The sequence below is a fragment of the Panthera tigris genome, chromosome E1 (genome assembly GCF_018350195.1).
Source record: "Panthera tigris isolate Pti1 chromosome E1, P.tigris_Pti1_mat1.1, whole genome shotgun sequence".
In the NCBI taxonomy this organism is placed as follows: Eukaryota; Metazoa; Chordata; class Mammalia; order Carnivora; family Felidae; genus Panthera; species Panthera tigris.
Genome location: NC_056673.1, coordinates 29,813,702 through 30,390,417, shown reverse-complemented (window position 1 = coordinate 30,390,417; position 576,716 = coordinate 29,813,702). Strand labels below are relative to the sequence as shown.

At 41.8% G+C, this 576,716-nt stretch overlaps 1 protein-coding gene and 4 long non-coding RNA genes across 7 annotated transcripts in view; 2 read left to right on the top strand and 3 right to left on the bottom strand.

Annotated features, from left to right (window-relative positions):
* The first annotated feature begins 206,944 nt into the window (after window positions 1-206,944).
* ANKFN1 (ankyrin repeat and fibronectin type III domain containing 1) lies at window positions 206,945-504,276 on the top strand. The gene is made up of 20 exons (XM_042966568.1): window positions 206,945-207,078; window positions 264,889-264,929; window positions 354,019-354,153; window positions 369,199-369,400; window positions 372,369-372,579; window positions 386,250-386,444; window positions 388,373-388,486; window positions 433,600-433,697; window positions 436,026-436,116; window positions 441,472-441,579; window positions 449,656-449,755; window positions 450,065-450,197; window positions 450,661-450,777; window positions 458,243-458,458; window positions 467,766-467,932; window positions 470,605-470,755; window positions 472,314-472,482; window positions 483,057-483,223; window positions 489,316-489,529; window positions 503,480-504,276. The coding sequence occupies exons 1-20, from the start codon at window positions 207,043-207,045 to the stop codon at window positions 504,274-504,276; spliced, it is 3,462 nt and encodes a 1,153-aa protein (XP_042822502.1). The 5' UTR covers window positions 206,945-207,042.
* Window positions 329,378-329,901, top strand: LOC122233570. Its single transcript, XR_006211190.1, has 2 exons — window positions 329,378-329,467; window positions 329,760-329,901. It is a non-coding gene; the product is annotated as an uncharacterized LOC122233570 (long non-coding RNA).
* LOC122233571 lies at window positions 419,687-429,199 on the bottom strand. The gene is made up of 2 exons (XR_006211191.1): window positions 428,991-429,199; window positions 419,687-419,759 (listed from the first exon to the last, which is right to left on the bottom strand). It is a non-coding gene; the product is annotated as an uncharacterized LOC122233571 (long non-coding RNA).
* Window positions 457,332-469,949, bottom strand: LOC122233569. 3 transcript variants are annotated; one of them, XR_006211189.1, is made up of 5 exons: window positions 467,829-467,888; window positions 467,263-467,402; window positions 466,255-466,440; window positions 457,841-457,962; window positions 457,332-457,392 (listed from the first exon to the last, which is right to left on the bottom strand). It is a non-coding gene; the product is annotated as an uncharacterized LOC122233569 (long non-coding RNA). The 3 variants fall into 3 exon arrangements; XR_006211187.1 differs by lacking the exons at window positions 457,332-457,392; window positions 467,829-467,888 and adding an exon at window positions 469,864-469,949 and having other exon boundaries at window positions 457,592-457,962; XR_006211188.1 differs by lacking the exon at window positions 457,332-457,392 and having other exon boundaries at window positions 457,592-457,962.
* Window positions 504,277-576,313: 72,037 nt separating the features above from the next.
* LOC122233515 overlaps window positions 576,314-576,716 on the bottom strand; it is a 1,231-nt gene continuing 828 nt past the window's right edge. The window contains exon 2 of the long non-coding RNA XR_006211073.1: window positions 576,314-576,357. This is a non-coding gene — a long non-coding RNA (uncharacterized LOC122233515). The remainder of the gene's footprint in view (window positions 576,358-576,716) is intronic.

Sequence of the window (576,716 nt, the reverse complement as noted above, 5' to 3'; positions counted from 1 at the left end):
CTGCTTTTTTTTTATTTTTTAATATATGAAATTTACTGTCAAATTGGTTTCCATACAATACCCAGTGCTCATCCCAAAAGGTGCCCTCCTCAATACCCATCACCCACCCTGCCCTCCCTCCCACCCTGCCCTCCCTCCCACCCCCCATCAACCCTCAGTTTGTTCTCAGTTTTTAACAGTCTCTAATGCTTTGGCTCTCTCCCACTCTAACCTCTTTTTTTTTTTTTTTTTTCCTTCCCCTCCCCCATGGGTTTCTGTTATGTTTCTCAGGATCCACATAAGAGTGAAACCATATGGTATCTGTCTTTCTCTGTATGGCTTATTTCACTTAGCATCACACTCTCCAGTTCCATCCATGTTGCTACAAAAGGCCATATTTCATTTTTTCTCATTGCCACGTAGTATTCCATTGTGTATATAAACCACAATTTCTTTATCCATTCATCAGTTGATGGACATTTAGGCTCTTTCCATAATTTGGCTATTGTTGAGAGTGCCGCTATAAACATTGGGGTACAGGTGCCCCTATGCATCAGTACTCCTGTATCCCTTGGATAAATTCCTAGCAGTGCTATTGCTGGGTCATAGGGTAGGTCTATTTTTAATTTTCTGAGGAACCTCCATACTGTTTTCCAGAGCGGCTGCACCAATTTGCATTCCCACCAACAGTGCAAGAGGGTTCCTGTTTCTCCACATCCTCTCCAGCATCTATAGTCTCCTGATTTCTTCATTTTGGCCACTCTGACTGGCGTGAGGTGGTATCTGAGTGTGGTTTTGATTTGTATTTCCCTGATAAGGAGCGACGTTGAACATCTTTTCATGTGCCTGTTGGCCATCTGGATGTCTTCTTTAGAGAAGTGTCTATTCATGTTTTCTGCCCATTTCTTCACTGGGTTATTTGTTTTTCGGGTGTGGAGTTTGATGAGCTCTTTATAGATTTTGGATACTAGCCCTTTGTCCGATGTGTCATTTGCAAATATCTTTTCCCATTCCGTTGGTTGCCTTTTAGTTTTGTTGGTTGTTTCCTTTGCTGTGCAGAAGCTTTTTATCTTCATAAGGTCCCAGTAATTCACTTTTGCTTTTAATTCCCTTGCCTTTGGGGATGTGCCGAGTAAGAGATTGCTATGGCTGAGGTCAGAGAGGTCTTTTCCTGCTTGGTATTGAACTGATTTTAATCCTGGCTCCAGAACTTACCACATTTTTAACTTTTGGTTAGTTGCTTATGTGGTTACTTCTGGGCCTCAGTTTTCTCATCTGTAAAATGGTTCCTGGAATATCTACCTCGTAGAGTTGTCCTGAATTAATCACAAAGGAGAATGTTTTAAGCCCCTGTTATTTTGTCTGGTCCTTTATTATTTAAAAAAACTTTGCATACTACTCTATAGGTTCTGTAATAGTATCTCAATTTTATAGAAAAGTATCTGTGACTAGGAAAGGTTCTTTGTTTGCCCAAACTTATATGTGTACACAATATTAGGAGGAAAGAGAGATAGGATTTGAACTTAGGTCTCTCTGACAACAAAATCAGAGCTCTTTACAATAACAAAGTTTTTCTTCTACTTCTTTCTTGAGTACAGATTACTCAATAGATTTTAAACTTCTTCTGTCCTTTAAAGGAGTCCTATGTGTAGACTTACAGAATATGGGACAATAGCTTCCCCAAGAGGGAGACTATAGCCCAGAATGGACTGTCCTTTCCACCCTGGAGAGAGTGATGATGTAGAGAATGACATCTGGGGTTTTGTGGCCACTAATCATCTCCCCTGTGCCTGGCTGTCTTACCAACAGCACGGCCAGGGGATCCTTGTGTGCTGAGCTTATCACTGGGATCCTGGCACTCTCAAAGGGGCTGGTCCCCGCTTGTCTTCCTTTGCCTGAAGCTAGTTGCGCAAGCTGCTGACCTAAATGGAAAGCACTGCATTTCACGAGAATGAAATAAGTACATTGGACAAGAGCTCCACATTTCCTGCCACCAGCTTGACTTCATTTTCGGGAATGGCCCTGCTAACCTATGATTTCAAAGGATTCCAAGGAATCTTGGAGTCTAGCTATCAGTTTTACTGGTAGTTTTTTTTTTTCTGGGTGTCTCAATGTGGCTTTTTTTTTTTTTCTGTGTATGTATGTGTCTGTGCATGTATTTGCATGCACATGCATTCATGGAGGCAATATTGGGGAACTCTCTGTTCCATACACACAGTGGTGTCTTGTCAGAACAGCTGTGGTTTAATGAAAAGAATACTTGGGAGTCAAAAAAACCTGGATTCAAATCCTAGGTTTCTTACCTGCCATGTGACCTGGAGAAAATTTCTGGTTCTTTGCTTTCCCAAATGGAAAATGAAACTAACAAACCCTACTTCACAGAGCTGCTGAGGATTTAACCATACTGCAGATGGATGGCAGTGAACTGTAATGGAAAGAGATCTGAGTTCAAATCCAGAATGTATCTCTGAGAAGCCATGTGAATCAGGACAATTTACTAAACTCTGTTCTTCGGCTTTTGCATCTTTAAAATGGGAGTCATAATGATACCTGTACTCAGAATTGTGTGGGTCAAATGAGATGTCTGTGAATCCTCTAGTGAGGTCCTGGACACACAGCAGAAACACAACAGGTACTAGATGCTTTCCTTCTCACCTTTCTCCAATCATCATGTGAAAATTAATGTGTATTTCCAAGTGGTGTTTAAATAAAATACGATGCTGTAACAGGGGTTGTAGTCACATTAAGTGATATGACTCAATTTAGGGGGTTTAGTGAAAAATGGGGAAATGCTTTGGGACAAAGCAGGCTGGACTGTGTCTCAGTGAGGCTTCTTAAAGGATGCTGGTTACTGCAGCTGGGTCTCTGGGGTTTCTTCACAAGTTAATAGGCAGGTTAATGGGAGCCTTTGATTATGACCCAGTGGAGAACCCACTTGTCTTCCACTTGTGACACAAAAGGCATCTTGCCTGCTTTTATTCCTCTTTAGCATTTACTTCTGCAGCCTAATTGGGTTATAACAGGATTGTCCTTCCCAAGGGCCATCTTCCGAATTACCAGCCCCAGATGAGAGTCTTCGCTTTTGTAAAGATTCATCTTAATCACAGACCCTCTTTGTAACCTTTTCTAGCTGACTCCTTAGCTCCATAAGGAGCAATCAGATTGGATACTGGGTAAGGTCAAGCATCGTGCCCAGGAATGTGAGTATTGTCAAAAAAGAGTCAACAGGCCCAAAATGGAGTCACTTGTGCTAAGCCCCATGTCAGTAGGGGGCTTAATATCTACCAAGACTTCATATGCACCAAGACTTAATATCTACACTAATTATAGATTCAACCTCTTCTGGGAATGTAACCTTTAACCAGTCAACCTGGAATTACTTGGTTAACACTAGCGAGATAATTTGCCTGATAGACCCCCTCTGTTCCCTTTAAGAGGGCAATCTTGCCTAAAACAGTGCATTCTGCTAATAATTTCCTTTTCCCCTCTTCTGACCTTTAAAAACCTTTCCTTTTCTATAGCTCTAGAGTTCCTTTTTATTTGCTAGATGGGATGCTGCCTGATTCATGAATCATTGAATGACTTAGTTGAATTTTTGTTTTTTAACAGTATGCTGGGATGAGTACACACCCAACTTGAGAGCCAACTTTGGGGTAAGATCTCACCTTCACGAAAGACTAATAGGGTAGAGTTCTCATTAAAGCTCCTTCTCTCTCAAGCTCTGGAAAAGGCTTTGAAAAGAGCTCAGACTTTGTCTTCTGGCCCCACCGTGACTACCTGTTCATCACTTCCCACTGCCTTCACCAGCCATACCCTTACTTTCTGTCCACAAGGACAGAGCTCTCATTCTGTGCTTTGGCTTCCAAAGCCACCCACTGCAGCACCTTACCCATGCCATTCCTCCTACATATTTGTCCTAGTCCTCAAGAGCCCACAGTGAGAGATTATATGTTGGACTAGTTTATTATTTATTTTTAAATTTTTTTTATTTTAAAAAAAAATTTTTTTAATGTTTTTATTTATTTTTGAGACTGAGAGAGACAGAGCATGAGCAGGGGAGGGGCAGAGAGAGAGGGAGACACGGAATCCAAAGCAGGCTCCAGACTCCAAGCTGTCAGCACAGAGCCCGACACGGGGCTTGAACTCACAGACTGCGAGATCATGACCTGAGCCAAAGTTGGACACTCAACTGACTGAGCTACCTAGGCGCCCCTATTATTTATTATTAAAAATGATAATTTAGTTATTTCAATTTGATTCCAATCGACTTTATATTCATAAAGCAACAGTGGTTCAGATGCTATGTCAGGTACTATGTAGACAGACTATGCTAGGAAGTTTACACTCATTACCTCATTTAATATTTAAAAAGTGGACACAACTATTCTTACTCTCTAGGAGGAAACTCAGACTCAGAAAGGTTTGCTGACTTGTTCAGTGTTACCAAGGCCTCTCAAGGGCATCATTCCCTTTGTAGTCCATGCAAATAGTACCACCTAGATTTGTGTTCCAGGACACAGAATACAAAGGGAATGGTGCCCCGGAGCTGTGAAGAGCTGTGGGTCTGGTAGTCACCCAGACGACAGTGACAGAGTCAGGAGCTGAACCTAGTTCTCCTCATCCTGAGTTTAGTGATGCTTCCAATCCATGTAAATAGATTGACCTGTAGCTATCTTATTTTGCTTCTGATGAATTAAGGAATGCAAGGGGTGATTTCAGGTTTGACACATCATAAAATGATTTGAGCATTTGGGTGAGGGTAGCAAAGGCAAATGATGCTTACAATTCTCATTTGATTGATAAACTCTCAGCCCATGTACAGTACCGGAGCTAGCACACTCAGGTGAGTCCTCACGGTTCAGGAAGGCAATGGGAAGTCACCTGGCAGTGGGGGAAAGAGCAGAGCTAGGTTCAAATCCTTGACTTGGATTTGCCACTTTGTAGTGGCAAATGGGCCAATAACAAGTCTGTCTGCACCTCAGTTTCCTCTTTTTCAGTAAATGGCCCTTTTGCTTGGGCCGGGCTACCATAAATTCATCAGATAGGATTTGCCCATAATTTAGTACCATAATTTAGTACTTTCAAAAGTGAATACAATTTTGGTGCTAGCAGGACTGTTTTAAGTTAAATAGATTTTTAAATCTCCTTTGTTCTGAATATATTTTCATAGCTGCTGTCTTCACTTGTAGACCATTGTTTAGTCAACTGGTAAACACTGCATTCTAATCAGCTTTACTGATTTCAAAAAATCAGTGTTCTTTCTATTATACTTCTATTCTCCTCAGTTGTTTTTAAACCCCCCTCCTTTTTTTTAAAGCTTAGGACAATGTATATTTCATACATGCTTCAGTGACTTTAAGTATTCCATCAAGTTATCCCCTGAGTCTGGCCATATCCCTTCTTCCACTTCGATGGTGGTAGATGGGGTGTTTGCAAACATGACAGTTTCTACATGAGGGCCAGTGTCCACACACATACTATCCTCTTCCCTTTGGCTGTTGAAAGATTCTCCATGCTGTTCTTGTGAGTTTTTATGATTGAAGAATCAATCAAAGGTTTAGGGATGTGCAGACAGCCACACAAGCTGATTTCCTGGACCTCTTAGCCCTCAGGCCCAGAAAGGAAACACAGAGCCTAAGGGACTCTCATTTGTAATTGAATGACAAGTATATTGTGGTGGGAAGAGCTGTCTCTTCCTTACTAGGGCCATTTGCTAGCCTTTGTGTTCATTTTTATGTGAGTTTAATTCCCATTGATGTGGGTGATGACTGTTGGTCAAATACCACTCCTGCATCAGAGGCCAGCCTTCTCCCCCCAGGTCCCAGTGGTAAACACAGAGGAATTGAAAGACAGAGTGATTTCACCTCTGAAGTCCTATTTGGTGCACATTTTGAGCCCAGGGACCAACCACGCAGGAGGCCTGGGGTGTTTTCACTCAGGCACAACCATGAAAGTGTTGTGTATATTTTTCCCCTTTGGTGGAAAAATGATGGCTTTGCTTTCTTGAAGCATTCCTGCTGGCTTATTCATGGAACCCAAAGAGGGCGACATCCAAGGAGGGCAGCATGCAGCCTTCTGTTTCCTAGCCAGAATCAGGGTTTGGCAAAGAGCGGGAGCTGTAGGGAGGCAGGACTGCCCAGTGCAGTAGGTGAGAGAAGAGTTGGCCAAAAGGTAGGAAAGACTTGAAACCAAAATCCACACTCTGATGTGCGGGGCCTCCCAGTGAGAAAAAACACTCACCAAACACCCACATACTTATTTGGGTTGGAATAGGGTATGCAGTACCCAGGAGGCTGTTGAAACAGAGACCTGACCCCCTTCAATGGGCTGGAAGAGCCATAGAAAGCTGGGGCAGGGGCCGGGATGGTGGGTGAAATGGAGGATGCCCATGGCAAGCTGTGGATACTTGGCCCAAAGAACCCATTTTGCAGGTTTACTTGGGATGAAACTGTAAGTTGTGCCTTGTGTGGGTGGTAGGTGGAGAGTCTTATGAGAAGGAGGGATATGTCTTTTCTCTAGAGACAGACAGAGTTAGGTTTGAATCGAGACTTCACCACTTATGAGCATTGGAACCTTGGAGAAAATTCACTTAATTTATCTGAACCTCAGTTTCCTAACCAGTAAAATGGGAATAAAATTATAGTTTTTAAATGAGGATTAAATTTGGTATTACATATGAAAAGTTGGCCTGAGTGTGCCTGGCCCTCATCAGTTTGCAGTAAATAGTCTTTCCATATGTTGGATGACTGGTTGTATGTAGGGAGCGCAGACTCATATAATGGTTGTAGAGTATCTCAGCCTCAGTGAAAATCCTGGCTGTATCTTATAGTAGGTTTATGACTTAGTAAGGTTTCTTAACCTCATTAAACCATAATTTCTTCCATCATAGAAAAGGTTATCATAATAATACTTATCTCACTGTGTTATCAAGAGTTGAGATAATGCATGAAAAACACTTAACATAGTGTCTTACTAAACAACCAAGTGTTAGCCAAAATGATGGTGACGGGAATCCTCTGAGGACAGGAATGGCATAGTCTAAATCATGGTTTTCAGTGAGACCTCCAGGAGACATTGTACAAGGTCTGGAGATGGTTTGGGTTATTACAACTTGGGTGTGTATATGTGAGCTCCTATTGGCATCCAGTATAGAGACCAGGGATGCTACTCTACCTCCTACAATTCACAGAATAGCCCTCCGCAACAAAGAATTATCAGTTCAAAATGGCAGTAGTGCCAGGGTCGTGAAACCCTGGTGTACACCAGTCACTTTGGCAAGACTTGAAAGACACAAAGTAGATATCAGAAGGCCTGCCTGCATTAGTATCAGGGATATCTAAGTTTTTCAGTTATTTAAAGCATATGTCACCTTCTAGATTATACCTCCTACAATCTAGGACATTACCTTCATCACCTTTATTCCCTGTAGTTTAGCACAAGTTATGCATTCACTAAATGTCTTTTAAATCAATGAATAGAGTTACCTAATGTGGTAGCTCCAGTGCAAGTTTAAAGATAAAACTATTATTTTAAAATCCATGGAGAATTTTCATCTTGAAACAAAATGGGAAAATGGGTCAGTTTTGGATAGAGCATCACCCAGGGTGATCAGAATAGGAACCGAGAAACCAAAGTAGCAGAAAACACAGGAAAGTTACTGCTTGGCATATACCACCAATTTGGGACTGGGAAGGCTCAGAGTGGATTTGCCTTTCTAATTAGATTTGACTTGGGCTAATATTGAAGTGAGCTTTTGTTCCCTAAGTAGACACCAGCTGGGAGGTACTCCAGGAACGTGCTGGGTGGCAGGGTGAAGTCAGCTTGATATTACACATTTTCTCTGGGTGATCCATAAATAGAAGCTTCACACATGGACATATGAGACCAGTCTATAAACTTAGCTCTGACGCAGAATGTCCTGAGAGGTCAGACTCTTGAGTCACTCTGGATGATGGTTCAAACCCAGGCTCCATTACTGGCTCACCGTGTGGCCTTGTATAAGACATTTAGCTTTTATGAGCCTCATATTTTTTTTCCAATCTGGAAAATGCAGACGGATAAGATCTACCTCAGGAGTTTGTTATGGAGGATAAAAAAACAAAAGAGATAAGGGGTAATGTTGACTCTTACTTTATAAACCTTGGATGACCCAAAATTCATTACACCATGTTTTGATTTAGGGAAGAATTCCCTTAAGTAAATGACTTATTGTTTACTTAAGTTTTGTATTACCTCTACTATTTACCAACACCCATACCAATGGATGATATCCTAAATATTCTTGTTGCTTATATATTCCACCACACCTTAATTGTCCTTAGAACACACTCCCAACTACTCCTAAAGCATAATGCTTGTCAAACCATTCCCACACTTATAAATGTTTCCTGTGACCTACAGAATAAAGTCTAGACCTACTGGCAAGGAGTTCAAGGCCTTCCACCATCTGGTATCCACAGACGTTCCAAATGTTTGCCAATGCCTGCATCCCTACATATAGATGAATTCTGGGCCATACACTTTCCAGGTTATTTTATATTCCTGAAACATTTCTATGGTTTTCATGCCTTTCAGTTTTTGCTCCTGATGTTCCCTTAGCTTGACAATCTTTTAAAATGAAATCATATGCAGTTTTCAAGACTCAGGTCAAATCCCTTTTTCCTCTTAGAAGTCTGTCTTAATTTCTCCTCTCTTAGTTGGAAATATATCTCTTATCCCTCAGGCCCTAGGAGCACTTAGGATCTCTGAGCTTTCTGTCTCTGCTATTATAGCAGTTTGGGTACACACCTTTATTCCTCTATGAAATGAGGAGCTCTGGACAGGTACCTTTGTCATCCCTCCCACCATCTCTCCCCCAACACTGGAATAGTATCTTCACAGAGGAAGCACTCAAAATATGTTCATTGGATCAAATGTCAAATCATTAAGGAGGTTAATTTCTTTTTTCTTTCCTTTTTTTTATTTTAGGGTGGGGGGAGAGAGAGAATTTTTTTTTTATCTTATTAAATTCCAAGTTAGTTAACATATAGTGTTACACCCAGTGCTCCTCCTACCAAGTGCCCTCCTTAATGTCCATCACCCATTTAGCCCATCCCTCCACCCAGCACTGCTTCAGTAACCCTTAGTTTGTTCAGGAGAGAGAGAGAATCTTAAGTAGGCTCCGTGCTCAGTGTAGAGCCCGACACAGGGCTTGATTTCATGACCCTCAGATCATGACCGGAGCCAAAATCAAGAGTCAGATGCTCAACCTACTGAGCCACCCAGGCACCCCAAAGAGGGTCATTTCTTAAAGGAATCTCTGTTACCAAAGGTGTATCCTTTTATCCTACCAAAATATCCCTCCAAAAGAGTACTGGAATAAAATTCATTTTCTCTACAACCAGAACAAGTTCATGTCTATAGGTTCTAGAAGCTGGGTGTGATAATGAGATGTGACTTAAAGATTCAGTGTGTCACACCATCCGTCCATTAAATAATCATTCTTGAAATGTAAGCAGATTGTGGTGTGTGTGTGATTTCTTGAAATGTAAGCAGATTGTGTGTGATTTCTTTCCATCTAGAACCTGAAGTCACTTGAAGGTTCATCTGTATGTAATTTCTTTACATTTCCTATAGTTCCCATCTCAGCGTTCTACTTTGGACTTCCAAAAAGTATAATATGAAAAGGGGAGGGAGTAAAGGGGAGAGAGTAACTTGGCAGTGGAAATATGACAAACACGATGTCAGCCAGGTGATCAAGGCCAACACCCATAGTGGTAAGTTCTGTTGACAACTTGTGTACCCTTGATATGATACAATGAGAATGGAACTTTTTTTCTGTGCTCTTCCTCCCCCAAATCCATAATCCCTGTACAACATAAGGAAAACATCAGACAAACCCAAACTGAAAGACATTCTACAAAATGCCTGATTAAGACTCCTCAAAACTCTTAAGAACATCAAACAAATAATAAAAACTTGAGAAACTACTACAGGTTAGAAAAACCCAAGGAGTCACAACATCTAAATGTAATGTATCCTGGTCGGTATCTTGGGACAGAAAAAGGACATTAGGTAAAAACTAAGGAAATCTGAATAAAGTATAGATTTTATTATTAATGTATCAGTATTGATTTATTAGTTGTAACAAATACGCATACTGATGTGTGATGTTAACAATAGGGAAATTGAGGAAGAGGTAAAACTTTCACTATTTGCAGATTACATGATTTTATATATATATATATATATATATATATATATATATATGTACCCTGAAAAAAAATCCACCAGAAAACTGCTAGAACTGATAAACAAATTCAGTGAAGTTAAAAAAGTTGAAGGATACAAAATCAGTGTACAGAAATCTGTTCCTTTTTTTTTTAAGTTTATTTATTTATTTTGAGAGAGACAGTGTGAGTGGGAGAGGGGCAGAGAAAGAGAGGAAGAGAGAGAATCCCAAGCAGGCTACACACTGTCAGTGCAGAGCCCAAAGTGGGGCTCAAACTCACAAAGCCATGAGATCATGACCTGACCTGAAACCAAGAGTCAGATGCTTAACTGACTGAATCACCCAGGCACACCACTTTTTTTTATTAGAGAGAGAGAGATAAGTGCATGCATGCAGCAGTGAGTGGGGGTAGGGGAGGCGAGGAGCAGAGGGAGAGAGAGAATCCTAAACAGGCTCCACACTGTCAGCACAAAACCCATCATGGGGCTCAATCTCATGAATGATGAGATCATGACCTGAGCCAAAATCAAAAGTCGGATGCTCAACTGACTGGCTCACCTAGGCACCCCTGTTGCATTTCTGTACACCAATAATGAAGCAGCAAAAAGAAATTAAGGAATCAATCCCACTTACAATTGCACCAAAATCAATAAGATACCTAGGAATTAACCTAACCAAAGGGGTGAAAGACCCATACTCTAAAAACTATGAAACATTTATGAAGGAAATTGAAAAATACACAAATAAATTGAAAGACATTCCATGCTCATGGACTGGAAGAACAAATATTGTTAAAATGTCTATATTACCCAAAGCAATCTACCCATTTAATGCAAGCCCTATCAAAATACCAAAAGCATTTTTCACAGAACTAGAACAAACAATCCTAAAATTTGTATGGAACCACAAAAGACCCCAAATAGCCAAAGCAATCTGAAAAAGAGAAAGAAAAACAAAGCTGGAGACATCACAATTCCAGACTTCAAGTTATATTACAGAGTAATATAATCAAAATAGTATGGTACTGGCACAAAAATAGACACATAGATCAATAGAACAGAATAGAAAACCCAGAAATGAACCCACAATTATATGGTCAATTAATCTTCAACAAAGCAGGAAAGAATATCTAATGGGAAAAATTCTCTTCAACAAACGGTGTTGGGAAAATTGGACAGCAACATGCAAAAGAAAGAAGCTGGAACACTTTTGTACAGCATACACAAAAATAAATTCAAAATGGATGAAAGACCTAAATGTGAGACCTGAAACCATAAAAATACTAGGAGAAGTGCGCCTCGGTGGCTCAGTTGGTTAAGCATCCAACTCTTAATTTTGGCTCAGGTCATGATCCCAGGGTCATGGGGTCGAGCCTCACATTGGGCTCTGTGCTGAGTATGGAGCCTGCTTGGGCTTCTCTCTTTCTCTCCCTTTGTCCCTCTCCCCTACCTGTGCTGTCTCTCTCTTTCTTTCTCTCTCTCTCAGCAAAAAAATACCATAAGAGAACACAGGCAGTAACTTCACTGACATTGGCTATAGCAATTCCTGTCTAGATATATCTCCTGAGGCAAGGGAAACAAAATGAAAAATAAACTATTGGGACTTCATTAAAATAAAAAGCTTCTGCACAGTGAAGGAAGCGACAAATCTAAAAGCCACCCTAAAGAATGGGAGAAGGTATTTGTAAATGACATATCTGGCAAAGTGTTAGTATCCAAAATATATAAAGAACTTACACAATTTAACACCCAAAAAATGAATAATCCAGTTGATAAAAATGAGCAGAAGACATGAACATACCTTTTTTCCAAAGAAGACCTACAGATGGCCAACAGACTTGTGAAAAGATGCTCATCACTTATCATCAGGGAAGTGCAAATCAAAACTAGGGGATATCACCTCATACCTGTCAGAATGGCTAAAATCAACAACACAAGAAACAATAGGTGTTGGTGAGGATGCAGAGAAAGGGGAACCCTCCTGCACTATTGTTGGGAATGCAAACTGGTGCAGCCACTCTGGAAAACAATATGGAGATTCCTCAAAAATTAAAAATAGAACTACCCTATCATCCAGCAATTACACTACCAGGTATTTACCCAAAGAATACAAAAATACTAATTCAAAGGCTGTTATCTACAATAACCAAATTATGGCAACAGTCTAAGTGTTCATGGATTGATGAATGGATAAAGAAGATATACACAATGAAATATTAGTCATATAAAAGAATGAAATCATGCCATTTGCAACCACATGGATGAAGCTATAGAGTATTATGCTAAGTGAAATAAGTCAGTCAGAAAAAGACAAATACATTATGATTTCCCTCTTATGTGGGATTTAAGAAACAAAACAAATGAGCAAAGGGGAAAAAAAGAGAAAGAGGGAGGAAAGGCAAACCAAGAAACAGACTCTTAACTATAGAGAACAAACTGATGGTTACCAGAAGGAGGTGGGGGGGGGGGGAAGTGAAATAAGTGATGGCGATTAAGGAGTGCACTTGTGATAAGCACCAGGTGTTACATGTAAGTGCTGAATCACTATATTGTACACATGAAACTAACATTACACTGAATGTTAATAAAAATTTAAATAAAAACTTTAAAAAGAGAAAATTAGATGTGGCACATATAGGAACTCTTTATGCTATCTTGGCAACTTTGTGAATGCCTAGCGAGTGAGTGAGAAAGGGTATTTGCATTTGATTTCCATATGAAGAATTAGAAAAAAACTGAATAGTGTAAAACATGTCGCCACAGCATGAAATTGGATAACTCTGAGCAAATCACTTGAAATTCTGGGGCACCTGGGTGGCTCAGTCAGTTAAGCATCTGACTTCGGCTGAAGTCATGATCTCACAGTTTATGAGTTTGAGCCATGCGTCGGGCTTTGCGCTGACAGCTCAGAGCCTGGAACCTGCTTCAGATTCTGTGTCTCCCTCCCTCTCTGCCCCTCTGCCACTCACCTCTGTCTGTCCCTTTCTCTCAAAAACAAATACACATTAAAAAATTAAAAAAAAAAAATTGAAGTTCTCATTCATTGTCTTCTCATTCATATAATAACAATAATTTTTAAAAGTGCATAACTCATGGGATAGAACAAATTAAATTAATCTACAAAGACTGCCTGGCATTTAGTAGGTGCTCAAAGCGTGCTCCCTTCCCTTTGTCATATTTGACTTGTGGGCAAGTCACCGAACCTGTCACCGTGGACATTGGATATCTGTTATTGAAAGAAGTTATTTAAAACAAAAACTGTAGCTACTAGCTACTACTGCCTTCTAAGAAGTAGGGGAGCATAACTTTCATCAACGGGGAAATAAGTCTCTATACTCTCCCCTTCCAGTTACAGACACTTGTGGGAGAAGGAGAGTGAAAAAGATGGAGATTTCAAAGCTTCTTCCATTTCTTCTATGCTGATAAAGGATGAGTCCGAGGGTGGATGAACCTTTGTTTTGCAGGCACATTAATAGGTGTTATTTTTAAAAATAAGCCTGGAATCCAATAGAGGGTGGGAGAGTTCAAACAGCTGAACTGTTCTGCATAATTAAGTTAGGGAATTAAGATGAAAGGAGCATAACAGTGTGTGTGTGTGTGTGTGTGTGTGTGTGTGTGTGTGTGTGTGTGTGTGTTCGGGAAGACTGAGCTACAGAGCAGGAGGCTGCAACCTTTAGAGGGGTGTGACCAGAAAGAAATTCTCTGTAGAGACACAGCTCAAGAACTTTTAAAGCAAAACTGTCTAAACTCTCATTTTTAACTTGCTTTTCTATTATATAAATATGCTTTATCATCTCAATTTTTCAAAGAAGTCTGCTGAACACACAAATGCCTGGTGTGGGTGGCTTGTTAAGTTAGGCATCCGACTTAGGCTCAGGTCATGATCTCACGGTTTGTGAGTTCAAGCCCTGCATCAGGCTCTGCTCTGACAGCACAGAGCCTTCTTCAGATCCTCTATCTCTCTGTATCTCTCTCTGCCTCTCCCTCTTTCTCTTTCTCTCTCAAAAATAAACATCTTAAAAAACCAACAACAAACGTCTGGTATGAAAGATTCTTGTAGAAATTAAAATCCTCATCTATACTGGTACCAATCCAAAGAAAAAGAACAGGCACACCTAGGTGGCTCAGTCAGTTAGGCATCGGCTCTTGATTTCAGCTCAGGTTATGATGTCATGGTTTGTGAGTTTGAGCTGTGCATTGGGCTCTGTGCTGACAGCATGGAGACTGCTTAGGATTATCTCTCTCCCTCTTTCTCTGTCCCTCCCCCACATACTCTCTCTCCTTTCTCTTAAAATAAATACATAAACTAAAAAAAAAAAAAAAGAAAGAACAACCCAGGGGGTGAGATGAAATGAGATTTTGGTTTCAGCGGAAAGATCAATTTGGACATAGAAATGACCACTGAGTACACATATCCCTGGGAGTTTGAAGAAAGCTGGGGCCGGGCATTATGTTTGGACTGATTTTAATAAACTGGGAAACGTGTGTGTGTGTGTGTGTGTGTGTGTGTGTGTGTGTGTGTGTGTGTGTGTATGCACACACGCACATGTATATATGTGTAGGATGCAAAGCTATACTGCCATTAATGAACAAACCTGCTTCTTGCCTACCTTTCCAGAATGGAGACCTGGGGGAAGGAGGAGGGCTGATGTTTCCCAGGCTCTTGGTGCTCTCAGAGATGTGCCCTCTCTGTGGGTGAAGGGTCCAAATGCACAGACTATGCCACACCCCCACATTCTCGTGTTCCAGTATGCTCCCACATACTGGAATTGCCATACCAAGTCATTTACATGCCCTGGAAATCAGTGTCTTTTATTCTTCCTCCTTACTCTGCACATGCTATTTCCTTGTCATTCACATTTCCAATCCCACCCCATCCCCCTACCTCCGCCTTAAGCCCAGCTGTAGTATCTCTTCTACTGTGAAGCTCTCCTAAGCACATTTCCTCCCTTCCCAAATTCTGGCAGTAGAGTTCACTCTGTCCATGGTGGGCACATTGGAGATATATAAATATATCCCTCCTGCAGCTCATAACAGAGAGGACTGCAGTGATTTGCATGCCATTCCCCACTCCCAAGCCTGGAGAACAGAGGAGTTTCATTTTCATGTCCCCTGAGCACTTACAATAGAGCCTTGTTCTTAGAAGGTGCTCAGTAAATATTGGGCAAGTGACTAACTCCAGATCTCTCTTACATTGCCAGTACAATTACCTGCTCTTTACATTACAGCTATGGATGCGTTGATTGGTTAGCTTCCTTCAGCACAGAGACTTTCAAGCTTGTTGGCACACTGGAATCCCTGGGAGCTTTAATAATTACTGACACCCAGGTTTCAGCCCAGATGTCCTCATTAATTGGTCTGGCTGCAGCCTGGGTGTGGGGCCTTTGAAGCCTCCTCAGCCCTGCTCTGAAGTCCAATGTCAGGCTTGCTTGAGGTCATTTCTCCCTCTTGCTGTCCTCGTGATTTTCGAGCATGTCCCATAGGAGGGACAGGGACAAACACAGGGCTTTCTCATAGGTCCGTTCCAATGCTGCTCCATCCCAGGCTGGTCCCCTGAAAGCTCTTACCAGGGGTGCAGTGGGGCTCAATGGGATAATGAGCGTGAAAGTGGTTACAAGTGCCTCTTTCAGAGGTCTGTGGACACAGACAGCGACCCGTCTATCTGTCTTCAGATCTCTCTGTTTCCAGGTGCCCATTTGCTGGTTCCATGTATTCTTTGTTTGTGAAGGCCTGTACTTCTTACTCTCTTTGGAAGATGTCTCTAGGAGCCGCTTTGATCAGATGTCAAGAACCAGAGTATCTGGAAGTGTGTGGGTCCTGGAGCGACCTTAGCTGGTGACTACAGATAAGAAAGTACAAAGCCCGGACCCCTTGTCCAGAGTTGGGACATCCTTTGAGCTATAATTCATACTCCAGGGTCCCCTTGAAGGCTGGGGCTGAGGCTTTGCCTAAACCCCCATGCTGGCTTGGCCTCTTTCCCTTTCGTGTCCTGCCTCCCCAGTCCCTTCCTGGTCCCTCCTTTATCATTCACTTGCACACAAATCTTGTCTCAGAGTCTGTTTCTGGGAAATCTGACTTAAGTCACAAATGCAACACGATACAATGGTGTAATTCCTCCTGCAAGTTGATGATGACAAAAATACATACTTACTGAACATCTCCTCAGACACTGTTCAGTGCATTCGTTTGAAACATGCATTCCCTCATTGAATCCCCAACCCAACCCTTTGTAAGTAAAGAAGCAGGGGTTTAAGAGGGTTAAGTTTATTCCAATATCACACGTTAGCTAAGTAGTACTTAAAGAACAGGCTGGAATGAGCCTAAAACTCCCACTTTAGTGTACTCCATCCCAAACTGAAGGTTTTGTACTTTTTCCCCCTGCCTTTTTGTTAATTTTCCCACCTTTCCTATTTACTTCCATTTCAGTCATGCTAGCCCAAAGGCAGGTGTCAGGAGAGAATCGTGTTCTTCTGACAGGCAGATGGGAAACAAAAACTCTTCTCATAACTTGGCAAGAACAAGGGTCGTGATTGATCTCAGGTTGCTGCTCCAAATGGCAACCACTTTAAAACCGATCCTGCCTCTATCCCGGGTGAAGAAAGCATCACTCACCACAATTCCCATCCCTCTCAGGCTGCTGCCTGCAGTTTGCAGCTCAGGTGTGAGAAGTAAAGTGCCCTGTCAAAACAGCGTCTCCGTGCTTGGTGAGGTCGGGGAGCAGGTGGGGGGAGATTCGAGCGGTATTTCTGTGGGAAGCCAGAAGGCAGGTGATTTGAAGATTATTTTGAGTGACTGTTGATTATTTTATTATTTAACTCCATATTGAGTATTAAGCATCTGCTGGACGGCCGGTGCAGAACACAAAGATGGGCAAGGCGTGGCTTCTGCCCTGAAGGGTAAGACAGACACGTTTGGCCAACCAGAGCCACAGAAGGAATTCGGGACCTGAGATCGAGGACAGGAAGGTCTACCTTAGAGATTCATAGAAGTCTTCAGATACAGGGCGACACTTGAGCTGAAGTGCCATACAGCTGCAATTCCTTCAGGCGGCACCATTGTGTGGGGAGTGGAGGGTCGAAGTTATCTCAGGTGAAGTGAAGAGAACCCAGAAAGGACAGGGGTCTTCGCATGTAGAGCACCTGCTAGGAATGGTCCAGAGTAGCTGGAAATGCCGAGATGGGTATTGGTGACAGATGCAGTCATACTTCACTCAAACTTTCTTGCATGCCTACTATGCACCACGGCAGGGTGCTAATCATATGCAGCTTGTTGACCGTTAGTTGCTTATAGGTGGAGGAGACGGACAAGCAGAGAGATAATTTTAGCAAAATGAAATGTGTTAGGAGAGAGCACCAGGAGATGATCTGGTAGAGCCACGAAGACTTCCTGGGGGAGGAGACACTCAAGATAAGTCTTACAGTTGAAGAAGGAGTGATGAGGTTGGAAGGGTGAGCTATGGACCAATTACTGAGTGCTTTATGTCACACGTGGGAGTTTGGACTTAATCTGGTACTGAAGATTGGAATTGATGCATATGTGGGTGTGGTGGGTGGGTGTGGTGATGCATATGTGGGTGTGGTGAGATATTAAGCCTGGGTTTCTGAAGGATCATACAAATGACCAGCTCTGCATATGCTGGTCCTCAGCCCTCCTGCCCCTTCTGTGGGTTCATTGAGGAGGCTGTGCCCTAGATTTTGAGATGTCCGTCCTATGGTTCCACCTTATTGGTAGATTTGCTCTTGTGTCTATAAACAGGTGGCTGTAAGGTCCTAATAGAACAGGGTCGAGAGTGGAGCCAAGAAAGGCTTTCAATTCACCTGCTGTGCTGCATCCTCTCATTCAGTGTTCTGTAACAGAAGAGGAAATGGATGGAGACTGATTGCCGATTCGGTAACTATGGTAATGTTCAGGCTCCTGTCATTTATGAGGGGCCTGAATGGATTAGAAGCACCTTTTAAAATGCTTGCTTGTGAAGAGGTAGCTAAACATGTCTTGACTGCCTGCCTCTGACAGGCCTATTTCCAAGTATGCAGAGGCAGGGTTTTAGAAGTCTGAGTTTCAAAGGCATACCCAGCCTTTACAAAGAGAGAAAGGAGGCTTGAGGATCACTCAAGCCTGGCTTGCATATTTCCAGCTAATGCCAGGCAGCTGCCCCTAAGCCCTTCCCAAGTAACCCACAAAACAAGGGCTTTGCTTTGAAACTAAGACTTTGCCCCAAATATCCATCTATTTAAAACAGCAACAAAAAATGCTATTCCTTTGTTTCACATCCTCCTACCAGTCCCACCTTTGGGGTCTTATTTGGACTTCTGTAATAATCCATCTCTACGCTTTTTCTTTAATATCATGAGCTATATTTGGCTTCTGTCAGAACTTCCTAGATAAAGAAATTAGACTGGCAGGTTTCAGTCCAATCTCTGCTGCTTGCTTCCTGCTGTGTGGCCTTACGAAAATCACTGAGTGTCTCTGAGCCTCAATTATCTGATCTATAAGACAGAGATGACAGTATCTGAGAGTTTTGCGAAGTCTCTGGTCTTACCTATGTCATAGAATGAATGCTCAAGTAAATAGTGTTTTCCTTCACTTTCCATCTTCATTCTGTCCTCCCAAAGCTGTGAGCTTTTTGAAGACAGACTCCAAATCTGTCACATGTCTGCTTTCATTTCAGTCTAGACAGCCAGTGCATAAGAAAAATGAATGGGAAACTGAGCCTGGATCAAAAAATTCTATTCAGCCAGTTCAGGCAGTCTGAGGTCAACATATCCCAGGTTAGCCAGAAAATAGGATTCTTGCTGGGCCTCTGACTTCACCCAGACCCTACAAGGTGAAATAGATAAACAGATGAATGCAATCCACGCAAGCTGGTCTCCCATCCCAGGGGAGCAGGCCCAAGCATCAAACTTATAGATGGCAAGAATTGCAGAAAGGGGGGCGTCTGGGTGGCTCAGTCAGTTAAGCTTATGACTTCAGCTCAGGCCATGATCCCATGGTTCATGAGTTCAAGCCCCACATTGGGCTCTGTGCTGACAGTTCAGAGCCTGGAGCCTGCTTCGGATTCTGTATTGCCCTCCCTCTCTGCCCCTCCCCTACTTGTGCTCTGTCTCTCTCTCAAAAATAAATAAACATTAATTTTTTTTTTAATTGCGGAATGGAAGGAACACTGGAACCTGGAGATGAAAAGAGCACTCTCAGGTACCCCAAACAGTGCCGTGTTCAGTATCTTGAGATTTTTAGGCATTCCCAGGAGCTCTTCATATCCCCAAAGCCTTCATTCACACTCCTCCATTTGGCTGGAACACTCTTTGCTTCTCTCTGCTAAGTCAGTCCTCATCTATCCAGGCTCCATGGTAGTTGCATTCTTCCTGTGAAGCCTCCTATTTCCCTCTGGTTAAAGTTGAGCCCTCCACTTCAGATTAAGAAAAACGCTTATGATCTGCTTACCATTTGAGAATTAACTTCACTTTTTAAATAACTTTTTTGCATTATATTTTTAAATTATAAAGCAACAACACCACAATCCCAAAAATAAAACATTTAAGAATAGAGAAATCAATCATGAATCGAACCACATTGGATAAATCCAACTGTGTGTATCTAACACAATTGTATTTGACATTATGATATATTAACCTCCTGTGTAAAACATATAATATTCTATATATCGCACTCTGAATTTTATATTAACATGTTAGTATTTTCCTGCATTGCAGCATGGTGTTCACAACCATCACTTTTTGTGGATTACGAATAGGTTTTTTTAAAATTTTTTTTTACTGTTTGTTTATTTTTGAGAGAGAGAGACAGAGCAAGTGAGGGGCAGAGAGAGAGGCAGACACAGAATCCAAAGCAGGCTCCAGGCTATGAGCTGTCAGCACAGAGCCCAAAATGGGGCTCAAACCCACTGACAGCAAGACCATGACCTGAGCTGAAAATCGGACACTTAATTGACTGAGCCACCCGGGTGCCCCATGAATAGGTTTAAAAATTTTTTTTTATGTTTATTTCTTTATTTTGAGAGAGAGAAAGCCAGAAGAGAGAATTCCAAGCAGGCTCCATGCTCAGTGTGGAGTCTGACACAGGGCTGGATCACATGACCATGAGATCATGACCTGAGCTGAAATCAAGAGTTGGACGGTTAACTGACTGAGCCACCCAGGTGTCCCACATTATGAATAGATTTATACTTTTTACTTAAACTCTCTTTCATAGTTGAACATTTAGGTTACTTTTGCTTTTTCATTATTGTAAATAATGCCGCCCTGTGTATCTTTTGCTCATATTCTTGAACAGTCAGCAAAGACTAACATTTCAGTGGGTTGAATAATAAGTCTTTTTCTCACTCATGAACCATCCTAATGTCACCCATTCCTGCTCTGCCTGTTCTGTTTCACACAGTCTATTTAGGGTCCCAGGCTTCTTCTATCTGATGGGTCTGCCATCTTTTAGAATCTCAAAGGCCTCCAGAGGATCTTCAGCATTCAGCAGGAAGATAAAGAGATGATGCATGGAAGATTTCAAAGGAGATTTTTGGCGTCTTCCTGGAAGTAGAGATATAAGACTTATGCATACACGTCACTGGCCAAAACTTAGTTACATGACTCCACGTAATTGCAAGGGATGCTGAGAGAGCCAGTCCTGACATAAAGCAAGGGAGAGTGGTGGATTTGATGAGCAACTAGCCAATTGCTTTCTTTATTTTATATTACTTACTTAGACTAGATGAGTGACTTTAGTTTAAAATTCAGTAATGCTTTTGCAGCTGTTAATATATATTAAATCATCATTCTTTACCCATTTATATTAAAAATATTTGAGGGCTTACTATGATACAGGTGATATACTACAGGCATTACAATTCAACTCTGAAAAAGACTTACTGTTTGAATTCTGGCAACTAGTCTAACGGTCTATTATATATTCTCTTCTTTTCCTCTTGAATCTGTTAAGGTGTCTAAATCTCCATCAAGGTTTTATACACCCCGAGAGCCGTGTATTATTTATATAGTCTTGATATTACCTAGCTCAATGCTGGGCACACAGAATTGAAAACATGTATAGATTACATGAATAATGTTATCAGTCATCCAATATACCTTATGAATAAAGCTCTGAGGGGCAAAATGACTGTCCACAGATCTGCAGAAAAATCCTATAACGTAGTAACCAAAGTGTTCAACTGAATTGGACAAGACGTCGAATAGTGGTTCTCCAAGGAAAGGAAAGATGCTTTCTGAGCAGGAGGAGGATTCTTCCACCTCCACTCTGCCTGAAATAGCAGCACAGACATTGCATTAACTCACAGCAGGAGGGACTTAAAACAAATGCAGAGCTTCCTGTCTTGATGGTTCACATTAAAGCCAAGGGAGATTGTAAACTTCCCATCCAAGGCAATGCTAAGAATGGAGTTTCCTATTAGTCTGTGGTAGCTTGGAAAAGTTCAGCTGACGGGAAGGGGTAAAGCTTTTGTTTTACCTCCATTTCTCATGTAACTTTTGTTTTTAGACACTATACTACTCACCCTATGCTACTTTGCCTCCCTTTCCCCCTCAATAAAGCATTAAAAGAGAGTCCATTCCCTTCTGGGAATTATGGTGTTCACCCCCCCCCCCCAATTCTCATATTTCTCAACACCTGTTGGGCAGCTGCTACATTCTGCCCAAGTAGTGGCTGCATTTGCAAGGACTAAATTCTAACAATATGGAAAGTTAGTGATACTTAGGGGATTTGCAATATGAACTTAACTATAGTAGATTGCTGGAACCACACTCTCATATTTCCCATGTACGTCTGTGGTCTCTATGAAGAAGCAATAAAAATAACAGAGCTACTAAGTTCACTGGCTATGCAGCTAAATCTTTTCCTACGTCTATATATAACCACATAAATGCAATACTTATATAGCTCTATCTGAATGAATATGCATGTATGTCTAGCTGTGTATCTTTATATCTGGTAGTTATAATAATAGTTTCTTAATTGCATTACTGTAGCAGCTAACACTGAGCCTTTATGAGATGCTAGGCATTGTTCTAAGCATTTTATATACGTTGATATATTCAAACCTCAGACCATCGTAAAAGGTAGCTGCTATTATAATTCTTATTCTATAGATGAGGAAAATAAACTTAAGCAGCTTGCCCCAGATCACACAAATAGTAAAGTGGTAGAGGCAGGATTTCAACTGGACAGTCTGGATCCATAGTCCCTGATTTTAATTAGTATGCAGTACTTGTGTTTAATATTTTATTTATTTAGATTTTTAAAACTACTTTTAAAACTTCCTTAGTACAAAATGAGGATTTCTATTACATTTTTAAATTTGTAATAAGCTATTGAGATAAGTGGGACAGGTATTATACAGTTTTTGTTTATATCATCACTTCTTTTGTAAACAAAGCGAAGCTCAGAGAAATGGAGTGCCTTTCTAAAGCCCATGTTGTTGGCAAGTGAGGGAGCAAGAACATTCTGCATCCTGGTTTTTAGTACCCGACCCTGGAAAAACAGGCAAAGGACATTTTATGGACTAAAAGAATTAAGTTCCATATTTCTTGTAAAAACAACATTTATTACTTAGTGACAAAAATGTTACAGGTTTTTATAATAGTCCAAAAATCCAGGTTATTAAAATTTCAGAGCCACTCAACATTCCATGAATACTTTATATATCTGTGGAGGTTTGACAGAAATGATATGAAAGATCTCTTGAGCCTGGGTTCTGCCCTTAATTCTGCTAGAGATTGGTCTCTGGTAACCAGGAACTAGTTCTTCAGTCTCTCTGGGCTTCAAGTGACTCATTTTAAAAATGAGCCTAGAGATATCTTTAGTAAATATTCAAGGGGCCTTGGTGCTCTGAATAGTAGTTGCTCAACATTTCTTAAAGCAATGAAGGTGACAAAAAAGGGTGGTTATTGCTAACTGTGACATTGAACCCATGGGAGTCTCACATTCGGTGATATTTCAGCAGAACTGGGCAAAAGGAAAGGGTTGTGTTTGGTCCTCTGTTGGTGAATTGGAGGATTCATTTATTCCTCCACAAAACTGTATGCCAGGAACTGTTGTTGGTGTGGGGAAAGGGCTGGGAACTAGCACCAAAGCCCTTGCTCTCATGGAATTTACACTGGGTGTGAGGAAACCAGACCTTAATCAGGTGAACAAACACCATATAATTCGCCAAGAGCTGGTAAGTGCTCTGGAGGAAAATAAAGCAGGGTAAGGATGGAAGAAGAAAGTAGGGATGGGGATTTTATTTCTTCTTTGACAGAAAACTTGATTTAATTGATATGAGGTTATTTATAGTCCTTCATGTAATTTGGTGTGAATAGTCATGTTTTGCTGCGGCAGTATTCATGCATTTGAATATTGGGTGCTGAAAAAAGATTTCCGTGGAGTGAATATTGGGTGCTGCCCTAAACCTCAAGCGGGATATTCTTTAATGTACAGTATATGCACATAAGTTTATAAAATCAGAAAAAAAAATACATTCCAAAGCACATCTGTTACGAAAGATTTCAGAAAACAGATTATGGAGGTCTATTAGCTAGACTTCAGGAAGGGAGTCAGGACTGGAAATGTAAATGTGAATGACATCATCTGACTGATGGCATTTTGATAAAGCCAAGTGGTTGGGTGATCTCACGTGGCAAAGAGAAGAGCGAGGACGGAACCGTGTCTCACTGCACTGCTCAGAGGGATGAGGTGGGAGACTGACAAAGGGAGGTTGCCCAGAAAGCAAATAGAGAAAGTGTTTCAAGAGCACTGCAGGCAGGAGCGATCAGCTATGTGGAAAGAAGCTAACAAGTCAGGAAAGCTGAGGATTGAGCATGTGAAAGAGAAGCAGCCCCAGCAACCTCCTTTCTCCTTTTGGTCATCATTGCCAGGATTCATTACACCGACAGCCAGGCTTGATATACTTAGGTCCCATATCTACAATGATTGCATTATAGCCACTTCTTGGAGACACTTAATAAACTACTTACCTTTCCTGAAGGTGAGCTGTATTTCGTGGAAGCAATCAAAACGCACAAACTTCAAAGCCAGATGGACTTGGATTTAAATCCCATACTCATTGGGTTGCCCATACCTTTTTTTTAAAACATAATTTATTGTCAAATTAGCTAGCATACGGTGTATACAGTGCTCTTGGTTTGGGGGGCAGATTCCCGTGATCCATCGCTTACATACAACACTCAGTGCTCATCCCAACAAGTGCCTTCCTCAATGTCCGTCATCCATTTCCCCCTCCCATCAATCCTCAGTTTGGTCTCTGTGTTTTAGAGTCTCTTATGGGTTTGCCTCCCTCTCTCTCTGTTTGGAACTATTTTTTTCCCCGTCCCTTCCCACATGGTCTTCTGTTAAGTTTCTCAAGTTCCACATATGAGTGAAAACATATGATATCTGTCTTTCTCTGACTGACTTATTTCACTTAGCGTAATAGCCTCTAGTTCCATCCATGTTGTTGCAAATGGCGGGATTTCATTCTTTCTCATTGCCAAGTAGTATTCCATTGTATATATAAACCACAGCTTCTTTATCCATTCATCCATTGATGGACATTTGTGCTCTTTCCATGATTTTGGGTTGCCCATACCTTTATAGGTCAACGTTGGACAAGTTGCTTAACCGTGCCATATCTTACTTTTCTCACCTGAAAAACAAGGCTCCAGAAAACAATCTCAAATATATGTTGAAGATTAAAAACAATAACCTACATAGAGGGCCTTAGCACATAACAGATCCTCAAAGATTTTCCTCTTTTCCAGTGACAGTAGACAAGCCACAGATAGGCAGCATGGGGGTAGGACAAAGCATGCTGTGAATGGGACCACAGGAGATGTGGACTGAGGCTCTGGCCCTCACAGCTGTATACTGTGAAAGCCCAGATAACAAAGATCATATTCCTAAGCTTTGGAATCAGAGGTAAACAGCCAACAGGGCCAAACTACAATATTGTGTTGAATTGGAACAATATTTTTAGTTGGCTGGTTGGTTGATTTGTATCAGTCTCTAGTTTGCTACAATTTCATACTTTCTTCGTGACATCATTCATTTATGTTACCTGCCTGCCCCTGAATCCATCTGAGTTTGCAATCCCTGGAGTAAATAATTTTTTTGGTCCCTTCATTTAGAGTATTTTTCAAGTTGGGTAACTAGGACTCCAAGATGCCCTTGTTCAGGACACTTTTATACTCTAAACACTACACGTGCAACGGTTAGGATCAACATACTTTTCAACACCCTTCAAAATGTTTCAGGCCTGAAAACAAGCTGACTGCCTCTCAAATAAGAAAGATGAACAGCAAAATTAAGTGATAAAAGCTTTCGGACACAAAATATGTAACAGCATATCAACCATTCAACTACAACTTGATTAAGGTAGTTTGATATTGAAAAATAAAGTTTAAGTCACAGAATAAGATTAATAATTTATTCTTCAGGAAATTTGGAAATATGGAAAGGTCATCAAAAATATTTTCACATTTTTAGGGCAAAATTGCATTCAATAGTAATGCAAAAGCATAAGGTGGAGTTCTTTAGGAATTGTAGTTACTTTTTTGTTCCCCTGCCATTATTCTTAGAAAAATGTATCCTATAGATTTTGACATTTTTCATCCATTTTCTGCAGTGATTTCTCCAAGTTAACAGTGGAGTGAGGAAGGGAATGGTTATAGATTCTTCCTCATTCATAGACTTTACCCTACTATACATCTTTATGTCCTTAGAACTTAGTGCATTGTGGGTGCTTGATAATGTTTATTGGCTTAATCATCTGCTGAGGGGAAGGTCGAGAGAACAGGACTCAGGTGCCGGGAATTCATATAACCTAAGGGTTTGATTGCTTCTTCATAGGATATCTGAATTCTGACATTGTTTAGGGAAGCAACATTCCTTACTCCTAGGAAGGGACACATGGCGCAGTTGCTACCGAAGAGGCATAGCATTCTAAGTCTGCTCACGTTTCTGGAAACACTGACTTAAGGGGATAGATGCTGCTAGCATGGCATTCTTCTTTTTTTTTTTTTTTTTTTTTTTTTTTTGAATCCAGGTGTGCTCCCTGGAGGAACAAATGACACTTTGACAGTGTAAGTTTGCAAGCCAACCTGCTGGGGATAGTGGAATAGAGAAAATGAAAGACGGAGGGTCCTTGATGTCACTGATGAACTGTTGCATGAGGCCTGGACCACATGCTTCCATAGTGCTAACCATGAAAGCCAATTAAACCTATTTGTGTGAGATATGGAAAGTCAGCGATTTTTTTTAGTTTCTTTTGTTTGTTTCTTGTTTGTTTGTTTTTGTACTTGCACCCCAAAATACATCTGATTGCTATACCAAGGGGAGGGGTGGCTTAAATAGAATGGAGATGAAGGTCTTTGATATTAGAGGCATTAAGAAACTTTGAAGCTAGGAATCCAGAGGGATATTCTGGAAGGAAAGTGACTATTTGGGTAGGTATACAGATAAACTCAAGTAAGTAAAGTATTTAGGAAAATTACACCCTGAAGTTGAAGATAGAAGTGGATGATGGAACCACCAGATATGCAGTATGGGCTACACAGCTTCCCAGTACTACAGATAGCAACTGAGTACAAAGGAATTGATGCCCACCTAGCATGCCCCTTACATTATTCATCTATGCATCCCTATTTCCTTATCAGAAATTTTGGCCGGAGTATGGGTGGTAGATGATTCAAGGTGAAGGAATTGCAGGAATGGAGCTTTTTCTCTGGTTAAGTAACAAAACATCCCCTACTAGCTTATGAGATACTTCAGGGTAGGGAGGAGAGGAGAAGTTGGTTAGTGACTGTTGGGCTTATGGACTGTGGGACATGTATTTTGAGAGGACTCCCAGGTAAATGTACTTAAAACTGGGACATGCTTAAACTGCTTTGAACTTGCTTTAGAAAAATCATCAATTCAGGATAGTCAATTGGGGAAGGAAGTTATTTCTGTCCTGAGGCTATTTATAAATAAACACATACCCAGAGGTTTCCAAAAGCTCGATATATTACTTGGAATTTTTCTCCAGTTTCATCAGTGTTTCAGGCATTAGAGAAGCCCGTTCCACACCTGAGTGCTGAAAGTCATTAAGGGTGATGTGAACCAAGAGACTTGGCTTTTCATCTTCATGCCTCTCACTGAATTCTGTTTCTTCAGTAGAGATGTAATCACCAGCGGTGGGGGACAGGATGATTCTCTTGCCATCTGTGGGCCTCAGTTGAAGGTGGCTGATCCAGCTCATCACCCTTTCTTTCTTCAAGTTTCCTATGTATTTGGGAAGTTCTTCTCTTCCTCTGTCAAATATTCACTGGGTTCCCAACTCTCTAAAGTATCTTCAGGTTTCAACTGAATGATCCTTTTCTCATGAACCACAGGAATCTAAAAATTGGTTTGATTACAGTTAACCAGTCTTGCTCTGAACCATAATATATGAAATTATTTGCATACTAAGTTATCATGTTTATATTTATCTGGAATCCACACACACACACACACACACACACACACACGGAATCCATCTGCATACTAAATTATCATCTATATTTATATGATAAATTATCACTTATATATTTATATATGCGCCTTATACCCAGCAATAACCAGTTTTAATATAAATCATTCACAATGGCAAAATATGTAAGACTCTATGTTTTTGCCTTAAGACTTTGATATGATTGATAGAAAAACACCAACATATATGATTAAAAGATATAGTAATCATATTGGGATAGGGCATCAAAAGATAAGAAACATTTATTTGGAGCTTTTTATACAAAGCAGGAGACAGCACAGCTTGTCCCTGGTTGAAGCTACAGGCTCCAAAGGGTTCCTCACGTTCCCTGTGAGATGTCTGTTGGCTGATGATACCACTTGCACTGAGTAAGGATCCTTCCAGGTCTGAGCCAGCTTGCTTTTGTGAGAGAGCTTTACGTATGCCCTCGCCAACACTCGTCTATTCTGGTTAAAATTCTTCCCACTCTTGTGATACAAGTAACAAATGCAGAAATAAGCCTAGAACATCCTTCAGTGTCCCCTGTGACACTGAGTAAAGAACATGTCAAAATCTCAGGGCTGCGGAGGCTTATACCTGTATTCCACTTCCCATCTGAGAATTAGGTTTCTTCTTGAGTTAGCGCATGTGGTTCAACCACGAAAATATCTTTCTAAAATAATTTCTGTCGTATAGGCAGGTAACAAAAGAAATGCCCATCATTATTAGTCGACAACTACTTCAATTAGGCAAGGAGATTAGGAAAATGGTACTGTATCAATGAAACAAATTGAGCTATTACACTTTATTTTAACCAGTTGAATTATTTACTTCTCCCTCTTTTTTTGATAGGAAATTACATACCAATAAATTCAGTTACCTTAGTGAACATGACATTTCTCTAGGATAATTTATATTAGTTTTCCTTTTGGGACATCATTGTAGACATACGACCCTTCATGAAAGATAAAACTGGCCCCAAATAACTGTAATCGTTTTAAATGCTCAAATTGTCACTGCTTGGTGATTGGCTACTGTCTCCACAGACTGTCCTGTTTATCCTTTGAACTCTATTCTGACAGACATTAGATAGTATTCTTTTTAGCAAAAAGTTGCTTCAGTGTGATCTTTTGTTCTGCTTTCTTCAAATAAGAAATTATCTACTTTCTAAATATTTCTGTGGCTTTTAAAATATGGCATTTAGCACCAAATACATTGAGGTTTTTTTCATGTGATCATTTGAGGTCAAAAAGTGATGTATGCAATAAAGGTAGAAAGACTACCTTTGTATCAAAAGGTATGATTTCATTTATATTTATTATTTTGCATGCATTTGACTTCTCACTGGGGTTTTCTTTTTGTTTTTTTTTTTTTTTTACTATATTCTATGAGTTTATTACTTCAGTGTTTATCTCTTTTCTAACATGTTAATAATTGTCATAATAAGTACTGTATTTGCATTTCCCGGATGAATAGTGACATAGAGAACCACTCTCTAGGCTTACTAACCATTGGGATTTCGTTTTTTAAAGTTTACTTATTTATTTTGAGAGGGAGAGAGAATGGGAGAGGTAGAGAGATATAGGGAGAGAGAGAGTATCCCAAGGAGGGTCCACACTGTCAGCACAGAGCCGGACACAGGACTTGAACCCATGAACAGTGAGATCATGACCTGAGCTGCAACCAAGAGTTGGACACTTAACCAGCTGAACCACACAGGTGCCCCAAGAGTTTCATTTTCTAATGAAAGTTTATCTAATTATCTGGTCATCTTTTCCACATTTCTACATCCTAAAAATATAATTTATCATTTTTTTCTCCTGCTGCATTGGAACATTGGCCTGCTGTGATCTACCTCATCCTATTTGGCAATGCAAGTCCCTGATATATATTCTGAAGTGATTCATTTCACATTAATACCTGGCTTAAAACTTCCCAACATGATTAACAATGAAATCCAAACTAAAGTGGCCAAACAGGCAGCTTCTCAGATCCCATCATTGACCTGTGCTTCAGTTGAGGCTCTCCAGATACTGCGGCCCTCTTTCTGCCTCTTGAGCATGTGGATAGTAGCCCCTGCCTTACCCACAGTTTTGCTTTCTACAAATTCAGTTAACCCATGGTCAACCACAGTCCGAAGGCAGATGATCTATCCTTCTGAGGAATAGTCAGAAGGTCAGCAGTAGCCTAACACCACATCACGATGCCTGTGTCATTTACCTCATTTTATCTCATCACCTAGGCAGTTTATCATCTCACATCATCACAAGAAGGGTTAATACAGCACCATAAGATATTTTAAGAGAGAGAGACCACATTTGCATAAGTTTTACTACAGTATATTGTTCTAATTGTTCCATCTTATTATTAGCTATTGTTGTGAATCTGTTACTGTGCCCGATTTATAAATTTGTCTTAGGTATGTGTGTGTAGGAAAAAAAAATCTCTATAGGGTTTAGTACTATCCATAGTTTCAGTATCTACTCGGGTCTTGGAGCTTAGCCCCTGGTTTCAGCATGTACTGGGGTCTTGGAGGGCAGACTTCTGTGATACACTTCTGCTTCAAGGCCTGAGCTCTGGCTGCCACCTCTCTAGAGCCCCTTTTCTCTCCTAGCATTGTAAGTCTGGTTCTTCTCACTGTTCAGTTCTCTTCAAACATCAGTTTCTCTGACTGGCATTTCCTAAGCTTCCTAGCTAAAGTACCTACACATAAACTCATCTTTTCCAGTGCTTCATTTTTATTTTCTTGTTTAGAAATTATCATTCTCTGAAATGAGAGTTATCTCTTGAGGGGCTTGTTGTGTGCCTTCTCAGTAAAATGAAAAAATCCAAGAGAGTTGAGACTTTTTTGTTACTTTTCACTGTTTTCAGTTCCTGGCACACATTAAATACTCAAAAGGTACTTGTTAAATGTCAAATAAAAGAGCAAAACATAAATGAGAATGAGGGAAGGCAAAATATAGGACAATGTTATTAAAATCTTGTCATAGAGAAGGCTTTTCTAAGAATACCACCAAGCGGAGAAGCATAATCAACAAATTAGTTTATACATAAAATTGTAGAACTTCTGTCTAGTAAAAGTCTTTACAAGAACAGTTGAAAGAAGAACAAATTGCAGCTTATATATACTTAACATTGCTAAATACTCAGTTCAGAAGTAATGCAATACCAAGGACAAATAGCACAATAGGGGAGAGAGCAAAAGTTACGAATAGGCAATTCATACATGTAAATAGACAGTAAAAGGTACGAAAACATGTACAAACTTATTAATAATTTAAAAATACATATTTACCCAATGAACTGCAATTTGCTGTCCATAAAATTGGTTTTAAAAAGCTTAACAAATAGAAACATGCGAGGCTGTTATTTGTGTAGGGAAAGTAGGTTCTCTACTATATAAAAATCTGAATTGTGATGACGTTTTTGGAAGCCAGTGTCTCTCCAAATTTAAATGTACAGGCCCTTATTTTTTTTTCAATATATGAAGTTTATTGTCAGATTGGTTTCCATACAATACCCAGTGCTCATCCCAAAAGGTGCTCTCTTCAATACCCATCACCCACCCTCCCTTCCCTCCCACCCCCCATCAACCCTCAGTTTGTTCTCAGTTTTTAAGAGTCTCTTATGCTTTGGCTCTCTTCCACTCTAACCTCTTTTTTTTCCTTCCCCTCCCCCATGGGTTTCTGTTAAGTTTCTCAGGATCCACATAAGAGTGAAACCATATGGTATCTGTCTTTCTCTGTATGGCTTATTTCACTTAGCATAACACTCTCCAGTTCCATCCATGTTGCTACAAAGGGCCATATTTCATTCTTTCTCATTGCCACGTAGTACTCCATTGTGTATATAAACCATAATTTCTTTATCCATTCATCAGTTGATGGACATTTAAGCTCTTTCCACAATTTGGCTATTGTTGAGAGTGCTGCTATAACGTTGGGGTACAAGTGCCCCTATGCATCAGGACTCCTGTATCCCTTGGGTAAATTCCTAGCAGTGCTATTGCTGGGTCATAGGGTAGGTCTATTTTTAATTTTTTGAGGAACCTCCACAGTTTTCCAGAGTGGCTGCACCAATTTGCTTTCCCACCAACAGTGCAAGAGGGTTCCCGTTTCTCCACATCCTCTCCAGCATCTATGGTCTTCTGCTTTGTTCATTTTGGCCACTCTGACTGGCGTGAGGTGATATCTGAGTGTGGTTTTGATTTGTATTTCCCTGATGACGAGCGACGTTGAGCATCTTTTCATGTGCCTGTTGTGTACAGGCCTTTAGACTCAGCAATTCCATTTCTAAAAATGAATCCTGTCAGTGTGCCCAAGTCTGTATGCAAAGATGTCCATACAAATTATTGCACCGTGGTTTATGATAACAATATGGCAACAATCTAAAATGTTCAAAAACAAGAAACAGGATAAATAATATATTGTATTTTCCATGATGGAATTCTATGTGACCTTTAGACAGAAGGAAGTAAATCTGAAAATACTCTGTATATTAGTATACAGTGATGCCTGTGATACAGGAAGAGAAAAAAACAAGCTAAAGATCAGTATGTGTACCATGAGGCCCTTATTAGGAAGGACATTCCAATCTCCAGATATTAGATGCCTGACCACATCTAAAATAGCAAAGGCATCTTATGATCTTATATTACAAGAAGTCTGGTGGAATTGTTACAGGGTTATTTCCCTAATTGACGATGTAAGATTATTGGGTTAATGACACCATGATTCATTTGGCTTTTTTTTTTTTTTTTTCATGGTCACAGAATGATTGTAGCTGCTCTAAATAACAGGTCTCCACATCAGTTTTCCAAGATGAAGAGAGCAAGAGAATAGGTTTTCTTTTCATGAATCTGTCTTTTTACCCAGCAAGATAGTCTCTCATAGAAACCTCCTATCAGATTTGCTCTTACTTCACGTAGTCCAGAACTGTGGCACATGGATGCACCTCACTGCATAGAAGCCTCAAAAGTATCATACAAAAGAGAATGGGTTCTATAGCCCACTTAGCAGTATTATGATTGATCCCCAGGGTTTGAAAAGCCTCTTTCCCTGTAATCAAGGCTCTCATCCTTCAAAAGCATGGGCCATAAAAAAGGATTGATAACTTGGACCTCATTAAAATGAAAAACTTTTGCTTATCAAAAGACATCATTAAAAGTATGAGAAAAGGCTGGGAAGAAATATTTATTATACATACATCTGATAAAGGATCCAAAAGATGTAGTCTTTCAAACTAAAAAGATAAAAGACAAATAAATCAATTTAAAATGGACAAAAGACTATGAGGCAGCCCAGAAATGAGAGTATCCAAAGGGCCAGTAAGCTTATGTGAAAAGTTTCCAACACCCTTATCAACGAAGAAAATTCCAAATACAAGCACAATAAAATCCTCTGTATATCCAACAAGAATGACTAAAATTTTTAAAATTGACAATAGCAAGTGCTAGTTTAGGTGTAGAACAAGTAGAACTCTCATGCATTGCTGATGGGATTTAAATAGGCCCTGCCACTTTAGAGCATTCCTTTGTGATAGTCACTTGCTAAACTTACAAATACTCGGTGAGCCAATAATTTCACTCTTGGGTATACAACCACAGAAATGAATGTACATCCCCCATGAAAATATGTCAAGGAATGTTTCGAGCAGTTTTATTCATGGTATCACAAAACTGGGAACATCCCAGGTGTTCATCAATAAGAGAATGGATAAGTTACGGCATATGCATTCAACGAAAAACCACACAATGATGACAAAAAATGAACTCCTGAATCATGCAGCAAACCAAGCATTAATCTCACAGAAATACTAGCAGAAGCTAGACACAAAAGATTATATGCACTGTTATTTAATTTATATGAAACTGAAAAACACGTGAAACTATGGTTATAGAGATCAGGAAGAAAAGAGGTCACCTTTAGGGGGAAGGGGGCATAATGAGGCCTCCTGGAGTGATGGACATAATTCATATCTTGAGCAGAGTGGTGGTAAGACAACTGCATGCAATTGTAGACATTCACTGGACTTAAGACTTGCAAACTTTGAAGTATGAGAGTTATAACCTTAATAAAAAAGAATAAAACAAACCAAAGAACCCCAAACCAGCCAAAAGAGATCTCTTCTCTCTATCTTAAAAATTTTGGTTCTTTGGGCATCTCGGTGGCTCAGTAGGTTGAGCGTCCCACTTCAGCTCAGGTCATGATCTCACAGCTCATGAGTTCAAGCCCCGCGTCGGGCTCTGTGCTGACAGTTCAGAGACTGGAGCCTGCTTCGGACTCTGTGTCTCACTCTCTCTGTGCCCCTAACCCACTCGCATTCTGTCTCTGTCTCTCTCAAAAATAAATAAACACTAAAAAAATTTTTTTAAATTGGGGTTCTTGTAGATGGAAAGTAGAAGTTTGATGCTCATGGCTGCTTGGTTCAAAGGGCATTGTCTGTCACAATTCCATTTGTATACATACACGATCAGATACACACACACACGCACACACACATTTTGTGTATGTGTTTATATAAGCATAGAAATTTTTGAAAGAATGTGTGGCCAACTGATAACAGTTATATCTGAAGATGGAATTGGTAGGCTTAAAATGTTTTTGTTTGTACATTTCTGATTACCAAAATAAAAGGGAATCATAACATTAGAGCAGGAATCTTGGGAGTCTCTAGCCAATGGTGTTACATGTTAGGGAATTGTCCTTTATGATGAGTCAGTGGAGAGAAACAGATGAGAGATACCCACCCTCCAGAACTTTTCGGGGAGGTGGTAGGAAAAGTTACCAAGGGCTGCAAAGCCTTCTCTGAGCTCATTTCATCAAGATGGAAAAATCTACTAGGAAAATTAATATGCTTGTGAATAACTGAGAGCTGCCTACAGTATAGTCTCCTGAAATGACATTTTCTCTCCTATGAATGATGAAAAGAGGAGGCAAGCAACCTCAGAGGTCATCTCATTTAATGCCCTGGACAGTGTGCCAATCTTTTCCGTAATTCTTACTTTTAAAATGTCTCAACAGTTGTGTAACAAGTGGAAAATATGGCTTTACTACCACGTAGGGGATGTGTGCTGTATGGTCAACTGGCTGGAAAACAGGCTGTCAAATCACCGCAGTGGTTTACTTTGCCACCTAGAGTACTGTCAGTGATGTTTGTGAGTGTGTACACGTGTGTATGTGTGTCTGTGTGTCTGTCTGTCTATGGAAGAGACTCAAGGAGTCTGAAAGAGAAAGAAACTGGTGATGTGAAGGAAACTGGTTTTTGGAATCCATTTAGCAGCACTGGCTTGGGTTAAGTAATGATATATCTAACATTGACAGAAAAAAATAAATTTAGATTTTAACCTCAGTGTCTTCATCCTAGTTTTCTCTGTGCATCAAGAAGTTTTTAACTTCTCAGAAAATGGGAACAAGATATGTTCCAACATGGCTTTCTATATGCCCCATTCTCAGTTCCTGAAGGCAGCAGCACTTTTGCCAGTGGTATTATGTTTTCTAATATTACCCAGTGAGGTTTATGTCATCATTTATTGTTACCTCCTTGATCTTCCGTTCACCAACTATTTCCTCCACCCATTCAACACATACACTTCACATACCTTTTCTTCCCTGACTTTTGAGTTCCCAAAGCCTTGATACTGGGGAAAATGCATGTAAAGGTAGATTTTAAAGAACATCTGAGGACCAGAGCCACATTTCTTTATTCCTTAGACTTACCAAAGCCCTCAGGATGAGGAGGAGAAAAATAAGGGGGGATGTATTAAGCATATATGCCCTGGCCGTTCCCAGAGTAACAGGAGCTTTGGACTAGCCTTCTTGGGTTAAACCCAGCATGAGTGAAAAAGAGAGGCTTCAGGTAAATGTGTTGCATTTGAGAGCAGAAGTCCTATGTCTCACTTCTGGAGCATATTTCTGGAGGGCAGCAAGTCCTCAAAGAGGGAGTCTTGTGTCTAGGCTGATAGGGCTTGAGATAGACTCCTCGAGTTCCTCAATGTGTAGTGTGATTTAGAGGCAAAAGAAAAATCCCCCTGAGAGGGACCCAGAACAATGCCTCAGATGAGGGCAACCTGTGCAGATTAATAGCAGGGGGGGGGGGCATGGGCATCTCTAAGGAGACTAGCCCGGGCAGCAGCTATTACCTCAGCAATGCCTTGGCCCTGCATAAGCCTCCCAGCAACTTAGACCACCTCTGTGAAAGGCAGGAGATGGGGGACTGAATTCCTGAACTGACTGAGACTGATTTTCTGCCACTTTATTAGAATTTGGGCTCAAAATAGAAATTGAATTACAAAAAAATTTAATTTACATGTCACCTCTAATCACCATGCCACGACCATGCAGAAAGCATGATTGTATCTCCTTCGATTGTTACATAATGGGTTCAAATTGGGCCACATTTCTCTGAAGCAGAGGTTTTTGTTCCAAAAATTCTAAGTGTTAAGGGGACTTATTTAGAAAGTCTTTATTATTTCTTAGAACCACTCATTCAACACTCCACAAAGGTCCATGTGGGTAATTTGTTCAGAAGGAACATAAAGAGAACTGTATCTGAGCACCATGCAGAAATCCTCTCAGCCTCCTATGGCACATACCTGGAAAAGGGAAACAAGTATGGAGAAAGAAAATGCAAGGATAAATAATTGTTTCCACACACAGCTCTTTCACACTGCAGGAAAATTTGCTTCCTTAAAGTGTTAGAGAATCCAATGAGAGTTTGTGTGCTGTGATGATAGGTATCTCGTGGTGAGTTCAGAAGCAACCCAGAATTTCACTGTGGCCTGTGGAGTCCATTGTAGACATCCAATTAACTGGGAGCAGGATCACCACATCAGAGTTGGACAGAGAGCCCAGACAGATCACCCAGGCAACGATGTTCTTCTTTCTGAAGCACTCCTACTGTGTGCTAAAGCTGTAGCACAAACCAGAGGGGTGCCCAAGAGTGAAGAATGGCACTCCTTACCTGGAACCCACACCCCCTATCTCTTCCTCCCTTTCCTCCTTCTCCTTTTTCTTTTAATTATTCTTGTTTCAAATACCCAGTAACTCAGGTTGGGAACCCTTTAAATGTTCATGATGGAAAATGTATCCTCTTCTACCCATCTTTCTCTCTAGCCTTTCCTTATCCCTTCTCCATAGGCACTACAACCTTGAGAAGCATGGCTTTTGTTGGCACAGCTCCTTTTTCTCTTTTATACTAAAGATGCCTTATTATAACTTATTTCCTGGCCCTTACTTCTCTGGGCACTTCCTTTCCTAACTCATTCTACTCTTGGTTTTTCTTTAAATTGTGTTTCTACTGCACAAAATCATGTTCTAAAAATATACCCAGGATGCATATTAATCAGGTATGGAAACATATGCAGACATGGAAATAATTGTCATAAAGGAAGAAGTTTATACTTAAAGATCCTTAGAAACAAGAGACAGCAGATACCTTGCAGGGCCACATGGGGAGGCACCCAGGTTGACTAGGAGACAGAGGGAGAGGGAAGGATATAGCCCAGAGCATTTATTGAAATTATTGAGAAGTAATGGGCAAAGCAGGATAGGTATGCTGAGTCAGTTTGGAACTAGGCAGCTTGAATATTTTTGGCAGGCTCTGGATTATAGAGCTGGTCCCTAGGTGTCTGGTACCTGTCCCTGGGGTGATTTAGGGCCGAAAGATATTGGCTTGGTGTGTGAGAGTTGGGGATCTGTATCTGGATTGGTTGGTTTTCCCATCAAAGGAATGCTCATGGGGGAATAATTTTCTATCTCTAGAAATTAGCTAGCCCCAGGAGGAGCAGTCTCTCCAGGATCAAGACTTTAAATGCCAAAGCATCAAGAATGCAGAAAATAAGAAAATACAATCAATACAAGTTGGGTTCAAAGTAATCATTGTTTCATGTTCTACCATTATCATCCATCCATGCATTGCCTCTTTTACTTTATGTTTTTATCTCTCAAATAAAGAACAGTCATGAATTAACCACAGAACCTAAAACCTAGGATATTATCAACGACTCACACTGACTTATGAGCTTCTACCCTAATCTTGCAGGCCCAACAGTTCTTTCTGCAGTTTATTAATGGGCCTCAACACCTCATACGGAGAAGAATATCCTATTTTGGATGACTGCCAATGGCCACGTACCTGTCCTGTTCTCTCATCTGTCTCATCAGCTTGAATTTCAAGCTCTTTGAGTGTTTTCCAACCTGTAACTTAAACACTGGCAAGCAGAAGAGCATTTCACTTGGCTTTGGATGAAAAATTCATGAATGCGTGGAGATAAATGCTGGTTGAAAAAACATACATATTACTTTGTGTCTACGTAAGCCAACACCTCTGATGATGACAGTATATTCTTCACAGCTCTTGAACAAAAACCTAAAACCAAGAATTTGGGAAAGAAAGGACCTTTCCACAAGGCTTTCCAAGTCAGGCTTGAGGCTATGGTAACAGCCGCAAGAGTCTTCTTACTGTCTAGATTTTCAGCAGCTCCACTATTCATTTTGAATGAGGGCCACCAGACGTTGTCAAACAGCAGCCAGCAGACATGAAGGGACAGGGCTTTTCATAGCCTTTTGAGAGTATTGATGATGATGTTTTTTGCATAGGGAGTTTGAGATGTTGTGTTTAGAGAAACTAGTGGGGCTGTTGTTGAAAAATCAGCGGAAATCAGATGTCTACAAGAAAGGACCTTGGAAAAGCCAGCGGTACACAGTCACAGGCAACAGGTATTCTGGGGAGTGAATGTGTTGGGATAATGCTTGGGGGACTTCAGACTGCCTTTCCAGTTCCTCACTGCTATCCTAGAAGTTCTTAGGTATTTCTCTTTCCAAGTGTTTAGAAACATGACAGAGTAAGAACTGCTGTGTATGCTGATGACCAGATCACTTCTGCCTCATTCAGCCTTTTTGTTTTCTGCCTTTTCTGTTGTTCTGTGCAAAAACATCCACATGGGTTCCTGAGCTATTGTTACAGAGAAATGTGTAAGACCATGGTTTTAGGTCTTCATCAAAACATCCTTTTTTTTTTTTTTTTTCTGCTTCATATCCTGTGGGAACTTTGGAATTTGGCTTTGTTATGTCCTAGCCAGTACCTCATAATTAAAAGGTTTTCAGTAATTTCTTCAGGTCTCACGTTCAAACTAAACAGTGGGTCTGGTTGTATTTTGTGCAGATAAAGTATAAATCATTTTCTGTCAGATTTTAGACTTCCTGAATGGACTGTCCTGGGAAAAGAGTCGTTGGGTATTCAAAGCTTCCACAATTTAGGGATTTTGGCTGGATCCCAACATATTTAGGAGACCCCATTTGAAAATATTTACCCATCCAAATGAAATGAAAAGGTGCTTGTCCTCCAAATGGCCCCTGAAATAACTTTGGAAGTCCAACCCCTGCCACTGAACAGTGGCTATTACCCTTGGACACTGGTAAGCAGGGCTTATAATTCTGGAATAATTTCTCTTTGAATTTATGTCTCTTCAACTTCAGTTCACACATCAGCCTTCTCGTCTCCTCTCCCATGTTAAATTGGTCCATAAAACTCCACACACTATAAAATGGGATCTGGGTGGAGGTGTGGCAAAGCATCCCTCAAGGTCAACATTATGATAGACTCCCTGTCCCACTCCCCCCCGCCATCCCCACCCCAGAAGAAAGTGGAAACAAAAGGCATGTTGGTCTGCAGGCTTGACTTCTGGCAGCTCCTAAACAGCTGTTAAGTTCTTGTTTAGTTGGGGGAGCAGCAGCCTTTAGAAAGGGAGACCCCCTTTCTTTCTCCCCATGTCCCTTATCTGAGTAATGGTCTACACAGAAGATCAAGAAAACGCCACAGTCTCACTAGGTTCTAAGAGCTGACACCAAGGACTTCCTGTGGCCTGGCTCCAGCCACATGCGGAACAGCTCAGCCTGGAGCAGCCAGCCCTGATCGTGTCTGAAATATTTGGCTCCTGGCTAAGGCTGTGGGCTGGCTGTCTGGTTTGTTTGAACACAAACTAGCCTGGGAGTCTTTGTGTAGAATGCTTCTTGAAGCTTTTTCCGTGACATCTGCCAATTAAATGTATGAATTACTCTGTTTACTCCTCCGTGACGGGGCAGATATTTTATTCAGAAGCAAGGATTTCTTCTCATCCTTGCTTTTTCTTCTCACATTTGCTTAGCTCCTATTATGTGCCAGAAAATGGGCAGGATGCTTTTACATTTGTGATCTCACTTTATTCCTCATTACAGCCCTGATAAAATGCACTTAGGGTTCCCATTTTGTAGACAGAAAACTGAGATACAGAGATAAGAAGTGATTGGTCTAGGTCCACACAAATTAATAAGGGGGCAGAATTGGAACTAGGACCTAAATTTCCTCATTTTAAGCTTTTTACAATTCCTTTTAATCTTCTCCATTCCAATTTCTTTTTTTTTTTTAATGTTTATTTATTTTTGAGACAGAGAGAGACAGAGCATGAACGGGGGAGGGTCAGAGAGAGAGGGAGACACAGAATCTGAAGCAGGCTCCAGGCTCTGAGCTGTCAGCACAGAGCCCGATGCGGGGCTCGAACTCACGGACCGTGAGATCATGACCTGAGCCGAAGTCGGACGCTTAACCGACTGAGCCACCCAGGCGCCCCTCCATTCCAATTTCTTTATGGTTAACGCTTGGCTGTTTGGGTTGGTATTTTTGTCTTTATTCATTCATTCACTCTTTCAGCATGAGCATCTACCATTGAGCATCTTCTATGTACAAGGTACTAGGTCTGAAGGCTAAGCACAAGAATCTGCAAATGTTCTGTAAAGACCCAAATAATAAATATTTTAGGCTTTGAAAGCCATACAGTTTCTGTTGCAACTTCTCAGCTCTATCATTGTTGCATGAAAGTGGCCCTAGACAACAGATAGATGAATGGACTTGGTTGTCTTCCAATAAAACCTTATTTACAAAAATAGGCAGTAGGTCAGATTTGATACTCTAGCTGTAGTTTTTGATAGACTACCATGCAGTGCACAACCTGAACCCTTATACATGTTACCCCTAGTGAGGCACCACATAATTCTGTATGTGGACTCTGAATTCTGAGCCTGTAATGACAGTGAGGATCCCTGTGCTTGGACTATGCCCTGCTCTCTCAAAATAATCCTGAGAGACCCAGCTGAATAATCATCGCCTTCAATGGTGAGATGCCACCTCTGCCCAGCAGCATTTCTCGTGCACGCGTGGGAATGTTACTAGCGTTCATGAAACCCTTCTGTGACTTGGTGGGCAAAGTGTTAAATCAGAGACAGTGACAAGAAGGTTGGGCCTCAGAGAACGTGGAAGAATCTAGGCTTGGGCATGGTCATCCACACACCTGATTGCACTGCAAAACTACTATAACAACAACAGCTACCATGGGTTAATGTTTATATGCTGAAGGCATCCATCTGCACAATCTCACTTGATCCTTACAAGAATCCAGTTCACAAGTATTGCTATTTCCACTTTCCAAATGAGGAAGCTTAGACTCAGAGAAGTTCAGTTATAAGGTCATACAGACAGTAAGTAGCTAACTCAGGTTTTGAGTGAAAGCCTGAGTGCTTCCAAAATCTCTTACCTCCAAAGTAGACTGCTTTTGATAGAAGACAGTAAAAGAAAGAACAAGCTGCTTTTATTGTCATTGTTATTGCTTCCATGGCATCATGGCAGCAAGATGAACCATGGGGACCACTTGACATGAAAGATGCATTTGTGGGGACAGCAACCACACAGTGTATTCCTATTAACTGTGGTCAGCTTCCTGAGGCACAAAAGGTCTACTTCCAGTGTGTGCCCACAGTGCCCTCTACTGCCCAGGAGGAATACCACACAGACTCTGTTTTTCATTGCCTTCAAGATGGAAGACCCTTATTACCATTTGTTGGAAATTGGAATTTGAGTCATGGTGTGAGATTTTATTAGGATTCTTTCCTTATTACTTCTGATAATTGTACACTGCATTGCTAGATTGGGGATCACAGGTGGGGAAGAGGAGAGAGAGCCCATAATCTTCCTTTGGTTGTCTCGTACCTGAACAAGAGTGCACATTTTTCCTTTTATAGGGTGGCCTATGGTCGATTGAATGGTGATGACATCTGGGCCAGGAAGAAGTCAAGGAGACTCCCGATGATTCCTGGTGGTATTTACAGCTCCAAGTCAGGTAAAGTTTATTTCATTACTGAAAAAAAAATGTTTTCATGGAAATAAGCAGACAATGCACTGACTTAATGGGTGCAAGGAAAGAGAACAATGTCAAGATAAAAGAATACAAACCAACTGATTGCTAAAGGAGCTAGAATGGGAGAATTAAAACACATAGAAATTAAATAAATAAAATATCACCCTTCATGGTACAGTGGTGCTGTGGCCTGGGGATGGAACTGGAAACTTTGTGTGGTAAGTTCTAGTGGGATGTGGGTTGGGCCAAAATATATTTGTCTCCAAGAAATACATTTTTCAAAATGCTAAGCTTTAATTTTTTTTTTAAGTAAACAGCCAGGAAAATGCCAGGCTTGATCCTTTTTTGAATGGGGCCCTGGGTACGTCTTATGGAAGTCCTTGTGAGGGGAAAACCCTTGGTAGCTTGACCCAAGCTAACTGCTGGACTGTGGGTCCATTCAGTTCGGCCTTCACCCATCCACTTTGAATCTCTGCCCTCGCAGCATCCTGGGCTATGTCCAAACCTCCCTTTCCACCTCGCTGCCGGCACATGATGTGCTTCCTTTTTTCAAAGGAGCAGCCATGTTGGAAGAAACACAGGGCCCCGAAAAACAATCCTGTTGGTCCAATAGTCAAATCTCTCAGCCCACAGAGATGTTTCTCTGCCTACCACATTTTCCTTGGCTCTTCCGGGCTCCATCCCTCTAAGCAAACATTCCCTCTGCATTTAGACTCCTTCTAACACTGAGAATAATGTAATGGAAAGCAGCATTCAAGACCTGGGTTTTAGTGGTTTTGCTATTAACTTCCTCAACATTTAATATCCCTGACTTTCAGCTTTCTCATCTTTATTCAGTATTACCCATCATATGGTGCCAATGGAGAATTGAATGGGATAATGTACAAGAAAGCATGTTAATAAGTGTAATAGTCAAATATTTATTAAGTGCTTGGCATTGAGAAATATGAGGCTAAGACACAGATTTTGACCTTGAAGAGTTTATAATTTAGTGAAAGAGGTAAATAGAGAAATGGGTAACGTCGTGTGAAGATTGGGTTGCGTTTGTTTGTTTTGCTTTTTTTCTAGTTGGCCATAGCAAACCAACCCATAACTATTCCAAATCTATACCCACTGCCACTAATTCCCCTTCCTTCTTTGGGAGTCAGATTTCCAATTTGCCAAATGAATGAGTGACTAGATAATTTGTTGGACATTTCTGAAGGTGAGAGGAGGTGCTATTAATAACTCTGCCAACTATGCCAGAGCAACTGGTTATAAATGGAAACAATCCCAGGCTATCTGAGATTATGGTTGTTCCACAAATGGGTGGGGGAAGGCATTGAGTGAGATCCAAGGCTTATTCAATTTCTTACAATTTATGGGCCTTACACTTATTATCGCAAGTCTTTCTTCTAGTCCCAGTTCCTACATTTCATCTTTGGCTGCCCTTGTGAGCATGGTTACTGGTCAGTAATATAGAGAATGAGCTGTATACTGATGATCCCTGAAAATCCTGGTTGCTGCCCTCATTGGTCAAATCCTTTGTTGGTCAAACTGTGCCATATTCTTTGTGGCCACATCATCTGTTGGAGTTTAGCCCCGTAGGCCTCAGAAACTAAGTGAAAGTAAACTTAAACACAAGCAGCAGAGGTCCTGCTACTATGGACCACTGAGCTCCTGAATTGTCTCTTCCCACATCTCAGATGCTTTTTATATTACCCTCCTCTCCCAGTGCAGTGAGCCCTGTGCTCACATGGATGGTGAATTTCCAGACAACACATAGGTTTAATAATATCTCCCCACCCACTGTGAGCTTCGGCCAGCTTAAGATCAACACGAGGAAAGGATTCATGAGCTGATTTTGTGTACCTCTCTCCCTCCATCCTTCTTCCGCCTTCCTCCTTCCTCATTCCTCCTTACAATTTGATCTCCTTTCTACTTCCTCTATTGACAAATTTTGGGGCTTGGGATGGTCTTAAAATAAAATTTTCTTGATTTTTCTTTTACTACGCCATCCAACAAAAGTACCCCAACCACAATGCTGGGGAAACTGAGGCACAAATGAACCACAGAGGAGTTCTTGATAACCTTTTATACACAAGCACATATAATTTGTGTTAAATGATTTGAGATTAGTGATGGAGTCCCTTATATATTCAGGCTGTATGTTGCATGTCTTCCCAGAATTACACATTTTATATATTTTTAAAAATTTTTTTAGAGAATTGCTTTTATTTATTTATTTTTTTGGCAGCATATTTTTTTATTAAATATAATTTATTGTCAAATTGGTTTCCATACAACACCCAGTGCTCATCCCAACAGGTGCCCTCCTCAATGCCCATCACCCACTTTCCCCTCTCCCCCACCCCCCCATCAACCCTCAGTTTGTTCTCAGTATTTAAGATTCTCTTATGGTTTGCTTCCCTCTCTCTCTGTAACTTTTTTCTCCCTTCCACTCCCCCATGGTCTTCTGTTAAGTTTCTCAGGATCCACATAAGAGTGAAAACATATGGTATCTGTCTTTCTCTGCCTGACTTATTTCACTTAGCATAATACCCTCCAGTTCCATCCACGTTGCTACAAATGGCCAGATTTCATTCTTTCTCATTGCCGAGTAGTATTCCATCGTGTATATAAACCACATGTTCTTTATCCATTCGTCAGTTGATGGACATTTAGGCTCTTACCATAATTTGGCTATTGTTGAAAGTGCTGCTATAAACATTGGGGTACAAGTGCCCCTATGCATCAGCACTCCTGTATTCCTTGGGTAAACTCCTAGCAGTGCTATTGCTGGGTCATAGGGTAGATCTATTTTTAATTCTTTGAGGAACCTCCACACTGTTTTCCAGAGCAGCTGCACCAGTTTGCATTCCCACCAACAGTGCAAGAGGGTTCCCGTTTCTCCACATCCTCGCCAGCATTGATAGTCTCCTGATGTGTTCATTTTAGCCACTCTGGCATGAGGTGGTATCTCAGTGTTGTTTTGATTTGTATTTTCCTGATGAGGAGTGACGTTGAGCATCTTTTCATGTGCCTGTGGGCCATCTGGATGTCTTCTTTAGAGATGTGTCTATTCATGTTTTCTGCCCAATTCTTCACTGGATTATTTGTTTTTCAGGTGTGGGTTTGGTGAGTTCTTTACGGATTTTGGATACTAGCCCTTTATCTGATACATTATTTGCAAATATCTTCCTATTCCGTCGGTTGCCTTTTAGTTTTGTCCATTGTTTCCTTTGCAGTGCAGAAGCTTTTTATCTTCTGAGGTCTCAATAGTTCATTTTTGCTTTTAATTCCCTTGCCTTTGGAGACGTGTCAAGTAAGAAATTGCTGCGGCTGAGGTCAAAGATGTTTTTCCCTGCTTTCTCCTCTAGGGTTTTGATGGCTTCCTGTCTTACATTCAGGTCCTTGATGTATTTTGAGTTTATTTTTGTGAATGGTGTGGTTTCATTCTTCTGCATGTTGTTGTCAAGTTCTCCCCGCACCATTTGTTAAAGAGGCTGTTTTTTTTTCCCCATTGGATATTCTTTCCTGCTTTGTCAAAGACTAGTTGGACATACATTAGTGGGTCCAATTCTGGAGTCTCTATTCTATTCCATTGGTCTATCTGTCTGTTTTTGTGCCGATACCATACTGTCTTGATGATTACAGCTTTTTTAGTAGAAGCTAAAGTCTGGGATTGTGATGCCTCCTGCTTTGGTTTTCTTCTTTGGCTATTCAGGGTCTTTTGTGGTTCCATACAAATTTTAGGATTGCTTGTTCTAGCTTCGAGAAGAATGCTGGTGCAATTTTGATTGGGATTGCATTGAATGTGTAGATTGCTTTAGGTATTATTGACATTTTAACAGTATTTATTCTTCCAATCCATGAGCATGGAATGTTTTTCCATTTCTTTCTATCTTCTTCAATTTCCTTCATAAGTTTTCTATAGTTTTCAGCATACAGATCTTGTACATCTTTGGTTAGATTTATTCCTAGGTATTTTATGATTCTTGATGCAGTTAGAATCACACGTTTTAACATAATCTTGAAACCAGGGTGATGTGGCTGGGCTAACTATGCCTCTTCTCAAACATATAGCTATGATCCACATGAGTATCTTATCGTAGACAGTTGTAGGCTCTTGGGATTTGCATGGCCCTGGAGTTTTCTTTTCCATTATCCTTTCTAGTTTCATTACCCTTATGGAAAGCACTGAGGATTGCAGGAAACAAATTCTGGAGGAGAAATCTTATCATCCCAGCAGACATCATAGGGTCTGGTCCCAGCTATTTTCATCTACATCATAAAACAACCCATTTTGGTGGCTTAGTTCTGGGATAAAAATTTGTGCATAAGGAACCAGTTCGGGTGTTCAGAGAGGTGACTGCAGGTGAAAGATTAAGGGAGAATACGCTGATACAGCTACCAAATTCTTCCTGAACCAGAAGGAACTTACTGAAGACCCACTGAGAGGACGGGTATGAGCCCAGACACAATGGAATACAGGTTTTTTCCCTTCTCATTCTGCACAGCTGGTGTATGTTGTGCACCCTCTACTGGGTGCTGGAACAGTCTGACTAAACCCCCATCTCATCTGGCTACCTGCAGGCATGAGTAGGTAGCCCTGGAAATCACAAATCCTGGTTCAAATGGGGTTGCCACTGTCATCATCTTCCACCCAACTACTTTATCAGGGAGCTGGGATGATTAATAGTTGGTGATAGTGCAGGGAGCAAACTGGAAGTGGAAATTGGTATGATTTGGCCTGCTGGGGACAAGGGGCTGGGCCTTCTGGGCTAATTCTTGCTATTTTCTTCTGGAGTAAGTTTTACTCTTATCCACACTTCATATTCTGTATATCTCTCTGTTGGTTCTCCACGAGACTGGTTGTCTTTATTCAGTAAGTAGGACTTAACGATTCTTAATCCAAGGGCCTCATCTTCCATATGGCATGTTGGGAAGGAGAGCTTGCACATTATCTCAAATTCTTTTTCCTTTATATTTTAAAATGTTATCTTGAAGATCAAAAGTGAAAGCTCTCCTCTCATGTTGAGCCCAGCTGTCCTGTGGGGTCAAAGACAACCCTGCTCAGCTGTGCACAGCAATTTGCCACTTCCTGGTCCCCACCCTACTTTGCCCTTCAAGTACAGACATGATACTGTTGAGTCCCTCCAACTAGGAAAGATGATTTGAGGTTTTCAGCATAATTTAGTAAGTGTTAAGTGAGCATCTATTCTGCCCCACGTTCTGTTTTTATGTTTAAAGGTAGTTTTAGGTTCAAGAAAGGGTGGCTGGGCTAACAAGGTGAAAAAACTACATTTTTCAAGAATCTACATGATATTTTATTGAGAGACGTTTAAATACATGATGTGTAAATAATTAGAAAAGAGCATGTAAATAACATGTAACAAGGCAAATTGAAATAAGAGGCATACGGAAGCATTAGCAGCTCCTAGAGGAAGGAGCTGTTAATTCTGCCGAGGGTATCAGAGAGGACTAGTCAGGTATGTTAAAACTCTGATAGTTTAAACTGAGCTTTGGATATTAATCCTAACATGCATTCCACTGCCATTTACCGAATGCCTGGTTTAGGTGACAGACAGTGCAAGACAGTGCAGATTATGACAACTCTTGTCACTAGGAAACTCATGACCTACCCATACCCACTGAGCCAGATAAATATACTATCATAAAATTAAAAAAAATATTTTTAGACTGTTAATTATAATCATAGCCCCTGCTTTTTTTTTAAAGCATTACCAAGTCCTAGGTTTATTCATTAACCATCCATTAATTAATTTTCAACTCATTATCTAATTACAATGCACAATCACCCCTTATATTGTGTCTAATATAAGTTTACACAAGAGGAAACTTGTTCAGAGGTACCTTGATAGTGAGATGAAGAACTAAAATTTGAATTCTTGAATCCATGTCTGTTGGATTCCAAAGTCCATGCTCTTAAATATTAAAAAAAAATTTTTTTTAACGTTTATTCATTTTTGAGAGACAGAGAGCTGTCAGCATAGCCTGACACAGGGCTCGAACTCACGGACCACAAGATTATGACCTGAGCTAAAGTCACATGCTTAACCAATTGAGTCACCCAGGTGCCCGATGCTCTTAAATATTAAGCAAGAATTGGGTGGAGGGAACAATGCAAAGTAAGGGAACAAAAATAGGAAAGAAAAGGAGAGGAAAATTATGTTACAGGGTCAGGATGGGGCACTTCTTTTGTGGTTGGAACTTAGACCATCCTGAGGGATTTTATGCAAGGCTGGACAGGTAGGATGGGGGTTGTTGTTTGAAACCCTTGGATATCGTACTAAGGAGTTGAATTTTTATTCTATAAATCATGGTAACCCACAGTAAGGATTTTAGATTTTAGTAGGGATTTTAGACAACTTACATTCATGAGAGTATCTCTAAATAAATAATGAGGATGGTGATAGGTTCCCTGAATCCTCTATACATTTTTCTGAAGTATGTGGTGAGGGTTAGGACTCTGGGCTGTGGATTTGAAATTGAAATTATTTTCTTTTCTGAATACATATAAATGGTCTGCCTGGAATTGGTCTTTGCTCTTAGTAGCTATGAATCCAGATGTGCAAAACACAAGTAACATCTTTATTTTTCTAGAATGCTACCTAATCCTTATATGACAGAAAAATTTAGTCTTAATGAGTTTTTACAGACATTTTTAGATTCAAACTCATTCAAATCAGAGTTTACTTCCTCTTTCTGTGTGGATCAGCCAAAGTTTGGAGAAACTTTCAAAACATAAAAGGATGAGAGGTGGGAGGTGGAAAGGGTGGTACCTGATCCCTGGTCATTGGTATCTGTCCAGCCCTGCAATATTCTCCAGTCATTGGTCAAAAACTGTACCATTTTCAGTCCATCTGGCTCCTTATAGCTCTTCTGTGGCCTTTTGCTCCCCTGCCAGGAGAGTTTTCAAGTGTTTTCCCATACTATTCTGGGGCCATACAAGACTTGGGGGCCTAGCTTAGGTATTCCTAGACCTTGATGATTTTCTCAATCCCTCATCAGGAAGCAAACACAATTCCCTTCTCTTACTGACCCCTCCCAGGACTTGGACTCCATCCAAAGGGATGAGCACAGCACAGAGCCTTCCAGACCTGGCTCCAGCTCTCCCTTCTCCTCCTACTGAGCTCAGAAGATCTAAACTACTGTAGGGGGTAGAAGTGTTTTGCAGGTAAACTAGTTCTGCCTAACGGCATATTCTTCCAAGTCTGTTTGTCCTGGTATAACCTGGACCAAGGCTTTTGGGCTTAGAAGCCATGAATTTGATGAATGATGTCCACTTCCCTGAATAAAAGAGACCCACATGGTAAAGAGAGAGTACACATAAAAACACATGGGTTAGCATTTTACAATATTGTCCCCATGCTATTAGAATCTTGATACGAATTTTAGCACCTTGGAGACACCAATTTGAGTTTACTTTTTATCCAAAAAGAAATTTGGCCTCCATAGCCAGGCATTTTTCAAGATGGCAAATTCACAAATTCCACTTTCTTATTTTTTTTGATTCCCCAACAAGGGTCTCATCTATGATCAAAGCCTTTTTTTTTTTTTCCCTAACAGCAACTGGCATATCCTTGAAGGTATAATTAGCTACCATAGTAACTATAAATTATAATCTTCCTTTGACTTTCCAGACAACCTAAATAAGATGCCATCACTTTCCCCCTACAATTAATACTCCCTGAAGAAATATCTGAGTGTCATGATCTATTGCTAAATTTGGAGCATAGAGACAAAAATTTGGTCATTTCCACCAGAAGTTACAGTGGTAGCAAATTCACTGAATTCAGCAAAATACATGGACATACAACTTGGACTAAGATTGACTAAGAGCTTGTGAAACTGAAAGCTAAGCATCGGTTGAAAAAGTCTTCTTTATACTTTATTGCCAAAGATGTAGAGAATAGAAGGGAGTATTATTATTATTATTATTATTATTATTATTACTGTTGTTAATCACTCATTTAACTGCTATAGTGAATTATGGGCTTAAAGTTTTTTTCCGTAACACTCATTAGAGCATTTACTGCCAACTTGCAGTGGAGTGTTGTAAAGATTAAGCTATAATCCTGTCCTTCTGGTTATGAGGGGCAGGGGAATTAACTCACATCTGCATATCTGCAAGTGTTTTCCAGGCACTGTGGTAAACACACTACAATATTCTTCTCATTCCATCATGATAATAACCGTAGAAGTATATCCTATCATTCCCAATTTATAGATGCAGAAAGCCAACTTCTAAAAGATGAAAATAATTGACCCCATTAGTTCAACTCTGGTCTGTATCTGACTAAAGGAGGACACAGTTTTCCTCCCTTTTCTTTTTTTTTTTTTAATTTATTTTTTCCTTTCCTTTCCTTTCCTTTCCTTTCATTTTTTATTGTATTTTATTTTTTTAATGTTCATTTATTTTTGAGAGGGAGAGAGAGAGACAGAGACAGAGCACGAGGGGCAGAGAGAGAGGGAGACAAAGAATCTGAAGCAGGCCCCAGGCTCTGAGCTGTCAGCACAGAGCCCAGTGTGGGGCTCAAACCCACAGATCATGACCTGAGCTGAGCCAAAATCAGACAGACACTTAACCAATTAAGCCACCCAGGTGCCCCAAGTCAGACGCTTAACCGACTGAGCTACCCAGGCAGCCCCCCTCCTTTTCTTTTCCTAAGCCAAACTCTGTACAACAAATGATACCATCTGTATTCATTAAGGAATGGCTCCATCCTGGGGATTGGTGATTCTTCCCTCTGAGAATATTCACTCCCAGGACCCAGCTTAGCTCTCAGGGAAAAGGGAGATCATGTCTGTCCCCTGTTCCCATTTGTTTTCCCCACCTCTATCTCTGTGATCTTTTATTTTTAAGAGAAGTGAAGGAAATGAAAAAAATTTGAGCACACACTATTCCCAAATGCTTACAACAATTTTACAAGGTATATATTACTATTCTTCTCTTTATAGCTTAAAGATCTAGAGCTCAGAGAGGTTAAGATACATATTTAATACAAATATATATAACATATATATATATATAAATTATGTATATTTAATACTAAATATTAGTATACTAAATTTATATTTCCTTTTAGATTAAATTTAGTATTTAGTTTTAGTCTAAAAATAATGGAAGAAACATATACAAAGTCACACTGTTAAAATGTAGAGCTGGGAATCAAAGCCAAACTTGTCTCTCCTCAGAAAACCTCTTCTCTTTATACTATTTGTTTATTCAACAAATATTTACTGTGGGCCTGACTATGTGCTAGAGCTGGGTCTAAATTAGTAAAAATATAGACATGGTCTTGCTCTCACAGAACTTACCATCTAATAGAGAAGACAGATAATAAATAACAAGTAAATAACTATTATGTACCACTATAAGAAAGAATAACTGGGGAGTCTCCATAGATATTAAATATGTTTAATATAATATATGATCTATTATATGTATTTATATTAACTCAAAGGAGAAATAGGGGAAGTGGGTGGTCTGAGACGTTCTCTCTAAGGAAAAGGCAATTAAACTGAGGACTGGGGTGTGGAGGAACCAGTCAGGGACAGAAGTTGGGGAAGGTGTTCAGGGCAGAGAAAAGACTTTGAGAAGCCCTGAGGACAGCAAATAACTTGTTGTTTTTAGGGGACAGAAATAACTTTTGTTCAGCTGGAGAGGATATTCTTTAGGGAATAAGGTCATAAAATAAGTTGTAGATATAGGCAGGGATAGATCATACAGGGAAATGAAGTCATGTTAATGAATTTGGATTTCATTCTAGATTCAGCCAGGGAAGTGGCAGGATATGTATAGAAATAGGTTTCTCTGGCTGCTCTGTGATGACAGAATTTGAAGGAAAATTAAAGTGATCATGGCTTATTTAGGGAAATCATCATGGTGATTTGTGCTAGCTAGGGATAGTGAGTGTGTGTGTGAGATGGGTATATATAATGTGTATACACACACTATGTGATATATAGGCTTGCAATATTTATAATAAATAGTATAGTAAATATAAATAGGTATGAAGGAGGAAGAGCCAGGACTTGCATGGTGTGGCCTAGAGTCAAGGGAGAAATCAGGCCAATTTGCAGGTTTCTGGTATGAGCAATGGGTAGATGGTAGTGCCATTACTGAGACGATGAAGACTGGGGAGACAAACATATTTGGGGAGAAAATCAAGCTTTTGCTTTTGGACATGTGAGATTTGAGCTATCATGTAGGTTGTTGGTTGTGTGAATTTGAAGCCCAGAAGAAAAACATTTGATGGGAGGTATAAACTCCTGAGTCATCAGCTTATAGATGTCGTTTAAAACAATAGGAATGAATAAGTTTACTTAAAGGGAATTTCGAAAGGTAGAGAAGATAGCCTAAAACTTAGCCATGAGGTATTTAGGTATTTAAAGTTAGATTAGAAGAGGAGGATGTTTCAGAGGAGACAGACAACGGAAGTCCAATAAGGAAGGAGCCAAAGTGCAAGATTATTAAATGCTACTGAGGGATCTGGAACTCTCTGCAATGATGGAAATGGTCTACATCTGCCCTGTCCAGTATGGATCTGATTTTCATGTTGAAACACTGTTTCATAACAATGAAGGTCTAAACAGAGAACAGTTAAAGATTGGCCCCTGAATTTGGTGACAGAAGGTTATTGCTGACACTGACCAGGGAGGTGGTAAAATGGAGGTGGAAGCCAGTCTAGTGCCAGTAGAGAAAGCAAAGACATGAAAGTAGAAGTTTTTTGGATGATATTTGGAATATTGCCTCTGAAAAGGAGAAGAGAAATTGGGTAAGACTGATAGGAATATGAGAGTTCAAGAGAAGGGTGCTTTATCTGGGTCCAGGGGAATGGAAGATGGCATTTACTTATTTATTTATCAGATATTTGTTGAGCACCATGAATTTTCAGTGCCATTTCAACCCTGGAGATGGAGTAGAGAACTGGACAAGCAAGATCTGTACTCTTCCAGGATTTACAGCCTATTGGGTGAAGGGGAGACAATAAACAGCAAATAATAAATTAATTAACTAAAGGATAACTATACAGAGTGAGAAGTACTGTGCAGGAAACAAAACAAATTAATAGGATAGTGACTGCAAAGGGAGTGAGAGCTATTTAAATAGGAGGGTCGTGCAGGGCCTTTCCAAGGAAGTTAAATGAGCCAAGACCAGCTAGCCTTGGGAAATGTATCACAGTGAGTCTGAATGCTGCTGGATGACCCAACAGAGAGGTAAAAATTGATAATGTAGGAGAGAGGAGGATGAGCAAAGGCACAAAATTGAGGAGGGAAGGGAAGATGAGGAGGATTCACCTTAGATAGGAAGAAGGATTCCTCTTCAGAGGTGAGCTCTATGGCTTAAGTGATATGAAGAGATTGAACAATTACTGTTAGTGAGGAACATGAGTAGGCAGGCTAAAAGCACAGGAAGTGATGATCAAATGTAGGATGCTTGCAGTCATGACTGGGAGGTGGTATAGTCTTGGTAATGACAAGCCCAGAGCATGATATCCGAGAGGGAAGTTGAGGAATAATGTTTTGGTATTGGGGTAGTGGTCTTCAGAGCCATGGGGTGAGAAACAGAGAAGTTGGGGTATTAGATCGATTGCCCACATGGGTGTTGAAATCAGCAAGAATGATGACTAAAATTGGATGAAAAGGAGGAACATGAACCAGAGTTAATTTGTTATAATATATGAGAAATGACCAGATAAATAGTAGCAACAAGGAGAGTGTATCTTCAGTGAGTAAACCTGAAATAAACAGAGGGTTTTGCAAGACAGAACAGAAGTAACGGTTTAAAAGTGGGAATGGGGAGCAGGGAGGATACCGACCTTACCTTTCTCTCCTAAAATATGTAAGAATTGAAAACGAAAAGTCTCTGCTTGAGAGGGCTTTAGGAAGATTCTGCTGGTTCTTTAGCTAATAGCCATCTGCCCATCTTTTCCCAGTTGCCTAAAAATCCCAATCATGTATCAAGTACCAGAGGATTAATAATGCTTGATCTAAAATGACAAAATCAGTATCGTTCTCCTTTGCCAATACTTTCTTGTGTGACCTTCTTTGTAGCAAGGGTGGCTATGATATGGTTATGGCCAAAGGACATTCATTCAGCAAAATGTATTTTTTGAGCACCTGCTCACATATCAGCATGGTTCTAGGTGCTGAAGATACAGCTGTGAACAAAATTCAGAAAAGCTTTTATGGAGCTTACATTCTAATGAGGGGAGGCAGACAAGAGACAAATAAATATATATTTCAAATGGTATTAAGTACTTTAAATATAGACAGGGAGGAGAACAGAGTATATCAGAGAGTTGTTATATTAGAAAGGTTGTAAGGTCAGATGCAAATAGATATCTGCTGGGAGGTTTCTGGAGAAGTTTTTGCTGTCCTATCAAAGGGATGATTGTGAGAAGTGAATTCATTGTCATCCCTCCTGTCTCCTTATTTTTGTTCTGGATATGGATACGATACCTAAGGATATAGCAGCCATTGCGTGACTATGGGACAATAAACATGTGGTCACAATGTCAGTATGCTAAGGTTTGCAGAATGAAAAAATAAAAACAATCTGACCAACGCTGAGATTTTCCCCAAACTTAAAGACAACTTTCTGTAGACTTCTTACTATGTGATATGAGATCATTAAATGCCTTTACTGTGTAAACCACTGAGTCATTCTCCTATTTGCGGCAGAAGGTATTCTATTAAAGAGCTACATCAAAAGCAGTGTCGTCTGGAGAGAACCAAGTTTCAGCTAAGACAAAGGGCTGAGGAAATGCTTAATGGATAACAGATCAGGAGCTTGAGGAAACATGGCCCAGGGTTTTAGAAGGATGGGAAGGTGAGCACTCATTTAGTGTGTATTGCTGTGTAACAGAGTACTCCCAAATGTAATGACTTAAACATTAAACATTTATTATCTCCCAATGTCTGTGGTCCAGGAATTCAGGAGTGGCTTTCCTGGGTGGTTCTAGCTCAGGGCTTATCATGTGCTTCTTGTCAAGATGTTAGCTGGGGCTACAGCCATTTGAAGTCTTGACTGGAGCTGGAGCATCCGTTTCCAAGATGACTCAGTCACTTGGCTCTTGAAAGAAGACCGCAGTCTTCACCATGTGTACCTCTCCATAGAATTGCTTGCATATCCTCTCATGACAGCTGGCTTCCTCCTGAAGCAAGCAATCCAAAAGAACAAGATGAAAGCTTTAATGTCAATTGATTAATTGATTGATAGACTGAGAGCAAGCTGGAGAGGGGCAGAGGAAGAAGGAGAAGGAGAATCTCAAGCAGACTCTGTGCCCAGCACTGAGCCTGATGTGGGGCCCTATCTCACAACCATGAGATCATGACCTGAGCTGAAATCAAGAGTCACTAGCTTAACCGACTTTGGAAGTCACACTCCATCACTTTAGCAACATCCTATTGGCTATTCAACATAGGAGGGGACTACAAAAAGGCATGAATCACTGGGAGGTCATCATGGGGATTGTCCATCAGATTCAAATCATGAGATTTACAGAGAGATTTACATGAGATTTACAGAGCAAATGAGGATGAAAATTTGGATGATTATGAGAAATAGGGGAGACTTAGACTTCTGATGATGAATGAGGCAAATTAGGATGTGAGGCACAATGGGATTGGTTCTGGTAATCTCTTAGAGGAGACTGGCAATGAGTTCTAGTGCCGTTTTCTTGACTATGCCATTGGAAAAAGTCTTTGAGGCAAGTGTGCCTCCTGGAGGCTCCTGGCAATGAGGTCTCACTGACTAGTGTGTGCTTCCCAGGATGTCACTGGGCAGTACAGCTGAGTGAAAAGTATGAAGGTGCAAAAATAGAGGAAGAGCCGCTTGACAGTTCAGTTGCATTATAATTCCAGCTGCACCAGCCTCTCTGAAACTGGAGGGCCATTATTGACTGTGGTGCTTCCCAGCAAATACCCCACCCCATCTCCCTCCCATTCCATTCTGAAAACCCATTTTTAAACTCTTCCTTCTTTCTTGGCACAACCAGTGTGTTATTCTTCACCACAAAGCCTCTCTCTACTCGGTAATTTAAAGCAGTTTGTGTCAGAGTGACATTAATTATGTCAGGACCTATTGAAGCCCCTTATGAAAGACATTTTGTTGCTGTTGTTGTTAAGAGTGAAATGCAAAGAAACCACTCTTTTTTTTTTTACAGTGGACGTCAGAGCCCACTGGATTGAGGAATTCAGTAAATAAAGGCAGTTAGGGGGGATTAAGGACAAGTCAACTTTTCAAAAGGATAAAGTATATAGTTTCCAAAACACCCATTTCTGGGTATAGGCTGAAGACCAATATCTTTTGCTTGTAACTTGTTTTAGCAAAATTCCAGCATTTAATTATTAGTTTGGTGAATGACCACACCAGACCATTTAGTGTAACATGACAGGCCCTGAAGGGAGTAGTCAGTAATTTGAAACACTAACCATGTGTTTTGTCTAAAAAATTAATACCTGTAGCATGATTAGAGTGGCATAGTTCCACCAATCAAAATGTAGGAAAAAATCCATGGTATTAATAAAGGCAACTACTGTACTGACTTATGGCAAACATAATAGATGCTGTTTATTAACTATTTACTATGTGCCATTGCTATAGATGTATTATCTCATTTTATCTTATTGATCACTTCATGAGCTAGATAACAGCAAAAGAGGCTAATATTTACTGAACACACACTATGTTTCATAATCTTTTACATGTTTTGTTTATCTCAGTCCTCATAATATAATATTATTTTATACTTGTGTTAAAAATGAAAAACTGAAGATTGGAAAATGTAGCTAATATTGACAGTAAATGATAGAGGCAAGATTTGAACTGATGCTTGTCTAATTCTGGTGTTCATATGCTTAACAACGACACTACCTCAAAAAGATAGTACAACTTAACTCATTCTGACTGAACTTGAGGAAACGGATTAGGGACTGATTACAGGTAAAGTCTTAATTCGACACATTTGAAAAAAAAAAAAAAAAACTTGTTCCACTCTATCATGTTTAATTAAAAATAGCACCTCCTGTTGTGCTAGTCAGTAGAGATACTCGAGGACTGATTTTAATAATTAGCCAAATGGATTTGTATTTGTACAGATAGATTTCAAGAGCTTGCACAGGACTTGTTTGAAATATAGCAATGGCTACTACTATTACAGACATTGTAATAAATACTGACTACAATCCTGGAATATGGACACTAAGGTATTAGACGTAGCTAGGTATACAACAACTCAGCACTACCTTCCTAATTTTTAACAATTTTAATTGAACTATCCACCCTTCTCCTGTGGGCTTATGCTGCAGGCGAAGTGAGCCCAAGCCTGAGGGGTGAATCATGATGAAACCAAACCAGTTACGTGATGCAGCACCCCTTGCCAGGGATGGCTTGGGCATGGGCATATAGCACGATTCTAGCCAACGAGTCCCAAAGAACAGGCTGCACAGAGATTTCTGGAAAGATTTTCTACGTTAGCTTAGTGACCTACAGGAAGAAGATACCCTGTTTCTCTACCAGTCATTACCATGTCTGTGTGTGATGCCTAGAATTACTTCAGCAATATTTTGACAAGAGGGAATTTGGACAAGTACCAAGGGTGGCAGGCAGAAAATAGAAGAAAAACATCTGGAGTTATGATGATGTCAAGTTGCTGACTCACTGTTTCCAGAACTTCTCGCTATGGGAGATAATATATTTTCTGTGCCAAGTCAGGTAAATCAGGGTTTTTCTTGCAATCTACAGCTCGACTTCCAAATTGATAGTTTTATCATCCCTATTGTTCTGAGGGAGAAAGAAAAGTGAAGCTCCAGAAAACTGAGGACTTGGTTAAGTTCATATCCAATTATCCCTACGTCTGCATGATCCCTGAGCCTGTCCTTCACCGTAACACACCAGCTCTCACTCTTCCTTCTATAGACTCCATTTGTGTTGCAAAACCCCTTTCTCCCTGGGAGAGTTGAGGGAAATTGAAATGTATCTTTTCCTGCATGCCAAACATCTCCACTGCATATGCAAATGGGGACACAGTGATGAGTAAGCAGTCTCCCCACATCTCCCGTGACACTTTGACAGCACATGTACACAAAGAGCTTCCAATTCTTCTTCAGTACCAGAGATTAAAATACTTTGATGGCTTGCTGTTGCTGATAAGATAAACTCAAGACTCCTTAGCCATGTCTACAAAGACCTATCAATCTGGCCTTTTCTTTCCTCTCCAGCTTCCTTTGCTACTCAAACAGGCTCATGATGGAGGACTCCAGACAAGTCCTTTGTCACTTCCTCTGAGTACATCCTCCTTCCAGCCTCAGAGCATCTGCAAATTCTGTTCCATCCGCTTTGGCTATTCTTACTCCTTCTCTTCACTGGGATATTTCCTTTTCATTCTCTAGGTCATGGCTTGGCATCACTTCCTACCCTCTTTAAAGTCTTCTAATTCTCTCTTTTTTTAAATTTTTAAATATTTATTTATTTTTGAGAGACAGAGCAAGGCCGAGCATGAGCAGGAGCAAAGAGAGAGAGAGGACACAGAATCCGAAGCAGGCTCCAGGCTCTGAGCTGTCAGCACAGAGCCCAACACAGGGCTCGAACTCACAGACCGCAAGATCATGACCTGAGCTGAAGTTGAACGCTTAACTGACAAAGCCACCCAGACACACCTAAAGTCTTCTAGTTCCCTTTTAAAGCATTTGTCACGTGGCATCTACTTATATCTCCATAGTCATTTATTTACTGCCACTCTTCCCCACTAAATTGCTAGCTCTAGAATGGCAGGGGCTCTGTCCATCTTGTTTACCACTATTGCTCTGACTCCTAGCCTGGAGGATTGAATTTAAGACAGGCTCCATAAATGTTTGTTGAATGAGTGAATGGGTGATGAGTGAAGATAATTCTCCACTACTTGTTTGTATCTTGTATATTGGTCATGGTTTGCTTGGATGGGAAGCTAGGAGAAGCACATATATGTGCATTTCTTCCACACTCTTCATCCGGCCTATGTTCGTATTCTCTGCCATAACCTTATTCCAAATGCCATGATATTTTCCTAGGACTCCTGTGGTGCCCACTTATTAAGCACTTTGCTTTCAGTCTTGCCATCCACACTTGCACGCCTCAACATGCACACCAGCTGGTTCACCACACGATAGCCTCTTGCTCACTCTTCACCTTTTTGCAAGTAGAATAAGATACAGTGTCTGTCAATGTCCAACATAATTTAGCTGTGCCTGCTTCTCATTCCTTATCTCCCACAAGCTTCTTTGTAGCTTATGATGTTTCATCCACTCTTGAGTCTTTCTTATACACCAAAATATACCCAAAGTCCTTTGCTCCTGGTGTGTCCTCTGCCTAATTGTTGTAGGGGCCATCACCTAGACCCCATGCTGGAACTATCTGGGGATAGTTCATGCTGGAATTATCCTTTCTGATCTCTGTCCCACTATTCTACTTTATTTTCTTCATACCACCCACCAGCGTCTGAAAAAAAAAAATCTTTCTTTGTTGGCTTACAAATTTATTATCTGTCTCTCACCACTAGAATATAAGCCCCTTGAGGGCATAGAACTTATGTCTTACTCTCTGTTTTAATCACTTAGAATAATGTCTAGCAAACAGAAGTAACTAAATAAATACTTGCCAAATGAATAGACAAATGAGTGCTCTCAGAGAGGTGAGTTATTGTACAGATTCCTATTTGATCAGTATTTATTGTGACTTTCAGCAAAACTACCAGGTAAGGCATGAAAGCTAACCGAGAACATGATTATGATCTAGTTCTTCCCTTAAAGAGCCCAAGTAGTGTACTAAGCACCGGTATATAAATGAATATATTCAATATGGTTTAAGTGCTGCAGTAGATGTGTACATAAAATACGTTGGGGCCCAAAGACGACAATGATCATATCTCCTTCGATGACTCAGGAGAGGCTTCCCCAGGGAAGATTTGAGGGATGAGTTGGAGTTTTCCAAATGACTTTTGAAATGTTTTCAGCATTTCCTGCAAAGATCAAAGAGTTTCCAAAGAAGTAGAATCATACAACAGCTTGGTGTGTTGGGAAACTTATGTGTTTTCCATGTTGGGATCCTGGGGCATGAAAGGAGAAATATAAGGCTAAACTAGACAGTAGACAAAACAGGAGTGTACTCAGTACTACATCTGCCTTCCACAAATAACACCTCTTTTCTGCTGGGGGAGCTCTTCACTCCATGTGGTCCTTGCATAGTCTTTGCCAATAATGGTACCCAGGATTTCTGGCACTGGTGTAGAGTTTATGGTTATGTTTTTGACCATCTTATTTCACCAGATTCCTGAATGCAGTGATTTGTAAAGGGACAGTCAGAGTTCTTCCCTAATATTTTATACATGGATACCAAGAGAAGGTAGCTTCTTTCTTTCACTGGGATCCTTAAGCTAGAAGACTTGGTGGTCATGCCCTCTGCCTTCAGTTTCCCACTTCCCCTTCCACAAAGAAGAAAGAGAATACAAGTAACAAAGAGAAACAGAACAGAGTGAGAGAGAGAGAGAGAGAGAGAGGAGAGCTCTAGACATAGGAGGATCCATATATAGAAATAACACAGGTTTCTGGAGTCCTTGAAGCCAGCTCCATTCCCTAGACATCCCAGTTATCATAGGAACTAGTTCATTCCTTTTTGTTTCTACCAGTTTGGAATGACTTCCTAGCACTTGCAGTCAAAAGAGTATTAGAAAGCACATTCTTGTGTTTAGATTAGTGAAAACTACAGGAAGAAAAAAGATTCAGAGGAAAGATAATGTATTTACTCTTTGGCATGCTCTTTGAGATGCTTATGGGTATATACCACAAACACAGATGTCCAAGGGGCAGTTAAGCATAGGGGCCTGGAATCCAGGACAGAGGGACAACCTAGCCATATAGATGTAGCGTGAGTCAGGATAAAGTTGATTGTTGCAGCTGTGGGTCTAGATAAAATAATTCATGGAAAGCTAAGAGAGTAAGAGAAAGTAGAAACCACAGAAAGAACCATGAGGCACTCTCTTGAAGGTACATGGATGGGTGAAGAGAAAACCTTCAAGACTACTGAGACAGTATCTGAGAGGGAGGAGAATCAGGAAAGGGTTGACTTCCAGAAGCCAGAGATATAAATAATTTTGAAGAGAGTGTGGCTAAAAATCCTGCATGATGCAGAAGTGGAGTCTGATAAGGTCTGTATTCATTAGGGAAGAGTAGGGAAGGCTGCAATAACAAATTAATTGCAAAACCCCATTGGCTTCAGACAACAAAAGCTTTTCTCTTATGTTACATGGCCTTTGCTAGTTATGCAAGGACTTGTGGTTACAGAGGCTCTCCCACCTCGTAACTGCCGGATTCAGAACCTGCTATATCTTTGGTTACTGGGATAGAAAAAGAGAGAGACTGGGGCCCACAAGTGAGCTTTTTTATTGCCTCAGTCTGAAAGAGACACACAATGACTCAGTACACATTTCATTGGCCAGAACTAGTCATCTTCTCCTGCCTACTTAGAAGGAAACTAAGAAATTCAGGGGGTACAATGGAATACTAGATTTGGTGAGCATTACTGTCTCTGCCAGAAGGATACAGAGGGAAATTTTGGATTTATCTATCAGCATGTCGTTGGGGATTTATTTTTATGTATGCATGTATGTGTGTGTGTGTATATATATAATAATGATAATATATATATAATTTTTTTTATTGAAGTACAGTTGACACACAATATTGCATTAGTCTCAGGAGTGCCACATAGTGATTCAACAAGTGTATACATTATGCTGTGCTCACCACAGTGTAGCTACCATCTATCACCATGCAACTCTATTACAATACTATTGACTCCATTGCCTATGCTGTGCTTTTCATCCCTGCGACTTGTTCATTCCACATCTGGAAGCCTGTATCTCCCACTCATCTTCACCCATTTTGCCCATCCCTCATCCCTTTCCCCTCTGGCAGTCACCAGTTTGTTCTGTGTATTTATGGGTCTGTTTCTGCTTTTCTGTTTGTTCATTTGTTTTGTTTTTTTGTTTTTAGATTTCACATTCAGGTGAAATCATGGTTTTTGTCTTTTCTGTCTGATTTATTTCACTTGCCAGAATAACCTCTAGGTCCATCCATATTGTTACAAATGGCAAGATCTCATACTTTTTTATGGTTGAGTAATAGCACTGCCGATTTTAGAAAACACATTGCCTGGAGCTAAGAGGCTGGAAAGCATCTTGAAATTAACAAACGAATGGAAGGTAACAATGTTAAGTGCTTTATAGTCTTCAGTATGCTTTACCACGTTTTAATCTTGGTACAACCCTGTGAGCCAGTTGCAGTTTTACGAAGGAGTAAATCCAGGCCCGGTAAAGGTCACTTAGTGGTTCAACTATTACTTACTGAGTGTTTGCTAAACGTCAGAACTGAGGATTCAGTTCCAGCAAAACAGAGACACATCTTTGCCCTCTTGGAGCTTGTAGTCATATAATTATACAACTAAATATGGAATCACAGTTCTGAAGCATGCTATAAATGAAAGTCTAAGATATGATATAAGAGAGCCTGTAATAAGCCTGGCCTGTGGATGGTAAATGCTTCCACAGGTAGGTGATGTGTCGGAGTCCAGTAGGCAGAGTTTGGGGTAGGAGTTGGGTGTATCTATTCCCCAGACAGAGGAAAGAGTGTGTGGAGGGCACTGCGGCATGCAAGCCGACTTTGAGGTACTGAAAGGCTAGGATAGATGGATCTTAAGGAGCTAGGGGAAAGGAGCATGGTATAAGACATAGCTTAAGAGGTGACATGGGATGGGCTGTCCCCATTCCTGTGGGTCAAGTTGAAGCTAGTAAAGCCATTTTATACTTCACCAGAGGTCTGTTGGCCAGCTTTTCTCTACAGAAGAAATACATTGTCCCAAATCATCAACCCAAAGTCACAGAGAGATGCTAAGAGTCCAACCCAAGTCCGACCTACTCTGAGCCAGGCTGTCCTTCACTAAACTCCAAATGCCTCTACAGATGAAACAACGCCAAGTTCAGCAGGAGATGCAGCGGGGTGTTGTGAGGCAAGTCCTGAGTTGAAGGAGCCAGGACAGGTGTTCTTACCACTTAGTATCCCTCCCACAGAAAATCTTGCACCAAATTCACAAATAGATGGCCCCATTTTCTGTGTAATATGGAATATTTCTCCCACTCCCTCCCATCTCCCTAGAGGGAAGGACTCCTGGGGCTTTGTAAGTAATTGTAGCAGGTTTCAAGCCTTTCTCATTTTCATTCTCCAACTTTCCCAGAAAATGCAGAGCTGTGTCAAGCTGATTTTCCAAGGGCTGCACTCAGGGGAGTTTGTTCACCTGCAGTTCTGAAGACATTCAGGCTGAGATCCTGAGCATCCTGCCATGGAATTTCATTTGGTCTTTTAGGAGTTAAAATCAGTCTGCTAAAAACTAGACACAAGTGCTGAGGAGGTAGTTGGGGGGAAGAGGTAGCTTTTGCTATGGAGGTAGTTTTGTTTACATCACTATTAAAACAAACATCATCTTTGTCCTTTTATCCTCTCCCTCACTTATATGAAGAAAGAAAGATAAAGGAGAGGAAAACCCTCTCCCATGAGGGCAACATTGACAGGAGAGCACAAGGCCATCTCTTCTCTGGCACATGAAGTGTTCTATTTGTAAAACTCACGTAAGTCCCATCCACACACACCCCCACCTTTTGTGTGGGTTTTTTTGTATTTTTATTTTATTTTTTTAATGTTTTATTCCGAGAGACAGAGAGAGAGCATGAGCATGGGAGGGGCAGAGAGAGGGGGAGACACAGAATCCAAAGCAGGCTCCAGGCTCTGAGCTGTCAGCACAGAGCCCGACGTAGGGCTCGAACTCACAAACTGTGAGATCATGACCTGAGCAGAAGTTGGACACCCAACTGACTGAGCTACACAGGCTCCCCCCTCCACAACTTTTGTTTTTAAAAGTTGCAGGTTCCAGTGGCTTTCCCAAACCTTTGGACCTCTGATGCAACTTCGGTGCCTTCGTCCCCTGCCTCTTCCTAAACCTTTAGCTGGGTTTCTGCTCTAGCTTCTCTGTCATATCCATGGATTCAAACACCGTTCCAATCAGGACATTTTCCTTTGGCAGGAACACCACTGAGGATGGCTTTGTCCCACACACACACACACGCACACACACGCATGCACACACGTAAACACACACAGTCCCCAAGAAGACTTTAAAGTGGGGTAACATTTGCACTTCTATTTGTTTATTCAAGAATTAAGCCATGGGGGCTTGTAATATTAGTGGGATGGTTTAGTGCAGTACTTCCAACTGGAGGGTTCTGACATGGGGCTGCTTGGGTTCCGAGTCTAGATCTTAGATATTAACTATTTTTTTTAAGTATAATTTATTGTCAAATTGGCTAACATACAGTGTGTACAGTGTACTCTTGGTTTTGGGGGTAGATTCCTGTGGTTCATCGCTTCCATACGACACCCGGTGCTCATCCCAGCAAGTGGCCTCCTCAATGCCCATCACCCACTTTCCCCTCTCCCCCACCACCCCATCCACCCTCAGTTTGTTCTCTGTATTTAGAGTCTCTTGTGGTTTGTCTCCCTCCCTCTCTGTTTGTAACTATTTTTTCCCCTTCCCTTCCCCCATGGTCTTCTGTTAAGTTTCTCAAGATCCACATAATGAGTGAAAACATATATCTGTCCTTCTCTGACTTATTTCACTCAGCATAATACCTTCCAGTTCCATGCATGTTGGTGCAAATGGCATGATTTCATTGTTTCTCATTGCCAAGTAGTATTCCATTGTGTATATATATATATGTGTGTGTGTGTGTGTGTGTGTGTGTACATACATATATATATGTGTATATATATACACACCACATCTTCTTTATCTACCCATCAGTTGATGGGCATTTAGGCTCTTCTCATAATTTGGTTATTGTTGAAAGTGCTGCTATAAACATTGGGATACATGTGCCCCTATGAATCATCCACTCCCTTGGATAAATTATTAACTATTTAACTATACAAGGAAGTTACCTAAACTTTCTGTTTCCTCAGTGGATGGCCATGGTGGTAAATAAAATAATTTAGCTAAAGAGATTAGCATGGTGCCTGGCATAGCATCCGCTCTCAGGATTTTAGCTTTTAGGGGCATTTGTTAGGGGTGTAATGCAGTCTTCAGAATGCGTTTTTCCCCTGCCGTTTCATTGTCTTCATCGTCTTTTATTTCCATCCAACATTGAGTACCTAATGGATAATCCCAGAGGATTCTGGAGATAGGGTGAATGAATGAGACATGGGTCCAGCCCTCAGGTTGTTCCCAGTCCATCTGAGTGCACAGGTGGGCAATCAAGGACCTTGGGAAGGATGCCTTTCTTACCTTGCCTTGTAATGTTCTGGAAAGAGAATTCCTCCCGGGAGCTCTGCACTTGAGGCTGCAGCAGCCTCGTGTTCTGGAAGCGCTGTGGATGGGTGGTGTGTGCACTCAGTGCAAGGGTAAGGAGAGCTCCCAGCGTGAAGCCAGAAAGAGCAGTGGACGCCAGGACAGTGACTCCAGAGAGTGGTGTGTCCCCCATGCTATCCTGTTTTCCCTCAGGTGGGAGAGCCGGGGAGGAGGAGGCTGACGTGCCACTTGGAAGGCCTGGCCTTGCCCAGCTGTCTCCAAGGTGACTGGAGAAAGGGAAGGGACAGACAGCATGAGCCTCCTGTCACCAGATTATTTATAGTGCCCTCCCTGCTGACGGCCCTGGCTCTGCAGTCTGCGGCCTCAGCACACAAGTGGAGGGAGAGATGATCCCACAGGGAGGAGCGGCCCCTGGGGAAGGAACTGCCTTCTGTACTGCCCAGTGGGAGAGCTGCCCAGTGGGAGACAAGGCCTTCACAAAGCCCCTGGCTGGAGCCCGGCAGGAGAAGCCTCCCCTGGGTCCCCATTACTGTGCTTTTCAGGGTCAACAGGAACAGAACCTCTTTCAGATAGGTCCTCTGCCACCTTCTCCCTGTGTCTCTGATCCCAGTTATCTGTTGGACGTCCTTACTGCTCTGTATTTTCTGTGGTTTCTAACTTCTGCTACAGTTACTGAAAAAGAGGAGGATTGGAGTGGAATGGAATGAATAGACTGAAGGCAGGTGTGTGCAGAGCTTTGGGCTCGCTGTCCTGAGGGATCAGACCACAGTCGAGCCACCGTGTGTGGTGCAGGGCCTGCAGCAGGCCCTCAGAGACACAGGGAATAAAGGCATCTGACTCCTTTACTGTCTTTCCCTTTCACACACAACATGGGTTTCCGATGAGACGAAGTGGCAGTCACCCTTACTTTATCCACTGCCCCACCTTGAAGTCCAACAGCTAAGCCCTCTTAGCTCACTTTCCTCACTTTGGCCCCTAACCTGATGCTCCCAACCCCTGGACTCAACTCTGTGCCTCTTCCCAAGCCAGAACCAAGCCCTAATGTGGCCTTCTTTTCTACCTGGTGTCAGAACTCTCGACTCCCGAGGCCCACCCAGGACCGGCCCCAGAGGGTTTGCTCAGACCTCTGGGGGAGAGCATAGAGCCATGAGAGCTAGTGAGATGTGAGGCCTTCCCGGGGGAAGGGCCATAGCCTGGTCTGAAAACAGCAGCTAACTGATCTTGATAAATGTGGTAAGGATCACACTCGAGTGGGTGGTTAAAGCAGTGTTTCCCAAAGGGGTCCTGTGCCACCTGGGTCAGGACCACCAGAGGTATTAATTAAGAAGATACATGCCTGGGCCATACTTACAAATTAAGGAACCAGGATCCATATTTTTAATAACCTGACATAAATTTCATGAAATTAAAATTTGTATATTTTTAGGCAAATATTCTGAAAATATTAGCTGCCAACGGTATTGTTGTTAAGCCTGTCCTCCTGACAAACAACAGCTTATGTGGGAAGAACCTCCCAATGATCAGCTACAAAGGAACTCTGAGGCTTTGGGAAAACTGTCTCTCAGTTCTAGCTTCAATGCTCTCACTTCTGTTAGGAGAGGATTAGCTTGATTGGTCTCCCCAGATCCCTTCCAGCTCGATTTCTCCTTGAGTGTAGGATTCTGTCGGAACAAAGTGGTCTCTAGGCATGTGAAGGGGACCTCTGCAGTGCTGAGGAGTCAAGGAGAGTCATACGTTGTTCACACAGGGACTGCAAGGAGGGGTGTGGATACAGTAAGAGAATCCATCTTTGTAACTTGAGACAGCCTTCTTAAAGGACGATTTCTCTACCTCAGTTTTTGCCTTTTGAAAATAGGGGCATAGGGTGCCTGGGTGGCTTAGTCAGTTAAGTGTCCAACTCTTGATCTTGGCTCAGGTCATGATCTCACAGTTCGTGAGTTCGAGCCCCACATTGGGCTCTGCACTGACAGCTCAAAGCCTGCTTGAAATTCTCTCTCTCCCTCTCTCTGCCCCTCCCCCTCTCAAAATAAACTTAAAAAAATCAAAGGGGGGCAAATGTTTATAAAATGTTTATAAAGCATACAGTATAGGACTCAGCATGTGGTAGGGCTTTAACACAGGGTGACTATTACTATACTATATAGTATTCAGGATAATAATATGTCCATGAAATGCCTGGTACAGGATATGGCACAAAATAGATGCCCAGAAAACGATAGCTCATTTTTCCATATACTAGAAACACAATGAATGATTTCATTCATTAAATAAGTCACTGAACAAATATTTATTTAGTTCCTAGTCCATAGAAGGGACAGTGGGTGACATAGGAGGGCACAGTGGTTACTGAGACAGCTATGGTTCTGACTAGATTTATGGTCTAGGAGAAGATACAGGCAAGTGAAGAGATTATTAAGATAGTGTGTAAATGATGCCAAGCCATAGGAAAAGTGAGGTATTACAGACAGATGAAGTGTCTGTACCAGAGTGTACCAGGCTAGCAAAGAACAACAGGTACAAAGATGCAAAGGAAAGAATAAGCATGGCACAGCCATGGAGATAAAACAAAAACAAAAACAAAAATCAAACAAAAACATTGAATAAAGAACAGGGACTGGTTCACAAAAAGCTGAGTAAGTGGATGCTGTTACAGCTTCCCCTGTGCTATGGGTATAGGGTATATGGTATAGGGAACCACCGTGTGTTGTAGGAAACTTGCTTCGATAGCCAGGTGGAGTATGAACCAGGAGGTTCCTCTAGGCAGGAGGCCTGGGAAAAGACGAAGCTGACTGTAGGCTTAGATAAAACAGATCCCAGGTCTGCTTCAGAAGCAAAGCCTGTAGAACCTATGATTGATTGGATTTGGGAGTATGCAAGTAGTATTTTAGGATCTGTCAAGTTGTTTCCCAATTATCAATTAGAATGAAGCCTCCAGTTTCTTACTAACTACTAGTTAAGGCTGACCCGTATTGGAGAATGTGGATTATGTATATGACAAGTTTATTTGGGGGGAAAAAATACACAGCCATTTTGTTAGGTGAAATTTTGGAAGAATTATATTGTCAGATTTTAATTTTTGGCTTTTGGGGCTTGGGTTTCTCATTAATTCCAGATCAAAGTTCTTGGAACATCTTCTGATGCAGTCATTATCTTTAACCACTTGATAGCCACATTTCAAAGTCCTTTATCTTCTTTCCCCACCTCTGGCAATTTTCTATTCCAGACAGTTGCCTCTGATACTAAATAAATCCGCCCTTTTCTGCTTTAGTAGAACATTCTTTCTTTATCTGCAAGATGTAAGTCTGAAACTGTACTGAACCCATAGTAGGTCTTCACTAAAAATATTTAATAAATGACCAAAAGAATGAATAGTGATGAAAACCTAGTTTCCAAATATTTGGAGCAGTTTGAAGCTCCATTATATTTTATACCTTTGAAATTCAAATAACCACTATTTCATACTAAAGAAAGAAGTATGAAAAGGAAGTAGAGATTTTAGAAAATGGTTTGGGTGCATAAATAACAAAATAGCATTATAATGTTCTGTTATATTAATAGAACTTAAAATAAAACAAGAAAATCTTTCTTTTCATTCCTTGTCCACATGCAATTCTAATTCTAAAGCTTGCCTAATTGTTTTCATTAGGTATATGCATTGTACCTTTTTTCACTTAACATTAATATATCTATTCTATGTTTGGGAATATAGTTTCTACCATGTTAACTCTTATTAACTGTATAATAGTATATTGAGGTGGTAAGCCAGAATATTCTTGATCATCACCTTTATATATCATACAGTAAGCCATTTCTGGACTCCATGATAATAAATAATGCTGTAAGTAACATTTCCTAGAGAGACAGTCCTAGCATGTTTGGAGCACACTATGTTATTCTGAGAGTGAAACATCAAGGTGTGTCATAGATTTGACCATAGATGTGTCATCATCTTACTTGAATAACGGTATTTACCAATTGAAAAGGGCCACTATGAAAATGAACAAATCAGGAGACTATAGATGCTGGAGAGGATGTGGAGAAACGGGAACCCTCTTGCACTGTTGGTGGGAATGCAAATTGGTGCAGCCGCTCTGGAAAGCAGTGTGGAGGTTCCTCAGAAAATTAAAAATAGACCTACCCTATGACCCAGCAATAGCACTGCTAGGAATTTACTCAAGGGATACAGGAGTACTGATGCATAGCGGCACTTGTACCCCAACGTTATAGCAGCACTCTCAACAATAGCCAAATTATGGAAAGAGCCTAAATGTCCATCAACTGATGAATGGATAAAGAAATTGTGGTTTATATACACAATGGAATACTACATGGCAATGAGAAAGAATGAAATATGGCCTTTTGTAGCAACGTGGATGGAACTGGAGAGTGTGATGCTAAGTGAAATAAGCCATACAGAGAAGGACAGATACCATATGGTTTCACTCATGTGGATCCGAGAAACTTGGCGGAAACCCATGGGGGAGGGGAAGGAAAAAAAAAAAAAGAGGTTAGAGTGGGCCAGAGCCAAAGCATAAGAGACTGTTAAAAACTGAGAACAAACTGAGGGTTGATGGGACGGGGGAGAAGATGGCGGCGTAGGAGGACGCTGGGCTCACCGCGCGTCCTGCTGATCACTTAGATTCCACCTACACCTGCCTAAATAACCCAGAAAACCGCCAGAGGATTAGCAGAACGGAGTCTCCAGAGCCAGGCGCAGACGAGAGGCCCACGGAAGAGGGTAGGAAGGGCGGCGAGGCGGTGCGCGCTCCACGGACTGGCGGGAGGGAGCCGGGGCGGAGGGGCGGCTCGCCAGCCAAGCAGAGCCCCCGAGTCTGGCTGGCAAAAGCGGAGGGGCCTGACGGACTGTGTTCCGACAGCAAGCGCGACTTAGCGTCTGGGAGGTCATAAGTTAACAGCTCTGCTCAGAAAGCGGGAAGGCTGGAGGACAAAGGGAGGGAGAGCTGCTGAGCCCCCGGACAGACGGCAGAGCTCAGCTTGGCGGGGAACAAAGGCGCTCGCCAGCGCCATCTCCCCCGCCCATCCCCCAGCCAAAATCCCAAAGGGAACCAGTTCCTGCCAGGGAACTTGCTCGCACAGCGCAAAAACCCAACTCTGTGCTTCTGCGGAGCCAAACCTCCGGCAGCGGATATGACTCCCTTCCGCTGCCACAGGGCCCCTCCTGAAGTGGGTCATCTAAGGAGAAGCGAGCTAAGCCTGCCCCTCCTGCCCCCGAGCACCTTGCCTACCCACCCCAGCTAATACGCCAGATCCCCAGCACCACAAGCCTGGCAGTGTGCAAGTAGCCCAGACGGGCCACGCCACCCCACAGTGAATCCTGCCCCTAGGAGAGGGGAAGAGAAGGCACACACCAGTCTGACTGGGGCCCCAGCGGTGGGCTGGGGGCAGACATCAGGTCGGACTGCGGCCCCACCCACCAACTCCAGTTATACACCACAGCACAGGGGAAGTGCCCTGCAGGTCTTCACCACTCCAGGGACTATCCAAAATGACCAAACGGAAGAATTCCCCTCAGAAGAATCTCCAGGAAATAACAACAGCTAATGAACTGATCAAAAAGGATTTAAATAATATAACAGAAAGTGAATTTAGAATAACAGTCATAAAATTAATCGCTGGGCTTGAAAACAGTATACAGGACAGCAGAGAATCTCTTGCCACAGAGATCAAGGGACTAAGGAACAGTCACGAGGAGCTGAAAAACGCTTTAAACGAAATGCAAAACAAAATGGAAACCATGACGGCTCGGCTTGAAGAGGCAGAGGAGAGAATAGGTGAACTAGAAGATAAAGTCATGGGAAAAGAGGAAGCTGAGAGAAAGAGAGATAAAAAAATCCAGGAGTATGAGGGGAAAATTAGAGAACTAAGTGATACACTAAAAAGAAATAATATACGCATAATTGGTATCCCAGAGGAGGAAGAGAGAGGGAAAGGTGCTGAAGGGGTACTTGAACAAATTATAGCTGAGAACTTCCCTGAACTGGGGAAGGAAAAAGGCATTGAAATCCAAGAGGCAAAGAGAACTCCCTTCAGACGTAACTTGAATCGATCTTCTGCACGACATATCATAGTCAAACTGGCAAAATACAAGGATAAAGAGAAAATTCTGAAAGCATCAAGGGATAAACGTGCCCTCACATATAAAGGGAGACCTATAAGACTCGTGACTGATCTCTCCTTTGAAACTTGGCAGGCCAGAAAGGCTTGGCACGATATCTTCAGTGTGCTAAACAGAAAAAATATGCAGCCGAGAATCCTTTATCCAGCAAGTCTGTCATTTAGAATAGAAGGAGAGATAAAGGTCTTCCCAAACAAACAAAAACTGAAGGAATTTGTCACCACTAAACCAGCCCTACAAGAGATCCTAAGGGGGATCCTGTGAGACAAAGTACCAGAGACATCACTACAAACATAAAACATACAGACATCACAATGACTCTAAACCCGTATCTTTCTATAATAACACTGAATGTAAATGGATTAAATGCGCCAACCAAAAGACATAGGGTATCAGAATGGATAAAAAAACAAGACCCATCTATTTGCTGTCTACAAGAGACTCATTTTAGATCTGAGGACACCTTTAGATTGAGAGTGAGGGGATGGAGAACTATTTATCATGCTACTGGAAGCCAAAAGAAAGCTGGAGTAGCCATACTTCTATCAGACAAACTAGACTTTAAATTAAAGGCTGTAACAAGAGATGAAGAAGGGCATTATATAATAATTACAGGGTCTATCCATCAGGAAGAGCTAACAATTCTAAATGTCTATGCGCCGAATACCGGAGCCCCCAGATATATAAAACAATTACTCATAAACATAAGCAACCTTATTGATAAGAATGTGGTCATTGCAGGGGACTTTAACACCCCACTTACAGAAATGGATAGATCATCTAGACACACGGTCAATAAAGAAACAAGGGCCCTGAATGATACATTGGATCAGATGGACTTGACAGATATATTTAGAACTCTGCATCCCAAAGCAACAGAATATACTTTCTTCTCGAGTGCACATGGAACATTCTCCAAGATAGATCATATACTGGGTCACAAAACAGCCCTTCATAAGTTTACAAGAATTGAAATTATACCATGCATACTTTCAGACCACAATGCAATGAAGCTTGAAATCAACCACAGGAAAAAGTCTGGAAAACCTCCAAAAGCGTGGAGGTTAAAGAACACCCTACTAATGAATGAGTGGGTCAACCAGGCAATTAGAGAAGAAATTAAAAAATATATGGAAACAAACGAAAATGAAAATACAACAATCCAAACGCTTTGGGACGCAGCGAAGGCAGTCCTGAGAGGAAAATACATTGCAATCCAGGCCTATCTCAAGAAACAAGAAAAATCCCAAATACAAAATCTAACAGCACACCTAAAGGAAATAGAAGCAGAACAGCAAAGGCAGCCTAAACCCAGCAGAAGAAGAGAAATAATAAAGATCAGAGCAGAAATAAACAATATAGAATCTAAAAAAACAGTAGAGCAGATCAACGAAACCAAGAGTTGGTTTTTTGAAAAAATAAACAAAATTGACAAACCTCTAGCCAGGCTTCTCAAAAAGAAAAGGGAGATGACCCAAATAGATAAAATCATGAATGAAAATGGAATGATTACAACCAATCCCTCAGAGATACAAACAATTATCAGGGAATACTATGAAAAATTATATGCCAACAAATTGGACAACCTGGAAGAAATGGACAAATTCCTAAACACCCACACTCTTCCAAAACTCAATCAAGAGGAAATAGAAAGGTTGAACAGACCCATAACCAGTGAAGAAATTGAATCGGTTATCAAAAATCTCCCAACAAATAAGAGTCCAGGACCAGATGGCTTCCCAGGGGAGTTCTACCAGACATTTAAAGCAGAGATAATACCTATCCTTCTCAAGCTATTCCAAAAAATTGAAAGGGAAGGAAAACTTCCAGACTAATTCTATGAAGCCAGTATTACTTTGATTCCTAAACCAGACAGAGACCCAGTAAAAAAAGAGAACTACAGGCCAATATCCCTGATGAATATGGATGCAAAAATTCTCAATAAGATACTAGCAAATCGAATTCAACAGCATATAAAAAGAATTATTCACCATGATCAAGTGGGATTCATTCCTGGGATGCAGGGCTGGTTCAACATTCGCAAATCGATCAACGTGATACATCACATTAACAAAAAAAAAGAGAAGAACCATATGATCCTGTCAATCGATGCAGAAAAGGCCTTTGACAAAATCCAGCACCCTTTCTTAATAAAAACCCTTGAGAAAGTTGGGATAGAAGGAACATACTTAAAGATCATAAAAGCCATTTATGAAAAGCCCACAGCTAACATCATCCTCAACGGGGAAAAACTGAGAGCTTTTCCCCTGAGATCAGGAACACGACAGGGATGCCCGCTCTCACCGCTGTTGTTTAACATAGTGCTGGAAGTTCTAGCATCAGCAATCAGACAACAAAAGGAAATCAAAGGCATCAAAATTGGCAAAGATGAAGTCAAGCTTTCGCTTTTTGCAGATGACATGATATTATACATGGAAAATCCGATAGACTCCACCAAAAGTCTGCTAGAACTGATACATGAATTCAGCAAAGTTGCAGGATACAAAATCAATGTACAGAAATCAGTCGCATTCTTATACACTAACAATGAAGCAACAGAAAGACAAATAAAGAAACTGATCCCATTCACAATTGCACCAACAAGCATAAAATACCTAGGAATAAATCTAACCAAAGATGTAAAAGATCTGTATGCTGAAAACTATAGAAAGTTTATGCAGGTAATTGAAGAAGATATAAAGAAATGGAAAGACATTCCCTGCTCATGGATTGGAAGAATAAATATTGTCAAAATGTCAATACTACCCAAAGCTATCTACACATTCAATGCAATCCCAATCAAAATTGCACCAGCATTCTTTTCAAAACTAGAACAAGCAATCCTAAAATTCATATGGTACCACAAAAGGCCCCGAATAGCCAAAGTAATTTTGAAGAAGAAGACCAAAGCAGGAGGCATCACAATCCCAGACTTTAGCCTCTACTACAAAGCTGTAATCATCAAGACAGCATGGTATTGGCATAAAAACAGACACATAGACCAATGGAATAGAATAGAAACCCCAGAACTAGACCCACAAACGTATGGCCAACTCATCTTTGACAAAGCAGGAAAGAACATCCAATGGAAAAAAGACAGTCTCTTTAACAAATGGTGCTGGGAGAATTGGACAGCAACATGCAGAAGGTTGAAACTAGACCATTTTCTCACACCATTCACAAAAATAAACTCAAAATGGATAAAGGATCTGAATGTGAGACAGGAAACCATCAAAACCTTAGAGGAGAAAGCAGGAAAAGACCTCTCTGACCTCAGCCGTAGCAATCTCTTACTCGGCACATCCCCAAAGGCAAGGGAATTAAAAGCAAAAGTGAATTACTGGGACCTTATGAAGATAAAAAGCTTCTGCACAGCAAAGGAAACAACCAACAAAACTAAAAGGCAACCAACGGAATGGGAAAAGATATTTGCAAATGACATATCGGACAAAGGGCTAGTATCCAAAATCTATAAAGAGCTCATCAAACTCCACACCCGAAAAACAAATAACCCAGTGAAGAAATGGGCAGAAAACATGAATAGACACTTCCCTAAAGAAGACATCCGGATGGCCAACAGGCACATGAAAAGATGTTCAACGTCGCTCCTTATCAGGGAAATACAAATCAAAACCACATTCAGATATCACCTCACGCCAATCAGAGTGGCCAAAATGAAGAAATCAGGAGACTATAGATGCTGGAGAGGATGTGGAGAAACGGGAACCCTCTTGCACTGTTGGTGGGAATGCAAATTGGTGCAGCCGCTCTGGAAAGCAGTGTGGAGGTTCCTCAGAAAATTAAAAATAGACCTACCCTATGACCCAGCAATAGCACTGCTAGGAATTTACTCAAGGGATACAGGAGTACTGATGCATAGGGGCACTTGTACCCCGATGTTTATAGCAGCACTCTCAACAATAGCCAAATTATGGAAAGAGCCTAAATGTCCATTAACTGATGAATGGATAAAGAAATTGTGGTTTATATACACAATGGAATACTACATGGCAATGAGAAAAAAATGAAATATGGCCTTTTGTAGCAATGTGGATGGATCTGGAGAGTGTGATGCTAAGTGAAATAAGCCATACAGAGAAAGACAGATACCATACGGTTTCACTCTTATGTGGATCCTGAGAAACGTAACAGAAACCCATGGGGGAGGGGAAGGAAAAAAAAAAAAAAAGAGGTTAGAGTGGGAGAGAGCCAAAGCATAGGAGACTGTTAAAAACTGAGAACAAACTGAGGGTTGATGGGGGGGTGGGAGGGAGGGCAGGGTGGGTGATGGGTATTGAGGAGGGCACCTTTTGGGATGAGCACTGGGTGTTGTATGGAAACCAATTTGACAGTAAATTTCATATATTAAAAAAAAAAACAACAACAAAAAACAAAAAACTGAGGGTTGATGGGGGGTGGGAGGGAGGGGAGGGTGGGTGACGGGTATTGAGGAGGGCACCTTTTGGGATGAGCACTGGGTGTTGTATAGAAACCAATTTGACAATAAATTTCATATATTGAAAAAAAAAATAAATCCATGGCAAAAAAAAAAAAAAAATGAAAAGGGCCACTGTGGAAGCTTATAGAAAAAGAAAGTCATATCTAAGCACTATTGATGGAATAGGTACCCTCAAGTATAAGACACTGAGTAGTTTCAATCCCACTAATAGGACCACCCTGCAGTGGAAATGGGTGTAGGGGTTTGCAGCCAAGTGGTCTTTAAATATGCAAATGCCAATGACAAAAACATTCGAAAGAGAATTTTAGTCTGTTACCATTAAATATTCATTTTTTTTTTTTCTAAATCTCTGTTTTGATTTCACGCTTATCATGTGAATTTCTGACTGGAATTTGATTTTCCATGCAAGTCTGCCTGCAGGGAAAGAACATGCCCTTCCTGCATTTCAAGTCTCTCTAGTTTTTCAGTTTCAAGTATTTCTAGCCCTTCTATCAAAAATCTCTCATTATAAATTAATATACTGGCTTCCCATGCAGTTTTCTGCAGTGTGTTTCACACACACAAAAATGTCTGAAACAGATGTACTTTCAAGTATTTTTATTTATTTATTTATTTATTTATTTATTTATTTATTTATTTATTTATTTATTTAAAAAGAGAGAGAGAGAGAAAGAGACCAGGGGAGGGGCAGAAAGAGGGAGAAAGAGAGAATCCCAGTCTCTGCACCAGCAGCACTGAGCCTGACGCAGGGCTCGAATCCACGAACCGTGAGATCATGACCTGAACCAAAACCATGAGTTGGATGCTTAACCGATGGAGCTATCCAGGTACCTTTCAAGTATTTTTGATGCTTATGTGATGGGTCTGTTCACAACAAAATCAGGTCTGAGCCTGTAGGACACTAGTCTGATACTAGACTATAGTAAGTTCACCAAGGTATTTATTCTACACTGCCCAGTTTCTCAAGACACAGCTTACCAGCCTTATCTCCCAGTGGCCCCACATTAATATGTCCACTGGTGTCAGGCATAAGTGTGTATAATTCCTACAGAGTAATGTTTGTGTTACGTCAAGGGTAGGTTCAAACTGTGAAAAACCTGAAGCAAAATTATGAGTGCCAAATTAAGTTGGCAATTCAATATTTATTTAGAAATCAGAACAAATTATGAACTTAAAAAATCTGACAAGTAGCATGTATATCATGATAACTTTATGTTTGTATTAATCAAGTGTCTGATTTATCTCTGTAATAATTTCTCCTACATTTTGGCAGTATATATTTTGATCACTTGTTCATATGATAATGATTTTTCAATGTTATTTTCTATAGAGAGAACAGTAAGTATAAATAAATTTTCTAGCATGGTTACATCATTGATAGTTCAGAGAAATTTATTTTACTCCACTAGCGATTATTGGAAATGCCTTCTTTTCTAATACACGTGTTCATTGTTATGAATCTTACTGTAAGCACTGCTTTTGCTGCAGCCCACAATTTTTATGTTAAATTGTATATTCATTTTCATAATTTGGTTGCTTTTAACAGATTCTCTTTTTCTTTGGGGTTTCTGTCATTTCATTTTGATTTGGAAAGGTTATCCTGCTTGAGATTTGTTACAGTTCCTAGATCTGAAGCTTGATGTCTTGAAATAATCCTGGAAAATTCCAATTCATTGTTTTCTCTTGAAGTATTGCCTTTATCTCATTCTCTTTCTGGAATTCTTTCTGGAATGACTTTTCTTTCTGGAATTCTAATTTAAGTATTTATTTAACTTCTTGCTTTATATACCATTTCTCTTAATGTTGGATTCACATTTTCTACACATTTGTTTCTCAGTGTTGCATTTTGAATACTTTCCTTGTATCTATCTTTCCATTCACTAATTTTCCATTTGGCTGGGTCTTGTTTCCTGTTAAGGTTTTAATTTCAATTACCATGGTTTTCATTTCTCAAAGTTCTATTTGGCTATTTTTCAATTATGTTTGATCATAGTTTAAGTCTTTTATATCTTGTTCATACTTCACACTTCTCTTTTATTCCTTTAAGTTTGAAACTTATATTTTGTGTCTGATAATTCCAATGTCTGAACTATTTGTGGATCTGATTTAACTATTATCACATTTGGTGACATTCACATAAAGCTTTGTCCTCTATATGTCTTTTGTGATATTTGGCTGGAAGTTGCTCATTTTCCTTGGAACTTATCTGGGGATATTTGACTTTAAAGACTAGATTGAAATTATGTTTCTGGAGGAGAATTTATGTATATTTTAGCTGCATGCCTGGAGCACTGTCAACCTGTACCACCTCTAAATACAACTATATATTTGAGGTTTTCTATATCACATAGATAGTTTTCATTTGGATTACAAACATGCATGAGTTCTGGCCTGTAGTTTCTAATTCTAAGAGGAATTTTTTCCTTCCCATCCAATGCTGAGGTAGAGACCAGAGCATTTCCTGTCAGTTCTCTTGTTTTCAGCAGGTTTTTTTTTTCTCATTTATCTTAAAAAGATACAGTCTTTTCAGGTGCTAACTTTTCGTAGCAATATTCTACTAGGCAATCCCTCTGGAGTGTCTCCTGGATTTTGTCTCCCGTTCCCTGAACTCTGTAGATTTGTCAGAGTGAAGGAGTTCATTCTCCTAGGGCCAGCAGAAACCTTCAGCACAAAAGCTGCTTTTGTCTCTTTCTTACCTTTCAGGTTCCTATTCTTACTTGATTTTTGGTCTCCACAAATTCCTTCTTAAAAGTTTCAGACCAATGGTGTACTTTGAAAGGTGTTTTTACATTTTATCCAGAATTTCAGTTGTTTTATCATTGTGCAGAGGAGTTAATATTGCAAGTCTGAGGTTGCCCTTCTTATAAAGACCTGTTTGCAAGATTGGCCTTTTTGGCTGGTGTTTGTTGGCTACCCCACTATTCCTAGAGCTGATGAGAGTAGTTCCCTGTACCTAAAATTGTTTGCATAAGCAATATAGTTTATTCTGAACACTGCTTTCCTTCTGGGAGTCTGGAATTTTGGTCCATGCTAAGCAGAGAGAATCTACATTATCAGCCTCCAATAAAAACTCTGGGCACTGAGTCTATAATGAGCTTCCCTGGTAGACAACATTCTATAGATGTTGTCATAACTCATTTTTGGGGGGAGTCAGTGCATCCTGTGTAATTCTGCTGGGAAAGGACTCTTGGAAGCTTATTTCTGGTTTTCTCTGAACTTCACTCCATACATCTTCCCCTTTCCTGATTTTGCTTTCTATCCTTTTACTGTAATAGATGTTAGCTGTAATGTGACCATATGCCGAATCCTGTAAGTCTTGCTAGTGAATCATCAAACCTGGAAGTGGTCTTGACAACCTCAACACAATTATACTGGAGAAAATCCCCCACTATACTTTATTCAAAGAGGTGGTACCCCATTGATGATTGGAAATCACCATAATCTAGAGATGTAAATTTAGAGGTAGTAATTCTATTGGTTTTCTAGGGATGCCATAACAAAATATCATGGCTACTACTTTCTCTTCCTGGACCTGTTCTTATTGTAAACCCAAGGCAAGTTTCCTCTTTTTATTTGGCTAAACCAGTATGCTTAACTGTTATGCCAGAACATATGAATAACACAGTTTGGTAATAGCAATTACATGACAAAATTTTTTTTCACGGTCAGATAAGTTTGGGAAGTATTGACAAAGTGAATGGATTTCTTTGCCGCAGAAGTGCTCAGAGATTTTGATGCGTTAACCTTTAATAAAAAGATATAGTAAGTAGTGTTTTCAAAATGTATGCTACCTCAAAATCCTTTTCTTTAGAACTCCTATTAATATAACTTGGGACACTAATGTTCCTAAGGCATTGTTTAGAAAATGCTAGGATAAAAACTTGCTTCCTGCCTTTTGAAAAGCCTTAGGTGCTTAGGTGTTGTCTTTACTTGCTCTGTTTATTGTCTTGAGTCATATTTAGTAACTATCCTTCTAGTCACCTCAACAAAATCAATAGAGCTTTAAATCATTCTGAAATTTACTTTCAGGAGCAAGATTCTACAGTGCCCTTAAGCTAAAAATGTCTCACATTTAATAGGAAATAGTTATGTACCTACTTGGGTTAAAGAGCCACTTTATTTCTTGCAACTTCAATATTCTCATTACCAGAATAGACCTAATAAAACTACGTACCACTTGGTAGTGATTTCAAATAAAACCAAGCTTGTAAATTAGTAACCCCTATTTATAGGTAAGAAATTATAAATCTATAGATCTGCTTTTTCTTAAAACTTAGAAGATGATGTATAAATGAGATATAAATACATCAATTATTAAAAAAATCAGTCAACCTTGGGGCACCTGGGTGGCTCAGTCGGTTAAGTGTCCAACTCTTGATTTTGGCTCAGATCATGATCTCACAATTTGTGGGATCGGGCCCTAAGTCAGGCTCCGGCCCTAAGTCAGGCTCCATGCTGATGGTGTGGAGCCTTCTTGGGATTCTCTCTCTCCCTCCCTCTCTCAGCCCCTCAAAATGAATAATTAAATATTTTAAAAAATCAATCAACCCTGCTGTTTGAGAGATGTCTTTTTGGTACTTTCTTGGGATGGATAGAGAATTTTAGTGGATTTCTTACATGTTCACCCAAAGTGTTTGCATCTCCCATTATGATCACTAGATTAGGGGTTCCCCAAAGATTTCTTTAGCCATTGATTACATAAAAGCACAAAGAACTCTGGTGCTGCACGTAGGAGACCCAACTGTCTATATGATTATTGGTATTTAGTCAGCAGATTACTGCCTTTTCATTTCAAAGGGCTTCCCACCATAATTGTTATGTTCTCATTTTTTACAATGTTTTGGCTCTCAGACGGTATTAACTAAGTATATATCATTCATTTTTCTATTTTATGTATTAACCCTATAAGTATGCATCAGTGATAACTAACATCTCCCCAATTAAAACCAGATAAAAATTGAGTCCCTATTTGCTTGAGCAGACTTATCTTGGATAAATATTCAATTCCTATTAGGATTTTTGAAATCTTGAACACTGATACTTCCTGGGACTCCTTCATCTCCTTTGAGGACCCAGGCCAGGACTAGCTCTCCATGGTCTATGAGTTAGTGGAGAGTGACTGTGTGGTTGGACAGGGATGAAATTTAAACCATGGATAAATTAGTAAACTCATTTATGGGAACTCTCTCAACCACTGTTCTCATTTGATGTATGGTAAACTGGAAGCATTCATCATATGGCCTGGATCCATTCATTTTGACCTTAGATTGAGTGGTCCTGCAGGGTACTACTCAGTCCCACTGTAGGAGACTAATACAGCCTCTTGCTGTATTAGTAAAGCTGGCTAATTCCATGACTAGGTCCCAGGTGTCAGAGCTGGAAAGAGTACATGGCTGTAAGGGGAGTAGGAAGGACTAAAATCACCAGGGGATTTATCTACTTGCAGCCAAGTTCAAAGAGTATGCACAGAAATAAGACAGGTAACAAAGTCAAAAGATCAAGAGCTGGACGTAACCAGGAAGAAAGATGAGCAACAGAGGCTGAAATGAAGTGATAAAATTCAGGCCATTTCAGAGAGTAGCAAGAAGTCACTTTTGTTGAACCCCAGCGGCCTGGTAGATGGAGAGTCTGCCCAGTTTTAAGACCGGGAGCCAGGGCCAAACAGCACGCACTGTGTTATGTGTCCGTGGCCCCTCCCCTTGTGCAGTACCAGCTCAGAGAGTGATGTTGGAGCTGCCTAAGGTGCAGTATGTCCCCACAAATGCTTTCCTCTATCAGCTAACCATCCAGTTTTAGCATCTAAACATACAGGAACAGTCACACACAATGTTAAACCAAAAGCCCAGGAGGTTGTATTGCCCCCATTCCTTTCCAAACAAAAAAATATGAGGTTTCCATGTCTAAATCCAAAACACTATTATTATCCTGATCTCTCATTTAAAAAGAGGAAATGATTTGAGATGGATTTGACTCAAGAGGAAGCTGAATACAGGCATGTAGGAAGCCTCACTGAAGGCGCTGATGTGGGGTTTAATTGAAAAGCCCCGGGAGCTCTGATTTTTCTGTTCTAGTATTTATTTGAGCCAAAAGATTGAAGCTGGCTTACAGTATAATCATGATCATTCCTACATCTCCCATCTTAGGTTTGTATTAGTAGGTTAATGAGTGCTTTCCTCTGTGTCACTGCACTTGGATTCAAATGGCAGTCCTGTAAAATAGACAGGGAAGAGATTAGTAGCCACTAACCACATTAAATGATGACCATGGCAGGAGTGAAGAGCTGCCACTTTTCCAGGACCATAGAGGAGGAAAGTGAGTTCCCATTTCTCATTTCTCAGTGACACTGCCTCTCCTAGTCTGGAATGTCAGAGGGAAGAGTTGCTATCAATGCTTGGCTGTCTGCTTCCTATAGCAGTCCTCATCCTCAATGAAGCCCCATTGCAGCTGTCTGCTGTGTTCTTCTCCTATAGCCGGAATGTGGTCAGCCCTTCCCAGAGATGATGGGAGTTGGAATGGTTTGGTGGTGTCAGGGTGTGTTCCTGGCCAACAGAGGGACAACCGTATCTGCAGCACAGCTCAGCTGCTACCTAATGCCTTTGATCTGGGGTCAGCAGGCACCATGCGTTCTCCTACCCCCACCTTCCAGGCACTGGTCCTTAAAGAGAGTTCCATATAGTATCTTTAACAGGTGCCAGTTGCCTGGACTTTACTCCATGCATGGCTAATGGCAGCCCTCAGGTCTCTGGAGTAGGGGTTTCTTCTGTTCTGGGTTCCTAAGCACTGTGAAACATATGGAGCCATTCAACTCAGTGCCTGGCACTGGCCCTGTGTCTATGCATCTCTGCTAGGACAGAGTCCCCAGAGGATGGATGTCTCTTTGGACTACCAGTGCTCATTGGCCCAGAACAGAATTGACTCTGCCACCTTTCAGATTTGGTCTTGAATTACCATCCCCTCCCCTAGAGAGATAAGATAGAGGATAGAGCTTTGCTCCCACTTCTCCACATTCCTATTAGCTTTTTCCTCATTCTGAGTTTGGTCCCGCTTTCATTCTGTCATGTTTTTCAAATTTGGGGATTGTGTAGATAAAAGGATTTTCATAGATCCTCCATATTACCTTAAATGATTTGCATTATTATAGTGAGCATAAGGCTTTTAAATACTAATTTATGTTCCTTATCATAAGTTAATCTCTCTCCCTTGAATGTCATCTGCCACTAGTGCTTTTTTGTAAGTTGTAGGAGAACAAAAAGGACCACCCAGGACCAGTCTCTTCTGGCCTTAGCAACACTTGAAGAAGCCACAGATAGATAAGAAAAGGGGGAGAAAAGAGCAAAATCATCACCAATAATAAAACCTAGCATATCCGTCCCCAGGAGATTGTGGAAAGATGGGAAAGACCCAGGAAGAGGGACAAGAGTAGAGAGGACATAGCCCCATTTAATATTTGGGAGCTTAGAAAGAAATCATTTTGCAGGCTGCCCCACACCAATCCGGGGGTGAGTAAATCAAAGGTAACTTGGTAGTTCAGTGTGAGCAGTGGTTCTCAAAGTGTGGTTATCAGACCAGCAGCATCACTTGGGAACTTGTTAGAAATGTAAATTATCAAGCCCACCATAAACCTACTATAGTCATTGTGCATATAACTCATATATCGTTACAAAACCAAAATAAATTTTTAAAATTCAAATTGAAAACATTAATAGCATGTGGTAGATACTGTTTTGCTTGGTTTACCCATCATTTTCCTCTATTATCATAACTGTAAAATATTTAGTAACAATCCTAGATGTTAATAATTTTAACAAAGTTTAATATCAATCTTTAGAAATCCACCCTGTCCCAAGGTCATGAAAATATTCTACTTTCTCTTCTAGAAACTTTATTGTGTTACTTTACACAGTTAGATCTGCAATTCATTTGGAGTCTATTCGTGTGCATAGTCTGAGAAAGGGGTTAAGTTCTACTTTTTTCTCCTATGGATATTCCATTGATAGCACATCATTTATTGAACAGCCTATCCTTGTCCCCACTGCTCTGCAGTGACACTTTTGTCATTAAATCAGGTATTTGTGGGGGTGGTTTTAGTTGTGAAATCTCTTTGTTATTTCACTGGTTTAATTATGGGTCTTTGCACTCACATGCACTGTCTCAGTTGCTCTGGTTTTGCAATAAATCTGATATCAGGTCTAATAATTCTTTCTACTTTCTTCTTCTTCCTCCTTGTCCTCCTCTCCTCCTCCTCCTCCTCCTCCTCCTCCTCCTCCTCCTCCTCCTTTTTCCTCCTCTTCCTCCTTCTTCCTCCTTCCTCCTTCCTTCTTCTTTCCTGGCTATTCATGGCCCACTGGGTTTTTAATATGAAATAGAGTTACCTTGTCAACTGACACCAAAAAGAGTTTCTTAGCTATTCTTGGGTCTTTTTATTTTCAAAATAAATTTTAGGATCAGGCTGTCCAAAACAAACACACAAACAAAACTTTTTGAGATTTCAATCAAGATTGCACTGAGTCTGTCGATCCATTTGTGGAGAATTGATGTCATTACAATATTGAATATTCTAATCCATGAAAATGTATATCCTTCCTTCATTTATGTCTTTATTTTCTGTTAGCAAAACTGTATATAGCATTCTGCATCGAATTCTTACTCACCTTTTTCAGATTTGCCCTATTATTTGACCTTGTTAATACTGTCATGACTAGTGCTATGTTTTGGACTTCATTTTCTGACTGCTTGTGCAAAATTCATTAATTTAATATAGTAGTTAGTAATTCTTTTGTATTTTCTACATACATAATCAAACCATTTAATTTGTTATTCTCTGAGTCTAATACATTTATTCTCTTACCTTTCTTAGCTGTCCAGGACTTCCATAAATGTAAATATCTTTGTCTTGCTCAGCATCTCAGATGGCAAGTTTTCCTTATATGTCCTTTAAATATGTAGTAAGTTATTATAGATGTTCTTTGTCATATTAAAGATATTTCCCTTTATTCTTAGACCACTATAAGTTTTTTCATGAATGGGTGTTGAATTTTATGGAGTGCTTTGCATCTACTGAAATAATCATATATTTTTCTTTTATTTTTTCATGTCTGTTTTCTTTAACATAATGTTTTAGAGACTTATTCTTTTTTTATTACATGTATCAGTTGTTTGTTCTTTTTTATTGCTGAGAGGTATACCATTGTGCATTCATAGTTCTTCATTGGTTCTTCTATTGATAGGCATCTGAACCATTTCTGGTTTGGGGCTATTATGAATAAAACATGATGGACGTTCTTGTTCAAGGCTTTATGTGAATAAATGTTTTCATTTTTCTTAAATCAACATCTAGAGGTGGAGTTTTTCTTTCTACTCTCAAACCTTTCGATCCTTGTATTTAAGATGTTTCTCTTACAAGCCACATACCATTCTATTTTTCTCATTCATTCTGATCGTATTGTCTTTTAAAACTGAAAAACTTAGTTCAGAATTAATATAATACAGATACACTTGAGTTTAAATTTATCATCTATCTGTTGCATGTCATATATTTTTCCTTTCCTTTTTTTTTCATGTCTACTCATGGATTTTTAATTTTTTAGCCTGCTCTCCACTTCAGCTTGCAAGCGTACTCCTTCTTTTACTATTCTTTTATTTTTTTAATTTTTTTAATGTTTATTTTTGAGAGAGAAAGAGAGACAGAGCATGAGCAGGGAAGGGGCAGAGAGAGAGAGGGAGACACAGAATCCGAAGCAGGCTCCAGGCTCTGAGCTGTCAGCCCAGAGCCCGATGTGGGGCCGAAACTCAGAAACTGCGGGATTATGACCTGAGCCAAAGTAGGATGCTCGACCAACTGAGTGACCCAGGCGCCCCCTTCTTTTACTATTCTTTTAGTGTTTATCTTCATTTTGCAGCAAATAGCCTTGATTTTTAAATATCCAACGTAAATTAGTACTACTTTCCAAACAATATAAAAACTTTAAATATATTAATGCCATTTACCTAGCCCCTTCCAACTTATGTGCTTTTATTGGTGTGTTTTGATTCAATGTATTTTTGAAATTCTATGATATGTGTTACTTTTGTTTTACACTATTAGTTTTCACTCATTTATTTGCCTTTTCTATTGTTCTTCTTACATTTTGCATTTCTGTGCTTCCATCTAGAGTCATTTTCCTTCTCTCTGAAGAGCTTTATTATTATTTTTAGGGGAGTCTGTTAGACAGTTATTTTCTTTTAACTCGTGGCATGTATCACTTCTGGCTTATGTTTTTGTTGCTGTTGTTGTTTGTTTGTTTTCTGTTGAATAAGCTACCTGTTTTATTTTTACTCATTTGAAGAAGATATTTATTTTCCCCTGGCTGGTTTGTAATATTTTTTTTCCCATTTTTCTCTCTCAACAGTTTTCCTCAGATAGATCTAGATTTATTTTCTTTGTATTTATTCTGGGTGGGATTCATAGTATTTGAATCTGTGGCTTGTTTTTTGTTTTTTGGGGGTTTTTTTGTTGTTGTTTTTTAAATCAATTTCTTAAATCTCAGCCATCACCTCTTCAAATGTTGCTTATTCCCCACTCCTCTGTTTCTCCTTTTTGGGATTCCAGTTACATTCATGTTATACCTTTATACCATTTCCATATATCTCTTGTGTTGGTTTTTTTGTTTTGTTTTGTTTTGTTTTGTATTTTTTAATTCATTTCTATGTCCATACTTTAACCTGCATCTTTTCTTCTGATGTGTTTTACATTTCACAAATCCAGATTCATCTCTACTCACAAAACCCTGCATGTCAGTGGTAACAACTTCTCTAGTTTTCATATTATGTCCTCTGTGCCTTTTGTCAAACTGCTCCTCTATCCATCTGTTCATATTGATGTCTGGCATCGTCCTCTCTTCTATAATGTTTTTCTTGACCCTCTCTAAATAGAACCAAGCGCTCACATTCCCCCACTTAACTCGTACAGACCAGCCTAGGACCCACACAACAAACACTTCATGTACTTATTTGTCTCTATGTCTGTCTTCCACCAGTGGACTGGGAACTCTGCCCTATTCATCTTCAGATCTCTAAAATACAACCCAGTGCCCAGCACACAGATAGTGATAAGTACATTGACCCTGATTGAATTACTATAATGTACTCTACTCTGGCTACACATTAGAATCACACTGGGGGGACGTGTTTGAAAACTACTGATGCTTAGGCACCATACTGAGTCAAATCTAGAGGTGAATCTGAGCATCAGAACATTTTTTTAAACTACCATAGGTGATTCTAAGTGCAGCCTGGATTGAGGTTGCTGACTTAAAGAATCTGCTGCAAAAAGGTGATTTTATGATGTAATGAGCTGAGGCCTGAAAAGGTTTCCCTGTGAGGAATTGTGTACTTCCTGTGGGGAACACCAAAAGATATGCCTGTGAGGGTGATGCATTTGGGTGCAGCTGTTTATAGATGTACACAGAGTGGAGACACTGATGTGTGTGTGTGTGTGTGTGTGTGTGTGTGTGTGTGTGTGTGTGTAAGCATTTAGGAGCTGAGAATGAGGAGAGGGATCCCCAGGGTCACAGGGGTGACAGTCTGGGACTCTAATCCAGATGCTTGAGTTGGTAAGTAATCTGAAGAAAATGTGTATCTTCTATCTCCTTCTGTAGGATTAAAATCTGTGTGATATTGGCAGGCCATCCCTAACTGTTAGCAGGAGGGTACATGATACCCATTCATGCCAAGACTTTAGGGAGATGGCAACTGATAAAGGTCCCACCAGGTAAGGGAAAACATGGGAACAGGCCTTAGGTGAAGCTGTCAGCACTCCTGCCCCAGTTCAGACCTCTCACTGTGATGATGCGTGTGCTCCTCCAGTTGCCATAGAAACCAGATCTTTCCTCCTGACTCTCATCCCCTTTGCTGTGTGTTTGGCTTCCCATTTTTTAATGAAATTAAGTATGCAGCAAAGTGTGCTTACTCTCTCCCACATGAACCTGCCCCTCCCAAATCAGAGCAGTTCAAGAATTGTCTTGTGAATCATGAGACAAATAGATGCTGTGAGAAGCCCTTGGTCTCCTCATTCCACCGTCCTGAGGCTGCTCCCCACTTGGCTTCAGCAGTTATGGTCTGATACCAGCAGTCTCCAAGTTCAAATGCATGATCTAATTTTAGATTCTCAGAACAGGCACAGAAGAAAGTGGATTAATAAAATATAAGAAAGTAGGGAGAACATTCTGTTGACCCAAAGGGGGTATTTGTGATGTTCTATAATAATTAGGAAGACGACCCTAATTAGAGAAGAAGAAAAGCAGCCCTCCGTTGGCATCAAACTGAGTTTAATAGAGTGTTAACAAGGCCACGGTATTTACGAGATATCCCAACTATTCTCTCGGCAAGAATTTGCATCTCTAGTTGTCTTCCCTGGTAGTATCCAGAGTCTTATTTCTCCATGTCTTCTGAAATGTTTATTAATGATTTTTCTGTAAAGAAGAGTAACACAAGATAGTTACTTGATTCTCTGCTGTTCTCAGTTATTAAGACTAAGATAAGACTGTAGTATGTTATAAACAATTAGTTAGTGAGCTATTTTCTTTCTCATTTCTAGGATGTTGGTAGTGAGGAGTGGTTTCTCTCTTTATAAACCAGTGTAGGTATGGAGGGAAGGACTGTTGTCTGTGGGGTGTCTTAACTAGGTTGTTCAGGGTCCCTGTCACCACTGTTTTTACTGATTAATAGCAACCTTTCTTCAAGATCCACTTGGAGCCAATTTTATTCCTCCACCTGTTTATATGTCCTCATCTATGCCTTATCCAATGAATATACTCACATCCTCTCCCTCCTCTTAACTATTCTGTACTTTCTGAGACCATACCTTTCTAAGACCAACCTTAGAGGCAGGAAAATGTCTGGGAGTGTATGTTAGAGAAGGTAGATATTTTGAATGCCCCCAGGAGAGGGCCACTGTGAGTTGTGTCAGACACATTTTTTGTTTTATTCACTGAGTACCCATGCCCCTAGGAACCATGGTGCCCATTCCTACTGTCGTTGAACACACCTGAAGTCTGTTGTTGACCAGCTCACATTCAGGATCTTGTGTCTAAATCACCTTGCCCTTGGCCTTTTAGTTCTAAGCATGTTACATGCAATAGGACAGGACACATTATTATCTAAAATCATTCTTCCATCTAAGTGCTCTGTGTCCCTGGAAAACTGATGAGTTTACTTCAAATTGTATAAAAATCCACTTCTAGTATCCTGACAGAAATTCCTATGAGTTGGAGATTTGTTGAACTTAAAAGTCAAAGAAATGCTCATTTCTTTGTCGAGTGAACCTTTTTACTCACTTGCATGAATTCGAAAACCACTAATGCAGCCAGCCCCTATTTAGTTTGCACTGGAACCTAGAATCACATGCAAATACCAACTAAACCTTGTCTTCCAATAAAGATACATTAGCCTCAACCTGGATTAATCTGTCACTCAGTGTTGAACATCAGCCATTGTAAGAGGTTAGATAGTTGATCTTGAGAAGCAGAACATTCCTGCAGAGCGGTTACTTTATATAACAGCTTGTAACCAGGAGCCCATCTTGTCTTGAATGCATCAACACTCAAAATGCAGAAACTTGACTTACAAAACTTTTTAGGGAAACATGACTATTTCTTTCTCTCTTTTTTAATTTTTTTTTTGAGGGGGGTGGAGAGAACTAGTGGAGGAGGGGCAGAAAGAGGGGGGACAGAGGATCAGAAGTGGATCCGTACTAACAGCACAGGGCTGTGGGGTTTGAACTCACGAACTGTGAGACCATGACCTGAGCTGAAGTTGGACACTTAACCAGCTGAGTCACCCAGGCGCCCCAGAAACATGACTATTTCTAATCCATGAGTTTCACCTGGAAACTCCCTTGACCTTAAACCTGGTACGCAGAGTTATCAACAATGCAGACTTACCCACAATCTCTGGCCCAGAAGTTTCTATTTCAAAATCACAGGATGTGCCAGTCCCAAAAGCAGGAACACCCATCCGCCCCTACCATGTCCATTTCCATCACCAAATATCCAACTTTTTCAATGCATCCTGACCCTAACAGAGTTTAATCAGTGTATTTTTTCCTTTATCCCCAGCATTCACTAACTTGTATATCAGTCAGATGAGGCCAGATTATGTCAAGGTGAAAAAAAAAAGTCCAAAATTTCACTTGCCTAAAACAACAAAGGCTTCTTTTTAACACATGTGAAAGTCTATAATGGGTCCAGACAACTCTCTAGGGCTACTGTTATTCATGCAGCAGCCTAGCAATCTAGTTTGAAGGAGTCTCTGCCACCTAATACCTGTATTGTTGGAAGACTTAGACTCTTCAGGTGACCTGGCAGGGAAGAACTCTCTAGAACAGAAGTTGGTAAACTTTTTCTTAAAGGGCCAGAAAGAAAATATTTTTGCTTTTTCGGACCTTGAAATCTCTGTCACAACTATGCAACTCTGTCTTTTATAGCATGAAAACAGCCATAGATAATATATTAAAAAAATGAGTGTGGCTATGTTCAATAAAATTTAATTTACAAAAACATGTAGTGGGTTGGATTTGGCTTATAGGCCATAGTTTGCTGCCTCCTGGTCTAGAATCTCTCACTGGCAGTTAAGTACTTTTACCTAGATATGACACATATCATTTTGCCCACATTTTATTTGCTAATGCAAGTCACGTGGTCATGCCTTCAAGAGCCAGGAAAGTGCAGTTTTCCCATCTTTTCAGAGGATAAATGGGAAAATATTTATGAGTGGTATTAATGTCTTCACATTATCCATGCAGTTTTATAAAGCTCAATTTTATAAAGCTCCTGAATGTGGGCTGGTCAATGACAGACTTCAGGTGTGTTCAATGACAGTAGGAATGGGCACCATGGTTCCTAGGGGCATGGGTTACTCGGTGGATAAAACAAAAAGTGTGTCTGACACAACTCATGCAGTTTTATAAAGCTCAGGAATACTAGTAGTACGGTTTAAGGTCAGATATCTTGGGGTGCCTGGGTGGCTCAGTCAGTTGAGGATCTGACTTCAGCTCAGGTCATGATCTCGCAGTTTGTGGGTTTGAGCCCCACGTCGGGCTCTGTGCTGACAGCTTAGAGCCTGCTTCGGATTCTGTGTCTCCCTCCGTCTGCCTCTCCCTTGCTCGCTCGTGCTCTCTCTCTCTCTCTCAAGAATAAATAAACATTTTTAAAAAGTCAGATATCTTAAATTTGATGTTCAATCTGAAGTTACTTGGTAGTCCTGCATGACCAGGGCAAATAAGTTTAACTTCTTGGAGTGTCAGTATCTTCTCTGTAACGTGAAGATGATAATTGCTGTGTCCTTAGAACTATTTTGGGATCAAATAGGATATTATACGACAAAGGGATTTGGAAAACAAACATCAAGGATTCAAGCTGTTATTATTTCTTTTTATGCTCTTTGCTTCATTCCAGTTTCAGGCTGTTCTTCAACATAAAATTTAGACCCACCCACAAAGGCCTGGGCATTGGCACACTCTGAGTTCTAAGCTCTATGTCCAATGTGATGGCGTCTTCCAAGAATTTTGCTTAGGCTCCAGAACTGAAGTCAAAAATTCTTTTCTATTCTCTCCAGACTATAGCCCATAATATTGCACAGAGTGGGCCCAGTTAAAAACTGGCAGTGGAATGAATAATTGAGTTTAACAAGTAAATGAAGCAAAATTGCTTTTATGAGTTATGCAAATTTTTTCTCCCTGTTTTTTTCCCTCTTGGTATCTGGGAGAGTGTCATTATCTCTTAAACAGTTCTCCTAAGCCACTTGAATCCTTGAGCATTTCTTAGTCCAGCATGGCATGCTTTAACTCTCCTCTGTTTTTAAGCCTCCAGGGTGGCTAGGAAAAGAGTAAGAAGCGTGTGGGAACAGCTTCCAAGAAGCATTTGAAGGGAAGGAACTAATGTCAGTAAGCAGTTTCTCTATGCCAAGAGCATTACACACTCCCTTATTTTATCCTTGCAATAATACTGCATTGCAGGTTGTTTTATTTCCACCAAAGAAACTGAGACTCAAGGAGTTTAGGTAACATATACTAGGTATGTTAGGAGATGCAGCTAGGAAGATGCAGAGAGCCACAATTTGAGGCCTGGTCTGACTTCCAAGCCCCTCTTTCTTTCCCTGCTACCAGGCTGTGTCCTTCACAAAGCAACCCCATTCAAATGGATGTCAATAACCTTTCTTCCTTGCAGGGCCATTCACTGAGCCCTCTGTCCCACTGGAGAAGGCTGGTAATATCCAAAGAAATTCAATACCTGAAGGACTTACCTGCTCCATCTTCTGTACCTAATGGAGACCCTTTCATACTTGCTCCTTCCTCCTATTCTCCATGTGCAATTCGGGCTCAATTTGCACATCCAAGGGTTGTAGTGGTGGCAGACCACCAAAAATATGTGAAATCTTAGGGGAAGGAGCATCAGTAAAAAGATAAAGAGACTCGGGATCTATTATGATAATGATAATGGTAATAATAATAATAAGAGCTGACATTTTATTACTCTTTGCTAACCACTTTTCCACATATTAATTCATGTAATCCTGACAACAATTCTGTGAATTAAATACCACTAATATTTTAAAGCTTAGGCAGCCAGATATGATGCAACTTGTCCAAAGTTGCACAGCTAGTAAATGGAAGAGCTGGGATTTGAACCTAGAAAGGATGGCACCAAAGCCCAGTGTCTTAACCACTTTGCAAGTCATTTCAACCACCTGGCAGCTCTTAAAAGATGCTGGTCCTGGCTCTAACCCCTAGATATTCCAATGTATGTGGTAGGAGACAGGGTCAGGGCACGGGTATTTTTGTAAAGTACCAGAGAGTGAATCTAAAGAGAAGCCAGAGTTGAAATCCTGTGTGACGCAGTGATTCCATCTCCCTGAGAGCAAGCTTCTTCATCTGAATACAGGAGAGGTGGGGTTTGGAACTGTGAGGATATATTGAACCGTAATAGTAAATTAAGAGTCTTATTAGCATTTTGTGGGCAGCTTCCAGGGATACTAAATGTCAACTAATGCTAGAAACAGTATTGCCCAAGGAAGAATTTTGTTTGCTTTATTTTTTTTCCCCCAAGAAAGAATTTTCTTGCCCAGATTACCAATAACATCCCACTGGTATAAGGTGAAGGTACTCTTTGGCTCTCAAAATCTGTGCCTGTTGGGTTCTAAATTCTACCAAGTATCAAAGGGGGATGGGATGTTTTCCCTCACTGCTGCACGGATTATTCTACTTTAAACTTTTTAACCACTAAGCAGTGAAGGAGACCCAGGCAGGTCTGAAGGCCAACTTCTTTCTGGCACAGTGCTTCCACGATTGGGAAAGTATGTCACCAGTCTGGGACTAAGGCTCTTCATTTACAAAATGTTTTTTTTTTAATTTTTTTTAACGTTTATTTATTTTTGAGAGACAGAGAGAGATAGAGCATGAATGGGGGAGGAGCAGAGAAAGGGAGACACAGAATCTGAAGCAGGCTCTAGGCTCTGAGCTGTCAGCACAGAGCCCGACACGGGGCTCGAACCCGCGGACCGCGAGATCATGACCTGACCCGAAGTCAGATGCTTAACCGACTGAGCCATCCAGGTGCCCCTACAAAACAGGTTTTAAAAAAATTTCAAAGGTCTAATCTAAGGATTAAATAAAATATCACATGAAAATCACCAGAACATAGAGGTGCTTGCCACATAATAAATATTTACAAACAGAGTACACATAGGAGATGAAATTAATATCGTTTTCCTCATTGGGCTGATTAGAGAGGAGTCTATGCTGATTTATATAAAGCATGACAAAAGTAGCAAATAATAAGTGTTCAGTATGCTGATCCTTTTTAATTGTGTGTTCATTACATTTTAAATTTTTTAGTGTATTTGTATTATTGCAAGAAAGAAGCTAACGCATACAGCATGTAAGAATCATAACTGTGATCCCGTGTGTAATCCCATCCCCCAACACATATACTCTAGAAAGGAGACAGTCCCTAATAGGATCTTTTGTTTGTAGGTAACGGGGAGGAATGTAGAGGTTTACTGGGGGAGTCCAGAGCCTAAATCACTTCACATTTGAAAACGGATGTAAATATTGGGGGGTATGAGAGAGGGAAGAGACCAAGATAGAGCTGTTGTGAGGGAGCCTTGAGAGGACAGGCAAAGAATTAGGGCCCATCCTTACATTTGTCTTGCCATAAAATCCTGAGTAAAATATTCCATTTTTTTCTTAAGCCCTTATAGATTGGAATCTGTTACTTGAATTTGTTAAAGGAAGGTTCTGGGTCCTTCCCCAAAAAGTTAGTTTTGAGTCAAGAACAATGAATGACTCTTCATGGGTTTCTAACTCAAAAAATGTTAAAATTTCTGAATTATTCATCACCACATGGCTGGCGGGGGTTTGGATTGGTAAGAGTGTAGGTGCCCATCATTGAGGAACCAGTAAACCAGTGGGGAGGATGTCCATCTGGATACTATTTAGCGGGAAGAAGCAACAAACTAGGTTGTTTACCAGTTACAGCTAGAGAATATAAAAACAGAATGAGGCCATTAGCACAGTGCCATTTAAGTAAATGTAAAACATTCACACAATAACTCTATATTTTACAAGAGTACATAAAATTCAGAGATTCCTATCCAACACATTAGGGTGGTGGGATTGGACAGTACAATAGGATTAGAATGAAATGCAGTGGGTGGGTGGGTGGGTAGATGGGTCGGTGGATGGATGGATGGATGGATGGATGGATGGATGGATGGATGGATTAATTTGAAAATCAATCAAATAAGAATGAGAGTCTTTGAGTGAGCCAATGATCATGGAACTGGGGAAAATTATTAACTCAACTCTCCATACCAAACCACTTCACCTTTCAGAACATTCTTGGAACGACCCAGAAATTGGTAGTAGCAGCAAAATCAGTATTCTCCATGCTGCCTTGTCCAGGAAGCTTGCAAAATTAGTGCAAATGGGTAAACCATTCCTAGTGAATTTGACAGCTAGTTTTACTGTTTATAAAGTAAAACTATGGCTTCAAAGGCAATCTGAAAAGGCTACATAATGTATGATTCCAACTATATAAAACTCCAGAAAAGGCAAAACTATGGAGACAATATAAAGATCAGTGATTGCCAGGTCTCAGGGACAAGGAGTGAGGGATGAACAGGTAGAGCATAGGGGATTTTTAGAGCAGTGAAATTATTCTGTATGATACTGTAATTGGTGGACACACGTCATTATACATTTGTCAAAACCCATAAAATGTACAACACAAAAAGTGAATTCTAATGCGAACTATGGATTTAGTTAATAGTAACATATCATTATTGGCTCATCAGTTGTAACAAATGCACCACACTAAAACAAAACAAGCAACAACAAAAATATTTCAATACGAGACATGTTGCCTAAGAACAGAAGAGCACAAGAAACAGAGAACTACATCAAACTGAGGCTAAAATGGCAATCATACTGGGAGAAGTTGATGTCATGTGCCTCCAGGCAGACCAGAACCCTGTTCTGAACAGAACATGTTTTTCTCTATAGAAAAATGGGGTAAATAGGAGCACTGCTAGAATAGCAGGTGCGTAAACTAGAATTGGTTATGCAAATGCTCTTATAGAGAGACATGTCTACTTTCTTTGCATCCAGGGAAATAATTTTAGAAACTGTGGGATTCTGGGTTAGGAGGAAATGAGGTGTACATTTTATTGGTTTATTGATTGATTTTTTTTTTTCTGTGAATTTTCAAAACCAGAGGAAGCACATTGCAGACAGAGGCAGAAGTGACATAGTCCATGCATTATCAACTGCATCTTTTTCACTTTCCATGTGTGGATTTATTTCTCCTTCATTATAAGGGGAACCAAAAGGGCTAATTGATAAGGAATCATTTGAAAACAGTGTGAAAATATGCATGTGTATCTATTGGTTGGGGCAAATTGGAGGTAGAAATGGATCCTCCCATTAAGAAGAATTTGATATGAACTACCTTGACAGCTGGTAAAGGAAGTGGGTATAGAACAATGACCTAAAGGATTATCCTGAAACATTATCCAGGGCCACTAATTTCACCAGGGACTATCATAAAACACACTCATGTTGCAATCCTTTCCTCAAGCTCTTTGACAGAATAGAGTGTGGGGGGGGCCATATGATGACACTTGAATATCGGTCAAAGGGAACTAGGTTTCAGCACAACTCAGCAGTCTCTAATTTAGCACAGGACAAATGGCTCTTCCAACTGACCCATAGAGAAAGAAAACATAATGGAGAAAGGCTAGTGAAAGAGGGTTATGATGCAATAGAAAAAGGATTGTATTGGAGTCAAGTGTCATGGGCTCTAATACCAACTCAGTCACTTATAATTTATGTGGCTTTGGGCCAGTTAGTAACCCTAATGCGGTCTAAATTTCCTAATCAGTAAAATAGGAGTGGTCATATTTACCTTTCAGAGTTCTAAGTGCTCAAAACAATAAATATAAATTACAATGCCCGGCACATAGTCAGTATTCCATGATATAATTGTGGTCTGCATTTGAGGAAAATGCTCATCTCCCAACAGCAGTGCTACCAAAGGATTTATGTATGGGGAATTCTTCCCAAGTCCTCAAGAAGGAGAAGCATATCCCACATTACTGTTCCCCTCACCTCTTCTCAAAACACACAGGGTGGCAGTGGCTTCCATGTTTGCAGTGGAAGGTCAGTGTCTTAGCCCTTGTCACCAATAATCTCCATCATCATCACCATTACAGCAGCAATAACAAAAGTGCCTCACATCTGTTTAATGTTTTCTTAAGTATTATCTCAGGCTCTCTGATTCTGTAATTTCCCTGCCTCCCTAAAGCATAGCACTCAGTGGCTGATATTGCTGCAGTTGGTGATTCAGTTCTTCCCTGCACCTGCATGTCTCTGTCTTGCTATGTAATATTAAATGCATTTCCCCACAGAAACAAAGGCTGAAAACTCTAATGTTAGTTCTAATGATGTGCTTACTTCTCTAGGGCCACTGTTTCTCAGTTCAGTCATATAAGAGCTGACCTGGGAAGCAAACCACCATCTTGTTTCTATAGGGGTGGAGTGCTATAAATACAATGCAAGGAGACTTTGGAACACACTCTGCAGGTCAGGGTCTCTGTCTTCAGACCAATTACTTTACCTTTGACAAAGACTGCATAAGTCAACAGGAATCCCTGATCTCTTTTGTTTGTGTCTGGGTAGGCTGCCAGCTAGTTACTAGGAGGCAAGGCACTTGGGTCTATAGCCTCTTTTTTTTTCCCCAGTATTGGGAAACCAAGTCTGGGCTTCCGCACTCATTCCACAGTTTGCTGCAAATGCTGTATACCTAGACTTTCTGTACATTTTTCTAAATTAATGCAAGTGGATCCCCCAGTAGAGCCCAGGGAAGTTATTTTAATAGAGTATGATGGAGTCTGCCAACATATTCATGTGACCACAGCTATAGATGCATCTAGAACAAGAAGAAAGGAGCCATCCAATCAGGAGGCAAAGATGTGACTTTGCCTCTAGCCACTCTTTCTCTGTTGTAGTCGTATTTCCAGAGTCCTTGGTCCCTTACTCTAATACCTCTGTATTCTTCAATTTTTCTGACTAATATGAAATTAAGAAGGGATGACACAATTTTGGTCTTTAGGTGTCATCCTGCCATAGGGTCTCATTTTATCCTCACAACAATCTTGTGGGATAGGTGGTATTATTATTATTATTTTATTATTATTATTATTATTATACCAACTGTTCAGATAAAAACACTTAAAACAAGAGAGACTCAGGAACTTGGTCAAGGACACCCAGCTGGTAAGTGGCAGATTCAGAACCTGAATCCAGATTTATCAGACTTCAAAGCTCATAACTCTAATCAATAAGCTATAATTATTCAGTGCTTTATTATTTTTAATGTACATCATTTTGAAAGTATAGGATTATTATTTGAAATGACTATCAGAGCTATGAATGAGACGGGACAGACACTAGTATCTCAATTTGGCAGGAGAGAACATGGAGATTTAGGTGGGTGAATGACCCCACCCGGGCCCCCAAGTGGCAGGTGGTAGTGAAGGGAATATGGACCTTGGAGTCAGACAGACCTGGATCTGGGGCTGCCCCTGACTCTGTGTATAGCTGTGGGAAAGTCACTTATGTTCTCACTTATGAAGTGCAGCTAATGGTATCTCCCTAAGAAGAGGTTTTCTGTGAAATAGACAGTTTGGGAGCAATCTAACATAATGTTTAAAAATGTGCCCTATTGAGTCCAAATGCATGTTTTAAATGATTCTGTAACTTTGAGAAAGTTACTTAACCCAAGTACTCTGTAAAAAGAGCACAATAATAGTACTTAATTTGTGGGCCCCTGGGAAGTTTAAGTGATACAATTCATGTAAAATAATTAGTAAAGAACAAGTGCCCAAAAAATATTAGCTGTTATCTGTAAACCAGTGCACAATGTGCCTAACACATAATAGACAATCAATAAATGTTCATCCTCTCCACCACCACGTGTTCCCTGCTCTAGAATGTGCAATGGTCCTCTCTAGCTCAGTGGAGGCCGCCCCACCCTCATGACTTACACCTGCTTGAGCACAGGCCTTTGGGAACCAGGTAAATGAAGGCAAGAGATGCCATTTTCAAATTTAATAAACACTCAGCCACTCACGAGGCATCTCTCATTCCCACTGGCAGATTATAGACAGTCTTTTCTCAATTACCTGTGTCTAATTTTAATACAAGGCCAGCTTTGCTCACTTTGTTCTCTGCATTCACCCTCAGCCACCTCCTGAGCCCCAGGTGGGGTCTACTCAGAGAGTGTAAGCCCGTATTAATATCATCCTGAGCAAAACATAATTAGAAAACTAAATCAGCAGCCACAAGAAGAGTGTAATACTTTCCAAAGCCATATATCGGGTGAGTGGAATGTTGATGTTTATGCTGCTTTTCTTGACATTTTTGTTTGCTTTGGATTATTCACATCACTGCTCCCCTGTATGTATCCCTGCTATAAAAAAGTGAAGATGATTGGGCATTTATTTAGGCTCCAGTGCAGGAGTTGGCAAAGTAGGGCTGGCTTGCCCAGTCTAGCCCCCTTCTCATTTTTGTGCCAATCTTCATTAGGACATGGCCACGCCCATTCACTTACATATTATCCATGACTGCCTTTGAGCTACAATGGCAGATAAAGACCAGATGGCCCACAAAGCCTAAAATATTTACTCTCTGGCTCTTTATAGCTACAGTTTGCTGACACTTGTTCCAGTGTATCCATAAGCAAGACAGCTTTCAGAATAGCCCAGTAAGGGTCTTTTTCTACCTGAAACTGATAACCAGCAGCTGCCTCCAAGTTCAACAGGTAGCTCGGGCAGCACAAGAATGGGTGCTTGGGCTCAGGAAATAACCTGGCAGATGATGAAGACACTAGGGGATCAGGGCTGCAGGAGGCATTCCTGGATCTCCCTGTGCTCATTGCCCCCAAGGGGTAGGAGACCAGCGAAGACCAGCTAGGTCCTGTATGCTCTGGAGGCTACCTTAGAACTGACCCCGTCCTTATTGTGGGAAAACTGCTATGTGGCTGGATGATCTCCGTGCTCACAGTGGCCAGAGTTCTAGAACTCACAGCCTCAGGGGCCTACATTTAAAGACACACTTGGAGGTTCACATTATGTCACCTGTAGATAACAAAGATGGAGGCTGATTGGCAATTACTAGTTAAGAATTCCCTGGGACAGCTGCTAATAATGCAGATTCCTGCCTATACCCAGAAAGTCCAGCTGAAAAACTTGGGGTGAGGTCCAGGAAGCACTGGTGCATTTTTTAAACAAGTATTAACTGGTTTTGTTGTTGATGTTGATGACTCAGGGAGAATACCTTAAGAAACAGTGCCTTGGTGCTGTGACCTTAATCATTCTGGGGTTGCTGACTATGCGAGAATCTTATAAAAGCAATGGAGACTGGGTCAAGGGAAAAAATACAGTGTATGTGTACAGAAACACCTTATATTTCCTACATCTGGAGAGGGTTCTGGATTCTCTAAGCCCATTGTTAAGAACCCCAAGTTAAGAACCATCCTAAAACAATGGGTGAAGGAGCAAGTGTGTGAGAGCTTGGATAGGAGTGTTTGAGTTCGACACTCCTGACAGCTGTCACCTGCCTTTTCCCCTCCTGGTGGGTTCGCATGAAGGGTAGTTCCGCCTCTGTGATAAGGATGTGTGGTGCTTGCCTGGATAAACTCACAGGGTGGTAAAGGTCACATGAGGTCCTATATACGAAAGCAAATTGCACACTCTAAAGTGCCATGAACATCCAGAGGATTTTGATGACGCAAAATCAGCCTTAAGGCGCTGCCTTCCAGGTTCACATCCTCCTCAGCACTGTGATCGAAATACCTCCCTCCATGCCTTTTCAAGTCCAGTCTTCATTTGCTGCCTGTCCAGTTTTCCTTCATGCCACAGGGATCCAAGGAATTGCACCTTGTGAAATAACTAACCATTGGACGTTTCCACTTTGGAGCCCTGCCAGCCCGTGGCTCTCAGTGTACCCAAAACTCATCATGAAATTGGCTCCTCTCCCTCCTCATTTCCTGGCTGCTGTTGTGATTGGATGATATTTTGAAATATTAATGTGTACCCCTCCCCCTCTTGTATTTTTCTCTTTTTCTTTCCCTCCTCCTTTCCCCAATTCATATTCAGTTCTTTCGATAGGAAGAAAAGCAACAGTTGAGATTTTCTGCTGTAGGAAACAGGAGACTATTTTATATAGGGTGACCAAGGAAAGTTCTGTTGGTCTTTTATTAGAGGGTGAATCTGAAGCAAGCGAGGGAATGAGTCATGAATACAAATGTGAAGATTAGACCGTGTCAGGGCAAGTGCCTAGGCCCCAAGGTGGGAGCCTGCTTTGAGTTTTTAAGGAAGAGAAAGGTCACTGTGGCTGGGTGAAGTAAGGAAGCAGAAGATTGACAGGCAGTCAGGTCAGAGGGACCAGAGCTGGCATGTCCTCGAGGTCAAGCTCAGGACTGTAGCTTTTATTCTGAGTGATTTGGGAATTGGAACTTACATTTTAAAAGGATCGCTCTGACTTTGTGTGAAGAATCACAATCACCGTTCCAAGCCCTCCCTCTTGCTGTGTAGGAGCCAAGGAAGAAGCAGAGAACCCAGTTAGGAGGCTTGTTCACAGCCCTGGCAAGACTCACACCAAGGGCAGCAGTGCAGGAGGTGAGGGTGGGGGGATTAGGGCAAGGCACTGTGTATATTTTGAAGGTAGAGCCAATCACATTTTAAATGACGGGTTAGATGTGGGAGATGAAAGAAACAAGAAGATCAAGATGACTGCAAGATTTAGAATCTGAAAATCTAAGATGGAGATGACTTAAGAGGCAGTGGGGATTGGCATTAGGAGCCAGGCTGGATCAGACATTCGGTTTAAGCCATGTTTAACCTGAAGATGTGCATCCAACATCTACATGGAGAGAGTGAGTAGACAATTTGACAAATTAGTCTGGGGTTCAGGGAAGAGGTCTATGCTAAAGTCAGGAGAATATTCCACAGGGTTCAGATGGTGTTGACAGCCGCAAGTTACACAAGCATGTAAGGGAATGGCTATGGATAGGGAAGAGAGACCTGGAGAAACCGAGTGTAAAAGTTGGGCAAAAACAAGGAATTAATATGGGAAACAGAAAGTGGCTTGGGGAATTATAACAAAACAGAGTGAAGTGCTAAAGGTGAAGGAAATGGTTCAAGAAGGAAGAAGTAATCCAGCAATGGAGAAGGCTATTGATAGGTCAAATGAAGACTGAGAATTGACCATGGCATTTAACATTCTGGTAATTAAACTATGTGAATCCTACAATATTCCCTGGAAGAAATAAGAAATCATTTGCCTTAGGGAGTTGAAGACACATTGTTCGATGACATGAAGAGTTGCTCAAAAGTGAAGCTAACTTGATGGATTCCCATCTGCTGAGCAGGGTGCCTGCCCTTTTCTCACCTCCAAAGAAGTGATTTTTCATCAGAGAAGAAACCTGTCACACCTTTGAGCTGCCAAGCCATAAATCTTCTTTCCACCAACTTGCTAATAGTTTTTCTTGCCACCTTTCCTGATAACCCAGAGTAATTGTTATGAAATATGGGCTTGTTCTGTCTCTCCCAGCTGCGGCCCCTCTGTCCTCTGCAGGTCCTGGGGAAAGGCAGAGGCTCTATGTTTGTCACTGGGTGTTCATTAGAAGCACAGCAGATGCTGTTACCAAGAACGTGACATCCTGATGAAACCGGAGGCACCACACAGCAGCCCTGAAATCTGAGAGCCAACAGCCCCTCCTGCCCAAAAGTCATCAGCAAGTGGCTTCTGCTTTGTTTTCTTGGGGAGACAGAGAGAAAATGACCCTATTTCATAGGGATGAAAATGTTCGTTCATGTGTGCTTTTACTGATTCCACAGAAATGTATTGAGTGTCTGAAGTTCTCTAGTAGAGCACTGGGTTAAATTTTGATGCAAATGAATGGTCTGACATATGCATCCTATGGAAGTCATAGTTAGAAGAAATTAACTGAAACATAATTAGCAACTGGGAAGAATATTGGGAGATATGGTCTGGGGACAGCTCAGTAAGTGTAGCTTTAAGTCTCTCTTGTTCATTATGCAGAATGTGCTCAGATCAGTGACTATGGAATTTTTCCTTGACCATCATGAGCTTCTGCCAGATCCTAAAGAGCCCTGTGTAAGCCTTACCAAGCCTCTTAAACCCCAAACACAGATCCTGAAATTTCAACAACTTTCCCTAGTGATTGCAAAAACTGCTTTTGCGAGCCTTATCTCCATGATTCACATCTGGGTTCAGGGTTCAATGTCTTGGTATGCATCTAAGTGCCATCTTGCTACGCTGACCACACATTTGGTAACGGTGACTTGACAGCATAGATGCACAGTTGCCCTGCAGCTCTACAATGACAGATAGTCTATGGACATATGCAGTTGGTTATCTACAAAGTCTAAGTGACATCAATTGTGGCAGGCCAGTGCAAGACTTCACAAAGTACTTACGATTGGCACACACCATGCTAAGCGTTGGGGATATAAAGCTGAAAACAAATCCCTGCCCTTAAGAAGCTCAAATAGAAAGGGTTTGCAAAGTCAAGTGACTTTAAGGAAAGAAGCAACCATTGGCAGACTTAGCCCTAGTCTGAGCTCATGAATCTCCTGGCTAAACATCTCAGTCTTGACTGCTGGTCACCCACTAACTAAAAATTGGCAAGTTAAGATCTGATTGGATTGCTTTAACAATTGCTTGAGCAATGACTTATGCATTATAGTTAAAGACTATTTAGTTCTGATTTTCATTGTTGAACATGAGGAGTCCATCAAGTGACCCAACACTTAAGTTAGTGTGGTTTTCAGATGCAGATGCCTGAATTAAACAACTAGAATTTATCGAACTCTTCCCTTGTGCCAGGCATTGTGCTAAGAGATTTCTGTGGATTATCTAATTTAATTTCACAAACCTCTAAAGTATGTACTATTATCATCTCCCATTTTCAGATGAAGAAAGTGAGTTTTGGTCAGGACTCAAGCCCAGGATGTCTGGTACCTGTGTCCCGTCCTACTTTCCAGGATGAAACATTTCCTCATGCAAGATCGATTCAGACATATTATATCTTTACTTAATGAATACCAACACATTCTGAATGGTTGTGTACAACTACACAAATTACTCAGCAGAATAGTGAGGGGCAGGGACAGAAGATAACAGATGGCAGGACACAAGGATGATATTACCAAAGGAATGTAAGTATGGATAATTTGCAGATTTTACCTTGTTCAGTTCCTTTGCCTTCTTTTTGTATGCAATGCTGTTGATCAGACTCTGAACCCAAATCTCTTCCTGTGCTTGTGAAGAACAAAGAAAAGATAAGAACTTTAAAATTTTCAGAGAATAGCAGGAGAAATAAGATGTAAAGTCAGATAAAAAACACAGAGGGAGGCAAACCATACAGAGAAGGAGACTCTTACATACAGAGAACAAACTGAGGGTTGCTGGAGGGGGGATGTGTGAGGGGATGGCCAAATGGGTGATGGGCATTAAGGAGGGCACTTTCTGGGATGAGCACTGGGTGTCATATGTAAGAGATGAATCACTGGGTTCTACTCTTGAAACCAAGACCACACTATATGTTAACTAACTGGAATTTAAATACATTTTTAAAAAGATGTAAAGTCAGATTTCCACCCCAAAATCTCAATTGGTTAAACGTGGTCCAATTCTGGCAGCTTTCTCACCAGTAGGGGTGATATTTCTCCATCTGGATCATCAACTTCATCCCTTTTTACCTTTGTCCTTCTGGACAACTTTTCATTCTTGAAAGATTCTGCTCAAGGATCATTCCCTCCAAAAAGCCTTTCTAAGTTCCAGACTTAACCAAGTGGCCCTCCTTTGTTTCCCACACCATCACAGCATCATATTGTCTGTTTGATTTGGCATATTCTATATTAGGCTCTGAACCCCTTTAATACAAAGACTGGTTTTGCTTCTTTTTGTATACTCAATATGTAACAGAGTGGTAAATATATGGTAGGTACTTTTTAGATGAATGAAATCATTAATACATTTTGACATGGACCCGGTAGATTTGGTCTGCTTATAACCAGAGTCTATGTGCTTAAACTTAGTTATCAGTTACTTGTGGTATGGAATATGTCTACCCTCATAACTGGAAACAGAACTCATGGTGTAACAAATTTAAACATCAAATGGGATAACAGAGATAAACTAGTCTAAATCCTTCTTCATATAGATAAAAAAAAAAAAAATTAGACTCCAAGTGGACTGAAGAGCTTTCCCCAAGGTCATTCAGATTTCAGGGACAAGAACTGGGAATGGAGCCTAAATTTCTGACTCCTAAGCCAGAGATCTTTGTCACTTCACTGGTGTTCTCCCACAATGGAGGGTCTTTTAGTATTCTGCCCCATGAGGACAGCATGTTTTTCCTGATAGATAGATTCATCTATATTAAGAGATCCTCAAAGTGACAAATGAAAAGTTACAAAAGAAAAATGAATTTAGGGGTGCCTGGGTGGCTCAGTCGGTTAAGCGTCCAACTTCGGCTCAGGTCATGATCTCACAGTTCGTGAGTTCAAGTTCTGCATCGGCTTTGTGCTGACAGCTTAGAGCCTAGAGTCTGCTTCAAATTCTGTGTCTCCCTCTCTCTCTGCTCCTCCCCTGCTCATGCTCTTTCTCTCTCTCCTTCAAAAATAAATAAAAAGATTTTTAAAAAATAAAAAAAAAAGAAAAAGAAAAATGAATTTATTTTCCCATATATTGTTGAAAACAACTCAGAGTCTCTGGTCCCTTACAGTGTTCAACTACCACTCCTGAAACATGTTTCGACAATTCAGTAATTCCAGGGAATTGTTTATTTTTTCTCAAATAATTTGGCACACAAAAGAAATTTAAAAGGTGTTAGTGATTGTTTCTTATCTCTGAATAGATAGTCAAGGACATCTGCCATAAGGAAAATTCTCATTTCAGCCAGAACGTTGATTTCAATAAATCTATTCAAAGGAATAAAGTGGCTGTTCTCCCCTTTGGTAAAATACACTTGTAGCTCACACAGTATTTTGTTGATAGAAATGTTAGCAAGCAATGACAGACATGCAGCCTGAAAACACTGAAACGTAGCAAAACCCCACTAGTCGATAGAAATTAAAACATTGCTTTTCTATGTACGTCTAGAATGATTTGCGTTAACACATTGGTAGAGACACTGCCTGTGCACTGGAAATAATATGGGCTATGGAAGCAGACATATCTGTTTAACTTTGTCATGTATTAACTCTGTGACCTTTGATAAGAGATTAAATCCTTTTAGTTCCATCCATCAATTCAAAAAATATTTAATGAACATTTACTTGGTGCATATGCTAAAGCACTATGAACAGCAGTGACAAAAAGAGTTATAAAAAAAAGTCTAACTTTCATGAAGCTTACATTCTCATAGGGGGAGGCTTTGGGAGACAATACACACACAAATAGGAAATATTTGGTGATTAGAACTATGGGGAAAAGTACACTTTGGGGGAAAGGGAGTGCCAAGGGGAGAACAGTTTTAAATAGGGTGATCAGGGAAGGTGTCAACAAGAGAGTGACACTGGAAAGAGGGCTGAAGGAGTAAAGAAATGAATCTGTTAGGCTTATGGGTGCAGAGTGTTCCAGGCACAGAAAATGGCAAGTTCAAAGGCCCTGAGATGGGTCTTATGGTAGGCAAGAGGGCTTTATGTCCAGGGTGTTCAGAGAAATGGAGAGAGTAATAGGAGATGATTTCAAGGAGGTATAAGAAGGGGGGTAGGCATAGGGTCAAACCTTGTAGGCCAATAAAGACATGGCCTGTGTTTTCCTAAGTGAGGTGAGAAGCTTATGGAGAGTTTCAAGCAAGGGAATGGTATGATCTGGCTCCAAGTTTTGAAAGATTGCACCGTGTTGACAATAGACTACAGGAGAGAAGGGTTAGGAGCATGAAGAATGGTTAAGAAGCTATTGAAATGATCCATGCAAGAGATTATAGTGTCTTAGACCAGGTGAGTAGCCATGGAGAAAGTGAGAGGTTGTCAAGTTGTGGATGTATTTAAAGATAGTGTCATCAGGATTTGTGGACAGACTGCATGTCAGGTGTGAGGGAAAGAGGGTCAAGAATTACTTCAAGGTTTTTGACCTGAGCAATTGGAAAGATGGAGTGGTCAACTGAGATGAAGAAAACGATGTGAGGAACAGGTTAGTTGAAAAAACCAGGTGTTTGGTTTTGGATATATTAAGTTTGAGATGCTTATTAAACGTGTAAGAGAAGATCCTAATTAGGCCACTGCACCTTGTAGAGGAGAGGTCTAGACTGTACATTTCAATATGCCTCTAGATGTTATTTAAAACAATGAGAAATAATGAGATCACCCAGAGAAGGACAGTCTCCAAGGGCTGAGCCCTTAGGCACTTGATGTTAAGAAGTGGGTAATAAAAATAGTTAATGCTCATGTAGTACTTACTGTGTACCAGACCTTGTTCTGAGTGTTTTCGTATATGAACTCCTTCAATTTTCATGACAACCTCATAAGGCGGTTACTGTTATTACCTTTATTTTATAGATGAGGAAAGTGGAAGAAAGAGGTTAAGTAACTTGGCCAAGGTCATAACACTTGCTGAGTTGTGTAGCCAGAATTCCAACCTGGGCTGTCTGGCTTCAGAGTCTGGGCTTCTAACTCCCTCCCAGCACTCTCTCCAGTAACTAGAAGAGAGGGCTGCCAATAGGGATGCCTGAGGAGGGACAACCGGTGAGATAGAAGGGAAACCCTTGTAGTGTGAGGTCCTGGGAGCCAACCGAAGGAAGTTTCAATGAAGAGAAAATTGCTTACCCATGTCAAGTGATGCTGGTAGGCCAAATGGAGATAAAGACTGACATAGCAACACGGAGGTTTTCAGTGACTTTGGCAAAAGCAATTTTGACTGGCAGTTTAGAGTGACAAGGGCAGGTAGAGGGGTGGCAGTAAAAGCCAGACTGGAGTGAGTTCAAGAGAGAAGGGGGAGTTTAGACAATGAGTTCTGACCATTCTTGAGAGGATATTTACTATACATAGGGGATATAAGCAGGTAGTAGCTGGAAGGGGATATGGGATCAACTGAAGGTATGTTTTACACATAGGATAACAATTAACATACAGGTGTTGAGAACGATATAGTATAGAGGGAAAAATTGATGGTGAAGGAAAGACAAGGACAAATGGTTGCAGTGATGTCCTTGAGTAGGCAAGAGTTGACTTTTGGGGGAATGGACAGTTCATCCACAGTAATGTGAGGGAAGCAGAGCCTAAAGGCACAGATGCTGGTAGTTGGGTAAATGTGGTGGGACTTTGTGAACAAGCTTTTGTTGTTTAATTCCTATGCCTCAATTTCCTTAACCACAAATTGGAGATTTATATCTCTCTTTCAAGTTGCTCTGAGACTTGAATGAGACAACATGGCAAAATGTTAGCATCATGTCCAGTATAATTTATGAGCTCAAATTACTTATGAGAAATTCCCTCATCTCTCTCTTTATTGGTTATTTTTCTTATCAGTTACTAACATTCATTGAGCATTTACAATGTAGTGGACACTATGCCACGTACTTGGCACAAATTCCTCAGAGAATGTTCCTTCCATGTTTGTGGGATCCTATTGAAGCTTTTTGAACTCTTACAAGGAAGCTTTTTGGGATTTGGTTGACCATTTAGTTATTTCTTTTCCTCCTCAGTCTTCCCTTTATCAGCAACTGCTCTGGTCTAGGTTTTTAACATTTGTTCATTCACACTGATTCACCTGGAGAACGGTGGCATATGTCTGGGACCCAGAAGCATACTTTCCAACTAACATCCTTTGTGGGGTAAGATGAGGTGTGGTGGACTGGGTTACGCCATTTGTCAACCCTGGGTCTCATTTATGTTGGCTCCACTGAAACCACCTCAATATGGTAGAAATCCCCCAAACAACAACTACAGTTGCTCAAGCTTTCTTCTGCTGCTTTGGAGATAGTGGGAAATGAGAGATGGGTCAGTATTGACCAACTCCCGAACATCAGTGTTCTCAGGTGGGAAAAGTGAGGTTCTTTTCCCCCATGGAGCGTCTCATAGGTCCACCCGGCATTAACATTTTGGGTTTTTTTTTCATCACCTGGACTTATTTACTCTTTGAAATGAATACAGATTTCCCTGCTGAGGACCCCCTTGTTCAAAATAGGTCAGTCATGAGAAATCCAGCCCTCCTAAATGAAGGCCTTCAGTGAAAGTAGATTTGCATTCTGTTCTCACAAGTCTGTTTCTAAGGCAAAGCAGTAAGAATCAGTGTCTTCCCCCTTTTTGAGCAATTTTCATAAACCAGTGACTCTGTTTCTCATATCTGGGAAATGGCCATCCCAGCATTTTTACATGCTTGAGAGCTGAAACTTACGGTTTATCCACATATGTAAAGTATCATTATTTGTTTCCTCTGAGGAAGCAATTAATTACATAGACCATTGGAATGATCCTGGTGTTTTATAATACAATCACAAGGTTCCTCATTAAGAGATGACGAGTCCCCAAAGCAAGCAAATACTACCACCAGGTGAGGGATCTTTATTTCTCTTATGGGGTACCTACTCTGTGACATGCATTGAATGTGATAGTTAATATATACCATTGCACTTCCCTCCTGTAGCTCTTCTATACATTAAGTTATCCCTAATGTGCCGATGAAGAGAGAGACTTGGAGAAAATAAGGAGTTTTCCCAAATTTACACAGCTAATAAGTGATGGAGCTCACATTTGAACCTAAGTCTACTTCAATGTAGATAAACCTTGGTCCATCTGAAAGCCTTTAACTTTTAGCCACCAAATGGTATTACCCTCCTCCCCCCGCCCCCCTTATTGATGTCAACAACGTTGGATCCAGAACGTTGGATACAGAATGCTTCTGTGACACTATGCTTTATAATGCCCATATGGCTTCACCTGGAGTCATTCTGGAAGCCGTAAGTTCATAAATAATGTCTCTTCAACTTGGTTAGGCTCACAGTGCCAGGAGAAGACAGATGATCTATGCTGTGCATGGTATCATTGCGAGCTAATGTGTTACTTCTGTAGTCTTGGGTTGCCATCCCCTGGAGTGTTTTGATGTGATCAGTTGTCAGTTTCAGGTCTGTTGTTTCTCTCACCAGAAGCCCAGCCCGTGGAAGATGACAGCCCCAAAGCCTTTCCTGTGTTAGGGGAGCTATCGAACTCACATAATGACATAAACGAGTCGGTGTTCATCTGGGGAATCTCAGACAAAGCAACCCAGAGGAAAACCATCTCTGTCGATGAAGGTTTGTTTCACTTGCAACAGAAAAAGCAGCAGCAGCAGCAGCAGCAGCAGCAGCAGCAGCAGCAACAGCAGCAGCAGCAGCAGCAGCCGCGACCGGAGCCCGTGCACAGGCTGGGGAGAGGTAAAGGGAGGCTGAAGCTGCCACATGTGAGTAGCATTTTATGATTTCTCTGAAGCTGAGAAAGGAATGCTGGGGAGGGGGCTTGGCCGTGAGGTGGGCGTGCGTGTATGAGTTGGGGCTTTCCGTGGCAGGGGGTGGGAGGAATGGTTTACACAATTAACAAGTGCATTTGGGATCTGCCCTCCTCTTCCAAAGGAAGTGCAAGAGCGTGCCCACACGCACTTGCATTTTCTCCGCTGGTCGTATAGTAAGTCCAAGCAGCAGGTGGGGGATATTGTCTTTTTCTTCTTCTTCTTCATCCTTGAGAGTGGGCTGCATGGCAGAAAGATCCCTGAGCCAGAGAGAGCTTTCCCGAGTGGAAGGACTCTTCCAGAGGGTTTCTTTCCCAAGTTTCTTTTGCAGATGTGTAGCTCTCACGGAGATTCTTTGCCACAGAGCTGTTCTCCTGCAGGGGTGTTTACAATCCTGCTAGCCACAAAGGGGCAAGGGTGACTTTTGTATCTCTGGTTCACAGTTCTAGATGTCTGTAGTAAACAGCCACAAATCCAACACAATTTAACCTCTCATTTCCCACTGGTAAAAGAGTTCGATGGGTACCTCCCGGGCTTAGAAAAGCATGGGTTGTATTTCATGCATTTTCTCAACCCAGGATAAAATAAGTAGGTCTCTCAGGGTTGACAGCATTGATGCCTTCTTGAACTTGGGGAAAGTTTTGTGGGTTTTTTTGTTTGTTTGTTTTCAGTTTTTTTGTTTTGTTTTGTTTTATCTTGTTTTTATGTTGTTGTTGTTGTTGTTATCAGGCTCTGGAAATTACTGTGAACACTGGGTAGATTGAAGCTGAAAAACGGCCGGAGAGAATGTTTTTGTTTAAACCACTAGTGTAGCTAGCTGCAGGTTTTCTTGGGCTAGTTAGCATCTCTGGGTTATTGTTAGTGACGTTAAATAATGAGCTGAGCAAAAGTACACCTGGTCATAAACTTGCTCGTGTTCTGTTTTTCTGAAGACCTGGTTCCTTTTTTTGTTGTTTTCCCGCCCTTGCTTCCTTTCCTCTGTCTTTAGAAGCTTAGACGTGGCTGAGCGTGTCAGGCTGAATGTTTACGTGCATGAGTATTTGCAGTCAGTGCACCACAAGTTTATCATCTGCAGGACAAAAGGAAAAAGGGGAGAAGGAGGGTTCTAAGGAAGGACACTTCCCTTGTCCTAAGAACAGTCTTTGGGCAGTTGTACATAATGAAGGCAGAAGAGTCAGAGACACTTCATCCGGGACTTGGTCCAGAGGAGAGCAGTCTGCCAATGCTTGGGTGCAAAACTGAATGCTGTTATACTGGGGGTCAGGGCCCCAGCTCTCAAGTTATTATGGACTGTGCATGAAATGTAAACCAGGGCATTGGCTTTATGGGGAATCCTGTCACCCAGGGAGCGCCTTCCAACCTCATACCACAAGCACTCCAGGGTCAATAGATGAGGCTGCTCAGAGTTGGAGATGAGTGGCTAGGAGACCCAACTGGCCATCCCAGTGGGAAGGGCTCAATATTTCAGTATTTGCAGTATCATGCTATCTGGGCTCCATCCACTGCACGTGGGGAGCCTTGCCATTCAAGTTGGAAGGACCTAACTTAAGCAACTCAGGGAAAGCCAAAGAAATGAGGCAAGATGAGTAATCTGATGCCTATGCTTTGCTATGATTTACTTTTGCTGTTATTGGTAAGGATGCATTGTGGAAACATTACAAACTGGGTTTGTTTGTTTTTTTAAAGACTGTCTTAATATTGCCCTTTTAGCATCCCGTTTCTTCTCTGTGCTCTCTCCCAGCCTTTGTCCAACATGCCTTTTTGACACAATTGTAACCACAGTCTAGATATATTTATTTTCACCATTTATTTTCCCAGTATTATTCCATAAACACTTTCCCGTCTTCCAGCCAGTTTTCACATAGATGGTTAATTGTGACTGGATTAAATGGATTAATCCCTTAAATGGATATGCCATAATCTGTTTAGCAGTTTTTGGCTATTTAAATTGCTTCTATGCTTTCCCATGATTGTTATGCCACTGTGAATATTTCTGTGCATAAAGCAGTTTTATTTCTCCTTATAAAAACATTGGGGGGGATGAATTCTTAATATTGATATTAGCAAGGTAAAAAAATATGAATATTTTTGTGGCTTTTCGTGCCTATTACCAAACTGTTCTCTGTAACGTATTTTCACTGTCCAAAGCCATCAGTACTATAGTCTGGAGAAAGGTAGATTTATCTAGAGACTTAGGCACATTAGATTCTTTTTTTCTCTCTCTGTCTAAATTAGGAGCTATAAAAAGACACTGGTCACTTCTTTAAATCTGGCTTTGAGTCCAATTAAGCCAGGCAGTATCATCCTCCCCAGGACAAGCCTGCAGCTCCTCAGCTTCCATACTTTGTCAAGAATTCCCGTGAGGAATCCCAAGTGCAGCAGACCCCTCTTTCCATTTCTGTAAGGAGTGAAGAGAGGGGCAGAAGCTCTCCATCCTGTATCAGACCACCTGAGAAAGATGAGCAGGGATCACAGGAGGGGAAGCTAGCTTCGGGTTGTCTCCAAGCCCTTGAGCTCAATCCTGGCAGGCTTCTTTGCCCTTCTGTCTCCCTCCCCAACCCTGACGGAGCCAGCAGAGAGGTAAACTCACTCCTTGGGCAAGAGTTGCGGCTGAGGCCTGACAGAGTAGATGGGAGTAGGGTCCTTGGGAAGGTGAGGACTAGCTAAGCTTATCGGGGTAAAAGGAACCATACCGTAGAGTCTCACTGCCTTGTATCCTCCCAAATGCATGGACTTTAATGATGTAGGACAGACAGGGCTGAATGCCAACTCTCATCAAATAAGAGCTGTAGAATGCTTCTTTTTCGGTTCCTACCTCCTATCAAGACAACTTTTTCAACGATTTATTATTTCTCTTATTTCCTCTTCCCTTGTACTTTGTCCATTTGGAGATTAATCTGTGCTCTTTTCACCTCCTGTGTAGCTCACCGTAAATTGCTTCAGTGCTAAGCTCTTGTTCATTCTGTAATTATTTGTGCAAAGGCCGAGATTGCCCAGTGGGAGCCACACAGAAACTCGGCCTACATTTGCCGACCCTAACCTGCAGAGAGAAAGGACTTGTGTCTTGGGAGCAAGATTTTCTTACCATACATAAGCGGGTTTGATAAATATGATTTTTTTAAGGGTATTAGTGACTCAGTCTGCAAGGGCTTAAGAGAAGAAGCACTGCTTCACAAAACTGGCGAGCCACTGGTGTGTCTGAATTCAAGTGGAAAGATGGGGCAGTGGTCTAAGAAGGAACAGGGCTGTTGCTGTTTCAGATGGTGGACAAACCAAGGGAAATGGTGTGCTCATGATCTGCCAGTGAGAGGAAAGCCTTGCCTACCAAGGATGACAGGCTTTTAAGTTGTAGTACAAGTATTTAAGAAAGATGTTACTAAGGACTTCCCACATGGCAATCCCCGATCTTTGTATTAATTGGTTTCAGGGCTAGCTTCCTGCAAGTTTATACTCAGAAGCGAGAATGGTGCCCGCTTTATTCACTGTTACTTCTGCAGTCTGTCGCCCAGCAGCAGCACCTTCCACTTCGTCAAGATTTGCTGTGTGCCGGGACATGGGTTAAGTGCTACATCTCCATTAGTACCCTCACTACTCACAGCCGTCCTATGCAGTGGTTCCTAGGATTATTCCCATTTTTTGCAGATTTAAAAAATGAAAGACTAGGAGGCTAGGCCAGAGGGTAGATGGAGACTTGTGTATAAGGATCGGGCGGGGGGAAGGAAAGAATCATTGAGGGAAAAAGAGAATCTGTGTCTCCACTTGAAAAGTTACACTTTTTGCTGTGTCACCTTTCACCGTGGCTTTGTGCGAGCATTGATGCGATTCCCACGACACCCTTCTGAGAGCCTACCGTCTTTATCCCTATTGCACCAATGAAGAAATTCAAGCTCTGGGATCTTATGCAGTTTGTCCAGGTCACAGAGCTAGTGAGTCTGACTCCAACGTCTGTTACCTCTGACTGCACCTCACTGATGTGCCACTTTGGCACTGATCAAGGGCCGGAGCAGTCACAGCAAAGGGTTTGCCTGGGACAGTAGAGGTGGGCTCAGTGCCTTTTTTGATCTCTTTCAACTTGGGGTTCTGGGATGGCTTTTAGATCATCTTCCTATGATGCTGCACAAAAAAACTTAGGTCTTAGCTCATGCCTGAGGTTACCTCAAAGGCAAGTTACTAAAAGTAGAGGGCTCTGAAGAAAACTATCATCACGGGGCAAGCCTCTGGTGCACCTGCCTTTGTTCTTAGCTCTAGAACTGCGCTGTCCAATATGGTAGCAGTTAGCCACATGTGGCTATTGAACACATAAAATGTTGCTTGTTCAAACTGAGGTGTGCCCTAAGTGTAAATAAAAAAACACATCAAATCTCAACAGCTCAGTATGAAAAAAGTATAGATTATCTTAATAAATTTGTATTGATTACATATTGAAATGATAATGTTGCCGATATAATGGTTTAACTAAAATACATTCTTTTTTCAAAGTTTATTTATTTTGAGAGAGAGAGTGCGCAGGAGCAGGGGAGGGTTGGGAGGGGGGGAGAGAGAGAATCTCAAGCAAGCTCCGTGGAGCCTGACCCAGGGCTCGAACCCATGAACTGTGAGATCATGACCTGAGCTGAAACCAAGAGTCAGATGCTTAACCAATAGAGCTGCCCGGGCACCCCTAAATAGAATATAGTCTTAAAATTAATCTTACCATTTTCAACTGTTTCGAAATTGTAGTAAACTCACAAAATGTAAAATTTGTCATCAACCATTTTCAAGTGTATACTTCCATAGTGTTAAATATATTCTCACAGTTGTACAGTCTGGCTCTGGAATTTTTTTTATATGGCAAAACTGATCATTTATACCCTTTAAACAACTCCTCATTTTTCCTTCCCTCATCCCCTGCCAACCACCCTTCTACTCTCTGTCTCTATGATTCTGACTATTCTAAATACCTCATATGAGTGGCCTTAAGATTCATCCATATTGTAATATGTGTCAGGATTTCCTTCCTTTTTAAGGCTGAATAATATTCCATTGTGTGTATACAGGACGTTTTGTTTGTCCATTCATCCGTCAGTGGATACTTGGGTTGTTTCACCTCTTTTTACTTTTTTTTTTGATGTAGCTTCTACCTTTGCTGTTTGTATTGTAGTTCTATTAGACCTCTTTGATCTGAACTTCTCGTTCTTGGTGCTTCCTTCTCCTTACCCCCACACACAAGGCCTCTGCCAGCCTTTACCAGATGTTACTCTGGCCTCCCTCTTCCCCCTTCCCTAAGACAAAACCAAGAATCTTAACTCTGATCAATCACTTATTTCTATAAAGATTGGTGAAAGACTGTCACGTTAAACAGTTTTCTGTAATTGAATGAAACTATGACATTTCTCAAGAGGAGTATTCCCTTTTTCTTTAATACATAAGTTGAAGGCCCAATATATTGGGACTGAGAAGGAAAAAGCTTTTGAAGTGATTTGATGTTTTTAAAAGTCAACAGCTTAGCACACAGTCTGAGAGTGAATTTTATTAACCAGTACAGGGAAGAGTGCAGTACCAATAAGGCATAAATTCAGAGCAGAGATCTATACCAGCCTGTCATTTCTGAAATCCAGGTTTTGTAGAAAGACTTGAGTATCTGGAACTTCAAGACATTGGAATATTTCCAGTATTTTGTAAACTTCCCATCATCAAACAGGATAAAATCCAAAAGCCATATTAGCATGGCCCCCAAGTCCTTTCAGCTTTCTAATTTCCTTTCCCTACTCCTTTCAGGCCTCTCTATAAGAAGATAAGTGTTACTGGGGTGCCTGGGTGGCTCAGTCAGTTGGGCATTCGACTTTGGGTCAGGTCATGATCTCATGGTTTGTGGGTTCAAGCCCTGCGTCGGGTTCTGTGCTGACAGCTCAGAGCCTGGAGCCTGCTTCAGATTCTGTGTCTCCCTCTCTCTCTGCCCCTCCCCTGCTCACACACTGTTTGTCTGTCTCTCTCTCAAAAAATAAACAAAACATTAAAAATCTTTTTAAGAGGGTATTACTTATTTGCCTCCACATATGCAGTGTTCTCCCAGGCCTCCCTGCCGCAACAGTGTTCTCACTTCAGCCTGGGACACCCCACCCCACCTGCATGCTCCTGCAGAAGCTTAATCATTCTTCAGAAGGCCACTCTCTCTGGGAAGCATCTCTTGACCTCAGCATTGATCAGGGGAAACAGGAGGTCCACCCCTAATGAGTGGTTGCAGGGAGTTGCATGATGGGGCTCCACAATGGTGCAGGCAAAGTTAAGGGAAACCAAGACGGGATGGTGAAGCAGCCCAAGACTAGTAACTGCTGGAAGCAGGAAGGAGGAACCAGTTACTGGAACATGGCCAAATTCATAAGAGCAACCTCTAGTCAGAAGCTGTGGCCTCTCCTAGAACAGTGCAGCACCTGAAAACCTGCATTGTGAAAGGAAGGTGGCTCTCTCTCCTTCACCCTCTCATGTCCTCCCATTGACTGAAACCGTCTGGAAGCCAGAAGGCACCAGTGCCCAGAGGATGCAGTTTATAGAGGTTACCTCCAAGAGCACAGAGCAGGTAGGAAAAGGGTGGATCTAGAGGGGCATATGGAGAGTATATAGTATGAGCCCCTACCTCATCTCCAAAAACTCCCTTCCCAAGCTTCCTAAGCAGTTTATACTGTTTACACCGTAAGATAATACCTATCATATTATACTCAAATTGTTCAATCAAATGTCTTTTTTCCTAACTGCACACAGAGACAATGAGTTCTTTGAAGGTCAAACTCACTCCTCTCACTTATACATATATGTCTAATACCTAGCAAACTACTTGATAGCATGTAGGTACTAAATAAATGTGGATTCCTTGATTGTGTTAGTCCATCACACGTGTTTTCTAAAGCTCCCTTGGAATCTGGATGGTCTATGATCATTCTAGATTGGGAATTTCTCAATGAGTTGGATATATAGAATTAATATCCTCTTTCTTTGAATCCCAGCTAGGGAGCTAAAATGGCTCAGATAAATGACTCTCTGTGTCTTGTTATGCTGTAATTGGTGGCACATTAAGTCATGAAGAATTGAGGAACTTGAACTTAAGTGGTAGGAATCAGCACTAAGTTAGACCAACCATGAAGGTAAGTGTTTGCATAGGTACCCAAGAGAAATTGAGCATCTGCCTCAATTAAAATCAGAGAATACACATACAGAGAGAATCACATGCCTTTTCTTCATGTCCTCTTTATTTGGATTTTTCATACAAACCTACATGGTTTGCAGAGAGAGACTGGAGTATTTAATGCTTTGAACCAGAAGCAGCTGGGATGAGCATTGGGGGCACAATGAGAAATGCCAAGTAGGGCAATGGGAAGTACAAGGCGAAATGGAGACTGGATGTGGACTAGGAAGGACGCATTCATGGCTGAGGTTGACACAGCCGTGACTGGTCCAGGGACAAACTTTTACTAAGCTGACTGGCCTACTGACCCAACCAGTGAGTGAGGACACAGCTCTGAACTATGCCAGTGTATCTTGAGTTTGCTCACTCTACAGGTCCATTTTTAACCTGGAGTCTGTGATTGTATTAGTTTCCCAAGGCTTCCATAACAAGTGACCACAGACCAGGTAGCTTAAAACAACGGAAATTCATTCTGGAGTTTTCAGGAGGCCAGGATTCTGAAGCCAAGGTATGAGCACAGCCACCCTCCCCCTTGAAGGTTCTAGGGGAGAATTTCCTTGCTTTTTTCAGCCTCTGGTGGCTCTAAGCTTTCGTTGGCTTGGGGCTCACAATTCCAGCCTCTCCATCTTCACCTGGCCTTTTCCTATGGGTCTCCTCTGCATCGTGTGTCTCAAAGCCCCCTCTCTTTTCTCAGTCCAGTTACTGGATTGATCTCATCTGTAAATCCTTAATTTCATCCGCAAAGACTTTGTTTCCAAACAAAGGTCACATCTATAAGTACTGGAGGTTTAGCAATGGACATAACTTTTTGGGGGCCCATATTCAACCCACGACAGAGATTATGCTGCTTATTAGCCAGCCTCTTTTCTAAAGCCAGACCTTTCCCTTCGGTCCACATGCTCTGATCTACCTGAATCTAGGATCTTACTTCATGCATTTTTTCCACTTTCTCTTTTGTGTCTTTAACACTTTCAGCTTGATCCTTCCCTTCAGCCTACAAATATGCTTAATTCCTTCCCAATCACAAACAAACCACCTTCTTTTCTCTAATTCTACCTTCCAAATTGAAACTCCTTTTAATGGACACCATGTCTCGCAACTCCTACCCCCGCTGCCCCCACCACTCCAAAGATGGACTCTTCCTCCACTCGCATCTCAATCATTTCTGTGCTGATTTTGCTTTCATTACAAAAACTGCCTTTCTGTAGTGATGAGGAGAGTTTAGGTTGTCTGACCCCATAAACTCTGGTTCCCTTTCGTCCTTCTGGTCCTTTCTCCAATGTCTCATTCTCTTAACCATATCTTCCTGCTTGAAGTTTCTTTTGTTATCTCAAAGTGTCAAGTTAGGGATTGCAGAGAAAATGTTTCCTCAAATATATCTTGCCCAGCTGCTAATGGATAACTGCCCAACATCTGTTGTATTCCTTCCCCTCCAGGGCTCATGGGTTGCTTTTTCTTTGAAAATCTACTTAAAGCAAAAGTAACAGGGGCGCCTGGGTGGCGCAGTCGGTTAAGCGTCCGACTTCAGCCAGGTCACGATCTCGAGGTCCGTGAGTTCGAGCCCCGTGTCAGGCTCTGGGTTGATGGCTCGGAGCCTGGAGCCTGTTTCCGATTCTGTGTCTCCCTCTCTCTCTGCCCCTCCCCCGTTCATGCTCTGTCTCTCTCTGTCCCAAAAATAAATAAAAAAGTTGAAAAAAAAAAAAAAGTAACATTTCCAACTACCGGTCAAGTAATCAAAAGGTGTTTCTTATTTTTAAATAAAAGGATACTTATTACAACAAAAACACTATACCCATCCCCAGTATAGCATTGCATCTGTTCAATAGGTCTGTCTACTCTTCCTTAGTCATCACCCGACCTCACACAGTACAGTACTCCAGTTTCATAAGAAATAGATTTAGACTCTGACCACAGTGACCCCCTCCACCTTCATTCTATGGCAGGGTTTTATAGTTTCTGCAGAATAAGGAGGCTACAATTCACAGTGGCCCCTAGCTGTTCACTAATTGGTCAGTCTGTGTATGTGTTGCCCTGCCCCCTTCAGGTGTTAACAAGAGAAGAGGGATTTGTGAATTCAGCTATTGTTCGGACTCCAGACAGAAGCGAAGTAGGTGATTGGCTGCTCTTTCTTACAATCTTAGTTTCAGTTGTTTTCTTAGAAAAGCATCTATTTCATGAAGATTTTGAAGGCCATTGGAATAAATCTGTTATACAGTATTCTCCTGTAAAGTTGCAGCTCCCTACCTATTGGCAGTTATGTCTCCTCTTATTCCTAATGATACTCACTTGTGTTTCCTCTTTTGATTTTTTAAAAAAATTAACCTTTCAACAGGCCAGCTTTTGGTTTTGCTAATTAACTTTACTTAATATTTAATTGATGCAGTTTTATTAAACTTCTACTGATATATAGTATACACACAAAAAGGCAAAATATGGTGGAGCTCAGTGGATCTTGACAAAGTGAATGTGCACTCATGTAATAAATATTACATCAAGAAACCAAATGCTACCATGAGCCCCGCCATGAGGCTTCCTTCCAATCAACTACCCCCCAAAGGTAGCATTATCCTCCCCATGCATTAAGTCATTTTGTCCGTCTGTTTTCTATTTCCTATACCATGTACTTATGTAGAATGTGTATACTTTTATTGTGTCTGGTTTTACTCACTCTTGTGGAGGGTTTCTCGTCTGTAAGGGACTTTGAGTGGTAAGAGCACTGGAGACCATGACTGTGAGTCACCTGACAGAGGGTCTGGTCAGAGCAGATGAAAGTGGCAGTTAGTATCATGAGACGATGGCCTTATCTGCAGATGGATGAAGTGGGGGAGACGAGAAGGAGAAGTGAGGAGTATGTGTAGTGGACAAAGCACAGCTAATTTATCCCGACAAGTTCCCAAACATGTCCTGGCCAGGACCAAGACAGGAAGACCTATGGTGGAGAGCGGGATTTTGGTACCTCCCTTCCAACTTGCCTGATAGAATGGTAACCACCAGGTTTTATTATTTTCCTAATATTTTCTTATAAACATTTGCAAATACATGGAAACACTGAGTATTACAGTGAATACCCATTTACCCACCACCTGGATTCTACAATTAATATTTTGCTCTTTGTGCTTTATCACATATTTTATATCTGTCCATTCATCAATCCATCTTTATTTGTATGCATTTAAGAGGAAGTTGCAAGCTTTAGCAGTGGTTTTTTTTTTTTTTTTTTTAAATTGAGATGAAATTCATGCAACAAAAAAATAACCATTGTAAAATGAATAATTCTGTGGCATTTTATACATTCATCATGTTGGGGCGCCTGGCTGGCTCAGTCGGCTGAGCATCTGACCTCGGCTCAGGTCATCGTCTCGCAATTCCCGAGTTCGAGCCCTGTAGTTGGGCTCAGAGCCTGGAGCCTGCTTCGGGTTCTGTGTCTCCCTCTCTCTCTGCCCCTCCCCCACTTGCGCTCTGTCTCTCTCTCTCTCCCAAAAATAAATAAACATTAAAAAAATATATATGTTCACAGTGTTGTACAACCACACCTATCTAGTTCCAAGACATCTTCATCTGTCTGCTCCAAGATAGAGCCTCTTACCTGTTAAACAGTTAGTCCCTTTTCCCTTTTCTTTTCAGCCCCTGGTGACCACCAGTCTGCTCTTTGTTTCTTTGGATTTACCTGTTCTGGATATTCTATGCAAGTGGAATAATTCAACAAGTGACCTTTTGTGGCTGGCTTATTTCAGTTAACATAATGTTTTAAAGTTCATCCACATTGTAGTTCATATCCGTAATTTATTCCTCTTTATGGACAAATGATATTCCATTGTATGGGTACACTACAATCTGTATATCCATTCATCTGTTGGTGGACATTTGGGTTGTCTTCATCTTTTGGCTATTGTGCACTTGGACATTTGTGTATAAAGATTTAAGCACTTGTTTTCAATTTTTATGCCTAGGAGTGGATTGGCTGGGTCCGATGGTTGTTCAATGTTTAACTTTTTGTGGAACCATCAAGGTGTCTTCTTGGTTTTTTAATTTTTTTTTTTACATTTATTTATTTTTGAGAGACAGAGAGAGACAGAGCACAAGTGGGGGAGAGGCAGAGAAAGAAGGAGACATAGAATCTGAAGCAGGCTCCAGGCTCCGAGCTGTCAGCACAGAGCCCGACATGGGGCTTGAACTCACAAACCGTGAGATCATGACCTGAGCCAAAGTCAGTTGCTTAACTGACTGAGCCACCCAAACACCCCAAGTTGTCTTCTTGGTTTTAAACCCCAGGAGATAACTTGCTCAAAACGGTCATTAGATTAGATGTTGTGCTTTCACGGCCAGTTATGAGCAGTCACTTAGCTCCAGTCTGACGTTCCTTGATTAGTCTATGTCCTGGATAAAATATACAGGGACTTCAGTGCACCTGAGAGGTGATGCTGATTGGGAAGGCTACAGTTTCCTCTTGTCTCCTGTAGGGTGTGTCAATTTACCTGGCATTGGAGGGGCTGGGTGGATTATCCAGGACATAGACTCCTCAGTTTATGGTTCCTGTTATGTGATCAACGAGTCTCCATTCTAGAAAACTGCTACACGGAGTAAGACTCCTGTGAATGCTACATGAGCCCCAGATGGCCAAAGCAGCTCCAGACTCCCACATAATTTCCTGGGTTTCGCTAAGAGCTAAGTACAACAGATTTGGGTTGGAGAGAGAGGGATTTGACAAAGAGATTCATGGGAGTGGCAACCTCTGGAACAGATGCTGACAGCTGGTGTGAGATTTCAGAGGGCTGCCCCTGCTCTGTTAGCCTGAGAAAACAGGAGAAATTCCAACTATTGCATGATATCATCTGTGCTTTAGTAGCATTTGTTTTTAAACTACGGATTTAATTGCTGTTCCTTTGGCTCCTATTTCTTCTTTCCCCAAGAAAAAGGGAATCTTTGAAATTCCCATGAAAGCACATTCAATTGCCACGTCTGTTCCAACTTCAAGACAGAATCATCCCTAATAATGAAAACAAATCTGTTCTTGGCAAAGCAGACCCAAGTGTTGCTTTTGGAGAGTCAGGAAGGGGAAGCAACAAAGTGTCAGAGTGGCCCAGAGACTGCAACAGATTAACAAAGCCTGTTTATAAGCATGCCAGTAATCCACCAAATTTGTACAATGTGTGATTAGGGGCAAATCCCATTCACAAGAATTTGGTCAAGTAAGCAGAGTGGGCTCTGGTAGATTTTGCTTTGCAGCTGAAGAGGTCTAGATCAAAAAGGATATGCAGCTTATTCATGGCCATAGAGCTAGCAGGAAAATAGAGCCAGATTTCTGGCATATAAGAAAAATATAATAATCACCCAAGGTGTTGGGGAAATAAAACTTTGGAGTCCTGTAAAACCACATGTCTCAGTCACTGACCAGCCACATAACCACAAGCAAGTCATTTAGCTATGCTCCCCAAACCCCTCAGCTTCATTTTCTTCATTTCCGTCCTCTGTACAATGGATCTGAAGGTACTTGTAAGATTAATGTGAAGATAAAATGAAATATTGTATGTAGAGTACTCTACCTACTAGCAATTACAGGTGCTCAAAAAATTGTAGATTTTCTACCATAGTAGATTGTGCCAGATTTTAGAAAATCTCTTCCCACTACTTTTTCTTTTTTTCTTTTTAAAAATTTTTTAATGTTTATTTATTTTTGAGAGAGAGAGAGAGAGAGAGAGAGAGAGAGAGAGAATGAGCAGGGGAGGGGCAGAGGCAGAGAGGGAGGACACAGATGCCAAACCAGGCTTCAGGCTCCGAGCTGTCAGCACAGAGCCAGATGTGGGGCTTGAACCCATGAACTGAGAGATCATGACCTGAGCCAAAGTTGGACGCTCAACCAACTGAGCCACTCAGGCACCCCTGTTCCTCCTACTTTTTCAACCCTTGCTCTTTTTCTTCAGAGTGTCCTAGACTGCACATGCTCTGGCCCCAAAGCAGAGTTCTTTCCAATGAGAAGATATCCTTGACATAAGAATGATGGGGGTGCTTTGAGATGAGGGCACACTTTGCAGTCACAGGGTAGGAAGAATGGATGTTCGTTACTTAATTGAAATAAACATTCATTTATATGTACAGCTGTCAGGAAGCAAACTGATCAAAGGCCCATTAGTCACAAGGCTGGCTTTGGAAAGGGCCACTTAGTTAGGGGGTGAATTTAACATGAAAGGGAAGAGTGAACTAGTACATTGTGGCCTGGAACATTGTGCATTAGTGATTACAGGGTCCTACTTCTGTGAGCTTTCCCTAACAGAGGTTAACCCAGATGCTGAAGGTGAACTGTATCAAGTGTTAGTGGCAGGTATGGGCAAGTGATGACTTTGCATCCCTTATCAACTTTCTCAAGTGGCCAGAATTGAGAGCAAGACTGAGAGGCAGAAATGTCAAATTTCTTAGAAAATATCAGTCCCCAAAGACAGTGTCAAACCTCTCAGACCACCGTATGGCAGAATAGAGTTGACTACTCTGTGTCTGCTTCAGAATTTAGAACTTGCCTGACTTTGGGAAGGTCATTAAGTCTGGACCTTTGTACGCTCATGTTCCAATAGCACTTGCTTTTTAATATGGAATTCTTATTTTTGACAATTGTAATATTAATGATAATATTTATATCATTATGTCCTACAACCAGACAGTGTGAGCCACAAATTAATAAGCATTTGCTCAACACCCACGGGGCACCAGGTGCTGCTGCCACAATGGGGATAGATATTGCAGAAGTGCATGGAGAAATAAATGATTTAATTTATATTTCACATTTTGTAAGCACATTTGCATTATACAAGCACTCAGCACATTTACATAATCTGCCAGTTGAATGAATAGACAACGCATTGTGGAATTGCCTTTAGTATGTTGTGAGGATATAATTGCTGTTATTGTTATAATTGCCTTCATTTGCTGAGTACCAGCTATGGGAGGGCACCATGTGGGGACAGCAGAAGGCAGTGGTTGAGAGCACCAACTCTGAAGCCATATTGATGTGTTTGAATCCTGACTCTGCTACTTACGAGCTGTGTATCCCTTCAAAAGCAGCTTGATTTCTTTGTGGTTCAGTTTTTCCATGTGTAGAGTGAGATGGTAACAGTGGTACCTGCCTTATAATATTATAGAGACTACATGAAGTGATATTTATAGTGTGATTGAAACAGTACTTGGCATGATGTAACAACAACAACAATAATGATACATATGCATGCACATGTGCAAACACACACACACACACACACACACACACACACACCCATACATACATATCTACTGGGCAATATACTCATTTTATACCTGAGGAAGCTGAGACCTAAAGCCTCGGGGGCAAGGTAAACTCAAAACTCAGGTTTGTCCTCCTCCAAGTATATTCTCCTTCCACAAAGCCAGCTGTATCCTGGTAATGAACATAGTATGCTAACTCTGGAGGACCTAGAGATGATGCTTAGGGGTTGGCAAGGTCTTCTTCCTTCACTATCTATTGTAATAATAGATACATATATCTATTATATACATATGCACATATATACATATATAGATACATATATCTATATCTGTTGTAATAATAAAGCAGAGCCTTCCCGTGCCTCCTTATCCAGAAAAGAGCATGTCTATAACATCTATACCATCCCATCTTTCCTGTACGTGAGAGTGTTACCATTTCCAAAATAACAATCTCTGCATAAATGTGCAAGGACTCTGACAAAGGAATTCAAAGAGATTCTATTTCTAATGCACTTCCTCAGTTACCACTCTAAGGAAAGAAATGGCAACCTCAGAGATATGTTCTGAAGGGCCAGTCTCTCTAGGTTTCAGGTCACAACCATTACGGAGATAGCATGGCTTTGAGGGTCTGTGGTCTATAGAAGATACTAGGAACTGGGCTAGAGTGGACAAGATGAGAGTTTTAAATCGGCACCACCAAAACCAGGGAAGTCATTGGGGCGAGGAGAAATGCAGTCAGAGAAGGAGCCCACCATCAAGCTAGAGAAACAGTATAAAATGCCCATTCTGAAGAGTAAGGAAGTCAAATGGGAGGCAGGTTAAACTGAAGCTGGGATAAATGGGCATCAGAGAGCAAAGCCTGGGGCAGAGTGGGGTGGCGGCAGCTCCAGATGGTCTGAGCATACTGCAACTGATATGTCCAGTTGCCTTTGGTGCCTGGAGGCTTACTTGTTTAAAAGGGGCTATGCAAGGCTGCCGACAAACAAGGTCCTCTTGGTTTATACAAGGAATCTCTAGAGTTTGAGTCTAGTGAGAGTTAACCTGGTGCAGAATTTTCTCCTTAGTCTTACAACACTGGGAATACCTTGGGAAATGTTTGAGTCAATGCCACATATTGGAGTCATATCCCTGCTCGATTGTACTAGATAGTTTGATGAGAGAGAGCAGGGAAACAAGAAAAAACTAAAATCCTGTTGAGTAAACATCACCAGGTGACATATCTCTTTAGTTTGTTAGCAATTTATGATTACAATATTAAGAATCTCATTAGTCCCAAATGAGAGATTTGATTTCTGGGACGTCTCTAGGGTTGTGATGTCACGGTCAATGGAGACAAAAGGATCTTTACCAAGATTTTGTATTCTTATGGTATCTCTTTCTTCCCAACATGCAAGTAAAACATTGATCTAACACTGCTAGGGAATAACTAGACAAGGAGATTCATCCACCCAGACCAAATTACATCAATGTATGTGTTGTTTTATACAATATAGGGCAGGTCATTTTGGAGAGAAGTTAAACTTTGCCTTTGCTGGATTTGATCTTGAATTGGACAGATGCTCCTTCTTTACCTAAAATAAGGCATCCCCAGTCTATTGGCCAACCATTGGATTTTCCCATTTTACCCATTGAGGGTAGTGGGAACTCTCAAATCAGCCTCTTTAGTGCTCTTCCCTTGAAAGGATGCAGGAATAAAGAACCTGTGGTTTCAGGGCTAGGAGGAGGCCTTTCATGAATAGGTAAAATGCCCCATTGTCATAGGGGAAACCTGTAGGCCTAGAGCCTGTGAACCTGACCCAAAGCTGTCTTCTAAATCTCTCAAATCCTTGTCTCTAGGCTGCTTCCACATAGCTGGCCCTACTCTTGTATTTATTCTAGTTCTGCCGTATACCTGTATATGGTTTTTTACCTTCCTGGTACCCTTGGGACTGGCCTCCTGGTTTCTGTCATTTCCACATTTGGCTTATTTTATGAACTTCCAAAAAAATTTTTTCCTCTCCTTCTCTGCTTAACTCACTGGAAACCCTGACAGCTAACTTAAATTCTGATCTTTTTCTCCAATTTACACCTCTCCCCTACCCCTGGAGTTTTGGAGCCTAAATGCAATGGTAATGATAGATGTGCCTTTTCTTCCAACATAGAGTATTTACTATATCTGGAAACCTCTTGATGATGTTTCTGTGATACCTCCTCCAGTGCCCAGGAGATCTGGATCATGACTCATTGCCTGTGAGGCATTTTCCAAATAATACACTAAATACATCATCTTGTTCAAATTTCACAATGACTCTCAAGAAGCAGTTAATGTTTATCTCTATTTCATAGAGAAATTTTGGGTTGTGTTCTAGCCATTGTGTTGTTGTAAAGATTCTGGATTCTGTTATGTTTCTCTAAAGAATGTTTTATTGTTGTTTAATTTTTATTTTTTGTTTTTAGCAGCAGTAACTTGCCTAGACTCAAGTTGCATACTCTGTCTTGACTGTGGTGGATAGTAGCTCAAATCTCATTCAGCCTTTATTTCCTTTATCCAGGTGGTTTGCAGTCTGCTTCACACATGCATAGTTTTGGAGTAAACCAGAGATTTGGGCAGAGTTGACACATAGAAACTGGGGCTCCTCTACTCTGTCATTCTCCTTTCTGGGCTTCTCTCTTCACTTCCCAGAGGCTGTGGCCAACTGGGGTTCTGTTTCTGATTTCTCAAACCAGAAAGATGGTGGGTTTTTCCTTATTCCTTCAGCTGGCCTATGTCTACAATATGACTATGACCCACCCTTAGGACAAAGTTGCAACAAAATGGGGAACTCATCCTCTGTCAATCTCTTCTTTCAGATTTCAGCTCCTGTCTCAAATCCATCTGCCTTTGTGGACTCTCTCTCTCTAGAGAGAGAATAAATAAACCCTTGGATTTATTTTGGCTTTTTAAAATATTTTGTCCAGAGTTTATAGCTGTGGTTTGTGGAGATTTGTTATAGCTGTTGTGGAGATTGGCCTGCTAGCTACTTACTCCATCACAATAAAAGCAGAACTCCAGAAAATGTTCAACAACTACTATTAATAATTACTGTCTTTACCATTATTCTCATGATCAGCCTTCTCTTGCCAAGTCACAGAATCACAGGTATTATCCTGGGCAGGTGTTGTAGAGCTGACAGACAGAAAATGGCTAAAGTATATCTCTGGAATATAGGATTTGTACCCCTCTGCAAGGTTTTCAAACAGTGGTTCTTTTCAGAACTACGTGGGACATCACCCTCCCCAAGTCCATGTGTGTGTGTGTGTGTGTGTGTGTGTGTGTGTGTGTGTGTGTGTGTATAGTGGGAGAAGGAGGAATAGTAATTTTCTTGAGTAAAGAACAATTGGTGAAGTGTTAATTCCCCACTCACATATCCCTCAAAGGGCACATAGCAAATGGCTTTTACTTTGGAGACAGGAGGTATCTGTTGCCAAAGTATCCCAACCAGCAGGACATGACAGAATTGTGGCTCACAATGAGTAAGGAGTCAGGAGCACCTCATTCAAGTTCCTTGTAGCCCTTAAGGGGTCACAGAAGAGGGGTCACCTCACTCTTACAACCCCTGCTGATGGAGCTTGGAGTTTGTGGGACAGGAGCCACAATGCATGTTTCCTATAAGGGGCATGGCATGCGCCCCTGGCAAGGGCCAAAGGGAATGTGGCTGCCACTGAGGAGGTCCTCCACACCAGAGGGCAGCAGAAACATGCTGCTCAACAACCACGCAGTCCCCAGACGCCTCCATGTCAGCAGAAACCACTCACACTTCACGGCACCAATCTGAAAATGTGAACACTTCCTTTCTACCTCCCTGCTGTGCAGGCCCCAACAGACATACGAGGTGACCATGATCATTAGTTTTGGGACAAATGGGAATGATGCGGGCACTGGGAGCCAAGAAAGGAATGAACACAAGCCTGATGATGGCACAAGGGACTGCTGCTCCTGGAGGCTGACCTCTGCCCCAAGTCCTCTCCCACCCAAATATGGGCATTGTCAAAAATGAAAAGAGGAAAGTGGAATTAGATAGAAGAGGAGAAAGATGCTGTGGGACGGGATTGTGGACCAGACCTTGTCTAAGGTTTTAATAACCAGGGCTGGGCTGAAAAAATAAAACAAAATGCAAATGACACAAAAAGAAGCTGCCTGCTCCAGGCAGATGGAGAGTTCAGGGCCAATAAAGGAGCTTGCAGTTCTTTTTTTGTTTTTTAACATAATTTATTGTCAAATTGGTTTCCATACAGCACCCAGTGCTCATCCCAACAAGTGCCCTCCTCCCTGCTCACCACCCAGTTTCTCTTCTCCCCCACCCCACATTTGTGGGCTTGTGTCTGAACCTGACCAACTGGTGGCTTCCCTTTCATACCTCCTACAGGCACGGAACTCCTAATCTAAGTGCTCGGAAGAAGATTTGAATACATGGAAATTTAACCCCTGTAAGTTGAGAGATACCTCAAAAGACGGAAAGACAAGCAAGAGAGCTATAGAAGCTATAGCTTCTATAATATGCAGATTATAAAATACAGATTATAATATATAAAATACAGAATATAAAATACAGATTATAATATACAAATTAAAAAATACATCCATAAAGATAACCCAGACGTAAAGGACAAAAGTTAGGCAAGTCGTAAACATGGATACATACATCGCTAAGAAACATAAGAAAAAAGGCTTATTTCTCAAGGATTGATTGAAATGCAAATTAAAACAAGGAAATACAGGGGCGCCTGGGTGACTCAATTGATTAAGCGTCTGACTTTGGCTCAGGTCATGATCTCACAGCTTGTGAGTTCAAGCCCTGCATCAGGCTCTGTGCTGAAAGCTCAGAGCCTGGAGCCTGCTTTGGATTCTGTGTCTCCCTCTCTCTCTGCCCCTCCCCTGTTCACGCTTTGTCTCTCTCTCAAAAATAAACAAACATTAAGAAAAAAAATCTTTATAAAACAAGGAAATACATTTTTTCGCCTACTGGACTAGCAAAAGTGTAAATGTTTTTTTTAATTTAACTTGTTTTATTTTTTATTTTTTTAAGTTTACATCCAAATTAGTTAGCATATAGTGCAACATTGATTTCAGGAGTAGACTCCTTAGTGCTCCTTACCCATTTAGCTCATCCCCCTCCCACAACCCCTCCAATAACCCTCAGTTTGTTCTCCATATTTATGAGTCTCTTCTGTTTTGTCCCCCTCCCTGTTTTTTTTTAAATTTTAATGTTTTTATTTATTTTTGAAGGAGAGAGAGAGACAGAGCATGAGTGGGAACGAACAGAGGGAGAGGGAGACACAGAATTCGAAGCAGGCTCTAGGCTCTGAGCTGCCAGCACAGAGCCTGATGCAGGGCTCGAACTCACAAACTGTGAGATTATGACCTGAGCCGAAGTCAGACACTGAACCTACTGAGCCACCCAGGCGCCCCATCCTCTTCCTGTTTTTATATTATTTTTGTTTCCCTTCCCTTGTATTCATCTGTTTTGTCTCTTAAAGTCCTCATATGAGTGAAGTCATATGATTTTTGTCTTTCTCTGACTGACTAATTTTACTTAGCATAATACCCTCCAGTTCCATCCATGTAGTTGCAAATGGCAAGATTTCATTCTTTTTGATTGCTGGGTAATACTCCATTGTATGTATATATATATATATATATATACATATACATATATATATATATATACACACACACACACACACACATATATATACATATATATATACCACATCTTCTTTATCCATTCATCCATCGATGGACATCTGGGCTCTTTCCATACTTTGGCTATTGTCGATAGTGCTGCTATAAACATGGGAGTGCATGTGTCCCTTCGAAACAGCACACCTGTATCCCGTGAATAAATGCCTAGTAGTGCAATTGCTGGGTCATACGGTAGTTCTATTTTTAGTTTTTTGAGGAACCTCCATACTGTTTTTCAGAGTGGCTGCACCAGCTTGCATTCCCAAGTGTAAATGATTTTTAATATCCAGTGTTGCTATCTGGTGGGTGAGGCAGGGGCGAGGACACACATATCCTGATGCTAAAGTCCAAGTCAGAATTATACAGGCTTTTCAGAGGGCAGTTAACAGTGCCTGTCAAAATTTAAATGTGCTTGCCCTTTGACAAAACACTCCACTGTCAGGAATCTATCTTACAGCAGTCTTCCAAGTGTGTAACATAGATGTATAAGGATGTTCATGCTACATGACTCGTAATTGAGAGAAATCAGAGAAAACCTAAATGCCCAACAATAAGGGGATTGTAAAAGAAAGTATTGCCTATGCACACCATTCAGTGTCCAGGAATCAGTATTCAGGAATACCATTCAGCTACTAAAAAGAATGAATTACATTTGTACGAGTAACAGAGAAGCTTGTCCAAGGTAGTTGTTGACTGATACAAGCAAGTAGCTAAACTTTTCTGTGTTTCAGACTCTGTTCTCAGAACTTTATGTTAATTCACACATCTAATCATTTATGATTAAATTGCTCTATGATTGGCACTGTTGTCACCATCCCAAATTTTAGCCAAGGAAGCAACCACGGCCCGGAGAGACTAAGTAAATTTCCAAGATTGACTCCAAAATGCATGTTCTTAACTATTATGCTATGCTGCCCCTTGTGTGTGTGTGTGTGTGTGTGTGTGTGTGTGTGTGTGTGTGTGTTGTGTCTTCATAGAGACATAGAAAGTGTGTAGATTTTATAAAGATAATAAGACTGTATTTAAGTAATGTGCCACCCAATTCTTCCTTGAAAAACAAGTCATGTATTCTCCCACATGCCCAAAGTGTCAGCTACTAGGGGCTCATATAGCTCCTTGCCTCCCCAGGAACTGCATTCTTCCAAAGGGAGCTGCCTCCTCCAAGTTCACATCCCCTTCTGTAGGGATGAGAGACAACTCACATCAGTGAATAGTGCAAAGAGTGCATACAAAGGCCCTTGCCCCCTTTCATGACAATTCCAATGGTCCATCTCAGCTCCCAAGTTCCCCTATGAATAAGCTAAAGTTTTCAGCGGAATTGCATCATAGCTCAGCTTCTCTCTCTGCCCAATCCTGCTTCCTTCACTCTTCTACGGCTCTGGTGGCCAAGGGCATTTCTTAGTCACTGCTGTGCCTGCTAACCTCCAACTCAGAGTCTGTCCTTGGGGGAGCTGGAAGGTGGAGAGTGGTAGCCAGAGGTGAGAAAGGGACTTCCACTTCCACTACAGAAATAATGTAGCCAGAGGTGAGAAAGGGACTTCCACTTCCACTACAGAAATAATGTATATTTCTATTTTGTGTGAATTTTGCTCCATGAACATGTATTACCTGCATGTAACAATTTCCAAAAGGCCAATAGAAAGCATACAACATAAAATTAAGAAGTGTTGCCATAATCCTATAGCCAACATAGAACAACATTGGGACCTTAGAATCTGATTAGAGATGTGTATCCAGAGAAGAAAATATGAGGGCTCTCATTTATTTTTCAGAGTCCTCGCCTGAAAAATAAAATGCCTTTCCACTGTGCCTGGGTGTTTTTTCCTCCTGATACAACAACAACAACAACAACAACAACAACAACAACAACAACAGCAAGCATTTTCCCTCTGTCTCTCCAAATTTTATCTGGAAGATTTGATATTTTTGAGTCTCCGTGGGCTCCATTGTCAGAGGATGAAGGAAACCTGCTGCATTTTCTCTCAAATCCCTGCCACAGAGAATAGGAAGCATTGAACCTTGTCAGAGTTCCAAATTTATTATATAAAAGCAAAACAGAGAAGCTGTTGAGAAAGAAAGATTTGCTGATAGATAAGAGGTTGGTTTAGTGGTTAGAACAGGAGCCCAGTAATTTTCAGGAGTCCACCTTACTTATAAAATATTGGTGCCCAGTTTGCTCATTCATTCTCTATGCATTCATTTATTCATTCATTTATGTAGCAAAAGCTTATTGAATTCCTACTTCATGCCACATATTATGCTCTTGGGAGGTGTATTGGCCTGATCACGATATGATGAAACAACACTGACTTACTGATTGGTGAGCTACACTCTGGATGTGAAAAGGTACCATTCAGCAAATTTGGTCCAAAGGAGGACCGCCTGCCATTGTACCTGTCCCAGAGAGCTCTCTAGAGCTTAGGTATAATTGAGAGGATGTGAATCACTGTAGCCTACACAAAAAGCTACTGGAGAATTGTTTTTCCTGGGTGATTGAAGAGATTCCATATTATGCCATGTGAAACAGAAGTAGGAGATTTCCTGTCAAATTTAGACATGAATGACATTGTGATGACTGCTAACAGTAAGGGCAGCCCTTTGCTCCTGAAGAATATTTGGATGAGTGATGAGATTATAAGATCATAATCACAGGCCTGAAATCAAACAAATAGGAATTGCAGGAAAGCAACATAGGCATTCAGGAAATCAATAAATGAATAAGCAAGTGAATGAAACTCTACCTAGAAAAATACTTTACGCATTGTAGGCACTCAACAGAGGTCACTAAAACAAAATAGAGAGACTAAAGCGCATATACTGTGTAACTTACCGCCTCCCTGTCTTCCTTCCAGTGTATGTTGAGCACCTACTATGTGCTAAACACTATGCCAGGCAGTGATGCCTTTGCACATGTTAGTTCAAACCACACTTGCTAATTCCAAGCAGAACTGGAGCCTGCATTCCCTCCAACTCTTCTGCCATAACCAGACCTTCTAAAAAGTGCTTCCATGACCAGAGAGAGAGAAAGAAACAATGAAAGCTCAAAGTCATTTCACATGCAGGTTTTGAACTTAAACCCAACTGGCGCTTGAAACTGCTCTTTTGACAGAGAATCTGCTCTTGGAACAACAGAAGCATTATGTCAGTGCAATGGTGACTGAGATATTTTTAGATTCCCATATTCTGACTTGAAGCAGAGCCTTGAAAAGTGGAGCTGTCCAGGAGTAAGGAAAGACAGGCAGCCAGGGAGTAAGAACCTCTGGCATTATGGAAACTCAGAGCAGTGGTCTGCTAAAGGAAAATCTAGTCTGACGTTCAAACTCAACTGTGTTACAAACTAGGTGGGACCTTAGCTAGCAGAGTCACCTTGGAAGGTTTAAATGTACTTAGGTACGAATACCATTGCTCCTTCTCAGATTGTCACCTGACAGCGAATGCACTGGCACACTTGAATAAAACCTCGCTGATTGGATACCTGTTGACAAGAAGAGGATTCCAATTCCAGGTATCCAGTCAGGTACCAGGAAGAAGAGGGGAAGGCAAGTGGAAACAGGGGCAATGTAGGGTGCCTTGCTTGAAGGAAGCGATCATCAGATAATAAATTCAAGCCCATTATAACTTTGTGGGAAGTCAGGCCCTGTGGTGTCATAACTTGTCAAGTTTCAAGAGAATCAGGAAATCTTGACTTTGATTGAAATCCTCAATACGTTTTTTAATAGGCACCATCCAGAGACATGTATTGGTTAGGTTTTACCTATGGGAGGCTCTTGAAGGCAAATGGCCCCCCTGGTCACTATTTCCCTGGTGAAGAGGGAAACAGAAAATGAAAAGAATGTGCGGTGGTTAGGTGTTGTCATGGCAACCAAGTACAGTACCTATGACACCAAGGGAGCGAACCTTCCTTCCTTCTTTCCTTTTTTCTTTTTTAAGTTGGTTTTTAGAGGAAAACTAAGAAAGGTATTGTGTGAATAAAGACCTTATTTTAACCATAAAACAAGTTTGGTTTTTCTCTCACACTGCTCTCCCAGCTTTGGGGCAGCTTTGAGAGTTCAGGAAAGACTCTCATGGTTCCGAGGCGACTTTGCTTCCCCACTTGTGGGCAGGCCATGTATTTGAGCATAGCAAGCAGTATTCCAGAAGTTTTTCCACCAAGCAAGGGCTTGGCCCTTCCTGATCTGGTAACTGTGTATCTGGAGAATTTACAGGAAAAGGTGGACAAATAAAATAAGATCTTGTTACCAACCTTTTTTAGTTCTGATAAAGTACACCCTATGCTATCTTTTGTCTTTTCCTTTTAACTTCTGGATCTTCATTTTTCTTTCTCAGACTCTTTTCCAGGCTTGGTAACAGAAAGCCTTCAAGGTTGTAGAATGAAGTGGAAATAGCTCATCCTGGGAGTCTGGAGACCTAGACCAGTTGTGATACAAGCTAACTGAGTGACTTTGTACAAGCCTCTCTGAACCTCAGTTACCCTCACTTGTAATGCAGCAATAATAAGGCAATAGATTGCCATGGTTTCAGGAAACTCAGAATGAGGGGCAGAAGATCTAGGTTCAGTTCAGGTTTGACATGATCTGTATGTGTGATCTTGGCTAGATCACTTCTCCAGGTCTCAGTTTCCCAACTGGCAAAATAAAAGTGCTCATCAGTTCACTCATTCAACAAGTATTTGTTGGGCTCCTAACATGCGTCAGGCTGTTTAGAGGTTAGACTAATGTTAAATATTTCATAGTTTATGTCTTAGCCTTCACTGGTGTTAGTGAGTTGAATATTGACCTCCAAAAGACCTGTCCGTATCCTAATCCCCAGAACCTATGAATGTTACCTTATTTTTAAAACAAAGGTCTTTGCAGATATATCTGAATTAAAGATTTTGAGATGAGATCATTTTGGATTATCTAGGTGGCTCCTAAATCTTATGACAGGTATCGTTATAGGAGACATACAGAGAAGAGATCCATAGGGGGGGAGGTCATGAAAAGATGGAGGCAGACATTGGAGTTATGCAAGTCACAAGCCAAGGAACACCTGTAGCCACCAAAAGCTGGAGAAGGCAGGGAAGGATTCTCCTCCAGAGCTGTTGGCTGGAACATGGCCCTGCCAACACCTTGATTTTGGACTTTGGCTTCTAGAACCATGAGAAAATTAATTTCTGTTTTGTAAGCCACCCTAATTTGTTATGGCAGCTTTCAGAAACTAATATAGATGGGTTCAGGCCAACCAGCTGGCCACTTACTTCTTTTTTGTGGGACCACCATCTGTGGATGCTCACAGGGCTTTCATAAAGCAGCAGCCCCATTTGATTCCACCCAAAGCTCCCTTTGAAGGGAGCAGTCCAAGATATTTCTTTCTGCTCAGGTTACCATGGTCTCTACCACATCACCATTCCATCCTTGGGGCCACTGGTTTACTAGGAAATAGCTGGCTCAAGGTTGCAAGATGGCTGCAAGGTAGCCTGGAGGAATACTTTACCTAATAGGGCTATGAGTGAACATATTGGACCACTTTCCTCCACTCTGAGAGTTTGAATCTAAGGCACAAAGAAGGAGATATTAGTTGTTAGAAGATGCAAAAAAGAAAAAAAAAAGCAACATGAAGAACCTACGAGAGTGTAGGAAATGTGAGCATATAGAATCAGGGGCCACAAAGGCTTTAAGTAAGCTGAAGCAATTGAGTATAGAAAGTATGCTTTTAAAAATCAGTTTATTAGGATTGAAAGTGGACTGGTTTCCACTGGTAACAACAGTTTCAACTTCCATTTTTGGAATCCATTTTGGATTTGTCCATTTAAGATCCTTATCAGGCTAGCTAGGGACTATACCCAAATTCTTCTTTTTGGGCTTCTTACCTGGACCAGATGTTGGAGATGTCCATGTCCTCGGCACTAGGCTTTGCGCCATGAAACAGTGGTGAGCATTAGTCCAGCCCCAACTGGGGAATGTGCACATTGTCTTAGAGCAACTTTATCAAGACTTGCAATGCACGGCTATCTGTTCTACCTCTGTGCCTAGTACCTGGTTCAGACTTTTCCTGAATGCTGGTAAATAAAAAGGGTACTAATGTAATAAATACCACTTAATCAACTCCAACATCATGTCGAGTGCCATGGTGGGAATTTAGCATGAATTATCTCTGATCCTCACAATAATTCTGCCAAGAGAAATTATGATCTACCTTTTAAGAAATTATTAACAATATTTATCTGGCACAGTTTGTGGGCATCATAGATAATGTGTCTGAAACGGCACCTAGAAAACATTTCAACGTCAGTTGCTGCTACTACTACTACCAAGACTGAAGAGAAAGTTCAGGAGGCTGAGTACCCTCTCCAAGGGTGACAGAGATGGTACTGAGAGGGCCAGGCCAGGTTTGACCCCTGTTTGATCCTGTGTGTCTGCTTCCTAGGTCTGTGATGAGGAGCACTGCTATTGCTAAGCCTTAGCCATGGCTGAATCTACTGATATGTCATGGATTCCTCTAGAAGGGCACACCATGGGCCACACAGGGCTCCTCACCATCAGTGGGGAAGTGACTAGCTCGTTATGGAAAACACTGACCATGACCCTTTTCCTGGCCTTGGCAAGTACAGAGTCCCCTGAAAGGCTTTGTGCCTTCTTGAGAAGCCACGGTTTCTTTACCTTGCTGGGAGCTGTCTGCTTGGCACCTGCTGAAACCCCTGCCTTCAGCTCTATATCCACATTGCCCCTTTTGCCCTTCAGTGCCGTTTAAACCTTGTGGAATAACAAGCTGGCTCCCCTGTGCTAGGTAGTAACATTCATTTCTGTTCTCATCTCCAAGAAAAGCTTTCAAAGGAGTCCCGTTGACCCATTTGTTAATTGCAGTTTTGGCGGAAGCAACCACCCACTGAGAAGTGGGTAAACACTTTGATGGATATCTTATCCGTTCTTCTAGACAAAGGTTGGCAAACCATGGCCATAAACCACATCCAAGCCATTGCCTGTATTTATAAATAAAGTTTTATTGGAACACCACCACACTCATTAGTGAGCATATTATCTGAGGCTGTTTTGGCATACAATGGCAGAATTGAGCAATTGTGACTCTGCTGGTATGGCCACAAAGCTCTTTACGGAAATGTTTGCTGACCCCTGTCCTATACTATAAACCATTTGCTATGCACATGCCTGTGTGTGTGTGTGTGTGTGTGTGTGTGTGTGTGTGCGCGCGCGCACATGTGGAACCAGTTTACTGAGGACTCTTGACCCTTTAGGCATAGGCATGAAAGGTTTTATTCTTTCCAGGAACCATCTCTAACTAGATTATGTTATTCTTACTTCACCTCTGGGTAGAGGCTCCCTTAGTGATACATTGGTTCACTCCCATAATTTTCAGCCACTTTAAATTTTTAAAAGTTTCAATCTGGTAAATGGATAAATGCAATTCTGTTTCTGTTTGTTACCTTGAATTTTACTTTCAAACTCAATTTAAAGCACTTCTCAGGGTGCTCGGGGGGTTCAGTCAGTTAAGCATCTGGCTTCGGCTCAGGTAATGATCTCGTGGTCTGTGGGTTCGAGCCCTGTATTGGGCTCTGTGCTGACAGCTCAGAGACTGGAGCCTGCTTCAATTTCTGTGTTTCTCCCTCTCTCTCTGCCCCTCCCCCTCTCATGCTCTGTCTGTCTGTCTCTCTCTCAAAAATAAGTAAACATTAAAATAATAATAATAATAAAATAAAGCACTTCTCCCTTCTCCCTACCAGTGGCCCTAGTACTTGAGGAGAACATGTAACCTGGCTGCAAGATACATCCCCATTTCAGTTTCCTCATCACGCAACTTCCACAGTTTGAGGGAGAAGTTGAAGAGAGAGGGGAACAAGCTAAAAACCCCTTGCCCTACAGGGTGAGCTTGTGTTCCTCATGTTGGTTGGGCAAACTCACTGACGTAGCTCTGCATCCACCAGCTTCCCTGAAGACTAGTAGTGATTCCAACAGGCAGTGTGGGCGATGATTGATTCCCCAGTACCGGCAGCCCCTTAAAGGCATCTGCCCACTTCTTCCAGTTGATTGCCAGCTGGTGGCTGTCACCCCACATATCTCTGATATGTCTCTCCTTGCATCTTTACCCCTGGATACTGCATAGGTCTGTCTGTAGCCTCCACCCTCATCCATTCTCTCCAGCCCTTTCTAGGGACAGGATTCCCTGCATCTGTCTCTCTTGCTCTCCTTTCTCCTGACTGACATTTAACAAGAGCAATCACCCCAGTCTTCCCTTTTTGCAGACATTGGTCACCTTAGGATGGGACTCTTTTCAAGTTTCATCTTCCCTTGGGCACCCCTTGCCATTGGGGAGGGGAACAACAAAGCTCTCATTTCAACCCTTGTATACATCACAAAACTAATAATCTCTTAGCACCTCTTCTTAATCTGCCTCGGGGGGAGGGGATAAAGGAGGCAAATGGCTAATGGTAGGAGGGCATTCTGGCTGCTCCTTGCATGGCTTAGAGAGAGGTGGCCATGACCAGTTGCTGGTGGCTCTCTTTAGAATGTAGGGTGCTTAGCAGGATTTGTCATCATTGTTGGAACATAACCACTATTCTAAGAAGAAAATCCATATACTACTAGACATCTTAAGACATTTACATTTGCATGTGTGTATGTGGGTCAGAGTGAGGCTTAAAATAAAGAGAACAGGGTTTGTTTGTTTTCTTTTTGAGAAAAATAGGGCAATTCTCTATTCGCTATGCTGAAACTTAACTTTTGTCAATTCAGCAATAGATTGTGAATACCCTTCCATCTTTGCAAGTGTAGATCTACATTAACCTTTTATTTTTATTGAGGTATAACTTACCTATAGCATTATATAGTTTCAGGTATACAACATGATGATTCAATATTTGTATATGTTAACCTTGCTAATGTCTATGTAATACTCGATCATACACCATCCCCTAATATATTTTTCTATTCTCTATTTTTTGCATTGATTTTTTTAAAAATTTACACCCAAGCTAGCATATTGTGCAATAATGATTTCAGGAATAGAATCCAGTGATTCATCCCCTACATATAACACCCAGTGCTCATCCAACAAGTGTCCTACTTAATGTCCCTTACCCATTTAGCCCATTCCCCCACCCAAAACCCCTCCAGGAACCCTCAGTCTGTTCTCTGTATTTAAGAGTCTCATGGTTTGTCCCCCTCCCTGTTTTTATGTTATTTTTGCTTCCCGTCCCATATGTTCATCTGTTTTGTATCTTAAATTCCACATATGAGTGAAGGCATATAATATTTGTCTTTCTCTGACTAATCTCACTTAGCATAATACACTCTAGTTCCATCCACATTGCTGCAAATGGCAAGATTTCATTCTTTTTGATTGCCAAGTAATATTCCACTGTATATATATACCACATCTTCTTTATCCATTCATCAGTGGTTAGACATTTGGGCTCTTTCCATACTTTGGCTATTGTCGATAGCATTACTATAAACATCAGGTTGCATGTGCCCCTTTGAAACAGCATACCCTTATCCCTTGGATAAATACCTGGTAGTGCAATTGCTGGGTTGTAGGGTAGTTCTATTTTTAATTATTTGAGAAACCACCATACTGTGGTTTTCCAGAGTGACTGCACCAGTTTTCATTCCCACCAGCAGTGCAAAAGGGTTCCTCTTTCTCCACATCCTTGCCAACATCTGTTGTTGCCTAAGTTGTTAATTTTAGCCATTCTGACAGGTGTGAGGTGGTATCTCATTGTGGTTTTAATTTGTATTTCCCTGATGATGAGTGATGTGGAGCATTTTTTCATGTGTCTGTTAGCCATCTGGATGTCTTCTTTGGAAAAGTGTCTATACATGTGTTTTGCCCATTTCTTCCCTGGATTATTTGTTTTTTGGGTGTTGAGTTTGATAAATTCTTTACAGATTTTGGATACTAACCCTTTATCTGATATGTCATTTGCAAATATCTTCTCCCATTGTGTCTGTTGCCTTTTAGTTTTTCTGATTGTTTCCTTTGCCATGCAGAAGCTTTTTATCTTGATGAGGTCCCAATAGTTCATTTTTGCTTTTGTTTCCCTTGCCTCTGGAGACATGTTGAGTAAGAAATTGCTGCAGCTGAGGTCAAAGAGGTTTTTGCCTGCTTTCCCCTCTAGGATTTTGATGGCTTCCTTTCTCGTGTTTAGGTCTTTCATCCATTTTGAGTTTGTTTTTGTGTATGGTGTAAGAAAGTGGTCCAGGTTCATTTTTCTGCATGTCACTGTCTAGTTTTCCCAACACCACTTGCTAAGAGGCTGTCTTTATTCCATTGGATATTCTTTCCTGCTTTGTCAAAGGTTAATTTGCCATACGTTTGTGGGTCCATTTCTATGTTCTCTATTCTGTTCCATTGATCTATTTGTTTTTCTGCCAGTTCCGTACAAGCTTGATAATTACAGCTTTGTAATACATCTTGAAGTCTGGAATTGTGATGCTTCCAGCCTTGGTTTTCTTTTTCAGGATTGCTTTGGCTATTTGGGGTCTTTTCTGGTTCCATACAAATTTTAGGATTGTGCTAGCTGTTGGAAGAATGCTAGTGTTATTTTGATAGGGATTGCATTGAATATGTAGATTGCTTTGGGTAGTATTGACATTTTAACAATATTTGTTCTTCCAATCCATGTGTATGGAATGTTTTTCCATTTGTGTGTGTGTGTGTCTTCTTCAGTTTCTTTCATAAGCTTTCTATAGTTTTTAGTGTATAGATTTTTTACCTCTTTGGTTAGGTTTATTCATAGATATTTTATGGCTTTTGGAGCAATTGTAAATGGGACCAATTCCTTGATTTCTCTTTCTGCTGCTTCATTATTGCTGTATAGAAATGCAACTGATTTCTGTGCATTGATTTTATATCTTGCAACTTTGCTGAATTCCAGGATCAGTTCTAGCAGTTCTTTGGTGGAATCTTTTGGGTCTTCCACATAGAATATCATGTCGTCTGCAAAGAGTGAAAATTTGACTTCCTCCTTGCCGATTTGGATGTCTTTTATTTCTTTGTGTTGTCTGATTGTTGAGGCTAGGACTTCCAACATATGTTGAATAACAGTGGTGAGAGTGGACATCCTTGTCATGTTCCTGACCTTAGGGGAAAGCTCTCAGTTTTTCCCCATTGAGGATGATATTAGCATTGGGTCTTTCATATATGGTTTTTATGATCTTAAGGTGAGATCCTTCTATCCCTACTTTCTTGAGGGTTTTTATAAAGAAAGAATGCTGTATTTTGTCAAATGCTTTCTCTGCATCTATTGAGAGGATCATGTGGTTCTTATTCTTTCTTTTATTAATGTAATATATCACATTGATTGATCTGCAGATATTGAACCAGTCCTGCATCCCAGATATTAATCCCACTTGATAATGGTGAATAACTCTTAATGTATTTGTGGATCTGGTTGGCTAGTATCTTGTTGAGAATTTTTGCATCCATGTTCATCAGGGAAATTGGTCTGTAGTTCTTTTCAGTGGTGTCTTTGTCTGGTTTTGGAATTAAGGTAATACTGGCCTTATAGAATGAGTTTGGAAGCTTTCCTTCCATTTCTGTTTTTTGGAACAGCTTCAAAAAAATAGGTGTTAACTCTTCTTTAAATGTTTGGTAGAATTCCCCTGGAAAGCCATCTGGCCCTGGACTCTTGTTTTTTGAGAGAATTTTGATTACTAATTCAATTTATTTACTAGCTATGGGTCTGTTCAAATATTCTATTTATTCTTGTTTCAGTTTTGGTAGCTTATATGTTTTTAGAAATTTGTCCATTTCTTCTAGATTGCCCAGTTTATTGGTATATAATTGCTCATAATATTCTCTTATTATTGTTTGTATTGCTGCAGTGTTGGTTGTGATCTCTCTTCTTTCACTCTTGATTTTATTTATTTGGGTCCTTCCTTTTTTCTTTTTGATCAGTCTGACTAGGGGTTTATCAATTTTGGTAATTCTTTCAAAGAACCAGATCCTGGTTTCATTGATCTCTTCTACTGTTTCCCCCCCCCCCCCAATATCATTGATTTCTGCTCTAAATTTATTATTTCCTGTCTTCTGCTAGTTTGGGGCTTTATTTGCTGTTCTTTTTCCAGCTCTTTAAAGTGTAAGGTGAGGTTGTGTATCTGAGACTTTTCTTCCTTCTTTAGGAAGGCCTGGATTGCTATATACTTCCCTCTTATGGCCGACCACCTTTGCTACATCCCAGAAGTTTGGGATTGTTGTGTTATCATTTTCATTGGCTTCCATGTACTTTTTAATTTCCTCTTTAATTTCTTGGTTAACCCATTCATTCTTTAGTGAGATGTTATTTAATCTCCAAGTATTAGTGGTCTTTACAAAATTTTTCTTGCGTTGATTTCAAGTTTCATAGCATTGTGGTCTGAAAATATACATGGTATGATCTTGATCTTTTTGTACTTGTTGAGGGCTGATTTGTGTCCCAGTATGTGATCTATTCTGGAGAATATTCCATGTGCACTCGAGAAGAATGCATATTCTGCTGCTTTAGGATGAAAAGTCTGAATATATCTGTTAAGTGCATCCGGTCCAGTGTGTCATTCAGAGCTGTTGCTTCTTTATTGATTTTCTGCCTAGGTGATCTGTCTATTGCTGTAAGTGGGGTGTTGAAGTCCCCTACTATTATTATATTACTATTAATGAGTTTCTTTATGTTTGTGACTAGATGATTTATATACTTGGGTGCTTTTTACATACTTGGGCATAAATGTTTACAATTGTTAGCTCTTCTTGGTGGATAGACCCCTTAATTATGATATAATGCCCTTATCTCTTTACAGTCTTTATTTTACAATCTGGTTTGTCTAAGTATGGCTACTCCAACCTTCTTTTGGCGACCATTAGCATGATAGATGGTTCTCCATCCCCTTACTTTCAATCTGAAGGTGTCTTTAGGTCTAAAATGGGTCTCTTGTAAACAGCATATAGATGGATCTTGTTTTCTTATCCATTCCGATACCCCAGGTCTTTTGATTGGAACATTTAGTCCATTGGCATTTAGAGTGAGTATTGAAAGATAAGAATTTATTGCCATTGTGTTGCCTGTAGAGTTGGAGGTTTTGGTGGTATTCTCTGGTCCTTTCTAGTCTTTGTTGCTTTTGGTCTTTTTGGTTTTGTTTCTTTTCTCCCCTCAGAGAAAAATACTAGCAAATGTGGCTGTTCTCTGGGGTCTGCTGGGATCTTTGGCTGTGGGGAGGCCATATGGCCTCTACCAAATGCCATCCACGCAGGGGAACCCCTTCTCCCTGTGTGGCCCATGAACCTCTCAGACCTTGCTGCCTGCTCCTAGGGATTCACCCTTCCTCCAACTAGAGCACTGCCAGTAGTTTTGACTCTGCACTCCCCTGTTTATAGAGTCCTAATGATATTTAAACCTTCACCTTTCTCCCTGTCAATGGTTTTTGGGAACAGATTTCTTGTTAAGCCCCTTGTATTTCCACTCTTTCTTTTTCTCTCCAGCTACTTTTGGGGGGAGTGCTTTTCTTGTACTCTCCCATTGTACCATGCTCTCTCCTTCTTTCTCTGTCTTGTCTCCACAAAAACAGCTCCCTGCCCTCCATGGCTTCTCTGTCCCACAGTTCACTTCTCCACACCGCATACCTGCCAAGTTCTGTGGCTCAAGTTATGCAGATTGTTGTGTTAATTCTCAGATCAGTTTCCTAGGTGTGCAAAATGTTTTGATGCTGATCTAGCTGCATTTCAGGGATGAGAGAAGCCAAGAACTTCCATGCTGCTCCACCATCTTGGCCCCACCTGGATCCACCCTCTATTCCCTATTAATAGACACTTAGATTGCCTATAAGCTTTCACTATCATAAATGATGCTGCAATAAATAGACTCATACACATACCCCTGCACTTGGTTGTAATTATTTCTCTGGAAGAGATTTATAAAAGTGGAGTTGCGCATCAGGGCACTCCAATAGATACTCCTGGGTGTGTTAGTTAGCATTCCCATTGACAATGAATTAAGGAGTTTTTAATTTTTCTTTCACTTACCAATATCGAGTCATTTTAAACTTTGCTAGTAAGAGCTGGGGAAAGTGGTATCATCTTGTTTCTTTGCCCTAATGGAAATTCAATACAATAGACATATTTTGAGTAGCTTCCAGGCATAAGGCATAATGATAGGAAGAAGACACATTTCTGCCTCTATCCTCATGAAGATTAGACAGCGAAGGGAGTATGCGGGGTGTAACGCCAACACTCTCTTTAGAAGCAGAAAGACTGGGAACCCAACTTTGCTATATGTCATCTAGGCCACCTCCAGTAGTACCTCCCTGAGCCTCAGCTTCCTCATCGCAGTGTGTATATGATAATAAAGTTGTGCCTGGCACATATCGGCTAATAATTGGCATCTACTACCACTACTGCAAGAGATGATTTTATAAGTATTAACAACTAAATGTAAAATTAGAAATGAAAAGATTCACTCTGGTTGAAAGGAAATCCAGGAAAGACTCATGGATTTGAGTTGGGCTTGCTCCTTGCTAAAATGGGGCTACCAGGGAAAGGCCATCATTGAAAAAGGCATGGGGGAGAACACTGAGATGTTGGGGGTGGGAAGGGTTATCGGGTGCAGTTGTGTAGCTGGGACAGAGAATAAAGGGAGTGAAATGGGGGACTGGGTAAGGTGTGGGCCAGAATGTGGATGGCTGGATACCAGGTTGGTGGAGGCAGCTTGGTTTCTGACGTATCTGCAGTAGAGAGGAACTTAAAAATTTGGAGGAGTAGAAAAACAAAGGCAGAAAGCAGTGTTTCACCTGAAAGGTAAACTTTGTGAGGGTTTCTAACAAGCCATATTCAACTTATTTACATACCAACTTCTCCTAATAAAGCAATGACCTATGTTAGTTGCTAAACTAACATACGAATGGCTCTTTTCTAATTTACAGAAAAAAAATTGAGATGTACAATTGTCCTTTGTACTATTTTCTTTCTTTTTTTCTTCTTTCTTTCAAGTGTTTGGTGCCTACAAACACTTGTCTATGCTAGACTCAAATATAAAATCATGTCTGGTTTATCATAAAACGTTCTAGTGTTTGCTTTATTTCAATATACTATACCAATATTTCATGGTATTTGCAGTGAGCATGAGGAATTCTGGGTCTCCATCCCTGGGACACGTGGAGAACCATTGTTGTAAATCATGAACATCTTCAGAGCAGAGACTACATTATTCATTCCTACCTCCCTGACAGCTGGTTCAGAGCTTGGAATGTAGTAGCTCCTCAGAAACATGTTTTTTCAAGCAAATAAAATACTCAACTCTGTAGATGATAGTAGCACCAAAAAAAGGAAATGTAATTTAAAAAGTTGGCACATGGTTCAACAAAAATGACAGACACACAATAAAAATGTGTTAATTGAAATCACAAAACAAAATGCAACTGTTGATATGCTACAGCAAAGCCATTGAGTAAAATTGCACAAATGATTTTGTAGCATGTATTTTAAATAAATAGGGTTTATTTATGAATTAAAATTTATTTTTCGAACATAAAATTATTTGCATTTTTCTTCCAAACAAATGAAACACACACACACACACACACTCACTCACTTTTCACTAACAACATGAATTACCCATAATACTCAACATTCTTTCTACTCTAACATTTGACACAGGAATAGACACAGATTGTTAAACCAGTTTTAACAAATCTGGAGCAGCAGGTTCTTTATTGAAAAAATATTTACACTTATCAAGAGATGTTTTTCCCTGAAGGGAAGTGAACACTGAGTTCAAAACCCTGACTTCCTCATAAAGCAAATTGGGAGCAAGGTCATTTTTCCATGTTGATAACATCCAGATTTGAATTATTTAACCCAGAGAGGGAGATGTTCAGGAGCAGTCTAAGCCAAAGCAGCCAGAGGATGTGTGGTTAATTTTCAAAAGAAAACCACTTATTTCAGAGTATTATGACTCTAACCAAGGCTTCAGAGGTAAACATATTAACCACCTTAATTGGGAAACAGTCCTGCAGTATATCTGTAACTTTCATGTGGGTGCATGGAGGGGTAGTTTCCCAGCCCCCTTCAGCTAATTTCTGGAACTAAAATTAAAATATGTCATTGATGGCAACCAACCTTGTTTTGATGCCATTTCCAAATAGTGTTTACCTTTAAAGCTTGCATCAAATACTTAAAGGAAGAAAAGATGACAAAGGCAGACATTACCATAAAGCATATGTTTACAAAAGAAAAATAACACAGCCTTTCTGTACAAACGTCCCAACCTGACTGGGAGAAAGGGTTGATACAAATTGGAAATGGTCTGTGCTGTTCCTTTGCCTGCCCAGAGGAACCAATAAGGGCTTCTCTCTTTCGTCTCCTTTTCCTTCTTGGCATCAAAGTGTAGGCAGAGACCAAGGTAGTGTGTTGGTTGGTAACAAATTCACATGAATGCAGCAGCTTAAAGCAATGCCCATTCAGCATCTCACAGTTTCACAGGTCAGAAGCAGGGTAGGCTCGGCTGGGTTCTGTGTAGGGTCTCAAAGCCAATGTCAAGTTTTATTGGCCAGCTGGCATCTTGTCTGGAAGGTCTAGGGAATAATCTGCTGCCAAGCTCATTCAGGCTGTTGGTAGAATTCAAATCCATGTGGTTGTAGATCTGAAGCTCCTGTTTCTTTGCTTGCTGTTGACTGAGGTTTCTTCTTAACTCCTAGACGCTCCTGTCCTTGTGTGTTGCCCTTCTCCATCTTTAAAGCTAGGAAAGATACTTCAAGTCTTCTCATTCTTTGAATCTCTGTGCCTCTAGTCAGAGAGAACTCTGCTTTTAAAGGCCTTGCATGATTAAATTTAACTCTACCTGAATGACATGTTTTGATTACCTCAAAATTAACCAATTAGTAACCTTAATCACATTGCAGAATCTCTTTTATCACATAATATAATCACAGCATGAGATCTCACCCTATGCACTGTCCTAGGGGTCAGGGCAGGAAATCTTGAGGTGGGGGCAGGCTGGGACTGTGCCTTCTACCAGGGACGTGATCACAAGGGCATAATATCAAGTCATTTAATTTTCTTAATTCATTTCCAAGTCAAACAATTGGGTAGGTTAGTGGCTAAGAACTTGGGCCATGGCATCTATTACTTGGGCTGAAAACCCAGTTCCTCAGCTGTGGCTGTGACCTTGGGCAAGTTAAAGCCCCTTCTGCTGGAATGCTTGTTTTAAATATGCATGTTGTTCCAAGGACATTGCCATATTAAGGAGAAGTTCAATCATAACACAAATTTCACATTTGCTTACACACAATTTCTTCCTTCCTGGGTAAATGTAAAAAACTGCACCCAGCAATACAAACTGCCATGGAGGAATGTGTACTTTTCAAACAACGGCCGCAATCCGCTGCTCACGTTATGAGCCATGCGCATCCAAGAAGTGCTCCAGTTTTCTCTCTGATTTTAGGTGACCCTCCTTTTACCACTTCATAAGCTGCAACCCTTCCAACACTAACTTCCACTTAAACTTACAGTAAGTCTTTCCCAAGGCTAAATGCAATCTTTATTGTAGCATTTATGTATGTCTTAACCATCTGATGTGCATAAAACTGTGCTACTGTTTATATTAGCTTCCTACCTTCATCTTAATGTGTCCCTGATGATTTTTTTGGGCGTTGTGCCCTGTTATGGGTTAAATTGTGGCCCTTCTCTTAACCTGCAATACCTCAGAATGTGGCCTTATTTGGATATAAGGTCTTCTTAGAGGTAATCAAGTTAAAATGAAGTCTTTAGGGTGGGCCCTAATCCAACATGACTGGTGTCCTTATAAAAAGGAGAAGTTTAGACACAGAGACAGACATGAACAGAGAGACTGTGTGAAGGCACACAGGGAGAGCGCATGCAGATGTGAAGGCAGAGATCAGGGTGAGGCAGCGACAAGCCAAGAAATGCCAAAGATTGACAGCAAACCACAAGAAGCTAGGGACAGAGGCATGGAAGGTTCTACCTCACAGCTTTCACAAGGAACCAGCCCTGTCAATACCTTGATCTCGGACTCCTAACCTCCAGAACTGCAAGACCCAGCTTGTGGCACTTTGTTATGGAAGCGCTAGGAAACCAATGCATGTCCCAACCCAAACTTTCACATAAGCTCCATAGTTTTTATTGTACAATTTTGCATAGAAAAATTGTGATTTTAGCAGTATAACAGTATACTATATGTGACATTGCAGCAGAGGTAACTTTATTTAAATGCCAATTCAGTTTTCTCTCCTTTCAGAGGAGTCTTCATGTGATTGTTGAGAGGACTAAATTTCAGAATGAAAGAAGCACCAAAAAATGCAAGCTGTCATTACTATCACCACTAGACTGTCTAGTTCAAACCTGAATACTGCGTGACTCTATAAACAGTGAGAGTAAAAAATAGCAGTGAGAGTAAAATGGCACTCCAAGCTCCAAATATACTACCTAAAATCTACATGGGATGGTATGCCATGTCACTGATGTATGGAAATGGTCCCTTTAGAGAGATCCATGGATGGAGCTAGGAAGACAATACGAGTGCTCAATATAGGGACCTCCACCCTCATTCAACCTGGATATTGATAAGGAATGTCACTTTGCAGGAATAGGCCTTTTAAGAGAAGTGTCACTCTTTTCCAATCTCTTTGATTAAAAATAATGCCAGGACAAGTCCAGAGATCAGGATGCTTATTGAATTCCTTCCTTTTGGCAGGTATCCTAGAGAGCTAGGAAGGCCAGAGGGAAGGAAGCCAAGCTCTGCATCAGAGGGAGGGACTTGTGTTCTGAATGCAAAAGATGCTGAGTCCATCATGAGAGCCAGGGAAGGCCACAAGTATGGGCAGGTATCTGATATGGTGTATGAGCCACAGGAGGGTCCGTGTTGGAGGTGGGAATCCAAAATGCTGGCTTTGTGCAATGTCTGGCATAAGTCACTAGATGCCCAAAGAAGTAAAATATCCTTGAGCCAGAATTTCTTAACGAGGCTTCAGGATTTCAGCCTGATGTAAATGAAAGAACATGGGCTTTTTGGAATCAGAAAGGCCCTGTGCAAATCCCAACCATGCTGTTCATTAGTTATGTGACCTTGGAGAGCTTATGTTATTTCCCCAGGCCTCAGATTCCTTGACTGTAAAGTGGCCATAATATCAGTTGGCTTCTAAGTTAGCCCTGAATTAAATGAAATTTATGGAAAGGATCTGACTCCATACTAAGTGCTCCCCAAAAGATGGGTTTACATTTGTCCCTCCTTCACAACTACTGTGAGCTACTTTTCCACCAGGCACAGCTCTTCCCATGCTAGCTGGAAAGTAGGATGTGGTCCTTCAATGAGAGAGGGTTGTGAGGTTCTGCTCTGTGACTGGGACTGTATTGTCCCATGCCCTACATGGCTAGTTGCCATTCTCTTATGTGTAACTCACCTCTTAGTATCTTCTGCCCCCCTATACCCGCCCTAAATGGTCCTGGAACTGAACTTTGAATTCAGATTGACCTGGCTTTGGTTCAGATTCTAAACAATAGTCCCAAAGTACTTTGAACAGTCAGGACTATTTTCATCCAATGGAACCTAACTCAGGGTTGGTATGTTTGGTAGCAGATCTTTACCAAAGGTTTGGGATAATGGAAAGGGGGGGATTATAGAAACTGTATAGAAAAACCTTAAAATTGAAAATTTTGGCAGGGAGATCTCCCCACCATAAAATCCCACTGGTCTTTACCTACTATGAAGACTTTATTGCTGATTACAGCCCCCACTCCCTACCCTGCCTTAGATCCCAGCTTATCTTCCTCTTACTGTACTTCTGTCTTCTGTCTTCCCCCTCCCACTTACCCTCCTCTGTGACCAGCATGGAACCCCCAAATGCCTGTTTCTTTCTTACCAGAGAATTTCAGTTTGTCACATCCCATGGCTGCCAAAGGCTCATTCTAGGCATATCTATGCATTTCTAAAAATCCATCAATGGTCTGTTAAGTTGGAGCTTGTGCCCACCCTGTACCCCCATCTAAGCAGTGTCCTCATATTGAAAACAAGTCAGATCACAATATTCTTGTGCTCAAAATCTTCGGGTGACTTCTCATCTCAGCAGAAAGGCAGAGTCCTTTCCAGCCCCACATGATCTCTACATATTTCTCAGCTTTTTCTTGTGCCTTCTTACCCTGACTGTCTCCAACCCAGCCACAATGGCTTGCTTGTCCTTCCTTTAGCAGGAGAGACATGCTCTAGGCTCAGAGCCCTCATGCTTACTGTTCTCTCTGCTTGAAACACTGTTCCTCCAGATTTCCTATTTATTCTGTATATTATTTGCATCTCTATAGTGGGATAAATGATATCCCCCCCCCCCCAAAGAGATACCCATGGCCTAATCCCCAGAATCTTTGAATGTTCCTTTTTGGGGGAAAAAGGTATTTTTGTTAAGGCTCTTGAAAAGAAGAGTTATCCTCAATTATCTGGGTGGACCCTAAATGCATGACAAGTGTGTCATAAGAGAGAGGGAAATCAGACACACAGAACAGGAGGTAATATGATTACAGAGGCAGAAGTTAGAGCAATACAGTCAGAAGTCAAAGAATGGTGACAGCCACCAGAAGCCAGAAATGTACAGATTTCTTGGACCTTTGAGAGGCATGATGGCCCTCCAAAACCTAGATTTTGGATTTCTGGCTTCTAGAACTGTGAGAGAATAAATCTCGGTTGTTTTAAGCCGCCCAGTTTGTGGTCATTTGCTACAGCAGTGACCGGAAACTAATACAGTCCCGGATCAAATTTCATATACTCAGAGAGATGTCCTACATCCACCCCATACAAAACAGCCCCTCCACCCATGTGCTTACATGTGCACATACATTTACACCATACTTTATCCCTCTGACACTAGCCAGCTTCATTGTTTGTAGTATTTACCACCTTCTGACATTATCATATACTTTCTAGTTTATTTATTTATTGGCTGTCTCGTAGTCTATAATGTAAACTCCATAAGATAAGGGCGGGGAGCTGGTTTTATTACTAGATACATCTCCAGAGCCTAGAAAAGTACCTGGCTCAAAATGAAAACTCTCCAAATATTTATTGAATAAATGAATAAAAGGCTTCAACTTTCATTGCATAAAGAACCATCAGAAGTTAGAATTTATATTTTTAACACCTCATAGCAAATCCCCAATCTCATCCCCATCTCTATAATCTTCTAGAGAAGTAGCAATAATAAATATATTCTATTGCTGTTGAGAGCAAATCTCTAGAGGTCAAAGGTGTGTGTGTGTGTGTGTGTGTGTGTGTGTGTGTGTGTGTGTATTGGGTGATGAATGGGGGGAAGAGAAGGACAAAGTGTCTTTCCAATTATATCTATATTAAGCAGCACCAAGCTCATATGCCCCTGAGGTTCAGAGAAAGGGAAACTCCTGCTTTCCGGCCTATCCACACCTGCCAAGATATCCTTTGCCATTTTGCAATTTGCCCAGCAGGTTTGGAAAAGGACCAGTAATGGATGGATAGTCTTACATTGTCACAACTCAAAAGTGACATGCTGTTTTTCTGTGTACCAATTTTCTACCCCAGGAGCATTTATGAGCAGTGGATTAAGCAGTTTCTATTTATTTCTTTTTTTTTTTTTTTTAATTTTTTTTTCAACGTTTTTTATTTATTTTTGGGACAGAGAGAGACAGAGCATGAACGGGGGAGGGGCAGAGAGAGAGGGAGACACAGAATCGGAAACAGGCTCCAGGCTCCGAGCCATCAGCCCAGAGCCTGACGCGGGGCTCGAACTCAGCCCAGAGCCTGACGCGGGGCTCGAACTCACGGACCGCGAGATCGTGACCTGGCTGAAGTCGGACGCTCAACCGACTGCGCCACCCAGGCGCCCCAGCAGTTTCTATTTAAATGCTGAGGCTTGTTAGTCAAACAGGACATGAATGAGCCGTTAACTTAAAGAATATGGGAAGGGAGTGATGGATCAGATCGCTAGTTACTTAAGTGCTTAATTTTCTGGTTTTATTCCTTCACCAGTGTTTCATTTAGCACATTTTAAAATCTCAAATGAATAGTGATTTTGGATTGGGAGGCACTGGTAGTATTTGGAATTCCAAGCCTCTTGTGTTTCCCTTTCTCTTGACCCACCAGTCTGGCTCATAGTTCTCTTCCATGATGCTTCTGATGGTGTTGAACAAGTGTGGATTAACTGCCTCCTGGTGTTGTGCCACCTGGTGTTATAATTTGGGGATTCAAAGTTTGATTTAACCCAGTCTCCATTTGCCAGAGGGCAAATCTTCATCTCCTAAAGAAGCCAGAAATTTAGACAAATCACTACAACAAATGTTATAAGTACCTAGGAGGGGACATTGGAACTCAGCCTTAAAGGATAAGTAGAAATTCACCAGGCAGGATAATAGGAGAAGGAGATTCCTGGTAGGGAGTCAACGAGATTGAGATAAGTCTTTGCTCCATTTGTGCAAATAGTTCTGCATGGCTGGAGTGTGGTAGGATGAGAAGAGGTGGGGTGCTGCTTAAGAGGCAACACAAGGCCAGGTCATGAAGGATACCACCATTTAAAGAGATTTGGATTCTCCCCTGTGGATAATATCATGGAAGGGCATTAAATAAAGAGTGACTTTGTCATTTCACCTTCCTGGGTGTGTGTGGAAGATAGATAGGGAGACAAGAGCCAACAAGGGAGATTGGTTTGGTAGCCGTAGCAATATTTCAGAAAGAAAGATGAAACTTTGGCAAAGAAAGTGGCTATAAACACAGAAGATGAGACACATACAAGGGACACTAAGGAAGTTGTAATAGGACTTGGAGTTCAAGCAAATATGGAAAATGAGAATATGGAAGGAGTCTACAATGACTCTTAGGATTCTGAGGTTAGTATCTGTGCCATCCAGTTCTTCTGGTGATCATTTTAGTTGATGAAATAGAGTAGGAGAAATCTCTCAGAACCAGTCAGTGAGCATCACCTCTGCAAATACATTGTGTTTGGAGGTAGTAATTCCTCTTAGGTTGTGGACAGACAATTGTTCCACATGAACAAAGTATAGCATAGAGGGATAATTTAGTGTGGCAGAGTTACTCAGGCATACATCTAAGGAACCACATGATAATTATTCTATGGTATGCTAATTAAGCAGTGATCCTTAAAGTTGCTGTAATACTAGCTCTTGACATTTCTATTTGTAAAGCTAATCCCAATATTTTTGTAATCACCTCATTGGAGAGTAGATCTAGGAGCGGTAAAGCAACAAAGAGTTAGTATCTTTTCCTTTGACCAATCCCAGCTTTCCAAACTCATCCCCAGACTCATCCCTAGTCCATCCCAATTCTCCCCAAATTTAGGGCTTGGCCAACCTGTCAGTTGAGGCTCCCCCAGCTCCAGCCATGGTTTGGATCCTACCTGGGTCTTCCTGGATTAAGAACACAGAACTCTTCAGATGGGGCTATGTACCATTGTCTTCTCCTAACAATCCCTTCCCCTCCATTCCTTCACTGGATAGGAAAGGAATCAGTGTCACAAGTGACTTCTTTCATTTTGTTCTCCTAGAGCTCGACCGCATGTCCTAAAACTTGCCTCCTCATCAACTTACACTTTAACCAACCAAATATTCATTTCTCTCAAAACCATTGTTATTCGGACTCCTAAGATTATCAGGGGTTAGGAACCTCTCAGCAATTCACTATTTAATGAAATATTTCTTACCTGGTGCTGAATGATGGTGATACTCAAAGTGTGGTCCGTGGACCAGTGTCAGTCCTCAAGAGTAAGTGTTTAGAAACTTTTATAGCAAACTGTCATTGCCACAACCTCCAATATGTTCAGTAGATATTTTTCATGGAATAAGACATAAACCAGTTTAGATAGAGTCAGATTTGTGTGGTGAATTGTGTATCTCCAGTATTGTTTAGAACATTGTGATGTAAAAACAAAATGGGTTGTTCACTGGAAATAGTGGTTGATCAGCCAATTGCATCAGAATGCCTGGAACACTAGTTAAAAATATAGATTCTTCTGGGGTGTCTGGGTGACTCAGTTGGTTAAGTGTCCGACTTTGGCTCAGGTCATGATCTCATGATTCGTGAGTTCAAGCCCTGCATCCGGCTCTGTACTGACAGCGTGGAGCCTGGAGCCTTCTTCGGATTCTGTGTCTCTCTCTCTCTCTCTGCCCCTCCCCTTCTCTCACTCTGTCTCCCTCCCTCAAAATAAATAAACATTTAAAAAAATTTTTTTAAATTTTTTAAAAATTAAAAAAATACAGATTCTGGGCCTTACCTTACAACCTAATGTGTCAGAATCTCTGGGGATGGGGCTATACAATCTGCATTTTATTTTATTAATATCTGCATTTCATCTTATTTAATTCTATTTAAAAATTTTAAAGTTTAGTTATTTATTTTGAAAGAGAGCACAAGCAGGGGAGAGGTAGAGGGAGAGAGAGAGAGAGAGAGAGAGAGAGAGAGAGAGAGAGAATTCAAGCAGGCTCCACACCACCATCACAGAGCCCAACACAGGGCTCAAACTCATGAACCTGAGCTGAATTGGGATGCTTTACTGACTGAGCCACTCAGGCTCCCCTAAAATCTGCATTTTAAACAAGGAGACTGGTTGCTCTTTCATACTCAAGTTTGAGAAGCATCACAGACATTTAGCAACTACTTATGTTGATTAGAATAGAGTTTTGAAAGATCCTATTCCCATGTCAGCCATTTATATTCTCATGTAGGCCAGTTATTGTCCTCTGGGGCACAAGTTGCATTCATCACCAAGGCGTACCCCTGGGAATCTACCACCAGCACCTGAAAAATGCATCAAACTCTATATAGTGGAAGTTTTATCATAGTGATGTATAAAAAAAAGGACTCATTGAAGACAGTCTGTATATATTAACACACCCTCTACCCCACCAAACCTGGAAATCTACTTCTTTTAACATCAGCCCACTGGAATATAAACTGAGAAGAAAAACAGTAAAAAGGTGTGAGAAGCCAGATATCTGGAGCCACGTAGTAAAGGGGCAAACGACGAATTTACATGAGCACATAACTGGATTACAGTGTAGGACTTAATATCCAAGAAACCATTCATCATAAATATAATGGCTAATTATGTTCACTACCTTCTGCTTATATTTAATAAATTTTAGAACAATGTGGGAAGGGAGGGATGAATAGGTAGGTAAATTGTTTAGATTTTGAAATTTGTAAATTCTATTCATCTGGGGAGTTCATGAATATGGAACATCTTTTCTCCTGATGGATTCATATAAAGTGGTGCCTCTCAAACACAGACATACATTAGAATCCCCTGGGGAGCTTCTGGAAAATAAAGATCTGAGCCCATCCCAGCTATCCTTAAGCACCTGGGAAATGATCTTCCAGAAATCTGCCTTTTCAGATATCCACATGATTTGGGTGTGCAGGAAGAATTTGGGAATCACTGATTTAATGGCGGTATTGCTATAATATTATAACCTGAGCTTGGAAGTCCTAAGGAGAAAATTGGGTTTAATTGGAGGAAAATCAAAGCTCTGGGGAAAGTATTATGTTTGAGAATTAAATATACATAAATAGTACACAACAAAATATGTAAATGAGCATCTGCTATTTGGTAATTAACAACGTGGCCCCAGGGCGCCTGGGTGGCTCAGTTGATTGAGCGTCTGACTTCAGCCTAGGTCATGATCTCACGGTTCGTGAGTTCCAGCCCCACTCCTGCTCTGTGCTGACAGCTCAGAGCCTGGAGCCTGCTTCAGATTCTGTGTCTCCCTCTGTCTCTGCCCCTCCCCTGCTCATGCTCTGTCTCCTTCTGTCTCAAAAATAAATAAAAAACATTTAAAAAAGAATTTAAACAATGTTGCCCCTTTAGCATGGGCTGCTACGTTGATGATCCTGGGGATTGTATGCATCCGGGCATCTGTAAAGTGAGGAAAAATGGTGACTTCAGTAGCCTTTGTAAAGTCAGTCAACATTGAAGGAGAGAGTGAGGGAATTCAGGTGACAAGTGACATAGAAAAGAATCTTGCCCCTTGCCATGCTGCGTATTGTTGAGTGGAATTGCCCGCCCCGAAGTTGTGCAGTTTGCATCCGTGGCAGACTGGGGAGGAGCAGAGCTGAGCAGGATGGAAGGCACAGGATCTGCTCAGTGGTAGTTTCTGGTTATCATGTCTGGAAAGGGCTGAAGCCAAAGGCACTGCAGGAAAGTGGAACCAGCTTCCCTGGAGAATATCTGTTGGGAGAATACCAGAGAGCAGTGCGGAGCAAGGTGGGGGGAGTTCCTTCGGTGGTTTGTCCTCAATAGTGGCAGCCAAGGGGCTCACCGAGAGATGGGCAGCAGGGCTCTGCCCAGTCCCATTGCAGGGGTTGGTTCTTCCATGAGAGGAAAGTGATTTCCTGAATTTCCCAGCAGCTGTAGGATGTACTAAAAAGAGAGTTTAGTTTAATTCAACCAGCATAATTAAGTATCTGCTATGTTCCAAACCCTCTGTCCCAAGCTGAGGATATGGAAATGAAATAGCTCCTTCTCCAATAGAGTTTAAACTGTAGTTTACAATTTGACAGTAAATTTCATATATTAAAAAATAAAAAAAAAAAAAAAAAAAAATAAACTGTAGTTTAAACTTTACTACAACCCATAGTAAGATATGGATTTTATACACACATGCACAGGAAACATTTCTTGAAAACGTATTACCCTTTATGAAGTACAAGGCACTACAATAGTTTCTTTTCTATTCTATTTCCTTGTTTAAAAACTGACTTTATTTTTTAGAGTAATTTTAGGTTCACAGCAATATTGAGTGGAAGATACAGAGATTTTCCATCTCCCCACTGTCCTCACACATGCACAGCCTTTCCCATGATCAACATCCTGCACCAGAGTGGTACATATGTTACAATTGATGATCCTACACTGACACATCATAATCACCCAATGTCCATAGTTTACGTTATGGTCCACTCTCGGCGGTATAGATTCTCTGGGTTTTGACAAATGTATAATGACATGTATCTACCATTTTAACATACAGAATAGTTTCACTGCCCTAAAAAGTCCTCTAGGCCCACCTATTCATCCCTCCCTCCCTTAACTCCTGGCAACCACTGATCTTTTTACTGTCTCCGTGGTATTGCCTTTCTTAAAAATGTCATATTGCCAGAATCATATAATATGTCACCTTCGTATTGGCACCTTTTATTTAGTAATAAGCTTTTAGATTCTTCCATGTCTTTTCATGGCTTGGTATCTCCTTTCTTTTTAGCAGTGAATAATATTTCATTGTCTGGATGGACCACAGTTTGTTTATTCATTCATTTACTGAAGGACATGTTGGTTGCTTCCAAGTTTTGACAGTTGTAAAGAAAGTTGCTATAAATATCATGTGCCGGTTTTGTGTGGATGTAAGTTTTCAACCCTTTTGGGTAGATACCAAGGAGCATGATTGCTGAATCATAAGGTAAGAAACTGCCAAACTGTCTTCCAACATGGCTGTACCATTTTGCATTTCTCTTTTTTTTAACTTTATTTATTTTAGCGGGGAGCAGGGACAGAGAGAGAAGTGGAGGGTGGGGGGAGGAAGGGAGGGAGAGAGAGAGACAGACAGAGAGAGAGAGAGAGAGAGAGAGAGAATCCCAACAGGCTCCACACTGCCAGTGTGGAGACCAATGTGGGGCTTGAACCCATGAGCCATGAGAAGAGTCAGACACTGAACTGACTGAGCCACCCAGGTGGCCCCCATTTTGCATTTCTTCCCTCCACATCTTGACTAGCATTTGGTGTTGTCAGTGTTCTGGATTTTGGCTACTCTAATAGGTGTGTAGTGTTACCTCACTGTGGTTTTAATTTGCATTTCCCTGATGACTTACGATGTGGAGTCTCGTGGTCTGATTTAACTGCTAGATAAAGGAGAACACCAAACTAATCTGTGGGTTCGTTGTCTTTTTAGCAAGCTTGGGTAGCTGGTTTGAATCTTTAATCTCAAATTCTGATTCTAAAATTGGTATAATTTAGTCATGGGGCTTTGGGCAAGCATTTTTTTTTTTTTATTCCTCAGTTTCCTCACCTCTCATTTAGGATTAATAATATTTATTTTTTCTCAAAAATCTTATTTGAGGGACATCCAGTTCTACCAACTCCTCTGTCTGGATTTTGGAGAAGAACAAATAGGAAATTTGAGGGAGAAGACTTGAGAATGTATACAGCGAAACACAAATGTTGATTCTGTTTCAGTATAACAGTGGATATCACTGGCGGCCTGGTTGGGTCACTGAAGCTGTGGGCATTTCCCCAGGAATCCACTGGGAAGGATGAAGCTGAGGAAGTCTTACAGGGGAAACACCACTTCCCTCGTGGGCTGTCCCAGGAGCATCATGTGAAACTTTGATTTTGCATGTGCCCCAGGCCCTGCTCCAAAGAAAATAACCAAAATAAAATCCAGGGGCAAAGTTCTCCTTTTCTTCAATGTCAGGGACCAAGTGCCTCATTTCTGGATCAAACTTGGAAGGCGTTGGTTTCCTCCCACCCCAAAAGCCTTGAGAGAGGGCTGCCTAGCTGCTAGAGACTCTGGAGCCTGGGCACTGGCCCAGCTGGGGGCATGGAGCAGGGAGGCTGGGCTTGTGTGACCAGCCCTGAGTCACCTGCATTCCTGACGAGGACTCAGGATGCCCAAGGATTTAGGAAATAAATGGAGACTGGGGATTTTCACCCTCCCCCACTGTAGCTTGGTGGTTTCAGATCTCATCAAAATCTCTCTGTCCATATTCCCCCCAAAAAGGTAAATGGCTAACCACCAGGGTTTTTTTTGTTTGTTTGTTTGTTTTAAAAAAGGATCACAACAATGAATTTTGCAAGGGCAGGTCACATAAAGGTGGTTTCCAGGTGAACTCAGAGCGATTATTCATTGCCTTCTCTAGTGTCCCATAGCTTCAGTTCCACGCTCTGTGTTCTCCATTTTTATTGGCCAAATTCTAAGCTCCAGTCAAAATTCTTTATTCTCGGATCTCCAGAGAGCTTCCTAGTGTTTTGTCTTATCACACCTCTGAGCTGGTCACCTCAGGGTAATTACTCTGCGTTGCCCAAATGTGCCCTTTGTGCCGTGTCCGCCTGGTAACACCTACTCTTTCCCCAACCCCTGGCCCAAGCAGTAGCTCCTTGGCATGACATTCTCCGACTTTCCCACCCACTGTCCGATAGATTGCAGCTGTATTCCCATAGCACTTCGATTATATGCTTAGAACCCTGACTTGTCCTAAATGGCATCTAGGACTTCTCTTCCTTTAACTCTTCTTTTCAAAACCCTTCCATTTCTTTGCCCCAAATATCACTTGTTTAATAAATGCTTATGTCTTGCTTACTACGTGCCAACCACTGCAAATATTGGATGGTTAGATTGCCCTGAGAACCCTGTGAGAGCGGCACTGTTACCGCACCATCTAACTTTACAAATGAGGAAACTGAGTCATGGAGAGGGTAAGTAACTTAATAACCAAGCTAGTACGTGGCAGAACTGGCATTTGAACCCAAACTCTAGAGTCCTGGCAAATGGACAGTGACCTAACAATCCTAATTTTTCTAGAGGTAATGAAAATCTATCTCTAAGATGCCAAAATTGGCTAGGAAGAAAAGTTCATGTATGTACAAGGAAGTATGGAGAACAAAAGCAAAATATTAAAATTTGAGATGTTATCTTCCTCTATAAGTTAAACCTGTTTTTCAACATCGACAAACAGCCATCAGACAAACAGTGCCATTTCGTAGGCCACCTTCTTCCCTTAGGGGGGTCAGTGGTTCTTGGTTGAGGTTCCATTTTCCCCTGGGGTCTGCAAACAGGATACTTAATGACTAACATTTAGTTAATCATTAACAGAGTGGTTAATATATGGGTTTTGGAGTCTAAATGATTGAGGTAGAAGTCCCAGCTCTGTATAGCTGTGTGGCGTTAGGCAACATCTGGGCATCTCTGGGTTCAGAAACCTGATTTACAAATGGGAGTAATCATTGCATCTACCACTGTATTAGACAGGGTGCTGGAGTTAGGAGCTTATGCTGGAGCATTAAGCATCGTGCATTGATCATTGACTCAGTAAGGCAAAGGTTTGTTTTTCACTCAAGCTCATATTCAATGTCGACCAGCAGAGGGGATTTTGCTCATTGTGGTAACTCAGAGACACAGGCTGAGGCTCTGTCTAGACCAAAGTTTCTCCACTTCAGCACTAATGACATTTGGGGATGGGTAATTGTGTAAGGGCCATTCTAAGTATTATAGGATATTTGGTAGCATCCCTGGTCTTTAACTTAGATGCCCTCAGCCCTATGTTTACAGCCACTGACATGTCTGAGAAGCATATTATCACTTTTGTATCCCTCCTTGAGAAGCCCTAAGACAGTGTCCGCCTCTTCTCCCCCCTGTCATCGCTCCCAGAGCCATGGCCCAAGAGAAGGATAGTTTGTGTGTCCTTGGGGCATGAGGGACTAGCTCTGCAACACCCTCCCTCAGCTCTTCCCCTCTGACACAGTAAACAGCCCTCTCTGTAAAACAAAAACAAAAAACACAAACCCAAACCACCAAAAACAAAACACCCCCATTCTAACAACCAAAACTATCTGCAGACATTTCCAGATGTCACCCAAGGGGCAAAATTACTCCCCATTGAGAATCACTGATCTTAGACACACATTTTTATAATCAGGAAAAAAAGCAACTAAATGCTTTTATATGAAAATAATATATTCACTTTCCCTTGTGTTTGACTGACTAAAGTTAGTCACATGGCCATACTTAACTTCAAGGAGGTAGGAAGTACAATCCTATCATTCAGTCCTGTCCCAACCAAGGGAGAGACCTGGAATATCTGTAAACAGACCTAATAAACAACCCTGTAGGGTTGTTGAGAGGATTAAATGAAATAATGCATGTAAAGCACTTAACACAGTGCCTGGCTGATAAGAAGTGCTGTTAATATTGGAAGACAAGTATGAAGCTGGCTGCCCTAGAATAGAGAGCTGTGGGTTGAAATGGCTCCACCAATGGCCCCTTTATAGGAATACAGAGTTTCCACCTCACATTTTTGAACTTTCCTTTATCTAAAGGCTGGTGGACGTTGGTTAGTTTGTGGTGCATTTTTGCAAGGAATGCTTTTGTTAACAATATTGTTGGCCGATTGAAGTTTCTTTTTACTTAAAAAAAAGAAAAAGATAAAGTCTGGCTGACCCTTGCCTGTCACTCCAGCCTTGTATTAATCTAGACTGCCTCTTACCCTCATGTTCTAATCTCTTGGGCCTTCTTCCCTAAACATCCCATACTATCTTTCCTACCCCAGGATCTTTGCACATGCTACTCCTTCTGTATAAAATGTTCCCTTCCCATTCATCTAGTTAATTCTTACTAATGTCTTCACTTTCCAAGGAAGACTTCCTGGCTTCTGGTATTCCCTCCTCTGCTCCAATCCTAATAAATGCTCATTGTCCTGTGGTCTTTCTGTCATCATACATCACAATTTGTGGTTATATATTTATTTGTGGACCTGGTTGATTTATGTCTGTCTCCACTACTGGGTTGCAAATTCAGTTGTGACTTTCTCTTTGCCCACCTTACAACCTCAGGGCCTGGTGTCTGGTGAATCATAGGCATTTAGTAAATATATGTTGAATGAGTGAGTGAGTGAGTGAGTGAATGAATGAATGGGTGAATGAATGAATGAATGAATGAAGGCCAAGACTAAAATCTGGGTCTGCTGATACTTGCTTTGAACTCTTTCCTTCAAACTGTGATGTAGGCAACAAAGTGCTAGCTCCAACACATTCCCCAGGAAAGGAAAAGGGAAAGAAATCCTAGCCTAAAATGTTAAGATTCCTCACCTCCTATCAGGAAACTCTTAGCAGAAGGTATGCCACCTGCACACACAGTGACTGAGTGCCTCACGCTGGCCTGTCACAGCAGCGGCCGTGTTTGCAGAGGAAGCACAGAGCTCCCAGTTCCTGGTTGGGAACCATGGTGAAGAGTCTAAACAGAGCTGGGCAGCCTCAATCCGGAGCCTAGGGGAACAGCTTGGAGGCCTTGGGGCACCAGCTGGCCACCCCTGAGCTGCTAGTGGTAAGTCTGGCCTTCCTCCCCAGGATTTGGGTTAGCTCTTGATTTCATTCTTCTGGGCCCTCTCCCCCTACCCCTTGGCAGCCTGGCCTCTGGCCTTTTGAACTTGAATGGGAATCCATTTTCTTCCTTCCTTTGACTTGGAGGGAATCCAAATCTCTGTGCTCCTGGCTGGTTGCCCACCCCCCACCCCCCACCCCCCAACCAGGGTCTCCATCCCCCAGTGGTTTCTTTCTGGTTAACTGGATCCTGGTCTACAAAGAATCTGGCAGGCTGCTCCCCTGACTCTCTGCCAGGCGTGTATCCATCAGACCCACGCAATGGCCACTCAGTTGTGGCTCACAACATCCCTGTGCACCTGTGAGTCTCCTCTCTTTGAAATATGATCATATTACTTTTTGCTGAGGCCAGGCGTGACATGCCCCAAAGTAATACAAGTAAATATTTAAACCCAAACTCCTCATCATTGACAAAAAAGATTTGTTGTTGAAAAGCTGGATGACTAGGAACAAATCCCTCGATACAAGTGTATAGAGGAAGAAAAATAAAACAGACGCGCAAACAAAAATAGGTGAAGAGGAAAACGAGGTATCAGCCACCTCTAACAGAGAAACACTTCTTGACTCTGATGGGCGTGCAGTGATAGCAAACCCATGAGGCTTAAAAGATGGCAAAACACTGGCGGCATAATTCGTCTGGTGTATTCCATTAAATCTGAAGAGCACTTGAAATCATTATAAGCAGAATGGCTGCTGCTCCACAGCCCGGCCCACTGAACTGAGGATAAACGTGGTAATTGGAGGGGAGTCTATGGTCTGAATCAAGGGCATGGCGTTGTGAGCTGTGTATTTTGACTTACGTGCATGGCAGAACCCTCAAGCGGCAAACTACAGATGAAACTGTCTTTACCTCGTAGGTTAAATTCGTTCGTGCAGGGTTTTGTTGACAAAAATGGTTACAGTGTTATATAAATGATACAGACATTTAGAGAAATCACTATTACAATGCAGGCTAACGTCTTTTATCACAGCCAGGAGTAATTTTTCCTAAGCCAGGAAGAATTATGCATTGTATAATTCTAGAACTCATTCGTGGGCTAAAGAACACTGTAAGCTCCTTCCTGGGGAAGCTGACTTCCCAAAAGGTGGCCTCCCTCCAGAATGGCAAAGACAGAAGTTTAGCTGTGGTTGCTACTATAATCTGATTTACTGTTTATATGAGTCATTAATATGAGGAGCTAGTCTGGTTTCTACAAAAATCAATTTTCTACAGCCTCTGGTTCTTTCTTTTTCCTCCCATTTTAATTTTTTTTTTTAATTACTAAAGTAATACATGATTGTAAAATAGCCAAGCAGAACAAATGTTCACAAAAGTGAAATTCTCTTTTTAACTCATACCCCCAAGCCATACCCATTCCCTTCCCATTCCGGAAACAACCGTCATTAATGGTGTATATCCTGTAGATAACTTTTTTCTAAAATGTACAGGAATATACACACAGGATACAGATTATCCATAAAAATAAATGCACATGATGGGGTTGTATTGTTTTCAAATTTTAAATAGAATCACATGAAATATTTTAGTCTGCAGCTAAGCTTTTTTCACTTGAGAATATGTTGGGATGCTCTTTCTATGCTTGTGTGTATGGACAGGCCTAATTCTTGTAAGCTATCGCATTGTTCCATTCTATAATTGCCATACTTTTTTTCACCTTTCTCTTATTGCTAGAGTTTAGATCGTTCTCATTTCTGCACTCTGACAGGCATGTACCAGATGTATACACACATATGTACAAATGTGTGTGTATAATATATATGTGTGTGTGTATATAATATTAGACATGTGCACTTCTGTGGTATTTCTGTAGGTGATTTCCCCAAAGAGAAATTAACTGAGTTAAGCTGTATGTGCAGTTGAAACTTTGGTACTGTTGAAGCCACTGTGGCATAGTCCTCAGAAAGTACTGTGCTAGATCACGCTGAGTGATGGTGCCCTTTCCATCATACCTTCACCATCACCGGATATTATCCATCATTTCTTTTTTGCCAACTCTGTGTGTAGAAAATGACATACCATGGTTGATTTAATTTGCATTTTCCTGGAGTCGGGTGACCTTCACCTTATCTTCAGGCATTTTGCATGATGAATCTTCAGCGTAGGCCAGGTACACAAGTGAGAACTTGGGTCAAGCCCTCAAAACACAAGAAATTGAGGAAATTTAAGCTCAGATCTCCATGCCCAGTGAAAAGGAGCCCCAAGCTGATTTCTTTAAAGAAGGCAGTGCTAATTATGTTAAGGGATAACAAGACAGAGACATGGAAAGGGCTCTCTTTAGCCTGGCGTATGCTGTGTAGAAATTGGGCTGGTGGGGCCAGGTTGCACAAAGCTTCAAGGGTGTGTACAGATATGTACTGTGGGAGCTAAGACAAATTACACAACCTCCATATGTCTCAACATTCTCATTGGTCAAACGGGAACCCTAATGTTACCCTCCTCACCAGAGGAGGGTAATGAGACAGTGCGTATCTACTCTTAGGCACAGTGCCTAGAAAATAAATGTTTTCTATGTTGGCTCTGTAAATGTTTGCCAAAATAATAGTAATGACAATAGTTATTATTGTTATCATAAGTTAAAGAGAGACAGTCATATACCCTCAGGGAAAGACAGAGCCCCAGAGTAGTAACTAGGTGGCATTTGAGCTCATTAGATGGATACAGGCCTGGGAGGGGTGTGGGTGGGCAGCTCACTGACCCTTTGTAGAGCAGGATCCAGTTAACCAGAGAGAAATGATTAATTACTTCCTAATTGCAGCGTAATTGGCTATCAGTACAGAAAGGGCTGTTAGAGGCTATTGAGTACAAACATCTCACGGTATGGATGAGAATCAGATCCAGAAAAAAGAGACCTTACCTAAGGTCACACAGCTGTCCAAGCAACAGTCAACCCCAGGACCTCCAACTGCACATCCTCATATTTCCTGCACTATTCTCCACCTTTTAGTTGAACAGAGAAAACTATGAGGAATCAGTCTGTGGAAACAGATTTTTATTTCTTGTTCCTGAGTTTGGATTATGACTTTAAATTAAGAACTCCTGAATATTAATAAGGAAGTGACACGTCCCAGGAAAAATGGGCAAAAGTGAAGAGCAGGTCATTTACAGAAATGGAAGTACAAATGGCCAACATACATGTGAGAAAATGCTCAGTTTGGCTAGTATCAGGGGAAGGGCAACTTAAAACCGCATTCATTCATTTATTCAGTCAAAAAGAAGTTTTGAGTACCTGCCGTGGGGCCGCGGTGGTTTATTTTTTTATCTACCAGATTGGCAAAAAATTTAAAGCATGATAACACCAAGTGTTGGTGAGAATGTAAGGAAATTGGTACTCTCATACACTGTGTGAGGAGCGGGGGGAATTAATACACACATTTGGAAAGCAATTTGTTATTTTTTAATTTTTTTTTTTTTTTTTGAGAGAGAATCTTAAGCAGGCTCAGCACAGAGCCTGATTGGCGTCGGCGGGGGGGGGGGGAGGGCTTGATCCCACGACCCTGGGACCATGACCTGAGCCCAGAGCAAGAGTCAGATGTTCAACTGACTGAGCCAGGAGCCCCTGGAAAGCAATTTGAATAGCTTTTGGCAAAATAATGCCCCCTCTCTAAAGATGCCCATGCCCTAATCCCCAGAACCTGTGAATACGCAGGTGGAGTTAACATTGCCAGCCAGCTGATCTTAATAGAGGGAGAGTAGCCTGAATTATCCAGGTGGAGCCAGTGTAATCTCAAGAGTCTCCAAAATCGCGAGAGGGAGGCAGAAGAAGGAGAGTCAGGGAGAAATGACAATATCGGCAACATGAGGGTGATGTGAGGAGCAGCCAGTTGGCCGCTGCTGGCTTTGGAGATGGAGAAGGAAGGCAGCCATGAGCCAAGGAGTGCAGGCAGGCTCTAGAAGCTGGAAAAGGTAAGGAAACTGATTACCACCGCCCCCACCCCCGCCCTGCATCCCCCCCTCCCCCCACAGAGAGAGAAAGAGAGAGAAACACCTTGATTTGCCCCCTGTGAGACCCAGTCAGACTTAGAGCTTAACAGAACAACAAGATAGTAAGTTTGTGTTGTTTTAAAGCACAGGTTCCCTGTAATTTGTTACAGCAGCGGTAGGGAATGGATACAGCTCTATTAAAATTTAAAACGTCGTGTTCTTTGACTCAGCAATTCTTGTTCTTGTTGTTACCTCGGAGGGCCTCTAGTGTGTGTGTGTGTGTGTGTGTATACAAAGAGCCACAGGCAAAGATGTCTGCTGCAGCACTTCTATAAAAAATGAACAATCTCAGGGACTTGGGCATGAGCTCCGTAAAAGGGGGTGGGAAGCAGAAGTTAAAGTGACTGACGTGCTGAGTTGCCCAAAACAGAGTATGAGAAAAAGCAAGTTACGCTCTCACAGAACAAAATTATATACTTTTAACAGCCCATATATATGAATTGAAGGATGCATGCCAAAGAAAATGGTTTTAACCACGAGGGAGACATTGCGTTTGAGAAGCTTATTCCTTATATGATTTTAAAATAAAATCTAATTGAAAAGTAAGAACAGAGATCAGCTGAAGGCTCATCCCTCCCTCATGTACAATCTTTCTTTGGTTTGGTCCCCTTTATAGTGAAAGGACCCAGTGTTAATAAAGATTCAATGTCTGGGAAGGAAAGGATATTTCTTCAAAGTATGAATTCTCATTTGGACTAGCAGTCACAGGACTCAAAGTTTTCTTAGTTCTGGGGAGGAGGGTCCTTGGGGGACAGGACCATGTCCTGTCTGAAGCCTTTCTTGACATTACTCAGCCCCCTTCCCTGGTAGAACTGGCCACTCCTCTTTTTCCAGCCTCATCAGTAGTATATATATTTGTGTTCACCATAAGATTCCATTTATTGCTATATATGTACTTTGTATTGTTATATAATACATGCTGTTTTGGGAGGATATATACAGTACATTTGGGAGGATATATATAATAATTATACTGTAAGTATCTTGAATTCAGGAATAATGTTTTATTCTTTGTGGTATTTAGGACCCAACACATATTGGGTCCTTCCTCAACACTCACTGGAGTAATGTGAAAAAGACATACATTTTGTACTCAAGGGATTCACAACTTAAAAGAAGACATGAGTGTACTTTAAATTAACACAGTCTACTGTAGTAAGTACACTATATTACACATTTTAACTCAATATAACATTGCCAGTTGAGACAACATTGATTGTATTAAGTTAAAATGTTGCCTTTCCCTAGTAAAGGTATGGCTACCTTTCAGGGACTGAGTGCCTGGGAGGGAGCCTGAAGATGGCTGTTGGGATGCTGGTCATGTTCTATTCCTCGATCTTAGTGCTGGTTATCCAGGTGTTCCTATATTGTGAAAATTCATTCATTTTCTTTCTGTATGTTCTACTTGACAGAAAACATTTTTCAAGTCCTCGGATGGGCTCATCTTGACCACTCTCTATGACATCACCTGAGCTTGCATTATCCTCATCATTTTTTCTTCATTTCTAAACTCCATAATTACAGGACTTATGTCTGTCTTATTCACCACTGTGTCCCCTAGGCCTTCGGGAGGGCCCGGTGCTAGTCAGTTTTACTCTCAATTTCTGCTTGCCGGGTTTCAAATGACAAGATATGGTCATAAGGAATGGGATGATTGGCTTTCTTTCGGTAACCTCACAAAGGGTGCCTGGTTGTAGCCGCATCATTATGCGACTATTCTTATCTGATAGAATAGAGAGCGAATAAGGTAGATGGTGAACTCTCATGAATCAGCACTAGACAGCAAAAGTACTTACAATGTGTGGCCTGAAGTTTTCCCTCACGGAGCAGGACACAGAAATGCTACCCAAGGGGCATCTGGGGAAATTGGTTAAGTGTTCGACTTCGACTCAGGTCATGATCTCACAGTTTGTGAGTTAGAGTCCCACGTTGGGCTCTCTGCTGACAGCTCAGATCCCACTTCGAATCCTCTGCCTCTCTCTCTCTCTCTCTCTCTCTCTCTCTGCCTCCCTCGCTCTGTCTCTGCCTCCCTCGCTCCCTCTCTGCCTCCCTCCCTCGCTCCGTCTCTGCCTCCCTCCCTCGCTCCCTCTCTGCCTCCCTCCCTCGCTCCCTCTCTGCCTCCCTCCCTCGCTCCCTCTCTGCCTCCCTCCCTCGCTCCCTCTCTGCCTCCCTCCCTCGCTCCCTCTCTGCCTCCCTCCCTCGCTCCCTCTCTGCCTCCCTCCCTCGCTCCCTCTCTGCCTCCCTCCCTCGCTCCCTCTCTGCCTCCCTCCCTCGCTCCCTCTCTGCCTCCCTCCCTCGCTCCCTCTCTGCCTCCCTCCCTCGCTCCCTCTCTGCCTCCCTCCCTCGCTCCCTCTCTGCCTCCCTCCCTCGCTCCCTCTCTGCCTCCCTCCCTCGCTCCCTCTCTGTCTCTGCCTCCCTCGCTCCCTCTCTGCCTCCCTCCCTCGCTCCGTCTCTGCCTCCCTCCCTCGCTCCCTCTCTGCCTCCCTCCCTCGCTCCCTCTCTGCCTCCCTCCCTCGCTCCCTCTCTGCCTCCCTCCCTCGCTCCCTCTCTGCCTCCCTCCCTCGCTCCCTCTCTGCCTCCCTCCCTCGCTCCCTCTCTGCCTCCCTCCCTCCCTCTCTCTCTGCCTCCCTCCCTCCCTCCCTCTCTCTCTGCCTCCCTCCCTCCCTCCCTCTCTCTCTGCCTCCCTCCCTCCCTCCCTCTCTCTCTGCCTCCCTCCCTCCCTCCCTCCCTCTCTCTCTGCCTCCCTCCCTCCCTCCCTCCCTCTCTGCCTCCCTCCCTCCCTCCCTCTCTCTCTGCCTCCCTCCCTCCCTCCCTCTCTCTCTGCCTCCCTCCCTCCCTCTCTCTGCCTCCCTCCCTCTCTCCCCCCTCTCTCTACCTCCCCCCCTCTACCCCCCCCACCTCCCCCCTCTCTCTCTACCTCCCCCCTCTCTCTCTACCTCCCCCCTCTCTCTCTACCTCCCCCCTCTCTCTACCTCCCCCCTCTCTCTCTGCCTCCCCCTCCCTCTCTCTCTGCCTCCCTCTCTCTCTGCCTCCCTCTCCCTCTCTCTCTGCCTCCCTCTCCCTCTCTCTCTGCCTCCCTCTCCCTCTCTCTCTGCCTCCCTCTCCCTCTCTCTCTGCCTCCCTCTCCCTCTCTCTCTGCCTCCCTCTCCCTCTCTCTCTGCCTCCCTCTCCCTCTCTCTCTGCCTCCCTCTCCCTCTCTCTCTGCCTCCCTCTCCCTCTCTCTCTGCCTCCCTCTCCCTCTCTCTCTGCCTCCCTCTCCCTCTGCCTCCCTCTCCCTCTGCCTCCCTCTCCCTCTGCCTCCCTCTCCCTCTCCCTCTCCCTCTCCCTCTCCCTCTCCCTCTGCCTCTGCCTCTGCCTCTGCCTCTGCCTCTGCCTCTGCCTCTCCCTCTCCCTCTCCCTCTCCCTCTCCCTCTCCCTCTCCCTCTCCCTCTCCCTCTCCCTCTCCCTCTCCCTCTCCCTCTCCCTCTCCCTCTCCCTCTCCCTCTCCCTCTCCCTCTCCCTCTCCCTCTCCCTCTGCCTCTGCCTCTCCCTCTCCCTCTGCCTCTCCCTCTGCCTCTCCCTCTGCCTCTGCCTCTCCCTCTGCCTCTCCCTCTGCCTCTGCCTCTGCCTCTCCCTCTGCCTCTCCCTCTCCCTCTCCCTCTGCCTCCCTCTGCCTCCCCTCCCTCTCCCTCTGCCTCCCCTCCCTCTCCCTCTGCCTCCCCTCCCTCTCCCTCTGCCTCCCCTCCCTCTCCCTCTGCCTCCCCTCCCTCCTCTCCTCTCCCTCTCCCTCTCCCTCTCCCTCTCCCTCTCCCTCTCCCTCTCCCTCTCCCTCTCCCTCTCCCTCTCCCTCTCCCTCTCCCTCTCCCTCTCCCTCTCCCTCTCCCTCTCCCTCTCCCTCTCCCTCTCCCTCTCTTCCCCTCCCTCTCCCTCTCCCTCTCTTCCCCTCCCTCTCCCTCTCCCTCTCCCTCTCTTCCCCTCCCTCTCCCTCTCCCTCTCCCTCTCTTCCCCTCCCTCTCCCTCTCCCTCTCCCTCTCTTCCCCTCCCTCTCCCTCTCCCTCTCCCTCTCTTCCCCTCCCTCTCCCTCTCCCTCTCCCTCTCTTCCCCTCCCTCTCCCTCTCCCTCTCCCTCTCTTCCCCTCCCTCTCCCTCTCCCTCTCCCTCTCTTCCCCTCCCTCTCCCTCTCCCTCTCCCTCTCCCTCTCCCTCTCCCTCTCCCTCTCCCTCTCCCTGCTTCCCCCCCACCTCCCCCTCTCTCTCTCAAAAAAAAAAAAAACTTAAAAAAAAAGAAATGCTCCCAAGGCATTTGCAAAATCTAGTTATCTTCTAGAGAAGTTTTTGTTAAGCAGGAAGTTTGCCTAGAGAAGATTTTAAATGGTAATTTACTTTTAACAAATTAGACTTTCTGTTCTTCAGTCACACCAGAGATGACCAAGAGGGGGATTGGCAAACGAATAGCCCCAAGAATAATGATGCCGCAAAACAGCAGCTCTCTGAGACTCTCCTCATCATGTGGTCCTTTAGCTTTTTTCTTCTTTTGAGATACAGTTCACATACCATCTGATTTGCCCATTTAAAGTGTAATACCCACTGGTTTTTGGTATGTTCACAAAGTTATGCAACCATCACCAGGGTCCATTTTCAATCATTTTATCACCCTCAAAGAATCCCGTACCTGTTGGGGGTCACTTCCGGTCTACCCCAATTCCCCAGCTCTGGCGACCTTGGCTAATCTACTTTGTGTCTCTCTAGATTTGCCTGTTCAGCGCATTTCCTGTGAATGGAATCATACAATGTATGGTCTTTTGTGACTGGCTTCTTTCATTTAGCATAATGTTTTCAGGGTCCACTCATGTCATTGCATGTGTCAGTGCTTTTCATTCTTGAACAACATTTCATTGTGTGGATATATCACATTATTTTTATCCATTACCGACTGCTGGACATCTGTATTGTTGACGTTTACCGGCTATTATGAATAATGCTACAATGGACATTCATGCGCAAGTTTTTGTGAGACTATATGTTTTCATTTCTCTTGGATATATACCTAGGAATGGAGTTGCTAGATCATACTATAATTCTGTGTTTAATCCTTTGAGGAACTGTTTGCCAAACTCCTTTCCCAAGTGGCCACACCAGTATTCCTACGAACAGTGCGTGAGGGGTTCATTTTTCCCACAAAGCCCTTTACTCTTCAAATGCTTCTTGCAATGCTGGTTTGCATGGACATGTCCTTATTGTCAAACAAAATAGATGCACTTCTATCTCAGAATCTATAGCAGCACATTAACTTCTGTTCCTTATCAGTATCTGGACCACTACAGCTATTGCTTTGACTCCTGGTGACGACAGCTAGCATTTGCTGAGGACCTACTATGTGCCCGACACTGTCCGAGTGTTTTGCATGCGTTCACGTACATTGAATCCTGCAAGCAACCCTATGATATGGGCAGCCCATCGCAGAAATAACGGCAGTTTGCACTGGAAGAGCAGAAGTAGAAATGGCGAGAAGTGACGAGACGATGTCATGTATTCACTTATCTATATAGTCCACTCTTCGCTAAGTACCATGTGCTATATTAAGTTTACTACAGTGAGCAAAAGAGGCTTCATCTCGGTCCTCAAGGAACTTGTAATCTATTGATTTGAGAGATATTTAGGAAATAAACTCAAGAGCCCTTATTAATTGGCTTAATACAGAAAGTGGTGCAGACAAAAGTTTCAACTGGAGGCGAGTTGTACACTTCCTGAGGTAAGGAGCGTGGGGGGTTGGGGGTGGGTGGGTGGAAGAGGTGGGTACAAGACAGGAAAAGATCATTTCAGTTTTCGACACGGATCTGTAAGACCTGTAATAAACAGTTTGGCATAGGGATCTGGAGTGCAGAGAACATATCTGAGTCAGAGATAGGAACGTAGGGGTCACGTAGATCATAATTGAAATCATGGACACAATTGCCTACAGGAAGAGTTTTAAAAAGTGATGTGAGAAGACCATCTAGGACTGGACCTTGAGGAAATTTGACATTTAAAGGCAAAATAAATAGAGATAAGGCCGCAAAGAAGCAGCCAAGTAAGTAAGAAGAAAACCAAGACTTTGTAAAGTTTCCAAAGCCAAAAGAAAAGTGCATTTCGAGGAAGGGAGCTGTCAGCAATTTTGAATGCCACTCAGAGGTCAGGGAGGGGGAAGGTGCTTCGGACTGCGAGTCTCCGTGGGCAGTGGTGATCTGTCAGAAAGCTCTGTGGTGCAGCGGTTGGGGAAGTGCACCAGGCCAGTGGAAAAGGATGGAATGGAGGCAGAAAGGGTCTGACTTTTTTAAGAAACTTGCTAGAGAAGAATCCACAGTAGGGCATTAACAAGCAGGAAACGGCGTTTAGGACATGTTTTGTTTTGTCTTTGATAGAAAAAGCTAAAGCCTATTTAAGTGATGCTGATGTGAATTCAGTAAAATACAAGTGTAAAGACTTATGCCCTAGGTTCAACCACTGTTAATAACTTAGCCCACACCTTCTGTGCATAGATTTGAACAAACGAACATTTTGCTAAACATGGAAAAACAGAAAAGCCTGAACTGTGGCCTGGACTGTCACTTAAAGTTCAGTGTTTTAATTGCTTTCAGCATCCATTTCCACACCTTCCTTTTCAGGATTACTGCAATGATGAGAAATAATATATGAAAAGACATCGTCATCACACTTGGCACTTAGCTCCCAATAAATGGCCACACTTCCCATTTCACTCCACACAGCCCTGAAGTTTGTAGTCGTCAAATCCTTATGTTTTCGTTGCTGGAAGAGTTGTTGTGCCTATTAATTGAAGCTTCAAATAGCTCCCTGGGTTTCCTGTGCCCAAGCCAAATGCTCACATGATGCTGCACCCTTCATCATCAACACACGTTTATTCTTTCAGGACAGATGTACCATCTGAACTACTGTTCAGCTGTAGTTTTAATCACCTCCTGTTGTCATCACTGCCATTGACATTTCATAAGAAGCAGTTGTACAGCATCAGCCTACCATTCACACACAGCCTTGGGCTTACACTGCTCGACCTAATCTACTTCTACGTCACACTCCGTACTGTTCTTCCACAAACCAAATTTTTCCGCCCGCCTTTCTTTTTTTGGGGGGGGGAGGGGCAGGATTTGACTCACGGCATTTTCTTCCTGGTGTTGACCTTGATTCCTGTCAGAACACTTCTAATGGCCTTTGGCAGTCTTGGGATCTTCCATTTAAAGTTGAATCCAATCCATGGGACCCTAACTCAGGAAACATGCCCAATTGCTTCTCCCAGCTCTGTCTGGTAACACTTGGACAAGCATGAAAATAAAAGAAAATCAGAAGGCTAATTGGTAAAATGAGTAATTTACTCTGATAGGGAACTTTTTAGAAGGTACTACTTGTTTCATAATTCCAACGGTCTTCTCGATGCCTCCATAGAGGTTTGTACCGTCGCATGGAAATCAGATTTGTTTATTAACTTGCCATTACCAGGATCCCTTTCTTGAATGTCCTGTCCTCCTTGGTGCTATTTATTCTTACAGTCCCCTATACTCAAATGTGTAGTATTTTCTTTAGTCCTGCAACCCATGCCCCACCCACTACCTCTACTATACTCCCATTTGGTCATCCATCCACATTTATTCCAACTTTTTCATGCTTTTTGACTGTATCTCTTTATCTCCCATTCCCCTGACATTTCAACCTGTAGCCCTGCCTCTCTACCCAGCTAAAATTTTCTGACTCCATTACTTGCAAAATAGCGTTCAGACCCCCAACCCACCCAACCCCTTCACCTTTTCCATTTCTCCTTATGTGTTTTAGGAAGATCTTATTCTGAAATGTTCTACTCACTTTTACCCTGGAGATGTTCTTGCTTTCTCTCCTTTGGTGATGTAGTTGTATCCACCTGTAACAATCTTCCTCTGCTCCTCCTCAAGACTCCCAGGTTGAACATCCTCCAGAGAATCAGCACTTAGCTATTAATGATTGCCACTCCTATGAGTTGAGAGCACTCAGTAGTTTAATCCTGAACTGGACATTTGTCTTGTGATGCCCTGTGTTTGGCTGCCTTTGGTGTCTTCGAATTTTATGTGATAAACCTTTCAAAGGTAACATTATCTATGGCTGTATGGCTAGAGGTAAAGTATCCATCACAAGGGCAATGGGTCACCTTCTCCATTCTTTATGGTTCAGACTCCACCAAGAATACCACACCAAGGAGGGATTGTGGCCACACAGAACACATTCAGAGGGAGAGTGACAGAAAAGAAAGGGGAATCTGAGAATGAGGATATTCAGAGTTAGTAAATTGGACAGTTATCTCCAAATACTTATAGAAAGATACTTAGGTTTAATCCATTTGGCCCAGAGAGTGAAGACATCATTCACAGGGGTGATGTGAAAATATTATCAATCAGTTCAGTGCCAATCAGAAATAATATTGGTTGTAGGGATCTCCTAAAGCCCTAGAGGACCTCCTTGCTGTACGAAGCATTAAGCCTTTGGTTTCTGCATCATGGGAAGGTTAAGGAGGTTTTGGGGAAGGTGTCAAGATATTGGGGTCATAGTGGGGACTCAAGGAGATAAGTAGGGCAGTGGTTATCTGTCACTGGTACAAAAGTGCTTTAACAATTGACACAGCCTTACTGGAGCCTGCCAGCAGAAGATCAGGTCTGGACATTTAACAGACTGGCTTCCTGCAAACTGGCATAGAAGGCATCCACCATTAGGAGACTTGGCCACTCTGAGTACTGGCTTTCTGAGAATTGGCAGCTTTCAGAAATAATACCAACATGAGGAAATTATAGGGAGATAAAGTTTCAGTACAATACAGTCTAAATAGGATTATGAGTGATCTCTTGAGGTAGTGGGAGTCCTGTCCCTCTGGAGGTGTGTCAGCCTCTGACAGGCCATTATTTTATGAAAGGAAAATAATGTTGGCATAGAAGACCTCTATGGTTCCTTTCAATCTTGAAAGTCTGTGATTTTACTACATTCTAACTTATTCATTTTATAGATGAGGGAACAAACTCCAAGAGGAAATGCGAGTGAGATCTGCTTTGTTTTTGCCGCTTTGTTATTGCTGTTTTACTTCCATATCGTGGATTTGTTTTTCTATGTGTATTTGCCATTGTCTCCAAGCATAGTTCGCTTCTTCTACCCTCTACCATGACTAGAAGCATACTATGCACACAGCAGGGGTTTAATAAGCATGTGATGTGTGTGTGGATAATTGCTCACCTCTATCCACGTCTCAAACTCAGCATCCCAGAGAGAAAACTTAATTCATCCTCTTCTCCTTTCTCCTGCTTCAGACTATTGGAACTTACCACTGCTTCTTCCTTCCCTGACCAAATGCTAATGGAGGTGCTAATGAGGCCCTCTGGCCATCAGAAAGAAAGAGAAAGAAAATCAAATAGTCTAATTAATCCACAAATTATAGTTGCTGAAAAAAAGTGGTCATATTTCCTATAGAAAGCCAGACGAGGACTAATGGGCACTAAAGCATTGGTCTTGGCTCCTTTGGGTGTGTAGTTTGGAGGTTACCTGTTGTTTTTTCAGGGATTATGAGGCACCACTTGGCTTCCATTTGGGTGGAGCTCACCAGAACTCTGTTCCAAGTCTGAGCTGTCTGTTTGCTTATTAAATGGGAAAAGGAGGGCAGAGAGTAACCTCTTTGTATAAGGTGAGCCTAATATTAATAGCAAACATTTATGGAGTACTCATTATGTGCCAGGAACTATACTAAGCGTTTTACACGGATGATCTCATTGAATCCTGCACATTTATTCCCCCACTTTATACACAGGGAAACTGAGGCTTGGGTAGGAGAAGTAACTTACTCAAGGTCACAAAATAAGTGGCTGCATATGTGGTCCAAGACCTTTTAGCTTGTACTAAATCTGCCAGTTGCATTCTGTAGCCTGTATTTTAACTCTTTCCACCTACACTATATAGTCTAGGTGGCTGCCTCTTCAATCAATGAATTCTGGGAATGTAGCACAAGGAGATTGGAGCTAATACTAAACAAGATGGGATTTTAATGGATTGTTTTGAGGATTATTGTGGGGGAGGGGTATGAGGAGGTGATATGCCAGAACCATCTGGTGGGCCAGAGCAGAAAGGACGCCCAGTGACCTACGTTCTTCTGATTTAGAGCAGAGCCTATCCCAGGCTTCCCAACAGGACACGGAGGATTTTCACCGTAACAGAGAATGTGGGCCTTTATCCAGTGAGAATCAAGACAGCCGTGTTTAATAGCTACCAGTACAGTGAGTGGAAAGCAAATTTATAAGTGTGAAATTGCAAGGTGTGCTAGGTTGGAAACCAAAGGAATGAGGCAAGAAGCTAGGAGTAATTAGGCATAAAGAGAGAGACCTCACTGCTCATGGATTAACAAATTCGTGTTTGGCTTTTCCAGAAAGCCTGGTGTGCCTTATGTGTGAGTGCGTGCGTGCGTGCGTGTTGCATAGGGCAATGTGCGAGTCACTGCAAGCCTACAATAATTTTTGAGACATCTTCCCTGGTGGGGTCAGTCCCACTCAGACCTTTAGCCCGTAAGACCCTCTCTGAAAATCTCTCTTCTGCTCTGAATCTATGCTGGAATTAGTCACACCTGGTGAAAACAGCAGCAGGGGCACCCACTTTGAGCATCTACCTTGGTCCTACACTCTCCTAGTCCAGTGTTTAACACACTCTAAGGCACATATGAATCACCTGGGGGTCTACTTAAAATTCTCATTCTGAGGGGGGAGGTGCCTGGGTGGCCCAGTCGGTTAAGTGTCGCTCTTCGGCTCAGGTCATGATCTCACAGCTTGTGAGTTCGAGCCCTGCGTCGGGCTCTGTGCTGACCGCTCGGAGCCTGGAGCCTGCTTTGGATTCTGTGTCTCCCTCTCTCTCTCTGTCCCTCCTGTGCGTGTTCTCTCTCTCTCTCAAAAATAAATAAACATAAAAAAAAGTCTCATTCTGACTCAATGGGTCTGGAGTGGTACCAAAGGACTCTACAGTCCTAACAGGTTCCCAGGCGATGCCAATACTGCTGGTCTGTGAACCACACTCTAGACCCTTTACATAATGGTCTCTGTTGACCCTAATATAATGTGTAAGATGCCATATTTTACAAATGAAAGCAATGAAGCTGACAGTATTGGATGATTTGCTCAGCCACAGAGCTAATGAGCTCAGTCCAGGTCTGATGACTCCAAAATCTGTGCTTCTATTATGTTCCACTATAGTCCTTACATACATTCAAGCTGCAGCTTCCCTGAGACTCAACATGGTGACCTACAAATACAGCCCAGACACTAGGGCACAGTAGTGGCCCAAGCATCCCTGCCTGCAAGGAGCTGGTTTACTCAGCCCACTATCTTCCAGGGTCCCTGGGGCTGGTATAATCCAGGCCTATAGTTTTAAGCCCACCTTACCCCTCTTGTCCAGGACCTCTGCCAGCTCCTGACCCAGGGCAGAGCCCACCTTCTCTTCCAACCAGAGGCTCAGGAAAACTCCCTTTACTTCTGCTGGACTAGCCAGTCAAAATATGTACTCACTGTGTCCCTTGGATTGGACTACATGTGTTGGAATACCAGCTGGAATGTTCTAGAGCACCACGTCCTCCACCAAGATTAACTTCCTTTCCCATCCCCCAGAGGCTATCCCTTTTCTCCTCAACTTGTCCAGTCTCCCTGGCTTTTACCCCATGCTGCTCTTGGTTCCCTTTCCTGGCCTGGCTATGACCTCTTAACATGCTTAATGGCAAGGTGGTGCAGTTTCTGAAATGGTCCCTGGTTTCTTGAGGCTAACACCCTAGCTGGAGTGACAGATGCAAATAGTCACTTGTCTCTCTACCTTAGCCCCTCCCTACCCTCCTTCCCTCTCCCATCTTTAAATACTCAAAGCCTGAAGGATCCACTGCAAACACCATCTTTTCCATAAAGCATTTCCTGATCACCTCAATTTACATGGACTTCTCCTTCCTCTGTACCCCTCCCTACTTAAAGACATCTTTTTTGCACGTGCCTCACAACACCCAGCACTTTCAACCTCACACCAAAATCAGCCTTGGCCATGACTTCCCTTGTACTTTTCCTCCTTGGAAGTAAGCTCCTGTTTTTGCCCCATGATTATATCTTCTGCAATGTGCTCTGCACATTATATGTGTTCAATAAATGACTACTGAGTGAAATTATTTCAAGTTAGACTCATAGACATAATAAAAGAATGGAAACCTATGAGGTAGAATAATTGAATAAAAGGAGGCTGGAAAGGGAGGGGAAACTCCCTGTGGGGTCTCATGGAGGAAATGAGGTTGATATGTCTCTAGAAGAGTGAGATGGATTTCCATAGTGGGGTTAATAATCATTGTACTAATAACTGAAAGTTACTGAGTGCTCAGTATGTGCCAGATCCTGGGTAAAGCATCTGCTTATTTCATCCTCAGTAGCCCTGTAAAGGGAGTTGGTCCTGTTTAGTCTTCATTTTACAAATGAAGAAACACACAGAGAGGCACCAAGAGGCCAGCTCACTTTCTCTGGAACGTATAGATAGTAAGCAGTGAAGTCAAGATTTGAATCCATCACTTCAACTCCATAACACATGTTTTAAAACCTAATGCAATTGGTAGAGATGGGGATGCGGCAGACAGAGGTGATGGCACAGCAGGAGCAAAAGCAGGAAGAGAGGGGGAAGGAAGCATCACTTCATCCTACATGACAGGGGACAGAACGGGCCCCTGGTAGGGCCACTGTAATGGCAGACAAGGCTGGGAAGGTGGTCTGGGGACAGACCGGGGTCATGTTTTCCTGTCCTGAGAATGAAGAGGACGAGCCACGGAGAAGAAATACCAAGTGAAAGTTGCACTGAGAAGCGTTATTTATGTGCTGTCTCTGGCCTGGCCCCCGGGGCTGCTGTTGCGAGGGGAGTGAGGATGGCAGCCAGCGCCCCTGGACAGCTCTGTGGGGCATGGAGCTCACTGCAAAGTCACACTTTGGAGAATAAAGCCGCTGGTGATGCCCAGAGTGGCCCAAATAAAAGTCAAATACCACATTCAGTCCTCCGGGGGTGTTTTTGCTATTAAATTAAGTCTGGAAAATAAATAATTGTCTTTGGATTTGATTTGAAAGATTTTTGGGAGTTGAACACTCAAGTCAGAAGAAAAAAAAAAAAAAAGCTATTTCTTGAAAGATTCTTTGACTGGCTCCCCCTGCCAGAGGACAGCAGATCACAGTGAAGGCCTGCTGTCTGCAAAGAGCTGCTTTCCTCCCCCTTCTCCTTGACACAATTATCCCAGAAAAATAGAGGGGGGAGGGGAGGCTCCGTCATATGTTCCAATTTTTATTGCCACATTCCTTGGATGGCTCCATATGTTTACCTTTAGCTGACTTTAGACTTGGTGTTCTCTGTGGCTGCTGGCGTCAGCCACAGAATTCTTTCATGTCTATTACTTTATTAAGGAATGTAAAAGCCACATACAGACCGACGGGGGGACACAACAGTATGAGACACAAATAACCCTGAATGAGCTTGCAAAGAGCCTAAGGAGGCTTCACACCGAATTCTCCCAGATGGGCTGTAAGGCTCTCAAGGACCAAAAGGGGGCACTCTTAGCACTCGCTCCCAAGGCCAGCCAATAATACCATTCTGGTGAATAAATAGTGCAGAAACAGTGCAGGACTTTAAGACCAGTCTTGATGGCAGCAGAATGGAGTGAAAGAAACCACTCTCATCACCAGGGATTTATTTTTTTTTTAAACCTTTGACTTTCATTAACTAGAAATGGAATCTCCAAATCTTAGGGAGGTTGTTGAGATTAAATAGGATAAATGAACAAAACGATTGCTTGCACAAAGCCTTGGCACATCTATTGTAAATGCTCAGAAAGACCAGCTACAATTTAAACATATACTCAAGAGATTTGTCTGCCTCCTTCTGCCTAGGTCCAGAGTGGCTCATAGCACTAGAGTGTAATTGTAGATTGAGTCTTTATATTGGGCAGCCTTAGGGAATGAGGGATAACCGTTATTTACTCAACTCCTACTGTGTGTTGGCCACTTTACATGCACCATCTTGTTCTCACGACTTTATGGATGAGGAACTTAAGGCTCAGGGAGGGTAATTATTCTGTCCTGGTATTTGGCAGAGGCAGGATTTGAACCTGTTTTTGTCTGATTGAGTCTAAGCCCGAGCTTTTTCCACTAGACAAGGGAACGTAACTCAAGACCAACTTCTCACAATACCTTATTTTCTCACCTAGTCTCAGACTCCCACAACACTTTATAAAATCTTGAAGTCCAGCACTGAGAACTCCCAATCACCTTTGGTTCAATTCCAATCTTACTCAAGGACACAGACTAAAATTCTTAAAAATTTCAGCCAAACGTGTTTGTGGAGAGATGCAGAGGGAAGAAGTGAACAACTAGGTGATGAAGATAATCCCAACCTCCAAAGGTATTTCTTGGTCTGTGCAGGATCCATATTTATTCTCCTTCCGGTGGGTCTCTCCAGGCTCTTACACCAGCCTCCAAGTCCCCGAACTTCACAGAACGAAGTCTGGAGCTTGTTTAAACACCAGTGTTCTTCCATTTTCCCTTCCAAGATCTTCACTCAGTGTGCAGATTTCTGCTTTCACAGGAGTTTATAGTCTGTCTGGGTTCTGGCCACCCAGTACACTGGGAGGTAAAAAAGAGAGCTCTTGCTCAAAAAGGCAATCCTCACACATCAAGCCAGGATATGAGGATGGGTTGAGCTAGAAAGACTGTGTAGAGTGAAGTGTGTTTTCACCTCCCCCATGAAGGCTAATGGCCACCTACATGTTCTTTCCTGGTAGGTGCTCAGTGATCAAGAGTAGAAATGCTTTGACTTAACATGGAAGAGATTCTTTGCTGAGATGATAAAGCATGTTTGCCTTGTGATTTTCCTGAAGAACCCAAAGTGGCTGAATGGATTTCAGCTGAAGGATGTTTGATTATCAAAATAGTAGCTCCTTAGCCAAATCAAGAAAGCCTGTGGCCCCACTGAGGATTAGGTGTTCTCTCATTGCATGCAGGGTCTGTCCCTCAGTCCACCAGGCCCTTCAGGGAGTCTTCAGAATCAGCATCTCTCTGCATCATTGGGAAACTTTTTGTAACACTGGATACTCTTTCCAGCGAGGACTAGCTATGTGTATCTAATGTTTACACTGAGCCAGTATTTCCCAAGGTGGCAATAAAGGCTCTGAGAAGTCCTGTAGTAAAGAAACCTATGTCACTTTACTTAATCCAGAGATTCTCACATATATCTGACCACAGAACCTCTTTAGCATAACATCTATTACTATCCCATGGAACCAATTTAGGTATAAACACATAAACTCTTGAAACTGCTTAGACAGGATAACCTCAACTTATTGATGGGTTTGGATAGACTATTTAAAGCACAACTATTGGTCACATATTTGGGATAAAATGTGAAGCTGCCTTAGCGGTCTGTCTGGATTATTTTTAGATCTGTGTAAGTATGTGTGCGTGTGTTTATATATACTACATATAAATATGCATTTTAACTGTGAGGTTAGAAGATGGGGGAGGGGGGGAGAAAGAATATCACCTTTTATAAAAAAAAAAAAAAAAAGCAATTGGTGTCCTGTAGGACAAGGGGAAAGTCCGTAAATTCGAAAGCATTATTTCCATTTCCTATGCTGGCAGCCTCTGTTCACGGCTTCCCGTAATAGTGGAAACACCTGGACTCCTGTTCTCACCGAATTCCCTGATGATTGGAGATGACACCCTTCTCGGCACCCTCCCAGGGCCCAGCCAACCCAGCACCCAAAACACTTCTTTCCCAGTCTTTCATTCCTATGACCTGTACTCATACGCATCCTTTTGGATGATGAATTAATTCAGAAATCACTGGCATTTTTTTTTCCCCAATGTTGTGACTTAATTTTCATTTGCAGCCCGTGTTTGAAACTTTCTAGAGAAAATTCTCAGAAAACAGCTCTGTAAAAAAATCATACAATTATATGTATTTTTTTCATTGTTGCAAAGTTACGGGGGTTGCTTTTAAATTATTTTAAACGAAATATAATGTTGTTTTCTGAAATAGACCTTTAGCCATGTTTTTTTTTTCTTTTTAATTGTCACATATAGGGGTGATTTTAAAGTAAATAGGAGCACAAGGTTCATATTATTTTAAATGTATATTGTATTTGTCTTCTCAACGCTGTGGTTTTTAGGTTTGTGAATAACATCATAGTATGGAGCCAGTCTATTAAGCAGCCTGTTTGGGTAAGGAAACCCTTAGACCAGCACAATGTTGTATTACTCACTGTGTCCTTCCAATATGGTTAGAATCCCACAACCTAAATGATCATTTGTTGAACAAATTCATGCTTTTATTAGTCAAAATACAGAGAAAACAGAGCCTCCCTGTTTCAAGATATTTGCTAATGCATGGTTAATTATCACATATAGCTTACTATAATTCATTTTACAGGGGAGACCTCCTGCAGGTAACATACTAGCAGTTTATGAACCGAAATAACCTCACTATAGATTAGAGCTGTTCCAGGGCCGGTCAGACAGTTGGTGCTTCTAGACCTTCTCACTTCACATTGCTAATTCGAACAAGGCTTTATTTTTATATTTGTCAGCAGCAAGACTGTAGGATGGTTGTTAAACTTCTCCCAGGCCTAATTAGAGCGGCAATGCTCGCATTCATAATGAAGCTCGTGTCTTGCTCCGGAGTTAGTGAGCAGGACTGTTACAGTAGCTTCCTGGCAGGCCGTCGCTGGCAGTTTTAAGGTAGCTAGTGGCTGCAATATTAAGTGACTGTTGAAATTCATTGACTCCACCACGGCTAATGTGTCTAGATGACAACAAGTTTACACGGTTCTTTTATAGTTACAGCAAATGGGTCCATTTAAATATTTATTAGGTGATTATGGTGATGTGAAATGGAAAAAAAATGCAAAGTGCAATCTCACAAGTATGGCTGTTTTTAACTGTTTATGTGGGGCCAGGATCATGGTATCTATCACTCAAAATCGCCGCATCTTTCCCTTATAAATATTTATACTAGATCAGCAGCGATGAATGCTAATTTATTTGCATTTTGTTTCTTTATTGACTTCTCCCTGGGCAGAGGGTAGCTCCGAAAAGGTGTGCAGGCTTACCGGGTTGGAGGATATTTCAATCAGCCTACCAAGTGGCATTTTGATTAGCCGGGGGAAAGTTCATTTCACCGAAACTGAAGAGCTCTTTCTGTTCTTGGAGATGCAGCCTGAGAGAGTATTCAGGCAGCTGCTGTTCTGCCCTCTCCCAAAGTTGATGGGCACGCTGGCAAGCAGCGTTGCCTCTAAAAGACTGCTTTTCTGTAGAGCGACTTGTCAAACCTTGGATTGAATCGGGTGAGGCTGGCCAATCTGGGTGTTTGTCGGACTTCTAACTCTATTTTTTTTCTTATTCTGTGAGCCACTTAAAAGGACTGCATTTTCGCAGAAGTGGAAAAGCATCTATCTGAAATTGAATGCAGCATCTAAGAGGGGGAGGTTAAAATGAACTCAGCTCTGTTCTATAAAGATCAAATCTACACAATGCCAGAGAACTGAAGGAGCCTATAGAGGGAACTGTCAAAAAAAATTTTTTTAAGGGACAGAAGGAGGTTTTCACTTTGCACTTGACTATTTTGACTGTATACGTAGCTAGGGCATAAGATACTTATTCTAAATTCACCATCCATAATGCTACTTACTGGTTTGTTCCCTATGTCTTGAAATAAGCAGCATTTGTATAGCCTTGGCATGTAGAATTTTTAGGAGGTTTCTAGAAGTTGCTCTTGAAGCAGTCCATTACTACATTTAGGATGCCCTTGGAGGTCTGAGGATATCCAAATAAAAATATGCGTGGAACACATAGGCCACTGGATCAGAAGTCTCTGAAGTTACTATAGATGCTTCAGTTAGTAAAAACAAAACAAAAACCTCAATTTCTAACTCTAGCTATGTATCTCTTATATCTCTTGTGTATATATATATATATAATTGTGTATATATATATATATACATAAAATATGCTAGTCTCTCCTTAGAACTGGATTTGTTTCAGTGGATTCCCATCTTAGACCTATTCCAAGGGCATTGATTACTAAAGAGTTTAGAACTGCCTCATTGTATGATCAATAGTGTAGGGTAATTGTAGGACAGGGATGTAGCAAGAGTCAGCTGCAGTGGTGGTTCTACAAATGCATGTTATTTAGAGATAAAAAGTTGGGTGGGTAACTCACTATTAATAAAATACTATGGTGACTCTTCACCATATGTGAAGACTCCTCTGCTAATGCAAATTATTACCCTCAAATCTACCAATCTGTATTCTAACTTGTGAGAATCCAAGCATGTGACACCCCCTCCCCCACGCAGATTCAAAACTGTAACCGTGGATCCCTGTTGATACGGATTTGTGGCTTCCATTACTGTCCAGTCAGCGCTCTTTACGGGTGCCCCCATGATGGGTGCACCCGTGACATGCCCCATGATGGGTGGCATGGCATGTCTTGTCAGTTGGAGTCTTCTGAGATGTGGGGACAGTGTGCAGAAACTGTTTACTCTGTTCAGACGGAAGCTCATGCCTCAGTCCAGTCTTGTCTTTCCCAGTTAACAAAAAGATATCTTTTAATCCTCTCACCTCAGTGAGAAAACATTTGTTCTCCCCATTTGACAAATGAGAAAACATAAAATTAGAGACATTTTAAGGTTTTCTGGAGATCTCAGGGCGGGCTGCCTTCCTGTCCCACACCATCCTGAGGTCTTGGCGAGGATGTGTGCTGGAGGTAGACTGTGTGCTCCTCTGTGCGGCCATCTGTGGCCACCTGCCCTCAAGGATGTACCTCTTGCCCCCAGGAAGACTCCACTGTAATGAGTTTCCTAGTGCATTTCATAAAAGATTCAATCGAGCAATGTTTACTCATAAGTTTTCAATTTTATAAAGCAATTTTATAAAGCAAGGCCTCTCTTTAATGGGTTTTCCTAAAATCAGAACACATCGATATACCAGAGGTGGAGGAGGTCACTGGGAAAAGTTGTGAGGATGCCAGTTTAGAATCGTTCCCTTAAAATCATTATGTTGATGCAAGGGCCAGGCACAAAATGGGGAAGCAAATTCTACTTCCATGTGAGAGATCATTTGAAAAGAGTCATTTGGGCTTACCTTTTTAGCTGTCAGCCCAGGAAAACAAAATTCCTCATGACATCTGCTGAAGGAAGTAAATAAAGAAAATATGGGACACCTCAGTAGCTTAGTCGGTTAAGCGTCCAGCTTTGGCTCAGGTCGTGATCTCATGGTCTGTGAGTCCGAGCTCTGCATCAGGCTTCGTGCTGACAGCTCAGAGCCTGGAGCCTGCTTTCGATTCTGTATCTCCCTCTCTCTGCCCCTCCGCAGCTTGCTCTCTGTCTCTCTGTCTCTCTCTCAAAAATAAACATTAAAAAAATAATAATAATTCATTTTTGTCATTGTCATTAAGTCTGTGTATCTTTGACTTGGCTGGTTAATTTGTTTCATGTGAGAAAATAATAGTCTTTCTCCAAGTACTTGGGCTTATAGATTTTTACATGGTGGAAGGTAATTGCTGAGTGTCCCAGCTTGCAAATGTGCTATGACCCCCAAAGTAACTAACCCCACATTGAAATTTAAATCACTTTCACCATGGATGACTTCGAATAAAAGCCATAAAACCGTTGTTGCCCTTCCTTCTCACAAGTTTTGCTTTGTTCTGGTCTACTGAACAATGACAGCCTTAAAAATGAAATAGCAAAGCAATATTTGTTCTCAGCCTTGATGCCATTTTGGATGTGTTCACCTGTGGGTGTGTGTCTGTGTGTGTACACATATCTGCATTCCCTCCTTTGTGCTCACAAATTTGGGTTCTGGGTTCCATAGCATTGCTATGAATCCTAATTTCCTGGGCCTGAATCTATACCCATCGATGTTCTTTTCCCCTTGACTCTCCAGCCTTGTCAGTGTGGCTCATGGTTGAATCTATAGTCCTGGCTAAACTGTATAATAGGAGAATTGTAGGTAGGAAATCAATTAATTAGTAAGTGATGGTATGGCTTTCTAGGCTGAAAGTATATTAGGTTCTACTTCAAGTTATTCTATATCCTATTATAAAATACTAGAGTATCAAATTTTATACCGTAGTGTAAAATACCCTAGTGTAAGGAAATGTCGACTCCTCCTACCCCCACCTCAATCAACTATTATACATGGTATGTCTTGCCTAGGTATTGGTGTTACTGTTTTGTCTTCTGATGTGTTGTCTGGATGGACTCTTAGGGTAAGCAGTGAGTTTAAAAGTGGGTAGGGTGCTCTTTGCTCCCTTAAAAGTGAGTCTCCCCGGTATTATTCTTTAAGTGAAGAGGTGGAACCTCGGGCCATACAACAAAACTTTCTGGAGGAAGGCCAGGGGTTCTCATCATCCCTATTTCATATAATGGAATTTCTAAGCCAGTTTGAATGACTTGCTTAATTTCACATAGCCAGGTCTGCTAGGAAGATCAGGTCTAGGGCTGTTCAGTCTAGTTTGTTCCTTTTATAAAGGTTCTAGGATGCCAAGCTAACTTTAAAAATGCAGTGATGGGGTGCCTGGCTAGCTTGATCCGAAGGGCATGTGACTCTTGATCTTGGTGTTGTGAGTTTGAGCCCTACATTAGGTATAGAGATTACTTAAGTAAAACATTTTTAATAAAATGATAATTACCTAAAATGTAGTATTTGTGCAGCACTATGCAGTTTGTAAAATATGTGTGTGTTTACATGTATACATACATCCATGTGTATATGTGTGTGTGTCTGGCCTTTACAAATACCCTGTGGAAAACAGGGACTGTTTTCTGCTTCAGTTTGATAGATCAGGAAATGAGATTCAGATTTCACATGAAGAGCCCAAAACCACACAATGATGGAGTTTGAATTATAACCCAGTTCTCTAGATTCCTTGTCTGGTGTTCACTCTATAACATCACAAAGCTATTAGTGGCCTTCTGATATCTTGGTGTCATCTATTGAGAAGCTGTCTGGAGATTCTCAAGTACATAGATAATTTTTAAGAGAAAATAAATGAGAAGGAGATTAACTTGTTTTAGTTAGTGAGACTTGAAAACAGTTGTTCCCTGTGACCCACAGATGCTTTTGTTCTGGAGGCTGGGAAGTGACTCACACTGATTAGAAGAACATTCTGACCTTCAGAATCTATTCTGTGTTTCTCTTTCCCTGAGGTTATTGATTAAGAGTTCTATTTGCTCTACTTTCAAGCTTCAGTGAGTACTACAAATGAGGGAAAAAGTTTGAGGATCACCTTGTTACGTTCCACTTTATTAGACAATGGACATAATGGGGAGTACAAAAATAATTCAGGAAGAAAGCAACCAGGTTGAAAAATGTGCTGAGGTTATGAATGGAAATAGCTGTCAAAAGTTGTATGAATGAGAAAAAAAAAACCAGAATCCCTCCCCCAAAGAGATTCTTGTGGTGAAGCATGCTATGAGACATTCTGAAAAAAAGGCATGACCTTACATTGTAAGAGGAGTACAAGAGATTTGCAAGAACCATCACGTGGAAGAACCCTATTACCACTCAGAGAAAACGATCTGTTGGGTGGAGTTTGGACCTTGACCTTTAGAGGTGCCTACATATGGACAGCTGGTTGTATGGCATCCCTGAACCCCATTATTCACTGCCCTCTTCTACTGGCTCCAGTGAAAAGGAATGGTGGGATGGGTCCCCAGCAACACTGAGGATCTGGATGGAAAACTATGGAGGGACTCTCAGGACACAGGTTATCCTTTCATCTCTTCTTTCAGCTGTAGGTCTTTGGAAAAGAAAGGACTATAAGGGACTGGAAGGGCTGAAAATGGTGTGGAAGAGATGTTAGGTTCTGGGACTATCATACCAGAACGAAGGGTCCTGGCTAGGATCTGGGTACACTGCACAGAGACTGGAAAGTATGTATTTGGCAGGCTATTCTGAGCTGATCAACAGAGTTGAAAGAGGACTTTTGTCCGAGAGAGGATGGAAAAGTGCAAATAAACTGCAAAATAGGATTATGTGGACAATGCTATGTCTGACATGGCAAGAAGTAACAGAGCAAGGGAAAGGTTCCTGGTATTTCTTAGGTGATGACAAATGGCATTTATATGCCAAACATACAGGGCCATGCATTTGGACTTAAGATGCTAAGATATATGAAGTGTATATGCAGTCTCCTAGATATTCATCTACTTGCATAGGGAAGCCTATGGATAGAATGAACAATAAAGTAACCTTTGGAGAAATTCAAAATAAAAATATTAACCCTATCCAAATAAGCATATTTAAATCTCAGATCCTTGCAACCAGAATGCTAAGTCACTAAAAATAAGAATTCTGTTGCTCTGAAAGAGTAGAATCACTCTTGATAAATCCAGACACCCTTACTAGGGATCTACCACAACTGTGCTCACAAAGGAAACCAGACCATTTATTTAATAATCATTGACTGTGTGGTAGGTGGTGGAAATGCACAGATGAATCAGACATAGTCTGCCCTCCAAGAGGTTACAATCTGACAGGGAAGAGAGATGTAAAAATTAAATATTTAGAATCCAGTAGGCTGGATGTATTTGTAGTATTGTGGAAGTATGAAAAAAAAAATCCTGGAGGGTTGAGAAGGAAGTAGGTTTTCCAGCAAAAGATAGAGCCCTCTCTTTGAATACATAGCATGGAGGTTTGTGGTTGAATTTATTTCTGTAGGGGATCTGACTCTATAGGGCACAATAACTTAAGAACATAGGTGGCTGTATGCTTAAGCAAGATCAATTTCAGCTCATGAGGCAAATGCCTTTGAAGTTGAAGTTTCTCATGAGGCAAATGCCTTTCCAGAGGTTCTCTTCTGTTACTACAGCCTTGATGAGCCCTTTCAGAAACCTCTATCTACCCATTTCAAGCTTTTCTTGCTTGATTCTGACTTGTAGTTAGTCCTGCTTACTTGTTGTAAATCTTTTTTTAAATACCAGTTGGAAGAACTGGGTGGCATGCTGCCTTCAAAGACAGGAAAAGGAGAAGAATTTAGGCCTGTATATGATGGAGTCATACGCCTGTACAAAAAAGTTATAGATCTGAGAGGGGAAGTAAAGTAAAAAAGCATTTTGACCGCAATAAAGGAAAAGAATCCAAACGTCTATTTTGGTGGCAGTATACTGTAGGCTACCTAGCCAGATAGTGTTTTATTAAAAAATACAGGGCCACCTAGATGGCTCAGTCAGTTAAGCATCTGACTCTCGATTTTGGCTCAGGTCATGATATCATGGTTCGTGGGTCCAAGTCCCTCATCAGGCTCTGTGCTGACAGTGTGGAGCCTGCTCAAGATTCTCTCTATCCCTCTCTCTCTGCCCCTCATCCACTTGTGTGGATTCTCTGTCTGTCTCTCTCTCTCTCAAAATAAATAAATAAACATTTACATTAAAAAAAAATACAGAGGTGATCTCAGTATGATGAGGGACTTTATCTCCTCATAAAACCACCAGAAGTCTGATTCCTTTAAAAGAAGAATATCACACAATCCTTTACCTCATTGACAAAGTCATTTTTTTGAAAGTGGAAGGAAAAAATAAAATTGCCCTTATACTTAATATTGGCCTTCAAAGTGATGTTGGATTAGAAGGAATTTTGAAAGAACCATCTCAGAAAGGTTAAAGGTACGATGTTTCTGTAAACATTGTTAAAGGCAAGGTTTCTGGACATGTACCAAGGCTTCAAAGAATTCAGAGAATTAATAGAGATAAGTCTATATCTTCTATAGAAGATTCCTAAAGTGAATGGGGACTTCTAAATTTGAGGAATGACAATAGTTGATATTCTGGTTATTCAGTTTAAAATGATCCCAATGAAAACAAAAATGGGGCACCTGGGTGGCTTTGTTGGTTGAGTGTCCGACTTTTGATTTCAGCTGAGGTCATGATCTCATGGTTCATGAGATCAAGCCCCATGCTGGGCTCTGTGCTGACAGTGTGTAGCCTGCTTGGGATTCTCTCCCTCTCTACCCCTCTCTCTTTCTCTGCCCCTCCCCTACTTGCATTGATGCTCACTGTCTGTCTGTCTGTCTGTCTCTCTCTCTCCCTCCCCCCCAAAAAATAAATAAATAAAAATTTTTTAAAAAAGAAAACAAAAGAGGATGAGTTAGCTCATGAAACCTGTATGGATACATGGGTGGTGGGAGAGGGGTGTCAGTGGTTTGGGGACTTTCTGCATTTTGATATCAGAAGATCCGTTCAGAAAATTGATTTGAATCAGAAGATGCAATATTAGTGCCATTTAATTTCTGGCTGCTGGGAAAGCTGAAAATCTGAATGAAATAAATCCTGAGTAAGATCCTCATGTCACCCAAGCCTACAATAGAACCCACACAGAGTAGGCATTTAATAAACAATTGTCAAAATGAACTGCATTGCTGAATAAGAGAGAAGGAAGAACACTCAACTTGTATTAGGTTTTCAGATTTTCTAGCAAGAATTATCTTTACATCAAAAAGAATATAAAGAAGGGAATTCAGGTCAATATTGAGAGAGAACAATTAGGCATCCATGAATTCAAGTTCAAGTTTTTAGGCCTTGAAAAGTTTTATTTGAAAAGTTTTTATGCTGAAAATATATATCCATATATCCTCTTAGCAATCTTATTGTTTATCTTTGGATGATGTATAATGAATGGAAGCATTCTCAGAAGACTAGTGATTAGGAGATATCCAAGTTCACTAAAATTTAATTCCTTAAAATTAAATTTTTATTAAAATCATTGACATAATTCCGGAAAAGTTGATTAAATTGTAGGTTCAAAAGTTTTTAAAAAATTAAGTGATCACCAAGAACCCCCATTTGTTCATTACAACAAATCATGGCATGGTAACTTCATTCACCTTTGAGCTAAAATGTACTGTGTTGATAAGAGACCATCCCAAAACAGAGTACTTATTAACTGCAACCAGGCATTCAACAATGTCTCCACAGCAGATCCACAATGAGTTAAATAACTGTGCTCAAGGACTGTGACATCCTGGAGGAAATTTTCTAGCATGAGAAACCAGGGCTCTACCCTTGGCTATGACCTGCTCTGTTGGCTGCCAGATCTGTGTTTATCAGCAGAGCCTTTGTATTTGAGTCCATGCCATCTTCTTCTCATTATGCTGTGTTGCTGAAGATGAAAGGTTTAAAATCATCCTGTATCAGGAAATGTTGACAGAACAGGCAACACTCAGCCCAGAGAAGGAAGAAAAGGACCACCCCATTTATACTGGCTGCTCAGAAGTCACCATGTTTTTTTTTTTTTCTTGTCTCACTCTCCATTCTCCATTACCTCATTGCCGCATTACACATTACTATCCCCTTCTCTTACAATATCTTCTCTTGATTTCCACAGTAGTACATTATCCTTGTTTCATAACTTCATTCTTTATTCACTTTTACCTATTCATTATTAATTAATTTACTTCCTCTAGCAACTAGACTGGAAAGTTCAGCTTTTCACCTCTGCCCTTATAATCTTTCCTTGGAGAACCTGTATGCATCCACCTCTGCATTACTGGTTGCTAAGTCTATAAACCCAAGCCTGACCACTTTTCTAAGCTCAAGTCACACTTGATCGATTGCTTGACACATATGTTTAGAAGTCCTGCAATCATCTCAAACTCAAAATGTCTAAGACATCACTGATCTTTGTAAAACCCAAGCTTTGTCTTGGCTTCCCTTATTCTATCTATGGTACCACCATTTTTTAACGTCAGAACTTGAGAGAAGTCCTTGACTTTCAATATTCTTTTCTCTCATATCCACTTGATAATCAATTTGTGTCAGTTCATCATTTATAGATTCTTTTGAATTCATCCATTCATTTCCATTTTCACAGCCAATACCTAAACCAGGTGTTGGCCAAATCACTGCACGGTCTTCCAGCTTGTTTCTCTGCCTCTCTTTCTAACATCCCCTAAATTCTATAAGACCAACCATCCAGAAGTGAGGAAAATGAGTCTTTCATCATGCCACTCCAACCAACTGGAAGTCCTTCTTAACTTTTTGCCTTCTAAATCCTAACCTACCTTCAAAGTCCAATCTAAGTTTTTTTCCTCCTGTGATGGAGGCTTTGAATCCCAACTTTGCCACTTACGAGCCATGTGACCTTAGGCAGGCTACTTAACCTATCTGTGTCAGTTTCCTCATCTAAAAAGAATGAGTATGCTAACAATACCTACATCACAGGACCATGAGAGGGATTAAATGAGTTAGTATCTTTAGAGCACTCAGAACTAGTAAGTGCTATGTAAGACATTAAATAAAATGTGTGTATTCTCCAGCTATTCCAAATTGGAATTCATCTCTCCTCTTATCCTCACCATTAATATATTACAGATATAACCCTTAATCTGCCCTATTTATTAAATTATGTTGTCACTTTATGCTCCCACACATCATGTCCTTCAGCTACCCATATTGACTGAAAGATTGAGGGGAAAGGCCACATGATGTATTTTTTCATATCTCCACAATCTCTAGTTTTATCTTACCTATTGGGGATATGCAAGTAGTGATCACAAACTGATATACCCCTGATTTTCCAAAATGATCCTCTGGATGCTCTGATTCTCAATCTACCATCTCTGCTTTATTTCTAGATTTGGCCTCACTGATGTTTTCCAAAAAGTTGATTGAAATGGTACAATCTACCTCTCTTCTTTGCCATCTTTGAGTGCTACATTTATCGGGGACATTGGGTCTTGGCAGGCAGACAGGAAACATAATCTGTAGACAGAGCCACCACAAGCCAATCTTGCCAGTACAATTCCTGCAGTTTGTTGACAGTCATGTGGTTGTTTTCCAAGCTCTAATATGGAATACCATAGGGTCTTTAAAGAGGAGTAGTTGAAGATTGGGGGCTGCTGGCTATTTTTCCTCCATTGTTTTCTTTGGGAGGTCATGTGCCTGATGTTTTACTCTGAAATGACTTGGGATGCTAAGACTGTCACATAAAGAATGGTCCAGCAAAAGGGTGAAGTTTTGATTGGTGTGAATGTTTCAACAAACCTTCTGAAGACCATCCAAAGCCACACATAAATAATGAGTTTGGAATAGCAACAAGAAAGCATGGGATGTGGCCTTCTGAGTCAGCCATATAGTATTCCTGGAGTGGTGGACTAGTTCGAATAAAGGACCATTTGAAAAACATTTATCAGGGTGTGGTGGGGGAAAAGCTTTCTTTGAGTAAATAGTTCCAATGAAGTTTGCATTTCCACACCAAGTTCCCACCCCTGTGCTGTGATATCTGTCTAGGCACAGTACTTAGGTAGAGGTACTTAATGTCCACAAATTTATGAACTGCCTCATACCAACAAACCTCTGATACCCTTATTCAAAAAGCAGTCAACCCCATGTCTCCCCATTTCCTTATAACCAGGGTGTTCCTGAGTCTAATTTTATGGTCTAGGCAATTTCATAGGAGTAAAAAATAAAAAAAGTCTAGACAGATGCAGCTCTGATAATTTCATTGACTGGATGGAAATGACAAGTTGAAAATATCCTTACTAGGTTGCCCCTTATAGCTTACATCAAAGGTTAGCTATTGGCCAAGTTCATTCTGTGAAGAGTAAATCGTTCTTCTGGCCAAATAGGAAATGCTTTTGGAAGCACATAGCTTTTATAAACCAGTAATGGGTTCAAAGGACACTGCATAAGAACCTTATTCATGTGTGCCTTATGCCTGAAAGCTTAACCCACCTGCAGACAGGTTTCCAGAATGAAAGTCAGACCCTGGAAAATTCTGCCTTTAAGGACAGCCAGCCACACCTCAGAAAGCTCTCTGTCCTTCAGGTTTTCCATTTTCCATCCATCCTTCCCTATATTTCCTGATGCTGGTGTCTTAACTCTTTGAGAATCAGGATGGTCCCCAAACAGCACATTCTTGCTGATTTTCACCAGCAGACAAGAGCTATTTATTGTTGGCATGCTCTTTCCAGTTTGTGTTTCACTGTAGCAAATCTGCTTTCTCAGACTCTCTGTGATGGGTTTCCTGTCTACCTCTCCAGCACAAAGTTACTTTCCCTCCAACCTGCTCACACTCCACATACCCCACTCTGTGTGATTCCCCGGTCCCACCATTTCTTCTGTTTGATCAGCCTGCCCAGAGGCTCTGATCACCCATCCTGGAATGCATTTAGATGTTGAGACAGATGACATTCACCAATGAGGACGGATGAATGTTTACTTACACAACAAACTGGAACTCCCAGGAGGAGAATAGGACACACAAGAGTCTGAAGATGAGAAGGAGAGCAAGAGGATGAGGTGGAGGTGGTTTTGGGCTTTTTTGGTAGTTCGGATGTGGGGCCAAGGTGAGGGGGCTCTCTGCACTGTGAGCCAGCGGCTGCATTATTTGAAGATCCAGCCCCTGCACCTCTGCACACTGACCTTCCTTGTTGGGTCACACAGACAGCAGAAGAGAGGAGGGATAAGCAGTGGGGAGATCCGAGGGACCTGTCAACATCCGAATGCCAAAAATAGAGCCGTCCCCTTCGTGACACTTTCAAACCTCCAAGCCTTCACACAAGTGAAGTAGGTAGTAAGCAGTAGGCAGATTCCAGACTAGCCTTGAAACCCCCCTTGGGAATCACCTCCTTCAGAAATTCTCCCTGATGCTCCCCACAGCAGCATTAGACTCTCTCCTTTCTGGTGCAGTTGTGTCCTTCACTTGCCTCTATTTTTATAGCACATACCACGTGTAGTCTTTGCGGTAGATTCAAGTGCACCCCCAAAAAGATATGATGAAGTCCTAACTCCCAGTACCTTTGAAACATGACTTTATTTGGAATTATGGTCTTTGCAGATGTAATTTAGTTAAGGGTCCTCAGGATGAGGTCATCCTGGTTTTAGAGGGGGACCCCAAACCCAGTGGATTTAGAAGGGAGAGGAAATTTGACACAGAGACACAGCAAGAAGGCCGTGTGAAGGTGCTGGCAGAGAATGGAGCTCTGTGGCCACGAGCCAAGGGCCACCACAGATTTCCAGTGGCCACCAGAAGCTAGAAGAGAGACAAGGAATAGATGTGCCTTCAAAGCCCCACAAGAAACAACTTTCCTGACACCTGCATTTCAGACTTCTGGCCTCCAGAACTGTGAGAGAGAAAATTTTCTATTATTTTAAGTCACCCAGTTTATGATAATTTGCTATGGTAACCCTAGGAAACAAATATTTTAATAATTGTGTATCTGGATTTTTAGCTTCATTGCAAGAGCTGTGAGCTGGAGGGCAGAGGTTGCGTTTTGTGCATCTTTAGAGCCCCACAGCCTAGCACAGTGCCTGGTACAAATAGAGGGATTTTTTCATCTTACAGAAATATTTTCTGAAAACAAAACAAAACAAACTAAAACAAAACTACTGAGCCTGACCCAATTGAATGCAGAAGGAAAAGAGCCCCTGAAATTAGCTCTAAGCAGGAGGATTCCCACTGAAACTGCTAGGTAGGTAGAAATCACGAAGGCTCAATCTTTCTGTGCATTCAAGGATGCAGTATTGTTTCCACTCTAGTTTAGACTATTTCTTTACCTTTTGCCTGCAGGTGGATTTCTAGAATTATTGGGTGGTGTTGAGAGTCCCTGAGCCAATCTGTACAGGCACTAAAGGGCTCTGGCACACATCCCAGCTTTCTCTCCAGGTCCATGTTAACCAGATCCATCTAGAAGATGGACAAGTAGACTGGACACTCTGATTTAAACCACATGCCCTCCTGGGAGCCCCTGGAATGAGGGTTCCAATGGTGCAGATAATCTGCTGTTTGGTTTGGGTGCTTTCTTCTCTAGCTGAGCAAAGAGATGATTTTTTTTCCCTCAGGAGGAGGTGAGTGAGTGAGGATGAAAATATTTATTTAGAGACCACCTAGGCCAGGTCTGAAAACTCCTGAGCCAGGTGGGAAACTTCAGCCCAGTGAGAATTCTCTGTTTTTGTTAAAGAAAAAGAAATTGCAGATGGACAGCCCGGGCATGTTGGAGCAGACGTCTGAGGCACGAATCCCTGAAGCAGACCCAGTGACCACTGCCCTTCCGTGCTTTTCCATCGCCTCATTTTACAGATGACAAACAGCCTGGCCACTTGTTTAAGGCTCAGATTTTTTTCTTTTTCCTCTTTCTTCTCTCTTACTCTTTTTTTCTAAAAGCCACAAGAGTGTTAGGTGATTTTTCCCTCCCTGCCTAGAGAACATTTATTACAGATGCTTAATCTTTCCCCTCTCCTTGGGGCAGCTCAGGCTCTCGAACCTAGGAGTGGAATCTTTGCCTCGGCAGAAATGCTGCCCACACATAAGGGGTAGGTGCTTTTATCTGAGCCTGATCTACAAGGCAGGCATGGGTAAGGAATAAGCACTGACTAGGGTACTGAGAACACAGAATTAAAGTAGAAACCATGGGATGGGTGCAAAAGAAGTGGAAATATCCCTTCCTACCTTCGAGGAGCTTCCAGACAGGCAGACACACACACACACATACACACACACACACGCACTCTCTCTCTCTCTCTCTCTCTCTCTCTCTCTCTCTCACACACACACACACACAAAGAGAAGTTGAAAATAACTTTTTTTGCTGGCAGATGTGTAAATCTGTTGCTTTTCATTTTTCACAGAATCTTCAGATCTATGACATCGTTTCATGTTTATGAAATTCCTGGGATATAAGGCAGGTGGCATGACTTTCATTTTCTAAATCTGAAAACAGGTTATATGAATGGACCAAGATCATGTAACTTCTTTGTGTCAACATGAGACCCACATCCCATCCTGGGATGTACCACTTCTGGTACTTTCCATCTTAGTAAAAGCAGCTAACCTCTGCTGGATCCTTTCTCTTTGTTAAGTCCTGTTCTAAACACCTTACCCGCATTATCTCCTTGAATCTTTACGAGGGTCCTCTACAGGAAGGACAGTGACTTCTATCTTACAGAAAAAGAAACTGAGACATATCTAGGTAATGGGGCTAGTGAGTAGTAAAACCAGAAGTTAACAACCAAGCCTGACTCACTCAGAAACTTATCTTTGTAACTCTACAAATTTAAAATTGCATTTTGCTAAGAGGACACAGATAAAGCTGTAGTTAGTATCAGAACACCTTGATCAAGGGACTTTCTTTAAAGGATGTGAATGTTGGGTCCCTCCAAGAGAATAAGAGGAAACATGTATCACACAGCTAAAACAGGGGAAGCCCTTTGGAAGAGCTGCAAATCTAATTAGCTCCCTACACAGATAGCATGGTTCCGTTGATTTTATGGGTAAGGGCCTGAGGCTTGGAGAGATCCGGTATCCTGCCCATAGTTCCAAAGCTAGGACTTTGATGGAGTCAGGATTCACGTTCTGGTTTCCTCAGATGACTTGTGGGTCTCCGCTCCACCATGGTTTTTTTTTTTTTTTAATATATGAAATTTATTGTCAAATTGGTTTCCATACAACACCCAGTGCTCATCCCAAAAGGTGCTCTCTTCAATGCCCATCACCTACCCTTTCCTCCCTCCCACCCCCCATCAACCCTCAGTTTGTTCTCAGTTTTTAAGAGTCTCTTATGCTTTGGCTCTCTCCCGCTCTAACCTCATTTTTTTTTCCTTCCCCTCCCCCATGGGTTTCTGTTAAGTTTCTCAGGATCCACATAAGAGTGAACGCATATGGTATCTGTCTTTCTCTTTATGGCTTATTTCACTTAGCATAACGCTCTCCAGTTCTATCCACGTTGCTACAAAGGGCCATATTTCATTCTTTCTCATTGCCACGTAGTACTCCATTGTGTATATGAACCACAATTTCTTTATCCATTCATCATTTGATGGACATTTAGGCTTTTTCCACAATTTGGCTATTGTTGAGAGTGCTGCTATAAACATTGGGGGTACAAGTGCCCCTATGCATCAGTACTCCTGTATCCCTTGGGTAAATTCCTAGCAGTGCTACTGCTCAGTCATAGGGTAGATCTATTTTTAATTTTTTGAGGAACCTCCACACTGTTTTCCAGAGTGGCTGCACCAGTTTGCATTCCCACCAACAGTGCAAGAGGGTTCCCATTTCTCCACATCCTCTCCAGCATCTATAGTCTCCTGCTTTGTTCATTTTGGCCACTCTGACTGGCGTGAGGTGATATCTCAGTGTGGTTTTGATTTGTATTGCCCTGATGAGGAGCGATGTTGAGCATCTTTTCATGTGCCTGTTGGCCATCTGGATATCTTCTTTAGAGAAGTGTCTATTCATGTTTTCTGCCCATTTCTTCACTGGATTATTTGGTTTTTGGGTGTGGAGTTTGGTGAGCTCTTTATAGATTTTGGATACTAGCCCTTTGTCCGATATGTCATTTGCAAATATCTTTTCCCATTCCGTTGGTTTCCTTTTAGTTTTGTTGATAGTTTCCTTTGCTGTGCAGAAGCTTTTTATCTTCATGAGGTCCCAATAGTTCATTTTTGCTTTTAATTCCCTTGCCTTTGGGGATGTGTCAAGTAAGAAATTGCTGTGGCTGAGGTCAGAGAGGTCTTTTCCTGCTTTCTCCTGTAGTGTTTTGATGGTTTCCTGTTTCACATTCAGGTCCTTTATCCATTTTGAGTTTATTTTTGTGAATGGTGTAAGAAAGTGGTCTAGTTGCTGTCCAGCATGTTGCTGTGGGCATGTTGCTGTCCAGTTCTCCCAGCACCATTTGTTAAAGAGACTTTTTTCCACTGGATATTCTTTCCTGCTTTGTCAAAGATGAGTTGGTGGCCATACGTTTGTGGGTCTAGTTCTGGGGTTTCTATTCTATTCCATTGGTCTGTGTATCTGTTTTTGTGCCAATACAATGCTGTCTTGATGATTACAGCTTTGTAGTAGAAACTAAAGTCTGGGATTGTGATGCCTCCTGCTTTGGTCTTCTTCTTCAAAATTACTTTGGCTATCCGGGGCCTTTTGTGGTTCCATATGAATTTTAGGATCGCTTGTTCTAGCTTCAAGAAGAATGCTGGTGCAATTTTGATTGGGATTGCATTGAATGTGTAGATAGCTTTGGGTAGTATTGGCATTTTAACAATATTTATTCTTCCAACCCATGAGCATGGAATGTTTTTCCATTTCTTTATATCTTCTTCAATTTCCTTCATAAGCTTTCTATAGTTTTCAGCATACAGATCTTGTACATCTTTGGTTAGATTTATTCCTAGGTATTTTATGCTTCTTGGTGCAATTGTGAATGGGATCAGTGTCTTTATTTGTCTTTCTGTTGCTTCATTATTAGTATATAAGAATGCAACTGATTTCTGTACATTGATTTTGTATCCTGCGACTTTGCTGAATTCATGTATCAGTTCTAGCAGACTTTTGGTGGAGTCTCTCGGGTTCTCCATGTATATTATCATGTCATCTGCAAAAAGTGAAAGCTTGACTTCATCTTTGCCAATTTTGATGCCTTTGATTTCCTTTTGTTGTCTGATTGCTGATGCTAGCACTTCCAACACTATGTTAAACAACAGCAGTGAGAGTGGACATCCCTGTCGTGTTCCTGATCACAGGGGGAAAGCTCTCAGTTTTTCCCCATTGAGGATGATACTAGCTGTGGGCTTTTCATAAATGGCTTTTATGATGTTTAAGTCTGTTCCTTCTATCCCGACTTTCTCGAGGGTTTTTATTAAGAAAGGATGCTGAATTTTGTCAAATGCTTTTTCTGCATCGATTGACAGGATCATATGGTTCTTATCTTTTCTTTTATTAATGTGATGTATCACGTTGATTGATTTGCGAATGTTGAACCAGCCCGCAGCCCAGGAGTGAATCCCACTTGATCATGGTGAATAATTCTTTTTATAAGCTGTTGAATTCGATTTGCTAGTATCTTATTGAGAATTTTTGCATCCATATTCATCAGGGATATTGGCCTGTAGTTCTCTTTTTTTACTGGGTCTCTGTCTGGTTTAGGAATCAAAGTAATACTGGCTTCATAGAATGAGTCTGGAAGTTTTCCTTCCCTTTCAATTTTTTGGAATAGCTTGAGAAGGATAGGTATTATCTCTGCTTTAAATGTCTGGTAGAATTCCCCAGGGAAGCCATCTGGTCCTGGACTCCTATTTGTTGGGAGATTTTTGATAACTGATTCAATTTCTTCACTGGTTATGGGATCTGTTCAAGCTTTCTATTTCCTCCTGTTTGAGTTTTGGAAGTGTGTGGGTGTTTAGGAATTTGTCCATTTCTTCCAGTTTGTTGGCATATAATTTTTCATAGTATTCCCTGAAAATTGCTTGTATTTCTGAGGGATTGGTTGTAATAATTCCATTTTCATTCATGATTTTATCTATTTGGGTCATCTCCCTTTTCTTTTTGAGAAGCCTGGCTCGAGGTTTATCAATTTTGTTTATTTTTTCAAAAAACCAACTCTTGGTTTCATCGATCTGCTCCACTGTTTTTTTAGATTCTATATTGTTTACTTCTGCTCTGATCTTTATTATTTCTCTTCTTCTGCTGGGTTTAGGTTGTCTTTGCTGCTCTTCTTCTATTTCCTTTAGGTGTGCTGTTAGATTTTGTATTTGGGATTTTTCTTGTTTCTGGAGATAGGCCTGGATTGCAATGTATTTTCCTCTCAGAACTGCCTTTGCTGCATCCCAAAGCATTTGGATTGTTGTATTTTCATTTTCGTTTGTTTCCATATATTTTTAAATTTCTTCTCTAATTGCCTGGTTGACCCATTCATTCTTTAGTAGGGTGTTCTTTAACCTCCATGCTTTTGGAGGTTTTCCAGACTTTTTCCTGTGGTTGATTTCAAGCTTCATCACATTGTGGTCTGAAAGTATGCATGGTATGATCTCAATTCTTGTATACTTATGAAGGGCTGTTTTGTGACCCAGTATGTGATCTATCTTGGAGAATGTTGCATGTGCACTCGAGAAGAAAGTATATTCTGTTGCTTTGGGATGCAGAGTTCTAAATATATCTGTCAAGTCCATCTGATCCAATGTATCATTCAGGGCCCTTGTTTCTTTATTGATCATGTGTCTAGATGATCTATCCATTGTTGTAAGTGGGGTATTAAAGTCCCCTGCAATTACCACATTCTTGTCAATAAGGTTGCTTATGTTTGTAATTGTTTTATATATTTGGGGGCTCCCGTATTCGGCGCATAGACATTTATAATGGTTAGTTCTTTGTGATGGATAGACCCTGTAATTATTATATAATGCCCTCCTTTATCTCTTGTTACAGCCTTTAATTTAAAGTCTAGTTTGTCTGATATAAGTATGGCTACTCCAGCTTTCTTTTGACTTCCAGTGGCATGATAAATAGTCCTCCATCCCCTCACTCTCAATCTGAAGGTGTCCTCAGGTCTAAAATGAGTCTCTTGTAGACAGCAAATAGATGGGTCTTGTTTTTTTATCCATTCTGATACCCTGTGTCTTTTGGTTGGCGCATTTAGTCCATTTACATTCAGTGTTATTATAGAAAGATATGGGTTTAGAGTCACTGTGATGTCTGTAGGTTTCATGCTTGTAGCGATGTCTCTGGTACTTTGTCTCACAGGATCCCCCTTAAGATCTCTTGTAGGGCTGTTTTATCCACTCCACCATGTTTAATGGTGCTATGAAGGCAATGGTGACCACAAGCCATGCACACATCAGTGAAATCCATAAGTTGGGCATCATCTGTCTGTTTCTTTTTTTTTAATATTTTATTTATTTTTGAGACAGAGAGAGACAGAGCATGAATGGGGGAGGGTCAGAGAGAGAGGGAGACACAGAATCTGAAGCAGGCTCCAGGCTCTGAGCTGTCAGCACAGAGCCCGACGCGGGGCTTGAACTCACAGACCGTGAGATCATGACCTGAGCCGAAGTCGGACGCTTAACCAACTGAGCCACCCAGGCGCCCCATTCATCTGTCTGTTTCTAGGGAGCTTTCAGGGGCTTTCTTGGATTGCAGCCACATATTTGTGTTGGAGAACATAGTTAACATAGCTAAGATATCCAGGGGACAAAACTGCTGGGACTTAATAGCACTAGCTTTCCCTTTTTTCTCTTAAAAATTAAAAAAAAAATTTTTTTTCTTTAATGTTTGTTTTTGAGATAGAGCAGGAGAAGGGCAGAGAGAGGGGGACAGAATCCGAAGCAGGCATCATACTGTCAGCGCAGAGCCCAATGCGGGTCTCACGAACCGTGAGATCATGACCTGAGCCAAAGTTGGACACTTAATCAACTGAGCCACCCAGGCGCCCCTCTCTCGATAATCTTTTTTGTCTTCTGCACTGTAGCAGAATACATAGGGCTGTACGAATTTCCATAATTTCTTTAGTTTGATTCATATTCTTTTGAAATATCTGTCATCTTGCTTACTTACAGATGCAAACACCCTCCTACTTTCCCCCTTTAATACTACATTTGTAAAGAATAATACTGATGACTGCTACCATTTTTTGAGTACGTATACAAGAGGATAGCCTGCATTAGCTTATATGATTCTCTCAAAAACTGTACAGGGTAGGTATTATTTATCCCAGTTTTAAGATGAGGAAATGAAGCCAGGAGAGGTTACGTAATTTGTTCAGATCACACAGGGAGTAAATGGCAAAGCCAGGATGTGAACTTGGGTCTGTGTGATTCCAAGATTCATGCTCTTTCCATTGCCTGAAGGTAATTGAATAGGCTCTACACAGAGGCAGTGGGGGAAAAGTCTTTTAAGGTCATGTTTGTGTATTTTAATTTAAGATAATAAATAATAGGGAAGGGGATGACATGATGGAAATGGTGCTTAGGGCAGGTGGGGAGAGTCTGGAAGCAAGAAAAACCTTCTTCAGAGGCCCCAAATAGTAACAGGAATTGGGAATGTTGAGCACCTGGATAAGGATGGTGGCTATAGAAATAGGAGATGGTAGTTCGGAACCAGCAGACTTTGTAGAAAACTAATTGGTGAGATTTGAATCATAACCAAAGGGAAGGGGAGAGAGAAAAGGGATATAGAAAGCAAATTCTTGACAAGTAGGGGCACATTGTCATAACGCTGAGAAGGAAGGAGACTGGTGATGATATAAAGGGATTGAAAGGGCAGAGGTGGTCTCCTCAAGGTTAAACGGAGAGAGCTAGAAGCAGGGCAGCCATTGTGAACAGTTGGGCCACTTGCACCATGACGGTGCGTCTGCAGGTGTTCATGGTGAAGAAAGGTCTTCCTTGAAGAGGAGGATCTCACCATTGCCAGCCCTTCCCCAGAAACAATGCTTCTTGAGTTTATACTGGCTAAGAGCTGGAGAAAGTATGCTTGAGGCCAGTGAGAAAAGGGACTTTTGTTGAGTCATGCATATGCCTACCCCCTGGCATGGCATTCTGTTTGCCATGGTGGCACCCACACACCCCACCCCTTTTCTGCCAGTCTGCCAGCTCAGCCTTCTGGCACCACAGGTGGATTAGGGAGGACTGCCTCTGGAGCTGTCCAGCTCCCTGAATTGGATGGGAGCACTGAACACTTCCATTGCCACAACTCCTGAGAAAGAGGTAGCTCTTCCATTATTTTTTCCCCATTTTGATTTTATATTTGATCGCTTTTATATTTGATCACTGTGGCACCCTCTACTTCATGAAGTAGCATGTTGAGGTCATTTATGTCTCTACCTGTTACCCTCTGGATGTCTTCACATAAGTTTTGTGATCTGGATTGTTGATGACAGCTCTACACCCCTGCCTACAGATGCCTGTGCCCACACTCTGGAAAGTCCCACATAGAGCAGAGGTCATGAAGTAGCAGCCCATGAACTCGATAGATATATTTTGTTTGTCGTATGCAGTGTTTGTGAGCATTTTGAATCAACACTGTTAAATTGGGAAATTTCACATTTTCATTTTCACATTTTTGGCTTTTCTTCAAAAAGTAAAAAGTGCTGGCAATCCTGGGCTTCAGTCCCACATGTCAGGCAGTGGCTAGAGATACTACCATGCCCTTTGAATATAGCATTTAGTCTCTATTTTACCACAGTCTCCACCAGTCCATATTACCTGACACAAGGCCAGCTGCCCTCATTTACTTCAGACTGTAATGTATGACAAGGGTATTAGTTCAAACAAGAGGTGGTTCACCACCAGAAAACGTGAATGCCCTTGAGTGGCAGGTATGGCTGAATTCTAATTCCTTCCCCCTTTCTCCAACTCCTCCTTCTCCTCTCCTTCCTCCTCCTCTCCTTCCTTCTCCTTCTTCACTCTCTCCCCAAAATGCACAGCACGCCATGATGAATGCTGAGTATAAGACATTGCTCCTTCCTTCTGGTGAAGCACAACATAATTCTAAATGAGCATCCTTCCACCGAAACCCTCCTTCCACAGCACCTTACCCAGGGCTCCCTGGCACAAGCAGAGAGGTCTGGCAAGTCGATTTGGGGTGCTGTCTGTGACAGTGCCATTGGTTGTGTTACATATGAGCAGAGTAAAATGCAAGAGAAAGAATGTGGTGAAATAAAATGACCTGAGTATTTCAGAGAAGAGGTAAGATACTGGGTGAGTAAATGCAGTCTCTGAGGCAAAGCTGGGCAGTGCAGATGACAGAAAGCCTCAGATATTGGACTCGGTCTAAGGACAGTGGATAGATGTGGCAGTATCTTACTCTGAAGAGTGGCATGACCAGACAGGAGGGCCAGGATGAGAGGCATGCCTCCGCCTAAAGTCAGAGGCCACTCGGGAAGATAGGAGGGGGCATTTCCATTCATGGAGTCCCGTCTACTCTGCCCACTTGGTCTGTATCTCTGGGCCTCAGTCTTCATCTATGACCTTCAGATGACCTGAAAGCATTAGTCTGTCTTTTTGGCAGAGACTCTGGCACTTAGCACTCTCCACCTGCTGTTTCCATTGTGAAGGTGCAGTGAGGCCAGGACCCTGATCCCTTTGGCTGGAATTTTCCCCTGGTTGACAAGTTAGTGCTGTGGGCCATGCAAAGTAGGTCCTGTGTCAGCATCCCCTAGAGAGAATGAGAGGGAAATCTGGGCCCACAAATCCCAACTAATAAGAGTGTCCAGAAGGCTATTTTCTTGTGGTTATGCACCAGGCATATCTTGTGTATTTTGGTAGTAGGTTTTGATAGATTTAAATTAGTCTTTTTGTAAAAGAGAAGCAGCATCACAGAGTATGGAATGTGCCATGATGGTGCTATCTCCAGCCATTCTACCACGAGGTCATGTGTATTACCCAGGGTTTCTTTCCAGGAGGCAGGCTGAAAAAGCCAAGGGTATTGACAAGAAATAAGCATGGACCCTGCCAGCCTAACTGGGCCTGTTTGCAGCTCAGAGCTCCTGGGATTTTACAGCCACAGTCTGACAGACAAAACCACCGAGAGAGCTGGTTTTCATCCATTAAATAAATGCATTACTTCTTTTACTCTCAGCTACACTTGCTGCAATAGGCTTAAGTGATATTTCAGGACCGAATCCTTCATTTTACATAAATCTTAAATTTCACAGGCACAGATACTATGCCTTCAACATCTCCTGAGTCCTCCCTGGGGCCTAATGTAGTTGACAACAAAACATTCAAAAATGGACTCATTGATCCTCCGTCCTTAAGGATCATGCACCTGCTATGTAGTAGGCATATTAGTAGGTATTTAAGAGATGAAAGAAAGAAAGAAAGAAAGAAAGAAAGAAAGAAAGAAAGAAAGAAAGAAAGAAAGAAAGAAAGAAAGAAGAAAAGGAGTGAAGCATGGTGCTTTCCTTCTTGGAGATTATTTTATGGTAGAGGAAATCCCTACGATCATATACACAGGCACCAATGATGTGTGTGTATCAGTTTTGCTTGGTACTTCACTATCAGTGTGAATAACTTCACCCCATGTTTAGCCCAGACCAGATGCAGAGGTGGCCAGTATCTGTTTTCCTTTATTGATTTGCCTTTTTTGTGTTTAAACTTGTACAACAACATTTGGATAGAGAATTCTCTGTTCTAAAAAAGCAGTTAGACATCACGGTCAGAGATAATGGGCTTTGGGCTTGAGTCTGTCTACTACCATTCAGTCATGGGTCATTGGGTAAGCCATGTCCTCGAGCCTCAACTGCTCCATTTATTGCGTTTTTATCCTCTTACCTTGCTAGAAAGATAAGATGCTGGAACAAGTCATCCTTCTACAACCATTCAGGCTGCTGATGTTTTATTGAGCGCTTGCCCTGTGCCAGGCACTAGGCTTGTAATCGACATCCATCCAAACTTTCCAAACTACTGTTCAGTCTGGTCTAGCCTTGACAAATGGGTTTCAAAATAAGCATGTACAAAATGTTCCTCCTTTGGCATCTTCCCTAAGAGAATTTATTCTGAAAAGGAAAGCCAACCCAGGTCCCTAAAATGCAGGGCAAATGAGAATTTGCTTCACGGTCAAAATGATACTACCATCTCCAGGCCGGGCCCCACCAGGCTTCCAGAAAACAGGCAGACAGCTCCTCCGACGAGTCCAGGAGCCAAAATAATCCAGCTCGAAGCTTCAACTAAGCATTTTAACTAATTAATTGTGCATCTGATCAATGTTCAGCCTCTGCTGAAGGAGGCTGGGACATACCCTTTGCAACTTTCCCATCACTGTCTCCCCTGTGATACAGATTTGAATCTCCTTTTGGGGAGCAGGAAAGCCAACGCCAATCTGATCACAGCACCATAGATAAACTTACTCCCTCGCCACCGGGGTGCCTCCTCAAACTGCATTTTCACCATTTCTTTCATTATTTGAAAGTGATTTCTTTGTGAGAAGCATGTGTGAGGCTTCCCCTCCCTCTGCTCTTGACCCTGTGCAGAGATTTGGCCACTGCTGGAGCCAGGCCGTGGGAGAGGCAGCCATTCTTCGCCTCCCAGGACAAAGAGAGTTCCCTTGGTAACGGGAACCGCGTGGAGGTTCGAGAAGGGGTTTCCCTCCACCCCCCAGGTTCTCTTTCAACTCAAGAGCTCAACCCGGTCTCTCATGGAGGCGTCTCTAACCAGGGTAGGAAAACCGCAGTTTTGAATATCAGTAATTGGCGTTTGGAGACAATGCTTTGCATGCAACAGGCAGGAAAATGTGGGGAGAGTGGATGAGTGAACTCAGCGAGCGGGTAAGCATCCTGGGTCAGGCGGAGGGAAAGCTGGTTTCGTTTCTGTGCGCTGCAAAGTCTTGGTCCCAAGTAGTTTGGGGCTGTGATAAAGTGTGTCTTTATCTTTTGGGAGGTGAGAGAATGGGGCATGTGGAAGGAGAGAAGCTTCTAGAGGCAAGTATGTACCTTTTTTTCCGGTTTCTCTTTTATCCTTGGTTTTTACTTCTATAAATACAAAGCAATCAGGAATGGTGCATTTCTGTGTTAATGTCAACTCTTGCTCATTATTTCTGCCAGTGTACTTGTGGCTCGCTCTTGCTTGCTCTATCTGCCTCTCTCTCTTACCCTTTCACTCTTTTTGGACTTTATTGTCTGGGTGATGGATAGGAAAGATTTGTTCTAAAGGCAAGGGTGAGCTTTTCTTATAGGAGGTCATCTCTGAACAACTGAGCCAGGGCTTAGCACAGTTGGGACTGACTGACGTTAAGTCCCCCTACTGATCTCACAGGTTGTATGGGTACTTGAATCCCTGTCACTGACCCAGGTTGTTCTAGAAGACCTCAAATGTGCCATTGATTGATGGAGGGAATGTCTGTTATTGACTAGGTTAGTAGTAACCAAAAGTCTCTGCATTCTCATATCAAAAGTTGCTACGATAATGCAGAAGATAATCTTTGAAGTCTGGGCTGAGGGCTGGCTTCCCTTTCCTTTTCTTTCCTTTTTTTTCCTTTCACTTTTCCTTTCCTCTCCCTTCCCCTCTCTCTCTTCCTCTCTCTTCCTCCCTCTCTCTCTCTTTTTAAGAATCATATGCAGAGGGAGGCCTAAGCATAACTGAGGAAGCTTTGGAAGGTGCTTTAAGAATCTCTTTGAGATTAAACTGATTACTGCATTCACCTATTAATCAACATTTAAATACACCCCAAAAATCCAATTTCTTTCATTCTGTGTTCAGACTTCCAGTAAACTCTTTGGGGACAGGGACTCTAGTGTTTTCATTGTTGCACCCCCAGACTCTCAGCAATTATGGGACCAGCCATATTGGATGCTCCATCTATGTAGAATTGAATTGATTCTTCAGTGAGCAGCCTGGGATGTTACAGATTGTGTACTTCTAACATTTTGCATGCAGTGTGGAGCTAGGACCAGTTTTGTGATCAGGAAACTCAGGCTATAGACTCACAAGTGACATTAATAAGCAGCAGGACCTTAGCCAAGCTATTTCAGTTCTCTGGCTCTTGGTTTCTCCACCCATTAAGTAACAGTGTTTGGATAAGAATGGTGTTTTCCCACCAAAAGTGCTTACCTGAGGTTTTCATGCTGCCCTTAAGCCTGGGGAGAGGAGGATTTAGCAGTGGTGGCAGTCTGGTCAGGAACAGCCCCTGCAGAAAAGGATGGTGCAGATGGTGGAGGAGGTGGAACAACAAGTGGCTTGGCGGCTGGCAGCTGGAAAACCTTGGACCTTCGATGACCTCTGCCATTCAGTTGTGAGACTAATCTTTCCCAGTTTGGTGGCACCTCTCCTGTATTACATACTTTCTAAGGATGAGACGAAGGAGTACCCTAATTTTTTTTGTTGTTCTGCCAAAGGCAAGCAAGCTGTGCTTCCTAGAAGGGGATTAAAGGACAAAATTTCACACTGCTGAAAGATTTGAAACACTGCCCTCAGAGTGGTGGTCAGCTGGTTCTGAGCCAGTCACACTGTTGCCTCATTCCAATGTTTTCTCTCATTTATTCAACAATCAGTAGATAGCCGTTGAAAGCCTATGAGATTAGATGACATTTATCAGTGAACAAGACAAATCCCTTGCCTTCACAAGGCAAGAGAGAAGAAGAAAAAAGGTAAATGTGATTATTGGCTAGTGTGATAGGAGCTACAACGAAAACAAAAGGACCATCAGGAGACAGAGTGATTAGTGGTGCTTTTATGGATAAGGTGGTCAGGAAGGTTCTCTCTGAGGAGGTGACATTTAAGCTGAGGCATCAATTAAGTGAGGGGATGAGCCATTCTGATCCACAGAGCATAGTGTTCCAGGCTGGAGAGCCACAATGGTGAAAATCTTGATGTGGGAGTCTGCTTGACGTGTGTAAGGCAAAGCAAAGTGTGTGGGGCTGGAACAGAGTAAGTGAGGCAGAGAAGAAAGGTCAGAGAGGGTGGAGCCAGATAGCAGAGACCATAGTGGCCTCATAAGACGTGGGAAGGATTTGGGATCTATGCTGTTGTGCTCAATTGGAATGGCTTTATTCTATCCAACGTGTGACGGGAAGCCAATGGGCAGATTTGCACCTGGAAGTGACAATATCTGATCACTCCAACAACTGCGGAGAGAACAGTACATCAGAGACAACATCTGAAAAATGGTTAGTGTGAAGGGATTGAAAACTAAACTGCCTACACAGAAGGCTACGTGGTGAAAAGGAAATTTGGGTATGGTTAGACAGACCTGGATTTGAATTTTGACCTGGTAACTTGGTCATTAGGTGGCTTGGGCAAGTCATTTAACATCCCCGATCTCTGTTTCCTCATCTGTTAAAGAGGGAACATATTACCTACCTTGGTGCGCTATGAAGAAGAAAGGAGAGTATGTATGTTATCTCATGGCAGATGCTCACAGTGATAACCCTTCCTGTAAAACAAATTGTGTGGCCTTTGCTTTGTTGGCCATCAACAACTCCATTGACGAGCAAGACAACTGAAGATGTCAGGCACATGACCAGTCTCACATGTCACCCTCTCTACAACATGCTTCCTTTGGGAGGAGTGAGTGGTGAGAAAGGAAGAAGTGACTTGCCTGAAGTCATGCACGTGGTGAAGGTTAGGGCTGTGACTGGGGGCCAGGTCTTTATTTGCATGTAGTGTTCTTTCTTCTATGCCAGGGGTCAGCAAACTAAGGCCCCACAAGCCAGATCCAACCTTTCCCCTATTTTAATAGAGAACATTTTATTGGAACACAGCCATACTCATTCATTTGCAAACTGACTATGGCTTTTAGCACCAGGTCAGCAGAGATGAGCTTTTGCAACCAAGCTTGCATGGCCTATAAAGGCTAAAATATTTATTTACTGGCTCTCCTACAAAGTTTGCCAATTTTAGTCCTACACCATTCTGCTCCCCTAATTGGAATGGCTTTACTGTATTTAGCTTATGTATCATCAGCTAGGAAGGGGACACCATCTCCAGGTCTCTCAAATAGCACAACTGAGAGAGTCTCTTGGGGAGGGCATGGTCCTGGTGGAATAATATAGCAAGTGACCTTGGGCCACTGGTATCCAGCATAGGAGCACTGGTCACCTAGGGAAGGTGGCAAAGAGGGAGGATGAGGACTCTGGCCAAAGGGGCATAGATGGGGGGAAAGGACCTAAACCTTTGCCCTTAGCTATTTCAAACCACAAAGACAGCTATCTAAACCTGAGGTGAGGAGGAAGCTCGACAGCTCAGGAGACAGGCAGATGCAGAAGGTTTATTTGACCACCTCAACTTGAATGTGCACTGAACTGGGACTGTCTGGGAGACATCTACCAGGGAGTAGGCAGACCCCAGGGCACATCACCTCATACTCCCATGAATATGACCATGACTATGACTCTGCTTGCTTATTCTCAGACACCATGGCTCAAACATCTTAAGGCTACTTGGAGGGTCCTCCTTCTTCTCAAGACTTTAGGACTCCATTGGGACTATGGTGTCTTCTCAGAGACTCTTTCTTTGCCTGGCACTCAGGAAGGCCATAGATTGACTTCATTCTCTTTGACCTCCAAGTTCCTACTGATGTACTTAGGTGGATCCTTCTACTAGGACTCTGATGCATTTGGTCCCAACACATGATGATTTACCTACTTCAAGGTTTTAATCTTGTGTTTGAGGGTACATTTATAAGTGTGAACCTACTGGTCAGAAAGCAGTGATTGCTTCACTTGGTTAGATGTGTGGAATCCAAGTTTGACCTTCATGCTTAGGTATTCCTCTTGACTCTTGGTTTCAGACTTCAGTTGTTGCCGTAAGCGGTGGAAACTGGGTTACACAGTTCTTCAACTCCAGGTAATATAAATACAGTACCATGTATTTCTTGGCACTTTTAACTTTCCAACCAGCCTACATGGAGAACACCCTAGCTTTTGGGAATGCTAAATAATTCACCAGACCGATCGGCCATGGTGTTTCAGAGCTCAGTAGGCTCCTTCCACTGATCCAATGAACAGATGTGCTAATTTTTTGCTTGCTCGAAATGCTTCAGTCATTTGAACATCATGGACTCAGGGCTTGGATCAGCCATACTGTGTCCTGACACACTCACTAACTCACAGACCAAGCAACTCCCCTCACATACACCTCAAGGGCTATCTTGTCTAATTCCTAATTCCTAGAACCAGGTCAATAATTATGAAATCAAGTAGCATAATGGCCCAGTTCCAACATGGGCCCTCCCTACCCAAGACCTTTTTAAAAAGAAAAGGAAGCAAAAACTTCCTTATGTCCAATCAACCATTCCCTTCCGGTATCTTCTTCCACTCCAGTGCTTAGATGAGATTAGGGCCATTGCAGAAGTGGCTAATGAAACTACAGGTTTCCCCAGCTATCAAAAGCAGAGCATCCCTACAAAACCTTTCGTGAGCCTAAATGGCATAAAGCAAAGAAGCAATTAGCATTCAATTATATGGGACATTTTTTGCACTGTCCCAGACCCCCAAAATAAATTTTTTAAGCTTTTCTGATACCTTGGGACACATCTTGTTAACAGATACACAAAATAAATCAAGATAAAGTGCTCACGCTCTCAGACACAGTTCAAAGTATGGCACTTGATGCTGAAAGGCTGAGTGAGTATGGTTCCTGGGGAAGGAGCTTGGCGGGGCTGCTCGAGGTGCACGCTGCCTCCATAATGGCCTGCTGCGAAACAGATGCTGAATGCTGTGTATGCCTTTCTCCATTTTTTGGTGAAAGCAAAAGTCTTCTTTGGATTTCTTTCAGTTAGCAAAAACAGGTACTGATGCAGGTCTTTGGTAAAAGCAAAGCAGCATAAAGCAAACTTTGGAAAAGCAGGGGATGGCTGTATAACAAAACGGCCAGCAGATCCCACACACTGTAGGCTGGTAGCAGAGCTGGTAGCCTTCATGAAATCACTGGGAGCTCCAGGCAAAGCAAGTGGGGCTACAACAGCCCCTGCCTTCTTAGTACTTGCCATTGAAAGAAGGAACTGCTAGGCTGACGTGAGCAGGCCAGGGCAAGGGGGTGAAGACAGACAACTAACCAGCGTGTGGAGACGAAGGGAATGCTACAGAAGGAGCCCACGCTAAAAATAAGTGATTTTTTACAAGTGTGGTTAACTTTACGGAGACTTAAAATTACGAAACACAGCATGCATTTTCCCCCTAAAAGAAAAGCTTTGAGAAAGTTTGAGCTGCCTCACATGAAAAGCTACAGAAAAGGAAAGTATCTGTGAAAGCTTTTAAAATTATGACCATATTTCAAGTATGATAATCATCAGGAATAGTTAATGCTCTCAGAATTAGACTGATGTAGAATTACTTTATTTGAATCAATCTAGTCATTTGTGTTGCCCCATCAAAAAAGACTCCCTAGCACTCTTATTTATGGAAAATATCTACCATCATCTAGGAGCAATTCAGGCCAGGAAAAGAGAAGAAAAAAAAAAAAAAAAGAAGAAGAAGAAGAGGAAGAAATGGGCCAATTTCATCGAATTCTGTCTAGTGTGACAATTTTCCTGTCTCCCAAGTGAAAGTAATCATTCATTTTGTATTTAATCTGTAGCCAGAAAAATGATATTCGATGCTAAGTATGACATTTTGTGTTGTGTTTAGTTGGGATTGGAACCAGCTGATTGACCCAACCAGTTAAGATGGCGCCCTTATGAATCAGTCTTTGCGATGTAACCACCTAATGTTCATAATTTGGAATTGGGCATCTATCACACAGCCCTGCCCTGTCTCTAGTTCGCTTTTTATTTCAGCCTATCACAGTTGGCCTGAGCAGATGGGGCTTCTGCGGGTTTTCAACATTCTTCCAGCAACATGAGATTTATAGCATTATCTTTGTCCAGCCAGCATTTATTTCCCCAGATATAATTTTGTTCCCGTTTTATATGATGTTGACAAGTAGTAAATGCTGGGTATTTTGGTGCCATGTGATTAAAGCTAGTAGTGCCTGAGAGTGTCCTCCAGCGTGAGTCCTCTCTAATCCCCCTCTTTCCAAGACACACACATTAATAATTCTTTAGCACCGGTAGTTACTGTTTTTTCTGAACACTGTTAGTCTTGCAGTCTGATGAAAAGCTTTTGTGTTTGAGGTTTGGGTTGTGTTTTTGTTTATTGTACAGAAAGGTGGAAGGGTGGAGAGAAATGGGGGACTGTCAACTCGGCATGTTGTCAGTGCAGGGATGGTAATGGAAAGTGAATTTTAAAATTATGGGATATAAAGTGGGGACCAGAGGGGAGGAGTAATTAGAGGATTTGGCCAGAGGAGGTGGGGGCGGGGCGGAGGGCAGGGCAAGGAAATGGGAGGGGTGGGCCATCTGGTGTTAATCTCCTGCTGTGTGTTTGCAGGGCAAAATAGTCAGGGTACTTTGTCAAGGTACAGTCTGCTTTTGCAGACACAGATGGAGCAAAAGGGAGATTAATACATGTGGTTCTAACCACCTTTCATATCTTTACAGCTAAACATTATTTATAGAAATCAATTAGTCCTCTGTCTGTGCAATTTTATTATGAGGCTCTGTCCAAGTTTCTGGCAAGCTCTTTAAGAGGATGATTGATGGTAAACTTTCAGAATGAATAAAAAATGAACCCTCCCCTAGGAATTGGTGTAGTGGAGAGAAAGGTAAATGATAAAAATTACAAACTCTGCAAGTCACTAGAAAACTAATGTAGGATCAGTGTGGTCCTTGTTATACTATTTTTTTCCTTGCAGATTTCTTTCTTCTTTCTTCTTTTTCTTCTTTCTTCTTTTCTCTTTTCTTTTCCTCTGTTCTCTTTCTTTCTCTTTTTCTTTCTTTTTTCCTTCTCTTTCTCTGTCTCTTTGTTTCTGTCTTTCCTTGTTTCTTTCTGTATTTCTTTGTTTCTTTGACTTTCTGTCTTTCTTCCTTTTGCACACTCAGCTAGCTATTTGCTATGGAAACTTTAGGAGAGCCTGATACCTACAACTGAGCTTGTGGGAAAGTAAAGGTTTCTTCATTTGCCAAGCTAGTAAATGCCACTTTGATTACTGATGCTCACACAAGATAAAAGAATCCCAGGAAAAAATGAAACAGAACTTTCATGTTTTGTCTTCTGGAAACTTTTATAAGAGATGGGAGCTGCCAGTTGGCCTCTCTTAAATGAGTCTAGGAGCCAAGTAATGATAAATACAAACTCCCACTGCAGTGAATTCCATAGAAGATGCATATTGATTTATTTGGAAATTCTAGCCTTGGTAGTCTGTTACCAAAGCTCCTGCCCCTAGGCTTAGAAACGAATTTGGGGCAAAGCTCACACTCCCAGGGTTTCGACATGAAATAGTTGTGATAGCCTGGATGTGAGGACACAATTATCAAATCAAACAAAGTTCTAAATCCAGGAGAGGACAGGAGACAGTGGCAAGGATGCACAGGTCCTAACTCCAGCTCCTTGAATGTTGGCATATTAAGTTGTTCTGTTTTGTTGACTGTTTTGAGAGGATAAGGGGATATCTTTGGCCTGTAGAATTAGAGATTCGTGTGCAAATTGAAAAATTATGAAGGATGCAAGGGGGTGCTCCAAGAAAGTTTGCTAACCTCATTTGGTCTCAGTTTCTATCCGAGTAAAATGGGATGATAACAGTGCCCAGCTCACAGGTTGGCTATGAGTATTAAATGAGATCTGACATTAAAGTATGTAACATGGTGTGAACACAACAAATTCTCCTGTGGTAGCATTGTCAGAGGATTCAGATGGATTTTTCTCATTTTCTTAAGGTTTGGTATTCACTATAGAACGTGTTCCTATTTGTTAACTGTTAAATATATCTGAGGAGCCCCTAGTAAGTGCCTTTAGGCTGGGCAATCTTTATCTTTTTTTTTGTACCCCCCCCCCCACCCCGTATTACCTGATACGGATCTTTGTACACAGCAGATGCTAAACACTTGCTGATATAAAATTCCCCAAGTTTAGATGGGGTTTTCCACCTACTTAATTTATGCTGTTGATATAAATATATATAGACTCTACATAAATGCAGTTTAATAACATGTGAAATATCTAATTTCTAAATATTCGATAATACCCCACATTACACAAAACAACTTCCAACTCCCAGTTTGATGAAAACACCCAGTGCAATATCTGACACATAATAGGTGCTCAGTGCACATTTATTGAATGATGAATGCCTAAAACCTACACGGGAGAATAAAAGAGAATTAAGCAAGGAAAGGGTTTTAAATAAAAAAATTAATAAATTTTTTTTTAGATTTCAATAGAAAAAAATGGCACGAACAGGATTAAAAATAATTGCTTGCAAGCTATAAAAAATATCATCTTTCTAATCTAAGATAAAACAGTTTATTAGAAAATGTGGGGCAGCTCTTAGAATCCATGAGAATGCCAGACAACCATACTTACAAAAAAGCAGGGCGCTGGCAACAACACTGATTTGTGTAGCAGACACGATTTAGCAGGCAGTTGTCAGCACCATGAATAAGCTTCTAGTGTCATTTTCATCCTAGTTCTTCTTGAGAGTCAAAGTCCCAGGAGAGAGTTTCGTTGGCCTAATTCAGGTCACATGTCCACCCTGCCCCCCAAATATCTTATTTACAGTCCTATCTAGAATGCATAAAATGAGGACAGGTCATTCTCCTCAAAGAAATCCGAATGCTGAGGCCAAACTGAAAAGGAACAGATGGCAGAAAATAAATGTTCATGTTATAAACTTACTAATATCTAGATAGAATAAATATGCATGTTGTGTTGCATTTCCTAGGGCTGCCATAATGGAGCACCATAGACTGGCTAGCATCAACGACAGAAATTTGTTGTCTCACAGTTCTGGAGGCTAGAAGTCCAAGATGTGGGCAGGGTTGGTTCCTTCTGAGAGCCGTGAGGGAGCGTCTGTTCCAGGTCTCTCTCCTTGGCTTCTCGATGGTCATTTTCTCCCTATGTCTTCACATCATTCTTCTCTCTGTATCCAAATTTCCTCTTCTTATAAGGATACCAGTCCTATTGGATTAGGGCCTACCCTAATGACTCTATTTTAATTACCTCTTTAAGGACCTTATCTCCAGGGGCTCCTGGGTGGCTCAGTAGGTTAAGTGTCCAACTCATGATCTCAGCTCAGGTCTTGATCTCAAGGTTTTGAGTTCAAGCCTCACACTGAGCCCGCTTGTTGGGTAAGAAGCCCGCTTAAAAAAAATAAAATAAATGAAGACTCTACCTCCAAGTACAATTACATTCTGAAGTACTGGGGGTTAGGGAGTTAGGACTTTAGCACATGAATTTGGTGGAGTGGGGTGGGGTGACATAATTCAGCCCATAACTGCATGCTATAAACACCCTTATTTATAGAATTAATCCAATGGGTGTGTATATCAATGGACACCCAATTGTGTCTGTAGCATTTTTTTAGTGAAAATGGAGTAACAGTTTAGCAAAGTCTGCAAAGATCTTTGATGTTCCAAATTTGCTGGTTGAGCTAATTAGAACAAAGATAAACAGTTTTATCCCATCCATTATTTTTCTTTTGAAAACACATTTGATCCTCATCTACAGAGTTGCTATTGGGTATTACTATAATACCATACATATTTATTTGGGAAAGAATTAAAAGCAGCAGTAATAAAGCTTAGATTTCTGATATTGAAAAAAATAAAATTGAAATAAAGACACATTTGAATCTTAGAAACAAGACCTGGTAACTACTTTATATCTGAGATGCCAATTCTGCCTATAAAATTTTTCAGAAATTTTTCTGAGAGCAGAGCCAAGCAGAAATGACTCATATTACCTCCACCACACATACAGATTTTCTCTTTGACTCTGGCCGCTGTTCAGGCTTGACTCTGTCCAGCCTTGAGCAATACATGAAGTAAACAATGTTCATGTAGTGATGCAGAAAGCCCTGGCTGGATCCTGGACTCTTTAACTTGCTTCCTAAAACTCCCAGCTCTCAGAGTTTATGGTCCCGTGATTCGCATTTTCCCAACACACACACTTGTGGTCTTCTTCCATGATCAATCTCCACTTCTGTTAGACTTCATCCTCCATACCTATCTTTCCTTGGAAAGATGTACTCCCCTGACCAAGGAACCCGAGAGGTAGTTTGTTGCTGAAAGTTTACAGGTAGTCTGTATTGTTTATGTCTTTGTGGGAGTGATGGCACCTCAGTGCCACCGAGGCCTGGACATTGATGGGACTTTGTCCACTCAGCTCTGCCAAACATTGTCTGCCCTGCTTCTCCTTCACTTCCAGTGCCTGTGAATATTAACCCACTGGATTTAGATGGCAAGCCAAACGAACAAGCTACACGATTGAAAGCTCCAACTCCCATCTCTGAGGAAGAAATCATCTAGAAACTTAAAACAGCTTTGTTTACTATCTTCACTCAGCATATCAGCATAACGGATGTTTTGCGGGATGTATGTGCGTTGGTGTTTATACACATAATCACAGAATTTGGATGAGCCTTCACCAGCAATAGCTGGGATGACTTGGGTCTAAAAAGTACCCCTCATGTGAGGGGCACCTGGGTGGCTCAGTCAGTTAAGCATTGGACTTCAGCTCAGGTCATGATCTCATGGTTTGTGAGTTCAAGCCCTGCATCAGGCTTTCCACTGTCAGCAGAGAGCCTGCTTCAGATCCTCTGTCTCCCTCTCTCTCTACCCCTCCCCCGCTTGTGTTCATTCTCTCTCTCTCTCTCTCTCTCTCTCTCTCTCTCTCTCTCTTGCTCTCTCTCTCTCTCAAAAATAAACATTAAACATATTTTTAAAAAGTACCTCCCATGTATATTAAGCAGTAAACATTTGGACTTTGAGGCTTCTCATAATCTGTCCCCCACCCACATTTTTTTATTCCTCTCCTCTATGGCCACACACTCTATTTACCGGTGCTTTCCCACCTTTTGGCTGGCGAAGACCTCCATCATGTCTCATGCACTTCTAAGTCCTCATAACTTCTGACGGTGTTTTACACCCCAGCCCAGATAGCAAATCCTCTGGGAATCCTTCCCTGCTTGTTAGTCTCAGGTGGATGCCCGTCCTCAACATCCCATAGCATCCTGTGCATCTATACTGCCTCTGTTCTCACACTGTATCATATAACACATTCTTTCTTTATCTGTTTCTACCCAAACCGTGGGCTCCTTGAAGGTGGGGACTATGTAGGCCTCTTTTTCTCCAGCCCTTAGCACTGTGCCTGGCACACGATAAATGCTTAATGGCATTTATGAACGAATAAATGAGTTAATTAAAGTTTAAAAAGAAATGAATAATTGGAGACACAGCTTTCTTATTCTCAACAATCTAGAAGTTCTGAAAGCCTCTTTATTTGAAAGTAGTACCCAAGTTCCTTTAAAATGGACCAGTGCCCCAAGATCCCAAGTTGAAAGTACTCTGTGATCCCCAAGTTATTCTTGGGGCCTCACCTTACAACATTCAGCCCATTTCTCAGGATAATGCATAAGTTTGCTTCTCAATAGAAATCTGTTCTGTCAGTTAAAAATACTCAGTGGTGGTAACTATTGCACAAGCCACAGTGGAAAATAAAACCCAGTACGGACTGCCAAAATTATAGCCTGCTAAAGGAGAAATGGTAATATACATAATATGTTCATTATTATGGTGTAGTGAAAAGTACACTGGACCTCAAGCCAAAAGGCAGAGACTCAAACCTGGTCCCCACCATTTGCTAGTTGGGTGGCACTGGGCAAAGTTTGTTCATGTTTCAGGGCCCAACTAATTTGACCTTCATCAAATGAAATGAGGCTCACGTGAATTGTCTTATGAACTTCAAATTCTGCGTCCATGGAATGGAATGAAAATTTATATTGCTTAAGTGCCTACTTTGTTCCTGTCAGTCTGTTAAGCATTTTAGAGATGAGTAAACCCAAATACAGGTTTTCTTCAAAGTCCCATGGGATCTGTTTATTTCTGTTCCATCACATATTGCCTTTCTCAAATTCATGGCTTAATAATTACAGATGTTTTTTTAGAAAATATTTCAAAATTACCCAGAGAGGGAACGTTCCATGCCATTGTAATTTGCTATTATATAGACTGTTTTCCTATAGGATATAGACCAGTATTATATAGACCATTCACTATTCTTAGCAGGAGTTTACTGGAATGAGGTAGGGTAGCTCCTATGTCTCATCTCCTTGTCAGGTGAAGTTGATTTGCCAAAAACATACAAATGAGTGCTGTCTGGGTAATGCGTTCTCCATACCGACACTTTTCAGAGTCCTAGTGGAATCTACAAAATGCCCTGCCAGCAGTCAGCACCATATGCCCTCTTGTTGCCTCTGAATCAGCTGTGTGGGACGCTTGGCGTCATATAGCCCAAACATTCAGATGTTGGACTCATTTTTTTAATTTTCATATGGGTATTTGGCACTCAGAGAAACAGCTCACTTCAGCCTGGAATACAACATCCAAGGATTGTTTAAACATGGGATTAGTCTGGGCTTTCTCGGGGGAAATGTTCTTTTCAACATCACTTTCTAGAACAGTGATCTGATCCTGTTTATGAACAGCATTGTCAGCATTGTTAATAACAACAAGAATTCTTTCTCTTGTGTCGTGGTCACGCTCCTCTATCCTTTTTCCCTTCCATCGCACTAATTCAGGTGTGATTACATGACTCCTTATTCTACTCTGGAATTCACCTAACCCTTTCCCTGCCTCCACCTTTCCACATGCCCCTCTGCATGGTACACTCTCACTGCCATTTCAGTGCAATGTACATGCTGACAATCTTGCAGAGCCTCCCTCTCACCTACGCGATAGTTCAAATGCATTAAGGTCTTCCAGATTCTGATGCCTAGTGTGGAGAAAAAAGGCACGGGAGAAGAAATCAGGTGGTCTTTGTTCTAGTTCCAGCTGTGTCACAAGTGGAGCCCTGTGACCTGGGAGGAGTTGCTTTCTCTCTCAGATCATAGTTCCCTTGACTATGAAATCAAGGTGATTGGACAGGATTTGAGATGCTAGATGCATGGCTTTTGGGCACCATTCCTTTCCTAAGGTGCCCTTGGAATTTCACAGTTCATGGGCCCTTGGCTCTTTCCCACTAAGCACCAGTGAGCTTCAGAATCACTAATCATTGGTCACACCCAGCAGACCACAGTTAACCCTTGACCTCCCTGAATGGGTCCATCTCTGAGGCTGCTTCCTGTGTTAACTTTCCATAGTCCTGCCCTCTTCTTTTCATCTCACCCACCTACTGCTCCAATGCAAAGCCAGTAGTATTGCCAACTACACTCTGAATATTTCCCCCAAATGCATTTCCAATATTTAGGTCACTGGAATGCCCTTTCACTTCACAGTCCTCAGTCCAAATCCTATCCATTCTATCAAATCCTATCAAAGTTCAGGTGAGCCTCTGTGAAAACGTTGCAAGTAACCCCAACTGGGAGTGATCATGCCCTCCATACTTGAATCTGCACAGTAGTTTTTCTTTCAGTCATAAGACCACTATACCACCTTTCTGACCTTCTTGACTACTATATTTAGTGATACTTATGTAGCTCTCTTGGCCCTCTACTAGACTATAAACTCCTATGTTTAAAAAACAGACAATCTGTAGGGCACCTGGGTGGCTCAGTCAGTTAAGCATCCAACTTCAGCTCAGGTCCTGATCTCACGGTTTGTGGGTTTGAGCCCTGTGTTGGGCTCTGTGCTGAAAGCTCAGAGCCTGGAGCCTGCTTCGGATTCAGTGTCTCCCTCTCTCTCTCTGCCCCTCCCCCGCTCATGCCCTGTCTCTTTCAAAAATAAGATATAAAAACATTAGAAAATTTACAAAGAAAAAAAACAATCTCTGATTAAATTCTAGTTCTTCCTATTGTAAGTCTGCAGACAAGTCATTGAATCTAATCCTTAGACAGCATCTACTGTACAGCCAACAGCGAACACTGTGCTGGCTCAACGTGGAAAATCAATAATTATTTCTTTAGCAGGAGGAGGAAACAGACAAACAGAGAGAAATTTACTAAGACCTACCTGATAAGCTTACTGTAAGGGCTAAATGAGAGGGAAAAAAATGTGGTATGTATCTTTGAAAACCTTGGCTGAGATGTTAAACACATATAATAAAAACATGTAAGTTATCACTAATAATAATCATAGATAAAACATTCATTGAGGGCCAATTTTGTGACAAGAACTATGCCTAATTTGGAAGCTGGCATGCACTGGTAGAGCAGGTACAAGCTTTGGAGCCCAACTAAGCCTGTGTTCTCATAGCCCGATGATGCCATTCTTGGTGACTTTGGGTGAGTCGCCAATTCTTCTGGACCTTCATCTTCCATATGAGGATAAACTATCAGGGCACCTGGGTGGTTCAGTCAGTTAAGCATCTGACTTAATCATGATCTCACGGTTTGTAGATTCAAGCCCCATGTCCAGCTCTGTGCTGACAGCTCAGAGCCTGGAGTCTCCTTCGGATCCTGTGTCTCTATCATTCTCTGCCCCTCCCCCCACTCATGTGTGCTCTCTCTCTCTCCCACTCTCTCTCTTCTTCTCTCTCTCTCAGAAATAAACATTAATTTTTTTAAAAAAGGGATAAACTATCTATGTTAGAACTAACTATCCTGCACTATCATGTGGTAACCAAATCTCCCTGTGGTAGAACCTGAAGAAAGTGTCTCCCTTGCATTACACACCATAGCAGATTTGTAGTTATTCAGGGACTCAGGAGGTTGGAGGCTGGCTTCACCATCTTGAAACTATGCCATTGTGGACACATGGCATTCCAGGTGCTAGAGCAATAGAAGAGAGTGGAAGTTTTCACACCAGCAATTAATGCCCAACACAGAAGTGACCTATATGACTTCTTGTCACAGAGCCAACCTCAGTGGACCTGGGAAGCGCAGCCTTCCATGAACTCAGAAGAAGAGGTGAACCAGATATTGGTGACCATTAGAAATGTCTGATGAAGGTAATATGACTACTTTGTAGGCCTATTAGGAGAATTAAAAGTAATAACCTCATCAACATGTAGGACAGGTCTTCAGCAACTGTTTGGTGCCTTCTTCTTTTCCTCCTGATGAACTGGGACAAGTTGTATATGTACTTTTATTCCTTTTCTATTTCTAACTCAAGTCTTTGCACACAGTGCTCAAGAAATATTTACTAAATAACTTTAATAAGAAATTTGAAGTTATTTTTCATAAGCTATCTCAAATTCATAGGAAATGTGGTTATAGAGCGATAATCAATTACAAGACTAATTTAACATTCTGGATAATTGTTATATCTAGAATATCCATAAGCATCACCAAAGCACTTGGTTTTGTCTTATTTTGTTTTTTTTTAACACTTTCAGAATTCACATAACTTCTCATAAGCCTACAATTTCATCATTATTATAAGGCATTTTGTCAGCATTGACAACATTGGTTTCATACAGGTTCCAATTTCCCTCTTCTTCCTTTCCAACAAAATCCAGACTTGGTTCAGGTATCCTCCTGACCATATTGCAGCCAGGTGCCTGAGGCAAGCAGACCCCACCCCAGCTTCAGACATGGGCCCCAGTGACTTAAAGGTGCTTCCTTTGCCTGATTGCCTGAGGCCTGATTTGCCCCATAAAACAACCAGAGTAGTGGTTTTCTCACTCTTGAGACAGAAGGATGGGGGACAGAGAAAAAGAAGGAGAGGGATAAAGAGAGAGAGGGAGAAAGACACTGCCTCTTTCTCCTGTGCTTGGGTTGGATGTGACTCTGGAAACTGCCACACATCAGCCTAAGGAGGAGTCTGAGGCTGAGGTCCACAGAGCAGAGATGCAGCGATGAATCAGGCCCAGAGCTTGCTCTCCCTGTTTTGTGAGATAATCAACTGTTCATGCTTTAAACTAATTTGAGTCAAAGTTTTCCATTACTTCCAGCTGAAAATATCCTGAGACTAATACCATTATATATTAAGATTTATTCACTAAACAAATAAGTAAGAGCCCACTGGGTTGGGTGTTTGGGAAATAATAAATATGTGAGAAATAGCAACTACTCTCACTGAAGGGAAACAACCTTGTGCCCTGCGTAGTCTCCCATGTTTCAGTAAATGACAGCATCATCTTCCAACAGAGCTGCCTAGAATGTCATGGACTCCTCTTTTTCTTACATTATTTATCCAGTCTTTCAATAAATGCATTTGACCACACCCTCAAAACGTATTCTGACTTAATCCTCTTCTCAAGTCCCCTTCATTGTACCCCCCCCTTGTCCGCACCACCGTCATTTCTCCAGAGGTTGACTGCGAACTGCTTTTCAATGTATAATGTGTATAGATGACTCTTATCTGTCACAGTAGCCAGAGCTGCTGCTTTCCGAGGAGGACTGTTGGGAGAGGTTGAGGAGTAAATGGATAGTGGAGATAGCAGGCTTTGGAGAACTATTTCTAGAATTTTGACTGTGAAGAATAAAAGTAGACTTCCACTCTACCTTTATAGATAGTGGTTTCAAGGGAGTCTGGTTTTGTTTTTTGTCTTATGAAGATGCTAACAGAGCCTGCTTGAATACAGGGAATGTTATCCAGGAGAAAGGGGTGGCGGGCGGGGTGGGGGGGGGGCGGATTTGGACATGCAAGAGAAAGCAGGAATCAGTAATGGCTCCTGAAGATGGACAAAGGGATGACATCCAGAATCTATGTAGGGCCTGGCTGTGCTCTCCTATGTAACTAAAGGAAAGGAGCAGAGTAAGTGTTCAGAGAATAGGAGATGTGTGGACCCTTTGGGAGTTCCTAATTCCTTTATGAAATGTGAGGAGGGGCATCCACAAAGAGTGAGGAGGAAAAAGGGAGATTGTAGGATGAACAGGAGATCGGAGGAGATCAGACAAGTGAAATAGTCATTGGCTGGATTGGTAGAGCAAGCTTCCCCTGGAGTTCCCTGGGGACGTTGCCAAGCCACGCTGAGGGCTCAGCCTGAAGGTAATGATAACAAATCAACAGCTGCCCTATTGTCCCTGCTCCAGTGACGAGTGTGTGCCCTGTTGGCCGCCTTGGTGGTGAACCCTGAGGATGCTGATGCTGGTGGCAGCAGGGGAGGCAGCCCTGCATAATTCTAATGGTGACACTCATCACTTTGCTCCATCTAATGATCTATCAGGAAGCTGAGACTGCGGGGATTGTGTTAACAGGAGAGAGGGCCCAATCAGGCCAGTCTGGAGAATCCATGCACACCAGTGTCTGCCATGCTGAGGGGAAGAAGCTTTCAGGACCCCCATTCTGAGTTCTGAGAGTTTGCTCCTCTTCCAAGATTCAGGGATTCACATACCTTCCTGTTCCATCTTGAAAAACAAAAATGGACGTATCTTCAAAAAATGATCTTGGAGCCCAGAGAAAATAATGACTAGTGAAATCACCCATCCATTCATTTAGCCAACATTTATTGAGCTCCTACTATTTGCTGCCAAGGATTCAAAGTGTAAGGAAGGATCCCTGTCCCTACAGGGTTACCTGCCCAGAGTAGGAAGTAGATACCTAAGGAAATAACCACCAACGTGAAGACATAAATAGTTGTAAGAGCTCTAAGAACACAGAGGAGCCAGGACAAAGTCTGCAGAAGGCTAATGGGATGTTTGAGCTGGGTGGGTCATTGGGAGGCACAGGTGTTTGTACAAGGCTTGTCTCATGAAATGTCCTAAAATTATCATAGTATTCTCATATTTATATCTCTTCTTACCTGTCCCTACTACTACCACACATGTCTCTGGGGTTTTTTTTTTCCCATGTTGATATAAGACCCTTTGGAAATAAGAACCACTTCTAAACTTACCTTCTGCAGCTGGAAGGGAAGGGAGAGTAGGAGTTCCTGAGAACCAAGCGTTACAGGAGAACCAACCATTACAGGGGCTGGACCCCAAGGAAGAGATTTGCACTCATGAGAAATTCACTGAGAATTCCCGAAGGAAGCAGGACTGGCACCAGGTAATCTACTAGATGGAAAATGGCCTACATTGCAAAGTAGAAATAGCCCAAGGCATTGTCTTATGTCCTTCCCCTGGGCCTTTGTACTTGTCCCCTGGGTGGAGGTGAGGGACTAGAGCTGGAGAGTCTGGAGTGAGTGGTTCTGGCTCATGCCAGGGAAGGAGCCATGTGCAGACAGGAATCCTGTCTCCAGCATTAATTAGCCAGTGGACGAGCCAGGAGCCTGTTTTTTCCTCTGACTTGAGCAGCACCTTATACTCCAGTAGGTTCTCTGCAAACCAGAGTCCACAGCAATGGTTATAACGCAGTGTGATGAGCATTCATGGGCATTCCAGGAAGTTGTGTTGTTTATCCCCAAACTACCCCTCTCCATTTGTGTGTAAATGAGTCGCATGATTCATTTTCCATAAACAGGGTGGGTGAACAGAAGGGGAAAAAAAATCTGAAGACTAGGAACTGGCATTTCACTTTGTGGAAACTGCCAAGGCAAAGTTATTTTCTTCATTTTGGCATGCTTCTGAGAAGAGAGCAAGTCTCTGAAACAAGAGGTTGTCCACAGCTGGGTCACATCACTCCCAGTCTGGGTCTTCACACGGACCCATTAAGACTGTCCAGGCACACAAATGTCAGCACAGATGAGAAGACAGGAAACAGCAGGGGAACATGTGATTGAAATGCAAACTCTTCCCCCGTCCAGCACTGAGGTCCTGAGAAGGAAAGTTCGAGGACACAGAGCTAGCAAAGGAACCAAGGAGGAGGGTCTCTGTCCTGGCTTTGTTTTTTCTCACTCTAAAGTTGAATCATCATGATTAAGACCTTCCAGAATTTGACACCCAGAATCTGTTTGTACTTCTTAGTACCAGGAATAATAATGGCTGTCTTAGTCTACCTGGGCTGCTGTAACAAAGTACCATAGGCTGGTGGCTTCTAAACAACAGAAAATTATTTCTCCCAGTTCTGGAAACCAGGAAGTCCGAGATCAAGTCCCTGGCAGATTTAGCGTTTGGTGAGGACGCCCTTCCAGGTTCACAGACAGCTGCCTTTTCACCACATCCTCACATGGCAGAAAAACGGATCGGTGCTTTCGCTAATCATTATTTTCTTTGACCTCTAAGATCATTTTTTGAAGATACGTCCATTTTTCTTTTTAAAGATGAAACAAGGAAGGAATGTGAATCTCTGAGTCTTAGAAGAGAAATAAACTCTCAGAACTCAGAATGGGGTTCCTGAAAAGCTTCTTCTCCTCAGCATGGCAGACACTGATGACTGATGTGCATGGATTCTCCAGACTGACCTGATTGGGCCCTCTCTCTTGTTAACACAATCCCTGCAGTCTCAGGTCTGGGTCTTCTTTTCTAAGAGCATTGGTTCCATTCATGAAAGCTCCACCCTTGTGACCTAATCATCTCCCAAAGCCTCCAGGGTGGGTTAGGGTTTAACATGTGCATTTTGGGAAAACATGAACATTCAGTCTCTAGCAGTAACAAAATAAAAATGACTCTAGTTTTAACTGCATGCTTACTATGTTCTTGTAAAATCCGTAGTATTTTATATTGATTATTTTATATTGATTATACTATTCTAAAACATAAATATTATTATCCTTATTTACACATGAGAAGAATAACTAAGTGTGATTAAGTAACTCTTAGCTCCTGGTCAGACGCCTAAACATAGCAGAACTTGAATTCAAAACCACTTCTATCTGACTTGAAAAAAATGGGTCCTTCAGAATAGGCCACAATATACCATTCCATTATTTACTCTTTAACTTTATCGAGAATATTATACTCTGCATTCCCTCGAAAACCCCTACAGCTTTCTTCTTCTGCATCCTTGATAGTGAGCAGTGTCTTTCTCCCACCTTTCACTTATCTGAGTCTTAATTATCATGCCAAATGAAATGTCAAGACATCACACTGGGAAGAAGTGGATTCAGTAGATTCTAGTCCAGAAAGCAACAAACAGATGACCAACTCAGCCAAATACAAAGGGTAGGCCATGGAAGCCTCCAAGGTCAATGCTAGGGGGTGGCAGTGAGAACCCAAGAGCAAAACATGACAGGTGCCAGCTTAAAATCCAGAGGCCAACCCCAGGATTAGGAACCAGGGGAGCTGCCAAGGAATTAGAGACAGGAGGACATGGGCACATTTGCTGGACAAGCTGTTTGGCCAGGCTGGTCCATCTGGGGCTTCCAGAGAGTGCATGAGAGGGAGCACTTTCTTGGCTGGCCCTTGTCCTATGCTGTCTTACAGGCACTACCTGACACCTAATACTACTGGTCAGGCAAGGCCCATTTCAGGAAGTGGTCTCTAACCAGGCCAATGAACAGGGACGCATCCTTCCTCTGAGTGCTTATAGCATCTGTTGTCTGTACCACACACTTAGCCCTTGGCAAACACTGCTCTGTGTGGTTAGTTTTTAGACCCCGCCACTGTGATAAAAGGTCCTGGAGGGCAGGAGCTGCCTCACTGGGGTTTATATAACTAGCATCTAGCCCAGACCATGATCCACAGCAAGAATTGTAATTACAAACGTTGATCAGCTTACTCCACCAATTTCCCGAGGTCTCTGTCTGAAATCGGTTAAAGTGGATTCTTTAAACAGGCTGTGTTAATTCATTAATGTTTTATCAATTCGCTCTAAGGATCCCAGTTTTAGAATAGCATCTTCAAGTGTTAGCGTGCCAGTGAATCTGGCTGTGTGCTACCTCTGGGTTCTCACCTGTGACCCTCCTCATGGCCCCTAGGCTCTGCCATGTTGCCTCCTGGATGTTGCTCATGCTCGCTCCTGCCTTCAGCCTTTGCTCTACTGTTCCCTCTACACATAATGTATTTCCCCCAGATGTTGGCATGGCTCATTTTCTCACAATTTTCAAGTCTTTGCTTAACTGTCACCTTGTCAATGAGGCTTTCCTTGACCTTCCTACCACCCTATTTTATACCGCATGGATATTTGCACTTTCTGCTGCTTTATGTTTCCATGTGGAACTCAGCACTTTCCATCGTGCCACATACTTCACTGTCTCCCCGACTACAGTGTCAGTCCCAGGAGGGCAATTTTGTCTGTTTTCCTTACTGCTGTGTCTCCAGCACCTAGAACAATGCCTAGCACAGACAACAAATATCCAAGAATCACATGGGGCACATAGAGGTACAGATTTCTGGGACTCATTACAGTCATTCTGATACTGAAGATTAATTACCTGGCTGACATTCTCCACAACCTGCCTGAATGTTCCTTCCTGGTCACAGCACACTCCTCCCTCTTTTCTCTTGTGCACCTGAGCTCTGGAGGAGAGTAGGTGAGCTGCTGTCTCTCTGTGCCACCTGCTGGGTTCCAACATGCTTGCCTTCCAAGAATCCTTGGGTCAGCCTGACATTGTGGGCGGTCCATTTGGGAAGGATGGGACTGCATTCTTTTCCTGGATGCTGTCATCTCTGCCCTCCCTTGTTCACTTCCTGGACCAGCCAGAGAGCCAGAAGTTCACAAGGCAGCAGTACATTGCCAACAATCCTTCAAAGGCATGTGTGCCCCCTCAGCCCTCTAGTGACACTTGTCTGTAGTCTACTGGCAGCTTGACCAGGGGACACAGGAGCTGACAGTGCCTGGAATCCCCAGCAAATGCACAGTGCAGTCACATTCTGGGACAGCTGGATTAGAGGAGGGAGGAGAGGTTGAGTTTGGCTTGCTTACCTAGCAAGTGATCTTTTTAGTGAATTGCTTGAGGCCTCTCTGGCTAGACCTGATGCAGTTATTTGCATTAGCCCTTGTTGTCTCTGTGCCCCTGGGACAGCCTTTTCCCCCCCTCTCATCATCATCTTCAGTGATTCATGGTTGATTTCTGCCATGTGGATCAGCTGTTCATTCCTGTTAAGGGTCCTATAATTAGACAGAACATAAGACCTGCAGCTCCTTGCTTGGATTTTACCCAAAGAAGCCTCCAGGGACACTCAGACCCCTGCCTAACCCTTCTCAAATCTATTCATTTACTCCCAAGTCAGAGAACAAGGATGAACAAAGATTGATCTTCCCTGTCAACAGCCCCCCTCCTTCATCCTTCCTTCCCCCGGACTGAATGTCCACGTTCAAAAGTCAAGCTTAACCTTGGGGATTTAGCTGGTGGTAGCAGGGGTGGGTTTTATTTAGGTCAAAATGAGTCTATAAAGCACATACACTTAAATGGATCTTCTTTATTTCTTTTATTGAGTGGGAGGGAGTTAATTACCTCTCTGTGTGCCATTATTTCTTTTCCTGTGCCCTGATCACCCCCAACCCAGATTTCAAGGTAAAGAGTAACTAAGAGAAAAAAAAATCCATATCCATATTTGTGTGAAACAGGTATTTTCCAATTTTTAGACCAGAATACTTTCTATTGCTACTCTCTTAAGAAAACCTGGGGTTTTCTGATGTCTGCAGGATTATAGCCAGATATCAAAAGATGCATATTCTATATATTTTTTGTCCTTCGTGTTGTCATTCTTGGTCTAGAAAAGGTGCTAACAATATGACAGGGTAAGAACTTTGAGCTCCAGTCAATTAAGATTTTTACAAGGAGAAAAGTTTAAGAAAAAAAAAAAAACCTGGATATAATTTTTCAGGAGTTAAAACACAGCCACTTGCAGCTACTGGTGCGTTTAAATTCCGTACCAGAACTTCACAGTGTCAAGAAGATAGTGGGTCTGTAACATTGATGCTCAGCCCTTGGGGGCTGAGTTTTTGGGGGAATTTGCTACACACGTTGCAGAGCTCTGGTGATCATCATCAGGTACAGGCAACTCAGGTGACATCAGAGCCAGCCAGGCCAGTAGGCGAGAGTGAGACAATGAAGCCCAGACCCCCACCTACTTTCACTGGGTAAAACACCCTGTCAGCATGCATTTCCACCTTTCCCCACCCTTCAGGCAGCAGCCCCAGCCTCCCCCGCCCTCCCCCTGATCACTCAGCTATGCCTGCTCCTGCTGCCCCAGCTGTAGAAGTTTCCAGCTCGTGCATTCAGTTATCAATCAATGCAGATCTCAGCTGCAGTTGGGCTGGAGCGGACAAACCAGCCTTTCTTTATGCCAACAGAGAATGCTTGAAATAACTGGACACACAACTCTGATTGATGCAGCCACGGTTTACACACCACACTTTAGACAGTCTAAAATCGCTGGAATTAATAGCCTATTATTAGATAGTGGGGGGGGGGAGGGGAAGGAGAGGCAAGAAAATACCTTTTTATGGTCTTCTCATTTAAATCTATTTATTTGATTTTGCGGAGTGTGAAGTGACAGGGGGGGATGTGTGTGTGTGTGTGTGTGTGTGTGTGTGTGTGTGTGTGTGTAAGGAGGGGTGTTCTTACCACCCTGCTGAGTCCCCTGAGGGGCTTCAGCCAGCTTGGCACCAACCCACCCACCACATTCTTTTTGCAAATGATGCGGATCCGTGTGGTTGAGCAAGGGAGGGGTTAAAGAGACCAGGGAGTCCTGGACTGAGGAAGGGAGAGTGAGGGTTGCTTGGCTCCCTTGCTTTCATGCCAGGCTCTGCTAGCCAGCTGCAGTGAGGGGAAATGGAGTTTAAAACCCCTGGTAAGACATTTTTCCTTGGTCTGAACATTGTTTAAATTCCTGAAGTGGGTGATCCCTGTAATAAATACCTTGGACTTTGTAAGACAGATATATTTACTCAAGTTTAAAGTTTGGATTTTGATGGATATGCACTTGGGAATGCATGGGACTGGAGTGTTTGTTATATGTTGGAACCCATTCAATGCGCACAACGAGTTAAGAGAACTCCATTTATAGCAAAGCAGAATGTCTTAACCATTCCTTGTGGTCACTGTGTCGAAGTCTGTGCTTCATCCCATATTTTGAACATTGCTGGCCTTCCCAAAACATTAGCTGACAGGGATGAGGGGGGACAGTTGGCCCAGAATACCCAAAGCACTTTCTCAAGACTTGTGTGCGAATGAAGCCTTGAACCACACCACCTTGGAAAGGAGCTCTCCAACAAAGTGCAGAGGCAGGGGGTAGAGATGGGAAAATCTGTGTGCTCGAACTCACGTCCTATTTTCCTATAAGGTTACTGGCTCAGCTGTAATTATATATTGTAGGACAAAAGATTCACTCTATGATTTTAAATATGGTTCTCTCAGGACACACTCCCTCTTGCCTGGGGTTGGAACACTTGATATTCCGCTAAATAATACCACCTCAACCCTACCGCCCCTTGAGCAAAACAAGCAAGCCAGGTAATTCCAAGAAGGCTAGGTTAGAATTTCTAGGAACTCGGGTCACCCTTGCCATCTCTGTAGAAAAGGGCACATTTCCTCACAGCCCCCAGATGATGTGACCCACCTGCCCTTCTCTCCTTGGTGAATAACAGCATTCATTATTCCAGACCGACTGGCAAAATGAACAGCTGACTGACCATCATGAATCTCACTTAATGGTTTGGTTTGGTTTTCCTAAGGAGGTCCCCGTCCAACCACAAATCTGTCTGGAGCTCCATGACCTCGCTGAACATGCGCCCATGCTCAAGGGGGCATGGCCATGAGCCACCGTGTGCATGCTTTGCCATCCCTACCCTGTGATGCAGCTGGAGTTTTGGTTTCCCAACATGGGAATGAGTTCCCATCTTTTCATGATGGAATGTGTAATGTGGAAAACCATCTCACCTTGGGCTCGACTAGCTGCTCAGGAGCAAAAGCCAAGAGTAAGTTGGAGATTTCTGGCCCATCTGCCCTGGAAAAGGTGATTGCAGGGTTTTTTTCATAATCCACCTACAATTAATTTCCCTCTTTTGGCTGGTGCTCAAAGCCACTCGAGCTGGCAACTCCAACATTCTGTCTTGGACCTATTTGCTGCAGTCAGAAACTGCCTCACAAGATAAAAGACCAATATACGTTTTGTTTAAGAAAACACATGCCTTTTATAGGCTTCAGTACATGATGTTTGCAACAAGAGGAATAAAGTTGTGAAAGTATTATTTTCTATGATGTTGGTGTTATTTTTTTAAACTGCCTAAGCTTCTGATTTTACCCTGGCTGCCAGCACAGGTTTTGTTTTTGGTTTTAAGCTGCTGGGAATTTTTTTCAGCACATTATTAATATTAAAGTGATTTCCAAGGCAGTATTTTCCAGTTAAGTTCATGATTTACTTGGGATTTCATTGTTACTTAGGGGAAGTCACAACAGAACAAGTCACACAGAACAACTACTAAATAAATTTCTATTTACAGATTTTTTTTCTCCCTGTGTGTTAACGTAACCAGCCCTGAATACTGGTTGATAACTGGTCTCTTGGGGGTGGTAGGAGGCCATTCATCATCCCTCACCCCTGGTCCTCACCCACATTTTTGTGACCAAGTTAAAAACTCAGAAAAGGTTACAGGAGTCTTCAAAGGAAAAGGTGCAGACTTAAGTAAATGAGGCTTGGGATACATTCTCATGAGACCAGAGACCATCTGACCCAGCAATTGGCACATTTGGGCTGCTTCAGGTATCTTGTGATTATTGAATGCACCAAGAGAACCAACAGTACTTCTTCAAAAATTTTAAGATGTTGTTATTTGGAGGACATTCATTTAAACATGCCCCACTATAAACTGTATCACTGCATATATAAAGTTATCAGTATCAATAACTGACAGCATAAGCCAACTTTGCTGGTGTGAACACATCTTAGCCCCTGGATTCCTGAATAGGGTGTTTTACTAGATTCAGTTTTGTCTGTTAATTCAGCATTTGGCTCTTTGAATGACCTACAAGTGGTTTGAAATATGGATTTTAGAAGGTGTTTAAAATTATCTGGACTTCTCCCAAATCAGACTTGCTGAGGATGGGGCTGCAGAACTGTGTATTTTCCTAACTCGACCTCGGAGGAGGAGTAGGGCTTTTATCCTCAGAGTAGGTAGGAAGGGCATTCCAAGGAGCAAACTGGTTTGGGTGAAAGGCATGGGTTCAAGAAAGATGATATGTTTTTTTGGTTGCTTTTTGCTGCAGAATTTCTTAGAGCCTTTTATATGCTGATGAGCATTGTGAATCATCATGGGAGTATGACGTGTAGCCTTTCCCAAACCTATTTGAACTTAGCTTCCTTGGTCATAAAACAAGTGTCCCTTCAAACATAGTTTAGGAAACTCTCAGCTGAGGAAATGAGAAGATGAAATGGAGAGAACTCCCTGTTAACACTTCCTGAGCTCTTAGTAACACAAGGGAATGGAAAGCAAACCCCTGTGTTTCCTTCACCAGAAGCCACAGGCCAGACTTCTGCCAGGTCAGCCTTGCTCTCTGGGTGCTGAGTGAGGAGCCCCTGGCCTATTTGAGATGCTGCATTCAGTAGTCCTGACAACTTCAAGAGGAGAAGAGAATACATTTTCCAAATTGCCAAAAAAAAAAAGGGGGGGGGCCGCAAAATTGGGACGAGAGCCATTTGTAGGGATAAGTAGAATGGCTTTGACTTTTCTGCCACTAGACCAGCCTGGGAAAACACAGAGACCTGAAAGCTGAATGTTAAGAAGGAAGGCCATCCAAGACTCAGATTTTCATCTGTTCTGTTTCTCACAAGCTGTGTGACCTTGGGCAAGTACTTTACCAGTCTAAATCTCCATTTTGTTTTATCTAAAAATTGAGTGGCCTACCTACCCATGGAGTCTCTGAGGAAAAAAGTGAAATCAAGTGTGTAAGGTACTCAGGTCAGAGCCCAGAGCTTGGTAGAGACTGACTTAGCTGAATAAAACATTCCTTCCTTCTTCCCCTGGATCTGAAGATGAAAGCAACTTCCCTGAACCTGACTTCAATTCAAGAAGCTTTCACTGTGTCCTTAGCCAGAGGAGAACCAGCATCCTGAGCTCAGCCCATAGCATGAGGCCCGACCAGAGAAGGTGTTCAATAAGTATTTTTGTGTGACTGAACAGTCGTATGTGAATCAAAAAGAGAAAGGACCTTGGATCCACAGAGGAAGAAGTGACTCAGGTAGTCTTCTAGTCTTCCCGTACATGGAGCATTGGTGGAAACTCTTTTGGTTTCTCTATCCATTATTTGATCTTCCCCAAGGGAGTCCCTCTGACAGTTTGCCGGACAACCTTTTTGTGGGGGGACAGTCACTTCCTGTCTCCAACATCTAAGAACAGACACAGCTGACTTCAGGAGGATGTCATTCTCTGTACTGTCTGCGAGTAGGTATGGGAGTTTGTCTGCTGCCCTGTCCATGCTTGTGAGTGGAGAAGGGGATTCGGAGTCTCCACAGTAACCCCACTCATATCTTTCACATCACCCATGTGATGTACAAGCCCCATGATTCAGGGTAAAACGCTCAGTCTTAGCCCCAGGCCTACACATGTAACCAAGCACTTAAAGAGAACTTTATTATAGAGATGAGACTTTTGAAAATAGCCAGAGAAAAGTAGTTAGCATCTAATTTATGAAATGAAATCATAGGTTCTCCCCATATTTAGTGTTTTCATTGGTAAAACAATTATACTGCTTTCAATCCTTATTAACTCTCCTACAGGCAACATTTATCGGTATCCCCCATGACAACATAATTAGTATTCTAAGGATATTTTTCACCAGCTGCTTATGTCTTCAAGTTAAAAGTCAACAGCTAAATATATAGCATGGCAAGAGCATAAACACTGAAATTGATTTTAGTACTCAAAACGACTTGATTATCTATATTTATAGCTGTAATTAGAGAAAGGCTTAATGCCTTATATAATCGGTTCTTTATTGAAAGTTTCATGACAGAGGATTTGATGCTAATTCACCTTGTAGCATCAAGGAACGAGCACCAATTTTAAGCAACACCATTGGCTTTAGCTTCTGGGTTCATTAACTACAAAATATGTTGCCCTACATCATATATAGTACATTAAGGGCTCTTTATTGAGCAGCTTTCAAAGGAGTTTCTATTTCAATTTGCTAACATAATATACGCCTTTCCCCAGTGCCTGGTTGGCTATTTTGGTCTAGGGAATGAGTGACGCTTTTTTTATTATTATTAGAAAAATAATGTTAATTCTGTATAATGTTGATAACATCTCTATCGCAGAGAAATTTCATCTTTTCTACATGAAAGCCTTTTTTATCTGCAGGACTTTTAGAACCCATTTCTACATCTTTATGGTATTCTCTCTGTATCTCTGAAATTGGAGAATTTTTCCCCCAAAGTTTTATTTTTGAAAAGTAAAATTTCCTAGTAAAGGTACTAGCCAGGAGTTATCGAGCACTTACTATGTCCCAGACCCTTTATGAAGTATACATATTATGTCATCTTATCTTTGTAACGACCTGATGAGGCCACCCTATTATGTGTCTGTTTCACAGATGATGAAATTGAGAGAAGTGACTGATCCAGGATGACCCTGCAGTAAGTGGTGGTTCAGGCAGCCTGGCTTCTGAGAATGAACTCCTGACCTCCCATTACAGCCGCAGACTAGTCAAAGTGAATTCCCAGTGCTCAGACCATTGCCTGCTCCTTCCCCATGGTTTTCCTTCTCTTTATTTATTTATTTTTATTTTTTTTAATGTTTATTTTTTGAGATAGAGACAAGAGTGTAAGCAGGGGAGGGACAGAGAGAGAGGGAGACACAGAATCCGAAGCAGACTCCAGGCTCTGAGCTGTCAGCAGAGAGCCAGATGCGGGGCTCAAACTCACAAACCACGAGATCGTGATCTGAGCCACAATCTAATGCTTAACCGACTGAGCCACCCAGGCACCCCTTCTTTTCTTCTTAGCATCAACAAACACACATTATATATGCATGTATACGTATATATGTGTGTCATGTATATGCATAAATGTAGTTATATGCATTCACATATACTACATGGAAAGAACATAAACAGTAACTTCAATTTGGCAATTGAAGACCACTTCATTATATTTGTAGCTCTAATTACTTAGGTGATATACACATAATCCTCTGTGCCTCAGTGTCATTTTAGAAATTTTCACACATATTTTCATATAAACCATTATTGTCATGATCTCATTTATCCTTAGGTTAGCCCTGAGAGATTGACAGGTCCTGTGTTCTTTGGCTTAGTTCAGCAATGAAATGATTTATCCCTGGTGAGTTCACTACTTGTAGCAGAACTCAAACCAGAACCTCCTTGCTCCAGCTGTTATTCCAGAATATCAGAATGCCTTGTTGCCTTTCATAGACCATCAAACAAATAGTAGTTCTCTGGACTATGCAGAAGCTTAACAGATAGAAATAAAGGAACAAACTGTGAGTCAGAAATGCAACATGAAAGTCAGGCACAGTGTTTGTGTAGTAAAGTTTCGCTCTTTTGAGGAATCCACCATTTTTGTTTTCCTCAATTTCTGACCACGTGGCTAACTAGGGCTAAACTCTAGCCCTAGTTATCACCCCAGAGTGTTATAGGACACATGGATATTGGTGCGATTCACCCCACCCCTGCAACTAGATTATGAGTTCACCTCTGTAATCCAGTGTTTAGCACAGAGCCTGGCAGCAGAAGGTACTCAAATATTTATCCACTCATTTATTTGTTTTACATAAATGTTTGCTGAATCTGTCATTGGCAATTAGAAAAGATATAGGGAAAGAGAAAGGGGGAAGAAACTAGGGACATAAATCCCAATTTTAACTACCTTTCCATAGGACTGGTCTCCATCACCTTTCTGATCCCCCTGCCCCAAATACCAAACTTTGGAAAAATTCCTAGGTGTTCCACTTTCCAAGAACAGGCCAGGGCAGGGCTGGTAGTCTCAGAAATGGTCTACAAAAAAGTTCTTTGGGGACTTAATGTGCCCTCCAGGACAGTGGAACCTGTAAAACTTATAGGAGGGAATTCTAGGGAGGAGACCAGTATGGCAAAGCAAACTGCTTCTTCCCACCACAGAGTTAAAAAACAATATCCAGCCTTTAGGTTGTGGGAAAGAGAATGGTGAAATCATTCTCTGTCTGGCACAGTTGCAGACTATTAAGTCGTTTGGGAAATGTGGACTTGTACCAATCTACGAGATTGGCCATGGCCATTTTAATATGTTTTTGAAAATCAGCGAGTGCTTAAAAACTTGTAGTAAAAGCCCTAATAAACTAAATTAGACCAGGACTCTGCCAGAATTGTATTTACCTCTTGAAGTGGAAGGTTAGGAAACCATGTTCAAAATTAAAGTGAAAAAAGAGAGAGAGAGAGAGAGGAGAAAGAGCAACGCAACAGATCTGTGTGTTTAGGGAGTTGCTTGGTTAAAAGAACGAACTGTCCCCTCTCAAAAGCAGCTCATTTTCAAAGTGACAGGTGAGTGCTTTCAATGACACACAGTTTTCATGAATGATGCCACCCGCCATCCCCCTTTTTGGCTTTTGTTTTGTTTTATGAGTCTTATTTGTTTTTACAAGGGTAAGTTTGGAGGGGGAGGGGCGTAGTTACTGCAGCCAGAAGAATAAATGCTTTGTGCATTGTGCATATGCCCATGTAGTATACTGAACAAGTACTAATAAGAATAAAATGATTGGAGCAAATAAAATCACATATGCTTTTTAGTCACCTGGGAGAGGGGCTGTGCCAGCCTTTTTGAGCACATAAAATTCATAATTCTTCACATCTGAATAGCATTATAGAATTTATAAAGCTCTTTCACCTATATTATCATGCTTGATCCTCAACGGCGTGGTGAGTCAGGAATGATCTGTGTGGTTATCCCATTTTACAGTTCAGGAAAGGGTAAGTGGTTTGTCCAAGTCATGGAGCTACTAGGAGTCAGTCAACACTTCCAACACTCACCCCAGAGCATTCCACTTTGTCCATTGTGACACATGGGATCAGTGGTATGAAACTGAGCAAAGATGTCTAAGGTCACTTTGTGTAGACACAGGAGATGGACATCATCTGTCTCCCTGGACAACAGGGAAAGTATCTACACCAGGAGAAAATCATGGAACTAAGGTTTTATAGAGCCCAGTTCTGACACAGGCTAGCTGTGTCTCTGCTTGAGACATGTATGCACAATATGACATTCTACTTCCAGAAAGTGTCATTAAACATCACATGAAACTAATGTAAGTTATTATGCCTGTTGAAACCTTCTAAGAACTCACTGGCTTTGAGACCACTTTTCTGTCCATATTAATGAGGAGCCTGGTGTATTGGTTTCCTATCATACATTGCCACAAACAGTGACTTAAAACAATACATGTGTACTCGGTTACAGTTCTGGAGGTCACAAGGCTAAAATCGAGGGTTCAGCAGGGCTGCGTTCCTTCTAGGGGGTTGCCTTTTCAGCATCTAGAGGCACTGGCACTTGGCTTGTGGCCCCTTCCTTATCCCATTATTACATCTCCTACTGTTTCCTCCTGCCCCCCCCCCTTTACAGGGACCCTTATGATTATATAGGGCCTACTTGTGTAATACAACATAATCTTGCCATCTCAAAATCCTTAACTTAATTCCACCTGCAAAGTCTCTTCTACTGTGTTTGATATCCAGGGATTAGAGCCTGGGCATGTTTGGGGAGTCATTATTCAGCCTACCACAGCTGGGGTTGACAAAATTTGAGACTGAATTTGTATCTTGCACTCTGTCATTCACAAATAGAATGATAAAGTTCACCAGTGTAAACTGGCCATCCTTCTCCCTCCTCCCCACCGTCCACCTGTATCCTCTGTGAATAAGCATCATGCAGGCAGCCAAAGACCTTTCATAATGAGAAAGAGGACAGAGACAGAGGACAGCTTAGAAGTTTAGGAGCAAGCACATCTCTTAGCGTCTCTTTTTGTATAGGAAAGAATGTTTAATCAGCACATGTTGACAGCTTACCCTGAGAGTGTTAATGTTCCTTTGGCCTTCGAACCCTGCCATCTAGATTGGCATCTTCCTCAGCTCTCCCAGGAAGTTGGACACCCTCTCTGGTGCTTCTGGGCACCTGGACCACAACACTGACTTGTAATTTGGAAATCATGTTTTTCTCCCTCACGGGACTCTGCTCCATGAAGGCTGGGTCTGGTTTGTCTCTGTATATTCAAGGATCTGTCTAGCTCCTGCAGGTAAGCCCTTGATAAATGTTTGTGGGATGAGTGTGTTTTAGAGGATGTTATTTTACCTCGTCATGGTACCAGAGGAAAACTCAGTTTTCCATCCTCTCCTTTCCTGGCCTTCATCTTCAGGGCCCTCATTTCAGTTCTGCTGTTATTGACAATGTTTTGCCTCTTGTCAAACACCCAATCTTTACTTAGAAAACGGGCTCTGTGTTTTTTAAGTCCTGAAAACCCAGGGCCCAGAGGAAGCAGAGGCTTCTACACTGAAAGCCAAAAGAATAATTCGGAGCCTATTTCCTTCTCCCAAAGTAGACGATAGGGTATGGAAGCAACCGGACTCAGAGAGAGTGACTCTCTCAGCATATTATTCTCTTTGCTCTGTGAATGCTTACAGGTCTGCACCTCCTGTTTAGTAACAGGGCATCTATCTCCATCCATGTGATGGGTCTTTCCATGCATATCTTCCTAAAATGAAGAGAAGAAACAAAATGCATGGGCATTACCGACAAGTAGTATGTAGATACATCACCATGGTTGTTATTAGTTCCACCCTTGAGATTTTATTACTACCTCTTGTTAAAATAAAAGTGGATACTTGACAAGAAAAATCTAGTATTGAGGAGGACATCCAAAATTTGTAATTATGACTGCATTTGGGGAACATGTAAATGCAAGAAACGATGATTTCCTCTATATACTCACTCAAGGAAATGTACTTGGGAGCAAAGTGAAAGATCCAGTCAGACTGGATCAAGTGCCTTTCAACCCTGAGGTCAAGATCCCCGATGCCCTTTTTTCTTTTTGAGCCACCAGAGCTGTTGTGGCACCTAATAGAATATTAAATACTTAGAGAAAAAAATTGTGGCCAATCAGCAGTGCCATGCACATTGTGTCATACAAATTTCAAACCTTTCTAACCTGACACTTGGACTAATTTCTATTGTGAGCAGGACTAATTCCTATTGTGAGCAGGTCTAAGTGTGGCTTGCTCAGAACTGTGCTAGAAGCCATGCAAGCTGCTGGCCAGCCATTCTTTGCTGGCACAGCTTTACTGCCGGGTAGTTCCTAGTACTCCATAAAAAACACGTGTGTGCGTTGGTTCAAATGAAAGAAGATTTGTCTCCCAGGAAAACCATTGAAACGTGGAGAGACTGCAATCTCATTTTCAAATATTAGCTTTCATTTTATGACAGATCATGCTGTTTCATGCAGCATATCTATATTAAAGAGCACGAACAAGTCTGCCTTGTTCTGTTCCGGGCCTGTCCCTCTCTAATGTGCATTTATAAAAACACAGACATATCTGATTCCACACACACTGTACAATATTTTATCGATTACAGTGAAACGTAGTTATATCATATTTCCAGGGACTGAGAAAAGAAAACATAGAAAGTGGGAAACACTGAATTTGATTATGCTAGGCATGGAGTTTAAAAGACCTGAATTGTGGGGAGGTCTTGTATGTGGGAATAATAAAAATAGGTTTTACTAAAAAAAAAAAAAAAAAAACCACCCGTTTATGAACCATCTGACATATCCCCAGCATACTCCTTTGTGTCTAGACACACAGTACGTAGGGCAGGCTACTTTTCTTTTTCAGATCCTTCTTCTGCTCTCTTTCCCTACTGCCAAGCTTTAGTTAAGAGTCCTGAAGTCTCTGGTCCAGATTATTCCAATGGTTTTCTAACTAGCTTCCAGGTGCCCCTTCCTCTGTGGTCAGCAAACATTCTGCAAAAGACAAATCTACGTTAAAAACTTTGAAGTCTCCTGATGGGCTGGACTGACATGGCTCGAGTCCCTTAAACCACCCAGAAAATAATTTAAGCTCCAAGATCAGATAAATGTTTGCCTTTATTTTCTTCTTTTCTGTCAAATTCTCACATTTAACTATTTTAATGCATCGGGCAATTAGTGTTTCCAATGAGGTAACTTTTTTTTTTACCAAATAGATTTCCAACCTTGTCTTTATCAATCCTTCTCTCCCAACTCTGATCCATGTTTTCTCTCATGACGTGTGAGTAGGTGTTTCAGACACCAGGGTCTGTTTCTGGGTTCTCTGCTCTACTCTTATCTTCTCTGCTTATTTCTTCCCAAACACAATTCTGATGGAAGGAAGTCATTTTTGCATTGTTTTAATGTCAGGTAGGTATAGCAACTCCCTTCATTAGTACAGTCTCTTAAATTTTTCTAGCTGTTATTAGTTTTTTTTCTTCAAGTAAGTGTTAGAATCATTTTTGAAGTGATTATATGTATTTACATGTCCTGCAGAAGTCTTGATTATCATGTCATTAGTCCTAAAAATGAATTTTGAGAAAATTTACATCTTTACATTATTTGGTCTTCTCATATAGAAACATGGCACGACTGCTCATCTTTTCATCTCCTTTTATGTCTCTAATAATGTTAAATTTGCTTTTTATGTGAGCCCAAGATATCTTATGGTTTTGTAGTTTTTCCTCAGTTGCTTTATATTTTTGATGGTCTTCCAGATGCAATCTTTTCCCATTATATTTTCTAGCTGGTTATTGCTATTACAAAAGAAAACTACTGACTTTTTAATGTTTATTTCATACTTAATGACCTTACTGAACTCATCTATTCCAATATTTTTTTGGATAATTCTCCTGGGTTTCTTAAGAGGATATTTTCTGAAAATAGTGATATATATTTTTTCTTTTCCAGTAGGCAAAGGTCATACACCTCATTTCTGTTCTGGTTCTCATTACATGGGCTTGATCTTCCAGAACAATGTGAAATCACAAACTCAACTTTGATCCCCCACCTTTGATGCATTCTCTCCCCACCACTACCCCCAAATATCCTCACTTTTCCTGGCATTTTCACTTGACTCTCCTTAGTGAATTTCAACATCTCTTGGTGTGTTGGTAACTTTCCCATACTGACCCCATGGAACTTCATCTACTAGTCAGCCAGGTGCACCAGCGAGCGTGGCCAAATAAAATACAGACATGCAGTTCAATTTGAATTTTAGGTAAGCAACAAATATATTTTTGGCATAAGTATGTCCCATGCAATATTTGGGACAACTTATAATAAGAAAATCACTTGTTGGGGCGCCTGGGTGGCTCAGTTCATTAGGTGTCCGACTTCAGCTCAGGTCATGATCTCACGGTTTGTGGGTTTGAGTCCCATGTCAGGCTCTGTGCTGACAGCTCAGAGCCTGGAGCCTGCTTTGGATTCTGTGTCTCCCTTTCTGCCCCTCCTCTGCTCATGCTCTGTCTCTCTCTATCTCTCAAGAATAAATGAACATTAAAAAAAATTTTTTTTAATCACCTGTTATTTATCTGAAATTCAGATTTAACAGGGAGCCCTGTGTTTTTTTATTTGGTAAATATGGAAACTTTAGTGCCAGTTCCAACTGCTAAGCCAATTAGGCCAAGTTTACCTCTATGATCCCATGGCTCTATGCTCATATGTGTAGATATCTATTATCATTTTTTAATATTCTACCATAATGATATGTTCATAGGGTACTTCATATCCCCAGAACCTTGTAGTAGCTGACATATCCTACCATTTAATGTGTTTGTTAAATGAATTAAAAATATATATGAATAATGGCCAACAGATCATCAATATTTATTATTACTGGAACACATGTACTGTAAAATGTTTTCTTCTTAAATAGAGGAACAAAAAGGTGTGTGGTGTCAGAGCATCCAGGGAAAAGACAAAAGTACAGCCACTTTTCCAGATTTCCAGACTGGATTTTTTTTTTTTAATCCAGAAGATAAGTAAGCATATCACTTTACTTTGGATATTTGAAAGAGCCATGAGCACTGGAGTAGAGTCAGGAAATTTTGGATCTAATCCTGACTCTACCACGAATTAACTATTTGACCATGGGCAAGTCGCTTCACTTTCCTGGGCCTCAGTTTCTTCGTCTTAAGAGTAGAATAGGAATGGCTGTCAAATTCTTTAGTGGTAAAGTCACCCAAAAATGAGATATTACACAGAACCCCAATATCTAATACAGGTAAAGGTAGAACTCTTCTGGTTGAAAACATAACAGGTCCAGCATCTCCAATTCAACTCCTTGTTGCCTTCCTGAGTAGTCCCATAAGCAACTCTATAACCCAACACCATTGGGCTAGACAGACTTCAAGGCCAGCATACCATCCCACTTTAATATATGTTATGTGTTACTGTAGCATCGTACCCAGGTATAGATTACCTGAGAGTGAATGGGTACACACATGTATAGACAGTAACATCAGAAGTAACCAATGCTTGACTTCTGCAGTCTTTGATGAAAAGGAGGGGGGCGCCTGGGTGGCTCAGTCGGTTAAGCGGCCGACTTCAGCTCAGGTCATGATCTCACGGTTCGTGAGTTCGAGCCCCGCATCGGGCCCTGTGCTGACAGCTCAGAGCCTGGAGCCTGTTTCAGATTCTGTGTCTCCCTCTCTCTGACCCTCCCCCATTCATGCCCTGTCTCTCTCTGTCTCAAAAGTAAATAAATGTTAAAAAAAAAAAAGAAAAGGAGGAAAACTACTAGTCTGAAAGCATCCCAACTTTCTAGAGTTACACTCTTATCTAATGAAAGCATCCCAACTTTCTAGAGTTACACTCTTATCTAATGAGGATAGATAGTCATGGTGGTGAGCTGGGATCATGAGAAAATCATTACAGACAAGATTTTCTGTTATGTATGCTGTGCTCCCCCTTGTGTCTCCCCAGAGTAGCCCCAGTCTGTGGGAGAGATTGCTGCTGTCGCCTCCTAAGAGGTCTACCTGTGTCTCTGCTGTGGGGCCCCACAGTCTGACCACTCTGCCTCCTCAGTAATGACCCTTCCTAAATGTACTTCTGGTCACATCACACTCATTACAGCCTTTCCACCACTACCATTCCCTAAATGCCTTCAACAACTTGACTCTCCATTGCTCTGAAAGTATACAATCCTCAGTGAAACCTAGCATATCCTACATACCTCTCCAGCATTTTCTCTGCTCCTCAAATCCACACCCCATCCACCATCAGGCCTTTACACATGCTGTGCCTCTGCCTAGAAAACTCTCCCCTTCTTCTTTTCATAGTCAACACCTGCTCATCCTTCAGAGCTCTGCTTCCTCAGCTCTGAGGAGACCACCCTATCATAAGCTGACATGCAGTTCCATATCCTTCCTCTCCATCACCTGTTTGTGTACTTATGTGATCAGTGTCTGCCCTCCTTACCAAACCGTAAACTCCATGAAAGGTCAGCACAGGGCCTGACATGTAATTCACTTTTAATAAATATTTGTTGATTAAACTACTAAAGAGCTAGGAAAAATTATTCACACCTTTTACAAAAATGTGCCACAAGCATTAAGAATTAATGAGTGCTTTGGTGAATCAAAAGTAACTTGTAGAAAACAAAAATTTAGCCAATCCGGGATATCGAATTCTCTATTCATCTCTGATAGTTGTGCCTTAATGTTTTATTCATACCAGCCAGGAGGAGGGAAAAACCACTCTAGGATTTTTAACACAGGGGATTTAATCGAAGGGATTGGTTTCATAGGGATAAAAATCTGAAACTAGTACTAGTTATATGACCTCCTTCATCTGCAAAGGAGCCAAGAAAGCAACCCTCCATGTACTTAGAAGGTAGAGAGTCAGAAATACTTGGCCAAAAGCATGCATGAGTACTGTGGCAAACAATAAAAATTACTGGGTGAAATAAATAATAAAGTTAAAGTCATGGGTTTAGAATATAAGACAGGCACAACCTCGCCAGGCATATCTATTTTTCTAAATAAAACTATATAACTAGAAAAGGGGGCTGGTAGTGAGACACAAATTGGGAGGGAGAGGGGCAAGAAATAGATGAACTTTCAGACTATGCCTGATTTCTTCTCTGAAATATTACCTAAGTTATGCCTTTCAGAAAACCAGGCACTGTTTATGATCATACATAACTTGCTGGAAACCACTGTCGTGACATAGACATTTCAAAGCCCACGATCAAGACCTCCTGTGAGTTCTGTCCCTCTGTCTCCTTCCTACTCACAATCCCAGCACCACTGGTTTTGACAATTTAATATTACACCCTTTCTGGCTCCATTCTCTTGGACAAAGACATTTTTGGCTGCAGACGGAGGCTTACAAACCACTGTATTTTCATGACCGAATGAAGAGTTTATTTCTCCAATGTACAAAGAGGTGATTACCCAGAGACTTGTCCCCAAAAGCACTCTTAAGATCAAAGAACTTAGCTGAGCTACTGAAGTGTTAATTGGCCAAATACAATTGTCAAAAATTAGTTTCTATGTGAACCAATTAAAACAAGATAATTGGGAGTTGTCAGCACTTCTAAATATTTATACCAGTTGATGCAAATATTTATTTACATATCATCTGTTTGCAATTTTTATCACTTCTGCTCTCTGCAAAGCTGCTCATAAACCATTAGATCATGTCTCTTTATGCTTAAATTAAAATCTAAACTTATTCTAGTCAACTGACAGAAAGCTAAAATATTTTTGTTCAAATTCTTTGGACAATGTGTATTTTTGACAATGTGTTTATATTCCTCATTTGTAATGGAAAGTGATACTGTAGCCATCCTTTCAAAGGGAGATTTCTGATTTTTTTCATAGCCAGTTCATTCTATTTTCCCATGTGGTATTCATTAAGGCAATTCCTAACTTTGTTGATTTTCATTATTATCTATAGAGTGTTAAAATGTGCTTTCACACTTCTGCAATCAGTTAGCAATATCAGCCCAACTTTTGGGAATTCTTTCTATGACTGCACATCAAATCTATGCTAGTCCTAAAATGTCACCCCTGCCCCCACCTCACCCTAAAAATCCTTTCTCCAGTCACACGTCTTTCAACCACCTCAAAGCACATCTTTACTCGCACCTTCCTTATCATTTTGTAATTTGTTTACCTATCTTCTTCTCTTGTCTTCAAAAAATAAAGTTCCCTATGACTTTCTAATGCTAACACTTGCATTAAAATACTTAAAATTGATAAAGTTTATTATTTCTGTTATATGTGACACTCAAATGAATAATGAAAAACTTTGGAGAAAATTCCCTCCACTTAAAAATGACCTCGGTATGGGGGCTCCTGGGTGGCTTAGTCAGTTAATCATCTGACTCTTGGTTTCAGCTCAGATCATGATCTCACAGTCTGTGAGTTTGAGCCCCATTTCAGGCTCTGCACTGACAGTGTGGAGCCTGTTTGGGATTCTCTCTCTCCCTCTCTCTCTGCCCCTCCCATACTCTTTCTTTCTCTCTCAAAAATAAGTAAAGTTAAAAAAAAGAATGACCTCAGTATGCATTCTTATATAGTTCCATCTATAGTTTCATCAGTGATTAGTATGTTACTTGCTTTTGTGTGTTCATGTAATTGTGGTATTATATATTCAATTCTGTTAATATATTTTCATTTACCATAATACTATAGGCATTTCCTTTATGTAATTTCAATTCTTCATTAAGTTTTTTTTTTTTTGATGGTTATATGATAGTCTCTTAGTAGACAGATGCATCATGATTTAGTTGAACCATCTCTTACTGGATTAGAGAAGCATTGGAAGGAGTTTGGTGCCTGAATCTGATTATTTGATCCCTCTTCCTGCAGAAGGAAAACATGCACAGAGAACAACAGAGGTAGAGGGGATACAAAGTTCTGGATTCACATTGTGGTTATCAGCTATGGATCATAGCAAAATGCTATGTATTATCCAGGGAGAAGTTCACAGAAAAAAAATTGGAGAAAAAAAAGAAAATGTTCTTGGTTTCAACTTTGTAAGAATGCCCATCTATAATTCATGACCTGGGAGCATAAACAATTGAACTTAGAAATTTTGCGCCAAGAGATGAGAAGAAAGAAATTCTTTGTAACACCAGACTAACCATATCCTTGGAGGCAAAGAGAGAAGGGGAAATCTTCCCATACACTCTGTTTCCTCTCTCAGAGACTGGCATTTGAGACCTCCTAGTCTCATAAAATTAAGAAATTTCAGTGGTGGCCCTCATCTCCATGTCTTCTCGTGTCTCTGTTCTATGCTGTGTATCCTTTTAATTTTTAATCCGTGGTTGAGCCCTACACTTTGCCCCTCGCCCCAGTACTGAAGTTGGCTGAGTGGGTGGGCTCTTTACAATGACTCAGCTTTTTCTCCCTCTTGGAATAAGGTGGTCAAGAGAGAGAAGCACCTGTTTGAACAAAGGCTATGCCTTCCCCAGGATCTCAATGTCTTGCTCTACTTTTTGTATTTCTCCATCTGTCGAAAGACCCCAGGGAGCAATGTCTACTGTCCTTGATTCCTACACTGGAATCCTGTACAACACTGGTTCTCTAAATATGATGACATCGGTGCATCACCTGGGAAATTGTTAGAAATGCAGATTCTCAAGCTTCACCCAGATCTGTTGTATTGGAATCTCAGGGAGTAGGACACAGAAATCTGAGTTTAAGAACCATTGCTGTAGACCTACCTCTGAATGACACGGCTTTCTTGCTTGCATTTTTCTCTTAATAGGCACTTGCCTTCAACAGATCCCCTAAGACTTGATGGTGCAGCTGCAGATTGCGTGCTCAAGTGGGAAGTTATCTTTTACCATGTGCTCTTCCTCCCTAATTTGCCTTTGCTTAATTTTTAAATTTCTAGACTTTGAGAAAATTATGCTATTTCATTGGTAGTAAGAACTTTTATCTCTGCCACCTTATCCCTCTACAGTAGCAAATGCCTCTAGTGTTTCATTTGCCTTCTCCTTCTCCACTCTTTTCAAACAAACTCAGCTGTTTTTAAAAGTGTAATATGCTTCCTAACTTGACTCCCTACCTTCTCCATATGTGGTGTTAATACCCTTGGCTGGATCACAGCACCTTCCCCTCATTCTCTTTCTCTTGCTTTCAGCCCCATTCATTTGTTTTCTTCATATTATTCTAGATTTTGTCCTTTGAGATCCTCCTTAATAAGAGATGTGAAGTCAGCAATTTCAGAAGCTGCCAAAATATCCATAGTTGAAGCAGATCTTGTTCATGGCTAGTTCTCCTAGTTGGATAATTCTGCCCATCAACCCACCATCTGACCCCATCCAGACTCAAGTGTTGTAGCCCAGCCTGGCTTTCCTTAAGGCAGTCTCTTAATCTTAGTAGTACTGACTCTTCAGACTGGATAATTCTTTGTTATGGGGGCTCTTCTGTGTATTATAAGATGCTTAGTGGCCAAAAGCTCCCCGTCCCCAACTTATGATAATCAAAAAATGCCTCCAGACATTGCCAGATGTTCCTCTGGAGGTCAGGGTACAGTTCACTTCAGGCTGGCTATGTCCTTCTCCCTGAATTGTCCATTAAGGACTGATGCATATGATTTCTAATGGCAACCCACCTGCACCTGCATCATTGCTTCAACACCTGTGTTATCTTGGCACTAGTGAAACAATCCCTGCAGGATCCCATCCCAGTGTTCCTAGTCATCCCTCACAGTCCTGTCCATATGTCATGTAACAACATCCAGCATGGCTCTCCCATCCCTCCATTCAAGCGGCTTCCAGTAGTCCCTCACATCTGGGCATCGTCTGGGGCATTAGTCTCCTTTGTTTTCTTTCTTTAATTTTTGTTGTTTTAAAGCCTCAATCATGCCTCTTTTCTAATTCCCAACTTTAGGAGCATTTAAAATGTTTTAGGTTTGTATCTGTTCAACCTAGCCTCTAAAATCTCTGCATTTCTCCTAAAGAAGTAATTCTTTTTTTAAAAATCTTTTAAATGTTTATTTATTTTTGAGAGAGACAGAGAAAATGTGAGTGGGTTAGGGGCAGAGAGAGAGAGAGAGGGAGACACAGAATCCAAAGCAGGCTCCAGGCTCTGAGCTGTCAGCACAGAGCCCGACGCGGGGTTCAAACTCACGAGCTGCAAGATCATGACCTGAGCCTAAGTTGGACATTTAACTGACTGAGCCACCCAGGCGCCCCAAGAAGTAATTCTTTTCCTTCTACTCAGTCATAGCATCTTCCTTCATTTTCTTTCATTTCCAACAGCTCATGTTCTAAATGCAAGATCAAAGCCTGTATTTTAGCCCACTTCCATTCTTCCTTACATCTCTAAGCAAGTCTATCCCAGAAACAGTTCAAGAAAATGGCATTTTATATAAACTTCCTAGCCAAATGCCTGGAGAAACGAATCAGGGACTACACTCCTCTTTAACCATTATTTGAGCCTGTGTCTTTTAAATCCATACCATATCATGTCTTATTTAAGATATAAGCTTAATGGAAAAGAACCCAGTTGAAGACCATTGGCAGAGGAGCCCCAGGAGGCTGTGGGCAAGCCACACAAATCAGGAAACCAGTCTTTCCATAGACCTCCTGGAGCCTGTGGAATTCCAAACAAGATAGAAGGGATCCAAAGTTGGATAAACTGAGTAGTGTTCCCAGTGACTAGCACTAAACCCAGTGACTAAGGCCAGACCAATTACTCTCGTTCTTTCTACTCTAGATGAAATCTAGCTGGATTATTTTATTTTATTTTATTTTATTTTACTTTACTTTACTTTACTTTACTTTACTTTACTTTACTTTACTTTAATTTTTGGCTACTTAAAGCCCAAATCACCCAATATTGGCCTCAGCAGCAATTCACTATATGGGCACACCCCATTCACGCAAAAACCTGTCACAGTAGCTGTACCAAGATCTGTGGTCTCACGTCTCTAAGTTCTTTGCTCTCCAGATGTTTGTATTTAATCTTAAGGTTTCCAGACAGTGCACTAATGTGTTGGGGATCATGATGCTATCCCTTCACCTCTTCTTCCTCACTAAATGAGTATCAAAGTATCAACTTCACTGATAGCTGGGGAATATCCAATAAATCTAAAATGTAGGGCAAGTAGGAAACTTCACTGGAGAAACCCAGCCATAGCTTCCCACTACCTTCCACTGAACTGAAGAGACTGGAGCCCAGTGTCAGATTCACATAACTCACCTATCCAGTCATGGCTGGACCTGAGGGAGCACACACCCAACTTGCAGCATTAACATAGGAGCCCAGAATTCTGTGCACACAAGAACCATGGCCCAGTATAGAACCATGGGCTCATGGACATCTGGCTTCCCATGGTCTAATAAGTCAACCTCTTCCTGGATGGAGAAGAAAGGGAAGGAAGAGAAACTAGACATGCTTACTCCAAAATATGTCACTCATGGTGTGCATATAGAAGTCTCCAGGAGAACATGGGGAGGCAGAGGAGACATTTCCCCCTCTCCACACTGACTACTTAGTCTGTCTACACTTATCTTCTGTTTTAAGAAAGCTTTCCTATGTGTCAGATGCTATTTTAAGTGCTTTCCACATAGGAACACATTTAATCTTTCCAGTAATCCTAGGGGAAGGCTAGTGTGATCTCTGGTTTACAGAGAAAGAAATTAAGGCTGAAGTAAAGAATTTGATATCTGAACCGAGGTAATTCAGCTCACCCTGTTCTTACTCAGTGGCTTTCTTTTAGGTCCTCAAATAAGACATGCTCTTTCCTACCTCAGGACTTTTGTATAAGCTGTGCCTCCGCCTATAGTGACCTTGCATTTGCTCCCTTCTCAATAAATTACTCTACCCCAGCTTCTGGATTTCAGTTTAAATAGCCCTTTCTAATAAACAGTCCTAATCTGGTACCCCAGATGAGATCAACATCCCCTGTTTTCATAGACTAGACTCATCACAACTCTTACATTTCAATTTTCTATGCACAGAAAAAAGACAAGTGTCAGAGGGGTTCTAAAATTCTAACAATGGATGCCTTTGAATGATAGAACTGTTGTTATTTTTTTTTTGTTTGGTTGAATGGTTTTGCGGTTTGTTTTTGCGTTTTGCCTTCTCTATTTTTCAAGTTGTCCAGTGATTAGAATATACACCTTACAAGTGGCGTCATACTAAGTAGTAATGAGGTTTGAGATATGCCAGTGAGTGACTGATCAGCACAAGGCTGCTGATCTTTTGCACTGAGAAATCATTGCACTGAGATCAGGGAGCCAGATGGGTCATGAATACAGATATTACAAATACCAAGAAAGGTGGGATACAAGGGAAAACTGAGAGTCCCATGCTGGAGTCAGAGGGAGGCAGAAATGAGGCATGGAGAGCAGCTGATGGTAAAGGGTAAGATGTGGAAAACAGGGTGCAAACAATTATGTGCCACAAGAGCAGCATAAAAAATGGTGGCTCAAGGGCAGATAGATAGAATTTTGCTTTGGAACTAGAAGCAACAGTGGCCCCTATTGGAGACAACTGTGGAGGTGGGAAAGCCTGGTTTCCACTCAGGTGAGGAGATGGACTGAGAAGGCACAGAGGGAAGCTTTCTCGCCTTAGAATAGGGGTCCAGAGAACAAAATGAAAGGGACAAGACAAGGAGGCTGGAAGGGCATGGACTCAAGAGAGGGGGGTCTGAGTGAGATGGGAAAAAAAGAGGCTGACGAAGCTCAAGCATGGGTTTTCCCATGGCACAGGAGGTACAATTACCAGGCATAAAGGAATCAGAAGGCTGAGAACCTGGCTGGGCACAGACAGGGCCAGCTCCATGGACAGACACCTGCCGAAGTAGCATAGAACCCCATGCTTGGTTTAATGCCCTGTCATCACTGTCTTGAAGTTCTTGATCATTTTAGAAGAAGGAGCCCCACCTTTTCATGTTTGCCCTGAGCCCTACAAATTATGTAATGTGTTCCGGGCACAGGTATGGTGATAGAAGCAGCATGGGTGTGGGAGGCTGCTGGGCAGATAGGATCTTATTGGCAGGGAAAGCCTGGAGGTTTATTCATTTAGCTACAAACTATTGAAGAGTGACTGCATTTAATATTCTGCTAGACACTACAGAGGAGAAAATATGAATAAGAAGTTGCTTAGGTTTGTGCTCTGGTTCATAGGAATTTGAGCCATGGCTTTCCTGCTGTAAGAGTTATAGATCAATATCAATTGAGGTCACTTTTATAAGAAAGAACTTCAGTGTGATTTTTAAGCTTTGTGTATGTGGAGTTCAAGATTTTCCATAAGTGACTTCAAAGGAAATGTTTCATTAAAATTGATGGCTAGAAATGTAAACACTGGCCATTAATTAATCAGCTTTCCTATTATCTATAGTAAATTTGAAAAATACTTCATTCCTCACCAAAAGTCATCTCTTTGACATTTGAATAATTAATCCTTAGAAATTCATTATTTAATTATAAGGTTTGGACAGTAGCCTGTGAGACATGAAAGGGCTCTATGAATCTATATTGTCAGCTGACAGGAGATCAAAATTTGAGAAGTGTTTAAAGTAGAAAATATTGTGAGCCAGATAATATTTTAATGATGTCATGGAGGAAAGATCTGAGAGGAACTGAAGTTTTAAGATATCCTTGGAGTGAAACCTTAGTGAAGTAGCTTGTATTCTGCTTTTTTTATTCTGGCAGGGTTATTACCTTGAAGCCTCTAATGTAGAAATCAGAGACCTTTCTAGAGACTGGTACCAGCTAATCAGAGAGAAGTGACTTCCTAGGCAGTGTGTTCTGCTAGAAAAAACACAGAATCAGGAACCAAAAAGTTCTAAGTAGGCTTTGTTCCTAAAACAAAGCACTGTAACCCTCCAGACCTCAGTTTACCCATCTGTAAAGAGAGAGACCAGGTGAGAGGATCTCTCTGTTGACCTCTGTGCAGTCAAGTCTGAAGAGTCTGTCTAGCCACCTGCCCTTAAGGAATCCAGCATCCCACAGGGAAATTAAGCCTACTGGTAATTCTAGTAAAAGAAATTAACCTCAAAGAATGAAAGTTTTACTGTAGGATGTGGTGAAAGAAGAGGAAGAAACAAAAAGGAAAATATAAGAAGAAAGAGTAGAGGGTGACAATGGCAAGGACAGTGACGTAAGCCCCATGCAGAAAATGTTTGCAAAACCTTGAGAGTGGACGTGCTCACAGCCGCATCTGGCTTGGGGCCCCATTTTCAGACTTTGGGACAATAGGGGAGTCTAGCACCACTGCAGAACAGTGACTAGTTTAGGAATGAATATTAGGCATCCCTGTCATTCAGTGTTCTCCATCTTCCCAGCCATTAGGAATTTCTTTCTTTTTTTTTTTTAATATATGAAATTTATTGTCAAATTGGTTTCCATACAACACCCAGTGCTCATCTCAACAGGTGCCCTCCTCAATGCCCATCACCCACTTTCCCCTCACTCCCATCCTCCATCAGCCCTCAGTTTGTTCTCAGTTTTTAAGAGTCTCTTATGCTTTGGCTCTCTTCCACTCTAACCTCTTTTTTTTTTTTCCTTCCCCTCCCCCATGGCTTTCTGTTAAGTTTCTCAGGATCCACATAAGAGTGAACACATATGGTAACTGTCTTTCTCTGTATGGCTTATTTCACTTACATAACACTCTCCAGTTCCATCCACGTTGCTACAAAGGGCCATATTTCATTCTTTCTCATTGCCACGTAGTATTCCATTGTGTATATAAACCACAATTTCTTTATCCATTCATCAGTTGATGGACATTTAGGCTCTTTCCATAATTTGTCTATTGTTGAGAGTGCTGCTATAAACATTGGGGTACAAGTGCCCCTATGCATCAGTACTCCTGTATCTCTTGGGCAAATTCCTAGCAGTGCTACTGCTGGGTCATAGGGTAGGTCTATTTTTAATTTTTTGAGGAACCTCCACACTGTTTTCCAGAGCACCAGCCATTAGGAATTTCTCACCATTCTCTTTTCTGTAAGAGATCAGCCCCACTGCTGCTCAACAAGGTGCCCTCAGTTTACTTAGGAATTCAGTTCCTCTCACTTCCTTCTATAACAGAATGTAACTCCCACACCATCTACTCAAGGTCTAGGCCAACCTTGAATTTGCAAACTCATTAATACGTTCTGTGAAGCAAAAGGTCTGCTCCTCTGGGTTTCACTCTTTAGTGGCATAAAGGACTTAGTAGAGTTCTTCCAAATGCCACCACAGTTTGTCAAAGGGAAAGTCCAGAGCGGTGGTTTGACCTGTGGGGTGGGAGGTAGGAGAATACCGTTGTGTCCCTTGGGGCCATGTGGCAATGTTTGGAGACACTTGGGTTGTCACAATCAGGGGAGGAATAATACTGGCATCTAGTGGGTAGAGGCCAGGGACCCTGCTAAACAAATATTCTGTGAGGCACAGGACAGTCACCATAACAAAGAATTATCTGACCCTAAATGTGAGTAGTAACAAGGTTGAGAAACCCTGAAATAGGGATTTGTTTTTCCATCATATGACTAATTCACCCCCCTGTAGAAGGCAAAAGAAGCTAGTCCGTTTGGGTTTAATTTTTTTTTTCACCATGTTTTGTTTGTTTAAAAACAATTCATACTTATCTTTTTGTCAGTTGAGGGGCTTGAGGTACAGAATTCCTAAATGAGATATGTGTTTCCTAGGGAATAATTACCTAACCTGTGGATTCCTAGAGTTGTTAGTATCTCTAATAAATTAACCTGTTAGGATCTTAACAGTTACATATTCCAATGGCTCTTCTGTTTCAACATGTCCAAGCATTGGCTACAGCTTTGGCTCAGGCCTCCATCCCCTTTCACCTGAATTCTACCTCCTAAGTGAGCCATTAGGTTCAATCCAAACCTGTTCTTTCTCCTGTATTTCCCATCACTGTATGACTATATCACCTACCCAGTGTCCCCTAACCCTTACCTGCCACTCACCTCACATCTAACTGGACTCCTGGTCCTGCAGATACTGCTTCCTTAGCCCCCCTTCCTCCCATCCTGCCTTCTTTCCTTATTTCCTTCCTTCCTTCCTTCTTTCCTTCCTTCCTTCCTTCCTTCCTTCCTTCCTTCCTTCCTTCCTTCCTTCCCATCCATCCATCCATCCATCCATCCATCCATCCATCTTTCTCCCCTGGCTCATTCCCTCAACACTGACATCTGGGTTATTTCAAGAACTCCTCCTGACCACTCTTCCTTTCTCTAGGCAACTTCACTATGAATGCACAGCTATACTGTTACCAGGGTGATGTTTTTGGGTTTTTTTTTAATGTTCGTTTATTTATTTGGAGGCAGAGAGAAAGAGAGAGCATGCATGTACATGTGGGCACAAGCAGGGAAGGGGCAGAGAGAGAATCCCAAGCAGGCTCCACACTGTCAGCACAGAGCCCAATGCATGTTCCATCCCACAAACTGAGGGACCATGACCTGAGCTGAAATCAAGTCAGACACTTAACCAACTGAGCCACCCAGGTGCTCCCAGGGTTTTTGACAAAGCAAATCCATTCATACCTCTCCCCTGTGTCAGAACATCTAAATACCTCTCTTGCTTTCAGGCTAAAGTTCAACCCTTTACCTGGATGGAATGATCTGACTGACTCTTGTTTATCTCTGTACCTACTTCTGGTCACTTTTTCACGTGACCTTTGGCTTAGCTCTTTGGAGCCACTTGGTATTGTCATAGCCATGTCCTGTCTCCGTGCCTTTACATGGATTGTTTTTCTTCCAACCTCTTCTGCCTCACACCGGCTCATCTTGGAGTCTCAGCTCCAAAGGTACTCCTCTAAGAGAGCTCCCTTGGATCACTTAGGCCATTGTTCCCCAGGTGTGTCCCTCAGAATGCTTGGAAGAAGGGTTCTTCAGTCCCATACATTCAGGACACTACCACTCCCTAGAATTTGTAATAAATATTTGACTATTAAAACCTCTGAAAAAGATTATGCTAGAAAGATCCACTTAACCATCTTTAACCCAGTGTTTCCCAAACGTACTTAACATTTAACTTCTTTCTTCCACAAACCCATTTTGACCCTTCTTTGGAAAAATCTGCCTTAATCTGTTTTAGAAAGAATATCCTTTACTCCTTGAATACCACAGGCCTAGCTCTATCCTAGTGGTTACCACATGTCATTATCATTGTGGAGTCATTTGCTGATAGGCCTTCCATGCAACACAGACCGCAAATGCCTTGGTGATAAAACAGTCACTGTGTTTTGTCAGTGGTTTATATTTAAAACCTAGAACACGTTTTAAATATCTGATATGTATTTGGTAAACAAGTACATGGTTGACTAAAAAAAATACCACTTACTTTGTTGCTATTGATAATTAGCGTATATTATTTGAGTAGTGTGTGAAATACAATTATTTTGCCAAAATATGTCCATATGAAAGATAGACTACAATTCACAATATTATTGACATGTTTTCTGCGAGTGCCGTGTTTATATGAGTCTCTTAATGTCCTTTATCCTGAAGATAAGAGTGTACACTTGGTCTGACATGTCAACTTGGCTTCAATATAGAAATTTCTATGTTGTTTGGGAGTCATTTTTTTGTTACCATTGCTTTGTGTTTTGTTTTTGAGAGGACCATAACTAAAGATTACATCAATTGTGTATACCTTGAAGAGAACGCTTATATTCCCTATTTGCCAGGAGGATCCTGGTAAGTCATAGACCTCCCTATACCACTCAGTGGAGGGGTCCCAGTCTGCCAGCTCACTCACCAAGAAAAGATTCTTCCTTTACCTGCCACCAGTTGCAGACCCATTACTACATAGAAGACCCCCACCCCCACCCCAGCTTACCTGCATATGTGCTGAGGGCCTCTCCTCCCTTACAGATCAGGAGATCTGGATGTGTGCAGACAAGTAGCAGAGTTTGTGGGGAGAGAAAATGCACAAAGCATTAAAAATGACTCAGCAGTTTGAAGAGGGAAAGAACAATGTAATCAGAACAGGTAGCTCTCTGTGAGGTATCCTTAAAGGAAGAAATAAAAAGAACTCTAAAAGAAAGTAACACAAATTCCCAGGGCGACTAGGGAAAGTTATTACAAAGGAACAATCTGAGGGGAAAAAAAAGAATTCTTGGAACTCAAAAACATTGCTAAAAACGGAATTAAGTATATTGAAGCTCAGATGGAAGAATTATCACATAGAGAAGAAAAATGCAAAGAAATAGAAATTATGAATGCAAAATGAAAGATACTTATGAAGGATACTTATTGTTGGTACAGGGTGAAGAGGCTCAACCTTCTTGAAGACTGATGTTCAAAATGCTTTCTCATTGTAAGCTCATTGTCATAGCAAAAAAATCCCAAGAAATTTAAATGTTCACTAATCAATATGGGATTGGTTAAATAAATTAAGGCGTGTCCATAAATGGATTTCTATTTAGCCACTAAACAAATATACCAACTTGGAATGTATCTCCACAAATATACTAAAAAGAGAACAAAAAGCCATATATAGAGAGAATTATATAACATGACCTTGTTTTTGTTGAAAACATTTTAACCACATGTGTGTATGTGTAAAAGGTTTACATATGTATGTGTGCTTTCATAAGCATAAAAAACACTTTAGAATGATACCCTAACACACTATTGACAGTAATTATCTCTGGGAAATGGGAGGCAAGGTGCTTACCTCTTTATCTACTTTAGAATAAATCTGTGAGGTGAGGCTGTGGACTCTTTTACTTCATTTTAGTGCTTTTGTGTATTTTCCAAATCTTCTGTAGTAAAAACTGCTTCTTTGGAGCGCTTGGGGGGCAGGGAGCTCAGTCAGCTGAACGTCTGACTTCAGCTCAGGTCATGATCTCATGGTTCATAAGTCTGACCCCACATCAGGCTCTCAGCTGTCAGCCTGTTGGTGCAGATCCTGCTTCAGATCCTCTGTCCTGCTCTCTCTCTGCCCTTCCCCTGCTTGTTCTCTCTCTCACTCTCTCAAAAAAATAAATAAATAAAAAGAAACTGCTTCCTTAATTTTTTTAACAGTTAAAGCTGGAAAAAATCAAAGCATAAGAGGTCATTTGTAAGCAAATGTGGCAAGGATATGCAAGGGTTTGCTGCATTCTTGGAAAAGGCAGGGTCAAGACTAGAAAAAGAAAAAAAATGGCAGTGAGATTCCAATACCGTAAGAGAAACAATTAGAAATGTTTACAAACTTCTTAAAACACTAGTGGGAAAAACAAAAACTACTGTAAGAAGGAAGTGAAAAAGCAATCCACTCTGACTTTTTAAAGAAGAGCCCACTTTGGGTCAAATCAAGACCCAAAGTCAAACACAAAAGAAGTTGGAGATGACATTTCTTGTAACCACTTAAGGAACTAGGACAGAATATTTTGATCCAAATGGAAAGTGTAATTCTTCCTACAGTAATTTTTCAGTTTGGGCTCAATAAATATAAATCTAAGTGTCATATGTTAAGCACTTAAAATGGGCAAAGTCTCTGCCAAGTCCTCTATATGCATATTCCTCTAAAAAGCACAACAATCTCAGGGGAGGTACAGGTGCTCCTCTTATTTGCCTTTTATAGACAAAGGCAGTGAGATACACAAACATCGATGTATGTATATGTGCTTTCATAAGAATAAAAGGCATAAGGTTAAATAATTGGCAGCACATCACATGGAAATAAGTGGAAGAACCGAGACTCCAACTCATGGCCCTCTGATACCATTGCCTCTACCTCCAGTGGGAGAACCGAGACTGCAACTCATGGCCTTCTGATACCATTGCCTCTGTGTCCAGTGAGAGAACCGAGACTCCAACTCATGGCCCTCTGATACCATTGCCTCTACTTCCAGTGGAAGAACCCAGACTCCAACTCATGACCATCTGATACCATTGCCTCCACCTCCAGTGGGAGAACCGAGACTCCCAATTCATGACCCTCTGATACCATTGCCTCTACCTCCAGTGGGAGAACCGAGACTCCAACTCATGACCCTCTGATACCATTGCCTCTACTTCCAGTGTGAGAACCAAGGCTCCAACTCATGGCCTCTACTTCCAGTGGGAGAACCGAGACTCCAACTCATGACCCTCTGATAACATTACCTCTACTTCCAGTGGGAGAACCCAGACTCCAACTCATGGCCTTCTGATACCATTGCCTCTACTTCCAGTGGGAGAACCAAGACTCCAACTCATGGCCTCTACTTCCAGTGGGAGAACCGAGACTCCAACTCATGGCCCCTACTTCCAGTGGGAGAACCCAGACTCCAACTCATGGCCTTTTGATACCATTGCCTCTACCTCCAGTGAAAGAACAGAGACTCCAACTCATGACCCTCTGATACCATTGCCTCTACCTCCAGTGGGAGAACCGAGACTCCAACTCATGGCCTTCTGATACCATTGCCTCTACTCCCAGTGGAAGAACCAAGACTCCAACTCATGGCCTTCTGATACCATTGCCTCTACCTCCAGTGGGAGAATCGAGACTCCAACTCATGACCCTCTTAGACGACTGCCTATACCTCCAGTGTGGGAGCCCTGGGCTCTCAAACTCAACATCTGATCCCTGTGCCTATAGCACATAGTCTCAGGTTTTAAAGAACACTTGATCAAAGTGAAGAGGAGTTCGCCATTTATAACATAGTATTATTATTACCTGATAATTAGCATATTCTTCTTTATATAAAACCTGCATCAGTTCATTCTTTTTTTTTTCCCCACTGTTACAATACCACTGACTATGTTGCCTATGCTGTGGCCTTTATCCCCATGACTTATTCATTCTGTAACTGGAAGCCTGTACCTCACCCCTCCCCTTCACCTCTTTTGTCCAGCTCCCCTCCTCTGGAAACTATCAGAATGTTCTCTGAATTTATGGGTATCTTTCTTCTTTTTTAGTTTTTCTGTTTCTTTTCTTTTTTAGATTCCACATACAAGTGAAATCATATGATATTTTTCCTTCTGTCTCTGACTTATTTCACTAAGCATAATACCTTCTAGGTCTCTCCATGTCACAAATGGCAAGAGTACATTCTGTTTTATGGCTAATATTCCAGTGTGTGTGTGTGTGTGTGTGTGTGTGTGTGTGTGTGTACCACTTCTCTATCTGTTCATCTGCCAATGGACACTTTCTCTGATTTATTTCATGTACTACAATGCCCTCAGGCCCATCTCAGTCCATCTTGTCACAAATCACAAATGGCAGGATTTCCTTCTTTCTCAGGCCGAATAATATTTATAAGTATATTCTATAAATATATAATATATATAATCTTCTTTGTCGATTCATCCATAGATGGACACTTAGATTACTTGAGCTACTTCCATATCTTGGCTCTATAAGTCATGTTGCAATAAACATAGGGGTCCATATATCTTTTTGAATTAGTGGTTTTGTTTTCTTTGGGTAAATACCCAGTAGGTGGAATACTGGATCATATGGTACTTCTATTTTTAATTTTTTGAGGAGCATCCATACTGTTTTCCACAGTGGCCACACCAATTTACATTCCCACCAACAGTGCACAAGGGTTTCTTTTTCTTTACATCCTCGCCAGTGCTTATTATTTCTTGTCTTTTTGATTCTAGCAATTCTGACAGGTGTAAGGTAATATCTCACTGTGGTTCTGATTTGCATTTCCCTGATTATGAGTGATGTTGAGCATTGTTTCATGTGTCTCTTGGCTGTCTGTCTTCTTTGGAAAAATGTCTATTCAGGTCCTCTGCCCATTATTTAATCAGATTATTTGTTTTTTGTTTTTTGTTTTTTGTTTTTTTTGTATTGAGTTGTATAAGTGCTTTATATATTTTGGATATGAACCTCTTATCAGAAATGTCATTTGCAAATATCTTCTCCCATTTAGTAGGTTGCCTTTTCATTTGTTGATGGTTTCCTTTGCTGTGCAGAAGTGTTTTATTTTGGTGTAGTCCCAGTAGTTTAATTTTGCTTTTGTTTCACTTGCCCTAGGAAACATAGCTACAAAAATGTTGGTACTGGCATCTGTTCATTTTTAAAGTATTTTTTTAAGTTTATTTATTTATTTTTTTGAGAGAGAGATAGAGAGTGAGCAGGGGAGGGGCAGAAAGAGGGAGAGAGAGAATCCCAAACAGGCTCCTTGCTGTTTCCCCAGAGCCCAATGCGGGGCTCAGTCCCACAAACTGTGAGATCATGACCTGAGCTGAATCCAAGAGTTGGATGCTTAACCAACTGGGCCCCCCAGGGGCCCTGTTCATTCTTAAATTAATTTCCCAGGTAATTAAAAAAAACTGGTCTCAGCACTCCTGGGAATATGTGAAATAGAGAATAAGTATTCCTACCATAGCAATAAGCAAATAAGTAAAATTAACATAAAATAAATTTTTTTCAAAATTCAGAATAAGAAAGTGGTAGCGACTTCATCTCAAAATTTATAATCTTGGACATGTAGGAACTACTTTATTTTATTGTGCATTGTAGAGAGGAATAGATACATAGGAGATTTTATTCCATATGTTATATCATTCAAACAGTTATACTTGCATTGATGCAATTTTTTGCATATTGTGAAAACTTTAAATAGCAGGCAATTCAAACCAGATACTTCAATGAGCATAGAACATTCTGAAATTACTAAGTAGTCTATTTTTTTTAATGAGTGTCAATTGTAGGTTACAGATCATAACCAGATGGGATCAGCCACAGGAACCAGGGTAAGAAGTTAAGATAAACAGGTGATGTGTAGAATCCCTTAGTTGAACACTTTGGCCTAGAGATCAGTTGCTCCAGGACCATCAGTTGATAAATCCCAGTGACTGTCAGAGCATAGGAATCTGAAGTCCTAGCAAGGAGACCAAGAAAATCCAAGGGCTTTGAATAAGATCCATTCCACGTGGATCAGGCCCATGTGTGACCATGACCCAGATGCTGACCTTGCATGTCCTCTGAGGGTGGCTCAGGGGTACTAGGTGGGTGTGGTTCAGGGCAGAGAGATAAGAGGACCTTGCATCTCCACAAGGTGGGAACACGGAGGCAAGGCCTCTGTAACTTAAGTTATCCAGGACTGATATCAGAAGGGCCCCATCTATGATTCTTTAAGGACTCCCATGGTGGAAGAAGTGGAAGAATGGGTTTGGTTGAAGGGTGTGCTAAATAAGGCAAATGGTGGTATTGGTCTCTCGGTCCCTCAAGGAGAACGAGTTCCTCCTGTCCGGGGCCCCATGCCACTGATGATGTCCTTTTGCCTGGTGTGCTCCAGGAACCCCCATTTGGCTTTTTAACTCCCACCCTGAGGTATTCAAACCAGATTCCTTTCTAGGAATTCCTTGAAAGGCTGAATTCCTTTCTAGGGTGGTTAGCAGTAACAAGTGAATCAGTACATGCCAAAGCACCTAGGACAGTTCCTGATGCATTAAGACTCAACAACATCAACAGGCATTATTAAATATGAATTTTTCTTCAGATATTATCCTAACACTCCCCTCAATCAGACTTCCCTGATTTCTCTTTCCACACTGGATCATCAAAGACCACCTCCCCTCCTCTCTGACCACCTTGTGATTTTGCATTACATCATCATGCGATCCCTCCAAACTGTCCAGTTGTCTCCCCTACCAGAGAGATGTTATCATGAGAGCAGGCAGTGTATTCTCAGGGCCTAGCACAGTGTGCTGCACATACCGGGCACTGAATACACATTTAGCAAATGAGTTAATTATTCATTTTAAATGCTCTCTTCTTTAAGAATTCAGGTATTTCTTTTTCTAATGTGGAAATAAGCATAGAAAGCCAAAGCAAGCTTTTATGTTCCTCTGTAGTCTATAAAACCTCACCACCACCCACACTGTACTTGATTGCTTTATTTATTTTGTACCCCAAGAAAAATGATCAGTACCACTGCATTAGGTGGCTTCATAATGCAGTCTCAAGGACAGCTCTGAATAGTTTTCAGGGTAATCAATGATATTGCCATGAAATTGTTGCCCAAATGAAGAAAGAGCTCTTGTCCAGTGAATCCGTGAAGTAACAGACAGTTTTCTTTGTTAATACTTTTGTCACTAAAGAAGAACCTGTTATCTGAAGCAGTAGTAAAAACTTTCCTCAGCAGGTGAGAGCTGTCTAAATTTGTTTCCTAGCAACAAGTTCCTTAGAGGAACTGAAGGGTGCACAATTTGAGAAGAATTTTCAGTTACACTTTTTTGTTTGGAGGAGGGAGAGGTGGGGGTGTGTGTTGTCTGTCAGAGCAGTGTTTCTAACTCCTCCTAGTCGGTGACGCATATGACATCTTATTGAGTCACACCATAGGATCCATCTAAAATAGTCGACTCAATAAAAATGTATCAAGCACCTACCTCATGTAAAGAACTCTGAAAGAAGAACTATGCCGGTTCTTTCTGGGGTCAATAGTTCAATAATTTAATAATTTGTCAGCCTAGGAGCCTCACCCCAACCATGTCCATGGATAGTAAATGTGGAATTAGGTGGCTTGCTAAAACACTGAGGGATTTTCCAGTGTGGATGTTAATCTAACCTGAATTACACTCAGCGGTTAGAGAAACGAAGAGTGGAAGAAGGCAATGTGGGAGAGAAATCTGGGACAATGGTACAGTGCAGATGGTCAAGAGAGGAGACATCTTACCCAAGCAAAACTCTCTCCATAGCCACTCTCCCAGCTCCAATATCATGGACTTATTATATCTTCTTAATTTGTTTTCCCAGATAGGTCTTCTGGTAATAAGAACAATAACAGTAAAACACTAAGTAGCACTTATTTCACACGCATTATCTCACTTAACTCTTACAACTATTTGAAATAGCCACATTATTATTTCTATCAATCCCAGAGCACTGAATCAATTTGTCAAAGGCACACTATTACTAAAAATGGCAGAGCTTGGGGGCGCCTGGGTGGCTCAGTCGGTTGAGTGTCCGACTTCGGCTCAGGTCATGATCTCACAGTTTGTGGGTTCGAGCCCCGCATCAGGCTCTGTGCAGACCGCTTGCTCAGAGCCTGGAGCCTGCTTCAGATTGTGTGTCTCCTACTCTCTCTGCTCCTCCCCCGTTCACGCTTTGTCTCACTCTGTTTCTCAAAAATAAATAAATGTAAAAAAAAAAAAAATTAAAATGGCAGAGCTTGGAAAAATACTGCTCGCCAAAGTCACTAATCCAGCTTATCCAGATCCACGTAGGGGGGCATGGCAGATCTTGCTGTAGGTCCAAGGACACCATGACTTGAGTGTTCAGTCTTAGAGATGACCCAGAATCATGTGAATCTCAGTACACAGATTGTTCATATCAATCATGGGGGCTTACTTGCCATTCCCAATTAAATCTACTACTTTGAAAAGGACCCCCTTTGGATATAACCACAGTATATCCAAAGGGGGGGAAATGGATTTGGAAGCAAACTGAGTTGTCTGGTAGGCTGCCACACCGAACAAATTGCCTGCACAACTGGCAAACTCCTTCCAAGCACAGGCTCAGTCTAATTGTTTCTTCTTTTACTGCCATCTTGAATAAGGAAAAACTTGGCATCGATTCCAGTGCCCCCACCCCAATACTCCCCAGAATAGCTTTTTATTCCTTGGAAAAGAAAACTTGTCCACTTACCCAAATAAGCATGAATTGAGAAGAGCATAATTTTTATGAGGAGCTTAATTTAATGGAACAATGTCTCAGAGCTGGGCCTATGAGAATAAGGTGTAATGTCAGTATGAACCAGAAGCCAGAGAATGATGAGTCTAAGCCGTTGAACTAGGCAACTAGACTCTCCATATTTCTCTCTAGCTAGGATCAGATGTGGGAGACAAAGTGAGCATCAAGGGATCTGGAAATTCTAGGAGGGTCCAGGACAGGGAGCTGAGAATGTGGTGAGATATGACAGTTGACTTGCATGTTTTCTTTGTGGGCTACTTCTCTCTGTACCTCTAAGAAGAGTTCCCCAATAAAAATGTTTTCATCTCTGGGCCCCTCATGTTTTCAGTCAGTGGCTGTACCTTCAAAGACAATCCAGTGCCTTTTTCATTCTGAATTGGTTGCTCTCTATTTTTTTTTTAACACGCTTGTTTTTTGTTTTTGTTTTTCTCTTTGTTTCAGAGGCTGCCCTTTAAAGACAGGCATTTCACTTGCAGCAAAATGTAAGTAAATTTCCTCCTTGAAATGGTATCTCCTTCTCAGCTCTAATTCCTAAAACCTCCTCATCTTTAAGGCTCCCATCTCACATTGCTGCCTTTTTAAAGCCTGGCTCAACAAATGCAGCCTCAGTGTGAATCTAATGTTTCACACTGTTGGTTTGTATAGCATCGTGTGATATTTTATAAACCGTTTGGGAAACAGATCGAACCCAATCATGGCTGCCACTACATTGCATCTAAAAAGCTAGAAAAAAAAGTGAGGAGGAGACATTAGGCAGTATTCTTTTAGATATGATGATCATGTGACACCAAACATTTGAATATTCAGCTTCTCTCAAATGGCGAATTTATTACTCTTTGCCCGGTCACTCCTCACAGTCACAGGCTGTTTCACATTTAATAGCAGGGTAGTTATCTTAATAATGCCTCCCTGTGTGTACTGCATTGCAGCCGCTCTGTAAACCCGTGTTCTTTCTAGAACGAATCTCCATGTATTATGTTTCTTTACTCTTGGTACTCTCAGTGTCTATAGCCAAATTACAAACCCCCTCTTTTTTAAAAGACCAAATAAAATTACACCGGGTCCGAACTGGGAGTTCAAAATATGAATGTTCCATCTGTCTCTGGAATAATTTGATAATACTCAAGTTCAAAAAGCAGGGGATAGATGTGAATTCAGGATAAAGACTCTAGCTATTCAAAAGTAGTTCAAGTGGTAGTGACTTGCTTGTCACTACAGATAAGTAAGCAGAAGATCAACAACCATAAGGTAGAAGCAGGAGATCAACAACCTTGAGCCAGGTAAACCAAGAATGTGTGGATAATATATTTTGTCTGTTCTCTAGAATGGATTGATCCCATTGCTATACACCAAATATTCAAACACTAGCCCAAGCAACATGCATCCTTATTAAAACCATTCAGATTTTATGTCAAAGTATCTGTGTTCACTGGAATTTTTTAAAATGTCAATTTCTGTGTTATATCACTTTGGTCTTTATTGCATCATCAAGACACCTGCAAGTTATGAATGTTTTAAGCAGCTTTTGCCTGTGAAGCCATGTTAGATTTTAGGAGCAGTCTCCCTTTTCATGTGCCATCATAAGTATTTTATTTGTACACATGTTAACGTCTGACTGTATTCTTTCTTTTGAACATAGAAATTGTTCAGGAGAACAGTCTGTGTTTACTTTCCTCCATATTCATATTCCATAGCTCTTTCTCACACTGTATGTGTCTACTTAGGCTTATCACTGATTTTAAATGGTTTAATGTTAAATACTAAGAGATATTTGGAATATGTTCATGGTGACAATTAGACGGAAGGTAGCTTAAGATAGCATTTTTAGTCATTATTTGCAAGTATGCAACTATGAACACATATGTGACCACTACCTCAAGATCTCTTTATCAAAGTTTTGGTTGAAGCACCTTGCATCTCCCAGGTGGGGAGAGAAATGGCTAGCTGTTCCATGTTAGGAGGTTAATCTGTGATCACTTTACTTTCACACTTTTTTCTCAAGGACATACAAAGTGCTTGGTGATCCCCTTTATTAGCAAATACTCTGAGCAGCAACTTTGCACAGAGTTTTGCACCATCCAGACAAAAACAGTTCTTCCCACCTCTCCACGTCATCTCTGAGCTAAACTGGTGGGGAGTTGGTCTGACCCATGGAGTCATGGAAACACATTAAAATCACCAGGCAATTGTGATTTGGGTTCATTTTGGCAGCCAGACTCGATCAGTACCTCAGGAGTTGGCATTACCCCAGTGATGATTGTAGTATACAACAAATACAAATGGAAGACGACCTAATCAGCACGCATTCAGACAAGGCTCAATCTGTAGTGAATGGCAGGAGGTTTTCCAAGTCAAGGCCCTGGAAATGTGTATGGGCCACATAAAATCCCAACTCCTCTGAAGGAGAGCAGCCATAGCCAAGTCAGGAAGGCATGCCCCCACAGAGAAAGGGGGTAGGTGATAGAAGGAACTCAGGACTAAAACTCAGAAGGCTTATGTCTGAGTCCCAGATCACTCCCTCAGAAGTGGTATGATTTTGAGAATGTTACTGAACCCCTCAGTTTCAAAGCGTCTTTATTATGGGTTAGAGGAGGAGAAAGGGAAAACATTTTCCTTGCCTCTGTCAAAGGGTTGTTGTGATAATCACATAAGGTAACATTTCGGAAAGATTTTGCCATCTGAAAGTGCTTTGTGTCGTTAAGGGATTCTTGTTACATTATTGGAGGCTCTCTCTCTGTCTCAGCAGGAATCCCTGGGAATCTGGGAGGGGCAAACTTTGGATCTTAAAATCAATACTACACAATAGAATCAAATAGAACCGTATTGGGCCAAAGCAAGGCCCCTGGAAGGACTTGCACCCACATTTTTTGTTTCTCTTTAACTACAAATATTCTTTGGGACCACTGCCTCTGGTGGAAGAGAATTGTCTTCTGGGTGGTATGGGTGAGAAAGTTGCCAAACAAACCTGAATTATCCAGAGGCCTGTAAAATGCGCAATTGCTTTTTAAGAGGCATGGTGATATTGTGTGTTCCTTTCGATTTTTGGCAGTAACGATTTTCTGCAATTTGTGGTTTTGCAATTTCTCTTTACACAGACAACACTCTGGCTCTCATTCAATGCCCCACTGGTTGGGGGGGGAAGGGGGAGGAGAGAGAAAGAGATTCCCTGGGGCTCTGACCACTCCAGAAAAAGAAGGAAATGTTAATGAAATAAGTCAGAAAGAATGCTTGAGACTAGTGGAAGCTGGTTGGTTAGTGGGGAAGAAAACTTTTAATAAATTTCATAGTATGGTTAGGATTTTATCTGGGGCTTTTGTGGGCTAGGCAAAGGTCTGTTCCCCTTGACTCTTCTGGACTCTCCACTGAGCTTTGTCTGGATGACAATCTCCATTTTTTCTCTTACTTTGTCCTGTATTCAACCAGCCTAGAGCAGTCCCTTCTGGCAGCTCCCTTTCACTCCTCCTGTCTCTGGCGGGATTCCCTTTCAAAACCCCATCTCTAGGTGCCCACTTGCCAATTGTGTTAATTTGGTTTGTGTAATTTACCTGAAGATCCATGTGCCAGAATTTTCGCCTGTGTTCTGGTTGCATTTTCTTCTTCCCCAGGCCTGAAATGCTCTTTACAGAGGAAGGTCTGTGGCCCATGCTGCAGAGGCAGTGCAGGGATGTAACATGTTGCGTTTATCTAGACCAGAGTAATATGTTCTATTTCTATTCATCACCTCTGCAAAGGTTTTGCTGACTTGTGTTTGCTTTTTTTATGACCGCTAGGCACTGTGCTGAAGGATTTAAAGCCACATCCAGCGTTAACCTTGTATTCCTTCTCTGTTCCCTTCCTTGTATGAAAACAGCCCCCTGTTCTCCACAGAGCAGATTCCCGGCCGGGGCTTATGCCTGTAGTTCCCAGGCTTTCTCTGCACGGAGGCAATTGCACAGGCTGTTTGTTTCGTCTCTTCTCATGACCCAAATGTCACTGCTTCTTTTGCTTCTAGGAGGGATATAAAGATAATTGCTACTCATATGTGAATTGTAGTTTTTGTGTATTTGGGGAAAATAATATTTTCCTGTGTATGTATTCTAAAAGCTTAAGGAATTGGGGCACCTGGGTGGCTCAGTCAGTTGAGCATCTGACTTCAGCTCAGGTCATGATCTCACAGTTCAATTCGTGGGTTCAAGCCCCTCCTCGGACTCTGTGCTGACAGCTCAGAGCCTGGGCCTGCTTCATATTCTGTGTCTCCCTCTCTCTCTGCCCCTCCCCAGCTTGTGCATGCTCTCGCTCTCTCTCTCTCTCTCTCTCTCAAAAATAAATAAACATTAAAAAAAGAATTTAAAAGTTTAGGGAATTGTTTGTGCTATGCCATTATAAATCATGGGATTTTAATTTGGGAAGGTGGTTCAACACGATGCAGTTCAACAGCCCACCCCAAGCCGTCTTCCCCACAACATCCTCTCTAGGACCCCTTTCTCTAGCCCATGGAGGTTCAATAATTTTTAATAACTCAACACTTCAAACTTTCTTTTACTAACCTGAGATAACCTTCAGGTGGCTTGTGCTAGTTTTGCCTTCTGGAGCAGCTCAGAAGTTGACTCCTTCTTCCACATGACAACCCTCCAAATATTTTGGAATCTGATCCCATACACTCTCTGAGCCTTCCTGGTCCAGGCTAAACATCCCCGGTTGCTTTAGCCATCCTTCATATGACTTGGTTTAGTTATCCTTTTCCATTTGCTCCAGTCACATTTTTCAATGTCCCTCTTAAAATATTACGTCCTGAACTGAAAAAAAAAAAAAAAAATCCCTGCCAAGATGGCTGACCATTGCAGAGCTCCAAGAAAACAAAAAAAAGTTCTTGTTCTGGACATGTTATTTCTATTACTATAACCTAAGAGTACATCAGAAATTTTAATAGCACTTTAGTCTTGAGGTTAATCCTAAAACCTCTAGATATGCTGTATAAAAGCTGCTATAAAAACGGATTTTTTCCAGTCCTATATTTATGCACTTGGTTTTGAATACTACAACAAACTTGTACATTTATTCCTGTGACACATTAATTTCAGATTACTAGTGGAGATTCTTAGAAGCTTTTTGAATTTGAATTACTTTAAACCCTATTTCAGTTTTGGGACATACTTGATTTGCCTCTTGACTTCATTCAAGAGATTGACAAAAATGGTGTATACCTGGATTTTAAGCTTTTCGGAGGCAGAACCATGTTTTATTCATTTTCATCTTTGTCTCTCCTGAAATGTCTGTAACATTCTGTTAAACAAGCAGAGGCTCAGAAAGTGCTTTCATGAAATCACCCAACAATATCTGATGCAGGCAGCTTTCCAGCACCCTGACAGCTACTTTAGGTTGTTATCGGTACTCTTTAGAAATGAAGAGTAAGATGAATTTCACGCTACACTGCTAATGTTGGGAAATATTGTAGCATTATATAGTTCACTAATGGTATGATCTTCAGGGCTAGATTGCCTGGATTCTAACCTTACTAGATTTTGCTAGCTATGAGCTTGGGAGCAAGTTACTCTACCTTTCTAGGTCCACATCCTGATCTGTAAAATAATGACATTATTTTATCTGCCTTATAAGGTTGTTGTGATATTTAAGCAAATTAATCTGTGTAAAGAATATAGAACAGCTATCAATAATTAAAAACAATAATTAGTGATGGTAATAGTTGTATTGTTGTCATTTTTGTTGTTATTGTCAAGCTATGCTAGTATAACCATGCTATCATTAGAAGAACAAAGGCAATTTGGCAGTTTATTCATAGTGAACCCATATTGACTCCAAATAATAGTTTTATGATCAAAATGTTTGTGTAACCTAACTATAACTCAAATGCTTCATGGACCCTAAGTTTAGGTATGTATTCAAAGGAAACACAAAAATCTAAACAGATGAAAACAATGTAAATTTTTATTAAAGTCCTTTAAAGTGGAATTATATCACATTCCACAGAAAAATATCCTAAAGACCTTTATCCAAATTCCTCATAGTAGCTGCTCAAAAATCTCGCTTCTTCCTCTCCCTACTGCTCTCTGTAGCGAAATATTAGTGCATTGCCTAGCTGGCTCAGTGGGAAGAGCATGTGACTCTTGATCATGGGGTTGTGAGTTTGAGCCCCATATTGGGTATAGAGATTACTTAAATAAATAAAACTTCAAAAAATTTTTAATGAAAGCTTGTGTTGCTTTTTTCCTTACTTGCCTCTTCTCTTTCAAAAATGCCCAATTCCAGGGATTAATAAATTGCTTATCTATTATTTTCTGTCTCCAACAATTCCATTTCTTATGAAATTTCAATGTTGCCCTTCTAGGCTGCTCCTGGAATAAATTATATACACAGGCACACACACATGTGTCCATACATATATATATATATGTGTGTGTGTGTGTACATATGTATATGTATGTGTGTGTCTATATTTACTGACATAATGGATGTGTAGCACACAATTTACAAATAAAATAAAATATTTAATACACTGTATTGTAAATTCCACGTAGCCAACTGATTCTCACAGAATGCTTTCACTGATTTTTGCTGAAGTCATATCTGTAGCCAGCCTATGGCTGTAATTGATGAATTAATGTAGTTTACATATAAATGTGGATTACTAATGTGAGCAACTTCTTTACCATATTGGGTAATAGTTTTTGAATACTGTAGACTGTTTCCTCAAAAATCAGGAAGTGATGAGTTTTGAGTATTTCCTTTTTTTTATTATTGAGGTGTGACTGACATACAACATTACAGGAGTTTTAGGCACACAGCAGAATGATCTGATATTTGTGTGTATTACAAAACGATCACTATAAAAGTCTAGTTGACGTCCATGACCATACATATTTACAGAATATTTTCCTTGTGATGAGAACTTCTAAGATTTACTCTCTTAGCAACTTTCACATGTGCAGTATAGTATTATTAAGTATGGTCTCCACACTGTGCTTTGCCTTCCCATGACGTATTTATTTTACAACTGAGAGTTTGTACTTTTTGATCCCCTTCCCCTATTTCACCCACCACCCCCAACCCCTGCCTCTGGCAGCCACCAGTCTGTTCTTCGTACCTGTGAACTCTGCTTTTGGTTTTTGTCTGTTTGTTTTTTAGATTTCACATGTAAGTGAGATCATATGGTATTTGTCTTTCTCTGTCTGACTTATTTCACTTAGCATAATGCTTTCAAGATCCATCTATGTTGTTATAAATGGCAAGATTTCACACTTTTTCAGAGCTGAATTATATTCCATTAGATAGATAGATAGATAGATAGATAAATAGATAGATAGATAGATATAGACTGACAGACATCTTGCATGTTCTTTATCCATTCATCTACCAATGGACACTCAGGTTGTTTCCATATGTTGTCTGTTGCAAATAATGGTGCAATGAATGTGGGGGTATGTATATCCTTTCAAGTTAGGTTTTTGTTTTCTTTGGATAAATACCCAGAAGTGGAATTATTGCATCATATTATAGTTGTATTTTTAATTTTCTGAAGAACCTCCATACTGTTTTACACAATGGCTTCACCTATTTACATTCCCACCAAGAATACACAAGGGTGACATCTTCCTGTGGTTTTGATGTGCATTTCCCTGATATTTAGCGATGTTGAGCAGCCTGTCATATACCTGTTGGACATCTGAATGTCTTCTTTGGAAAAATGTCTATTCAGACCCTCTGCCCATTTTTCAAGTGTTTGGTTGTTTTTTGTTTTGTTTTGTTGCATTGAGTTCTAAGAGTTCTTTATATATTTTGGATATTAATTCCTTATCAGTTGCATGATTTGCAACTATTTTCTCCCATTCGGTGGGTTGCCTTTTCATTTTGTTGGTGGCCTCCTTTACTGTGCAGAAGCTTTTTATTTGATGTATTTCCTTTGTCTTTAATACAAGTAATTTTATTATAATTTTTTATAATTCAGTTTTTAAGAATGGCCATGTTTAACAATCAGCTCACAAATTCCCAAAAGTCTAACAAATGCCGCTTGCCTACTGGCCAGGCCGTTTCTAGTGCTCTTTGTCTTTAAACAGCACTGGGGATAGGAAATGGGTGGAAGTGGTAAGATATAACTTTGAATATTGACAAGTATAATTTTTCCCAAGTGATAAATTATTAGCTTTAAAAAATATATGTTTTAGAGTTTTACTGAAGACCAGAAGTTATCTCCCAAGTACAGAAGCCACTTTTGACCTCCCTCACTGTTAAAATATGTTTTCACCTTTAGTATTGATTATTGACTTAAAGAAGCTATTATTCTGTCTTTTCTAAACAATTTTTAGGCTACAAAACCAAAAGCTCAGATTAAAAGGGAGTGAGGAGGAGATAATTGTGGGAATATAAATATTTAATGAAATCTGCAAACAGAAAACAAAATTTGATTTGACTTTACACTAACCTGAATTGGAGAGCTCCATAAGAAACAAGTTATCAAGAACCAGGCTTCTCTTTGTGGTCTCGCCTACTTCTGTAGACCAGGTTCATCTACTTACTCCTCAGATTGCATGTGGCCCAAAATGACAGGCGCAGACATCAAGGAGAGGACATTTTACTTCTGCGTCCCACTGGGGGAATACACATCAATTCCAGAAGTCAAGGAAAGAAATCATGTGGTTCAGATCTTTGTTCCTCAGTAGGACACTGGCCAGAATGAGTGGGATTTGTCAGTTGAAAACATCCCTAGTTCCATTAGCTGTGGCTCCAGCAGAGTTGTGAGAAGGTACAGGACAAGATAAACAAAGAGTGTGGGCAAGGATAGCACCCACAGTATAGTGCTATGAACAGGCAGACACAATGATTCACGTTTTTAGTGCAGTATCCACAAACCCCTTCATTAAAAAGACAAAGTGTTATAAAATATTTCAAGTAAACAAGAAATGAATATAAGGAATACCCATGTAGTATCACTCACAATTAATTTTCCAATATTTCGTCCACATTTTTATGGATTTGAAAAAAAAAATGTTACAAATATTATTACATTTTCATGTGCTCCCTTTCCTGATCCTATTCTGCTGTATCATTTCTCCACAGAGAAAAATACAACCCTGTGTGTTTATCCATGTTTTATCTATTGATGAGTGATATCCACAGTCTTTTAAGTTTTCATAAATGATGTGCCATTCTGCATATTTTTTTCAGTCAACATTATGTTCTTGAGATTTAGCCAAGCGGACACATGACTCTGATTATTTACTTGAAATCTAGATAATAGTCCTTTGTATAAATACAGTACTATTTATTAATTTGTTCTACTGATGAACAATTAGGCTATTGCCAATTTTTGCTATTAAAACAAACAAAACAAAACAGTGCTTCAGTGATTATTCTGGTAGCTTTATGCCCCTGAGTAGATATTTTTTTTTCCAGGGTACTTACCTGGGAAATTGTTAGGTTATAAGGTATGTACCTCATAAACATTACTAGATAATGACTAGATAATGCCAAATTGCTCTCCCAATGGTTGACTGGCTTGTAATCCCATGAGCAGTTCATGTGAGTTCCTGCTTCCCAAATCTTTGCTAACATGTTATTTTCAGACGTCAAACTTTTTCAACCCGAAGGGTGTAAAATGGTATCTTAATTTTTCTAATTTTCAATTCCCTAATTTCTAGTGAAGCTAAACATTTTTTATATGTTTATAGGTCATTCAGTTTTCCTCTTTTGTGAATTGCCTTTTCACATCCTTTACTATCTGTAAGCTAGTTGCTGTTCTATTTTTATGGATTTGTAGAAGTTTTTTATCTATTCTGATAATAAACTTTTGTGTGTTATGTGTAAATGTCTTTTCCTAGGCATTGACCTACTTTTTACTTACATGTACTAATTTTTATTATGGAGATATTTACATTTTATGGCATCTAAGTGATTGAACATTTCACTTGGGTTTTATTTCTTCCCTATTCTAATGTTGTAAACTTATTCTTCTATATTTTGTTTTAAAAGTTATAAAGTTTTGATTTCCACTTTATGTTTTTGATTCATATGGAATTTATATTACATATGGTGTGAGGTAGAGATCCAAATTTAAATTTTTCTCTATGGGAAACTAGTGGTACTCTCATAAATAGTCCTGATTTCCTCCATTGAATTGTTATACCATCTCTGTATTAAACTTGGCTTCCATAAATCTAAGGAGTCTAAGTCTGTCCAGTAGTCTGTTGGTCTGTCTTTTCACCTGAAACACATTATCTTAAATATTCTAGCTTTCTGTTAACTCATAGTATCTGAGGGCAAGGTATTATACCTTGATCTTTTTCTTCAGTATTGTGTAGGGTATTCTTTGCCTTTTACTTTTTCAAGTGAATTTTGAGATCAGTTTGTCATTTTCCACAAAAGTCTCTATTAGAAATTTTATTGCAATCGCATTGAATGTATAGATCAATCAGGAGAGTTAACAGTTTCCCATCCATGAGCATGATATGCTGTGCAGAGTATTTGATGTTTTTATGAACCTTTATTTGTTTTTCCTTTATAATGGTTACTTCTGGTATATTTATTACTCATTACAGTTCATTGCTATGTGATTGATCTTTTTTCTATCACCTTTTCTAAATGGTTATTGATGTTATTTATAACTACAGTTGATTTTAAGGTTTTTTTTTTTTAATATACGAAATTTACTGTCAAATTGGTTTCCATACAACACCCAGTGCTCATCCCAAAAGGTGCCCTCCTCAATACCCATCACCCACCCTGCCCTCCCTCCCACCCCCCATCCACCCTCAGTTTGTTCTCAGTTTTTAACAGTTTCTTATGCTTTGGCTCTCTCCCGCTCTAACCTCTTTTTTTTTTTTTTTCCCTTCCCCTCCCCCATGGGTTTCTGTTACGTTTCTCAGGATCCACATAAGAGTGAAACCATATGGTATCTGTCTTTCTCTGTATGGCTTATTTCACTTAGCATCACACTCTCCAGTTCCATCCACGTTGCTACAAAAGGCCATATTTCATTTTTTCTCATTGCCACGTAGTATTCCATTGTGTATATAAACCACAATTTCTTTCTCCATTCATCAGTTGATGGACATTTAGGCTCTTTCCATAATTTGGCTATTGTTGAGAGTGCTGCTATAAACATTGGGGTACAAGTGCCCCTATGCATCAGTACTCCTGTATCCCGTGGATAGATTCCTAGCAGTGCTGTTGCTGGGTCATAGGGTAGGTCTATTTTTAATTTTCTGAGGAACCTCCACACTGCTTTCCAGAGCGGCTGCACCAATTTGCATTCCCACCAACAGTGCAAGAGGGTTCCTGTTTCTCCACATCCTCTCCAGCATCTATAGTCTCCTGATTTCTTCATTTTGGCCACTCTGACTGGCGTGAGGTGGTATCTGAGTGTGGTTTTGATTTGTATTTCCCTGATAAGGAGCGACGTTGAACATCTTTTCATGTGCCTGTTGGCCATCCGGATGTCTTCTTTAGAGAAGTGTCTATTCATGTTTTCTGCCCATTTCTTCACTGGGTTATTTGTTTTTCGGGTGTGGAGTTTGATGAGCTCTTTATAGATTTTGGATACTAGCCCTTTGTCCGATGTGTCATTTAAGGTTTGGTTTTTAATCCAACAACCCTGTTAATCTTCCCCAAAGGTTTTAATGGTATCTCTGTAGATTATCTAAGGATTTCCTACAGACAATCATATATTCTGCAAATATGAGTAATTTGATGTCATTCTTTCTCATTTTTGTGTCTTTGATTTTTTGTTTGTTTTTATTATTTTTTGTGGGTTTCCAATTATTCTGAATACCAGGGTGATGACAGCCATCCTTGACATGTTTCTGACCTTAATAAAAAAGTATTTAAAATTACACTATTAAGAAAAATATTTGCTGTATGTTTTGGTTAAATGATTTCTATTCAATTGAGAAAGATCTTCCTCATTCTTGTTTACAAAAACAAATTTTTTTAATAAGGATTGTGTGTTGAAATTTATCAAGTATTTTCCTACATCTATTGAGAAAATAATATAGTTTTTTTTCTTTTAATTAATTCATGTGGTAGATTATATTCATAGATTTTCTGATGTTCAATTCTAGGCATACTCCACTCAGTAGTGGTCTTTAAAACTATATTGATATACAATTTACAAGTGTTCTATTTAAATATTTTCATTTACGTTCACTTATGAGAATGCTGTATAGTTCTCTTTCCCTCTCCTTCCTTCCTTCCTTCCTTCCATTCTTCCTTCTTTTCATTGTAGCATTTACATTTACCTAGCAGTGAGTTTCTTTGTGCTTTAAAAATGTTGCATATATATCTTGCTTTCTTTGAAACTTGCCTCTTTCCCTTCCTCTATCCTACATTCCTCATTCCTCCTTATCTAAAGGTTTTGATATTATCTCCACTTAGCTCCTACCTAGGAACCCCAGTCCAAACAAATCTTTAATAGGGAGTTATGCTCTTACCCCATGGTGATATTGAGAATATCCAAGATCTGAGCCCCCAAGCTAGTGACATTTGGCTCAGTTACTGTTATAAAACTGAGTCTGTATTCTGCAGCCTCCTTAGGCCAAAACTGCAGTCCCAAGCAACAGGTGACATCAACCTTTTTCCTTCTCTTTCGACAAGTTGAAAAGACCCACATTACCTCCTGGTTTCAGGCAGTGAACCTAGCTCCAGATTCCCACTTGACATAAAGCATTTGTAAACCCCGGTCAACTCCAGGGGCTGAGTTCCCAGTCCTCCCTGATTCTAGCCCTTCCTTGTCCTGCTTCCAGACTGAAGCTCAGATAGAGGGCTTTACCTCTCTACTTAACTTCTTCATTTTTCTGTTTTGTCACCTGCAAAGTTATGGACTTTGTTTTTTGATAAGGCTATATCTTTTTAATACTTGATTTACTTATGAAGTCGAGTCCCATAAAATTATATAGTTTTCTGGGGGAATGAATTGAGATAATAATGATTTTGTTTTAAATATAAGAGATAACAACAACAAAAGGAAACACTAGTGTAAAGCTGATGTATGCCCTCTGCCTGGAAAAGCCCCTCTTTTCTTTTCCACCTAAATCTGAATCATCTTCACCTGGCTACTTACTCTAAATTGTGTGTTGTATTCCTTCAATTTAATCTCATAAATATTTATTGGGTGCTGTAATATATTAGGCACTATATTAGTACCAAGAATACAGTAATAAAGGATATGGGCAGCTTCCTGTCTTCATAGAATTATACCTAGTATGGGAAACAAAAACTTACAATACAGTATAATAGAAATACTAATGCTATAGCACTTACAATTAGAGCATCCTACTTAACAATTGATTACATACTGACTTCCATTATAATTTTTACATATAGGTTAATCATGTTTTCCTAGTTCTGAAAGACCAAAAGATATTCTCTATTTCTCTTATTTGTGTCCATGATTTAACACGTGGAACCAGAGATCATTTTGCACATAGAATAGAATAGTCTTTATCCTCCAATGGGGTTACAACAGATTTCAAGGCACCGAAGCACACAGAGAGATTGTTTTAAGTTTAGCTATTATTGCCTTTCATCAATAGGCATTATAGAAGTTATAGGACAATTTGTTGGTACAGTATAATCTTTAAAGTCTGAGAGTTAGAATATGGTTTAGCATAAAACTATTAGAGTTAATTTCAAAAAAATCACCATATTATTGCATCTCCATGTTAATTTAATTTTAATGGCTAAAGTAACTTTACTCCAGATTTGTGAGCACCGTGTCTTTTAAAAGGACAGAGACAGACCAAATCTCTTTCTTTTAAAATCTTTAAAAAAAAATTTTTTTAAAGAAAGATTCAATGTTGTATTTTAAGATACTGTAAAAGCTAACTACCCAGATCATGAATAGATACCAGTTTAAAGTATCTCCAAGGAACTTCTAGCATAAAATCCAGATTTTACTAAAATAAAAGATAATAAGCTGACCCCCACCAAATAGCTATAACAGGAGATGGAAAATACCAAGCGCTGGTGAGGAAATAGGACAGTTGGCATTCTCATACACTGCTGGTAGACGAGACATTTGGAACAACCACCAATGGGAAATTGGCATTATCTTCTAAAAATGGACATATGCATACCCTATAATTTAGCAACTCCATCCTGATATATAAACCCAACAGAAATGCACTGTGGTATATTTACACAATGAAATACTATACAACAATGAGAATATACCATCTACAACTACATGCAACTACATGAGTAAATCTCTCAAACAATATTGAATGAGGGAAACCAAGCAATGGAAAGAAAGTGCTAATGTAATTGATAATCATCATGAACTCATTTTGGGAGTTTTGCAACTATACCTAATCTAAATTTTGGTGGATTGTAACCAGTTGAACCTTATCCGTTTTATCTTTTCTTCCCCAAATGCTACCATGTCAGCATTAGATGGAGCAGATTCAAGTGGCCATCGTATAAAATAAGTGTTTGGAAAGACTGACTATAAGACAGAGCTTCAAAACTAAGAGGTCAGAGAGCTAGGACAGGACATGAATGCCACATGTCCGATGAATGAAGCCAAGTCCTAGCCAGATACTTTGTGGCACTAGGAATACAGCAAACAAGAAGTAAAGCTTGTGCAAAGCAGTTGAGGGCCAATAAGAAAATCCAGATCAGAAGGGATCATGCAGCAAGTTAATGTCACCATTTGGGTACTCAACTGCCCAAAGACAGGAAAGAAAGAGGATCTTATACTTGTGAGAAGGACCGTGACAGTGGCAAAATAGGGGCACATTCAGATCTGAAGCCAAATACTAGAAGGAGTGGTGTGATAGGGAAGCCAAAAACAGGACTAGCTTGCTTAAAACAAAACAAAAACAAAAACAAAACCATCATGGCATCTCAACACAAGATAACAACTTGACTTAGTATCCCACAGTGATGTCTCCTGCCACACTGACTCTTTGAAAGATGGTCCCATAGTGTAGTTTATGGGTGACTTCATGAAGTCTCACTGGTAACTTTGACAATTGGCAGCTTTTACATATCAACCTTAAGATCCAAATCTCTTACATCCTGTGACTCCATTGTGATTCTTAAATTTTGTCAGTTACATTTTAAAGCTGAGAGCAAACCCTTAAAGTAATACTGATTCATCCAAGTACAAGAGAGATAATTTTACTTAGAATGTTTCAGTGGAGAACATATTCAAGTCCCTTTTAATTATGTCATTAAAATGGAGACTAAATAGAAGTGAGGACTAAGAGACACTATCAACAGAAAAGCAATGCTTAGGAAACTGGAGGACCCTACTTTTATTCTGAACTTTCAAAATGAGCCTGCAGGATCTGTGCTAGTAATTGGTTTCTGTAGTTTTGCTACAGTACTAAGTCATGTTTTATGGATTCTTTTAATAGGCAAGCTGTGTTGCAATTTATTAAATGAGAAGACAGGCAGCATCAACCTACTAAAAGGTCAGAGAGAAAAAAGCAGATGGGCCTCTTCCCCTGAATCAGGTTAAAATGGTCCTGCCTGTCAAGATAGCATCTTTTTGCAGAATATATTATTTGACCAAAAAAGAGGCATCCATAATCAATGTTGCTCTTTTCTATATTCCACAATACCACCACCACCTCTAATCAGATGAGGGAAAAAGTCACTAGTGGTTGCAAAGTGATTCCAAACTCTACTGGGAATATAATTTGGGATATAGACCGACTACCCAGATAGGGGTTTGCTTCCTAATTTGTGTGTTTGAAGCAAACCCACCGCATTTATAGCATCATGGGCAGAGGCTTCGGTGGCGACTAAACTGAGACTTTTTATCTGTTCTGTCTCCACGGAACCAATCTCAATGAGATCAACTCCTTACAGAGACAATAACATCTGTCAGCCTCTGACCCATCTCTGTAGTTCAGGTTAATGGCTGTAGCTCATGTTACAAAGTGCACAGCTATGTTTGTTGGACCCATTTGGTTTCCATCCTTTTCTTATTATTTTCTTTACAAGCCCCTTTTGTATTTGTCCCCTAGTAGAGCTCATGCTTTGAAGAACAGCCTACTGAACAAATAGTTAATTAATGATAAATGTTGCAATTTTTATGAATCACAATGGGAAATTACCAATCAGAGCTTTGATTTAGCTGACGTGTTCAGGGTTACCGTGTGAGTTGTTATAATTTTGTAAGGAAACAAAACAAAACAAGAACTTCCCATTTTCAATTAGACTTTTTTTTAGAAATAGAGACAGTTTCCTATTGGTGTATATAATTCATCACTAAACATTATGCTAAAGTCTAATACATTTTATAAGGGAGCTTCTATGCAGAGAATTTAACGAGTATTTTCAATCCCTACCTGTATCTTGCTTTTTAGGGACAGGCTTCAAGTATCAGTTACTCATCCTAGAGTTCTCTTTAATTTTCTTCACCTTGGAACACATAGTTATGCAGCATAAGTCAATAGAACATCAAGCCAAAGTTAAGGGTCTTCTGTTTCAGCACGTAGGATGGTTTTCTTCTTAAATCTATGCCTGTCACTAAAATAGTATCTAGAATTTTTCCATTTTCCCTTCATATTTATAAAATGACAGGAGAAACTGCAGTGAACTACTCAGTTGGCAATAAACGTGGCTTTGCAGACAATGGTGGCATCGCTGCTGAAACTTGGCAAGCAGTGCTACATGAGGAGCATTTGATATGCCCCTTGGATAAACTGAGGTACAAGTTTGAATTTGCTACAGGGAAGGACATTTAGGGATTTTAATTGTATGGGATACAAGAAAATGCAGTTTATTTGAAAGTTAAACTTCTAAAAGTTGAGCACCGCATGTATTGGAAGTAAGACACAGATTTGCCACAAATATTCCATATGCTAGACTAGCAACGTTAGGTAAGAAAACACTAAATGAGGGGCACCTGGGTGGCGCAGTCGGTTGGGCGTCCAACTTCAGCTCAGGTCACGATCTCACGGTCCGTGAGTTCGAGCCCCGCGTCGGGCTCTGGGCTGATGGCTCAGAGCCTAGAGCCTGCTTCCGATTCTGTGTCTCCTTCTCTCTCTGCCCCTCCCCCCTTCATGCTCTGTCTCTCTCTGTCTCAAAAATAAATAAAAACGTTAAAAAAAATTAAAAAAAAAAGAAAACACTAAATGAGGTATTTCAGAGTTATATACTAGCTACATAATAGCAGTTATTACCATTTACTGTTACAGAGTAGTTGTTATGTGCCAGGCACTAACTGGACATATTATACACCTGTTTTTTGGTCCCCCCCCCCATTACCTGATTGAATCCTGTTAATATGGCAAAATGGGATTGTGTCAGCCTTTCACTGAAGAAACTGATGGTCAGATATGAAGTATTCTACCTAGGATCACATGTAACTAGAAAATGGCAGAACTAGAATTAAAATTACTCCACAACCCATGCTCTTTTTTTCCACACTTAATTGTACTGTTCTTAAGATAGTTCACTGAAACTGAATAGAATCGTTACATTCCTTCCTGGCTTCCAACATGGACTCCGTATGTCTTCTCTCAAGCCACATTCTAGAAAACTTTGTAGATAATGGATGGTAGGCCCTGTCTGTTGCCTATATTAAATGTATACAGAACAATATCCTGTTTTAACTACTCTTAATTCTAGAGAAGTAGACAGAATGATGTCCACTAATTGGACTTGTCTGAATGCCTTTGGATGCACCATATTTATTATGTAGGAGAAGGAGATATAGTGTACTCAGTAAACAGCAACCAGGAGGCCTTCAGAAAGAGAGATTAAGGGAGCGCCTGGGTGGCTCAGTTGGTTAAGTGTCTGACTCTTGATTTCAGCTTAGATCTTGATCTCACCATTCGTGAATTCAAGCCCCATGTTGACAGTGTGGAACCTACTTGAGATTCTCTCTCTCTCCTTCTCTCTCTCTCTCTGCCCCTCCCCTGCTATCTCTCGTGCTTTCTCTCTCTCTCTCAAAATAAATAAATTAATTAAAATAAGATTAAGAAATGCATCATAGCCAAGGGCCTGACTTTTGTGTCCATTATTTCACTGGCTCTGCATCACAGTGTTTTAGGTATGATATGCATCATGATCCCCATCCCAGAGAAACCCGGAGAAGTTAACAAGGGCATTTGGCTAATACACTGGGTATTTGAACCCATGTCTGTGTGCCTTCAAAAGTCCACCCCATGGTGCAGAGTGTACAGAGCCCTGGTGTATAACACCTATGAACGATTCATGCACTACTGTCCAGTATCACTGTTTGTCACAAGTTCTTCAAGATCTGTTTTGCCACTCATTTGTCAGTGTGCAGCAATAACCATAGTTTCCACTTATTGTACACCCAGCCTGTGCCAGCTCCTTAACTATGTTCCTTGCATAAGTTATGCCTGAAGAAATAAATATTTGTCGAATGAATGTAAGATTTAATATGTCATTTAATAATCAGAACAATATTATGAGGCTTAAGTTACTGTTTTCATGTAGCTGGAAGACAGAGGTTTATTGAGGCCATACAGTGAAAAAATCGGGGAGCTGAAATTAAGCAACTATCAGGCCACAAAGCTCATACTCTTCCCTCGAATGACCCTACCAGGAGGTTACCAAGGGTGGAGTTTTGAGGGGATTTTTTTGTTTTGTTTTTTGGTGTTTTTTTTTTTTCTTCTAGGTTCTGAGAATTAGATTTTATTACATTTGGCATGGAAATCTACTTAATACTTGTCAAGGATTCCCCTGCAGCAGACCCTGAGGCAAGGATGAAAGTACATGTGGTTTATTAGGAGGCAATTGCAGGAAACATGAGTAACAGAGCAAGGAAGTGAGTCACAGAAGTAAAGGCAAAACGGTGCCTTCAAGCAAGTTAACGCTGCGGACAATGGGAGCTAGGACCAAGGGAGACAGGGAGACAGTGAGGAGAGCCCACCCGATGGGAACAGCATGGAATGGGGCTGAAAATTCCCAAGTCATGTGACAGTCTCTCTAGAACAGCTCAGGGTGTTATTAAGCAAGTAACTCACCTGTAGCTAAGATCATCCTAACCTTGGAGATTTTCACAAGCAAAAGTTGTTGGAAGACATAAGAGTAGATCTGATGAGTGGCCAGATACATAATGTTCATGCACAGAAAGTCACATTATAAAAATGTAAATTCTCTTCTAATTTGTAAATTCAAAGGAAATCCAATCAAAATACCAATAGGATTATTCACAGAACTTGACAAACAGGGTTCTAAACTCTGTATGGAAGAACAAAAGGATAGAATAGGGGCTTTTGTTAGAATAGGCAAGACCATTCTGGAAAGGGTCAAAGGTTGAGCAAACTTGTCATGCATGGATGGCTAGACTTATAAAGTTTCAGTCATTAAGATAGCATGTATTATCACAGATAAATAGATAGACAAATAGATTCTAGAAGAAGACAGACATCCCAAAAGATGGATCTGTAGAAGGCCCCGGTCAATAAAAAACAAGTCATGAGATATCCAGTGGGGAAGCGTAGACTGCTTTGTAAGTACCATGGGTCTGTTGGCTTTTCATTTGGGGATAAATTAGAAGAGGAATTTTACTTTTTTCCATATGGAAAGCCAATAATCCCATTGTACTTTTTGAGATTTAATCACTGGGGCAGATTCCAGTGCTTCTGGATTTTGTGCTACACCATCATTAGCACTTTTTCTAAGGAAAAAAGAAAAAGCTTCTGTAAAATAGTTTTATTGTGTATATTTATCCAGTGGTTGAAACATTGGAGCTCCACTGGCTTGGTGTCCCCTCAGCAATCCCCACCCCCAATCCCAGTATCTCTATAAGAACAGAAGGCCCATTTTCTCATTAAAAATAAATACATAAATGAAGCAGAAAATACAAGATAACCCAAGGATCCTCCATTCTTTATTTCCTTTGAGAATTTAGGGTTCAAAACACCCAGTTTAGAATCTAGGCAGTGTTGAGATATATACCTAGGTACAACATTCCATAGATCCTCTCCTGTATTTTGCCTGCTTCAAAATGCAAGACAAATAAGTTTCATCTCACTGTGAAGTACAGTCTGATGAAACAGTAGTTCAAATGCTCTTCATCTGAGTATCAACTCATAAAAAAGAATGGCAAGGTTGATTAGTAATGTCTGCTGTGGGCACAGTAGAAGATAGTGACAGCACACTGGCCAAAAATTTATTATTCTTTAATTTGACAGGTTTCTATCCAGAAGTATAAACCTAATTTTTACATCATTAATCTAGGGAGCTTGGTATTATTATTCAAATAAATAAATACCAATTCTGCCCACAAAGGATTTTTTTCTTAAAACATCCGGTTGGGATATGCCACACAAACTAGATCTATACATCATGTTTTTTTAGCTCTTTTCAAGTGAAAGGGGGAAGGCATACCCTCAAGAGTTAAGTTATTTGGTTTCATCAAGCCAGCAACTAATTAGGGAATATGGTATTCAGCCAGGGTTTCCCTTCTAAATACAACCGACAATTATATCTGATCATGTATCTAGTATAGCCATCATTTATAATCACTTCAAACCTTATTACTTTTGAAAAATTTTAACAAATTCTCCCATGCAGGGAAGTTAGAGGGCAAGCTAATCTCAATGCATCATTTTACTTACTGAATATACTTATACTTCATCTCTTTCAAAAAAATTTTTGAAGCTGCCTAAAACAAGAGCCATATACAATTGTGTGAATCAAAAAAAGATAGTCTTGTTAACAAAACAAGAAAGGTTGGTCATTTTTTCCCAAAGGAAGCCAAATTGTGTTTAGTTAGTATCTTTTTCATTGGTCTCCTTTAACATGGGAACTTTGTATAACTTTGCAGTGGTATAAAATCATGTTTCAACTCTAACTTAGAATAAATAGGTGCTCCCAAAAGCATGACCTGTGATGCAGGGAATAAAGTAATAAAGGCAATCTCACAAAAGTTGGGGCAGGGGGATTTTTAAAAAACGAAGCTTCTGTTTCTAGAGTGGTTTTCATTCTAGTTAAGCCAAAATTTGACTTAGTTGCACTTATATCTGGGAAGCCTTTTGTAATTTAGTTAGCAAAGAATGTAAATCTCCTCCCGCCCCAAAGGTTTTCTCTCTGAGGTCCACGTTTCCAGATGAGACATCATCTCACAACCACCCAGTTTCATTTCCACTTACTGTTTTGTTGCTACAAGACCACCCACCTGACCTCCTCTCATTTGTTGCGGCCCCACCCCAGATGAGGCTTGAATGTGAACACAAAAATATATGTTCTAACAGGAGAATTAAAAGGAAAAAAGAAACAGTAACCAGTACTCCTAACTTCTGTAGGAAGAGCTCTTGTGAATCCATACAAAAGATTCCTGAACTATGAGCGTTAAGAAACTAAAAAGAGTGGCCCCTGGGTGGCTCAGTCAGTTGAACGTCCGACTCTTGATTTCAGTTCAGGTCATGATTTTATGGTTCGAGGGATCAAGCCCCACGTCGGGCTCCACGCGCTTAAGGTTCTGTCTCCCTCTTCCCTTCTCCCTCATTCGTTCTCGCTCTCTAAAAAACAAAACAACAAAAAAACAACAAAAAACTAAAAAGAGAAAAATGAAACAAAGGGTGAGGATAGCTTATAAAACAAATGCCAGGAAGTCCTATTCAGACGCTAGAGCTGAGTTACACATCTATCTCTGAATCAGTAGTTTGTGTTCTTTTGTATTGAGCGATGGACCTCTTTGAAGAGATAATAAAGAATCTGAAGCATTCCCTCAGAAACAAAAAAGAATGATTTATCAAAAAGCTGCTGTCAGTAAAAAATAACAGGTTTTTTTTTTACATCGTAACATTTCCATAACAACTTAATTTTAACTATAATAACACAAATAGATGTTTGGGCGCTAATTAGGAAAAATAACTGGAGATATTTTTTCCCAAAATATCATAAATCTTTAGAAGTATTTACCTACTTCTGGGCTTGGGGGTTGAGAAGAGAGTTAATACTACAGAGTTATAGCAAGGGGACTGGAAACCCATATGCACATCAAGAAATATGTATCGAATAAATAATAACTCTTGTATGCATTAGCAATCTTTGCATATATAGATGCTATGTTTTAATATATGAAATAAGTATATCTAAAAGGAAAAAAATCCAAAAGTTGAGAAGCCATTCAAGAACATACTGATGGATTCATTCTTCCCTCCATATGCTTACTATATGCCCACTCTATTGAGACTGAATTTCAGGGATATCCTGTAGATTGTAAATTCCATGAGGGAAAGTAGCAAGTTGGCTCAAGGCAATTTCAGCTGGCCAGTATTTTGTTGTGAATTTTGTGCTCTGTGGCATAATCACAGAACACAGGCTCACAAGCTAGCTTCCATCTGTCGTGTGGTACCTTTGCGGGTTGATCATGTATGCTAAGAGAATGTAAACTCTTTTATAAATCCAAGGTTGCCACCACTGAACAGGACTTTAGAAATCATGTTATTTCCACTTCTTAACCCTACTGATATACAGTAAGGCCTGAAGGATAAGTTCTGTAAAGTTCCACAGTTTAACCAGTGATGGGACCAAGACTGGAACCCTTGTTATTATGCGCTTTTAACTAAAGAAAAAACTAGGGCAGTAAATCTGTAAAAATAATTATTTAAATGTATTCCTAGGCCAACTTTGCTTGTTTAGTTTCCTCCCACATCTTCAAATGTTTGGTTTTTTTTTTTTATTTGAAATACATATACACTGTTATAAGATAAAAATAACAATGGAGGGAATCCGGAGTGAGAAAGAGGAGGTGAGAAAAATTAGGTGAAATAAGAGATTACTTCAGCAGACTAAGTGCACCCATAAGGTTCTACCTGGTTACTAACAATGGGTCACCAATTAATGCTGAACTTCTAGCAGCAATTCATAGCAGGCATCAGATAAAAACAATCTAAACCTGAAAAAATTAATATCCTCTATGATTCCAACTGTATGATATTCCGGAAAAGGCACATATGTAGACAGTCAAAAGATCAGTGGTGGCCAAGAGCTAGGGAGAAAGGAAGGGATTCAACTATTGTTGAAGCCCAGAGGATTTGTAGAGCAGTAAAAATACTCTGATAGTATTTGTCTCAGTAGCAGTAAAAATACTCTGATAGTATCCATATATAATGATGGATAAGTATCGTTATACATTCATCCAAACCCATGTACACCACAAGAATGAGCCTAAATGTCAACTATGGACTTGGGTGATTAATATGTGTCCGTGTAGGTTCACCTATTCTAACCTATGTACCACTCTGGTGGGGATATCGGTAATGGAGTCTGTGTGTATGTGAGGGCAAGGTTGTGTGGGAAATCTCTTTAACTTCGTCTCAATTTTGATATGAACTTAAAACTATTCTTAAAAAATTAAAATCTTCATATTAAAAAAAAAAATCCAGATTTTCGGGAGAAATACAACTGCTCCTAGCCTTGAGGCCTCAATGAAATTTCTCCTGTGGGTTCCTAGAAAATGCATTGCTGCTATGATTCAACAGTAAATTTCAACAGGCTGGTTCTTGAGCCATTCTTCAGAGAGGCCAGGAGGAATGCAATGCCCAAGATAGTTGAAGCATCTGGATACGAGGCCAGAATACTGCAGTTCAAGCACATAGCTCACTGAGGGTCTGGCTTCATCCAGGGATAATATTTAGACCACCTAGAGGAATAAAGAAAAGTCTGCCTTGCTTGGGCTGTCACTATGTGCCCAGACTGTTCTGAACATTTACATGCTATCTTCCTGGGCAAGCCTCATGGAATATTATTTCTTAAAGCTGAATTTTTTTTTTTTAGGTTTTAAATTTTTTTAATTTTTTTAAAGTTAACATGTGCATAAAAGGAAACTGAATAACACAAGAAGCGAAGAACAAAGTCATCCATAATCACAAGCAGTTTACAGTTTGACTTCTAGGTCCCATGTATCTACACAACTGACCATTTTAATGTAATTAAGATCATAGTTATGTATCAAGCTTTTTTACACACCATGAATTTTACCATTTCAAAGTCCCAAAACTATGAGTAGAGAGCTGAATTTTTAATAAGGACTGAGCAATGGAACATTCAAGGTTACAAAGGTCATATATTCTGTCAATTATTTGGAGATAGATGTTCACTGTTGCTGAAAATTTTTCTAATACTGAACCAGTAGTCTTCTGTGAAAATTAAAGCATTTCACCAGAACATGTGCCAGAAAATGTTCAGGGAAATAAAGACAAAAATCACAATTCTTCAGCGTTTTGGGATTCCCGAACCACTGCCCCATCCATAATTAGTAACTTATTAGTATTCAAAGCATTCTAGTACCTGAGACAATGCAAGGTATGAATGCTTTCACTGATTTGAAAGTTAGGCTATGAGACAATGCTATGTGGCCAATAGGAGCCTGAGCATCAACAAACCAAAGTGAGTTTTTTTACCAAATGAAAGTTACACCAAATGTGCTCTCACTACACTGTCTGTATGGACCAGTGTCTGTATGGACCAGTGTCTGTGTGGACCAGTGTCTGTGTGGACCAGTGTCTATGTGGACCAGTGTCTGTGTGGACCAGTGTCTATGTGGACCAGTGTCTGTGTGGACCAGTGTCTGTGTGGACCAGTGTCTATGTGGACCAGTGTTTGTGTGGACCAGTGTCTGTGTGGACCAGTGTGCTAAGGGTAGTTAGTTGAGCCTGTCTGTTAGCTCAGTGACTACACTCCTTCTCCACAGCCAGGACCCTCAGGTAGTTCTTTTCCCTTGGTTATGTCTCCAGTATCTTCTTCTCTGTGGACTGCATGCAGTCTGAGTTTCTCCATGGCAGAGCTTCTCAACCCTGCCGCACATCAGAACCACCAGGGGGGCTTTGAAAATGCCCCCACATCTAGGCTGCTCCCCAAACCACCAATTTCAGAGCCTCTGGTGTGGAACCCGCATAAGACAGAGATAAAGAGAGGACATTGAGAACATGAGCCCTGGATCCCTGGTATTCAGAAAGTGGGAGGAGAGACGGTGAGGAAGGAGACCACTAAAGGAGTCAGGGACCCGTGCCTGGCAGCAGGGCAGGGGAGTCCAATCTCTCCCATCCTGTGGCTCTGACTGCAAATATATGGCATCACTTAGACACAAAGGACCCTGCTCTGTTACCACTTTCTGTACATGCTGCCTCAAGCCAGACCAGTCCTGCCTCTGAAATCCATCAACATTAAGGTTGAAGTGACCACTGTCAGAGAGGACCAGGGAAGGAAGAGGGAACAGCAAAAGGCAATATGAGGATATTGTGAAAAAGACAGCAGGGAAAGTGACTCCTGGGTTCTAGCCTACCTTTGACCATGACCATTTGATTCAGTAATGCTCTTTTTTGCCAATCCTGCACTAATGATGTTTGATTGGAGACAGCTGGTCACAACTGATGGTTGTGTCGCCAGAGTTCTTGAGATTGGAGCTATAGAATATACTAGAAAGAAAATTAGCGCCTTCGGGTACAGAGAAGGTAGAGAAGGTAGGAGTTAAGTCTAGCTCTTCTCAGGTTTCCTGTTTTTGGGTCACAGCACAGCTCCAAACTCCTGTACTATAGGATTCAGCTCTCTCTGCCAGTGCAATACACCAGGCACAGGCATTTGACTCAGAAAAGGACACTCACTCTGCCCTTTAGGCTTGGGCAGTGTGGAAGGGGATACTCCGTATGAGACTCAGACTTATAAAAAGAAAAGAGTGCATTTCCACCTTTTCCTTGGCCCCCAAAGAAGTCAAAATTAATCATATAAATTTAAAAGTGGCTAATTTTTAATGGAAACTTAATCTGCATGTTACCCCCATGAAAAAGTAGTCTGTTTACAAACCAAGAAGGTCAGTATGGTAAGTGTAACCCAATCATGCTTTGTAAATGGGTCAGCTTTTCACTGGACTGTTGTATATCACACAGCTTTCACGCAAGCTTGTTAAATTTTAGACATTCAAGACAAGTCTAAAACATTTGAGTACTTCGGTTATATTTTCTCATTACTGGTTAAGCCTCCATATTCTAATAATAAGAATTTATGTAAGAACTGCAAGTGCACTATGGAGAAAAATTAGTAGATGATAATTCTGCCTGAAGAAAGAATGTGTCATGAGCTGAGACCTGCCCCGAAGAGTAGCTGTTTCCATCCTGAATTCCTTCATTGTCCAGCTATGTAGATCGCCAGTGCCAGGGTGAGTCTGTGAGCAGGGCTCACAGGTAGGGCTTAGAAAAGATTAACGAAAACACTTTCAAAGACTCAAGTCAAGCCATTTTATTGGGGAGCAGAGAAGTATTGGTTTTAATCTATTATTTGTCAGCTTAGAAGGAAATAGTTATTTGCAAATTACAAAATAAGAAAAATGTGATATTTCTTTTAGTCTTTCAAAATCCAAGCATTTTCCTCTCGGCAGACACAAGCCTTGCCTCCTCCAGTTCTCTTGCCTTATGAAAGGGTAAATCCCACAGCTCAAGCCCTGCAGACACCCAGATGACATGGTGGGAGCATTTTCCAACAGTGTGTAAAACCCTCCACTTAGACTCTTAGCTTTGCTCCCAGGATGATGCCCTGTTGAAAAACCTTGCCAATTTCCTCACAGTCACCAACCCTCCAGGCTTGGATTCATGGTGTTTGCTTGCTTTTTCATGGTGGAGAATTATTTGGGACTGAGAACTTGGAGTTAAGAATAGAGAAAGGGAAGTTTGCATTCTGAAGGTTTAAGAAGGTTAGGAGTAAGAGAGCAGAAAATGCAGCCAGCTTCCCTTGACTACCACCTGCCCATGGTTTGCTTTTTGTGGTGGATGGTTTAGGCCACATGCAATGGTCAGTTAATATAAAAATTTTAAGTGTTTAAAAATAATATGTAACACATATTAAGGGCCCACTATGAACCAGGAACATTACATACTATACATAAGAGCGTTAATAATGACCAAAGAGTGGTTGGTATTATCCCTATTTTACGGATACAAAATCAAGCTCAAAGACATAATTAGCTACCTAAGACCACACATGTAGAAAGTGACAAATCAGGAATTCAATCCTAAATCTAGTTCTTTTACCAAACCAGTATTATCTTCTAAGATTATCAAGAGTCACCAAAATAACTTGAGTCAGAATGGGCCTTTGTAATCATTTGTTCATGCATTCATTCTCCATTCATTCATTCATTAGTTCATTCAAGTTAGACCTAGCTAGATTACCCAACTTCATACTGATCAACATACAGGCTTCGAGGTCAAGTCCTAGACATGTCACTTGCCACCTTGGTGCCTTGGTCAACTCACTTAACCTTGGGTTCCTGATTTATCAATAGGAGATTGTGATGGGTTGTTCAAAGGGCTCTTGTAGATTGAATACCTTCTAGCCTTTGGTTTGGCGCCTGGATATTGTAAGCACTCACTAGCTTTATGCTGATGGTAGTCGTGATGACGAGGATGATAGTGTGGTGGTCCTGCAGGTGGAGATGCCATTTCTCTGCTAGGGAAAGCTGGCCCTAGAAAGCTGTGATAATGGCCAGAGACCCTTGAATCCTGGAGCTGATAAAGACCTTTGGGATTTATCTGTTCCCTGCCTCTGGCTACAGATGGAGCTGCAAACACCAGGGCTACATCAGTTGTGATGTGCTACACAACTAATTTATTCGCAGGCCTTTAAACACTAACAGTTTCTCTTTTGCTCATGACTCTGGAAAAAGAGGGTAAATCCCACAGCTCAAGCCCTGCAGACACCCAGATGACATGGTGGGAGCATTTTCCAACAGTGTGTAAAACCCTCCGCTTAGACTCTTAGCTTCGCTCCCAGGATGATGCCCTGTTGAGAAACCTTGCCAATTTTCTCACAGTCACCAACCCTCCAGGCCACAAGCAAATGAGGACATGAGGACTATTCAGGGGACTCCCTCCCTGCAACCTCCTTCCAGATGTTTGGCACTGTTGGAAACAGGCATAGCCACAGTTTCCTTTGGACAATTTAAGGCATTAATATTAAAGGATGTGTCACCCCAGGTCTAGAAAAGAGGTTACCATGGGCTTTCTTAAGCAGCATTGGACGCTCCAGTGGGGACTTTGGAATCCGAGAGGAAATATGCACTGGCTATCTTACCTGTCTTCTTGCTCCCACCATGCCCTCACCCCTTCCAAGAGCACTTTTTCAGCTACTTGTCCTGTTCCTCTTCTAATGCCACCCTGAAAACCTCACTACGATTCCTCAACCTAACATATGAAAAAATCGAGACCCTATCACCAGCTTCTGTCGCAGATTGATGCTGCTGCTCCTAAAAGTCTCTTCTAGAAGTCTAAAATTTTAGCCAAAGTAAGAGCCAAGGGAAGGGTTTATAAATTTAACTCTTTCTTGCCTCTGTGTTCGCTTGTACGTGATGATTTTATTACAATGACACGGTGTTTTTATTTTCCATGAAACCCCCATCTCATAGTTCAGACGGGATTCAGATGGCTTTACCTGACAGATGAGCTTTGAGGAACTTTCATGACCTGTGGCCTGAACTAGAAATGATATTGCCCTACTATGGCTTAAATGTAATATTTTAAAGATAATATTGGGCCATAGACATGAAAATTATAACAATATTAATAAATTATTGCTGCCATGCTATTTTTTCCCTCTAAACTGGCTCCATTTTGCTTTCTCATTCCCACAGTATGACAGGGCTTTGTTCAGGGGAAGGAACCCATGTGCTTTCTGTGTGGAGCGTGGAGTCTGCCCACCATGGTGCAGAATTCAGAATAAAGGGCTGGTGGAGAAAGAGGACTTCAGAACATACACAATTTGTCCAGCCCATGGCAGCTACCACTGGTCTCATTATTCATAAAATGATAGGCACGTTCCTTTGCCCTGATGAAATTTCCCAAGTATTAGAGATACAGAGTAACTATACAGAGGAGTAGAAAGAACATCAGCTATGATTTGTTGGGTGCTTATTATATCTCGACACTGTTATGTGGTGTATATTATGTAAGCTTCCCAACAGCTCTACAGTGTAACTACTATTATTATCCCCATTTCTGAGGGAATCAACTGAGGGAATCATGAGGGATTCATTCTGAGGGAATCATCTCAATCAACTGAGGGAATCATGAGGGAATCATTCTGAGGGAATCAAGTTCTGTAACAGGACTGCTAATACCGAATCCCCCACTACTGAATGGTAGAGTCAGTATTCCGACGCACATCACAGATCTTCATTTTTAATCACTGTGCTACAATGTGACTTGAGTAGTCACGTGTTCTATATCCTTGTTTCAGTTCTGTCACCAACTCTTGGTCTTCTGTTTCTTCCTCTGTTAAATGAAAAGGTTGGAATAAGTAAGTGTTCCCAGTATCATTTATACCATTGAGATTCAGGGAAGGGAGACAAAAAGGAGAGAAAGAGAGAGAGAGAGAGAGGGAGAGAGAAAGTCCACCAGCATCTGTTATCACAGGTGAGAGAGAAAAGGAGATGGTAACAGTTTGCCCCTCTAGTTTGTCAGTGAGCATGATGACACCGGTTCAGTGACTTTAACTAGTCTTTAACTAGGGCTAGTTAAAGAAGGTATCCCTTATGTTCCTGATTAATGCTTTTGGCCAATACATAAACTGTTAGATTCTCTCCTTTTTCTCAGCATGTGATTCCTTTTGTAGTGCCATTTTGCCAGGTGTGCTTAGGATCCAAAAGATTTGGCAACACTCACACACGTGTGCACACACACACCGTTCAAATTAAAGGAAGTAACTTACAGATGCAATTTAGCTGATTATGTGCAATTATGAGCATACGTCTGCCATCCAAACAGAGCACTGCACTGGATTTTGTGTGAGGATTGCCAAAAATAGATTTATCTAAACCATGGTGGCCTAAGAATTATCACACCAAATTTTAACTTTTGGGTATTCAGCTTCCCCAATGTGACTTCCTGTTTTGCAGAAAAGAGCTTGAAGAAATAATATTAAAGGAAGGCTCATACTCATTTCTGCTCACCAAGTGGCTTGTTCAAAACAACATTTTAATGATTTAAGTGTAAATGAATCAGAAGCATATGGATTAGATTTCCCTAAAAATACACAAGGATTTTTAAATGAGGGAGAGTGGAATAAAGAAATTTCCCCAAATTTAGTGCTCCTTGGGATTGCCTTTTCTAATGCTATTAAAAATTGGTGGTGGTGGTAGGGTGGGGCTAGGGTGCTGATTCACTTTGAACTACATTTGGCAAATGAAGGCAGAGGGATGGGGGAAAGGTTCCTAACATCATCTTTAAAAGGGGCCCATACTTCTCCTTGGGCATCGACTAATTCATCCCAACCAGCATTTTTGAGGAGTTAAGTGTAAATGAATCAGTAACATACGGATTGCATTTGAAATACACATGGGATTAAAAAATGAAGGAAACAGTGCTTGGTAAAGTATGTCTGGGGTTTTGCCAAACCCAGAATGTTTAAAAAAAAAAAAAAAAAAAAGAGTTTGAAACAATTGATGAATCCCTGAATCCCTCTCAGGCTTTGCCAACCTCCTCAGGAGGAGTGGACGCTGGGCTGTTTGTGCGACTATTCCAGGCCCCTCCCTCTTAGACAACACTACAGAATAGCCAGGATCCAGCCTTACCTGTGTGGTGCCTGGGTTGAATCCTAATTTTAAGCTTCCACTCTAAAAAGGATCACTTCCCGAGTAGGAGAGAAGGCGAGCTCATTCCCTCCTTTTGAGAGCATGTGGCTATAGTACATTTGGCTATTCAGATAATAGTACTTTCAGCTTTCCTGGATAAACATAAAAGGCAAGTGAACAGATACTGGAATCTGCCCCCGACTGAGATGTGCATTTTGTGTTCGCTTTTCGGCACATGAATAAAACATGCGGTGACCTGGTACTCCATATCCTGCACAGAGCCCCCCACCCCCAAACCAGTGGCTCCTGACTTTTCACCTCCAGGGAACTTATAATCTTCCTCTCCTCCCAGATTCCATAGTTGGAATGATAAGGTCTGTATACCAGACTCAATTAATTGAGAAATAATTTTCTCATTTTGTTCATAAACAAAAACTGCCATCATAAGATAACCAACATAAACATGTTGAATTGGTAGAATCTGAGTTAGAAGAAATACATGTGAGTTGTTCCTTGTGTCTGAACCCAGTTAGCTCTACAACTCCACTGAGTGTTTCTGGCATGCTGGGAATATCTCAGAGAACCTCCTTTCTACCTGCCTGGGTCCCCAAAGGGGCCAGGATCCAAGAGGGAATTATTAGTCTAATGAGTCTGACAGGCATTTTGACGTGGAGAGATTTCCAAAACAGCTCCGATGGAACCCTCTACATCTAAGTCTCCCAAGCATCCTACTATCATTTTAATGAATCTTTCCCCCATACTAGGCAGGTTGAAAGACTTGGTAGCTTGGAGAATCCTCTCAGGGAGAGGCTGATGAGGACTGGTGGGGCCACTGTCTCCCCAGCCGAGTTTCTGATTTCTGAGCATGGTCACGAGCCTGTCCCCTTAGCTCTGGAGGCATGCTGCTCTTCATTTGGGGCCTGAAGTCATCCAGCCATACCCATTTAAGACCTCTGCCGAGACTTCAATGGTTTCAATCTGTTGCAGCCACCCAAACACCTATTTTATTTTCAAGAAAATTAAGCGTGTGTCGTCAGCAGTCGTTAAAGAGCTTAAGAGAAAACTGATTTCATTATTTCCCTGCTGTTTTTTGAGGGTGGGGTGGGGGAGTGGAGTGGGAGGGAGTGATTATTTGAAGATTTGTATAAAAATTCAAAAGTTAATCTTTTCTCGTCAGGACTTGGGCAAACAGATTCCTACGTGTTTTTATCAGACGGAATGGGCGGGAAGGCAGTTCTTTTCATAACGTTGGGAAATAAGCTTGATCTCCCCATTCCCAATGAGGCAGACACAGCCCCGGCAGATGCCTCCAGAGACCAATCATCCTGAGATAGCCGTGGAAACAGTTTGACGTTAATGAAAGTGTGCAAAGGAGGTAATAAACCAGGATGGAAGAACCATTTCAGAACAACCTGTGACGCGTTCTGTTTTCTTCCTGCTGCACCCCCTCATGGAACAGTGACACAGGTTATTCAGAGAGAGGAGCCACAATAGGATTAGCAAACACAGGAAAGAAAGAGATTGTCCCCCTGTTCCAGGATCCTTTCCCGTTGTCCAGCACCAGAGTCAAGGTGCAGTCGTAACAATGAGCTGCTCTTTGAAATGAATTATGTCTGTGGCTTATGTACATTTCGTGCTCAAAGGACCAAACCTCAGCACAGAGGCCGAGTCATGGGAGCACGCATATATACTTAGTTTTATTTTAGGAAAGCAGTCAAACCGGGACCTTGCAGTGGGGCCCACTCAGAAACAAGACAGACAGGTTCGCAGGCCATGGCCCAGGAACCTCCAAAGGACTGACATAAGATCGATTGGCCATCCTGAGCCATTTACCAAACAGTTTACATAGACGGGTCCAGGCACTGGATTTAAATTAAATGAAAACTATTGGGAGAATTCCCTATAAAGTGGACTTGATCTATATTAGGGAACAGGCTAATTATAGGGATTGGCATATATGGAATCAAAGTGAAACACTATATGGGACTAGAGAGTGGTGGTCTTTTATACCAGGGTGGTCTGAAACCGGGATTTAATGTATGTACAATATACAAACATTTTTGACAGACCATTAACACCTATAATCTTGTAAATATTTGCAATTTTCTAGATCATAAATATAGCTGCATAAGCAGTTCTTTCAGAACATCATTTATACACCATTAAAGGTTAATTTACAAGTTAGTACCTTATAGAAAGAAGATATGTGGGCTTTATGCTAACTTTCTGTAAAGGGAGACTGGTGTCTCCAAAAGCAATTTGTAGCTCTCCTGTGGGTCTGACTGGGGTCCTATTCAAAGCACTATTTGAATTCTTTTCATCAGCTCATGTTCACAGCAAACTTAATCTTCTGTTTTGGGGGGAGAAAAAACAGAGGGGAGAGAAAGATCTGAGGTCTTCAGGCTGTGCTTCCAAGCATCCGACTGTTTATTTGAACAGTCTCTCTTGACACTATTCTCATTTGTCACAGTCCTCCGATACCTGCTGTTGTACCTTAGCCTCCATCCCGAAGGGCTTCCAACGGTTCATTCTAAAATTTAAGACTCCTCGGTGGGACCAACCAACAATGAAGGTCTGACCTCCGAGGCCGCCGTTGTGTGACATTTCACTTTGTCAAAAGATCAAAGAGGGAAAGGAAGAGAGGCAGGGAAATGTTTTGTGGGGATTTCCCCCACCCTCCGTCCAGTCAGGCGATACTGGAGTCTCACTAAAGATGGGGAGAGGGACACAGATTCCTGGAAGAGCTGGCCACAAATCATAGCAATGGAAAGATGCTGGGGCACCCTGAGACGAGAGCATCTCCTCTGTGAGAGTGTTGGTACATGTGGGTCAAATCCATGAGGAGAAAGCCACAGAATGAGGTCAAGTGACCACAGCGGATTTGCGTTGTCTGTGAAGAGGCTGAACCGTATGACTTATTCACTATGTGGAGCCTCTCTTCCTCTGCAGAAGGATTCCATCGATTGCCCTTTTCCTGAAACACGAACAGCTGGGTCTGTTGGCTGCATGCCTGCCTGGCCCAGTGTGGGCACTTTTCAGAGTCTCTTTTGCCTCTCAGATCTCCTAAACTTAGACGATTCTTGGTATTTTCCTGCAACTCTGAAGTGTCAGGAGCTCATTAGGACACCAGGAGCAGGTTTTTAAAGTTTTCAGTCTGGATACACACTCGTCCCTTCCTTTTCTGTTGTTCTGGGTAAATTCCCTACGTGTGTCCAATCTCTCCAGCGCTCTCCTGCCCCCTCAAAGTCACCCATTCTCAGGATAAGATAGCAAGACAGCTCTCTCCTACACTTGTAGCCCCTCAGCATAGTGTGGCAAATAGAACTCAGAGCTGGGCATCTCAAAGTTTAGACCCTAACCTTAGCTGTGCTGCTGTCTGACCTTAGAGAAATGACAGTCTACCTGGGCTTCCGTTTTCTCTTTTATAAGTCAACCACCCTGGGCAGTTAATGAGATGACCTCAAAATTCCCTTTCATGACTCATAGTCTGTTTTCCATGGTTCCTTTTGTTCGGGACCCATAAAACCTACTTAGTACCCTCCTCTCCCCACTACAAAGACTTTGTTTTGGGGAGGAAACAGCATTGCCCTCCTCAGAACCCTTCCCCTAGTCCTTAAGCTCTGACCCTACTACCATCACATACTTTCTAGAGGTTTTCTGTGATATTCCCATCAAATTGTAGCCACTCCAAGCAGTTTCTATTGCCTCCTTCTCTGCTCTGCATCTCCCTTTCCATGCTAGCTTATATTCTTTTTAAAAAATAATAAATGTTGGTATAGCTCATGGGTTTATGGGAATTAAAGAATCCCTGATATTTTTAGAAAAAAAAAACAAGATTTGAGCAAACTGTGTAATGCTTAAATGGGAAGTTTGGGGGCACCTGGTGGCTCAGTCTGTTAAGCATCTGACTCTTGATTTGAGCTCAGATCATAATCTCACAGTTCGTGAGTTCAAGCTCTGCATCAGGCTCTGCACTGACAATGTGGAACTTGCTTGAGGTTCCTCTCTCTCTCTACCCCCCCCCCACAAAAATAAATAAACATTTTTTTTTAATGGGAAGTTTTAAGGCTGTGGTTAGGGAGGTAGGGAAACTGACTTAGGACCAGCACAGCCTGGAGTCCAGGTGTGGGACTGTATATGTAATGTAACCAGAGGGCCTTGTTATGTGATGAGGGAGGGACACACAAAAATAGGTGTAACCATGAGGAGTCAGTTATTGGCTTATCTCTGGGACAACCAGACTATAGAACTTAAAAAAATTTTTTTTGTTGTTGTTTATTTCTGAGAGAGAGAGCATGCGAGCTGGGGAAGGGCAGAGAGAGGAAGACAGAGGATCTGAATTGTCTCCAAACTGACAGCAGAGAGCCTGACGTGGGGGCTCAAACTCGAGGAACTGCAAAATCATAACCTGAGACAACCTCAAGAGCTTCAGACGTTAACTGACTGAGCCACGGGTGCCCCCAGACTGGAGAACTTTTAAAATCAGTGAACAGTGAAATTTGGTTTTCTTGACACTTTTCAGTTGTGCTTGAGTCATTTGTAAATAACACTATTATGTATCTTGAGCGTTGGGATTCTCTACCATTTGGAAATATAATCATTTTGAACCTTGGGCTATATATTCCTTCAGTTTCTGATTTGGGGCCTCAGAGCTTGGCCTCATTGTACCAGCACTGTCTTAGGCCATCTACTCTGTGAGGATTTCACCCATGTTTGAATCTAATTCTGCATCCTCCAAGTCACCTGCTTGCTGAACCATCATGAGTCTGACTGCTGCTTCCACCTGAGCCTTCCCCTGCTGCCTTCCCTTTCTCTCCCTCTCCTTACCGGTTCCTCTTCCCACCTTCAAAATGACCCTAGTCTATATACCTTTCACTCAGAACCCAGTTCTCAGCTTTCTCCACTAGTTAACTAAGCCAGTAATCTACTCGGTGCACATTGGTGGTTTCCACCAGGTTGACCTATTAGCTGCTCTGTCTATATCCCTAAGCCCTATCGATCCAGTATGAATTGAGGTCACCTAAGTAATGTGTCAGACTGCATGCCCTTAGCTCACTATAGACATTCCTACAAAGAGCTGTAATTGTCCTTGGCCTTCATTGAATTTTAATAGATGAAACAGCCCTATGGGGGATGTTTCTGTGTCTTTGCCTAGTTTGCTGTTGAAGACCATCCATTATGTTATCCAATACCCCCTACATAAGGAGCTATGTGATCAATTTTTTCCAAGGGTTCAGTGCTAAAAAGGAAAAAAATTCTTTGCCTCTCCCAATTAACTATTTTGCTTGTATTTTAGGAGGTAATTCAGCTGTAAAACTCAAGAATATTAGAGGATTGTTTCATTAATTTAGGAAAGGGACTCATCATGATTTCTTCTTCTTTCTGCCTTGGTTACAGAGGAGTTCAGAGCCTTGTCTTCCACACAGTTGTTATTGCTGCTCTTGTCCTGGTTCCTGAGCTGGTCCAACACTCTCCCTGCCTTACTCTTTTTAGTAGTCTGTTCTTGGTCTGCTAGCCGCACATTCCCTGCTCCACTCACCTCTGTATCTCCAATACTTTGTTGAAAGAAGACAGGTTAAAATAACACGTTATTTCCCCCAAACAATATGGTGCTTTGCAGGGGTCCTTCTAGGGAAAGGACACTTGAACCCAATGCCTATCAAAAAAAAAAATGTTCTTACGAGAGACTCCTCCAAACAAAAGAAAACAAAACAAAGAGTTCTTTGAACCAAAAAGTTAAGAAATATATACTCTAGCTGCCTCATGGGGGTTCTAGAAGAATAGCAGAGTTAAATCTAAGAAGTCCTGAAGTAAAACCTTGGTTTGTGAGCATAATTCATTCTGGAAACATGTTTGTAATCCAAAGCGGTTGTATATCAAGGCGAATTTCTCCCTAAGAAATCCTGGATACTCAAAAGATTCATTCCGCAACCCAAAAATATTCATATAAAAATGATTACATTACTGTAATATAATACAAAATAATAAAGAAAATACAAAATATAAAGAAAAATAAACAAATTAACCTGTACTTACCTTGGAAAACCTTTATGGCTGGTGTGAAGGAGGCAAGGGAGAGGAGGGCTATCGTGTAGGACAACTTTCACTATCACTAACGGAATCACTGCTATCTATTGGCTCAGTGGAATCTTTTTCTGCGTGGGGTCGATTTTATACACTTTCACAGATGTTGACTACAGTACAGTACTGATAAACTCTTGTTGTATACTGTATTTAGTGTAACTGGCAAGAAGGCAGCAGAGGAAAGGGTCTCTATCTGCAGGCAGCCTGACCTAGAATAAAGCAAAGCGTTCCCAAACTTCCTGTTGTCTGGAAAAGCAAAGGACTGTCCATAGGTGCTTTGAAGTGACAAAAAATGCACTAGTGCCAGTTGTGGGCACCTTCCAATGTTCTGAAAAATCACTGATATCCGCCAGACACCACGGCCTGAGACTGAGCATCTGAGCATGGGAGATGATCACCCACAATCCAACAGCGAGAGAGAGACAGAGACAGACAGACAGAGAAGAACAATTAGCTCAGTTGTGATCATGTGCTGTTTGGTGTCACACACTACTCATATTACAAGACATCGCTCATTTATCAAGTTAAAATTTATTAAAAATGTTTGCTCATCTTGCAGAACACTCATAGAACAAGTTACTCGCGATCCAAGGTTTTACTGTATTTGACTACAGTCTGTTTACATTGGGTACTCAGAAGAACACATTTTAAGAATGTCTGACTTACTCCAAATAGTGGATTCCATTGGCGGATCTTTTAGGACCTGGGGCCAGTGAGTAGAGGTATATGGGGTCAGATGGAGGGATGGACTTTCCTGCTTCCCAGAGAAGACCAGAGGTAACTTCCCACTCTCCTTCATGACTCAGCACTCAGCATTAGCCTCCTTCCCCCGGTACTGAGCCTTTTCAAATACCACTGGCTTCCATAAATGATCCATTTATCTTCATCAACCCACGTAGCTTCCCCACCCAATGCTAATAGACCTTCAGGGTACCTTTCCAATTGTATTCCTTTTTTTTTTTTTTTTTTTAAATAAAAGGGACAGGAACGCTTTCGGAGAAAAAGAATTTATTGTATTTATTTCATGTAACTAGAAGTCCAAAGGTGGACATTAAGTCATGGCTGGATCTAGGGATTTCAAATAAGTCATCATACCTGCTTCCTTCTCCATCTCTTGGCTCCTTTCCGGACTGCCCAATGACATCATTCCTAGTCTCTTCCTGCCTGTCAGGAAAGGCCGCTGGCCACTTCCAAGTGTGTGTTCTGTGGACTAACAATCCAAAAGGAAGAAAGACCTCCTCTCTCTCTTGATCATATACCAAAGGGCAAGGAAGCGCTGTGGCTGGCCCCGTACAAGGTCACACGCTCACCCCTGTATCAAGGGCTGAAATCAGAGTGTTGCCCTGGGGCAACTGCCCAGCTTCAGCCATGAGCCCCCTTGTGCAGGATGGCTTAATGACAGGTTCACCGCGCAAATGCCAACATTAGATGTCTTGCTTGTTTACGGACCCAAATTACCCCATTTTGTTTAAAATCTGTTTCTCTTGGGGTGCCTGGTGGCTCAGTCGGGTAAGCCCCTGACTTCGGCTCAGGTCATGATCTCACAGTTCGCCGGTTTGAGCCCTGTGTCGGGCTCTGTGCTGACAACTCAGAGCCTGGACTGCTTCAGATTCTGTGTCTCCCTCTCTTTCTGCCCCTCCCCTGCTCGCGTGTGCTGTCTCTCTTTCTCTCTTTCTCTCTCTCTTTCTCTCTGTCTCAAAAATAAACATTAAAAAAAATTTGGGGGGTGCCTGGGTGGCTTAGTCGGTTAAGCATCCAACTTTGGCTCGGGTCATGATCTCTGTTTGTGAGTTCGAGCCCCGTGTCAGGCTCTGTGCTGACAGCTCAGAGCCTGGAGCCTGTTTCAGATTCTGTGTTTCCCTCTCTCTCTCTGCCCCTTCCCGACTTGTGCTCTGTCTCTCTCTGTCTCTCAAAAATAAATACACATTAAAAAAAACTTTTTAATAAATAAAAAATAAAAATTGTTTTTCTTAAGGAAAAAAGTCCTGTTTCATTGTACTTACAATTACTTACACTGCTCTGGGTTTTTTTCATAAACACCTTGTCTCCACAGCTAGACTGTAAGCTCCTTCAGGTCTGAAATCATGCTTTCTTTTCATTTCCTGTTGCTCCCTCTCCTACTTAGTACTCTTTACTCATTCTGCAAAATTCTGTTGAGTGCCTGTTGCATGCAAGGAACTCTACTAAGCCCTAGAAATTAAACATAAACAAATAAAGGGGCGCCTGGGTGGCTTAGTCGGTTGAACGTCTGACTTTGGCTAAGGTCATGATCTCATGGGATTTGTGGGTTCAGACCTCACGTCAGGCTCTGTGCTGATAGCTCAGAGCCTGGAGACTGTTTTGGATTCTGTGTCTCTGCCCCTCCCCCACTGGCTCTGGCTCTCTCTCTCTCTCTCTCTCTCTCTCTCTCTCTCTCTCTTCTGTCTCTCAAAAATAAACATTAAAAGAAATTTTTTTAATGTAAATAAAGAGTAATACAAGATGCTCGGAAAACGCTTTATAGATAACTGAACCCCATTTCTTGTGACATTCTCACTGCTAAGACGGACCTTATTCTCTCAACCACTGGCATCGTAGCATTTTCAGTGAGGTAATTATGTCACCACAGGACAGTCATTTCCCCCTTGGTGCTTCAGATTCCTTGAGTGTGAAATAAAGAGATTAACAAGAAGCTCTCCAAGCTCTGAAATCCTAGGATTCTTAATCACGGACAGTCACAGAATAAGGGTGGGAAGAGATGCTTTTTTTGAACTCATCCCTAATTGTCTCCTTCCAACTTAGATTATATCCTGACCCTCCCTTAGCATAAAAGATAAGGGAACACATGTTTATTTCCCTGCCCCCTCCACCACATATCACTTTCAGATAAATGAGATGTACCATTTTAAAACGCTTCACAACCTTCTGGCACATTCATTACCACTAGCCGTTTTATTTATATGCACTCCACAATTTAGGCAGCCCTCCCGAACAGCTCTTGGAAGCAGATAAGGCGTTGTCCCCATTTTACAGATGAGGATCCTAAGGTTGAGATAGTGTAACTACCATCTCGCACAAGGTCATGGAGCTGGTATGGGTTTCTGAACGAGGCCCAGACGGTGTCCTCTCTCAGCTACACAAGGCTGCCGCACACGCTAAAAGAGTGACTTAGTGCTTGCTGTCAAAAGCCTGGATCCCGTGAGAACAAAGTCTGTGAACTTCTTAAGATGTTTAAGTCAAAAGGGCTTTGGTGAAGCATACTTTTAACCCACAGCATAATAAGGTCTTTGGCAAGGAAGCAAGGAATACCAGCAGCATAGTGTCTGCAAGGAAAACGCGGCAGAATGCCACATATATCAAGCAGCTCTCACAGCCTGGGATGAAAGAAATTAGAACAGGGGAAAATGTCACCATGTTTGGGGCCCTCCATTCTGTGAAGTTCTCGCTCAGGTCCCTGCAAAGCTCAGGGACATGCTCTCCCACATTCCCCTAAACCCTGCCTTTCATTTTTAAACCAAAGTGCCTGCAAAGAGAAACCCAGTATGCACATGTTTCTGATTCATTTACACTTAACTTATCAAGCTCTGTTTAGGAAGAGCTATCTGGGGTCCAAAAATCTGGAGTCTTTCCCTCTGCCCCTCCTTTGAATAAACCATTGAAAGCCTTTTTACCAGCATGACTGTGCTTGAGTTGAGCACATGTAAACAAAATAGGTACCTGAAGAAGCTAGTGGGCACACAGGCCCTGTCTGCTTAGAGACGAAGATGGACAATACTGGTTAACAGAGTCCCCTGGCCTCCACGGCAATGGGGCTCCATTGAGGGAGACTGAAGAGGCTGGAGGCAGGGCGATTTGTCCAGAGCCGGGCCTATGTAGTTGCCCCAAGGACCAGCAAGAAACAGACAGGGCTGTAGACTCAGGGGAGATTTTCCCTGTCCTGTCCAGTCTCCAGGGATACGAGAAGGAGGGAACACTACCGAATTGCTAGCTCAGAGGAGCTGGTCACCCCAGGGAGAGAGAGTTCTCACCAAGCAGGTGGTCCTAACCATCATCCCTTCCCTGGACCCCTGCAACAGCTTCCTGGCTGGTGGCCTGCTTCTTCCACTCCTGACCCTGTACAGCCCAGGTTTCACTCTGGAGAAACCAAAGTAATCATTTAAAACAGAAATCAGGGCTCACCCCTCTTTGGCTTAGAAACTTCCAATGCCTTCTTAGAGCACTTTGGTTTTTTTAATTTTTTGTTTTTAAAGAGAGGGCAGGGGAGGGGCAGAGAGAGAGAGAGAGAGAGAGAGAGAGAATCCCAAGTGGGACTTGATCTCCTGACCGTGAGATCACGACCTGAGCCAAAATCACTGACTGAGCCACCTACTTCCTGGAGCACTTTGGATAAACTCCACATTCCTTGCCATAACTGGAATATTCATTAGGGCCAGGCCTCACCTGCCCCTCCAACCTCAGCTGCTCTTTGTCCCCATTCACTCCACTCCAGCCAGACAGATGCCGTTCTCCCGACTTGAACCTATGAGGCTCGATTCAACCTCAGGATATTTGCACCTGCTGTCCCTCAGCCTGGATGGTTCTTCCTTCAGGTGATCATATCACTGGTCCCTCCCATTACGGGTCTCTTCTCTCCGTCACCTCTGTCCTTCTCACTTCTGCTACAGTGATGCTTCTACTTAGCTCACTCTTTAATGTTCCATTGTTTGCTTGGTACTTACCACTGCCCCAAATTGTCTTCATTGTGTCTTCATTTATCTGATTATTTCTGCTGATCATCAGCAGAGTGTAAGCTCCAGGAGGTCAGGGACCATTCTTCCTGACTCCCTTCTGAAGTTACTCTTCCTAACTCACTCACTCTTGTGCTGAGAACAGTACCTGACATAGGGTAAGTGTCTCAGTCATTATTTGTTGAATGAATGAATGCACTTAACAGGTACTTTTTTTTTTAATGTTTATTTATTTTTGAGAGAGAGAGAGACAGAGAGACAGAGCGTGAGTGGGGGAGGGGGAGAGAGAGAGGGAGACACAGAATCCGAAGCAGGCTCCAGGCTCTGAGCTGTCAGCACAGAGCCCGGCGCGGGGCTCGAACTCACGAACCGTGAGATCATGAGCTGAGCCGAAGTCAGCGCCCAACCGACTGAGCCACCCAGGCGCCCCTTTTAACAGGTACTTTTAACCCAGAGTCACTATAGCCTCAAGAAGCCTCCCAGCCCCTGAGCAGCAGGAGCAAGCAGACCTACAAGAGCCTTGCCTCTGTCTCGGAGAAGGCAACATCAACCCATTGCTCTCAAGCATCTGTCCATTGGGGCTAATGCTGTGACAGTGACCAGGAAAGGCAGGGAGACTAAAACAGACGACTGTAGAAACAACTGCTGGTGAAGCTCTGGAGGGTGGGAGGGCTGGGTGCTGTAGAAGCCAAGTTGAGCCCTGACACCTGCGAGGGAGCAGAGCAGCTCATGGAGGTGCAGCCAGAACAGATGAACAGGGCCCACGTCCCACCCCTGACGCTCACTGGCCAAGGACTTTGGGCAAGTATTTACCCTCCCTGAGCCCATTTCCTCTTTTGAAAAACGAGAATAATAACATCTACCTCAGGGAGGGCTGTATTACGTCAAGTAACGTAAAATGTGTCAAGTGCCGAACCCTGGATCTGATATAAGAAGCATGCTGGGGCGCCTGGGTGGCTCCGTCAGTTGAGCGTCCGACTTCAGCTCAGGTCATGATCTCGAGGTTCACAACTTCGAGCCCCGCGTCAGGCTCTGTGCTGACAGCTTGGAGCCTGGAGCCTGCTTCCGATTCTCTCTCTGCCTCTCCCCCACTCACACTCTGTCTGTCTGTGTTTCTGTCTCTGTCTCTCTCTCAAAAATAAATAACCGTTAAAAAATCTTTTTAATTAAAAAAAACAGAAGTGTGTTAAGAAACGGTAGCTATTGCTAAGTGGAGGAACCGAGGTGCAAGAATTCTGATGATAAACTAGAGAAACATGGTTTTGTTAGGACATTAGGACAGGTAGTTCCCCAAAGCAGAGCAAACTGGGTTTGCGTTTCCACCCACTAACCCAACAGTTACATTTCTAACTGGAGGCTGAAGCAGGGAAATGCCAGGGCTGAGTGCAACACGGTGCAGAAGGGATCCTAATTCCACACTTCACCCGGACTGTCTGGGAAAATGTTCTTCAGTTTGTTTCCTTTAAATCCCTGCCAGAGAAAGCTGATAGATGATGCCTGGATTGGGCCCCTGGTTCAACAGCCCAAATATTTTTCCTAGATATAGCTGTTAATGTATCTTAACAGCCTGAATTGTCACTTTGACACAAAAGGCAGCAAATTCTAACTCCTACAGGACACGGTGCACAACTCTGGCACTGTGAATCTCTCTGGCAAATACTTTGGTATTTTCCTTCATTTTTTCCCCTCATATATATGCTACGATATACCTAAAATATTTTACATGACTAAATTCTTAATATGTGTATATTTCAATATCCCCTTTTCATTTAATATTATGGCATGTTCATTCGCCTTGTTATAAACAACTCTCTGTAAATGTCTTTATTTAATGGATACAAAATATTCAGTTCTGTGACTGGCTCATACTTTTCGGAGCCATTCATCCATTGCTCAATACTTAGGCTTTTCCTTCCAATTTTTCACTATTATGTATACTATTGTGATACATAAATCTTTGCCTGAATTTTATGTAGTTTTCATAAGAGAAGAGAAGATGGCAGAAGTGAATTTTTGGATTAAAAAAAATGGACATTTTTGAGGACTTTTATAGTATTGCTAAATTGCTTTCAAGAGTACAAGACTATTATATACTATAACCAAATAATCTACCTTATTTTTATTTGCATATATGATTACTAAACTAGGCTGAATTGTTTCACGTTTGTTAACTACAACACTAGATGGTTAAATAAGGAATGTTACCAAAAACCTAAAGGCAATCAAAAATATATAATGGAAAAAAACTAAAAGCATAAAAATAATTAAGTTCCCAAAGTGTAGGCTTAGACTCTGAGAAAAATTAAAGTACCTAATATCGTATACTTAATATGTGTCACAAACTGTGTTAACTGTTTACATAAAACCATCTTTTATCCTCACAACAACTATATAATATGGTTAGGACATTTTCAACTATAATACCCTAACCAACGGACTCATTTAATTGAAAAACACTGTGATAAGTTTGGCTTCAGGTAGAGCTTGATTCAGGATCCCAAATGATACTTTTTCTATTTCTTGACTCTGCCTTCCTCTATGTTTGCTACATTCTCAGAAGTGAATGGTTGCGCAAGAGCCTGGGCCTAGGTCTTACTGCATTTCATCAACTCTCCAGGCCACGTTTATAGGACTCTGGTAATACAGCACTCTCATTGGCTAGATTTTACTCATGTGCAGTAGCACCCAAAGCACATGAGCCGTGAATAGGGTTGAGGGCAGCACCCTAAAAGAAAATTCGGGACCCTTTGACGAGAAGTGTCGATGGACCCTGAGCAGCAAAAGTAACTCTACTAGAGGCACAGACTCTTATGAACCACAGTTTTGCATATAAGAGACTGAGGCTCAGAGAGCTTCAGATGGCTGCTCCAAGATCACACAGCTGGTATGTGGCAGAGAGCGATCCATACAGTCTCCCTTTTATCTGGCCCTAGCAGAAACACTGAAGAGGTTGACAGAGCCCCCGATCTCTGACCCATGCACAACCTCATTCTAGTCCCTTTGGGGCTGGCAGTTTGCCTGGTTCCTCTTTCAGCTCTGGGTCTCCACATAATTGCATTCATTCAGGCTGAATGCATTCATTCAGTCAGCCCTGTGAAGAGACTTCCACTGACTCTTGCCTCTGGTTTAATGACCTCACAGTTAATAACATGGGACTTGGAGGGCAGGCAGCCTTGGGTTCAATCTTGCCTCTGAAAAATGTGCCGTGAGACTATTTACGTGGAGTAAATCATAGTCTCTGCTTCATATGGTTGTTGGGAGACTTAAGTGCACTTGTGCTCGCAAGCTGTTGAGAGCCACGTCTCTGCTCCTCGTTGGTACCCAGTGGTGATCAGCCATCTTGGGGCACAAAAGGCATTGTCACCACCTCCTTCTGTGCCATTACTTCCCATCTTCAGGAAAGGTCACTTATAATTTCAAATCTGTCATCTAAAGTTGAGTATAATGCATGATAGGGAGACAACTAAACCAAGAAAGGGCATTCTTTTGTTAGCAGAGGATTTAACCCCTCCTTCCAATTGGAATTTTGCTGATTAATAAGGAGGTGAATGTTACAAAGGAGAGTTTATGCTTCTTTCTTAACTCACAAAAATTTTATTCTACTTACTCTTAAAAGCTTATCTCCCCCCTTCGACTTCTTTCTTATTCATTATATATTTTGACTTACATTGGATGTTTACATGCTTCAGGTGAAGACTTTTTTTTTTTTTTTTTTTTTTTTTTTTTTTTTTGCTGACAGGGACCCCAGCTTCACTCCGTTTTTCTTGAATTGTGGCAAGTTCACTTTCAAGGTTTATTTCAGGGAAAGGAGGGTACTCTAAAAAATTGCACTCTGAGCACCATGGCAGTAATGTTTGGGGGTTAACCCTCCTGTTGGTCAGGGTTCTGCAAAGAAACAGAACCAGTGGCAGGGGTTGGGAGGAGAGGTGGGGAGAGAGAGAGACAGAGACAGAGACAGAGATTATGAGGGTTGGCTCACACGATTATGGAGGCTGAGAAGCCCCACGATCTGCTGTCTTCAAGTAGGAGGCCCAGGAAAGCTGGTGATATAGTTTTAATCCAAAACAGAAGGCCTGAGAACCAGGATCACCAGTGTCCTAGGGCAGGAGAAGATAAATGTTCCAGCTAAAAGCATGGAGCAAACTTGCCTGGACTCCCCCTTTTGGTTCTGTACAAATTCTTAAAGATTAGAGGATGCCCCCCACACTGGTGAGGGTGATCATCCTTACTCAGTCTACTATTTCATTTGCTAGATCTCTTCCAGAAGCGTGCTCTCAGACACACCCAGAAATAATGTTTTACCAGCAATCTGGGCACTCCTTAGCCCACTCACGTTGACACATAAAATGGACCATCACACCTGAACTCCTGAAATCCCAGCTGTAGAAATGATACAGAATCCAAGAGCCATCCAGACCAATCTCCACTGCCCTGTAAAGGAATGACCACCAACCAGTAGCTGTTTGGCAGTATACTTTTTGTTTAGAGATTTATCTGTAAACAGCTGTCAGTTCTCTTCTTGAAATTCTCTAGGAACAAATCTAAATTCAGGAGTCAATTCCAGGAATTTTTTTTATTCCTAAAAGCAAAAGGTCATATTTTTTACTTTGTCCCAATTGTCATACAGTATTGAATTGCATAGTGTCCTACAATAGTGAGTAGTAAAATGTCTGTTTGGATGGTAATAATTAAAGTAATTTTCATTTTGTTATTAAGTGATAACTGAGCACTTTGTAGACACACTTCAGTAATGCCAAGTATAGGAATTTACAATGACAAATTTTACAAATTTGGCTTGCAAGATGTCAGTCATGTAAGTTCTTTGTTTTTATTTAAGACCACTTCTTTTCTGGGGTGCCTGGGTGCCTCAGTCGGTTAAGCATCCGACTTCAGCTCAGGTCATGATGTCACAGTCCATGAGTTTGAGCCCCACATCGGGTTGTGTGCTGACAGCTCAGAGCCTGGAGCTTGCTTCAGATTCTGTGTCTCTGTCTCTCTTTGCCGCCCCCCCCCCACCCACTTCCCTGCTCGCACTCTGTCTCTCTCTCTCTCTCAAAAATAAATGTCAAAAAAATTTTTTTAGTAAACTAATTTTTAAAAAGACCACTTCTTTTTTCATTTAGTCACCTACAGAGTTGTCCTATAGTAGTAAAATAATTGTGATAATTATAAAGATGATATAATAATAAATAGTAGTAGCTCTGGTGTATTGAGGGCCTACTATGTGCCAGGCACTATCCTGGATACTACACTACATTTTCTTATGCATTCCTCACAGTAACCCTGAGAATTAAGTATTTGTATCTCCATTTACAAAGATGACATCAGAGTTCAAAAAATTAGGTCCAAATAATTTTGTATGACAATAAGTGACAGCACCAGAATCAAACCCAAATATGGCTAACTCCAAAGCCTACACTGCTTTAGAGCTGAGTTTGCAGTCCTTCAAAGTTTGAGGTTTAGAAATCTGGCACACTGCCGTAGAATCGTATATTTAGCCCAAATGGTAGATCCAAGGAAGTGACAGAGTGGTTTGATGAAAACCTGAAAACTAGCAGCGTAGGTAAATGTTTATGGAGGAGAGCACCGAGTCACCTGATCTGCAGTGTTTCCAATGATGGAGACAATGGTGTTCCTGTCACTGATGTCTTCACTCTGTTCAATACACCACTCTGCCAACAAGGGCAAGGGACGATACCCCATCTGTGGGTCAGCCCGTCCAATAACGCGAGTTTGAAAAACACTTGCTCCCTTAGGAAAGTAATCATTTATTGGACAAACGTCAAGGGATAAGCTGGTTCTTTATTACCAATCAATGGCTTTTTGAAAGAAACTTCCAACAAAAGCCACTTTGAATTACCCATCCACAGCAATATCAAAATGATCAAAGCAGCTTATATGTCATGCTAAAGCCTTTTCTCGTCTAGATGCTTCTTTGCCAACCTCTCTAGAATTCTCAATGATAACCACAGTGAAATACAATTTGGGTCCTGGAAAGATAGCTCCTGAGGACCCTTTCCTTCCCTGCTGTCCTATCCGCCACCCTCAGCTACCCCTTCTTTCATCGGTCCCCTTGGATCTAAGTTTTCCAAAATCCCCAAATTAGGTATTAAGTACATGTTTATTCTATCACGATTTTCTCCTCTAATCTGGGAGATAAAAATAACAGAAAGAAATGTCTGTTTGTAGTCTCATTTTATCCTCCACGGTCCCCAAAGTAAACTTCAGAATGCTGCTGATCTCATGCCTCCTCTTTCTTCCTTGGGCCCAGTCCAAACAGGACAGCTTTGAGGGCGGACCCCACAGACAGCTCCAGTTGAGAAAAATTACTATCACTTCAGGAATATTCAGACTGATTCTGAATGTGCTTTTGGCACATCACCGGTATTTTTTTTTTTTTAACCCATTCTATGTCAAAAACTAGAGAACGGGATTATTTATTGGCAAAAGTAATTCTGAGAGTTGATGACCCACAGGCAGCTTGAAAGACAACTTGAAAGATGGCTCCTGACAAAACAGAAATAATCATAAATGATTTATAGGAGCCCACAACTCCTCACTGAACAGGTACACTGGAGGCATCTTCATTTGTCTTGAACTGCCTTGAAATGAGGAAAAATGTGAAACTATGACATTTATTTATTTATTTGTTTTATTTATTTATTTATTTATTTATGGAGAGAGAGAGAGAGACAGAGACAGAGGGAGAGGGAGAGGGAGAGATGGGAGAAGGGGCAGAGAGAGAGGGAGAGAGAGAATCCCAAGCAGGCTCTGCACTGTTAGCACAGAGCATGACATGGGGCTTGAACCCACGAACTATGAGATCATGACCTGAGCTGAAACCAAGAGTCGGGCGCTCAACCAACTGAGCCACCCAGGTGCCCCCATTTTTTTTTTTGAAAGATGTTCAATATGAAGCTTAAAGGTGAAAGATCCATTTAACATGGATTGTTTTAAAGCTTTGAAATGAGCAGTGCCTGGTTGTTACAGCAAAAGCTACAGGACTTTGGCTACAGGCATTTTAATGGAGCTCTTAGTATTTCTTTAGCAGAGTAGTTCTGTTTAACCCTCACTGACCACCCTTTATGTGCCATTCCCTGTGCTAATGAGAGAACGAACACCAAGGAAGGCAAGCATGGTTTCTGTCCTCTGGGAGCTTAAAAAATCTTATGCTGGAGGGGCACCTGGGTGGCTCAGTCGGTTAAGCCGCCGACTTCAGCTCAGGTCATGATCTCACGGTCCGTGAGTTCCAGCCCCGCGTCGGGCTCTGTGCTGACAGCTCAGAGCCTGGAGCCTGTTTCAGATTCTGTGTCTTCCTCTCTCTCTGTCCCTCCCCTGCTCATGCTCTGTCTCTCTCTGTCTCAAAAATAAATAAACGTTAAAAAAAAAAAAATAAAAAAAAATAAATAAATAAATCTTATGCTGGAGAAAGAGGCATTACAGATTCTAATATACTCAATTTAAAGTACTAATAATTGCATGCCATCAGTTTTCCTATCTATTGTCCTACAATTTCTACTTTCCAAATAGAAGGACATTGAATCCCAGAGAGAGAGAAAATAAATGTGCATGCTGAGCAATGTTCTTTTTCCTGTGATGTTTAAAAGCAATTTTCCTTAAAGGAAATTTAGATAGAAATTGCTAATATTGAAGTCAGTAATATTATCAGATATTCGGTGTTTTTACCCGAGAAACATAAGAACTTCAGGCTTCATAGTGTTTCTGCAAATAGCCTTTTGTTTTTTTAGCTTGGAAATTGACATCACGAAGACAGCTATTGACTTGGTATCCAGGGGTAGGATAACACACCTGGTCCTAATGCCAGAAATGTTATTTCTTTCCATCTTCCCCCTCTCTAGATTGCTTCTCTTTGTTGCTTCCCAGGGGAAATGCATATTTAGAATTTTGCTCAGTATGACACAAAGAGCTAGATCACGTTCTCTGCTGGCAAGAAAGTGGCAGCTATTTTGTCTGGGTTGGGAGCTGCGGCAGTGGGTGTTTAATAAGGTTGACATCAGTTTTTTTGACCACCCATACGAGGTTGTGTGAAGAACAGTGGGTTTAGAGTGAGTCAGTTCGTAAGTTTTGTACATTCAGGCAACTCACTTGTAACTTCTGAGCCTCAATTTCCACGTCTATAAATTTGAGCACTGAACCAGTGGTTCCCCAAACTTTGCTGCCCATTAGAAACATCAGGAGAGTTTTTAAAAATCCTGATGCCCAGGTTGTATGCCAGACCAATTAAATCAGAACATCCCAGGGCAGGAGCCACATCTGTGTGGTTTAAAGATCCCCAGATGGTTCCAGCGTGTAACCATTACAGAAAACTGTGATTTATCCCATGTCTTTTCCAGCTCTAGTATTCTAATTTCCGTGACTCTCTGACCTTCAGTGTTCTCATCTCTATCATGAGGCTCAGGTTATTAACAACTTACCTATAGCTTCCATAAACACAAACAAAATCTCAGTGGGCTTTTTTTTTTTTTTGGAACTTGACCAACTGATTCTAAAATGTTTATGGAAATGCAGAGTATCTAAAAAAGTCAAAGCAATATTGTAAAAGAACAGCTGAAGGCCTCAAGATTGTCAAACTATGGTAATTCAGACATGTGGTATTAGTGTGAGGAAATAGGCAAATAGATCAATGGAACAGAACAGACAGTCCAACACTTGACCCTCATTTGCACCATCAGTTGATTTTAAACAAAGGTGTCAAACAGGAGAGAAAAATCTTTTCAGTGCATAACACTGCAACAACCAGATAATAATTTGTAAGAGAAATGAATCTTAATCCCTACCTTACATCAAATATAAAAATAAGTTTTATATGAATCACAGAACTAAGTGTATAAGCTAAAACTATGGTGTAAAGCTTCTAAAAGAAAACATAGGATAAAATATTTGTAAAGACTTCCTAAACAGGACACCAAAAATACTTGCCATTAAAAATGATAAATTAAAAATTCAGAAGACTCCATTAAAAAATATGAATAGACAAGCCACAGACTGAGAAAAAAATACATTATGTAGGACTTAGATTCAGAATATATAAAGAGCTCCTGAAACTCAGTAACAAAAAGACAACCCAGTTGAAAAATGGGCAAGATACTTGAACAAACACTTTATAAAAGGCACAAAATTAATCAGTAAGCACATAGGAAAACTTCCAAATTCATTAAACATCATGGAGATGCAAATGGAATTTACAATGAGATGAAAATGAAAACTGCTCTCTTATATTAGAATGGCTAAATTTAGAAAGACTAACAACACCAAATGCTGACAAGGGTGTAGATCAACTGGAATCCATATATATTGGTCATAGGAGGGTAAATGGTACAATTACTTTAGAAAATTGTTTGGCAGCTGCTTATAAAGTTAAACATATATCCACCCTATGACCCAACAATTCCACCCCTATTAACCTAACAGAAATGAAAACAGATGGCCATACAAAAACTTATACATGAATGTTCATTGGAGCCTTATTCATAATACCCCCAAAATGGAGATAACCCAAGTGTCCACCAATGGGATGCATGGATAAAATGTATATTCATTCAGCAAGAGTAAAGAGTAAACTACTCATATAAATAATAGCATGGATGAATCTCAAAAACATTTTGTGTGAAAGAAGCCAGACACAAAAGAATGCATACAATATGATTACATTTATATTACGATAAAATCAGAACAATGGTTGTCTCTGTGTGTGTAAGATGGGAAGGTGTGCAATACACGAGAACTCTCTGGGGTGTTGGAAATGTTCTATCTTGATTGCAGCATGGGTTACATGGGTGTATATGTTTGTCAAACATTTGCTAAAACTCATCAGACCGTATACTTGAGATCTATACGTAAATGACACCTCAAAAATTAAAATACAAAAAAAAATCCCCTTTGTAAACTTTAAAGTGTTATACAAGTACTAGGAAGTGTTTTAATTTTGAAAATCTTCCAAGAAAAAGATGCGTTTGAGATGGCTTCAGTGCCAAACAGATGTTCAATAATCATAAGGCACCACGTATCCCATTTTCATTTGGGTGTTTGATGTGATTCGCTCCATGAGTTTGTTTCATAACTTAGAAAATGAACATTGCCTCCTAACTACTCTAGCTAGCAGTTAAGAAAGAAAAAAGACCCAGTACCAAGACTGAACTGTACTATACATCAGTATATAGGATATTGGACTCTGACAAAGTGTTGGCATGTTCACTTAGGTAACACAATGGCTGGTAATTTTGATGACTTTTTAGTGATTTTTTTTTTAGTGATTTAGTAATTTTACCTTTACATTGAAGTGGGAAAAAAATAGAAGTTTAAGACCGGTGACACTGGAAATTACATTCTGTAAAGCAAATTCTATTAATGACCAAAGAACAATACAAAAGTAGGTGCATGACGCTGAAAAGGTAAAAACTGATTTCAATATTATTTTACAACAAGATCTCAACTGAGAAATTCTCTAGGAACAAAGTCTGACCTCCCTTTTGAAAGCACACACACACACACACACACACACACACCTATACACCTTCCATAAAGCACCAAGAGTGGCACTCATCTGTAGGCAAGTCCCAAGAGCAGTGGGAACACTGAACCAGGTGCCCAGGACAGAACCCCTCATTGCCCACCTTCTTTCTAACCACATGTACATTCAGGTAAAAGGCTGTTCTACACAAAGTTGTGAAGCTGACAGGGCTTGTCCTAACAATACTAGCCTTTTTAAGGGCTTTGAATATGGTATAGGGAGGTCCCCTGTGCTAGGTGCTAAGCCTAGAGTGCTCCTCACACACAGTCATTCTGTCAGGGAAGCCCCAACCTAGCATCAGGTCTACCGATGAGATGGTCTCATACACAAATCAAGGAGCCTCTCTTTCAAAGAACTTAACTCAACGTAAAGGTGCATCTCTTGGTAGAGGGTAAGCTCACTGGGGCTTTGCTCACTATTAATCCCAGTACCTAAAATATAGCAGGTGCCGCATGTGTTTTGTAGACCATGCAGCTCAGTGAATGAATGCTGACCTCAAGGCGCCATTGTAACGAATCAATGAAGTAACATATTTGAAGTATTAGCAGAGCACCTAATGCTTAGGTTGAACTTCAGCTCCTTTTTCCCTTTCTCTTTACAAAGATTTTTCCTCCTTCAGGGAACTCTTTCCTCCTATTTGAATACTAGATCTTCTTCATTTTAACCACCACAACCCAACCCCTTTGGAAAATAGGAAGTAATTATTTACAGCTATCAAAAGACTGGTACCACGTCACATCATGGTTTATATATTTCCTCACCCAGCAGTGAACTTTAGACACTTCTGATTGGGAAACTGAATATCCTCTACCCTGATACTTGATAAGAGTCCCCAGAGAGATCTGGAAATTCTGTGTGTATCTCTGTGTGTAGTATGCTTCAATGTACATGCACATGTTTGTGTATGAGAGAGAGACTGATTTGTGAAATTCTAGTAATGGACTTAAATATTATAAATTCCTTTTCTAGAATACAAAAAAGCATTATAAAATTTCCAGTCATAATTCACCTTTTTAAAGTTGTCTTAGAAGGTATAATGTCAAAAATATTGTAAGGGGCACCTGGGTGGCTCAGTTGGATAAGAATTCGATTTAGGCTCAGGTCATGATCTCACAGTTCATGGGTTTGAGCCCCGCGTCAGGCTCTGTGCTGGCAGCTCAGAGCCTGGATCCTGCTTCTTATTCTGTGTATCTCTCTCTCTCTCTCTCTCTCTCTCTCTCTCTCTCTATATATATATATATATATATATATATATATATATATACATATATATATTCATATACGTACATATATGTATATATATATGTACGTATACGTACATATATATATATATATCTGCCCCTCTCCCACTGGTACTCTGTCTCTCTCTCTCTCTCAAAAATAAATAAACATTAAAAAAAAAAAAAACACTGTAAGATCAGGGCTCCTGAGTGGCTCAGTCATTTAAGCATCTGACTTCAGCTCAGGTCATTGGTTCAGGTCATGATCTCACGGTCCATGGATTTGAGTCCCACATCGGGCTCTGTGCTGACAGCTCGGAGCCTGGAGCCTGCTTCAGATTCATTCTTTCATTCATTCATTTTCTCTCTCTCTCTCTCTCTCTCTCTCTCTCTGCCACTTCCCTGCTGTGCTCTCTCTCTCTGTCTCTCTCAAAAATAAATTAACATTAAAAAAATACTCATAAGATCTTTTATTTTCCCCTTTTCTTCACAAATAAACATACTGTCAGTCTTCTTAAGTCTAAAAGGAATCCAATCAGGGCTAATGATTTCCACTTTATCTTGATTGAATATCACTTCATCTATTGGAATAGCCCACCATAGGGAAGTAGACCTTAGAACGGAAAGGGATGGAACCCAACAGAATACAAAACGCAGGGTGCTTTGGGAAGATTAACATTTTGTGAGATTTTTGTTTCAGTTTTATATATGCAATGTGTGTGTGTTTCCTGGGTCACACTGTAAAAAAAAAAAAAATGTTTCTTAATGTAAGTCATGGTCAAATAAATCTGAAGGCCACTGCTCTGTGTAACAGCATAAAGTGCCCAGGCCATAACCAAGGTGAGAAAGTCCAAATCTGGTAAAAGAACAGGGATTTAGGTGTGCCAATGTATAGAAATGCAAAAGGTTCCAACACAAACAGGGAATTTCCAGGCAACCTGAAGAGAGATTTTGTTTAGTTCATTGAGACAAGCTTCGTGAGATGGGGGAAGAGAGGCAGACAAATCCCTCTCAACTTCCCCAAGGCAAAACAGTTGCCATAATTGTCAGAAACGTGTCAGAAAGAACCCAAATTACCTAGAACGAGCTACGTAAAACACGAAGCACAAGTCAGGGTTCTGTTTATTCTGCGACTACATAAATATTGCACTATTTTTTGATAGAGGGGAATCTGTGACTACTTCACCGAGTCACCTCATGGAGAAATCTGCAACTACCATGTCCTTCTAATCTGTTCCCTTCTCACAGAGTTTTAACTGAGCCATGCCAATGTCATTTAGGGTGACAGCAGGGGTGTGGTTGGGGACTGTGTGTGGTCTTTCCCTTGCAAACAAATTCCTATTCTTTAAAGAGTGTGAGGCAGAGACTGGACAGGCTGCTAAAGGCTTATTCCCTCAAGCTGCTGAGGGAATAAGCATCCCAGCATCCCACCCTCACTGAAATCTTTAAGGTCTTTGGGTCACAAGCTATCAGCATCCCAGGCCAAGTCTGCTTCAAAACATCCTTCCCCCGGAACTCGCTTCTACCCCTTTCCTTATTTCCCTGCCTTTTCTCCCTCCACAAGCATGCACACACTTCATACATGCACACACTCCAGATGACCCCTATAAGCCCCCTCTCCATCTTTATTCTGGTGAGGAGTTTCTCCAAACCAAATGGATGGTTGAAATTCACCCTCTTGGTTAAGAGAGGTCTCAGAGTTGGAGCAGTATGATGCTGATGGTGTCTTCCCTCTTAGCTTTTCTGTCATGGACACGGAGCCTCTCTCTCCCCACTCAGGACTCACATCCTTCCTTTGCACCTTCCTTGTGACTTCATGTATAACTGCTGCAAGCACAGACATCCCCGTCCGGGTCTTCGAGCCGTTCTTCCAAAACTTCCCCCAGCTGTCGTGGGCCAGCTTGCCACAACCCTCAGCACCTCCTACTGACTGGCTGGTGTCACACTAGTCTCTAAGTCCCAGTGTACCCAGGACATCCCCACCTATACCTGGTGAACCAGAGTGATTCATAATAATACCCCATTTCATTTTCAAAAGCATTTCAGTGTGGAAAGTCACTTACCCAACCCTGTGCTGGGCCTGCTTGGCTGGCTGTCTTCCTGTGGCCTTCCCTGGGTCCATCCCTTAGGTCTACAGTTACAGATCGACCCAGACAACATCTCCTGCCTCCCAGCATGATCTTGAACTTCCAGAATGGAAAGCTCCCCTCACCAGATGAACCTTAGAGAAAACTGAGATAGTCTCTTGGGGTCTGTGTGACCCTGCGTTAATGTCTCCTCATCTTTTCCTGCTTAACAGCCCTCCCCAACTTAATGACTTAAAACAATAATTATCATTTATTATCCCTCACAGTTTCTATGGCTCAGGAATTCAGATGGTACATATTTTGGGCAGCTTGTCTCTGCTGCATGACGTCTGGGGCCTCAGCTGGCACGTTCAGGGGTTGAGGGCTGAAATTATGCAAAGGCTCATTCACTTACACATTGATGCTGGCTGTCAGCTGAGGCCTGGTTGTGTCTGTTTTCGGGAACACTCACACATGGCCTTTCCACGTGACTGGGGTTTCCTCCTCACATGGTGGCAGGGTCGAAGGACAAGTGCCTGAGCCAGGTGGAAGCTGATCCCTTTTATGACACAGGGCCACTGAACACCAAGTCACAGGGCATCCTTCCACTGTGCTCCACTGATCAGGGAGGTTGAAAGCCTCCTGAGGCAGAGGACACTAGACTCCCACCCCTCTCAGCAGGAGAAATGTAGTCATGTTGTAAGGAAATCACGCGGGATGGGAGATGATAGATGGATAGATGGGTGGATGGATAGCTATACAGGTAGGTAGGTTGGTAGATAACTTGTGGGAAAGTAACCAGCCACTTCTTCCAAGCACCCCACCAATCATAGGCAAAATGTCGCTATCCTTACTAACTCCTTCTAGCAAAAATTTCCCAGGGTGAGTCCATTGCTATTATGATACGGAGTGATTAATGTTCGAATTGGGAATACTACCCTAATCCCTTATAGCTGTGAGGCTTGTCAGAGTTACCCACATCTTTCCATTTGATCCTCCCAACCCTGTGAGGTAGAGAGCACAGGCCTCACTCTCCCCACTTCTCGAGAGAGAAGGGAAGCACATAATATGTGTAAATAGTTTACCCAAAGTCACAGAGTGGGTTTCGGTGCAGTCAGTCTGATGGGGAATCAGATTTCTTTCCACTACCACCTCACCTCTCTGCTAATGAGAAAGCAGCACAGCCCTGGGGTCTGAGCCTGGGCTTTGTACCAGACAAGCCTGCTTTGGGGTCCCAGTTCTACAGCTTGGTGCCTTTGAACAAAGAGCTTACCCACCCCGAGTTTCTGTTTCCTTGCCCTTCGAACGAAGGCAATAAGACCCACCTCATGTGTTGAGTTCCTGCTGTGGAACTAGATAATATTTGCGAAGAGGCTAGGACAGCGCCTCACATGTCTTTGGCACCCAAACAGTAGCTGAGAAGTCCATTTTAACCATGAGGTGTGTGACACAACCTATTTCAAGCCTGCCCTCAAGGAAGTAAGCACTGATCCTAGCCACGACAGACAGGAGATGCTCTACATCTGAGTGTAGATAGATGGGAGACCATCCTCAGATCACTCCTGCAAGTCAGTTTTTCAGCAATTAGAAGAAACCTTACAAAGGGCAACCAATTCTCAAACTCATCTGTGCAAATATCATTGAACAGGATACAGGCTAATAATGAAATCTCCAACTCAAAAGGCTACTGAGGAATGATCTTGGAGGGCCAGCCTTGGGTGGCTGAGTGCAGGGTTAACTCAGTGGAGAGGCTTTCAGCAAGTTACCCTGGGATGGTGTTTCAATGTAACTCTGTGTCATATCCATGTCTGTGAAGGTGGACCCTGAGTCATTAAAAGTCCCCACATTTTGCTTTTACTGTTTCAGGAGGACAGAGTGTTCTACTGGCAAAGGTTCCCGAATAGTTGTCATTAATGAGAGACAAGCAAAGGACCAAACTCATTAGTATTGTAGTACCTGAGAATTACGCCATGGGGACAGGAGACAAGTCTCACATTACAGTCCTAGAAGATGCTTCCTAGACCTTGAGCAAAAGGCATTTTGTTAGAGCTCAGAAATAGTCTTCCTGTCTCTTCTGTTCCGTCACTTGGGCCCAGCCTTATGGCCTCCAAGGCATCCAAGGCCAAGAGGACAGCAGATTCGCTCATAGGAAAGCCCAGGGGATCCTTAGAATTTACGAGCCAGTCCTCAGCTCCTTACGGAGCACAGTTCTCATTCATGTCAGTGGGAAGCCTGCCTATGGGGCAGGGCATCTCAATCGAGTTCTTTCTCTGCTTCCCTGGTTCCCATCAAACTTGCCCTGTGGCTGCTTTAAGTGTTGATGTCTTGGCATCAAAAAGCAGGGAGACAGCTCCATTTCTTCTGGCGCCTGGAGCCCGCGCTTCAGGGCAGCTCACCCTCCTCCCTGTGGGGTTGCTTTGGAATCCTCACTGTTTACAAACGAAGCCCACATTGGCCCTGTTGTCACTCAGTAGCAATGGGGAATTTAAACGTCTTAAGTGACCCTCCAGGGTAACCAAAACCCTGAATTCCCTACCGGAGTAACTGACTTTCTGCCACTGTGCTGCCTTAGAGTTGAACAGCCCTCTGTATTTTCCAAAGCTCCTTCGTGTGCTTGGTCTCCTGTGGTCTGGCAAACCCTGTGAGGAAGGCTCAGCAGAGGTAGCTGGTCCCATTTCACAGATGAGAAGTCTGAGAGTCAGTTCAATCATACAGCTGATGAGTTAGGCTAGGACCTAACCCCCACCCCCTGCCTACTGCATGGTGCCCCCACTATAGCTGGGTGCTTTCCTTTCTCTTCCTTGCACCTTTTCTGCTTCTTTCCCCCTTCTCATAACCTGTTCCCCCCACACACACACTTCTCTCTTTTTCCCTCCTTTCCCTCTCTCAACCTGCCTCTCCCCTCTTTCCTCAGCTCTCTTGTTCCAACAAAGATTTTAGGCAAGACGATGAACACTATAGAATTACACCACCACCTTCCCTGTTAGCCCCGCAATTGAAACAGGAACTTGAAAGCTCTCAGGAGAAATCTCGTTGCCTCTCCAGGGCTCATTTTTTCCATCTATGAAATCAGGATGCTATGTGGATAACTACAAGATGACAGAGTTGAAAGGGTTCTTAAAAGCCAGAAGTGCCCAAAGAAATATTGATGTAGGAGCCACATACATCCAGCATCTGTCTCTTTAGATCAAATTTAGGTACGCCTTCATGTAGACATTTTTACTTTCTCTTTTTAGAATTTGGAATTATGTTCGATTGGCACATTTGCGTTGTAGCCAAACCCGGAGCTCTCTCACCACACCACCCTTTTCGACCTGGGGAGAGATAGAAATCAAATTTTCCAAAAGTCTGGGGAGAGCTGAGTCTGTCCGGTACTCTACATAAGGATATCTCAGCAATTCAAAGCACATGTATAAAATTTTCTGTCCGCAGTCCAGCTTACGCAGATGGTAGCTGGTCTCATTAGTCATTGCACTGGTGCCTCCTGATAGCCCCTCTCACCTCAATTTCTATTGATTTGCAGATGCTTGGAGGAATATCTGATATCAAAATTGCTCTTTGAACAGTGTCTGATCTCATTTCCTCCCTCCTGTGAAAGGTAATGACATGGAGACAAGCTTTCATGAGTGCCTGTCTCCAGTGTCCAAACTGTGAAGTCTATAATGTTTGGAGAACACTGACTTGATAGAAGGAGTTGAATACTTCCAACCTAATTAGAGAAGCAAAAGAAGGTAATCTTTCAAAACTATGCCCCTGGCCTCTTAAAAGCAGCATTTCCAGTTTGCACATAAGAGTCTGGATCATTACAGACCAATCCCGTCCTGAGAAATGACCAGAACTAAGCAAACCCTGTACAGACAGTCGATAATTTCTGAGAGGCAAAATGTTTCCAGAAGACTGTCAATGGAGCATTTTAAGGGTCTATGTGTAATTTGGTTCCATGTCCATGTCTCTTCAGAATCTGTTCTTGGTCTTCCTAAATTGCCTGTCTGGTTTTTCCTCTGTAAGGGCCTTGGATGGATTTTTTTAACTCATTAATTGACTGAACATACGAGATTTTTCTATTCTGGGCATATTCACTCTCATAACATTGGAAGAAACTCATATGATTGGGGAGTGCCTGCTTGACGTGACTAGTAATGTTCAACTAGAGCAGATCAACTCAGGTGAAGACCATGTCAACGGATGTGGGATATCCTATTGTATAGAACTGACCTTCTGAAGCCCAGATATGTGCTAGCCCAGAGCACGGTTAGTCCAAAGCCTGATGTTATTCCAGCTAACTGAACCTTGGCTTCATCTAGCTGGGCTGACCTGAACACTGGACAGCTGCCTGTTACAGTGGCCTTGGGTAGCCTTCACTTCTTGCCCAACTTGGCCTATAATCCTTTGCTGCAGGGCTTGGAACTTAATAGCAGGGCCAGCAGACAGCTTTGCCACCCAGCATGCTACTGGCTCTTCCCATGGACCATCCAGAAGTTCTCCAGGGCTCTTTCGAAGCAAGGATGGGATGTAGCTTCTGACACATGGTCAGAGGCAACTGTTGAACTTCTCTAGTCTGTTCATCTATTTCTCTGAAGTACCTTTTTAGTGCCAAATACTTGCCTTGAAAATTAACTGGCAAATGACCCTAATTTAACAAAGAACCAACAGCTAATTAACTTAAGAGGAGGGCTCTTAATCCACTAAACCACATGGAATTCTCCTAAGTTTGTGACTAGTTCTTTATCTCTTTTAGAGCTGCTGTCAGTTTTTTTTTTCCCTTCATCTCAGCAAAATGCAGGAGAGCCGACCAGGTGGCATCTCAGAAGGAGCATGTTGCTGAGAACATACGTTGCTAAGTAGTGGGCATCATCTGTACCTCCCTGGTTTTCCTTTTCATCACTGGCATGGAAATCACAGTGCCTTCCAAAGAGGCAGAGGCTGAGTCAGATTCTTGCTAGGACAAAGTAAAATTTGGTTTCCTGGGGAGTACAGCTGAACTGACTCAGAGGCTGAGGATCTAATAATCACAGGAGGAAAAACAAACCAAATTTAAGTACTCTTGATCCTGTACCATCTTAGGGCTACCTTCCAGGGAAGAGAGGTAATGTGATCAAAAGCAACACGCAGTCTCATCTATATAGATTGCGGCTCTAAGAAGCTAAGGACCACGCCTGGGGGAAACAGACTTGCTCTGCCAGAGTGTGCCAGATTCAGACCTTTTGGGGAAAAGGGAGTGTCCACTCTTATTCTGTGTTTGTGGTGGGTCTCCAGGTGGTCCTGGGAGGACAAGAGTGTAGACATCAGTATGCATTGTTTATTTCCTCCAGACCTTTCTTTCCTCTGTTCACCAAACCCCACAGTTTCCCTGTTAGCATCTGTAACCATGTCTAGCTAACATCCACATTCCCTTAAGCAACTGGAAAGCAAACCAAATAAATGTAGAATCTCTAAGCAAAGCAGAGTTTGATTAAAACACAAAACACAACAAAACAAAATCTCACCTAGCTAACCCTAGCGTGTTAGAAGAGACCACAGGACCAAGGCACACGGCCTGGGCTGCTGAGTCAACCGTAGGAAAGAGCCTCTCATGCTGAGAAGGCAACCAGCAGCCCTATTAAACAGGGTCATACTTCTCTCACCCACTCGCTGCAACTGTGATGTCCTCCAGTGGAAGTGGAATAATAATCCCTAGGGAGGCTTCTCCCCGTGGTGTGCACCTTCATTCATTCGCACATTCACTCATTCCTTTGTTCGTTCACACACTTATTCAGCTCGCACTGAATATGCCAGTGGTTTTCAATTCCATCTGCCCATCCACTTATGTATAAAGTACTTATGTCTGAACCCTGACTGGTGGCCCAAGTACTGTCTCAGGTACTGGACGTGTGATGATGTATGAAACACGGTCCACAACATAAAAGAAGGGATAGTCTAGTTAGTAACTCACACTCGTGTCAGTCACCTGCTCACTCATCCGTTGATTGTTCCTTTGATGCACAGGTGCTGAAGACCTACCGCATGCCAGGTCCAGTGTTAGGCACGGAGCCAAACGTACACACCCCCCATCTTCTTCTCTACCCTCTTTTAAACTCAGTGTATCACACATATACCACCAGCAGCTCTGCCAAGCACAGATGCAAAAACAAAGCCAGCAGCGTTTGGGGTTTGGCATGTGTGGATTTGTGTGTGTGGTTATTTTAAGGGAAGGGGGGAGCGGGCTTCAGGTGGGCAGGCAGGGTTAATGAGTCCTACAGTATTCTTCCAAGTAGACATTGGTCTCATCTGGGCTAAGACAGAAGAAGGCAGATAAGGAATTCAGTACAGCACAGAGCGAGCCTTTGAGCCACGATGACCGTGGAGCAGTGGGATCACCTGCCACACAGTGACAGCCTCCCACCCCAAGATGTGGTCAGAGGTCAGGCGACGATCTGACAAGGGCAGCATAGAAAAGACGCTGCTCCCCGCAAGACTTCTGATCCCTGATCTAGAGTCTGTCCCTACTCTGAGATTTTATTACCAAAACAATCTCCCTGGTACATTCTAAGAATTCAGTAAATATTTGGCAGATGAATGAGTGAATGTGTTGGCCCTTCAGCTCCTTGGGGGTAAGAGCTGGGCCTTATTCATCCTTTGTAGTCCCGGAGCCTCCAGCCCTCTCCAGGGCTCCAGGGAACGGACTGAAGGCCTTTGTACTGGAGGCCCCCAAGCTCCCTTTTTAACATTCCAGGCAGAAACATGTTCCGGTGGTTTAGCCACCTGGCAGATTCTCCCAGCAAGGGGAGCATCCTTAATAGACATAGTCAGTTGGCTTTTCCTGAAACTCCAGGCTTTGTTTTCTTCTCTAATTAGCAAATTGCTGGTCTACCTCCCCGCCATGAGGCCTTATGTACTCAGGGAGCAAAAATTTGTTATCAGCTAGAAAGGCAAAATAGCTATATAAAGAAACCGAATAATGCCTTCCCAAAGCACACAGCTCTGGGTCAGCTCTGTTTGGGGTTATCTGTGGCTGTTTCCCTTCCTCTGGGAGCACCCGTAATCATAAAGAGACTGCATGATTGCCTCTGGAAACCGAGTGATTGATCTACAGCACTGTGGGCCACACACCACTGCCTGAAAAGAGGCTAGAGATGGGGGGAAGCCAGAAGCCGACTTCAAGATTCTTGGGCCGAGGGCCACACCGTAATTCAGGTCGTCCCACTTTGCCAAGGAAGCTTATCAAAGAAGAAAATAGACTGACATTTTCTGGCCCTCTGGTTTGCTCTCAGAATTCGAGGTTGGAAGTTAGCCTGGCTTTCTCTATCCTAGGAAGAGATAGTAGAGGTTTGAGGATTTGATTCTTGGGAAATACAGACTGTGTAGCCTAGTACAGCATTGCGTATGCTGTTTTGCTACAGAAAAGACACAAAGCAAGACCCAAAAAATTTCAAATGGGAGCAAGGGCCTGACCTGCTTGTATATGGCCGTGTCATTCAGGGACAGCCCAAGTCTGGCAGGAATTTTCTGCCACAGAGCTAAACCCATCAATTTAGATGAAAATGTTACTGAGTGAACACTGATTTTAAGCTCCCTCTACTCCAATATGCTAAGAAACTTCCAGAAGCAATGCACATTGGACAAGCCTGAGCCATCAGGGGGGCAGGGTCATCTTTCACAGGGCATTTTGATGGGTGAATCTGGGAAAGCAGTCACAGTTTTAGCAAGGGCACATAATCTTTCCAGCCACAGGAGCGAACTCCAATTCCTAGGACAGCTGCAGAAAATGACTGTTTGTTTGCAACCATCTCTAAAATCACATCAAGTAACAAAGAAGCCAATGTCTTTTCCCCTTATTGATAAGAGAGGAGACTATCAGAAAACACCAGGCTTCCTCTGGCTTTTATCTGTTAACGATCACCCCTGGGGCTTCAAGTGCCACAGCCGTTCCTTGGGAAGCCCCCTGTTTCATGATGTGGAAGACCCAGTTTGACATGGGCCCAGTCCTCCGGGTGACCGTCTCTCTGGTCACATCTCTAATCCATCATTTTAGCAGAAGGCAGTGTGGCATGCAAACCCCTTTGAAACAACGTGGCAGAGGCTTCTTTCTCCGTAAGGCCGAGCTGCAGCATATCCTCCTCTCCAGCCATTCTCAGGGGCGCTCCCAGACGGGCAATATCAGCATCGCCTGGGAACCTGTTAGAAATGCAGCTCCCTGGGCCCTACTCAGTATTCCTGACTCAGAAACGGGGGGTGGGGCCCACTGGTTTAGTGTTTTGTTTGTTTGTTTGTTTGTTTTAAATTTTTTTTAATGTTTATTTTTGAGAGACAGACAGAGGGTGAGTGGGGAGAGGCAGAGACAGGGGGAGGCACAGAATCCAAAGCAGGCTCCAGGCTGTGAGCTGTCAGCACAGAGCCTGACACTGGGCTTGAACTCACGAACTGTGAGATCATGACCCAAGGCGAAGTCGGATGCTTAACCGACTGAGCCACCCAGGTACCACCACCCCCCCCCCCCGCACCCACTAGTCTGGTTTAACAGACCCTCCAGGTGATTCCAATGCACACAAATGTTTGAGAACCACTATTCTATGCTCCATGAAGAAATGTGGGTCCCACCATGATATAAAGATAGCTCTCTTTATACATTTATTAACGTATATGTTTAGTAATCGATACACATTATGTATTTAGTAATGTATATTTAGTAACATAGACACATACTGTATAGTTATATGTACACATATATGTATACATGTTAAGTATATACGTGTATATATTAGTCCTTAGTACTACCATATATATATGACATATGTATCAATACTAATATCGATACTAATATATATCATATCATATAGCATATATATATATCAATACTAAAATTATAGATTTAAAAAATTCAGTTTATCTTAATAGGATAGAAACTTCTCTTGAAACCTCTAACTGATGGGATAACTCAGAGTCCCTTGTACACTACGCCCACACCCTTCCTATGATCTCAGTACCATGGGTGGTGAACCAATAACCCAGGAAATCAGGGGACTTTCTCCTGGCTGATTTAAAATAAACTATTAGGGCACACCTGGGCGGTTCAGTCAGTTGAGTGTCGAACTCTTGATTTCAGCTCCGGTCATGATCCCAGAGTTGTAGGTTTGAGTCCCATGTCGGGCTCCACTCTGAGTGTGGAACCTACTTAAGATTCTCTCTCTCCCTCTACCCCTCCCCTGCTCTTACACACACACTCTCTCTCTAATAAAAATAAAAAAACAAACATTTAAAATAAGCTATTAGCAATCTACCCTCCCATTGAAGATTCTCTAAAAAAGTAAAATGCTTGGCCTTCTCTGGCATTTATATGAATCTGATGAAGAGAAGATTAAACAAATATTAGATACCTTCCTTTAAAAAGCTGATTAGAGTGGTGATAAGGAACATGGACTTTTGAGTCTGATAGATTTGGGTTTAAGTCCACCTCCCTCCCTTGTCTGCTGAGCGGCATTGGGCAAGTGGTTCAACCTCTCTGGTCCTCCATTTATTTCTTTGTTGGTACAAACGGGAAGAGTGGTAGTGCTGAGCTCCTAGGGCCAATGTGAGGATTAGATTAGATAATATAACATCTACAGCGTGCTTGGTAAATACCGCCGTTCAAGCAACAATGGGTCCCACCGTGACTCTTATTTTCCCGGGTTCACCCGCAGTGATTAGTGCCACCAGTCACCGTGATTAGCATTCTTCCTCGGGGACAGTACCAGACGATGAGCCAACTAGAGAATGTGGACGCCCGCGAGCGTCCGGGGGACGTCCCGGGGTGAGAAGCCAGGCGGAGGCGCGGGGCGAGGGGCACCCGTGGGCCGGGGAGGCCGCAGCGGACCGTGGGCCCCCGCAGCTCTGCGGCGGCCGCAGTTCCCTCTCTCATTGTTCTGGCGTCGGGCAGAGAGGCGCTGGGAGCCAGACCTCCGAGGCTGCGTGCGGTGAGCCTGCAGGGGCTGGCAGTCGCTGAGGGCGGAAACCACTGTTTGGGAGCCGCTGGCGGTTTAACTGTTTGTGTTGCTGGTGCCGAGGAGGAGGAGGCAGGAGGGCCAGAGCGCGCCCCACGGCGCTGCTATTCGTGCTCAGAGCCTGCTCGCTGGGGGCGCCCGTCAGAGGTCCCTGCGGAACCCTGAGCTTATCAGGCTGCCCCTGGAGCTAGATTTTTAGCCGGTTGCGGATCAGACGTCGGCCTCTTAGGCTCTTGTCTTGCTTCTCTCCTTCTGCATATTTCAGACGAACCGATGGGCCCGTCTCAGAAGACACAGCCCCCCGAGGCCTGTGAGGTCCTTGCTGCGCACCTGAAATGATTCACTCAGGACCCTTCCTTTCGGTGGTGTGCGCATTCATGATGCTCTAAAATCCAAAGTAACCGTAAGAGTGTCAACGTTTCTTTGTCTCCCACAGCCTTAGATGTGCTCCCTCCTCGGTCTCAAGGCTACAGGTACATCTTACTCACCTTAGCATTGTTTCTTAAAAATATGACCTCCTCCAATCAGTGGGTTCAACAATAGGGCACAGTTAACAAATCACGTAATAAAATATTACACAGCCTTGAGAAAAGGTATTTTCTAATATGAAGTGAAAAGAGCAAGAATCAAAAGCTCACAGAGCAACGGATCTCACTCGGAGTGTGGTCCCCGGCCCACAGGCAGCCGGCTGCAGCCACATCTATAAACCTGATGGAAATGCACATTCCCCGGCCCCGCCCAGACCTGCTATCAGAGACTTGGGAAGTGAGCCCACACCAGTGCATGTCTTAGTAGCAGGTGAAATTGATATAAGTTAAAGTTTGAGAACCACTGATACAGAGCATGGATTCACATAAATATGCAGAAGATATATACGTGGATAGAAAATACACAAAAGGATACAACGGTTTTCTCTCTGACAGGATTATGGGTGCTTTTTGCTTTCCCCTATTTATCTTTTGCATTTTTGAAAAATATATATCCTACTTTTTCTAAAATGAGCATACCTTTTGTATTTGGAGGAAAAAGGAGCGCAGTTATGAGATATTTGTCACATGTGTATCATGTCAATTCATCCCATATTAGCATTTTCTTCACTGTTCTTTAATTTCTTATTCTGACAAATCAACCTCCCTGTATTTTCTTTGATAAACTTTCTCAGCCCCGCTGCCTATTTACTGACTTTCCCACCCTTAGGTCTTGAAGCCCCTGCTATTAATAATAGATAGCATTTCGGAAACTGTCCAAAGTTTCTATGCCTGGTTTGTCATAAGTGAGCAAATTGTTGGGGTCTTTGAAGGAGGGTATTTCTTGTTGTATCTATTTAGAGGTTAATATATTTTTATGCACAATTTACATTTCATTTGGATTAATTTTTTTTAAACAACTTGACCCTTCTAATTTCAAGGGTTCATTTACAATTTACAAAGTAAGCACATATAGTGGATTTGCATTTTATACAGGGGGTTTAAGTTCTAAAATCAGCAATTAAATGTCACAGATGACCAAAATCGCTCCCTGTCAGTAACAGTAGCATAGACTGTTAAGCCCTGGAATTTAGCTAATCACCTGAGTACTAGCTAACATGGTTAGGGGCTCTGTTGTGCAAAAACGTCCACCTTTCTTCTCCAGAATCACTTCGCGCTGTGAGGTGCTCACATCACGAGAGGTTCTCAGAGTCAGAACCAGCTGAGGAAGTAACAGGCTTTTCTTCCTGTCTTCTACTCATTTTTCTAGGCAATGACAGATGAAATGGCCCGAGCAATTTATTTTGGAGGGTTTGTTTTCTTTTGTTTCGGTTGATGGTACATAATTGCACTTGCCTGAGTCAAAGGTGCGTCTGGTATGATTTCTGTGCATCTCTGCAGGACCTCCTGTTGTGCCTAGGCTTCCTTCTCTCTTCCCTCGTCTCTCTCAGATGTTCTCCAGGCAGGAATGACTCTGACCTCTCCCCTGGTATTTGGATCTTACCCATCTTTTAAAATCTTATGCAAGTGCTGCCTTCTACACAAAGCCTTCCTGATCTCAGTACAAGCTAATGCTTCCGTGCTCTGAATGTCTCTGGGACGTTTATCACTCTTTATTATATTTACATTTGAATACGTATGTCTTAGCTTGCCCAGAAGGTGCTAGGTTTCCTTGAAGGCAGAATCCATGTGTCTTTAACACCAATCGTGGCTTTGAATCCTAGATCTGCCCTTTCTAGGCAATCTTAGGCAAATTCACTAAATCCCACTGTGCCTCCGTCCTCTTCTGTAAAACAGGGATAGTCCTAGTACAGACCTCTGAATGTTCAAGTGAGCATTAACTAGGACACTGCGCTCACGGTAAGGGGCTATCACAATCTCCCGCACATAGAAAACCCCAACAACTGTTAGCTGCTCCTTCTCCTGTTCTCTTTTGTGATCCCAGTAGTGCATTTGTGTTCCATAAGCATTTGTTTATGGAATGTACGAATGAATGAATACCATACAAATTCATACACACTGCTCTGAATTCTCAGTGCTCGATGGGGGGTTTATACTGGCCATCTGTCTATGGATCCATTATAGAACTTAATGAACCAGTGACTTTCTTTTATTCCCAAGGCAGGTGTGGGGTGCATATGGGTAAATTTTCTGTCTTGAGAAAGCTGCCACCAACCATCTCGTTTAAACCTCATCGAGCTCGGATGTTTTCATCCATGAAATGGGAATTATAATGCTGGTCTGTGATTTTGCCTGGATACAAGGAGAACCCGGAGGAGGACGAGGCCTTCAGGGGAAAATTTTATGAACAGGGACTGTTTGGGGGAGTTTGAAGAATCAGAGCATGACTTTATAAATTAGCATATTTCAGTTACACAGCTTCCAATCACATGGGACTCTAGATGTCGCTCAGTGAGGGCACAGGGCAAACCCAGCTGCTTTTTGGGTTCGTCAAGCATCTCAAGTTATTTCTCAGGAGTTGGGGTTTGGCAAAGTCTGAAACCCACATTGCCAAGTCCTTCTTTCCCCCTTAATTTTTAAGCCCATGTGTATTTTAAGGGAAATTTAATCCGTATGTTTCTGTTTCCTTTACACTTAACTCATAAAAATGGTTTGTCAGAGCAATTTGATGTCCTAAAAATCTTTGGAGCCTTTATAATGATATTTTTTAACCTTTCCCCCCTCCTTAGACACAGGAAATTGCGTTTTGTTTTGTTTTTTTTTAAGAAAATGAATCAAACTGCAAGTCCCAAGGTCAGTATTGATGGGTCAGATACCAAGCTCGAGAAGCTATGCGTTTGCAAAAATGACATCTTCCCTTGCTGTTCCTGCAGGGCTCTGAGGGCAAGAGAAAGATCAGTCTCACAGGCAGATGGCAATAATCGGCAGGGTGTTGTGATAGAGTCCTCAGGTATCTGACTGTTTGTCCATCAGGCTGAGAGCCCCCTATCCGTACTTCCGAATTGGGAGGTCTGCTCCTCAGATTTTGGGTCCCTCCACCTTAATCAAATCCCAGAGTTCAGCACCGGAAGCTCATGCACACAAGCAGTCTGAAAGAATTGAAACCACTAATTCTAAAACACGGTAATTGTTTTCTAATCTAGTTTTCCGCATCATCCCTAGAGAGAGAAAACAGGAGCCAGCGGCATGTATCAACAGCCATAGGAAGTGTTCTCACAAAGTTTCGTAAAGATGGCATTCCTCCAGAGTTAGTGGGTTTGCTGTCATCAAAAGGGCTCACATAATCCCCAGACATCCACAGCACAGGCAGAAATGAGCCATGCATTAGTGTCGCACCTCGGCCATGAGAGGGACTATCTAGGCTTGTTTGACCTGCATCAGATCCAGATTTGTCACCTCTTCTACCAATCAGCTTGAGTTAAACTCTGGTCCGGCTCCTTTCTGGCAGCCTGCTCACTGCTGGATTGGAGTGCCTCTTTCTGGACACGAAGGATCACAGAGTCTCCCAGTACACAGCATATAATAATGTAGGACACAGTCATAATGGCTCAGTTTAATTCAAAATGCCCTAAAATGCTGGCTTACCTCATCCCACTTTCACCATATGACATTAGAAGTGGGTAATATAATTAATGGCCCAACCTGAGGCTTTCTCGTGTGGACTTTTCTCATCTCTCAAAGGTACAGGTAAGAAGTCCCGTCAAGCAATGCCCTGATAGCTTTGCCATCGGTGCAGAAGAGGTGAGCTCGTTAGATGATGAAGATTCAGAGTTTTGAAGGACTTCTGTCTATACTGAGCTAGCTTGCCAGTAGATGTGCGACAGTGAAATCCTGGATCTGGGTGGCTGAATGAAGGGTGAAGGAAGGGCATGTCTACAGACCACGAACACCAAACCTGGGTATTGAAACTGCATATTGCTTTTATTTTGGGTCTTGGATGAGAACAGGAAACACCTGACAGGAAGTAGCCAGTCTTGGAAATTCAATGAGTCAACAGGCCTTATGGCTATAAATATTTTCTACAGTTGAGAAGTTGTAGACAAGGGCCCTAATCAGAAATCTGGCACTCTCCCACAGCCGAGGCAGTGGCAAATGCATACAAATTGTATTTTATAAAATAACTGCTTTGACCCAGGCCCCAGAGCAAATGTTTGTTTTCCTTCACTGAATTCACATGATAACTTTGTAAGGTAAGTAGGATTATCCCCATTTTACAGACAAGGAAAGTGGGGCCCCTAAACATACTTATTGGAGAGATGAAGTAAGTTGTCCAAATTTATAGTTAATGGAAGTGTTGAATTTCAAACACAAGTCTTTCAAACTCCAAGGGCCATCCTCCATCATTAAAAGAAAAACACCTTTGGGGGCCCCTGGGTGGTTCACTAGGCTGAGCATCCGACTTCGGCTCAGGTCATGATCTCGCAGTTGACGAGTTCCAGCCCTGCGTCGGGCTCTGTGCTGACAACTCAGAGCCTGGAGCCTGCTTCGGATCCTGTGTCTCCCTCTCTCTCTGCCCCTCCCCTGCTCATGCTCTGTCTCTGTCTCTCAATAATAAATAAACATTTAAAAAAATTGTAAAGAAAACACCTTTGTGTGATTTACAGAAGTTATCAATATCAGTATAACCTATTCAAACATACAGAAATAGAGAACTGAGTTAAAGTCCCTCATAATCCTACTTTCTCCCAAGATAACCATGTTCATAGCACAGAGTACATTTTTTTCCTATTTTTTTAGTATATACTACTAAACCTAGAGACATACGTATACATTTTTTATACAAAAAAATTAGAACTGTTCTAGAACTTGCTTTTAAATTTTTTTCTTGAGTATCTTTCTGTGTCAATAATACCTATGCACCAGATCCTTTTTAATAGTTGCATGGTATTTCATTATGAGGATTGTCATGGTATATTTAAATCTATTGAATATTTTTTTTTCCAACTTTTGGCAACCAGAAGCAATGAAATGTGCACTGTTTATATGCAATTGCACATTTGCGGACGGATAACTGCAGGATAATGTCTCCGGAATGGATTTGTTGGGTGAAAGAATTCACAACCCATGCTCTGTCTACTCTACAAGACCACTTGCTTTGGCTCGCTTTGGCTTCCTTTGGCTTTCTAGTTCCTTTGATTGCTGAGTGAGTTGCATACCAAATTTTCAGGCAAGTAACTTTATCTTTGCCTTGTCACTGCTAGGGAATCTGAGGGCCAACAATTCCATTAGATTTGAGGAACAAGCAAACAGTCCAACTCTGAGGCAAAAACAGCAGATTTCTGAAAGTATCCTTTTATTCAATATTACCTTCAGTAGCTACTTACTGATTTTTAATTTTGTGCAAAGCCCTGCACTAGATCCTGGGTAAGCAGTATGTCAGGTAACATACCCTCACACCACTAGAAAACTTGTTTGTACAAAATCTCTCTGCCCTTCTGCACCAGCTTGCTGCCCTCCAGGTACACATAGGCACGGTGTTACCAGAACCAGTCCTCTGTGCTTGCGTCTGCTTTCATACCACAGAAGCACTGATGGAGGTTAAATATCAGACAACTGAAGCAGACTATTTTCACAGCTGATCAACTTTTTAATCATAAATATTATTTTTAAGAGAGAGAGAGAGAGAGAGAGAGAATGCAAGCAGGGGAAATGGGCAGAGGGGAAGGGAGAGAGAGAATCTCAAGCAGCGCAGAGCCCAGTGTGGGGCTTGATCTCACAACTGTGAGATTGTGACTTGAGCCGAAATCAAGAATCACTAGCTTAACCAACTGAACCGCCCAGGCGCCCCTAACTAAACTTTTAATTTGGTGGGCACCTGGGTGGCTCAGTCGGTTGAGCGTCGGACTTCGGCTCAGGTCATGATCTCACAGTTCATGGGTTCGAGCCCCGCGTGGGACTCTGTGCTGACAGCTCAGAGCCTGGAGCCTGCTTCAGCTTCTGTGTCTCCCTCTCTCTCTGCCCCTGACCCACTTGCATTCTGTCTCTCTCTCAAAATAAATAAACATTAAGAAAAAATTTAAACTTTTAATTTTGAAATAACCGTAGGTTCAGATGCTATTGTAAGAAATAACACAAGGAGATCCCAAAGTTTTCTCTGATTATAACATCTTGCATCTTATGACAACAATATCAGTATCAGGATACTGATATTGACACAGTCAAGAAACAGAACACTTCTAGGGCGCCTGGGTGGCTCAGTCGGTTGAGCATCTGACTTCGGCTCAGGTCATGATCTTGCAGTTTGTGAGTTTGAGTGCCACATCGGGCTCTGTGCTGACAGCTCAGGGCCTGGATCCTGCTTCAAATTCTGGGCCTCCTTCTTTCTCTGCCCCTCCTCCACTCATACTCTCTCTCTCTCTCTCTCTCTCTTTCTCTCTCTGTCAAAAATAAATAAACATTTAAAAAATTAAAAAAAAAAAAAAAAAAAACAGAACACTTCTGTCACCACAAAGATCCTTGCCGTTGCCCTTTAGTTTTATAACCACACCCACTCCCTCCTTAACCCCTGACAACTACTAATCTCTTCTCCATTTTAATATTTTTGCATTTCAAGAATGTCCTATAAATGGAATAATACAGTATGTAACCATTTAAGACTGACTTTTTTTACTCAGCATAATTCTTTAGAATTTACCTAGGTTGTCATGTGTATCCAAAGTCTGTTCCTTATTTTAATTTTTTTTTTTTACATTTATTATTGAGAGAGAGAGAGAGGGAGAGACAGAGCATGAGCTGGGGAGGGGCAGAGAGAGTAGGAGACACAGAATCAGAAGCAGGCTCCAGGCTCTGAGCTGTCAGCACAGAGCCCAATGCGGGGCTCGAACTCACAAGCCATGAGATCATGACCTGAGCCGAAGCTGGACGCTCAACCGACTGAGCCACCCAGGCGCCCCAGAAGTCTGTTCCTTATTATTGCTGAGTAGTATTCCATATTATGGCTATTTGTTTAACCATCTTTCCATTGAAGAATATCTAGTTTATTCCTAGTTTGGGGCTATTATAAATACAGCTGCTATAGACATTCGTGTACATGTGCCAAAACTAGTCTTCATCTCTCTAAGATAAATGCCTAAGTAGTGCAATTGCTGGGACATAGGTCATTTGCATGGTTAGCGCTTTAAGAAATTCCCAGTTTTCCAGAGTGACTATACCATTTTACATCCCCACTGGCACCATGAGTAATCCACTTTCTCTGCATCCTTGCCACCATTTGGTGTTGTCACTATTTTTTTATTTTAGCCATTCTGCTTGGTTTGTAGTGGCCTCTCATTGTGTGTTCCCCTAATGGCTAATGATGGTGAGTATAATATCATGTGTTTATGGCTTATGTGCCATCTGAATATCCCCTTTGGTAAAATGTCTCTTTATATCTTTTGCCCATTTGAGAATTCTTTGTGTATTCTGGATACCAGTTCTTTGTCAGATACGCGGCTAGGAAATCTCTTTCCCCATTCTGCAGCTTGTCTTTTCATCCTTTCACAAAGCAAAATTTCATTTGGATGAAGCCCAGTTTATCAGTTTTTCATTTTATGCAGTGTGCTTTTGGCATCAAGTCTAAGAACTCTTTGCGGAGTCCTAGATCCTGAAGACTTTCTCCTCTGTGTTTCTAGAGGGTTATGGTTTACATGTTACATTTTAGCTCATGATTGTATCAAGTGTGAGGCTTAGGTCAAGTTTCTTTTATTGTTTTTTCTTTTTTCCTTCTTTCTTTTTTTTTTTTTTTTCCTATAGATGTTTATCTGCTTCAGCACAACTCATTGAAAGGCTATCCTCCCTCTGTTGGTTACTTTTGCAACTTTGTCAGAGGAACCCAGTTGGGCATATTTGTGTAGGTTAGTTTCTAATTTATTTATTCTGTCCCATCGATCTATGCGCCTCTCCCTCTGCCAGTACCACACAGTTTTCATCACTGCAGTTAGATAATAAGTCTTGAAATTGAGTAGACTGGCTCTTCCCAGCTTAGTTTCCTTTTTCAGAATTGTTGAACGTACCCTAATTCCTTTGCCTCCTACCTATGTTTTAGAAAAATCTGCCCTCTACCTACAAAAATTCTTGCTGAGACTTTGGTAGGAATTGTATTAAAACTAGATGTCAACTTGGGGAGAATTGGCATCTTGACTATGTTGTATCTTCTAATCCATGGATATGTTATGTCTCTCCATTTATTAAGATCTTTGATTTTTTACATCAGTGTTTTATAGTCAGCATACAGATCCTGTACACGATTTTTAGACTTATACCTAAGATTTCATTTCTAGGGAAAACTGCAAATGGTATTGCAGTTTTAAATTCAGTGTCTATACATTTATTGCAAGTATACAGAAATACAATTAAGTTTTGTGTGTTCCTTTCGTATCCTGTCTTTGTTGAATTCACTTACTAGTGCTAGGAATCTTTTGTAGATTCCTTGGCACTGTCTATGTAGATAATCATTTTGTCTGCAAATAAGGACACTTTCAGTTCTTCCTTTTGTATCTGTATGTCTTTTATTTTCTCTCCTTGCTTTACTACATACACTTCTTACTACAAGAACTCCCAGTACTGGGGCACCTGGGTGGCTCAGTCAGTTAAACATCTGACTCTTAATTTCAGCTTAGGTTATGATCTCATGGTTCGTGGGTTTGAGCCCCATGTTGGGCTTTGCACTGACAGTGCGTAGCCTGCTTGAGAGTCTCTCTCTCCCTCTCTCTGCCCCTCTCCACCTCTCAAAATAAATAAATAAACCTTTAAAAAAGTTAAAAAAAAAAAAAAAAAAGAATCCCAGTACTGTGATAAAGAGGAACAATGAGAGCTGACATCCATGATGTGCCCCAGATCTCAGGGGGAAAGCATTCAGTCTTTCAACATTTACTATCATGTTAGACATAGATTTCTTGGTAGATATTCTTTATTAAGCTGAGGATGCTCCCTCTAATACTATCTTTCTTAGAGTAATAATCATGAATGAGTGTTGAATATTGCCTAACACTTTTTCTGCATCAATTGAAATGATAATGTGAGGTTTTTTTTTTCTTTAGTCTGTTGATATGATGAATTACATTGATTGATTTTCAAATATTGAACCAGCCTTGCATGCCTTGAATACATGCCACTTGGTCATGGTGTATAATTAATTCTTTTATATATTGTTGGATTCTATTGCTAATATTTGGTTAATGATTTTTTTTTAATTTTTTTTTCAACGTTTTTTATTTATTTTTGGGACAGAGAGAGACAGAGCATGAATGGGGGAGGGGCAGAGAGAGAGGGAGACACAGAATCGGAAACAGGCTCCAGGCTCCGAGCCATCAGCCCAGAGCCCGACGCGGGGCTCGAACTCACAGACCGCGAGATCGTGACCTGGCTGAAGTCGGACGCTTTGGTTAATGATTTTTACAATAATATTTATGAGGAATAGTAGTGTGTGGTCTTATTTTTGGCACTGTCTTTGTTTTCTTTGCCAGGGTAAATATTAGTTTCATAAGATGAATCGGGATGCATTCTCCCCTCTTCTATGTTCTGCAAGAGATTGTGTAAAATTGGTGTTAATTTTCCTTTAAATATTTGGTAAAATTCTCCAGCGAAACCACCTGGGCCTGGAGATTTCTTTTTTGGGTGTTTTAAAATTATGAATGAATTTCCCTAACAATTAAAGGACTATTCAAGTGACTTGTTTCATATTGGCAATTGCAGTAGTCTGGGTTTTTTGAAAAAGTGGTCTATTTCATCTAAGTTGTAAAATTTCTATTTGTAGAATTATTCATTGCATTTCCTTATTATTCTTTTAAATATCTGTAATGATAGCCCCACTTTTAGTTTCTTTTTTTTTTTTTAATGTTTATTTATTTTTGAGAGAGACAGGGACAGAATGTGAGTGGGTTGGGGCAGAGAGAGAGGGAAATACAGAATCTGAAGCAGGCTCCAGGCTCTGAACTGTCAGCACAGAGCCTGACGTGGGGTTTGAACTCACAAGCTGTGAGATCGTGACCTGAGCCGAAGTCGGACACTCAACCGACTGAGCCACCCAGGCACCCAAGCCCCAGTTTCAGTTTCTTATATGACCTACACAAGTTTCAGGAAATGTCAGCGGAAATATTAAAAGGCCACTGTATACATTTACATTCAAAATTGAGTTTATATTTATTCAAAATGAACTTGTTTAAAGAGCTAAATCTTCAGAAAAATGGTTCTGCAAGAATCATCAGCTGTAGATATACTAAAAAGGATATTTCAAAATTATAAAAAATTTATCTAATTATTATTAATACTTCTAAAATACTCTTAACAGGTCCAGTAATAACTGTATCAACAGAAAGATCCTCTCAAAATCAAAAATTATCAAAAAGTATCTATGATCTTGCATTTGCCAAGAATAAGCTTAATAACTGATTTGCTTTCAGTTATACCAACTGAAAATAAAGTTACTAAAATTATAAATCTTGATGACCAAAAAAAAAATGAATTTCCAGAAAAGCAAGCTAGAAAAATCTTATGGCCAATCAAGAGCACGTTAGCAAAATGTTATTATTGTAAAATATAAAAATTTGACACCAAAATATTGTTTTTTGTACGTTGATGTTATTACCCATTCTTGGTGTCTTACTCCTAATCCCAGCCATCCTAGCTGCCAGGTCTCTGGCCTCCCATGGTCCTCCCTGAAACCTTTTTCCCTGCGGGTCTCCAGTTATATAGCCAAGTGTATCCCTACCTGATCACCCACTGGGAAAGTCACTAGCTTTCAACTTCCTACCTCCCCAAACTTCTATCAGACCATGTCACTCAACAAACATTTGTAAATCATCTGCCATGTGCTAGGCACTCTTCTATACCCTGGGGTATTATACCTCTTGTTCACCAAGAGGTGGGCTCCCTGCCCCTATGGAAAACATAGTGTAGAAGGAGGAGACAGAGAAAGACCAGGAAAGGAAATACTAATTACAAATTATGGCTGGTGCTTCTAGGCCCAAAGGTGTTGAGATAAAGACTCATGGGGTTGAGGGCGGAATATTTCCTCCATAAGGAAATGGCATTTAAACCAAGATCTGAAGTGTCAAAGAGAGCCAGTCTTGTGACACGGACAAATGGAACAGTATGTACAAAGGCCTTGAAGAGAGCCCTCGTATAGAGCCATGCAGATTGTTCCTGGTACAAATAGGCCTGGCCCAGTGGGTAAAATGTTGGTGACATTCAGCCAATCTCTGCTCTCTAAGCAGTGGGTCACAGTGAGGGGGAAAAGAAGAGCTTTGCTTTTCTTATTCTCACAAAGACATCGCATGGGCTAGTAGCATGGGCTTGGTCCTTGGGCTGGAGCCTGGGTTCACATCCTGGGATCTGTACCTGGCTTCCATATGCCTGTCCATAAATGGTCTGTGCTTGGTTTTATCTATTGAACAACAACAATGCAGATTTACATGGCATTTCTATTCACCTTCTCATTCAGCCTTCCAACATCTCTGTAAGGTAGCTAGAGCAGACATTTATTTCTTTAAATTTACATACAATAAAATGAATAGATTTTAAGTGTTTGGTTAGATATGTTTCAATAATTGAATACACCCTCCTGACAACCTCAATCAAATATAGAACATTTCCAACATACCCGGTGGTTTCCTTCTACTACCATCCAGTCAGCTATTCCCATTCCCCAGGCCTAGGCAACCACTGTTTTGATTTCTATCCCTATTGTGATCAGTTTGCCAGATATCTTCACAGACATGCCATCATGTTGTAAGTATTCTATTGTGTCTGGCTTCTTTTGCTCAACATAATGTTGTTGTGGTGTTGGTGGGTTTTTTTGTTTTTTTTTTTTTTTGTGATTCATTCAGTCACATTGTTATGTGGCTCCATAGTTCATTCCTTTTTATTATTGAGTAATATTCCATAGAATAAGTATAGCACAGTTTATGCATCCATTATTCTATTGATGACATTCCAACTGTTTCCAGATTGGTGATTTTGACCAAAGCTGCTATAAATATTCTTGTACAATTCTTTCTGTGGGTATTTCTTTTCCTCTCTTTTGGGTAAAACCCAAAGCAGAATTGCTGAATCATAAGGCACGTTGTATTTAATTTTGTAAAAACTTGCCAAACAGTTCTCTAAGGTTATTATACCGTTTCACACTCCCATCAACCATCTATGTGCGTTCCAGTTGTTCCACACCCCCACCGACATTGGATGTCTGCCATTCTCGTGGGCATACACTGGTATCTCATGGTAGTTTTATTCTGCAATTCTCTGATGACTATTCAAGTTGAGCACCTTTTCGTGTGCTTACTGGCCATTTGTAAACCTTCTGTTGTGATGTATCTATTCAGGCCTTTTGCAGGGTGACTACTATTAATTCCATTTTTTACATGAGAAAATTGAGACTCAGAAGTCAGGTGACTTGCCAGAGCTTCACCGCTGACAAGTAGCAAACCTTTTATCTGCGTCTCCTGACCCTCACTGGCATTTCATTTCCAATATCCTAGACTTTTTCCTGCAGTGGACCCGAGAGTTCACCTTCCTTATCTGCCACTTTCGACAGCACCTTGAACCTCAGGGCCTACCAGGCAGGGGTGCTGCAGATAAAGGTACTGGTGTGGAGAAAGGAAGAGGGGAATGATTTCAGGTTAATGGAAAGCAGCAGTGATTCTTTTTCAGGCAGAGCTCAAAACCACTCCTGTCTAAGCCTGGGGTCTTTGTGTGACGCCTGATGCCTTCTCACGCAGGAATCTACTCTGTCTCAACCACTCAGTCCTGCCAAGCTCAAAATAAACTCTTCTTGTTCAAGGACAAGTGTGTTTCACTAGGTTACATGTAATTCTTTTCAGCCTGTGTGGTTTTGTTTCAGTCAGTTAAAATAGCCACAATTTCTCCTGTCCATATGCCACATTGCACTAAATTAATACTTGGTTGATGAAGTGTAAATGCTCCTAAGCACTTGATTTTCTCACTTACATATCTGGAAGAGATGGTGACTATGCAGCAAGGGTTGTGTGTGTGTGTGTGTATGTGTGTGTGTGTGCACACGTGTGTTCATTTGAGAAGGAAATGCATTTTAGAGTGGGACTGTTACAGAAAAATCCCTACATTTCCTTGATGTCGCAGGTAAATCACTTAGAATAACTAGCTCTGGTTGTGTTTGATACACTGAGTTCGAACGTTGAGGAACGGAGACATCAGCAAGGTTTTGTGACCTCCTTTCAAACCAGGAGGAGGCTGACCTAGCTAGGCGGGCAGCACTGATGAAGAGTGCTCGTTGCAGTCCTTTTAATCCTCTCTGAGCAAAGTCTTGGATTTTCCCCCAAATACTGAATGAAGTGAATAAGCCATTGAGCCTCTAAATCCATTCAATGCCTCCCTCTCCTGCGAGGTGCATCCGGCAAGTCTGACAATGCCATAGAAGAATTACTTTGAGTACTTGGCATATGCGGTCCTTGAAAAAGCTCTGCACTGAGCCATCTTACAAAGTGACCGGAGCACCCCATTCAGCCCTTCATGGGCCTGCTGTCATGGGGGTTCAGACTCTGGGACGGAGAGAAGAAAGGGAAGTGGGACAGAAGTCTGGAGACAGAAGAAGTAGGCCAGAAAGAAAGGGGCTGTGCCAGTGTCTGCAAGGGAAGACGGGAATAATAGAAATGGGGCTAAAAGTTAACGGGGTGAATCTTTAAAGCCTTCTTTAAAAGTACTGTTATTACAACCTCTTTAACTTTCCTTTTGATTCTTCCTCTGTTTTTCTTTCCTCTCTAATTCATTAAATGCCTTTTTGCTGCTGTGTGCTTTAGGTCAGATGCTTCTGGAATTTGTATGGCAAACCTGATCTGACATTGTTAGGAGAAAGGGGAAGAAGTTTTCCCTTTCATCAGAGAGTAATTTGAATGGATAAAGTGCCACTTGTGGTCCAGCGTTTAAGTGACATTGTAGACTCCCTTTATAATTGCTGGGTCTTACAACCCAGGATAGGTCTTCATGACTGTGTTTGGATGTGCAAAGATGATGAACATCCTCACTTCTCCTTTACTTCAGTATTTTGAATTCTCACCATGATTAGTGACAAAGAATTCTCTCTTCTCTACTAAGATTTGGTGTCATGAAGTCATGGAGATAAATTATTTGTCAAATTGGTGGGGTGTTTCTGGTGGGGCTGGGCAGGTGAGCAGGTTGGCAGGAGACTGGATCCCAAGCCAGACACATGGGGATCATCTAAGGAACTCTCGGGCTAGAGTAAATAAAGAAAGAAAACCTAGAAAAGAGGGAGGACCTCTTGAGATTTATTTATCAGCTAACCAAGGGCCAGAGGACCCTCTCTGACATTCGGTCTAGGGGCCTAGAATCCAACTGAAACCTGAACTCAAACTCCAAAAAAAGTTTCCCCAGATGAGTTTATGAAAACCTATTGTTTATGAAATCCTATTGCCCAGGAGACAAAAACAAATGAGGGTGGAGAGAGAAGAATTTGCTCTACAGCTTGCCTGACCACCAGAACTACCCAGATTACTCATGCAAATCACTCCCCACTGAGTGGGGCCACCTCAGGTAATCAAAGGGTCCAGTGCTCACGTGCAATGTGGTAAGTACATGAAGAGAACCAGTCCCACCAACAGCAACATCTTGTTGGTTTTATCCAAAGAAAACATGAATAGATATAGGATTCTGTTAGTGAGTGAAATACACCAACGTTCTTTTTTATTTTTAAAGCAAGCATTCTTGATAAATAACACCTGCTTAAAGCAGATTTCATTGCACTAGAGGAAAAGAAAGTTCATGCATGTTGGTTCTAAAGCATGAGAACCTATTTCCGATACAAACTGAGAAGCTGGGTAGAAATAAAGCATTTTGTCTTTGTGGCAGGTGTTCTTTTATGTGCTATGTGCTCTAGTGGCCTTTTGATATCATAGCATATTAGAGCTTGGAGTTGCTTCAAGGTCATCTAGTTTAACCTGCTCAATTAAGAGAGGAGAAAGCTTCAAGTTGTTTGGCTTCTTTTTTGTTTTGTTTTGTTTTGTTTTGTTCTGTTTTGTTTTGTTTTGTTATGGGTTTTTTGTGGTTTGGGTTAAAAAAAAGCCAAGAGAATCTTTGGGAAGATTCCGGTTGATGTCAAGAGACACTACCTGTATCACCCTGCTTTGGCAGATCCTTCCGCAGAAAAGAACAACTCAGGCTGCCTCCATCTTTGACTCACAGGAGAGGTGTAAATCCCACCCACGTAGTTAAAGCTCTCTTGCTGGACTGCTGTTTATTTTGAGGTTAACAAAGGCTAAGGAAGCCCATTGTGAAATGTTTGTTTGGAGGGCCAGAATCTAAACTTGCACTCCTTGTCATGGTCATTTTTTTTAAAGAAGATGACAGATGGGAGCCCCAGGAAGGGACACACTCCAGCCATGCCAGGAATAAGGGCATGCTTTTTGTCGTTTGTTGCTGTTATTGTTGTTTTCCATGTGCTTCTCAGGATATCAGGTTTATTACCGTGGCTGGGGACAGGGCTGAGAATGTTGTGGACGGTATGACAATGACTTCCTTCCTGGTGTGTCCCTGAATGGCCAGCACAGCCAACACATAATCAGACAATCTACAGCCACACTGTTGGCTGCTGACAACTTCATTATGCCCGTGATATTCAGCTGGGTAATTCATTTCCCGAGCGTGGCAATAGCTCCTGATATGCCTAATGGGTTGAATGTAATTTTGTAAGCTTTTGAAGATGAATGTCTCCCCTTGTGCTTTGCTATGCCCTAATATGGGAAACAATGAGAGCTACCGTTAGGAAACAGCATTGTAGTGTTCGACTTTTTAGTGCAGGTTGGGTCTCTAAACCACAAAAGCAGGAAACATTAGTGATTGGCATGATACAGTAAATGTGGGTCACTTAACGTCCCTTATAATGGCTTTTTTGCCTGCCTCTGCATTTAACCTTCATGTGGCCGGGGCATCCTACAAAAATAAGATGGCCTTGCCCAGGATATAAAATGAGTTAACTAATAGTTCCGGGGGTGGTGTCGGCTTTGGCATGGGATGCCTACGGTCACTTACCAATGCGGCCCTAAAATGGAAGAACCGTATGACAAACAAGAAATGTGACCTGTGCAAGGTTTCCAACACCCAAGCTGCAATTTCTCTTTTAACCTACGGGCAGAAATATAAAATGCATTCATATGAATTCTCTTTAATTCAGTTCCGCTAAACGTATGTATGTACAGAACATCATCTAGCATACACAAGGCCCAGGTCATTGAGCTGAGAAGCCAATTCAAAAGTTAGGATGGTATGAGTCTTGCCCTCCTGGAGGTCTCGGTCCAGGAAAGTGGGGCCACAAGTAACTCTAACGAAGGTAGACTATGCCGTGAGCGCTAACATGGTTCCAAATGCCACAGTGAGCACAGAGAAAGATACTCGTCCCTTTTGGGAACGTAAAAAAAGTTAAGATGCCATCTCTGAAGACTTCTGCCTTCATCCACCAGCCAATCTGAATTCTTTCGAGAGAATCCAGTCTCCTGAGAATCTTCACTTGAGTCAACTTCTTAATTTCTGAGTCAGGACTCCTCATCTTATGTAATTTCTCGGTGCTTCTTGGTCCATCATTTATGATGATCAGTTCCAAGTATCCCAAATGAAAAGGGGGGGGGGCGAACATAAAAATAGGCCTGAGAATTTCTCAGCTTATCCTTTTATCCATGACCATACCTGTTTTCCTGACTTTGTAAAACTGTATCCTACCAGGCAGACTCTTATTAGCAGCCAGCAGATAGAGACAGATTCTGTGCTAATACTTTTAACTAAAGATATTTTTGATATTAAGATTTTTTTTTATGAAAAAAGGAGAAGGAAGAAGGGGAGGTTACAGAGGAATAAGAAAAAGAGGAAGAGTCTGCCTAAAACCCAGAGGTCATTTAATCCTTTGGTACTTGGCCTCATCAACTTGTCCACTTTGACTTGTGTATTGAGCACTTACTTTATGGACTCCAGTTTTCATGCATCCTGGTGAAGATTCATATGTTTTGATGGGCGAGTATACATGCACATAGGTCTTGAAACCACTTTGAAACCATGAGGTCTGCCGGTTGCTTTATTGTCCTGATCTGAGCAAACTTTCTCTGAATTATGAATGTATGAATTATCAAATCTTAGGGTATTAATAATTTCATTTTTAAATTATTTGAAAATTCTGCTGAACATTCTTAAAGTAAACGAAGACCCCCAAATCATCTTTGGCTTCCAGTTGCAAACAAAGACCTCCCTCAAGGAAATGGCCAAAATGAATGTTGCGAATAGAGAGGGGTCCCAAGGTCTCTGTGATGGCGCATCCCTCTCCCAAACAACCCACTGGAGTCCAAATCTCACTCTCCGAAGGCATGATGAAGATCCAGTTAGTAGCCCAATTATGTAAATGCTACTCTTCATGATAAAACCCAGTGCATCAAAAAATGTAGATGGCCTTGGGGATGGTTGTAAGTGACCTGTGCTAATTCCTCTTGGAGAGATTTAGGTGAATACTGCCACCTATTGATAGGTGAAATATATGCCACAAATTCCTACTCTGACCTGACAGCATGCTAATACTTATCAGAAGAGATCTCATTACTCGGTTGGCCAAAACCTTTTTAACAGCCCTAAGTTTAAAATTCTTTGCTTATCTGTGATGAAAAATAACTGTGTTATGCTAATTTAAAACGACTCACAAATTGTATTTCTGGTAAGAGGCAAAGGAGTGAGGTACAGATGCCATGAGCTTTGTAGTCAGAGATCTGGGTTTGAGTCTAAGCTCAGCCTCTGAATACACAGAAACAGGTTAATTAATCTCTCTGAACCTTAGTTTCAATAAAAAGTGGATAATCCTCTTCGTAAAGTGTGAGAATTCAGTGACGTCGCTGCATGCCACACAGGAAGAGGTGTTTGATAAATGGCAGCATTTGTTACTATGTTTCCACCAAGCTATTGAAGTTAACTATTTGTGATGCAATGACTGGTAATATGACAAACCACATCACGCATCAGACTCTGGTGAACTCTTCGGTGCGGTTCAATTATCCTTTGGCAATGCTCCTTGTCTCGCATAGTACCTTTGACATTCAAAATTAGGACAGTGTGAACATAAATATTAGAACTTTAAGTGTGCCAATTGAGAAAATGAGGATAAATGGGCTTCATTACCAAACGTCTCCTGACTGCCCTAGAGGATCTATGGGGCTGAGCAGATAAAGAATTATGATAAAACTTTGGAGCCAAGTATAAATGGGGCTTTGTGACCTGCTGGATAGGGTTGAGGCTTAGGACCAGACCTAGAAGGTTCACATTCCTTCCTCGGCGTGGTGTGGGGGATCCCGGGCTCACACAGACAATAGGGGATTCATAGCTTGAGAATTCTAATGACGGCTGAAAGGAGGGTGGCAGCCAGAACAAGAAGACTTTTCAGAAGCTCGGACCCTGATTATCACATCGGTGCTCCGGCTGGCGAGAGGCTGGCGAGAGGCGGCATGAAGCTGTTCTTGGAAAACTTTCAGTGAAGTGTTTGTAACCTCCTTAAGAGAATCCCATTTCTCAAAAATGCAACACTGGAAAATCTCACATGATTAGTTCCGATAAACACTCTGTCATCAAATCACGGCAGAAGTCACACGGCCCATCTCGTTTTGGAGAGTCTTTTCTGAATGTCATGAGTCTGGTCTCCAAGACTTAGAGAAAAAAAAAAAGAGTTTCTCAGGATATTTTGGGGCCTTTACTTTTCATCTGAAAGGTCAACTAGTGCTTAAAACAAAATAATCAAGAAATAGCATGCCTATGAACAGTTTGCACCTTTTGAAAAGGTCTGCTTTGGACTGAATAGCTCCTGCCTTCCCCCACCCCTGTTTCCTTTTTTCTTTGGGGCTTAGTAATTGCAAGGGAGGAGGAGGAAGAGTTTTACATTCATTACTAACAACTTCGCACATAATAAGCATGTTCAGATACACCCTGGGGTGTTAGTTTTCTTTTCCTATTTTTTTTTTGTCTCCTTTTTAGCAGCTTTTGATAAGTAGCACATTTTATTTTTGAAAAAAGAATCGTTACTGAGCGGCCTCGCCCTAAGGAAGGTCAGGAGATTAGGGAGCGGAAGTAGGCTGGCCAGACTCTTTGCTGACCACAGTAAGGGATTGCTGCTTTCTTCCCATAATTTAATTTTGAGACTCCAATGAAAAGGCACCCCTAAAAAAAAAAAATCTTTGCTGAAAAAAAAAGAGTGAAAAATCGTTAGAAAAAGGTCATCAAAAAGTGATCAATTTAAATTTATGTCTTCCAAACAAACCACACGGAACTAACCGCAGGGCAGACACGCATCTGCGGTGATCTATGGACGTTCTCAAAATATGGGCATGAATTTGCAGGAGAGAGTGGACATTGCTAGCTTCTGATGTTGGTGGGCCTTGGCCTAGTTTCACAAGTATTCTGAAATTCTCAACGTTGCACTTCACAAAGCAGGGAAGAGTCCACTAAAAAGGAACCTTTGAATTTAACTGGCTCTGCTCCCTCATTTTCCAAGTGGGAAAACTGAGACCTGGTGGAGAGAAAGTAACTCGCCCAAGGTCACTCAAGGTCACCCAGCTGGTGAGAAGCAGCCTGGGGACTCAAGCTCAATACTCCTCATCCCAAACTGGAGTTCGCTCCACCAGGCTCAACAACTCTGAGATGGGAACCATGTCATGGGGAAGTCCTCTTCCTGGGGAAACTCTGTACCTGTTCCCCTACACATGGCCCTATGTGTCGCTGGCCCATCTGTCACAGCCTGAACTAACTACTTTTACAGATGTTGAATGGCTTCTTCAGAGCAGTCCAGGCACCCACATGGGGAGCATGGGGAGCATTCCACATGGCTCCCAGGATTCGGCCTCCTGCTCTTTTCTCTATCTTCAGAATGTGCATAGACCATGACTTGAATACCTATATTATCTCTGTGTTTGTGCACTGGCATTGATGGATTGTCGCCATCATCCGCCATCATGTAGGTTGAAACTTGAAAAGTCAACCTCAGCTTCTTTCTTATGCTCACATCTTCCTCCGCTCTTAGCTACACCACGGACAAGTCCTGTAAGTTCTTCTTCCAGAGTGCACCCAACTTTCAGCTCCCAATCTCCTTTTCCATAGACCCTCGCCATCAATGTCTTCCTGCTTCCAGGTTCTCAGTGCTTTGGTCCCGGGTCCATGATGGCTAGAACAGAGGGATCTTAACCCTCATCCCTGACATTCTCCTGCTCAAATCCCTGTCTCCTGTAGGAAAAAGCCCAAACTCAAACAGAACATCCACGCACACCCCAGTTTAGCCCTGACCTCTTTCTGCAGCCCACATTCCATTAGATCTTCCCATCCACATTTACTCCAGCCCAACTGGATTACTGGTTGTTCCCTAAACATGCTAGGAATTCTGTGCATTGACTCCATTTCCCTCTCTTCTTTTCAACCTCTAGAGGTCTTCATTCTGCCAGATCCAGTGCAAATGCAAACCTCTCTGTGAATCTTCCCTAAGCATCCCATAAGGAAGTACTCATTCTCTCTCACTAACTCAATCCCCTTTATCTTTGAAAAGATACCTCATCATCTTTGTTCCCCACCTCACCATAGTGCTTCATCCAGTGCTTTGCATAAATAAGGTGTTTTTCTTCATATTTACTGAGCACTCAGTACCTGCTAAACACCAGCTTGGGCAGGGGGTGTAAGGGCTAGAGGAGGAAAATAAAAATGAATTAAAATGTAATCCCTGTCTTCGGGGCACCTGGGTGGCTCAGTCGGTTAAGCGTCCGACTTTGGCTCAGGTCATGATCTCACGGTTTGTGCGTTTGAGCCCCGCTTCGGGCTCTGTGCTGACAGCTCGGAGCCTGGAGCCTGCTTCGGATTCTGTGTCTCCTTCTCTCTTTGCCCCTTCCCAACTTGTGCTCTGCCTATGTCTCTCAAAAAATAAATAAATGTAAAAAAAAAAAATTTTAATGTAATCCCTGTCTTGAAAGGAGCTTCCATCAGTGAGACATGTTCACAAATAACCTAAGCAAGTGAACTAACAGTGGGGGTAGAATTGGGTGGAGGGGTAGTGCTGAGTAGGGAACAAACATGCTTAGTGTTTAGGTATTATGATATGGGTTGGGGGTATGGGAGAGGGAGGGAAAGAAAACGCAAAGCTGTTTTCAAATTGTATCTCTGTGCTGTGGTCATTATTAGAGTCCTGTCTAGGTCTGGCCAATGCAACCCATCCTTCCCCCAACCCCAGACTAATATTCCTAAAACAAGACTCCAATCATTCAACTCCTTGTTCAAATGTTTGCTATTGAATGAATCAAGCATCAAATAATTTCAGGCTTATGCTGGGCATGATGGAGAATACGTTTGTAGAGATGAGACAAAGTCTGGGAAACAACTGGAGAACAGAAAGCAAGAACGTGCTTAAAAGTGCTGGGTGCAGGCGGGAGACAAACTAAGTGTGTGATCACTATGGGCTGAGATGATCGAGAAAGGATAATCAGAGGAGGGGAGACTTCAGTGGATTGCCACCTGGCAAGAAAAATGAGATGTACTAAGTGAACTTTAGGGTTCCTTTCAATTCTCAGACCCCTGTTATTCTTTGAAATGGTTTATTCATTCATTCAACAAACACATGCTAAGCACTTCAACAAAACACTCGCTAAATATTTATTGAATGCCTTCTATGTGCCAGGAACTCTGCCAGACTGGAAATAGAGCAGTGAATAAAAGGCTTTGCACTTAACTCCTACAGTAAAATGGGAATGGCTGTTGGAAAGCAAGTTAGTGCAACAAAATGTGATAGATGTCACGATGGGCAAGTATAAGGTGCTCTAGGACCACGGTGTGGGGACCCTAACAGCCCAAGAGCTTGAAGAGTATCCCTGGGAGATGATGTTTAAGCCAAGGCTGCAGCGCTGTGCATGAGTTAGCCAGACAAAAGGGACTTAAGTGTTCAAATGGAAGAATATCCTATGCAGAATTCTCGAGTTGAGAGACAGTACAGCAGGTCCACAGAACTGAAAGACATTTAAACGGGCCACAGCATGGGGGGTGAGTAGGGAGGGGTCAAGAAATGAGTCTACAGAGGTAGGCAGAGCCACACTATGGAGTATTTTGCTAAAGGTGTGGGAAGGAGTTTATACTTCATTGCTAAGCTTTTTGGTGACATTAAAGTATTTGGCACACTGTGCCACAGTGGCACAGCTACTAAGTACTTAATAATACACATCTGTTGAAGAGTGGATTGAGGAATGAATGGATGAATCCATGCAATGGACATGGGTGCATGATAATGACTCCGTCTGGAGCATTTGCTCCCGGACGCGAGGCCGCTATTACTAAGGCATCATCTCCTTAGGTTTGCATGTCCAGCTGAACTCATGACCCCTCTCAGGCAGCTCCTAACCTTGGTAGAATTACCCAGTCACCTGGCTTTCCCCAGCATATGGAATTGAAGTAAATCTGCATTAAAGTCAAAGTCTTTTTAGAGATAAGGGTAAAGTTTTACCTGGCACTAGTTTAGGCTTAAGCTACAAAAGCCTGACTCTTTTCTTAATCCTTGACGAAAAAAATAGGCTTCTAGGCATGAATATTACCAAATTAGATTATTCATAGTAATGCTTCATGGACAAATAAATCTAAGGAGAGAGAGGAAGAAGAAGAAGAAGAAGAAGAAGAAGAAGAAGAAGAAGAAGAAGAAGAAGAAGAAGAAAAAGTTTCAGAGATTTTACCTTCTAAGTGAGAAAAGGAAAAGTTAAGACAATTGTGAAAAGTTAACCTGAGCCCCTCCTTTGGAAAGTTTTAGGAGTTACTGAGCCTCGCCTTGGATCCCATCCCCAGAGCTGCCATGTGTCAGAGACCCGTCAGCCACCACAGTGAGATGCTGTCTCTAGAAAGGGGGAGATTTTCAGGAATACGAGAGGTCATTCCGAGCATTCTAATTAATTACAAGGCCAAAGATTAACATAACACCCTCTTATTTATAACCAGACTTTCTCCTGATTTGCTACAGAGTCACATTCAAAATTTGGGAGTTGATTTGGGTCCAGGTATAAATAACATACCAGAGTCAGTGCCCAGGAGAAGGGTCCAAAACTATTTCTGAAGTCATCATAACAGCTAAGCTTTCATTTGGCAGAGAGAGAATTTGAAGAGATCTTTAGAAAGATTCTTAATGCTGTTGCTAGGGACGTCGGTGTGTGTGTATCTCTGTACGGAGTGGGGGAGGGGTGGAGGAGGCGGGGTTTAATATGTCCTCTCAATCAGCAATGTCTCTCTAACATAATAAGCAGCCTGTGAAGGTCATTTGCCATTTTATTTCAGAGAGAAACATTAAAAATGCCTAAATAAGCAGCTTTCTAGGAAATTCATTCTGTGTGTTTCATTAGTCATGTAAAGCATAACGTCATATGAAAGGAGCCAGGTGCACCCATATGTAGCCGGCATGAAAGAAACACTGGAATCTTCCTCCCAACACTGAGCCTCTTGGTGGCCTATGACCCAAATCGGCTGACTACTTCCTCAGAACCTGCTCAGACAAAAACTCTAGCAATGCTTGCGCAGTCCTTGCTGGATTGGGAGCTTTCTTAGCTCCTGCTGGGAACTTGGAAAGGATTGCACAGATGCCCTTAGGTGCAGGGATGTGGCAGTCACCTGTGTGCTTCTGGTCCCAGGAAGCTGTGGGCATAGGGGGGTGCCTGGCCCCAGGAGAGCCATAGGTCGCTTGCAGTCACAGATTGCTGGGTGGGCTCCTGGATGCCAGACAAGATTTCTTTCCCTGCAGTTGAGATAGTGCAGTGCTAACTGGCTGCCTTTGCTGCCCCACTGCTCATCCTTGAGTGACATTCGGTCTCGTTTGCCATGAAGCTCGTTGTCCCTGCATGCCGTTCCTGATGGACCTCACGGATACAATAGGCTAAAGACACACTGAAGTCATGGCATCCTTTGACTACACATACAAGAGATTGAGAAATCAAGCCTCCTCGGGGCGACAGTCCTGAAAACACACCTAGATTCTGAGCCAAGCTGTCTCCCTTTCCCCGTCCCTCCCTGTGCATCATTGGCTCTTTTTATTTGGCATCAAGAGTAGCTCAGTGATCATGGACTTCGGCTCTTGCCTGTAGTGATCCTGTTCGCATTTTATTCTTTACACAGAATAGGAAGGAGGTTCGCTTGCTTTGCGCAGAGGCTGAGCCACAGGAGAAAGCAAAGCCAATGTGATTTACTGAATGAAAGCACTGGACAATTACCAACAACTTGTTCCTCTGCTGCCTCGAACAACCTGAACTGGTGAGTAAAATTTACTGTTGTCTTTCTTCTTATGAGTGTGGGGCTGTCTCATTCACTGATTATGTTTTAAATGTGTGTGTGTGTGTGTGTGTGTGTGTGTGTGTGTGTGTGTGTGTGTTGCTGCGGTTTAAATGATATTAAAAAAATCTGCATCTTCCAAAGTTAGCTGCAGGCAGTCCATGAAGAATGCACACAAGCACATACACAATGGTCTACGACAGCATGTACATATCCATGTGCAGAGGCAAGAATGGGGGGTGGGGAAGCCCCACTTCTGATAATTAGGCATTTTGTTTGCAGCAAGCTTGAGGACATTACGTGCTCGCCTAATTGATTAGCAAGAGCTATGAAAAATAAAATACTTTTTGTTGTATAAGATCATTTTCCAATCGGGCTCCTGAGTACCTACAAAATACCTGTTGCATTGGGTAAAGATGCATCCCATCAACGCTGACAATCCTGAATATACACCCAGGCATGTTGTCTTTAATCCAGTTTAGAGGTTGGACATGCAGGGTGGGGTGCCAGCATTCTGTCCATCCTGGATGAGCGTGCCCCTAAGTAACATCCTGACTATGATGTTGAGGATGCCCACTGAGGGCACACAGTGGGCGTGCATGCAGACCCTCGCTTGAGCCACTGCTGCTTTCGTACCTGTATGCCTCCCGCCCTTTTTTCTTCCGTGAAGATGCATGCTTGGTAGGGTGCACTAGGTTCAAAGTGGGATACTGTGTCTTATTACCCATGCTGGTCTTTGGCCTCGCCAAGGCCACTGGAAGTACCATTGATAACCAAGTCTGGCTTTGCTTCTCTGCCAGGCCACAGAAATCCCTATACCCACTTGATTTCTTCATTTCCTAAATAAGATGCAAGGCAATCCCTGCAGAGGGGGAAGGCGAATGGAGAAAGCTATTGCTGTTACCCCCACCACCACGTCTTCTTAGTCTTTCGTTTGCCTGGCCACGGCAAGGCTTTACGGCAGCATCAGTCCATTTCTGGTGGGTTCGGAATCCATATAAATGTCATACCGAGTCTAATATCTTTGGTGGGCTCTGTCTGCAGTAGATCACTGGGCGTTCAGATGAAGTCGTGGTCTTGGGTGCTGACAAAGATGGATGCTGGCAGAACAGTGAGCAGCATGCTTCTCTAAATAAAGACCAAAGTTAGGAAATCTGAGAGATGGGTGAGGTTTTGCAGAGTAGAAAGTATCCCAGGCCCCTCCATCGCAAGAGTAGGGTCATTCTCCCCTGTGATGTGGCTGTTCCACAAAGGATGGCATTCCAACAGAAAGGAGATGGAATTGCCTAGTGGTTAGAAAATGTCAGGATAGCAGGGCACTTTTGCTAATTCCTAGACTGTGTATCTTTAGGAATTCCCTTACTCTCCCCAGATCTCCATTCTTCCATTCTTTCCATTCTTGATTGTTTCAAAGAAGGCATGCTAAGCTCAATTAATTTATCCATGAGATACTACTTAAAGCTTTCCTGTGAAAGGATCGGTAGGTAATCAAGATCATTGTTCATACACTTTAATCCAGCGACCATGCATCAGAAACCCACAGATGAGGGTTTAGGTGGGGATGAGGACATATATACCCGTTCTCCATCTAAGGCATATCGAGCACTCTGAAGGAAGCATGATAACACTCATGGAATTAGAAGGGGAAAATAGAGCTGAAAAATGGCATTTAAAAGAACTTCAAATAAATAGGTGATATAAATAATATTTTTTAGTATTGGTCAGGAATAACTGCTTTTCTATACTTATGATGCCAAGATAGTAAAGATCTTAAGTGTTTTGAAATGAACCTTTTGGAGGAGTTAGTTCAAGGATGAGGAGAACCCATGTATATAATTTATGTACAAATTACCCCCGTACCCATGCACATGGAATTAGCAGCTACAAATGTGCTATGATTTATTTGAGGAATTCCAGAAGACCCATTGGCCAAAGAATTGTCCCATTTCTAGGATTAAGGTGACTGAAATTCTTTTATCAGGGATTCAATTAAATATTGCTGTCTTTTATAAAACGCAAATATTCTTAGGAGGAATAACAAATTAAGACACTCATAGCCTATCATAAATGAATGCATTAAATTTTTTCTCCCTCAGGGGAAACCCAAAGGATATTGCATTAATATTATATTAATTCTTCTGCTTTCTATTTACTTCATACCTGTCTCCAGGAACTTCTTTTGTAATTATCACTTCACTCGTGATCAGAAAACTAAGGAGACTTTAGAACAAGCTATTGCCTTCTTTTTATGGGATGCTTGGATTAGACGATACCATCTAGATTTCCTCTAGGCCATCGAGAGTCACAAGTGGAAAGCTGAACTCATTATCTTTTCCCCTTTTAAATCCACTCTTCCTCCTGTATTCCTTTTTTTTTTTTTTTTTTTTTTTTAAATTATTGGTGGAACCATTCTGTACCTAATCAGTCAAGCAGAGCTAATAGAAGCTATCATCAGGCTTCCTGATTCCTTGGGCCCCTCCATCCAATCACTAACCAAGTTTGGTCCATTTTGCTTCCTTCATTTTAATCTGCCCAGCCCTCTCCATCCCCATTGTCACATGCTATAGTTGAAGTCACCAGCTCTCATGGGGGCTTTTTCAAGAGCTTATACTTTGTTGTCCCCTGTCACTGGTCCCACCACACTCCCTCCCCTTCAAACCACCCTCTAGATACTACCAGAGTGGTTCTCTAAAAATGCAAATCTCAGCCTTTCTCTAGTGCTTCCCTGTTGTGAACAGGTTGAAATCTATTGTCCCTCAACATGGCATGAAAGCTCTTGATGGTCTAGCCCTGCTATCTCTCCAGGCTTCTTTCCCAAGGTCCTAGCATGGTGGATGAAATGTACCTTTGGAAGTGTCAGAACCCAAAAGAATTCCATTGGGCCCCTGTGGGCATCAACCTACCAGGAACACTATGACATGTCCTAACCTGAGCTATCATACCTGGAATGCCCTTTCATTTCCTTCCTGCTGGTTGATCCCTCATTCGTTGTTCAAAATCTTGCTCAGGCATCACTGTCTCTAACCCATTTCCCCATACCTTCTTCTGCCATGACACCTCCTGCCACTCAGCCCTCTGTGCTACTTACTGCCTTAAACATTTGAGAGCAGTGTTAAGAGGCTAAGCTCTCAGATCTAGAATCATATTGCCTGGGTTTGAATCCCAGGTCCGTCTCCTTAGTAGTACTTCAATTTCTTACTACATAAAGTGGGACTAATAATACTCCTTACTTCACAAGGCTATTATGGGAGTCAAAGAGCTGATACATATAAAGGCATTATTTTATTTATTTTTTATTATTTATTTATTTATTTATTTATTTATGTATTTATTTATTTTGAGAGAGAGGGAGAGAGAGAGAGCAGGGGAGGGGCAGTGAGAGAGGGAGAGAGAGATAATCCCAAGCAGGCTCCACGCTGCCAGTGCAGAACCCAATGCAGGGCTCGATCCCGTGAACTGTGAGATCATGACCTGAGCCGAGATCAGGAGTTGGAGGCTTAACCAACTGAGCCACCCAAGTGCCCCAAAGGCATTATTTTAGTTTAGTTTAGTTTAGTTTAGTTTACTTATTTTGTGTGTGTGTGTGTGTGAGAGAGAGAGAGAGAGTCGGGGAGAGGCAAGAAAGAGACATAGAATCCAAAGCAGGCTCCAGGCTTCAAGCTGTCAGCACAGAGCCCAATGCAGGGCTCACACTCCCGAATGGCGAGATCATGGCCTGAGCTAAAGTTGGTCACTCAACCAACTGAGCCACCCAGGCACCCCGCAAAGGCTTTATTTTAAGTAGTGCCTGACTCAGAACGTGCTAAAGAAGTAAAAGCTATTATCATTATTCCATAATTTCACATATTACACTATTTCATACCTACATACACTTGTGTGACTGTCTTCCTTGTTAGCCTGTGAGCCCCTTGGTGTTGGTGAAATAATCAACTTGTTTCAGTTTGCCTGGGATTTTCCCAGTTTTAGCACTGAAAGTCCTACCTCCAAGGAACCCCCTCAGTCCTAGGCAAACCAAGACAGTTGGTTAACCTCTGAGGGTGTCTTCTTTACCTTTAACTTCCCAGGGTCTATCACAGGATACACAGACTACAAAGTAGATCACCCTTAAATATTTATTGGACTACAGAATCAAAATTGATTCTTTCCTCCTTCTTCTTCATAAACACTCTTTTAAACTTCAAATATAGTCTTCTTCCTGCTGTGAAGTCACCGCTGACTTTTCAAAACTTACCACTGAATAACCAGATATATTTTTTTTAATGCACAGGAACTTGAAAGGTTATTTCCACCCTGTTATATATTATCAGTGTAATAGAATTGCCCACTCTTCAGCAATCAGAGACAAACCCGTCATGTTAATAGCAAGTGGGGAATAGGAGAAGGGTCACACTTTCTTTTCTGTCTAATGACAGGCAGGTTGAAGTGTGAAGGTCCCCAGTTCACATCACAGCCTGAAGAGCAATCTTGTCTCAGTCAGAAATGTTCCCTTCGCTGAATGTATCTGTCTACCCAGCTGTCAAGAATGGCTGGAGCTCCTGTTTCTAATATGCTTTGTCTTACAACTGCTCCTCATCCAAACTGGCCCAGATCTTTTTTCACAGTACAAATATGATGAGGAAGTCCCACAACCAAGCTCCTGTGAGACAGGGACTCTGGACGTGCCAGAACTCATAACAAAGGCAAGATCTCTTCAGAATCGAGGTCTAGGAAGAAACTGACAGGCAGCCAGACCAAGCTCCCTCAGGCAGAATAATAGCAGAGTTTCTAAAAGCATGAACTTTGGAGTCAGAATTCATTTATAAGCTGTAGGATCTTGGACCTGTTACTTAACCTCTCTGGGCCTCAGTTTCCTTATTAGCAAAGTGATGATATAATAGTACCAACTTTCTCCTAGGGTAATTATTACATTTTTTCTTAGCTTGTGAAAGCAAAACCTGAGGCAAAAACCAATCATGAATGTTCTGTTGGGTATTGGGAGACACAACCTCAGAGCATCAAGAGTCAAGCCATCAAGGAAAAAAGGGAAATGAGTCAAGGAAGGAGAAAAAACAAATATAGGTGGTTTGTAACTGACCTAGCCAAGCTTCACAAGAAAACACATCTGGTGGTTTGTTTGTATGTGATTGCTTCCAAGAAGCCCTCAGAGCAATCCGCAAGGGAGGAATGGAGAAGAAATCATCTGCGGGCTGCTTCCGGTCTCTTGCCTCTCATTGGTCTGGTTTTTCACGTTTCCAGGCAGTGTGACCCAGTCCCTCAGGGTAGCCATTAGTAAAGCTGGAGCCTCCCTCATGGGTCTGGTTGGGTCAGAACTGCTGCAGCTACTGTCACAGCAAGCATGGTGGGGGCCGAGCCAGGACCCGCCCTTCGCCCGACGCAGCTGGTGTTAGAAGACAGGATAATGGTGGCAGCCAAGGCTCTCGAGTCGAGCAAGCAGCCAAAACCCAGGGAACAGGTGGTTTTAAAGTAAATCTGGGGAGGCTCCACTCTCCACAGATTATTCTTGCCATTTTGGATCTGGATTCTCCAGGCTGCTGTCACTGTTTCCTTACGGTTGGCTCCAGATATATTTACAGGCCCTCCAAAAATGTAGCTGGGATAAGCTGAAATAAACAGCAGAAGTTTTTAAGTTTCATAAAGTATAATTCATCAATTTGTTTTATGGTTTCTGTTTTCTGTACCTCTTCTAAGAAATGATCACCTCATGCAAGTTCACAAAGACTATCTCCTATTTTCTTCTGGAAGTGTTACAGGGTTATCTGTATCAGGGTTAGGTCTATAATCGATTTCATTTGAAGTTACTTTCTATCTATGATATGAGGTAGGGATGGAGGTTTTGTTTTCGTTTTGCATATGGATATCTCATTGTTCCAGCAGTATTTGTTGGAAAAAATATTTTTCCCTATTGAATTACTTTGATACCTTTGTCAAAAATCAATTGATCAGGGGCACCTGGGCGGCTCTTGATTTCAGCTCAGGTCATGATCTCACGGTTCGTAGGTTCAAGCCCGCATCGGGCTCTGCGCTGACAACACAGAGCTTGCTTGGGATTCTCTGTCTCCTCTCTCTGCCCACCCCCCTCTCTTTCTCTCTGTCTCTCTCTCTTTCTCTCTCTCTCTCTCTCTAAAATAAGTAAATTTTTAAAACTCCATTGATCATGTATGTGCATGCTATTTCTGGTCTCTCTATTCTGTTTCATGAAATTTATATGTTGTATCTTTGGGCCACAGTCTTTATCTGGAGAGCTATCCTTAAACTAGTACCACAGATCTTGATTACTGTGGCCTTGAGGCAATTCTTGAAATCAGGTAGTGTAAGTCTTCCAACTTTGTTCTTCTCTTTCAAAGTTATTTTGACTATTTTAAATCCTTTCCATTTTTATAAAAATTTTAGAATCAGGTTTTCGATTTCTCAAAACAAAACAAACAAACAACAAAAAAATCCCAACAACCCTGCTATATTGGGATTGTGCTGAATCTAGAGCTCAGTTAGGAAGAACTGACATTGTAACAATACTGATTTCTTCTGATCTGATCCATGAAGAAGGTATACGTCTCTATTTCTTAGGTTTTCTTTAATTTCACTCAGTAATGTCATGTAGTTTCAAGTATACAAGTTTTGCATACATTTGTTACTTTTATTGCTGAGTAGATTTTTGTAGATTTATTAGACCCTTCTACAAAATGTTCATGTCATCTGCAAATGAAGACTGTCTTGCTTCTTTCTTTCCAGTCTTTATGCCTTTATTTTTCTTGCCTTGCTACACTGACTAGAATGCCCGGTATAACGGAAGAAATAGGAGTGGTCATTCATGCCTTGTTTCTGATCCTAGGAGGAAGCACTTGGTCTTTAACCATTAAGTATAATGCTGGCTGTAGATTTTTGTAGAGAATCTTTATGAGGTTCAGGAAGTTCCCTTATATTCCTGAAAGCTGTATTATTATTATTATTATTATCATTATTATTATTATTATTACTGTGATGATGATGATGATAAATGGATATCGAATAATGTCAAATGCTTCTTTTTCTGCATCTGTTAAGTGACCATATCATTTTTTTCTTTTATTCTGTTAATGCAATAAATTACATCAATGAGTGGTTGAATGTTATCCTGCTTTCCTGGAATATACCCTACTTGATCATGATATATTATCCTTTATGTATATTGCTGGATTTTATTTGCTAACATTTTGTTGAACTTTTTGGCTTCTATGTTCATGAGAGACATTGAGCAATAGCTTTCCTTTCTTATAATGCCTTTTTTCTGGTTTTGGTATCAGGGCAATGCTGGCCTCAAAAATGAAACCAAATTTTTGGAACAGTTTTGTGTAGAATCGGGTTTTTTTTTTCCCCCTTAAATGTCTGCAGACTGTAACATTTAACATGACCTTTACCAAATATTGTGGGGGCAAAGAAAGTATTAGAATGGAAAAAGAAAGTATAAAACTAGAAACTAGCTTTCTCATGCAGGATTTCATCACATTTCCTAAATTCTGGTCTAAAACTATGTTGCAGAGACCAGCCCACCTTCACTCAACAGATCTTGTTTGACCTTTTCTTTGGAGAAAACAAAGATACATCTTCTTTCCTTAGAGAGAGCACCAAGAGTTTTTTCTTATGAAAATAATGCCTAAAAATGGATTAATAGTGGTATGCCCATCCAACTGAATACTACTCAGCAAGAAAAAGTGAAGAACTACTAATAGAACAGTGTGGATAAATCTCAAAATAATTAAGCCGAGTTAAAGAAGCCATATTTTAAAGAGACAGAGAGAGTAGTGATTATTCCATTTTATGAAATCCAGGGGGCGGGGGCGGGGACGGGGAACAATCTGTAGTGTCAGAAAGCAGATGAGTAGTTGCCTGGGAACAATAGGCCTGAAATAAATAGACGTCCAAATATTTTTGAAATATCTGATTACATGAAAAAATATTTGAACCTCTATTTATTTCAGGCATTCAGGCACTTTGCTAAACTACTGATAGGTATCATCTCATTTAAAACGCTAATATCCTTTTTAGATGTGACTTTTTTAATTGAGATAAAGAATACTGTTAATGATAAGGCAACTGAAGCTTAGGGAAGGTAAATAAATTTGCCCAGTGTCTTGCAGTTAATAGGTAGAAGAGTCAAAATCCAAAGTTAGATCAGCCTGATATTGAAGTCCCTACTTTTAATACTGTGTTTAAAATCACCATGAGGGAATGCAAATTGGTGCAGCCGCTCTGGAAAGCAGTGTGGAGGTTCCTCAGAAAATTAAAAATAGACCTACCCTATGACCCAGCAATAGCACTGCTAGGAATTTACCCAAGGGATACAGGAGTACTGATGCATAGGGGCACCTGTACCCCAATGTTTATAGCGGCACTCTCAACAATAGCCAAATTATGGAAAGAGCCTAAATGTCCATCAACTGATGAATGGATAAAGAAATTGTGGTTTATATACACAATGGAATACTACGTGGCAATGAGAAAAAATGAAATATGGCCTTTTGTAGCAACATGGATGGAACTGGAGAGTGTGATGCTAAGTGAAATAAGCCATACAGAGAAAGACAGATACCATATGGTTTCACTCTTATGTGGATCCTGAGAAACATAACAGAAACCCATGGGGGAGGGAAAAAAAAAAAAAAAAGAGGTTAGAGTGGGAGAGAGCCAAAGCATAAGAGACTGTTAAAAACTGAGAACAAACTGAGGGTTGATGGGGGGTGGGAGGGAGGGCAGGGTGGGTGATGGGTATTGAGGAGGGCACCTTTTGGGATGAGCACTGGGTGTTGTATGGAAACCAATTTGACAATAAATTTCATATATTAAAAAAAAATAAAATAAAATAAAATAAAAAATAAAATAAAATAAAATCACCATGATTATCTTGCAGTTGAAGAATGGAATAAAATGTAACTATAGCTTTCAACCTGTTGAGCGTTTCAGTGAAAATGGCTAACAAGGAATGCCCTCTGAAGAGTGATATCCCAGACCTAACATGACAAAAACAATTTCCCTACCAGTGCTCCTCCAGGATTCTGTATCTATTTTACCCATCAGGTATTTCATTCGTCATTTGAGTCTTCTCTTCTTCCCTAGTTCAATTTAATGCGAAAATGCAGAGTAGTGTTACTATCATTTTCAAGACACTTTGTTGGGTGCTGTAGGGGTTGCATGATTTATCAGTAAATCCCCAACGGGAATCATATGGCACATGAAAACAGAGTAACTGAGGAAAGGTTAATACATTTTGTACTTCTTTTGTTAAATTTGTCAGTATTTGAATCTTGTTAATGTCATGCTATTTATTGTAAATGCAATTGTTTATTTTGTTTTCATTTCATTGTGTTAAATCAGAAAGTAGAATAACAGACTTATAAACAAAAGGTAGACTTATATTGCCTTATATGTATATTACCTTTTATATTTACCTCCATAGTTTCTTTACCAATGCTCTATCTCTCCTTGTGTGAATTTGAGTCACTGTCTAGTACCCTGAAGGAGTCCCTTTACTATTTCTTGTAGGGAAGGTCTGCTGTTAAATTCTCTTGGTGTTTGTTTAGCCATGCATGTCTTAATATCACCTTCATTTTTTAAGAGTCGTTATGCTGGATAGAGACAGTCTTTTTCTTTCAGCATCTGGAATATGGCATCCCACTTCCTTCTGTCCTCTATGGTTTTCTGGTGAAAAAATCAGCTGTGCATCTTTTTGAGGATTCCTTGTATGTAAGAAGTTATTTCTTGTTGTTTTCAGGATTTTGTCTCTGTTTTTAGCTTTTGACTGTTTCATTATGATGTATTTAGGTGGGAATATCTTTGAATTTATCCTGCTTGGTGTTCATTGAGCTTCTTGGATGTGTAGGTTAATGCTTTTCATTAATCTGGGGAAGTTTTTGACCATAATTTCTTCAAATATGTTCTCCCCCTTCCTTCTTTTCCTTCTTAGACTCCTATTATATATATGTTGGTACACTTGATGGTGTTCCACACTTCTCTGAGACTCTGTTCATTTTTCTTCATTTCTTTCTCTTTTTGTTTTTAAAACTGGATAACCTCAGTACATCGATCTTCAAGTTTGCTGATTCCTTCTTCTGCCTACTCAAATTTGATGTTGAACCCCTCTAGTAAATTATTCATTTCCATTATTTTACCTTTCAACTTCATAATATCTATTTGGTTCTGGATTTGTTTTATAAATTCTACCTCTTTAGTGATACTCTCTGTTTGATGAGATATCATCCTCACAATTTTCTTTATTTCTTTAGATATGGTTTCCTTTTGTTCCTTGAACATATTTAAAGTTTTTGCCTAATAAGTAACATTTAGACTTCTTCATGGGCAATGTTTATTGACTGCTTTATTTCCTGTGAACGGGACATATTTTTGTTTGTTTTGTGTATGGCTCATATTTTTCGTGTTAAGAACTAGGCATCTTAAATATTATAATACGGTAACTCTAGAAATCAGATTATCCCATAATCCCACCTCCTCAGGGTTTATTGTTTAGTGATTTTTCAGAATTAAATCTGTGACATCTGTATTCTTTGTCACATGTGACCACTGATGTCTCTGCTTGGTTAGCTTAGTGGTCAACTAATGACTGAACACAAATTTCCTTAAATGCCTGAAACCAGTAAGTCTTCCAGTCCTTACAGAAGGGCTCTGTGCACACGTTGGGGCACACTTTCAGTATTCTCCAGACAGCTGACAGCTCTGCCTGACCCTTTGCTTCCTGCTTGCACACAGCCCCAGCATCAGACAGAGAGAAGAGCTTAAGAGCTTCTCAGGTATTTTATGAGAAGGCATCCAGCCCTGGGCATACCCGTGGTCTGCTAGATCCCTTAGCCAGGTGTCAGTTTTCCAAAGTCCTCTATGGACAGGCATCCCCCCCCCCCCCCCCCCCGCATTTCCCTTTAAGCTTTTTGATTAGTCTATTGTTTGCCCCAACTTTTATCCACCCCCTCAGGCAGCTGTGATGATTAAACAATTGATGATGTTTGTTTTTGACAAGATGCCTTAGAGGAAAAGGTTATTTGCACTTGGTAAACCCTGAGGCAGGTCAAATCAAGAAAAGTCTTGGGAGTGGGGCCTTCTAGGGAACCACACCACCAGGAAGGTCAAAAAACGACAGTTCTCTCAAAATGGGGTCTTGAAAGAGGCTGCATCACCATTTTGTACATCCAGTGGCTGCCAAGCTACTGTTTTTTTTTATCATGAATATACGCTGCTGGTTTTCAGGGCTACCACAGAGCCGGGGAAGCTAGGAACTGAGCACATTAAAAATGCCACATAGCTCCCTGTTCTTATCAAATCAGCCACTTTTCTCAAATAAACACTTCCTGGATTGCTGCAAACTTTGGTTAATTTCCAGGGTCCTGAGGAAGTTAATTTTGACATTTCCTGCTATGTTCTTATTGCTTTTGTGGAGGAGACGAGTTTTGGAGGCCATTACTCTGCCATTCCCACTGTCCTATTATTCTTCCGTTTTTAATCTTTCTGTAAAATGTTTATTTAGGCGTACCACTTGTAAATCACTTTTTAAAAATCCCAGTTGGAGAGTTTTCTCTTTCATCAGGAAAAGTAAACTATTTGAGTATATTGTACTCACAGATATTTTCAGTGTTAGCCCTGCTGCATCATTTTACATTTCTACTTATTATGCTTTCTTATTTTGTTTCTTTTTATTTTTTTAATTTTTCTTTAGAGTTATCTTTATTCCTCTCCTTCGACTCATAGTTTGAAGTTCAGCTTTCTGTTTGACTACAAGTTCCTGTAAACACACATATTAAAATATCTAAACTTGTATTTTTCTATCAAAATAAAAACTAAACAGTGTAATAAGTATGCAAAGTCATCTATTAAAGCAATGTTTAAAACCAACAAAAAAAAACTATTTAAATTATTACGATGTACTTTGGAGTCTCTGGTTTGGGAAGATTGGGGTAATCTTAATAATTTCTGCTATTTATTGAGTGGCTGCTGTAAGCATTGCACAGGATGCGTGCTTTCATTTGTTAATTCATTTCATCTTCATAACTCTGGAGGAACTCTTGTTACAGATGATGAAATGAACTCCAAGAATTTCAATAAAGTTCCTGGAGTCACATAGATTATAGATAACAACATCTTGATCCAAGCTCGGGTCTGCCAAATTCCAAATCCAAGGCTACAATGCTTCTCAAGGACCCAGCCGTTTCTATAAGGGTAAAACCTTAAGAGTGTAGTTAGTTGGGAGGGGTGTGCACGTTTATGAGAACAAATACCACGGAGTTGTCTTTCTCAGTCTCTCTCATCAGACAACATTTTAAATATAGAGGGGGAAAAGAAAATATAATGATAGATGAAATCTAGAAGAATAGAAACATGCTGAAAGATGGCCAGGAAGGAAGGGGCAGCTGGGGCAGCATGAGAAGGAAGTCAGAGAGACAGAGAGAGTCAACCTATTTTGACTGAAGGGAACAGATGGGAAATGAGCAAAGACAAAAGGGGCCATGTGGGCAGGTGTCATCGGTTAGAGGGCAAGTGACTGGAATTTGATCAATCGACAAGAATTTATTTACTGGACTCCTGGGCACTGTGTGAGATACAAAAGAATGTAGAGTTATTTTGGGAATGATAATGATGTAGACAAGACAGATGGCTTGAACTGGGGCATTAACGCTGAAGGAAAAGGCTAGAGACAGAAGGCAGAAAGAAAGAGGTTAAGGCAATCTCCATGTGAGCCAGCTTGCATATCAATCTGGATTTTTTGTGGGAATGGCAAGATATAGAGGAAACGCTATAATTGCTATTGAATCAAAGTTAAAGGATGTGTAGATGGAAGGAGGAAGATGCCAAATCACCTATTCTATTTCTGCATTTAGGTAAATGAAGAGATTATTAAAGATTTATGAAAACACACCCATATGTACATAGGCACTACAGAGAGTGCATTAAGTCATCCTCCCAAATGTAAATGTGACCATTCAGCAAAGACTGGGTGGGGCCTGATACACGTGACTCACCCTGAATAGATCTGACCACCTTGGAAGGTACTGGGAAGGCTTTTTGTGTTGGAGGAAATTGCAAGCAACACTTAAAAGGTGCCTAAAGACATTCAACAATGTAATGAGGATAGATCTCCATTTGCTAATGTGCAAGTAAGTCAAGGTTAGTTGGGGCCAGTGGACATGGAACCCAGTTCAGAAGTATGAGCAGAAAACGAGCTTTCTGAGTAGTTCCTTAGAATATTACTTGTAATAGACTCTCATATGAACATTCCTTTATTCTCAAGTATTTACTGAGCATCTTCTGTAACAAAAAAATGATAGCTTCCATGAGTTTTCTATACTCTAAGCTCTTTACATGCATTACCTCACCAAATCTTCACAACCATAATGTGCTATTAGTATTGTCTCTATTTTATAAATGAGAAAAATAAGATTCAGGTGTGTTAAGTAACTCACCCAAGATCACATAGTCAGTAGCTGGAAGAGGAACAATCCATAGCCTAATCTGTATCATGTTTCTTTCACTTTGAGGCAGGTACATTTTAGGTGCTGGGGATATAAAAATTCATACTTGGCATTCCTTGTTCTTGAGAAACATATAGACTAGCTAGGAGACAGCCAAAGAGTTGTAATACAATAAAATATTTTCTGTAAGAAGCATATACCAAGCGAATGAGTAAAGAAGTACCCAAGTTTGCCTCAGACTGTCAGAGACCCCTTGAGCATAGACCTTAAGGCTCAGCAATTGTTTCCTAGGTGGTGAAGGCACAGATGGGATTCCAATACAGGCAAAAGCAGTGCAAACAAGCACCCAGATGCAGGAAAGAGTTTGAACTATTTAGGAAACTCTAAGGAGATCAGAAAGACAGAAACATGAAACATAGAGGTACAGTAGGCAATGAGGCTGGAGAGGTAAGAACCGGTACGTGAGGCCAAAGAAGTTAGAGTTTATCCTATAGAAATTGGGGAATCATCAAAGTCAGTCCCATGACGAGTTGGGTTAATAAAAGAGATTCTTACATGATATTGTATCATGAGATCCATAAAACTATGACAATTCAAAGACTGGAGATGACGTCCAAGGGCCACAGCTATGTAACAATGGCAGCATTACAAATGGAAGGCTCCATCGGAGATTCAAGGGGAGACGGTGAGAACACAGCAGTGTGCTCCAGAGAGATCTGGGCCCAGTGTACCAGAAGCCATGGTACATAATTGCCTTGGCCAGTCGTTTCACTCGTGCATTTGCTCATCCAGTACACATATGCATGCCAGGCAGCCATTGCCTCAGCAGCATCAATATGTCAGTAGCAGTACCCAACTTAATAGTGGATGGCTTTTGAAATGGCCTGGCTGATCTCCTGGAAACTGACTCCAGGTGTGACATTGGTGAGGACCTGTTTGGAGGTTTGTGGAACAACAGTCAAGTACTACTTGGAGAATACCAGTAGTGAGTCCCCCCAGAGGACACTGTCTGGAGTATCTGGGGTGAGCAGGGATGGAGCTATGGATACAAATCCCCCAAACTTCTGGGCACTGGGGTAGCTCACCAAATCTCAGACAAGACGCGCAATTTAACACCTCAAGAGAAGGGGTATCTGCAGGGAACAACCATACCCAACAGAGGGCAGCATCTAAAAGGAGGTAAGTAGAAAGGTCCCAATTACATATACCCAAGGGGAACCGAACGGAACTCCTGGTTATAGATTTGAGACACTTCCCCTCAGTGGGACAGAGACCAAAAGACTTGAGTCGAGGCTCATGTCGTATACATGTGTGTATATAAGTGTATACGTGTAGATAGTAAATGGATATAGTCATTACATTCTTGTCTCCAATTAGCTACGTGGCCGTAGACAAGCTGTTTCCCTCCCTGAGTTTCAGCCTTCTCATCTATAACATGAAAAAGCTGGCCCTCATCTCGAAGGTCGCCTCCAGCTACAGTATTTTATTAGGATTCCAGATGGTTACTGGTGATGATAAAATTCTTTGTCAACTTATAATTACGTTGTGTAAATGATACAACATCAGGTTTTCCTCTTCTCAGGAACCGCTTTGTGAAAATGACCCAACAAATGCAGAATCTGCATCTTTCTCAGTCGAAAAAACATAGTGCCCCATCGTCTCCCAACGCTGCCAAACGCCTGTACAGAAACCTCTCTGAGAAGCTGAAGGGAAGCCACTCTTCGTTCGATGAGGCCTATTTCAGAACAAGAACCGACCGGCTGAGCCTCAGGAAGACCTCAGTGGTAATAACATGCTTTGGATTCTTGTCTCCGCTTGCTTTGTGGAGTTGTGTTTGGGTTTAAGGAGATCCTAAGATGTTGCACGTTTACTTCAGAACCTGGTGTTTGCAGGTCCACAAGTGCCAAGAGTCAGATAAGGCAGGAACCACACGTGTCTGTGCTGAAGCCAAAGCTTGAGTGATTGCGGGAGTTTCCCTTTTCTTTTTCTTAATTTCTTGCCCCTTCTTTTCTCTTAGTTTTTCTTTCTCTAATATATCAGAGAAACAAACAAACAAAATAGCAGTTTGATAACTGTGGAGCATGAATGATATAGGCTTTCTGAAAGCTTCAGTGTTCATTCAAGTATCAAATAAACAATGAATATTTCATTTACTTATTTGTGATGTGCAGCCCATATGTCTTCCAGAGGCATTCAAAACAGAATCCAGGCCAAAAAAAGAAAAAAAAGGTGTATGTATTATATAATGGGAAATAAGTAAAGTGATAGAGGGAGAGAGGGAGAGAGAAAGGGAAGGAAGGAACGGAAGGAAGGAAAGAGTGAAAAAGAAAAAATGTAGAAAATGGGGCGCCTGGGTGGCTCAGTCAGTTGGGTGTCCGACTTCGGCTCAGGTCATGATCCCGCGGTTTGTGAGTTTGAGCCCCGTGCTGGGCTCTATGCTGCCAGTTCAGAGCCTGGAGCTTGCTTCAAATTCTGTGTCTCTCTCTCTGCCCCTCCCCTTCTCATCTCTCTGACCCTCCCCCGCTCATGCTCTGTCTCTCTCTGTCTCTCAAAAAAATGAGTAAACATTAAAAAAAATTTCCTAAAAAAAAAAAACTAGAAAATGATGAAGATAGAAATAGAAACAGATATACTAAAAGCCTCGGCAAATATAGTACCTAAAATTTATCATTACATTTATCTCTGAGCTCCTCGTCATTCAAAGCAAAAAGGGAAGCTCAGGTGGTTATAGCATCCCACAGTCTACCAGGAGAAACGAGTATTTTCCTGTTTATAGTCCTCTGGGCCTTTATATGACATCACAGTGAATTCTGTAATAGAGTATAAAGGTCTGTATTGGTGACGTTATAGACTTTCTCATAGAGTAGTTTCTGATAGTGACCATCAGTAAAAGCTGAGGGCATAATATATCAACATGCTCAGCAAGGGCATTTCTGCAGGGGGCAATAACACCATTTGTTGGAGCTTCAAACAGAAATGAGCCCTAGGCTTTCCCAAGAGAAACACGCTAGAGTTTGCCAACGAAAGCATGGAGGAGGAAAGGACTTCAGAGTGAGAGCAAATATGGCACATGAGAAATGAGGCATAGTAAGAATGACAACCAAATACACAACTGTGGACAGGGCAGCATGTTGACTTTGTTCTGTTTTCCCATTTGTTGTCTCATTTCAAGCTCATCTTCTGGGAGGGCTTGGTTGTGGCTGACTTAAGGCCTAAGCATCAGAGGCTCTTCAGTTTGGCAGATTGGAGACAAAACACCTTTGCATTCAGTAGATTGTCCTGTAGCAAAGAGAGCTGCACACCAAAATAGTTCTATCCCTTGGGACCCCACTGTCAAAACAAGTATTTGCATGATAGCATTGTATTTCCCTCAGATTTCAACCATGTGTCCTGTACTCACTTAAGCTGACCTGCTGCCTTTGATGGAGAGAACTGATTTTTGATGGTACTAAAATTAAACCTGCCAAACATAAATATGTTCGATCAGGCAAGCCCTAAGCTGTGTCAGGACCGATGGTATTTCAACATTCTTTAAAGAGCAAACAACACTTAGAGAAGATCCCAAACAGATGTAGAAATAGTGTATGTGTTGCTCTTCTCCCATGAGCTACAGAAATACGTATGAGAGAATTCCAGACCTTTTGTCCTTTGTTTACTATTAATCTCTGGTAGAACTTTTCAGTGGAATCATATTGTCGTTAGCTACTTTTTTTTCTATAGGTGATTTGAATCCTGTGAACATTCAACTTTTGGTCCTCTCAGCACAGGTGGCCACCCAACCACCAAAGCCCTCTCTGGACACCACCTCTTGAGCCCTTCCCTCGGGGGCTCAGCAATGCCAGGTGTTCAGTGGTTGGGGCCTCGGGGCTGAGAAGGTGCAGATGTTAGTTAGTACAGACCTAAGAGCTGGGGAGCCAGCCTGCAGGCAGTGAGAGCTATTCGGGAGCTGTAGAAAGGAAGGGGTATGTAACATCAGTTTTAGAGAGACTACTCTCATCTCAGTATGAAAATGGGCTCGAGGAGACAAGAACCAGCAATGGGCAGGTCATTGCCATTGTCCAGGCAAGGGATGACAGCATCTGGGTCTGAGTGATAGAAGAGAAGAGACGTGGGGATGGGGAGAGAGGGGATGAGCGGAGGGGAGATCGTGCTCTCAACTCCAAGCCAGTAGTAATTTAAATGACCTGTACTGCGTTATCTATGCCAGCACTTCCCGAACTGTGTTCTGTAGAATGCTATTCCAGGGGCAGTTAAAACAAATGCAATGAAAGATATGTTCTCTGCACAAATATTTAAAATAGGTCATATTTCTCACCTATCGGAGAGGCATAACTGCATGTTAGAATTACCAAAGGCCCTGACGGGTCTTACAGTAAAATAGTGTGGTAACCTAGACGAATCCAGTGTGTACCAGATTTATATGACTGCAGGCCACGTTCCTCATGGGACACCTTCTAATGACCTATCAGACGGTTTCGCACAGAAGACTGGTTTCGAGAAAAGCCGGCGTTTGCCCTTACCTGTAGACTAGCCATGCCCTACCGTATGGTCTCAATGCATCTAAATGTACAGATCCATTTAATGGCCATTAGACAAGAGGGAGGGAGGATCCAACTGTGTTTAACAAGTCGTGTTTGTTGGGATCAATTGCAGTTATGAGTGGGGATGCAGTCACTGAAGTTAAAACAGCTAAGCCGCAAGGCAAGCCGGTCTATGAAAGTGTGCTCACCTGCGTGTGTGCTTGTCCTCCAGAACTTCCAGGGCAACGAAGCCATGTTTGAAGCAGTCGAACAACAGGACATGGATGCTGTGCAGATCCTCCTGTATCAGTATACACCAGAGGAGCTAGATCTCAACACCCCTAACAGTGAGGGGCTGACGCCCCTGGATATCGCCATCATGACCAACAACGTGCCCATTGCCAGGATTCTTCTGAGGACAGGGGCCAGAGAAAGTCCGCACTGTAAGTAAACCTGGGGATAAAAACATGTATTATTAAGGCTAGATCCAGCTTCGTGCCACCGAAATAGCATGACTGACATTTACGGCATGAACAGTTGATGAAGATAGGCTCAGAATTCCTTTACATGTTTTCACGGACTTTCATGCAAATACCTATAATGTTTTACCAGTCTAGGCATCAAGTTACGTGCTACATAGAATATACCAAGTGGAATTGAAAGGGATCCTTGAAAGAACTCCCTCCTAAGAATTTAACCCAAGTTTTAAAATATATGAAACACTCCAAGTGAGGCTATAGAATAGGAAGTATACATAGAAAAGGTTTAAGTGTGTATGTGGGTTAGTGTCTTGGGTCCACAGTCAATATGGTGGCTTGCTTCATTCATTCATTCATTCATTCATTCAGCAAACACTGAGGACAGGGGTGCCTGGGTGGCTCAGTCAGTTGGCCGTCCGACTTCGGTTCAGGTCATGATCTCGTGATCCCCGCGTGAGTTCAAACCCCGCGTCAGGCTCTGTGCTGACAGCTCAGAGCCTGGAGCCTGTTTCAGATTCTGTGTCTCCCTCTCTCTCTGACCCTCCCCTGTTCATGCTGTGTCTCTCTCTGTCTCAAAAATAAACGTTAAAAATAAAAATAAAAAAAACAACAGCAAACAAACACTGAGGACAGAGCACTGTTCTAGGTACCTAGGCTCACCTCGCCATGGTGAACAAGACAAAATCCCTGTTGTCATAGAGCGTACACACTAGTGGAGGAGACTTCCAATAAGCAAGTAAATAGATCAATTAAATTGTAAACGCAAATAGTGACAAATGTGATGAAGAAAATAAGTGAGTGGCTAGAGACTGACAGAGTGGGGACTATTCTAAATAGGGTTGGGCAAGAAAAGCCTCTCTGATGCAGTGACATTTGAGCCTGGTCCTAGAGGATATCAAGGAATGAGCCAAGTGAGGACATGTGGGGTCACGTTCTAGGCAGAGTGAATAGCAAATAGAAAGCTGCCAAGGCAGGTAGGAGTGAGTTGCCCTGTTTGAAGAACGAGGCCAGTGTGGCTACAGCAGATAAACCAAGGGGAGAGTGATGGTGGAGGAAGACCATTCAGGCTCTTGCAGGCCACGGTAAGGTGTTTCGCTTTGATTGTAAATGTGATGGGGAGACAGCAGAGCAGTTTAAGCAGCTGAATAATGTGTTCTGGTTTACATTTGAGACGATCACTGCAGGGCTCTGCGGGAGATAGACAGTGGCGGGGCCGCTGCAAAATTGGGAAGACTGGTTAGGGGTCCAGGAGACAGATGCAGGTGCTTGGACTAGCAGGGTAGTGACCTTGGTGGCGGGCTGGCGCAGAATTCTGGATGCGCCTTTGAACAGCTTGAGATACAATTCACATGCATGCGATTCACCCATTTCACGTGTACAGTTCAGTGGTTTTTGGTAAATGCACGGTTGTGCAACCATCACCACAATCAGGTTTAGACCCTTTTCTTCACTCACACCTCACCTTTTAGCTACCACTGCCCGACCTCCCCACTCTTCCCAGTCCTAGGCAGACACTAAGCTACCTTCTCTTTCTGTATAGATTTGCCCAGTCAGGACATTTCACGTAAATGGAATCCGATAACGCGTGGTCTTTCGGGACCGGCTGCTTTCCGGATGTTTTTTGAAGTAGAGCTGAGAGTACTTGCCAAAGGGAGCTGCTCTGGGGCCCGTGGCAGTGCCCTCCAGGAGCGGACAGGACGAAGTTGCACAGCCCTTGCCCTGCGCCAGGCACTATTCTGAGCACTTTACATGCATTCACTCCTTTAAACCCTACAGCAACATTCCGAGGTGGGCACTCACATTCCCCTGGTGCAAACTCTCTGACCCAATGACCACAATGGCTCCAAGCCACAGTTTTTATGTTTCCTAAAAGAAAAAAGTAAACCCATCAAACTGTTACTTTCACTAATACTGATTCACTTACTTCCAAGCGGTGAGACCCAGAGAAGCAAGCAAATATATAATTAGAGGCCACATCTCTGCTCGTAAGTTTCATAAACCCCCACCACCCAAAGACTACGTACAGAGGCAGATCCTTGTATCAGAAAACTCTTTATTTTAAAAACGCTGGGCTCACCACATCCCTGTCACACAGAGTGAGGATTTGGGTTCCGTAGGGTCGGGGCTTCTCAGTAAGAACTCTTTCGTCAAAGTGTCACTTCTTTCTAGTGGAGCGGGGGGCTTGGAGGGGTAGGAGTGGGCAAATAGAGATGGAAGAAATCGAAAGCCCTCTTTGCTACCTTCTAATTTATGTTGCAATAACGTCTATCCCAAAGATCCAGTGAGAGAGCAGTGGAGAGAGGAGCAGAGGGTCTGAACATAGAGAATGTGGACTGAGCCCCATTCTGTAGGAACAAGGGAACTATTCATGCAGATGTTGCCTGCACTGGGCTGGATGAAACATCAGTCCCACTTACCTGAGACACTACAAAGAATTCTGCATTTTCCGTGAAACCAGTGAGACTCCCAATCTCCCCAAGTCCCCTTGTGCATAATTAAATCTCCATAAAAGAACCCACGTACTAAATATCTAGTTAAACCAAAAACAAATTCATTCAAAAGGTCCCTGGTTTTTCTCACTCCCTCTGGGATGATAACCAGAACCATCATCACAAAGTTGTAAAGGAAGGTGAGAGATAAACCTAGGTTTTAGCCTCCAGGAAATAGGACACCTAAGTCACCTTGGCCACCCAAGAAGTCAAAGAGATAGTTCCCTGTTAGACTCCCACATGTGTAAAAATGGCAAAGGAATATCGACTGGGTAGCTATGAAGTCTCCATATACATGAGTTTTCATGGTAGCACAGGGGGTTACATGACTAACCAAAGGTCACACATCTGGCAGGTGAATAGGGACGTCAATGACTCAAACCCAACTCTGTGGGACACCCATGCCTGGGATCCTTCTATGCAAACTTGCTGCTTTTCCAAATAATCAATATGGAGGACTGGGGCCCTGAATCTTTCCCTTTGTGCCATTTGCTAAAATCCTACGGTATATTGTTTTGTTCTGTCCTATACCCTAAGGTGCCTTTCCTGTTGGAGAGAGGCATGATAGAAAAGCACAATCTGTTTTCAGGGATTTTTAATTCACTTTATATATCAAGTACAAAAGACATAGAATTGCTTCTGTGCATGAGTGCGAGCCAGCCCATGAGAAACACCAGGGTTCGCCAGCCAGAACCAGATAAGCAAACACCTGCTGCGAATTGTTCCCCAGAAGTTGCAGAGGCAGGAAGTAAAAGAAGAAAAATAACAATGAGGTCTTAATTTCTTAGGGTGTTTTACACATTGTAAAACTTCTTTTGGGTGCATCACCTCATTCGGTCCTCACAACTGGCTTATGAGATGGGAGTCTGTTTCATCCTTTTGCTCAATGAGGAAACTAGAATAAGAAAAGTCAAGGGTGCCTGGGAGGCTGAGTTGGTTAAGCATCTGCCTCTTGATTTCAGCTCAGATCATGATCTCATGGTTTATGAGATTGAGCCCTGGGTCAGGCTCTGCGCTGACAGCATGGAGCCTGCTTGGGATTGTCTCTTTCCCTCTCTCTATGCTCCTCTCCTGCTGCCTGCCTCTCTGTCTCTCTCTTTCTCTCTCTCTCTCTCTCTCTCTCTCTCTCTCTCTCTCTCTCTCTCTCTCTCTCTCTCTCTCTCTCTCAACAAAGTAAATAAACATTAAAAAAAGGAAAGTCAAAATAATTCACCCAATGCTACAAAGCTAGTAGATGGCAGAAGTAGGATTTAAACCCAATTCCTCTATAGTAAATGCTTTGGTATTTGTGTAAAAGCATCAGCACACTATCACACCTCAATTCTTTCCTTCCCTGACTCTCCGTCAGCTCCTCTTCTAATGCCAGTCAGGTATTCCAAAGCAGAGTACAGAGTCTCTACGAGGGTTCATTTTCTATCTTCTGTTTCCTGTATGTCCCCTTCTGAAAGCCAGCCCCATGTGCTTTCTACTCTGCCAACCAAGGATCCCAACACAACTCTGAAGCAAGTCCTCTGTGATTCTCCCCAGCTCATTGCAGGAATCACAAAGACACAGCTGAGTTTAGGGACCTAACTCTAAATTATTGGTCAGGTATGCTTTTCGGTCTTTAGCTCCTGAATCACAACACCATAGCAAGGTGTTCTTTACAAACATGGCTTGAAACTCAGCCATGTACATTTCCTTCTTTATCGGGAAAGTCCCAGAAGTAGCCACCCAAACTTGCACACAACCCCCATGTTAAATACATGCAGAACCCGGCCTACTCATTAGATCAATCTAGTATCCTTATTCAGTGACTTTTGCCGTTCTTACCATCTTTAAGCAAGCAGCAAAGTAATATCCATTCCTTCTGATATCAGTCTTGATTAAAGTAGAATCCCAAATACTTCCAGGTGGACTGGTGTGCTGAACTCAGGAAACAGGCACAGACTAGAAAGGACTGGAACTAGGACAGCTAATGTAGAGAAGCACCTCACGACACCCAGGGACTGTGCCTTTGGTCATTCTATCCACTCAGTATCCCAGTCGCCATGACACCTGCTCAACTGAACAAACGCTATCCAAGAAAGACTTGTCTCTATAAGTGAAAGTCCCCAGTCTAAGCCTTTGCCTCATTCTGACTAACTCATATCCTGCCCCCATTCTGAAATCCCAGTTCAGCAGCCTCTAGAAGGAATTTGCCGAATCATCAGTGGGGTCCTTGCCTTTCTGAGACTGCTATTTATTTCACATCATCTAGGGTCCATTAACAGTAATCATAAAGAAACGAGTTCTTTTTGGATACCTACCATGTACAAATCTGGTCACTCACATGGATTTTGTCTGTCTTGCGACCCCAGTACCCGGCACAAAGTAGGTGCTCAGAAATCTTCAGTTGAAATTTTGAACCCTGTCTCCCACTGCTGGGAATTACAGGTATTGAATTTATGCACATACACACGCACATGAGTTACGTGCAGAGCGCATTACACAGAGTATGGAAAATACCTGTAAGTCTTCCAGCAATTTACGCTCGGGAGTATCTTTTGCTATTGTTGCGTTGTTATTTTTCCAGGTACTGTTGTAGAATTTGGCCGTAAAGGGAGCCTGACCGTTTTCAGCTTTACACTGTTGAATGATGCGGACCAGGAAGGATGGTGGGATGCACTTCATCTTCAGTCTTTTTGCCCTTCCTTGCAGCTGTGTTCTCCCTTCTCTGCAGACCCTCTCTGCATTTCTCTGTGATCTCTCTCACTTCCCCTCAGGTATTGCCCGTGGAACTGGGAGGTGTCGCCCAGAATTAGTTACATTCAGTGACTTCATAAAACGCAATTGCCCAGTAGCTGTCACGCGAGTATGGCGCAGACACCGATGTTACAATTTTGACAGACAACGTCAGGATGCGCCACAAGTTTCCGCAGCAGTCGAGGGTCCGTGCCGGTGCTGGGACTGGTTCAGGGCACGTCTAAGAGGTGTGACTATAAACTAATGAGGCTGGCTTTATGTAAACAAACACACCAGAAAGTCTACAAGCCAAACAAATGTTATCCTTTAACACGGTCCTCACGGGAGACCCCACACTTGTTCCAACAGAGCGGCCATTGCTCCAAACACTTCTGGATTTGTCCTCAGAGCCAGTTTATGAGAAAATCTGACTCGTTGCTTACAGTCACACCTGATTTTTGTTCCAAAACAGCATCGCCCCGCGTCATCACCCTCCACGTTCACCAGACTTGGCTTCAGATGATTTAGAGTGGTTTCCTGAAATCAAATCCACCCTCAAAGGACAAAGATTTGCAACCATTAAGAATATGTAAAGAACAAGCTTTGGGCAGGTCTCTAGAATGAGTCCCCAGATATTTTTATTTGCTTCATTAAAATAGGTGTACGAATCCTCACCCGGACTTACAGACCTGCTTCTCAAGCTTCATCTCACACTGCTCACCCCTCACCCGCGATACACTAGCCCCACCAGCCTCCCTTCCATCCCGTGAACACACCCCACTGTCTTACCTGAGGGCCTCTGTCCTAGCTGTTCCCTACAGTTGGAGTGCTTGGCTGCTTTTCGTCTTGATCGCTGCCTGACCAACTCCTTCCTAGCATTTCCACTTAACTGTCAAATCTTCAAGTGAGGATTTCTTTGGCCACCAAGTCCAATGTCTAAAGTCACGTTCTAATCACATCACTTAAATTTTCTACATAGTACTTATCACTGTATGTGTATTTTTCCATTTCCTTTGCTTATTTACTGTCTCTCCTGCATTAGCATGTAAACTCCGTAAGAGCAGAACCCGTCTGTCTCATTCATTTCGGCATCCCCAGGAAACAGTAGGCATTCAGTAAATATGTGCTTCATTGAATTGAATGAATCCCAAGGCCACTTCTTTTGAAAGGTGTGAATGTCTTGTTTATTTTTGAAGGGAATGATTTCACTAAATACTGAGTGAATTGACCTTTTTTCATATTTCCGAGTAATTATTTAGACATCCGGTGGCCACAACCTAAGGTCTGTTCACCTGCTCTTTAGCAGTTAATTGTCCCTCATTCTTTTGTTTTTGATTTTTTAAATGTACATGCAACAGAGACTACATTCTCCTTGTAAAAACTTACAATGTGACAGATAAAGTTTAAGGATACCTTTGACAACCCACTCAATCCATACATGTGCACATGCACATGCTCACAACCTAGGTCCGCGTCCCTAAATTCTCCCAGCATAACCGTTACTATCCTCTTAAGGCTTGATTGAGGTAGAGGATCCACTTCCAACCTTACTCAGAATAACCGTTGGCAAGACACTTATGTTCCTTCCTGCATGGGCCTCTCCATAGGGCTGCTCCCTGACATGACAGTTAGCTTCCCCCAGTGCAAATGATGAGAGAGACAGACAGACAGACAGAGAGATAGAGAGACAAACCAAGGTAGAAGCAACAGTGTCTTTTATAACCTAATCTCAGGAATGACGTATTATCATTTCCTGCTGAATGTGATTGGTCACACAGACCCAGCTCAGAAGTACAGTGCAGAAGGGTGTGACTATTACGGGACAGTTAGTTAGCCAATATAAATATCAAAAACAATATAAAACAACCCAAGAGTTTCTGGTGACGAGTTGAAATATTTTATGCATCTGTTGTATAGTTTGTGTTTTGAAAACACTGCCCAATACAAACACTTCTTAACACTTATATATATTGTATACATAATATCTATACTATGTCATTAATAATTCTACACGGATTACATGTTGAAGTGATAATAGTCTGGATCTACTGAGTAAACCAAAATAGGTTATTAAAGTTGATATCACTTTTTTCTTTTTTATGGAAATTTTAAATGATTTGGCTTACACTATATTTCTATTAGACAGCACTTGAAAGTATTGGCAAAAGATATGGTTATCTTATTTCATAGTTAAGCTATGACATCATTCAGTGATCTGCTTTCGATTTTCTAAATAATTTCCTCAAGTGTTTTGTATGCTTGTTTTAGAGATGTCCATTTATCCATTGGAGTTTGGGAGAGCTGGGACAGAAGTCTCTCTCTGGGTCATTGTCTCTTAAAGAACCACAATTACAACTTAAGCTGTATAATACGGACTTTGTGAATCCACATTCTGCTGGAAAGTAGCAGGGAAGAACATTCCAGAGCCCCATGTCCAGGGCGTAATGAGTTCTAAGAGGAGAAAGTGCCATAGTAATTAAAATGAAACACTTAATCTCCAAATCTCTAAAACATTTTGGAACCACATTCTAAAAGTCCTTGGGAAAACCTGAAAATAAGACTTCAAGGTCAAGACTTGAAAAGAAGACTTAGGTCAAGACCTAAGTGAAGCCAAAGTGAATTCTGAGTCCTTAACCTTAGCAGGACAGGTAAATTGAAACTGAGGTTTTGAGCTTTTCTGCTATGAGAGTTTTTTAATTAAAAAACATTGGATTATTGGACTCCTCTATAGTATTTCCTTTGAGTTCCTACCTGAAAACAAGCCAGTTGTGAGGTTGTTAGAAGGTTGTTGTTTTATGAACTGCTGTTCTTGGTTGCCCAGAGGATATTGGCTTACAATTCAAGGTTTATACCTAAGTGACCTTGTTTTCTTCTTTGAAATAACAGATAGGGTTAAAATTGACACGATTTAGTATATAATATATTTCTGAATAGTAGTTGGGGCAGAAAATTTTTAACTGCGGTCAGAGATTTTTTTTTTTTTTGATGGAAGAACAGAGCTATTTTATAAAACAAGTATTTGATTTAGTTTTGTGTGCCTCTAAAACATATAACACAGCCCAATGAATATAATAATGATAATACAAAACTGCACTATTTGAGAGACATCTATGCAAAGATTATCAATAATTGATCACAACTTATGAGACAGGTACTATTACTGTGCCAGTTTTCAGATGAGACACTGGGGTTTAAGACGGTAGCATAACTGGTTAGGATCACACATTTGTAACGGGCGGTGCTTGATCCGGATCTATGACCCAAAGCCCTTGTATCACTTTGCCTCTACTTTGGAAATAAGAGGAAAGCAGATTTCAGCTCAGGATGAGGAAACTCTTTAAAATTAAATTAAACTCTTTTTTTTTTTAATTTTTTTAACGTTTATTTATTTTTGAGACAGAGAGAGACAGAGCATGAACAGGGGAGGAGCAGAGAGAGAGGGAGACACAGAATCCGAAACAGGCTCCAAGCTCCGAGCTGTCAGCACAGAGCCCGACGCGGGGCTCGAACTCACGGACCGTGAGATCATGACCCGAGCCGAAGTCAGACGCCCAACCGACCAAGCCACCCAGGCGCCCCTAAATTAAACTCTTTTAAAATTAAAACCGACAGTGAGAATGGACAGGGCCACCTTAGTGAGCAGTGAGTTCCCTTCCTGGGCCACGGGTCCTATAAGAAGAGGCACCTAAGGCTGGTTCTGAGGCTTTTTCGGATACTGAGACTAAGTGATTGTCTTTGTGCCTCCTTTTCTCATCAATTAAAAAAAAGAGAAAAGAAAAATGCTAGTAACAATAGAAAAGTTGTTGCTAAGTTGTAGAATGTCATATCATTTAGTAATGGGCACATGTATTCATTTTTTCAAGCAAATCAAATGAATTATTCCCTAACACTTTCAGTTAAAAATTGAAATTAGTTTACATTTTACCCTCGTTATATTGCTCTAAGCAATTATCAACCAGGCCAAAACTCATCAATTGCAGGGCGAGACGAAATTAAGAAGTAGTGTGTACTTGGCGATCCATAGGTTAGATTCTGATGGTGAGGAAAAAACATTCAGTCTGATCATTATTTATCTCAGGATTTAAACAGTAACCGTAATTGTATTCTTTGAACACCAAGTTCCCACCCCACCCCCACCCCCACCTCGTAGTTAATTAGCTGGGCAGGTCTTAGAACAAATACCCACTCAGACACTGGGTGGTAGAAATGCTGTTGATAATTAAACACCACAATAGCGTGGGGCCTATTTCAGGAGCAGCGGAGTGGTCTTGCGCCAGCCGGCCGGCTCACCACACACTCACAGACCCTCTATTGTGCTGGCTATGCCTGCTCAGAGGGATAGTTGCTTGGCTGGAGAAGGAACCGACTACAATGAGAGAGAAAAGACCAAACCTTGCAAGTAGATTGGGAATTCTGGACTCCAGGGAAAAATGTCCAGAGTGTGGAAGTAAAAGGGAAATGGATCCAAGGAAAAGAGAAGTGGATGGGCAGGAGAACAAATCATATGATAGACATAGCCTTTCTCGTTTCTGTGTCCAACTGACCAACCAAAAGGAATTCACTAGCCTCATGCCAAATCTATAGCAGTTAGAATGTGTGATATGTAAGTACTAGGTTAATTTGCATTCCTTTTGCCATAGAGGAAGTTCACTGGGTTCTTTAAGGTTGCTGTTTCTTTTTAATTTTTTATGTTTTATTTTTTATATTTGAGAGAGAGAGACAGAGACGGAGAGCGAACAGGGGAGGGGCAGAGAGAGACGGAGACAGAATCTGAAGCAGGCTCCAGGCTCTGAGCTGTCAGAACAGAGCCTGACGCGGGGCTGGAACTCACGAGCAGTGAGATCATGACCTGAGCCGAAGTCAGATGCCCAACCGACTGAGCCACCCAGGCGCCCCTTTAAGGTTTTTACGAAAATCTCAGTTAACCATCTCACCTCCTTGGGCTGGGTTTCTTCATTTTCAAAATAAGGAAGTTAAAAAAATAACAATAAAATAAAGGGGTTAAAATGTTCTCAATCTGGCCAAAATAGGAAGGGGACTCTCAGAGTCATTTGCCAGGTGTCAAAAAGCCTAAACTATGGCACCATTACTCAAGATAAAACTGCACGGTCTAATATGATTATCATATTACCTCTGCTTAAAATGTATAAACCCACTTCATTAGGTCATTAATAATAAGGAGAAAATGATTACTTTGTAAGTCAGCTGATTTGGTAGTCAATAAGGAAAATCTTTCAAAAGAGAAGTGTTTTATTAAGCTATTAAAAAACTCCATAGGAAAAAAAAATAATAAAAGTTTTGCTGGGTGACATGGTTGGAAACCACTGGCTCGGTTGGTGCCCCTTCTACTCACCCACGGAATTACCTCTAACTACAGAGGCAAGTGAGTGCATTCTCAGGGGTGCCTGGAAGAAAAACGGTGGGAGAGATTTCTATAAAGTTCCTTTTTAAGCCTTCAATTTTGGGGATATCTTTCCATTCTCCTCCAGAAGTGTTTGTTTTAATTTCTAAATAATAGGCTTTTACCCAAATCTGTATGGAAAAATTGATGCCCTGGGAAGACACACATATTCATTCTGTGGCTCCAGAGATGCCCACTGCGGCCCCACCAGCACCACCACACTGTGTTGGTGTTTAGGTAGCCCAATTTGAGAAGCACAGGGATCTGGAGGATCTTGGAAAATTCACCTGGCTGTAAAACCGAATGGATTTTCCTTTAGCCTATGAAGAGGCAAAAGGCTCTACCTTAAACATGTAGAATCCCTTTGCCACTACAACTCAAACAGCATCAAGGCCACAGCCAAGGAGGAAAGGGAAAGTCTAGAAACAAAGCGTGTTGTGCTGAGGAAAGCAGGAAAAATTTCAGGGGGAGCCAAGCATAGCTCAAGAGAAGCTGTCCATCTGAAATGCCACCTGGAATTCACACCAGTAATAACTGTTGTGGATATAAAAATTAATAGGGGGGATTTCATAGTATTAGAAAAATTTATTTTTATAAATCATGTGTCTATCACCCAAGTGTTGATGCATGCATGCAATTCAAACATCAGGCTTACAATAAAAAGCTCACAGAATGACTTAGCAAGGACAATTCCCCCATTTTCTCTATAATTTGGAGTGGAAGAAGGAGGGGGGCGGTGGGTAGAGGGTGCAGTTACTGGGTCAATTAATCAACCTGAAAACTGTGACACAAACCCTGACGCCTAACCTATGTCTAAAAATACACAAATGTATACGAATTTGTTTTAAACTGTCAATGCCTATATTTAGGACCTTCCCAGCAAGGCTATAATGAGACTGTGTTTGAGGCCTTCAGTCATAGCAGACTCTACCATTAATCTGAAGTTAGTTAAATTAACAGCATTTAGTACTGACTTGTCAATCTCACTGCTTCAGGAAATTGCACCTTGAGGCTACTAATATTGCCAATTTTTCCACTGGAGTGTGCGCCCGCGTGTGTGTGTGTGTGTGTGTGTGTGTGTGTGTGTGTATTTTTTTTTTTTTTTTTTTGCCAAAGCCTCCACATTCATACACCATCATTGCCTCCCTGCGTCCACAGCACTTATATTATCATTTATTCTGGCCCCCTTTAGCCTTCCCGGGGGATTCTGCGTAGTGTAGCTGCTCAGTGAAAGAGTTTTTTAGCTTTATATTTATTTGTTTATTTTTCTGTCATGGCTCACGACTGAGGCTTTAGAAAAAAAAAAAAAGTGTGACGGTATTCAGAGTACATGATTGACTGCTACAGCAACATTCATTAACCATGACAAATCGGCAGCAAAACACAGTCCTGAGTGTTCTAAACAGCAACTTTAAAAAGAAAGAAGGAAGAAAGGAAAAGAAAAAAAAGACTCAACTAATTTTTCATTGACCTCATCTGTAAATAAATTGAGACTGATGGTGAGCAGGGGCAATAATAAATTATTATTCATTTCCTGTAATTAATGCAAACATGCCTATGAACACAGAGAAGATGAATCTATAACCACCTAATTTCCATTTCAAAATACACCTAACAAGTTTTCACTTGAGTTATCTTCATCATATTCCGCCCCCCGCCCCCCCTTAATTAGAAGAATGGAATGGTTGGATTTCTTTCTCACCCACCAGGGGGAAATATTGTTTTGGTCACAGAGAGGGTCAAACACATGTTGGCGACAGAGCAGCAGAACTTGATTCTGGTCTGTTTCAGTATTTGCATGGTTCCCTTCCACAAGACCACTCGGAGGCTGCCTCCTCCTTACCACTAACTGGAGAGAGGGGGGCTCCTGCAGAGTGACCAAGTGACCGCTGAGGCAGCCCTCACCTTCGTGAGAGCCAGGAGCAAAGGCCAAGAAGCAGCTTCCCAGTCTGACACAAGAATGTGATGCATTCTGTTGTTGTCCCGAACATTCACTCACACAAGGGCCAGTTGGGAAAATGCCATCGTGTGAATTTAGCTGAGATATCATGTATTGAGTAAAACAGAAATATCAAGCTGTATAATCCCTCTCCGTAAAAAGAGTAGTCGAACTTGCTGTCAGGCACAGGCATCTCCAGAAACCATTCCTTCCCTGAGATCATGATCAGAGATCGAATTGATAGAAGATCATTGTCTAATGACACCCAGTGTCAGAACGTACAGCCCTATGGGCAGTGGGCACTTCGTTAGCAATAAATAAATTGGTGGGGCGTCTGGGTGGCTCAGTCGGTTAAGTGTCCGACTTCAGCTCAGGTCAGGATCTCACGGTTTGTGAGTTCAAGCCCTGCATCCAGCTTTGTGCTGACAGCTTGGAGCCTGGAGCCTGCTTCGGATTCTGGGTCTCCCTCTCTCTCCGTCCCTTGCCCGCTCACACTCCGTCTATATGTCTCTCTCTCTCTCAAAAATAAACATTAAAAAATATTTTAAATAAATAAATAGGTAAATATTACACCACTAAGACGTATATACAAAAACGTCTATGAGATTGGCACAATGTGATAAGAGCAGAAAATTCGAATCCGATGCTACCAAAAAAAAAGAAAAAAGAAAGAAAAAAGGAAGGGAAAAAATGACCAACCAACTTTAATAGTATGCAACTTGCCTTGTGGATGACTTTTCCTAAGGCCTTCCTAGCCCTACAGAGCTTTTGGCCCTGTTTGTCTTTCTAAAGATCATGGAAACAAATGTGTGCGATCTGGGTCAGAAGTGGTCCTCATGGGTACTTGATAGTTGAGTTCTAGTGAACCGTGCTAGGCAGCTACTTGGGGTGCCTGTGACAAGAGGGCCACAGAGCAATGAAAGATCTTAAATGGATGGATTTACCACTACTTCGACGTACTGGAGTCAGTCAGGTAATGAGGAACACGGATCCCACTTAGCCCGGGCATTTTTTAAAGTCCACAGTAGACTCTTAACTACCCCGCCAATGAAGCGGCATTCCCCCAGAAGGAGAAAGGAGTCAGCCATGTCTTTCCCTCCAGTTGTCAGCCTGGAAAGCCGAGCAATGCACCTTGCCACGCTGGTGCAGGAGGCCCAGCAGAGGGTGAGCGAGCTGTCCGCCCAGGTGGAGAACGAAGGACCCAGTCTGGACAACACCGAGAAAGAGAAACAGCTGAAAGCTTGGGAGTGGAGGTGTCGGCTCTACAGACGCATGAGAACGGGCTTCGAGCACGCCAGTGAGTATAAGCAGAGGACTTCTGCATTTAACTAGAAACCAGGTTGGTTGGAGACAGCCAGGCCTTCTTTTACTGACTTTTTTTTTTTTTTTTTTTTTTTTTTTTGGCAGTTCTGCTACAGGGTCATGGATGGCCGTTGTCAGCCTATTTGGAGCGAGGGCTCTGGGCGACTGTAAAAGGATCTTTTGTCTCGCTTGATTTTCTGGCTCCCGATAGGTTCTCTGACCACAGCCATGAGGCTTCGGTGCTGCTGGCCTGTCTCCACCATCTCACACTCATCTAGAGCTTTCCACCCGATACGCCCTACTGCCTAATAACCTGGATGGTTTGATACCCTAAGTGGCTATATTTTGGGATGTGGAGGTGGAAAATATTTGTTTGCCTATTTGTCCAGTTTCTGCCTTCAACCCAAGTTTAAGTTGTTTTCAACTCTCTCTTGCATTTTTTTTTATAGGGAGCTTATATAAACCAATCTTCAGTTACTACAGGCGACAGAGGACAGTCAGTCACTGAACTGTGCTTTATCTGTACTTCTGTTCTCATCACCAATTCTTTCTGTTAGTTTAAGAAAAAGCCTTGTTTCTGGATAATACTCATTAGCACTGGAAGGTAATGCTTCGAGCAGCCCCTACTATAAAAATATATAAAAGTCAAACACTTGGGAAATACTAAAATCTTATTCTAAAAGTAGATCTTATTTAAACAACAACAACAATAAATTAGACTGGAGAATTTGAATATAAGAGAAAGATCAGTTCATTAGTTTGGAAATATCTGCCTCTGCTTTGTGCTATAGATAAAGACAAAAAGTAGTGAAAATCTGGCTTTCTAAAGCAGTGCTAAGTATCGAACCATACCCTAATCCTTTCTCTTAAAGCAAATAGCTTAAGCAACATTCATGAAAGTTTGCTTTCAATATTAACAATCTCTTCAGCAATGCCGATACATGTTTTTTTAAAGAAAAGACATTCATAAAAAATACATACTAATTTGCTTTCAAACTTATTACCTTTGCTTTGTTTTAACTAATAGAATAACTTGCTTAAATAAAGATTTTTTTTTTACAGAATCTTATTGTAAAATAAATACTTTAGCATTAAAAAAAAGACATTCAGCAATAGTTTTAATAAATGCATTTGCTATTGTGCCTCATTTAGGACACAGATTAATACTAGAAGTAGTTATAGTTTTAGACTTACAGCCATTTGGGGGGTAATTTTCTAAATCACAAAACACCTTCTGGGTGTTAAGGAACACCTAAAACTATCAGGAGTCCTTTAAAACCCGAGGTTAATGGGCATGACATTCGTCCATGAATTCTTTCTCAGAAAATGTTACTTGATGTAATAGGAGGCAGCACGAGAGCCAGGCCCTGAGCATTCCACACGGGGAGGAGCCCAGAACGGGGCATCGGAAGCCACGGGCTTTGGTCTTAGCTGTGTCTTCACTGTGTCCTTGAACAAGTTAGTGTGGTCTCTTCAGACTGTGGTTTCTTCCTCCTAAACGTGCACACGCTGTTACTTGCCCTTTCTACCCAACAGGGTTGCAAAAAGGCTCCAGTTCAATGATTTACATGAAAATACTTCATGAAATGTACCAGTCTCTATCAACAGTTCCTGCTAACACTTTCTGGCCTCCTCTCCACTGGTCCAGGTCAATCTCCTGTTGTGTTTCCAGGATACTTTGGGAAGGCTTAACTGGTATTATTTACCCCTTCAGAAGATGTTCTAATGCTCAAATAAGATCACAATAGCAACAAATAAAGGCCATTGAGACTTCTAATGAAAATGTTCAAAAGCAAAAGCTATTAGGCTCTACAAACAAATGTTTCCATAGTGTGTGTTTCAGGGTATCCTTTGAAGAGGCGGGAACGTTGTTTGAAAAGGATTTGCGATGTTAAGATCCTTATGTTTTTCCTTCTGTCCCAGGAGCCCCCGAGGTGCCAACCAACGCCTGTCTTATGGTGACCAGCAGCACATCACTCACTGTCAGCTTTCAAGAGCCTCTTAGTGTCAACGCAGCTGTAGTGACCAGATATAAAGGTACTGGACTCCAGATTTCTTTTTTTTCCCCATTGCTTCTTCTTAAAAAACAATCCATTGTTTTTTTTCTGCTGCTGATAGGATTTTTTAATCCCATTTACTTTTTGAGTTGACATATTTGCATTGGCACTCCCGTACAGAGCAAGGGGTTACTGAGAATAAGTCACAGGAAGCATGAACTGCAGGACCAGGCTGTCACTATTCCAAAACTCTCCAAAATATTAATAATTCCATTCTTGTTTGCAGAGGGCCTGTTTTGTGCATAGCATAGCGATGGAGACAAGACTGAGTAAGACACACTGAAGAATCAGTCTCAATCCAAGGAGCTCAGAGGGTGGGAAATGGAACATACTAAGAGGCATATGCATTGATATCTGTAATAGCAGGTAACTAGGGTTGAGGATTTAAAAGAAAAACAGATAAAGATGTTGGGAGTCGGAAAAGAAAGAGGAAAGTAACATGATAGGATCAGAAAAGTTCCAAGGTCGAGGTGGCATTTGGTTTTCAAGGATGTCTAGGATTTGGACCAGAAGATGCTGGGGGGGAGGGGCATCTGGGTGGCTCAGTCAGGCGTCCGACTCCACGTTTCGACTCAGGTCATGATCTCGCAGTTCGTGAGTTCGAGCCCCACATCGGGCTCCATGCTGGCAGTGTGGAGCATGCTTGAGATTCTCTCTCTCTCTGAGTCTTTCTCTCTCTCTGTCTCTGCACCTCCCCAGCTCTCTCTCTCTCTCAAGGTAAATAAATACATTTTTAAAAATGTTTTAAAAAAAGAAGATGCTGGTGGGAGGGGGAGGTAGCCTCCAAGTGGAGAAACCTGGGAGCACAGTTGAAGAGCAAGAACATGCTAGAACAGGCAGAGGAGAGCAGGGGAGCAGATCATAGCTCCAGGGGAGGTGAGGGCTCACAAGAAGGTCCCGTGAAATGCAAGAGCAGAGAGAGAAACTAGGGCAGGAGGCGGGGGTACAATGACACTTGAATTCAAGATTAAGGAGTTTCGACATTAGATGATGAACTCTGCAGACCCCTGAATAAGAGGGGGACCGGATGGGAGGTAGACTATGAAAGACTTAGGTTGCAGTACTGTGTCTGATGCATTGGAAGAGGTGTGGACCTGGAATGAGGAAGTGAGTTAGGAAGCTTTTCGGGAGAGCTGCTGGCAGCCTGACGTGGCTGCTACAGCAGCACCTGGAGGGAAGACAGGGAGTCCAGAGGAGAAAGCAGCAGAGCGAGGCTGCGGTAAGAAGAGTCGAGGCTGCGGAGCGCCTACTGTATGCCAGGCACTGTTTAAAACCTCCGTGTGTATTAGCTCTGTGTGATCTTCACAAGAACCCTGGAGATGGGCACAGTTAGCACTTCTGCTCTGTGGATGAGGAACCCGAGGCGGCGAGGTTAAGGAACTTGGCTAAAGACGCCAGTAGAGCTGCACATATCACGTTATGTTGATTCTTGAACACGGTGGACAAAAAAGGGAGAAAGTCATTTTCCTGATTATACCCTGCACAGTCCGAAAACCTGATAAAGCCGTCCGTGCATATTCCAAGACGCCAGGCCACGAGGCAGAATTCCTGTCCAAGCGGTGATTCCTTTCTCCCGCCCAGGGCCTAGTCCCAGGAGAATCTTCTTTGTCTGCAGAAATGACTCTGCCCACACCCTGTAGCCTTCTGAGATACTTGGGATTTTCCAGATGACTCCACTCTGTAATACCTTAGGTAAAGGCAGCATAGAATTGGTTACCACTTTGAGTTTTCTTATCAAAAAGAGCAGCCTCGGGGTACGGGTGACACCAGACAAATGAAGCCACCCAGGACAGCCTCCTAGAGCCATCCTTTGATACAATTCTGACACTTTGTCGGGGTCTCTGTTCTGCCGAGATTTCCTGAAGTCTAGAGCTAGTGTTCGCGGGCAATGTCAGACTTGGGCATTTTCCTCTCTTTCTACCTTGCTCCAGCTCAGGTTTTTTGATGAAGGGTTTCGTCAGTGCTGCCAAACTTGCCATTTTCTTCTTACATTTGATTAGTGAACAATCGGAAGCTGATTCATCCAGACCCGTCCGCTATTTAATACTCGCCCATGAGGCCTGCAAACTCTATCAGCATTCACATATTAACACATCTCATCTCAGGAGACTTGCGTTTGGGTGAGGTTGAAATGAAAGCCACAAGTGGGTTCTGCTGGTGACTGGAGGGGATTAATTAAGCATTATAAATAGAATTGTCTGTTGCATTATGGAGTAGGTTTCCTTGTGTTAATTTATAAGGTCATAAATTGAGTCCTTAACCTGACCACTCTCAAGGGTTATTTAAAACAGCTGGCAGCCTCCTGTACCCGGAGACGGGACAGTTTTTAATTCAGGAGTTGAAGTAATTATTTAATTATGGAAATATTAGCAAAATTACCCTGAAACAAGGCAAGTTATTTTGTTTGCTTTAGAAAATAAGAAACAAGGGAGAAATCCACGGAATGAGATGTCAGTTATCTAATTGTTTAGAGGGAAGACTTAACCCTGCAGTATTTAGGGTTTGGAACAAATCTCACCCTGCTCTCTAGAATTTCTGGGTTCACAAAACCTCAAGCCTATTTTGACAACCGGATGTCCTCCCCTTCATACTTGAGGCTGTGTTTGAAAGAAAATATGAATCCTTTGGTTCCTCACTTGCATATGCTCAACTCATCAACATATTTGGGGTTGTTGTTTTTTTTTTAAGAGTTTGTTGACATCCAGAAATCTTTTTAAGAGCATCTCTTTACAAGCCCTGTGCGGGCCCTGGTGATGAAAAGGGCCATGCAACCAGGCCGATTGTCATCACAACTTGGACATTAAAGGCATCAATTTCAGTTTAAAACCACGGAAACAGTTCTGAGTAAGACCCACTGGAGTTTTCTGCCTGCCTCTCCCCTAAATGCAGGAAAATGAGGCTAAGGGAACGACTTGTCTGTTTCTAGGTGTTTCCTTCTTGGATTCAAAGAGCTCTTGCATCTTTTGGTCCCATCTCACCAATTTTCATGGTTTACAGAGCCAGACTAGAGTTATTTCAAATGCTCTGATGCTTTGGACAATTGCCAGGACCTCATTTCACATTTTCTCCTCGCTGCGTTGGGTAACCTGTCTGAAGCTCTCATCTGCACAGGATGCGTCATTTCTCTGCAGCCCCAAAGCAGAGAACATTTGCAAAAGTGATTTTGCTGCTCTTTGCTGGGTTAGGAATGGAAAGGAAGGTAACCTCTAACAGGTGCAGTGCAGCATCTGTTTTCCATCCATAGGATGAATTCTTTTCTATGTTTCTTGTTGTTGTTGTTGTTGTTGTTGTTGTTGTTGTTGTGTGTTTTTTAGAGCAGGGCCTGATGTGGCACCCTTTGGGGTTTGCCAATGATGAGACGCTACAGTAGCTGTTCCAGTGGGTGTGGGCAGGACACTGGTTTGGTTGGGGCCCTTCCCCATCTTTTCTCACCGTGTCATCCAGCAGATTAGAAACCACCACCCTAATTCCTTCCTACAAAGGCTTGTAATAGCAAACCATTTAACTGCTCTGCCTTTGATGACATTTTCTACAAAAAAAAAAAAAAAAAATTAAATTAAATTAAATTAAATGAAAAAAAATTTCTCCTTGCAGAGATTGCCAGGACCTGGTATTATATCCACTCCAGCAAAGCCCAGGCCGGTGTTTCTGCCAACCACTACCTCCAACTTCTTTGCCAGAAAGAAAGGAAGTTAGAGAATTCCAGAGAGATGTCTGGGAGCACTGTAGCTTCTAGGAAAGAGAGTCCACCATTTGTACATGGAAACCCTAGGGGTTGATAATTTATAATAATAGTGTGAACTTGACCATGATTTGATCACTGGGGCCATCTCTTCACAAGACTTAAGAAAAACCTGACCTCCTGGGACTTAGGTGCACATTGCTTGGTATTTATATTATTTTTACCCCTTCTATTATTTTTTCCCTCCACCTTATAATTAGAAAGATATTTTGCCTACCAACAAAATTCATTGCTCTAAAGACTAGAATTATTGTCCATGTTTAATTAATTGAAGAATTAATCTGATCATAATATGAGGAGGCTACCCTCATACTAGATTGAAGGGATTAAATTCCATGAAACAAAAGGATTTATCATTTTAGTTAGCCCGTTTGGGCAGGGGTGAGGCCAGAGGTTTGCAGATGAGAGCAACTAGGAGAGGCTGAAGATTTTACGTCTGAAGGACATGAAACTCAGCGGATTAACATTTTTTGCATGCAAGTGAAAATGTGGAAATAAGTTCAGCAGCTAAACGTATGAGGAGGAAAAACAGCAGGTCCAATGAGAGGGAGGGAACAGCAACACTATAATAATATATGTTGTAAAACATAGTCTTTTTGCATTTTCCTCACTTAGGTTTTTAACCTGCAAACAAGGAAGTACAGGTTATATAAAAGACAAAGTAAAACAATTTACTCTTTCCTCCAATGTGACACCCCTATCACTAAATTAATCTCTGTTACGAGTCCAGTGTATGTCCTTATAAATCTTTTCTTGATGTATGTACATGCATGTATAAGCACACAGATGTATGGTTTTGTTTGTGTGCTCTAATATAAAATTATCACACCGTGTAATCTTACAACTACATTTATTTTTAATTCAACAATGTAGCATACATATCAATCTATCTTTCTGTGTCAGTGTGTTTGGATCTTCATTCTTTTTAAAAAAAATTTTTTTTTTCAAGGTTTATTCATCTTTCAGAGACAGAGAGAGGCAAAGCATGAGTGGGGTAGGGACAGAGAGAGAGGGAGACACAGAATCCCAAGCAGGCTCCAGGCTCTAAGCTGTCAGTACAGAGCCTGACATGGGGTTCAAACTCACAGACCGCGAGATCATGACCTGAGCCAAAGTCGGACACTTAACGGACTGAGCCACCCAGGCGCCTCTTCATTCTTTTTAACAATTGTATAGTATTCCTATTCCCTGGCTAGAAGTGCTATAATGTATCTCATTACTCTTCCACTGATAGCCATAGGTTGTGTCCATTTTTTTTTCTATTATATGATGTTATAATCCTTGTATGTGTCTCTGTTTTACTTGCAACAATATTTCCTTCTGGGATCGTTAACTAGAAGTGGGAAGGTTTATGCATTCACATTCTTTGTCTCACTCACCTATCTATGCCCATTGTTTGTTTGTTTGTTTGTTTTTTTATCTACACCCATTGTTAACCTTAAAAATAAAACTGCCAGTTACTTCACCAGCAAAACTGGGTTCATTTAGCGAAAGTAGAGGGTTGCAACTCGGGATAAGCAAGCTACAACAAGTCCAAAGAGCAAAGCAGAGGAACACTCTTCAAAGAGGAAAGCGGGGGAAGCTGAGAGGAGCTGTTATAAACCAAAAATCCACTGGAGTAAACTGGGAGTTTGAAGTATAGCGGCTTTTCATTGGCTGAGTTGTGAGGTCTCTCATTGGCTGAGCTGTTGCTGGGGCAAGAGAAAAACCTTTCTTCCTCCTGCTGGGGTAGTAAAGCAGTAGCTGAAGTACCAGAGACTTCCTGTTGGGTTTGTAATTGACAATGAGTGGTAGGGTGTGAGAGCTCCCCCTTCTGGCCTCCCCAATCCATTTTAAACGGCATTTCCTTTTATTAATTTTTACACCATATAGTAACTTTACAGTATATTTTAACATCTGGTAGGGCGAGTCCCTCCCTAGGGTAATCTTTTTCAAAATGTCTCAGTTGCACACGTTCCCTTCCAAACGAATTTTAGAATTGGCTTGTCAAGTTTAAGTGAAAAAATCTTATTGGAGTAGCATCATATTCCTAAGTTAATTTGGAGAAAGCCTTTCCATCCATGACATATCTTCCTAATCAAGTTGAATTTTACGTATTCAGGAAGGTTTAATAATTTTCTTTATATGGGCCTTCTACATTTCCCATTAAGTTTCATGCCGCATATATTTTACAGGTTTCATGACTATTATGAATCAACTCTCTTTTCAAGATATTCTCTAATTGGCTATTGTAGGACAATAGAAGAGCTAATGCTAGTTCAAAAGAAATCTTTAGTTGGTTGCTTTGCTGAGCTCTGTTAGTAACTTTTTTTTTCTTCAGTAGATTGTCTTGCATCTTATGCTTTTTTTGCTGTATCATCTTCGAGTAAGGATCATTTTGTCCTTTCCAGTACTTTTCATTCTTTCCTGGATCTCACTTCATTAACGAGAATCCATGTGATTTCTGATTCCCAATACATTGTGTGCAGTAAGTGGGACAGTAGCTATCCTTCTCTCCTACGTGCTTTTGTCAATGCGCATCTAGTATTTTACCATCTTTTTAAGTTTATTTATTTATGTTGAGAGAGAGTGTGTGCAGGAGCAGGGGAGGGGAGGGGCAGAGAGAGAGGGAGGAAGAGAAAATCCCAAGAAGGCTCCACACCATCAATGCAGACATAGGGCTCAAACCCACGAACCACGAGATCATGACCTGAGCCAAAATCAAGAGTCAGACACTTAACCAACAGAACCACCCAGGCACGCCTAATATTTTACCATTACGTATGATCTCTAGGAGAGGTTTCTGGTAGACAGCCTTTACCAAATTAAGGAATTTGGATTATGATTATTGATATAGCATTGAACATAATTTTTAAATCTCCTCTGTGATTATGGTCCCTTTAGTATTTCAAAAGTCATGTATATGTGCCCTTTCTTTTACAATTGTTGAACTTTTGTTATTTTATTGGTTTGTTTGAAGAACTAACATTCTTAATTCATAAAACCTATTTCTTGCTTATTTTCTAATTCATTAATTTCTGGCTTTAGCTTTGCCAGTTCCTGATGCTTTCTGTTGGTTTACTTTATTCTTTCTTTCCTGTTTTTTTTTTTTTTAATTTGAAAAGTTCATTTACTTGTTCCTTTTTCTCATTTTCCAATCCATGTATTTAAGGCTATAAATTTTCCCCTATCTTGTTCATATCCAGAAAGTTTAAAGCAAGGTGCTATAATCATTTATTTCTAAACAATTTGTAATTCCCACTTTAAGCAGAGTTTTTAGGCAAGCCATTTGAAACTTCTAAATGACCATATATTTTGCTATATTTTTATTATTGATTTCTAATTTTATTATTTTAAGAAAACATTTTAATGTGCTCTGTATACTGTTGAGATATTCTAAAACTCTTATTTGTAGCTAGCCAATCAATCCGTGTATATGCACTGGATTTGGTGTTTGAAAAGAATGTGTGAACTCCATTGGGTATATAGTGTGAATGTGTAGATGTTGTTTAAATCCCTGTCTTTTTCCAAAGTGTTTGTCCCTTTGATCTTTGATCTCTGAGAAGCTGCTTTATTTGTCTTGCTTAACGCTGTTTGCTTCAACTATTTTGTTTGTGATTAACTGTGCTTTCTCTCTTCCCATTTGCCTGCTGTCTTTCCATCTTTTTATGTGCATCCTTCCCATGACATTTCAGACACATTTATCTCTCATAAAGAGTATATAGTTATATTTATTTACTCGAACAGAAGGTCTGTCTCTTTTTATGTATACTTTTTATTTTTATTTTTGTCTAAAGTGATCTAAGAATGGGATTAAAAAACAAATTTGCACTGAAGGGTTTATAATACAAAAAAAAGTTATTTGCCCCATTATTCCTACCCTACTCTTCAGAGCCAGCCAGCTTTAATTCCTCTAGTTCTCATAATTACCTGTCTACTTTAATTAATATGCTTCTATGGCTCTTACTTGATACATCAATTGCAGGTCTTATATGTGCAATTATAACTATAACAGAAAAGAATTTAACTGTCTCATAATACCACCCTCATCTACAGTCCCTGATTCTCTCAACGTAATTGTATTTCTATTTTTAGTTAAGTCAACAATGTTTATACTATTATGAGTGTGCACACTTTTGGTTCGTTTTTTTGTTTTTTGTTTTGGTTGTTGTTGTTTTTAACTAAAGTCCTTACTCTCTTTCAGTAACCTTAGTTTTCACCTGATGTCTCTTTTTGGTCCCAGGACCCCATCTAAGACCTTACATGACATTTACACATCATACCACCTTGGGCTCCTTTGGCCGACAGTTTCTCAGACTGTCCTTGTTTTTGATGATCTTGATAATTTTGAGGAAGACTGGTCAGGTATTTTGTAGAATGTGCCTCTATTGGACATGACTGATATCTTTCTTCATGATTAGACTAGGGATATGGGTTTGGGGGCAGAAGACCACAGAGGTAAAGTTTTAGCTAGCCATTTTCAACCCATCATATCAAGAGTACATGCTCCCAACAGGACTCATCTCTATTGATGTTGGCCTTGATCGCCTGGCTGAGATGTGTCTGTCTGGTTTCTCCACTGTAAAGTTACTTCTTCCATCCTGTTTTTTTTTGGAAGGAAGTCACTATGTGCAGTCTACACTGAATGTGTAAGTTTTGACATTGCAAAGTCAGATAGTGTACTATGATTTCCTTACCTATGTATTTTCCTCAAATCTCTAATAGCCTCTTTTCTCTTTCCTACCCTACTTGCCATTATCATATTCAAAATTTGTTTCAAATGATCCTTTCAGAGTGTAGGACCTATTTTCCCAAGAGTAGCACCTATTTTCCCTCCTCAAGTGCCATCTACTCAAGTTCCACTTTATAATAATAACTCACTGGGTTTGCATTAAGGACACACAAATCAAAACCACCATGAAATATTGCCATATGCCAATCAGAGCAGCAAAAAAATTTGAAAATAGTTGACAACACCACATGGCAAGGATGCAGAGACATGGGATCACTCATCCATTGCTGGTGGGAATGTAAAATGATACAGGCACTCTGAGAAGCAGTTTGACAATCTTTTTTAAAAAAAGAAGCATGCAAGTACCATACATCCCACCAACTGGTAGGCATTTATTCCAGAAAAATGAAAACTTGTGTTCATATAAAAACCTGTTCACAACTGTTTATAGTAGCTTTATCTGTAATAATCAAAAACTGGAAGCAATCCAATGTGGTGAATGGTTAAACTAAATGTGGTATGTCTGTACCATGGAATAATATTCAGCAATGAAAAGGAACAGAGTATCAGGACACACAACGGCCTGGATGAATCTCTAGAGGATTATGTTGAGTGAAAATGCCAGTGAATAAAGGCTACATAGTATATTGTTCCATGTATAGAACACTCTTGAAATAACAAAACTATAGAAATATAGAACAGGTTAGTGGCTGCTAAGGATCAAGGAGGAAACAAGGAGGTGGAAAATGGGCATGTAGGCTCACTTTGTTTTCTAGCTAATGGATATATTTTTAAATACTGTACCTTGTTTCCCTTTTGAAGGATTTGAAGAGAAAAATGATAGGCAGGCATAGGTGCCATTTGGCATTTTGATTCAATCTCCAGGTCACTTCTCCCTGTTACCCAGACTATGCTTAGTAAACATGACCTAATACTAATATTACCCTAAGCCAACATTATGAAAGCATATCTGCTCTTTCCAAAAATTATGTAAGTTACCTAGGGACAAACATGAAATGGGTTTTTATATCAGCTGGTGAAGGATTATTCTTGACACTGATTTCTTCTTCCTGTTTTATTTGGAAAATCATAGATCCATAGAGTAATAGAAGTTTTTGGAATATTTGAGTTTTTTATACTAAGGTATGATGAGTTCCTTGAAGGCACAAATCGTGTCTTTTTTTCCCCTCACCTCCTACAGTACGGTAGCATTGACCACCTTTCTGTTCTTAAAGCAGTTTTCCCCTACCACAGGACCTTTGCACATGATGATCCCTCTGCCTGGAACTGTTCCCCCCATTCCCTGACCATTGATTGTTCAGATCTCTATTAAAAGTCATTTCTTGGGGCGCCTGGGTGGCTCAGTCAGTTGAGCATGTGACTTCGGCTCAGGTCATGATCTTGCCACCCGTGAGTTCGAGCCCCACATCGGGCTCTGTGCTGACAGCTCAGAGCCTGGAGCCTGCTTTGGATTCTGTGTCTCCCTCTCTCTCTCTGCCCCTTCCCCACTAATGCTCTTTGTCTCTTAAAAATAAATAAATGTTAAAAAAAAATTTTAAGGTCATTTCTTCAGAGAGGCATTTCTAAGTATTTCATATAAATCATGCCTAATGAGTTCTATCATGCCTTTCAAAATAATGTTCACAAATCACAAACATCTATTTATCTTTGCAGTATATTTTTAAGTTTAAATAGGTTTCTTTATTATAGAACTTTTTAGAGCCTCTAGTATCTAATACATCCAGCAAATTATTGTCCAAATTTCATTTGACCATCATTGGAAGTTCATGGGAACCCTGAGTATATTTAGAACAGGAATTCTCCAACAAAGCTGCCCATTAGAATCACCTTCGGGTCCATGCCAGGGCCTCTTCCAAGACCAATCAAATCTGAGTCTTTGCAGGGCAGAGACCCGAGCACAGATACCCTTCAAGAGTTGCTAGGTCATTCTAATGTGCAACCAGGCTGTGCATGTGTGGTCATGTCTTCACCATGGGTCTCTCCCATCAGACTGGAAGCCTTATGTAAACAGCGATGTCTTGTTCATCTCTGTATTCCTAGAACTTGGCACAGGGCTTAACATATGTATTACATAGTTAGCTATTCAGTGAATTCATTGTGAGTCACAATGAACGTGATAAACACAGACCCCCTCTTTGTAGGGTTTGGAGGGCTTATGTGGGGAAAGAAGGCTCACCAATATAAGAATTCACTTTGCAGTATAAAGAGAGTAAGGCCCACTGAGGCTGGAGTTTTTAACTGGCTTTGTCCAACACTGTCTTTTACTGAGCCTCACCGCTCACCCCTTTCCTTCACAACTCCACAGTTCTTCTTGGACGCCACCCACCTCCACCTCCCTCTCCTCTCCCCCCACCCCCATTTCCCTCCCCTCCCCCACCACCTTCAGTTTCATCCTTCTGCACCCTGCTGGCTCCCCCAAGCTTGCTGTCTTCAACGCGGTTGCCACCGGAAAGTCTCCGCAAAGGTGATCGCATCAGTACTGAGTCGAGTGGCTTATTTCTCCTCCTCCCCCTCACACACCCCTCCAGAACTTTGGAGCCATGAAGCCTCTTGGCCGAGAGGGAGGCCCACCAGGCAGCTCTTTATTGCCATGCAACTGTGAGATTCCTCCCCACGCTTCCTCCTGGGGAAAAGTCAGCCTGCCAGTGGAGATTTAACGGCGGAGCAGTGCTCGGTGACGTGCCAAGCCTCCCCCCTCAGCCCCCCCAACCAGCCCCATCACCACCCCCGGACTGAACAAACTGTATCACTTACCCCCTGGGAGCCTGGCCGTTGCTGAGCCCAGACGCCACAGGGGCTGGTGAGTTTCCAGTGGCCACAGAGGCAGGTCTCCACTCAAGGCACAGCTCTGTCCACGATGGCCCCACTGGGCACACAGCTGGCACTGCAGGTGATGAGCCGCTTCCGGGCCACCTTCTCCCCTTGGAGATTTTCTCTTGATCCCTTTTTGGCCAGATCCCTTTGCAGCATTATAGTTTGTCAATAGTCCGCGACTGCTTTCTAGAATTTCTCTCCGGGAGAAAGTGTGTTTTTCTAAGAAATAGGTGTTCTAGCCTGAAGCCTAATTTCATGTGAGGGCTCAAAAATGAAACAAAAATAATCACCCTCAAGTCTGGAAGCTGAGGGGCCTCTCCACGCCGTGAAGAGTGCTTCCTTTTGGGAGGTGGGAGGCAGGGGTGGTCCTTTGCGCTTCTCAAATAAAATTTTTCCAATTATAAAAAATAATGTATGCTCCTTCTATCAGCCAGAGTCCCAGCAGAAACAGAAGTACAGTCAGCTTGAAGTCTGAAGTAATTTTAATGAAGGGATTATTTACAGAGAAGTGGGCAGAGTTCGTGAATGGACAAGGGATAGCAAGGCACCCAGGACTAGCTGGATGGGGAAGCCTTTATCACCCCTACACTCGGAGGGAGATGGGGGAGCGCTGGGGCGGGGACACCATCAGGAGCTGCCACCTGAAGGGACGCCGTGTGTAAGAATCAGGCTCCTGGAGACACAGAGCAGGTCAGTAAAGGTCAAAGTTTTTTTTCTGGTGAAAAGAGGGTTGGGGACAAATGGAAAAACCAGTGTCATAATTATAGAACGCTGCAAAGAACAGAATAGAAACAAAGAAACAAATCAGTTACCCTCAGTCCTACAGCCCAAAGAAACCTACTCCTTGGAGGAACTTTTGGTAATTTTGGACCCCATAATAAGTTGAGATCATACATTTAACAATGGTGAACTTTTGTCAAGCCCATAGCACATGCCAGGTGTGGAGTCAAGGCTTTAGAAACATTGCTTCTTCTAACCCTCACATAGCCCTATGGAATACGTACAATCATTATTCTCTCCTCATGAATGAGGAACCCTAAAGCAAACAGAGGAACGTGCCGAGGTTCTACAGCCATGTAAGAGTCCAGTTTTTCATCCCAGAGCCTCTGCTCTTTTTTTTTTTTTTTAATGTTTATTTATTTTTGAGGGAGAGACAGACAGAGAGGGAGACACAGAATCCAAAACAGGCTCCAGGCTCCAAGCTGTCAGCACAGAGCCCAACTCGGGGCTTGAACTCGTGAGCCGCGAGATCATGACCTGAGCCGTAGTTGGACGCTTAACCTACTGAGCCACCCAGGTACCCCACCTCTACTCTTAAAATTTTTTTCTTAATGTTTATTTATTTTTGAAGGAGAGAGAGATAGAGCATGAGCGGGGGAGGGGCAGAGAGAGAGGGAGACACAGAATCCGAGGCGCCTCCAGGCTCCCAGCTGTCAGCGCAGAGCCCAACATGGGGCTTGAACTCACAAGCTGTGAGATCATGACCTGAGCCGAAGTTGGACGCTTAACCGACTGGGCCACCCAGGTGCCGCTCCCCACCTCTATTGTTAATGACAACTATGCTGTACTGGCTTTCTTCTCTTCTACTTCACATCCCCATGTTATGACTTTTGTTCTGAAGCATTGTTTTAATCCATTCATATGGCATGGAATTCATCAGTGTGTATTTTTTGGTTTTTTTGATCCTTGGCTGTTCAAGTTTCTTCCAGTTGCTTCACCATTAGAAGTGCTGCTGCCACGAACATCTCTGTATTTAGAGCATTTCCTACAGTTTGGAATGTTTCTTTAAAGGAGAGTGCTATTAAAATTTTTCCCCATTTTAAAACCAGTCTTGACTGTTCCATCACTTCAAGTCACATAGCTGTAAATAGCCAAATGTGGATATGGAAATAATATTAAAAAGTCTCCAATTCTATCACTCCACTCATCCCCAAGGAAAAGAAAAATAAAGTTAAGTGGAGAAAAGCATAATGAGTCAAGGAACTCTTAATTTTAATGAGAAATGGCATCCATCACCCCTATCTAATCCCACTGCCCAAGGTGTTAAATGGGGACACATCCACGAGCAATGGGTGCATAAAACCCAGAGAGTGTGACAAATCTAAATAAATGGGGTTGTGTCTCTTCTATTCTAATCAACCATTTCTCCTTCCGATGATGTGTGTGCTAAGCATTACATTAACAGATAGAAACAATTTATCAAGAGAAGTGAGGTCACACTGTTCACTGCCAAAGAAAAGTTGCCCATTTACAAAGAAAGAATTGAGGCTATACTACAAAGTATTTTAAGCTCTAAATAAAAATGTGCCCTCAGCTTAGGGAAGTCCAGCTTATTCTTCAGTACAATAACTGATGAACCACTCAAGGAAGATGAGACAAACTATCTTCTAGAAAATACCTAGCTTCACTGGCAAGCGTTTGTCAAAATCTTGGTTTGTCTGTTCTATGCAGTGTGCTGATCATGGCATGGTATAGACTAGGTCAAAGTGCCAGTCTCCTGGGAGCCTGTGAGTTGTGAAGGGTGATGTCACTCTGAACTTTGGTAGTGGAGCATGGGTTTGCAGTAAGGGCATTTATAGCGGCACCTGGGTGGCTCAGGAGGTTAAGCACTGGACTTCGGCTCAGGTCATGATCTTGTGGTTCGTGAGTTTGAGCCCCAAGTCAGGCTCTGTGCTGACAGCTCAGAGCCTGGAGTCTGCTTCGGAATCTTTGTCTCCCTCTCTCTCTCTCCATGTCTCTCCCATTCACCCTCTCTCTCTCTCAAAAATAAGTAAAACATTAAAAAAAAAAAAACCTTTTTTTAAAGTTTAAGATGGCATTTATACAAAAGCCCTAGCCAGAAAGTCAGGAGGTTATTGTCCTCTGCTTCTGCTCTAACTAGAACTAAGCGACCTTTCTGGGTAAGTCACATCTCCTCTTTGAACTTCAGTCCTGATCCGTGAAATCTTAGGTCTCCACAGAGATGTATCAGGGACCACAAATCAGGCTGGAATTGGGTTGGGTGGGGGTGGGGAGCAGTGGGAAGTCTCCCAGACTCTGCAGTATAAATAATTAGGTCTTCCCGTTGTATTCTTTCAGAGCACCATGTTAAGTTTCCCTTATAGTCTTGCTCCCAGTTTGTAATTACATCTTTATCCGTATATTATATGCTTGATGTCTGTTTCTCTTTCTAGACTGTATTCTCCTTGAAGGCAGGGACTGTGCTTGGTTCACCATTATAAACCCAATGACAAGCCCAGTGCCTGGCACATGGTACATGATCATCGAATGAATGAATGAATGAATGAATGAATTCATGAATTCATGAATTCATGAATTCATGACTGTCATTTCTGGCCCTGGAGGTGCTTGTACACATGGAGGTGATTAGTTTCAGTAAAGTACATACTACATTTACCTCCTCCTTTCACATTAAACCATGTGAAAAGAACTATCTTTGAGTTCGGGCTTAGCCCTGACTTCTTAGAAACCAAATGCTCTTGGGAACAAAGCTCACAACTTCTCTGAGCTTTGGTTTCCTTTCTTTTTTATAAAATGACTAGGTTAGTCTGTGACCTCTCAGGTCTCCCTCTGCTTCAGCATTCTGTGATTTCATGATTGTGTCTTCCTCAATCCCAGGAAGATTAGGTAAAGCTAAAGATCCGGCCCAGGCTTAGAGCTCAGCAGCACAGAGTGAATCTATGGGAATGAACACGCTCTCTGGTAGATACTCAGAGAGGATCTTAGATATTCCAAGGAGCAGAACCATGGATTGGCAAAGACGGATCTAAGAGGCGAGTTGTCACTCTGCCACCTGCTAGCTTTGTTTGTGATCCTGGGCAAACATTCTGTCTCCTCTGGGCTTCAGATTATTATTATTTTTTTAATGTTTATTTATTTTTGAGAGTGAGAGACAGAGCATGAGTGGGGGAGGGGCAGAGAGAGAGGGAGACACAGAATCCAAAACAGGCTCCAGGCTCTGAGCTGTCAGCACAGAGCCCGACGCGGGGCTCGAACTCACGGACCATGAGATCACGACCTGAGCCAAAGTCGGACACTCAACCGACTGAGCCACCCAGGCATCCCTGGGCTTCAGATTCTTTATGTATGAAATCAGGACAGAAGTACCAGTTCCAGCTGCCCCACGTGATGTTATAAGGATCAAAACAAATGAGGCAGTGTAAGTGAACATGCTTTGTACGGTATAATGTGCTGTTTAAATGTATGTATAATGTATGTTAAGATGATGCTATCATCATTACGATGAGGTCACCATAAAGGTCATGATACTAACACATTATAAAGCCAAAATAACTCCACAGTGCCGCACTGGTACATAATATGCCAGTGGATTAGAAGAGAAATTCCATAGGTAGCTCTAAATGCAGGAATTTACTATAAGATAAAAGTAGTATCACAAGTCTGTAGGGGAAAGATGTAGACTTCAACAAGAAGGCTACTTAACAGAGAAAATGAAATGTGATTGGATCCATGTCTCATAGTGTCTTGCAGCATCAATTGTAAAGGGATCAGAGACTTCAATGTAAAAATAAAATGAAATGAAATCATAACTGTTCTGAAAAACAAACTGGGAGAAATCCATTATAACTAGAGTAAGGAAAGGCCTTTATTACCATGATTCAAGATCTAGAGTAAATTCAACCTCATCTTAAAAAACTGTCTTCAGCAGAAACAACTACAAGCAACACAAAAAAGACACCATTTCGTACAAGAGGCAGAGGCTCATCTTTCTGATAAATAAATAGTTTTGAAGTCTATAAGACAAAAATGAGGGAAAGACAGTTCATAGAGAAAGAAACACAGATGGCATATAAAAAGAAGTTCAGATTCTCCCATTGTAAAAGAAATGCAATTTAAAACGAACCTGAGGTATCAATTTTCACCTTTCAGGACGGCAAAAATTCAAAAGTTTTAATACACACTCTGTAGGTCAGGGTCCAGGAAACTGTCACTTTCACATAATGCTAATGGAAGAATACATTTTTATGACCTTTATGGAGGGCAGTTTGGCAATATCTATCAAAATTACAACTGCAAACAACTTTTGACCCAGCAATCCTTATTAGGAGTATTTATCCTACAGATACGGTTAGGGATTTCTAAAATGAAATATGCACAAGGTTATTCATCTCAGCATTGTTTGTAAGAGTAAATTGCGTCACATGCAGTATAAAATACAGAAACTCCATCAATGGAGGACTAGTTAAATTGTCATACACATCCACATACAGAAGCTATAGGAAAGAATGTGGAATCTCATTACGCATTTATATGGAAAGATCTCCAAGATAAGTTTAAAAAAAAAAAGGTTGGGGCACCTGGGTAGCTTAGTTGGTTGAGTGTCTGACTTTGGCTCTGGTCATGATCTCACGGTTCGTGGGTTCGAGACCCACGTCAGGCTCTGTGCTGACAGCTCAGAGCCTGGACCCTGCATTGGATTCTGTGTCTCCCTCCCTCTCTGCCCCTCCCCCACTCACACTCTCTGTCTCTCTCTCTCTCTCCCTGTCTCTCTCTCTCTCTCAAAAATAAACACTAAAGTTTTTTTTAAATAATAAACACATTAATTAATTCATTTAAAAAGGGTTGGAAGAATACATATAGTGGGCTTCCTGTTACGTTAAAATGGTGGGCGAGGAGAATCTACATTCCAACTTGTTTGAGTGTGAACAAAGAAACTCTGAAAGATACAGAAGACACCAAGAACAGTGGATGCCTGCGGGGAGAGAGCAGATGAGGGTTGTGGGCAGATGGCAGAGAGGACTTACGGACACTTAGTGCTGTATCACCAATTCTACCTTTTGATTTTTGAACCGTGTGGATCTACTCAAAACAAATGTAATAAAAGGATCAAAAGAAAAAAAAATAAATTTCATGGGACACAGGGGGAAACCGAGAGTCAAGAGAAGAAAAAGCGAAGGAAAGAGAGCTGTCGGACAGAAGAGTGCTCCGAAGGGATGCCCTTTAAGGAAAAAGGCCAGGTCGAGAGACACGTTGCATGCCACGCACAGGAGAAGAAAAGCTCCAGGGTACACCTAAGAGAGGAAGAGAACAAAACTTGTCTGTCGATGTCCACGGTGTTTTTCCCGTATTGACAAATAGGAGAGAATAATGCAGTAGGCCCAAGTGGGCCAATTATTTCAGATCTTCCAGGGACCAGGGGAAAAAATATCTGTTGCCATCATTTCTGTGACTATAGTGGGTGAATTTCACGCAGCAGGCTCCCACACTATATGAAATAGCAACTTTCTCCAAAGGAGTCTTTTGTAGCGCTTGCTGAAGCTATCAGGAAAGTGAGGAGTCTTACATGACAAGAGTGTTTACGTATGTAATTTCTGCGTAACATTAGAACCATAAAAGCTCTCTCTTTAAGATGGGGAATATGTGACACATGCAGTGAATTTCCACATTAAATTATTGAATGAAAAATACACACATTATCCATTGCAACTCCCGGATTAGGTCAGGTCAAATTTTATTGCTTTTGGCCAAGGGCTTTTGTAAGACTTATAAGGCTAAGAGCAGGTACAGTGTGATCTTTGGTATAAGTTATAGAGTTAGAATGAGGTTCTGAGTGAGAAAATACTTAGCATTTCAGAGGTAATTTCATGAAAGTCATCATGAGACCTAGCACATCACTGTGTTGATTTAACTGGAACTTTATAAGATCGTTTTAGCTCTGGTTTCTAAAACTGCCAAGGTTCATGTATCCGCCTGACAATAAATAACCAACCTTTTCTAGATTGATCTGTAATGGATGCTAATTTGAATTACCCCCAAGAAGTTTCTGGCACAGGACCAAATAAACATGGCGAGGGAAAAAAGGCAGGGGAGGAGGAATTGTGGATGATTCCCTAGCTCAGGGGTTCCATAAATAAACATTCGATGGGTTAAAAGTGTCTAATAGTATCTGCCTTCAAACCCGGTCATGGGCATGAAATCTGGAACAGGTTTAATTATTCTATTAGGGTAAGGAAAATTTGTATCTGATAAAAACAGTCTACAAACACGGCATTTTGAACAGAGCTGTTCTTAGACTGTTTTATGTGAGAAATATAGGAGAAGTGGCAGCAGTAATAGTCAGAAGTATTTACTGAGCTCTTATATGCCCAAGCTAATGTACATTTTGTGTACATTTTCTCATTTAATATTCTCAACAATCTTATCTTTATGAGGCAGGCTCTATCCTCAGTTTTTAGATGAGGAAAATTAAGAAGTTGACCAAGTTACACAGCTAATAAGTGATGAAGCCAGGACACATATTCCTCGAAAGTTATACCCATAACATCATACTAAACCTCCACTTATATTAAAACATATTCAGGCTTTTGTTGTTCTACAGTTGTGGGTCAAAGCTTACTTATGATCAGTAGATTCTTTGTAGTTGATTGTGACTTCTAAACCCGTGGACTCAAATTAAGGGGAATCCAATCTCGGGGCGCCTGGGTGGCTTAGTCGGTTAAGCATCTGATTTCAGCTCAGGTCATGATCTCACGGTTTGAGAGTTCAAGCCCCACGTGAGGCTCTGAGCTGTCCTGACAGCTCAGAGCCTGGAGCCTACTTAAGATTCTGTGTCTCCCTCTCTCTCTGCCCCTCCCCTGCTCACGCTCTGTCTCTCTCTGTCTCTCAAAAAATAAATAAACATTAAAAAAATCTTTTTAAAAGGGGGGAGTCCAATCTCTTCCAGCTCAGAACTATCAAAGTAGCAGAGGAATAAATGTAAGATAGGAAATAATTTAGAACACTTTCACAAGAATTATTGGCTATAGTAACTATAGGCTATTTTGACCCTCCTGTGCCTATGTCAGACATAATTTAGGCTGGAATAATATCAGAGCTGGAGTTCAGCAAAACATCCAGAGACGCTTTTCAGTGATTGCAATGACAGAAACTATATTTTCAAAATGAACTTTCTAGAAGAGCATTTTATTAAGAATAAATAGCCACATATATTGTTTGGCCCATCACAACATTCCGGGTGTCTTTCTGAAAATTGCTGTAGGTGTTTATAAGATTTTTACCTCCCTATATACATATTTGTTAACTTTATTCCCTCCATTTCTTTTCTTCAAGACATCTGGTTAAGCCTGCATTCCTATTATGCATTAGCTGAGCTGTAAATTCCTAGTGGATTAGGATAAAGGCACCCGTGAAAATGATGGGAGCTCTTACACGGACCCACCAGGAATATGCTCTCGTATTACCCTAGCAGTGGAGGAACAGAGCAATCAGATTCTTTATCTCCAAAACTATATTCAACTCACAGATTTTGTGGGAAAGAAACGCAAGAGAGGATCAGAGATACCAAGGTTAGGTTATTGGATTAGTAAAAGGTTTCATTTCTGTTACCTATTTCAAAAATATTTATGCCAGGTGAAAAATGAAGAGGGAACTAAATTTTGAGGTAGTCTATGGTATTGGTAGCCTTCCTGGTTATAAAGGTAACCAGCCCCTGAGCGATTAGCATAGTAGATTCTGTGGAGATGGCTAAATTGATACAAAAAAGTTTCCACTCCCCCTTTGGACTAGGTTTGACCACAGGAATTAACACTGACTAATAGCTGGGGATGGGAGGAACTCACGAGATCATAGTGCTTGGAAACACAGAAAGGTAAATGCTGTTAAGAACTTTTTTTAAGTCTACATCTTAGAATTTGTGTCCCCATCCTATGAGATTCCAAGGACCCAGCTGCATTGCAGTAATCTCAAAATCTCACTCAGAGACAACCAGAATTTACCAGAAGATGGAGGAGACAGGATTTTCCCTATTCTTCCTACAAAATACAGCAAAAAACACTGAGGTGCTGTTAGAAAAGGCCAGCTCAAAAACAGAGGTTTTATGAAACAGCCCGGGTCTCGCAAAAAAATACGTTGTCTGGCCTTCAATTGAAAATCACTCCCAAAAGCAAGAACCAGGATGGTCTCAAACTGGATGAAAGAAGACAATCAACAAAGACCAACCACAGAATAACAGGGATGTTAGGGTTTTATGACAAGAGTCCACAGCCATGATACAAATGTCTCAATAGGCAATTACATCCATGCTCGGAACAAATGAAAAAATAAAAAGCCCAAGCAGAGTAACAGAAAGTCTTAGCAAAGAAATGCCAAGTGGAAAGAAAAACTAAATGCAGACAGTACAACTGAAAAATGCAGTAGGCGAAATACCAGCCTCAGTGGGTATGCCCCACAGCAGAGTGGAAGGGGCAGTGGGGAAAAAATCAGTGAGCTGGAAGATAGAAAAGCAGAAGTTACCAGTGTGAAGAACAAAGAGAAAACAGACTGGGAGAAAATAGACTGAGCATTAAGACACCAGAGGGATGATAACAAAAGATCTAACATTCATGTCATTAGAGTAGCAGAAAGAGGGGAGTACTAGAGAAGGGCAGTGCTAGAAAAGTACTTAAAGAAATGATGGCTGAAAACTTGCCAGTTTTGGCAAATGACAAAATCCTACAGATTCAAATAGCTGAGCACGCCCCAAACCGGATCCAACCAAAAAAATCCACACCAAGACACAAAATGGTCAAATTTCTAAAAACTGAAGACAAGAAAAATCTGGAACACAAGAGAAAAACAACACCTGAACCACAGGAGAATAACAGTTCAAATGATAGCGGATTTCTCATCAGAAACCGTGGAGTTCAGCCAGAAGCAGAACAATATTTTCCCAGCACTTCAAGAAGAGAATTGTCAGCCCAGAATGCTATGCCCTGCAGAATAACCTATCAAAGTGCGAGCAAGATTTTTTTTGTAGATACAGACAAGGCTTTATAAAATGTTTTTTTGAGAGGCAGAGGAACTAAACTAGCTACAATAATTCTAAAAAAGCAGAATACAGGGGGGCGGGGGGAGGGGAGTGGAATTAGTCTACCAAGATCCCAGACTTTATTGCAGAGCTGTGTGATCAAGACATTGTGGCATTGCCGGAAGGACAGATACAAAGATCAGTGGAACAGAACAGATCCCGGAATTTGAGCCACACACACGCACCAAACTTCTTTTTCCCAAAGGTGCAAAAGCAATCCTGTTGCCAACAGATAACCTTTTCAACAAATGTGTTGCAGCATTTGGATATCTCGAGGTAAAACAAAAACAACAAAACAAAACAAAACAAAAAACACCTTTACCCTAAGTTCCAAACCTTGTACAAAAACTGATGCAACTTGGTTCATGGACTTAAATATGGAAGGGAAAAGAAAAAAGAAAAGAATATTTAATTTGTTAGTATTAGTGATCACTAGCAAACATTTTGCTTTATTTTTGTTTCTGTTAGTGTTATGTACATTATTTTAAAAATAAATATTTCCTTCAAATTTATGCCAAAAAAAAAAAAGGGTTGATTTCCACAAGCAATGATTATGAAACTGCTTTGGAAATGCCAAAAATTTTAGAGGTTTCCATTGGAAGAATTCATTTATATATACATAGACATATATATGCACATACATAGACATATATATATACACACATACATACATAGACACATATATATACACACATACATACATAGACATATATATATATATATATATATATATATATATATATATATATATATATATATGTTTTAATTCCAGTATCGTTAACAGCATTATATTAACTTCAGGTGGGGATGGATGGGTGACTCAGTTGAGCGTCCGACTCTTGATTTTGACTCAGGTCTTGATTCCAGGGTCATGGGATTGAGCCTCGAGTTGGTCTTTGTGCTGAGCATAGCTTAATATCCTCTCTCTCTCCCTCTCTCCCTCTCTCCCTCTCTCTCTCTCCCTCTGCCCCTCTCACCCACTCACGCTCTGTCTCTAAAAAACATAAATAAATAAATGGTCTTCAGGTGTGCAATACAGTGATTCAACACGTACATACAACACCCGTTGCTCATCGCAGACAAGTGCACCCCTGAATCCCCATCACCTGTTTCACACACCCACCCCCAACCACCTCCTCTCTGGTCACCATCAGTTTGTTCACTGTAGTTGAGTCTGTTTCTGAGTTTGTCTCTCTATCTTTTCTTCTTTTGCTTGTTTTGTTTCAAAGAGTTCATTTTAAAGTTTCACATGCTCAGAAGCTTTTTCCTCATGGCATCTGAATAAAGCCTGATCACTAACTGCCCCGTAATGAGGAGAGCCTTATGCAAGTTCATCAGCGTCTCTTTCAATGAGACTCAAATAGCCTTACTCCTCCTCGTTAAGCCGAGTTATCCCCAGTTAACAAAATCATGATATTGTTCGCAAAATCATCATCTTATTCGCCTATTTTTTTTCTAAAACATGAGTTTAATAAGGGAAGAACAGGCACTATTTTTTGAAACACAAGTAGTTACAATCCCCTCGTTTATTTTTTCTCCACGTCCGTCTACTTATTAGCTGTGTGAACTTGAACAAGGACTTAACCCCTCTGGCCTCAGTTTCTTCCCTAAAATAGGAAGGCAGTGTTTCTGCTGTTTTCAGAGTCATAAAATGGAGCCACAGTTACTTAAATAATATATAATTAAACAACAAGAACTGACAGTACAATAGGCAGGAGAAAAGCCAGGCCAGTTTTGAGAGTTGAAGCCCCAAATGACAGACTTCCCATTTTCTTTGCCCTGAGAATAACATCTTCTTGTTATTCCTGGGAACCTACTAGAATTCTCCAAAGTCTATATTCTTTTCTTTCTCCAAAGAGTTAGATGTTAACATGGTTTTGTCCGTACAGGAGGAAGAACACTTCTTGGAGGCTTCACCTTTCCTAATGACTGCTTCTGTGAATGAGGATATATTCTGTTTGCTTTGTTAGTCGGGAAGAGGGACTCTAATTTCTTGCAAATTCTACCTGAGTTATTTTCACTTGGATAGTTCTAGCTACTTTCAATAGAAATAGTTTGCCAAAACTTCCCCAAAATTTCCAAATGAAGTTATTTGGTCATTGTTAAGTAGTGTCTAGAGGTATCCTTTAAAACTGACCTTCTTTTCTCATCATTTTATCCTTCCGTGTTTCAGCAGTTAAACTTATCTGACACTGTGGTGGTAAATTCTTTGTTATTTGGTAAGGAATTAACAAGGATAAAAGAATGTGTTTGTGTTGGTTTGATGTTGAGATTGGAGGAAAAAGTTTAACTTTGCAGATCTTCTGCTCTTGTTGTGTGAACTACTTCTAGAAAATCAAAATCCAGGAAAAGTTAACAAATTAATTGGTATTTTTAATAAAATGGTCTTAGGGGTGCCTGGGTGGCTCAGTCGGTTAAGCATCTGACTTAGGCTCAGGTCGTGATCTCACAGCTTGTGAGTTCGAGCCCTGCATCAGGCTCTGTGCTGACAGCTCAGAGCCTGGAGCCTGCTTCAGATTCTGTGTCTCCCTCTCTCTCTGTCCCTCCCCTTCTCATGCTCTGCCTCTCTCTCTCTCTCTCTCTCTCTCAAAAATAAATAAAGACTAAAAAAAGAATAACTATAATGTAGGGTAGACCATGGTAAGTGCTGTAAGAAAAAGAGAAATTAGGGAGAGAAGTCACTTTCTATTCGGTTCATGAGTTTGCGCCGTGCATTGGGTTCTCTATGCTCTGATTCTGTGGCTCCCTCTCTGTCTGCCCCTCCCCCGCTCATGCTGTGTCTCTCACAAATAAATAAACATTAAAAAAATTTTTTAATGGTCTTAAGAGATGGCCATTTGTTTTAAAACATTAATAGTAAAACGGTGATAAAAAATTAAAAAAACAAAAGGCATTAAAAATTAAAATATGTAAAATCAGGTTTAGAAAGGGTTTTACATAAAATGATGTAGTGAGCTCTAAAAAGCAAGAATAAAACCATAAATCACAAACAGCCATGAAATATGTATAACATTAAAAAAAAAACAAAAAACAACCCACCAGAGTTTTAGAGTTTACCAACCAAGGAAAAGCAGAGATCATCTGGCCCAACGTATTCTTTTAAAACTAAGGAAACTGAGTCCCAGAAAGGTAAATGGACTCGCTTGAGGTCACAGAGCTGAGGTAAAATTCCTAGATCCCTGCTCCCAGTTCACTATTCTGTCCCCGACAGCATTTAGTAAAATTCACCAGAGACCTGAAGCCCAGGCTGGGGACCTCAGCGGTTAAAGCGCCTCGCCCGTAATCTGAGCAATTCATAGGACCCTCGTGAGATTTCTGGAGTTTGCAGAAGCTGAGGATGGTCAACAAGGGGAGCTCCTTCAACTCTGATGTCCCCGGGACCAGAGTAACCTGCCGAGGGCCCTCGGACCCTTGCTACTTGTGCTGGCATCAGAGGCTCACACCTCAGCCCCCAGATCCCTGCATGTCTGTTTTTATCCCTGCATTTCTAGCTGGGGTGGATAATGGGAAGCAATACGTCAGGTAGGAATCTCGACAGTTGGCCAACCCCCAGTCAGTGCATGGGAGCGGCCCACTGGCCCCCGCTCTCCAGGACTATGCCACGATTTGAAGGAACATAAATCTGAGAATCTGGTTTTGCTATTTCTACGAGTTCCGTCTGAGCATGACCAGCTTTATGTGGTGATGACTACATGGTCCATACTCCTTAACACGTACACGGTCTCGACACAACCTGGCCCTAACACTCCCAGCTTCATTTCCCACCACCTGTCGCTCTCCATGCCAGGGCTAAAACCACACGGCAGCTCACCTTACCTGGGACTCATCTCACAATCCCATGCCTCATGCCCTCGCACATGTTTCCCTTTCATCTCCTTCCAACATCGAGCCTGAACAAACGGATGGCTGGATGGATGAGGGAGTGGATGGAAAATGAATGAGGGAGTGAGGGAATATAATTTGAGGAGCCTTAGAAAAACCTGCCATCTCAAACTGGCTCCAGCTCCCATACAACAACTGAAAATTAAGCCTCTACTATCTGAGTAGCCTCACACCAGTGTTGTGATTATCCGCTATGAAGTGTATAGGAAATAGTTTAAATAATGGTTATGATGCTGAAGCTGGAGTAGTGAAGTTAGCCAAAAAAAAAAAAAAATCCTTTTTTTAATGTCATGAGGAAATCAAGGTTATTGACATGGTGTTAACTCTCACTCACTTGCATTTCTTGAGCAGGGGAGAGGTGAAATTATACCCAGGGTGCCAGGTAATTGTGCAATACCATGGATACACCAGTGGGAGTGTGGCATGTATGGAAAGCCTTCGCCCATGACGTTTGCAGCGGAGGAAACAAGCTTGGGAACTCTCTAGCAGAAATAAGTATTCTGTGTTGTCTTCTGACTTCCTCTGTTTAACATGAAAGTGCTTTGGGAGAAAAAATAACTAAAATGTGTAAATGAAAATAAATAGTCTCAGGGCTTAGCCATCACTCATACTTTGCTGTAAAGTTATTGATCGTGAGATGTGTCTTTAATTTTTAAGTAGAGGTTCAACTTTCCTGTGTGGCATCTGGGTCCAGGGTTTTGATAATGGGAGAATGCAGGGAGGCAGTTCTGGAAGGCTGGCACAGTGGTGCAGGCAAGTTGGCTCATTGAGAGAAATGCACGGCCCAGGAGGAGCGTGTAGACACTGTTCTGGGGGAAGGCCAGAACAGGAGAGAGACCCAGAAAGAGGTAGCAAGCCTGAAGGGCAACTCTATCCTGCCTTACAGTCTCCATCCTCTCCTTCATTTGATGCACATTCAGTGAATAGGGCACAACCCCAAGAAAATGGCACTCAGGCTCTAGAATGCTGCTCCTAAACCACTTTGGTATCATTCTCCCTTTGAAAAGTTCGTAGCACAGTGGCTCTGCCTGCCCAGTAAAAACACAGGTCTAAATGTCACGGCCTTTGTAAACACTCCGAAGCCAAGCCTTAGATTTTGCAGAGGTCTGTGAACTCCAGGTTAAGGACCCCGTGATCAGTTAATATTTGCAGACCCTTCCAAAGTCTGTCAAGTACTTTGCATATCATTCTTGTAACAACCCAATTAGCCAGGTACTCTCTCATTTTACGCATGAGAAAACAGAATGTCCTCCTGGTAGGTCACAGTCTATTCTGTTCTCTATTTTGTCTGTATGGAAAACATCTGGAAGGGGAGTCAAGAGCAGGTATCAGTGGTGGCCTGTGGGAAGCAAGCTAAGAGGGAATATAACCTTTGGTAGTATTTGCACTTTTTCCATGTATGATGCCACCAGCTTGTTTTATTTTGTTTTGTTTTTAAAGAGAGAGATCTGATCTGCTACTTTCAAACCTGTATTTTTATCCCTTTAAATAGGTGAAATGATGGGTACACTTAGAAAAGTCAGAGATTTCCAATGTCTTCTGAAAAAATGAAATCTTTTTTGTGCAAATTCCCATGTCAATTATCTCCTCATACTAGTCAGATAATTTATGGATAAATTATACATTTTAAAAGTAAATTTCATTGCAGCATGGTGAGACTGCATCTTGCAAATATATAGTACTTATATTTATAACAATTATATATGTTATTGGGTCTCCTTGGCCTTTTACTTGTAAATTGGTTTTCAGTAGAATTATTGGATTGTGCAGATTTTGTTTTGCTTTTTAAAGTTTATTTATTTTGAGAGAGAATGAGCAGGGGAGGGCAGAGAGAGGGAGAGGAAGGGAGAGGGAATCCCAAGCAGGCTCCGTGCTGTCAGCACAGAGCCCGATGCAGGGCTCAATCTCATGAACTGTGAGATCATAACAGGAGCCCAAATCGAGAGTCAGACGCTTAACAGGCACCCCAGGATTGTGTGGTTTAATGCCAGATTTTTTGATACAGTGAATACTAAAATAAATAAGCCTTTGCATCTTCATTCTCCAGTCCCAGGCAGCATTTAGCATTTAGCCTCCTCCCTGACCTACACACACATTTTCAACTGTTTCTTCTCCTTGTATGCTACCAAAACCTTTAGGTAACTAAATAACCAGTATCCAATGTTTGCAAATGCTTTTTTTTTTTTTTTAAGTCACAGTGTAGTTAACATCCAGTGTTATATTAGTTTCAGGTGTGTGATACAGTGATTCAACAATTCGATACATTTCTCAGTGCTGGTTCCGACAGGTGTGCTCTTAATCCCCTTCACCTACTTCACCCATCCTCCCCCCCCCCCCCCCCCACCACTCTCTGGCAACCACCAGCCTGTTCTCTGCATTTAAGAGTCTGGGTTTTTTTGTTGGCCTCTTTTTTATTTTGTTCGTTTTAAAAATCAAAACCCTGAAGCCTGAGATGCTTGTTACTTTTCTATGCTGAGGCCTAATGGAATAAAAACTGGTAAGGACATTTGTAAACAGGTGAGGCAGAGGAACACCTGGATGTGAGAACTCACCATTCAAAACGATTTGAAATAAGTTACTGAGTGGTGACCCCGAAGATGCTAGAAACACTGTTTCAGCCCTGACCACCTCCGGTGGGTTTTTTTCTGTTTTAGTCTCTGTTATAAATGGAAGAATCTATCCCTGAAAGGGTCAGCCAAGGCCGTGTATTTACTTTCTGCTTCCGCCTGAACTCTAGCTTTTGCTTTCATTTACGGCTGGTGCTCAGTGGCGGGTCTGGTGTTGCAAGAGGGAATTTCAAAGCAGAGCCCACAACCAGGTTTTCTGCCGTGGGAGAGACCATGTTCTGGGTCTACGGCTTCAGCTGTCCAGGTCTCCAGGAGCCTGGCCGCATCCTAGGAGGGCAAAAGCAACAGTGGGTGTATGCAGGACAGCTAGGACAGCTGTAAGTACAGCTGCAGTCCAGTGACGTGATTCAAGCGTTCGTCAACACTATCCAGCAATTACTCTGAGGAGATTCATCTTGTTGACTGAGTGGAAGTAAGGAAAAAAAAGGAAAAGAATCATGTGGAAAGGGGACTGTTCTCAGGTACGGCAGACCTTCACAGGAAGTCTAAGTTACTGTGCACAGTGTTGGTGGTGAATGAGCTGGCCAGACCACCCCAGATATAATAAACCGTGGGCTCCACAGAAAACAAAGAGGTTTAGGGCCATGTGTCACACAGGCATGCGGAATCTATAGGAATTAAAGTCAGAAATGGTACAGCTGGGTTGTGATACCTACACCAACCAGCTCTCAGGAAGTCACTGGACACTCTAAGAATCAGCTCCCTTACTTGAAATACAAGAATAAGAACAAAGTTGGCAGATCTAGTGAGGTTTAAATGTCTCCCATGAGCCTCCTTACATCAACACCGGTCATCAGATTAAAACACGAATCGATCATGTCATTCTGCTGCTCCTGAGCCTTCACTGGCTCCCACGAGGTAAAAACCAACTCTCAGCATTGCATTCAAGGACTTTCACATATCAGCCCAGCCCCCAGCCCCCACCTCCTGCTTCCCTCTGCTTCAAACCATTCCTCCTTTACCTTATCATGCCCATCCTCTCAACCCTTGGTCTCTCTCCCCAGAATGCCCTTCTCTGGGCGGTAAAGTCCTACTCAGTCTTTGAAACCCAGACCAGACGTCACCTTCCCTTACCCAGTCCCCCTCCCAAAGTTTGTTGGTCCTTAGAACATGAACAACACCTTGTTCACCTGCCTGCGACGGGGAGCATTGCGCCTACTGTAATTGCCTGTATCTTTATCCATCTGCCTGCTGGGCTGTGAGCCCCAATTCAAGGATGATGTCTTATTCTAGTTTACATCCCTGTCACCCAGCGCTGTGCCTTGAAATCTTAAAGATGCTCGCAGAAGTGTTGGCTCCTATGTGGAAATGTGAATTCATGAAGGTGTTCTTAAGCTGGAAAGTGTCATTTAAGTGTAGTATTATCATTAATGAAGGTGAAGGACCGAGCAGCAAGAATCGGTCCCGGAGATTTGCACTTAAAGGAATGAGTATCAAACCCTTCTACATCTAAATGCTACGTGTTCTTCCAGGGCCCTGCAGGGAAGTGGGCGGGCACACTGGGGGTGAGCCCCTTGGGGTGCCAAGGCGTAACGCCCTACCCAAAGCTGGTCTGTGGAACTGCACCTTCACCTGATAGCTAACTGAAGATTCGGAAGGATCACCTGTCAGACTTTCTCCAAATCAAAACTTACAAACCTGTGTGCCTCCAGGATTCCTTCTTCTCAGCAACTGTTTTCCTTGCCTTTCATACATTCTGAAGTGACATTTAACTGTGAGGGAAAGAGGCACTGGATTCTGAGCCCAGACCGACCTGGATTCAAAACTTGAGCCTGTGTTCATTCCCAGCATGCGGCTTGGCTAGCACACGCAGGCTTGCAGAGCCTGTGACATCACGTCTAAAACAGGAAAAGTGCCTAACAAGGAAAACCAAGTGCGACAAATGTGGAAGGGAGTATCGCACGCTGAAAATGCTAGGAAACTGTAAGATGTTCTTTCTGTGATGAGAGGTAGACAAGTACCAGCCACAGGCTTACTTTCCTTTGTTACTTCTTCTTCCTTTTCTCTCTCCTTTCACATTGCGAAAGTACATCTCACTGGTCTCACTGGTCTGTTTCTGTGTAGAGGAGTGTTTGCTCCAAATCTAATAAGGCTCATCTAAGGGACAACTTTTGGGGGAACATAATAGAGTCAGCAGCCCCCATGGTAACAGCATTTCTTTGATCTCTTGCCACTGAGTGTTGTTTTGAAAGTTAATTGAGGATGAAAGCATCTCCCCAAAAAACTACTATCAAAGGAGATTCCAACTCACCTCAAATCCAACCAACTCTGTTTTGCACGTGTAAAACTGAGATGACAACCACTGCATAAATATTAAATGAGCAGTGAGATGTCAGTGTTTTCATTACTGTGTGCAGTGGGACTCTGAACGAAGCTGAGACCAGTTTGGTACACCTGCAGAGGCAGCATGGGTTTTGATATAACCACGATATTTGATTTGGAAATTTAAAACATACAGTGTTGCCAATAGCTCTTAGTTTAAAAAAAAAAAAAAAAAAAAAAGTAGTTGAACTCCAGGATTCGCCATTTCCTATAAGAGCTTGAGATGCCAAGTATTTAGGTTTACATGAAAATTTGGCTCACAAATGCCTCAACGAATAGGAAAATCTGTCTCTTGGCGGGTAACGGAAATCAAGCAATGTCTTCCTCTTCACCCTCTTCAGAGGGTGAGACGCCAGTGCTGAACTGGTGTTCCACCTCACAGGGATCACGGCACGAATACTTCTGGTCTCCCAGACTGTAGCCTTATCCCCTCCAGTTTTTCTCCAACAAGCTACAAGAGTGATCTTTCTAAAATGCAAATCTGATCATATAATGGCCTAATCTATCAATAGCTCCAAAATGCCTTCAAAATATGTTAGCAGGATGAGCTCTTGCCTCGTGGTCCAATCTCTGCTCTGATTCAAGTCACACTCCCATCCCACCTCACCTCTTCTGTCCCCGGTGATTGCCCTGCAGTTCCCTGACCACACCATGATTCTGGGCCTTTGCTCTCACAGCAACCTCTACCTGGAATGTCTCTGACCACTCTCTTCCCTTGGCAGACCTGCACACTCTTCAGGACTCTGTCAGGAGTCAGCTTGTCCAGAAAGCTGTCCCTACCCACCCTCTCCTCAGGCTGCTGAGGGTGCCCCCCTCTGAGCCTGCCTCTCTCATAGACTCATCATATTGCATTCGAACCTTGTAGTGACTTGTCCATTGCCCCCATTGGACTGCCATTGTCTTGAGGGCGAGGATCAGATTTAATTCATAATCCCATCCCCAGAACTTTACATAATCTGGTCCCTACTGGACCGCCAGTAAAAGTGTGGTAAATCAATCCACCAAATGGCACTAGACTGAAAGCTGGGTATGACTTCTTATCCCAAACATGCCAGCAATTAGTGTGGTGTTGGATCTAGGCCGATAGAGACTCTATCATGTGTATTTCACGCCAGTAAGTCCACATAATTCTTTCTCTCACTGTCTATGGGCCAGTACCTTACCCCCAAGATTGAAATACTGCCAATGACTTTCCTAACCCACCTTGTTATCTTAGAATAGGTAATAGATCTTTCAAAGTCCGAAGAGCTCCTTACCTTCATCCTCCCCACAGAGGGTGACCTCTTGAAATGTTTGCAAAGTGGCAGCAGTCCTGTTCTTCCTCTGTAACTGCGAATGGGACAGAGTCTTCTTTGTTACTTATTGCATCTACTCATTTAAGACATTTTCATTAGGAACCTACTACGTGCCACCTGCTCCCATGGACCAAGATAAGAGGCATGGGTGAATCTGCCCATTAAACAAAATAGCTGAAAAATACTCAGCGTTATACATTGTAGGTCCAGGCTACTGACTCATTAGATACGTCCCCTTATATAAGGAGAAATGTAGAACCCAAAGGCCACAAACAAAATTAAGATAACCGTGGCACAAGAAAAGTAATTAGGCCCTGTAAATAGCTCCAGCTGGGATATACATTGTACATGATGATGTGTAGTCTTTCACGGGGATCTGAAGGGGATCCCTCAGATACACCTACGCTGCGTACAGTATGAAGGGTTTTCTTTGATCCCCTGGAGCCCATTTGGAATTCTTGGGCCCCCAAGTAAACAACTCCCAAACGAGCATGTCGAGCTCTGTGCCCTCAACATCAGCCATTCTGATCATCCACACAGAAACAGAAGCTGGGTCTGGGAATGGAAGACAGGGCTCTTTGTCTCCCTGGGGAGCTCTGGAAGGCTTATTCTTGCCTTGATGAGAGAAATCTAAAGATTGGATTTTTCAGGGTCAATAAGGCACCTTGTTGAGTAATTTACAGTAGAATGTGAAAACAAATACAGGAGGGAAGCACGCCAAACAGCACACTCCCCTGGTGAAACAAAGGGAGGAGGGCTCTGGCTGACTGCTCCCAAGGTGGTCTGGTTCATTCTTATTTATTTCCGTTCTCCCACACATTCCTCTGGATCCTGGGGAACCACTCCTGCTCTGGAGCTGGTCCGTTCCCAGGTCATCCATCCTGTCCCTCACCTCAGCCTAAATGTCTCTAGCCAGAGGGGAAACACGATTGGGGAGGGCCGGAATACACTACCGCGGAAGGAGAGGGAGGAAGATTTGGCACCGGGGATGTTACAGAACATGAACCAGGCTCAAACTATAAGCCAGCAATTTACATGAGTCTTCTGTGACTGTTTACACTGCTGTTTATTTATTTATTTTTTGAAATCAGTACTTATCTTGGCCACCACGGCCACATGTAGCTGACATGAAAATACAGAACACCTTCATGAGACTCACGGTCGCCCAGTATCCGTACAATCCCCTGTTCTTCCCCCCAACCCTCTCTCCCTCTTGAAACCACAACAAGGAAATCACAGTACTAGAGACAACGTGGGCCCTTGGGGAAAAGGGACAGAGGTGCCAACCAGGAGCCCCTGCCTTCAGTTCCCTTAGTAGAAGTCAAATATTGCAAATACTTTCTGCAAGCTTTTCATAGTTGCTGCTTTCTCTAGCTTAAAAGATCTTAATACGGCTATTAGTCCATTTATCACTTTCTCCTCATATGGGCTTGGCAAGCAGACAAAATAGACAGGAGTTCAAATCCAGACTCTGCATGGATAGACTCTGTGGCTTTTGGCTAATTGTTTATTTAGTAAAGCACAGTTCCCCAATAAATATTAATAGATGTCTTCCCAGAATCCTCCAAAGATCCTTAAACCTTAGCTTCCTATAAACCATTATCTGTTTTTGTTTAATTCAGGATTTTCTTTTTATCTTTATTTTTTGTAACATTTTACACATACATATTTTAAAAGGTAATCTACTATCTTTAAAAAAAAAATGACTAGACCAATTTTCTTAGGAAAAACTGCCAACTCCACCCTTTGCCAGTGGTTCTTTCCCATAATCAGAAAACACCTAGCCTAGCTTCCACATCAATTGGAAATACCCTTCACTGGGACACTTGATGTACCCATAGCCACAGTTCTCTGAGGAATATGCTGGAATCCTTGGCCCCTCCTTAAAATGTGCTCTCAAACAGTGGAGTGTAGATGAGGTGAAAAAGACACTGTACACATTTTTTTGTTTCTTGGGGTCTTGCTGACAGCAGGTGTTTTCTCACTTTGTCCCAGGAAGAAGAGAAAGTGGCATTTTATTTGGTCAGTAGCTATTTTTGGAACTATTACTCCATACAAGGCACAATATTGGCCACTGTGGGGGATGCAGAAATGAGTCAGACACCGTATCTTCCCTGAAGAACTTACAGGGAAGATAAAATGTTCATTTTGCACACTTTTTGGAATGCCTGCAATGTGCATATCCTCTTGTAGGCCCTGGGGATACAGTGAGGAAAAACAGACCAAGCTCATGTAGTTCATATTTTCTTGGGTAAGCAAGTAAATTAACAAATAGCTTCAGATTGTGATAAATGCTAAAAACAAAAGAATAGAGGATAATGTATTGGAGTGAGGTGCAGGATGACCTTGGTAGAAATGACTTGGGAAGTCAGAGACACAGAAAGTGCCCATGAAGGAAGATGGGTAGAATAACAGGAAATGGAGTTTCAGAGAAGTGGACAGGAGTCAGACATGACTCTTTGTAGACTAGGGGTCTGTAAACTCGTCCTACCAAGTGTCAGACAGTAAGTAAACATGTTAGGCTTTGTGGGCCATGTGGTCTGTATTACAACTATTCAATTCCGCCATTGAGACAACATGCAAAATTATGACTGGGGTTGTGTTCCAATAAACTTTTAGTTATGGACGCCGAGATTGGAATTTCACATAATTTTCACATGTTACAAAATATTTTTTTTCCTCAGTGTAGAGACCATTTTTAGCTCACAGCCTGGACAAAAACAGGCGGTAGGCTGGATTTTGGTACAGTTTGCCCCCGTTGTACACCCCCGTTGTACAGTACGTTAAGGAGTTTGGATTTTATTCCAAGTGTACCTATGAGATTTCAATGAAGGAAAGTATTGTGATATGGTCTATGCTCTGAAGAGATCGTTCTGGCTTCTGTGGACTGGTGAGGGGTATGTGCACAGGCGGAAAGACCAGTTGAGCTCTGAAACTGTCACAGAGTACCAATGTGAAACAGCGGTGATGTGGACAAGAGTAACAAGCATGGAATTAAAAGAAATTAAAAGGAGGCTGATTTGAAATGTGCTGTGCAGGTAGAGTTGAAAACACAAGTGCCTGAATCGTTATAATACAAAGTAGACAGGACTCAAGCCAGGGAGAATGACAGATACAATTACTGTCAGAAACCAGAGACAGTGAGCTGGTGTTGAAGGAGCCTGAGCCTCTCTCACATGGGTAGGTCTTTGACAAGAGGGGATGGGAGAGACATCAGGCTGGAATGATGGTCTGACTGGTGATGGGGAAGGAACTCTGTTCTGAGGTAGACTTGATCTCTCCAAACCTCCCGTCCTCATCTGCAAACTCATTAAACTGTAAGCTTCTTGAGGCCAGGGACCACGTTATTTGCCTTTCCATATCCCTACAACCTAGCTGGTCAATAATCTTAACATCGATTCAGTAAGTCTTTTCTGACCTACTCTATGCTATGGCATATGCTAGCAACATATATATACACATAGTTAATGTCCTCGCAGAGCTTATAGGACTAAAGAGAACTGAACTAATAATGCTACACAGGGACACTATCTGGTGGTCCAAGAGATACAATGGGGACTTTGTGTTATCTTGGGACCAGAGAAGGCTTATGAGCAGGAGTGACATTTACATTGATTGCTGAGGGAAAAGGAAGGGATATTTAGTGAAATGAAAGTCAGAAAGAAGGAAAGAACATTTCTGGCAAAATGAACAGTGTGTGTGAGAGGAAGGAGCCTGACATGTCAAAGATCTAAAAATCAGAGAGAAGAGAACAAGTGGGCACAGTGGACCGTGGCTAGTGGGTGGAGAAGGCCAGGTCATCCAGGGCCCAGGCGCAAGAGGAAGTTGTAGGGGCGTTTTGGGCTCACACAGCCTGGGCTTTAATTCCCAGCTCTGCCACTTGTCAGATCGGTAGAAAGACTGAACAAGTGCCTTAGTCCATCTTGGAGGACTGCTGTAAGAAATAAATGAGATTTTCTGTATGAGAATCCAGTAGATTTTCATTAAGTGATAGTCTTCCTCCCTTGGCTCACAGGACAAATGCAGGGAGTAGTGCAAACTCAGAAATAGGTTAAATGCCTGGTGAAGGAGTCCTTATCTTGTAGTTTACAGGAAGCCCAATGGAACAACGAGGACTGTCTCCGATAGAAGCCAGACCAGCTCCATCTGAGACTCTACTCCATACTTCTACGACAGAGGGTGGGGTGGGTGTCCAGAGATCAGTAGGGCAGGGTCCTGCCTTCAAGGGTTTTAATTATGTAAAGTTATAAAGAGGAGTGTGGGGTGTGAAATGGGTGCAGTAGGATGAACGAACAGCCAAACAGTGCCGTCCTCCCAATGAAAGCTCCTTGTCTGGCCGGAGAGTTGGACTGTTGTTGCTTTTGCCCCTGTGGCTGCTTATTTTAATTCCATGAGGACCCAAAAGGATTCAGAAATCTGGGAATTGGCCACATATCTTGGACCTTGTGTGTAGAAATCAGACAGCTGCCACTACGTTTCTCTGCTTTGTGCCCTTTGGAAACATAAAGCAGCTTGCCAGACCTCTCTCCCTGCAGGCAAGAAGGGCATCTCTCTGCTGGGAATAAAACAAAACAGAATCTCAGCATCCCAGGAAGCTCAGCCAGGAGAAGGCCCTTCCCCTGTGGAAGAGGCATCAGATGCTGCCTATTCTCAGAGTCCCAGCCTTCAGCTCTCTGTCACTTGGTTTTGAGTCCCTGCTATTGTTCAGCTACATCCACTGCAGCCTTTAAAAAGCCTATACTTGTTAATAAAATCATTATCTGGACACTATTAAAAGCGCTCAAAAACAAGCTGTTTTCGAAAAAATCTGTCTGGACATCCTATAACTCAAGGATATAGCAGTGTTCCAGGGAAAATGGAAAAGCCAAAAGTATCTGAATTAATGACCTGTGCGACTATTTTCAGTCCAGAGTGTATTAAAAGTGCCCATACAGGGGCGCCTGGGTGGCTCAGTCGGTTAAGTGTCTGACTTTGGTTCAGGTCATGATCTCACAGTTTGTGAGTTCGAGCCCCACGTTGGGCTCTGTGCTGATAGCTTAGAGCCTGGAGCCTGCTTCGAATTCTGTGTCTCCCTCTCCCTCTGCTCCTCCCCCACTCATGCTCTGTCTCTCTCTCTCTCCTTCAAAAATAAATAAAAACATTAAAAAAAAGTGCCCATACATATAGCCCAGATAATCATGAAATAAAATATAATATCAATGTATAATAGAATATAATAAAGAATATAATAATTATGAAGCCCAGATAATCCAGGTTAGGAACAGAGCTCTTTCACGCCATCAGGAGTACTGGACTGGTACATCTTGTCGTACCCACAATCGATATGTAGGTTTCTTCTGGGCAGCCCCTGACACTGTCCCCCTGGTTGCAGTCAAGTCCATGGATGCCCACCCTGCAGGCTGTGTGCTGCACCAGTTTCTGGGCCACCCTGGCTTGGGCTGGAAGAACTGGTGCAGGAAGCCTGGGCACCTGTACTGCCCAGTGCCTGGGGCCTGACCACTGGGCAGACCTCCCCAGTGGTGACTGCTTGGTAACTGAACTTTTGCCCCAGATTCCCTCACTGTACCACTCCTGCCTCCTAAAGGAGTTTATATACCTCATTCTTGCCTCCTGGTAACAGAATGTTACCTAAATTATGCCTAAGAAATCTATTTCCCCCCGACATTCTACCCTGGTGGTCAGGATACATCCACCCTTAGAGTCTATCTAAGCAATCACCTAGCATTTATTCACTGGTATGATGGTAAGTGTTTAACAATTGGCTCTCTGGGGGGAAAAGTGTGTGTGTGTGTGTGTGTGTGTGTGTATACCTTCACATAAGTCTATTGTAAGTTTTACTGATAGGATATGTAGCACACAATTTAAAATCATAATAATAAAATATACAACACTCTTTTTTTGTAAATTTCTTCTAGCCTGTTGATTCACCCAAAATGCTTTTTGTTTGTTTTTATCAAACTCTTGAGTCTGTAAGCCAACCTGTAGCTGTAATTAATGGATGAGTATAGTTGCCACTTAAGGGTTGGTTGATATATTCGTGTACTTTAAGGAAGCAAAACAAGATGAAACAACACAGGCTTATCGTGGGACATCACTTGTTGATCAGTGGCATAAGCAACTTCTTTGTCAAATCAAGTAATAGTTTTTGAGTACTGGAAGGATATTTCCTCAGGTTTTTTGTGCTATTCACAATGAAACAGCCACAGAGATTTTAACCTGCATTATTAACATTTTCTTCATCGCTTTCTTAAGTCTAGACTAGTGATCAGCAAATTTCTCCTGTAAAGGGCCAGAGAGTAACTATATTAGGCTTTGTGGGCCACATATGGTCTCTGTCACATACTCTTCCGTGTGTGTGTGTTGGGGGGTGGGGGGGTGGAGTGGGTTTTACAATTCTTTAAAAACATAAAAACTAAAACCCTCCTTAGCTCCTGGGCCACACAAAACCAGACTGAGGCTGGATTTAGCTCACGGAACTGTAGTTTGCCAATACCTGATCTAAACAGTTCACAGAAGAAAAAAATCAAGACCTGACTTCCGATTTTTATGGTGTAACTATTCCCACCATGGCCACTTCCAAGCTGCCGACACAATATCACGAAAATGACTGGGAAGCGATGTGCCCTGGTGCACCATCATACATGTTTCCACTGTTCAGGTGCAAGAGATATCAGTAACCTCAGGAGCATAAATAACAGCAAAGTGCAGTAAAACAGGGAGTAACAAGTTTTAAATACTTACTGTCTTTGTCTTTAATTTATTTAACTTTAACTTTGTATGATTTAATTTTTAATGATGGCTGTGTTTAACCACTAGCTCATAAAACTCCTGAGATCTCAACAGTCCATTCTCACAAGCTATGTGGCTCAACCCCGGTGCCCTGCTGTGTTTATCCCATGCACACACGGTTGAGGACCAAGCCCTGATTTGCCCCGGCTCCCTGTTTGTGCTGCCCCTCAAAGCCACCTCATCACACCACCCCACCTTAGATGCACCGCGATGGGTGGATTCTGTGCCCTGATAAATCTGTGACCTTCCCAACTCAAATGTTCTGGGAAAACCAGGAGGTGAATATGCCAAGGAAAGACAGCCTATAAACGAAAAGATAAAAGTGATTTCTACACGAGCTGGGGCTTGAAGGTTACTTATGCTTCCAGTAACCCTAATGGTGCCACTGATTCAGACTTTCTGAGCCCAAAACTGCAGAAATTACTGAGAGAAGTTTTGTTTGGAGGCATGCCTGGTGAAGTGTCCAAAGAAGTACATGAAAGGTGAAGTTCTCTGAAAAGGTGAAGGCTGGCACCTAGGTCATCTGGAAGACTGGGATTCATTCAACAAGCACTTTGTTGCTAGGCTTGGAAAAAGAGAGAAAGCTACTTGCGATAGTAAGAATCACACAAATGATAACACCTTTCATTTAGAAAGCCAAGGGGATCAAGAGAAAGAATACAATTAGATAATAGCCATAATCGGGTGAACTATTAGGAGGGAAATAAGGATGCAGGTGGATTGGACTGTGGTTACTTGTAGTGTACTTTTCAAAACCCTGAATTTTAGACATCCCTGCTTCTGGTCTGTATCCGTGTGCTACTCTGTCATATAGCAGGCAAAACTATGACAGTACACAACGTAGACAGATAGGGACATACCATTTTTGTGGTTGCAGAATCTGACCATAAGTAAATGAAATAGCCCTCTGATTCCAAGTTTGCTTTTAATCTTCTAGAAGTAGTGGGTGCAAGAAGGCGTTACTACTGTCAAAAAAAAAAAAAAAAAAGTCTTTTGCCCTTAATTTAAATCATTGTTTTTCTAGGGAAATTTAATTTGGGGGAAAAAATGTTTTTCTAATTAACTGGAAGACTGTGTGCTGTGCAAACAATAAAGATTCTTGTTTGAAAGTAATGCATGCCCCCACTCCTAGGACTACCAAGGGAATTTAAAATAAAAAACGCGAGCAGCTCTGACCTTGTATTCTGCCAGAGCTAAACAGAATTCCCAGATCCAGAGTTTTCACGTCAGTTCCCAATTTCAAACCCACAAGTGTTGAGTGGGTTCATGCTTCGGCAAGACACATCTTCTCATCTCTAGAAACAACTGTATTTGATCTCTTCCTGGTTTCTCGGCATGTCCCTCACTCCCTCTTTCTTTCTCTTGTGCTATGGTTGGCCTCAAAGGTTAGAAACTGCACAATTGGATGAACCGGGGAGGATTTCATAATGTTCTGGTGATGGGCTGGGCAGTCTAGCCAAATTCCGTTCATTAGCTAAGGCGCCGGGGTGAGTGTGGCCAGTAAGAATGCCGTTTTGGTTCCACTGAAGTGCTGATAGGGAACAGGAAATAAACTTTTATTTTTTTGGTTCCTGAGCAGCAGTATGGACAAGTGAAGAGTCTGGGATGCTGGGAATCTGGAGGCCAGGAATTAATCTCCAACCCAACCACTTACTGGGCAGCTCAAGCAACTTCTGTTCTCTTTCTGACTGTTTTTTTTCTATTCTGACACTGTTTTCTTATTCTTTATGTACTGGCATCAGATTTCTGTCTACCTTAGACTTTAAACATTCCAAAGTCAGGAATCAAGGAATCAATTCACTAACCGTTTACTGAGCCACCTATGCTGTGCTAGGTGCCATGACAGGCGCTTCGTAAACTGGTATTAATCCAACATGGTCCCTGCCCTCAAAGAAAGTACAGACTACAGAGGAGGCAGATCTCTTAGAAAATAAACACAAAACAAACAAAGCAAGTGGAAGTGTGAGAGACATATTAAAGTTACTATGGCAAAATGGCAAAGGAGCTTCCATTGGAAAGCCAGGGAAAGCTGTGGAAAGGAAGGGACTTTGAACCGCTCCTGTTTGAATAAAGGGGAAGACAATTTGGGGGAAGAGGAGAGCATACCAGAAGAGAAAAAAAACATAAAGAAAATCAGTCTGAGGTCAAGTGACATATGGCTAAAGTGAAGGGTTCCAGCAGGGCCTGGGCATGAAACAGGAGTAGAACCCACCAGTATACTCCTCCTGGCGTGAGCACAGCTCTGGGCTTTCAGGGGTTTCAGACTTGAGGGAGACTCTTGGACAACAGCGGGTTTTAGATGTTTTATCAATTAAATAGAAATTTACTAGACATTGCTGTAATGTTATCTCCTTATGCCTTGATTTTTGCATAGTGTCCACCCTCTCAAGAAACTGGCCTGAAAACTTAAAAAGTGTTACCGGCTGAAACAGGGTGGATTATTCACATAGTTCACACCAAGAGGCTGGAAACTTACCTGAGCTTTAGATTTGGTCCTCTTTGTGCATCCTAATGCTTCCAGTCATGAATTTTCTACTCTTGCATTGATTCTGTGACTTTTCTCCTTACATTATAGGCTTCAGGTGACAAGGCCAGACCTTCAGGAGCTCTTTTCCTTCTTAACCTTTCAGGCTGCATTTTATGTAGCTGCCATCCAGTAAATAGAGGTGTTCAGCTAGAACTCTCCTTCCAAAATGACTCTACATTTCTAAAACTTAGATAAAAATATTTGTTAAAATAATAAAGCATCATATTTAAAATATTCATAGCTATTTGATACAAATATAGTGAATCACAGTTTGAGCCAGAGCCAAATTTTCAGACGTACTAACACCTTGGTTTGGTCTGGTACCTTTCTTGCTAATGTTCAACTGCTATGAGCCATTGCATGATTAAACCCTGCTTCTGTTTCCCAGACCTAAGTAGAAACAGTTGCCCTGATCTTTATCTTAAAATTATAAGTCTTATACAGTTTTAAACTTCATATACATGGCTCCAGCCCTTCAGGGATTTAGAACAGGCTTACAAGTGATTTTCTTGTGGCTTTAATATTAAGTCTTTAAACTACCTACACATAACTTTCCAGAGAGACCATGCTAAGTTGCCTTCCTAGAATTCCCAGTGGGCTCTCAAAGTGATTCCTGCTGACTCTGTTTCCCTCCCTCATTTTTTAAGTGACCAGAAGCTCCTTTCTTTTATGTCAAAAGAGTCCACCAAACCAATGAAGTACATAGAGGAAAAAGACTGTTGGTTGCCCTCGGAATAGATTGTCCATTCCAATATGGAGGATTTTTTTCCTTCCATGTGAATCTTCTCTTTCATGTTCCAAGATCTAATTAGACTTAAATGCTTACAAGTTTGTTTTTTCTTTTAACGTTTATTTATTATTGAGAGACAGAGAGAGACAGAGCATGAGCAGGAGAGGGGCAGAGAGAGGAGGAGACACAGAATCCGAAGCAGGCTCCAGGCTCTGAGCTGTCAGCACAGAGCCCGACGTGGGGCTGGACCTCACAAACCGCGAGATCATGACCTGAGACGAAGTCAGACGCTCAACCGACTGAGCCAGCCAGGCGCCCCAATGCTTAAAACTTTCTATTAACTCCCAAAGCTGCACCACATCTCCTTACAAGGCTGCTTCTCTTTGTATTTTGTTTTGTTTCTCAAGAAGCCAGGTCTTCTTTTCCACCCGAAATATTTTATAAAACATATTTCAATAGAACATGAACAGTTATTCAAAAATAAATCATTTCTTCCAAAATTTTAAAGATTGTATCTTTGAACAACTTCTCATTAACCACTTGCCAGATAATCTGGTGGCAATCCCACTAATCCTTAGCTCTTCTTTTAGGAAGTCTCCCTGAATCCTTAGCCTGGAATCGGAAACCCTTGATTCTCATCCTTCCACTTGGAGTTCCCCACATCAGTCAATGATGCATGTCTCAGTGGCAACCAAAGAAATTTCTGTTTCCAGAATTTTCCTGTGTTCCTTGCTTTTTCTAGATATCCTTCCACATTTGTTACTGATTTTCATTTTGTTTTCTTTGTGATAATTTCCTCAATGATTTCCTTTTTTTTTCTTTTGGCTAGTTATATGCAACATTATTCTCTGATTACAAACCCTCTCCAAGTTGACTTTCAGCGACTTGGCTTCTTCAAGAGCTAGTAGCTCATAAGCATAATGAAACATTTTGGAAAAAATACATACATATATATGTATTTTATATAATATATAATATATAATGTATATTTTAAATTATATCTTCTAGAATATCTATTTGTAAGGAAGTATAGGCTTGATTTGAGATTTAACATCCAATCGTAATCATTTGATTCTAATTACATTTACAACATGCCTAAGAGTTTCAAAGGGCAAAGAACTGAAGAGTGAAAAAATTCACAGGAAGAAAAATATCTCCATGTTGGAAAAACCAGTCTAGTGTGTGTGTGTGTGTGTGTGTGTGTGTGTGTGTGTGTGTGTATGTGTATGTGTGTATGCATGCATATAATCAAACTGTATATATTTGATTTGTAAAATATTTAGGAAGCACCTTCTATCCACCAAAAACACAAATCCATGTACTAAAGAGGAAAAAGAGAAAGCTATTTCTCCTATTCTCCTATCCTCAAACCTATCACAATCTAACAAGAAAAAGAGATACATAAAATTAAGCATAATATGTGTGTAGTAAATCTTGTTTTTATATGAATAGAGGGCTTTGGGAACACAGGAACAGGTGTATTTAATTGATTTTTCCTGAGGAATTTTGAGTTAACTTTGCTAAATATTTTTTTAAGTTTATTTATTTTGAGAGAGAGAGAGAGATACAGAGAGAGAGAGAATCCTAAGCAGACTCTGCACTGTCAGTGCTCAGCACTGAGCCTGACGTGGGGCTCAAACCCACGAAACATGAGATCATGACCTGAGCCAAAATCAAGAGATAGACATGGCCCCAACTTTGCCAGCTCTTAAAAGGATGAGTAGAGTTTCACCAAGCAGTGGTTGGAAGATGAGCAAAAGACACCGAGACAGAAAAGTACACAGAATAATCAGGTAACGGGAACTTACAGAGCAAGGACTTCACTATGAGACGTGGCAGAAAGTGAAGACAGGAGAGTATGGCTGGGACCAGATCATGAAGGTCCTTGAATGCCCTGTTAACATTTCATTTTATTTTGAAAGCAACTGGACACTGTAAAAAGATGAATGAAATCATGAGATCTGAATTTTTAAACTATAATTCAGGCTATTGTAAGAGAATTGTACATAAGAGTGAGAATACGAACAGAAAAATCAATTAAGAGAGTTAATCAGTTAATCAATCAGGGGTATACCTCCTTCTAAAAAAATGAATTGCAGAGTTGATGTGCATGATTATAAAGTCCTGTTCTAGAATAGTTTCAGTGTGCAGGGGAGAGGGAAACTTATGGGAGACATTTTAAAGCAGAACCTACTGCATTTAGTAATCAACTGATTGTGAGGAATTAGGGAAAGGGAGGAGGCAAGGATGCTCTGAGATTTGGAGTTGGGTGATTGGGTGTATGACAATGCCATGAGCTACAACTGAGAAAACAAGAGGAGACACCTGTTTTGGCAAAGAGAAGTACTAGCGGGCACTTATGTGGAGACCTGCAAGAGGAAGTCCGAGTCCAGAGAGAGGCCGGACCTAGAGTTACAGTTTTGAGAGCCATCATTGGAGCCATAACAGTGAAAAGGGTCACTGCTTGGGACAAGCGTGCAAAGTGAGAAAAGAGCCAAAACCACGCCTGCAAGGAACATTACAGCAAAGGAAGAGGGAAAAGAGGAACCAAGGAGAGCCCAGAAAGAGGGGTCAGGAGGTAGGAAGAAAGGGTGCAACCAAAACGGAGGGGAAGAAGGCTGCAAAAATTAAGGGAGGCCAGAGTGGTAGGATTTCCCAGGAAGAGGCTGCTGCAGATAATTAAAGCACTAGGAAGTTTAGGAAAGCAATTTCTAGAGAGTGAGGAGAACAAGGCAGATTCCTAGGAACATACAGAGACAGAGCCGAGGGTACAGGGGCAGCAGCCCTAAAGCACAGGGATTGTGTGACTCGAGAAGCAGCAGGCTTTAGGGATAGTTCAGCTTAATTTTGAAGTACTTAAGTGTCATAGAGAATGTAATTTAAATCTTAAAACCGATAGCTTGTCATTATGAGGTTTAAAACATGCAGGCCTTGTCTTCCCTGTGACTTAAGCTCCTGCTTCATTCAGAATTGCCTTAAATCCTGCCATGGGTAAGCTGTCACTTTTTACTCTACTTTTTACTGATGAGGCACAATTGATCTCTCCTTACCATGGTTTTTTGAACCCATGGAAAATGCTATGATATGAAAGAACATGGTCTCAGGGTAAGAAGGGGTGTTAGAATTTGGGTGTTAGCTTTAACTGTGAATGAATACCCACTCTGGGGATGTCAGGTTGAGGGGGAGCACTGAAGAGGTCAGCCACAAACCCCAAATCCTCAGGCTGGAGAGAAGCCAATGAAAAAGCCTGGAAGACAGGACCAGGGAGGAGAAGGAGAGCCTGGGGAGCAGTGTGTGAGACACTAGAGGAAGAGAGTGCTTCCAGAAGAAGGTGTCAAATGACCCAGCAGGAAATGAAAGGAGGCTTCTTTGTTTGGGATGAGAACGTCCCTGGGACCTTGAAATAGCACTTTCAGGAGATTGCTGAAGCCCTGATCAGATATGGGCAGCGAACAGAAGGCAATGTCCTAGTGTACCCTTCACTTCTTACATGCAATAAATAACTTACCTTCTACCTACAGTGAACTGTTATGTATAATGTGCCTGAGGATGCATGTGTCTATGTACATGTGTACACAGTTACATACACATATGCACACTTAAAGGTGTATTAATCACTGCTGAATGGTTAATTGTCTTCCTCTCTTGTTTTAAAAAATAATTGAGACTTGGAAACCGAATTGCTGTCCCGAGGCAAATTGTTAGATGTGCAAATATAGGGAAAAGAGGATAAACGTACCATTTTTGAGAGGGACTTTTGCTAGAGTTTCTATGATGTTTCTTGATATGTGAGTGGATTTCGTTCTCTTTTTCTTTCTCTCCTTCCAGTGGAATGGAGCATGTCTAAAGACTTTCGTCCTTTGGCTGGAGAGATCATCATGGAAAACTTGCAGACCCTGAGATGCACAATCACAGGACTGACAACGGTAAATGCCAAATCCTCCCATTAGGCTTCCCATTCCCCTGCTCCTGATGTTTGTGCTGGGATTCGGGTAGCAAATGCCTACTCTGGAAGCGACAGCCAACACCCAGCCCTCTGGCAACAACTGCCACTCGTTAAGTGTGATATGTCTGGTATCCATAATCTGAACTCCACAAAGGACTGAGCAGACAGCATGAACCACTTTGTAAGCTGCCATGTTCTACAGAGATCAGAAAAAGACTGGCCTCATGCAAGCCTTGAAAGCTGCTGCTTTCTGGATCACAGTCTAATCTTTAGGGGGGATCAAAGGCTCGGAGAGATCCAATTTTGACTCCCTGTCTGATGGTAAAAATAACAGCCTCCTCTAACCCTCACCCCCATAGCCTTGGTTGAGATCAGTCATCTATTGGAGTCATACAATTTCCTGAGAGAAATCCTTTTCCCTTGATTAAAAAAAAAAAAAAAAAAAAAAATCTGTCTAAATCTGCTTTCACAGAAAAGAAACTATATATGGTGGCACTACATTTCTCAGTAACCTGAACCAATTTAAACTGTGAATGAAAAACTGGAACAAGCTGAGCTTATTTGTTTAATCAATCTAAACTCAAACGTTAATTATTTATACAACTATACACCATAGGAGCATATGAAATGCAAAAAATAAAAACACCTGGCACATCAGTTCATACTGAAACAAACACTGTATCTCCTCAAGTAATTAAAATGCAACAAAACTGAATCATCAGAATATTTTTTAGTAAAGTTTTTAAAGTATACTTATCAAACCTGTCAGGGTTTTTTTGTTTTGTTTTGTTTTTTGTTTTTATTTTTTTACTCCAATTAGAATCCTTAATTATCTTAGGACCTTTCTATGCAAGAAGTAGGGGGAGAATTTTCTTGGTCTTGTTGTTTTTCAAAAAGATCAGTCCTTTAAACCAGTTATGTGTAAAGTGTACTCCTGAAACCCAGCATGAAAAAGCTGCATTAGGTTGCATCTCTTCAAGTTTGAACCAGCTATTCTAACAGAATTCTTGGTGGTTGGGTCACCACCACAGAATCTTGACTTTTAGTCCTAATCACACGTCTACACCAGGGGCCAAAACTGTGGATTACCAGAACAAACAAACCCCTGAGTGGGTGGCCCCCAGAGATGCTATCGGCAGAAGACTGATTCCCAACCCTATAGCTCACATGATGGAAAAGGGCCAGAAGAGAACCCTAGGGAATTTCCTTTGCTTAAAAGAAAAAGTGATATTGTGATAAAAATGGAAAACTCTCCACAGAGAGTTTCTCTAATATTTGAACTAATTTTTATAGGGATTAAGTTTTTCCACTTGGTCGTCCAATGAGAGCAATTCAGACACTATCCTAATCACATAAAAGCCTAGAAGTAGATTTACACTTCTGCGGAATCTCTATAACCTTGAAGTACGTAGAAACCTATTTTTAATGTTAAAAAAATTAACTTTATAATATGGTAAGGCCAACATTATTAAAATTTCTAGCAAAGGCTCTACGAAGATGTGGGGTTTTTTTGTTTTGTTTTTTGGTTTTTGGGTTGTGTTTTTTTGTTTTTTTACTTCAAACATTATTTTACAATTTTTGCAAGGGATGTTTTATCAAATGCTGGCTTCAAAAATGCCTCTTTGGGTTCACTGGGTAAAGAAAAAAAAACTCAAAGGAAAAATGTAAAACTATACAAAACATCTGAAGTTTACAAGTAAACAAAAACAACTAAATTTTTAGTGTCATAAGACATTAAAGAATATAACCATTGTTTTAATAATGGTTTTAAACTTGAAGTAAAATCAAAGAAGGAAAGCATTATTTAATATGGCATAAAATGTAGAAACAATCTTAATGTTCATTGGTAGGGGACTGGTTACATAAATGACAATATTTGCCCACAGTTTAGTACTTACTATGCAGCCCCTAAATGAATGAACCACATCTCTGATGTACTATTATGAAAATACGTGCATTGTAACTTCTTAATTTTAAAAGCAAGTCAATCAGCTCATAAAAATGATGGTGACTGCCTCTGGGGAGGGGAAAATGAAGAGAAAGAGGTGAGGAATTGCTGTTTTTGGTAAAACTTGACTTTTAATAATTAGTGTATAATTTGGGGGGGGAAGCTCATAGAAACTGAGAGCACCCCAAAATGTTTATCATTACACATAAATAAATGTGATAGTCAATAAAAGCTAGAAAGCTAACGTATGGCTAGTGGATTTCCCAAGGGATCAAGTTGTTCATTGGACACAGGACTCTAGACTAAAGTGATTCAGTAAAATTCCTAATGCATCATTCTCTCTATTTCGATACTTTTCAGGGCCAACAGTATTTTGTTCAAGTCTCGGCTTATAACATGAAGGGATGGGGACCTGCTCAGACCACGACTCCGGCATGTGCCTCGCCTTCCAGTAGGTGGTGGCTGTGAACTCTCTCAAGCCTGGCAACAGGCTCCAACTCCCCCTCCATCCATCCTCCGGACACCACTGCCTTTCCCTCTCCCCACTGCTGGGGACTAACAAAACCTCCTCAGAGTAGCCTCTGGGCCACATAATGAAGGATTCCTCTGCAGAAATGTTCCCTTGGGAGGCAACTCGGTGGAATGAGAGGAGAGGGAATTTGGAACCGGCAAGACCAAATTCGGTACCCATGATACATTTTATTAGCCGCGTGGCCTTCAAAAGTTCCTTAACCTCTCCAAATCTGTAGGAGTCCAATCTGACCTTTCCCAAGACTTTCGTGGGGATGTGGGGAATGACAGCAGAGGGAGTGGCCAGCCCGTTCTAGCTCTCCTCTCCTCCTCACTCCCTCACCCACATCCAATTGATAAGAGAATGAGATATTCTTCTGACACAATGTCAGAAAAAGAAGCTTTCTTAGTAACAGGCACTCTGCTACCCTCTGCTACAAATATATAATATTTATAGTGGGAGCTGAAAACCCCAACAAAAGCCACTTCTACTTATTTAAAGATTAGTAACTTATGTCTGGTATATTTGGTAACTCTCTCTTAACCAGAAGAAGCATCTCTAAATATATCATATGATGGATTTTTCTGTATAATGAGCCTATTGCTCTGAACTGTGTTTTCATTTTTAAAAAAATCTCCATGAATGTGATAGTTCAAAATGGTATCATATGCTTCTTGTGAGAGTGCAGACTGCTACATCCTTTGTGAGACACAATTTGTCATAATAAAAACATTCATTTCTTTTTACCCCATAATTACATATCTAGGAATTGAAGCCAAGAAAACAAATGCAGACAAACAATTATGAACAATTATGTGCACTATAGCAATATATTGATATAGTGAAATATTGTGTATGGTAGGGAGAACAAATATCCAATATCAATTCAATGGTTAAATAAAGTATGGTATTTACATATCCATATTATAAAACAAAAGGCAGCCACTAAAAATGGTGTTTAAAAAAACTACATTGTGTGGAAGAAACTCTTACTTTGGAAGTTTTATATAAAAACATAATGCAAAATTTTCTAGCACATATTTAAGCTGTGAGTTTGATTATTACTAGGAAGGCACGTCTGCACATAACTATCAATATTTGGCAGTGGGTATTTGGGGTATAAGATTATAGACTCTTTAGTTTTCTTTTTTATGTATTTATGTGCTTTTCGTGTTTTAGAACAACCCTTTACCTAGGGCCAAGCACGAATCGGGTGGCATGTTATGGGCTTTCGTCAGTGTCTCACTAAACCCTCACCTCAGTCCTTCACCACTGTTCCTGTCTTGTGGATAAGCACTGTCATCATCTTCTGCATCACTCTGAACATCAGAGCCAACAGTCATTAGACTCATTATATGCTGGACATTAATCTAAGAGCTTTACAGGGATCCACTCATTCAATCTTCATAACAGACCTATTGAGGTGGTTTTATTAGTAGTCTCATTTTACCGGGGAGGGACCTACTAACATAGAGGTACAGGCATAGAGCCCAACACCACAAAATTAGCAAGCACTGAAGTCAGGTCCAAACCCAGTGGCCCTTGTTCTTAACCACTATGCTGTCCTCCTCTTCCATTAATAAGGAAATTGGGATTCAGAGAGGATGCTGCCTTGTCCGAGGTCACAACTCATATGTGGCTGAGCCAGGATTCAGGCCTGAACTGATTGGACTCATACCACATCTCCTATGCTTTGGGAACTAGTGCCCCATCATCAGGCGGACAAGCAGACTAAGAGCCAGCTAGCCAACCATTCCTGACTGTCATTCCGGGAGTGACGCCAGGTCATACAGGGCCTTGGACCACTGACACCAGAGCTCTCTAAGGCCCCTCCCTGAGTCCCGTAGGCATTCAATGATTTAATTATTCCAGTCTTATCTGGACATCTTTCTTATTGTAGACATCAGAAACACAAACTGGGAATGCTTCAAGATTAAGATACTAAGGGAACCAATCTCATTCTAGGAAAAAAAAAAAAAAAGAATATATTTATTATTGTAGATGAAGGGATAGAAGGAACAGAAAATGAAAAAAAAAAAAAAATGATAGTGTTGATTGACCTGAAGGTGGGACATGGGAAAACCTACTCCAAATACAAATTCTGATCTGCATATGGATGCATTTACTTATAAGCATCAGATGTTCCAGTTCTATAAACTTCAAATTCTGTTCAGACACTCTCCCTCAAAGCCCTTCAGGGCTTTCTCCAGAGTGACTAGGACAGTTGTCCAGGACTGGGAAGAGTCACTTATTGCTAATTAACATAGCAAATGGCAACGCTCTCTAAAATGGCCCATTTGACTAGTAAGGGTATCTGGCAAAGAACTAAAATCCAAACATGCCATTATAGTTGCTGCAGACATGCCATATCACTTGGAAAATAACAATATAAGACTCTGCTTCTATTTATAAACAGACTATGACATTGTGATGCAACAGATATCAGTATTCAGATATTTACTAGAGGACAATGTATTCTAACATGACAGAGTAATTGGAAATTTGGTAATATGTTCCAGTAAGCTATAAAACTTTTTTTTATATTTTTACAAAAGGCCTTAATGTGTTTTTATAGACTTATGTTATATGGTATGGTACATAATAAGAGAAAAGGACCCAGACAGGCTTGTCTGAGTTACGATCAGGAAAGCCCTGATATCGCCAGTGGATGTAAGCTCTGCATTGTGTTGCAATTGAAGTGTCTCATTACCAGAACACTGAACTGTATTATGTGGCACAATCTGCTCTTTTCCTCCCACACTAAGTTTATTCCTGTCAGGTTCCTGATTTCTTAATATATTTTCAATTTTCTCCCTCATCCCTAAAGTCTCCTATTTTATGTAGTCATCAGAACCTTCCAAACATCTCTGAGAAAAACTCATTCTTTCCAAAAACCTTGGCATCATGTCCAGTGCTCACTTGGGCTGCAATTTAGCATTAGCAATCTTCGAGCTTGAGCTCGCCTCTGACGTAATGGGGCTCGGCGGAAAGAGCCAGCTCCATGTCAGCTCCCCCTGCATCAATGGCAGTATTAACACACATTAGAACGTATTACTAAGTGCAGGGCCACATAATAACTCAGCCACCCAGGAGTCTCAAGCAAACAACATTAATCATCTTATGAGCACTACGGATGCATTTTTTCAACGGCGGGAACAAACTCAGAATGGCCGTTGGGAATCCATGACAGCAGCATCTATTATCACTGTACCCTGACTACTACCAGGGACACTGCAAATAAGCCGGAGGATCACTGGGAGTTCACTTCCTCAAACATTTCCAAATTTACCAGTAAAAGCACCTTCCCCAGTCCAGTCTACCTGAACACCATCCTTCTGTTCACAATGCCTCACCAACACTTAACAAGTGTCCCTAATGTGCCCATAATGGTGTTTTACATACGTTGGTTTTCTAAACCTCAAACAACCTTTAAAAAATATTCAAAAACTCACTTTGCAGAGAAGAAACCTGAGGCAAAGAGAAATTGTCACGGTTTCTGCCCACAAGGAACAGAGTCTACAGAAGGCACCTATGCCAATTCCCTGTCTCCAGAGTTGACCACAACTAAGCCACACCACACAAACTCCAACCAAGCTCTGACCCTCCTTCCCAAAAGAAACAAAACAAAACAAAAGAAAACGTGTCCACAGCATAAGGAAAGGAGCACTATATGGAGGGCCATGTAACTACGTTATGGGCCTGGCTACGCCCCCAGATAAGCTGAGTAACATAGAATTGGAATGGTTCTCTCCAGGGCTCCGTCTTCTGAGAGGTAAAATGGAGAAGGACACATGGGGAAGGGTAGGAAGCAGGAAGGATTCAAAAATGTCTGAGGTCTCCTTCTTCACAGGGAATCATGTGATAGGGTGAGAAATTATGTTTCCATACTCGCTACACAGGGAGTTAACTCTTCCTCAGAGAATTCCCTTCTTTCTAAGTTATGATTAGTTATGACTGACATAATGCCATTAACAGGCATTGTACTGGGTACCTAATAAACCTCTCATTTAGTCCTCACAAAAAGCCCTGCAAGGTAGGTGCTGTGTTCATTTTTCACATTACAGAGTAGAGGCATAAGTAATGTGCCCTACAGATACTGAACCAGGAGTCCGAAGAGCCAGGAGTCACACGCAGGTTTTTCTGACTCCAGAACCTGTGTTCTTTCCAACTGTGCTGTACTACTAGGCCGTGGATGGACCAATGGTTATCTAACTTTGACCATCAGGACATCTGCTTAACTTTCTGAACAAGGCAGACTCCATATTTTAAAATAAACCTGGGGGGAGAGAATTTGAAACACATTCAGTTAGAATTGAAGCCTCAGATACACTTATGAACTAACTGGCCTTACTAGAAAAGAATGACTAGCATTTTTAGAGCAAGTATTTCAACCAAGAAGTGCTTTAAGTTGTTGCTTTTAAAAGGTTCAGAAAGTAAAACTGAGTGGATAGTGAGAAGATGGGATGCACTATGAAATGACAGACCTGCTGGAAAAAAAAAAAAAAATCAGAGTCGGAGACAGCAGAATTACAATCTTGACATTAGTCCCGTACGGGTTATTACTCTTGATATCATTATAGCCAAATGGAATGAAAATAGAAGGGGGAGAAAAATCTCAGTGGGTATTGCAATTTAAATTTGCCATGTAAGCTAATACTGTATATTTAGAGACTGAGCAGACAGGGTGGTTGGTGGCTCAGAGTATGTACAGGGGCTGCTGTGCCAGCTAACCAAAGCAGACATTCATTAGAGCGAAATGTAGATTTCCATTTCTTGGCATCTGACATGGGCTCTTTCCTTGGAAAGAAATGTCAATTTGGCCAAAAGTGTGAAACCTACAATAAAAGCATTGGGACTGTGGATTTCGTCTAGTCTGCACATTCCCACCCCTTTCTTTCCTACTGTGGAGATCCAGGTGCCATTTGGGGTGCTGAGTGGAGAGGTGGCAGGGGAACTGATTAGGACCCGGGATGCTGAAAGGAGGGTAAGGAGCTGGGGAGGAGAAACCGGACTCCCAGATTCCCTGTTTTCTTTTGGCTTTCAGTCACCGTTTTCTCTTGCCCTAAAACTGCCCAACACACACACACACAAAACCCAACCACAATTACTGTTTTGCACAGGGCCCTGAACAATGGCAGCTGCAAACCCTTGGCACTGACTGCCAGCTGTGCGAGTGCCAGGTGCTCATCCAGAGTCTAGGGGAGTGTGAGCAGAGCCCAGCTCCTGAGGCAGCGCCTCCGGGGAGAGGCCTCCTTGCTTTAAAATTTCATTCTGTTTGTTTCTTTTGTTCAATAGACTGGAAAGACTGTGACGACAGAGAGCCCAGACACAAGGGACAGAGTGAAGTTTTGGAAGGTCTGCTGCAGCAGGTCCGAGCCCTTCATCAGCATTATAGTTGCCGGGGTAAGGATAAAAATCTGCGCTGGGCCATCGACTGAGGTCTCGGTGGCGCCGGTAATTTTAGCAGTTTCCTAACTGGGTCATACCTTCTCATTCATCAGGGAGAGAGAGATATTAATATTTGTACATCTGGAATCACTTTACAGCACTATCTTGCTTTAACCCTTCAGAAGAGACTTCCCTCTCCTTCATTCCCTTCCTTTCTTTCTGTCTTACCCTCTCTCCATGCAAACAGTTTGAAAAAAAGCACAAGAAAAACAGCGGCTGCCATCAGTTCCCTTCCCTTTGAGTTGTCCCTCCACAAAACTCCTCAGTGTCCCAGGTCTTTGAGATATTCACCCTCAAACTTTTCAGTCCCCAGGAAAACTCCGTGAGCATCCCTGAGGAAGTTTAGCCAATTTTTAACAGCAACAAGAAACCTTCATGTGTATTTGTAATAAAGCTTACAATGCAATTTCACATCCACGGTCTCTTTTTCATCCTCATGCTGGAAGTTACCACTAAAGCTAAGTGACTTGACCAAGGTCACACTGCCAGGAAAAGACAGAATCAAGATTCTGACCTAGCTTTTCTGTCTCTAAGCGCAATCTTCTTGCCACACCTCATTTGTGTCCCCCACCCTTACCTTTAGGACTGGGCACTGATGTTGATTGATCTCACCCTGAATTTTAATCGTCCCCTGTACTACTACTTAGGAGAAAGTAGAGCACACATCTCCAGACCTGGCCAACTATACCCAGAAAATCTCTCAGAAGCTTTTAAAAACTTCTCTCCTATTTGGGCTATTCAAATGGGACAGGGTCAGGTTTCTGATCTGTGTAATGATTCGTGGAGCAGGCACTTAGTTTTATTTGGAGAATTAAAGCCTCCATAAAGTTTTCGTTTTCCATGCTCCTTCACCCATCAGATCCCAACTGCATTGCACTCTCCAGATTCAGGGCACTGCTGGGCCAGCTAGGTAAGAAATCCATGGCTGAAACTAAGAGATGCAACTGAGTTTGGACTAGGTATAAAAAATCATACTTAGCATTAGCAAAAAGTGAGTCCCAATTACTGTGTAACAACAGAGCTCTTCAGAAATGTTGGCTTTTGCTAGCAATGGGGACAAGTGTTTGTAAGAAAATAATATTCTTTTAATGAGTGGTTCATTAGAAAATGTAAATATGCATGTTTGAGAAGGAAACTCAAATGAGTTTCATTCCCAGATCTGAAGGAAAACTTTACCCAGACCATGGCCTTAAAGATTCCACACTGACCAAAGTACACTCAGTTCTCAGAGCTCATTTAACTAGGCCAGGCATCATTTAGGTTCCTTTCTCTCTTCTGCCTCTCTCTCCATCATTCCCCTGACCATTGGTTCTTGTATGGCAGGCGAAGGTAATAAAGCAACTGGATAGATGATTCTTTGCAATTCATAAGCCACTTTGTGTTTAGTCTTTACCAGGGGAAGAAAGCTAAAACTACTCACGAGAATGAGAGGTAGTTGTTTTTTTTATATATATATATATATTATCTGAGGATTTAGATGCTCTCCCCATTATTGTTGGGTAACTATCTAATAATCAAGAAATAAATTATCTAGACAGCCCAATTATTTCAATAGTTTCCATTTAACTTTCAGCATGTATATGCTTTTCCCCCACAGGGATGTAAATATGCAGACAATGTCAGGAAAAATTTAAGTAAGGCATAAATAGAACTTCCCAAAAAGGAAAAAATATTTTTTATATTGAAATGTACTCTAGACATTTAAACAGTACCCAAAGTATTCCAAAGAACAGTGGTTGTATAAGATGCTCAGCTGAAAAAGTCTCTGGTCAGTAAGTTTGGAAAATGTTGCATTATACATCCCTTTCCTGGAAATGTAAAATCGATATTACAATAGTAAAGACTCTAATAAAGAGACACTTTGAATTTGGTTAACCAAGCATTTTCCAAACTTATTTGCAAAGTCATTGTATAACTTTTTTCACAGAGTTAGTATTCCAAGACATGGACTTTGGAAAATGCTGACCTACAATATGTTAAGATAAAGGAAATTACCTCACCCACAAAAAAGGAATGATTTTAAGATAATTTAACATTACTCTAAGCCTAGAAGGATAAACCAAGGATAATTAGGTATTACATACAGAAAACTACAAAACTGTTATTTAAAATATTCAACTACAGGGCTCCTTGGGTGGCTCAGTCAGTTAAGCATCTGACTCTGGATTTCGCCTTAGGTCATGATCTCATGGTTTGTGAGTTCGAGCCCCATGTTGGGCTATGCTGACAATGCAGAGCCTCCTTGGGATTCTCTGTCTCCCTCTCCCTCTGCCCCTCCCCTGCTCATGCTCGCTTGCTCTCTCTCTCTCTCTCAAAATAAATAAATAAACAATAAAATACTCAACCACATTGAGATCTGTGTGGTTGAGTGCATGTCAAATTTATAGTTAGAAAAAATAATTAGTTCAAATCCCATTTCTACTACTTACTAGCTCTGTATCCCTGAGAAAAGCATTTGATCTCTCTGAGCCATAGCTTCCCCATCAGAAAAATCAGGATGACAGTATTTATCTTTCAGGATTGTTATGGGGATTAAGTTAAATAATGTACTAAACTCGCCTGGCATAGTACAGGCACTCTGCAAACTCTAGCTTGTTTTCCTTTTGTTGCTCTTCCAGATGAAGAATGGAGTCTCTCTTTATCTCTTTATTGATAAATCCTAGAACTAACATGTAATCACTGACTCCACTGTAATGAGCGTGGAGTACTCAGTAAATACACAGCATATTCCAAATGTGGAATTAATAATAAAACAACCCTTCTCCTACCAAAGCCTCACATGGGAGATACCAAAACCCACATTGATTTCTGTATTTTGGTTAAAGTGGCTGCAGTTAATCTGCATGTTCAGGACTGGGATGCAAATTCAGTGGAGATGTTGAGCAGCCTTTATTATTCACACAGTTTATGCCCTGGCATAATGAGTTATAAAGAAGCCAGTTGTGTTCATCATAGCAATACCCTGTGGGAGTGAATTTCAGTTATCCAATTTTTCAAGTGGCACACATTAATTGAAACACTGCCTACTATGTGTCAGGTGCTAGACATATCAGTATGAATAAAATAAACTCCCTATGTTCCAAGCACTTAAAAGCTAAAGAACTAATGCATTCGGAGTCCAGAAAACTGAACACTGTTCCAGAGTCCTGAGCTACACAGAGCCAGAAGCCAGAGTAGAAGCCACTCCATCAGTGACTCAGTGTGTCAGTATAGACCCTGAATCAGTCAAGATGAGCTATAATATGCTGCAATAACCAAATGACCCCCCCCCCCCAGATATTTATTTCTCACCCAAGCTGTATGTCTACCACTGGTCAGCTGAGGGCTGTCCTTCTGTGTTGTCACCATCCTTTCTCTAGAAATATTTGTCTGCACCCTGGGAGAAGGAAAAGGAACACTTGAATGTCTCATATGGACAGGACTTTATGTATGTCGCTTACACTCAAAACTCATTGGCCAGAATTGGCCACATGGCCACACCCAACCACAAGGGTTCCAAAAAGTGAAATTCTGTCATGTGCCCAGAGTGAGGAGACCTGGAATACTTAACATTTGCATGGGCCCCTTTCCCAGATAGTAGGAGCATTTCTCAGTTTTTTTCTTCCTTTTTCAGTCTAATCTTCATTTTAATTTACATTATGTATGACTATAATGTGAGAGTTATCTTAGCATAAACAGCTAAGATCATGGATTAGCGGGGTTCAAATTCAGACTAGACATTTACTAGCTGTGTGACCTTGAGCAAGTTACCTAACCTCTCTAAACCTCATTTTTGCTCACCTGTAAAATGCAGTAAGAATTATACATACTTGCCAGCCACTGTTTAAGGATTGAATGACTTTAAGTAAGTAAAGCACTTGAGCTTTATTACTTAAAAAAAAAGCAATTCCTCCCATTCTCCATTTTTTATTTCCCAAAGACTCCATTCTTTTAGCCAGTTCTTTTGATATTTTCTTCATATCTCTAAGTAACATTTACATTGCTGATTCTTGATGTGTTTTTAATTTGAGGCATTAGCTCACGAAGATGATTTTTTTCCTTCCCCCCCCCCTTACATACATATTCATCCTCCTACCCTTCATCCTCCTAATATATTTCTATTGTAATTTTAGTAAGATCAGTATTTATTGCTCACATTATAACGATCACTTAATTCAATGACTGTTTCCCTTTCCTGGATAACTTTTTGTTTTCCCTGTCGTTAAAAGAGTCATCTTTCATTGTATGTTTGCTTGTTTTTCTATGTGGTCACAACTAGTTAATCCCCAAGCTTTTCTCCAGTTGTATCAATTTTCTCTCAATACAATCAAATATATTAGTACTGTTTCAACTACATCTTCTTAAAGAAACCTCTCCTAGAGCCCTCTGAACTGCTCCAATCTAGACTGGTTGCTGGCTGCCTGTGTCCAGTGCACAGCTGGCACCCTGGGATGTCCTTTCACCACCATATTGAGGAGTCTTTTGGCCACCCTCCAATACTGGATTGCTTCTTTCTGTATCCCAGGTCTTAACTTTTTCTTAGCCCTTCATTTTGGTGGAGCCCTTACTCTAGTCATTTCCTGAGAGGATTCTTGGGAACTAAATTTTAGATACACTCCATGTCTAAAAATGCATTTGTTCTACTTACCACTCACTTAAGGATAGAATTCTTTTATTTTTTTTTTTTAACGTTCATTTATTTTTGAGAGACAGAGACAGACAGAGCACCAGTGGGGGAGGGACAGAGAGAGGGACACACAGCATCCGAAGCAGGCTCCAGGCTCTGAGCTGTCAGCACAGACCCCGATTCCGGGGGCTCAAACCCATGAACCGGGAGTTGAGCCGAAGTTGGACGCTCAACCGACTGAGCCACCCAGGGGCCCCAAGGATAGAATTGTTGGTTGAAATAATTTTCTTTCAGGTTTTGAAGGTGTTGCTTTGTTCTTTTCTAGCTTTCAGTGCTGAGAAGTCTGATGTCATTCTGACTCCAGAGGTTTTATAGGGTACCGATGTTGTTGTTTTTCTTCTCTGGAAGGTTTTAAATTTCTTTTTATCTTCAGTACCCTAAAATCTGTTTTTATGTTTTCTTCATGTCTCCATATCACATGTTTATATGCTACTTCTTGATTTTTTTTTTTTTAGTTGAGGCATTACCTAAGGATGATTTCTCTTTTTGTTCCCTCCCTGCTCTTAATTGCACATTACAATTGCTACCCCTCATCCTCTTAATATATTTAATAATATAAAAAAATAATATAAAAATATAAAAAATACCTTAGTGTGGATGTATTGTAGTCTGTTGGGCTGGCCCTTTCAATGTGGAAAGTTACCCCCTTCAATTATGGGGCCTATTCTTAATTATTTCTCCCCCTCTTTTTTCTCTGCTCCCTCCTACTAGAACTCTTAGTCTGGTGTTGAACCTTCTAGGTTATCCTGTTAATATTTCTTTTTCTCTTTTACTTTTCCATCCCCATGGCCTTTTGCTCTTTCTCAGAGATTTCTGCAACCTCATTTTCTAAGCCTTCCATTGGGTTTTTCAGTTTTTGATAGTATGTTTTTAATTTCCAGTGCTCTCTTTTATTCTCTGAATGTTTCTCTTAGAAACTTCTATCCTTTTTATAAGGCTGCAATGCCTCTGCTTATCTTTAAGGCTATTAATAATAGGCTTTGTTTCATTTTGTATTTTCTTCTCTCAGCATAGTCTCTCCTCTGAATTGCCCTTTTATTTCTTTGGTTTGGGCCTCTGTTTTTCCTGTTAGATGCTTTTCACAACTGCCTGGTGATCCTTGGATGTTTACTGAGATTTAAGAGAAGAGAGCTCAGTAGCTGTTAGGAAGCTCTGAGTACATGGATAAAGTTCTTTATTTATAGGCTTCACTGTAGAGTGATCTGGCATGGCCTTTTTTAAAAAGTTTTTTATTTAATGTTTATTTTTTTTGAGAGAGAGAGAGAGAGAGAGAGAGCGAGTGGTGGAGTGGCAGAGAGAGAGGGGGAGACACAGAACCCGAAGCAGGCTCCAGGCTCCAAGCTGTCAGCACAGAGCCTGACGCAGGGCTTGAACTCAAAAACCGCAAGATCGTGACCTGAGCCGAAGTCAGACGCTTAGCCGACTGAGCCACCCAGGTGCCTGGCATGGGCTTTTCTTTAGGAAACCATTGAAAGCAATGTCGGAAGCTTTAAGTGGATTCTCTTAGTCTGGTCAGAGTCTCCAGAAAGTTTCCTCCAGTGTCCTTCCAGGAGGGTGTAAGTTTGAACACCAGGGTTCTGAGAGCCCAATGGGAAAATCATCTGTATGGAAATGTTCATTTAATCACTTGTTTTGGATACAGTACTATTCTCCCACCCCCATTTTTAACTGTACCCCATGTCTCCCACTCTAGAAACCAAATTTTATGCTTTTCAGAGAATAAGCCACTAGAGCTTTTTTCTAGAGTGGGGAAGGGGTATTTGTCCAGCTATGCAGATTAGAGGAGATCTAGAAGTCCAACTCCTTTTTAAACAGACTTCAACAAATCCCTCTGATTTTAGCTCCACACTTATCCCCAACTTCCAGCAGTATGTGGTGCCCAAGGGGTGAATCAGGTTACTTCTCAGCCTCCTCCACTGCTGGCTTAGGACTCATCTTTCTCAAGTCTGCTAAATCCATCTGTCCATCTGCTTTCCAGCTACCAAGTTCACTTGCTTTTGTTTCCTTTTCCATCTCTTTGTCTCTATAGATTTATGGAGTTTCCTTTTTATTTTTTAATCTCTTTACTCTGGTTTTAGTGAGATTTTAGGAGAGAGTAGCATGTGATGAGTATGTTCAATATGCTGCCTATAACCGGAAGTCCCAGCAGCAGCATTTTCAAGCACGGTATGACCAGCCAAATTCATGTTTAAGTCAGAAAAAAAAAAAAATGTTTTGCTTTGTTCTGCCAGGAATAACCATTACCAGCACTAGCTTGAAGCTGGCATGAATGTTTGTCAGTCCACTTATTCCCAGCTGTTCCTATAGGATCATAAGCAGAGCCACGCTGGGCCTCAGCCGTGGGCCATCCACCCAGGTTTCCATGCCTAACAGCAGTGATATAGATGATATTCTTACCCCAGTGACATGTCTGTCAGAAGTTTGGTGATGACCCCAACAACCTCAGCTTCCCTCCATTACACAGAACACGAGGACTGAAATCAGTGATCTTTTTGCTCAGCTCCACGCAGTACTATTTGTAAAGACTACTAGGAGAAGTCTGCAAGTTTTATCAGTGAAATCTCCAGGTTCTAAGTAGAAGGGTGACCAGAAGCAGCAATGGATGATTTGCTCACCAAATGTAGCCACAGAGCCCTGTATGTAGTAGGGTACTAACAAATATTTGTTCAGTAAATTAACATCTCAGTTTTTCTCGGCACTGGCTCTTTTATCTTGGGCAATCTATTTTAACCTCTTAGTCTCTGTTTCTTCTTCTGAATAGTACTGATGATAATCATAACCTATGCCTACAACTAGTAGTGTGAGCCAACATATATACACTGGGGAAGATTGATTGCCCCAGAATGCTAGCAGTGGTTGTACTAAAATGGCAACATGATATGGGTAGAGTTTTGTTCTTTTTATCTACTCTCCAAACTTTTTGTATTAATTTTACAGTGAAAAAAAAATGTAATGAAATGTGTGAACTAATAAGAAGAGCTTTGCCAGCATTGAGAAAACGTGTGGATATTAAAGGCAATGGGAGGAGGCAAAGGGTTTGACTCCATTTCTTTTTATCCCACATTATAATCAATTGCTCATCAGGAAAATATAAGCAAAATGCCGAAGGGGTCCCCCTCGAGTTATAAATGTTACTCATCTCCAACATTTTTGAGGAGCTGATCATTAATTGAGTTAACCACTAGCAACTCAAGATATAAAAGCTTTTTGTAAGAATGAATGAGTTGGATCCACATGAAACTGAGGATAAGCAACACTGAGGGGACAGGGGAGAGGAAGGCAGGACGGAGGGAAGAAGATACTGGGAGTGTTATTACTCTGCCAATGGAGTTTATACTCTTTTTTTTTTTTTTTCGGTGTTTCAGAAACTTCAAAATTACAAACCACAGGCCGCAAGCAGTCAGTCTCAAGGAGCCTGAAACACCTATTCCATTCCTCAAATAAGTTTGTGAAGACCTTAAAACGGTGGGTCCTATGCAGGTTTTCCAGGAAGTCTTAACTTCTCAGGAATCAGCTGGTTTGGGTTCTAAGTATAAACTCGGTAGAAACTTCCTTTTTGTTATGAAAAGTAGGAGATTCACTTTCTCCTGAGAATGTGGGCAAGATAGCAACTTCTGTGAGTACTAGTCTGTGACCATGTCATACCTAGCAAGACTGTGCTCATAGTTATATTAAATGATCTTTTATCACATGCAAAAATATATGTTTCCATGATTCAAGCTTGGTAGAGGAGACTCTTGAAGACAATTTTTTTATTTTGCTTTTTCTTTTTAGAGGACTCTACATAGCTGTTATATTTTATTACAAAGACAATATGTTAGTCACCAATGAAGATCAAATACCGATTGTTGAAATTGATGACTCTCACACCAGTTCCATTACACAGGATTTTCTGTGGTTCACAAAGGTATACTGAGTTCTGACTTCATTTTGCACCAATGTTTCTGTGCATAAATCTCTGAAAACTTTGTTGGGGAGTCTCCAGTGATCAAAGTATTGGGGTGGGAGGAAATTGTCTCAAAGGTCTTCTTTCTGCCCTGATATGCCCTGTGCCATAAAAAATGCCAAAGTAGCATCTACATTACATTTTCAAAGCAAAGAAGCTTGCATTCTGTCAGACTGTGTCTCCACTATTCTGAGTTATAGGATCATTTGGCAAAGACTAAATTGTGGATCTGACTATTTCATTAACATTCAGATCTTTTTCCAATTGGACAGAGATCAAAAAGTTGTTTTGCATGTATCTGAAAATGGACTGCAGAACAAACACCAGGGGTCAGGTTTCCTTTTCCCTGCTTTTTGCTTTGATGCCACAACCTAAATCATGTACTGGCTTGGATGATGATATGACCTCGTGACTTCTTTTGCAGCTGTCTTGTATGTGGGAAGATATAAGGTGGTTGAGGCAAAGCGTACCCATCTCCATGTCCTCATCCACAGTGCTGCAAGCTCGGCAGAAGATGCTCGCAGCAACAGCCCAGCTACAGGTGAGAGGCCAGGTTTCAACTCATATTGCAAGGAAATCTTAGAAAAACTCGACCAGTTCAGTTACCAGGCCCACCTGGAAAGGAAAAGGATGGGCTCCTTTCTCCTCCAGATCCCTAAGCATATGAAGGCTTCTGAGGCAGTCTGAGATGCACTCAGCTCATGTAGGGAATCTGTGCCTTTGGCAATTTTCTGGACGAGGGGCAAGGGTCTCTCCTGAAGAGTCTAGGAGTGACCCCCCTAAACAAGATGTGAGACTTGACTTCTGGGTTTGATATTAATCATTTCTCCTTTCTGGGCCCCAGTTTTATCACTTGCAAAATAAGAGGAGTTTGACTGGATCACCTGACAAACGCTTGCTGCTCTGTTAGTGCATAGAGATGGAAAAAGAGACCAAAAGATATTTTGAGGAGTTTCTTGGCTTGATCTTCTGTTAAAGCACAGGAATTTGCATACATTTTTGCTTACTTTAAAAAAAAAAAGAAGAAGAAAGAAAACTCTTAGAAGCTTAACTTTAATTCTGAATTTATTCATCCTTCCATATTATTAACCCAATCAGACCAGGTCCCCAAGCCCTGCAAGAATTATTTGTAGGCTACAGAGCCTCTCCTAGAAATTACACTGAATTTTAACCAAGGTCTTCTGGGATTTCCTTTCATTGTCTTCTGGTATTAGCTGAATTTGTGGTTCTTAGCTACATGGAATTGGAGTCTTTAAGAGATCACTGAGCCTTTAGCAGTGATCGGTATTTCCCTACAAAACTGTCAGTTACATAAACCCCAGAAATACACATAACAGGAATCTATGTAAGCTGTGTTTGGCCAGGCCATACTGGCCAAGGCATAAAAATAGGATCATAACAACAAAAAAATATTTCTGTGGCTCCACCCCCACCAGCAATTACAGGAACTTCATTTCTTGACCCACACAATACTAACAATTCAACCACCTGAAATAGTAATAATTACTGTGTTGCTATTATAATTCTGAAAGGCAACTCTTACTCTTTCTGTGCTATACTCCACTGCAGAGGCAGGTTATTATCTTGTGTGTTCAGCAGCCTCAGAGATTTTAGCAGTGTTCTCAACTTCAACACACTCTTAACTTCAAAATCTTCTTCAACCCAAGGGGAAGTTCTTGGAGCTGGGCCATGATGACTGTACCGAATTCAAAGCTCCCCCTCCTGGGGCACCTGAGTGGCTCAGTTGGTTAAGTGTCCGACTTCAGCTCAGGTCATGATCTCTCAGTTCGTGAGTTCAAGCTCACATCAGGCTCTGTGCTGACAGTGTGAAGCCTGGGGCCTGCTTCGGATTCTGTGTCTGTCTCTGCCCCACCCCCACTCACACCCTGTATCTCTCTCTCAAAAATAAATAAACATTAAAAAATAATAATAAAGACTTAAAAAAGAAAAAAACGTTTATTTTTGAGACAGAGAAAGACAGAGCATGAACAGGGGAGGGTCAGAGAGAGAGGGAGACACAGAATCCAAAACAGGCTCTAGGCTCTGAGCTGTCAGCACAGGGCCCGATGCAGGGCTCGAACTCACGGACCGCGAGATCATGACCTGACCCAAAGTTGGGTGCTTAACCAGCTGAGCCACCCAGGCGCCCCAAGACCTTTTTTAAAAAAAGCTCACCTTCCTTTCATCACTGACCAGCTTGAGTTAGAACAAGCCGCTGTACCTGAAACTGTTCTTTTCTTAGGATAAAGTTCATTCCCAGGAGTGTCCTTGGTATCAGTCAAGTTCTTTCTCAGGAGATTCAGACACCTCAATGGACTCTCTATTAACCCACCATATAGCCCAGACATGCTTGGATCACAGACTGAACAACTTTTCAAATAGGGTTCTTCATTCCTAGAACACATTCATCTGGTATCAGTAACATGAGAAGGGTATAGCTGTCATAGCCAATGCAGCTAGATGCTGAAGGGCTAGAGAGAAGCCATGATGACCAGTGTGCCCCTACTCAATTAGTCTCATTGAAATGGCTCTTGGATTTCCCTGGCCCCCCGATATATATATTTTATAATTCATCAACCCCCTTCTGATATAATTTCCTGTTTTGTCCAGCTTAGATTCCTTGGCCCATCCTAATTATTCCCTTGAAAATACTCTAAATTTCTGGCCACTGTCTCCCCCGTATTATTTATTTGGAAAAATCCAAGCCTGGATGAATCCAACAAGCCTACACTGGAGTACTTGCACATTGCTGCATAAAAGTCACCATAAAAGGGGGCTGACTGAGGGACGCCTGGGTGGCTCAGTCGGTTGAGCATCCGACTTCAGCTCAGGTCATGATCTCACGGTTTGTGAGTTTGAGCCCCGCGTCGGGCTCTGTGCTGACAGCTCAGAGCCTGGGGCCTGCTTCTGATGCTTTGTCTTCCTCTCTCTCTGCCCCTCACCCACTTGTGCGCTCTCTCTCTCAAAAATAAACATTTAAAAAATATTTTAATAAATTTAAAAAGGGGGGGCTGACTGGTTTTTTAATTAAATTCATGGCTGCAATTCTCACATATAACTAGTGATCATATTCTGTTTCTCTACTAATTTCACTTTCACCAACTATAAGGCAACTATTTAAAAACCTGCTTTCTCTTGCATCCCTATCCCTTCCCTGTAATCTCCATCCCCATATCAGGTGATGATTTCACTGTATAATTCATTAAGAAAAAAATAAATGGGAATTCTTTTCCTACCAGCAAGTTGAAAAGCCTCCTTGCATTAACCCCACTTTCTCTTTCATCCCTCCTATTACAAAAGTGCTGGTTGGATAAATAAATGTATTTGTCTCTCCAACCCCTGGACTCCAAAGATCACACTTGGGGGTATTCTATTTTACCAGAAAGAAAAGGGAAATCACAGAAACGTACCTCATGCCATAGTTACCACCTGAATAATTCACCAGCCCTGCATAGTGACCAGTAAATAGTACTCAGTAAATAGTTACCCTTTACAGCACCCATCAAAGGCCAGAAGGCCAGAGCACTGCTATACTGCTATGCATTCCCTTCTCTTCACATTTCTATTTGCCTGGTATTCAACTGGGGTCACTGTCATCTTTTTTATTTTTTCTTTTTGTAGGACCTATTGCCCAAACTCTTTGCTGATCTTTAGGATGAAAGTGTCTGAAAATAGTGAAATCACTTTTTATTTTTAGGCAGTGGGGAGGGAGTAACAAGGCAGAGAAACATTTCAGAAGAGGAAGAAAACTGAATGTGGGAAACTGCTACTTAATATTTTAGGTCTCTTTGCTAATCTAACATTTTTTACAATGTTATGAGGAAAGTAAAAAAGTGTGGGGCACCTGGGGGGCTAAACTGGTTAAGCGTCCGACTCTTACTCTCCATTCAGGTCATGGGTCTTGTGGTTCATGAATTCGAGCCCCATGTTGGGCTCTGCTCTAAGAGTGCGAAGCCTGCTTGGGATTCTCTCTCTGCCTCTCTCTCTCTCTGCCCCTTCCCTCTCTCTGCGCCTTCCCTGCTCACACTATCTCTCAAAAAAATAAATAGAAACTTTTAAAAAACAGCTTGATTGGCATCAGCCATACATAAATCCTGTGATCCTACCTCTGGTTTATTTCACTGTGCCGTCCTCCCCTTTCCAGCATCACAGCCACTGCCTGATTACTCCAGTTATATCAAAAGCCTCCAAAGCTATGCTCCAGCTTCCAGTGTTAATACTCTCCGATCCATCCTCCACACTTCTGCCAGGGTAGCCAATAAAAGATTCTGGCCTGACTCATACTCTTTCAAGAGTGGTTCAGACATTTTATCACGGCACACAAAGGCCTTCATTGCCATCTTCCCTTCCCTCCTATTTCCACAGCATACTGACATACCTTTATCTCAGGGCATACCAAACACTGTGCACCAGGTGCCTTGTGTTCCAATTTCTTCCCTATAGTGAAGTCCTTTAATACATAATAGGCAATAATCATGAAACAACAACTTTCATTTATTTCACAGAATACATGCCAGCCACTGTGATAAGTGCTTTACAAACTATATCTCATTTAATCTATACCACACCCTAATGAGAATGTAGTATATTTTTAAAGTTTATTTATTTAGTTGAGAGAGACAGAGACAGTGTGAGTTGGGGAGGAGCAGAGAGAGAGGGAGAGAGAGAGAATCAAGCAAGCTCCAGTTCAGAGTCCAACACGGGGCTCAAACTCACAAAACTGTGAGACCATGACCTGAGCCGAACCCAAGAATCGGACACTTAACCAACTGAGCCATGCAGGTGGCCCAAGAATGTAGTATTATTGATATTCATTTGACAGATGGTAAAACTGAGCCCTAGAAGGGTTAAATAACTTGCCTAAGGTTGCACTAATAGGAAGTAGCAGAGTCTGGATACAAATCCAGATCTGTATAACTCTAAAGCCTACATTCTTTCCAATACTTCATCATCTTATTATGTGTTCATTTACAAAAAGCAGGCAAAAAGTTTAAATAGAAGAAATTATCCACATTATAGTTTAAAAAGAAAAAGTAGTCTATTCTGTATCATTTGGAGCCTATTTAGGAGAAGGGGTCTTAGATTTTATTTGAAAGGAAGTAAAGTAATTAACTGATTAATATTACCTAAGCAGGAGGAAAGACAATTATCTGTCAGCATTTGGATTAAAAAAAAAAAAAAAAAAAAAAAAAAAAAGATGAGAAGACCTGTAAGTGGCCAAGACCCCACACTGTTTTTCCCACCCTTAGGAAAATGACAGAGTCCCCAAGAGGCAGAAGTTTACATTGCTCTTACATTGAGGGGTATCCAAACTACTTATCCTCAAAATACAGTAATCATCTGACACTATAGATTGGGTTACATTAAACTTTCTTCCTCCGTAGCCTTTAGAAATGAGTACTAGTGAGTAAAAGCCAGGTAACAACTTATGAATACCATGTCTTTTTCATTTTTCAAGGAGGGGGATAAAGCTTTCCCCATAATTTTACTCTCCTTTTCCAGGCCTTCGTATCTCTACTCTGGATTTCCTTCAACTTCCCATGTCACCCCAAGCTGAATAAAGTTCTCTAAATAGTATGCATCTGTCTAAGGCTTACTGATAGTCCTGTAATTTGTTCTGGTTATAACCTAGATGCATTCCTATGAGCCATCAGGTGGTTTTTATTCCTCGTTAACTTGTAGGAATCTCAGGGTTCCCAGATCTCCCAATCTTGACTGCATAGCATCAAAGGTATTAAGATGATTTGGTTTTCCTTTAGGTCCTAAAGAATCCCAAATTTGCCCTTGTGGAACACAGATTTATTTATTTTCACAAGGATATTCTGCTTTGAAATTGGGCTCTCCCCAGCTAGCCATCCAACCCAATTTGATGTCAATAAAGAATTTCAGAAAGACTTTTAGTGCTTTCTTATTCAAACTATTGGTCAGCATATCCAAAGCTGATGGTGAAACACTGGTGATAACTCTGCTTAAATGAAATAACTCCCTCAATCAATGAATCCCCACCAGCTATGGTCCAAAATAAACGATATTTTCCAATATCCTAATGATAAAATGTTAATTCATTCAACAAAGAGTTATCGAGCTATTACTATGTGGCAGGAACTGTGCAAGGAACCCAGAGACATACAAATGAAACAACCATTATTTCATGACATGTACGTCAATATGCAGGAAAGCAGGAAAGCTAGAGTCACGCTAAGACATAAGTTTGTATGGGAAGCAATAGGAGACAAAAGAAGGGATCGTAAATTCTGAGAGATTTGGGAAAGTTCTCCCAGAAAAAATAAAACCTTAGTGGAGTCTTGAAAATGAGTAAGTATAAGTCAGGGTGAGATTCCAATTAGAGGAGTAAAGAAAGCCCATACCCTAACTTGTATGAAGCTTGGGAGTTTGCAAAATACTTTGTCAGGCATTGTTTGACTTAATCCCCCAGACACTCCGTAAGGTAAGGATTAGCATAAGGGGTGACTCCTAATTTTAGATGATGAAACTCAGGGCCAAGAGGGTAAATAATTCTTCAGGAGTCTGAGAGTTAATGAACAGCAGGCTGCCCTGAAACCTAACACCCGTGTAACTGAAGGCTCAGCAGCAGTAGCTTGCTGGAGCCAACTTGTACTGGCTCAGGACAGCCAACTGTTAAAGATTCAGGAATTTTGAAAACCTATTGTCAAACTCTTGGAAGCTTTAAATTGGCCAGCATCAGTGGGAGCATTTACACCACAGAAATTGGCATATGCTATAAATCAGGACTTCTTTTTTGTGACAGCCAGTTTACTAGTTTATTTACCAGTATTACTTTGCAGCAAGCTGCCTATATATAAAACTGTAATACTACAGAGGACAGGATTGAAAGCCTTACCCAATTACTTCTCTATGATTTAGAAGCCAATAATTTGAAAGGAATAATCTGACTGACCAGGTTGTTTTAAAAATAATGATCCCACCAAATGAATTTTTATGTGTCAATAATTATTTATGAAATTGCTTACTTATATGCCCAGTTCTAATGAGGAAAAATAAAAGACATAAGACACAGTCTCTACCTGGAAGGATCATTCCAGTGTTTTCATATCTGTAGATATTGACCCGCTGGCTCATTCATTTTTAGGTCATCTGTGTCACTTTTATAAGTTCCAGTTCTACTTTGGCTCTCCTGCAAACAGGTCATCAGCATTTATCTGAGCTTGCAAATAACAGCTAGGAGCTCTGAGATCTTTTATTTATACTTTGGAAAAATCACAGATATTCAAAATAAAAGGATATTTTATCCTCCTCATCCAACATTCTAGGTTAGAAATCTTCAAACCCTGCATATTTTTAAAACTGTTTATTTTAGTAACATCTTCCTGGGTCCCTCCACATTTGATGCAGCATCTTTATTTTCCTACCTTTCTAAAAGTATTGTCTGCCTCAGGTGATCTAGCTTACAAACAATTTTAACGTAATTTTAAATACATAGAACCCCCTGAAATGCAGATAAGTCAAACCAGGCCAATCTCCCAATTAAAGTATCTTGAAAGGAATGTTCAGTCATTTGGAGACCTGTACAATGTACTACATTGTCAATTCACTTCTTCATTTTAAACAACCCCACTTCATACCAGCTTACTGTAGATCTCTTGAAAACTCCACAAGTGGCATACTTGAAATATCAGGCATTTTTCTTTAAAACATCTGGGATTCTCTTCAAGTGCTGGTAACTGAGGTCTATGTGCTGGTGTGTCTATGTGGGTAAGAGATATTTACAGATACTGAATTTGCTTAAAAAAACATCATTTTTGTACCTCTTGCTATAATCTTTGCAAGCTTATGGTGAAGAGATTTTCTTGGAGCTTCTGTTAAGTACATTTTCTATGGTGCCACATATTCCAGTTTTAAGTTTGCTTTAAAAAAAAAAACTTCTCAGAAACATCAGATAATTGATATTCAGTGTCTTTTGTTCCAATTATGTTGCTTTGTTTGCACAATATCATCCAAACTACAAGAAGTCTATTTGTTTCTAGAATTTACTTGGAACACACAACTTGGGAAGAGTTTACTATGAGCCCATTAAAGACCGGCATGGAAACATCCTCATAGTCACCATCAGAGAAGTGGAGACACTCTATTCATTTTTTAATGGCAAATGGATGCAAATCTCAAAACTACAAAGCCAGAGGAAGTCTTTGTCAACACCTGAGGAGCCTACAGCCTTAGATATTTTACTGATAACCATCCAGGTATGCAGTCTTTCAGTTTTCTAATACTGTATATTTAAAGTTCAAACACATTTATTGAGGGGTTAGTGAAATGTACTAAGACCCATTTACAAATGCAGTGATGGACTAGAGAGGGTCCAAAGGCATTTCACTGTTTGTATTCCACACACAGGAAAGGTTCAGAAGCTTATTTTTTATTTATCACTCTCCAGATACGTAATTGGCCACGCAATACAAGTGCAGTGAGCACCCTGAAAATGGCCCTGACCAATAAGCCAATGAGAAACATTGAGACAAATGTTTGAGTAGGGGTCTACAGGTAATATAATCAAAACATTAACACCTAAAGGGACTATAATAATAATACATTGCTAGACCGTGTGTGTGTGTGTGTGTGTGTGTATAAAACACTATGAACAAAAACACTCTTACACACACTTACTTGTGTGTTCCTTCTAATATTCCTCTGGGTCAGGCAGGCATGATTAAATCCATTTTAGGAATGAAATAACCGAGGCTCAAAGAGATTCTATGACATAACGACCACACAGAGAGGCAGGTCTAGTGAAGCTAATGTAGCCTCAGCATATTCAGCTCTTCACTTGCATTAGCCCCTATCCGCACCACCACACTCCTCAGGTGTTCTTACGTGAGCATGGGCTTCACGCTGTTTCCCTTCCCTCCTTCCTTCCTTTCCTTCCTTCCCTTCTTCCTTCCTGGCAGGGATCCTAACAACTTCATATCCACAGTTTTGTATTCTTCTCGTTAAAGAAGGCACGGAAAATTGTATTCGCTTTAGTCCCCACAAAACTTGGGTTTGCTCCTGGGCATACAGCTAGAAAGTGTCAGGACTGAAACTTAAACTCAGATCTTCTGGCTGGAATCAGGCTTCTTTCTGCTACATTCTGCCACATCCTGGGGCAGGAGTTAGGATTTTAGTCATGAGGGATTGGAGATCAAATAAAGGATGAAAGATTCACCTGAGAACTGAATAGCCACCAAAATGCAAAATTCAGGCAGCTCTGACCAAGACTCAGGCTGCATGGCATAACTGGGATACAAAGTACATCTTCTGCCCCTGAGTCCAGCACTCTCTCCACACCACCACACTCCTCAGGTGTTCTTACGTGAGCATGGGCTTCACGCTGTTTCCCTTCCCTCCTTCCTTCCTTTCCTTCCTTCCCTTCTTCCTTCCCTTTCCTTTCCTTTTTTAAACCCAGTCATGGGGATGAGTTTGATAGTACTCTCCAGTTAGGCAGACAAGCTGGCAGAAACACCTACCTTAAATTGAGGTCTGGCATATATCCACAAGACAGCCAGTCCAGAGTAATGGGAAAGAAAGGGCTCAGTCCCACATAAACAAGCCAAACCCAACCCTTGATGCCAGTAGCCGTTCATGATCACCCTAAAAAACTAAGCCACCAGCCCACTAACTTACTTTAGTTCCCCACTGAGGAGTGGTTGATAGAATAATCTCACCTCTCCATTCCTTGCACTAACCCAAACCAGAATGGAGTCCAGTGTAGCAAAGGTAAGCTAATTGGTCAAAGCCAATACCTCTGGCTTTGATTTTATGGAATTTGGGTTCATATGAAATTGATAGAGGGTGTGTGTGTGTGCATGCGTGTGTGTGTGTATGTGTGTGTGTGTGGGTGTGGGTGTGGGTGTGGGTGTGTATGTAGGAGGTGGGGGCAGGGAACATAGACACTATTCGTGGCTCCCCTCTTCACCCTTTATAAGCAAGTGCTAAAAGAAACATTTAAAAAAATCACAATAAATTGAGCTTTTACAGGGTGACTAATACACTAATCCCCTATAGGGATAAACTGGGGTCTGGGCTACCTTTGCTCCTAGAAACACAGCACAGGCCCCAGCATGATATAATACCTGGTTTCTCCTAGACTTATTACATTAAAAATGTGTTACAGGTGCAGAAAAATTCCAATCTGGCAAAAGGTTGTTAGAAAAGGAGACCAAAAATAGAGGCAAGATCAGGTTTCCACACAGATCCAAGTGGAAAATTTACCCCCGCTGACTGGCACATTTCTGCTTGATGTCATTCCCACCCACCCCCACTCTCCTCCTCCTCCTCCTACTTCTTCTCTCTCCCCTCCTTCCCAATCAGGTCTTACACTACAGAGGAAATAGGGGATAAAACTACTAGGGCTGGTATCCAGTCACTCCTGGACTTTAATTATGTCAGGAGTTGGCCCCAGCAACTCAACATGAAAGTAGTGACAAGTCTTGGTGTTTGCCCAAAGCAGGCGGGGTACTTCCCACAATTCTGGGCCACAAACCACTCTCTTTTCTCATGGTCAGTTGAGTGATGACCACTAGGCTTGGGGCTTCTTTCTGTTAGATCACAACACATATTGAGGCACCAGTTTGGAATATAGCACACCAGGGTGTGCTTCCTGACTCCACCTTGTCTAGTGATGTGACTAAGGCAAGATACTTCATTTCTGACCTCTTGTGTTTCCTCCCCTTCTTCCTTCAGCAAGAAACCCTACTTCATAGGGTTCCAAGGAAGATTAAATGAGTTAATATGTAAAGCATTAGAGAGTGGCACAAAGTGAGCACTCAATAAACGTTAGTGATTGTTATTATTTCTCTACTTGGAAAAATACAAACAATTCTAGGCCTCCTCGGGAGGTATCTAGGCCATCTCCTCCCATCCCTACCTTCCCATAAGACCCTGGTACTGGCTCAATCATCCGCTGGGGCATTGCACCACCACCTCTACCTTTCATAAGAACTAAGGAAAAGTTGTATAAAAACTGTATGGTCTGCAATGCGGTTTTCAAAACAGGTAAGGGCTTTAAGAAACTCTGGGTCTATAACTAATCTACTAATCCCTAGGGCCCCAGGGAAACTCCAGGGTCTAACCCTCTCAAATTCTTGACCCTCTCAAGTCCCAGACCTTCATTATGGGCCTTTCTCATATCTAGAAGAAAGAGAGAAATCCTTCACACACCTGTCTGGGAAGGATAAGAGAGTTACTGTGGACAAATTAGAGTCCCTCTGAGCAAACTAATTGGCAGTGAGAGTACTTCCAATAGGGAGGACCCTCTCAGTGCTGAGTTACCCAGACATTGATCTCCAGGGTCACCTTAATAACTGGAAACTTCACAGGTGAACTTTTCTTTGAAGCTTAATCTTTCACATTTGCACTACATTTTCAAGTTTATAACACTCTGTTACATCTATAATATCATTTGATCTTCATGAAAACCCAGTGAGATTGAGTGGGTAATTTCATTGTGTCTCATTCACAGATGAAGCTATGGATTTCAGGGAAATAATTCCTTAGGGTCATATTAGCAAAAAACCAGCATAGGAGAAACTAGGGCCCAAATCTTCTGACACCTGGTCAGGTACCTTTCCCATTTTCCCAAGCCACTTTACATGCCCTCCCCCTCCTTTTCTCTGTATCCTTCAAAAAAAAAAAAAAAAAAAAAAAAAAAAAGTGTCATCCTAGAGAGGATGTGCTAAAGTTTGCCTTCTGGCCCCTCCCAGCTCTGCTTTCCTTCTCCTTCTCCTTCGGCATTCCTGTCACCCTGTGTCTTCTCAAACCTGCAATACCCAGGACCTACTACTTCTTCTGCCCTTTTCTGTTGTTGTTTCTTTTTTCCAGTACATTCCTGCTCTTTCTACCCCCAAGCAGCCCCTAACATGGGGATCAAAAACTACAGGAATCAGGAAGATGAATGAAAATGAGCCAATTGAGCTGCACATGAGAAACAATTAGGTTCACACAAAAACTTGTTTATCAGTGTTCATAACAGAAAAAGAGTGGAAACAACCAAATGTAATGACTGATGAATGGATAACAAAAGTGATATCCATATAATGGAATATTATTCCACCATAAAAATGAGTGAAGTACTGATCCTTGCTGCAAAGTGGATGAACCTTGAGATCAAACATCATGCTAAGTGAAAGAAGCCAGACACAAAATGCCACATATTGTATGATTCCATTTATATGAAATGCCCAGAATATGCAAATCCACAAAGACAGAAAGTAGATGAGTGGTTCTAGGGGTAGAGGGAGGAGGGATGACAGCTAATGAATGCAAGTGATGGAGTGATGAAAATGTTCGGGAATTAGGTAGTGCTGAGAGCAGCACAAGCTTGTGAACATAGGAAAAAACACAGAATCTCGCACTTTAAAAGGATGAATCTCAATTTTAAAAAAAGGAGCAAGTGGAAGTAACAGAGACTACAATAATCTGGAGGGCCCTTGTGCCATGTAAAGAACAGCCCATTCAGCCACAGCCAACTGCAGTGGAAAAAAGTGGTCCCAATGTTGAATGTTTTCCCATTTTTAAAGAGAAGTTAAAAATCTAGAGTTTTGGATAAAATATCCTTATTTTTAAAAGTTAGGAAATAATTTAGAAAATTTAAATTCTTTGCAAACCCTATAATCTTGGGCCCACAAATACCTGGGCCACCATTTTCTGACCTTTGCTGTCCCTGGTCAATTCAGTTTCCATCCCCTGTGCAAAACTAAAGCCCTGTGGTTACTGGAAAAGCATGTCATTCCTCTAACAAACTCTTAGGACACCTGGTCAATGGAGGGCAGTTGGATATACCCTTCCTGGTCACTGAACCAGCACAGCATATTCTCTCCCTGAGGCCCAGCTCCACACTCCACTACCTCTGGGCCTCTCACTTCATATTTAATAAACATTTTTTCAGCACCAACTAGGTGCCAGGAACTCTTCTAGGTGCTATAGGAAAAACAAATGAATAAGTCAAGGTCCCTGCTCTCAAGGAGTTCAGTCAAGGGAGGGAGACAGACTTGTAAACAAATCAAGGTAATACAAGGCAGAATTAAACCAGAGCCTGATAGCAGTACAAACAGCGTACTATGGGAGCACAGACAAAGCAGCTATTAATTCTCCCTGGAAATATCAGGGAAGGCGTTGTAGAAGAGGTGACATTTGGCTAAGCCATGAAGGGTAAATTAAGTTCACCAGGTGGAGAAAAAAGAGAGAGAGAGAGGGTAGGGAGGAAGGAGGAGAGAAGGAGGGAGAAGAAGAGGAGGGAGAGAAAAAGAGAGGGAAGAAGCAAGGGGGAGAGAGAAGAAGGAAGGAGGAAGGAAGAACTCAAAGAGAGATTTAAATTAAATAGAGGGCATGGTAAAGAAATGAGGCTGAAGGTAGAAAAGGAGATCTAACCCTCCCTTGGGTCCACAATGGACCTCATACAACCTGATCATACAGAGTTAGAAAAACTTGCTACATGCCTTTCTCACACACTGACATTTGAGTTCCATGAAGGGAAGGATCACATCTTATTCATCCTGATGTCATTAATATTCTAGCATGATACCTGACACATAGTAGGTGCCCAATAAAAGTTGGTAGGATTAGTGAACTCATGAACCAACAAAGAACCAAAGAACAGCGATTAGGACATGTTGGAGAGAGGAGAAAGCAATCCCTTTCGGCTGGATATAAGACACACAAAAGGACTATAATGGAAGTAAAGGCTAGAAATACAAGTTAGAAGTAAAATCAGCTAATATACAAGCCCACAGCCATTTGATTTGGTTTAGAAAGCTTTCTAATTATGCAAATGGGACAATTTCTTTCTCTTCCCATACATTTCTCAAGCTCTAAAAACATTCTAATGAAGGATAAATGACTAGTAAAGGCAGGAAAACAGATGCTCAATAGTAGATGCTCAGTAATCATCTTTTAAAACAATGAATGAAAGAGTAAATTACACCACCTAAGAATGGTGGTAGTTTTTACATAACCACAGTATGTTCCTAGCTCTCATTCTATTTGTGGTTAGTGCTCACCCCCACATGTGTGTAAGAGAAAACTCTTCTTATACACATCCTATATTTGTACTTTTGGGTTTGGGTCTTTACAAGCACATTTTCTTATTAAGTTTCAACCCTAATTATTTTTCCAATGCATAGGCTCATTCAAAGCTTTATTACTATTTTCTTGAAACTCAAAACCATAACAAATTTGGGACCTGCAATTTTGATGCACACATTCTTCGTTTCTTGGTCTGGAACATCAATAAATAAGCTAAAGAGATGGGCCCTCAGGACCAGTCCCTACTGGGCCATCACTCAATATGTCTACCATTCCCACACCATCTCCATCCACAAATCTTCAACCTAGAGAGTCAGCTTATTAAAGTAATGTCAAGATTCTACTTTTCCCAGATTATCTAGTGAAACAGATTACTGGAGACTTCTCCCTGGTCTATGGATCCTGTTCTTTTGCTGTTAGAAATTAAAGTTGTCTGTATGATTTGCCCTTCACAAAACCACACGGACTCCTGTTTAGTGCCTCAGGATTTCCTGGGTGACTGCAAATTGATTATTTGATGGTTCTTTCTCATTTTCCCCAAAGATCAATAAGTTGGAGGTCTTTAATTACTGAGGTCATCTTGTGTTTCTCCCCCTTTCTATTTCAAAGACAGGCATATTTGCCCTTTTCTAGTCTTTGGGGACTTTTCTATTTCTCTGCCACTTCTCAAAAATAATGACCTGTGGGTTTATAGCTGGGCACATCTGCTTGTATAGCAAGTATCCCTAGGGTGCATATCATCAAATTCTACTGATCTGAATACTTCCATTTTTCCCTTCTCTCATTACCTTCTCTCACTCATTGCTGATTACCTGTTCGTTTCTCAAAATTTCACTTTGACTGAACTTCCTCCAGTCAACTACCTGTGATCTTTTCTAAAGAGATATGATAGAAGACATCAGAAAGTTCTGCCTAATCCATCTCTTGATATTAATAAAATCCCTTCTTTCTTGATCACAAAAATCCAATATTTTCTAGTCTTTTTTTTTTTTTTTTGCCAAATACCATAAAAGTTCCTTAGCCTTTGCTTTTCTGTACCTGCTAGTTATGCCTTCCTCCCAATTGTGACCATTCTTATTTTGTCCCTCTTCTGCTATTCTCCTATGTTCTGGCTTAGGGAACTGTCCTGACTTCCATGTGCTGTGTATCTATTATATACAGCAATAGCACTGAGTACTAAGGACACAAAGCAATAAAAAACATAGCCTTGCCATTAAATTCATAGTCTGGTTCAAGAAAAGAACATAAAAGAAGAAAAAATGTAAGTACTCCTTCCTCAGTATGCCTCCATTGCTTCTATTGTTAAACTGATTTCAGAATACTGTGATCATTTGTTTACTCATCTGTTTTTCTCAACCTCTTCAAAAGTAAAGATCACATGATGTTCCCCTGACACCCCACTGTCTCCTGCAGTGCCTGGAACTCAATAAGTTTGATAAAGGATGATACAGAGGAGATAATAACACAATAGTATAGGGGCGCCTAGGTGGCTCAGTCAGTTAAGCATCCGAATTTGGCTCAGGTCATGATCTCACAGTTTGTGAGTTTGAGCCCCGTGTCAGGCTCTATGCTAACAGCTCAGAGCCTGGAGCCTACTTTAGATTCTGTGTCTCCCTCTCTCTCTGCCCCTCCCCAACTCACGTTCTGTCTCTCTCCCTCTCAAAAATAAACAAACATTTAAAAAAAAATACACAATACTGTATGTTAGATGTTGCAGATGGTTAATTCTACGGAGGAGGGATTACTTCTTCAGAGTCTGCAGGTCAAAGAAGCCCTCTCTGTTCCGTATAGAATTCCGCACAAGTTTATATGCTTGGTTTTCTCTTCCTTTTAATATTCCCTGCATTTCATGGTAAGGTTGGTTCCTTCTTTTTACTCCCTTTGAAAAGAAAACTAAACTCTAGCCTATAGGAATTCTTCCCTGACTCACCACTCCTGTGTTTCAGTTTCCCCACTGCCCAAATGCTTAAAAAGGTCTTACCTACTGATACATATTTCTAATTGTTCATTATCCGAGTTCCTGCAGTTGTATAGGGAAGCAAAAGTCACAACCAAAATAGTTCACTGGAGAGTTGACCACATATAAAATAAGACTGCATTCAAACATCTTTCTGTGCTTAACCAGGCTCGTACTTGCTGTTGCACCAGAAACTTCAGTCTCTGCTGCCTGTGGAATAAAGTGATGTGAAAATACAATGCAAATTCAAGGCAAATCTATTACAAGGTGAATCTTAAAATCTTATAAAAGATGCAGAATTTCGTGAAGCTGATGAAGATGATGTGGAGATCTAATCAAATTACAGCCAAAGCTGTTGACAATTAAGAATCTAGCAGGGGTGGGCCAGTTAACAATTGAAGAACACAAAACAAAGGAACTTATGAGAATGACCTGAATATCCACATTTTTTAAATGCCAGGGGGAAAAATATGAAGACTTCAAATATTCTTGCAAAAATACCCTCTTCATTATCACACTGTGAAAGTCACATATGAGGAATAGCATTTCAGCTATCATACAATTTAGTCTAAAAAATAAAGCCAAAAAAAAAAAAAAAGAATCAATACTTGATTCTTCCTTCATCCTCATGAATTAATGAATAATTGTAACTACAACTTAAGTGATAATAATACAAGATAAATAAATCTGGGGCTATTGCTTTTTGTTTCATTTTTCAAGATAAAGAACCAACCAAATCTTTGTTTTTCTACTTACTATATAAAGTTTTGGTCCTATTTTAAATGGTGTCATTTAAAAGAGACTTTTCCTAGATACCAATTATTCTGAAATAATGAGGCTTCGGGTACTGCTTTGTCAGCTTCTACACTTGCAAATTTCTGTTTTCCTACTGCTAAACAACAAGCCCTGAGAGGACAGAAATTAGGAATTCTAGTTTTCTAGTTACCCGTTCCCAATCACAACCCACACACCTAGCCCAGCCCAGGAAATAAGGAAATAGCATGCAGGCAGGCTATATTAATGACTAATTACCTGACTTGGAGGATAATCCAAGGTAATCCTAAAGGTAAGATTGGCTGTACCACCAATATGTCCCCAATATCCACAGTGGTATCCAAGGCTTCTATCCTAATAACTTAGCTACAGCTCCTTTAATTTATGACATGGTGCACCTATGAAAGGAAAAGGTTTTGAGGTTGCCATTTCTTAAAATAAGTATATATATATATATATGTGTGTGTGTGTGTGTGTGTGTGTGTGTGTGTGTGTGTGTTTATTCTTGCAAGAGAGGGAGGGAGGGGGGGAGAGGGAGAGGGGAAGGGAGGGAGAGAGAGAGAGAGAGAGAGAGAGAGAATCTGAAACAGGCTTCCGGCCCTGAGCTCTCAGCACAGAGCCCGATGTGGGGCTCAAACTCATGAGCTGTGAGATCATGACCTGAGCCGAGGTCGGACGCTTAAGGAACTGAGCCACCCAGGTGCCCCTTGAGGTTGCCTTTTCAAGGTGTTTTATGTGTTGTTTTGTTTTTCACCCTACAGGATATTCTCTCTTATCACAAAAGGAGTCATCAGCGTCTCTCTCCTGGATTATATCTGGGTTACCTAAAGCTGTGTAGCTCTGTGGATCAGATCAAAGTCCTAGTTACCCAAAAGTTGCCCAACATTCTCTGCCACGTGAAGATCCGTGAAAACAATAACATTTCCAAGTAAGTTGTGAGGAGTCTGGGTTTTCCATTGATGAAACAATGGCTCAAATGATGGGTTTGATGTGTCAGGAGAAAACTGACCCAGTGTAGTTTCTGCAGTGAGATGTCCCCAGGTGCCAGCACACCGGGGCAGAAGCAGAGCTGTATTTTAACATTAGGATAAGGAGGGTTTGTGGTATTGGTTGGTGGAAGGAGTGACCCAATTGAAGGAGGGGCAAACTCCTTTCACTTTCCTCTCTATATTATTCATGGTGCAACCACTGACACTCAACTGGTTAATGAATAGATGCCCTTTTCTTGCAACATTTTTATTTCCAGTATCTTTTCTTCACAACTTAATAAGTCATTTTTTAAAAAAATATATATATCAATTGTGGAAATGGGTTCTGGTAGAGCAATTGATTTCCCTTTAAAGAATCCCCCTGCCCTCATTCTCCCCATCCCTGGCCCTCTGGCCTTAGGACTATGTATGTTTCCTGTACTCTTTATGGTTCTCTAAAGAAGAAAAGAAGTAACAAGGCCTGTGCTTCTGGAAACTGCTCTATGGTTTGGCATTATGGTGAATTACCCTGTTAGCTTTCGGAAAGTTGCCCAATCTTGGTAATCTGGCTCAGATTTACAACTAGCCCTCCAGCAGGCCTCTGAAAGTCTACTATAATGAACTGAATTGTGCCCAACCTAAAAAAAGAAAAAAAAAAAAAAAGTAAAGAATAGATAAGAAAACAACTCTCCAGGGATCCTTAGGCTTTAGAATACAAATTAGATGCCCAGATTCTAGTTATACCTATGGATTTGCTTAACCAAAAGAGATTCCTAACTTGGGTCATTTAAAATTTGGTCCATAAGGTGGCAAGAGCTTATTAACTATACTGTCTCATGATGTTTTTTAAATACTATTTGATGACAGTGAAGGAAATAATGATGACCTCTTCAAAAACTCACTAGCTGCCATATTCTCATCTTTCACTTATCAACCACACCTAGACTTTAAGTCTGCCATCTGGTGGTCACTTCTACAATCAACTTTGGTTATCTTATCAGTCCCTCCCAAGAGGTTACATGGCTCATTTGTGGGTTGACTCAGCAATGGTTACTTTCATCCATTTGCTAGATTTGTGTCTTAAAGGTTTAGACTCTATCTTTTCGTGGTTATACCAACTAATTTCTCCTTGACAAGGATCCAAGTTTAATTTTTACAAAAGATTCCAGTAGCCTTCACTCTTGCCAGTTCCATTTCTCTCATCCTTATAGACTAAACTGCTTAGTTAGTGGTAGATGTTTCATGGTATTCCTACTGGTAATTTATTCTCTAATTTTATTACAGATGCTATTTTAGCAATGTGCTCCTTTAGGTTTTGTGAATGTTTGTGCCAGTCAGAACCCCCTCATTTAGTTCAATATCAGTGATGGGAGAAAAGAAATTAACTCCCAAGCAGGTTCTCAAAGATTTCAATTATTTGTGGAGCCAACCGCACGCCCAGATTGAAGTAGGATTTAATTTTTATTTTGTTTCTCTTATTGGGACAATACGGTAGATTTTCCATAGTATTTTCCAGTGTGGGAATTGAAATGAAACAGAGATCTTGAAAACAGACACTTTTCCAAGAGGATAGTTGGTTAAAAGAGATTGTTTTCTGATGAAAAGCTCATGTCACAATCGATTTCATTTTCTGACACACAGATTGGAGCCCAGGCTGGTAAACCCACTGGGGAGAGCCCTCAGAGGGTTTTCACACGAGTGGGAACATATGTTAGCACCTCCTCTCTTTCCGTCCCCAGAGAGGAGGGCTTTCCTTTCCTCTCTGGCCTGCTCCTGAGTGCATACTGCTGCTCCCTGCAGAGTTAGAAAGAGGAGAAACTGGGCCAGATGAACGTGTTTAGAGACTTGTGCTGGAATACCTGTGGAAACAATGTTCCGAGGAGGCATTTACCTTGATCTTTTCAAGCTCCTCTTGAAGAGCGGCCTTTGGGGGACAAACCAGATGTGTTTTCTCCCACCATCATTCTTTTCCTTGCCCTTCTGCATGACATTTGGAAAAGTTCATTAGGAAGGATTACAGAGCACACAGAATAAAGACACAGATGACTAGTTTGAAAGGAGGATGGAAGCAGTGATGTGTGTCCCCTGGTTCCTTTTATTGGAATTGTCTGGTGTTCCTGTTTGTGATTCTCCTCAAGCTCTTGGAAGGGGAAAGAAACCAAAATAGTCCCCACGATTACAACAGGCCGGGGTTGAAATGTGCCATGTGGTTTGTTGGCTGAGTTGGACCAGAGTCCTGTGGTTACCCAACTGCTGAATTAACCAGCAGATGCCCCTGTGGTAAAATGCAGGGTCTTAGAACTCACAGAGGATCTTCAGGGAAAGAAAAATGAAGACAGTCAGGAAATTATTAGCAAATATTTCAAAGCTCCAATCTCAAAAACTGACTGATACAAATTAGACCTGCTGTTCTGAGGTATATGTGGTTTGATAGGTGAACTAAGCTTATATTAGAAAAAAAGCTCATTTTAAACTCCATTTGGGTGGCAAAAAGTTCAAATTTTATGAATTGTATTGAGTTTTAACCACCAAAAATTGGTTATCTGGGTTCTGGACATATACACTAAAAACGTTCTGAGCTGTGTTCTGAACTTTTGTTATATTTCTAATTTTAACTTGACTCAACATACAGAGAGGAGTGGGAATGGGTCCAAAAGCTTTCTGGCTCTGAATCTATGGAAAGTGTGGATCATACTTCTGACTGCCCCATGCAATTGTTCTTCTACGAGCTCCAGATGGCAGTGAAAGCTCTCCTTAAGCAGATCAATATACCTCTACACCAGGTACTAGTCTTTACCATTTTTATCTTCTTTTCATAGCTGATGGAAACTGCATTGTGGTATAAAACTAAGAGGTTAAAAAAAAAAACTGATATGTTTGTTTTCATTGATTTAAATACCACTTTGCACATGTTGCACACTTTGATGCCTACAAATGGACACACACTGTACTTCTGCCCCTTTTCTGTATCTCCTCCATATTGACCTCTTCCAAGGCTCTGGACCCAGCATTATTGTGGTCTGGCCAAGCAAGGAAAAATCACTGGCTAGCCCACCTTGAAAAGACACCAAGTCTCAGCTTCAGGATAGCACAAGTCAAGGAGAACATGTAAATAAGTGCATAGTTAGATGTATAAATGATTTGTCTAAGAACATCAGACTAGTGGTAGTATAATCTAATAGCAATGGCAAGGGTATGCCATGCTGTCTTTTCACAAACAGAAAATGTACCGTCAAAATTATTGTCGTATTCAAATTGAAATGTGCAAATCTAACCTTCACTAATAAGCAACTTCAAGAAAAAACTGTTGGCACAGAAGAGAATAGTAAAAGTTTATTAGGCTCTGTCTAGTAAGTTAACATGATGTAGCATTAGGTTGAATTCTTTTCTCTTTTTTTTCTTTTTGGCCTAGGTTCACCATCTCCCCCTACCCAGTGCGCGCGCGCGCGCGCGCTCGCGCGCGCGCACACACACACACACACACACACATCAACCATGTTTAGCCTATAAAATAGGAAGACCATCATAGGAGTGACCGGCTCTCTTAAATAACAGAGCAACAACCCAGACTTGGCCTCCGACCCATGGACACAGGGACATAGATTAGAGACTCCAAGTGTTCTTCTATTGGGGTACTGCTCTGATTATAAGTCAGTACTGCAAGGTTAGTTCAAAATAGCGAACATGATGAAGAATAAATTGCACAAGATGCTATAAAGGCACTAGGGGAGCAACTGGATTATTCCAGGGGTGGCCGTGTACTCAGGAGGGGAAAAAAAAAAAATACCAGCTCTACTTGTGACAGTAGATACTATTAAAGGGTTTCTTGAGCTTAGCAGGTTCGAAGCAGCTCATATTTCATTGGTGACTCTTGGGCTACATACACATGTTGGGAGAGGGCTGCCTAACTGCCTAAGAGTGCACACAACATTTTTTTTTTTTTTTTTGGATACTTGTAAAATTTTTTCAGCCCTTGGCCAGAAACTACATTTTTCCCCCTTAACCAACTTAAATTGAAACTAGTAGATTTTTAATTCAATCCATTTTTGTTGCTTCATGTAATTATATTCATCATTTTGAAAAGCCCACAGAATGCAATCATTTTCTGCTTTTATAAGAAGCATAAATGTTGTTTTCAGAGTTTATGTGGAACATTACTGCCTTAAATCTTGATTTTATATAGCATTATTAAATGGGCTGAACCCTAATATTTATGTTGTATAAAAATTCCAAGCTTGAAGTCGTGTAATTTTGTTAGATGTTTTATGCCAGTTTGGTGTTGTTTATGTAAGTGCCATGTTGTAACTCTCCTATTTTTCCTCTACGCGTGTCCCTCTGCAGGCAAGGAACTTCCGCCTCTACACACAGGAGGTGTTGGAAATGGGTCACAATGTGTCCTTTCTTCTCCTGCTCCCTGCCTCAGACGACGTCTGTACAGCCCCAGGACAGAATAATCCTTACACCCCACACTCAGGGTTTCTTAACCTCCCTCTTCAGATGTTTGAACTTGGTATAGTAGCTTGTTTCACCTAGAAATATTAACCCAGCCTCCTTATAATAAAATCACAAAGTTATATCTGTTCCCCTTGTCCCAGTGGAGGGTCAATAAATCACATGATGGCTTTGGCAACAACCCTTCCTAGAACTGTGTACAAGTCTGAGAGAGAGCAAAGCTCCAAGACTATGTGCCGGAGCAATAATTATTGAAACCTAGGTAAGGCCCATTGGAGAGGAGGGGGTTCTAAACAGAGTGTTCAGTTATCAGGCTGCAGTTCTTGCCTTCCCTTTGCTTTCTTAAAACACAAATATTAAGAACTGATGTTTTCATGAAAAGCACTGCCCCTCCCTCCTTCCCTCCCTCCCTCTCTCTCTCATCTCCAACTGGGAAAAAAATGGTGAAATTAAAATATAAAGTGTGTATCACTCTGAAGGGAAAAAAAGTCAATTAGTGCTAATTTATTAAATAGACTCTAATATTAAATAGGCTCTAAATTTCTAGCAGACCATTTGAAAAAAAATTGACAGGGTCTCCCAGGATGCAATATTGTGATTATAATGTGGAATTCTGAATGATGGAAGATCTTATCCTGACTTTCAAAAATGAATAGCCTGGGCCCCAGTTTCTCTAGTTTTACAGAGACCCCTGCTGCCCACTGAGAATGTGAATAGGGAGGCTTTGTCTCTTCCCCATGCTTCATCTTATAACAGACCAATAAGAGGCAATTAGCAAGAATTCCATCAGTTCAGATGAATTGTAGGATTTGTGGGGGGTGAGTGGCTGCATGGGTAGAATGGAGGCACACACACTTTGGATTGCTCCCGAGCCACCAGATTTAGCAGCAGACAGGGCAACTGCCATTCTGAGACCTGGGCATCTGAATCTGAATTTATCCCTTGAGGATAAATGGATTAAGCCTCTCTGTTTCCCTTGCTCTGAGCAGGTCAGATGCCAAAAAGCTAGAATAGCAATTATTATTTTCCAGAAGAGGAAGAATTATTAAGAGAAGCCTGAATCTGATTTGCAGACCGGGACTTGAGAGTCCTGGGTCCCCTATTGTGTGACACTGGCAATCACTTAACCTTTCTGCACCTTTTCTCTGTCAAATGATTAATAACATTGGCCATGCCACTCTCAAGAGGCCTGGATGTGAATATGACCCCATCCAATGAGTTCCCCACCCAAAGAACATTATTAGTCCATGACATGACTGCAGTGCTGTTACAAAATATAGTCTGGGTCATGGTATTTCATTTCAAGTCAATAAATATATATTAGATACCTACTGTGGAGATTCAGAGATGAGTAGGACAAAGGCTCTGCCTGCAAGGGGCTTTCAGTACAGTGGTAGGGAGTAAAATAAGGATACAAATTACTATTAAATGAGGTAGGATATGCCAAAATCGTAAGTATTAAGTGATATTGAAAAAGAAAAGAAAACACATTTTTCTCAAATACTGTAGCAGAAAGCCACCTTGGAGGACAGGATATCTGACGTGGGTGTTAAAGAACGGACAAGATGTTAATAAACATGGACAATAGGAAAAGCTTTCTTGTCAGGGGGAGCAGAATGAGCAAAGACATGGAACAGAAGATCTCAGAAAGAGTCAGGAAAGGAACAAGTGGTCCGGTTTGGCTAGATCAGAGAAATGATGTGAGGAAATAGTGGACATAGAGGTATGGGCAAGTCATGGCCATATAGGGCAGTATCTTAAGAGTCAGGCTGAGGAATCTGTTTAAGATGGATCAAGAGCAGGGTTGGTGGATAGTTCAGGAGTTATTATAATAGTCCAGTAGTAGGGTAGAAACAAAACCCCCCAAAAAGGAAACAAATACAGATTAAGAAACGTCAGGAGTAATACACAAGATTGAGCAACTGTTTGAATGAGAAAAGGTGAAATCTACAGACTTCTAGTACTCTCATGGCTTTCAGCCTCAAAGACTGTGAGCATACTGCTGCCATTATCCACAGTAAGGAAATCAGAGAGGAAATGGCTGAGGGAAGAAAATGATGCTTTTAGCTCTGTCTTGAATGCGAAGTGTGAATTCATCCAAGCGGACATGTCCAATTGGCAGTAAAATGCAAGAGAGCAAGTTGGGTACTAAACAGAAATTTGGCCAGTGTCTATTAATAACAGCTGATGCCATGAAAGTTAATGATTTCCCGGGGACAGATCATTGACAGAGAAAAGACCTAAGGAAATACTTCAATGGAGAGCTGAGAGTCCATTCTGTGTGAAATGGTCATCATTGTTCCATGATTACAAGCAAAAACGCTCATTGGTCTTCACAGTGACAATCAATGATTTCAGATCACTCATAATAGTGTAGGACTCCCAAGACCCTGGAGGATCGACCCTCAAAGTGTCCTCTCTATCCTGCCTTCTGGGAGGCTCAAGCACTTTTCCTGGGCAGCCACACTTTGTCCTACTGCTGTTACTCTCTACAATATCCTCTCTCCACTCATTTGTTCATTAATTCAGTAAATATTTACTAAGTAACTTACCATGTGTCAGGCACTAGTCCAGGTACTAAAGAATCTGTGATGAACAAACTCCCCATGAAGCAGACGTTCTCGTGGAGGAGAAAAACAGTAAACAATTGAACAATCACTACTGTACATGTCAGACAGTTGTGAGGGCTATAATGAAAAACAAATTAGGGTAAGGGGCTTGAGTGAAGTGACCGGAGCTATGGTTTTGTACAGGATGACCTGGGAAGGTCTCTCTATAGAAGAAACATGTGAGGAGGGACCGGAGGTTTCCATACAGTGGGAAGGACAAGTGCAAAGGCTTTAAAGTAAGAGTGTGCTTGGCTAAAAAATCAGCGTAGGTGGTGGAGTGTACTAAGCAAAGAGCAACAAAGACAGGAAATGAGATCAGAGAGTGAATGGCTAGATCATGCAGGGTCCTACAGGCCATGATAAGACCTTTGGATTATCCATGATAACTCTGGATTGTACTTTAAGTGTGCTGGAAGTCCACAAGAGAATTTTGAACAGCAGAGTAACATATTAGAAGCTCTGCAAAATCTGGTAGCCCCCCACAAAATAATAATAATAATTAATAATAATAATAATAATGGAAACTAAAAAGCTTAACTTTGTTTAACCCAGCAGTTTCCAAATTGACCATGATTGGAACAATTTTTGGTGTGGCACTTACAAAAAACTAAGAAAACACACTTTAGGATATGATGCTCTAGACCACTGCTTCCCAAACTTTAATGTGCGTAAGAATCACTTGGAGAGCATGTGAAAAGAGACCTGGAGTCCCACCCCAGAGATGCTGGGACGGGGACTAGAGAATTTGTTTCTCTAACAAGCTCTCCGCTGATACTGTGCTGATACAATCCATGGACCACACTTGAAGTAGTATTGCCTAGAACACAGAGAAAAAGACATTTGAGGAATTTACAGAACTAGAGATGTAGTTATCATAGTATCATAGAATCCAAGAGGACCTATCTCTTTGACATATCTTACCTCTTCTTAATACTAAAAACAATATGACTGTAAGATACTATTCTTCATCTATGAAAGCCAAGCCATAGATCAAAGCCTGGGTCTCAGTAGTTCCTGACTTTAAAATGTTTTTTTTTCCTAGAATAAAATATACCTTCATATTCTCCTGGTCCTCCTTCATTACCATACCATTGGTGATCCAACTGATTAATGAGAACAATATAAGTTTCCAGAAAAGATCACCTGACTGGGCTTGGTCCCACTGACATACATAATTCTATTAGTCTTTTCTAGAGACCAGGAGGAAATGTTGCCAGTAACAGGAAATTAACACACACTAGTACAATGTCTATTATACTTCAGCACCACTAGCAACAATTTTTAAAATATTTCTCAGCCTTAGTAAGAACCATGACAGACTCTATCTTATCCCCAAAAGCAATCAAAGCTTTCCACAAGAAAATTACCATACTTCTTCTATTAGACTTTAGCCCACTAAGCATTTAATAACAATTTCTATAGGAACTTCTAAGAGCTTGCTATATAGTGGGCCTAAGCCCTCAAGAAAGATGCTAAGCAATTTTTACTTGTTTTTTACAAGTAGGGACTTCTGTCTTCCATTGATAGGTCCATAGTAAAAGATCAACAGACACACTAAGCACTTCTGAGAAAGAGAACGTTACTGAAAATTCAATCAGAACTCAGAAAATCGTAAGAACACAGGAATTTTAATGAAACTTGAAAAGGTGCAAGTTACTGGCACAGGTAAATTATAAAAAAGTTTACACTGTATTTCCGTTTGACTTGTACAAGTCACCCCTGTCCCAACAAAAGGATATGAGATTTGGCAAAGTGACCACGTTCCTGACAGCAGCCTGAGTGATCACAGATAACTTGCTAACCAGCTACGGAAAACTGTGTCCGCGCCTATTCTAGCACTAAATAGATCTAGTAAGGACAAAATGATAAAGGAGCTTAGCCCTCTGTCTCCTCAGTAAACACTAGACTGGGGCAAACCCATAGGCTATTCTCTCACAGGATTACTTGTAGGGGACAAGGAGACTGTCATGGAGATGTGGTGAGATCTCTGTGAGAAAGGTGGAGCTAAGGCAACGTGGTACAAGGTCCAGTCTACTCCCTCTCCTTAGCCTGAGAGCTGACACTCCGCCCATCCCATCCTTTGGATAGGAGCAGGATAGCACTCAGCAGCAGTAACAAAGCATGTGCCTGGGGACTGACAAGGGTCACTATTTAAACTGTTCCCAGAAACAAAAGGAAAAAGCCGTGTCATGAGCTCTTAGAATTTCTAATGATGTGCCATCTTGAGGATTTGCCTCACCTGCACTGAGGAGGTGGCCCTGTCCTGACCCTATGGGCAGTCACAGTTGACAGCAGGCCCATGATAAGAAAAGTTGAATTTATTTATTTCCTTGGCTCTGTGACTCAAGCTGATTGGACTAGCAAGATTATAAAACTGGGGGATTTTTAAAAAACAGTTTGAAGCCTGGTATATATTTCATACTTAAGTGTTTGGCTGCATTTTTCATTCAACAAACATTTCCTAGTTTCCACTGTATGCCAAGTACTGTGCTGGGGCTGAACATACAGATGTTAATAAGACAAAGTCTGCCCACCAGAAGCCTAGAACCCAGTAGAGGATACAGAAATCTATACCAAAAGTCCCAATATAATGAAAGCCTGGCTATAAAAGGAGGGCTATTGAACTTCAAAGGAAAGACACCTAATCCTTCCTTAAAGAAATAATATTTGAGCTAGATCTTGAATTAGAAAGAAACATCCAAAAAGGGGGGGGAGGGGCGCCTTGGTGGCTCAGTCAGTTAAGGGTCCAACTTTGGCTCAGGTCATGATCTCACGATTCCTTGAGTTCAAGCCCCACATCAGGCTCTCTACTATCGGCATGGAGCCCACTTTGAATCCTCTGTCCCCCTCTCTCTGCCCCTCCCCCGCTCATTCCCTCTAAATAAATAAATAAATACATACATACATAAGTAAGTAAGTAAACAAAAAAAATGAACTTCAAAAAATATAGTGAGGGGCGCCTGGGTGGCTCAGTTGGTTGGGCGGCTGACTACAGCTCAGGTCATGATCTCGTGGTCTGTGAGTTCGAGCCCCGCGTCAGGCTCTGGGCGGACAGCTTGGAGCCTGGAGCCTACTTCGAATTCTGTGTCTCCCCCTCTCTCTGCTTCTTCCCTGCTTGCTCTGTGGCTCAGTCGGTTAAGTGTCTGACTTCAGCTCAGGTCATGATCTCATGGTTTGTGAGTTCAAGCCCCACATCGGGCTCTGTGCTGACAGCTCAGAGCCTGGAACCTGCTTCGGATTCTGTGTCTGATTCTCCCTCTGCCCCTCCCCCACATGTGCTCTGTCTGCCTCTGTCTCTCAAAAATAAATAAATGTAAAAAAAATTTTTAATATATATATATATATTTAGAAAAAAAGAAACATTCAGAAAAGGAAAGAAAAGGCAGAGCTAAAAAGGAAAATCATTTTAAACAGAAGGAACAACATGCACAAAGGCTTAAAAACCTGAGGAAATGCAGTCCAATTAAGCACACTCTTAGTGGCTCATTGTGCCAGATGCTTAAGGCACCTGAGAAGAGTGACAGGAGATGAAACTAAATATTAAAAAGGTCAGAATCACAAAGGGCTACCTATGCCATCCTAAAGAAGTTAGATTTTACCATGTAGGCAATGGGAAGCCATGAAAAGATTTTTTTAAAAGGAATAATATGGTCTTACTGGATTTTAGCAGCTCTGTGGAAGATGGATTGCAGAACAGCAAAAGCGAGGGCAGGGGGTGCTGGGGCTAGAGTCAACGAGACAGCTGAGAGAGTGGTCCAGGTGGCAATGATAGCCGGAACCAAAACTGCCACAGGAGGGGTGTAGAAGAGAAAGCAGAGGCAAGAGGAACTTAGGAGTTAAAATCAACAGGACTTTGTGATTGATCTAATGTGGTTGAAGAGCAAGGTGAAGGAGCCACAGAGTCTGAATAGGGTGCCGAGATGGATAATGTTGCCATCTACCAAAATAGGAAAGATGAGGGGAGGAACAGGTTTGGGGGAGGGTAAAGATGATGAGTTCAGTTTGACAAATGATGAGTTTTGAGGTGCCTGTGGGATATCCAGGCATTGAGCCTAATGGAATCCAGGCCACAGGCTTACAAGAAATGGCACAGTCTCAACCCTCATTCCTAAGGCCCATTTTTCATGATTTAGGATACCATTCCTGAATTCCAACTGTCAACTCCTTCACTACCAGGAATCTTTAGAGGGGCATCTTGTGCCCGGGCTCTTTCCGACACCTTGGCAAAGAAGTCATGGAACTAAATTCACCCCAGGAGGTAACCGTATTGATTTTTTAGCTTCTAAACTAGGCTCCATGACCCAGACTTATTAGGATTTTACTAAGTTAAAGATCTTAAGAAGAATATTCTACTCTCAGTCCTGTTCTAATATTCTAACTCGAAATGCCTCATTCTTTCTAAAGGGTTGGGGCAAGGGTGTGAAGAAAAAATTATTTTGCTTATGATATGTGCTACATGCTGTGCTGGGCACTGTATGTATACGATATGAGTTAATCCTAAGCAGGCATTACTATCAGTCTTAGATGTGGGAAAATTGAGGCTCCCAGAGATTACATGCCCACTGCCACGCAGGTAGGAACTGACAGAACTATGATTCAAACCCAATTCTGTCTGACACCTAAACGCAAGTACTTTCTACTCTATGATACTCCTAAACCAACTTCTAGTGTTGGTGCTGAATGCATTTTAGTCTGTCACTGTCTTATATGCAAAAAAGAGGGACAGAAAAAACACCGCAGAAAATTAGACATAGTATATAAATTACTAACAAATCATGTGGTCCAGATAATGCATTGTTGTACCCTTATACCATTCTGTCTGTTAAATGCATGTGATTCACATTAGAAAAAAATTAGAAGCTTCCAGTCTATCCTCCCCTCCTCTGTGATGGCTACCAAATGTATCATTGCTAAACCACAAAAGACTATGTTAAAGTAACATTTGTTAAAGTAACATTAAAGGCTCTGGATAAAAACCACTAGTGCGGGAAAGTGAGGCGCTGTAGTTGAAAGGTCCTTACAGCTCACTGTGGTGAGTGGCACGGGGTGGGAGGGGTTGGTGTGGGCACTGTGAGACCACCCACTGATCCAAGGCTCCTACCACAAGGAGACACAACAAGAGAAAGTTATGGACACCCTGGCGTTTTAGAATTCATATGGGACTGATAGTGTTTCTTTTAAAGAAATTCTTTAGTGCCTCTCCCTAATCTCCCTATCTTCATATTTTAGAGAGAAGAGAAAAAACGGATTTTTTTTTCTTTTCTTTATTTCCTTTCTTTTTTTTCCAACTTGGTTTGGAAAGGCAGACTGTGAGACACTTCACTCTCTTCACTCTCCAGCCAAGAGAGGACATCTGTCAAGTGCTAACAGGATATAATCCCTCCTTGAAAGGCATAAAGACATATTCAGAGAGTTACAAGGGTCAAGAGTAAGCTACGAAGTAATGGTGACTCTTTCCTGTAGAACTGCCAGCAAATATCACAGACCTGAAATACACCTTTCAAAACAGGAAAATCAAGAGCACAGAGAGAAGAGAGAACAGAGGGAAAGAGGACACTTTGGAGGAAGGGTCTGCCCTCTTCCGACCAGGATATGCATTTTGTTGTTGTTGTTCATTCAATCAATAAACATCAGTTGAGAAGTTATAATGTTCCAGATTTTGAGGAAATAAAAATAGGAGACATGACTGTTGCCCTCCCAGAAATCACAGTCTAATACCAAGGCATTCAAGTAAACACATAATTATAATAAAGCAGGGTAAGTGTCCCGATACATTTAGAAACAAGTGCTCCAGGAACACAAAAGAGAAACTAATTCCACCTGCAGAGGAAGAGGTGTCAGTGAAGATTTCACTGCAGAGAAGACACAGTTTTAAACTGGATCTTAGAGTATCAGAAGAAGCTGACCTGAGGATATTGGTGTGACCTGAACACACTGGTAGGAAAGGGTATTTGAGGACTAGAAAAAGGCATGTGCGAAAGTATGGAAGTGTAACAAGACCTGTAATAAATTCAGCCTGATCGAAGTTTAGGATTAACTCGAGCGGAGGGTGAAGGGTGGTTGCATGATGGAAGGAAGATATGATTGAAGATATATTCAAATCCTATATTGCAAGGTTCTTTCCTTATGGTGATAAGAGGTTTGGGGAGCATGGGTGGCTCAGTCAGTTAAGCATCTGACTTCAGCCCAGGTCATGATCTCATGGTTCGTGGGTTCGAGCCATGCGTTGGGCCTCTGGGCTGACAGCCTGGAGCCTGGAGCCTGCTCTGGATTCTGTGTCTCCCTCTCTATCTCTGTCCCTCTCCCACTCATGCTCGCTCCCACTCTCTCTCTCTCTCTCAAAAATAAATACTAAAAAATGTTTTAAAAAGAGGTTTGATTTTTGTCCTGAAGTCAAGAAGGAGCTCTGTAGAAGTCTTTAAGCAGGGAAATAGCATGAAAAGTAGGTGTTTTGGGAGAAGTTCAATAGTTTGTCGTTTCCAGAGAGGTTCCATGAAATTAGTTCTTCTATGAAATTAGTTAGGCAAAGAAGTGCTGCACAGGAAGTGGGAAGGAAGGATCTGATACCAGAGAGAAAAACCAAGCCTAGAACTGAGAAACACCTCCTTTAAATGGTGCACACTTGGAATAAGGATGATCCACAGAAGCCCTCACTCCATTCCTCTCTTCTACTTCCATATGAGGAAACACAAACAGAGCAGATTATCCTTACACACACCAGAGATTCATCCTAGGAGGAAAGCAAGCAAGCAAGTAGGCAGCGGTAAGATGGAAATTGTAAGGTGCACAGAAATCTCTCACTCTACAGAGAAGTAGGGCTTCCTACTGAGGTGTGGAGATGACAAGATGCCTCGTTTTAAGGTAGTGTGGTTTTAGCTTCCCTAAATGTCCAGGTCTAGGTCTTTGGAATCAATAGCAAAGAGGCCCAAGGGCAGTAATTAGATGTTCCTCCTAGAATTCTTCACTAAAGAAGCCAGAATAGAAATGTTTCCACCAATTTTGGAGTTATAACAGCCCTATTTCCAAAGCATGGAACAAACTAGGAAAGTCAGAGATACACAGAGTAAATGAGGTTCCTGGAAAGTGAGTCTGCAAATTCAACAACAGCCAGGAAGAAACTGATACTCCACTATGGTTCAGGATGCTTTCCTCAGCTCACTGGAATCTAATGTTATGGTATGTGATCAGAGCCAGGTAGAGAAGGATGGAAAATCTGATCACCTCAGGGTACCTGCATGAGGCTGAGTCCCACACTCCTCTCTCCCTCCTCCAAGATGGAGATAAAGGTTAGACTATTTCCTCTGGCCTCTGGCCCATTATCTTTTGAGAGAGGAAGGCCAAGTCTGCCAAAGACAAAAATGGTCTATCTCCTTCCAGGGCAGCTGGGAAGCAGAGAGTCAGGAGAAGGATCAAAACCCATCATACCAGGTCCTCTGGGAAGTTTTCCAGCCAGACAAAAGATACCCTGAGAGAAGTATGCCTTGCATCTTCTGGGACTTTTGGCCTTGAAAAGAAGCATATAAGATACTTACTGGAAATCAGACATGGAAACCAAAACTAGGTTGCAAATTGCTACTTGACTTTTTTTTTCCCTTTAAAGTGATAAGCAAATTTATTTTCTCAGAAATGAATATATATATACATATATATATATATATATATATATGTATATATATATTCACACACAGATACATAGAGAGGGATATATATATAGATAGATAGATAGATAGATATACTTACACACAGCCTCAACTTTAGGAGCTGAACATAAACTGCAGCTTGAGCCAACCCCACTTCCCCATGCCTTACCAGGACTTGGTAAACCTTAAAAGGGAATACTGTCTGACTAAAGCCAGACAACTGGCCCCTAAAGAGCACATTTATAATTTATTTATGGCTTAATATTTTCCACTGATAGGATTAATAAATCATGTTTTCATTCAACTTGTTTTCTCTGAGGTATGAATTTCTCTATTTTGATACCAGATCTTAACATGTTTTATTTTGCTTGTCCATTTTCCAGTTCATTTTTGCAGCTACAGGGAGAAATTTATTAGTCTGTATTGCCGCCTTTCTGCTGTTGTGGAGCTGGATTCTCTGAATACCCAACAGTCCCTGAGGGAAGCCATCTCAGACAGCGAGGTTGCAGCTGCCAAACAAAGACACCAGCAAGTGTTAGATTTCATTCAGGTAATCGTTTATTTCTTCTGAGGTGGAAGGAAGAAAGAAGTGGCAGGGTGGAGGGAATGAGAACCAAGCATGAGAAAGAACAGCAATCTGGGTTTACTTAAAGACAACAGTATGCAAGAGCCTGTTGATTAGGTTAAAATGTGGAGTTTAGGAAGATGTGAGGTTTTAAACAAAGGCTTAAGAAAGAGCTACATATAAATCACAGTGTTACTAAGGACTGCATCAGTCACTATGGTGGGTAGAGGTGGATTCCCATATTGGAGAGAAAAACCACTGCCAGAGGAAGTAATGATCAGATTAGAATGCTTACCTGGGAGCCCACTGATAATTCTAACAGAAAGAAAAATTGTATTAACTCAATATCCCAGAGAAAACAGAGAAGATGACCCACCAGTTTATGTTAACTCAAATCCAATTGGACCTGAGATTCCCCATGGTTTAGACTTCTTTCTGGCAGAGCTGATGCTTTAATGTGTGGCTACAGGGGCCAGAAAATGTGCTCCCTGTCTATGGTCTTGTGACATAGGTTCTTGTGACAGGGGCACTAATTAATTATCAAGACAATTTGAATCTCGCCTGAAATTGCCTCTAAGTCCTTTGGACAAATCTTATGATCTTTCTGTCTATATTACCCAAGTCACAAAATGAGTATAATAGTAATATCCCACGATAAATATCACTATGATACATATTCAGTTCAATTTGGTAAATATTTGTTGAACATGCAGATGGCAGGCACTGCAAGAGAGATACCGAGTTGAATAAGATATGGTCCCTGACTGTAAGGAGTTTAAAATCCAGTAGGATAGACGAGAAATGTGTATAAATACTATTTTTAAAATGAGTTAGGTGCCAAAAGAAAAGTACCAAAAAAAATCTTTTTTTTGTCAACACAAAGAAGTAAAAATTTACTTATATTTTTGGGTATAAGAAAAGTTGCCATAGAAGATGTAACTGATACCCAAGCTGGGTCTGGAGGGACAGGTTGGACTACAGTAAGAGGCATTCAAAGCAAAAGTATAAACAGATAAGGCAGGAAGAATAGAAAAATGGTATTTTGGGAATGATGAGTAGTCGCTTGGTTGGGGCATAAATTGAGTGAAGGTAGTGAGAAAGTAGGCAAGAATGAAAGCAGCAATGAGATCAGATCACAGGGCTTTATTAAAGGCTATGGTAAGAAATTTGTACTTTATTCTGTAGGTAAGAGGGCCCTAGCCAAAGTCTTGGAGAAAGTAAGTTATAGGCCCTCATAGCTATTTAGGATAGATTCAAGGTGAGGAATAGTCCTTTGCAGTGGTATGGATATACTGGTTATTTCTTGTAAACACTCATTCTCATTGGCTATGCTCACTAGATAATTTGCATATCATTCCTGGATTTAAGGGGAAGACCAAAAGTAGGTAAATCAAATATGAAGCTATTACAATCATTTAGGAGAGAAATTCTGTGTCCTCTGTGTCCAACCTCCTAATCTGTAAAATAGGGAAGGTAATACTACCACTAGCACATAGTGTTACTGAGAGAATTCTAAAAGATAGCACATGTAAAGCACTGAGCACACTGCCTGCACATAGTAAGTACACAGTAAACTATGTATTCATTTATTCATTAATAAGTAGGAAAAATGCTCTGATTTGGAATTTACTGAGAACTCAGGAAGACGATATTATAATACACTCGCAAAGTGGTGAGCAGACAAATCTTATTCTACTTCTCCCGCTCTGTAAATGAGATACCTTTTAATAAATCACATGTTTCCTTAACCTGAGAACGTGGTGTTCAAAAATTCAAACATTTATAGCATTTATTTCATTTCCAGTAAACGTGGAACATCGATATGCGGAAGGGGCGGGAAAGGGAAGAATGAGGCATGAGAATAGGAAAGACCGGCTTATCTTTTGAACCCAATATAATGGACGTGGAGCAGAAGAAAACAATGACCAGAAATCGATAAGCATACATTTTTAGTCCTGAGTTCTACCTATAGGCCTTGGAGTAATGGACAATTTGTTTGCTCTCCTGGGCCCCAATTTTCTCGTATGTAAAATGAAAGATTTGGACTGAATGACTTTGAAGGGCCTGGTTGGCCCTAATATTTCATGACTTCTTTAACAACCATAAATATTTTTAGAGAAACACTTCTATAACCATGCCTTAGGTTCTGTTTCTGCTTTTATTCCACTTAAGCCTCCCTGAATCCAGTGTGTTCATCCAACAAGAAAGCTGACTTTTTTCAGTCTTTCTCAGTCTCAGACCCCTCAGGACTTCCTGGCTCCATTCTTACTCTTACTCCCACTCTTACTCCTTGCTCCATTCTTTTTCACCTAGCTTAGGGCTCCATTGCCTCTTTCTCTTTTCCCTTTCATCACACCATTAAGTGGGATGGATAAAGGCAGCCCCAGCCAGCAATTCTTCAAAATTGCAGCCCATTCTAGTCTCCCAAAGCAGGTAACTTGAGAGCCCCCTCTACATACTCTCCTTCCAGCCAGCCAGGTACACGTAGACTTGGATAAAAGCCAATTCCCAAAGGGTTCAAAAAATCACTTCTACGCCAGGGTAAACCCAGATCATCTCCTGTACCCAGGCCTTCAGTGGGCTGCTTTGCTCCATCCAACATAGATAACTTCACTGACTCGAGATAATGCAGTATCATCTCTCCCCTTATCTATGTTGCGTTTCTCAATCCGCTCTCCCACTCAGAATGAAAACCAGCTGCAGCCACTCACCCGCTGGCATTCACAGCTCAGCCCACCACACACCATAACCTGCAGAGGCAACCGCCAGCCACGAGAGCATTTGTATGATTCCAGATCTAAGACAGTGTTGAAGTCACTACACAAACCAAACACTGTAAAGAGCAAGGGAGTCTATGTAAATACGGTGAGGAAAAGAAGCCAAAGAGTGCAGCCAGAAAAGGGGAGGGCCTGGACCAGGGGAGGTGTAGAAACTCATAGATAAGGCATACAGGTTTTATAGACAGCACACACAGCAGAAATGTCACAGTGTAGAGACTTGGAGCTTGGCATATTTTGAGCTGCTAAAGCCTAAAGGGCAATTAGGCTATAATTTATACGCTGTAATGCTTCAAATGCTCCTAAGCTGTAATAGAAACACAGCTCATTAAATATAGCCAATCTATCATCCCCTCAAGCACCTTGTAACTGTGCTGTGAGAAAACCAATCACCTTTACATTTTAATAAAAATATTATCTTGCCTGAGCACAGAGAAAGGGTGTAATTTATGGGATGAAAACCAAAAATTTTAAAGGGCAGGGTGAGAAATGGATGCAGAACTTTTAACCAACAGACCTAGGGAGTTCATGGTCTTTCTTTTTAAAAATGTGTCAGCAAGTCTTTAGAAGCTGAATTTGGACCTTAAAATCAGGGGGATTATGTTGTCAGTTATTTTTAGATCAACAGTATAAGGTAAAATGGGTGAAAATTGTACTGCTTTTAGAGCTACTTAACTAAGTCTGCTAAACTCAGGCCACGGGCCTCCCTGTACAAATGTTTTAAATTTTTATTCAGTTAATACTTCTCCACTTCATCACCGAGAAAAAATAACAAATAAACATTGTTTATACAGACAATTTTAAAATCTATGTGCTAAATCTCACTATCCATCCTCAGCAATAAGGCTGAAATAATCTTATCCAAAGAGAGTAAGTGGATTATTAATAATTGTATTAGTTTCTTAGGGCTGCTGAGACAAATTACCACAAGCCAGGTGACTTAAAACAACAGAAACTTATTCTTTCACAGTTCTGGAGACCGGAAGTCTGAAATCAAGGTGCTGGTCAGGCCATAGTCCCTCTGGAGGCTCTAGGGAAGAACGTGTTCTCTGCTTCTGCCAGCTTCTGGTGGCTGCTGGCATTCCTTGACTTGTGGCCCCATCACTTCAATCTCTTGCTCTGTGGTCACACTGCCTCCTTCTCTTCTGTCTGCCAATCTCACTCTGCCTCACTCTTACAAGAATGTCTTTATGAGGACATTTGTCATTGAAATAGGGTCCAGCCCAATAATCCAAGATAAACTTCCTTCTCAAAATCCTTAACTGAATCACCCAGTTTGGCAGACAAGGTAATATTTACTCTTCTATCATGGAAGGCAATAGTCACAAATTCCAGGGATTAGGACATGGGCATATCTTGGGGGAGGCCACATTCAGCTTCATACAATAATCATGATTGTCATTTTAACAACTTAAAACTTTACAACAATGTATACTTTATACAGTGCACTATCTACATTATCTTACTTAATACTCATAATAACTCTGTTGGGGGGTAGAGATGTAAAGAATTAGGTAACCATTCATTCATTCACTCACTGAGCAATCGCTATTGAGTAGCTACTCTTTGCACAGCCAAAAACAAAAGACAGAAATGCACAGTTCCTGTCCTTAGAAGGCACTCTAAAAGCTGTCCACATTCAGTAGTGCCTTTAAGATAACTTTGAGACAAGAGTGCTACATGAGGTAGGACCAGTAGAAGCCAGCTGAGAGCAACAATCCCAACAAGAAAATCTGTCCAAGTCTCCTCTAGGATTCCCACTTTGGTTTTACCTGCTGAACTTCAGTTCGCCCCCTTTACAATGCTCAGTGCGTCCTCATGACCTGCCCACTGTTGACTCTCCTGCCCAACTCACTGCCTAACAAAGGCTCAACCAGATGCTTTCATTACCAGCCCTGAATACTCTGCCAAATCCAGAATAGAAAGCAATGGACAATGGCTCTTGACCACACTAGTTCACTCTAGCTTGCCTGTCACTCTGAACATGGCAGTCTATCACAGTTTCAGACTCTACTCTGTGTTGTGGATATTCTTAAAGACTATTCTAAAGTACAAATTAATCTTTAAAACTTCTATAATCAGCCCTTAACCTTGCAGTATTCATACAATTAACATCTTCTACCTGGAAGTTGAGTGCCACCAATTTTCCAAATGCCCGTCAAAAATAAATCACAAAGTGTCAGAGCTAAAAGGGACCTTAGGCATCATCTAGTCCAACCTCCTCTTTTTACAGTTCAGTAAATGGTCCAGAAGTTAATGGCTTGCCAAAGGCACCCAAGTGAAATTAGACACAAAGCCTATCACAAGCTCCAGGGTCCCATGAAAAAAATGTATAACTAACATCCCCTCCTTGGAAAGTCAGAATAACCAGCAAGTTTATGGCCAGTGTCTATTAAGATCTGGGAGACTGTCATCCACAGAGGCAGACTTTTATTTACACTAATATGCTTCAGAAAAATGACAATTGTACTCTATAATGAAAATATTGTTGAAATTACTTTGGTAATTTTCTGATAACCCTGAAACCAAAATGGTAACAACATAGAATGGACTACCCTAAAAATGTAAGGATATTTTAACTACTTAGGAATAAGCTATTTAAACTGTTTTGTACTTCAGAAGCACTTATTTTATATGTACGGAAGTAATAAGTTTAATATATAAAGTTATTTCTTTTCTATTAAAATAGATCCAAGAATCTCTGCTTAGCAAAATATTCCAGTAATGCTGTGCTTTTCTATTTCGTATAGAAGAACTAAAATTGCATTTCTTTCTTCAAATATTCTGAAATTTAGACTTTATCATATCCCTTCCTCACAATACCCTAATGAGGAATATTTCATCTTAAGCTGAGAATTAATAACACTTCATATGTGTGAGAAATGCACTCTGCAGTACAAAGCACTTACAAATTCATCATTTCACCCAATCATCATAGCAGTCCTATGAGATATAAAAAAGATATGTAAAAGGTTTTGTCTACATTCACAAATAAGGCAACAGAGGCTGAAAGAGGCCTAGTGACTTGCCAAAGGTTATTACAGAGCTAAAAGCGGGGGTCCCAGCTGGAATTCAGATCTTCCACGACTTGCACCAGATGATATAGCCTGTCAGGTAAAAATATGCAAGGCACAAGAGATGATAAAGAACAGGATTTTCTGGCTTAGCAAACCTACGTTGAAAATATTTTACTCAAAACCAGTACTGTGGAAAATGTATCATCTTGGATTCTCAGGGAAACTTACTCTTTTTTCAAACCTGTTTGACAAACTTAAAGTCTTTTATAATTTCATTCCAAAGCAAATAGATGAAGTTTGGCGTGAAATGAGATGGATCATGGATGCTCTACAGTATGCAAGATACAAACAGCCAGTTTGTGGCTTACCCGTCACGAAGCTGATAGACCCCTCAGATGGGCAGAACCTCAAGAAGATCAACTCTACATCCTCACATATCGACTGTCTTGCATCCCCATCCCCATCCCCAGAGATGCACAGAAGAAAGGCTGTGAGTGGTAAGCAATGAGATCTAAAGACCCATATTTCAGTCACCAGACTCTTGGTCCTATCTCCACTAATGAGGCTCTTTTATGGTGAGGCATTGGTCTCAGTAAGCAGGAGGAAACACTATATAGTGGTAAGAGTCTAAAAGCAGAGAGGGATCAAAATCAGAACAGTGGAGGGATAGGAAACTAGGGCAATAACCTGAGATTAAGTCCATCCAGCAGTGGAGAAGCTTTAGTCCAGTTCTAGCCTGAGTTTCCCGGATATAAAAGGACACAGAGCAGGGATAGGGCTTCAGAAATGCAGAACGGGGACTGATATGGTGCCAAGTGTGGACCAAGTCAGCCAAGGGAATCTGACCAAAACCAAGTAAGGAAGGAGATAAGGCCCAGCCTCTAGTAAATAGACACTGGACAATAAAGAGGCAGGACGTAGGTCCCAGCCTGGAGAAAAGTTCAGGGCGAACTCACCCAGCATAGCACCAGTGTCCTGGGGTGGAAGATGGGAAAGAAAGAAATCTTGGATAAATAGAATCCTGACCCCTGGGGCGCCTGGGTGGCTCAGTCGGTTAAGCGTCCAACTTCAGCTCAGGTCATGATCTCATGGTTCCTGTGTTCAGGCCCTGCGTCGGGCTCTGTGTTGACAGCTCAGAGCCTGGAGCCTGCTTCAGATTCTGTGTCTCTCTGCCCATCCCCTGCTTGCGCTCTGTCTCTTTCTCTCTCAAAAATAAACAAAAAAAATTTTTTTAATAAAAAGAAATAAAAAATAAAACATCCTGACCCTGAAGCCAAATAAGTAGGTTGGCCTCATCATGGATAAAACAAGCAGGAGACAACTTTCAGGCAGGCTGTATGAGACGCCTGGCACATCACCTCTACTCTTAGGAATGGAGTTTGGAGTTTACAAGGAAATGCTAAGAACAAAACATGGCTGGGTTAACAGAGAGTTCTACGAAATACCTCTGGCTTATAAATAGAAAGCATACTAATCAAAGGCAATATAATTCTTAGGATATGTTGAGACTAGTGCCACTTTCTAGTCAATTAAAATAATGGCAAAGTATCTTTCTTGATTCTATAGCTTATAAAAGCTCCCAATTCTGTAAGCTTTACAACAACAAGAATTAACATTTTTAACAAACAGTTCTGAAATATGGGCTTGTCCCATAGGGGGCAGCATGGTGTAGCTGAAACAGCTTGGGCTAAGAAATCAGAGACCTGGATTCAAATCCCAGACAATAAATTGTAGGTATCACATTTGATGTTATTACTCTTATTATAGAAAACTTTAGTGGGGATGTAAACCTTTTCTATAAGTAAGCTTATGTATGCTCCTATATTTTAAAAACGTCAGTGTCCTAAAAATCAAAACTTGGCAAATGAAGAACTTGAGAGACAGCTAATTTACATTCCCAAAGGATTCTATGATTTACCCAATAATTTTTTAAAGAACTCTGTTAGATTTCCTCAAGTGAGTTTTGTAGATTTCCACTTAGCTGGACATACAAATAAAATGCCATCCCTGCCATAAGCTAGTTTAGTGGGGGAGACAGATACATTAACAAAATTTCATGGTAACTGCATATATGCTATGATGAGGAAATGTATAGGGTGCTGTGAAGTCTATCGGATGTGTTAACCATAAACCGTAAGATCAAAGAGACCTTCCTGGAGGGGAGATGGGGTGACAAAATACTGAAGGATAAGCAGGAGTTGAGCCAAAAAAGAGGAAAGAGGAGAGCACTTATGGGCAAAGGAAGCAGAGTATGCAGCTGTATTGTAGTTCAGGGAACTGTGCGCAGTCTGGCTGAACTCAGGATCCAAGAACATTGTTTAGCCTTTTTATTTTCTCATTAAAAAAATACTTATTGGTTATCCACCAATAACTTCAGGTACTTCTTGTACTTCCAGTACTTCTTGAGGTAACAGGGAGGGATATAGTGATAAAGTAAAGTTTCCACTTCCACAGAGCCTACATTCTAGAAAAAAATGGTAATGAAAACGTGAACAAACAAGATAATTTCAGAAAGTGAAAAACTTCCAATATATAATGCAAAACAGGAAGCAAGATGAGCGGGGGAGATGAGCAGGGAGAATGGAGAGTGTTGAATTCACTAAGATGATCAACAGAGACCTATCTGTGAAGATTACATTTGAAGCAACCACAGAAAAAGGAGCCAGTAATGCAAAGATCTGGAGTTGGAATATTCCAGGCAATAAAACAGCAATAGGCCCTGAAGTGGGTCAGGGATGAAAGAAAGCCAAAGTCACTGGAGCAGAACAAATAAAGGGGCTACTGGTGAGAGAGAAGGTAGAGAAAAAGGCAGGGGCCAGACCAGGCAGGGGCAAGATAAGAAGTTTGGATTTTATTCCACTTGTGATGGAAAGCCACTGGAAACTTTTAAGCAAGGATTGATGTGGTCTGAATTACTATTTAAAATCAAATCTGGCTTTTGTACGAAGAGACCATAGTGGGACAATATTGGAATCAAGGAGATCAATTATAAAGCTAGCAACAGAGGGATACCAAGTTTTCTGGCTTGAATGTCTCTGGATATCATGATGCCATTTACGAAAAAAAAAAAGTTACGAGAAACAAGCTTGGGTAGTTGGGCATGTTGAATCTGAGTTAGTTTCAGGACATTCCACACAAAAAGAAACATGCAATAGAAAAGGATTATGGGATCTGGAGCTCAGGAAAGAGAAGTGGACTAATAACATGGATTTAAGAATTGTTGACATACGAATGATGTAGCTACAAAAATGCTTGGGATTCCCTAGACAGAGTAGTTAGAGTATGGAGAGGAGAGTCTGAAAGGATCCCCGTGGAAAGAACAGCAAGACTTTTTAAAGCAGGAAGAACCCATCAGAAGAAGATAAAACAACAACAACAACAAAAACCCAGAGAGTAGTGTCACAGAAATTAAAGCATGTCAAACAATAGTGAGAGCTTAAATAAAACTGAAAAGCTTCTATTGGGGTCGTCTATTTTATTTTCAACAAGGGAGTCATCCGTAATCTGGAGATAGCAGTTTGTGAAAGGAAGGAGATATAAACTGAACAGAAGTAGATCAGGAAGTAAATGGGAGGTAAAGGAATGGGACCAGTAAGGATACACTCTTCAAAATCTTGGCTGTTGAAGAGAAGAGTGAGGGAGGGCAGTAGCTAGAGAGGTCTGGGGTTGAAAGCGCATTTTTAAAAGGCAGGATAGATATTCCCTCTGCTGTCCGACAATTTACATAAATCTGCAAACAGCTCTTCCATTCTACTTCCACCTTCATAGCCCTTACCTGCCCTCTGCTCACACAACTTTCCCAGAGTTTCATCTTCTCTTGGCCATGGGGTCCTAAGAAGGTCCCCCTTGGCTGTATGAGGGTGGCCTCTCCTGTGCCACAGAAGTGCCAAACTCTCATATTGGCCAGATGACAGGTTACACGCACTCTCTACTGGGAGGATCTGGCCAATTACATTTGGATTTTATTATTAATCTAAAATGTGAGTGATCATCATTCTGTTCCTTAAAATATAACTCTCTCTTGGGTCCATTTATTTCTCTGAAGCCAAGATTCCATGGGCTGTGAAACACAAAGACGTGGAGGGAAGCAAATGAAAAATGGAACCCAGTGACAAGCAAACAGTTGAGAGCTTGGAGAAGCATTTAGTGGTCAGATCCCCTCACAAAAGCAAAAGCATTTCAGAGCAATGAAATCTGCTCCTACATACTCTAGCCTCTGCACTAGTGTGGCTACTTTTATTTGGAAACCATTTACAAAGAGGAAAAAATCCAATTTAGAGAAACATCTCCAGTGGGTTGCTCAGAGAGCAAACTTTGCAATACAATTCCGTTCTGCGTGGGTAGGGTTCACCTAACTTCTGAGGAGCTGGCTGGAAATACAGAGCCTATCACAAACCTGCCAACCCAAGATTCTGTTTTAAGGCTGTGGAGCACCTTGGATTTGTTTGTGTATATCTGTGTGCGGGGGGGGGGGGGGGGGGGGAGTGGAACTCTTTAACTTCCCATTTCTGTGTGGTTTTCAAACACAAAGTAGAACTCCTCCGAGTCAATTAAAATTAAGCATCTCCCAAGGACCCAAGGGGGAAAGTTGGCTCCTAAGAAAGGCAACTCATGGCAGGGGGTGGAATGATTTGGTCCATCACATGTGTATTTTCTCTCCCACTCCTTTTCTGTGGGTACAGTGGTCACAGGCAGCAGCAATTTTTTTTTCCGATACTGCTATTTCTCCTAGTGACACATGGGTGAGGCAACAGAGGGGAGGGGGGTGTTGTTTCCTTCAGATGCATTTGAAGATTATTCTGATCTTCCAATCTGGTAACCTTTTTCCAGATGATTTTAAGATCATTACAGTATAAACTAAACAGTTCAGAAAATCAGCAGGAATCTGAAGATGTTATTTCTCTTGGTAAATTAGAAGGTGAACAAATCCCCGAGGTTCTCCCCATTTATTTAAATTCTTCATTTATAAATTATTTAAATTCTACTCAAACACAGTGGAAACACATTCAATGAAGCACACAAAAAAGTACAACTTTGGACACTGATACATTAAAAATGTGAAGATAGATTTTAGGGCAAATATTGCTTATTATTCCTTTCTTTCTGTCCTGCCATGCCCCCTGCCTTTAAGAGAAAGGCAATAGCTTTAAATCAATTATTCTTTCCTGAAATGTCATCTCTACATAACGCCCTCAAAATCCACATCAACTCTACTCTGCTGTTGTTGGCCTGAGCCACAGAGACCAGGAATTGCAACACCCATTACAATGGCAAAAAGGCCAAGCTTCCTAAGCCAGCACTAATACTATGGGCAGAACTTTCATCAAACAGCTCCTGGGTCAGTCAGAGGGGAAACACAAGGTTCTACCAATGCTAGCCTGCCCAGTGGGCCCTGTAAGGGAAATTGAGGAGCACAACCAGGTTTATTAAAATAACAACTGGGCAAGGTGCCTACAATGCTTAATGGAGCATATGGCCTGGATCTGGGGATGGAAGCTGCACTTTGCATTCTTTTCCAGGAAGGGAGGGAGTGGCAGTGGCCTAAGTCCCTGGAAACTCTCCTCAGTGCCCTGGCTGGCATCCTGGAGATTTTCCCAGCTTGTTCTGGGAGGGGTATCCCACTCTAAGCAATAGGTTCCACTAAGTCTTATAATAAATAATACAACCACCATGGAAGTCAAATATTTAGATTCCTACTAGAACAGTGTTTCCCAACTGTGGGTCCATGAAACGACAAGATAATATTTACCACTCCATACCCAAGCCTTTTTTCCCTCCCCTTGGGTTATGACAGTTACAACTAGCTCTTCTTTTAATTTATCGCCTATGTCTCTTGCTCCTAGGAGCTATGGTAAAGAAGTTAGTTATATCATTTACAAATTCACTGCTAAATCTAGGTCAGGAAATACAGTACTGAACTAGATCACCACCAACACAAGACACCATACAAGAGATTATTGTTCTCCTTTATTATCAACAGCATTCTCACAGCAAAGTCTTGAAGTTTATCTGATTACTGGTCTATATTTTAATGAGTCACCTCTTGATAACGTTTTCTAGTTATTTTCTCAGTATTTAAGGGTAGGAAGGCACTTAAAGTATTTCTAACAATCTAACTTAATCATCCTGGCACCTGTGAAGATACGCAATATAATACCACCATGCTGTAGAGGAAGAAAGGTTCAGAGGGGCTAAGTGATTTGCTCAAGATCAGATACACAGTCAAGGAGCAAGATAGGACTTCAGCCCAGGTTTGTCGGATTTTAAGACAGCTGTTCTTTCTGCTACAACTAGGCTGACCCTTAAGTCAAGCATCACCAAATATGAAACAAAATAATTTAGGTGACTGTTTTCAGGAATTTCTATGGCAGATTACGTAAATTAGCTCTTTCCAGGCTGCTTTCAGTATTGTTTTTAAGAGGCAATCAAATCTCACAATTCTTTATGCTCCCAGATTTCAATATTTATTTTAGTTTCAATCAACTCAACATAACTTATTTTACTGAAAGCTTTGTATGCAACAGAAATAGCACAAGAAGCGAATAATACAATGATAATTAAGTTGCAGCCTCGTTAGGAGATCCTCATGGCCTGCTCAAATGTCAATGCTAAGATTAGATGATCTAGAAAATACAGAAGATTCTGCATGCCCCTTTGCTTGACTCCTTCTTTGGTCCATTCCTTCACTGCCTGACTCCTTCAACATTTACTGAGCAGAAATAAATTAAGATATAGTGTATGCCTTCTGGAGTTCATAGTTCAATAATGGAGATAAACATGTAAATGAATAGTTTATAATAAACCTTGATAAATGCAGTAACAGAGATATAAATAAAATGCCATAAGAGCCAAGAGAACGGAGCAACTAACTTTACCTGAAGAAATCAGCACAGGCTCTTCCTGGGAGTCTTAAAATATGATTCCCCATTGAAAATTAGAAGGTCAGACCTTTGAAGCACACCTTCATATACTCCTTAGTCCCCTGCAAACAATAAATGTTCACTATTTGTATGCTGAGAGGTCAAAGTATAAACTGCTCTTGCAGAGTGTTTTACCTGACTGTGGGCTGGAAAGGGAAAGAAAGTGCCACAAACTCCTCAGCAATTGCTTATAGTTACAGTCATATTTACTATCAGACTTCTGGTGGATTTAATGGTGGCCCTAAAATGATTATGTTCGTGTCCGAACCCCCATAACCTGTGAATGTGACCTTATTTGGAAAAAGGGTCTGGGTACAGATGTAATTAAGGATCTTGAGATCATCCTGGATTATCAGGGTGGGCCCTAAATCCCATGACAAATGTCCTTACAAGAGACAGAAGAGAGTCTATATGAAGACAGAAGTAGATATGGGAGTGATGCCCCACAAAGAACACCAACAGCTGGAAATGGCAAGAAAGCACTCTTCCCTAGAGCCTCCAGAGGGAGGGAGTACAGCACAAATGACACCTTGATTTCAGACTTCTGGCTTCCAGGGCTGTGAGAGAATAAATTTCTGTTGTTTTAAGCCACCCAGTGTGTGGTGATTTGCTGTAGCAGCCCCAGGAAACTAATATAAAACTTAACATGTTTCTCTAACAGCAGCAATATCAAGAAGCTCTTACTAAAAGTTGAATTAATGTAACTCAGTGTGCGTCCCACACAAAGTAGATTAGGTAACGAGGTCCCGGCCCTCAGGAAGCTTCCGTGGAAAGCCATGAAAATGCTACAGTGGGGGCACCTGAGTGGCTCAGTTGGTTAAGTGTCAGCACAGAGCCCACTTTCGATCCTCTGTCCCCTTCTCTGTCTGCCCCTTGCCCAGGCGCTCCCTCTCTCTGTCTCAAAAATAAACGTTAAAAAAAAAAATGCTAAAGTGCATAGGAGCATGGCAGGCCTTTGGAGACAAATCTGCAGGCGAGTTTCTATCCTGCTACTTACCAACTGTACATGAATTAGAAAATTTAATAAGCCTAAGCTTTAGGATGTATTCTTATCTGCAAAATTAGAATTGTTATAAGCATTAAATAGGATAAAGCACCTAGAATACTTAGCATAATGGCTGGCCCACAGTAAGCACTAAGAAAATGTCATTACTATTGTAGACACAAATGAATACATGTGGACAGCTGAGTAGACAATACTGACCAGATAGAGAAGGAAGTTCAACTAAAGTCAATTCTTTGGATCTTATTTCCAGCCCAGTTTCAAATCTTCAGTTAACCTCTCTTCTTCATCACAACGATGGCACCTGTTGCTGTCATCATCAAAAATAGCTGATAGTCCTGAGACCCTATTCCTGGCGGTACCCAATTTTTCTCACAAAGGATGAGAAAAAGTGCTCTCTAAAACTTGTTTTAAGATTATTAAAGCCGTTCAGCCCAAGCCGTTATCCAATTCACTCCTTTTAACTTGAAAATCTCTTTATATCTATCTTCTTCCCTACCTCATGTCCTTCCAACTTTTTCACCAAAAACCAATGCCAGCACTGGTGCTCACAAGTGACCACTCCTTGTTATGTCTGTTAACCTACCGTTCTTCTATCTTTAACAGTTCCCTCTCCAGTGGTTCCTCCTCTATCCACAAACATCTTCCCCCAACCTTGCAACCCATCAGGCTTCCATCCCATCTCCTCCAGGGATATCTTGGCCAACCTCTCAAGCTTAATCTGTCCCAAATTAAATTTACCATCTCTTCTACTGCCCAACCCAACCCAAATCTACTGCCTAACCCTGATGCAATTTAACTCCTCTGGTTTAATGCTGATACTATCATTCAGACACTAAGCCTTGAAACCTGCTAGTCACTGCAGGGCCTTTACACTTGCCTCTCCAAGTTGTCTGGAGCACTTTTTCCTCAACCTTTCACATAGCTGGTTCCTTCCAATCATTAACATCTTATCTAGACTCCCTTTTCTACAGGGATTCCTCCCTTAGCTACGTTAGCAAAAGAACCTTCCTCCCAAGTCACTCTCTAGCTGAAACCCAGTTTCATTTTCTTCACAGAACTTTGCACTATCTGAAATTAATCTTATGTGGGTTTTTTTTTTTTTTTTTTACTTATTTAATCCTTTCTCTATGCACTGTGTAAAAGCAGATACCATATCTGCCTAGCACAAAATACATGCCTGGCAAACATCTTTGAATAATTTTCCTGGATTTCTATTTTCCTCCACATAACCACCACTCTTACACAGCCCCTCAACCTGAAAAAGATAAATATTTAAAAGAAACATAGCTTGGACCACAGCCTTCTCATTGGCCTCCCTGCTGTCTGTTTCCTCTCCATCCAATTCCTCTTATATCCAACCTGCTACATAATTATCCTAAATCACACCTCTTGTCAATTACTTCTTCAAAATTCTTCAATAGCTACTCATTGAGTACAAAATTCTTCAATAGCTTACTCACTGAGTACAAAATTAGGTACAATCCTTATCTAAGATTTACTACTCACATCTGGCTCCACCCTACCTTTTAAAAAATTAAATTCTCTCTTTTGGCCATTTATTTTGAAATAGAGAAACAGTAGGTTGCAAAGAAATGTACAGGAATTCCCATGTACCCTTCCCCCAACTTCTCCAACATCATCAACTTACACAGCTCTTGTACAATATCAAAACCAAGAAGCTGGTACAATCCATACAGCTTATCCAGATTTCACTAGTTATGTATACACATTTGTGCATGCATGTGTGTAACCATGTGCATGCAGATGCACACAAGCACTCAGGCTCCCTTGTATAGCTCTTGTATCACATGTGTACTTGGGTAATCACTACCATAACCAAAATATTCAACTGTACCATCACCACAAAACTCCTTCTGTTCCCCCTTACTCATCCCCCCATCCCTACCCCTGGCTACTACTATCTATTCTCCAGCTCTATAATCATTTCATGAATGTTACATAAATTGAATTCTTTATTTTTATTGATAAGTAGTATTCTGTAGAATGGATGTACCACAGTTTATTTAACAATTCATTCACTTAAGGACATGTGGGTAGCTTCCAGTTTAGGGATAATACAAATAAAATTGCTATGAACATTCACATACACAGTCCTGCATGAAAATAGTCTTAATTTTCCTAAGATAAATTCCCAAGAGTGCAACTGCTGGCATCTTACTTTTGTAGCCTCACTTTTCCCAAATTCCTCCTGTTCCCATATCACAGTCAAATAAGACTACTTGTACTGTTTCCTCTTCTTCTCTGGTTTCTAATCCTCTCATCATTTGCATATTTATTATTAATAGCTGCCTAAACCACTTTTTCAAAGAGGATGAAGAAATAAATTAATTTATGGGGTGCCTCAGTGGCTTATTTGTTGAGCATCTGACTTTTGGTATCAGCTCAGGTCATTATCTCACTGTCATGAGATCGAGCCCCATGTCGGGCTCCTTGCTGAGCATGGACCCTGCTTGAAATTCTCTCTCTCCCTCTCTCTGCTCCCTCCCTCCCTCCGTCCCCCTAAATAAATAAATGAACAAACAGTTATCTCATTTACATGAAGGAAAAAATAAATAAAAGATGATGGAGTATTTTATCAATCCTGTCCCACTGAAATGTGATCTCTTTCCTATAAACCTGCATCATATTTGCTAAACTTCTCTTATAAAATGTATGTTCTACCAGTCTCATAGATGCATATATGCCCTATACTTCCATTACAACAGTAAACTCCCTGGAGACAGATCATTTCTTATTAATTTCATATTCACTCTGGCACCAAGCACACTGTTTCTGTTATAGCAGGAGCTCAAGCAAAACAGAATCTTCATTGTTGAATGAATGGACGAATTAAATATATTTGCCCTAAGAGGGCTCTGATTTAACCAGGAATCCAGGATGTTATATTTGCATTAAAAAAGACAACTAATAATACAAGTCTATACAGGCTAAGTGCCAAAGGACAATAAAAGCAAGAAATGTTAGAGAAGTGCAGAGAAGGCAGCAATCTTTTCTGGGGCAGTTGAGGAATGCTTCTTAAAGAAGGCTATTTTTGAGGGAAACCTTGAACAGATGAGTAGAACCCAGAAAAGTAGAAAAGGGAGTCCTTTTTGGTAGACATTATTTAAGAACAGTATACGGATTGATCTCATTCTTTGTAGCTTCTGGATAATATTCCACTATACAGATGTGCCCCAAGTTTTAACCTATTCTCCTGATAGTAGACATTTAGTATGCATCAGTTAGAATTAAGTTTGGATCCATGTTACGGAAAATCCAAAAGGAGTGTCATAAACACAAGATACTTTATTTCTCTCGTGTGAAAGAAGCCCGCACGTAGACAATTCATTGTTGGTATGTGGACTCCATGGTCTTCAGACTCCATGCTCCATTTTTCACCTCCACCACACTAGCATATGGCTTTTTTTCCCAAGGTTGCCTTATGAGCCTAGCCAACATCTTGTTACAGGCAACTGAAAGGAAAGAGAAAAAAAAAAGGGGGCCTACCTCAGAGCTAAGCCAGCTCCCTTTATGCAGACTTCCAGAAGTTTCACACAACACTTTCAGTTCTACATCACTGGCCAGAACTTAGTTATATGGCCATACCTAGCTGAAAGGGAAGCTGAAAAATTCAGTCTTTCACATGAGTGCATTGCTGTCTCAAAGGAAATTTAAGATTTGTAACCAAAAAAGGATAATAGATATTGGGTAGCAGCCAGCAGTTAGAGAGAAAAACTGAAATCTTGCCCTGCCAATGAGTAAGCACACACATCATCTTCCATAGTCAGGAAAAAGAGAAAGAAAAGAAAATGAAGCACTTCACAACCTGACCTTGAAATAAACAAACAAGCCAAGAAAGAAGAAAGAAAAGAAAAGGATTACATCTGGTTCTACTTCCTAAAATAGAAGAAGCTTTAATCCTATTTGTGTAAATTACTAATTCCCTTACAAAACAAAATTTTTCCCTGGAGTCTGCAATATTCTTATGATAACCATGTCCGATTTCCCACCATGAACAAAGTAACTATAACCTTGTATTCCTGTGGGTTTTTACTTTAAATACCTGTTGTATTTTTTAATCAGCAAGCCAGTCCTGAAGTTGGACTCCCTCACAGAACTTTGCAAGTAAGCTATTTTTCTTAAGTGATTTTTCTTTTCCTAATACTTTGGTGCCTCTAAGTCTTCCCTCACAGCAGTCTCAGCCACAGGATTGTTTCTTGTTTTCACTATTACAAATCCCACTGCAGTAAACAGCTTGTAAATGCCTCCGTGTATACACAGTGACAATTTCTCAAACATAGATATCTAAAAAAGAACTTGCTGGGACAAATGATATGCACATTTTTAATATCGTCTACTTAAAAATGCTATTGGCAGAACGGTACTAGTTGATCCCCCATCACTATATGAGCATCCCTGACTTCCCACACATCAACAACACATGAGAGTATCCCTCTTTTCATTTTTAGCAAATCTGATAGGCAAAAACATGCCTTGTTGTTTCCACCTGCATTTCCCTAACTACCACCTAGTTAGTAATGATAGTCTATCTAGGTTGAACATCTTTATTATGTTTATTGACCATTTGTATTAATTATTCTTTGAAGGACTGGTTATCATCTGCCCATCTGGATGGTCTTATGGATTTAGAGAAGTTCTTTATATATTCTGGTTATTAATCTTTTGTTATACATATTATCACAGTTTTCTTCCAATCTATCCCTTACTGTTTTACTTTGTTTATAGTATCATTTGTTTTACAAAGTATTAAACTCTGATGTAGTCAAATTTAGCAGCCAATTCTCTGACTTCTGGGATTTTGTCTTGCTTACAAAGACCCTGCCACTGCAAAATTACAAACATATTGTCTTCTATTACTTGAAGGGTTTGCCTGTTACATCTAAGCTGCATGAAATTTATTTTTATATATGCTATAAGGTAGGATTTTCTCTAATTATTTTACTAAAGGGATAACACTATATCCTGAAGATCTATCTATCTACTCCCTTACTTTGGAATATTATCTTTACCATATGTTAAATTATCACACAGAATTAAAACTATTTCTGGACTTTACTTTTCTGTTCTATAAATCCATCTGCCCATTTGTACACCAATACTACAAAGTTTTAGTTGTCAAAACTCCGTAGTATTTTTTGATATCTGGTAAATCAGAAATCAGGCTCCTCTCTATTGTATCTTTTAAAAAGGGTGGGGGGCACCTGAGTGGCTCAGTCAGTTAGGCCTCCAACTCTTGATTTCATCTCAGGTCATGATCTCACAATTCATGGGATCAAGATTCTCTCTCTCCCTCTCTCTGCCCCTATACCATTCCCGTGAGCACTCACAAGCTCGCTCACTCTCTCTCTGTCTCTCAAAATAAATAAACTTAAAAAAAAAAGCTGGCTGTTCTCATAAATTTTCTCTTCCAGGTGACTTTAAACATCAGTTTACTAAATTCCTTTCAAAAATCCTACAGAGATTTTTTTTTTTATTGAGATTGCCTGATTTGTAGATTAGCAGTTTTTGTTTTTAAGAGAACTTGCATGTTTTTAAATTAGCATGTATGTACCAACTACCTATGTTGGGATGAGTTCTGTGGGAATTCAAAGCATTTTTAAGACATCCTTGCTCCACAGTAACATACCATCTGATTGGGGGGGGGGGGGGATAGATATAAATAATGAGTGCATTAAATGATAAATATCTTTAGAATTAAAGTTGTGGCTCATTTATGGTCACTATAGTATGCACTTTGAGGCTTATTTCTGCCTGTCATTTTACTTCTGTTTTTGTTTTTTCTTTGGCCTTTTTTTTTTTCATTTTTAAACACCTGATAACTAGGTAAATATTTATAAACATAATTGATTTATACCTTAGTCATCCTAGGTAAGAAGTTCTATTATCATTCCCATTTTACAGATAAAGAAACTGAACCTCAAAGAAGTTAAGTAACCTTCCCAAGATCACAGAACAAGTAGGTGGAGGACAGCTAAGATCTGAAACTGTTTCCCAGACTTCAATCCCCATAGTTCCACCTCTTCTTCCCTCCCCCTTTTAAGTTCCTGCTACTTTATCGAATGCAAAGCTCATCTCTGAAATAAGGATAGGAAATGAATAAATGAGTAGCATGCATTTTTTTAAACTGTTTCATCCTCTGTACAATAAATTTCATTGTATTTGCTGTACAAGCCCAGCAAATAATAAAAGCGTACAGGGAGAATAAGGGCACGTTCCCCTCTGCCGCTGTCCAGGTTGGACCTGTCCCGAGTTCCTCTCCCTTTCCCTTAAGCTAAGCACAGGGCTCATTACATAATTTATAGAGCCCTGTGCAAAACCAAAGCGTGGGGTCCCTTGTTCAAAAATGATTGCTACCTTCAAGAGGCAGACCGTTAACAAAGCACAGGACCCTTCTAGGCACAGGGGTGGGGAGGGCTCAACCACATGGATACTATGCCCAAGAAGCAGGCCCCGGCTAAGAGTTTCTCTCTCTTTTCTAACCTGGGTCTCTGGCTCTGTAGAGTCACAGCCCTGCTCTGATGAAGAAGGCTGCTCAGAAGTCTTCCTCCCCACTGACAGCGACTACGACTCCAGTGATGCCCTGAGCCCCCGAGACCTGGACCTGGTCTACCCGTCATCACAGGATATCGCCCAGCAGGCTCTCAGCGGCCTAAGTGGCAGCGCCCCCGACGTTCTGCAGGTGCACGACATGAAGAGTCCTCTGGGATCGGGCCAGGACCCCCAAGGCCGGCCCCCGGGGCCGGATCCCGACCACTCGTGCGCCGAAGTCCTCCACAGCCTGACCCTCACCGGCTTCACTCCCAAGAACCACGCCAAGATGGCGCCGAGCGCCAGGCCGCCGCTGGGCTTCCTGGGAAAGCGGAAGCCGGCTAAGCACCAGCACTACGGCGGCTTCAGCCGCCACCACCGCTGGCTGCGCATGCACAGCGAGACGCAATCGCTCTCGCTCTCCGACGGCGTTTACACGCAGCACGTGTCTCGGGCCTGCGCCCTGACCCAGGAGCCCGCGGAGGCCGAGCGGCTGGGACCTGCCCCCGTTGGGTCCCGGGGCCTGGTTCTGGCCCACGCCGCAAGCCTCCCTGAGGAGGGGAAGAGCAGCCTTCAGGATGCGAGGCCTGCGGTACGTCGCATCTACGTGGAGCCCTACCGCGCGGCCCTGGTGGACGCAAAGCCCTGGGCTGCCTTGAGCCCGCCCCCCGGGGGCCACTCGGCCCTACCCAGCCCCACCGGCCCGGAGATGAGCCCCGAAGGCCCCACCACCTCCCCCGTGTCAGAAATACTCAGCAGCATGCTTTAGGGAGTCCTGCAACTGGCTGTCCTGATCCACAGCAAATCCCTGCATTCTCCATCACTCTCCCTCCAGCCCGGCCCCCACTGTGTCCCCAACCCTTTTCAAATGGTTTGAAATGTTAAAATTCCAAAGGTTACAGGTTCAAGTCCCTTTTTTTTTTTTTGGATAGAGTTAGGTGGAAGTGAGAGTTGCCAGTGTTGTTCCCGGTTCAGGGCACACAAGAACTTTTGTGTCAACATGGAGTCCTGGACTATTTAGGGGCACCCATGGCTGAAGTAGGGCAGCCTAAAGAGCCACCCTCAGTTCTGCAGCCGGCTCTGTAATCTGACCTTTGGGTTTAGGGCTCTTTCTTGAATTTGTGACTGATGGGGAGGAGTTCTAGAGATGAAAATAAGATTAACATGGTTTTTCCTTCCGTTCTAAACCTTCAGAAGAGTTTAAGGGAAAGAAGCCCAGGTTGTGTCTTCAGGGCACAAAGTCAAGTGGACTTGACCTGGGTTCCCAGTCAGCTAAACCAAGTCATTCCAAAGTGCATGGTTCTCAGTTGGTCACCAAATCAAATTTATCCATCAGCACTGATGGTAGGCCTAAAACAGATCTTTTCTTCATTTAGTGCTGTGTGGAAATCACCAGAAGCAAAAGTAGAGGATGCTTTGCTTCTAGCTTTGTCTTGCAAAGGTAAAACAGGGCAGGAAGCAGGACTTCCTGCACACTCAGTTCCCGTTCAAGCATGAAAATGGTCCTTGTATTATTCAGGGTGCAAGGAGATAGCTGAATTAAGTGAAAGCCTCAGTTAAAGACAAGACAGAGAGTGGGAGAGAAAGATGGGCAAAAATGCATTTTTTTCTACAATCCTAAGATAAGTAAGTCCATGGGGCTTTGTCTCTGAAAATGATAGTGGATCTGCTTAGATTCTTAGGTGATGGAATTGTCATTGAATGAGAAAGTGCCCTTCAGATATGGCCAGGCAGCTGATGAAGTCCTTACAGACACACTGGCACATTTACTCACCCCTACATCACAGGTCATGGGACAGATTGCCCAGGGCTTGGGTTGCTGGCTTCCCCTTTTCAGTTCACCCCTTCCAAAGTCCACTTTGCTCTGAGATCAGCTGGCCCATTGGCCTCAGGGAAAATCCTCAGGGACAGAAGTCCCTGTCAATGGTTCCAAAACTGCTTAGAGACACCTGAAAAAAGTGTTTTGGTCTCAATGCCTCCCACCTGCCTTTCTCACAAATGAGAAACCCAAATCAAAGAGAAATCACACTGCATATTCCAAAAAGGCATGAGCCTTCTCTCATTTCCTGGAGCCAAGACTCATTCAGTTTACTGATATTCTAAATGGTCCTTTTCTGCTTCACAGGCATTTTGGTTAAATATTGCTCTTTATGGGCCCTACCCCTGTCCTCACAGTTCTACCATTCCTCCTCATGGGAGTTCATACAAAGTCCCCTGTTCACAATGTTATTCCGATCCCTTCCATTTTTAAAACATTTGATTTAAACATAAATAATTACCCTGGTGGAAAGGTACAGATTTGGCCCATGGCCTATGGTCATTAGAAAACTAAAGCCCAGAGCTCAATCTTTATTTTTTTAAGAGATTTTATACTCAGTGAACCACCACCCCCCATCCCCCCACCCCCCCACCGCAGAGAATCTTGAGCAGAATCACTGTGGCTTCTTTTCTATGCCTGCAAGGATTTTAAAATGCAGTTTTCTTCTGTTCTGAGTGAACTCTATGTATATGGAGTATTAGAGTTAGAAAGGACCATAAAATTAGTCTAAGTGCTTGCGTTTGTTTACAGATGAGTCAATTAAAGCCGAGAGAGGTTAAGTGACTTGCTCAAGGTCACAGAGCCACTTTAGTCTCAGAGTTAGGGTCAAAACCTGGAACCATTCCCTTTATAGTAGGTTGGCCCATTGGGAATTGGTACACACCTATCAAAAGTCAACTTTTGATCGACTGTAGACTACTTACCGAATTTGTAGATTATCTCTTTTAATTCCAAATTCAACCCCTTTTCTCAACCTTTACCTAACAGATTTCCATTATCACAGAGCTCCTTGTTGCCAGGAAATACAAATTTCACATAACAGGCATCTAAGCTAAGTTACTTAAAAGGCAAATTTAGAGAAATGTCACTTAAAATTACATACCACATGACTCCCCTTTAATAACAAGAATGACAGTCACCTGCACTCAATTTCTATTTATTTCTAATTATAGGACAAGATTATATATGTTGAATGCTGGAATTGCCAAAACTAAGAAACCAAGTGATTCTCTGATCATGACCTGTCTGGTGGCATGAAACAAAATTTGTGACTGTGAATTAGATGGGAGGCATTCAGCAGGCAGCAAAAGCAGAGACCAACCCACCCTTCTGGACCCTCAGATTCTGGCACATTGGACCAAATAATGACTCATGAAGTAAAATTGCATTAAATCCAAACCCACTAACTGATATTGGGAACATGGTTTATTTTTTTACCTTCTATGAAGAAAAGAGATGCATTCCCATGAAATGAATAATGCACATTCAATTTCAATGGGCATAGTCCACTTGAAAATGCATCTTCCTAGCAATATTCCTATACAGAAGTGGATATTATATCCTCAGTAATTAGCCATTTGTTCAAGCAGGTTTCCTTCACTTGTACCTCCACTTTGCAACATCTTGTGAGCCTGTTCTAGATTCCTGTGAGGGACAACTATGTTCTCTAATTCACAATACTTTATTCATTTGTCCAGGCCACTCATTACAGACACTTTACAACATCTGAGGAGTTTTTTGTTTGCTTATTTGTTTTATTTTATCTTGATGGCTTTGTTATGCTTTGGATATGATGAACTTTTTGTCTTTTTTTTTTTTTTTTTTTTTTAAGTCCAGACTGGGAGCCTCTGGAGGAAATATTCCTGTCCCGGGTCTTCTTTTCCATAATTTTTCTACCATGCTTAACTCTCACTTGTGTTATCCAGCTCTCATCATTTGTGAAAACGCTCAAAAGTTATCGACCAGGGCCCTCTCACATGTCCCTGTCTCTATTCTAAGTCCCACAGAGAACAAAAGAACAAAGTATGAAACATACTCCCAGGCCACAAGGAGCTCACAATCTGATAGGAGTGTAGCCATCCTCACTGTACATCTTCCCTTTGATGTTTTAGAAAAGGCAAAAGCCTGTCTCCTCAGCCAGGCTGACATAGGGCATGTTGGGCTAGAGATCATTGATTTCACTCTTGCTGGCTATTGAGAAGGGAAGACAGCCTGGAAAATGCAAGTCTCCAATGTATATGCTTGGCAACCATTTACAAGGCTGTCACATCCTCTTAATTGGTGAGGGGAACTGGGAGACAGTAATTAAAAACATTTACTCTAGGGAGTGGGTATTTTAAGAAGTGGGTACTTAAAGATGAGACCCATTCCATTTTAAGAACATTCACTAATGCTCAAAGCAATAATTACACTGGATAGAATGGTTCCATTTGGTTTGAAAGTTGAAGCCAGTTAGTAATAATGTTCCTCCAGCCCCCATTCCTGAAGGATCCCAAAGCACTTTATGAAAAGCAATGACTGAAGCCTTGTTGTACTCCCTAAAAAGACCTTGTCTGGGAGCCACCTGGCAAGCACCCACCCTATCCTTGCCAGGAGATCATGCCAGACAAGTGGGAAAGAGGACTGGCCTCTCATTTATTGTTATCCTGCCACACAAAGGTACACTCTGGGGACTGCTCACCTCTTCCCTTGAAGACAGCAACTTTAGACAAAGAGGCATACTAGAAAATCCCAACCCCTTGCCCACCCCCCCCCCCCCCGCCCGCTCCTCACACTCCACCCAAGCCGTACTCACTTTCTCTTGGAGAACTATCAACTCAAGCTGCTAAGGGGTCTGCAGTGGACTCAAGTTCCCTAGTTATGTCAACAGCACACAGAAGTCACTGGCTTCTTAAAACTGATACTGTTGGAAAGATGATGCCATTACCTGACGGTTCTCTCCAGTTTGTCTGTAGCAGAGCTACAGCCGGGGTGTGCATCTCTTGGTATGTTTGTTTATTGAATTGTAACATACCAATCAGAGAGGGTAGTTATCAATTAACAAGAGAACACTCTCAGAGAATTGAAAGGGCTACATCATCACTTTAACAAGTCTAAATATTTTCCCAGATGATTCAGTGACGCAAACCTGAAACTTTTTTTTTTTTTTCCTCCTGGTCATACCTTTAAGGAAAAATTTAAGGGAGCTGTTTGGAAAGCAATGATACCTCTTCATAGGTAGTAGAGTGAACAAGGGAAAAACTTGTTTCTTTGCCGGCCCCCTCTCATAAGATGTTCAAACACATGGCTTATGACTGTTAAGCTAAACTTCAACAAGGCCTTACAAACAACAAGGGTAGTGTATTTGAAACTATGTTGCGCAGTTTGGAAACTTATTCTAAGATCCTAATTCAGAGTTTTTCTGAGGTGTTGAACTTTGCCATTAGCAAAAAGTATTTTTAGAAAAATCCATTGACTGTTTATGAAGCACTGATTTTGCCATATTTCGGGTCTCTGGTTTTTCCACCACATCTGTACCCAGTGGTTATATTTGTGGGTTTTTTCAATTATTTCTTCTATTTCCATTATTAATGAATTTGTAAAATAGTTATTCAAAAAGACAGTTGGTTTTGTTTAACCATCAAATAGGTTTCACAGTCTATTGTGAAAATATTCTATTTTGATAAAGGATGTAGGAGGTTTGTTGTGGTTGTTTTAAATATCACCCCAGGGTCCTTCCCCTCCAGATATACACATTTTTTTTTTATTTTAGCAAAAGCCAATATTTAACTTAGTGGCAAATGTTATCAAGCTATTAGTTAATGCCCTTTGGTCCTCTTCCTTCAGTCCACGACATGAAAATCTGAATATGCTTTCACAGTAACTGGTAGCTGATTTATAAAAACCAAATCTGGCAAATTTTTCTCTCAAGTCTGTCTGAGTTGCTGTGTTACTTCTTGCCCTGTGACCAACCAGATGTTTGGGGATATCCCATCTACGTGGCCACAAGCATCAGTTTAATGGTTGTGATAGAAAAAAGAAGTGTATATGAGTGTGTGTGTGTGTGTGTGTGTGTGTGTGTGTGTGTAGTGGGGGAGGGCTGTTTCATAGAAAAAGTAATTTTTTGACATTCTATTAGGCAGTGTTTAACTGCTTCCTGCCTCATGTGTACATAGTGATTTGGCTGATCATTGGTTATTTGTTCAGAACTTAATGTATCTTGTTGCTACGTATGCAACTGAGTGTATGTAAAAGTTTAGACTTCGGTACATTATCTGCACAATTTTGTGTGCTTTAAACCTCTGTAAATGTACAGATGAATCATGTAAGGTGTATTAAACGTGACCTCTACTCTTGAAACAATAATATTTTGTAGTATGCACATTTGCAAACTATTTGAACATTTTAAATGGATATTGTAAATGGCCAGTACACTCGATCAAAATCAACACTGGTAAAATGCATGCCTCTTCAACCTACCAATTTATAAGAAGAGGTCAAGGGTTAACAAGAATTAAGATAATTTTTCTAATGGCAAGTATTTTTGATAATTTCCTACATGCCTAATTGTATTTGAAAGAAAAATTGTCAACAGAAGAAATCTTAGCTATCAGAGGGAATGACTTTATTTCATAAGCATTAAATAATACTAATATACTTTATATCTAACCTGATGTTATTGAAATATAGTTCATAGGAGAAGTCAAAAATATTTTTGATTCTTCATAAGATGGTTTGCTGTTTCAAGGACAGGTTCCAAGCCCTCTGTCTTCAGTGTGGAGAAATGTCAATTAAGTAATAAACTAATAGAATTGTCAGCAATTGGCTTACCTGCTGGTTTTTCCAAGTCTCAATGAAGACACACATTTTTTAGCCTCAGCTTTTAAAAACTTCTTGCTGAAACTTTGGAAGAGTTATTATTTGGGGCATCGTTTTCACAATTATCAGAAAAATCTGACCAGTTGGCCCTTGATTGATCAATAGCCTTTGGGCAATTTCTCTTGCATACCTAGTTATTGCCAAGTATTGAAAATACAGCAGCAGGCTGCCAATGGCAAATATTCTCACCTACTTGCATCCAGGAGCTTGGACACCTGAACCTTGCTCCTTCCTCCACCGCATGCATGTTTAAATGTCTTCAGTGCATTTCTGCATGTGCCCTCCTATTTCTCTATCCCTTTATTTCCAAACTCACGAGGCTCCTCCCTTACCCCTACTCCCTCTGGCTGAGATTTGAGATTTCTTCTGTTTCTGAGAACACTGCAAAGAACTGCAGGAACCTGCACAAAGGTTCTCCTGAATTCCCAAGGCCAGGAATGTGCTGCTTTGGACCATGTTTTTGTCTTACGCTATTTTACAGAATTCTTTTAAATATGCACAGGCATGCACATGCGCGCGCGCGCACACGCACACACACACACACACACACACACACACAAACACACACACAAATTCAACTCTTTATTGGCATGTTTGTGGTCGGCTTTCCTGACAGCCTCAGAGGGCTGTTTTGTTGTCCTGGCCAAATGTGCTGTTTTCCCTATGTAAATTGTCATCTTTCTAAGCAAACCATTACTTTCTTTTCCTAATTCTGTCTTTGAATAAAAGTTTACCTTCTTTTTCAAACCAAACAGATGACATTGCTCTTTAATATCCTCTTTCCTCTATGAACACTCCTGGGGAGGCATTGGGGGAGGGGCAGAATGGGGAGGCCTTTCAGATTCAAGCTGCTAGGTAAGAAGTGTGCCTTCCCTGAACGCTTTGCCTTTTGACGAGCTATGCCAGGCAACAACACCTAGTATTTCTATCTGCCAACAAGAAACAACTCCTTCTTCTCTATAATAATAATTTGAAAAATTAGGTTAGGGAATTAGGCAAATTTAAAGAGGGAGTTTCTAATCAATTTACAGTGACGGGGAAAAAAATCTTAAGGAAATTCTCTTGCCCAATATTATCTGTCAAATAAGTGAGATCTTTGTAATAATTTATTGACTGTGAGATTGCATTTCCTTTTCAGGTAGCCTATGGCATTCTCACATTTGCATAATGCTCTTTCTTCTGTCAATAATAATAAAAGCAATAATGATAATATTCCTTATCTTGTCATAGTTATGTCAATTACTGAATTCAGGTGGAGGCCACAGAAGGGACTGGTGTTAGATACAGACTAGAGGAAGTTAGGCACCAGTTGTATTCTAGGTAAGAGTCTCTAAGCCAAAGGCAACTGCCTCTTTGTTTGCTCATCACCTCCTCAACACATTTCACAGCTCCCGGCACAAATACCCCAGAAAGGGTGATAAACTGATGAAGAGATCTCTTAAAATCATGTTAATCCCCACAAATTGTTTAATTACTCCATAAATAAATGGACTCAAAGGACTTTCCAAATGACTGCCAGCCTGAGCCTCTCTAAAATGGCTCGGATGGGGCACCTGGGTGGCTCAGTTGGCTAAGTGTCCAAGTCTTGATTTTGGCTCAGGCTATGATCTCACGGTTTGTGAGATCAAGACCCAAATCAGGCTCTGTGCTGAAAGCGTGGAGCCTGCTTGGGATTCTCTTTCTCCCTCTCTCTCTCTCTGCTCCTCCCTGCTCATGCTCTCTCTCTCTCTCTCTCTCTTTCTCTCTCTCTCTCTCTCAAAAATAAATAAATAAACTATTAAAAATCCTTTGAAAACATAAAATAAAATGGCTTGGTTTCTCCTTTAGGGTGCCTCAAAAGTATTTCTTTAGGACTTTGTGAGAAGTTGCACCCCCCCCCCATCCCACACACGGTCTCCAGAATGCTTTGACTGAGGTCAGCACACCCCAGAAGGAAGCAAGCAAAGGGCCTGGGGAGAAATCCACTTTTTCTTATCATACAGCACATACTTCCAGACAGCCAGCACTCACCTAAGTGTCGCGATAGCACGCACAGCAACTGAGCACCATGACTGGGAAGGTCACCTATCCCAGCTGAACCCTCTGAGTTTTCTGGACTCAGAAAACCTGCAAAAAACTCTTATTCCAGTGCCCAAAAAGGCCAACTTTTGCACACACTATTTTCCCCATCAGGCTTTTGATAACTGCAATGTCCTATATGTTTATAAAACACTTTCCCAAGCACCATCCTATTTGAGCTTGACAAACAACCCTGTGAAGTGATCAGAGCAGTTTTATCTCTGTTTTACAAATAAGAGGCTTGGGGCTCAGTAAAGTGAGCTCCAAGTCCCAGGACTCCCGACTTTCTAGTATGCCATATGCCATTGGCTTAGGAACTATGGGAAAGGAAAAACAATGCCCAAATTGACCAGTGGAAGCTCCTGCTCTGCAACAGAGCCCCTGCAGAGACAGACATGCATGGGACATACACAGATAATGACAATAAAGCACACAGATCCTTTCCCATGAGGCCCGTGTTCTAGCTCAGTCAGGTAGTCTGGACTGCAAACAAGAAACTTTTCCTCTCTGAACTTACAAATGAAGACATCTTTCAAATGTGTAGGGTCTCTTTCAGCTTTGAAATTCCATGAATCTAATATAGTCACAGTGAGAACCTATCAGGGATGAGTAGGGGTTCTCCTCAGAGAATTTTAGTTTTGTGTTGTCATCGGTCTCGTTGGGGAGGGTAGGTGGTGGCAGATACATTGGCACAGAGTCTACTGTAGCTAAAGGAAAGTGGAGAAGGACAGTAACCGAGGAGTCTGTGCTTAGCAACCCTTCCCAATACCACCACACCCCAACAATCCCTCCTTCTGCCTCACTCTACCCCAATCTCTCAGAAAACAGTGCCATCCATTTCAGCTCCTGCATCCTTGGCTGTCCAGGCCATTGTGGAATCACAGCGGATTGGGTCTGGAATATCTTTGGCAACAGCACCACTCACCAGCCGTTCTCTTAGACTCTGCCCAACTGCTACCTTAAGATCCCTTCCTTGGAGTGGCCTGGAAGGGGCCAAAACACTGCACAACTCCAGGGAGCACCATTGATAAGTGTGGAGTGTACTCCATTGGCCATTTCGCAGAATCCAGGAATGAAGAAAGCAGACCCTTTGCCAGAAAGCAAGTTTGCAATTGGCATCCCTTTTGGGAGAGAAGGGAAGATGAGAGATAGGCAGAGGATGGGACATGAGGCCTCCCTTTATGTAGGGTATTTATCATACCACCGTGGGGCCTGCTGTGGACACACACTTTACTCTTTCAAGTTTGGGGCAACTGGGGCACCAGCCCGGACCTCACTGGGCCATGTTGGTTTGGCTGGAGCCAAGTGCCCATCATTGTTCTCCCTCTGCTCTCACAGAAGTCCGTGAAGCCAGGGCAGCATCATTCTCTGACAAACATTCAGTACATTTCCTTGGGTCCCAGGAGGCGTGATATTGAAATGTTTTCCTCCCCATAGTTATATTTTCCTTGGTTGAAAAAGTTTTGTTTTGGAAGTTGCTACCCTGTCGAGGTAATGAGTCAGTTTGGGAGGCCGGTGCAGAGGGGAAAATGCACATCATTGGCAGAGGCCAAAAGGATGGGGGTGAGAGAAAATGGGAGATTCCGGGTGGGAGAGAGAGAGGTCCACACCCTCTGCCCCCTCCCGCCCTTTCAGGAAGAACACAGCCCCTCCTTCCCAGCTGGGGTCTTCTTTGCTGGGGTCAGGGGCCAAGCCCCACTGCCGCCTTCAGGGCTTATTCCTGAGGAGGGATAGGTAGGCAGGAAAGCAGCTAACATTATGGGTTATCTTTTGAGTGCCTTTTAATCTTCCACTTTCTGTGGCAGTTGGTAGCATTATCATCCACATTCCGCAAATTGGGAAACTGGGGCTCAAAGGAAGGGAAACACATACCCCAAATCCTACAGCCGGCAAGTGGTGGAACTGGGATTGGAATTCAAAGAGTCCCGTGCCTGTTACACCATGTGCTCTCTCCATAAGACTCATTCCTATCCAGAGAATCAGACCCAAGTGACTCGGGGGAGGGACAAGAAGACCCAGTTGGAGGGACAACTGAAATTATCTGGCTTGGAGCCAGGCAGGGGTGTACTGTTGGTAGAGGGAGAAGAGGACGTTTATGGACTTGGACCACCCTTTCCTTTCCCTTCCATCCTCTTTTGCCCTCAATTTTTCTTCACATGGAGAGAAAAGTCTTAGAGATACAAAAAAAAAAAAAAAAACACATATAGACACACCAACATGCTCAGACCCCCCCCCACACACACACACACATTCACACACACAACACAAACACACCAGTCCGCACAAGCACAGAGGCACACACATCTGGAGGTAAATCTCAGGATTCAAGGGTTGGCCTCGTGCCAACTCTGAGCCCCAAGTAGCCCACTGAGGAGCCCTGGTCTGCCTCACTTTGGGAGGTCAAATCAATGAAAGAGCCCTGGTAGTTTAAAAAAGAGAAAGGGAGAAAAAAAGAACACCAGCACCTCTCATGATGGGAGGTCAGAGCAAATGAAACCAGGAGGAGGGGGTCGCGGTATGGGGGCTGGGGCGAGAGCATGGGGGTGGGGAGCCTGGTGCTGGCAGCTGAATTCTTACCCTGGCCCAGCTCCAAAAGATTAAAATAGAGCTCTTAGAGTGTCCCCTCCACAGACCAGCCTGCCAGGGGCCAGACAATACGTGGGTTTGTGCTCCAGCATAGGCCTCCGGAGAGGTGATGTTTTTACCCGGACAGCTAAAGGCACAGAGGCAGGTCTAAGCAATTCCAAGGCTCCTTTGGCCCACAGTCCCAGAACAGGCCACAGCAGAGGGAGAACAGCCGGCTGCTAGGACACATACAGATCTGCTCTTTTCTCTCCTCACCCCAGGGCAGGCCACTGCACTCATACTTCGTAGCCACCCCACCCCCACCCCCAAACACCCAACTGGCAGGGCTATGTAGGACCAAGTCTTAGCAAATTTGTTATACTTTTAATTGGAAAAAAAAAATCTCAGCATGCCTGTAAACAGGAGGTTCTACTAATGAGGGACGGACAGGGCGCCCCTTTGGAGTTATCCGAAATACCCAAGTGGGTACAGACACCTCATTTTCCTACCCAAGGAGCAGATTCCCCAGAAGGAAGCTCCACTGGCCACTTGAGAGTTACATCTACTCCCTTGGAATTCTTGAAGACATTAGGCAGCTGGGAGTCAAATCCAATATCTCAGGCCACTAACACAGAAGGATGAAGACAAGTATATATCGGCTAAGCACACAAGCTGTGGAGTTTGCCAGCCATGGGTTCTAATCCTGACTCTACCACTTAGTTCCTTATTGAACATGGGCAGATTAATCTGTCTGGGCCTTAGTTTCTTTATTTCTTAACAGCATCTACTAATAGTCATAAGGGTTAAATGAGAAAATGCATAGAAAGTGGTCAAATCAATGCCTGGCATGTATCTAGCAAATGTTAATCAAAAACAAAACAAAACAAATTCCTGCCTACCAGGTCCCCCATAACTAGGATGAAAATATAATTTATCACTCAAACCAGAACACTTTTGATAGTGAGAGTGGGCACTGAATGGACAGGCTCTGGGATGCTGGCCAACCAGGAACTATCCCTGGAAAAACTGAGACATATGACCCCCACTTTGTATAACGTTCTGAAGGGTCTGTACATAACATTGCATCAAGATAATCCCTTTAAAAAATGGTCCTAAAGTTTACTCTATATCATGAAGCCCATTGGGAGTCATGGCCCTCTATAGTGTATCATAATACTCATATATAAAATTACCATTTAAAATATAATTTTATTATGTATCTGAAAATCATAAAGTTGTAGGCAAGTGATAAGAGGTAAGAAGTAAATCTGATTTGGTAAATCTGAAAGTAAATCTGAAAATTGATAAAATTCTAGTACCATCTTAATTGTTTATTTTCTGCTAATTGGGCAAAGTAGCTGTTATTCAATTTTAATGGGAATGCTCCTCCTTCCAGTTCACAGAACAACAATATTCCCTATTAGCAAAGTTTAAGAACTGCAGCCTTAGAGACTCAATATCTCATAAAGGGATCGGCAAAATGGGTGAAAGGAGTGAGAGATCCAGTTATGGAATGAATAAGTCATGGGAATCAAACGCAAAGAATAAGGAATATGTCAATGATATTGTAATAGTGATGTATGGCGAGTGATGGTAACTACCCTTGTGGTGAACATAGCAATATATAATGTAAAAACTTGTCAGATCACTATTGTATACCTAAAGCTGATATAATATTGTGTGTCAACTATACTCAAAGTAAAGAAGAAGGAGAAGGAGAAGGAGAGGAAAAAAAGGAGAAGGAGAACCACCAGAAAGTGAAGGACGGAGGGCAACTTTCATGGTCATGACACATCTTATCTTTAAACAGCTTTAACCATTTGAGAATAACCATCATGACATAGGAAGCCTCAGTTTCTCACCCCGTATCTCTCTGTAGGGCTGCTTGAGTGTCCTCAGGGCATGGCAGCTGGCTTCCCCCACTGCAAGTGATCTGAGAGCAAGGCCATCTAGTGTGCCCAAAATTGAGGACCCTGGACTTCCCTTTTTAAAACTAAGACAGTTCCGGGCACACTACTCAGCTGGTTGCCTTGAGGAAAGAAGAAAACACCTGAGAAGTATCCAAGCACTCCTCAGCAAAGGACTGCAGCCAACAGCTTCAGTCTATCAAAAAGAATCTTTACACCCAATGCCAAAACCAGACAGCTCTCCAAAAGAAAGTAATCCTCATCAGTCAGGGGATATTTGGGTCCTCAAATGCAGAAAATGCTTGAGCAGTTTTTTGCTTGTGTCTGTTTTAAAATACACCCTTGATTGTAAGCCTCTGGAATCTTCCACTCAACCCAGCCAGCCCCTTTCCAACGGGTGCCATTGGGATTTGCCCTCCTGAGTTTCTGTAGACCCCTCCAGCATAGGGTCCTAGTTGTCTCTTTCTGACACTATGTATTTGTTTGTTTGCTTTTTGTTAAAAAGAACAGTATCTTCCTCTAACGTGTTTTGCTTGCATGAAATAAATGTTAAGCACAATGGAAAGTCGTGTGGTTTGCAATGTGATTTCTCTTTTGATTCTCACAACCTGCAAGGTGGGCACTGTGATGGTGCCCACTTTTCTCCTGAAGACATCAACTCTAAAAGAACACAGCTAGTGGGGAGAGAACCAGGAAATTCAGACCCGTGTCTTCTGACTTTAAATCCTGTGCTCTCTATACTGTGTCACACCTCAGCAGTGCAATCCATTTATTTGATTGAACATGGAATGGTATCTAGACATGGCTACTCCTTGCATTTCAGCCAAGTCAATTAAAACACACACACACACACACACACACACACACACACACACACATTTACACACATACTCACCAACACACGTAGACCAACCTCAAAACTGGGTCCCTATAGATTAGCCCACCCTACACCCCCATCCAAACAGTGAATAGATGTATTTTCTGGGTTTTACTTCAGCCACATTGCCACCTTGGGAAATCAGTTACTGCATAAACAAAATAGAATAATGGCTTAGAGAGTTGGTTTAAGGGATAGAAGACAGGACATTGTTTATTATACCATTAACCAGCATGAAAGAATGTAAGACATGCTACCAAGTAACCAAAATCCCACTTTGGGAAATCTATCTCATAGAGACAAAAGCACCAGCAGATAAGGATGTTTGTACAAGATGCTTTATTGCAACTTTGCAGATTATGGCAAAACTAACTGGGAATGACCTGAGTGACCACAAATAGAGAAACACTTGGACAAATTATGCTGCCTCTATAGTACTTCTATAGTACTATTATCATAAAGGATGAGTAAGAGCCATTTATACTCACCCGGAAAGCTCCATGAAGAGTTGAAAAGGAAGGACGGAAGGAAAGGGGGGAAAGAGTGTGAAATGATAAAATGTAGTTTATGATCCAGTCTGCTATAAGTGACTCTGTAAAACTCTATCGATGTATACATATAACCATACAGATACTCATAGAGATAAATATGGAAAGAAATATAGGTTGTGATTTCAGACTCTGGACCGGGAGAGAAGGGGGAGATTATTAACATTTTTGCACACTTCTAAATTATTTGACTTGATAAAAAAAAAGGAAAAGCACATATTATTTCTGCAACTAAAAAATAATAATAAAGTAATCAAGATAAAAATAAGATAAGGCCAGAATTTTGCCAAGTCTGAATTGAGCAAAGAGAACTCAAATTCTTCCCCTTACATCTTTAGTTCGACCAAATGCACTCTCTTAATGGGCCCCAGACACCGACATCTGTTTGGAACAACTTTACTCTCTACTCTCTCCATTGGTTTTTCAAAATGGCCACCTCCGCGGGATGTTCCAACTTTAGTTGAAACACGTCCTCTCCACCCCCACATCTCCCTCCACCCACTCATACCCAAAAAAGACTTTGGTCCCTGCTTAAAAGGCCAAGAATAAATCCTTTCCACCCCAATTATTCTGCCAATACATCATTCTCCCCTTTTCTCCCTAACCTCCAGATGGTGGCTTCTGGAAATGGGGGACTGTGGGAGCAGTGGAATCTCCTTTCTAAAGGTCTTTACCAAGAGAGATCCACATCTGTGGAGGATGGCTTGGATTTAAGTGCAGTTAGAACAAGTTAGTTATGGGTGGTTTGCCATTTGGGGAGTGCTGATTGCATGCAGAGCTTAGCCAGAGGGAGAGACAGGAAATCAGGAGCCCTGGTGGCAGAGCAGATATACACAGATGAAATACCTTGGTAACCTGATGGAGCTGTAATTAATCAGTTACATGTAAGCACAACTCCCAGATTACATTTTTGTAAAAATTTTTTTAGATTTATTTATTTTTGATAGACAGAGACAGAGCACGAGTGGGGGAGGGGCAGAGAAAGAAGGAGACACAGAATCCGAAGCAGGCTCCAGGCTCTGAGCTGTCAGCACAGAGCCTGACGGGGGCTCCAACTCACAAACCGCCAGATCATGACCTGAGCCGAAGTCGGACGCTTTACCAACTGAGCCACCAGCCAGGCGCCCCCTAGATTACATTTTTGGACCACAAAGCTAGAAGAGAGAAATCTAGGTGAGATAATATACTAAGTGATGGACTCATGATTCAGAACAATCTAGACCAGCAGATGTCATTCCATAGGGATTTAAGTTTTGCATCTAGGTTAAAAAAAATCCAAAAACAGAATGGGAGAATCTTAGGTGGGCAAAGGATTGTAAAAAAGTTAACTTAGACATTTTACTTAATAAGCTCAAATTAGGCAAAAGTATAAAAAGCTGCTTAAAAACAAAAAGACCAAAGAAAAGTAAACTAATGCGATCTCCAGGTATTTGAATAGAAATAAGTCCATCCATCTAGTCATTCACTTGTTCATTCTTTCATTGGCAAACATTAATGGAATACCTACTATGTACCAGGCACTGCATACACGTGGGTTATAGAGCTCTAATGATTACATAGTCTTCTGTATTCATATTTTGAATCTTATGCACAATCCAAGGTGCCATGTTTCAGCTTCATTAGCATACTATACAAGGATAGTAGAAAGATATATACCAAGTCATGAATGGAGCAGTCAAGGGAATTGAGGATATCTCGCCAGGGTGTTAAGATATCCCTACAGTCAGTCAAATATCTGGAGAACTACAGTAATGATTAAATAGGCTAATTTTCTATAGTATCATTTAGGAGAACTATGACTCTGGTAGTTTTTAGATATGTCCACAAATGCTTCTATACTTTTCCCTTGAAAAGGTGGAGCCTAAGCTCTTTCACCTGGAATGTGGCCTGGGCATAGTGACTCACTTCTAAAAGAATGCAGCAGAAATGGCAATATGTGACTTCCAAGACTAGGTCACGACCAGCATTGTGGATTCCACCCTGCTCTCTCTCTCTCTCGGACCACTTGCTGTGGGGGAAGCCAGCTGCCATGTCCTGAGGACACCCTATGGAGAGGTCTACCTGGCAAGAGTCAGCAATGAAAGCCTGCCAACAGCCATGTGATGGAGCCATCTTACAAGCCCACCTTCCAACCCCCAGTTAACTCCGAGGACTGCAGCCCTGCCTGAAGGATTGACTTCAACTTCATGAAATACTCTGAGCCACAAATACCCAGCTAAGCTGTTCCTAAATCCCTGACCCTCGAAAACACTGGGAGATAATAAATGTTGACTCTCTTTAAGCTGCTACATTTTGGAGCAATTTGTTATGCAGTGATAGATAACTGATATAACTAATAACAAAAGATCAGTCTGGCAAGGAGATCAATTTAATCTTAACAGAAAACGATTCAAATCATCAGAGTTGTCTAACAGTGGACTGAATGTGCCACCTTAAGTTGAAGCAGTGAGTTTCCTGTGTTGAACCAGAGGGACCACCACCTCTCAGGGACACTGTAAAGGTGATGTTTACAGTGGGTGCCTGAGGATGAGCTTAGAACCCAGATTCTTCTTTCTTCATCTTTACCCTTCATATTCCAGCCAGCCACTTGATTTCCTGACCTTTACTCCCTTCTCTGGCTAAGAAAGCACGGTCACCTTCATACTATTGCAAGGCACCTCTGGGATGATTTTCCTCCAGGTCTTATTTGGGTCTCAACTGGCTTGTCTCCATCAGGAAGAAACCATTGCTTTGTTGTTACGATGCCATCTCTGCCATGATTCAGAGACCTACCAAGTGGAAATTGGATTTAAGACATCATCGGTCCTGGATTGCACCAAGAGTACAGTAATCTCTTCAAAGCCCAGTTGCAGCAGCCAACATTCCCCCCGCTGCTACTGATAATTTGTACCATATTGACTAGGTCACTTAGCATTTGCAAATAGAATTCCATAGTGGCTGGACGTCAAATACACGGAATAGCTCTTCATCAACCTGGAGCCTCTCCACCCACCCCTTAGCCACCAGAATGTTGGGCAGCCCAAGCTGCCCTTACCGCCCACATACCCAGCTCACTGCCTGGTTTCCCCGCTGAGGGTAGAGACCTCAGCCACAGCATGCATATAGCTTCTGGGGGAAAGGAGGAGAGGAGGGGATGGATGGGGCCTAGGGAGTCCCAGAGAACAAACACAAGGCAGGTGAAACATGCTCAGGACCTGAAGGATCCAATTAAGCCCAATTCACTGGGACCCAGAGTTTTCCTACCAAATTCCAGAGGAAACCAAATCGAATAATGTGTGGCTTATTCAGAAACACACATCCCGGTGTTGTTGGGCAAGGCAGGGGCAGTGTGGCGGGGGCTTAGGCAAGGGGTGCAGGTGCACCAAAATGAAAACAACAGACTAAAACAACAAGCTCCCTGGCCTGTAAAGAACGGCTCCGTGTTTTGCTGGAGTCCGCGGTCAGAGTGTGCGTGTATGTATAGGCGGGTTCTTGTATGCGCGTGCAGCTGGGCCTGGGGGTGGGGAGGAGGGGGCCTTCCCGGGAGGGAGCAAGAACGCGTCTACATATTTTAAATGGCAATTGCAGAGAAAACCATCAGAGGAGCTCTAACATACATTTGGCACTGCGTTTTGCCAGCTCTTACAATAACTTCTGAATCTCCTCCCTCATTTCATAAACATTTTATATACATTTTTAAGTGGGAATATTTTTGCTCATTTGGGAAGAGAGTGCCTTTATGCAGTTGAGCTGGCCTAATTTGTGCCTTGCACATTTTTTCTGGGATGGGAAGCCGGAGCGGTGCTGAAATGGGGGTAGGGGGGCAGGGTGGGTTGAGATGGGTAGAGATTTGGGACTGGTGGGAGGAAGACGGTCCTTTGAAAAAGGAAATTTTGTCATTGTCCTGCTTTGGGTCTGTTACACACCTTTCCATGGAAAACCTGTTTAACCTGCTTCAAAAAAAAAAAAAAACACAACAACAACAAAAAACATTTGCAGCAACTGGAAGTTATGAGTAAGGGTTGTGTTACTGCTCTGTTCGACCTCCACTCTGCACAGCTGAACAATTCAATCTCTCTTTCCCCAGCTTACCTGTGGCATGTGGGGCCTGCTCGGCTGAATAAACGGCTGCTTATGGATGATAGCATCTGGTATGCCCCTGATGAGGTCACCTTGTTGTGTTAAATATTTCTACCTCCTGGTGGAGAAACCGAAGCTGACTGCTCTCAGGGACCACCTCTGCCCAGCACAGACAGCACAGCACCCCACGCAGGAGCCACACCTTTGAAAGGCCGGTTAAACCCCTCTGTCAAGTTGAGGCCCTCCTGTCAGGCTCCAGGACCAAAGCAAAGGGTTGCAGCTTTGGCCTCCTAACACCAACGTTCATCTCACAAGGAGAACATATTAGTATGGGGCTCTTAACACCTTGTCTGGTGTCATTGCCACCAGGACCCTGGCGGTGCTGTGATTGTTGCTTTGCTGTGCATTCAACAGGTGACAAACTGAGGCTTGAACTTACCCCCAGGCCTCACCTGACATAAGTAGAAGACACGTGATTGGAGCTCAGGCCTTCCTGGCTTCCAAGTTTATGATTCTCATGCTCTAGAGTCTGGGGAAAGCAATCTGGAGAAATGAAGAGTCAGAACTGTTGTGTGGTCCAATTATTCCGTTTCACTGTGCCTCAGTGTCCTCAGCCATAAAAAGTGAGAGGTGACCGCCCTTAATAGGACTGTCAAAGGTCAGCTGAGGTCTTAGAGATGACTTTCACATTTATTGAGAACCTCGTGGCCAGTCTTTATTGACTGAAAGAGTGAACTAATGCATTCAAACATGGCTAAACATTTCTGGACTCAACATCTCCAATGAATGCCACTGTTACTCAAAAGAACCTAGTGAAGCCCACTGCTAGCCCCCAGGTTTCTGAACAAAAATGGCAGATTGGGGGGTACAAGTCCACAGAGTTTCCTATAGGAGGCAAAGAACTGAAGCCCTCTCGGCCCTGGAACTGTTGACCAACATAACTCCAAAAAGACATGTTTTTCCAATGTTCTTTCAGTTGCTATCCTAGGATGTGGAGGAACATGTGAAAAAAAAATGGATTTGGTTTTTAATAAGGTCGGAAAGGCATACCAAATATCTCAGAGCTCCAAGGTGTCTACTCCCCGCCAGCTGTCCACGGTTTTCAGCTGGGGCTCAGAAATGGAGTTCAGGACACCCAGACAAGTAATTCTAACCAGCAGTGCCAGGAAAATATTAGAGTTTAACAAAATAAAGCAGAGATTCATTTACTTTTTAAATATATACATGCCTTCCTATAACGTCCCTCACACCAAAGAACCCTGGACAAGTCTGCCTTCACCTGACCAGAATTAACAATTTCAGAGTTAAATCTATTCATGTCTTGCTTAGCCCAACCTTACAAACATCACCCCCAACCTCTTTTTTTCTTCTTAGCGCTCATTTTCTAACATTCGCTCCCCTGTGGGATGAATTGGTTCTATTCCGAAGATGGTGGGGGCGTTCGGCTGTGATGACGCTGTTTGCGGTAAGCAAAGCCTCCAGAACTATTGGGTCTGAAATCCTCTCCAACCCTGGCCTTTAGACAGCCAGTTCCCCAGATGGGGCAGCCATGGCCTGCTGCCTCCCACCTAGAGAATCAGCCCAGGGGTCGCAGAAGGAGACTCCAGAGAGCTATAGGGTTAACCAGCCAACCAACCATAAACATTACCTCCTCTGTGGGTCTTCAAAGGCTTGGGGAAAGCAAACAAACCACATAAATCTTTATCACGGTCCTTACAACTGCCCTGGGGGGTGGCTCCAAGAAGAGCTGGGTGGTGACTCTGTACAGTGGATAAAAATTATTTCAGTCAGCAGCGCCTGAGCCAGAGATGGATTCTTTTTTCTTTTCTCCTCCCCCCACCTCCGCCCCATTCCTCCTATAGGAATGACTTATTTTTGTTATTTGTCACCTAGGCGCTTCATCATGAGAATACTTGGTCCTCTGCTGGCCTCATGGTTTCCATACTAGATAACTGCCCAGTAATGCATAAGAAAGGAGAGACTTTAGAACAGGAGTTACCATGTTTGGAAACCAAGGAAGGTGGTGGCCATGTCCATTTTAGAGGTTGACCAGGGTAATGTAGCTACCATGAATGGGGTTACAGAGTAGGCCACCCTCTGCTGAAAATCTTTCGGTAATACACTTTTCCATCCAGGAAAAACTCTCCAAACCCATTCCAAATTCCCAACCAGATATACAAGGCGGTATGGCCTGTCCTCATGAGCGTAGGATCCAAATCTCACATCTGGTACTCTCTGGGAACCTGGGCAAGTCATTCCTCCTCTCCAGGCTGCATCTTCTTGTTGTAACAATAGCAATAGGTAACATTTCTGAGCCGACCTACTAACTCCACTTTAGCATGTTGGTTAGTACCTTCTACCTGTTCTTAAACATGTAATCGTCACCACAAATCTCTGAGGTTTTACACATCCCATTTTACAGATGAGGAAATTGAGTCTTAGAGAAGTGAAGTAATTCATCCAAGGTCACAAAAAAACAGGGATTATAGCACTTACTTCATAAATCAGTGAGGAGTGAATGAGATAATGTCTGCAACGTGCTTAGCATGATTCCTGGCACCTTGTGAGCTCTCATTCAGGGAGGGCCCGCCTCTGGAAATCTTCCCTGAACCCCTGACCTTCCTCCTCCCCGACCCTCACACACCTCCCTACCAGGTCTTTGCACCCAGCCCCTCGCTGGTCTCCCCAACCCAGGAGCAAGTCAGGGGCAAAAGAGTGTTTCATGTCTGCAGTGCCAGTCAGCACCTGGCACACAGTAGGAGCAGAGTATGTGAGAGTAAAAACAACAGATGAAATCAATGAAATATTATGAACAAATACCTAGTTAGGAGACGGCTTATGCAAAAAAAAAAAAAAAGTGAGAACAAATAATAATAAAATGACTTGTCATAAAGATGGTTGAAGATCCAAAATTTCCTGGAGGAGCCTGTGTGCTAGTGGAAAAATGTACAAAAGGGAACGAGGAACGAAGTCATCCTCTTTTTTTAAATACCAGCTTTCACCACAGCTTTAAGGGCTTCATAGACTTCCCCAGAATGCCCATGAATCATAGGAAGAGAACCCAAGAGTCCTGAGTCCCAGCCACTCTGACTAACTTCAGCAAACATCCTTCAGCTCCACAGAAGGTGGGCTGGCATGGAAACCACACCCGTGTCCACCTGCACACACACACACACACACACACACACACACACGTGCGTGCACACACATACATCCATGCACAAAGAAATAAACACCACGCCAACAACTCAGTCTCTCCGTGTTGACTGAACACTTACTCCATGAAATGCCGCCTACAAAACTCAGAAGAAATAAAGATCCTAAAGACCCCAGGACACTGAGTTTAAATGATGCCAAGTCTAGTTGTTGAACTGAGGCTGCAGGGAAATGAGCAAGTTTATTGTGATAACAAGAATAATAGCTACTGTTTTCTAGATAGATGCCAGAAAATCAGAATTCCCAAGGATGGGTGTGTAGTTTGAAGACGTGTATTCATTCACTCAACAAATGTTTCTTGAGCCCCTGCTATGTGCCAGGCACTATTCTGGGTGAAGAAGATAGAATGGTGAATAAGACAAATCCCCTGGGCTCATGGAGCTTACCTTCTAGTCCTAGAAATTTAAAAATAAGAATTTGTTTGGAAATGACAACAAAATATCAAACAAACTATAGAAAGTTGGGTATGACAAAATGCTTCTCAGTTAGTGCATATAAACAAAAGATGGTCACTCTATGTAGGGAAAAGGGCAGGGCAGGTGGCCTTGGCAGTATCTTCTGGGGGTGGGTGTAGGCAGGCTTGTGTGTTTCTCAAAATACAGGAGTTAAAAGAGGCCTCCAGAAGACAGGAGTTAAAAGGAGTTATCTGACAGCCCCAATTTGTAGCCCGGAGATGTTTCCACCAGTAAAATCCCAACTCCTTCACATCCTGAACCTCATCAGCAGGATGTGGTGGGAGAAAGCCCATTGGCCTGGAAGCCAGGGTGCAATCTCAGGACAATCACTCACCTCCCTGGGTGGTTATATGATGAGGAGCCTGAGAGCAAAATTCCACAAGTATCAGAATTTATTATTGTTGTTATTGTGACATAGACCTTAAACTCACTCCTTGCTCAGTCTCTCTTCACTCCAGTCATTCTCCACCACAAGGCTTTGGACAAATAATGGCAGCTGACACCGTTTACTGTAAGACAACATTAGGCACTATGCACACATGGTCTCATTTCATCCTTGCAGCACCTGACAGGTATCTTTGCCCGGTGAGTGGCACAAGGTCCCACACCTGGGAAAATGGCTAACTTGGGCTTTGACCCTAAGACACCAAGCACCTAGCCATTGGGCCATACTGGCCCCCTGGGCTTCTAAAAGCACTGCCTTGCTCATGGTCTCTTCCAGCTCCAGCCTGTCCACCAGCCCAGTTGATGGCCAACTATACCAAGTTCAAGTGCTCACTCCAGTTGACCAGATCTCCTTATGAGCATCTACCACTCTACTCTCCTCACTACCTCTGTATTTTGCCTGTGTGGTTTCCCACCCTGAGTGTCCTTCCTTCAGCCCTCTCTCTTTTCAAATTTCCAAAGCCGACCTCACTTCCTTTCTCTTCCGCAGACTTTTCTCCAGCCTCTCTGTCCCTCGCTGAGCTTCATCTTCTCTGAATGTCCACTTCACCTTTATAGTCAGTATCACCCCATGTAGCATCTGCCTGTTCTTAGCCCAACAAGCATTTACTGAGCCCCTTCTAGGTGCCAGGCACAGCATGCAGGCCTGTGAGGGACACTGAAGTAGAAATATCTTCAAGGATCCTACAGTCTCCCAGTGGGTGACAAGTGGCAGGTCCACTGGCAAGACCCATTCAGCGCCACATAGGCTCATTCAGTGTCATCAGCCAAGTGCATCTTGTACAAAATGAGGCAGTACAAGGTGGGGATTAAGAGTGTGGATCTGGGGGCGCCTGGGTGGCTCAGTCAGTTAAGCTTCCGACTTCAGCTCAGGTCATGATCTCACAGTTCATGGTTCGAGCCCTGCATTAGGGCTCTGTGCTGACAGCTCAGAGCCTGGAGCCTGCTTCGGATCCTGTGTCTCCCTCTCTCTCTGCCCCTCCCTTGTGTGTTCTCTCTCTCTCTCTCAAAAATAAATAAACATTAAAAAAAAAAGAGTATGGATCTGGGAACCAGAATGTTGGGGTTCAAACCACACAGTTCAAACTGTGTGACTTTAGTTAAGTTACTGAACTTCTCTGTGCCCCAGTTTCCTCATCTGTGAAAACGAGGATAAAAATACTACCTGAAGGGTGCTATAACTTGATTTTGCTGTTAACCTACAACTGCTCTTAAAAAGGATGGGGAGGGGCGCCTGGCTGGCTCAGTTGCTTAAGCATCCAACCCTTGATCTCAGTTCAGGGTCATGAGTTTGAGTCCCACATTGGGTTCCATGCTGGGCATGGTGTCTACTTTCTAAAAAGGACAAAAAAGTCAGAAAGGAATTAAAAGGTACTAACTTTGAGTTGTAAAATACATAAGTCACAGGGATGAAAAGTATAGCATAGCAAATACAGTCAATAATACTATAATAATGTTGTATGGTGACTACACGTGTAGTGGTAAGCATGTATAGAATTTAAAACCACTTGGAGTGCTGGGTGGCTCAGTCAGTTAAGCCCCACATCAGGCTCTGTGCTGACAGTTCAAAGCCTGGAACCTGCTTCTGATTCTGTGTCTCCCTCTCCCTCTGCCCCTCGCCCACTCATACTCACTCTCTCTCTTTCTCTCTCAAGTAAATAAAACATTAAAAAATACAATTTAGAATTGACAAACCATTATGTATTACACCTGAAACTAATATTACATGTCAATTATACTTCAATTAAGAATTTTCTTCATTGTTTTAAGTCAGAAAGAAAGAAAAGAGGGAAGAAAGAGAAGAAAGGAAGAAAGGAGGAAGGAAGGCGAGAGAGGGGAGAGGAGGGAAGGGAAGGGAAGGGGAGGGGAGGGGAGGGGAGGGAAAGGAAGGGAAAAGTTGATTCATAGGCTGGTTGTGAGGATTAGATGAATTCATATATGTAGAACTCCCACTTGGTTCTGTGCCTGGTACATAATAAGTGCTCAATAAATGTTTGCTTTTATCAGTATTAATATTATTACCCAGATAAAGGGAAATTCCTCAGCTCCACTGTTGTTTGCTTATTAGTGTCTCTATTTTTTGTTTGGAAAGTTTTTTCACAGTCTTATCCACATACTACCATTTTCAGACTATATCATCTGAAGCCCCAACAGAATTCTCTAGCTGGCAACTGAATGGGGCTCTTATGGATTTCAATCTATTAGTTGTTGCTTTCCTGTTCTCCAACATTTTAACAGATTGCTATTGTCTTCCCCGTCTGTGGAAGGAAAAGTGGAGCGCAAGTTTCCAAGCAAAATCAGTGCATAAGCAAGGAACCAAGCTTCTTCCCACAGACACGGCCCTGCCAGCTGCTGAGCGTCCCTCGTTCACACAGGCAGCCCCTCCAGTTTATGCCTCCCAGCGGGACGGTAATTTTCAGTTCAGGCCGAAAGGCTTTGTTTAAATGTGGCGCTTATGTGGTAATAGAGTATATTGCAGGGGTTGTTTTTTCGGAGGGTCAATGTTGAATTTAGTTTCAAAATAAACAACTCTATCCTCTTCCATCCTCACAAAGTTGTGGGTGGGATTGAAAAAGGGCTGAGGAAGAAGGAAGGAAAAGAGGAGACAGGGGAGTGTCCAGGGGAGCTTAAAGAAGGGGGAGAAGAATAAACACCAAGTGTCCTCCACAGATGAGACAAATCCACTGCCTGTCTGCCAGAATGATTTCTAAGCCAACAAGAGCAACCATTTACTGAGAGTCTGCAGTATCCCAACCAGTATACGGAGTGCATACTGACATGATTCGATTTAAGTTTTCCCAAGAAGCCCTCTGGCATAGATATGATGGTGCCCATTTTACAGATGAGGACTCAGAGAGGTAAAGTCACCTGCCTCAGTTGCACAGCTAGTGAGATTGTCAAGCTGAGATGGGAACTGAAGTGTCTTTGAGTGCACTGACCATGTTCTACTATCTACTACCACCCCATGGGGCAGCAACTGAGGACTGTTCAGTAACAGGGCTGATGAGGGGAGAATTGTGTGACTACCACATTACAAACCAAGAATTGATATAGAGCTTGACATGAGTTATAGCAAAGCTGTGTAACATCTGATATTGGGTCTGCCTCAAAATATGTCAAATGAGTGGTTGCCCTATGGGAGGATAAGGCAGAGGTGGGAGGCGACAGGACAAGCAGGGGATGATATGTGTCAGGTAGAATGGGACTTGGGGAAACATGAACCATTGGAGAGTGAGAGGAGGGAGATCTGGGTACTGGAGAGACAGAGGAGCTGATGGAACCTTCCAGAAGTGAGCCCAGGACCAATGGAATGCTACACAAAGAGATCAAAGGAAGGCTTGAGTCTTGCCGTGCTCTGGACTGAAACAAGGGCGTGTGACAGGAGCTTTACAGCTACAGGCTGTCACAGTCACCACCCATATGTCCCCAAATGGTGGTGCTAGTTTCTTAACACAGAGGGGTCTGCAGTTTTTCCAGCACCCCTGTAAGAAAATCTTTGAAGAGTTTACATTTTCTTTCTAAGAACCTAGCTCAAAACCACTTCTCTGCCAGAAGTGCTCTCCAGGAATTCTTGCCCTGTTGTTTCATAATGTGAACACCCCCATCTCGAAACAAATTGAACTTGGGAGAATTGGAAGTCTGGACCACCTCCCCAGTCTGTTTCCAGAGAGGCATGAAGAATGACGGGTACATAGAGACCTCAGGCAAGAGTAGACAATATGGACACTCTGCTTCCTCAACCGGAATTTTGTAAGGACTTAAAACCCAGTCTTTTGTCACTTCAAGCTACTGATGTAGCTTTGGGCTTGTTGATGTATTATTCATGTTCTTGCTCATCCCATGGAAGTAGTGAAATAAGGACTGAATATCAATTCACAAGGAGAATAATGGCTGATGATTTAGTGTATGCGCAGCCTAACGACCGTGATGCACGCCTAAGGAGTCAAAAGTCAACTCTTATTAAAGCACCACAATCTACATTAATATGACGGATCATAACTCTGAAGGAGCCATTATCATCCATTATGAAAATAACATTCGTTTGCAAAATGAGGAACATACCAAAATGCAAGTTGTTCCAGTTCTTTTAGCTAAATTACACATTAAGCAAGCAGACTTCCTCTTCCAACATTTTGAAATGGTTTAATATGCACGTGGGCTGGCCAAGGCATGGATTTTCTAAGACTGCCCCAAAGGTGGAGAAGCCTGGAAAAATAGGACTAATTGCCAGGGAGACATTCAGCCCTGTGGGGGTGTTAATCAGGTGGGCATGATTATGCTTTGGAACTTCTTCTGGGGGCACAGGACTGACACCAACAAGAAGCTGGGAATCCCAGCGAGCTTCATCCAAGAGCTTATTGGCTGCTGACCCCCAGTGGTTTGTTGGTTAGAACTCGGGAATGAAGTATAGTGGACGTTTGTTGTTTTTGCCTTTCAGGCATTCATTCATACCCTCTTCTGGTAACAGTTCTGTGAATTTCCTTCGGGAGCCATCGCTTCCCTATTCTTGGTCCATGTAATAATAGCTAAGAATGGTAACAAATTTGCATTAAGCTCTCACCATGTGCCAGGCACCGATGTAAGCGTTTTGCATGCATTAACTCATTTAATCTTTATACAAACTCTATGGTGTAGGTGCTATTGTTATCCCCATTTCAGAGATGTGTCATCCAAGATAGAAATAAATATTTTCTTTTATGTGGCAGAGGCAAGACTTACAAAACCAAGCAGTCTGCATCCAGTGCTGTAGTCCTAACCACAAGTAGCTGCAGCAAGGCTGGCCGCTACCCCAACTCCAGGGACAGGACCATGAATGAGGTCTGGACAATCCAAGCATCATATACATCTCAGAGAGGGACATTTCAGCCATGCCAGCCAATCCTGTCAAATCAATGCAAACCCAAGGAGTTATGCTCCAAGAACCAGAAAGAGTTTCATGTTTGTTTTTTTCTGAACATGAATGTGAGAGAGAGAAGCCTTGAATGTCTGGGAACCACCATGTAGACAGAACCTAAAAATAAAGCCAATGCAGACAAGAATGAAGAGAAGAAAGTCTTAATCATAACACTTGAGCCCCTGAAGTTATTATATTCCCTGGCCTTTTCTGTTATGTAAGTCAGTCAACTATCTTCTTATATTTAAGCCAGTTTGACTTGGGTTTTCTGATGTATGCAACATAAATAGTCCTACCTAATACAGAAACCAAGTGTTAATCTGAGAATAATACTTTCCATTTACATAACACTTTATAATTGATGAGCCTTTTCATGTACATTACCTCAACATTACATTTATTTATTCATCCATTCCATCAATAAATAAACATTTACTGTTTATCTAATTACAGTCACTGACATAAATCAAGGGGATCCCTTCCCCTCTTCCCTCTAGATATAGTTAGTTCCCATAATTTTGCGCCTACCATTCTTAACAGCACTTACCTGTAATTACTGTATTTGTTTATGTATAACCCAGCAAAATACAAGCTCCTCTGAATTAGAGATTTATTTATCCAGGAATCCTGGATGTCTACCTGGGTCCCTGGCACATACTTATCCATTTCTTTACCAATACTTATTAAATACCCTTTGTGCCTTTGTTACCATGCTGGGTAGTATGTAATTGGTCGTCATATGTGGTTGCATACAACAAAAAGCAATTCTAGCTAACTTAGACAAAAACAAAATTTCTGGAGGGATATCATGTAGCTCAGAGAATCACCAGCAAGTTCGGAGAACTAACTTGTAAAATGAACGGACAGGAAAAAAGGGAAGAGGAGCAGCCAAAGCACAGCTTAAATTGCACCTGAGAGGAGTCAGTTAGGGGGTCCAGACTGTCTCCACTGGACACTAAATGCTGCTAACAGAGCCACTAGAATGAATTCTAAGCCATCCCTGCTTCTCTGCATTACTAGCTGCAGATTCAAAGACCCAGGCAGGAGCATTCAATTGGCTGGACTGAGGGCACATTCTGTGCCCTATCAGGAACCAAACAGGGGAATTGGACTTTCTAACTTTCTTGCTGGGAGGCAAAACTCTGCCTTCCCTGAAATTCACACCATAGCCATTTCCCCATTTTTTGGTGGCCATGAAATACCAATTGTCCGCTACAAATGGCGAGCCAAAAAAATAAAACAAATGTACAAAAAAAAAAAATGGTCACCATGGTCTTTGCCCTCATAAAGCTTATAGGAAGAGAATCATTAATTAAATCATCAGGCACAAGATGCAATCACAGCTGTGATGAATACAGTGAAAGAGAGGAATGACAAGCCAAAAGGACTATAATTCTGGAAGTGTGCTTCAGTTATCCATTGCTATATAACAAACAACCCTGAAACTTGATGACTTAACATAAACATTTGTTTTTGTGTCTCATGATTCTGTGGACTGACTGGATGCAGCTAGGCAGTCCTGACTTGAGTGCTATCACATCATCGCTAGGTGAAGTTGTGTGAGGGTTCAACTGGACTAAGTCATCCAAGGTAACTCATTCACATGACTGTCAGTTGACCCTGTCTGTCAACAGGGCCTTCTGAGAAGAGCACCTACCCACAGCCTCTCCATGTAGCTTGGGCATCTCACAGCATGGCAGCTGGATTCTTAGAGCGAGTAGTGTTCCCAAAGCAAGTATTCTAAGAGGCGAAGGTAGAAGATGCAAGGTTTCTTATGACCTAGCCTCAGAAATTGTACAACACTGCCACATTCCATCTATCAAGAAGTGAGTCACAGGGGCAGAGTAGGTTCAAAGAGGGAGAACTTACAACACAAATACTAGGAGGTGTGGCTCACTGGGGGGCCATCTTTGGAGACTAGCTCCCACAAAGAGTATGTAATAGGAGAACATGACCTGGTATAAGAGGTCAGGAGAGATTCCCAAGGAAGTGCCATTGATGTAAGATCTACATGAGTAGAAGTTGATGAGGTGAAGCCAAGATGAATACCTGGAGCAGAGGAAACAGTATGTGTAAACACCCTGTGCCAGTTTTAAGAAGAATGGCACATTTAAGTACCTAAAGAAAGTGTGTATGGCTGAAATGCTGAGACTAAGGCAGAATGTGAATCAAGATAAGACAGGAGAGATTGGGTATGTACCAATTCTGGAAACCCTTCTACAGGTTATGTTAAACATTTTGTTCTTCATCTAAACAATAATGGAAATATTGCCATGTGGCCCTCAGAAAATATTAGTAGATGAAATAATGAGTGAATGACTTCAATCGTTCTACAAATAGCTATTGAACATCAGCTATGGGCAGGAATAGTAAGTGCTATGGATAAAATCAACTTGAAAGAAGCTGCTGAAGGCAGAGGATGTCTAACTTCTTTAGAGAAGGTCATCAGAGATGACCTCTCTGAGCATTTGATATTTGAACTGAGATAAATATGAAGGCACCAGTCACAATAAGTTCCAAGGGGAGACATTCCCAGTAGAGGAATAGGAACACAGCAAATGCAAAGGCCCTGTGGTAGAAGTGAGCTTGATGTGCTCTAGGAACAGAAAAAAAAAGACCAGCACGTCTGGAGCACTATTGCCCTTATAGGGAAGAATTCAAAACTGGCTTTCTAAAAATGGCAGGGCCACCAGCAATGCTTTCATATCAGGACAGCATATCACCAGGGCCGCAGCTTCGGTGACTCTGGAATGTCTCTTCCTGCTAGAATGTTTGGAATGCTCTTTCTCTCTGGCCTGGCCCTGCTTGTCCTCGGCTATGAGACTCATCTTTCATCATGTACTTCCAAAGCTCAACAACCCCCAAGGAAGCAATTTGGCAGAATGTTCAAAGAACCTTTAAGATGTTCATGCCCTTTGATTCAGTGATTCCCCATCTAGGGATCTAGCCAAAGGAAATAATCATAAATATGGAAGAAGAGTATTACATGAAGAAGTTCATCCCAGCATGATTTATAATAATGAAAAATGACAGTAAATCAAATATCAAACCATAGGGGAAAGATTAAGTAAATTAACGTACATCTCCTAGATGTGATCATTAAAAGTTATGTTCTTGAAGGACTGAAATAACATCAGGTAATGCTTGTGCTATAATGGTAAGATTAAAGAGCAGGATATAAAATAGTATGTATGTGATTTCTGAAATTGTTTTAAAAATTACATGCAGAAAAAAATACTGACAATAATCAGTTCTTTAAAGGGAGATTACAGGTAATTTGTTTTTCTTCTTTTCCATAATCTTCCTACTTCCTGTAATGAGTATCACTACTTTTAAGATAGAAAGTGGATTTTATCTCCTAACAAGAAAGAAAAAAACAGCAGCTCCATACTGCCTTTAGGATCACATACAAATGCCCTAACGGATAGTCAAGGCTTCTACCATCTGGCTACAAATAAAATTTCCACTTAAAAAAATTATATATTTTTTTTGTTTTCAAATTTTGTTTGTTTACCAGAATTCAATATCCCATCTAACACAAGTTTGCCCTTTTTCCCGGAGGACAATCCTTTTGGATGGTAGGCATTTTGGGCACACTCTTCTCTTCCAACTCTGGGCTTAAGAAAGGGAATGAGGGAGGGAGGAAGATCTACCCAACCTCTATTTGTTTTCATCTGGTTAAATCCTACCCACCTTGAGCCGCTCATTCTCCAGAAAGACTTTCCTGGCCATACCCTCAATGACCACTTTTTCTAACCACCTATAGCGTTACCATGTCTGTCTATGCAGTTCACACTATGGCCTAAGTGCACCTGGCCTTATCTCGCTCTTCAGAGTCGAGGTCTATGTCATTGTCTCCCATGAGACTCTCCTAAGAGAGTTGTCTTGCCTTCCACTACCATTCCATCTTGACCCTCAGCACAGAATCATCTTGTTAATCTCACAAGAGTTAAATCAGCATCCCATAAACGAATGAATGAGTGACTGTATTTGAACAAGGTAAGGGACAAAACAGCATCTTTGGGAAATCTCCCCACACATGTAGCTACAGCCCGATTCTTGGTGGGGATACCTTTGCTCTGGCAGAACGGCCCCTCTCTCTGCTCCGCCACGGTCTCTCCCCCCACCTACTCACTACGAACACTTACCATCTCCAGCTCAAAAGATTCAGAAGGCAGAGTTTGGGAAAATTCTGCACATAAACTACACACACACCAGCCTGCTCAAGAAAGGACCCTTTTGTTTTCCTCCTCATGGGCCCCCATAAATTATGAGCCACAGCCTTTCTTTTTTTAAGTGAGTCTAAGGTTGGTGTAAAGAAATTGTAGCTCACTCCGTGGAAGCAGATTTCCCCTGGTCTTGGACACATCCATGCCTTAGGGCATATGGCACTGTTTTAGTAAACTACTCATCCCCCTGCAAAGATGCAGCCAGCCAGCCCTGCTCTGTGCTCCCAGCAGTGCACACCCCTGAGGGCTTCCTTGCTCCATTGGGCAGTTCCTGCTTTGCCTGCATCTGTGAGCTCCCTGCAGGGCTGAGCTGACTCTTTCCTGCTTTTGTTTACTCAGCACCAAGAACAGTGCCCAGCACACAGGGGCCCTGAGTTGCGTGTTTGTGGAGGGAGGGAATGAATGAATGAATGAATGAATGAATGAAAAGCCTCTGAAAGCTCAGAATAAGCTGGTTTCCAGCTGTGGATTTCCAGAATACAATTACTAGAGTATGCCCTGTATTCGTTTCCTAGGGCTGACATAACAAGTTACCCCAACTTGGTGGCTTAAAACAGCAGAATTTTTTTTTCTTCACGGTCCTGGAGGCCTGACATCTAAATGCAAGGCATCAGCAGGGTCCTGCTACCTCCAAAGGCACTAAATGAGAATCCTTACTCATCTCTTCCAGCTTATGGTGGCTGCTGGCTTCCTTGGTTTATGGCCGTGGCTGCATAGCTCTATTCCTTGCTTCCATCTTCATGTGAACTTTTCCTCTTCTCTCTGTGTGTCTCTTACAAGGCACTTGGCATTGGGTTTGGGGCTCACTCACATAATCCAGAATGAAATCATCTTGAGTTCCTCAACCCAATTACATATGCAAAGATTCTTTCTCCAAATGAGGTCATAGTCATATTCACAGGTTCTGGTGATCAGGGCATGTCTATATCTTTTGGATAGATATGTCTATTCAACCCAGCAAACACCTTTCTTATGGTAGAGACATGTCTTATTTCCATTTACCCCAACACCTAGCATTTAGTCAATTTTTAAAATGGGATGGATGGATGGATGGATACAAGTATGGAGAATAGACGTATGGATGGATAGATGAATGGATGGATGGATAGACAGAGGGATAGATGGATGGATGGGTAGATGGATGGAGGTTCTGCCACTACCCACAACCCTTAGCACATTTAGATAGTGCTTGCTAGCAAAATGTGGCTGAGAATGGTTTTTCCAATCTGTAATATCACCTCCTGGGAACTTTTCTCCCACCACCAAAGACCAATGTTCCTGGGATCACACTCGTACTATCCCTTCAGTATATCCCTGCTAACACAAAACACCACAACAGCCATTTGAAGAGACGATAGATTATTTTACACAGATATCTTGGTGTACTAACTACACCAAAATGTTGAGTCGATGTGTGAATTAAGTCACGTCAACTTAACTCAATTCCAGAAACCTTGAATATGCATCTGAATTCTGCTCACAGATTTTCCTAAATAAAATATTACCTTTCTTGGGCAAACTACCTCCTCTACTGTATCTTGAGTTTTTCTTAAAGCCAGCCTTCAAACGTAGCACAATGTCCACATCTACTTTCCATTTTGGCTGACCCCTCAGGTTAACAGGTGCATAATAAAAATCAAGCCTCATTCATATTATTGTTGACCCAAACCAAGTAAGGTGATTTTCAGGCTACATCTTACTATTAAGAGAGTGGAAGACAGAAGGCATGCTATGCTATTCCTTATAAATGCACTAATATGGGGCAAGCTTTCCAATGAGCCACACTTGTGTAGAACCCAAGGACATAGGTACCCGCAAAGTTTGTGTGTCACTTGTAAATGTGTGAGCAATGGGCATTTGGGGCTCAGCCTGACACACCCTGTGAACGCAGCTATTTTGGCAACTTGAATCCCAGTGTTGGTAGAGGCTAGAACAAACTCAAGTTAACCCTAGTCACTTCCTTGGGCTCTGCTCTATGGGAAGGAGTCAGCCAGGCAGACAGCTGCCACTTCAAATGCCACTCCCCGGGAACAATGCACTTTATTTTTGGAAAGAGGATAAAACAAAGGAGCGGAGAGCAATGCCGACAAATATACATTTGCTTTTCTATTTATGCAAAGCCCCTGCCCCTTCATCACCTCAGTTACCAGTTGTTTGGAGCAGCCTTAGAATATATAGATATGTAAATAGTCACTGGCCTGCATCCCTGCAGAAAACTACACAGGTCAGCTTTCAAGATGGCACATCCCACTGCTGTAAAGAGCTATGTAGACAACAGGACTGTTTCCATAACAGGCTGTTGGCCCACATGGTTGTAATGAATACTTCTATACACCAAATACTTTCTCTGGATACTTTTCTTTTTTTTTTTAATTTTTTTAAATGTTTATTTATTTCTGAGACAGAGAGAGACACAGCATGTGTGGGGGAGGGGCAGAGAGAGAGACACACACACAGAATCAGAAGCAGGCTCCAGGCTCTGAGCTGTCAGCACAGAGCCCGACGTGGGGCTCAAACTCACAAACTGTGAGATCATGACCTGAGCCAAAGTCGGTTGCTCAACCGACTGAGCCACCCAGGTGCCCCTGGATACTTTTCTATGCAAGAGTCACTCTCTATAGCAATAGGACCCTAATTATGGCTCTTCATCCCACAAGAAAAAAAGAGTAGAGAAAACAAATGTTGAAATCATTTTCCAGGTCTCTATGTTCACTACTTCCTCTGCAATTTCAAACATCACCTTAATCATGCTTACTTACTATAAAATGTGAACCCACTTGAAAAGTCCAGTAGTGGAAAAAGAGAGACAGACACAAAGAAAATAGGAAGGAAGGGGGGGGGGAGGGAGGAAGGATGGAAAATGGAAGGATGGTAAGAAGAAAGGAGGGAGGGAGAGAATGCAGGGATCAAGGGAAGGGAAGGGAAGGAGGGAGGGAGGGAGAAAAGAAGAAAACAAAGGCAAAGAAAAATTTACAAACAGCCCCAAAGGGGCAATTGCCCTGCTTCCTGTTGTACTCCCATAACCTAACACACCTAGTAGCCCGGGAACATAGTAAGCCCTTGATTATTTAATGAATAATTGGAATAAGTGGGAAAATTCTCTAATAATTGAAAGGAGTGACAGACTTAGTCAAAACTGCCTAACAGTTTCCTTCTTTCACTATTCAGTTCAGGATCCATCTTATCACTTATTCACTCTTAGAGAAGGGATTGAAAATTGATTTTTTAAAAATTTTTTTAATGTTTATTTACTTTTTGAGAGAAAGAGAGGCAGAGTGTGAGGGGGGGAAGGGCAGAGAAAGAGGGAGACAGAATTTGAAGCAGGCTCCAGGCTCTAAGCTGTCAGCACAGAGCCCAATGCGGGGCTCAAACCCATGAACCATCAGATCAAGACCTGAGCTGAAGTTGGAAACATAACTGACTGGGCCACCCAGGCACCCTTGAAAATTGATTTTTATTTTTTTTTTAATTTTTTTTAAGTTTATTTATTTTTGAGACAGAGAGAGACAGAGCATGAACGGGGGAGGGTCAGAGAGAGCGGGAGACACATAATCGGAAGCAGGCTCCAGGCTCTGAGCCATCAGCCCAGAGCCCAACGCGGGGCTCGAACTCACGGACCGCGAGATCATGACCTGAGCCGAAGTCGGACGCTTAACCGACTGAGCCACCCAGGCGCCCCGAAAATTGATTTTTAATGAACACCTACCATGTGCCACGTATTTTGACTTGTTGTCTCCTGTAAAGCCACACAATAAGCCTATTTGATAAGCAGTACATATATGCTGGAAGAGGTTAAGTAACTTGCCCATGGTAGCACAGCTAATAAGCAGAGAAATGAGAATCTAAGTACAGGCCTGACTGACTATAGAACCAAGCAAATCTGACTATAACATGCTGCTCTTAGGAGGTTATCAAAGTCTATGAGCTGCATCAGAGCATCAGCTTCTAATGACTTACCATGAAATTTCTAAAGAAAAACTGACTAAGTTAGAATCTAATATTTATCACTTGTTTTTTGACTATTGTTCCTTCCCAATTGTCAGCAATTGGCAAGAAGGAGCCATTTCTTTTTTGTTCACTATTGTAAACCTAGTGCCTAGAACTATATGGTGCACTCATTATTTAATGAATGCAAATGATGGTAATGGATGACCCATTGGGTAAACTTTTGCATCCCTGGACTGGGGCTCCAGGCATGCTAGGATGATGAGTGTGAAACTGTGGGGTTTTGATGAATCAAAACCATGGTCTTGGGAAACAGCTGGAGAAAATAAATCCAGGTTATGGAGAATTATTCTCTCCCACTCAGTTTTATTTCACATTCCTCCCACGTGAAAGGCCCCAAATCAGATGGAAAGTAGCATTTACTAAAATTTCAAGCCTTTTTAGCTGCAACCCAGCATCCTCCAGTTTCCCAAACACTGCATATGGTGGCTACTACCATTAGGAGGCTGTGAAAGAACCTTAATCTACCTTGAAGGACTGAGTCTTCAGAGGTTTGGGACTCTGAGCCCAAACCAATTAGCTTTCAGAATTGGATAGAAGCTGAAAGAACCCATGCCTTGTTTGGGGCACGGCCTTTCAAGACTGAAAGAGGCTTATATACCCTTCTTATTTGTCACTTGAAAAAAACTGGCCCAAAGTCACCCACCTCAGTAGCAGAGACAAGACAAACTCAAGTCTTCTGACAGCCCCTAACCCAAAATTATTTTTGCTACCCCATAGATAGATATGTGGGACAGGGCCAACACAACATGAAGAGGGGAGCAGATAGAATGTGGTCACCATCCTCATGAACTAGATGGTCACTGGGATCCTGAGCTAAGTAAAAGACAAAGAGAGGTACACTCACATGTTCTCTGGACCCTGAGGAAACCTCTGCATCAGGCCAAGGAGGGCAGAGAGGAGAGTGTTTTGAGTGCTGTCTGAGCCAGGCATAAATGGAGATCTGGAAGGACATGGGAAGTAGGATATCGAAGAAGAAACGGTCCAACCGAAGAAGAAACCAAAAACATAGGTTTGAATTCTGAGCCAACTACTTGCTAGTTCTATGACCTCTGGCAAGTTAGATAACCTCTCTGTGTCTCAGCTTTGTCATCTGTAGAAATTGGACAGTACCTACATCACAGGGTTTTGTTCTCATCAAAAGAAATAATGAATGTAGAATATCTGGCAGTATTCTTGGCATATGGTGTGGACCTGATAAACCTTACATCCATCCCTCCTCCTTCAGTCTGGGAAATAGGAACCGTGGATTCATTTAGATGAAAAAAAAACTGGGATATGGCAGGTGTATAATAATATTTCATTCACCATGACTGTGGTGCACACTGAGAATGAGACTTTTTAAATGTTATACCTTTAACAATGAAGTCATGGTTCTCTCCTAAGGGAAACTGGTACACCGATTGCCTCAGGAGAAGAGAAAACCTTAGGAGCATGTGTGAAATTCTATGAAATCCATCTAACCTTCCCAAGTGATTAGATTACAGTTGGGACTTCTAAACAGGAGCCCCCAGTCCAGCGCCAATTGCTATAGAGTGTCATGAAAGAATACCTGGGCCAAACAGATTTCTTTCTCTTTAGAATTTGAATGGAGAAAAACCAAGAGGGTGAAGGATTTAGCAGCAGAAGACAAAAAACCTTAAGACAGAAATAAGCCAGAGGGAGATGCTACATCATGACCAAGGTGAAGTTATGAGGGTCAGAAACTAAGAAGCCAAGAAAATATAAACAACAGAGGTTGAGGAAATCAGTCAGTAGGAAGAGGAAAACAAGCCATGGAGAAGAGATGAGTCATGAAAACAGTGGAATACCAGAGTCAAGGTCCATAAGCTCCTGAGGCCAACATTCCTGGAACCACCCAGGATTCCAGATGACCTTACAATTCCATTTTCAGTCTCTGTGTGGCCCACATTCTAGATCTTCCCAAAATCAACTGAATAGCTTTTCCTCAGCTCCCGTGCACATATAATCTCATGACAAACTTACGAATAATTTGAATGAATCTGTTTTTGCTCCCAAACAAGCCTGGTGTCAATCTGCCGGCTATATTCACTGCATTTCCTGGGATAAGTCCAGTTTCATAAATCTGTCCCCTATCTATCTTGAAAGGAGATTCATTAAAACCATAACAAAATGTGATTTAACTTTCACACTTCCTTATGATTTTTTTCTGTAAATAAATTCACAAGTAAGAATGGCTTGGTTTGGGATTTAAGAAATATGATCATCTTAATGCTACACCCGACAATTGGCTTGTCTCTGTGGGGTAAGGAGGCGGGGAGGGAAGGCATAGAGCTTGATAAATCCCCCTCCCCCCACTCAAATTGCCTTCAGTTGAGTTCATTAGCAGACTCCTACAAAAAATCATAAAGAAAAATAAATAATGAAGTTCAATAAAGGTCGATAATATGTTTGTCTTCTTCACTGTATATCACCAGTACCTGATACCAAGACTGGTACCTAAACAACATTCCAAAAATCTTAACTGAAAAAAGAAAAGAAAGAAGAAAGGGAGAAAAGGAAAGGAAGGAGGGCAGAAGCCATGAAATATGGCTCTCAGATCTCTTGCTACCAAATGCATAATTGACTGATAGCTCCAGCTGCTGAGCTCTGAATGCATCACTGTGTGCAGTGAAACCATGCATCCCACGGCTGCTCACAAAGAGTAAGCTTGGCAAGAATACCAAGGCACACAGCTCCTGCAAAATGTGGGACTCTTCTGTTGGGGACTTTGGTTCAAGGACTCTCCATTGACCTGGCTGAAAAATTTTTAGAACTGCTTTACAGTCTAAGACTCTACCTATCTGACCTTCCTCCCTCCTCCTTCACAGGTGTGAGACCTGCGTCATGGTCTAGCATCTCTCCTAAGATGGTCTCCCTTCTCTCTGGCTTCCTCTTCTTTGTTCCCTCACAGGTATTTCCTCCCCATAAACCTAAATCATCTTAGAATCTACATCTCAGAGAACCTAGCCAAAGTGGGGAGGGGGGGCGGGAAAGGAGAGAGGGAGGGAGGATGGTGAGCATGGCTATGTTGTAACTGGTCAACCCAAGGTTCCTGAGCTTAGAATCATGAGGCAGGTTTCTCCATTCTGTTGCCAGAGGTATGGCTTATGATAGGATAACCTGCTAGACACACAAGCCCACATCCACTCTCTACTCTTCTCTGCCTTACTCTGTGCCCAGGGAGACTGACCCCTATGGCCTTTGTCTTCTGGGCTCTTTCACTGGCTGGCTTCAGGGTGGGTTTGGCCATTAGGAGGCACCAGGAGGAGAACGCAGGTCAGGGAAAGAGAGTGAGTAGGACATTTCTTCACTGCTCCTCCCCACTTCAGTTCTGCTAATAATTGCATCCCTCATGACTACAGCTCCTACCAAGTGACTACCTTTCTGTTGTTCCAGCTAAGATTTCAGAAACCATTTGATAGAAGAGTCTGGATTTTTGTTAGGTTGATGGCATTAATGGCCCAGTTAAGAACCTCCCTGTGTCCATCTTTTGCCATGCAACTTCATAGTCGCCTCCTATTCAGATGCTGGTCATGATCACGTAGTCTGCTTTGGCTAGTGGGAAAGCAGGAACTTAAGTAAAAATACTAGATGATTCTACTTCCTTTTTTGCTTCTGTACTTTTATCATTAGATGGTGATGGCCTCACACCATGACTGGCTTAGCCTGTTGGAGGATTACAAGGAGAGTCCAGTCTTCCCAGCCAAGGCTTCTTATACCAACCCTCAGCCAGCCAACGCTCTAACATAGGAAAATACTTGACCAAGATCAGCAGAATCACCTACCAGATCCAAGGCTGACTACACAACCTGAGTGAGCCCAGCTGAGACTGCAAGAACCATCTGGTAAACCTTGGATTCATGAGCAATAATAACTATTTATTCACTTGAGCCCCCTGAGCTTTGTGGCTATTTACACAGCACAATTATGGCAATAGGTAACTGACACAGTGTCTTAAATGGTTTTCATTGGAAGAAATAAATGTGCCCAGCCAGACTCGCTTTGGGGTTGGGGAGGAAGGGAACCTGGGGGAGGAGGACTCCTTGGTGGGGACAAGTTGCTGTTCCCTCAAGGAAGGACCAACAATCCAAGTGTCTAGTCCTGACTGACCTTCCTTAACCCAAATCAGATCTAAGTCAAATGTTAGGGGCATAAGAAAATCACTCTGGAGGAAGGAGAAAAGAGCACAACTTTCAGGTTATAGAACATAGATGGACTAAAGGTCAAATTCGATATGAGGATAGAATTCCATCAATTCTAGAGAATTCCATCAATGCCAGAGCAAGATCAGGGGACTGGGATCAGTAAGAAAAAAAATAGAGTGGGACCACTAGCTGATAACCTCAGAAAAACCTCCTCACATGGTTAGCACTCTGAGGAGGAGACAATGCCCTGGGATTGAGAATCACCAAGCAGAATGGGACCCAGATCAGGGGCTACAGATCCAATCCAGCCTCAGATCCATATCTAGGAAGATCTGAGTTTTGTTGAATCTGAGAAGATCTGGACTTTTGTTGGTGATGCCTTCTCCCCCAGAGAGGGTCATCACAATCTATAAATGCCACTGGGAAGTATATTCAAAGATTAAAATGAGGCTAGGAAGGAATTCATCACAAAAAGCCAAGAGGGACTACACTTTCATCTCGCTGAAAAGGTGATGTCACATGCTCAGTTTCTCCATGATTTCATAACAAACAACTTTAAAATGCAGTGTGTGAACACAATATAATCTTATTATATCTCACATTTTTGTGGGTCAAGATTTGGGGCAAGTCACAGCTGGCTGGTTATTCTATTTCATGTGATGCCAATAATGGGCACTCAGTGGTATTCAACTGGTGGACTGACAGACCACAGCTTCATCTCCAGATCTAACACCTGCACCAGGTTTGCCAACAGACTAGATTCAGCATGGCAGTACCAGGGTAATCAAGCATCTAACTTAGTAGCTCAGGGCTCCCAGAGAGAGTGTCCCAAGAGGGTAAGCCCAAAGCCTCAAGGCTTCATATGAACCAGCTTTCATATATATGTGTATATTGTATATATACAATTTATTGTCAAATTGGTTTCCATACAACACCCAGTGCTCATCCCAACAGGTGCCCTCCTCGATGCCCATCACCTACTTTCCTCTCTCCCCCAACCCCCATCAACCCTAAGTTTGTTCTCAGTATTTAAGAGTCTCTTATAGTTTGCCTCCTTCCCTCTCTGTAACCTTTTTCCCCCTTCCCCTCCCCCATGGACTTCTGTTAAGTTTCTCAGGATCCACGTATGAGTGAAAACATATATCTGTCCTTCTCTGCCTGACTTATTTCACTTAGCATAATACTCTCCAGTTCCATCCACATTGCTACAAATGGCCAGATTTCATTCTTTCTCGTTGCCAAGCAGTATTCCATTGTGTATATAAACCACATCTTCTTTATCTATTTGTCAATTGGTGGACATTTAGGCTCTTACCATGATTTGGCTATTGTTGAAAGTGCTACTATAAACATTGGGGTACAAGTTTCCCTATGCATCAGCACTCTTGTATCCTTTGGGTAAATTCCTAACAGTACTATTGCTGGGTCATAGGGTAGATCTATTTTTAATTTTTTGAGGAACCTCCACACTGTCTTCCAGAGTGGCTGCACCAGTTTGCATTCCCACCAACAGTGCAAGAGGATACCCATTTCTCCACATCCTCTCCAGCATCTATAGTCTCCTGATTTGTTCATTTTAGCCACTCTGACCCGTGTGAGGTGATATCTCATGTGGTTTTGACTTGTATTTCCCTGATGAGGAGTGACGTTGAGCATCTTTTCATGTGCCTGTTGGCCATCTGGGTGTCTTCTTTAGAGATGTGTCTATCATGTTTTCTGCCCATTTCTTCACTGGATTATTTGTTTTTTGGGTGTGGAGTTTGGTGAGCTCTTTATAGATTTTGGATACTAGCCCTTTATCTGCTATGTCATTTGCAAATATCTTTTCCCATTCCGTCGGTTGCCTTTTAGTTTTATTGATTGTTTCCTTTGCAGTGCAGAAACTTTTTATCTTGATGAGGTCCTAATAGTTCATTTTTCGTCTTAATTCCCTTGCCTTTGGAGATGTGTCGAGTAAGAAATTGCTGCGGCTGAGATCAGAAAAGTTTTTCCTGCTTTCTCCTCTAGGGTTTTGATGGTTTCCTGTCTCACATTTAGGTCTTTCATCCATTTTGAGTTTATTTTTGTGAGTGGTGTAAGAAAGTGGTCTAGTTTCATTCTTCTGCATGTTGCTGTCCAGTTCTCCCAGCACCATTTGTTAAAGAGGCTGTCTTTTTTCCATTGGATATTCTTTCCTGCTTTGTCAAAGATCAGTTGGCCATACATTTGTGGGTCCAATTCTGGAGTCTCTATTCTATTCCACTGGTCTGTGTGTCTGTTTTTGTGCCAATACCATACTGTCCTGATGATCATAGCTTTGTAGTAGATGCTAAAGTCTGGGATTGTGATGCCTCCCGCTTTGGTTTTCTTCTTCAATATTACTTTGGCTATTCAGGGTCTTTTGTGGTTCCATACAAATTTTAGGATTACTCATTCTAGCTTCGAGAAGAATGCTGGTGCAATTTTGATTGGGATTGCATTGAATGTGTAGATTTCTTTGGGTAGTATTGACATTTTAACAACATTTATTCTTCCAATCCATGAGCACGGAATGTTTTGCCATTTCTTTGTGTCTTCTTCAATTTCCTTCATAAGCTTTCTATAGTTTTCAGCATACAGATCTTTTACATCTTTGGTTAGATTTATTCCTAGGTATTTTATGATTCTTGGTGCAATTGTGAATGGGATCAGTTTCTTTATTTGTCTTTCTGTTGCTTCATTATTGGTGTATAAAAATGCAACTGATTTCTGTGCATTAATTTTGTATCCTGCAACTTTGCTGAATTCATGTATCAGTTCTAGCAGACTTTTGGTGGAGTCTCTCGGGTTCTCCATGTATAATATCATGTCATCTGCAAAAAGTGAAAGCTTGACTTCATCTTTGCCAATTTTGATGCCTTTGGTTTCCTTTTGTTGTCTGATTGCTGATGCTAGCACTTCAACACTATGTTAAACAACAGCAGTGAGAGTGGACATCCCTGTCGTGTTCCTGATCTCAGGGGGAAAGCTCTCAGTTTTTCCCCATTGAGGATGATATTGGCTGTGGGCTTTTCATAAATGACTTTTATGATGTTTAAGTATGTTCCTTCTATCCTGACTTTCTCAAGGGCTTTTATTAAGAAAGGATGCTGTATTTTGTCAAATGCTTTTTCTGCATCTATTGACAGGATCATATGGTTCTTATCTTTTCTTTTATTAATGTGATGTATCACATTGGATTGATTTGTGAATATTGAACCAGCCCTGCAGCCCAGGAATGAATCCCACTTGATCATGGTAAATAATTCTCTTTATATGCTGTTGATTTCAATTTGCTAGTATCTTGTTGAGAATTTTTGCATCCATATTCATCAAGGATATTGGCCTATAGTTCTCTTTTTTTGCTGGGTCTCTGTCTGGTTTGGGAATCAAAGTAATGCTGGCTTCTTAGAATGAGTCTGAGAATTTTCCTTCCCTTTCTATTTTTTGGAACAGCTTGAGAAAGATAGGTATAATCTCTGCTTTAAATGTCTGCTGGAATTCCCCAGGAAAGCCATCTGGTCCTGGACTCTTATTTGTTGGGAGATTTTTGATAACTGATTCAATTTCTTCACTAGTTATGGGTCTGATCAAATTTTCTATTTCTTCCCATTTGAGTTTTGGAAGTGTGTGGGTGTTTAGGAATTTTTTCATTTCTTCCAGGCTGTCCAGTTTGTTGGCATATAATTTTTCATAGTATTCCCTGATAATTGCTTGTATTTCTGAGGGATTGGTTGTAATAATTCCATTTTCATTCGTGATTTTATCTATTTGGGTCCTCTGTCTTTTCTTTTTGAGAAGCCTGGCTAGAGGTTTATCAATTTTGTTTATTTTTTCAAAAAACCAACTCTTGGTTTCATTGATCTGCTCCACTGTTTTTTTAGATTCTATATTGTTTATTTCTGCTCTGACCTTTATGATTTATCTTCTTCTGCTGGGTTTGGGGTGTCTTTGCTGTTCTGCTTCTATTTCCTTTAGGTGTGCTGTTAGATTTTGTATTTGGGATTTTTCTTGTTTCTTGAGGAGATAGGCCTGGATTGCAATGTATTTTCCTCTCAGGACTGCCTTCGCTGTATCCCAAAGCGTTTGGATTATTGTATTTTCATTTTCATTTGTTTCCATATATTTTTAAATCTCTTCTCTAATTTCCTGATTGACCCATTCATTCTTTAGTAGGATGTTCTTTAACCTCCATGCTTTTGGAGATTTTCCAGACTTTTCCTGTGGTTGATTTCAAGTTTCATAGCATTGTGATCTGAAAGTGTGCATGGTATGATCTCCATTCTTTTATATTTATTGAGATGTTTTGTGACCCAGTATGTGATTTATCTTGAGAATGTTCCATGCGCATTTGAGAAGAAAGTATATTCTGTTGCTTTGGGATGCAGAGTTCTAAATATATCTGTCAAGTCCATCTGATCCAATGTATCATTCAGGGCCCTTGTTTCTTTATTGATTCTCTGTCTAGATGATCTATCCATTGTTGCAAGTGGAGTATTAAAGCCCCTTGCAATTACCACATTCTTATCAATAAGGTTGCTTATGTTTGTGATTTACTGTTTTATATATTTGGGGGCTTCCAAATTCAGTGCATAGACATTTATAATTGTTAGCTCTTCCTGATGGATAGACCCTGTAATTATTATATAATGCCCTTTTCATCTCTTGTTACCACCTTTAATTTAAAGTCTAGTTTCTCTGATATAAGTATGGCTACTCCAGCTTTCTTTTGACTTCCAGTAGCATGACAGATAGTTCTCCATCCCCTCACTTTCAATCTGAAGGTGTCCTCAGGTCTAAAATGAGTCCTTGTAGACATAAAATAGATGGGTCTTGGTTTTTCATCCATTCTGATACCCTATGTCTTTTGGTTGGAGCATTTAGTCCATTTACATTCAGTAAACATATGCATTTAGAGTCATTGTGATATCTGTAGGTTTCATGCTTGTAGTGGTATCTCTGGTACTTTGTGGTCCTTGCAACATTTCACTCACAGAATCCCCCTTAGGATCTCTTGTAGGGCTGGTTTAGTGGTGATGAATTCCTTCAGTTTTTGTTTGTTTGGAAAAACTTTTATCTCTCCTATTCTGAATGACAGACTTGCTGGGTAAAGGATTCTTGGCTGCATATTTTTCCTGTTCATCACATTGAAGATTTCCTGCCATTCCTTTCTGGCCTGCCAAGTTTCAGTAGATAGGTCTGCTACTACCCTTATGTGTCTACTTGTGTATTTTAAGGCACATTTATCCCTAGCTGCTTTCAGGATTCTCTCATTATCCTTGTATTTTGCCAGTTTCACTATGATATGTCATGCAGAAGATTGATTCAAGTTACATCTGAAGGGAGTTCTCTGTGCCTCTTGGATTTCAATGCCTTTTTCCTTCCCAGATCAGGGAAGTTCTCAGCTATGATTTGTTCAAGTACACCTTCATCCCCTTTATCTCTCTGCTCCTTCTTCTGGAATTCCTATGATAAGGATATTGTTCCGTTTGATTGCATCGCTTAGTTCTCTAATTCTCCCCTTGTACTCCTGGATTTTTTTTATCTCTCTTTATCTCAGCCTACTCTTTTTCCATAATTTTATCTTCTAATTCACCTATTCTCCCCTCTGCATCTTCAATCCGTGCTGTGGCCACCTCCATTTTACTTTGCACCTTATTTATAGCATTTTTTAATTCATCATGACTATTTTTAGTCCCTTGATCTCTGTAGCAATAGATTCTCTGCTGTTCTCTGTGCTTTTTTCAAGCCCAGAAATTAATTTTATGACTATTATTCTAAATTCTTGTCCTATTATATTGCTTAAATCAGTTTTCATCAATTCGTTAGCTGTCGCTACTTCTTGGAATTTCTTTTGAGGAGAATTCTCCCGTTTCATCATTTTAGTTAGTTTTCTGTCCCTTAGGCATTTTAAAAGCTTGTTGTGTGCTCTGCACCTGCAAGCACTGCTACATTAAAGGAGGGTCATACACTGTCCAGGGCCTGGCCCTTCAGGAGGTGTTTTTACAGAGATTGTTACTTGCTCTGTGTTGTTGTGACTTTGGTTATTTTATTACCCTACTCATAGTGATATTTTGGACCCTCCACCAGGTGTGCTTTGATTTGTTCCTGGAGTAGCTCTGTGTGGCAGGGAAAATTTTCTTTACCAAATATTTCCTTGTCTCATCTTCCTGTGATCTGCCTTCTTACCGTTTGAAGCCCCCAGACCTTCTTCTCCCTTTCCTTAGCTCAGGATGGTATATAAGGCTCAATTTCCTGGCTGTCTTTTTGGAGTCTCCTATCTTTGTGGGGCTCCTGTATATAATTACAATGGCTTTTCTACCATTAACTTGACTGGCTATTGTGTTTCATCTGTGACTGGTTCTAACTATCTCTGAACCAGCTTTCAAGAAGCAAAGAGTCTGCAGCCGCCTTTAATCTACCTAACTGTGACGTGAGTAAATAGTCTCCAGAGGTGGCTGTCACATTCCAGAAGATGTATACAATAATCCTCAGGATTGAAAGAAAATATCAGCATGTCAATGCATGTTTATTGTCTCTTAACATAAATTAATTTTTCTGACTATTTCATATCTAGATTGTCACTCGCAGTATTCCATGGTCCATATGTCACAGATACCACAGCACAAACAGCATACAGGACACACTGAGGGTTGTGTGGGATTCCCACAGTAAAGAGCTGACAGTGATCACCTCATTGGTTTGATTGATTTCAGAGCATTTCTGTGTATTACAGTTTACATGTGCCCCATTAAACAGACTCATGTTTTATATTGCTGGCCTAGGCTGAATGTTTGTGTCCACGCTACCCCCACCCACCCCCGCCAAAGTTCATATGTTGAAATCTTAATCCCCAATGTGATGGTATTTGGAGGTGGGACCTCAAGAGATGATTAGGTCATAAAGGCAGATAAAGGACCCCAGAGAGCTCCCTCACCCCTTCTGCCATGTAAGGGCACAGGAAGAAGTCAGCAGTGGGCAACTCCAAAGACAACTGTTGTTAGAACCCGACCACACCGGCACCCTCATCTTGGACTTCCAGCTTCCAGAATGGTGAGGGATAAATCCTGTTGTCTATCCTGTTGCCACCTAGTCTTTGTGGAATTTTGTTATAGCAGCCTGAACAGACTAAGACATTTATCTAATTCTAGCCAAACTCATTTCCACAAAATGGACAAATGGCTTAAAAGAATTCTTGCACAAAGGTGTGGATGGAGGACAAGTCAGTGCAAGTGAACAGTCAGAAAACGGGAAATGATCCCACTTAGCCTATTTCTTGTAGGAGCTCTCCATCAGCTGCATCATCAAATGTCAGGAAGTTATTCAAAAGTCAAATTATTAAGAAGACTATTTGTAAAATGAGCGGCTGTAAATTCACCTTCATTAACAATGAACTTCACCTCTGGGAACCTGGGTAGCTCAGTTGGTTACGTGTTGGACCTCGGCTCAGGTCATGATCTCAGTTTGTGAGTTCAAGCCCCATGTTGGGCTCTGTGCTGACAGCTTGGAGCCTGCAACCTGCTTTAGATTCTGTGTCTCCTTCTCTCTCTGCCCCTCCTCTGCTTGTGCTCTGTCTGTCTCTCTCAAAAATAAATATTAAAAATTTAAAAAACAACAACGAACTTCATCCCAAAGGCATATTGGCAAATGCATATTTAGCTAGCACTGTTAGCAAGACACTTACAACACAATTCATTTTATTTTTATTCTTAAGTTTACTACTTCTGAATATATTTTATAATAGTGTGATACATTTGCATAGCAGCTATACGTGTGTGTGTATATATATATATAATTTAAATATATAGATAAATATAAAATATGGTGATATATAAAATTACAAAATTATTTAATGATGAATGAATAATCAAAAATATTTGAAAGTCACTATTGGAAAGAGCAGAGCAAAATCAGTGGCCAAAATGAGTGGAGAGAATGTAGGAAGGAATCAGGATGGAGCAGATGAATATTGATGGGCCTAGAAAGATCATCTCCTGATTAGAATATTTGAACCTCCTATGAACATCTATAGCTCCTGATTGGCCATCAGCTATGGCTCCCATAGCCTCACCACCTAGTCATGGGTTGCCATGATTTCTGTGCTGGTCTTATCCCCAGTCGCTTCCAGCCCCAAACCTGGGATAACCTACTGCTCACCTCCACCCCGGCTGTATCTGTTGTAGCTTGGGCACTGCCTCATTTGGTAAGTGAAGTCTAGCCTGATCTCCATTCATTCCTGGGCTAGTTAACTTCCTCCATGTTCCCAGAGCATGCACTAGGAACTTCCAGTCTTCAATCCCTGCACCATATTATAATCCCAGTACTGTATTATCTCACACTGTATCCTCATTGCCTGCTTATTTGTTTTGCCAACTAGACTGTGAGCTGCTTGAGGGAAGAGATTTTATCTCATTCATTTTCATAGTCCCAGACCTGGCACATGATGGACATTCCATAAATATGTGTTGAAATAAACAAAGGAGAATGAACAGAGGTGGGACCCAAAACCACTGTATTCGCAATGTTCATAAAATGATCATCCTTAATTCCCTTCCTAGCTCCTATCTTCTCCCCCTCAGAAATATGCTTTTATTTGTCCAAGGCTAAGCCACAAGCTACTACCTTTGTTTTAGACACGATTTTTAGCAACAACCCAAAACAGTTTAAGATTTAAAAAGAAGGGACGAGGAGACTCCTGACTCATTTAACCAGGGAATCTGAGGATGAACCTGGATTCAAGCATACCTAGATCCAGAATTCAGGTATGATCCACAGTCCCCTCTCTCCCACTCTCTTCCCCATCACTTGGTACTAACACTGTCTGTGTGTCACCTTCATTCTCTCTTGTTCTATAAATAGGTCTTCCCCAAATTGTTAAGAAGATGCCTACCAGTCATACTCAATTCATATCCTTTTAGCCCTCTGACCTAAAGGCAAGCCACCTTCTCCACCAAATCCAAAGTTCCAGGGAGAAAGAAAGAAAAACAAAAAAGCCCTAGGGAAGGATCCTGATGGGCTCAGATTGGGTCAAATGTCCATTCCTGTGAAGGAAATGGAGTTCTGTGGTTGGCAGAAAAGACTATGTCCCGGCCCTGCATCAAAGGGCAGGAGACACTGTGATAGGAGTACCACTGAATCACATCATTGGGAAATGGGAGCAATATCTTAAGGGGGTCAGTTGGGGGGGGGGAGTTTACTGGACAGACAGAAAAACAGACGTCTTCTCCAAAACTCTCTGGAAATTGACCTGCATAAGAGTCCCTACTGCTTCCTGGAAAATTCAGGCCCAACCTTTGGGCTAAGGGGGAAAAATATCCTTGTGACAAATCACTTTCTCCCTGCGCCTGCCCATAGCCTTCTTCAAAGGGGATTTTGTTTCTCTCTTAAGTTCCTACCAAAATGACGCTGGGTGGTCAAGCTTTCAAGCCCCCCTCAGAGCCTCTAGCCAGACCCCAACAAGCAAGCCCAGTCCCACCCTCAGCCCAAAAAGCCTCTTACCACAGGGCTTCAGTTAGCTACAGGCTGTGTTGTGCCAGGCCCGAGGGCCATTCTGAAGGCCAGCACCACACTGCTCCACGGGGCTGTCTCCTGCCAAAGTGTGATCGGCAGGCCTCTGTTCCCAAATGCTTCGCGGCTGGAAGACGGGTCTCAGCCTGGCTTTGACTGCTGGGCCCCTGGCCTGGCTGGGGGCTGCGGATCAACGGCACTTTGTCAGTCCCGGCAGGCACACCTTCTAGAAGCTGAAGTGCATACTGAATGGAGGCGTCTGCAGAGCTCCTGGCCTCGGCAGGCCCTCTGCGTGTTTGGGTAAAGAAATATGCAGCTTGAGCTGTAGCCATTGCTGCCTGAGCCGCCGAGCTGCAATCAACATCAACACCACAAGGACACAATATTTTCTCCCAATTTACAACACGTTCATTTATTTTGGAATTTCTGTGCCAGCTGAGGCTACAGGGCGGTGACAGTGGAAAAGTTGTCCTGGGGCCAAGCAAAAGAGAGAGTTGCAACTGAGCTCCTGTTCTGAAAAAGGGTGCTCGAAAGCAGCAAAAAGCAAGCAAGGCGAAGAGGATGACCTTCACCAGACAGCAGCCCTCAGGTCATGGTGTGCAGAGGGTGGGGAGACAACCGATCGATCCAGAGGGCCTGTTGCTCCTTACCAGGAGGGTCTGCAGAGGGGTCGCTGGAACCCAAGATTCCTGAGAAGTTACTGACACCTCAGGGGTTTTCATTATAATGAAAGATCTGCTTTCTCTCTCCAAGTTCCCTGGGGAGTCAAAGATCATACGATTTCAAAAGCCAGCCCCCACCCTCCAAAAGCAGGCTTTACTGGAAAATAGCATGGGATTTGGAGGGAGAAAGACTTGAGTTTGAAGTGTTCACACTGGTATTTACTTACTGAGCATCTTTGGTCAAATGTTTTACCTCTCGTAGCTTCTATTCCACATCTGTTTTTAAATGGACATAATAATATCTAGCCAGCAAAGTTGTCATGAGAGCTAGCATTATTTATTGAAGTACACAGTGCAGTGCCCAACTCTCTGTGGACACTCAGTACATGATAGTTCTGCCCCTGGTCTTCCTGTTTGTTATTGACTCATTCAGATGCTCCCCACTTGGCTTTATAGTGTATCTGTCAAACAGACCAGGATGTTCCCAGGATGGAAGTTCTATTTGCTGGGCTCCTTGGGACTGAGAACCTCTCCAGCTTGGTGAATGGTCCATGGAAAGAGGTAGTGGTGGAGAAGAGATGGATTCCATTGTAGCGAGCAATGACTGCCCCTCAATAAAGCATCCCTAGGAAAGGCCCACTCCAGTTATTGTCACAAGGGTCCTCCACAAATTGGTCAGTCTGAGACACAAGAAGGCATCTGCAGCTGTCATCTGGAGCTGACTTCCACAGAGAACCTCTCCAAGCAAGTAACTTGCTTCCCTCAACTCAAAGCAAAGGGGAAGGGCACTCCAAGTGTACCATTTTTATCCTACTGAGAGAAAACCAATGCCTGCCAAAGGGAAGTGATGACTTAAGGCGTCATAGTTGTTAAGAAGCAGAGCAGAGCTTTGGAACCAAATCTGCTTCACTTCAAGTCTGGTTATCTTCTTATAAAACAATGAATTTTAGCAAGCGTGACCAAATGTAGTTGATTCTCATTATTCATGGTAGTCGTGGTCTGTAAAGACACCTGAATTAACAAAGACTGAACCACTGCTCTTAGAGGAAATGAGGATTAGGTTCCTGTGAGCCTCTTCTGTTAGCCAATCAATCCATAACCCTGGATTATGTGTGTTTCTATTTAAAGAAATCTTATTTAGTATATGTTGTTGACTCATTAAGATTGAACTCATGCCCAACAGCACTATAACTCATACCCAAACAAAGCTTATCCAACACATGCAGTTTTTCCATATGTCACTTCACTGCCTTCGGTGCTTAGGATAACTAAACAGCACTTTAGCACTACACTTGAGGACCATTTTAAACAGCGCAATCACCAAGGAAAGGCACAGATGCAAAGTGTGGCACTAAATAGACCATGGAAAGGACAGGCATGGGAGCTGAAACAAAAAGGCAAAGGATCAACGTGTTCAACATCACCTAACACCTGCACAACAGACGACTCAACCTTCTGTTGTTCTGTGTATGTCTACAAATGACCACAAAAGTGTCAGGAGTGCTGATTTGGAAGTCACAAATAAACTTTAGCGAGCAGGTAAATTTGCAAAGGCAGACTCTGCACGTACTGAGAATCAACTGTAATTTATTATCCACACCAAGACATTTTTATGAGTGAAAAGAGTTGCTATTAACAATTACACCAGGACAACTGGTGTAAACTGGAACTGTCCCAAGCAAATTGGGATGTATGATCACCCTAATTTTAGCCTTTGAGACCCCTTTGAGAATCTGATGAAAGCCATGATCACACACATTCTTTGCAGACAATCCCAATGAATTCACAGACCTCAGTGTTCCTCGTACTGCACATCTCAGCCTGAAAGAGCAATTAAAAAGAATAATATGTAAACTGCAGTCTGATAAAGGTATGCCTCAAACTTGAGGCCAACATAAGGATGAGATGAGCTGAAGTAGGGGAATCTTCCTCTGGGACCCTAGGCATTCACAGACAAGGCACTGTTAACATACATTTGTCTATCGGAGCCACTGCCTCTTTGTCTTAGATACAAATTCACTCTAAATTTGAATTCAGACACCAAGAATCTAGACAAGGAAGGGAACGAAAACAAGCCACGGGGAACCCAGAAAGCTTGACATGAGTGTGCAGAAAGCCTACCCTGTTATGTCATCCTCAGCACTCATGCAGAAGGTCAGGAATGGAAAATGTCTGCAGCAGAAGAGGAATCAGCCAGGAACTACTTTGGACTTACTTAGTAAAGAACAGAAAGAGAATGTCCCCCAATACCTGGGACCAGGAACCAAGGACCACCAAAAGGTTAACTGACACCCCGCCACCCCATACCTCACCTCCAGTGAGGAAAAAGAGGGAGCCATAGAGAGTTCTGAAAACAGCTTCTGACAATTCCCATGCGATGGGTTAAATCCCTTTGGTTGATGGGGGTTGAGGGCTGCTATCTTTAATCCTTGACCACACTCCTGCCCCCTTTGCTCACCTTCTCACTTGGGAGAGCACAGCTGCCCAGATGTGTGTTTTCCATTAACTCTGCTGGCTCTAGTCTGGGGTGAAGGAGACATTTTCATGCCAAATTAAAAACGACTTGGAAATGTGCATTGTGTTGGGAGAATTGGCCTTTTCAAAGGGGTATAAAAACGAGGGAAGCTGATTTCATCACCCTGCCTGCAGACAGGCCATCAAAGCATCCTGCCCCTGTGAAGCAGGCAGGCCACCTCTGCTCTTTCCCCTTTACAGACTGTGTTAGCATCTCCATTATTTACCCCCAGGGTAGGATAAAGGCGCCGCGCAAAGGCTAAGATCTTTAAACTGCCTTGAGTGCCCATTAAGCACATTAATAACATCCACCATCATGAGTCTTACCAATATAATTTCCGACTTCAAGCCGGGCGTGAAAAAAAAAAAAAAGGAAGTAAGCTGAGTTTATCAACCGAAGAGACCACCTTAAATTAGAAGAGATTATGTGGCAAAGGGGAAAGGAGAGAGGTAGCTGAGAAGACATGAAACACTCTTGGCCATTATTTGGCTACAATTGACCCTCCCCCACCCTCACCCCCGTGTCATTGGAGGGAATGGACTGAGCGGATTTTCAGAGCATTTCATCAATGAAGCTAATGTTGCAATGCAGTCCCAGAGAGCAGGGTCCCCTCACTACAAGAAATCATGTAAGGATCAATTTTAAAAGAAAAGGAGTAAGTGAGTGTCAGATTTGTGTCAGTGCTGGAATTGCCCGTTCTCATATGTGTGTGTGTTGGTCAGGGGGTATCAAGGGAAGGAGATTTTTGAAATAATAAAAGACACTGCTTCCTGAAGGATTAGGTCCCAGGCAAGTCACAGGTCTAAACTCACCTCTTTTCGCAGCCCTCCAAACTAGGTGTCAGTGTGTCCATTTCACAGATGAGAAAATTGAAGCTTCAAGAGGTCACGTGGTTTATCCCGGGACCCACGTCCATATGCGGGCAAACTGGGATGGAAACTAAGATCTCCAGGGCTCTGAAGGATGTGTTCCTAACCTCTCTTCCATTCTGCCTGACCCAATGTGGGAGAGTGTGTGTATGGAATTGAGGGACAGAGGGTGGAGAGAGATCTGTTTATTTACTGGCTTGGAACAGATAAAATTTTAGAAAAGCCTCATCCACAGGCCTAGGGCATGAGGCCTTGGGCCTCAGAGCTGTGTGGGGTCAGAGGAGGGCCTAGCTGGCCGCCTCCTTCTCCCCTCTCACAGCCCAAAGCCACAGGACACAGCCTGCCAGTCTCCTCTCTTGCCTTCCTCATTAGCTGGGATTGGGACCAATTTGTGGATGCCTTTGGTGCCCTAAGGCAGTGTTTGAGTCATCTTCCCTGATGCTAAAGAAAAAAGAAAGGAGGAGACAGCCATCCCCCAGGAGACTGGAGACACCAGGAGAGAGAAGCAGTGATGGATGGAGGCCAGAAGGGAGAGGCCAGTGTCCAGAGGTCATCCTTAGTCTGGCTTTCTTTAACTTTGCTCTTCCCTGGGGACCTGCTCCCCCATGAGATCATCTCCCACCACAGACTTCAAAAAAGATGGGCTCACTTGGGGATCAGCCTTCACTACTTTAAGGCTTGTTAACTTAAGGACTCCGGCTCCCTGGTCCTTCTAGAGCTCTAAGGAAAGAATGCAGGTGGAACTCGACAGGATTAGAGTCAGCAAGGAGGATAGATCTTCTCATACTAACCCAGATGATGGGTTCCATTTGCTTCAGAACTTGACAAACGCCTGTGGGTCTGGGAAGCTGGAACAGGAGCCAAGTCAGGAAAGCACTTAGAGAATTAGCCTTCAGGCTGTAGCCTGGTGCAGAAATGTAGCTTCTACATTTCTTCTACATCTGTCTCTTCTCTGAGACATAGTTTCATGACATCTTATAAGAATAAAATTAAAGTGGTCATGGGGGGTTGCAAGCTGGAACACACCAAATGTTTGCTGTTGCTGTCATTAAAGTTCAGGTAGAATCATGTGAAGGATGACCATGGTAAGCACCTTGTTGTGTTGGACCATAAACACTGGAATAGCACCCTGCACCGTCATCATCTAAAGCTCACAAGAATTCTGAGACAATTAGTATTGGGTCTATTCTACAAGTGGGGAAACTAATGCTGAGCTAGGTTAAGCACTCTGTCCCATATCATACAACAAAGTAAGTGGCAAAGTTGAAATCAGAGCACAGTTGGGGCACCTGGGTGGCTCAGTTGGTTAGGTGTCTGACTCTGGATTTCAGCTCAGGTCATGATCTCACAGTTCATGCGTTTAAGCCCCGTGTCAGGCTCTGTGCTGACAGTGCAAAGCCTGCTTGGCATTCTCTCTCCTTCTCCCTCTCTCCAAAAATAAATAAATAAACTTAAAAGAAAAGAAGAAGGAGAAATCAGGGCACAGCTGTGTCTGCCTGCAATAATGATACGTGATTATCCCCTATGCCACACACAGCCCAAAAAAGTGGGGGAGGGGAAGGAGAATCAATATGAACTGTGAACTGTGGGAGGGTTCAGACGCAGAGGGTGGAAGAAACATTGGGAGCGTTGACTATGGACTTCCCATAGTCAGGACCACAGTGCTAAGCATTAGCATGTATCATGTCATGAAATCAGAAAGTAGAATGTAGGGGGCTGACATGTGGTCTCCAACTCAAGGTCAAAGAGGCACTCATGCTGTTGGGTTGTAAGCAGCCCCAGAAGCTCCTCACTACTCATCACATTCTCTGAAGCTTGAAGAAAAATGGTTTAGAAACCCAACCCAGGACATTCTCCCAACACAGACACCAGGGGCTCTTTCTGTTGTCATTTTGATCTCCACACACAGACTTAAATACTATCCACACTGCTCTCTGTATCTGCATCAAGACCGAAGTCCTCCCTAAAGAACACTTTCCCATACTACATGAGGGCATGTTATCTTCACAACAACCCTATGAGGTCTGAACAATATGGGATGTGATCCTGCTCAGCACATTAGGGAACTAGGGTTCTTGGATTTCCAGGTAGTGACCTGCTCTAGGTGACACCAGGTGGGAGCCAGCCTTCTAATCCCTCCTTCGAATCCACTTTTGCTGCGAGTGGTTGTTTTAAGGGAGACTTAACAAAAGCCACACTCTTAGGACCATCTTGGTTTGACTTTCCTACACCACTGGTAGATCTGTCACGGACCCTGTCCCACTGGTCAACTCCTGCAACTACCTTCATGAACAGCAAAACCACCCATTATAATATGTGTGGGTAAAGGCAATCTTGTATTTGGTGTACAAATTGGTATATGCTTTAAGGGAAACTGGCAGTATCAAAATTATAAATGCACAAACCCTTGGATTCAACAATTCACTTCTAGGAATCTACCTTAAAGAAATAGTCACGTGAATAGGCAGAGGACACGGATCAAAGTTATTCCATTACAGCTCTATGAGGGCAAAAAAAGTGGTAAAAAAAAAAACCAAAAACTCTCCTCATTAGTAAAACATTTTTTTCCCCTAATCATGATTATCTCATGCCATAGAAAAGTATGCAGCCATTAAAACCAATGAGCTAACCCTCTGTGCTAACAGCTCGGAGCCTGGAGCCTGCTTCAGATTCTGCGTCTCCCTCTCTCTCTGTCCCTCCCCTGCTTACGTTCTATCTCCTTCTGTCTCTCAAAAGCAAATAAACATTTAAAAAAATTTAAAAAAAACGACTGAGCAAACCCGATTGTAGTGCCATGAACGTACGTCCATGTTGTTAAATAAATAAACATATCCATGCTGCAAAGGAACCTAAATAATAGGATCAAACACTTCTTTTAAAAGGTGGGGGAAGGGCACGCTCAGGTGGCTCAGTTAAGTGTTTGACTCTTGATTTCGGTTCAGGTCACGATCTCATGATCTTTAAAAATACATACATACATACATACATACATACACAACACATAAATAAATAAATAAATAAATAAATAAATATGTAAGTAAATAAAAATAATAACTCAGTTGACGCTCCTCCTTTGCATCTCGAGTAGAAGCTGTCCTAGGCCTGTGATTTCAGGGACAGTGGGAGATGTGCCCCGGACCCTTCTTACCTGAACATTGTTAAAAGTCAATTTTGAAACTTCTGGTCTTTATGATACCCTAAAAGGCCTATAAAAGATGGCAGCAGTGCAGATTACAAACCCACAGTTGCGCCTGTCCCGCCCAGTGACTGCAGTGCTCCAGCCCAGTACCCCCACCGGCATGCGTGAGTATATCCTATGCATTGTATGACTGTTGTGCATACACATGATGGGGGAAGAACACACACCATCAGACCATCAAACACACTGGCCACTCGAGGAACAGATCGAGGAGACTCCCGTGTTTCCACTCTTCATACTTCTGCGTTATTTTATTTTCTTACAATGTATTACCTTGTGGTTTTTAAATTAAAAAAAAATGTAAGGCTAAAAAATTCATTTAGGCATAAGAGAAGAAAATAAGAAAACAAACCAACAGACAAAAACATTAGATGCAGTAATTGCCTTCAAGTTGGAAAAACTCAACTGGGCCTCTGGCCATCCAGACCTCACCAAACCAAATCCCAATTACATAGCAATATGGTACAGCAATATCTTACGAAGCAGGTTAGTAGGGAGGAGAGCGAGGAATTCGTCTGTTTTGTTTATAATCTGGAATACTGCCTGGCCCATGTTAGGCACTCCATAAAAAAGGACTGAATGTGCAATGAATGGAGAAGAGCTCAGGATATACACAGAAGGGCGATTTTACTTGATTTCAGTGACTGAGATTAGTAGATGGAACTGTGACCAAATAGGGACACTCTTGAGCACAGGTAACATTGGTCTGCAATTAACATATCAGATGTTTACCTACCTGTAGCCACTCGTAAATTGCTTTTACACGTTCAGTCATGGACTATCTATTAAAGGCCCTAGAATCAGTCCTTTCCCTCAGGGGCTTCAATCAAGCTGTACAAGTGAACCTACAAATCCAGCGCTAGATAAATCTACTTGCTGGCAGAGCTAGTCCTGGGCAGACTTCATCGGCATAACTGTGTGACCTTCTTTGGTGTCTCACCTTGCTCAGCTGTACATGGTGGGGCTTGAGCTTAGCTATCGTCTCAAACATAAAATGCAATGATGCTCCTAAGAACAGGGGCTCAGAAAGCCTAGAGCCCTGGACCCTAGTTTGAGACACCCTCTACTAAATATTCTCAGATCCCTTCAGCTCAAAAACTGCTGATTCTGAGCCTGTTGAACTCTGTCCTCACGGTATCACTGACTATCACCGAGACCGGCAAGTCTTTAGACTTCAGATTTTGGATATTCGTTAGACTTCCACCTGGTTCCACCCCGAGCTTCACCACTTAACCCACTGGGTGACCTTGAACAAGTGACTCAATCTGTCTCAGCCTCAGTTTCCTCTTACCTAATCTAGGCACGATAATAGCACCTACCTTGCACCCAGGACATGGGAAGCCCTTCACACGCTGCCAGGAACCGGGTAGGTGTTGCAGAAATGGCAGCTCTTCTTAATGAGTGAGGGAGGATAAAGGGAAAAGGATTACAGTTATGGGACGGAAGATTGAAATTGAGGTTCAGCAAAGCAAGGGTGACTTTGAGAGCATCCTCACTAGAACTGTAGTCACTGTTTCCTCCTTGGACTGGGGGCCAGAGGAGGGCAGGGTGCCTGAAGGTGCTTCCCTAGACTGACTTCTCCTCTGATTAAGCTGTACTCCTCTCTTGTGCCCATCCCCACGCACCGCAGTTCTTGAATCTACTCCCCTGAACTCCTGTGTTGCAACAGTGAATCAAAATCAATACTCCCCTTGTTGAGACTTCCCATCTGCATAAGGCAGTCTGAGGCCCTCCCAAATCCCAAACCAAAGCCTGACTGTGAAGGAAGGTCCCTCGGGAATAGACCCAAAAAAGACTATTTCCCAATAGTTTTATAACCTCGGGGTCCTGGGCAAGGAAAGCAAGCTGACAACAGAAAGTGTGCCGAGGTGCGACGACCACATCACCGACCAATCCACTGCTTCTATTCTCACAATTTCATATTGTGCCTAACTTACCCTGCAAGGAAATGGGGGCATTGAGACTCGGGCAGGGTGGGAGCGTTTGTAAAGACAAGATCTCTTTGCTTTGTGCTTGTTTTATTAATTCCACCACCGCCCCCCACCAGCAGCTCGGAGCTGACATGAAAAGTGTAATACACTGGGAGTATCAGTGTTCACTGAAAATATCACTTCACAAGTGAAAATATAGCCAAACAGCCAGTTGTAGTTTGAGAGGCTGACCCTCCTCAAAAATGCAGCTGTCACCAAAAATACATTGGAAATCTGTCTCCTTCTCTCTCTGTCTCTGTCTCTGTCTCTCCCTCCATCTCTCTCTCCTTCCCTTCTTCTTCTAAACTCTCCCTCTGTCTTACAATTTAGCTTTAATTGCCCTGTCAGCTCTAAAGGCTGCTAATTGACGCCTTTTATTCCACGTTACAACTCCTGGGGAAGAAAGGAGCACCCCCCCCCCCCCCCCCCCCCCGCCCTGAGCTGTGAGGAGGATCGGATCTGCCGATTTGGCACGCCTGTCTCCCAGCGGATTGAAGCTGGGTGCTCCCAGCTCTGGGGGCAGGAGTGGGGGAGTCGCGGAGGCGGGGAGGGGGCTGGGCAGGGGTTGGAGCGTCTATTTTTAGTGAGGGTTTTATAGAGTGGATCCCTGTGGCTTGGCTCCACACTGAAATATTGTCCTCGTCTCAATGACATAAACACAGGGCAACTTGGAGACCTTGGCGCCAGCCCTGGCCGGAGCCTGTGAATGGGCAGAACGCGATGGGAGCGAGAAGCGTACTGTAATTACAAATAAATCCGCCCCCCACCCCCTCCCCTGGCTCGCCAGGCTCACTTAATACCGCAAAAAGCCTCTGCTTTTGTGTAAATAAGATGAACTGAAGTTACTGAAAGATCTACCAAGAGGCAGCTAATGGAATAATGACTTGGGTAAGCTCGGGTTAAAAAGAAGGGGCATTCGAGAATTAATTACACAGCCGTGGTCATCGGTGGAAACCAGGCAAAGTGTGGAAGGCTCCCTGGGCTCCTGGAGTAAATCCAGAGCGTTGTTCCCTCAGAGAGCATCGAGCATTCAGACCTGGCCCTGCCACATGAGAAATTGGAACTGATAAATTGGAACCAATTAGCACAAGATCTCTAAATGATTCCCTGGACTGTCCCAGGCCAGGCTGGATGAAGCTGTCGCTCTGGACTGCTTCAGACACGGAGCCACACTTTCCAAAGCATATTTAAATATAGCCTTGCTTCCCTCCAAATGTAATCCCAACCCTCATTTTTATCCCTGGAAGCCTGGGGCGGGGGGGGGGGGGGGAGTGCAGGGGTGAGATGGGATTTTCACAACCCCCACTCCCACAACCCTGTAAATAAATAAAAGATTGCACCAAATTCCATTTGAAGTTGTCAGTCCCGGAATGGAACTTTTATCCCATTATGAATTTCATGGGTGAGCCCCCTCGGACTTTGAATGTGGCTGACACCTCCATTGATGGGCCCTAATTGCAGTTGTAGAAATGGACTGCAGACACCACACTGTACAACCAGCACATTCCTGTGAAGAAAGAGCATCCTGTGAGAGCACCCCCAGGCCTCCCCTCAAGTCAGTAGGATCGTCAAGGTTTCACTTAAACTTTAAACCAAAGTTGCCCTATGGAAGGGCCAGGTGCTAATTTGGGATTTTGAGGTTGGGCAGATTTGCCTTGGCTGACAGGGCGGTTACTATACTCAGGGGGCTGGCTGCAGGCAAGCTGGCCTCGGAGTCCACCAGGAAGGGAGTCTTTCAATCCATACGGCCCCCTGAACGACTGCTTTTATTTTCGGAAGAACTTCCTCTGGGCCTGAAAGTGTCCAGTGCTTGGCTGAGCGACAGAAGAAGGAACGGAGAAATGTGCTTTGCACCGAGCTGCTGGCCCACCTGAGTCAAGAAGGCGGCCTGCTGACGGTGACCCGGGGAGGGGGCCTCGCACTTCAATCTGAGCCTGATGTCCTTTGTTGGGGACCAAGCCAAGGAAAGATCGCACACGACGGAGACTGTTTCCAAACAAGCCCAAGCTGGACACCAAAGACTTTTTTTTTTTATTGTGGTAAAATAAACATAATATGAAAATCCCCATTTTGGCCATTTGTAAATGTACAGTGACATCAAGTACATTCCATTGTGCTGACATTACCACCACCCCATCTCCAGCACGTTTCCATGTTCCCAGACTAATCCCCATTCCCCAGCCCCCAGCTCTTGGAAGCCAACAATCCACTTCCTGATTGTATGAATCTGATTACTCTAAGTACCTCATATAAGTGGAATCGTACAGTAATTGCCCTTTTGCGATTGGCTTATTTCACTAAGCATGGCATCCTCGAGGTTCATCCATATTGTAGCATGTGTCCGGATTTCCTTCCTTTTTAAGGCAGAGTAATATTCCATTCTACACATCTACCACACTTTGCATTATCCATTCATCTGCCGAACACTTGAATCGTTTCCACCTTTGGCTACTGTGAATAACGCTGCTGTGAACATAAGTGTACAAATACCTGTTCAAGTCCCTGCTTTCAGCTTTTTGAGGTACCGATCTTAGTGAAATTGTTGGATCATACGGTAGATCTGTGTTTAATTTTTTACCACCCTGTTTTTTATAGTAGCTACATCGTTTTACATTCCCACCAGCAATGCACAGAGGGGTTCCAGTTTTTCCACATCCTCGCCAACACTTGCTACTTTTTGTGATAAAAATCATTCTAATGGATATGAATGACATTTCGCTGCGCTTTAGGATACCAAAATTTTTAGAAGACCATGGGGGAAGGGGGGGAAATAGTTATAAACAGAGAGGGAGGGAGGCAAACCATAAGAGACTCTTAAATACAGAGAATAAACTGAGGGTTGATGATGGGGGGGGCAGGGGAGAGGGGAAAAGGGGTGACAGGCATCAAGGAGGGCACTTGGGATGAGCACTGGGTGTTGTATGTAAGCAATGAATCACGGGAATCTACCCCCAAAACCAAGAGCACACTATATACACTGTATGTTAGCCAAGTTGACAATAAATTATATAAGAAAGAAAGAAAGAAAGAAAGAAAGAAAGAAAGAAAATTTAAAAATTAAAGAAAGAAAGAAAAGAAAAGAAAAGAAAAGAAAAGAAAAGAAAAGAAAAGAAAAGAAAAGAAACCAATATAAAACAGACCCTTAACTATAGAGAACAAATCAATGGTTGCCAGAGAGGAGGTGGGTAGGGGGATGGGTGAAATAAGTGAAGAGGACTGAGGGTACACTCTTCATGAGTGCCTCAGTAGTTCAGTCGTTAAGTGTCTGACTCTTTATTTTGGCTCAGGTCATTGTCTCACCGTTTGCGAATTTGAGCCCTGCATCAGGCTTTATGCTGACAGCACAGAGCCTGCTTGGGATTCTCTCTCTCTCTCTCTCTCTCTCTCTCTCTCTCTGCCCCTCCCTGTCTGCACCTCCCCTGCTCGTGCTCTCTCTCCCTCTCTCAAAAATAAATAAACATTAAAAAAAAAAGAGTACCCTCATCATGATGAGCACTGAGTAATGTATAGAATTGTTGAATCATTATATTGTACACCTGAAACTAATATAACACTGCAGGTTAATTATACTGATATTTTAAAAAGAAATAAACATTTTAAAAAAGAAATGTTCTAAATATAATAACTATCCACCAAGCACTTTACCCTCCCTCTCTTTCCCCAAAGGTAACCACTAACCCCCAGTTAGTGTGTATAATTCCCATTCATTAGAAGCTTTACCACATATATTTGCATCCACTGATAATTTATACATTTTGTAGATCACCCTGGGTTCCCCTTTTGTATCTCCCTCCACTCCCACCTCCACCTTCTTTATTTGTTAGTTGTATAAGGAACACCAGCAGCGAAATCCCAGATCAAACCAAAAAGGGTCATAAAGAATAGACCACAAGCTTTGGGGTTAGGCAAAGAGTTAAACCATAGCCATGCCACTTTCTATTTGTGGTGACCTTGGTCAAGTCACCTGAGCTCCCTGAGTTTTAGTGTCCTTGCTTAGAAGCAGAGATGTTTTGAGGGATAAATGAATTAACAAGTGTAATTCACTGTACCAGGCAGCTAGCAAGAAATCGTTGGTAAGAACGAGGAAGAGAAGAAAGTGGTTAACGTCAACTGTCTTGTTAAGCTATTGGCTGTGCCCAGCTGTCCTCTGTCTTGCAGTCAGTACTTGTAGAGTGGGTACGCACAGTACCCACTGGCTGTTCTTGCCCACACCTTCATGTTGCCACAGGGTAGGACAGAAAGAACATCCACAGAAGCATAAGAGAAGACATGTGGCTCCATTTACTCTTTGCCAAAATGTTTATTTAAATCATGGGGGGTGACGGTCCCCCATATACCCACCCCCACTGTGGCCAGAGGGCAATGGAGACCCGAGGAAAGTAAGGAAGGAGGGAGGGAGGCCTAAACCATTCTGCCAAGTCACCCTACTCTGGGGAGGACATTCAGCTCAGGCCCTGAGCCTGGCTGCAGAAACTGTAATCCAATACCTTAATCCATTTCTTCTTCAAAGCGTTGCCCTTTGAGCCAGGTGGACAGAACCCGAGTGATGTCGAGAAGCACTTGCATTGGGCTGTGTCATTCAGGCTGAGAACAGAATACCCAGAGGGGCACCTTTGACTTGGATATCTGGACAATTGTGAGCACGGAATGACAGCTTAGAGTACCTAAAGGGGGGTTAGGGAATGGCACCTAGTCAGCGTTGACAGTGAACCTAGTCCTTGATCCAATTGCCCTGAGTGAACAGAGTGTGCCAGATGGTGTGCAAGGCTCTTTGACGATGCAAAGAGGGATCATACATCAAAGCAGGGTGCCCTTCTGCCCTCTGGGAAAGGCTCCTGAATCCACCTCTCCAAGAAGAGCCATAGGGTGAAAGGGAGAGAAAATAGTTCCAAAAAGGACTGGGTTCTGGGGTCTCAGGGATGGGGGTAGGGATTCCACTGTCTTCCTTTCCAAGGGCAGGGGCGTAGCCTGACGCGTCACAGCAGCTGTGGCTCCCCAGAATGAGCTGGGGTCATTCAACTACTCACCGACCCCCACCCCAAGCTGCAGCTTCCTGGGATAGAACCAACCACTCTTCACCACCCCTACCCCTTGCCCTGGCTTGCTTCTGCTCCCAATGTCAGTGGATTCCAGGGTACAGAGCTGCTAATTTGTGAGGATTCAGGCTGCCGAGGGTGTTGGTACACAACAGCCAGGCCATCTCCAGCTCAGAATGGACGAGTCATTTGTGTGCACCACTTAAATTATAAAGCATCTCTTTGATCAAATTGGCATTTTTACTTTCCAGATACCTCCAAGAGATCTGATTTCGAAGAAAAGATCAAATATTATAAGCTATTACTGTCTGGATTTGCTGCAGCAGTTAAGAGATGGGCATAATTTTTACCACCATGGTCTCCCTCCACCCAATACTAGCATCCATGAATGGTCCCCAAAAGCAATTAAACAAGCTCAGGGATTCCTTCATTCACTAGTCACCTACTGTATACACTACTAGGCACTGTATGTAATGCAAGCACTTGTAGACAAACACAAGACTAGACACTGGAAATGTAGAGATGAACCCCTTAAGGAGTTCGCTGTCTAAGCGTCAAGACAGACAACTGCCCTGAACGCAATGTGGCTATCAGGTAGGAGGAGGAAGGAAAAGAATGGGTAGGATTTGGGAGGGGCACAGCAAGCAATTCCATCCAGAGGGAATCAAGAATGGAAGAGGCCATGTTTAAGCAGAATCTAGAAAGTTACAAATGACTTTGCAAAAGGGAGAGAGTGAGTAGACAGAACACCCACAGTGAGGAAGAGCGGACTATGTGTAGAGAACCTCCAAGCAGTTCCACACAAGCTAAACATGAAGTGAGGAGGCAAGAGTGGAAGGAGGTGATGGGGAAAGGGAGATGGGAGTCGCATTGGAAAGGCCATCCAATATCACAACGTCATCTTGAGAGTAACCAGGAGACTCCTCAGAGGTTTCTGAACGATTGTAAATCGTTGCCCTTCTATACACAAGTTTGTTTTAGCCTGTTTCTCCTTCAGGAAGACTAAGATTTGGGGGAGAAATGAGACAGGCACTTCAGGGCGCTTCAGCAGAAGCTCTGTTGTCTTGGACAGGCCAGGACTATCTGCAAGCCCTGTTACTCAGTGGCCAATTTAGGAAAACTTAGGTGAGGGAGGAGGGCTTCACCTAGGACCCCATTAGCTGTGGGCTGAAGAAGAAGCTGCTATCAGGGACAAGTCAGAGACCACACCAACCCCCCCACCCCACACCCAACGACGACCCTGGAGTTCTTAAGAGAGGACAAGAGCCCCAAGGCTTGCCTGGCTGTCAAAATATTTAGAAGCATATTGAAATCACCCACCGGTAATAAGACTACCTCAGAAGTCAACGTTCATGCCTTGAAGAGGCCTAAGCCATAAACATTTAGTCTCAAATGGACCCGCCTATCCTCCGGAGCTAGAGCCTTGAAAGAAAAGCGGAGTTCTGTAAAATGTGATCTGCCAGGATTTTCTTACCCCCGTGGCATGATAATTACGATGCCTCTTCTTACATTTAAAGGCTCATCTGTGGTGACTCAAATCCTCAAGGAGGTGAGGGAGGCAGCTTTGCATTTTTCTCAATGCATTTTGCTGAACCACTGCAATCATTCACTTCTGAAACAATGCGGAGTGAAATGAGGTTGGAGCCACAACCTTGCCTCATTACCGGCACCCCCCCCCCGTCGCCCCCCCCCCACCTCCAGGCACTTCAAGGGCCCTTCTCCCAGCATTTTAGGGATTATCTTTGCGAGTTTAATCAAGCTTTACGTTAACTAGTTAACATGGTTAAGCCTTTGTGTGTGGAAAGAAACACTTGTCTGAAACTGTAATGTACCAGAGTCGTTTTGTGGGGAGGGGACCAAGGGGCCTCTGCTCTCTCACCTTATCCATACTCTCCCTCTACCATGGGTGGGAAAAAAAAAAAACTCTTTTTAATTTATATGTATGCAAATACATATAAAACTAATAAAAACTAGTTTTTCCTAAAAATCCTACCTTAGAAAAATCCTGTGTCGAAACAGGATTATACCCACCACCCGTGCTGATGAAGAACTAATCCCTGTTATATCTACTTGCATTTGTATTTTAACTAGTACATTTACTTATGAACTTAGTTTCCTATGCAAAAGGGAAGATTGGGAAATCATGGTTAGACTGGAGATGCTTGATGGGTTCGGAGGAAGTTAAGGAACCCCTTCTAGAAGTTTAAGGTGGTTGCTCATCTAACTTTTGAAACCTCTTTCATTTTCTGCAGGCATGCTTTGTGAATTACAATAATGAAATGCCATGATTTTTTTCCCCCTCAATTGAGGACATTTTTTAAATGAAGCTGGGTAAAGACACTAAGGTGAAACCTTAGATATAAGAAAAATAAAAGCAGTTGGGGGTTTCTGAGACATTGTTTGTCTTGAAAGTGATGTGGAGAAGCTTGATCAAAAGCCTAGTTTTACTACAGTCATGCTTCATTATGGAGGGTGGGACCACGGGCAGGATGGGGGAGGGGAAGATAAAATGAGTCCTTGCCCAGACTTGACCAGGTTGCCAAAAGTCACTACCCAAAGTAAACCTCCCTAACCTGCTGGTGCCCGTGACCTCTGAAGTCAGTCAAATATGGATTCAGATCAAGAGAACAGTAATGGACCAACAAAGATCAGTCCCTTTAGGAAGCCCCCTGCTTCCACAGCTCTGAGCTAAAATGCCTCTCCCTGCCTTCTTAGATGATCCTGGAGTCAAAGAATGTGGCCTTGGGAAGTTTCCTCCCCTCTCTGGACCTCAATTTCCCTATCTATAAAATGGGGAGATAATTATCTCTTCTCCAGAAGCTCCTGTATGAGGTAGATAAGATAATGCTTGTAAGGCAGGGAGTAAATCCCCAGCACATGTTAAACGTGTGTTCTTGGTTCTAAGACTGGCAACTGGGAAAGAAAGCCCTTGGTGCACTTGTTTGGCGACCCCATGCTCCAAACCCTCCACTCGGGTGACTTCCAGTACCCAGCCCCCACCCCAAGCTCATTCCAGACTGCAGAGTTTTGATCCAGCATGAGATTGGTTTTTGATGCATTTGAGTTTTGTTTTCTTTCTCAGCCCAGTGGTGGGTTTTGACGTGGGTATCACTGCATTTTGAAAACAATCTGGTTTCTCCGTAGATGCCTGAGACTGGAGCTTCAGGTGTCGTGCGTCCCAACACAGTCCCCTACACGCAAAAGTTCCTCAGCTGGGCTTCTCCCTCACCTTACAATCCTATGCGAGCGCTGAACCATTTAACTAAACCTGAAACAAATATTGCCTAAGGATACAGGGTGGCCTTCAAAACTCTCTTCAACATGAAAAATTTTAAGTACCACTTCCAGCCTAATGGTTACTCAGGGGCAAGTTATTTCCTCCGAATGCACAGGTTTTAATCTTTTATTGAGTTTTGTCTAAAGACAAAAATAATGAGTGCTCTATCCTTTTCTTCTAAGATTTACATAAAGGTAATGTAAAGTAAGAAGCCATTTTTCTCTCCCCTCTTCAGCCCACCCCTTTATCTTACTCATTAGGGGTAATCGGGGTAAGTAATCACTTATAAACATATTTTTAGGAATTTTTCCAGGCGCATAAAATAATCCCTACGCAGAGATTAAAAGCAAAGCTTCTAGGGAATGAACAGCCTAATTTCAATCAGAATCAAGTTTTGTTTTTGTTTGTAATAGGGGCTGTCTTAAAATATTTAGGACCTATAATCACCATACGAATATGGTTCCCCAGGTTTCTTTCAAGTATTTCCAAACCTAAGTTTAAATTTGAATTAGATTTCAAAGTGCTTAAGGCCCTCAAGGGCCCACCATACAAAGCCCCTGGTCTTCCAGCCTCTAGACCTCAAGCCCTAACACAGCACTGCCACCTTGGCTACAGGATTCAGACCATGTGGCCTGCTCCCTCCGTTGCCCAAAGTGTGATGTAGCCAGTGCCCCTTCCTCAGCCCTCCAGCCTGTGACCTCCTATTGGTCTTTCAGAACCCAACTTGAACATTGAATTTCCTGGGGAGCCTTTTTGGCAGCCCCCAGCCTACCCCAACATTCCTGTGCTTCATCGTAGCGATTGACGTCCTAAACTGTAATCTTTGGCTTATTTTTTTCTCTTCTCCCCCGTAGTCATTGGACTCCTCAAGAGAAGGGAGTTCATGTATTCTTTGGCAAACAGAGTGTCTGGAATCGGGCTGCATGGGTGGGGAAAAGATAGATGCGTGAGACTGAGGGATGACAGGAGATGGTCAGTGTGTCATTTCCAAGGCCACATGATAGTTGGGCAGCGAGGAGACAGAGATGAGGGCTAGGAAAAAATTTCAGAGATGGAGATGTGATAACGTTGCCTTAGGTGGATTCAGCAGGAGCTGGAACCTGAAAGTCACCGACGCCACCTGAGATGGGCTAGGGTTGTTTTCACCTTATTTTTTTCTCCACCGAGCTCCTGTCTCCTTGTTATCGTGTGTGTTTGAGAGGATAAGGGAGCCTAGACTATATTATCTCAGTAAACATCTATCTGAGGCAGCAGGATGAGACGATGTGGGGGAAATGTGAGCCTAGGTTGCTGAGATGGGTGCTTGTGTGTTTGGGGAGAGAAGGGGGGCTGTGTGCAGATGCCTCATGGCAGGTGGCTAAGGAAGCCTGTCTCCAGAAACCTTTACCGCCCAGGTGGCAAAGGGAGGAGCAGGAGGGTGTGTGTGTGGTACGTGTACGTGAGAGGAGGGGGGTGCTTGTGTTTACCATTCCTCAGTGTATTGTTGTTGTGGGGGAGGGGCGGGGAGGGTGTGCCCCTCAACAAATGTGTCAGTATCTGTACAAGTGTGCATCCATAAGGGCCCATGGTGGGAAGTGAGAACAAGTCCTCAAGCATCTAGAGTTTAAATTTCTAGTAACTTAGAGACAGCTGTCTTTTCATGGAACAGCCCTTGCATCATTCTGGAGAATTCTTTGCCATCGCCAGCAATACTGGAGCCATGGCGTTCCATTCAGCTTCCTTTTGAAATACTGGGTCACACATGGTAAAGGCCACAAGTCAGAATCAAGTTTTGTTTAAATTTATCGAGAGAGAGAGTGTGTGTGTGTGTGTGTGTGTGTGTGTGTGCGTGCGTGTGCGTGTGTGTGTGTGTGTGTGTGTGTGTGTGTGTGTTTAAGACAGTGGCTGGAAACAGAACAACTGTAAAAAACAATTTCCTTTCCAGAGGAAACCTTGGGTCCACCCTAGCCCCAGCCTCCAGCCGAGGAAACGCAGTGGGAAGGGCGAGGGCCGAGGGCAAAGCCCAGAGGCAGCTTGTGCCTTCGAGGAAAGGGCTGAAGATCAGCCTGCCTGCGTCGCGCCCCCTCCTCCCCGCCCCCAGGCCCCCCACATCAGGGCAGGCTAAACATGAGGAGGCTTCTGTCTCCAAGACTGGAAGAGAGGCGCCCTCGTTAAAACTCAGATAAACAGTTTATCAGGAGATGAATGAGCCACTGGGCTCCAGAGTCGTCTCCCCTTCCCCAGCGTGGAGCCAGCTGGGGAGGGGGCTGGCAGGAGAGCAGGAGCCAGACCCTGGAGGGGAAGGGGCTGTTGCACTGGAACAAGCTAGCCAAGCTCCTTTCTTCCTTTTGCCTGTAGCTTTTAGCTTTGTCTCTATTCCTGGAAATTCATTTCACATTTGTTTACCCATTTTCCCACCCCAGTTACCTCCCTCCCTCTCTCTCCTCTGTTTCCCCCTTCCCCCCTCTCCATGCCAATAGCAGTTAGAACTTCACTGTTCGAATTAGAATCCTATCACCAACTGGACACCCCAAAATTCAGAATGTCTTGTGAAGCTGAACAGGCCCCACCCTGGCTGTGGGTCCTGAACCCGCCAGCATTCCCCCAGCCCCTGGGAGGCTATGGGGAGTCCACCACCCTCTGGCATGGGGAGCTCACATCCTTCCGGTAGTCAGCAGGGCAAAGTGACAAGGCTTGTGGCTGACTTTTCCTCACTTTGCTAAGCTGGGTCAAGTCCAAAAATGCCATTTTGGGTCTCACTGAGAAAAAGCCCATCAAATTTGACATTTATGGGCCCCATGAGGCAGAATCAGAGGGTGATGATTTTCATATGTCTGGGATGATGCCAGGCCTAAAAAATGGCAACTCCTGTCTCCTTTGTGGTACTTCATGGTCCCCTGACCTCTCAGTGTCAAGGAGCCCCAGAGAGGTAGAGTGACTCCCTCAAGGTCCCAAAGCTGGTAGGTTGCAGGTTTTTTGATATCAAGCCCCATCTGCAATGTCCTTTGCAGATCACCCACAGCTGCCCCTCAAGTCTATGTTTCCAGGGCCGAAGAAGCAAGAAAACTGTTGAGTTGTTCTTAGGCTTGTGCTTAGAATCAGATGGAAACAGGAAAAGACGCACGAAAGCACCCTCAGGGTCCTCTTGCCTTGACCTAGAATTGCTGAAGCTATTGTTCAGAGGAGTGCTCAGGTTTTCTTTGCCCAGACTAGGAAATCATGAGATGCAAATAGCCAAGCATGGATCTACACTCCTGATTCACTAGACTCTTCCCACTTGGCTGCCTGAGTCCCTAGCCAATCCACAAAAGTCCAAACACCTCCCAGGGCTAGGGCCTGACCAGAAAGCTGAGCTTATAGCCATCCCTCTGTCTCCCTCCCCACAGCTCTGCTCGTCAAACTGCTTCTCCAACAGAGTCTCAGAAGCATTGAAATGGGCCAGCTGTTGAGTCCCCCAAGAATTTCCAATCTCCGTCTCCCCCCACCCCAAAATTTTGAAGGCCAGCAGCCACCGAGAATAGCTCAGTTGCATGTGCTAAGTGGACAGGAAGCAGGCCCAAAGGTCATAGGGTTACTTCTCCAGCACCCCCTGTAGCTTTCTGCCTCTCTGGCCCAAACCTGAGATGGCTGGTCAGTTGAAGGCAGTGGGGTTCCCTGAAGAAGGCATTTGTTGAAAGACTAAGGCCCACTACAGATCTGCCCCAGGTGCTGTGCTTATCTAGACATTCTTTGCCCCCTCTGTATAGCACAAGTCTGAGAGTTGTTTGTTATCCCCACTTTACAAGTGAGAAAATGGAAGTTGCGAGGTAAGAGATGCCTATGTCAGGGAGGTAGCGCAGCTCATGGAAGACAGGGCCAGAATTCCAACTGAGACCCACCTGGTCCAGGAGTTGTCTTTGTGTTGAGTTTCCCAGTTTATGACATTCCCTCCTCCACACCCCACACCCCAGATTCCCTGTCTGTCCCTGATACAGCGTGCTTCCTCTCTTTATGCAGATTCAAATTCTAGGTCTCAAATCTCCTCCTCTCACTACTCAGATAAATACATCTTTTCTTCATCAAGCTCCGAGAAAGCTCAGCTCTACCAGGAAGGTGTTAGTACTGCTTAGTCTCTGAAAACAGCATCCCCCCACCCCATTCACTCAGTATCCAACTGCTGGACTGCAGACCCTCCAAGGTGGGCATTTCAGAACACCACGGTGAGGCAGATAAGTGTACTTTGAAAACACTATAGTTTGTATTATAATTCTTGTGGCTTTTTTTTTTTTTGGTCATCATAATATATTACAAAATTTCAAACAACAAAGGATAGCACGAAATTGTAATATTTATCAAAAGTGGGCTTGGGTTTTAAAAGTTGTGAAACATTGGTCTACACTCTTATGGGAATATATAGATTTTTCCCACATTCTTTTAATGTTTTTTTTAAATTTATTTTTGAGGGGTGAGGAGGCAGAGAGAGGGGGCAGAGAATCAGAAGCAGGGTCTGCACTGACAGGTGGACAGCTGTGAACCCGACGTGGGGCTCAAACCCATGAACTGTGAAATCATGACCTGAGCCCGAAGTCGGATGCTCAACTGACTGAGCCACCCAGGTGCCCCTCCGACATTCCTTTAATGTTTTATTCACATGCTTGCCCAACCCCCTTAACTGGACTGCAAAAGTCTAGAATGGTGGCAATTGACTGTGAATTTCTCTCTTTTGTGTTTCTTCTTCCAGTCTTCACCCAGTGGATGCTCTACAACCAGGTCATCCAATTCTTTGTCTAACATGGTTTGTTTTTCATTCCTGAGGGAACTTTTTTGCTGTTCAGACAAATCCACCCCACCTAAATAAAGGACTGAAGGAAACGCGTTGGTTTTCAAAAATAGGTGATCCGAAGGCGAGGGGATTGATGAAACAGAAAACACAATAAAATGTCACTAAATTGGAACCTACCATCTCAGGAAGACTGAACCATGACTTAGCTTTTGAACTCTCCACTGAGAACTTCTTTAACCAGTTAGTTCACAGCAGTGACCAAATTGCTCTGCAGACCATTGCATCTTTCTAAGAAAACAAGCTAGCACCAAGCCCCCATATTGAGTACCTAAGAGAAAGGGGTATGGTTTAAAAGCCTACCGTGTGCCAGGTTCCAATGGCACATCATGTCAGAATTAGCTGAGTTCAAACAACCATTGGGTTGTTCTTATCTCCAGTGTCCATGTGTCATTGCGTGTGTGTGTGTGTGTGTGTGTGTGTGTGTGTGTGTTTGCAGACTCCAAAGTTGGAGAATGTTTAAGAAAATGTTTTCAGCCGAAATTGGCCATCCCTCTCAGCTGCTGAGGTTTTGCAGAAAGACTGTGTTGTGAAACACAGTATGAAATGCGGTATGTTTTCTTCCTTAGATGATAAATTCATGGGGGGAGGGGTGGGGGGCACCGGATGACACAGGTTGAAAGGAAAAAACAGATCTTTGGGGCAAGTAGAGTGATTTAGGCTGTCACAAGACCTCCTAATGATACTCCATGGAATGCTGGTGAACACGTGAGTCATCTACTCCAAGTCCTTCTTCTCCAGCTTCTTCCAGACCCCAATCACATCCACCACACGGGAAACCAAGTTTGAGTTTTAACGCTTAGATTCAGTTCCTCATCCAAGGGAAAATTAACCGGAAGTGTCATTTCAACATCCATCTCTCATCAAAGAGACACTGCTTTGGGAAGAGAAAGCATCCATCCATCATGCAGGTTTATTTAGGATCATGGAAACGTAGAACTGGAAGAGGAAGGTAGTTATGTCACTAATGCAGAAAGTAAGGTATATGGTGCCACAAAAGTGACTTGTCGGAAGTTGACAAATGTGGGCAGACCCCGGCCAGGACTCAGGTCCCCCTACTGCCAGTTCATCTTTCTAAAGTTTTAGAGCTCCACTCTTGCCCACCGAGGCCGATTTAGCAGAAGCAAAGGTGCAGTATATTCTTGCGACATTTGGGGGGGCCTCAGGAGGAATCTCAGGAAGTTTACACTGAGGGCCCCGATATCTTGGAGGGAACAGGCGCAACCAGAACAGACCCGGCAGCGCGCGCGCGCACGCAAACCCACACGCACGCACGCACAATGACAGGGTCACAGAAG

Coding starts and splice junctions, on each gene's coding strand:
- ANKFN1 (XM_042966568.1), top strand. CDS start 207,043: ATGTGGGGAGAGTGGATGAGTGAACTCAGCGAGCGG. Junction 207,079..264,888: donor TGAGTGAACTCAGCGAGCGG/GTAAGCATCCTG, acceptor TCTTTGTTTCAG/AGGCTGCCCTTTAAAGACAG. Junction 489,530..503,479: donor CAGAAGAAAGGCTGTGAGTG/GTAAGCAATGAG, acceptor CTGGCTCTGTAG/AGTCACAGCCCTGCTCTGAT.